General features: G+C 40.1%; 5 protein-coding genes and 1 long non-coding RNA gene across 25 annotated transcripts; 3 read left to right on the top strand and 3 right to left on the bottom strand.

Annotated features, from left to right (window-relative positions):
• Positions 1-116,800: 116,800 nt before the first annotated feature.
• On the top strand, positions 116,801-218,461 carry LOC141744215 (uncharacterized). Of its 2 annotated transcripts, XR_012587365.1 has the most exons (5): positions 116,801-116,904; positions 121,447-121,500; positions 182,347-182,495; positions 183,376-183,448; positions 217,929-218,461. It is a non-coding gene; the product is annotated as an uncharacterized LOC141744215 (long non-coding RNA). The 2 variants fall into 2 exon arrangements; XR_012587364.1 differs by lacking the exon at positions 116,801-116,904 and having other exon boundaries at positions 121,110-121,500.
• A 149-nt stretch (positions 218,462-218,610) lies between these two features.
• FBXW7 (F-box and WD repeat domain containing 7) lies at positions 218,611-401,312 on the bottom strand. 6 transcript variants are annotated; one of them, XM_074589655.1, is made up of 12 exons: positions 400,645-401,307; positions 321,812-322,366; positions 249,754-249,836; positions 246,644-246,785; positions 239,031-239,165; positions 234,645-234,768; positions 232,653-232,789; positions 230,846-230,959; positions 227,551-227,732; positions 226,266-226,491; positions 221,750-221,960; positions 218,611-220,762 (listed from the first exon to the last, which is right to left on the bottom strand). In XM_074589655.1, exons 2-12 carry the CDS (start codon positions 322,295-322,297, stop codon positions 220,494-220,496), a joined length of 2,109 nt encoding a protein of 702 aa, XP_074445756.1. In that variant the 5' UTR covers positions 322,298-322,366; positions 400,645-401,307; the 3' UTR covers positions 218,611-220,493. The 6 variants fall into 6 exon arrangements, with proteins under 6 accessions (XP_074445756.1, XP_074445757.1, XP_074445759.1 ...); XM_074589656.1 differs by lacking the exon at positions 400,645-401,307 and having other exon boundaries at positions 321,812-322,733; XM_074589658.1 differs by lacking the exons at positions 321,812-322,366; positions 400,645-401,307 and adding an exon at positions 301,310-303,249.
• A 24,909-nt stretch (positions 401,313-426,221) lies between these two features.
• On the bottom strand, positions 426,222-445,963 carry TMEM154 (transmembrane protein 154). 2 transcript variants are annotated; one of them, XM_074589665.1, is made up of 7 exons: positions 445,436-445,963; positions 435,954-436,265; positions 434,162-434,189; positions 432,907-432,992; positions 431,311-431,371; positions 429,026-429,056; positions 426,222-427,516 (listed from the first exon to the last, which is right to left on the bottom strand). In XM_074589665.1, the coding sequence occupies exons 1-7, from the start codon at positions 445,500-445,502 to the stop codon at positions 427,508-427,510; spliced, it is 594 nt and encodes a 197-aa protein (XP_074445766.1). In that variant the 5' UTR covers positions 445,503-445,963; the 3' UTR covers positions 426,222-427,507. The 2 variants fall into 2 exon arrangements, with proteins under 2 accessions (XP_074445766.1, XP_074445767.1); XM_074589666.1 differs by lacking the exon at positions 429,026-429,056.
• Positions 445,964-462,713: 16,750 nt separating this feature from the next.
• TIGD4 (tigger transposable element derived 4) lies at positions 462,714-466,049 on the bottom strand. The gene has a single exon (XM_074589667.1). It carries the CDS (start codon positions 465,733-465,735, stop codon positions 464,173-464,175), a length of 1,563 nt encoding a protein of 520 aa, XP_074445768.1. The 5' UTR covers positions 465,736-466,049; the 3' UTR covers positions 462,714-464,172.
• A 44-nt stretch (positions 466,050-466,093) lies between these two features.
• ARFIP1 (ARF interacting protein 1) lies at positions 466,094-511,161 on the top strand. 12 transcript variants are annotated; one of them, XM_074589668.1, is made up of 10 exons: positions 466,186-466,337; positions 470,663-470,742; positions 475,647-475,748; positions 484,955-485,069; positions 487,819-487,914; positions 489,382-489,491; positions 494,319-494,540; positions 497,990-498,147; positions 501,179-501,353; positions 509,558-511,161. In XM_074589668.1, exons 2-10 carry the CDS (start codon positions 470,665-470,667, stop codon positions 509,711-509,713), a joined length of 1,212 nt encoding a protein of 403 aa, XP_074445769.1. In that variant the 5' UTR covers positions 466,186-466,337; positions 470,663-470,664; the 3' UTR covers positions 509,714-511,161. The 12 variants fall into 12 exon arrangements, with proteins under 12 accessions (XP_074445773.1, XP_074445769.1, XP_074445771.1 ...); XM_074589670.1 differs by having other exon boundaries at positions 466,199-466,337; positions 487,819-487,890; XM_074589669.1 differs by having other exon boundaries at positions 466,199-466,337; positions 484,955-485,063.
• Positions 511,162-516,785: 5,624 nt separating this feature from the next.
• FHDC1 (FH2 domain containing 1) lies at positions 516,786-553,796 on the top strand. Of its 2 annotated transcripts, none has more exons than XM_074589681.1 (12): positions 516,786-516,892; positions 521,429-522,058; positions 529,026-529,087; positions 529,667-529,769; positions 538,544-538,629; positions 538,715-538,815; positions 541,455-541,525; positions 541,616-541,723; positions 542,620-542,690; positions 544,928-545,045; positions 547,192-547,356; positions 550,344-553,796. In XM_074589681.1, the coding sequence occupies exons 2-12, from the start codon at positions 521,576-521,578 to the stop codon at positions 552,387-552,389; spliced, it is 3,414 nt and encodes a 1,137-aa protein (XP_074445782.1). In that variant the 5' UTR covers positions 516,786-516,892; positions 521,429-521,575; the 3' UTR covers positions 552,390-553,796. The 2 variants fall into 2 exon arrangements, with proteins under 2 accessions (XP_074445782.1, XP_074445783.1); XM_074589682.1 differs by lacking the exon at positions 516,786-516,892 and adding an exon at positions 517,293-517,566.
• Positions 553,797-576,716: the final 22,920 nt, after the last annotated feature.

A 576,716-nucleotide genomic window follows, 5' to 3' on the forward strand; every position in this document is an offset into this window, starting at 1 on the left:
CTTGTTCAAATAGAACTCTCAGGAACTTCAGGAGGAGTTTGGGATTGATCCCAAAACTGCTGCTAAAGCAAAACCAAAGAGTTAGCGTGTGTTAGCTAATTGCAATAATGCCTTTGCCTAAGGGAATTTAGAGACCAACCGTTTTAGCTTTGCCACATGCCCTTCTCTTTCATTTCGAAGTATTAGCATTTATAGTATGGTAGCACAGCTTTTTATCTGCTCTAGTAGTATTTTCTCTGTCCTGATGCTCATTGTAGTGGCCTAAGTAGTGGTAATGGCATATGAATGCGTTGCTGGCTTTTGTTCTAACAATACTTTTGATCTCTTTTCTCTTCTATCTTTTTCTGTTACTGTGTAGATTAAGGCAACAAATAAGTGATTGCATAGGAAGCATTTTTTCATCAGGGTAGTATCAGTATGGGAAGTGATACTCTACGGAGTCACTAGCCAATTCATATGTTTTTAATGTGTGTACAGAAGAACTTTTCTGCTAGACCAGGCTTGCAGTAGAGACCTTGTATTGGAAGGCTATGTGACGTACCTGGCCTCAACGGCATGCTTTGGATTACTGGTTCCTGTGTTACTAAGATGGAGATTCAGTGAGACGCAATTTTGAATAGTTATGCAGCTCCCTTATGCATGGATGAAAGAAACACATCTGTGTATCAAGAGACTTTATTTTTCCAATTATGATCTGCTATCTCATGGTATTAGGTAGGAACTGTCTAGTTCAGGGAGCATTTTATTACCTCTATATGTGTCATGCAAAACTTACTCTTTCTTTCAGGTCCTGAGGGGGAGAGGTTTAACTTCCTCTTGGAGTCCTCTTCCCCAGAGCTTGTCTGTTGTTTTCTTACAGTGTTCTGAAATGTGGAATTCAGGATTAATTGGAAAAAAACCACCACAAAAAACAAATGGACAGAAATAAAACCAAATATTACTACTGCCACTCTTTCAGTGATTGGAAAACACAAAGGACAAGAGCGGTACAAGCTGTGCTCTGAAATATGCAGGTCTGGACATACTGTATTATAAGTATGTATATATAGTGTTTGATAATGCAAAGTAGCTCATAATCTCAATGAAAAGGGGTAAACTGCCTTCCATGGTAGTTTCTGTGGGTCTTCAGATGTCTTGAAGTTACACAGTCTTGCTTCTGGTAATGTTTACTTGATCTTTCCCAATCACTAAATGTCTCCCGGTATCCATCTGTTTCATTTTAAAATCATCCATTTTTATCGTTATACACAGATAGCAAAGACATACATTTAGTCAGGATGATTTTACTCTAACTTAAGGAGAAGAAAGAATGGGAAAATTTCCATGAAAAATATAGTCAGTGTATCTGCTAACCTCTTCAGAACTGAACAGAAAATGAATTTGTTGTCTCTTTGTACCAAAGAGTGCTTGAAAGATTTGCAAATACATGGTAGTAGCATAGTAAATAAGCAGAACATTGTGAGTATATCTTTCAAAGGCCAAGGAATAGCTTAAATACTATTTTAAATTGTGGCTGATATAAAACATTTGCAGTTGGATCATGTATAGAGTAATTACTTCTGACAAGTTAATTTTGCAAGTGTCCAATTAAGCTATTCATTCATAGCTTATCTCTTCAGAGTGTGGCTGTATTCACTTAGATGTTCAGGCTTGATTTTTTTTTTTCTTTTTTTTTTTTCTATTGCGTATTTAAGTATAGCTCCAAATCCATGCAATGTGAATTCATTGAAAGGGCAGTTCTTAGTGTTGAGATTTTGAGCCCTCTAATCCAGATCACACCCCTCTTGATATAGCCTGGTTTTGTGAGATTGGGGTTTGGTGGGTTTTCTCTTTTTTTAAGTAGCTTCTTACTTACTTGGCTTCTGTTTAAGATACATATTCTCAGTTTTTCTTTAAACTCACTTTAATTAACAACATAAAATCAAATTTAGGGGTGTGTTTTCTCATGAATCCACAAGACTCTCAAACCTGGGACTTTAAATGGAGTACCAAACATCAAAATGTACCTTAGTATTAGAAGATACAGAACAACTAACTCTGTATAAATGTCATAAAGTAAATATGAAGATAGTATGGAGTATTAAATTGTTAAGATCCCAGGATGGCACTAGGCATTTTCAGTTGATAATGGGAGCTGTTGATTCACTGCAGTTGATAGAAGTGGAAATAAACAAAGTCAGGAGCATACTGTGATTATTCAAAGGTTCAAGGGCATCTGTAAGCTGCTTCAATCAGTCAGGTGTTTGGTTTTTAGGAATGAACTAATAATGTGCATTAAAGATGGGCTTTGGCCTCTAGAAGCTTTTTAAAAAGAACTTTAAAAAAATTAGTATCCAGTGCTTATCCTCTGAGTGAACAGAGCAGGATTAGGGAACTGCCACACAATTAATCAAGCCTAGTGATTATACCAAACTGAAAACTCAAGGGACTAAACTTACTAGGCCCTGGGCAGGCAATTTACATGATCTGCCCTGGTATTAGTGAGGCGAATTCAACAAGATGTATGATAGTGATGGTAGCTAGCGTTTCCTCTCTGTCTCTATCCCATTTTTTCACTTGCACAAAAATGTCTCTAGTGGTAATGGAACCAGGGCAAAGCATAGCTGAACCGTTATGGTTCTTTGCTGCTGACACAGAAGTTTGTAGCTTGCTGTTCTAAATCCCCCTGAGGAGAGAGAGAGAGAAGTATGTTCTTCACAGTCGTGACAAAACCTAGACTAATGCTTTTGGATGTTTTTTCCCCTCCTTCTTGCAAGCCTACTGCCCCAACTTGGGAGAGACATTGATTTAGCAATTCCATCCCCCTTCCTTCTGCTTAAATTCACATTGGCACTCACACACAGACTCAGGTACCTACACGGCTCTTTCCAGTCAAGACGTAAGTATTTCTGAGTTCTTTCAATTCCTTTGTCTGTTTTGAAACTTAAGCCATAAATGGCTCTTGATAGCAGGTTTCACACAGGGATCTAGATATCAGGGTGTATCATTCCACATACATATTTGGATTAATTTCATATCTATTCTGCAACTCTCACGTTGACACCTGTTTGAACACAGCAAAAGTTTAGCTTTCCCTTGCATGGGTGGAAGTGACTAACATGAGAGGAAGGGCAGGCCAGGCCAGAAGAGCACGAGTTGGGAAAGATTACCGGAAGTTTTGAATGCGACTTGGATTTCTAGGATTGACAGGTAAACCCAGCAGATTTATCATCAATTTCATTAGTGCCAGCCAGCAATGCAGCCTGTAAGCAGCAGTGATTCTTTTTCCCAGACTGTGTAGCTTGACTTTCTCAGAAGCCCTGCACTCTGGAGAAGATCTTCCACCCTAACTTACCAAGTGGCTCAGGATGCCAAGAAACCCTAAGGCTTCGGAGTTTATGTTCATCTTGCACACTGCTATTTAAGTACCATTGACCTAGGCTTCCTAAACATGGCTTGTCTAATGCTATTTATCTACCTACGTACCTACCTTCAGTATTGTCTGCTGGGCTATTTCTCTGAGATTAATTTTGGAAGAGATAGCTGAAAATCACTTTATATATTGGCTTTCATATCCAAATGTGGAATTATCTAGAGGATAATAGTAACATAAATATTCCACCCAGATTTTACAGCATTGTGTCTACTTTTTTTCAGCACAGTTACAGTATGTCTGGGTTTAGGTTCACATTGTTCCCTTTTGCATCATTACTTGTTTGTGAGAAAATAACTGCACAAAGCACAGTGTTCCAGGGTACACCTCTGTTTTGGTGCAGATAATGTGATAACTGCTGACCAATAATACAAACACATACCAGTTTTAGTATAATTACCCTTAGCTGAGGCAAGAAAGCTTCTCTAAACTCCATTCCAAGGATAGCAAAGCAGCAAACAAATGGAACTCCAGTGGCCTGAATTTTAGTGATAATAGCATTAACAATGCAAAAGAAATATATTTTGGGGGGCCTTCGAAAGAACATTAAACCTGTGAGGATTTTCCAGGTAGAAAAGCTTCTTTGGATAGTGCAGTCTTAAGCAGATTGTCCCAAAGTTGGTGTGAGAAAGCTGAAGGTTTTGGCTGAAGAAATAAAGCATTATTAGTGCTCCTCTGAGTGTTGGCAATGCAGGATTTCAGACAAACTGGTTAAGTATCATTGCATTAAAATGTAATTTAAAGCCAACCTGATGTTCTTCTAAGTTATAATGGAAGACAAATGGCTTCTTAGCAGTCCTGTATGTTTGCAAAGTGTAGATGTGGCTCCATGGTTTTTTTTTCCATAATCGGTGGTAGCAAACAGAATTGTGGTGCGATTGAAGCTTCATTTTCATCGATGCTAGTTTAAATCAAACTTTAGTGTAATGATGACAGTGTCATTACAGCCATATAAAATAAATGTAGTCTAAGCTGGTATCCAGTCCAGAAAGTCTGTCTGTTGGGTAGAGGATTTTATTAATAGGCTGCACCTGCTCGACTGCCTAGAAGTAAACTGGTGAATGCAGTGCCTGATGTCTTATGGCTTGGGCTGCATCCTACTTGGACTACTGACTTGCCACAGCAATTGTTACAGATGTAATACAGTAATTGTGTATTGCGTGCTGGCAATGAGTGAGTTGCAAATTTGTTTTTGATGTCTAGATTCAAAGATGTTGTAACCTTCAGTTTCAGAGTTTGTTCACATATTTCATAAATGCATCATTACTAAAATTTAGTACTCTCATTGTACTTCCTATCTTATGTCACTGTGCTAGTATTTAATTTTCATTTCATTAGTTATATATTCATTAGTGTAGGCAAATAGTTGGGGCTGGATTCATTGTCCATGTAATGGGTGGTACAATGATTTAAATGCAGGAAAATTGCTCTCTAGAGTATTTAAATGAGAGGGGAGTCTAATTTACATATTAGGACAATTCAGGGCTAGCCAAACAGTGGCTGACAACCCATTCAACTAGGTTGGAATGGAAATGGAGGTGAAAATACAGTCAGCAGAGGAAATGTGCTTTATTGAAAAGTGCATGTATATAGATGGGCCTTTAGGAAAGTTCCTTATGAAAGGGGAAGTGAGTGCCCTACCTATTCTTCCCTTCTTATGCAAGAGGGAACTAAATGGACTCTTGCAGTCTGACCCAATCTGAATATAGTCACCAAGTGAGTCTCTACTAGGGTGAGAGAGTCATTGTCACCTCTGCTACCAGGTCTTGGGAGCAGTCAGCTTTTACTATATCTGCTGTTTTCTCCACCTGTATGCCAGATGTAAACATCTCTCCTGCAGCAGAGAATGAGGCCTGTGTCTGTGCTTTCGTATATTGGCACAAGCCACGACAGAGTGTAGGTTTGTGCTAATCTGCTGGACTGGGAGGAGAGCTGGTTGAAATACAGTCATGATTTTGCCTTTCTGTCTAGGATTCCAGTTGTCATGCTTCTGCATTTGCTCCAGCAGTAGAACAAGCTATTCATGTATTCTATGCCTTGGCATAGGCATGTGAAACTAATGTCACACTCATACTTTCAATTCAGTGAGATTGAGGTGTAAGTTACTGCTCCGTATGAATGTGTTGTTTGACTCTGTCCTTCACAAAAGTAGATTAAGTTCCAGATGCTGATAATACTGTTTGTGTTCAATTGTTACCTCATTCCACAATTAATCTCAAGGATGGAGGAAAAAATATTTTGGGTCAAACCCTTCAGTCTTTTCTAATCTGGGTAATTCCTTGATTGCACAAATAGTCCCATAAGATTTCATGTTAACAGGAACTCTTCGCTCAACTGGACACATATATTTTAAAAATATTTTTTTAAAAAAAGCTTATAATGTAGTAAGATTTTAAGATAAAATAGGGATAAGTAGCAATCCAGCTATAATATTGATTAACCTGCCATGTTTGTCCTGTATAGTTGCATGAAATTTTGTAATGTTCATCCTACTGGAGCCTGTAGGCATCGTGTTGGTTGTCAGTTCTTACTGGAAGATAAATATCATAATGAAGCGAACAGGTTAATCAGTACAGTGGTGCAACAGATTTTTTTTTTTATGAAAAGAAAGACTCCCAGAGACTTCTTGCCAATCTGCAGTGCTTCAAATAGTTTTGTTATTTATTACTAAAGTATTTGCCCCATCTGCCCCCACGCTTACTAATGCTACTGTGCTACACATTAATAACCCTTTTGATTAACTCTCTCCTACCTACCACCTCCTCCTTCCACAAATAAATACTAGAGTTGCTAAATCATGTGTAAGGGAAGAAAAAATTCTTAAACACTGTGAGAAATCAGTCAGGTTATTTGTTTGGTGTGCTGTGATTTATTTGACACATGAACACAGAGAAGAAGGATAGGGCATGCAAATATTGCAGTATTCTTGCTTTGTCACTTTTGAATTTTCTCTTTCTCAATTTCCTTTATTTCAGTTCCTAAACACAATTAGTAGGTGCATGTACATGTCAGGTGCAAGATGATATGTATGTCTTCCTAGAATTTACATAGCTTTTCAAATTTTTTGAAAGAGAGAAATGAAGCACAGTACGCTGGAGAAGTTGACAACTTTGATGTATTGCTTCTCAGGTGCAGAAATGCATACCTTTGCTTTAGCAAGAATATTCTCAGGCGTTTACCAGCACTCAAGAAGTCTTACAGTGGATTGTACTTCTGAAGTTATTACTTTATTCTTTAGACTACTTTTTTCCTCACAAGTTCAGGTATTTTCTATAAGATTTTTATTCCATAGTTGTTTGTTTGGGTGTTTTGGGTTTTTTTTTTTGTCTGGTTGGTTTTTTTAGCTAATACTAGGCATTGGTGTGCTTGTTCTGAGTCCTCAAACCTGGCAGTTCTGCCTGCAACAGCTTTCAGTACATGAATGAACACTTGCACTATCGTAGGCCAGAAAGTAGAGATGGGCTAAAATGGTTAACAGCTACTTGCTACAAAACACTTTGAAAAGGAGGAGAGTATGCAAAGAATCAGGAAATACTCTTGGATCACAAGAAGTCATCTGTTTCTGGGCCTGTAGTCTGGTGGTGTTCCTGATAGATGTTTGTCTAACCTGTTCTCAAGGACTACCAGCAATAGATATTTCCTGCCTCGCAGCCAACTTATTTCAGTCCTTCACTATCTTTAATAATGTAAAACTTTTACTAATATTTACCACAAATCTCTTTTTTGCTACGATTAAGACTACTACTTTGTGTCCTATCCACAGTGAATGGGCAGAACAAATGAATCCCTTCCCCTTGGCAGCAGTCCTTTGTAATCCAGTAAGACTCTACTACTACGTTTCCATTTGATCTCTTAAAGCTGTCTTTCCTTATATATGGTGTTTTTTAGATCCCTGATCTCTCTTCTTCTCTGAAGTCTCTCCATGTTGTCTGTTTTTCCCAAAATGTCATGCCCAGATGTGAATCCATAGCTTAGCTGATGCGTTACTTGTGCCGAATAGAGTTACTTCACTTATCTTTCAGCTTCTATTTATGCCTACAAATGGCACATCTGCTTTTCTTATTGTATGGTACTAAAAGAAACATAAAATTATTTAATTCATATTTGTGATCCAATGTAACCTCCAGATTCTTCCAACAGAACTGATACCTAGCAAGCTGTTCTCCACTGTGTGCTTTGAGCAGTTAATTATTCCTGCCTAAGTGTACAAACTTGTGATATGAACACTTTGCAATTACTAATAGAAGTTATGTAGTTTTTCTTAACAGACTAATTGTTCTGCTTGAGAGAAGGCAGGTTCTAGCTCTTTCCCTATAAGAGAAATGATTGCAATACAGAACTAAGTTTTATGATAGTAATTGAAAAAATTAGATGGCAAGTCAGTCTTTAGGGGATTTTTCTGGGATTTAATGCTGTTATAGTCCATTTGACTTCTCAGTAGCACATTAGTATTTCTTCTTTGAGTAGTGTGGTTTTTTCTTTTTTTTTTTCCCCCCATACTCTGAAATATTTGGAAGAGAAGACTTGTTTTGAAAATCTGTCTTTGCAAACTTACAGTGGTCTTGCAATCAGAGGTGATGATCTCAAAATTTCCCCAATATGGAGCAACCACAATCCAGTTTGTCCTGTCAGATCCAAAAACTGTCTGTTAGAATTTTAGGGATGTGATGGTCTTTTAAGCTAATTTTTCTGCCATTTAATTTTCATAATATTCACTTATAGGATTGAAATATGAGTGTAGATTTGAATGTTAGAGTATACATGTGTTTAAAGAGTTGTTTTTAAACAGAATCAATCCTTTTTATGGAAAACAACAGAGAGGTGGAAATGATTAGCAAAGAGTTTGTGCAGGAAACCAAGCTCTGCCTATCTGGCTGGGGCATTGAACTGCATATGATAAATTGTAAGACCTCCTCTGCCCAAATTCTTGGGAAACCATCAGAGTGCAACTTAGTAAGTATAGTTGACTAGATAGAAAGAATATGACCTCCTCCCAGATCATAGCATGTGTAGGCTTCCTTCAGAGGATCGATTTTTAGAAGGAGAAAGAAGAGCAGCAAGTCTTTAATGCCCTAAGCAGGGAATTATTTAAAAAAAACAACAACAAAACCAACCAACCAAACAAAAAAAAAACTAAAAAACAACATAAAAAAAACCTAGAGAAGAAAGACTGAAGTGGTGCCAGTTGTCACAGGAATCTGAGAACTGTCCAAAACTTAAAACACTTTTTCTTTTCTCAATAACTTGGGTATTTCCATCACTATCATTGGTCACTAAAAAGCTGTTATTTTTGAGACCTCCATAGGGACCAAGATGTGTGACATCTTGACTGTCACTGTCCAGCTGGTCCCCAGATCCTAGATGGTGATGCAGGCTCGTGAGACAGTGATGTTAATTTTTAATATTTATTTCTGCAGTTATTATTGTGATCCCATGGATTTCATGAAAAAGAACTATAGCTGTTGTGAAATTCAGTGACTGATTTGCATATATTGTTGCATAATTGCAACAATAAAGATTGAGGTGAGATGCAATAAATTGCCCTAGCGATGATTTTTAAAGCACCATCTGTGGCCTGATGCTTCTGGGTCTTTAGAAGTGGTATTGTTCTGAAATCTGTTGTGGGGCATACAGGTGGCTCATTCTGTATTTGCCTGCTAATCAGGAGTAGCCTGTGTTGGTGGGGTTACCTCCACAATGAAAGACAATGGTACTTAGCGTTGCTTTTGGAGCAGAAGCACTCCCCACAGGCTATAACATAGTGTTTTATTTTGATTGTCAATTTCCCACAAGACCGAGTTTCCTGAAAAGGGCGAACAATAAACCAAATGCTCATTATTGGGCTTCATGTATTTGAACACAACACAGCAATCTGATATAATTGATTCAATTCCACTAAGTAGCATATGATGATATTGTTATTTTAGGTGCATTGTACAGGGAAAACAGTAGGAAGAAAAACACTCTAGTGTCATGTCCTTATCTAGTGACCTTCAAAGCTGATGGATCTGTGTTACTGAATCTTAACCCCAAAAAAAACCCCAACAATAGAAAAAACAAACAAAAAGAACACCCCACTCCACCCAACACCCCAAAACAAACAAACAAAAAACCCCTCAACAATCAGTCCCTTAAGAGTAAATCCTGGATCCCTTGAAGACATTAGTCAAAGTTGATGTCAAGGAATCCATATTTAATTTGTATAGCTTTCACCCCTCAATTCCTCTTGTTAGCTTTTATTCCTTTATTTGGCCCAAATCAGCATAAATGATATTACCTATTCTGTGTCAGTTTTACAAACAGAACCTTATAGGGTGGTAGCAGAGTAGAGAGAGAAATAAGTTCCTATTCCAGGGAATTTGAAAGCGATATTAGCATTTGGTCAGTTATCTTTCAAAGGGACAGTTTAGAAGGAGTTTTTCAATCTGTAGTTGTCCTTGCTGTGGTAGTGAGAAATATCACCAAGAAGTATATGTTATGCCATCAGCTAAACCTTCCAGCTCCTTAAATTAGCAGGTGCCCCCTAAGGAAGCCTACCACTAGGAAGGTAGAGAATGCTTCACAGGGAAAGCAAACTTGAAATGTTAATTTTACTGTATTGCTGTGCGGGTGTAGTACTTACTTGTTGTTCAAGCTGGCATCCTGTTGTACTTGAGTCCATGTAAAATAATGCATTGAAGTGCCAGTATGAAAAGTGTAGTTAAAACACAGTGGCACAGTGTGGCCAGAGCAGAACTTGCAAGTAATGCGTGTTACAGTGTGGCATGTGACTGTGTTATCCCTGTGTCTAGCTCTGGGCCCCCCAACGTAAGAAGGACGTGGACCTGTTGGAGTGAGCCCAGAGGAGGGCCACAGAGATGACCAGCGGGCTGGAGCACCTCTCCTATGAAGACAGGCTAAGAGGGTTGTTTAGCCTGGAGAAGAGAAGGCTCCGGAGAGACCTTATAGCGGCCTTCCAGTACCTAAAGGGGGCCTACAGGAAAGATGGGGAGGGACTCTTTATCAGGGAGTGGAGCGATAGGACAAGGGTAGATTTAGATTAGATATTAGGAAGAAATTCTTTACTATGAGGGCTGTGAGACGCTGGGACAGGTTGCCCTGAGAAGTTGTGGCTGCCCTGGAAGTGTGGCATCCCTGGAAGTGTTCAAGGAAAGGCTGGATGGGGCTTTGAGCAACCTGGTCTAGTGGGAAGTGTCCCTGCCCATGGCAGAGGGGTTGGAACTAGGTCATCTTTAAGTCTCTTCCAGCCCAAAGCATTCTATGCTTCTAGGATCTCAGTATTTTGCAATTCTGGCATTTGCCATGGCTTTCATTTAGAAGAGCAGTACTTTCTTCTGTTGATATCTCATCCATCACTGCTGGGCACTTACTAGTCTGTAGTATCAGTAACATAAATGTATTTCTATCATATGTTAATGAGATGGAATTTTATATCACTAAACAAAAGAGGAGTATTGATATGACCTTTGAAAAAGCTTCTTCCAGTTTGGCTAGGTTTTCTTATTTACAAGGAAAACATTTTTTTTAAAAAAACAGCTCACATAGTATTTGCCCAGAGCCTATCGCTGACCTGTTGAAAACTGTGTTTTTAAGGTGCTTCATAAGTGCTAGTTAAAATTCATGTTGTATAGCGCTGGTCAGCTAGAACTTGGTTACTGGATGAAGTAGAGTCTTCCCCCCTCCCCCCACGTGTACCTTAAGATAGTGAATGAGATAAACATAGGATAGGTCCAGAGGGGACAGTAAATTCTGAGACCTAAAAAGGAAGGATTTTTAGTAGAAAGTATTTGTACACATATATAATTGGAACCCCATTATACTATTTGCAGTGCATTTCCTTCATCCACAAAAGCTAACTCCGTATCACTCTTATTTGGAAAATATTTCAGATTCTACTACTTTCTGCCCTCAAGTTACATTTTGACTTGTTTATGCTAAAGCTTGATTCAGTAGTTTTTGAAATCAGTATGCTGTTAAAAAGGATGGATGAGATTGAAGTCTATAAAAAAAACTGGTGGAAAAGTTTTAAGGATTTGCAGAAGCAGGGTGGTTTAACCCTATCTGGCAACTGAACACCATGCAAGCCTCACTCACTCCTTCCCCCACCACGGTGGGATGGGGAGGAGAATAGAAAAAAAGATAAAACTCTTGGGTTGAGGTAAAGACAGTTTAATTGGACACCAAAGGAAGAGAAAATAATAATAATTTTATTCAGACTATACAAAATGGGTGATGCATGGTGCAGTTTCTCACCACTTGGTGACTGATGTCCAGCCTGACCCCAAGCAACGATCCCAGCACTCCAGCCAACGCCCCCAGTTTATATACCGAGCAAGTTGTCATATGGTATGGAATATCCCTTTGGCCATTTTGGGTCAGCTGTCCTGGCTATGCTCCCTCCCAGCTTTTTGTAAGCATCCTCGCTGGCAGAGCATGGGACTGAAAAGTCCTTGACCTAGTATAAGAACTATGTAGCAACAACCAAAACATCAGTGTGTTATCAACGTTATTCTCATACTAAATCCGAAGCACAGCACCGTACCAGGAAGAAAATTAACTGTATCCCAGCTGAAACCAGTACAAATGTCTTACAGAAATCTTTATTGTGGATAACCTTGGTTGACTGCAAAATAGAAACTATGGAAAATAGCATTACATCCTACAATGATAAGCAGTAAGTCCTGAAGATACTGTATTGTATAAGAATTTGTCTTTAATCTTAAGAAGTGTTTTAGCTTATTTCAAGTGTTTTTTTCAGTGCTTCATTTCATGTCTTTTGCTATAGGCTTGAGCCAATACCCTTTAAAGTCAACGAGAGGATAATATTTCACCTTTACATCAATTGGCTTTGGATCCAATACTATGACTCATGAAGCTCTGCGGAGTTCTTACTATTGCACTTGACTGATAATATAATGGCCATTCAAGTAGCCAGGAATTTAAAGAGATTTTGAGAAATGAAATTCTTAGCTTGCACACAATAGAAAACAAATTTTGGATTTTTTTAATATTTTGCCTTTCTTTGTAAAGATGTTCTTTGGGTATGATTTGTACCATTGTGGATAATGCAAATGTAGTATCAGGCAACACTTAAACTCGAGTACCCATCTGTATTTTATGTGAAGATTAAATCCTTAGCTCACTTGCCTGTGCTTGTTTTTGATCGTAGCCTTTTTAGCAGTCTATAACTTAAGTAAAATAAATAGAAATGGAGGAAGGAGAAGCAGAAGACTTGCAAATACTCAAATGTAAAAGGCCTCTCTTCAGACGTTCAGGAAAGGCTACATTTTGTGAACAGGTTCTTTCTTAGATACCTTCATAGTGCGTGGTTCCTGTGCCTCAGAGTGTTCTGACATCTCGCACGCTCCTGAGAGAGAAATTATTTTGTTGAAGGAATGTCACTCACCATCAGATCAAGCTTCAGGACACTACCAACCTGTTTTTATATGCAAAGGGTGTATGAATGAAATCCAGGCTGTGGCAACATTTGTACTACCTTCATCAAGAATTTGTTGGGTTTGTCTTCCGCAGCAGGATTGCTTCATGGATTGCTGTTTTGTTTGTTCACTTTTTCTCTTGTACTATCAGTGGTGATGAATGCTGGTGAGAAAATATGTACCACCACTCTGCTGTCTGTGGGTTGGTTTGTTTTTTTTTTTCAGGTTTGTCTTTTTTTTTTTTCCCCCCCTACTTGCTAAACTTAGTGTTCAGTAGCCACCTTTAGTAGGTGGTATGTCAGGCTTATATTCTTATGTCAATCCTTTTACTTCTAGGTTAGTGTTTCAAGCTCACATCAGCACTAGTATCATCTAGTTCTTCAGTAGCCAATGTGAAATATATTGGTGATTGCAGTGATATTTATAATTGATCCATTGGGTCACAGACCATCACTGCAGCTGGCACATGTGGTAGGCCTGAAGAGAATGGACAGTGGAAGCTCCTCTACTTTTTTACTTTTACCAGAGAGCTGATGTGAAATGCTTCCATGCAATGTCTTGTCTACACCCTAATTCTATGCGTAAATTCAGCTTTCACGGTTTCTAATCTGTCCCCCTCAAGTTCAGTACAAATTACACTGGAACTACTGTTTTTGGAGTGCAAAAGGCTTATGCTTTGTAAGGCTTTTAATGCTGGGATCTGCTGTGTACTTGTAGGTTTTTACTGAAGTAGATACAAAGCTTGAGGAAAACAGAAATCCCCCCACTATATGATACAATCCAACAACTGCAGTATGATTATATCCATTGCATATAACGTATGCCTGCTGATACACACTGCACACCTTGCATGTTCTGGCTGTTCCCCTTCTAAAGCACTGTATAATGCTTGCACAAAGCTATTCCTTGGTGCCTTGAAGAATAAAGTAAATGCAGCTTGGTTGTTTGAATGAGAAAGTGGTATTTCAGCCTTACTTATGTCTTTTTGCCATGCAGTATAAAAGTTTACTTTGACCAGATCCTCAGAAAATCAGCAGAGGAGGTGTTTTGGATAGGTAAATATTAAGATGAGTTTACAGTAGTGATCACAAAAACGTTTCTAAACTGAACCACACCAGCTACCTGGAAGAACAACATTTCTCGTTCTGAATGCTGTATTAATTTGAGGGAAAGCATTGAACTTTATTTTTTTGTTCCCTTGTTTGACTGAATTCCAAGTAGAATTTCTGGTAGAAAAGGAACCTGTTGTTCCAAAAGTTGCTTTGTTTTACTAGGAAGGGAGTTGGGTGAGAGAGATGCTGAAGTTTCTGCCTGTGTTAGAATTTTATGACAGTATGTAAGCAGTTATATCTCTCCTGAGCTGTCAGTAGCTCAGAGTCTTCTACTTTGATTAGACTCATGACTAAAAAAATTACCATAATCCACTGACAGGCATGAAAAAAGCCATAATAAGACTGATAACAATGTGTCAGTTAAGAGGCTATTATATTTTACTGCCTTACTACAGCAGACTAAAAATCCATTCAAATTTACCATTGATATAACTAAAGCCTTTTAAAAATCTGCCGCCTGCCCTAGTCTTAATAATACTCATTATGCCAATGGGAGAAAGAACTAAAATATGTACCTGTTTACATGAGCATTTAGATGTTGACAGTTTTACTGCAGGCATACAGAGTAGCTACAAATAGAGGGCATTGGGTTTTTCCTTCTGTAAGCGGGGAACTTACAGATTTGGTCTAGAAGGGAGGCACAGAACAAAAAGCATGGCTTTGAAACAATATGCAGTGACAGCTCAGGCCCCCAAAACCCTTTTTTGTGACAACTTTACAAGGTACTAGGTATCTAGAAAGGGAGGCAAGCTTTCTGCTTCAGTCTCTACTCCTGTTTCCTGTCATCCCGTACACAAAGAAGTTTTCAGTGTAAGTCAGTTACAGGGTTTTGGAGGCCTTACACAGATGGAGCTTTTACTGTAACCTTTTTTAAAGAATTTCTTGGTATTTCAGTTGGAGATATTTTACCTGGCTGTTAGATTAAACAGGACAAATTTCAGTGTTGACAAAAAAGTTGGTGGCATTAGCTGTCTGCGCTTTGGGTGCAAGGCAGGTTGACGAGGGAATGTGTTAATCTTCTGGCATAAATTAAGCAGCTCTAGGACACAAATTTGCAATGTGTTTTTCCTGATGCCCAGTTCGAACCATTCTATGATTCTATAAAGCCCATATAAGAGATCTAGGATGTAAGAAACTGGCAAGTGATGCATGAGACTTTTTCCTTTGGGTCTTGGGTTGTTGGTTTTTTTTCACTAATGTATTTAGAAAACGGTTTTAATATTGGACAAGCACAGTGCGTTATCTGTAGTCTTTGGTTTGTTTTGCTGAGGGTCTTGCACTTTTCCTGTGGTGGTTACTAGATTTTCTCATCAGTCAAGAGCTAGCAGTCTGTTAGTTGAAGTTTTACTTTCTCTCTTGCTTTTAATGTACACACACACGTGCATGTGAGTAACAGTGAGGCTCCTGCAGGCAAAGAAATAATAAGGATCAACAACTGACACTTACTTTGCTAAGTGTATTGTCCTGCCTTCTAGGTAGTATTTTATGTAGTATGCTTTTATGTAGTATGTAGAATGAGCTGAATTCTCTTCTCGTGTTCCTGAATCTTCATCCTGTCCTCTCAAACCCATCCTAATTCATGTCCATAATCTCCAAAAGCTTCACTGTCCTCTGTCTTTCAGAATCTCATGTTTTGAACATCTGATTTCTGAATAGAAATGCATACACCTTCTAGATGCTGACAAGATACAGAAGTATTCTACAGCTTCCCTGATGAAACTAAAATCTTGGCCTATCTGCTTGGGCCTGTCTGTGTACCTGCTGAAGGTCAATATAGCTGAAACAGAAGCCTTAGTCTTTCTTCCCTTTCAACCATCCTCATACTTTTCTCCTGTATCCCTTGATAATGCCAGCAACCTTTCTCCTAGCCTTGGGAATGCAGTTTTGACCCACTTGTGTCAATGATAATTGCTGCTCTAAAGATCATTTCCTTAGCTCTCAATTTGACCTCTGTCACTTCTTTCCTTGACTTCATCAACTATAGCTTCATCTAACCTGTCACATTAAATGTAAGAGGTTTGTCTTTTGTTTTCAAGGCTCTGTATTCTCTCCCACATGTCACATCTCCTGCATTATTATAACATTTATTTCAGCCTTCAGTTGCCAGTCATCAAACTTAAAATCTTTTAACACTTTTTTAATTCTATGATTTATTTCATAAACAGGTGCAGAGCTGTGAACTATCCTTCTTCAAAGCCCCTCTAAAAAGTGTATTTGTGGTGCCTACAAAAGTTTACCACCAGCTAAGCAGCTGTGTTATGCCGAGACCACTGTTCTTCGTACTGAGCAATGTTACCCTATTGTTTCCTTGCATTTATCCCTTTTGCCATCTGCTGTCTCTTATTTAAGTTGTGGTAGTGGACTTTTCCTTCTTCATCTTTGTTCATACAGTGCTGAAGAGAATGACCTGAGTTGCACAGACGCTATGGGAACGCCATAAGGGGCAATATTTATGACTATGGCTTTCTTTTCCGTCCATAAGCCACTTCTTTGTATACTGCGTTTGCAAACATCCCAGAGAACGGAGTCTGCAGAAGAGAAGTCAAGTCCGTCTGGCTGATGTCTTTTCTCACTTATCATTCCAGTTGTAAATTCACGGATGTAGCAGAGAAATGTCATGTGCACAACTTGTGCTTCCTGGTCTGATTAGGAACTTTTCTACAACGCTGTCTTCAAACAGGTCAAGTTGCTGGAAAGGCTTAGTGTATGCCATTTGAAAAGTATTCACGGAAAGAAACCCTTGTACAATTCACTTGCGCCCATTGCATTTTGAGCCTTCTCTTTTAATTGTAAGACAGTATTTTCAAATCTCTGCTTCTGTATGAGCCCCAATGCCAGAAACAGCTAGTCAATTTGACTGCTGTCTGTCAGCCAGCATTATCCCATTTTGCAGACTACAACACAAAAGTGCAAGTGTGTGTTGCAGCTGCAGATGTGCCACTTAGTGGAACCCTGTGAAATAGAGCACTTATAGAAAGTGTATTCCTCAGTTGCTGACTAGTCTCATGCTTTCCTTTAAGCTCAGAAGGTTAGATATATGTCTATCAGATGCTTCATTTTCATGGCCATGCATGATGAGAGTGCAAACCTACTCAGCAGAGCCTTATTGGAATTTGAGTCAGTTCTGATTTTCCCCCATATGCATTTATGAATAGATGATAGATTTTTTTCACCAAGCCTGGGATAGTGCAAGTCTTGTACTAGATAGGTCTTATTTTTTGGCTAGATAGTTTGCTGGTGGAAGAAACTGACACTTGCTGTTTGAAAGGGTGTACTTTAATATTCTCCCATTCCTCCTGTGTATGCTGCTTGCTATTTTAGATTCTGAATCCTCTGAAGCACTGATGGAATCTCTGGAAATTATCCCCTGGACTACGGGGTACAATTGTAATTCAAATGAAATAATGGTGATAGTAAGAAGATCTGATATATTCTGACTGTATGTAATGCAACAGACAATAGCTTGATATGTTTGCTATATTTGGACCTTTCTCTGTGGGAAATTAAAGATTTCAATTTTTTTTTTGTAGCAGGCTGCATTTTGCTCTAGCTGTGTTCAGAATTTCATGTGTATCAAAGCCTAATGTGAACAAATTACAATGTTGTCATTGCAGTGCAATTTGCAGACTTCTCCCTGCTTTTGGGATTGCTTTTCTCCCTCTCTCCTCTTTCTTCATTCTCTTTTTTTTTTTCCTCCAACATCTTTTCCATTGTGCCTCTGAGTGGGTGTGGGTTTTTTTATCTCTCACTGATTGCTTTTGGATCCAAGCACCAAAACAGATTTTTTTTATCTTTAAGTAAAAATACCTGAACTTACCTGGGTCTTTTGTACTCAGAGTCTGTAGCCTTCAGCGAATGTATTACTGTATTGAAATGAAAATAAAATCCAAATGTGAATTCTGTTTTGGCTGGAATGCACAATGTCATTATTACATTCTAGTTTTCATGCTTACTAACCTGTGATTTTTAGGGGCTATGACAAGTTGCATATTAGCTGCAAGAAATGTATACCGCCACCAACATAACTTTTCTCTGCTTTAAGCTACTACTTTATTCTTCAGACTTTTTCTTGCACCATATGTGCTCTTGGAACAGCTTTTCTTTGAGCTTCTTTCTATCAGTCACAGAAAGCTCCCCACATCTTAGCGTTCTTGACTCTGACATTAGCTAGATCTCGGAAAAGCAGTGGAAATATCTTTACCTGTCCCTAACCCCACCAAAATCACAAGTCTAAACTAATTCAAGTCTTGTGTTTTAACTGCACTATATCATTCAAGAAAAATGGAAGGAGAGAAGAGATCCTACAAGCAAAAAAAAAACAAAACACCTTGAGGAAAAATATTATCTGTACAGATTAGATTTTGTTGTTTTGAGGTAATAGTAAATCACAGTCCAGGAGGAGTCTATGTGTGGGCTATAGGGCGTGGATATATTTTCAAAACAAGATGGGAAGTCTGCTTCTGAATCTGAATCCTTTCTGTGCCATCAAATGACCTTTGGGCTATCAGCTGGGCTCAGTAATCCCTGTATGTGTTCTGCCACTGTTTGCACATCTTTTGTTAAGTTCCGTAAGTTTTCTGTCTGTTCATTTCTTTGATAGATCCTTGAAACAACCCTTCAGTTTCTTCCAGCGGCCCAATAACATGCTTGCCACAGCAGATGCTCTGGCTTCATTCTTTAACACATATTCCAGATACTTCAGTCTTCTTTTTTTGGATAGCTTTGGAGATAAAAGTTGTCAGACATTCAACTAAAATTCAGCACTTGTTGGCAGTTAATTCGATTTGATAGAATATCTAGTATTTTCCAGAGGCATTTGCTTTGAAAGGATAGTTGCATGTCTTTCTGTCCTTCTGTTTAATTTCTTAATCTTGTGTTCATATGTGAGATGAATGTTTGCAGTTCGGTCTGTAGATAATGGCCAAATTAGGAGTGAGTATGAATTCAGATGTCTGTTTGTGACTTCATTACATTATTTCCTCTGATCATTACCAGTGCTTTCCACTATACTTCCAGAGTATAGGGATAACTGATCTTTTGTATTCCTTTGCCTCCTAGTAAAGTACTTAATTCAGAGAGTAGGAACCATAATTCCTGGCATTAGCTTCATGGTGTTACACTGTGGGGGGAATTTGACGGTTTACGTAAGATTTTTTTATTTTTTTTTTATTTCTTTATTTATTTTTGAGATGTTAAGAGGCAGACTTGCTGCTAACCCAGAGCATTAAGTCTGATAAATAAGCTTCTGGAACGTGTTTCTGCTGCATTAACTTGGCTGCCTTCATGATGGTCTGCCTGTCAGTACGCCATCACTTTGCAATTGCATGTAGCTTCTCTGGGTGTTTCAAGCAGGCAAATCAAAGCTTACTGGCATGTTTTAGTCTCTGAGCTGTATCTGCAGTGCTTTTGTCTAACGGTTACTTTCCTTCAGTGTTTGACGAACAGTCCGTGTTACTGCAAATGGGAATGACATTCCGTACATGTTCAGTAGCAGCTGGAGCATGCCACAGCTTTACAGAGGTAAGGCAGCCTGGCATGCACCCAGGGGGAAAAAAGTTCCAAATCCAAGTGCATTTTGAGGTCATTAATGTGTCACTGGCAGTGCTATAGTTAGAGGGGGCCATTTAATTAACATTACTTGCCCTCAGCTCATTGTGTGACTCATGAAGGATTTACTGAAAAGCACCTCATAAGATACATGCAGCTTTGAGGGAAGTGCATCTTCTCTCATGTACTCAAGCTCCATTTATGTAAGTTTTTCCATGCATGAGGCAGTGGTATCAATATTATTTTTATTTGCATAATATTTGTGGAATGTTTGAGGTATTTTAAGTCCAAGGCATGGCAGAAGAAAGGAGAGTCATGGGCAGAAGCCAGCTCTAGCATCCATTGTGTGTTAGTGTTGTAGGGTCTCTTATTTATTTATTAAATAGCAGGAGAGTAGAATGTCCTTTGCAGAGAGAGAGAGCAGATTTATCAAGTCTCTTATCTCTCCCTTTCTTCACCCTCCCTTCTCCTTTGTTCACATGCTCCTTTCAGCTCATTTTTGTATGGGTGGTTTTATTCTCTGATAGAGACTGCATTTTTTCCCTTCTTACAGCTTGTTGGCTACAAAGAGGAAGAACTGACAGGTTTGAAATAAAGGTAATGATAGGTAATGGTTCATATAACTCTGCCAGTGCAATCAGAGAAAAGCACTCAAAGCACTTTCATATGATAGCTCCAGCACAAAATAAAGTTAGCAGGTTAAGATGAAAAAGGAAATTAATGGTGTAATGGAAGAACTTTGCTGTTTTATTAGAAGAACTAATGATACTTTAGGTTTAGGAATGTGCTTTTAAATATTTATTGATATCTTAATTCCATCTGTCTGCTTTTTACAGCCCTTCTGCTGTTTTCCTATTTTGATTCCTATTCTGTAACTTGTAAGTTTTGAACTTGAATTCCGCTCCAATTGCGTGGACCTCTGAATAGGTCTGATGGCACAAGCAGGATTGACTTTTTTTTTTTAATTGTAGATTTTGCCTTTTACTAGTGTGAAAAATAACCAAAACCAGGCAGCAGTTATGAAAAATCTCTATTTTATCACATCTCTGTGTCATCTTTTCCAGTGAAAATGGACCATAACGGCCTGTACTTCTCTCATAACTTTCATTGTCCTAAAATGTCAGCGGTCATATGTAATAACATCCTTTAAGTGTAGCAGTGTCTATTTGTCAATGCTCCACAAATCTTTCTTTTTAGCTTAGCCTTTCATCTTTGCATTTGTAGTATGTTAATTTTTAAGTGGACCAGTTTGTACCAGAACTGACAACCCTGCAATGCTTTCATATAGCTGCATCCCAGATCTGATTACTGTATTCCTTTTTGCTGTCATTGTTTGTTGCATTATATTTTTGGACAACACAGTGCATAGAACGAAGTTTTTATTTCTACATGAATTATTTTTGTGGCATGCTGATTCATGATGTATGTAACTAGTGCAGCTGGTTGTGAATTTTCCAAGTTTTAACAAAAATTGAGTTTCCAACCTTTTAAAAGAAATTTGTATTAGTAAAGGGACTTTTGCTCTAAAACAGAGTAGGGAAACTTACTCTAGAACAGCTGATAGTGTAGTTATTACAATTCTGTTTAAAGTCTTTGGTCTGCCTAGTTTAGATGAGGAGAATTTTTGGTATCATATACAAAACCCAAACACTCCAATGGGGAGAGTGAGAAGTCTCCCTAAGTTGCTTCTTCACTGAGATGTTGACTATTAATCGGGTAGATTAGTGTTTCTCGCTTTATCTAGGCTTGTTTTCGTTTGTGGCTTTAAACTTCAAAAGGCCTTAGTTATATCCTAGTGTACTTGATCTTCAAAGAACTTTACTGACATTGGATTTGATACTATGCGATGCCAAACACATCCTGTAAGGGTGTTGCATGCTTCTGCTTATACTTGTGCTTTCATGCTAGTTGGTCCTGTTACCTAATTAAATAATTTCCTGGCTGGATCTCTTGATTGTAAAAACAGTTCACGTAAATTATACCTTGTAAGTTCTAATAAATGCCTTTTACTATTTCCTTTTTAATTTTTGGTTTTTGCTACTATGTTGTCATAGCCCCCTGAATGGTTTAATTCTTTTCCCCACAGATAAGCTTTTTCTTAAGCATAGTGCTATATGATTGTTCCATTTAGTGCATACTCCCAGACCAATTATTTTACATTTTTCTACACTGAACTGCATTTACCATCTGCTGGCCTCATTACCTAAATGATCCAAATCCTTTGGAATCTGATTGTGTTATTCTTCATTATTTGCTCTGACTCTAATTTTAGTACCATTTGAAAATCTGGAGATCTTACCATGATTGCTGTTCTGTAAACCAGCAGCATAAGTGATGATTTGACTAATATTAGTAAGTATACATAACATTTCTCTTTTAAATTTTAAAAGGTAAATTTTGCCCTTAAATGGAGTACATTTGGTCACCAGGTATTTGATCTTCAAAGATCTGTGTGGTTAGATTTGATCCTGTAAGATACTACCACATATTGCAAGGTGCTGAATGTCTTCCACGTACATTGATACTGTTTAGATTATATGAAACGTATAAACTGAGTAAGTTTCACAGTACTTTGTGAGGTGAGTGGATATTTCCCTTCTAGGGACCCGAGGCAGATAGATATGACATGTCACAGGATGTGGTAGAAAGCAGGTAGAAAAACAGGTAGATCTCATTGTCTAGAACTTGATTTATGAGGCAAATTCGTCTGCCATAGTATTAACCATGAAATCTTGTAATAGTGTTGTCCCTCTGCCTTGTCAATATTAATAGGAATGGCACACGCCAACTGTTTAAGGAATATAAATGTAAAGTAGGTTAACTTCCATATTGATGAGTGTGTAATTTTATTCATAGTTCGTTATTGATTTGATTTTGAAAATTAATTTTGTGATAGGCCTATCTGCACTTGGTGATTTCAGTTAAATTAACTGAAGACACCTTATATAGCATTAAGATACCTCACAAGTTAAGTAATTAATATCCTAATATGCCCAAATATTTGCTGCCAATCAAAAACTGTGCTTATACACAAAAAACCCCAAACCAAACTTCCCACTCCATAACCTAAAGAGGCTTTTTGAATTGAGGCTTTTTAAAAAGCCAAACTCCATAATACGTATCTTCAACTTTTATTATTTTTCAGTTCCATTTTTACTGTATTTAGTGTGGAATCTGAATATTGCGTTCATAAGGAGCCTTTCTGGCTTGTGCAGTGCTTTGCACGGAATGTGCTTTTCAGCCTGGCATTTCACTGCGGAAAATAGTTTCCTCCCTACTTAGCATCACTGCTGAAATGCAACAGTATTGGCAAACTTTCATATGGATGTAGTTTATCCAGATTCCCCAGGGACTGTGAGCTATTCTGCCAAAATGTTCTTTTCTGGTAAAACTGAGTAATTTTAGAAGTTTTTGTGTTAAAATATCCTGTTAAAAAAAAAAAAAAAATCGCACTACCATGTTGAAGACAACCAATTAGTTGCAGTCTCCATGCCATAGTGAATGACTGTATGAAGTTTTCCCTGTTGATTCCTCATGGTTTTCTTGTATTATGATGTGTGTGTATGTGTTTGAGAGAGTGTGTGAATATGTGAGTAACTGAATATCCATCAACATGCATACACGCTGTTCAAAATTGGCATGTATATCTAGGTGTATGTGTGTCATGCTGGTATGAACTGTGGAAATGAGCTTTAGGTCTAGTCAAAAGTAGCACAAAATATTTGTCAGACTTCTCTGATAAGTGTGCTGCTTTTCTTTTGTGATAATACATCTTTGGTGAGGTGTTTCTACCATTAATGCTAACCACTTGCTAGTGCAAAAAAAGACTTTTTTAAAATTCACTTATTTATATCGAGGGGAAGGGAAAGCACATTTATTGTGCTTACCCCAAGGAGACTTTTGACAAAGAAGAGTAGTTGTAAATGGTGGGTGAGGGTCGACTGAAATTGAGTTGATATGTTTCACTAGAATAACTCTCACATACATACCCCCCGTACCCCCCTGGTGTTTGCTCTTGACTAGTGCTGCCCATTTTTGAAGAGGTACTTACTGACTGGGAGAATTCCCTTGGCAAAATGCACTCTATCCCCTTGAGTAATAAATCCTGGATTTACAGGGCAGAAGTCGTTGTTGCATAGACCTAAATGTAACTTTTGGCTTTTAAATGTTGTCTAGGCAGGTTTGAGGAGGCTGAATGATTCCTGGCATTTTGTACTGTCATATTAATTGTTTGCTTTTTCCTTTTACTTATCATGAAAAGCATAATTTAAAATATCTACTCAGTATATTGCAGTTTTTCACATAATGGCACTATCAAGTTGAACAGCAGAAAAGTTAGCTGTTCTTACCAGGTGTTAGTTTCGAAAGGATGGCTGTGGGTTTTTGCAGACTGTAAATAGGATGTCCAAACAAGTCCCATTTTTCTCTTGCAAACAGAAAGCAGTAATGTGCAATAGAAGTGCCTGACATTCCTGTTAATACAGCAAGTTCGTGAAGTTTTAGTATCTTGCAATGCATGCGTGAAGCGGATTCTGGCTTCTGTGTTGATTGACAGCTAAAGAAAGTATTTCCAGTCCCAAATCCAAGGACCTCACACTCCACAGTTCCACTGTGTACTGAAATACAGGGCAACATTTGTGTATGGGAGAACTAGGGATTGAGGCTCGTGATCTCATGAGTTAAATCCAGTTGGCGGCCAGTCACAAGTAGTGTTCCCCAGGGCTCAGTATTGGGGCCTGATCTCTTTAATATCTTTATCAACGATCTGGGCAAGGTTTATCGAGTGCACTCTAAGTAAGTTTGCAGATGACACCAAGTTGGGTGAGAGCGTTAATCTGCTTGAGGGTAGGAAGGCTCTACAGAGGGATCAGGACAGGCTGGATCAATGGGCCGAGGCCAATGGTATGAGGTTCAACAAGACCAAGTGCCAGGCCCTGCACTTGGGTCACAACAACTCCATGCAGCGCTACAGGCTTGGGGAAGAGTGGCTGGAAAGCTGCCTGGCAGAAAAGGACCTGGGGCTGTTGATTGACAGCTGGCTGAATATGAGCCAGCAGTATGGTCAGGTGGCCAAGAAGGCCAATAGCATCCTGGCTTGTATTAGAAATAATGTGGTGAGCAGGACTAGGGAAGTGACTGTACCTCTATACTCAGCACTGGTAAGGCCACACCTTGAGTACTGTGTTCAGTTTTGGGCCCCCCACTACAAGAAGGACATTGAGGTGCTGGAGCATGTTCAGAGAAGGGCAATGAAGCTGGTGAGGGATCTTAGGGAACAAGTCTTAATGAGGAGCAGCTGAGGGAACTGGGGTTGTTTAGCCTGGAGAAAAGGAGGCTGAGGGGGGAGACCTTATTACTCTCTACAGCTACCTGAAAGGAGATTGTAGTGAGGTGGGGGTGTTGTGTGAAAAAGGGCAAAGTGGTTTTGGCAGAAAATAAACCCCCTTGCTTTCTAACACTCCTCACCGAGATGGGAGGCTAGGTGTGGCTAGGTTTAAATTCTGAGTGATGCCCAATTCACCACTATCAGTCCAGTCGCATTTAATATGTATTAAACTATTACAATTTGGATACACTAATAGTGGACTGCACCTTCACAAACTAGCACAGCCACTCTCAAGTCTTTGGTCATGTTCAATGAGAAACCAAAACAACTAGCTACTTAAACATGCAGTTTATTTAAACAACAGATATATAGGTTCTTAGGATTGCTGGTGATAAATACACTGTCTGCAAAGCACATGCAAATAAAGATATTGTTAAATATACAAAGCGCGTGACAAAGTTATAAACGATACAGCCTGGCTATAAATGTAGGAGAGAGATTCTCTAGGGAGATTTCTAAGTTCCCCGAGGAAACACTCAGTATAATCTAAGTCTTACCCAAAGGTGTCCCTATGGGAGGGAAGAAAGGCTCAGCCTGTTGGCTGGTCCCGGAAGTCAGTGGTGGAGTTCTTCTCGACTAGTTCGCGATGGTGTCTTCCCTGATATCCATCCCCCCTCTCTCGGGTTATTTTTATACTATTTTTTTTATCTTCAAAGTGGAGCTTGAGTGACTTGAGTCATAAATACTTTTATTACAAGTGGTCGCACCTTGGAGGCAGGTAGCCCTCGGGGATGGAGGTGTGTTTTGGTACATTATGATGAGCAAAGTTCGCACAAAGGACAGCACTTCATCAAAATTTGACGAAATGTTGGCTCAGGGTAGCGAGTAGGCAGCTTATCAGTTCCATAGTACCATCTCGTTCCCATATCTGCTATTCAGCACAAGGCAAGGCCACGGAATGATAACGTTTCATTCCATCCCTTGTGTAGCTTCGCAAGCAACCTTGTACAGGGAACCACAGATGTTGCATCATGCCAGCTCCGGCTGTTTTCTACCTCAGAAGCCTCTTGATTTTATACTTTTCCTTAATGTGTGAACAATGCTGTACTTTTGTATTCTTGGCCAATTTAGTAATTATTACACATGGGGGTTGGTCTCTTCTCCCAAGTAACAGGTGATAGGATGAGAGGAAATGGCCTCAGGTTGTGCCAGGGGATGTTTAGATTGGATATTAGGAAAAATTTCTTCACTGAAAAAGTTATCAAACATTGGAACAGGCTGCCCAGGGAAATGGTGGAGCCACCATCCCTGGGGCTATTTAAGAGACGTGTAGACGTGGTGCTGAGGGACATGGTTTAGGGGTAACTTGGCAGTGCTGGGTTAACAGTTGGACTTGATGGTCTTAAAGGTCTCTTCCAATCAAAAAGATTCTATTCTGGGTGTGCATCTCCTCTTAAAAGCAATGTGGTACTCCATACCCCTACATGTCTGCTTCGCTCTATAAAAGAGCAATCTGTAGATTCTGGGGTGAGCTGTAGGCACATCATTGCAGTTTTATGGGACAAAGAATGAAAACATAGCCTAGATCGGGCTGCACAGGTGTCCTTCAGTTAACTTTAAAAGCTAAAATGGCTTAATTAAAGAAATACTTCAGCTTTATTTGAAACTTGAGCATATTCAAATATGATAATTTTTTAAAAATAATGAAAGTTTGCAGAGTGAAGCACTCACCAAATCTTCTCCCCATCATTTTGTAAAATTCAATAATCCGATATACATCAGCAAATAAGAAATGAAAAAAGGGTCATGATGAAGAGAATTTACATTATGTTTTCTTCATTCCTGGATATGAGTCATTGAGAAGACAAATAGCCTTTATTAGATTGAAATTTAATTTAAGTTTCCTTCCGAATGAACGTTTTTGTCATGTTTTATCTATTGATATACAGTAGATTGAAGAACTCTTGAACTGATTTTTATTTTTATTTTTTTTAAAAAGCAATTTTGCATATAGTTAGTCATTACAGGGCATCAAGTCATCTTTCATTGTTTTGGGTTGTGTTGTTTTTCTAAATCCTTCCTGCTGCATAGAATAAAAATAAAGGAAAGAAGACATTAAACATGCGTAGGAGTTTATTTTCAGAACCATTTTCCCCGTAAATAATAATGTTCCTGTTAAACAGTGTTTGTTATGAATGCCAGCTCTGATGCATTGTAGATTTTGTTACAATCTTAAATTTCATTTAACTGATGAGTACAAACCACTACTCACCCAAATGAGGCTTATTACAGTTATAAAAAAAAAAAAAAGCCTTAAAGGAAATGAGATGTGGTATAACACTGGCGTGACAGGTAGTTTCAGGTGCTGTAGTGGCTGTACATAATGCGGTGAGCTGGGGACACTACATGCTTGAATATCTAGTGGACTAAAGAAGTAGTATTTAGATTATAAGGCGCTCGCTGTCTGCATCTTTGAGCAATGCCAGTTATGGAGAGGTGAAGTTTTCATTGTTTCCCTGTGGGAACTGAAAGCAGTGACTGTTTCACAGGAATAGCTCCCTCCTCTTTTTAAATGCATTCTTTTCCTTGTCTCTCAACTGTAACACTTTAACTCTTTAAAGAGTAATTATGTGCTGTATGTATTTGAACCACTGGCTGTAGGCAAATTGAAGCTGGCATTTCAGAAAGAGGATAAGGCATTATAAACTCCTGGCTTTTTTCACTGCCCGTAGCTATTGTAGCTGAGGTCATCTAGCCAGTCAAGCAGCAAGTGCACATCACAATTGAGGCTAACAGACAAACAAACAAAGCAAACAGATGAAGCAGCTGATAAGGGACAACCACTGAAGAAAAAAAAAATCCCTCTTCTCAAGACTCTGCCACAATTTCATTAAGGAAGGAAGCACTGTTTGTCATTCTTTTCTATGTTTTCTTTCTTCAAGCATCGCTTTTACAAAGAATTCTGACATTTCATCATCTCACTAACAACACTGCCAAGAATAATCAGATACATTCAATGGATATTGCACCTATAATTTTTCTTTGGCAGATCAAAAGGCAAACAATGACATGGGCATAGTATGATTCCCTCTGAGCTTAAAGGAAAGGTCTCAGTCTCTTGTACAGGAATTAATTTCAGAAAGAAATGCATTTGTCTTGATGACATGCACTTCCTCCTGACAAAGCCAGATCATTCCTCTTGGAAAAGGGTCAGATAGGATTTGACTCCATTGGTACAGGACTGTGGAAAAAACCCATGTTTGCAGCAAATTTCGACCTACTAGTTCTCAATAAATTATGATCCAATTGCTTCTTTCCTGTCCGACTTCTATGGGTCTCTTTTTCCCCACAAGTCACAGCATTCAGTTCCATTGCATGTAATGCAGAGCTGTCTCTGCATGGCTAGACTTCCTAAAAAATTTCTTCCTGAAAGAACAGAACTTTTTGTCAGGACTCCCTGAACTATGTGTGATTGTCATATGTGTCCTCACGAGGTGGGATTGATATTATCCATATGTAGTGTTGCATGATCTTATGAGTTTGGAGCGGGGTTTTTTTGTGATGGCTGATGCAAGTTTTATAATAGGAGAAGAAGTTGCTGTTATGGTGACAATAAATGTTTGGGTTTGTCTGCCTGTCCCATTTGCACCGCCTGAAATAGAGCCAATGATCAAAGTTGCTATGGGAGAAAGATGACAGCATCTTCTAACAACATAGTAATGTTTCCTCAGTTGAGGGGCAAGTATCTGAGGAGTTCAGTTTCCTTCCCTTGTTAATCTCACTGTTCCTTGGAAGGAAAAGGTTGGTCCCTTTCCTGCTCTGTGCTTCACTTGCTGAAGGAAGTTGAGTGAGAGGGGTGCAAAGGAGACCCGAGTACCATGCTCAGTCTAGAAGAGGAGAAAAAACTCTGTAGCGTCTTCCCACCCCCCTCTTCCAGGATGGAAGGAACGGCAAAGACTGTAAAGGTTTCACAACAACAATTAAAGAAATTAAGTTACTACAGAGATGAGAAAAAGGCCATTTTGTGGACTGCAAGTCAGTTAAAGACTAAGAAGCAAATGGTAGAGACCAAGTGTAATAGTAGTCAGTCACTTCTTGGGTTGAAAAAAAAATAATAATCGAGAGAGGGATCCTCAGGAATCACCATCAGTGAGTCAGAGAAGGAGATAAATATTGACATCTCCAAAAATGCAATTGCTAAGCTTGTTTCAGAAATCAAACATGGTGTGGTAATGGTGAGAAACTCCAGCAGGGCCTTATGAAACTTGGTAGGGGGGAGGGAGGAAGGAAGATGGCGTATCAAGCTTTAGAATAGATAAGTGATATGATGCATCTAAGTAAAAATAATCTAAACCATACCCACACAATGCCAAGCTCAGAACAAGCAATTGCAACACAAGAGGAATATATCAGAGTCAATTGAGATATTTCTGAAATTGTTGGCTGAATGGGTAGTTGCAGCATCCAAAAGAACCAGCAAAATGGGGGGGGCATTGTAACAAGACAGAGGGCAGCATCTTGGCATGATATGAACCCATAGAGTTTTACACAGCAGGCAGTGAACTTCTGGAACACGCTGTAAGGAGCTTGTAGAAGTAGACAACTTCAGCAGGTTTGAAAGGGATTAGATTAAATCATGTACAACAGGCCAATAAATGGATACTAACGGATTAGGCTGTGGGAATATTAGAGGAATGGATTGCAGGCAGTGTCAGGCTTGCTTTTTTTTTTTTTTTTTTTCCTAAATAGCATCCCCTAATGTCACTCTCGGGGACAGGATATGCTGGGCTAAATGGTCTGCTGCAGCAGGGCAAAGGCAAATGAGGCAGCTAGAACAAGTTGGGGACTGAACGGATGTGCCACTGAGAGATGGAAAGGAGGAGTAGTAATAGGGGGCTGGGAAGCACGAATGTCATGGTGGGCAGGCTGGTGAGGAATGAGACAGGACTGTTTTGTAAGTTTGGAGGGTGTAAGGAGGGGGAAAAGACATAGGCCAAAGACGGCAACGTGTGCAGTGGGAAAATGTGCTGGTAGCAAATTTACCTTCCTCAATAAGCTACGTATAGCGAGCAATGCTGATTGTCTGTCTAACACATGGAATGGATCCAATGAGGTCCGAAATGAGAGAAAGAACAAAGATGCAATGTGGTAAATCTCTAAGCTAATATACAGTTTTTGATACATGGGCATGATAATACTTTGATTTTCCTAGAAATGAAAAAAAAGTAATTTTTAAAGTTAGATTGCTACTGCTAAGATATTAGGACTCATAAATTATTCAGACAGTTACTATAGCTTAAAATGTACTTTTTGTAAGCTGCAGTAACTGACAGTTGCTGTGCCATCTGACTTATACAAAGATGAGGAAATACATTAGAGTCTTAAGCTTCCACATAAGTAATATAAAAGCTACCATGTCTGAAGATTTGTGAGAAACCTACTAAATGCTACTAAGTGAAGAAAAAAACCCACAAAACAGTAGTTTGGTAAGCTTGTTAGAGCTGACTTTTCTATATCTGGTCCAACTTGAGATGTGAGGGGGAAGTATTCCAGCATTCAGAAAGCAGGTCCCTGAAGCAGAGGATCAAATTCCCTAGAAGCATGTGATGTATTAAGTAAATAGTTTATTATCGGGACTCCAAGCAGGCATACTGAATCTCCTAATAGCACTTCCTGGTGCTGGCGCACACCTGCTATGTTACAAATCCCAAGGTAAGTACCGCACCACTCTGAAAGACTCACAAGTACACGTTAATGATGGCATTGCCAGTCCCTCATATTCAGAGGCAGAACATTTGCTGGGTTGTTCTGCATGCTAGCAGTACAAAGTGAAGCTTCCTCCATTTTTTTAACTCACAGCTTCTTCTGAGTTAGCTAGTGTGTTTTTGTGTTAGCCAGTGTTACTGATTTTCTCAGGTTTATGCTGTGAAGTGCTTCTGATGCTTATTACAGGAGCCCCCTCTGGACTGCGTAACTAAGTAATAGGACAGATATTCATATGACATGCTTCCTTGCCATATGCATCTGGCAGCTTCATTTGGGTTCTGAAGCTGTAGTTGTCTTTCCCTGCCTCTGTTCACTAACTTTATTTTCATAATCCCCTCTCAGTTTCACTGGTCTTCCTTGATCTTGTATGTTCCTTGTACTATTTTAAATTGCATGTGGAACTACAGGCCATTGCTTCTCTTGGAGGCCAGGGAGAGAGAGAAGCAAGAATCACAGAGCATTGTATATTTTCTGTGGATCAGAGCTGTTCTCAGTCCATGTGGCAATGGTGCAAGCAGCACCCCAGTCAACACCTCCTTGACTAGGCAGGCAGAGAGGGGAGCATCAATAGTATTAATAATTCTACTAGTTCTAGCTCACCCTATCAACAGCTCTGGCTGATTTCTCTGCCTCCTGAGGAAGAGCAGCTATCAGAAAAGGAGGTTGTACTCTAGGTAAGCAGAAAACACCTGTGGGCACAGTTACTGTCCATCGTTTGAAGCCAGCAGCTCTGCAGCTGATGGTTTTTCTGGCCCATCTCTGTAAATAAAGTGTGAGCATTCATGACAGTCTGTTGCCAGTTACGTTCAGCAGAACAAATAAAGGTCTCTGACTCCTGAATTTTCTGAGGTGAAAAGCAAACAAGGAAAACTTGTGTTTTTCGAAGAGCATACAAAAAGAATACTTTAAAAAAAAATAATAATCTATATGTGATGTTTTCTGCTAGGGCTTTAAATTCAAAAGAGCCTAGGTTTGTTTTTCTCTTCTGAGTCATGTCAGAGCTCTTCATGGTCAACATAGTATTTTTGAGATGTTTCAGTCTCAATTCCCTGCTTAGCATCAACATGATGAAATTTGTTCTGAGGTCTTGGACCAGATCCCAAATGTATGTTGGAGGTTTTTAAAGTTTGCTCTTGTACTCTTGAGGCCACCTGGAACAGTTGTGGAGAAGATCTAGAACATGCCTGAGCTCTGGATGTGTCTCCAATATCAAATGAAGTATGCTGTGACAAGCCAGTGCCATGCTCCTTCTGTGCAAGGAGCTTTGTTGGGGTTAGTACTGCAGTGGAAGATTAAAAAATGAAATGCTAAGGTATTAAGTTGTGAATAAAAATACAAGCTAAGGTTATGCATGAAGAAGAGACTAGAACGTTCTCTACTTGTGTCTTGCGTATGGATTTTAACTCTCACAGAAGTATATGAGATGCTAATTAATGTACGTGAATTCCAGTTAAAAAAATAAAATAACTAAAAACGATGTTCTTACTCTGTAAGACAGTATTTTTCAGCCTTATTTTGAGGAAGCCTTGAAGAATTAAATGTTTTTATCTCCCCTTCATCTAGATTCCTAAACATGCTATGGAAAAGATGGCGGTGGCCTGCACATTTCTTCTGTACAGCATGGGGCCCATATGCTCCTTTCGGAGCAGGGGAGGGAACAGGGAAAAGCTCCTGCAAAGAAAATTAGAGCTGCTAAAAGTAAAAGGTTGTGTATGAGGGATTTTTATTTTTTTCCTTGGCCTTTTTTTACTGCTAATAGTAGATTCTGTGGGTGTACAACTGCTGACAGCCACATATAAACACTGCTGCAGAATTCCACTATCCCTGGCTGCAAATTTTGGGCCTGTTGTGCTGTAATTTCAGAGCTTCTGTTTTTGTGTATCCAATTATAGATCTTATTTTGGTGTTGAAATTTCAGCAGGTGGCTATAGTAGGCACAAATCTAGCTAATTTTTATATATGGAATCATAAAAATAAGCGGCGGAGACAAAGCTGATTTGTAAACTGATTGTGATTTAGTTCCTCTTTTCCTATTAAAAAGAAAAGGCGTACAAATCCTTATAAATTTGGACCCCTCTGAACAGAAAAGTTAAAACGAAATGTAAAGTATCTGTGCTCCACACATACACTAACATTGCAGATATATAAGAAATGATAAACAAGAGTTAATTGCGTTGTAACTGTACATAATCTCATGAACTGTTCTCCACTGAAGTCATAATTAACCGTCTGCATGCATAGAGCTGCCCAATAATGTTTCCTAGCAGCACTTATCATCAAGGACTTGGCATTAGGTTAGAATGGTTTACATAGAGCCAGTTAGAAATTGCAATTTTCATCAAACAGTGCAGTACTTTTGTCTGTTCTGATTAAGAACAACACTCATTTTCTAGCTTAAGATGTAGTGACAAGTGTCAAAGCAATTTTTTCATTTAACAACATATTGAAGCATCAGTGCTGCTGGTTACAAACAGAGGAAAATCATAGTCCTAATGCAGCAAAAAAAGAATGGATGTCCGTAACCTGGGATTTTTAGGCATTAAATTTTGAAAGCTATATAATTTGAATATTTCAGTGATCTTTTTTTCTGACTATGTCCCCACTCCTGTTAGAAGGGAAAAGGATCTTCAGTTTTGTGTTGCATCTTGTTTTAGCTAACTAATCAGGGGAAGTAAATGGAAAGAAATCATATTAAATTTTCTAATGCCACATGCTAATTCAGAGACAACAAAGAAATTAAAACATTTTTGTAACTAGTTCAAAGGTAATCTCTCTAGTGATCATGTAAAATTTAGACTTCAGCGTGAGTATGATCATGAAATGCCTTCAGATATCAGCCCACATTACAATCTGCTATTTTGTTTTGAATGAATGTGTCGTGACTAGAAGTTTAAGTGGTAACTACAGATAAGATTGAATGCAGCACTTTAATGATATCCTTTTTCAAGTTAGCTGCTGGAAATATTTTCATTTAATTTGCTGAAGTCCATTGAGAATATAATTTTATTTTGCTTTACATAACATTAACAGACTTGTGATGTTCAAAAGCCAGTGCCAAAAGCTTAATTGAAATGGGTATTTTATTTTTTTTACAGTCTTAAGCATGTTGTTTGGAAAAGCAGCATCCTGTCTGAAATAATTTTATCTTTGATCTTTAAATTCTGAGACAAATTCAGTTGGAATATTTGCATGTGTTTCAATTGTGTAGAGTATTTGCTTTTCTATGCTACTCTTTTAATATGTTGTACCACAACACCATTAATTTAGAAGGGCACACTTGCTGGGTTTTGTCCCAGAGCATTCATTCTCATTTTCCATAGTGGGGTGGAACTGTTCATTGTTCATTCTCAACAATTTTAGTGAATCTGATTTGGAATACTATATTTGTGTTAGTGGTAGTAAGATCACTTCAGCTCAAGTATTTTAACCTTTATGAAGTGCATGTCTGGCTTCTGGTCTGTAGGAGTGCAAAAGTCTTCTGCAGTGGGATTGACGTGGTTTCATTATACAGAAATGAGATGTGTGGGAGGACAGGAACTGAAGGTTCAAACCCAAAGAGATCAAAAGAAGGATATACATATCTTCTGTTAATAAGAACTCAAATCTGAAAAAGCATCTTTTTGATCCTGACAGGAGGAAAGCGGTGAATTGAGATGGGAGGTGCTGGCTAGGGGACCTGGCACAGTATTTCTTCTAATCCTTTCTCTTACCATCCTCTGGGACAGATGTAAGGTACAAACAGATTCGGGCTCGTTCTGCTCATTCTCAGAGCAGGCCGCACATGAGCTTGGTTTGGTGTTAAGCTCATGTGCTCTGTCTCTCAAACAGCCTTTTGAGGGCATTGTGGAAGAGCTTACAAGAATCTGTACGTGTTCTTGTAAATGGCCCCAAAAAGGGAACCTTCACCTCTGTATTTTCTCCGTGAACAGAGCTACCTATGTACGCTGGAGCTGGGACATGAAGCTGTGAGACAGATCTTGTAGTTTTCACTCTTAATCTAGAAACATCACTGCAACTGAAATAAGTACTAAGGATTTTTGTGTATGATTTTCAGATCAAAACTTTTAAAGAAAATTATCTGTTAAATCTAAGTAGATGCTACGTTGCTCCAAGCCGATACAGCAGTGGTGTTTCCCAGTTTTATTTCATTTGATTCTTCATACTGTACTCCAAAGTTTTTCTTTTTTAAAACAAGGAATAAGGATCCACTAATTTGCAGTCCTTACTAGGACAGCTTATTTGGGCTGTTGCTTCCAAATAATCTGAGTAGCAGTTGACATATGAACCTAGTTGGCAAGGATGCCAGTGTAGCTATTTCTTGACTGTGATGCTAAGTAAGACAGTGAAAGTATTTTCATACTGGCCAGCTTTTCATTGTTATTTGCCCTAGGGTCATGTTCAAAAGGCCTTAAAAGAACATGGAAAGTAAATCTATTGTGCAATGAAGTTTGAAGATCACTAATTATTTCATATGTAGATAGGATTTGATTACATATTATTAATATCTTTATTTCCCTTTAGTATTCTATATTCAATAAAAATGTTTACTGTTAGATGAAAACTGGAAAAAAAAAAACTTACCAGAAACAAACCCACTCCCCCCCCAAAAACCCATCCCAACCCCGTAGACATTTTCCAAACCAAATTTCATGCCAAGATCACTAGCAGAGAAAAATTCCTTTGCACTCAGATCTGTTACAGTCAGCACAAAGCAGTTCTAGAGACTGGACGCAACTTTCTGAGTTATTATTTAAATGCAGGTTCCAGATACGTTATTACAACATGAGGATGTTTTGTGACTGAAGATGACCCTCCATCTGCCCTCTCCCTTTTCTGCCTTGTTATAGATTTCTTGAAGTGTTCAAGGCATTAGACACTGAATGCTGAACACTGCTTGATGATAAACTGCAGAGCTTTTGTTTGTGACTCTGTATGAGGAGGAGTCTGAATTTGGAATAATGAAGCTGTGACCTTCAGTGTGGACTGACACTCATACCGCTTGCATGCCTGTGTACGTCTCTTTCTGAAGTGCTCAGTGTTAGCTCTTTGAGGAAGTGAGTGACCTCAGAATCAACAAGGTGGTGGAAAAAGCTCAGTTAAAAACCGAACTGCTTTATTAGGTTGGGGTTAGGTTCTTTCATGGTTATAGTAGGTCATAAAAAGGGGCATTAAAGTTTAGATGTTCCTAAACTCATGCCTACTAGGGCTTTTCTGAGCAAGTGGGTTGATCAGTCTTTATCATTTGGGATCTTAATTTGCTAAGTTGGCTATCTATCTTCTTGCTTTCAAGGGGAGCTTGGTTAAATGTCCCAATTTATTAATGTGATTATAGCCTTCAACATAGTATATTTGCAGGGGCCTGAGATTATGGGAGACTACGTTATCCACCTGGCTGATCACTGGGAAAGAGAAGTCATTCATCCAAGCTACTTAAGAAAGCTGGCACTGTTTTTTGACTTTCTTCTCTGAAACTTCCAGAATGTTTGTCATAGAGCAGGAACGGTTTAGCAAGTCCTAAAATTTGGGTTATCTTCCCATCCTTCCTGAGCAAAAAACAGGTCTGTCCCTCAGATCCTCACTCTTTCTTAGCGTTTTCTTCTAGGCATGTAACAGTAACATCTGAAAAAGGAGGTACCTTGATGAAGTTCCCCCCATGAAAACTCCAGGAGAGTAAAAGACCCCCTGAAATTGCCTTTTGCCACACTTAGAAAAGTAAGATGAGTGTTTGAAAACTGTATGAAAAGCCTATATGGGGGAGAACACAAGGGGGAAGCATGGGTTCACACCAGGAGTGGTGAAAAGTAGAAGTGTTGATGTTGCCTGGCTGACTGAAGTGGAGATGATGGCTGAGGATACAAAACTTTTGATATGAGTGCAGAATTTACAAGGGTTTGGCATAAGCATACGTTACTGTTGAACTGGGACCAACACGCGTATTACATTGTGACAGAGAGGCTGCAGTTAAGATTTTCTGGGAAAAACTATGAATGGATATATAAACTTCATAGAAATGCGAGTGCTGTCATCTCTGTTAGGATTCATGTGAAGATGGCTGCAGCGAGGGTCAAAATTGCATTACTTTATAGCTGTGAAGGTTCCAGTACCATAACTGTTACACATGCTGTGGATGAGGAGGGGGCATCAAAAATAACATTAGACAAACCACAAATAGAAGATATTTTTAAAAGCCTTTTATTTTGTAACAGTCTTGTAATTTTGGAGAGCATCATAGAATCATGAGAGAGAATAGAAAGTATAGCTTATAATAAAACCAGTCTGTCCTCTTCATGCTGTCCTCTGTTAAGGCAGGAAAACTTCCCAATCTAAATGCTGTGAGTACTAAGATGAGTATTTTCCTCACTGCTCCAGCCTGGGATGCTCTCACTCAGCATAGAGTAGCAAGAGGTTCCTCCCTTTGCTGGAATTGTGGAAACAGTGAGAAAGGCCTTTCATCACAGACTGGAGGTGGCATGTGGCTGAATTTTGTGGGGTCCCCAATACATTGCACATGGAATCTCAAGAAGAGCTCACCATATTGGTAGTTCAGGCTAAGGAAAAGAGTATCAACTAAAATCAACAGCTTTACACCACTGTGATCCTCTTCCATCTGACAAACCCTTTTGTGCAGAAACAGGCTTTGATCAATGTCGTCCTTATATATAATGAATATAGTTCTATTTCTAGCTATGCTATTTTCCCAGAAATATTTCTTCAAGAACTACATCATACAATACTGGTTTTGGCTTTAAAATTATGAATATTCCTATTTTAAATTGTAGAACTAGGATTCATTTTAATAAGCTATGATATCTTTGCTAATTGATACACGAGTGCATGTTCAAGTTTCTCAAGAGTATCTTGTTTGCTGCATAGGAAATTGAACGCTGTCTTTCTATCAAGTACATGCAATCAAATATCTGACTGGGTTGACATTTTAGCCTGCTTGTACAGCATGTTCTCTGCTGCAACTCTAGGTGAGACATTCTCTACTCGGGTAGTATATCTTTGTGTTAAGCTACATACATGGGGGCAGGAGTAGAAGCAGCACTTCTTGCAAAATACGCTATTGAGCTGTATTGACTTCTCATTTAGGTGTATTGGGTGTTCACCCTGGAAATCCATCTAGGTTTCCAGTTGCTCATGAGAAGGCTGATTAGTATTATGTTATCTAATGAACGCATATAGGTACCCAGGGCTTATGCATCTTTTATGCACTCTATGAACAAACCAGAAAAGACATCTATATGAAATAATGAACTGCCCAGCAAGTAAATCATGGAGCTTGTTAGACTGTACAATTAAGTTATTTTTTTCAGTTTTTGGAAGGCAGAAATAAACAATGGATTAGTAGTTTGATTATTTGCCTGTTTGTATTTTAAAGCAGCTGTATACTTTGAAATTCTGTAGTGTAAGATGAAACAGAAGAAACGTATGATTTGGAAACCTGATGAATCGGGTAAAGTGTACATGGCAAGAACCTTCAGCTCCATTTGATTTGGTCTCTGATTCAGGTTTTGTCACTATATGACCACCCAGGAGTTCCAGATTTCTGCTGAGGATTTTCTGCCTTTCACATGTTCTTGCCAAATATTTCATGAAGGCAGTGTTGGCCTGTCTTCTTAGGAATGCTCTATTACACTGGCCGCACTGGCTGTGAGACTAGATCTGTAGGCCAGTACCTTTGCTTGTCTCCATTTTACATGATGTAAATGTCAACAGTGGGTGTGTGGCAGCCCCTTTTTAAAGAAGGTCAGACAGCTCGTGATGAGTTCAAGCTGGACAAAGTATTTTTCTAAAAACAAACCAAGAATTACTGTTCCGGATCATAGAAAGTCAAAGTGGTTTGTTCTGAGCGACCAAGTAAAGTGCTTTCAGAAAGAGGGTGATGGAGCACTCATATTTCTCTCTGAAATCCATGAAGAATATCTTCCATTCCATCTTCTTTAGTTTTCTTCACGTGGTTCCTTTGATCCTTGTTTCAGGGAGTGTTCCTGATTTTCAAAGTTAATGTCCAGTTGTGTATGTGCATTTGTGGGCAGAGGGGAATGTTTCGTTCGCTGCCAAGGTATGCTTTTAAGAGTGGGAGAGTTTCATTCTGTTCCTAAGGACCGATTGCACATCACATCGAACAGGACATGCAAATTTCCACATGTTTAACTTAATGCAAGAATTTTGACTTGGTCATTTGTCTTAGAAGTGCTACCAAAAAAAGTAGGAAAAATGGGGCATGTGCTATAATCATAACAGCATTGCAAAGTGTTCTCACATTCTTTCTTCATGAAGTATGCCAAGGAGATTTTGACAAGGAATAACAGCAGTCTAGCTTACCATTGCAGTATTAGTCATGTAATGGCTATAAAAAGTAAATCTTTCAGTGGTAGTCTCTTCTAGATTGGACATTATCCAGTTTTTCTAGTTTCACATTTGTGTTAATGTCTGAGAATTTATAATTTCTTGGTCATGCTTTGCATTTCAGGAATGAGCTTGGACTTTACGTTGTCCGTGTTACAATGAAAAAGATTTTCTGTTTTACTTATTAAGAGCTTTGTTGCCATTTATTAAATGAGAGCTGTGCTTAAGAATACTTCTGATAAGTACTGTATTGTCACACCTTCATCTTCAAGCAATCCAGAGACAGTATCAGGCAGAGAGAGTGATTCAGTGAGAGGGAGATAAGGGAGTTGCAGGGGCAGGGAAGAGAGGGAGACAACTGGCAATCAGAGGCATGGGTGCTGTTAAGAGAGAGATTCCTGGGATAAGCTTCCATGTAAGTAACACTGCTGATTTCAGAAGGTGTATTTAGGCTTGAAGATATGGTGCTTATAACTTCCACGCGCTTTGTATTCACAGAGCTTAATATAACCTAACTGACAATTGTGCTTCCTCTTTAATACTGAGAAGATGGGTGAGAGCGCAAACAGGATAAGTTTGAATTTTACTTTTAAATGACAACTGTTGTTTACAAAAGCAATGATTTTTACATGGAATTAAGCACAGCTTAGTCAAAGGCAATATGTAACGTGCTGCGTACCTCTAGATCATTGGACTTATTTCCATTGCTCTTGCCTGATCATACTATACTGTCCAATGAGGAGACTCTTCCATTGATTTCATGTGCTTTGAATCTCTCTTATATGGAAGGTTTTATATTATAGCTGCCCCAGGCATGATGATAGTGCTAGCAATAGATTACATAAATAATTGCACAGTGAAGCTTAATACAAGCATGGTGTCTGTATAGAACAAAGTTGGTCTTGTGAAATGGGGCCTTTATAAATTACTGAAATGGAAATAAAAGGACAAGAATGAACATCTGAGCTATCACTTACAAAGCAAATAAACTGTAAAAGGAAGAACAATATCTTGAAGAAAAGAAGGGGTTATGGGATACTGTTGAGAATTTTAGATGGGCAGAATTGCTGTCATATTCAAGTTCAGCAGTCAAACCTTTCCCTAGCATTCGTTGTTTTGATTTCATTTCACACAATCAAACTGAATTTTGCTAGCCACTAATGCTGTGGCTTCAATAGCTGGACAGATGACTCTCTGTCCTGCCAAATGTGTTCTCATCTATGGTATCACCATCTGCTATTTTAAATGGGGGAAGCATTGTTAGTGTCTCTTGCCAGATGTGGTTTGAATCTCTCAATTACTCTGTGGTAATAAAAGTGCTTTTAGAGGCAAGTGAAGGTGTGTCAGACTTGGTTTGTATAGGTGAGATAAAGTTTGCAAGGTTGTTACTGATGAAAAAGAGCTGAAAAAGGTGATACCTGGACATCGTGTATACCATATACTCATAGTAGAGTTATGCCTGCCTTTCAGTATCATAAAATGTTTGCAAAAAATTCATCTTTAATGCAGAAACTTTTTCAAATAATTGAATGGAGCTTATTGGATTTCAAAACTTCATTAGCAACTCTTTTTTTTATTGTATAATGTGTAGACCACTCTTAAGCTATTACGTATATTTGAAAGTAAAAAATGTAAATATCACTTTCTTCATAACAACTCGTAAAAAATTAAATGAATTCTGCATTTTGGAATCTTTTATGTTTTATGTTTGAATTCCTATTTGAGTATTATTTATTCTTTAACTTATTCAAGGTACATGGAAATATTTTATTCTTATTTTTAATTAGCATTGGAAACAAAATATTTTTTATGTTATTAGAGTAATTTTCAGATTAAAAAGCCAGTAGGTTTGACTGGCAATGCACTCATAATCTCTAGAACAAATTCCTTTCTTCCTGGGTGTGTGTGTGTCTCTCTCTCTCTCTCTCTCTCTCTCTCTTTCTCTCAGAATTTCAGATTAACCCAGGGTTTTGTGTAGGTTTTGTTCATTTTCACCACTGTGACTTAGGGTAATTGCTGAAAGCTCTGAAATAAGGAAGAAGTTTAAACTTTAGCTAATTTATGAATGTGTTATTTTAGTCATAGTCTAGACATCATAGTCTGGGGGCATATTCCACCTGTGGTCTCTCCCCTCAGTTCCCCAAAAGGATTCTTTCCAACACTAAGCTGTGTTTTTGTCAATAGCCATCTACTTCAGTGTGTTCTACGTTGGATCAGCAGGCTAACACAGGCTGTGGTCACAGTGGCAGCGTCTTTCCCTTTTCACGTTCTCTTAATTGCAGCCTTCTGGTGACAGGTTAGCTAACATCTCTTCTCTCTAGGTGAAACAATGCAATTCCTCTTGGGCTAAATTTAGGCATAGAGAATAGATGTCCAGTTTGGTCTTCTGTGCTGATGGAAGTGGCAGGCACTTCTACACCATTCCCCTTTGGGAGCCTGAGACTGGTAGCTGATTACAGTGACCAATCACTTGAGGGTATACAGGCTGTTATTATTTAACCCCTATTTCTGATTACTATCTGCATGTTTTGCCTTAATCTTTCTCTTAATCCTTAGCAGTAACCTTCACCTATGCATGCGGGAGAAACCCAAAGGGACTCTTGGGGCTTTCAGTCGTGGCTCCGTAAAGACCCATGTGCTTATCACTCTTTCCCCTTCCTATTTCTCAGGATGTATTTTCAATGTCTAAACTTTCTCAAGCCAGTAGTGTAACTCTGCCTGTCTCGGAGAAAAGCATCCCCTCAACTATTGGCCCAACTCTTAGTATCTACCTCCTGTGCAGATTTCTGCTTTGAAGAAATGCCTTACTTCTATTTTATTTATTTTGTCCCCCATCATTCTAGACTAGCAAGTTAATAACAAGGAAGTAAAACTGAAACACATAGTATGTGGTGTAATTAAAATATAGATAATGTCTCACTCCTCGCTTCTTTAGTGGAAAGGGCTTCCTCTCCTTGCAGGAGTCTATCAAAAGAGTAAAGTTTGGCAAAAGAGAGGAAAATGTGACTGTACAACCTGAGCTTAGAAAGGACGCAGGTTTTGTGTTAGCTACAGCGAGAGTCCAACACTGAGTATCAGACCATAAATGAACGATAAATGTGATCATTAATTAGCACAGTGGTTTATTTCCCTACTTAATTTGTTACCTCCCTATTCCTTTTCTCAGGGGAAAGAAAAAATCTGATACTGTAAATTCTGAAAAAACAATGTCCAGGCAAACAAAACTTATTCTATCGACTGGTGTTTATAAATAATCCCCCATATAGTTCCTCCTAGGAACTCTGAAGTCATGAGTGTTTTCCAAACATGCTGATGGTGAAGGATGGTGAAGGTAATTATTCAATAAACCAATTCCAATTTCATCTCAGTTCCACTGATGATGTGTGTAAGTTATAAAAGTGCTTGCTTTGGTATATGCTGCCTGAATCCCAATTGCCACTATATGTTAGTTGGTGGCGGTCATTTCTGGGTAGTCGTCGTTCTATCTAGTCTAAATTCAGTTTATTCCATATATAACTGGACCTCACTTCTTTAGAAGCTTGTTTGAGGTATGTATGCCTAACCAGTATTTCTACCCAGGAGATATTTAGTTTCAGTTTATAAATAAATCATAGAATTGCCTAGGTTGGAAGGGACCTTTAAGATCATCGAGTCAAATCATCAACCTACCACTACCAAAACCACCACTAAACCATGTCCCTAAGCACCACGTCTACCCCTCTTTTAAATACCTCCAGGGACGGCAATTCCACCGCTTCCCTGGGCAGCCTGTTCCAATGTTTGACCCTTCAGGATAAAGATGGAATGTCTTATGTAAGGTGCTAGATGTCTTAACTCTCTGTTTAATAAAATGCATAGGAATAGGCTTAGATGACCCTGTTCAAGCTTTCTGAAGATTTAATTTCCTTTGTATTAATAAATCTGTTTCAGTCTAAGAGCAGCTGGATCCATGGAGAACTACTATCCGTGTTACAATTCTTAGTATTTTTCTCTTTAATTTCGATAATCAGAATCTCAAAAATTGAAGAAATACAATTATGGTGACTTAAAGTGTGACTTCAAATACTTTTTTCTCAACTAATATATATTCCCATAAAATAGTTATAATAAGCAACATAAACAAGCATGCACAAACAAAAAAGGTGGTGTTTTTTTTGTACCAGCAATTATTAATAAAACACTGAAGTTTTTGCATTAGTCAGTGCAGTGTTAATGCTATTTCTTTTGGGGGACACACAGAGAATCCTTTTGGTAGGACTCATATTTTACTGTCATCGTTGGAACTTAGTAGGCATAGCACTACACAGTGAAAGCTACAATGCTACTGATTTAAGAGATAATAGCATAGGCCTGTCCCAGCGTATCATACTGAACTTTTCTCTGATGATTTGCAGTACGAAAGGGAGAGGTTTATAATCTTGAAAGGTACAGAAATTACACTGGTTTGACTAGAGCTATGGGAAACATATCCATTACATGACTCAGAAAAAAGGGTTTATGGTCTGGGAGGGAAAAATAACCTCTAGGAAAATTAGTTTTCTACAGTATTTGAAAAGTTAATAGCAGGTTGGGCTACACATTCAAGTTGTTTATGCACAAAGCCAGCATTTTTTGGCAGGTGAAGCTTCTGACTTGAGGTTCAAGAGAAAGCTGTATGTGGGGGGAAAAAACTAATAGGGTTCAGTCACTTATGTTAGTAACAACGGGTACTACTTGCCCTAGCAAAAATAAATACTCTGTCTGAAAAGTGGTAGCTTAGAGAGTTTAGGAGTTTGGAAATGGAGTATGGCTATCTTTATCTTCAGGCTTCTCAATTCAGTCTTAGCAGGGGCCATAAATTAATTCATTAGTAGATGGAAAATATTGACTTAATTGGTCACTGTGGAGTGGATTAATGATATCAGTCCATTTCTTGGTGAAGAGGCATCTGCACTAGAAAAACTTATCATCCAAACGGGTACTAATTCCTGTCCTTGTTTTCAGCCTCAGCAAAATTGCTAAGAATGAATTGGTCACAGACTGATGCATCTATGAGTCCTGAACACAGTCCATATAGATTAAGGTTCAAAAATGTTAGTATGTCACTCTGGATAGCAGTTGAACTGTCTTGCTGCTGAACAAAGGATTTCAGAGCTATTAATGAACTACCTTGAACATAACTGTAAGTTCATTTGAATGTGATTTTAAAAGTTAACTTGCAATATGGAATGCAGCATACCCACTTTCAAACTCCAGGTGTTTGCTGTTCATAAAAGCTCTGTTACATGTGAAAATAATGAATTGGAAATATTCAGCTTGCAGCAGTGTATGGCTTTAGCATAGTATGGCAGGGCAAGCAAAACTGTCTTCAGTTGAAGCCTGTTAGCACATCCACAAGTGTTCTGTGTTTTATGTTGTGGTTTTTTTCTTTAGTTATCAGCAGCAATGGCATTTGAAAGGTTTATGTTCTGGCTGGTAAAGGAATTATTATGTCTGATGTCAAAACACTGGAAAAATGGTGTTTTGCAATGTCTATTGCCTAGGCAGTTGATGGGACCTAGCATAACCAAGAGCTGTAGTAATGGAGTTGGAAAGTATTTTGGAGGCTGCCCAATCTTTCAACCATGTCTTTCACTGCTGTGTACCGAAGGTAAAACATAGCTCTGATGGATTCTAGCCAGCTCATTTCTCCTCATGTGAGAGACTTATTCTGCTGTCTTCACAAGGTGTATGTTCATTCTTTTCAATATTCATAAGATATATGGAAGGGCTTAATGTGATTTTAAAAAGAAATAGGATTAACCAAACTGTGAAAACTTAAAGGAATTGAATAGCACTAGAAAAGGGCACTATAAGCAATGGAAAATACTCGTAGTTTAACTGTCTGTAGCCACAAGTACACTTAAAGAGCTCAGAGTAAAAAGCATCCCAACTTTGTACAATACTATTTTTCCGCTTAACCCCTTTTCACTCTTGATCAGTTGAGAAGGCCTTCCACTTTGTGACCTGGAGTTATTTCTTTGCCATGTTCTTACTCTTTTGTACCTGCACCTCCTGTTAATGGTTGGGATGAGCTGTGATTTCTGACAACAGCAACAAAGTCTGTTTTACTTTTTATTTGCTTGATAAAGAGAAGGCCATGTAGTAAAGGACTGTCTTGCATTTCAGGAATTACTGAATCTGTAAGGACAATGTTTCCATTAAGATGTTGGGCTGAGATTCAGGAGGGTTGTTTTTAGTACCTGACTGGCAGTATTCTTGTGTGAGTTTTGTCTATTGTGATTTTTCTTAGTGTAAAGGGTGAAGGAGAGGAGAGCTGCGCATTTTGCTTCCACTCCTGTTCCTTGGGGAGCATGCTGAAATACTCATTAATGTTTTTAAGAACTTTCAAATGCTACAGAAAAAGAGGTGTCCTGTAAATATTTTTCTGAAAGATATTGACTCCTCCTTGGTCATAGAAGTCATCGTTTTTTACCTGTGATGTAACATCCACATTTTGTCTCTAACAAACACGTAAAAGTTGTACAGTACTGGCATGACGAATACTAAATGCTTTACATGTTGGTATAAGGAATGATGTTGTATGGACTGTACCTGTCACATCAGTATAACCCCTGTGCTTAGCAACCTTAGTGGTGGGGAGGCTTCAGACTGAATGCTCAGATTGAGTTATTTTGCAGATGTCCTCCTTAACTCCATCCTTTGGTTCCATCAGGGAGACGGCCGCTTTCAGGAAGGGCTTATCTTCACAGACATTGGAGTAAATTTAGCAGTAAATTTATAGCAGTGAAATACATGTGCCTCAGATATTGCAGGCAGAGGTGATTCCTTTAGCTCCAAGATTAAAAGGCTCAGGCTCAGAAACGAATGACAAACATAAACACTATTGGTTAAGGCAGTATGTTGCAGAGGGAGCATACAGTACTTATGTGCAGGACCAGATTCCAAGAATTAGCCTTGCCTGTTTTGCCCATTGGAGAATGACAAATCTCGAACTCAGCATCCACTGAACACTATTATCAGTTGTGCTGACAAATTATTGGTCTGTAGGGAAAACTTCTGAGGACCGTTGTCTTTAGTTCAGCTAACCTTGTGTTTATATTGTGATGCAGTACTTGGAACACACACTGCATGTAGTTTATTTTTCCAGATATTCCAGTTCACTATTCTTTGTGCATTAATTTCTGGCCTGTCTGTGTTTATATTCATATATACACTATTGTCAAAAAAAATTCTGCAGTGAGAGCCATTGTCACTTTTTAGTTGTAAACCAAGTCAGTGAGACGGCAGTCTTATAGATTTTATTTTGTGAGCTGCTTATGCTTTTCTTTTTGCTAAAAAGCTTAGCTACCCAAGACGAAGAGTTGTTCAGAATTGCCTTTCAATATCTGACTCATCAGAGAAAGGCAAGGGCAAGAGCTTCTCTCTGTTGCACATACGCAGGAAAAAAAACTCCTGAGAAGCAAGAAGCATCATGAAGTTCAAACAGTCCTGTAGTGTTGAGGATTTGTTTCAGTTTCTGAGAAGAGCAAGAAAATATTTTATCCCCTGAGGCTGAGAGGCACAAACAACTCTGGAAAAAGTAGAGTTAGCTACGTGTCTTAACCAAAGAGTAGTGGGGGGTGCTGTAAATTTCTCCTCTCCTGGCTGTTCTGTTGCTGTGTGCTCTTGGTATGTGCAGTGGTCAGAGTATAGTGTTTATTGCTAGTACAGTAAAATTAGTTTAGGGTACTGATTTGACAGAAAGTTCCAAATATTCCAAACTAGAAAAGCCACAGAAGTCTGTTTTTTTAATAAATAAATTAAAAGATAAAATCTTGAGCATAAATACCTAAGGACCAACTTAAAAGGATGTTGATAAGCAAGGATATTTAACAAACTGTTCTAACACACAATTCAACTCTTCAATTCCTATTGGTATTAGTGGAAAACTTGCTTGGGACCTGCAAGTCCCAATGGGAAAAACAATAGGATATGAATCTGGCCTATTACCTATTTCTGTAATAAAATCTGGGAGGAAAAAAAAAATAATTGCCAGAGATGCTGTGCAATAATAAAATTAATTCATGTTCACTCCCCCTTATTCACTTCTACCTCTGATAAAACTCTTGCAGAAATATCATGTGCTGCTATATTTATAATCCTCCTTAAGATGTATACAAAAATTCTGTACTCACAGTAAGGAAAGTGTGCTAATATATAGTTGAGGTACAAAGAATACTAATGATGTTGATCTCCGTTTTCCAATTTGTGAGTGCTAGAAGGCAAGTCAACTGAAAAGAGCAAAAGATTATCTGGGTTCAAAACAAGCAAATAAAAATGTTGGAAACTTAATTAATCCCCTGCCAGTTTGTCTGAAAAATACCTAAACTTGGTTACATCTGACTCCAGAATTTTGAGAGAGATCATTCAACTGATGATGCAATTGAATTTAAGCAATTGGATTTTAAATTACAACTTTTTTTTGTGCATCTAATTGGTAGAATTAAAAAACATAAACAGTAATGGAAAAAAACCCCCAAAACCAGAAACAGGAATGCAGTTTTTTTAATGCAGAGATTCAGAAATTTGTAGAACAGCCTCGTTTGAATGCTGACATTAATTTCACATGTGCCATAATATAATTCCTAGCAAAGGATTTTGCTCCTAGTGCCGAGTCTATGCAAAGGCAACAGCTGAGTGTTTATGTGGAGCTCTGTGTAGTAGAAGATATATAAGTGCAGTGATTTAAAAGGAGAATTGAATTAATTATGCTCTGAGGGCACAGTACTCTGCTAGCACTACTTGCAATGCAAAAAATTAGAGGAAGAAGACAGTCTCTTCCTCTAATAATAATAATAATAATAATAAAAATTAGTAATAATAATCCTCATAGATTATCCTTACCTTAATATCATAGCCAAAGTTCTGGTATCAGGAGGGAGAAAGCCTGCAACTACTATTGGGTTTATAACTTTTATATTGGTCATTCAAGAATTGAGTTCTATGTAAGATCTTCTTTCCTCCTTATCCCTGTTTCTGTGCAAAAGAGAATTAATTGTAACTGAAATCTTCTGCTGTGTAATGGCTGAAATGGGACAGCGATGCAGAAATTCAACGTTAGTTCTACATAGCACTACAGCTCTGATTGTGTAGGGCTTCAGTCAAGTACATTTTTGAACACTAACACATAATGAGTAATCTGTAGAGTTGATTGTGGCTTTAGCTGTAGGATTAAGCAGAAGTACTTTGATTTTTAAAGCATGCCCAGGTTATTTTACATGGATGTATGGGTAGATATGATATGAGGTGGTTTTGGCCTTTTGATTTTAAAGGTATGACTATCATCCTAATAGAAAGAATACAAAGATAAATTTATTAGGATATGTAATGTTTGGAATTCATTGTATGAATAACCTCTTTTTTTTTTTTTCGAAATTTACTTTAGTGCTACTACACTTTAGTCTTAATTATACCAACAAAAATTTAGAGAAATGTCACTGGAGTTAATTTTGCTTGCCTCATAGGTATACAATATGCTATCTGTTTAAAAATAAAATAAAAATATATATACAATGCCTATGCCCAAAAATCCTGCAGAAAATCTAAATATCTAAAATCATACTCTGGTATTTGGATCAAAGAGAACAAACTGCAAACCAAAAAGTACTAGGATGTGAAGTGTAGCCTGTTTCAATCTAAGATACAGCATGGTATTATCTTCATTCTAGTGACTGTAGCCAAGTTTAGTTGCATTACCATTCACTTCTGTGGTTGGGACAGCATGCTCAGTTCTGACACTGGAATTTTTGCTTACAGGAGACAAGTCTGAGGAACTACTCCTGTTTAACTCGCGTTGAGATAAGACTTTTATTAGCAATGTATAATTTTGCTAATTAAAAAAAGGTAAAATTAATATTTACAGATCTCTAGGGTAAAAGCTATCCACCCAAGAATTTTAAGAGATCTCTCAGTTATGAAATTATTGAGCCAAGAGGTGAAATCTGTTACTTACAGTGGCCTCAGAATTTAGAAATCAAAATTTGTGCACATATTTAAAGATCTGTAGAAAAAAAAAAAAGAAACCAGAAAGTCTGGTTTCTACTCTGGGCATCTCAGTAGAAAAAAACTAATTTCAATCCTGTTTTATGAACATGGATTAAACATGCTTATAAAAGGGATTTTTATCCCCCCTCACCTTGAAGAAAAACTATACCAATATACTAGATTATTTTTTTTCCCCTAGAGTTTTTGAATTATGTCAATGAGCATGAATGTGTGTGATCTGCTTAGTACAGTATGCTGAGATTCTTCAAACATCTTTTGAAAAGAGCCCTTATAAACAGCTCTTGAAGAAATTAAGTTTGATGAAGTGGAAAGGTCTTCCTGTGGATGAATAGTTACTTAAAGACAGGAAATGAAGTTGAGGTAAAAATAGTCAGCTTTCACAATGGAGAGAGGTAACTGTTAGAATCTTCCTTCTAGCACTTTGATTCTGGGATTTTGCCATTTAACATATTTATGAATGAGCTGGAAAGGGGATGAAATAAAAGCGTACTTAACTATACTTGACTCTGGAAAATATGCAGATAAGAATTTTGTATTATGTGTTTAACAGCACTAGCCATAAAATACTTCTCCCAATGCATCTTTACAACAGTGTAAAGCTGCCTAGGGAACTCCTGACATTTTTTGCAGTCATGCCTGTAGTTTCTGGACATGAGCTTAACTGCTGTGTTTAAAGAAAAGATGCAACTATAGCTTTCTTACTATAACTGTGAAATTTATGGCATGAGCTGGGCTAATGCTAGTATAGATGCCAAGCTTGGACAGTCAGGTGAGAGGCAGCTTAAACACATGCCCACTAGGCTGTCCTGAAAGTTCTCAGGCTTTCATATTAGTCCAGAATTTGGGATAAGTCATGTTTGCAAAAGCTCTCTAATACAGTAGAGTAAGACAGGGTAGGGGAATACTATTGAAAGCCCTTCATTTCCTTGCTATGAAGGATACAAAAGAAAAGGAAATATGCGGTGTAGTTTGCTAGGTTTTTTTCCCCTCAAATATTCCAGGTTTTATGCTCTAAAATAGAAATATGAGCTCAGCTTTGTGCGTCATTAGAATTAAGGATTTTAAGGTTGGGGATTATTTTATGTTGCTGATTGCAAAAATATTTGAAATTAAATCCTATGTTCTTGCTTTCCTATTGTGTCTCATTTTTCTATGTAAATGAAAGTAAAAGTAGTAAACCCTTACTTCAGTTAATAAAGGCTGAATAGAGAAAGGAAGCACTGCAGTGCACAGAAGTAATACCTTCTTATTAAATCACTTGATTTTGAGAGTAGAGTGACTGTTTAAAATAAAGAATAGTGCATTCCGAGTTTAACAGGGTTCATTGGTTTGAAAATGATTACTGTATTCTAAAATATCTCTAATTAATTGAAACTTAAACCTGTCATCTCTCTTTTTTAGGGGGGGAAGGGGCGGGGTAGAGGTGGCATTGTATTTTTGTTCGAACATCTGTCATCTTGTCATGTGTATGAATGCTTTTTCCTAATGGTCAGCTTGTCACAGTTAATTAGTCTTTAGACATATGAACAGTCATAAAGCAATGTGACTTTGAAAATTGTTTCTAAACACCCATAACTTTGAACTCCAAAGAGACAATGTACCCACTAGGTATTTCTGCTACAAAATGGACTGTAAACTACCTTAATTCACTAGGGCCGAGGGAGCATGCAATTTTTTGTGTGGAACTCTTCTTGCATTTACTTTTAGGTTTGTGGCATGCATGTATCCAGTTTTGATTTCTTCACTGTTTTTTAATAACGATGATGTCAATTGCACAACTGATTTTCTGGATTTTGAAGGTCCTTTGAGCGCCAGAAAATACTGACTAGTATTTTTTCTGCATACCTCAGTTTTCCATGTCCTATTTGACATCAGAAAGCCCCCCCACTGTCCCTTGAAAACCAAAAAAGCATTATATGAGTGTTAAGTTGCCCCTTCAATCACTGACCATCTGTAACATTTTGAAATACCATGAATTTACTGTAGGATTTGGTTAGATTAATTGAAGGGTATGACAGTTTACAAAAATCTGGACTTTAGGTTTTTTCATTCACTTATCTCTTGTTTTTAACTTCTTGATGTCCATGCAATCATCAGTATGATGCTGACAATATATATGGACTCTATGAGCTATAAGACATACTGGACCCCCTTGATCTTTGTTTGTTTTAAGGGAAGCTGAAGGACATTCATAATCCTGCAGGGCATATGTCATTTCCCTATTGGATTGGGCTCTAAGCTATAAAAGAAAAAGGCGGAAAGAAAATGAACCCAATAGAATAAGTCCATTCATAAAAAATGATAGCAGATGCTGTAGCAAGCGTCTTGGTTGCCTGATATCTTTGGAAGAGGCTTTTTCTGCCAAAGGTAATTCTTGATGTCCTACACGCTATTCATACTCTTCTAGATAAGGTGATTTCCATTTCACAAGAATTAATGCTTCCGCATATAGGAACCAGTTTTTATTAAAACTCTCATTATGGTGTTCTGAAGAATAGGTAATTGCAGGAAGATCAGAAACTAGTGGGTAAATGTATGTCTCTAATGAATTTTATTCAGTTTCCAAAAACATAGCAACTTATATGTCTCAAATTATAAGATGATTCTCCTTTTTCAGTATAATAGTCTCAGTAGACTTTTAAAAATATTAATAGGAATGGAAGAACTATGCAAGGGGAGAAGGCATGAATAGCTGATGTAGGAAGCTGGCAACATGGACTATGGGTACATAGGTAGCATTTTCTTTTTTAAGTGTTCTAAATTCCAGTAGACAATTAATACCTCATTGATCTCCATGTGTTTGGGAAGAATGAGTAGCTAGTGCCTCCTAACCCCCCTTCCCTCACTTTATAACCTAATAGTTAGCTGTCTTCTGATTTTGGGATTCTGTATGGGCACCTGACACAGAGTGGGTGATACAGATACCATTCACTAGATGCTGGTAAATGCTTAGGAAAATCAAGATAATCTCTAGCATCTTCCCCCAGAGGTGAGGGAGAGTATGCTTCCAAAGGTAGCCACAAACTAAGGAAGTCACTAGGAGAATAAGTAAAATAGGACTGTATGACATGGGAGGTGACTATCTGAGGCAGTATGGAATCAAAGAGCCTCCATGCTGACAGACCTTTATCTAGTGGGTTTTGGGATTAGAGGACTTGAGAAACCTGTGGGTTAAGGGCTGATCTTTGGGTCTTTCACAAGAGGCCTTCTCAGTCTTAAGAAATTTAGAGAAAAATCAATTAGGGCAGATCTTTAGAGGAAAAAGAGGTAATTGGAGACAATGCGACTAAAAATGTCAGTGGCCGAACAGGGGTGTTTTCCAAAGGCCATAACTCTGTGTGGAGCTGCAGTTTCCCAGCACCCATCCAGCGTTTTACAGTTTTCTTGTGTAATACAGTATTCCTTTCTTTGAATCATGCATTCAGACTGTAGCCTGACTGCTGTATGAGATCCATGACAAAATTACAGAACATGTGTAACTAGTTTTATAAATCAAGCTCTAAGCTCTCTTACAGCTCCATATATGCCCTTACAAGCAATAACACTAAATGTCTTGGATCTGAAGACAGTTTGCCAAATGCTGGGGTAACAGAATAAACAAACATTAACAAAATGGAGTCCTGCTCTGATAAGTACATGGTACATTACGTTTTGAAAATGAGACTCTCAGGATCAGATTCTCCTCCTCTGATTTAGACCAGCTCACACTCATTAACTGAAATGAATTTACACAAGTTCTGTAAAAATCTGAATCTAAAGTTACAGATTTCTTCCCTCCTTAGGGGTGATTTGCAAACCATGTTTCTTTTATTCCATATGGTGTTTCAGGATTATGGTGCAGAATTCAGGCTTGGCCTTGAGAAAAGCAAAGAATCTGCAGCTTGCCCAGACCAGATTTGGTCCACAGTCTGGGAAGCTCTGCTGCAACAACATAATGAATCAGGAAAAGGCACATAGCTGATAAATAGCTAAGAGATCCTCAGGCTGTCTTTTGAATGCTGATTTTGAATTTTTGTTTTTCCTATAGGCAGTGAAATTTCTCCTCTGAAATCGAGGTTGACAATAAGCATTCTAAATTGTTCTAACTCTGCATAGATAAAGTGTAAGTAAGGCTCATGCGATCACTATTAGATGTGGTTATAGGTTATCCTGTAGCTTCTCCAATATCTCAAAAATCTCTCATTCTTTGTCTGTAGTGGTTTGTTGCTAGCTGACAACTATAGAGTACCTGGCATGGCTCTCGGGACACAAAAACATCACAGGTAATAGGACTAGTGTATGTGTAAAGGCATCTCTAGTCATCCAGGACCACCCAGGCTTCCACATGTACTTAATGGAGGTTCGTGCATTCAGCAATATATATATATATCTCTATATATATATCTCATAGAAGCCTTCAGATTGGGAGGCATCTATGGAAGTCAAATGGTGAAAATTCCTACTCACTGCAGGGCCAATGTAAAGGCTGCTGGATCAGGCTGCTAAGGGCCTTGTTCAGTAAAGTTTTGAGTATCTCCAAGGATGGAGGTTCCTCACGTCCCTGAGAAATGTGATCTAGGGCTTAACTGCTTCCTGTTACTACGCCTTCTTGATCTGGTGATAGTTGTTGTCTTCAATTTAAACTAAACATTGTAGGACATTTTGCTGCTTCTGTCTGTACTGATATTAACTGGTCTCTGGCTTCAGAGGTTTTGTAGGTCTGCTCTTGCAACAATTTATTGTGAGATTTGGTAAGGAATTTGCAAGACTCAATTTTTTTTGTTCTGTTTTTTTTTCTTTTTAGTTGGCATGTAGAGATTGAGGAAAACTCAATTGTTTACATAAATATCTAACTAAACAAATCAGAGGTGACTTCAGGACAGATATCCTTGTTCTGAGTCCTCTTGAACTTAAAAAAGCTCAGCTGAGGAGCAAGACTTTGAAACTTACTTTGCTCAAGCCTACGTCTGCAAGAAATAAGGGAGGGGGCAAGTAAATCTAGTATGGCATATGCTGTTTGAGATTGTGTCAGTGTTACATCAGCTTGTGGGTGCTGCAAATATATTGTGCAGTATATTGCATACTGCAATATATTGTGAGATCTTAAAAGTAGGTGAAACACAGCTAAGAGAAAAGACTCAACTGCAGTCCTCGTGTTTTTGTCTTTGCATCTAATTTAGAGGAAACAGACCTATGACTTAATCAGCTGCTGATCTGAACAGTTGGAAAGGATAAATTCATACAAAACCAACGATCTCTCTTGCTAAAAGAATGTTTCCCTATTATAATGGATTTTACATGCTGTGGATATTACTCAATATCCTGAATATTTCTCTCCGAGAAAAGTGGAGGAATGCTTGTGTTGCACCATTTTTATTATTTTATTTTTATTTTTTCCCAGGGTTGTTGAGGTTGCCTGGTTCATCCTGCAGTGTAATTCAGAGGCTCTTCTTCATTTCATTAACTGACTGCGGGCTGCTGGGCACATTCTGCAGGTTCATCTTGCTTTTGATTCTGGAAATTCCTTTGAGATATTTAAATGATGATGTGCTCTGAACTGTTTTTGTTTGGAACTTTGTATACTACCAACTGCCACCATACTTTCTTATAGTAGCTAACAGTTGCCTTTTGTGCAAGTAAGTCTTCCTTATATTGGCTGCAGTTCAGCACAAATCCAGATTCTGACAGAATTTTCCACGCTTGCTATTTGTCCTGGTTTCAGCTAGGATAGAGTTAATGTTCTTTCTAGTAGCTGCTGTGGTTTGAATTTGGTGTGAGAAGTAGGTTGAGGAATGTTGATAAAACATATTGTTTTAACTCTTGCTAGGTAATGTTTATAGCAAGTCAAGGACTTTTTCAGCTTCCCAAAGAAGCTGAGGGGAAGCCCAGACTTCCCCTCAGCTGGGGGGGGTGGGGGGGTGGAGCTGGAGTGAGCGAGCAATCAGTTGCATGGTCCTAGTTGCCGTCTGGGATTGAACAACTACACTGTTGAAACGCATCATTATCTTCTATGCAGAAGTAAAAGAACTTCCCCAGTTGTCTTTAGCAGAATTCCATATCAATACTTACGACGCAGAGGCCTTTTACCCCTTTCCTCCCGCCTCTAGAAAGATCAAGGAATGTGCTCCCTGAAAGTGATCTAAGGGTTATATGAATCTGAGGGAATTACATGGAAGAAGATGATGTGGAAGAAGTACTACAGAACCTATGTCCCTTCTTCTGCCCTTCTATATAGTTCTCTGAACAGTACATCCTATTGAAGCTAATGTGATAGAATAACTCAAGTCTGTACCAGAAAACACTACTGTTGTGGGAAACTAACACAGAGCAGTTGATCTAGTGGAAGCTGGTACATCCCTAGATGAGTTCTCCTTACTTCTGGTGATCTTTGGAAAAAAGCTACAAACAGCAAAGACTAAATTTTTCTCAATTGTTTCATAAGCACTTAGATTTTGAGTTTTGAAAGAATTTCAGTAAAAATGCTTGTTCATGTGATATTTTTGTAACGGGTTCAAATAATCCAGTATTTCAAAAACGTCACCAGAGGAAATTCCTGAGACATCACTAGAGGAAGTTCCTTAAAATGCAACCTTTAAACATAACATTTTTGAACATTTTTCCTTCTAGATCCCTGTTATGAATTCTCTAGCATTTTTAAAGCATTTTCTTTTTTTTTCTTTTTTTTTTTAAGAATCATGTATACTGAATTTGGAGTTCAACTCTAACTTAAAAAAAAGCTTAGGTTTTAAGAAAGCATAGATTCTCTCACAATTGAGTTAAAAAAATTTTTGACAACCCAGGCTAAGATTCAAGGTTATTGTAAAATCTGAAGCTGTGCAAGTTTGACGTGGTTTAATGGTTTGATAAGAACATTCTAAGCACTTCTGAAGATACCCACACTTCATATATTTGACATAAAGTATTTTCTCTATAAACAATATTTTCCAAATCTCAACTTTGTGTTGAGGGATTAATGAGAATGTTCACCTTTGTTGCTGGCATATTTTTTTGCCAGAAGCAAATTGATTTTCCTTATTAGCAGAACATTACTGATACCCTTAATAAACCCAAACAAAACAAACAAAAAAACCCACTAGGTGAAAATACAAAAGAGTAACTCTTGGTAACAGTATGCTGATACTATCCTTTCATCTTCATCCTAATTGCATATTTAAGGCAGATACCCTGTTATTTACTCTGAAAGATGCTCCCTTTCTCTGCAGTCTTCGCCTGGTATCTGTGGGGAAATAAGAATATTGTTAATACAGTAGAAGCCACATAGCATATACACATTCTGTGTATTGGAGATGTTTTCTGGATGCCACATGTGACCAAAAATTAAGCAACTGTCACAGCGACTTCAGTCCTCTCTGTGCCAAGCTTCTGTTTTCCATGCAGGAGAGACTATGAACGACTTCCATTCTGAGGCACAAACTTCAGTTAAGATTTTAAGTGTTAATTTACCAAGTCATTCAAGAGTGTTGTAGTTACAAGCCCTCACCCAGCAAACCATCTGTGAGATGCTGCTGGGCAGGCTTGGATTGTTCAGCAGTTGTGGCAATAACATTAGCCCTTGGCTAACAGTGCTGGATCAAGAGCTCCAGGCTTGAGGGTTGCTGCGTCTGAAACCTGGTGAGTAGGAGGATGTGGAAACTGGGCACTGTGGCCAGATTATCTACGTGGCTCACCTCCATCACTGTAGAAATGAGGCAGGCTCTAGCTCTAGTAAGGTGTGCATGTGTAACCCGCTGGCACTGAATCTGGAGCAGGTGAGCAGGTTTCTTATGTGATGGGGTGGACTTCCTTGTCACTTGTTCCTGGTGCAGCAACATCAGGTCAGCTAAGTGTGTGTATTTGAAGAGGGGTGCCACGTATGAGTGTGGGGACGGTGAGGTGCAAGGATAATGGGAAGTGTATGTTAAGGAATCCAGGTTGACTGAGGGTGTGTACTGGAGGGTCCTGAGTTTCTTTTTCTCCTCTGCAATATTCTAACAAGGCAGCACTTATGGTGCTCCAAGTGAGGTTCAAGGCCAGCACAGCATGGGCAAGCAGCAGACTGGGGCTTTGAAAGACATACCTGGGCACTGTAACAGGATAGCTTAGACACAACTTGCTAAAATCCTCCAGGGTTCCTGTGTGTGCAGGAGGAAGCGGGAGGGAAGAGTACCTAACAGAAGAGAAATTTGAATCTGGAAGCTTTTGAGATGTCACCTTAAGCCCCATAGAGTAGTCTTAGTGTAATTTACCTGCCAATAAACCATCTGAAGTATGTTTTTCCCAGTCTCATGGTTAGTCCTGATCTCTGCAACTTCATTAAATCTTTCAAGAAAACTTTACTTGTGGTTTGACGGAGAGGTCATTTTTGAGATAAGATGGCAAATTCTTGTTTGAACAAACCTTGATAGAAGAACTTTTTCCTCCTAAGCTTCCTATTTCAAAAACAACTCCATATATCAGAATCATCTACAATTTGGATAGAAGATAGTTTCCAGGATGGCCACGTTGCTGTTATAACATTCAAAGTTATAGCACAGGGAGACTGGCTACAGAAAATATTCTTAGTTTTCCAGCTTGGTTCTTCTGTATAGCTTATTTGACTATTTTTGGTAATTTTTGTCATTAGTCCATTCATGTTTTACTGTCAGGATCTTTCTGACTGATAGCATTACAAGGAGGAAATTATTTTGAGGAAAAATTAAGGTGGGTAGTACCCATTGAGGTTGAAAGGGAAAAGATGCTGACTGCAAAAGTCATACGGATTAGCTGAAGGACTCTGGGTGCTGTCACAATACTTTCAAGGCATGGTTAGACTAGATAACGAATTTGATTGTGTTCCTTTCTAACTCTGGAGGCATTAGAAGTTCCCTGTAATGAGCCCTAAGGGACGTTTGCTTTGGAGTGTATTTTTCCCCACTGTAACACTTCTGTGATGCAAATTATGGATGCATGATTGCAATCTCCAGTTGTGGCAGGATTCCTATGTTTTAGCTTAATGAAGCTACATGATAGTTATTTGGCAATATTAGGGCTTGTTTAAAAGACTGTATTGATAATTAAGTGGCAAATACCACTATATCATTGGGAAATCTGTCAGCAACAGTTACTGTTTCCATTGCCTTTAGCACATTCATCAAAGGGATAACAAACATACTTTTTTTTTAATTTTAATGGAAAAATTGTAGTGCAGTCATGTGGCTTTAAAATTCAAAGGTCTATAAATAATGAATTATTTCAGTGATGGTTACTGTTTCCCTATCTTTAGGAAAAATAGCATCTATATGTTGTACTTTGTTGCTAACAGCATACTTTAATATTTATGAACTGCCAGTTTTCTATAAACAGAAATTCAGTAGTTGTCGCTGTAATGGTTTGTTATTTAATGGCTTCTAAATTTTACAGAAGCAGAATAATATTAGTGTATAAAATTTGAACTAACCAGAAACATTCACTTTTACTGTTACATTGAAATCAGGAACTTGAAAGCTATGGAATTGTTGTCATATGGCCTGTCATGAGAAAATGGTCCAGAAGCCTTGGCTTGAGAGAGGTTAGTGGGACTGTGTGTGTGTGTGCGCGCGCATGTGCAGGACCCCAGCCTGCAGGCAGGGAACATATTAAAGAAGTAAGGCTTTCTGTTCCAGTATGACTTCTTATCTTGGGATGAATGGAGTCATTGTGGCAATAACTAGATTCCTTGATTAGGAGATGAATCTTGCTGCGGTTGCATGGGCCCGTTTTCTAAGAGGAGTTGATGTCATTTGAATTTTATGTATACTGTTGGCGTTTCAAGAGGCCTCTGAACATGTTATAAAAGGACTGTGATTCACTTCTCAAGCTCAGTTTGTTTGGACACTGCAACATTAATACACACAAGCATTTGTGTTTTCTAAGTAACTTTAAAACCCTTTAAATCAAAGAACGTCACAGGCTTGTGCACTTGTTCTGAAATTTCAGTTCACCTTTGAGTGTTTTTATTTGATTCAACAAAATGGCATCTCAGGTGTAAAGTGAACCTTCAACATTAATTGAAGGGTATTTTAGCTGTCCCAAGGTGGTGTTCTTTTGTTGAGTTACCAAAGGACTTGTAGAAGTTCTTAGGTTTTTGACAGTGGTAGCTGCGTATCTGTTGCCACATGATATTTTTGGAGCTTGTCTGAGTTGTAATAAATATATATGCTCTCTATCATGAACTGTTCCATCATTTCGCTCAAGAAGTGTCCTGTTCAATGTTTTAATCATTTTTTTCCTCCGGACAAACAGCTAAATTATTGACTCTGTTCTTTTTGTAGATGAAGAAAGATGTAGTGTTGCTTCCAATGTACAAAACGCCGACATGTACTGTTTTGTTACTGAATAGGTTTCTTCTCTTTCTCTCCATCTTTCTAAGTGTAGCTCCTCTGCTGCCTCTTTAAAGGGTGTTCTTACAAAATATGAATTGTTTGAATAAGACCTTCTGAGTTATGTTCTGTGGGGCCTAATTTTTAGACATCTGACATAGAGAACAGAATCCAGAATTTAGAAGGGTGCAGGGAACAGGGAGGAAGAAGGCATCTCTGAAAGACAGTTCAAAGAAATTCTCATGCTGCCTAAGGAGCCATCTAGTGCAAAGAATAGAAACCACTGTGGTGGCTTCTATCTTTACCTCCACTCTAGCTTAATCTCCACTCTCTAGAGCCTACCTGCCTACCAGTGGCTCCAAGAAAGGTGCTTTGCTGTCTGTTATCTACAAACTAGAACAATCTTTTATGAGCAGGTTCCTGTCAGTCAGTCACTTGTTTACTCAACTCTTTAGAATAAAACAAAGAACTGACATATTTTGTTTTTAAAACAGCAATTGAAAAATCTACACATAGGTACCTTATTGTATTTTTAGATACCTAAAAAGCTTTGTCATTCTGGCACGACATTTCAAAAAAAAAAAAAAAAAGGCATTTCTGAACATTATGCTATTGGCTTAACTACAGACAGGTAAAAGACAGGTAAATAAGGGTTCATGAGGTCTGAAGGGTAGATATTAAAAAAGAAAACCATTTAAAAATGATAAGACAATAGGTTTGGTTTTCATTTTTTACTGTATTTACCTGTTTGGTAAAAATATTTACATTAAAAATTTCTGAAGTACAGTCCACATTATGCAAACAGTTTTATTCTGAGAATGAACAAAAAGTCCATTTGCTTCTGTTTTCTCCATAGTTGCATGACCTTTATCTGTTCTGTAAATTAGTTTTCATACTAGTTTACAATGCATTAGAATACGAATAATTTGAATTATGATGCGCGGAGTCCACTCCAAAGTACTTGGGTATTCTATAATTCATGCCAAAATTTGATTTCAAGGCTTTGGCCATAAAGATAATGTCTGTCTCCACTGCAGATCTTGCAGAGCACAGGTTTTTTAAAATGTAGGTTCCCATACACATTCAGTGATTCTTTTTCACAATACTACTCTAGACTAGAGGTAAAACGAAAACCAAGAATGGGACATACGGGGGAAAAAAACCCCATCAAATCACAAATCAAAACCAGAGGAGGAAGAAATTCAGACAAATACAGAGCCTCTCCGTAAGAAATATATGTGCAGTGAACATTCAGATCATCACTAGCTGAAGCAGTGAAGATTGCATCTGTGTAAAGTATAATGTTGCTGTGTGGCTTGTACTTGCTACTTGATTTTGATGCAGTTCTTCTCTTTATTTGTATGCAAGCTCCTACTAGGATGTTCCCCGTGTATTTAGTCTGAAACTGTCATTCAGTGGCTTTTAGGAAATTTTGAATGAGCTTCAATGAATCAAAGGCAGAGACAATAGTTGTCCAGATGCCAAAGTTTTTTGCAATATCTAGTCGTTCCTATGTTACGTTTCCCAAAAAGAAACCTTGGTGAATGACAAACATTTGGTGTAATTAGAGACAATTCCTATTAGAGGTGCTAAAACAGAGGGAAGTGAGAGGCAGTGGTAGATTTTTCAGTAATATTGGCAGTAAACACTACAATCAGATTTAATGGAATTCATTGATGGAATTAAATTTTCTTCTCCCCTAGCATGGAATAACAGGTTTGTACACTGCTTTGCTGTGCTGCGGACCGCTGCTGGTCACGACTTTGGTACAGGCTAGTTAATTGAGTCATTCTTAATCCTTTTGTTAAGCAACAATGACTATAATGCTTTCAAATGAAGGTGACTTTCCTGTATTGGAATGAAGAATTGTCCACCTGTGGTTTTGTGGAGATTACCTGTATTTTGTGGTTGGTTCTGTATAAAGAAATTAAGTCTGGCTGAAATGGGACTCCATATTTTTCAGTAGAGTAAAAATGATGAAGTAAGATATTTCACAAAAATGTCTGGGTACTGATGGATTTTTATTTATTTTTTTTAACTTAAAAACATGCATTGGAGTATTGGAATCTTCAGTTTTGTGTGCACTCCTTGGGGTCTTGTCAGGATTGGAAGCTCTCATGCTTCCACACTACTCCGTGGACCACAACTACATCTCTTAAGAGACAGCAAATCCTGGAATTCCCCCAAGCACCCCCTAAGAGATGAGGAACAGGCGAGGATACTGTTAGTTTACAGGAGATGTAGTCACATGGGAAGAAATGAAGTTTTTCCTCACAATTAAACATATGGTTTTTTTCCATCCTGAAAAGGTATTAAAAAATTTAAAAAAATATTTCTGGTGAATGCAATTCTTAAACTACCTTTTGGAATTAATAAAAATGTTTTATTCTTAAATACTTTAGGTATAAATCTCTTGTTTTCTATGTTAAAACAAAGCCTGAAACTGCCTTTCCCTGTTTCCTGTTTTTTTTTTTTCTTAGGTTGTAACTGACAAATATTTTTTTTCTATTTCACTTTTCACTAATCACATTTTCTGACAGCAAAATGTTCAGCTGGGTAACTTCTAATCAGTCTGGCATTGTCATCTGTTAAAGCATCACAGACTGTAATGGAGAGTCCCCAAACTGCAGTCTCTAGAGACATTTCTGTAGTGTTTCTTTTCTAGTGTAATCCAAATGTTCAGTAAAAATTAAAGTGGATGGACTTTTTTGTTTGTTTCCCTGTGATCAACTGTTTTTCTTTATGATCAGCTTTTACTTACCCATATCCACAGAGCTGGATTCCTACATCAACTCTTAAGCAGCTTCAAACTATGCATCTGAGTTTTGATCTGCAAACATAAGTAGGCAGGCTGAAGTGTAAATTATTTCATTCAGTTGTTTGTGGCTTTTTGTTGTTTGGGTTTTTTTGTTTTGTTTTGGATTTGTTGGGTTTTTTTAGTAACAGGAACACAACATTTCAGAGTAGCAGTATCATTATTAATGTCAGCTAGTAGCCTACTACTGAACAGCCTTTACAGACATTTTAATTCAAATATTACAGAAGATCAGAGAAAGGGAATAGCAGAAGTTATCACAGGCAGAAAAAACAGGTACTGAACTTCATGGATCTTAAAGGGCATGAATTCAAACTTTCAAAAAATTCTGTTTTGTAATAGCACTAAGAGCCTCTGTATCAATCCTTTTTAAAGCTGGATGGGGACAGACTGCACCATCAGCTTTGCCAGAGGCCCTTAACTATCCTTGATCTTTATTTGCCAGAGGCTCTTAATCATCCTTGATCTTTATTTGACAGATAAATGGCTCATACCTTGGTTCTTAGTGCTTTGTTTCAAACTTTGAGAGAAGGGGGGAAAGTACAGCATGCTCTCTACTTTGCGTAACATACATATAAGATGCTTTGATCTGGTGAAAATATACAGTGTCAAACAAATCTGTGGAAGGACCTTAATAAAGAGAGCTGACACGACTGTATGCATTGTCCTAAATTTCAGAGCTGCAATAAAAGGTCTCTGTAATGGCACTGAGCAGTGCTGTCAGCTGGGCTGAGCCCAGCCTCCCTGCAGTGGCAGCACTCTGAACCTCTGGAAAATGGCTCTTCTCTATTTATTTCTGCATCTGCAGGATGCCTGAATTTTGGCTAGACCTAATCAGCTGACTTTTTATGTGATTTACATCAAGGAAGTAGTTAGAATTACTGGTTGTCTTATCTCTACTTGGTAGATGGGCTACCAAGGGACTGAAGATGGGCTCCTGTTCTTTTCTAGGCAGGTTCTTAAAGTGCCTTTCCCTGTTTAGCTTCTGACAGGGAAGGTGTAGCTGGCATGCGTCCTGACACGTGCTCACTTCTGTGTATGTGTAACCTGTTCTTTTGTGTGTGTGTGTGTTCTTTAAAGGGCAAATAAATATTATAGCTCGTTTTCCACGCTTAGGTCTTTTAAAATATGGAAATGCCTTTCAGCTCAGCATGAGGGATCTGGCAGTGCCTTGCTGAGAAGGCTGGAGCTGGCTGTGAGGCTCCCACAATGAACAATGACTTCTGTGACTTTACTGGTACTGTAATTCTTGCAGGTTCCTTGTTACTCTCCTTTGTATAGCTGTAACAGAGCTTAAATATTAGTCACAGAAACAATGCTGTCTAGCTTGTGGTTTGTTTTCTGCCAGCTCCTGTTTCTTTTTCTTCCCTTTTTTTTTTTCGTCTTATTTTGTGTCTTAGTTGATCTTTTTCTTAAAGGCCCAGCTCCATCTGAAAGCTGCTGCTGCTGATAGGACAATATTATTTTTCCACTTTAAAACATAGGAAAACAAAGAGGGGTGGGGGGAATAAAACTTATAGCTTGATGACTGCAGGGCTTCCCAAATGTCAAAGCTTAAGATCTCCTGTTTGTAGGAAGCGAGTCTGAGTCATGGCTGACATTCTTCAGTAGAACATCTATTAGCGCTAGTAAAAGACTGCAGCATTTGCTTTGAGTGGGAGACAGTTTTCTTCCTTTAGGTTAGTACCTAGAAATAAATTATGAAGACCAGTTAAAAATTGTACTTGGATGAAAATAGACATTTAATAACCACTTTTGACCAGAAAGTGGTTATTTTGGCCATTGTTGCCTTAGAGATGATGACTTGCTTGAGGGTATTGTGAAGAAACCTTTTCACTGTATGAAGTAGCATCTGTTTCTGTAAAGTTAGTTTGTTGTAAAAATTCAGTTGAATAAGCTTTGTTTTAATTGTTGCATAGCAGTACAGAAGGGGTATTGTATTTTAGGGATTTATGTATTTTTAATATTACCTTAAGGAGTTATATAATGTGAGCTTTTGCTGATATAGTGGTAGAGCATGAAAATGCCTGAATTTGTGTATTTTACGCAGTGGTAAGAGAGGCTACTCTTCTGAATGAGTTGGAGTCAGCCATGGATCAGGAGTACTAAGATGCGTAAGATTCAGACTATCCAAAATCCTCCCTCAGGACTTGATTGGAACATTTCACCTGCCTCTCTTTACGCCCTTTGTGTAATTGTCCTCTTCATTTTAGTCTTTGCTCTGTTGGCATCTCCCTCTCTGAGCAATGTTACCATTATTTCTGTTTGGGAGAGACAGACCTCCTTTTCTCTGAGGAAGAAGCCATGAAACCTCTGATCTGAAGACCAAGGATTTAGTTTTCAAATAAGTGTTCTTGTAGATGGTATCTAGCAACTGAAAGAGGAAAAAAGTCAAGGATCCGTGTAGTGTGTTCAACATATACGTAGCAGCTCTATGTAGATGAGAGTGGTTGCAGGTCTGCTGTGACTCACAAGAGCTGTACAAGGCCTGGATGGATCTGTGAACTTTTGCCCACACATTTGGAAAGAGATTTCTGGGATTGCTTGTGCAAATTGAATTCAACTTTATTAATTTTTTGTCTACCATTAAGACACGTTGATCAGATAAGGAAATACTTTTCCCAGAACGACGTGTTATAGGAGATTCTTGTGACTGCTCTCAGTATTTCCTGATACAAATCCCAATAGCAAGACCTTTAGTTCTTCTAAAAACTAACGTAAAAACAATCCAAAGTTGTTTACGTTACTTCAGGACAGCTTCCAGATCCTGCTCATTGAATGCATGTGCCAGAAGAGAAGCAGCTGTATGGGGAGGGAATTCAAAAGGCTGTGGGTGGTCCTTTTGCTGATAGTCTTGTCTTAGGCTCATGTAAGCTTTAAAGTACCTAAAACATTCATCTAACTGGACATTACCTTCCTGGAAGAAAATGGAAGAATTATAGTTATCTAAAATCAGAAGGGTCTAGAACTGGTGAAGATCAAATAATCCAGACTAAAGGTTTTCTCCAGTCAAGAAAGCTGGAAAGGTCATATGGGAGTGGCAAGTTGAGATGTAAAAGCCTGCTTTTTGTGAATCTCAGAATGTTATAGTCATGTTCAGATTAGTCCCTGGGGTTTTTCTGAGTGCTTATCCTGGTAGAAAATGTTTCCTTTTGAGATGGATTTGGTATCAATATTTTGAGAACAGTGCTGTCTGTGACAGGCCTCCTGTTAGGCGTAGAATCGTCAATCCATTTCCTCTCCCTCATCATAAGTAGCTCTCTTTTTATGGAATGTAGAAACAATATCCTTAGAAAGCTTATTTAAAAAAAAAAAGAGCTTTCTGAAACTTCCTTTGTAACAAAGCTTATCCGTTTTTCTGTAGAAGGTTTCATGCACTGAGAATTATAAAAGGACTAGTGTATGTAGAGTAGTTAATTTTTTTTACTTTTGTTGAACACTGTTTGCTAAAAATATGGTTTGAAATCATTGCAACATGGTGAATTTGACCTAGACTTGTAACATTTTGCAAATATTTTCTGTAAGAGACAAAAAGGTGAGTTGTTTACATGCTGATGTTAGTAGAGTGCTCCAAGTAAGTATTCCCTCAGTGATGCCAGGGAAAACATATTCGCTTGTGACTCTGCAAGTCAGAGGCAGGCATGATGGATGCAGCGATTTTATTGACCTGTGCAAACTGTGGTGATCAAGCACGTGACTGACTGCTTGACAGGTACTCTGGTCAATTCTGACGGAATGAAATTGCTATCTTTTATAGTAACTTTTCCCCGTTTTCCCCTTGCAAACTCTTCTCTCTACCACTTTCTTCCCCTCCAAAATAAACATTTACTCTTGCCCCATTGCTCCTGATTTTGCTGATTTTTTTACACCTTTGTTTGATATATCATTGCCCAGCTAATTTCTGCCATTAATAATTCCATTAAGATGGTACTCCTGTTATGTTATTTTATCATGTTGCTCATTTCTGCCATTTCTCATGTTGTTATCATGTTAGTGTATCCTCAGGTCAGGGTTACCTTTGCATATACATTACTTTGATAGGAGGAAGCTGTAGCAGTTTCTCATGTTCTTAACTTGTTAGTATAGCTGTACATTCAGGGTGGACTAGTTATTTGCATCCCTCAACAGTTTCAGTGGACAGTCTTTGGAGAAAGTGCACAATGATAATGCTGCCCTTTGCATGTGCAGTGTAGTGGATTAAACATGCAGCAAAAAACATTCAGTTCTTTCATATGTTTTGAGGGAGTTTGTATCTCTTACTGCTGTCAAAAATGCCCTCTCCCAATGCAGTAAGGTATTTGGAGTCTGTGGAGGCACCTACATTGTTCTGCTTTGCAGAAGCAAGTGCTCACTGGGATCCAGCTGAAATCTAGAAGAATGAAATGTGTAGATATCTACTTCATGTATTTTTCCACACTGGCTGTGAAAAGGAAAATCCGTTATATGCATGATCCTAGCTCTCTCTTGCCAACAGTAATTTTCTACCACTGAAAGATTCTCCCAACAAAAGAGGAAATTCCAGAGGGCCAGATACCAGGATTTACAAGTTACAAAAATGTAGAGCAGCTGGAATGTGTCCAAGAATCTGGACCCAAAGTATTTGGTGGTTATGTAGTATTTATTAATTCATATATTCCTAACTGCTGAGACTTGAAAACGGAGACAGCAAAGAGATTTGAAACTCATAGGGTGCATTTCAGAACAGTGCATAAGTGGCAAAAAACTTTGCAAAGAAACACACAAAGATGAACACGTGTTTATCTTCATCTTGAGTGATAAAAAGAGGAGAGTGTCAACAAAGCTAAGTCAGTTTCTCTGTGTTTAGTTCTGACTTATTATGTGTCTTTGAAGATAATCAGTTCCAGCATAGATAGAAGGTGAATTTAGACTCTCTCATTAAATCCAAATTATTTTATTCATAGAAGCATATTTTCAGCATAGAAGTAGGGGTATGTGAATGTCAATCTCAAAATGCCTATGGCTCAGGAATTACATCTGTAAGAATAGGCACAGTTGGGATTATTCATCTATCCCACTCAATAGGCATCCATAATCAATGTTAAGGGAAGGAGGCTGTTCCAGAGGGTGGTTTAGTACTGTCCCACGTGTTTGGGATTATTCCCTAAACTTTTAACTAGTTATGGACCCTGCAGGATAAATACCTTCCAAAAGACCCATTTCTTCCTTTTGGTCTCTTCACTTCTTAGTGTCCTACTTACACCGTTAAAAGGGTTAGTGATTAGCACAGCAAAAACCCTGAATACATGTTTGTTTTGTGGGTTAATAATTGCATATTTATTTGAACCTATATTTTCCAAAGTTTCAAAGTATTTTTGGGTAGATGTGGTTTTTTGGGGTTGTTTTTTGTTTGTTTGTTTTTTTGATCCTCTCCTTCTGGAAAGTTTGGAGTAAGATGAAGCATCATGAAAGTAAAATGAAAATAATAAAAAAAACCCCACACCAAACCATAAAGAGATTCAAGAGTTTGGAACTCCAGTAAAGAGAGATTAAGTTTAGAAATAATTTTAAAATGAAATTAACTTTTTTTTCTTATTTAGCAGTAACAATGATCAATCAGTCATGTCTTGTCCAGCCAATCTGTGCCAAAGAAATTCTGGCAAAATTTTAGCAACAGTAAGCTTCCAGATCTTTTGTCAGCTTTGAAGCAAAGCAATTAAGATTCCAACATAGGTACTTTGACATCGGTCATGTTTAAGAAACAGTGGAAACGAGAAGCTTTCAATATATGAGAAAAAGGTTATTGCTGTGGCTGCTTCCTTGAGAGTTGATAAGCAAGAAAGAATATTGTGATGGTTGGTTTTCACCAGGCTGGCAGTACTGAAACTCTTGGTACCTCTTAACTTCTTCTGTAAACTTAAGGGATAATTTGTTCCTTGTAAATATATTTTGTGCTGAAATCTTTTGGCATTAATATAAGATAAGAATGTTCTACTGATAAGCAAAAAAAGTGTAGTAATTAATATTATTCCCTTCTGGAGGCATGGCTGCTAGACCATTTTCTAAGGGTAGTAATGTAAAAAATGGTTGTTAAGGAAAAATAAGATGGGGACAAAATAGATTATCTCTACCAATCCTTTGAAAGTTCTTAAGTGATTTCTGTACAGAATTCTTGTCAAGAAAACCCAGGGGTAATCTCAGCAACGCACCTCTTTGCAGCTGTGCGATGCAAAGTGTGATGGTGGGTTTTTTAGCTTTTAAATGTTCTTTCTCAGACATTAATTTCTACGGAAGTGGGCACAAACTGCTGTGTCCTGTGATGTGTTTGAAGATGTATTCCATACCCTCTGCCCATTCATATGCAAAAGGATTGTGTCTGCTTTTGGTACTTGCATCAGTTCCGCTGATCTCAGGGAAAACAAAATATAAAAAAAGTAATGTCAACTAATTAAAATAATAGTTTAAATTAATTTAAAATTATGTAAAGAAAAAAACCCCAACCAACCCAAAAAAACACAAAGTCCCACATCAACCAACCAACCAAAAAAAACCCACAATGCCAAACTTTCCCCAATACCTAAGTTAATCAATTGCTTAAGTGTACTTACTTGGTGTATTGGCAGCTTTGGAGTGCTAGATACTGTCCCACTGTAAGCTTAGACTGTAACTTAGTTGGAATTTGGCTAAGATATTAATGGCTGAGGTCTCATCTTACAGCATTTCTTCTGTAAGGAGGTCTTTGCCATGGGCGTTTACTTAAGGTTCCTTACTCATATAGACCACACTGCAACTGAACTCAGACATTTTTTGCTGTAATATGTTTTTCTTGTTGTAATAGAAGTGCTACAGGTGTGAAAGCCATGGCTATTGCTGTTGCCTTGGCTTTCAGCCACTACAGAACTTTAGAGGATTTAATGTCTCACTAAGTTTTCTCACTTTTTTTAAAGATGACATATCCCGTCAAGGTCAAGCCAGGTGAGCGTGGAAGTGCATTTTGGAGGCTGCAACTCTGATCTGTTCAAGGGTCCTAACTGCTGTCATTAGAGGCAAGAAGAGAATTCTTTACTTTCTGCCTTCCTCCACTTATCTCTCGTTTAAATCATAAAGATTTGAGTCCAATAAAGACAGTGAGTGACTCATGACTATCTCCCTTTTCTAAGCCTCTTAAAGAAGACAGAAGTGTGGAGAGAAAAAAACTACATGATACTGTTATGGAATTTTGTACACCTGAAGTAGTAATTCCTTGAAAAGCGACACTTTATTTTCTTGGTCGAACCAAGTTCTTGTATCCTTTTCCTGATTACTTCCCCCAGCTAAATTCATTACATACAAGTTAGTTGTTGCTTTTGAAACCTTTGAGGCTATCCGTTTCCCCATCTACCGTATTTAATTTGGTTTTGAGGCATCTATTGGCTGGTACTGCTAGTCTGTCTTGTTACTTGTTCAGTTGTACCCAAGCACCTTTCTGTTTTGTTCCAGAGTGTCTCTTATGCTTGGAAAATACTTCTTATAATTATTTACAAAGCCTCATTATCACATTTTAAATCCTGTCTTAAGTTCTCTGTCAGATGCCTAAAAAAAAAGAAAGTAACAATTCCTCACAGAACAGAGAGTACTGATTATTAAATGGAGCAATCTGTTGTCTTACTGATCATCGAACTCCCTGATCATCTGCTTCTGGTCTTGTAGGACTGCATGTCAAACATGGTTTTGTGCGATATCTAGCATATTTGGTTCTTTGTCCATCAATGGAGTTTTATAGCAGTATGGGAGTACAACAGGCTAAAAAGAATCCAAATTTCTACAGTGTTCCTTGCTTTGGTTTTTATGCCAAATGCACAAGTCCTTTGGAAGCTTGAATGTATCGTGATTGCAAACTCCTCCCATGCCAAGCCAATATAGCTAGTTAGTTAAGAAAGGGGCTTGGTTCACGATAGAACTCTTAGTCTGATGCTTTCTTTGAGAACAAAGTAATTTATTTGTAGAATAACCAAGGTTTGAATTTAATAGATGTTGCATTCACAGTTACTTTGTGGGCAACGCTATGGATGCTGTGTCTTTACATCCCTAACTATTTCTAATTTTCTTGCCATTTCTGATTCAAATGTGTATATTGCAAATTCCTTATATCGATGAATCAAATTCTTTATATTGATGAATTCTGACCTCTTGTTCAGAATTTTTGAATTCTCTGCTTTTAGAAATTATGATTTAAAATATGCCATTTTTAGTTTTCAAAATCAATGTAGAAGGTATATTTACAGCTAAGAGTTGTTTCCTTTTATGTAAGACTTTTTATTTTAGAATTAGGTAACTATGTGTGAAATCATAGAATATAGACAACTTCATGAAACTGTTGTTTTGCTGACTTTGCATGTTGTAGATTGGATTGACACGCAGGGTGAAGTATGCACCTAGTTTGCATTTTTCTGTTGCTGGCCTTAATATTAATACCCACATAGGTCCTTAAAAAAGTGAGGTACATTGTATGTGTGAAATACTTCTGAAAGATCACAGACCACAGTTGATACATAATAAAAGCATGTGAGGCAGAAAAATGTTATAGAAATGCTATCTCCTTTCATTTCTAAGGCTAGTTCTCAATTCCAGTATGATTATGAAGGAGAATTGATACTAATCTGTCAGAATTGTCTTAGAACATGCTCTTACCTCAGCCTGTAACGTGTAACTTTCAGCACAGCACTTAATATATTTGTGTGTGAGTTTGTGAGAACTTGAAGAATAACATATCTGGCAAGTAACAGAACATGAATCTCTGGTCTCAACTACATTAATTTGCTTAGGATAGCTGATGTAAATTACCTAAGTGTGAGGGTGCTGTTATTGTATTAGACTTCTAATAAATTAATATGCTCGCTTTCCTCAGAATTTGGCTGAAGTTTGGCTGAATTAAAGCAATTTTATTTCTGCATGAGAGAGTCCACAGAGTAGTTTAAAGTAATTTTAAAAAAGACACTTCTTCTTTCACTTCTTCAATTAATTCTTCTTAATTTTCTGCAAACTCTGCCTCCCTGCATAAGTGCAAGTTTTGCATTAAACTACTGCATCACTGTGTGGAGGGCCATTAACAGCTGTTCTTAAATAACATGATCGGAGATGTAGACAGCCAACTAAATACTTAGCAAGTAAGTGAAGAATGTGAATTTTCTCAAATTCATTAAATTAACGTGTGGTTTTGATTCTTGCGTTTCCCATCAAGTTTCATCTTTGCAGTGATACTGTAATACTTTTAACCTCTTATGCCAAAGTCATAGAAGTGAAGCGCAGATTAACGTATGGCTAACTTGCTAAAGACAGTCTTTTAAACCTCTCTATATTAGAAACAGCCATGGGAAAATTCCTGAGCACAGGAATTCCAGATAATTGAAATACCAGGACCAGTAATTTTGTCTCTGTGCTGTAGTAAACAGGGTATATGATATGATTCTGTGCTACAGTATCCTTAGCTATTTATCCAAAACATCCACCAAAGCAACATTTGATGTTTGGATAATGTTTCATCAGCTTACAAATGAACAGGACAGTTAAGTATATGGTAAAGTGAAAGACAAATTACAACGGATTAATTCAATTTCCATATATTACCAAATAGCATAGTAAATTAATCTTGTATGTGTTTATCTGTCACCATAAAAAAAATGTTACCAGTCCATAGAAAATGCCACTATTTCAATAGTTACTAATTTTTTTTTTAATTTGGTTAAAAATTTCCTTACTTACATTTAAATTTAAAAAAAAAAAATGAAAAGGAAATCTTTCTACTTGACCTCTTAGACCATGTTGCCTGAAATAGGACTCCAGTTTTCTGTTAATTAAAGTTTATTAATGGCTTTAGAAACTGTTAGTTGAGAGGGTCAAATGAAGTAATTATTACAATGCTGGAATGTTGTGGTATGGCATATGTTAGATGCTGATTGACGTGATCATGTGTTTGCGCAGATATCATTCCCTATAGCACAGTAAATTCTTCAGGTGCAGAGTTCATTAAATGATAGGGTAGCTGAGCCTCAACAATATTTAGAGAGTATGTAGAAGTAACTATAAAATTTGCATAGCTGTTCACTAGTATTTTTCTGGGGTGTGTTCAGTGTCCTGTCTCCTGATGATTAGGTGAATATTTACAAGGCTCGCCACGGTTGCTACTGAATGCAGTCAGGTTTCCAGGTGACAGCTAGCCCCTTTCTAGCTAGACACTTTCAAATCCTAGGCTGAATCTGTAGGTCTGGCAGTAAGCACAAGACATTTAGTATATTTTGAGATATAATGCACATAGAAACCCATTAAAATATAGTCAGAATGGGGTAATATTTTACGTACCAGCAGAGGATTTTTATGATATGAGCCACTGCTAGGACTGCCACTGCAAAGGCAGCAGAGTGCCGTGCTTTGTGCGTAACACTGTAGTTACTTCATGAGTGCTGGGATATAAGATTTACTAGTGATGTGTGTGCAGTGGAGTTTGTGTTCAGCAGCTGCAACTTTCTGGGTTTAGCCTCAAGAGCTGTCCATTAGATGCAGCTTCATGGACTATTTAAATCTTTGCCTGGGCTGTCTTGGGCTGTAAACAGTCGTGTAATTTCCTGCCTTTTCCATTGTAGATGTTGCATCATCTGGCACAGTCTCAGTCAGAGCTTCTGTGCTCCTATGGCGCAGAAAGGAGCAAAATAGCAGGAAAAGCTTGTAAGGGGGTATGCCACAAGGAATTACTGCATTAGGTGACATAGTGAATTCCTGCAGTGGAATCAATATTCTCTTAAAATTTTCTTAGGGATCCCGATGTATGGTTTTTGGCCAGAATTTAGCAGAACTGCTGGCTGATGTAACTGGCAGGACTTTTAATGGGGAGCACAGATGAAGACAGTGGGATACATACCCACCTGCAGCTAACCTTATCCAAGTCTATGTCCCTAATGATTCTGCTTCCTGCTAGGCCAGGAGGCATCGTGTCTTACCTCTGGCTGAAACTTGGAAGTGCTCCTTCAGTTTTCTTTTATGTCTGGATAAAAACAATTAGAAGGGAAAAAATATAATGAAGGAGATGGGTGTTGAACCTGGTACTAAAATTACAGTGAGGAACCATTGGTTGAACTTAAAAGATATCAAATTAGCAATTAGGAAATACATTTTGATGTTATGTATGATCAGATGGTAGCAGAATTTATTTCATGAGGTACTATGGCAATAGTGCAGCCAACAGGAAAAAATAGCAGTATGGGACTTCCTGATGTTTGGCTCAGACTGTATTAGATAATCCAAAAGATCCCTTCCTTAGAATGGTTGGCCCTTTTATGAAGCAATGGCAGCTTCAGTATTGCTATATCTTAATTTAAAAGAATTTTCTGTGCAGGGTCATGTCTTAAAATCTTGTTAGAAGAGCCGGTCTTGGTAAGGTTTTTCACATTCTGTTGTGAAAAGTATGCTGTTGGGGTTTTTTTTTGTGTGTGTGTGTTTTGTTTGGGTTTGTTGTTTTGTTTTTTTTTTTTAACAGCATAGTAGCACCTTTATTTTAGTAATGAAGTGACTAAGTTCAATCAGAAGGCAGTCAGTACTAAATTCGTGTCACTGCTTGAATTGCATTCTGTCTAAAAAATATCTAACCATCCCAATATTTGCTTCACCTGTGCCTGGAGAATGTTAAAACGCTGTGTAAAGGCATGAATTATGTCAATGAATAATGAAATCATGTTACAGAAGCACCCTGTATTCTTTCCACAGCATAGCACTAGTAACTTTTTAGAGCTGCTTGATAAAAGTGGAGTGGATTTGATACACATCTCCTAATGTAGCTTTTCATCTCTTATACATCCTCTTGGATCTCAGGTTTCCTAGTTATCAAATAAATTTAACAGGAAAGACAGTAACTTGCATTTGGAGAGATTTAATTCTGTCTTCCTCAAAGGAAGAAAGTCAAGAGGGTAATACTTAACAGTATTTCCTGATTTTTTTTTTTTTTTTTAAAAGAAATGTTGACCTCTAAAAAAGGTAATGTAGCCCAGAACAACTCATAACCATAAGCATGGAGGATAGGTGGTGCTGGTCAGTATGAAAACCCCAGGCATTTTCCTTGAGTGTAATGGCCTGCTATTGTTACTGAAACCACTGACACAAAAATGCTACTCATTTGGAAATTGAACAGGGCTAGGATTTACAAGGAAAAAATATTTAAGAGCCAGTGTGTTCTTGGTTGGATTTTTTTTTTGCTTTTTAAATATATCATGCTTTTAGAAGAGTCATTCTTGGAATAATTTTCTTACATCAAAGAAATACAAGTTTCAAGACAAAATGTTGTAGTTTGAAAACTGTCTTTGTTGTAAAATTCATTCTGTAACGCATTCATTCTAACTTTTAGAGCCTTTTGGAGCAACTCGTCCACGTTCAGTTATTCATTATATTATTTTTTCTGTCTTCATGACCTCTGAATTGTGAAGTACAGATGCTAACATCTTTATACTACCAAATGGAAATGCACATATTAGAGAAGAGCAAAGCCAAGACTGAAATACCTAGTATGTCCAAAATGAGGTAATCTTGGAAAATTGTGTGAGACATTAAGTAGATCAGAGGTGCACTGAATAGTACGTCAACAATATTCCATTACTGCAAAGCTAGCATGAAAATAGCTATGTAAGAAGATATTAATTTAAAAAAAATAAATGTGTATATATATAGGAACATTGGTTGGGAGGAAGGATAGCATAACTTGCACCTTTCTGTTTCTGAAGGTCAGTATTTCTACCGCATCTATGTGAACTGTGTAGGATCATGGTGCTTTCTGTAATGTAGTTTAAGTATTCTGCTTATCATGTTGGAGGCTTGCTAATCAGATTGTGGCTGAGCACAGTGCATACTATTGTAGCAGGTACTTTTGGTTGGCGTTACTGCTCTGAATTCTGAAAACTACCAACTCTGGCCCAATTTAATACACTGGTGTCTGATTATGCCGGTAACGTTCTTGCGTTTAGTAATCTTTCTTAGAATGAATCATGAGTAAAGAAACTGAAAAGTTGTATACCTTGCCTAGATTAGGAACAGTAACATGTAATTTTAAATAAACAATGGTGTTTTGATTGCTTCTGTTCAAGATAACTAGCTCTTTGTTAGTGCTCCTTTCTTTTTTAAAAACAGCTGAAGACCTTTACTTTATATGAGTAGAATAACAAACAAAAAACAACTAGAACTAAGCTGTGTGCTAGAGTGCAAACACACCCATTTGCCTGGTGGAACTACTTGAAACAAAATAGGCATGAAATACTTTTCAGGCTAAGAGTGTTCCTTGGCATTAAAAGTTTAACATACTGAAAATGAAAAGCTCATCGCTACACAGATTGAGAGATGATTGTTTGCTGGGGCTGATTATAATAATCCTTTTCCATAATAAATGCCAGTGTCAGTATTCTCATCCCACCTACCTCTTAGTTTTGAGTCATGATGAATTTTCCCATCTTATTTTTCTGTACTGGGTGATAGATTTGGGGGCAGATTTAATTAGACTTGCACAGGCTGTTTGAACTGTTCTAAAATGTCTGGTGGTTAATGTTGCAATACCTTTTGATATTTTAACTGGTGACTAGGGTCACAGGTTGGATTAATATCTGAAGATTTTAATACTTGTTCTTTTTAAGGGTTGCATTGCACGTAACCTTCGACCCTCTTAGCAGTCTCTTCATTCTCATTAGATCTCTTCAATAAATTCTGCTCTTTCCTATTATTGGACTTTTTTTTTTATTCACACCCTTTAGGGAACAGAGAGAAGGAACAGATATTGTGCGTGTGTGTGTGAGAGGAAGAGAGGGAACTGCCCTTTTACCTCCATTTTAACATCTGTAAAAGGTAAATCTTCCGGAGTAGGAGAATACCATGAAAAAACATTTTCTGCTCAAGAGAAGGAGATCACTTAGAAGATCTGAATGGCTTTTTTTGCATCCACAGAATGCTGAGCTGCAAAATACTGGCGAACCTCAAAGATTTTCTAAGAAGATAAGATTGAGCTCTTTTCCTTGAAAGGCCGTTTTGTGTTAGTTGCCTTCACAGCAATAGCTGCATGTAGAATTCAAAATGTGAAAAGAAATCCTGACATCCTCCCTCTTGAAATCAAGGTTGATGCAAGTCAAAATGTATAACTACATTAGATTTAAAGGAAGCAATAGTAAACTGTCAAATATGCTTCATCCTCTTAAAAAGGACATGAGAGGGGGTAGTAATGTTTAGGGGTTTTCTGATAATTTTTTAGATTGAGGTTGAGGTTTTGGTTTGGTGGTTGGTTTTTTCGTGTGTGTGTCTCGCTTTCCTCTTGAAATTCATATGGAATAAATAATTGGTAAATTTGGGACTGGCAAGCTTGGAATATCTCATTTTGGAATACTCAGGAAAGGGATTCCCTCATAAAGTACAGCTGGCAGCTTCCTGTAGAATAAAGGAGCTTCAGTGTCTTCCATTGTGTACGTCAAAAAACTCTGTAATTAACTCTACTAGCAAAACTGGCTATTGGATTAGTCTGGTTTTAAAGCGGCATAACGGAGAGCAGAATAGATATTTATTACGTAACAGCCAAGTCTCATGTCTTTTATTTTCTTTACACTTGCCATTGCAGCAGAGACTTTTGAATATAATTTCTTTTAACATAAATTCTTTGCTGAAAATGATTTTGTGCCTCAGAGTAGGTCTTAGTCATGTTGGTGACTTTTAAGCTTTTGGCTTCTTTGACTGGAAGAGAAGTGAACCTTAAGATTTTTTCCAGGAATAGATTTCCTTCAAATGAGAATTTTCAAAATTGCTTTCCACTGAGATGGGGTTGATGAGGCTATCCAAACAAATATTCCCACTGAGCTCTGAATTCTGCTGTATGAAACAGTAGATCTGCAGCACAGTCGCAATGAAAAATGTTGTTCATGCTCCTTAATAGCTTTGAATGCATATAGTCAAGGTTAAGCTCTATGGCAAATGTTTTGTTTTGTTGGTATGAATTACAAATTCTGGTATCATCTTCATTGTCATCATGTTTTTCATGCAAATGTCAGTTCAGTGGTAGGTTGGCCTTGGCCGGCTGCCCACCCAGATGCTCTCTGTCCCCCTCCTCAGCAGGACAGGGGGAGAAAATAGGGTGGAAATACTCATGGGTCGAGATAAAGACAGGGAGATCACTTAGCAGTTGCTGTCAAAGGCAAAGCAGGTTCAGCTTGGAGAAGCTTGATTTAATTTACTGCCAATGAAAATAGATTTGGATAGTGAGAAACAAAGACAAAAATTAAAAGAACAGGCCAGTGTGTGTGTGTGTCCCAGTGCAAGGGATGGAGAATGTGGGGTTGCAGTCAATCCATAACAATTCCTCACTGCCACTCCTTCCTCCTCAAGCTTTTCCCCTGCTCTGGTGTGGGTCCTTCATGAGCCATAATTCTTGCTGGGAGCCTGCTCCAGTGTGGGCTCTCCACATGCTGCAGCTTCCTCCAGGGAAATAGCTACCTTCTCTGATGTGGGGTCTTCCACAGGTTGACAGTATAGGTATCCACTGCCATGTGGTCTCTTCCATGGACTATAGGGGAATATCTACTCTGCTGTTTTTTCACACTGTTTTTGTCATGCTGCTGCTAAAATATATCAGTTATGGTGAGTAGTTCTACTAAGTCTAGTAGATATGCAAATCAGATGCTGATGTTAGGGTCACTGTACAGAGAATGGTTTGTTCATTCTCCTGTGGGAGCTCTACTGCTTTCATTGGTAACCCGGGCCTTTAAGCTAGGAAAGTCTGTCTTTTTTTTTTTTTTTTCCAACTTGTGTTGCAGATGGCAAGGATGAGTTCATATAGAAGTTTACTGGTGCTGGTGAGACTGCAGTTAGATGCGACGTTCTTACTGAATTCAGGGCAGGTTAAGAAGATTCAGCCCTGTCTGATCAGCTTCCATGACTGAACAGGTAAATGTTCTCTAACATTATTCTGACAAAATGATTCAGAATAGAAAACTCTTTTACAGTATGTCCAAGCTAACCCAAATAATTGTGGAACAGCCATGTTAGGAAGTGACTCAAGGTACAATTGTGCCAACAGATCTGAGGAAGATATACCGTCCATCAAGGGAGATGGTGGGAAGGAGGCAGGGAAGGTGATGAGCAGCCTGAGGAAAGCCTGAGGGTGACCAGCATTCAGTAACACATCTGAGAGAAAGTGTTAAGCATTTGATTATTAGTCATTTCTGGTAACAGATTAGAGGTAGATGTACTTCTGTGATGGAAGATAGTACTCCAGACTACTGGCTGGATCGGCACTAACAGTAGTAAAGCTACGAGCTAGTTTAACCTTGATTACAGTACTGATACAAGCATACAAACTAGTCATAATGCATGTTAATACACTGTAGCTGATGATCAGAAAAATTTTCAGTGGAAGAATGTATGCTCTATGCAGGCAGGAATGGGACTGCAGAAAAAAACACTTTAGCAATGGGATTCGTGCTGTGAAACTCTGAGTATCTCCAGTAGAGAAAACAGAAGGGAAAAATGAGGAAAGAATGAGGAATACTTAGGCTGCAGGCAGGCAATGCTCCATTTAAAAAGGGGTATGCTGTCGTCATCTACTAGGGAGAAAATCTCTCAGAACTGCATTTCTAAAAAAAAAAAAAAAAAAAAAGAGAGAGATAATCAGGTGTTTTGGTGTAGATTTTGTCTTAGCAGTACTCTGCAACTGTCATCATTGAGCTATAGAGAAAAGGAAAATAGCTATAACAAAGATATTTTGGAAGGTGAGGTGTATAAGACCTGGGCAGACCACAGCCACAGAAAACAGTCTGTGCTGCTGATCAGTTGTCCTTGCTGCTTTCCCATGCTGGTCACATGCTCCATTCTCTTTCTCCCACCACAGTTTTTTCTTATATTATTCCCCTTTTCCCTCTCTTCTTACTGTTTTTCCCCAGTACTTCTACCCCCTTTTCCTAAATAGAGCTGTTGCCCACCAATGAGTCAGTGTTGTGTAATTTCATAATTGTTTCTTTTACTGTGTCTTTCCTTCCCTTCTGTTGTACTGACACGCATAAAGCTTTTGCAAAGATTCAATTAAATATTATGGAACAAGCAGACTGTTTTTCTTAGAATATTTTCTGAGACCTGTGAAAGGAACTAAAGTTAACCTGTATGTCTATGTATTCTCTATAGATTGTTTCTCAATGCCTTTTATGATACAGCTTTTTAAAGATACATAAGCTTGCCATCAAGCTTCTGACAATTATCTGTACAGCTCGTGCCTGCACCAGCAGAAATAGAGGGGTGCATCACCAATATCCTATACATGGATATTCAGAAATGGCAAAGTGGGTTGCAGTTCCAAGTATTCTCATTTGCTGCACCAGCAAACAAGCACAATTCCTAAAAGAAACATTTGTCTGGATATTGATATCACCCAAAACAGTTGGTTTCCCTACTGCAGGAAGAGTTTAGTAGTGATAACTGCAGCATTAGGCTCAGACTGAGACTCTCTTTCATGCATTCCTGGAGCTGGTGGAGTCACTTGTACAAATGGTGCAATTAGTGTGCCACAGTGATGTGGTAGCATTATCCATTTGCTTGCACAATAGTATAATTAATGCACTGTAAAATATTGGTTACTCATCTCTCTTAACTCCAGAGGCACAACTGGTTGTCCCTTCAGTATTTATGTCCATGAAACTACCTGACATGCTTTATGTACCATCAAATCCTAGAAATGGTTGGGGAAGGGAGAGATTCCTAAGCAAACAAGGGAGGAAGTTGTGGATGGGATAGACAAGCCAAGGGCCTGGGGTGAAGGGAACAGAAGAGACATAGCAAGAAAGCAAAACAGGCTGAAATGCAATCACTTCAAGCATAGGCATGTAAAGAAGAAAATGCCTGTGGAACAACCTTCTTGGTTAAGCTGTCATGCTTGTTCTGGAGAATTGGCATGCTTGGGTGCCTCCTTGAAATGCCTCTACACTAAAAAAACACAGCATGGGGAACAAACAGGAGGAATTAGAAGTCTGTGCATAGTTACAGGGTTGTGACCTCATTGGGGCACACTGGGATAGCTCACAGAACTGGAGTGCTGCAATACACAGACACAGGCTCCTTAGGAAAGACAGTCTGAAAAGGCAAGAAGGAGGAGTTGCCTTTAATGTGAGAGAGCAGCTGGAATGCGTGGAGTTCTACCTTGGGATGGGTCAGGAATTAGTCAAGAGTTTATGGGTCAAGATTAACAAGGCAGACCAATATGAGTGTTGTACCAGATATATGCTATAGCCCTCCTGATGAGGAAGAAGTAGTTGAGACCTTCAAAAACAAGGAAGAATCCTCACATTCACAGGCCTTGGTCCTCATGGGGGACTTTAAATCCCCTAATATCTGCTGGAGGCACAACACAGTAGGGCACAAACAACCTAGGAGATTTGTAATGTGCATTGATTACAACTTTCTAACACTGAGAAGCCAACAAGGAAGCATACTCTGCTGGACCTGATACTTAAAAACAGGGAAGAGCTGGTTGGGAGTGTGAAATTCAGGGTCTGCCTTGGCTGCAGTGACTTGTGGGATGGAGTTCACTTAGGATCAGGGCAAAAACCAGAACCACGACCCTGGATTTCAGGAAAGCAGACTTTAAACACCTTCAGAGATCTGCTTGGAACAAAACCATGGGATGTGACCCTGGAAAAAAGGAGGGTCCAAGAAAGCTGGATATTCAAAGACACCTTCCCCGAGCTTGAGAAAGGTCTGTCCTGAAAAGTAGGAAAACAAGCAAAGGCAGCAGGAGGCCTCTGTGGCTGAGCAAGAAAATCCTAAGTTAATTTGGACATCAAATGATAGTGTACAAGAGGTGAAAGCAGGGGCAGGTGACCCAGAAGGAGTATATAGTTGCTGTCTGATCATGCAGGGATAGGAGTAGAAAGCCAAGGTTGACTTGGTGTTGAGTCCTGTAAGAAATATGAAGGGCAACAGGAAGGGGTTCTACAAGCACATAAAAAGCACAAAGAAGATGAGGGAAAACTTGGGCCCACTGCTGAATGGGGCAGGAGACCTGGTGACATATGACAGGGAAAAGGCTGAGGTATTTGGTGCCTTCTTTGCCTCAGTCTTTGCTGGTAGGACTGGCCTTCAGTAATTCCAGTTCCCTGAGACCAGAGGGAAAGTCTGGAACGAGGAGGACCTGGTTAGGGAGCAACAAACCAAGTGTCTGTAAGCCCATGTGACCTTATGGGTTGCATCCATGACTGTGGAGAGAGCTGACTGATGTCATTGCAAAGCCTCTCTCCATTATCTTTGAAAGGTCATGGTGACTGGGAGAGGTTCCTGAACACAGGAGTGGCATTCACACTCTTCCAGTCTTCAAGAAAGAAAATTTGGGGACAGTCAGCCTCACCTCAGTCCCTGGTAAGGTGATGGGGCAACTAATCCTGGAAACCATTTCCAAACACATGAAGGACAAGATGATTGGCAGTAGTCAGCATGGATTTGTGAAGAAGGAACTATGCTTAACCAACCTGATAGCTTTTTACAGTGAGGTGACTAGTTTGGTTGAGAAGGGGAGAGCAGTGATTGTTGTTTGCCTTGACTTTAGTAAGGTTTTGACTCTGTCTCCCATAACATCCTCACAGACAAGCTGACGAAGTACAGGTTAGATAAATGGGTGGTGACGTGGAAAACAGGATGAATGGATGATTGCAATCAGCAGCGTAAAGTCCAATTTGAGGCACGTCACTAGTAGTGTACCCTAGGAGTTATAGAGGGGCCAATGCTGTTTAATATCTTCATTAATGACCTGGATGATGGGGCAAACAGCACCCTTTCCAAATTAGCAGATTATACAAAACTGGGAGGAGTGGTTGATACACTATGTGGTTGTGCTGTCATTCAGATGAATCTCAATAGGCTGGTGAAATGGGCTGAGAGGAATCTTGTGAAGTTCATCAAAGGGAAATGCTATGTCCTACATCTGGGAAGGAGCAACCCCAGGCACCAGTACATGCTAGGGGCTGACTGTCTGGAAAGCAGCTCTGCAGAGAAGGAGCTTGGAGTCCTGATAGATGGCAGGCTGACAGTCAGCAATGCACCCTTGGGGCAAAGAAGGCCAACAGCACCCTGGGCTTTGTTAAAAAGATTCTTTGTCAGCAGGTCAAGGGAGGTGATCCTTCCCCTCTACTCAGCACTGGTGAGGCTACATCTGGAGTGCTGTGTCCAGTTCTAGGGTTGCCAATACAAGAAAGATAAAGACTTACTGGAGCGAGAACTGTGAAGATAATTAAGGGACAGGGGCTTCCGTCCCTATGAGGAAAGCCTGAGAAAGCCAGGACTGTTTAGCCTGGGGAACAGAAGGCTTGGAGGGATCTCATCAAGGTATATAAATATCTGATGGGAATATAGATGAGGGAACCGGACAAGTGGCAACGGGCACAAGAAAACACTTTTCTACTGTACAGGTGGTCAAACACTGGAACAGGCTGCCTGGAGAGATTGTGGAGTGTCCAGCCTTGTTGATGAGCAAAATTCAGCTGGAACACCTCCCTGAGCAACCTGCTGTACCTGACCCTGCTTGAGTAGGGTTTGACTACATGCTCTCAAGAGTCCCTTCCAACATAAATGGTTCTGTGAACACAAATGGAAGCAATAATTAGCCTGAGCTCTGGGAGAGAATCTTTGGGTTAAAATGATGTAGAGGCTCATGGCAGAATCGGTCAGAATATCTCTGAACAACCAACCAGTTTTGTTGCTTTTTCACTCTGTATACAGTTAATTTAGTAGCCAGTCTTATTTCTTTTATCCTTCATCCCTTATGTCTTTGCTGCATTCTCATTTTTGTGCCAGGAGGGAAAAATCCCAGTATGAAAAAACAGTGCTAGAACTGAACTCCTGCAGTTTAAGAAGGGAAAAAATAGTGAATGGGGGAAGGGGAAGAACGTATGGTGCAGCTGTTCCCAAGAGCTTTTGCTCACCTTGAGCAGAGCTAATAAATATGACAGGAGTATTAAAGTATTATTCATCTTTTGGTTTTAATGTAAGGTTAAATGTATCTAAATGCAAATGTTTTTATCCAAAGACTTTTATGTTTCAGGATAATTCACTGAACTGTGAATTACAGAAGGTTTTAAGACTCTGGATCTCAGGCAAAGTGCAGAAAATCTTCTAATATCTGTTACAGAGTTTTTCATCTGTACGTCTTGAATTGTTTTCTGAAGGAAGGATCATGTTTTTTTATAAAATGGGGGAAAACGGAAGCAAACAGAAATTCAAAGAACTTGCCCAAATTCCCAGGGTGCATGAATGGTAGAGCCAAAACCAGAAAACTGATTTCCAGTGTGGCTTGTTCTGTTTGATGAAAAGGTTTTCCTGTCCTCTTAGTACTTTACATGCTTTGTTCTGAAGTAAACATGAATAATCTCTGCCCTCACATTCTATGCTCTCATAGCTAATGTTTCTCCTAGGATTCAGTCTCTCAAATGTAAAGGACATTTTTGTTTCTGTACTTTCAGTGTTGGGAACCAGCCACCTTCTTGCTAACACAATTCAGAGATTAATGTTCCTAGCTGCTTTGCGGTAGAAAGGTAGAAAAAAGTTATGTCAGCCTGTCAAGTGCTGGAGCTGGGATAATGATGCATATTTAATCTCTTTGGCAATTTTGAAATCAATCTCACTTATTTGGGGGGTTAAATGAGCCCTTTACTAAATTGTTTTACTTATCCTTTGACCAATTTTTAATATTTGAAGGTTGTCTTTAATAAAAGTGAAGAAAAATTCAAAATAAGTCAATCAGAATATTAATAAAGAAAGCATTTAGAAAATGTTGTCAAAACAGTTGGGCTTTTATGTTTCTTTTAAGGTGCTTTTCCCCCCTAAGCAATTTGATGAAATTGAAATTAAATTGAAAAATGCCTCAGTGTTGCTAAATATCACCTGGGGTGTTTTTTTTTCTTTTTTTTTTTTATTTTAAGCTTATGAAAAACAAATTCACACAATTCTATTTAACTTACTGGCAAGATTCCTGGAGGACTGGGTACTTCAGAGAATGTCAATCCTGCTGCTTTGCCTGTTCCGTCATTGTAGATTTTTGACTTCTGCAGAGTGATTGTGACGCCAAGAACAAGCACTTTTAGTTTATCTGTGAAGGTGGGAAAAAATCAGTGACTCTTTTTCATTCCCTTTTTGCCTTTTGGAGCAGGATATGGTTGGCTTCTTCCATGTCCCTTCAGTGGTCTACTTCTTTCTGCAACCTGGCTTTTTCTTTGAAGAACAAGAATGTTGATGCTAGTGCTATGAGAGTTATACACCACAAACTCAATCAATTTCTGTGGAGGGGGGATGTGTCAGTAGCAGTAGCATTTTTTTTTTATTTATTTTTTTTCTGCTGAGTGAAGAAACTTGCAGGGAATTGTGAGTCTGGTGTTTGGGAGTCCTGTTTAGAGCAGGCTGGCAGGTTTCGCCTTTTGCTCTGCGGGTTATGTAAGCCTCACGTTCCTTTTGCAGAAGACAGGAACAGTATTGATTTACTGCTCCAAGTGCTGGGTGTGATTTATGACAAGGAACATACCACAGAGTGTTCAGGATGGGTTTTGATATCCTAGGCCAGACAAAATAAGTGGAACCCATGCAGGGGTAGAACATTTCATTGAACAATATATGTATTCATCCAGAATCTGATCCTAGCACTGATTCAGAACTGGAAGAGTGCAAAGAGATGTGAAAATGCAGCTTAATATCAGAGTGCTGTCTTTATTAAAAAATGCAGAAAAGGAAGTTCTATGCCCTTTTGTGCTTGATTCTTCATGCGCTCACTGTCTCCTCAGTGCAGTTTTGTGTGTGTTCCTATGGCAGGTTGTGGTCCCACTTTTGCTTTCACCTTGGCTGTGTGTTCCCAACTTTTTCCCTTCACTGGTACATCTCTGACTAAAAGGTGCTGAATACCCTTATTTGTCCTTAGAAGCCTTACACACACACGCACGCACACACACACACACCACCTCCCCAGCCTCCCATATTTCAACTCAGATCCTGAAAGGCTGACCACAAGGGAAGAGGCAGAATGGAGGCTGGAACAAGAAGGTGAGGCTGGAGGAGAGGGAAGGAAATATTTCTTCCTTTACTTTCTGGCAGTAATCCAGTAATGCGGCATAGTTATGTAGAACTACAGCCTGAGAGCCCAGTTCTTTACAAAGGAAAGCTACGCTATGGACATATTACCATTGTAATATAAGATTGAGGCATACAAAGCCTGATTTTGGGAACCACATGCCAACCACATGCCAATATCTAATATAGAGTTGAAGAATCTAGGACTTTTTGTGTTTGATACACATGGACTGTTTCTCTCTAATTGACTCAAAGATTAAATGATGGTCAAGGAACTGTACATTAGAGAGAACAACTCAAGTTTTTAGCACAGAAAGTTGGGGGGGGGGAATAAATGAGCTTTCTTATGTAATCTCTTTTTTGTCTCCACAATCCTAGTATTGAATTAGTATTCAAAACCTTATTAATCATTAGTCTCCATGTGCCAAGACAGTAAATTAAAATCTGTGGGATAATGTTTTGTGTCATTTTTATTTTTAAGGTTGATGCTGACAGGGTATAAGTATGGGATTAGAAGGGTGAAAAAGGGAATACAGCATGTGTATGTTCAGACTAAACATACGTTATAGACTATATTTGCATTATCTTGGAGCATCCCCAAACTCTCCTATTGTTTTAAGTAGAGCGTGAGGGAATTTTCCAACTACCCTTTCCAAAACCATGGAGGGAGAAGTTTGCATAACCCCCTCAAAAGTACTTGTGTATCTTTTTCCTTGTTTTGTTTTCATTTAAGCTCACTGAAGTGTTACAAATTATTTTTTCTCTGTAACAATTTGTCAGAGGTAGTTGAAAAGCAAGATATTGGGCTTTCTTGGGGTTTTTTGTTTGGTTGGTTTTGTTTTGTTTTTTACAGATTTTCCAGCTAGTGTTACTATTTACTCAGTTATTGTCTTCCTATTGACAGCCTACTGGCAATGTTTCCTTTCCCTAGCCACCTTTCCAAGCCAGGGCTCTTTCCTTGATGCACTTTTTCGTCTATCTGATACCTAGTACGAGTTCCTAAAGGTGTACTGTTAATGTTTTCTAATTATACACACAACTTTATCTAGAATAGTAATACTGAAATTGCATTTCGTGTTTAACTGGAATGATAAAGTGTATTATGGTCTAACAAGAAAATTTCAGTTAAAAGACTTCTGAAAGGCTGTATTGACAACTTTAATAACAAATCTATAATCTTACATCTGTACAATAAGCGTCAATTTTGTTTATGTTACCAATTCAGGATGATAGATCCTAAGCCATATAAAAAATGAGGTTCCTAAAGAAATATCACATCATGGCAGCATGATCAAATTCTAATATTAAAGAGTGTAATGTATCTGAATACTGGGACAACATGATGTACTCATCATCTCAGACCTTAAAAAAAATCACAAGATTAGAACCTTCCAGATGGCATGAGAAGTGTTTTTTATACCCATGGCTATGTGTTTAAAAAAAAAAAAAGCTTATTTAACCACAGTCGTTCATTTAACTACAGCATTGAATTACTGATACACACAAGTAAAGTAGGAATCATGCTATGGAGGCAGAAGATAAAAAACAAAGGAATGTCGCATTGACAAAAGATGACTATTTATTATTGTTGATCACCAAAGAGGTATGAACAGGTTCTTCATGATGTGGAAACTAAGCAGAGAGAGGCAAATGGAGGGAGTAGTTATGTAAGAGTATTTAGCAGCACTTTCAGTTTCCAGAGACAAAATTAGAAGTGCCAGACAGTTCAAAATTTACCTCTGCTTGTCAGCTTTCTATGAGGACCACATTTCAGAGGGTCATTTTAATCAAAATGAAAGACACATCCTATTAGGACAGCTTTGCTGACAAATAATTAAGATGAATTACTAGCATGCACTTCTCCCAGATGCCTTGTTGATGTCAGTTTGTAGGAGGCATGGGAGGGCTTACAGTATATGCTTTGCTCTTTAAAAGCAATTTACAATCAAAGTTAGCCATTCTAACGAACTGAGAAGAGCTTAATCCTAGAGCTGTCACTAGGCATTATTTTCAGATTCCTGACACTTCTACACTAAAACAGTTTATATGTAAAAGGTAATAGGGTCTAGAAGTGAAGAATATTTCATTATGTAAAACAATCAACTTTTATGTTAGAACCACCACATTTTCTTTGTTTGGAAGAGGCAGTGGCATAAAAAATAGACCTCCTAAGTTGGCTCCCTTGATAATCTTTTATAATACTTACCAAAAATAATTCTGTGTGACTATTTTTTGGACCACAGCTGGTGGACATTAGTCTTGCCTACATAGTGTGTAGGTTTTGATGTTTAGTGGCTGCACTCTCTCACCCCCCAGTTCAAATTAGGGTTATTAAACATTGGAATAGGCTGCCCAGGGAGGTGGTGGATTCACCATCCCTGGAGGTGTTTAAAAAAAGGGTAGATGGGGCACTTAGGGACATGGTTTAGAAGTGGCTCTTGTCAGGGTAGGCTAAAGGTTGGACTCGATGATCTTAAAGGTCCCTTCCAACCTCAACAAAAATAAAATAAATAAATAAAATAAATTTATGTTGACTTTTTTTTTCTCTGAAGGCAATGAATATTATGTTGTAATTAACTGTGGAAGCTGGGATATTTGGCAAGTATTAAATAACAAGTTTGCCACTTTCAAATATGATCAATATGTTACCATGCCTGAGAAAATATCTCATTGCATCTCCATTTAGGAACAAGAAAAAAAGGTCACTGGGGCTGCCTTGCGAAAGTCTCTGGTGTTTTAACCAATTTACTCTTTCCCCAAACACATACCTTCAGACTTATTCAGTAGATTAGCTATGAGTCAGTATTAGAAACCCCTACTTTAGAAGAAGACTTCAGATTGCTATGTATGTCAGTTCTTGCACTGTAAATAATACAGAACAAGAGTAAATATTTTATTCAGAATGCAGCAGTTCTCTGCTGTTTTAAAACTGGTCATGTGAAACTTTTCTTTTTGGAGAACTCTACAATCCAACTAGAGTTGCTAAAAGCGTATGTGATGATAAGAGAGTAAGCACTTTTTTAAAAAAAATATGATACAGAATTTCTAGGAGTATGTGAAGGAAAGAGATTCTGTGTGGGAAGTATGCTATACGGTACCATCATCTTTATTTTCTGTTTTGCATCCGTTAAGATGTCTTTTTGCAGTGGTTTCCCAAGGTTTCTCTGTTAACTTGTGGAAAAACTGCTGCGTCCCTTGGTATTAATACTGGTTGATTCTTGCTCTTTCCCTTCAAAGCAGGGTAGGAAGGCAGTTCGTGAGAGCACAGTTCCTAGGGAAACTGTGGTGCTGCTTGGCTGGAACAGGGAGCTTAGGGCTCACCGTGATTGTTGTTAGTTCTGTGGAGATGTGTCTGCAGATCAGGGATCAAGGGAAACATTTGTCAGATAGGACCCTCCCTTGGAGCATTCTGCTTGCGTTCTTTCATCCTTTTGCAATGAAGTTGCAGTACACATCTTTCTGATTTTCCTTCTAAATAAGAAAAGGAAAGTGGTCTGTCAGGAACTGCTCAGTTGTTTCTGATAACTCCAACACTATGCTAATCATAACTCTGGCACGGTGTTCCTCCATCTGTGTGGAAGAAAAGAAGATGGGAGGGGGTGGCGGTGGTGACGATAACACTAATGCTACAACATTCACCATAAGCAAGATTTCGTTGACATACCATAGCATGTTGCTGTTGTGATTAATTAGTCCCCTCAGTGGTACAGTGTGGTTAGTGTATCCTGATGCAAGAAATCAAGCGAATAACAGGCAGCATTTACCCTGCCTTTTCCTGCCATGGTACCTGAGAATTCTCTGGCCCTGTTATGGCTGCACTGTCTGTATCTTTGCTAGATTTGTGCTACAGGGGGCAGAAATTTTGTCTTCCCTAGAGATGCACTGGGGATCATGTTTCTTCATACAGAAGCTTTTAGCTTCTGTTTTGTTGCCTGTTTCCTTCAAAAATTAGGGGCCCCCACTGTGTTGCTGCACTGATGATCACCTTTGGAGAAACTGAAGTCCAATAGGAGAAAGGAACATAAATGTAATAAATTCTGTTACATTGTCTTATTTTATGGCAAACATAATGTGACTGACCCCTTCTTCACTGAGGCTGAACAGAGGACCTTTCTTAAGTTATGGGGAAAGAAAAGTATACGTTGGACAAAGGAAACCGTGGAGGAAGCATTCAGTGTGGTGAGAGAGTGATGCTTATACTGCGGTTGAGATGGAATGGAACACAAAGACCAAACATTTGATGATGTGAAAGGCTATGTATGAAGTGCTATTACTGTCACGATGATGACTGAATGCATGTTGAAATTACCTTTACAGGAATAGCAACAGATGGTCTCTGTGTCTACCCCTCCTACTCATCCAGAGCTCTCAAGGCTGCATTCCTAATCAACTAAAAGCAGGCATCCCACACCCATGCCGAGAGGAATAACCTGAGCATGCCAGCTCTGCTTTGAATTAGATATTAAAGGCATGCACCCTATATTGTCAGGTAACAAGAATTGAAAATACAATGATTAATTCAGTTATAATTCTATCCATCTGCCCTTATGTCCTGTTACTCAAATTCCAGTGCTGCAAACAAAATTCTCATTAAGTGCTAATGATTATAATCATATAAGTCTTTATAGCGTATTGTTGACAATAATTACATAAACACATTCTTAAGTTGGAATCTTTCGTTATTAAAAATACATTCCCTTTTAGGGACTTCAGATACTTGAATGTGGCGTGAAAGTAAATTAGGCTGTAGCAGGCGTTGCAGCTATAGTTACTACTTCTTCCATTATTGCAAGTTATTATAAGCTTGTATGATTGAAACTGCTATAGATAAGCATGCAATAATATTTTCACTGTCACCATGATCACTGCCTGAGATAAGAGCTTGATGGTTCTATTTTTGTTCAGGATAGAGAAAAACAAGGAGGGGAAAATGGGGGGAAAGGGCTTCATGTCTTACAATGATATGCAAGAAAAAAAATTTCCAGGCCGAAAGCAGGCCCACACATACGTCAATGATGACACACAGCTCTGAGAGGATTTAGTGTTAAAGGGACGTCTGTTAATTTTATTTGCAAGAGAGAAGAGAAAGCATGCACATTCAAGATACTTGTTGTATCATTTTTAAATCAAGGCCATCTTTTTCTCGGTGGTAAACGTGAAATGTTTTTAAAGGCCAGACTTAGCATAAAATCTATTGGTTGCTATGGAGACCACTTACCACACAGGACTGCACTCTGTGTTCGACTCTGTGATTTTCTCTATTCAAAGGTTCAGCATTGTCAAAAAACAAATTAGTTTTTCAGTTGTTTATTGTGAAGTTCATTATGAGAAAGGTAATAAATAATAAGGTATTTTATTCATGTGTGGATAGGTGCCATATGTGAATTAACTGGGGCACTATTCCTTAAATTTGCTATTTTAAAATAATTATAGCAAAATTGGCTATTGTTAGGAAATAAAACAGATTTTGATCATTCTATGTATATGAATATGAAGCAAAGCAGGTAGTTGGAAGTCTGATCCCAACAAAATTACATGCTAATAAGGCTTTTCACACCTACACAGCACTTAGTAACAAAGCACTGAAAGAGAAAAAGATTAAGCCCTGCTAGAGTAAAACTTTATACCTGAGGTGCATTACTTCTCTCTTTATGAAAGGAAAGGTGGGTTCAGGACCCAGTGCTCACTGAATTATTCATGCTGTCTTTTGCATCTCAGATCTTTAGGGTTGAAACTAGTAGGGGTTGTTATTAGCAGAAGCACAAATCTAACCGGGTACAGCAGTTCAGTGAAAACCTGTTCATCTGCTTCTCCTGAAGTGTTTGTCTAATTACAGCAAACACTTTCTGCCAAACTGCCTAGCACACTCACCCCAAAAAGAACTCATCCAGGGAGGAGGTGCAAAGCGTTTCCTCCGGCGTCTATTTGAAGCTGAGGCTAGTCAACACCTCCCAAGATCTGGGTGAGAGCGACAATTTATAGAAGTATCAAGGGAAGCCTTTTTTATTACCTAAAGGTATTTCGGAGAAAAATTGGTGTCAGCAAGTTCTTCCTCACTTTTTTTTAAAACATTTTAGTCTATTTCTAATTACTTGAGGAATATATGAGTATGGTACTTTCGGCACTTAAGATTTGCTCCTGTCACCTCCTTGGTGCATTCTGGAGCCTTGTGAGCCAAACTCAGAGCTGCTGTAAGTGGTGCAGCTTCACCGGCTTCAGAGAAATCCTGGTGCTGCTTTCAGTGTGTGGTCTCACTCCCATTATAGGCCAACAGCAGGTCTCAGCTTGGCTCTGAGGTTTCTGTGTGGATTTTTAGTGCTAAACTATTCATTTGGTTTTTATGTAATGGGGGTAGGTTTTGTGTAGTGTAGGTTTTCTTTAGTGGTTTTGTAGGACCACTAGATAAATGAAAGGATATCTGAAACATGGCGATTTATGGTGGTCATTTTTAGAAATTCTGCATCTATGGGTAATGCAGTAAAGTTTGCTTATTTGCAAATCTAATTTGTTGCCAAACATTTGTGTGCATTTAAAGTTACTTAGAAGATTTCACTTTCCTAGTCAAATCACTCTTCTACTAGATAACAACTGTACGGTGTCGAGCCCTGATAATTAACATGTTGCAAACACGCAATTAAGACAAATAAGACTGAAACACATAAGAAAAATGAAAGTATAATGTAATTCCAGCTATTGTCAGTCTCTTCAAGAATTATTATGCAGTTGGCCTTCTCCTGTGCAGCTCTATGTTTTAGCAGAGCGTGCACTGTTTTGCACTGCATGCAAAGTAACTAAAAAGAAATGAGTCTTTAAAAAGGAATGCTCCAGTTTAAACAAGCCAGTGGGGACTACTTAGGCAAAACTAACTGGTGACACTGTGTTTATAGTAATAGACAATAGTATGGTGCAGAAAAAAACACGCTTGATAAACCTACACTGAAAGCGTCCTATTATTATTAATAACAGAAAACTTCTCCTCCTTAGAATAGGCTTTTCATTTTGCTTTGTAGTCAGGTTTTTGCGTGAGCTCTCCTGTTAACATCTTGTCCATGTTTTTTCTTTGGTCCCCTCTGGCTCCTCAGACAGCTCAAGTAGGAACTTGCTTTTCCTTCTGTGTTCTGCCAGAGTTCATTAGGGTGCTGTAGACTGTTAATAAAGCAGAATTTTTTGCCTACCACATAGAATGGAATAACATTGTCTTTAATCACAAGTAAATGTACTAGGAAGCTATCCCTATCTGCTTCAGCTCTCCTCCTCCACTTCTAAAGGAACGTGACAAGGGGCAGAGTACTAGACAAGCCATTGTTTCTAGAATTACTTTTTCAAGTGAATGAAGCATTCCTCAAAGGTGCCGTACTTACAGCATAAAAGAAGTAATCCCTCTGCTCACAGAACAGGGAGAGAGCATTCAAGATTCCCATACAAAATAACTAACCTACTAACATGACCCGAATCAGATACAAAGCAGAATATTGTTTTTCCATTTATATTTGGAATGCTATCAAAAGTTTTACAGGAATATTCATGGATAGGAATCTGCTTCTTGCTGCGTTCAGCAGTTCTCAATCTCTCTGCTTAAACTGAGATCTCTGTGGAAAAAAGTGTGGGCTTCGTTTTGTACCACTAACTGTACTCTGGGTTCTGCAGAGCATCAGTGTTGTTGACAGCACAGCGACAGACATCTTGGAGAGATGCGAAGTTGATATTTTCAGTACTTCTCAAAATTCAAATCAGTACATAGTTCAATTTGGAAGTTTCATTTGTGTTTTACTGTGCCCATACTTGATCATAAATCTTGCTGAAGTTGAACATTTTTCCTGAATAGAAACTAAGCAAGGACTTTATGATTTGCCATCATGTTTATAGTGCATTTTATTTAGAATTAATCCTCCTCTTCTGGAAAAGTGTTAATGAAAAAAGTGATGCCATTTTTAGATTGGAATTTACCTGTTTCTAGTAGTTAGTTCAGTGCAGTACTCAGTCATGGGATTTGTACTGGATTCTCTTTGCCATAGATATTAAGAACAAAGTAACTCTTCATGTTCAGGAAGCAGTGTCTGCATTCAAAAAGAAGTGATGGGTTTTCAGTTAAAAGCTAGACCACCCCAGATCACATTTCCTCATTTAAAATTCTGTAATCTGAGTTAAAGTCAGGGGAGATGCTATGTGCATGAGTTCAAGCTGTTTGTAGAAAACAGCCCTCCAACGATGACCTAAAATGCAGTCAGAAAGAATGAGTTGGCAAAGCTTTGTTCTGTTATTATGGACTTTACTACTTTCATATAGGGAAAAAATTGCAACGATAGAGAGGAAAAGGTTGAGAAGTGGGAGCTGGAAATTTAATGACAGAAGTATAGAATCATAGGATCATAGAATTGTTGAGGTTGGAAGGGACCTTTAAGATCATCGAGTCCAACCTTTAAGTTAGTCCAACCTTTAAGAAGTAGTTCCTTAAGGATTTATTTGATGGTGTCCTGGTTTCAGCTGGGACAGAGTTAATTTTCTTTACAGTGGTTGCTGTGTTTCAGATTTGGTATGAATGTCAATAAGGCATATTGGTTTAGTTGTTGCCAGGTGATGTTTATATTTTTTTCCGGGACTTTTTTCAGCTTCCCGTAGAAGCTGAGAAGGAGCCTAGACGGAACGATGGAATGGCCAACGGAATATCCCATACCATAGATGCCATGCTCAGTATATAAATGGGGGCTGGCCAAGGGGCAGGTCCTCGCACTCACTGCTGGGGAAGGTACCAATTTACTGGGTGGTGAGAGTGACTTGTGTCATTATTATTATTATTGTTATTTTCCTTTTTTGTTTTTGTTCTACTAAACCGTCTTTATCTCAACCCATGAGGTTTTTTTCCTTTCCCTTTCCCTTCCTTTTCTCCCTCTTCTCCCTGCCCTTCTGGGGGAAGAGGGAGAACTGCACGAGTGGCTATGTGGTCCTAGCTGCCAGCTGGGATTAAACCACACAGATGTACAAGAAATACACCAACCCAAATAGCTGAATTGTCCAGCCCAGGCTCAAAATGGCAAATAAAAGAAACTATTCTTCAGTCCCTTAACCAATTACTAAGTAATCAACTTATTTGATCCGATGGATCTTTTCTATCCTGTTTTTCTAATAGTTTGATATTTCAAAAGTAAACTGGTCTATCAAGATAAACTAGGTTATTTTCTGAGTCTGTAAGAGTGTAGCACTTGCTAAACTATTTGTTTAATAATTTTGAAATGTAGCTTTGGGCTGTTACATTATTAATAGAGAGTAACGTATTCTTATGGCAATCATTCTGACAATCATTCCTTAATCTACTCGTTGGGTTGGTTAGTAAGGCAGAATAACTGTAGTATGTATGAGACTCTGTAGTCAGCCTTGTATCTTTGTGCTGCTACGCAAACATTTTAATTACATGACATTTTCAATAAAAACCCCATGTAGGCACAGACGTTTGACCCAATATTGGGTAAACAAAACATTGGCATTGCTTGTATATTGTAACAACCATCTAGAAAAGAGGAATCAAAGAACATGTATGCGTAAGAAAAATGCCCTAATCTACTGCAGGAACATCCTCACTGGTATCCTGCATGGGGTGGATCTTTCTTAAAAGGAATGATTCTGTTTCCCTTTCTCAGCCCCTTGTACTATTCTTGTGTCCATTAGATTTGGAAGAAGACAGTATTTGTAGTCAGATTCTAAAACAGATGAGAACTCTGTTTTTTAGAATACAAGTCTAGGCTGCAACTTTACTAACTGAATAATAAATACAAATCTTGGCCTGTTTTTCTCCTGTCTGTGGTGTTTTTGAATATCCTTACCTTCAGGACCTTCCTGTCTCTAAGATCTCAGTGTTTATGCTACTTACAGCCCAAAGTTTATACAGAAAATGCTGACTGATGCTCTTCTGTGAGGAACCTGGATTGCATGGGACTTCTACAAAAGATGGTGTTAATAGTGGAGTAATGGTAAACATAAATAAATTTGCAAGAAGATGAGAAGAGTGGTGTTAGGAAGGAGAGAGATTGAAATATCCGGAGTTATTTCTGTGAGACTTCTGCAAGATTTTTAGTATTTTGGGTTGGATTTTGGATCTGAACTTATATCCAGACTGTCCGTCAGAACTCAATTCAGCTATCAGATATCACTGGCATTTAGCATTAGTTTGGGGAGTAGGTAGGAAAAGAGTCAAAGCTGCATGGCACTGAGAGAGGACAGAAATGGACCTGAGCAAAGCAGGCAGGTGGCCAGTCATAATTTATTGAGAACACAAACCTGATTGTATGTATTTGTGGTGCTTCTTGCAATGTTCAGTGTTTTCTGTTTAGTCACAATTTTTCTGCCTTTTTCCCTGCATCCTTTGGGATTCACTGGAGGAATTCTTTCCCCAAACTACAGCCCAGTAGCGAGTCCTACAAGCGTTGCACCAGAACTCATAACGTAAGTGAAAAACGTGTAACCTCACTTTTTGGAGACTAAATGGGATTTTATCTTGTCCAGGTTCAAAGTGGGGAAGTCTTCTTACTATTGCATACACTTCTCAGCCACAATACTTTGAGGTTAAATGTATATAACCATAAAAAGTTGGTTTTCATCCCAGACCTCCTGGGCAAGGAAATCTTTTGAAATGCTTTAGGAGTCAAACAAGCTGCATATGCAAAAAAAGTCTCCCTTTGTCCAGTAGCCTCTTTTGCTGTGTAACAAAGTGCTAATTTGATTTACTGAACTTGCAAATCAAAACAGAAGTAATTTTTTGTTGTTCTGAAGAGGAATTGGGATACCGAGGTAGGGATCCACTGTCTTGTGTTTTTCTAGTTTCAAGATGCAATGATTTCTAGATAGCTACAATTCACTTAATAAAGGGAAAAAAGCAAATGTATATAATCAAAACAATTCATTTTAAAGTGAAAACAGAAGTAAAACTTTATCAAGTGCACTCAAAAGGGACAGGGCGAATTTACTGGCTTCTGTGAGCTGTAATTATTGAAATTGATTTGCTTCACTTGAAGAACAATTGCTTATCATTGATCTGAATTCATACAGTCTCTCATACAAATCTCACAGCACTAAAAAACTGAAGGTGGGTTTAGTTAGATTTACCTGTACCACCAGGGGCACGTAAAGTACAGAAGAAGGAAATATTGAATGTATATTAAAAGATTTACATCAAAAATTTACATAAATCTGCATTTAAACCATGGCTACTCAAGAAAGGGACTATGTTGTGACCAACTGGTGTTCAGACGCGCTGTACTGAACTTTGTGCAGTGGACCCTTTAACACAAAGACTGGGGATGTGTGCTTATGTGCTGTCTGGATCCCAGAACACTGCACACTTTCTATTTAAAGTTGAAGATTTTTTCATTTGTATGTCTTGGATTCCTTTTTCTGTCAAATGACAGTACTACTTTAGTTGTTACGAGATTTCTTAGCAATTCACTGATGAGAATAACTTTTCCCTAACTGAGAAACATTTAGGTTTATCAGCTCTGGTTTTTGTCATGACGCATTAAGAAATCATTTGGATTTGAATTTGCTAATGTATATGATATAATAAAGGAAAAAATGGATTATTTCCGGTAGATGTGTCACTGTTGTTGAAAACATCTATCACCTTCTTTGTGCCAATGCATTTGTAAGTTTAATACTGTGCGACCTTGAAACTTGCAGGCTAAAGAGTACTGCCGTCTGCAGTAGAGAAGAGCTGATGCTAGCAAGCACCAGTTGGCACCAAAGTGAACAGGATTTAATTGCTTGAAATACTTTTAAAAGAATAAAAATAACATTACTTCACGCACACCCCCAACTGACAAGACAGACACTAGGCTGAAGAGGCTCTCCGTTCACTGCTTCTTATGCCCTTCTTTTTTTGGGGGGGTAGTTATCTGTCCGTTGAAGTAAATGCTACTTTCTAGAAATCACAACAAGCTGAATAATTCCCCGGTTGAGGCACAGCCAGCTGATTTGTAATGCTGTCTGTTCATATTCATTTCAAATGACTGTTAAAACAGAGCACTGCACACCCACATCTCTACTGTATTCCTTCAGCAGTACTTAACAAATAGGTTCCCCAGAAATCATTGTTCTCTTCACTGAAGAGTTGCTGCTCCAGCACGCACAAAGGAAGTCAGTCCTGTGCCACAGAAATAGCTGAAATACTGACATTCAGTTCAGCGCAGTCTGTTTATAACTGAGAGTATTATAGTGTCCACAGCTCAGATCTCGACTAGCCATCTCTGCTTGTAAAAGTTGTCATCGCTTTCCACAACAGAGAGCAACACGGAGCAAGGCTCTGCATATGTACGTGGTATTGCACTTGTCTCCATTTAAAAATGAGTTTGAGGGTGGAGGAATACTTCCTCTCTTAGAAGTGGAGGAACTTCTCTTAGAAACTCTGTCTAAACTACCGTGCCAAAACCCCTCAATAATTTTATACAAATGAAGCCTAGCAAATACTGTACCTTCCTGTAATGTGTATCCCTAAAAGGAGACTAAATGATGATGATTTCACTGTGTCAGGAGATGTAATCGTACACCTAGACCTTGAAATAGTAGCAAATCTACCTCTAGAAGGAGACAATAAGAGTAACTGTAATCAATGTACTGCTTTATAAAAATGCATATTTGAGTTAGGAGAAGTTGTAACTAATTCCTGTGTGTGTAAGTGTAGGTACAGCTTGTAGCATATAGTCGTTCTGTTTATAGTCCAAAGTGTGTGTTTGGATGTAGGTTCCATATTCTGCAACAGAATAACCACTCTCTCTGAAAGTTGATGGGTCTGGGGAAGGGGAAAGCAAGCTCAATATGCAACAAGAAAGATTTAGCCTCTGCAGAAATGCTGGATTCAACCAGACAGCGTAATCAATGAAAGGATTTAGGAGAAAGAGCCTATGGAGCTCTTTAAAGCACAAAAAAGGGACATTTATCTGCATTATGTCCCTTGCTGCAGTTCACATTTTCAGCTGGCTCAGTGTCAATAGCAGCTTATGATTCTGTTAGCTTTACGCAGGGAGAAATCATACCTAGATGATAGATGTCACTTGTGGATATTTCTTTGTCTTTTTTCCCATGCACTCAGTCTGCAATGTATTAGCAGGTTATTCTCCTGTAATACTGAAAGATGCACGGCAAATGTAATCAAGGTAGTTGGTAAATAGGTGTATATTCAATTTACAAACAGTTCTGAGTAGTTTAGCATTCTTATGACTTCTGCTTATGGTATTAAATTGAGGTGAACAAACGGATGGCATGAATTCAATGAAAGAAAAAATGGCCTGATTTTAATGACTGAGGTACGGTGGGATGCATAAGACTGGTAACTCCTAGAATAGCAGATCATACTCTCCTCTCATGGAATGGTGTGGTTTCAAGAAACGGATTTTAAAGGGGAGGTATTCGGTGTTTTGTATGTTAGCATGTTGGTCTTTCCTATAGATACCTGAACTAAGTAGATAAGCTTTGTAAACATTTGATAAAAACGATGTTTTCTCAGTTCACCTTTCCACATCATGGCCCTCTGTCTGAATTTCTGTTGAGCAGAGGAACCTGAAGTTAAATTATGCCAAAGCACACACTTGCTGTGTCAATCACATTTCTGTAATGTAAATACAGACAGACAACTTCTGAAAGATCAGATGGGGAAGGGTTTCTGTACTGTAGGTACTGCACCAAGCAACATAACAGCATGGTGTTCACCTAGTCTAGGTCTGCTTGAGGTAACTGTTAATTGCCCATGACTTGATTTAATTGTATGGTGATCTTTCCAGGTATTGATTGAAATTAACTTTATTTACTCTTTAGACTTAAATTAGGGAAGCATATAGATGGATGGTAATTTTAAAAGTTAACAGTGACAACAACGATGTGATCTGTTTGAAATGTCAAATTTGTTAAACTTCTTTAGAGAAATTAAGGAGAAGAATCTGAGAGCATGATAGAGGACTGTGAATGTACCAAATATCACTGGTACTGTGTTTTGTACCTGAACAGCAAGTTTCCACTCCTTTTCTCTTTCCCTTACCCCCAACAAAAAGAAACACATTATGGGGGCGACCAAAGACAAGGTCAGACTGCAACAGTGCCATTCTCCATCCTGTTCAGTGTACAGGAGTTGCTGTGTCCTCTGTGCCCTACCAAGGTTTACTCCCCTTTCCATGATGAGCAGTCATCTCAAATCTGCAACCTGATCCTAAGAGTCTGTTGTGGAGAAAGGGAGTAGAAAGTGAGCTTATGGACTTCCTCCCTGTGTCTTAAAAACCACTGGATACTTCAAAGAAGGGTTCAGTCCTTCTATCAACAGCAATTAAATTTCTTCAGAATTCAATAATATGTGGGAAATCAATATAAAAATTATTGTCAATAATACATAAGAAATACCTGTTCTTGGGCTGATAGAAGTATGGAGTCTTCAGTTGCTGATCATCATAGCGACAAGAGTGTTGGTAGAATAGTGGCATCAGAAGGAGTGTGCTTGGAAAATACCCCAGTAGTTGAGTCTGCAGTTCTGATTACATGCACTTGCTCAGTGTGATTTTTAGCAATCTCTGTTTTCACACATTTCAGCAGCAGTGTGAGAATATTCTAGTTTCAGGAACTTCTGCAAAGCAAAAAAAAAAAAAAAAAACCCAACCAAAACCACCCAAACCCTAGAATCTTCAGTATTTCTTAGAGGGTTGTTTCAAAATATAAATCACTTTTTATCTTTTTATAGGCTTGCCTATCGTGTTCTTTATCCAAATTCTGGGGACTTGAATTTATTCCTGTAAGCAGTAATTTTGTGCTGTTTTCTACTGAATTTGCTTCTTATGGAGTGAGATGATCAACTTAAGGAAGGCCTTTGTATAATTTTGGTTTTGTCTTTATGTACACAACCTGTAAAGAACACAGATGGGCAACTACTGTGTACTTTGCCAGCATGCACTGAGAATGTTGGAGCCTCTCTCTTTGGTTTTGATGCTCTTTCCCAGACTTTAGCTCCTTGCAGTAATGACTGGCTTCATTGCTGATTCATATGGACGTGTAGTGGTCTGTTTTGTAATGCTGACTTGAAATTGGAACTATAATACAGACCAGACACAGTTTCCTGTAAGAAAAATAAAACATCTTTCTTCCTTTCCAGGCACCATTAAAAAAAAAATCAATGTAACTCTCTGTAAAGTTATTATAAGATCCATTAAAGACAGCAGCTTTGTTTGAAATGGCTAGAGTGCATCTTCATTAGCTCTGCTCTCTGTTGTTCTCAAGTCTGACTTTGTTTTCTAGCTGATAGAAGTCCTAATCTTAAAGACAAGTCAGAAAAGGATTTGCACTCCAATTATGGTTTGTTAGTATTTGAGGTGTTTATAATCATGTGACAGAACTCAAAAAGAAAGATGGCATACTAAGTGGCTGCAGAGATCTGCTCCAAGACAAGGTGTTTCTTTAAGCTCAGTGAGCTGGAAGCTTCTTTTTCCCTATGTGTTTTTCCTTTATGTTGTTTTCGCTCCAGATCCAATCACAAGTCTGAGCCAAGACTATGGAGAACATCCAGAGAAATTTGGAATAGCAGCTTTTCCCTCTCTGGAGCTCTGAACCCAGCTATTGTTTGTGGACTGCTGTTGTGCTCTTATTGACCTTTTTGACTCTGCCTTAAGGTGGGAGCAAGCACAGGAACACTGGGCCACTATGACAGTGGGTTTTGAGGTGCTGTTGCATCACTGCTGTGAAGTCTGGAGCCGTGACATGACACACAAATATGCTGAGGTGTGCTTACCTCCATTTCCACAAACCCATGCAGATCTTTACATCTTAAGTTGCCATGTCAGCTGGAGCTGGTCTCTGTTCAATGTTTTAATGAAAATATTAACATGATGATTCAGTCCATTTTGTCAGTCACTGCTCAGGGGTGGAGTGTTTCTGTGTCAGGGGGAACTTAACAGTAAAACAGGTTTTCCTCTTAGTAGACTATGTTTTAAGTAGACTATGCAATGGCTTTTCTGATCCATCTCCTTGAATACTTTCAAAACCCTACTTTTAAAAGTACCCGTAATATTAATGCCTTCTGAAAACTGTATTGGGCAGGGAAGCTGATGAAAGAAGCAAATAACTTCATTGACATGGTGTCATACTTGACTTTCCCCCGAAATGTAAGTTAAGTTTTGTGTCTCTTGACTTGTCTTACCATGAGCTGTGAGTGACTGCAGGATGGTGGACAGCTCTTCCAAGTGAGCCTTCTAGACTTCAGTGTCAATTTTGACATTTGTCTTAAGTATAGAGCAACATACAGAATCTGAAGATAAAAATGGTTGAAGCTTCATGTAGCTCAGACGACTTCCTATTTAACTTGCATAGGCCTTGAGAATGGTAAAATCGGTCTAATTCCTGGAGCCTAGGAATCAGTTAAATCAGTCTTTCAATACAAATGATAAAATCTGGTTAATTCAATGTGTTGAACCTTCCCTGGGCCCTTTTCAACATGTGGCATGGAAAAGGAGCTGAACTGTCACCTGGTGGGCGTATACCTTAAATGAATGCAGAATCACATTGTCCTCTCAGCTCAGTATGAGGGGGCTCTAACGTTTTCCAATTATATCTTTTTACTAACATTTTTTTCCCCTCTTTTTTCAATATAGTCCTTATTTTCTAGCATAGATTAACCAGGTAAATTTGTGGATTTAGTTTGGTTTCTATGCTAACTAACATTGTTTTCCCTCTTTTTTCAATATAGTCCTTATTTTCTAGCATAGATTAACCAGGTAAGTTTCTGGATTTAGTTTGGTTTCCATGCTGAATTAGATGATTCTTCCTGGACTGTAGTCAGAAGACGCCTGCAGAGATTTTCACCATCTGAACTTCTTAGTCCCTCTGTTGTTGTTACAGTTTGTCTCCCATGGTATCCAAATTTTTTCACTTCTGATGATAAAGAGCTTCAGTTCAAGGCTCCAGATGGTTCCTCTTGTCAGGTTCATAGCATAGGCAACGTACTTAACCCAGCTATTCAACTATTACATTTGAAAACAGTTTTGCTGAATGAAATAACAGCAATGCTTCAACCCTCGATTAGCCGCTATGTTGTAATGTTTCTGCTAATCAGGCTGGTTCCTAGCAGGCCCTCTTGGGCCAGCCTCACTGTGTCTTTTATCTTTTATATTAAATCTAGGGCATAGTGTGGTACCGAGGATGGCTCGTTATAGTCAGGCTTTATCAGGTTTAAGATGTCTGTGTCTTGGTAGTTACAGAGAAATGTGACCAGGGAGAAGCATGTGGAGATTGGTAGCAATCCCCATGGTTAAATAAGGCAGACAGCAGCTGCTGGACTAGGTTTTTGTGTCATGGCTGATGTGTTTTTTCAGCATCTGCCATTGAGTCTGATTTAATCATTGGACCAGATCATGTGTTTGAAATGGTAAACTGGAGCTTTCAGCAACTTGATCCACGTAAACTATAAAGTTCATGCCTGGGTTTTGTTGTGAAATTAGCCTCTTCATTGTCTGGCCGCCTTCTTGGATGTTACTAACTGGAAAAATTGTTTCTGTTAGCTATTACCTTGGCATTAATGAGATGTAACGATAGGGCCTCAGTGTAATGGGAGATGCTGTTTATTGTTGTACAGAGAGTCTGATATTCTGCTAAATTCTTGAACGACTAATTGTATCCGTGCTCATTTTTTCAAAGGGAATGAGAATGATAAGTGGGATTACAGGGATTCAGGGAACTTTTCTAAAGCCAGCTATTGGCAATTGAGGCTGTACGAGGAGAAACTCTATATATCCTTGTAAAGTGCTATACTGTTGATGTAGATAGGGCTTGTTTCATCTCCTGGCCTTGGCAGTGTAAATGTTGTAGTTTTTTATGTGTTCTTGTGATTTCTGGTATTTGAGAAGCACTGTCTTTTGGATCCTTTTTGGCTGTGGGCAAGAAATCAGAGCTAAGGACTTGCCCATTCATCTTTGCTGTTCTGGAATTTCCGCTGGAAGGTCCTAGTGGATCAATACGCTGTGATAGGGCTTCCTTTTCTTCTGAGACATTATCTCTGCTCTGAACAGGTTTAGCATCTTGTCCCTGGTAATTATATCACTGACTTCTGTGTCTATTATGACTAAGAAGGTTTTTTTTTCCCTTGTGTTATAAGCATCCATGGGATTTGTGTCACACAGGATCAGGGGAAAAAGTTGCATTGGGAGGGACCTTTGAAAGGCTCTAGTCATGGGACCGCTCTGCAAATAATTTTAACAAATACACAAACCTGAGAAGGACATGTGGGCACAACTCACAACAGCAAATGTTAAAGGCAAAATAAAATAACCCCTGTGTGTATGCATACACATCTGCATGTGTAATCATCTAAACTTCTCATCTTCAAGGTGAGAATTTCTGATGAGCAAATAGATTTTCCCTTACCCAGATCTTTGCTGCTTGTACAGCCCTGGCTATAAATAGTCCGTTCTGCGAACGGCTTCTGAAGCCCTAGAAGGAGGAGGAGGGTCTTTAAAAGGCGAAGGCAGTTCCTTTAGAAAATAGCAAGAGACAAAGATAGGTGTCCAGATACTTGGGACACAACAGATATTTACACTGCTGGCTGAACTTACAGACCTACTCTGTTACACATATCCATTTGCTGATATATGTGCCTACATCTGTCACACACACACACACATTTAATTCAGAGAGTGTGTGCTGGAGAGTACAAACATTCAGAGGTTCCCTTGTCAAAAAAAAAAGGGAGGGGGGGGAGAAAGTATTTGCTCCCACTGTTTAAAAGCAAACCAACCAACCCAACGCAGACTCAGAGAGGAATGCAGATTGGTAGGGACCTCTGAAAGTCTCTGGTCAACCCCCTGCTCAAAGCAGGGCTACCTTGAAAGCTCGATCAAGCGGCACAGGACCTCTTTTCGTGAAGTCTTTAGTGACTCCTGGGATGGATCTTCTGCAGCCTCTGTTGGGACAGCCTGACCGTGGGCTTAACCACCCTCTTTGGGAAATGCTTTTTCTTTATACCCAGAGAACTCTGCCCTTGCTGCAACTTGTTGACTCCAACTTGTCCATTTGCTGTATCCACCCCTGAGAAGAGTCTGCCTTCGTCTTCTCTGTGGCCCCTGGGAGGTATTTGAAGAGAAAAATTCCACACACACCCTGCCCCCCCCCCGCCAGTCTGCTCTTTTCCACACTGACCCACCTTTGTGTCCCTGCTCTGGACTTTCTCCAGGGTGTCAATATTGCTCTTGTTCCAGGGAGTCCCAAAACTGGACACTTGGTGTTCCAGTGAAGCCTCCCAAGCTGCTGAGCAGAGGACGATAGTCCCTTCCTTGTCCTTGGCAGCTACACTTTTGCTCGGGACATGGCTGTCCTTCAACAGTGCAAGTGCGTGCTCCTGACTCGTGCTCTCCTTCTTACTCATTGGGATGCAGCCCCTTCGAAGTGGGGCTGCCACTGACCTGTCAGCATATCATCAGCTCCCTCCAAGTTCGTGTCACCTGAGAACCTTCTGAGGGTGCACTTTGTCCCATTGATTACGGTGCTGCTGAAGTTGTTAAGTTACTTCTGAGGCCGGCACTACTTATGAGGAACACCACTTATATTTGCCAGCCAGTAGGACTTTGAACTGTTGGCCAATAGCCTGTGAGCCCAATGGTCCAGACAGCTTTTCAGCCACCTTGGGTACTTCCCTGGCTGTCATCAGCCAGTGGAACTCCTGGCACTGTTTCCTCTAAGATCTTTAGTGGGTACGACCTTTTTCTCTATAGCTTTTAGACTTAGTACTATGGTAGCAGGGAATTTCTGTGAGGAACTTTCCAATGCACTGGACTCTATCTAGACCAGAAGCCTGATTATGGGTTCACCTTGCTGATAAGATGATTATGATCACTTGTTGTCTTTTACTTTGAACCCACTCTGATGGTAGGAAAATACAAATAAAAGTGTTTATTTAGGAAACCCAAAAGAGCACAATTGTAAAGCTGGGAGAGATGACTAAACAGAAAAGAAATTGAAATTATGCGTATATTTGACTCACATTTAGTACCCCGATTTCCTTTTATAGCACAGAGCTATTTATGAAGGCCATTTGGACTTACTGGTTCTTATCATAATCAAGGAGCAGTTGGTTTTAGTTTGTTTTACCTTTTTTTTTTTTTAACCTATTTTTTACCTTTCTGCTATGTTATGTTCCCAAGTTTTGGAAATAGATATGTCCCTTTGGCATGGCCAGATACAATTATTACTTGTCTACAGGTAAACACGATCAGTTTCCAGAATTAGGTTAAACCCTCATGCAGGAGTGAGGGGTGTCTGTGTGTATATATATATGTGTGTGTGTGTATATATATATATAATGCATGAGGTATAATGCCTTGTACCATTTTTCTGGCCTCAGGTCCAGTCATGAATTGGTGAACTGGTGAACTCCCAGGTCTCCTGAGTGGGAGTTCATCTTATGAGAACCTGCCTAAGCAGGATCCAGTTGTTTCTGAGGAGCAGCTGCTACAGCATATCTGGCCTTTGCTAACACCTCCCTCCATTCTGACCCTATTCAGTCTCCTATGTGGGAGACACTGTCTGGGCCAGTATCCATGGACCTTTAATGGGACCTTTGCTTTTCGTGGTTAGATTCTGGGATATGCCCTGCCCCCATTACTCCTGTTGGTATTTTGCAGTTTGACAGGCTTTGAATGATGAGTTTGCCCAATGAGAGCTCCCAGTGCAATCCATTGGATTTTTGTATGAAGCATTTCAGCTGAGGAAAGTTGTTTCGTCTTTGGAACTGTTGCAGAGTTCTGCATTAGTTTTTTTTTTTGAGTGTTTGACCTGTTTTAAAAAGAAAATCTGCAGGGAGAATCTTGCTTGATGACTAATTATTTGTTTGCTAATAATCTTTAATTTTCTTTCATCATTTAATTCCCTCCTGGTTAAATTTTCAAAGCCTCATCTACTAGGATCTTCTGGAAACCCCACTATCTCCTAATTACAGTTTATCTTCAAGTCCCTACAAAACAGCTGTAAACCTAACTTCTATTGAATGTCCTGTTGTTTTGGGACTCTCTTTTTTGAGTTTGTGTATATATATTTATGGATAGTTACTCCTAGATTTACTTATGATTTGAAAAGTTAGCTTCAGATCTTCTATGAAATTTACCATCACAGTTATCTGAAGAGATAAGATAGCTTACTGTAACTTCAGTAAGATATCATTTAAGATCTTTTTAGGCCATAGTATCAATTTCCCTTGCACTCTCTCTAGAGTCACCAATAAAGCTCCTTATTTCTGTGAGATTTGATTTTTACTGAGAATGGAACCTTTCATACTGGTGTGGCTTTGCTAACATTGTGGCGTTTTCTCTCTGTTTTTTCCTCATTTACATATTTATTAAATGTCCTATGAATTTACTTAACTACATGTCATGAATTCCAGTAGTTGCATATCATGCACAGCCATCACTTGTAGCCAGAACTTTTCTCTGGGGAAATCTAAAGATGTTTTCAAAGAAACCAAATAAAAAATGGGGCTTTTTGTGTGCTAGCTTACTTTAGGTTGATATTTGCTGTCTCAAGCTAACATACCTAGGCACACATTCATGTTGTGGAAAGCTTTCTTGGTACCAGTCAGTTTATTGCTATATATGGAGTTAATTTCCTGCAAACAATCACTGTCTCATCATTTCTATACAGAAACACCGGACTAAGAGTAATGCATCTCTTTCAGGAGCTTAGGAATTAATACAGACAATTCTATCAGAAATTGCTCTTTACTAAAGAGTGATCTGGTTAATTCCAGGTGATTCAGAAAAAGCAGCTCTCGCTCTTAGGAAATGCTAGTTTTATTTTAATCTGATTTAGTTTTATCATTTATTGTTTCTGTTCTGATTTAAAACTTTATGGAAATAAACCACACAAAAAAGCCCATGTAAAGTTTTACTTTTACTTTCTTAGCGTTTTTAAAAAAAGGTTTGTATAGGTTTTTATACCATAATCATCACCATCATTTCTCTGAATGCTTTCCAGAGGATGCCAAGTGATGTGCATAACATCTCATACATGTGGTTTGTTGTCTTTCTGATTGTCTTCCCAGAGGGAAAATTGTGAGTGCGGTAGTGTGTTTACTTTTGAAGGAGTTTGGGGATAAGGGACAAGTTTGTTTAGCCTCTGATTGAAATTTCTGGTACCTGACTGACCCTTCAGCAATTCTTCCTGAATTACTAGGCAGTTGGTGTCTGCTACCTTTTGCTGTTAATCCTAGCAACAGGCAGAAGGCAATAGCATTTCAGCATTTATTCATGTTCCTTTGAGGAGCCTTAAATGACAACTGACTTCTCTGTTAATTGAGGAGCAATAAATGAAACAGTGAAATGACAAAATCCAGCTTTCTGGTATTAAATACTTTGCGTTAAGGTACTTACTGTGTATATGGACTCATAGTTTCTACTATATTTATAGTCACACTGTATGACTGATGCCACGCCTAACTTGTTTCCATTGTATGTGGAGAGTATATAGTCCCAGGTGAGGAGAACCATGTCTCAGGCAAGCCATTGGCAGGACAAACTCCACATGCAGACATGTTTTACTTGCATTGCTCACATTTTTGGTAGGAAAGATAGTTTAATTTACCAGTATTGAGCCCACACATCCTGAATGTTTTCTTACCTTTTAAAGATTAAGTCATTGTTTGAGGGGAGGTACCAGATGACTGAAGGGTGGCTAATGTGACGCCCATCTACAAGAAGGGTCAGAAGGAGGATCCGGGGAACTACGGGCCTGTCAGCCTGACCTTGGTACCAGGAAAGATCATGGAGAGGATCATCTTGAGTGAGCTCTCACAGCAAGTGCAGGGCAGCCAAGGGATCAGGGCCAGCCAGCGTGGGTTTAGGAAAGGGAGGTCCTGCTTAACCAACCTGATCTCTTTCTATGACCATGTGACCCGCCTTCTGGATGCGGGGAAGGCTGTGGACGTTGTCTGTCTGGACTTTGGTGAGGCCTTTGACACTGTCCCCCACAGCATTCTCCTGGAGAAGCTGGTGAATCATGGCATAGACAAGTGTACTCTTCGCTGGGTTAAAAACTGGCTGGATGGCCATGCCCAGAGAGTTGTGATTAATGGGGTGAAATCCTCTTGGCAGCCGGTCACCAGTGGTGTCCCTCAGGGCTCAGTTTTGGGGCCGGTTTTGTTTAATATCTTTATCGATGATCTGGATGAGGGGATTGAGTGCACCCTCAGTAAGTTTGCAGATGACACCAAACTAGGTGGGAGTATTGATCTGCTTGAGGGTAGAAAAGCTCTACAGAGGGACCTGGGCAGGCTGGATGGATGGGCCAAGGCCAGCTGTATGAGGTTTAATAAGGCCAAGTGCCGGGTCCTGCATTTTGGTCACAACAACCCCAAGCAACGCTACAGGCTTGGGGAAGAGCGGCTGGAAAGCTGCCCGGCAGAAAAGGACCTGGGGGTGCTGGTGAACGGCCAGCTTAACATGAGCCAGCAGTGTGCCCAGGTGGCCAAGAAGGCCAACAGCATTCTGGCTTGTATCAGGAATAGCGTGGCCAGCAGGAGTAGGGAAGTGATCGTGCCTCTGTACTCGGCACTGGTGAGGCCTCACCTCAAGTACTGTGTTCAGTTTGGGGCCCCTCTGTACAAGAGGGACATTGAAGAGCGTGTCCAGAGGAGAGCTACCAGGCTGGTGGGGGGTCTGGAGACCAAGTCATATGAGGAGAGGCTGAGGGAGCCGGGCATGTTTAGCTTGGAGAAGAGGAGGCTGAGGGGAGACCTTATTGCCCTCTACAACTACCTGAAAGGAGGCTGGAGAGAGGTGGGTGTTGGCCTCTTCTCCCAGGTGAATAATGACAGGACCAGAGGAAATGGTCTGAAGTTGTGGCAGGGGAGGTTTAGATTAGATATTAGGAAGAATTACTTTACTGAAAGAGTGGTCAGGCACTGGAGCAGCCTGCCCAGGGAGGCGGTCGAGTCACCATCCCTAGAGGTGTTTAAGAAACGTCTAGATGTGGCACTTCAGGGCATGCTCTAGTGGCAGAGATTGTAGGGGTTTGGGGTTTTCTGTGTGTGTATGGTTGGACTCGATGATATCAAAGGTCCTTTCCAACCATGAAGATTCTATGATTCTATGATTTTCAGTAATGGTTGTTCTAGATGCAGGGAGGTATATCTTTTAGAATCGTGAATACTCAGCTATACCTGTTCTGGCATTGCAATGGCATTTCTTGTTGCTGACAATAACCCATCTCTCCCTTCCCGCAAAAACTCTGACCTCATCATGGACCTCTAGCTTGGGCTCCACCTTTCAGAAAGGTAGGAACAAAAATAAGACCCAGACAGAGTAAAGGTTAGCAAGTGATTTCTTATTCTGTTTGTAGATTTTCTTTGGTGTCTGTGTACACGTTAACTTGTACTTAGCCTGGAGAAGGATCACAGGTCAGCAGGAGAGCATCTGGAGTGCAGCATGAAGGAATTCCAGCCACTTGAGCCAGTAAGTCAGCTTCACTGGGGCCCCAACTTGAATGCCTCTATGCAAACGCACGTAGCATGGAGAATAAACAAGAAGAGTTAGAGATATGCGCACGCCTGCAGGGCTATGATGTTATTGGCATCACGGAGATATGGCAGGATGGCTCCTGTGACTGGAGTGTTGGAATGGAAGGATACAGGCTCTTTAGGAAGGACAGGCAGGGGAGACAAGGAAGGGGTGTCACCCTTGATGTCAATGACCAGCTGGAGTGCTTGGAGCTCTGCTTGGGGATGGACGAGGAGCTGACCAAGAGCTTATGGGTCAGGATTAAAAGGAGGGCAGGGACAGGTGACATTACAGTGGGGGTCTGCTACAGGCTGTTCAAACAGGAAGACCAAACAGATGAGGCTCTCTGTAGACAGGAGCAGCCTCGTGTTCTCAAGCCCTAGTTCTCATGGGGAACTTCAACCACCCTGATATCTGTTGGAGGGACAATACAGCAGGGCATAAGCAATCTAAGGAGTTGCTGGAATGCGTTGATGATAACTTCCTTCTCTAAGTGATAGAGGAGCCAACGAGGAGAGGTGCTATGCTGGACCTTGTTCTCACCAACAAGGAGGGGCTGGTGGGGAATATGAAACTCAAGGGCAGCCTTGGCTGAAGTGACCACGAAATAGTGGAGTTCAAGATCCTTAGGGCGGTGAGGAGGGCGCACAGCAAGCTCACTGCCCTGGACTTCAGGAGAGCAGACTTCGGCCTCTTCAGGGATCTGCTTGGTAGAATACCATGAGATAAAGCCCTGGAGGAAAGAGGGGCCCAAGAAAGCTGGTTAATATTAGAGGATCACTGCCTCCAAGCTCAGGAGTGATGCATCCCAACAAAGAGGAAGTCAGGCAAAAATGCCAGGAGGCCTGCGTGGATGAACAAGGAGCTCCTGGACAATCTCAAACAGAAAAAGGAAGCCTACAGAGGGTGGAAGTAAGGGCAGATAGCCTGGGAGGAATGCAGAGAAATTGTCCGAGCAGACAGGGATCAGGTTAGGAAAGCTAAAGCCCTGATAGAATTAAATCTGGCCGGGGATGTCAAGGGCAACAAGAAAAGCTTCTTCAGGTATGTCACCGATAAAAGGAAGACTAGGGAAAATGTGGGCCCTCTCTGGAAGGAAACGGGAGACCTGGTTACCCAGGATACGGAGAATGACTTTTTTGCCTTGGTCTTCACCAGCAAGTGCTTTAGCCACACTGTCCAAGTCACAGAAGGCAAAGGCAGGGACTGGGAGAGTGATGAACCGCTCACTGTGAGAGAAAATCAGGTTTGAGACCATCTAAGGAACCTAAAAGTGTACAAATCTATGGAACCTGATGAGATGCATCCGCGGGTTCTGAAGGAACTGGTGGAGCTTAAAGGTCCCTTCCAACCTAGACAATTCTGTGATTCTGTGAAGTTGCTAAGCCACTATCTGTCATATTTGAGAAGCAGAGGCAGTCCAGTGAAGTGCTCACTGACTGGAAAAGGGGAAACATAACCCTCATTTTTAAAAAGGGGGAAAAGGATGACTTAGGGAACTACAGGCCAGTCAGCCTCACCTCTGTGCCCAGCAAGATCATGGAGCAGATTGTCCTGGAAACTATGCTAAGGCACATGGAAAACAAGGAGGTGATCAGTGACAGCCAACATGGCTTCACTAAGGGAGAATTGTGCCTGAAAAATTTGGTGCCCTTCTACAATGGGGTTACAGCATTGGTGGATAAGGGAAGAGCAACTGACGTCATCTACCTGAACTTGTGCAAAGCATTTGACACTGTCCTGCACGACTTCCTTGTCTCTAAATGGGAGACATGTGAATTTGACAGGTGGACCACTCAAAGGATAAGAATGGTTGCGTCATGTTGTCTGGTTGGTCACACTTAAAGAGTTGCAGTCAATGGCTCAATGTCCAAGTGGAGAGCAGTGACAAGTGGCTTTCCTCAGGGGTTGGTATTGGGACTGGTGCTGTTTAATATCTGTGTCAGCGACATGGACAGTGGGATTGAGTGCACTCTCAGCAAGTTTGATGATGACACCAAGCTGTGTGGCGCGGCTGGCCCACTGGAGGGAAGGGATGTCATCCAGAGGGGCCTTGACAGGCTTGAGAGGTGGGCTTGTCCAAACTTCATGAAGTTCAACAAGGCCAACTGCAAGGTCCTGCATGTGGGATGGGGCAATCCCAAGCACAAATACAGGCTGGGTGGAGAATGGATTGAGAACAGCCCTGAGGAGAAGGGCTTGGGGGTGTTTGGTTGATGAGAAGCTCAACATGATCTGGCAATGTGCACTCACAGCCTAGAAAGCCAACCACATCCTGGGCTGCGTCAAAAGAAGTGTGGCCAGCAGGTTGAGGGAAGTGATTCTACCCCTCTACTCTGCTCTTGTGAGACCCCAGCTGGAGTACCACATCCAGCTCCAGGGTCCCCAGCGTAAGAAGGACATGGACCTGTTGGAGTGAGTCCAGAGAACGGCCACAGAGGTGATCAGGGGGCTGGAGCACCTCTCTTATGAAGACAAGCTGAGAGCATTGGGGTTGTTTCAGTCTGGAGAAGAGAAGGCTCCGGGGACACCTTGTAGCAACCTTCCAGTACTTAAAGGGGGCCTACAGGAAAGATGGGGAGGGACTCTTTATCAGGGAGTGGAGCGATAGAACAAGGAGTAATGGTTTTAAATGGAAAGAGGGGAGACTTCAATTAGATATTACAAAGAAATTCTTTATTGCGAGGGCTGTGAGACACTGGAACAGGTTGCCCAGGGAAGTTGTGGGTGCCCCATTCCTGGAATTGTTCAAGACCAGGCTGGATGGATGGGGCTTTGAGCAACTTGGTCTAGTGGGAGGTGTCCCTGCCTATGGCAGAGGGGTTGGAACTAGATGATCTTTAAGGTCCCTTCCAACCCAAACCATTCTATGATTCTGACTTTTGGATTTGTTAATATTCTTACACAGTGCTTGAATCCTTTTGTCTTTCTCAGTTTTACTTTTTTAGCCTAAGCCTTTGGTATCCATTACTCTATGGTTTGGTGCAGAGCTAGGCTTTGTAGTCCAAGAAGGCCATTTTGCAAACTGTTAAAGTAAGAATTAATCTAGCTTTTTTTAAAATATGTGCATTTTCCCCCTTTTTCATTTTGTTTCCTAAATTAGTCTTGCAAATGGAGCATTGGGACTGTAATTGCTAAGATTTCCTCATCCACACCTAATCCAAAGCTTGAAGATGAATCGTGGTCTTTCCTAGAGTGGCTTTGGGGGCTGGCAAGCCTGATGATTTGAAGGGAAGCCTTGATATAGACATTATCAGTATTTTTTAAACCCTGCTGTCTGACACAACTCTTGGCTTGTTTTCTAGAAGGCTGTTCCTTCTTGAGCTGCTTAACTGGTCTCTGAGTTGTGACAGCTGACCAGAAGTTATGGCCTAACTAGAAGTACCTAGCATGGGCAGAGTCTGGTACTGAAAAGGAGAGGAAGAGGTAAGATGAACCTGATGAACAAGAAGAGATTGCACTTTCTGTAGGTGGAGATGCTAAGAGATGCTGCATGGGAGTTAAGGATTAGAGACCGTATAGGAGGCATAGAGTTCTAAAGGCAGATAAAAGAAGGCATTTATGGGGAGTGAGGAGTTGGTCATAGAATGGCAGAATTAGTTGGAAAAGGGAAGAAGAAATAATTTGCACAATAAGGAGGAGGAAAACAGAGATGAAAATCTCAGGTATAGGTAGCATGTCATGCTGAACTATGGAAATAGGTCAAATGCAAAAATCTGACTTCCAGTTATTAACTTATTAGGGAAAGCATATCGCAATTAATTCTAACTGTAAGGATTAAAATATATTTGTAATTGTAGCAGTATATATGGGTCTGGGTTTATTTTATTATTTTATTTCATTAATATTCTAGGAAGGGCATTCTGGTGGCATACTACTTATGTATGAAATTCTCTTCAGTCTTTACAGATATTTTCTATCATGAGATGCTCTGGAAGACCTGAGGGGCTGGGCAGATAGTCTTTATTACTTCAGGCAAACATTTATTATGTCTTTCTTTTCAAAGAATGAAGGAGTACTTTTGGCCCCAACACATCCTTGCTGGATTTATTCCACATACACTATATTGTGAAAGGTCCTAATTTATTCATCTCATGATTGAATTTTATATCCTTTCTATTAAAGTTATTCTGCAAGTGATGCAGTCCACTGGATTATGGGATTGAGAGTGATGAATAGCATTTGTTACAGAATATTGTCAGAAAGGGAGAATTTCTTGATTTAAAGTTGATAATCAGATAAACTCCAACAAAATAGTCCTAGGTGCCTCTTTTTAATACTGCATGCTTATCACTTACATGCCCGTATGCATGTAGAGCTCTTCTCAAAACAGAGAGGCATTTTTTTTCTTGAAGGGTTTCATCTGATACTCTGATTTGTACGAAGTAAAACCTTACTGACAATTGATACCATACAGAAGGTTGTCAGACTGGGTTTTAAATTAAGATGAGAACAAGAAGGGATTGCAGAAAAGAAAGCAGCGTGATTTAAAAAAGAAAAAAGGAAAAAAAAAAAAGAACCAGAACTTAAGAGCACACAGTCATTTGAGATTTCAGTCACCTTGAGTTACAAATTGTTCTTTTATTCATACTGTTTTAATTGGAGTGTTAAACAGTTTAACAAGAATAGTTCATGCATAAGTCTTTTTAAAGAAATGAGTTTTGAAAGGAGATTTAGTGAAGGAGACTGCTGTGAGAATGCAAAATAAACTATGAACATGGCAGTATGGGAAGCATTGTGAGACACATAAGTTGCCATCTAACTGTCTAGGCAATGGATTTCCTTTCTTATTATTTTCTCTTTTTTTTTTTTTTTAAAACCTTCTTGTGTTATGACTTCTTGCTTAGTCATCATTATTCAGCTTCCTATGTGCAATTTCAGACCTGGGTTCCAGGTTCCAGCTATGCTGGTTTCCTACCATCAAAAAATATTTTCAAATCAGTTAATTAATTTATGGTATTTGTATCCTAATGGATATGAGTATGTGACTCTTATACATTACTGTCACTTAGCATTGAAAGGATTTAACTCATCAGCCCTGAGGCTAGGAATTCTTCTATACGCCAGCAGATGTGGAATCACTGCTCATTTTGTCACTGTGCTATATGCCAGTAATACTAACAAAATCCACCTGGGTGGTTTTCATAGGAATGCCATTCCTTGCATGTCGATACAATTTACAAGTTGAAATCTGTATTTCAAACAAAACAAAACAAAAAATCTTGCACGTTAATTGCACTCTTTAATTCTTTATCCTTCTTTTCCAGATTCTGGTTTCATGTTTATGAATAGCAGGTATTCCTAATGCTTCCATAGACAGATCTCCACCTGAAACGGTCTGTTCTCCATCTGTCCCTTGTGTTTCACAGTTGGCATACTTGGATCATTGCTTGCATCTTGTTTGTTTAATTATTTAAAGTTCTGGAATATTTCTGATTGTTTATCTTAGGGGAATTGACGCCAACCCGTTGTATAATGTCACTGCAGAAAAGCTTTTGCAAAGGGAAGGCCTTGTATTTCCCTTGGTGAATGAGTTGTATTCCCTGATTTCTGTAGCCAAGGGAGTTCTGCAGTTGAAGACTAGCTCTGCCTTACATTTAGACAGTTCCAGCAGCCTATGGATCATGAGATCTAAATGTACATGCTGTTTTCCTTAAAAAAAAAAAAAAAACCAAACCAACAACAAAACAAACCCCCAAAAAGCCCACCAAAACCAACCCTGCAAAAGTTTATCTGAGCAGATCAGAGAACTCTGTTCAGAATATAGTCAGACACATTTAGGCAAATTAATCCCTGGTGTAATTTCACTGACTCAACTGGAGTTGCAACAGAAGTTAATTTAGGTATATTTTGCTTCCTTTAAAAAGCAATAAGAGGATTGAAGAGAAAAGAGCCCAAAAATATTTATTTTCAAAAATTTACACACTTAAAGCTGCAGGGTGCTGAGGGAACGGGGCACTAGGTAAGAATATTAACTCTGCACCTTTTCTTTGCACTGGTATTATTTTACAAGTGTGACATTCAAAAATCTGACTCCTAGTAACATTTTTATAATTTTCCTTCCTTCTGGCCAAAACACAGGGTCTTTGACCATTTGTAATTTTACACTACCATGTTAACATTTAAAAATACCTACTTGTTTAATGCTGGCTACTGTGTATTCTCAGCTACGATGCTTTTAGCAAGAAAGAGATATCTAAGCGCAAAACATACAGACCATTTTACAAGAGCTTGGATTAATGGATATTATTTCATAGAGGAACTAAGAAACTTTTTGGTTTTGTAAATGATACTTTACTAGAATAATCTGAAAATAAGTGTGTAAGTGCAGCTTCTACTATTCCAAGTGGTCAAAGTAGCACATTTTTCTTGACAAGATGATGACCCTGATACTAGTGAAGAAAGCAAGAAAGGTCTCCCTGTGTCTTCACAAGCTGACTTGCGGAGATTGGGAATCTGGTAGTAAATGAAGGATGCTCAGCATATGGGACATAGAAACTGTCATATTACTTCAGGTCTTGGATCCCTTAGTTTTCCATCTTTGACCTTCACAGTAACTGGATCGACTGCTTCCAAGAAGGTGCAAGGAGCTTCTTACTGCCTGGTAGCTGTAGTTTCACCTGTTGATCAGATGTTTTACCTCAGTACTGAGAGGATCTAGTGGACAAGGGCACAAAAATAAGCAAGAGAGAGAAACAGACTATGAATGAAATAAGCTGTCCACACACTGGCACAATCCTGTACTGTTATGAGTTCCACCTCTGAAGTCACCTTTTCCCCTGAGTTTCATACCTTACTTCCTCAAAGGACCTTTGGTGATCACTGGGTTGATGGAAGTGAAAGTCCAGTGAGACTGTTAGGATGTATTTTATATTGAAAATTGGCCAATGGTTAGAGAATGGACAACACAGGTGTCCCTAGGGTAAAAGTAAGGGAAAGGGCTGGATGTGGTATGTGTTGTGATTGGTTAAAAGATGAGGACATGTTCATTTAGTCTCTCCAATTTAGCTCAAAAGAGAATGCTGTCCATATTAAATAAGCTGTTGAAAAGAAATATTCCATGGTAGATGAACAATAGTCACAATTAGAGAAATGTTTACCAGTAGTATGTAAAGGCAGATTGTCAATAAGAGCTTCTTTGGCCATAATATTCTAATATTTTTTTTCAGTTTATTTGTGGATGCCGCAGCTGCCATCATGCCCAGAATTACCTTCAAAGTGAGCAAGCTAGCATTGTATTTCAGCAAAGAATATGGTCAGAGCAAACCTTGTAAGTATATGGCTGTAATCTCACATATAAAAGTCATGCCATTTAAAAATGAGGACAGTTTTTAATGATGAAATTAGAAAGGATTGTGGGATTGGAAGGTCAGAGTGGAAAGACCAGTCCCCAGAATGTTTAGATCTTATCCTTAATACAGTTGTGAGATGCCCAGATCTCTTTTCTTGGTGCAAAGCAGTATCTGCTTTGCAAATAAAGTGCTAAATACTAGTTTGTCCTTCCTGCTAACAGTAGAATGGGTCGTTGTTACTGAAACCTGACAGTTTTTTTCTTAATTTTCTTAATTAATTTCTTAATACAGCTTTTTTCTCCTGGTATAACTTTCATCAAATGTTACATACTGTTATGCTGGATAAATTGGTAGAGGACTTGAGTTCTGTGAGAGTATTGTAAATTGTGCAGCCTACACCAATAAATGTTATCTTTCCATGCACCAGAGTAACAGCCTGGTTTCCGTGATCTGTTTAAACTAGTCTAAATTCACATGGCCATTGAGAGATGGTGATTGTCTTCTCCCCTGCCTGTTCTGGTAGTAGCACCTGTGTTCTCAAATGGATGAGGGAGCTCATTTCATCAATAGCTAATGGATTTCCTATTGGTTGGGGCTGGTTTTATTTTTTTCCCTCCTGAGCTGGTTTTCAGCCAGTTCAGTTTTTGAATCCAGATGATGGTATGCCCCAAGTAACCATGCTGTTGCCAGTGGTAGGGAGGCACTGGAATCACACAGGCAGGGGAAGTAAAGGCTCATATTTTCAGCAGCAGCATTAATATAGATTAATTTTAACCCATTTGGTGCTGTACATTAAATTATACCAAAACATATTTTACACATCTGCCTAATGTAACATATGAAGGCAGGAATACCATTATTTTTATATTTCTCACAACCTTTACTGCATATGGACCAGACCTTAGCTGACATATCATTAATTTGTACAACTGTTGTATATATTGCGTATCTGTGATGTATGGTTAGAAAATATCCATTTACTTTACATATTTCAGGACATTAAAATCAATACGCTATATTCAGTACTAAAATGACTATATGAAGTGACATCAATACTTTTTGTTCTGTCTACAAGTACATAAGGAATTTTTAGAAACCTGGGGGTTTTTTACAGAGAATAATATGTGAGCTGTAGGGAGCTGTAATGACAGAGTTTCATCAGAAGATTCAGTAATCTTTGGTTTATTTTGCCACTAAAGCCCTGGGATGGAATTAATTTTGTCTAACTTGTATTAGTCCATTTTATTGTTTCCCTGTGCTTTTGCAAATGGATTTGAGACAGATTTCAAGTTCCAAGGCATTTAAAACTGATAAAATATTTACAAGCACAACAAACATCTAAAATTATTACAATTATTATAATGATTCTGGACAAAATCATACAAATTATTGAAAAAACATGACTTGGAGCCACTTAAGACTGGCCTTCTAAATAGTGCAGTGAAGGCAAGTGTTTTAAATGGGATTTGATCATCTTATGGAAATCTTGTGGAGACCTAAGCATATAACCGGAAGAGAACATTTCTGACACAAGAAATTCAGTTTGTGTTGTGAGTCCGTGGTTATCTGACTTTGTTTTCCCTGCGATCTATCAAAGAGAGAGGTTATCTTCCTGGATAGAAAGGTCATCTGCCTTGAAAGGAGTCTGGATAACTGTTTTGGGAGGGATTTATACTGTATTCCTCCTATGCACCAGGGCTTCCTGGTGTTTTTCTGTGGATCAGGGGGGGTTTTTCCTGCCCCTTTCCCTTCTTGCCCGGTGATGCACAGTGCTGTTGCAGCTAGTGGCTGTCTTGAGGCTTGTTTTGTTTCCCTTCTGTTTGTTGTCCCCTGAATCAGCTAGACTGGTTGCAACTAGAGAGGAGCTAAAATCAGGGTATATGGGTGCTCCTCATGACACCGAATTGTCAAGTACCTGGTTGGTGTGCTTTTGTTTAGACTGTCATTGTCTTATTTGGGCTTAGCGGGAAATTTGCTCTGAGAATGGTATGGCTGATTTTTTCTGTGATTTTTGTGGATTTTTTTGGTTTGGTTTGATTTACTTTTTTTTTTGGCTGATTGGTTTGACTTTTGCAGTGCGCTGTAATATGAGTCATGAGCCTTTTCAGATCTACTCAAAGTGTTATCTAAATAATCCAGTGCCATTTCAGGGACTTTAGTCTCTTCTACTCTCTTCCTATGGCACATTAAATGTCTGCAATTTTTTTTGTTGTTTGTTTTTTTAACCGAAAGACATGATTTATGGTGCTGCATGGAACAGATGTTGTGAATACATCTCTAGCACTATTGCCTGCGATTGTGAGAATCTAGTCTCAGTGGCCTCAGGGATCATTCCTAACCTGTTACAAGAGATTTGTCTGAGTAAAATTTACGTTCTATAGACATTGAACACTACCACCTCTCCTTACCCTTGTACAAGAAAGAAAGATGAACCTCTTCTGCATGGAGTTTGGAGATAAAAAGATATTTCCTTCTACCACCTGCCCTCCTCTCCATCCTCTGTTAGTCCCTCCAACCCCGGAGTACTGTGTTTCTGGAATCTAGGTGGGGCGGGAAAGAATAGTAATTTAGAGGCAAATGTTGGGTCACACTTTACCTGCTTCTCCTCTTTGATTTCTATGTGCAGAGAATCCTTGAAGAAACTGGTACCAAGTCATGCTGTGTTAATTTTTTGGGGGGTCTCCATCACAGCCGTAAGAATCAGAGGTTATGGGGGAGCCTTGGCCTGAGCTCCTTTCTGGGTTGGGGGTTACCTTGGTATCCTACCTGCTGCTTTGAGGAAGGCACAGGGAAAGAAAGCTACAGGAGGATTTTCCCAAACAGTTTCCAGCAGGTTTAACTGTGATAGGGGATAATCAGTGGCTGTTAAAGTCTGAATGCAGAAAAACTCCGGCTGAGATTTGACATCTTCTTTCTGAATGGGGGCTAAACAGAGAATACCGGTTTTGATCTTATAAAAATATGGAGGCTGGCTTTTAACTGAAGGCAGTCAAACTATAATTGCCCCAAATACTTGTGTAGCAGACACTTGTCACTTTATAAAAGTGGTAAATAACCCTATTATGTGCTATAGCTGAATTTATAAAGGCTGAGTTAGGGACCTAATTCAAACCTGTTTATTCAGAAAAGCACAAACCATATTCTGAAACGAACTCTGCACAAACTGGAATCTGAATTCATAGAAACAGATATTGCATACTGGAGTGAGCATGGCTTCTGTTGAATCGTACTGTATGTATTGCATACTGAACCGAATGTGTGGTATAAGGAGGTACACATTTGGTGGTTACCAGTCAGCTTATAGCCCCATCAGGGGCTTCCTAGAGCACGTGAACCTTATTTGGGATGCTTGTCTTTTCTTAGGTACAAAGTACAGCAAGAATAATAGATTCAACTGTGGCATAAAACACTTTAAGGGTTGTAAAATATTCTAGTCCTTTTTAAAATTTCGAAGCCATCCTTGCTCTGTAAACTGCTATCCAGTGATTGATGGCGGGTGGCATGGGGCTGTAGGCTGATGGAGTCCTTAAATAGAACACCAGACAGCTTCAGATATACCTGACATTGGGAGGCAGAGCTTATCAGCAGCTCTGACTTGTTTTCTGGGGAAAGGACATAGGAAGTATAACATAGGAGGTATAGACATTAGGAAGTTTCATTTTTTACCTGTTTAACTGTCAGACCTGAACAAACTTTGAACGCAAATGAGAATCCAGTCCCAATTGTTTAAACAGAGACAGATGATAGTCTAAAATTATGTATATAGCTAAAAATGTCCTGATAATGAAAGGCATGGAGTGCATACAGTACTGGTTTACTCACTTCACCAGTACTCAAAATTGCCTCTGATTTAGGAATTCTAATATGAAATTAAATCACTTCGTTTTGCTAGAATTTCTTTTGTGACATTCTTTGTGCCTTTTTGATTAGTGACACTTTTCCTCTTTTTATGTCCTTTTCTGTTTTCATGCTTTGTTTTGGTTTTTATATTTGGGTGGACCTTCATGTCTCATGGCTTTTTAATGTCTCGATAGGGTAACATTGCTCCATTATTTTCTCTCAGTTTTCACCTGTTGTCTGCCTTTGCAGCCACAATCATGTCTATTCTCTTTTCTCTCCTGATTCTTTGTCATGCCACGAGTGACAGTTTTGACGCAATATGGACTAAAATGGCAATGATGGACAAAAGATAAATTGTTTTTATATCCAGAACATACAACAGGTACTGCTAATTACCCATAACACTTGAGATCAGCACTTGGCTGAAGAAAAAGAGACTGACAGTGAATTCCAGAAAAGCTAAGATGATAAGGGTGGAGAAAGGAAGTCACTCAGCACTCATATGTAGCATTTCCAACATTTTCACTTTCAATATAAAGACAATATCTTACACTATCTTTACCTGGATTTGTTGGGTTTTAGATTCTGTTTTTCTTTTTTGTGAGAAATGGTCTTCTCTACTAATTGTGTTTCCTTCCTTTTGTTTTTTGTTTTGTTTTGTTTTTTTTATTGAATTTCAGTGATGGTAATTTTTATATTCATGAGCGGGGACGTCAAAGCTTACAGAAGATATGGTAAGTCCAAAATGCCGTGCACCACCTTTTCCATGATGCAAATTGCCAAAATCCCATGCTGTATTAATTTCTGTCTTAATGCTGCTTCTATTGACTTATAGGTTGAATTCAAGGTTTTGGCCTTGCACTTAAGTTAATTGGATTCATAAGGAATATCATGAACAGTAACATTAAGTCAACTGTGTTCCACCTGAAGAATGGAATTGATAAATGTTGAAGTGAAAATAGTGTTTGTAGGACATGGATGAAGTCCTTTGGGGTGTGATCAGAATACCTATAAACTTTTGTGTTTAAAACCTCACCTCTGCCTTTCCTGTGATACCAACACAGACTATTTAGCAACAATGATAATACTTCACTTACTCCTTAGCCTTGTCAATGCCAGTCCAGTGTCTGGACCATGATCCGTTCTTTTTACACATTATATTTATCCATGGAGGGTTGTTCTATTAATAATCACATTGCCAGTTGGGTTAGATTTTTGAATAAAAATTACTGTGAAGTCTTCTGCTGCGCTTTGTAAAGGTGAACAGGTTTCAGTGGTGGAACAACCCCTAAGGTAGAGCCAATTTCTGCATTGTTGTAGCAGAACAGAACAGTCATTCCTGGGGAGGATACTTTTTGTCTGCTTTCTGCAGTTGGTTGAACAGAGGTCAGATTTGTTGGAAGCTGCTTAATTGTACAGGCAGCACTGCTCAGACCATGCAGCACAGCTTCATGCTGTTCTCTCAGCTGTCTGCTCCTTCTGCAATGATTGGCTCTGCTTCTTTTCAACTGATAACATCTCACTACAGGCCTTCCTGTGAACATGCTGCCTTATGGCTTGAGACCAATGTGTGGGCACTAATCACCATCTGGAGAGAGAATGAAATTCAGGGCCAGCTGAACTTGGCTGTAAGTAGTGTTCGAAGTGGGGCACAGGAGGCTGTATACCAGGCCACTTCTCTCTTATCCCGAAAAGCTTCATTCCACCCCTGTTCCCTAGCAGGAGGTGGCTCCCCAAGTGCCTGTAGGAGCCATGGGAGCAGCTTGCTTGTACTGGGGCAGGAGCAGCTTGTGCTGATCAGAGCCGCTCCAAGCAGGGCAACCTGTCCTGCTTCAACTGGTTCCCGGGGGTGCTGTGGAGCAAATTGGTGTGGGATGGGAACAGCCCCTGCACAGAACAGCAAGGTACCATAAGTCAGCGAGAAGCTTTTGCCTCAGTAGGAGGCCTGGTGGGCTGTATTTTGCCACCACAAGAGACAGTGCTGCTGCTGAGTTTGGGATTGTGTCCCCATCCAAAATACACATATCTGCAGAATACAGGTTTCAGGGGACATATTCATGCATGGCAGAGTATCATACTGCCTTTGGGTAGTGGAATGGTTAATTTCCCCATTGCTGTCAGTTAGGAATGAGGGCTAGAATCACATGCTTGTGATTTTTTTAAATCCTACTCCGAATGCTTCCATAACTTAGAAAGGAAAATAAAATTGTATCGCATATCATACCACTATTTTCCATTTGTTAGAGACATACTTCTACATCAGGAATAACTTACTGCCCCATGGCTTGTCTTACAGCCTGCCTCTGTTTTCCTTTGCTTAACTGGGTCCAAGAGTATTTGCAGGGGAGAGGCAGGAAAGGAATGCAACTGCTAAGCTCCTTATGGCCCACATTGCTGCCTGGCAGCATTCTCCAGCTGTTAAGATGGATGTTTTATGTACGTGGAAGTAGAGGTGGATTGTTTTCTGTGTGAGATGTATGGTTTTATTAGAAAATGCATATGTCTCATTATGTGAAGTTGTATGCATTTCTGAACAGAAGCATTTGAATTATGTTCTAACAACCCATCATGTATCGTGTTTGTTCTGATTTCAGTTAAGTTGTGATAATCTAATAGGATCTTTTTCTGAGTAACAGAATTATTGGCACCATCCATGTTTTTTATACAGCTTAGATATGTACCTGAAGAGTCATTTGTTTACAAGAGTTAAGAATATCTATACACTTGATAAATCTATCATGAACAGCAGTGAATAAACTGCAGAAGTTTTTGATTGATTCTGATACAGATATTTTATCAGACATTTGGACAAGCCTTGCTCTCTTTTGCATGTGCTCTCTCTCTTTTAGAATTTCTTCTACAATGTGCTTCATGATTACTACCTAGGTTTTCTTCTAAGGTATAAGATGTAGTGCTACTCCAGAACCAGAATGAAACCACTTGGATGGAAAGCAAAGGTACCTCATGTCACCTTTGATGAAATCCCAAAGTAACTAAGTTTGGGGTACATCAAAACATGCCTCTCCGTTTTCCTAAATTTTATTTCTTAATTTTTGTAGATTAGATAATATGTTTAATCTGTTATATGTAGTAGTGCTGGCAAATCTGTGATTATGTTTTATGTAGGAAGATCTGTATTCTAGCTTTTTTAATTTTGTGAAACTTGCACCACTCAAGCTGAAATTAGCATAAATTTAGTCTGCCCCTAATGTTCCTTAATATGTGCAGTCCCAGGATTACACTGTTGATCAGAACTTTTACTGCAATTGCTGCTTGCATATACCAGGAATCATGCCAAGTGTGAATGAAAGACAAAGTAGTATGGAAGGAAGTAATACTTGAGAGCATATTTCCCCTAAAACTTGAGGCATTTGGAAAACGCTGAAGGATTCTTAATTTGAACATCCTCTCCTACTAGCAAATGGCTATGAAAACTACTTTGAAGGTCTATGTTCCAAACACCCTTACTACTTGGTCCTCCTGAGAACCTGCTAGCTCTGTGGCGTCATTAATTCAAGTGGCAGAAGCTTGTACTAAAATATATCTAGAGCTCTCACTATTATGTATTCTTCTGCCTAAAGAAATTTTTATTAAAAGCCCAGGCTTTTAAGTGTAATTTCAGACATTAAAACAATGCTAATGTTGCAAAAGTTAGGCAGTCAAAAGTTAAGAAATGCTGCAGTCAGTTTTCTCTGCAATTTTAAATTGATATTCAAGTGCATAAACACTATAATGCACTATTTTATTCCATGCTTTTTTCTTCCAAAAGGCTCCAGCCTCATTAAGTACATTGAATGGAAGTTGTTTAGTTCGTTGCAGAAATAAGAAGGTGTGTGGTGAAAGGATGAGGGGTTTGTTAGAAGAGTGGTGTCACAGATAAAGCAAATAAATGCCATTCCTGTCCCTTGTAGTCTATTCTTGCATCTGCCACAAAATAACCTGGAGAAGTTTCTTAAATTTTGTTAAGTAGTCACTTATTGTAGGTCTTACTTTTCTACAAACCTAACTCAGGGCAGTAGAAGTGCTGAGCTCTCACAACTGCTAGTCTAGTCTAGTTGTCTAGTGGAGCTTTGCTTTGAAATCCAAAGTGCTTTAAAGCGCTGTATAATCTGATAAATGAAACGTTGTGTTTCAATTTAAGCTATGAATTCTTGTGGGTTTTGCTTCCTCTGTACCTCGGTTCCCTTGTCTGAAAAATGGGGACAGTAACAAAATTGACTGGAATAGCTGAGGTGATCAAGAGAGAATGCAATAGAAACAACCAGGAGAAAATTAGCAACTTTGTAGTCAGCTTAACAAAATCTGTTGTGTAGTTAGTAAGGCCAAGGGCCAAAATTTGACTGAGCATAACCAAGAGGTTATAACTCACTCTCTGAGCTCTGTCTGTCTTGAGTGCTGAATGAGACAGGAGGTCCAGCTGAAAAACTGTATGCATATAATTAATAGTAATATCCTAACCTCTCTGTATAGTGGAGCTGAATTAAGACTTCTGTTATTGCCCGTTCTGAACTCATGACTTTTCAACTTGATGGCCTTTTTCACTTTACACATTTTATTTCCTGTAATGAAAACTTTGTACATATGAAGCATGAGAATATATGAGTAAGTATGCATCTGGATATAAATTCCCCCAAATTTTTATGGATACCTCTTACATGTAAAGCATATGCAGTGCGGACATATAGATGGTCTTTCTTTCAAAGGAAGTCCCCATTTGATAGCTTTGTTACTGTTAATAACCAGGTTGCATCCATGCTGAATGAGCAGCTGCAAAGAATCAGGATATTGGAGATGATGCTTCCCTCTGGGTTGCTACAATAAACTCTTGTTTTGGTGCTTTGATTTAAAGCACTGAAAATCTCCGAAGGAATGTATCAGGATGCTAGCGTATTCTTTTCCATTTGCAGTACAATGGAGAAAATATTCTTAGGCTCTCCAGAGCGATAAATATGAGATTGCAATACATTTAACTGTATTTAAAATGAATGCATGTTGAAAGCGTTCTATTGAATATTTAGTAGATCCTATTATACTGTACCTCAGATCAGAGCATAGTATTTTCCCTTAATACTTTGAAAGCTACTGCTTATCTTAACTACAGAAGACACTCTATACTAAGGCTCATTTTGGCTATAGATTCAAGGATCCTAGGTCTAATACGGCCTGTAGGATGACTGAGCTGCAGTAGTACTTGCTGAATGATTCATTGAGCAGTGTTCACATCAGCTTCAAAGAAAAATACTTTTCCTTTCTGCTCACTGAACAGAAGGAGCTGCTGTGAATATGGGTATTGACAAGAGGCTAAAGGAATCAAATGGATAATGTGTGAAGGGAAGAGAAAACACATCCATCATGTTCATGCAGTAGGTAATAAGTAATATTGCTGTAATACTTACTTTTCCAAATGAAAATGGTTTACATTTATATATACCTCATACCCAGACTGAACACAAAATATATTTTTGTAATTCATAAACAGTATAAGAACTGCATGTGTAAGCAGTGAAAACATATACAGCAAAGTCAGGAACACAGGAATACTAAAGCTAGAAATGGACTCTGCAAATTTATGTATCATATACCAACCAAATGAAGCTCTTTCCAAATAATTAAATAATTACTATTTTAATGAACCATTATGACACATGACATGCTACATAGGATTTGAATCCAAAGCTTCAGTGCTAGATTTTACGGCCTTTGTTATTTTGTGTTGATGCAGTTACTATCAGACTGCAACTAGTGTTGCTTTCCCTGACAGTAGCAGCAGTGAACCGTTATTCTGTGTGTAGTGTCATAACGGAGAGCCATACAGCACCTCAGCAGGGACACCTATTCTGCAGGTAATATAGAGAAGCATCTAGATTTGGGAACTGGAAAATGAAGCAACTCAGATTTGAACCTGCCATGTTAGCATCACTGGAGGGGGAGCTGTGCAGTGTAAATGGAATGTAGAAAAAAACTGAATTCCTTAATAAGAGCTTCAGCATATCTAAAACCGGGTGTTTCATGTTTTTGAATCGGACCAAATTTGGACGCATTTTAATGGCAGCAGAAAATGCATGTCGTCTTTTCAGACTTACTAAATATTAATGTCCTCCTCTGCCAACATTTCCAGAAAGACCAAATCACTGACGATATCCCTGATATTGTAAGCTTGAACTTCTCCAGGGTAGATTCATTAGGCCAGGTGATCCTGCCTGCCACCTAGAAGAGAGCTGACATCATGACATCAATTACAAATAATCTTAACCAATATCAATTTTCTATTGTGTTTGTGTTGGCTTTTGATTCTTCTCCATAGTAGCTCCTCTCCTACTGGCTGGTGGTGGAAAAGCTGCAACTTGTATGACCCCAGTACTACCACCAGCACTCAGCTGTAAAAGTGCCAGACCTTTATCCAGGTCTTGAGGCAGTTCAGTGTTTCAAGGCTCTGTAACTCTCTCTTTTCTAAATTAGACTTTCACAGCATAGCTGACTGTTATTCACTAACCTTCTCTCAGACACACTAATTTTCACCCTTTATATCAAGCCTTACTGACCCACTCTGTGGAAGCTCATCCCCTTTATACAGTCTTGCAGTTATTATGCCTGAGGCCAGCAAAGTCAAATGATGAATGTCTCAGGCAGTCATCTAATCGGAGTGATTTGTAGGCACTCTGAGAGGAACCAAAGTCCAACTGGTGCCTCAGTGATAAAAGCCCACTGATTAATCCCAAGGCTACACTTTGCTGTGATTTGCCATTTGTACAGAATAAATAAAACATGATCCATTTCACGGTCAGCTGTTGGAAAACGGTTGCTTGTTAAATTCTCTCCCTCAGAAAAATGAGAGAACAAGAACTCGTCTGGGATTCTACCCTAGCCTTTTTTCCCCAACTAAGATTGTTAAAGGGTAGGTTTGGTGTTCCAGAAGTGTTTCCTAATGAGTACATGATTTAATATAGTAGATGCTGGCGGATTGATTTGACTTTTTTTTTTTTTAAATCTGTTTAGACAGGATTATATACCCATACATAAATAGCTTTACATGCATGATAAGCATATCAAAGGACTGGCTTGCAAAGAGAAAACAATCTTTCTGGAGGCTTGAAAACTAGGAAACTCAGAACGTGACCTGTTGCACAAGCTACTGCTTTCTGTCTATGAATGTCTGACTGTTACGGGGCCTTTCTTTTTTTTCTTGAGAGTTCTTTTGCCAAAGGAGAAAGCAAAATACTCAGATACATTTAAATTCATATTTATTGTTCTTGCTAGTTTATTTATAATCTTATTGTATTATAAGTATGGCTCTAAAAATGTCTCTTGGGAATAGATGTTTTTTCTTAAATAGCCCCCCTTGTATTACACTACAGCATGGTTGCCGTCCTTTGGTCTAAGAATCAGAAGTGATTTTTCTCTACCATAACCACTAATGAAATTGAAGAAAGAGGGTAATTTGCATAGGTAATTGGAGAAAGAGACTAGTTTGCATCGCTTTTCCTAATTACTGTGTGTGAACTTCACATGAAATTTTTTTATGTGGGTATAAAGCAACAGAACAGTACTTACTGCATGCTGAGTGAGAAATACATTGTAGAGGAAAAGCAGTCAGTTACCTTTGGTGGGTTTCTTATGCAAACAATTTTTTGCAGACTCTGGTTTGCTGTTAAGCTGCCTTCATGATTCAGTGAGAGTTGACATCCTGAATCCGGGATGCTGGTGAGAGATTATAGAGCGCTCTCAGGATACCCTTACAGCCAAATGCGAGATCTTTTGCTGCAAAGGGAACTGGCTTTTCATTAACAGTAGGAGAAGAGCTACAAAAAGGACTTCTGTGCTGGGCAGCCACATGACTGGAGGATATGAAAGGCAATGTTGTAGTTGGAAGAAAGAGTGCAGAAATGTCATTTTATGGCCTGAAGCTAGAATGAGGCTCTGTTGTAGAAGACAGGTACCATTTCCCCTATGAGCTAGAGCTGCTGATGGGTATCACTGGCCAATGGAACTCTTTAACTGGTGACTGCAAGCCATGACTGGGTGCGCTGTAAAGGAAGAAGTGAGAAATAGAAAAGGATATTTTTCCACTAAGTGATTTAGTAGAAAGGTAGGTGGAGAAAATAAATCAAAAGACCATTGTTCTAAGAATTGTAAGAAAACAGGCTTTAGTTTTAGTGTAATCTGGATTCACTGGTTCTGTTTTCCTAAGTAGTGCTGTGTTTCAGAAATAAATGTCTGTAACAATGAGTTATGTTTGACACTCTAGCTTAGTGTTGTAGCATGAGAGAATTGCCTATTTAAGTGCCCAGAGAAGGTGCCGGGTTTTTCCCCTTGGATTTCTGGTGTGTATTCAAGCTAGTTTTGATCTGTGATTTTATTAAGGGCACTTAGGTTTTGAATTAGTCCTTTGTTCCTGCTAACAGCACGTGACAGAAGAGTTAGAAAGACACAGCCTGATCTGGAAGGAGCCATTCTTAATTCTGAAGAGACACTAATGCAACTGTCTCCAGAAGACGTGAGCATCTCAGTGTCTAAATCAGCCCAAGGGAGTTCCAGATGCTCAGGTTGAAACTAAAAGCTAAAAGACCCCTATCAATTTTCATGTCTGAAAAGATTTGCCTGCTGTGTGCCAGGGCAAGACTATATGATCGATTCAGAACTGTAGGGGTCCTTTTCTCTCACCCATTTTTCTCTCTGCTCAGTAGCTAGAACAGTAGGTAACACATCATTGAAAGCTAGCAGCATTGATGCTAATGGTGGCATGTCATTTTAGAGGAATGGAATGCTTTGTTGCCAGTATAGCTTTTTGCTTTATGATTTGGGCATGTTACATGCAACAAGATGTATGTAGTGATGTCAGCTGGGAAGGTCTTACAAGAGCTTTACCTAGGTTTGTGACAGCATTTGTCTGTCTTCAGACTCACACCCACATTTTATCTTTCTTAAGAGTGGTTCAGTCCAGTCTTTTATAGGTCTTTGCATACTTCTGTAACACTATGTTAATACTTCTCAGCTAGGAATTCTGGAAAATTAAAAATCCTCACTCTTTCCGTTTCCACGCATCTACGCATTCAGCAGTTCTTTGTTCCATACAAAGGAAGAATATTATGGACAAAATAAATTTTTCAGAGTTTTTAATTTTGGTCATTAAAAAGATGAACCTGATTTTTCAGTTGATTCTTGGGGCTGCTTAGGCACCTGTACACCAAATTACTGTTACTAAAATAGCTTTTATTGAAGATAAATCCTTTGCTGTGTCCTGCAACACAATGTTAGTAATACATAGCCTTGCTGGAAAAAAAGCCTGCCAGTATGAGTTTGGTAAGCATTAGTATCTTCTTTCTGCTTTTCCAGTTGCCTACCAATATTGTATTTCTTGCGATGGAAGATTTTCCTCTTCTAATGAGCACAATTGTTGCAGTCTTTCCAGGTTTTCCTCCTAGTGAGGTTAATGCCACTGAACTGCCCAATAATGACAGGGCACTGCAATCCCAGTCTGCCATCAGAGGAGCAGCAAAGATGATCATTCAGGAAGAAAAAGGAACTTTACCTTTTCCTAAGGTCCTTCCTATTGACACACACACAGACAAACAAAACTCTCCACGCAGAGAGGACAGAAAATGTCTAACTTTTATCATTTAGACCTCATGGGTTTTTTTATTTCCATGCATAGATGTTTGTTGACTCCCAGGTTAGAATGCGTTAGGGTTTTTTTTAAGGTTTGCTGTCTATTGTTAGCAGCAGTTAACAATCCACTAGAAGGACTAAGCAATGTGGGTAACCAATTGAGCTTTACAGAACAGTACAGTTAATCCATGGTAGTTCCAAATTACTAATTTAATCTGCAAAAAATAGATTTCTCTATTAGTTTGGTAACTAATTGGCAACTATTTCTGGCCAGCATTCCCAAATACGCTTTTAAAAATGTATTCCTACCTACTGCTGACATGATTTTGAATGCTTTAGTTAGCCTTACCCTTTCCCCTCATCCCATATGCTTCCATAACTTGGCATTAATGTTCTTAGTGTGAAAAACCTTTGAATCCGTAGAAACGTTTTCCTCTTTTCTTTGCCCATGAAAACATGTTTCTGGATAGCTATTAGCTGTGAAAGTGAACATAATTGAGGCACTAATCGCATACTCTCTTATATATTTTGTAAGGACAAAATCAGACTCAGAAATAATTCTGAATTCTTACTAAATGTCAGAAGCGTCAGAGTTTCTACTAAGTGAAACTACTGATCTGCCTGTGTTTTCATTTGTTTTCTGAGCTGCTCGTCTCCATCTATGACTGCTTTGTATGCTTGAAACATGAGCTTTGCTTTGTCTGGTTCATGCTAGCAGTGTAAGATGCTTTAGGAAGACTCGTGTTTTTGAGTTTGTTGCCAACTGGTTAAGGAACCATCTGTTCCAACATGGCGGGTTTCTCCCTGGTTGACCGATTGTGTGAAAAGGCATTATGAGATAGCTGGGAAGGAGCATCCTGATTGCTCAGCCAGAACTGAAGGATCACTGATGGGATCCTTGTGGAATGCACCCATAGCTACCGTGTGAGCTCTGCTTACAGTTTTATTACACACAGTGCTCTTGCTGAAACTTTGCAGTGATGCTGCTTCTGGGAGGTCAGACAGACAGATCTTCAGTCTTTATTCTTCCTAGGAACTCTGCCATCCTGTAGGTAAATGCTGGGGTACTGATTAAAAGCAGACACGGCATAAATGTACATACAGAAAAACACTTGAAGGAAAAAGATGTGCACTAAGGATTTTTGTCATGGTGATGTGTCTAATTATATGTTCACTTCTTAACTGCTACTCCCTTTTATAGGATCACAAACTATGCTTAATGAACCATGGCTTCAGATAAGCTATCGATAAGGCTAGGGTAAAAAAAGTCTCCAGCTTTCAGGGTTTGCATTGTGGTGCATCCATAATGTGACTACACATCAAAGAACAAGGGCAGGTAAATAACCCATCCTTTTAATTTTTACTTTAACGTTTGTTCTGAAAGTGCAAAAACTGGATTTTCCATTTTGTAGGAAGTTTCATGTCTTTAAAGTCTGTCTTGTCTCAAAGCAAAAATAAGAATGACAGATTCAGGGGGGAAAAAAAGTTTATGAAATGCCTTCCCAAAACAGTGTCATTATGGAGAAACAAGTTTTATTTTAACAAGAATGTTAATGGAATTTTAAATTTGACTTTATTTTTAATAACTGTTTTGAAAACAGAACTGTTTGTAGTGGAATCTGCATATTTTTCCAAAACTGAGTACTGCTTTAAAAAGACGAAATTTCAGCAAACAGGTATTTTCTAGTGGGGGAAAAAAACCCAAACAAACCCTTAGTTGGGAATTTTTGAAAAGTCCTAGTTTTATCCAAGAGACATTCTGTCTTGTAACTTGTTCTTGGGCTCCACTGAGGGCTGATTGCAAAATGTCAGCATGGTCTGGAATCCACAGAGCAGCCAGTGGTGAGAAAGCACATAAATCACGCGGCTCCTAGACTGGAGGGGAGGAGAAATGGCACCACTGGAGTTACAAATGAGAGATCTTTGCTAGGTTAAGTAAATGACATCCTAGTTTCTTCCTGTCAATGTAATGGAGCAGTCAGAAACAAAGAGAAAGGTTACAGGAACTGGCCAATAAGGTAGAATTTTCTGAAGATTTGCATTAATTCATTACTACGTTTAAGACTTCTAAATTGGGCTTTTTTTAAGAGATACCTTTTATCTTTTTAAGATCCTTGAGTCTATGTGATAATTTATTTTTTTATAATAGTTAACTCTTAACCTTTGAGAGAAATCAGGTGGATTTGGTGAGCTGATTTAGAACTTATGCTTTTGGATGCTTCATTTGCTACACAAAATTGCAGGCAGAGGCTTTTTTTAATTCTCCCAAACTCTACCTGCATATGTTCTAATGTCTCCTCTTATCTGCTTGAATTGTCCTCTCTAGTGCTGCTTTATGCAAACCACAGCACAGCCAAACTCTTCTCAGAGATTGAGTGAGTGACAGTACATATTTTCAAGGTACGCTAAATGAGAAATGTGCAATTTAAGCAAAGCATTCACACATTTGAATGAAAGACTGAAACTGTTGAACCTGCAGCTGCTGACAGGAAATTGATGTACCAGTTGCTATTTACCTAGCAGAAATTAGTTCTCTGCGATCAGTTTTATTAAACTGGATGGAAAAAGCAAGCATTCCCTCAAGAGGGTTAAAAATATGTTCCCTTCAAAGTTAAGAGTTAAACGTACTTCTTCCCTGTGTCATTGCTATTTTCTCATCATGACCCTTGTTGGGTCTTTTCCTGAAAAATACCACTATAAAATAGACTAACAAGCCCTCCTAGTTGGCATTTAACCCTATCCAGAGCCTCTCCTTGGGCTTTGGGACCGGCTGGTCAGTGACAGGAGCTCCCCAAGAGGAGCTTCTTCAGTCAGAATGTTCCCCTATGGGGCACGGGCAAATGCACCAGGGCTCCACCTTTCATTTCCTGAGCACACAGGCCAGACACCCTGCAGTAGAGCATGAAGTTATGTCTGAATAAAAATGTTATTTTTGCTTCCAAACTGGGAACTTTTTCCTAAATTGGACAAGTCCCTAGGGAATCTCACTGTCACGAAAAGGTTCAGGTGGTTTCATGCTCAAATGCTTCAAGGCTGTTTGATCTGTCAGTTTCCCCTACCATGAGGATGTAAATTAATATTTATTATTAATATAGTACTGCAGTGAGCAAGATGCACCACGCTTGTTAACTTTGCCGTGTTAATCTCTGTCTCAAAGCATTTGAAGCCTGTTTCTAGAAGGGAGAAGATCTGCATGTGTCATATTTTTGGAACAAGAGGGGATAAAAGAAGCTCTTAAACGTGAGGCTGAGATAAGGTTTTTGGGAGAGAGGATTCTGGTAGCACAAACCAGGTGTATAGTCCAAACGGCAACCACTCCCCTTCCTTTAAGCAATCAAGGACAATGGGCTAAAGCCACAGTTTCGCTAAATGGGAATCCAGTGGTCAATGCTTTTCCGAATTGTGCCCATGTTCATACAAATGTGAGAGCAGATACATGATACTTAAAAGAAAGTGCCTCATGTTAGTATGAAAGACCAGGGTGGATCTATGTTATTTAAGGCCAAGATGGCTGTTACCTGGGAGGTGTTCCAGAGTCTGGTATTTTTGCAGAGTGAGGGCTCTTCAGTAGTTCACTAAACCAGCTTTATCTTACCTGACCACTTTCCTAGTAAAACGTAAAGCAGGTGGATGTTGTTTTTTGTCTAGCTGTAGTAAATCCATCTGGGAACTAACCCTGGAACTAATCACTTGTATTTTTCAAGTCTGTATGCCTAAAATTAAACACTTGCATCCACATCAGTCACTTCAGGCACTGGAAGGAAAAAATGCGTCTTACTTTTCAGAGCAGTTAATTCAGTGATGAGACTTTCAAGTTCCAGGGTAATAATTAATGGCAGATGAAAGTACTCAGCGCTTAGAAAATTCAGGATTCTAGGCAAATTTTCAACAGCCATGTTTGAATGTTTGGGCCTCTGTATTTCTCTATTATAAAGATTTTCCCCCTCTTCCTCTTTTTAATTTTTTTCCCACGCTTATTTTAGGGATTTTTTGTTCCATTCAGTCTTTGTTTCATTTGTCATGAGTCTAGCTTATTGTTAGTAAATCACAGGAGAACAGAATAATGGAAATATGTCTGGGAGGATTATTGAGAGATTGCCTAGCCCATCAGTTCTTCCTAGTGAGGAGCATGATAGTAAAGCTGAGACATGCAACAGAGCACAAAGTAAAAGGCCTTGTTAGCTTGGGCTGTGTACCCATGACTGTACTGTCAGAGGAAGGCAGTGCTACCAAAAGATCACAAAGGGATGCAGTCTGAAAAAAAACAGTTTGAAGCAGCAGGGTATCTCTTCCATACCAAGGAGGCCTTAGCATCAGCTCAAACTTTTTTTTTTTTCTTTTTTTTTCTCCTCATAGTCCTACCTCAGTTTTAAGTTACTGCTGTGAGGAGGTAGCTGCAGGGCTTCAGGACAACACCGGGATACAGAGTCTGCAGGTGGGACAGGAGGCGGAGGATGCACGAACTCAGAAAGAAGGTAGAAATAATGGAGGCAGGCAGAGCAGGAGATAAGGAGTGATGAGGCAAGCAGAGCAAACTGTCAAGGAGCTGATGGTGGTTACGCTGAAACTTTCCCCAGGAAAGGCTGGAGATGGCTGGATTTTTTTTTCTCTGCTCCAGAACAGGATCAGCTTTATCTAAGTATTCTTGAAAGATATTTGCCTATGTGTCCTGGTTTTGGCTGGGATAGAGTTGATTTGCTTACTAGCAGCTGGTACAGTGCTGTGTTTTGGATTTAGGATAAGAATAATGTTAATAACACACTAAGAAGGCAGGGGCACCCAAGAAGCTGAGAGGGGACACAGGTGGGACAGCTGACCCCAACTGACCAAAGGGATATTCCATACCGTATGATGTCATGCTCAGTATATAAAGCTGGGGGGAAGAAGGAGGAAAGCAGGGGGAGGGGGAAAGGGGTGGCGTTTGGAGTGATGGCGTTTTCTCTTCCCAAGTAATCATTACGTGTGATGGAGCCCTGCTTTCCTGGAGATGGTTGAACACCTGCCTGCCCATGGGAAGTAGTGTTTGAATTCCTTGTTTTCCTTTGCTTGCAAGTACAGCTTTTGCTTTACTTATTAAACTGTCTTTATCTCAACCCACAAGTTTTCTCACTTCTACTCTTCTGATTCTCTCCCCCATCCCATCAGGGGGAGTGAGCAAGTGCCTGCATGGTGCTTAGTTGCAGGCTGACGTTAAACCACAACACTATGAAAATAGCACAGTAGGGTAGGCATTTAAGAACAGTTTAGGCAACCTTACTTTACTATCCTCAGTATTCAGAAAGTTTTCTCAGATATGCCTGTCTGTCCACAGCCTCTTTCCTATTAGTGCTGTTGCTTTCTGAAATAAGTGTTTTATTTCTCTAATGGTAGTCAGAACACAGCCCACTCACTTTGTTTGCAATGTTTCAGCATCTCACTCAACTCATTCTTGTCTTTTACAGTGTCTTTGATGTTTATGGGCATGATTTTAATGTGCCCGGTTGTCTTTGGCATGTGACAAATGAACCTATGAACCTCATTTTTATAACCGCTAGAGTTTCTAAAGCTGGATTACACATTTCCAAGAACATTTAGAATCTTAGAATAAATACGAATTTTATTAATTCAAAGTAATAAAGAGCTGAAGAGTATTTTTTCAAAGTACTTGCCATAAAGTAACAGTAGATAGATACAGGCACAGCTCATGGTTATGAAATTTTTCAGCATTGCTTGAAACTTAAACATAAATTTAATCCACCACTGCCACAGTTAAGGTAGCAATTGAGAGTGCTGGTTACTTGCTGTTGTTACCTGTTGGCCAACAAAAGTGGCAGGCGTTGCCATAAATGTTTTTGTGGTTAGTAACATGCTGGTCAGGTAGCTGAATTCCTTACGCTCAGCTGAGCTGCTAAGCAATGGGTCGAGGTTGGTGGTGTGAATGAGCAAGTGTAAGCTTGTTTCTGAACAGATGGGTAAACAAGTAGTGCCCTGTCTGTTTCCTAAATGGCATTTTTGATTTCCTGAGCAGACCAATTACTTCAAAAGCACTTCATTCCATCCCTTCAAATAATGGTAAACATGCTCTTTTTAAACAGCAAAACATGGTCAAAGCAAATGTGGCAAACCCTATTTTGGAAAACAGCTGCGAACTCCATTGTGTGCTGATATTACTGTTCTGGAAGTGCTGCTCTCTTAGCTCTGTCACTGAAGATAAAAACAAGTATTTTTCAAAAACGCGGTGGAGATTGCCATAAAAATGTGAAGATGTACATTTTAGGAAAAGCGTAGTATACGTGGTTGTCAGCTAGCTGCAAGTGAAATTGAGGATAAGGCCAATTAGACTAGGGGTGATAAAAGGCACTGCAGGCTTGCTTTCATTCATTCCAGGACACAAAGAACATGAAACTAAGAACAACTTTTAGTGCACAGCAGCAGAACAAAACCATCTAGAGAGCACACTGAGCAGCCACCCTTCCTAACAGTTTCCTCCATTTTTTCAAGGAGCCCAGAGACTCAAACCAAAGAAATTCTGCTTAGAGGTGGCACCCTCACCTGTTGAATTTCTCCTGGCTACTGTTGTGGACAACCAACTTGACCAGGTCCATGGGCAAGGTGGGGATGTATGAGAACAGACAAAAATGCAGCAGCTTTTGAACGGCAGCTACAACCCAACAGACTCCAGGCAGATATGCCTTATGTGATAAGCAACAAATACTGGAAAACAGAGTCGTGCCATCAGCAGGCTTTAGTCCCTTATATTTGTGAAGAGTTGTCAATTCCTATCTTTGATGGACTGTGGGAGAGAACACTGAGTACAGTCTGGTACCCCAGGATGCTGAGCCCTCTAAAGTTGGCAAACAGAGCTGAGGCTTAGTGCAGCAGTAAGACATTAGGGAGACGAAGTGGATGAGATAGATACGTATGTCTATCATACAAGGTTTGAAGGCAAACCAGATGAATGTTGTATAAAGGGTGCAAGGGAAGGTCCTAGGATAGAGAGCTGATGACAAGCTCCCAAGGACCAGGCAACAGTGCTGGACAGGAAACACTCAGCCACCCACAGGATTCTCTGAAAAGCAGGAGGAGTTGCCTCCTAGAGGGTACCATGCTGAGTAAACTATTCCACTGTTCTTACTGGCACGGTGAATCAGAAGCATGGAGATCTTTAGGGAAGGGTGGTTGTAGGATCCAGATGTGGAGCTCTTACCTTTGAGGTATTAGTTCTGTTCCTTGTTTTGATGCAAGTACTTTGTGAAGCTCAATTATTTTTGTATTGGTTTTTCCCCATCCACAATCCAAAGATTAATAGTATTCTATGCTTTACAGAAATTTGCAGATACTAATGAATTAAATTGCTTAGCCCTCTGTAGGTTGCTTGTAATCTAGAAGCAAAACATTTTGTTCTACAAAGCCTGAGGAAGGTTTTTCATGGAAACAAACTCCTTATCCTGCTGTAAGATGTAAAAACCATGAAAAATGATGTTGTTTGCTAAATATTACATCTCTAAAAGTTGTCAGCCAGGTGAGACTGTAGAGGAAGAGGATTTGACCAACCTTTTAAAAAATGTTTGAGTCAGGGATTTACACAGAATCACAGAATGGTTCGGGTTGGAAGCAACCTTAAAGATCGCCTAAAATTCCAACTCCCCTGCCCTGGGCAGGCACCTCCCACTAGAGCAGGCTACTCAAAGCCTCATCCAGCCTGGTCTTGAACACTTCCAGGGATGGAGCATCCGCAACTTCCCTGGGCAACCCGTTCCAGTGCCTCACCACCCTTACAGTAAATTTCTTCCTGATATCCAATATAAATCTCCCCTCTTTCAGTTTGAGGCCGTTACCCCGTGTCCTATCATTACACTCCCTGCTAAAGAGTCCCTCCCCATCCTTCCTGTAGGCCCCCTTTAGGTACTGGAAGGCTGCTATAAGGTCTCCCTGGAGTCTTCTCTTCTCCAGGCTGAATAACCCCAACTCTCTCAGCCTGTCCTCACGGCATAGGTGCTCCAGCCCTCTGATCATCTTTGTGGCCCTCCGCTGGACCTGTTCCAACAGGTCCCTGTGGAGGAAAAGAATGCTATCAGAAGTACTCAACATGGATTCACCAAGGGGAAATCATGTCTGACTAATCTGATAGCCTTCTATGATGGCATGACTGCATGAATAGAAGAGGGGAGGGCAGTAGATGTGGTCTACCTTGACTTAAGCAAGGCGTTTGACATGGTATCCCACAGCATCCTCGTAGGGAAGCTTAGGAAGAGTGGGCTTGATGAATGGACAGTAAGGTAGATAGATAACTGGTTGAAAGATAGAGCTCAGAGGGTAGTGATTAGGGTCACAGAGTCTAGTTGGAGGTCAGTGACGAGTGGTGTTCCCCAGGGGTCAGTACTGGGTCCAGTCCTCTTCAACATATTCATCGATGACCTGGACAAGGGGATAGAGTGCACCCTCAGCAAGTTTGCTGATGACACAAAGCTGGCGGGGGTGGCTGACACACCGGAAGGCTGTGCCGCCATACAGACAGACCTGGACAGGTTGGAGATCTGGGCAAAGATGAACCTTATGAAATTCAATAAGGGCAAGTGTAGGGTGCTGCACCTGGGGAGGAATAACCCCGTGCACCAGTACAGGTTGGGGGCTGAGCTGCTGGAGAGCAGCTCGGCTGAAAGAGACCTGGGAGTCTGGTGGACAACAGGATGACCATGAGCCAGCAATGTGCCCTTGTGGCCAAGAAGGCCAATGGCATCCTGGGCTACATCCAGCAGAGTGTGGCCAGCAGGTGGAGGGAGATCATCCTTCCCCTCTACTCTGCCTTGGTGAGGCCGCATCTGGAGTAGTGTGTCCAGTTCTGGGCTCCCCGGTTCAAGAGGGACAGGGAACTGCTGGAGAGGGTACAGCAAAGGCTACCAAGATGATTAGGGGACTGGAACACCTCTCTTATGAAGAAAGGCTGAGGGATTTGGGTCTCTTCAGTCTGGAAAAAAGACGTCTGAGGGGGGACCTTATCAACACTTATAAATACTTAAAGGGTGGGTGTCAGGAGGATGGGGCCAGGCTCTTTTCAGTGGTGCCCAGGGACAGAACAAGAGGTAATGGGCACAAACTTGAGCATAGGAAGTTCCATCTCAATGTGAGGAGGAACTTCTTTACTTTGAGGGTGGCAGAGCACTGGAACAGGCTGCCCAGAGAGGTGGCGGAGTCTCCGTCTCTGGAGGCATTCAAAACCCGCCTGGGCGCGTTCCTGTGCAACCTGCTCTAGGTGACCCTGCTCTGGCAGGGGGGTTGGACTAGATGATCTCCAGAGGTCCCTTCCAACCCTGTGATTCTATGTCCTTCTTGTGCTGATGACTCCAGAGCTGGATGCAGTAGTCCAGGTGAGATCTTACCAGAGTGGAGTAGAGGGGCAGAATCACCTCCCTCGACATGCTGGCCACGCTTCTTTTGATGCAGCCCAGGATGTGGTTGGCTTTCTGAGCTGCAAGTATGCATTGCCTGCTCATGTTGAGCTTCTCATCCACCAGCACGCCCAAGTCCTTCTCCTCAGGGATGTTTTCAAGCCATTCTCTGCCCAGCCTGTATTTAGATTAGCTTTGGGAAATTACTAATTCTCATCTAAATCAAGTACATTTCCTAGTAATGCCAGGAGCATTAAAGCCAGAGCCAGGTCATATGTGATACTCCTCCATCCAAACGAAAGCAGATAAAAAATGCTTAAGTACCATTTTCATAAATAACAGCAATGGAAGATTAGTTTTTCTTTAGATATATTCTTTTGGGCTGTAGAGGATACACGTATATCTGTATTGACTGTGTGTCTGAATTGGTAGACAACACATTAGAGAATGGTTTCCTTGCCAACCACTGCTTAAATGTAATGTTTCCTGCAACAAAACAATAGTAAGAGTGTGTGTGTGTTTTTTAAATTTTAAAAAAAAAAAATTATATTAAATGGTTGGATCCTCCCTTAGTATTCTTAAATCTTCAAAAACAAATCTGAAATAAAGGGCAAAGTTTTTCCCTGCAGGATGGGCTGTTAGGCCCTTTCCCTGATATTTTGCTTTCATGACTTTGCAATACTGAAGTGGCAAAAGGTGGACTTGTGGATCAAGCATGAACTCAGGATCAGGCTGTTGAGGTTTTTATTCCTTGCTTATGGAATTATGGTATTATACAAATCATGTGGCTGTGCTGGCTTGTCTTCCTGCTTATGGGTGATCTCTTCTCTTACCCCAATCAGAGAGGAAGGGGGAGTGTAAAAATAAATACATCCCTGTTGTAAAATACTTCTCAAAAGCATTTGGATAACAGGTGCTGTAGCAACACGTTGGAATAAGGTTGCTTGTTTGTTTTTTTTCAATTGTTTACTATTTTAATGGCTATTACTTTCTTGTTTTTCTGTCTGCATTGGTCTGGTCACAGAAGAAAGCCAAGCAAATTGTGCATACTAACTCAGGGTGGTTGGTTCATGGCTGCTGTTTGAGGTCACGATTCTTTCCTCATTCCCGTATTTCTGCTATGCTGTTCCCAAATCAGCAAAAGAGATACAGATACCTCAGGTCACTCAGCTTCCTTGGCATTTAGCATTTTCACCAAGCTGAAGCACAAATAACAATTTTACTCCCACAAGTAAATAAATGCTAAGTCAGTGTCTGGTGATTCCTCTGAAACCTCAAGATGTCTTGTAGCATGACTGATAGATTTGATTAAATGGCACCCATAAGACTGTTGTTGCAGAAGAATGATTAAGCCTAAATTGTCTGAAAGACTCTGGCTCAGGATATAAACAATGCAAGAGCAATTGAGAGACCCTGAATCACGAACTGTGACATGATATATCCTGGAGTTCAATAAGCTAATGGTGCTATTAATGACTAAGCTAAAGCAAGCAGAGGTTTTGTTTGCTTCTGATTTCATGTCTTCCACCCTCAGTCTCTGCAGGTGGCTAAATATACAGAAGTACTTATGAAGTGGGGTGGGGGGGAGGGAAATCTAGAAGAGAAGAAAGTAGGAGCAGAGAAGCAAAGGGATTTATGTTTTTGTTTACATCTGGAAATTTTCCTGATGTCCCTGGGGTAATGGCATTCACAGGGAGGGAGGGAGGGAGGGAAGAAGGCCCACAAGCTCTTGTGGGGGAGGGGAATAAAGAATAGGGGGCACATAAGGAAACAAAAAACAGAATATAAAATACAGCCAAGGGAAAGAGGATATATTTATTTTTTTTTAGACAGGAAAGGGAAAAAAGAGATGTGGGGGAGGAGGAAAGAAGAGATCCAGATGGTTGTCAGGATTCTGTATTGTCTCTCCTAGAAATACTCTTAATAGTACTGGCAGTAGGGCACAGAACTTCCTATAGGGGAAAAATAAGCCAGTCAGTAGGTCATTTACAAATTATTCTCCTGAATAATATACAAGAAAAATCTTACCTGAAATTTTCACGTTTATTGGCACAAAAGAATTTATTGATCAAAAGTAAGCAATTCTCCCTCCCTTTTAGTGTATGATGATGACAGGAGAAGCTGAATAGCTTGCTCCCTTGGGAAAACCATGTTATTTCATAATAAATAAACTGAAATTTTAGTGACAGACCTGACAGAGGGTTTTTATCTTATTTTCATCATATCTGAAAGAGAGGGGAAGAAGTGGAGTTAAGTCTCTCTTATTGTTTTCCTTAAATTAAATGAAAGGAGTAGGGAGGGGGAGGGAGAGAAGAGCCCGCTACTGAGCAACTAAGTTATCCTTCCAGTCATTTCTATGGCAAATGAAAGTGCTTCTCAAGGATAAGTAACCTAATGAAACCTTATGCAGTGGTCATGGGAAATTGCTGCCAGAACTGGAGCAAAGTGAGAACAAAGGACTGAATATTAATGGCAAATGTCATTAGGTGTTTCATTGTAACAAGCAGGTTTTTTTCCTCATGCATAAATGGTAATTTCATGGAACACACAGTAGTGACGAGCAGTTCATCTTTCCTTAACTTGGTGTCCTTTAAATCATAACAAAACTTAATACTAAGGGGAGAAGAATGCTCAGTCTGCTCTTAATGAAAAATGCTAGTAGCCAGGTCCTTCTGTTTGCCTTCAAGTTGGCTATGAATATGTAAAAATGTTGGCTATGCATGAGGTATGAGGACATATTCATAATGTGGAGCTGTCTCTTTTTATTAGTATTTAAATAAAGATAAAACTACTCTGCATGACCGTCTGAAGACAAAATGAACAGTGAGAGAATCTTTTTTAGTTCTTCTGACATTAGATTTACCCAATTAGAAGCTGACCAGATATCAAAACCATAAAGCACTCTCTAAAATTAAAACCCTTAATGGCTTCATTAATACTGCGAACTGACATCAAGCTTCAGGCACAGGGCTTTAGTGTACCTTGGCATCTAAAAAGGTGCTGTCTGGGGAGCAGACAAGCAGGGAGAGTTTGCTTCAGAACTGCTGTCGCCACTGGTATACTTAGTGTCGCAATATAGCGGGATAGTGCCATCTTTACTTGTTGGGAGTATGGGAGTCTGTCCCCTTTAGTGGTGAAAAGCAGGGCTTTACTTTGCACATCCTTTCCAGAAATGCTGCATGTAAGTGATAGCAACAGCCTAAGCTCACTGTCTGCTGTCAGCCGAAGTTGTCTCACTGCCACCAAGTTTGTTTGCATAATCGGTGCTGGCAGGCTCATCTTCTATAGAGCAGTGACTCCCACAGTGAGTGGCGATCGTTTGCTTTTTTGACTAAAAAAAACGGGGAGTCGTTTTTAATCTATCTGTATATGCAGTGGGGTGGGCCTTAATCCAAACTGGATGTTGAGGAGCTAAACCAAAAGCCAAATAAAGTCTGAGTGCTGATAGCGTTATTGGTTACTGATGAGAACTGCCAACCTGCAATAGTGCCACTCTGGGCACCTCTGCAGAGGAAGATCAAAAGGAAGTTGAGAATTGGAAGCAGATTGGACTAAATTAGAGGAACCAAAAAAAGGCTGCTTTCGAAGTTCAGATTGCATCTTAGGAAAGAATGTTTTTTAATTACCATGTCAATGTTGTGATAGCCACTGGAAAATCGAATTAGTACACAGGATATTTGGAAATCTCCATGGTTTTCAGAGAAGAGATGCAAAATAAAGGAACTCCACTGGGATGAAGCTATGCTGGGTCAGCCAATATCCAACAGGCTTGGGAGCCAACCATATCGTCTGCCCCATGGTTTTCCTTTCAAGTGTTTTCAATTTGGGTGTCCAGTAATTGATCTGGAGTGCCAGCTGCATCAAGGCGGAGAGTGTCAACATGCTTCAAACGCAGCACACACACGGGGTGACAGAGTTTGGAAAACGAGAAAAAGGCACAGAATTCAAACTGAAATTTGAACTGGCAAATGTCCAAATCTGATTTTGTTTTCTCAGTGTGAGATGCACTGACTGGACAATGAGCTCATTGCAGGCATTCACTATCAGCATAGCTCCCTATGAATACCGTGTTGCATTTATTAGTAGCTAAGTATAAAGTCCTCTGGGGTTAGATGGGTTTTGGGCATATCTTTCTGTTCTCAGATAAGCAGTGTTCTTTTTTCCTCATGCTGACAAAGCCCCCTCATGTACTGTAAGCAGTTTTAATTATGTCTCTGGCTGTTTTTAATTGTCTGGTTTGCTAACAGTGACAAGTAGGCAGGTTTATGTATATAGTTGCCATTTGATTGAGTATTCTGGATGCAGTGTCTGTGTTTGTGTGTGTATTTACACGAGCTAAGTACGTATAGGCCTCCCAGATCTCCGTGCCTAGCAAGAGAGCTTTCTGGGAGCAGACTTTGGTAGAGGAGGACTAAGTTAGGGACTATGTAAGTAAGTTGTACGTATAAAGTCCATCAAATAAAGCAGGTTGCTTCTAAGGATGCTGATGAAGCTGGCAAATATCATTGTAAATCTGAATTCTTATCTTGAGAGATCATGGAAATCAGGGGAGGTTTCTCTTGACTGCAAAAAAGGAAATGGTACACCCATTTTCAAAAAAACACATAAAGTAATATCTGGGAAACTACAGGTTGGACAGCCTTATGTCTCCTGAGCCCTGAAGATTATAGAGTAAATTCTTCTGGATGCTGTTTCCAGGTATGTGAAGGATGAGAAGGAGATTGAGAACAGCCAACACAGATTTTGAAGGGCAAATTGTAGGTGATCAACCTGAATGCCTTCTGTGTTGAAATGACTGGCTTTGTGAATGAGAGGAGAGCAGTGAGTGGATTTATTTTAGCAAGGCTTTCAACGCTGTCTTGTGTAGTATCCCCATAGCCAACTTAAGGAAATAGAGACTAAAATAGATAGAATTACAAAATGGGGGGAAAATGGCTGACTATCATGCTCAAAATGCCAGTGGTTAGTACTTTGGCTGCAGGCTTATTACAAGCAGTGTACCTCATAAGTCATTTCTGGGGCTAGCACTACTTAACATCTTCAGCAACAACCTCATCAGTGTGACAAAGCACACCCTCAGGAGATTCTCAGGTAATACCAATTGATGACATGCTAGAAGGTCACAGTCCTTCAGAGGGACTCCTGACACAGGTTCCTCCCTGCCATTCAGGTCCTTCAGAAGCTTAAGGCACAAGCTGGGGCTGGTAGGCCAGTGGCAGCCCTGATGAGAAGGGGCTGCATCCCAATGAGTAAGAAGGAGAGCACGAGTCAGGAGCACGCACTTGCACTGTTGAAGGACAGCCATGTCCCGAGCAAAAGTGTAGCTGCCAAGGACAAGGAAGGGACTATCGTCCTCTGCTCAGCAGCTTGGGAGGCTTCACTGGAACACCACGTGTCCAGTTTTGGGACTCCCTGGAACAAGAGCAATATTGACACCCTGGAGAAAGTCCAGAGCAGGGACACAAAGGTGGGTCAGTGTGGAAAAGAGCAGACTGGCGGGGGGGGCCGCAGGGATGGATTTTTCTCTTCAAAGACTTCCCAGGGGCCACAGAGAAGACGAAGGCAGACTCTTCTCAGGGGTGGATACAGCAAATGGACAAGTTGGAGTCAACAAGTTGCAGCAAGGGCAGAGTTCTCTGGGTATAAAGAAAAAGCATTTCCCAAAGAGGGTGGTTAAGCCCACGGTCAGGCTGTCCCAACAGAGGCTGCAGAAGATCCATCCCAGGAGTCACTAAAGACTTCACGAAAAGAGGTCCTGTGCCGCTTGATCGAGCTTTCAAGGTAGCCCTGCTTTGAGCAGGGGGTTGACCAGAGACTTTCAGAGGTCCCTACCAATCTGCATTCCTCTCTGAGTCTGCGTTGGGTTGGTTGGTTTACTTTTAACAGGGGGAGAAAATACTTTCTTTTTTTTTTTTTTTTTTTTTTTGACAAGGGAACCTCTGAATGTTTGTACTCTCCAGCACACACTCTCTGAATTAAATGTGTGTGTGACAGATGCAGGGCACATATATCAGCAAATGGATATGTGTGACAGAGTAGGTCTGTAAGTTCAGCCAGCAGTGTAAATATCTGTTGTGTCCCAAGTATCTGGACACCTATCTTTGTCTCTTGCTATTTTCTAAAGGAACTGCCTTCGCCTTTTAAAGACCCTCCTCCTCCTTCTAGGGCTTCAGAAGCCGTTCGCAGAAGGGCCGTGCAAGCAGCAAAGATCTGGGTAAGGGAAAATCTATTTGCTCATCAGAATTTCTCACCTTAGAGATGAGAAGTTTAGATGATTACACATGCAGATGTGTATGCATACACACAGGGGTTATTTTATTTTGCCTTTAACATTTGCTGTTGTGAGTTGTGCCCACATGTCCTTCTCAGGCTCGTATATTTGCTGAAAGTATTTGCAGAGTGGCCCTATTTTCAAGCTTTTGTTAACTTCAAAACCTTTTCAGTGAAGTGTAGTTAGATGCAGTGATGTTGTCATTTTTTGTATCCTTTTAATTCCTTGGGCAAGAGTCTTTCCAACCCTTTCATCATGCTCGCTCCCATTTCCCTAATTTGTTATTGAAAAGTTTGCTAAAAGCACTGTTTATTTCTATAACCCATAACAGAGCTTGCCATTTCTCTTGTGGTTTAGTGAGAAGAAAAAAAAAAAAAGAAGAGGTTGTATAAACATAATTCCATTTAAAAAAGAAAAGCAAATGCACCGGCATGTTGTAATGAGAGCTATTAAAATAATTAGTCCCTATCCTAGGATGATTGCAAAAGAAAATAAGTAATGAAAGTGAAACATATAACAACTGGATTATAAAATGAACAACCAGCATAAAAATTGAATGAGTCAAAAGTTTAAACTAGAATGTGACTGAGTTGCAGGATAGTGTAGGAGGAAATGTAATTGTGCTTATTCCGTGGCAGTTTACTTGAACTAAATGTCTCTGAAAAGTGTCTGAGATGTGCGTGTAGAGCTTGTACTTTCCAAAATGTATCACCATATTTGATTTCAGGACAGTCAGTGGGTCAAACTTTGCCTAAGGCAATTGCAGCAGCTTTAACAACCAAGTGCTTAGGGGAATGGGATAAAACGTCTGCATTTCTGCTTTGATTTGATCTCACTCCTTATTTTATTATAGCCCACTGGACAGGTCTATGTTCACTCATGCTATAGTGTACAGTGCTGCCCCACACTGAGAGGAGAAAGATGGGTAATGCAGGCTCACCCCCAGTGCCAGTGATTCCTTCAGCCTCATGGGTCTTATCAGCCACAGTCTCACTCTGGTGCTTCCAGTAAGCCTTTTTGTTGCTGTGCGTATCTCTGTACGTACAATCATAGAACCATAGGGTTGGAAGGGACCTCTGGAGACCATCTAGTCTAACCCCCCTGCCAGCGCAGGGTCACCTAGAGCAGGTTACACACAAGAACACGTCCAAGCGGGTTTTGAATGTCTCTAGAGTTGGAGACATATTTGTCACAGTCATTGAATTGTCATAGTCTTGCCTTAAAACAGTATCAAACAAGAAAGATACTGTTCTGTTGATGCTGATGGCTCAGTATTACCAATGTCAGAGATGTCACTTTCCTGTAGTGTGTTGTCTGAGGCTTCAATATGAATATTGTATTGAAAAAGCTCTAATCTTGGTTTACATGTGCTGAGAAAACATTCCTGGTAATGCTGTGTGAAATTTTAAAGCATATACCGATGAGGTGGATATCTTCTCCTTTGAAACATTAAATATTTAAATATAAATGCTATTACTATTTATTAAATACTTTATAAAACAATTACTTTAGAAATGACCACAAATCTTTTATTCTGTCTGATGCTGTAGAAGCCCCTGTTCAGACGCCACCTTTACACTGTCAACCTGTAAACAGGTGTTGAGGTGTGCTTGGGTTGTAATCAGTGGGTCAAAAGAAGTTAGACCAAACCGTGCACCTGAGATGCCCATCTGTAATCTCATATCCCCTGAAAACTGTATTTGTGAACAGTATTATGTTCAGTATATAGCAATAGAATTAAAACAGTTCATTTAGAAAACTCTATGTGTATATTTCCCAGCAAAGGTTTGTTGAAAAAGCGTAGGATCATGCTAATTCAAGAATCACAAATCAAAATTCCTGAGACCCAAATCTAGAAGGAGATCTAGATGGGCTCTTGTAATTTAGCCCAGATTTTTAAAGGAGAAGAGTGCTTAAACTAATCTCAGGGAAGCCATACTATTAAGAGCAATGTTTTCTGTGAGTTAAAACAATCTAGCACCACCACACGCTATAAATAATGGTTCTTAAAATTTTTTATTCATGAAGATAGGAAGATTATATTCATGTAATAATACTTATAGCTGTGTAGACTTGTCCTGCTTATTCGAGGTCGTCTTTGAAGTCTTAGAAAGCACTGATGAGTGTGCTTCAATAAATTTTTACTTGTCTAGGGAAGCAAACCAACTGCAGGTTTAATCGGAACTAAACCTTGTCTGAGTCAAACGGAGGCTACAAAACCGAACATGCCAGACAAGTTACAGCAGACTTAAGGCCTGTTCTTTCAGCTGTTCCAGGGTGTGGTGTTTGGGGAGGGGGAGAGTGTCTATATACATACTTACACAGACTGTATAAAGTATCCCTAGTGCGTAGGAGGCTGGCAGTCATCCTGCATCTACTTGCCTATGTGACCTTGCTCCCAGGGAGATTTGCTTCTGGGGATGCTCTGTTTAGCAAGGTACACCAGATACCAAAGAGACTGGCAACGAGAGCGCAGCAGTGGGCTGTTGTTGAGTTGGGTTGCAAATAGTGGGCTGTGAATTAATCCAAAGATTTTCAAGTGTCACAAAAGGCAAATACTCATTGGTCTTCGGTGCCTGTTGCCCAGTTGCTGGCTGAAAGCCAAAGAATCTTACTTGGATCATGGTTTGTAAGATAAAATGAGAAGCCCTATTTAATTTAAATTGACATGTTTCTTTCAAAGTGCTGTACTTTCCCTATTATTTACATTCAGTCTAATCCTGCGGCAAAATCAGCTCTAGGGGAGGTAGCTACAACCACACTGACATTTACATTTCATTTGTTTATACTGGATCTGAGGTTATGTCTGTGCATTTTACCAGTGGCTGCAGAAGATGAGAATAGCTTTAGGAAAGAGTCTGCACACTGATGAAAGAGTGGGATATGTGCTTTCCATAACTGTATTCCTGACTCATTATTCACAGCACAAAGAATTCTCTTGTGGCTTTCCACTTCTTATGTGGTTGGTGTACCACTCCCACCTTCCAAAAGTCTCAGCCGCTCAAACGCATAATTTTCTGAAGTATAGGCTGTAAAATTAAAGGTTACATTTCAGTTCCACAAGCAAACCAAGTTACCTGGCAGTTTTAGAAGAATGTACATGTGCATAATGGTTCAGAAATTAGACACAGAAAAACCCACCCTAAAACAACCTAACAATAGAGTTCAGATTTAAATCCATTAACAATAGCGAATTCGGAAGCTGATACTCTAATCCATAATTTCACCCACTGTCCTGCAGCGCATGTTTTACCATACATGAGATCAACCAGTGCCCTAAGGGGGCTGCCCAGCTAGGGTAGTAGAAGGGTGAAGTAAATATTATCAGGCCTGTTAAAACTTTGGATTTCTTGACCTTTATACCTTTTACAGTTTTCTTAATTTGCTTAATTTGTGAGTAGCCAGGGAGTGCTAAACCAAAACATTTTATTTGCCAAGATTATTTTTTCACACAGTACTCTAGAGAATATTTATTATGTCTGTTACCTTGTAAGTAGGACACCTCGCAGTTTTGATTTTCACGTTCCCGTGAGTTAGGGAAATAACTTTTATCCTCATTTTCTGGCTGAACAACTGAGGCACAGGGGTTTCTAAAGATTCAAGATGCTAAACATGGTCACCTTCTAGGGTCGCTAGCTTTCAGCGTTTTATGGGCTAATAGGCCTTCAGTCCCCTTAAGTTATACTAGAAAAATATGTAGAGTCAAGGAGCTGACCCTGAGAACTCTCTACTGCTGGTTTGAGAAGAGCTCTGTATTACTTATTTCTTGGTAACGTAGATACAGGGGATTCGTGAAAGGAAAGGGGCTCTACATCAGTATGGGGCGATGAGGATTGCGAGTCTGCTTCAGTGTCCTGGAGACACCGCTGTGGTGCCCACAGCACCTCTGCAGAGTGCCTCCCAGAGCACCCTGCTGTGGTGAAGCTCTTGTTGCAAGCAGCATGGTGGAGAGGGCAGTCCTGTCTCCCTCCACTGGGAAAGGCTGGATGTCTAGGAAGCTGTTTTCTGCAATTGCAATACAAAACAGAGAGAGATGATGCAGTGACCTGTAGGCAAGAGTTAATGTGGCACGATTCTGTACTAGTATGTGGGATTTGTGAATGTCTGGATGCCATTAAGATTTTTTTGAATGGTAGCCTGGTGCAAGGCAGATGGTGCACTATTGATGAAATGTTGGAGGTTATTCAGAGCTATTTATTGAATCTGATGTGTCATTTTAATGGAACCTCTCTACTTTTTCTTTGGTGTTTTAATAGTTTATCATAAACACATAAATGAAACAATTCAGTAAATGCGGCAGAAGTACTTTGAAGAAAACCTAACAAAGTGGAGGATCCTTGAGATCTGAGTCCAACCAGTAAATCAACACGGCTATTTTGAACGTTTCTTCGAAGTGTAGTCTCACTGACTCTGAAATTAGTCCTGTTTTGTTGCAGAGGTGATGGGCGCATATCAGTGAGGAGACTGATTAGTCTGGAAAAGAGCAAGTACTGGTGTTTAAGGCCATTTGCACATCAAGACTCCTCAAATGGCTTGTTAACTGGACCGTATATGAAATAAAGCAGAAGTACATGGGATCAAAACAAATAATCTGTAGCCTATTATCTGCCATTATCACCATTCTGCTTCCACTTTTATTGCAAACTGAAAATGCCTGTGGTATTATTCTCTCACAGTTGTATTGTGGGTCGTCCCCTTGTTTAGACTGTGAAAGGTGCATTGTCATTGTGGTAACTGAGAGAACATGGTCTCTTATCCCCAGGTGAGGGTACTTGATCAGGGTGTTTGTGAAGCCAGGTCCGGATGCTAACAGGGGCATAACAAGGCAGTGGCATCAGAACTGCGGTGCTTGCATCCTTCCACAGTTAAGAGAACAGATCCTGCCCAAGGACAGCCACCAGTTAGTTGCATGTCAGACTGAAACGCTATTAGCAGTGGGCCAGGCACATGCCCATTGTGGATTGTGTGTGGTCTACAGGCTATGAGTTGAAGCTCAGTAGTCACCCTGGTTATTTCGGTAGATATAAGACAGTTGCAGACTCTCCTGAAATCCAGACTTGACTGCTTTCCATGCTGACAGCAAGACTAGAGCGACTGCAGCTCTGTCTGGAGCCTACCTTCCTAAGCAGACCAGGCCTTGTATGCTCTCAAGAGAGTACAGTAGGCTAACTTACGCTGGAAGTCTAAAGTTGCCTGAACAAAGTAGACTGCAGAAAGGCAAACTGTGCTAACGAGTGTATTCTTTAAATTAAACGGAGACACAACCAACAGATGTTACTGGTGGCTCTGTAATGCCCTCTTTGCTTTTCTTCTGATTTCAGGGAGTATACTTCAAAATTACGAGGGTTGAGTTTCACGAAGACCATGTGGCCACAATTTGTCCCATAGTCCTTTCTTGTTCAGTGTCCTTGCCACTGATTCTCTGTCTGGCTGTCGCTGAGCTACAGCTGACAAGACTCATTACTCATATTTTCGTGTGGAAAAGATATAAAGTATCTTTTTGAAGGGTAAAAATGCTGTATCAATGAAGAAATAATAAATGTATGTACAGATGGGAGCTATGTATACAAAAATGTTGATGTATCTGTGCATTTATTTTTGCCTGTAGGGCTTATTAAAATCTATTTATTTTAATACTAGGCTGAAGTAGGAAAATAAATGGTGGTAGAAGCAAAACTTGAATCCACAGAATATTTTTTTTTTTAAGAGATTGATTTCTGGTCAGTGAATAAACATTTCCAACTGAAGGTGGATTTAATTAAAATATGAATTATAATTGCTTTCAAAATGATGTTTAAAATAGAAGCATCCATTGATCTTTTATGCACAGAGCACACGATATGATGCATATTACATACACACAATATAATAAATGTATAACATTCATCAAGTTGTAGGATATTTAATCTCTGAAAACAGTTGTTATATTTAACATTAATGGTACTAGGACTATTGCCCAGACTTATTTGTAGTTTAGAAGGCAGATAAACCATGTTATATATACACATAGTTCCATATTTAAAATTAACTTTATATTCTTGAAAGTATGTATCAATTATTACAATTTCGTTGCCAATAATGAAAAACAGCTCTATAATGCTTATTTAAAAAAAAAAAAACAAAAACAAAAAAACCACACAACCCCCCCAAGCTGTTCTGTTTCTTGGTCCTTGCATTTGGAAGAGCTTTATATAGACAAAGAAGGGAGTAACTGTAATGTGTATTTATGGTCTTCTCTAAGAAACTGCATTGTTTCCTGATGACGATAAGGAACTGGTGCATTTCTGTGGGTAGCCTTCAGTATTAGTCTGAGAAAGGTATGCATTATATTCAAGTTGCATAAAAAGAGATGTTTCTGTGAAGACCTGCAAATGAAGTTCACTGGTTATGTAACTCATTCACTCAATCATTTTCTCCCTTTGGTTTCCCCTGATTATTTAGAAAAAGATGTAGTTTTAGATACTCTAACCTGGTGTTACTCAGCTGCTTTGGCTTCTACTTTGAAAGTCAGTTAACAGACATTTTAGCTAGATTTCCAATTTGGTAATTATAACGTGGTTTGGAGGAAGCTGTAAATATGGGATTAGGTAGGGTGTGTATATAGAGAGATTGTCAATGAATGTAAATCATCATAGCTAAAGTCAACAGAACTATGTCAGCTTGCACTATATGAAGAAATGACCCATGAAGTCTGTAATACAATTATTTAAAAGCCACTTTACCTGATCTTATGCTAATATCGTGTAAAAACCTATCAAAATTTGAAAAATGTTGCAAGTTTCTAATTCCATTTCTTTCTATCTGTTTATCTCTCAAAGCCTTTGAGTATTAAATTGCAGAATGAATATCAGGGTGGCCCAATTTAACTTCAGAACAAGGAAATATTTTGAATTCTGGAACTGCTCTTGGTCATGTGAGACAGTTGTGACAAGTAATGTCTCTTTAACTTTTCAGTGTGTACTCTGTTCACAGCTGTTGCAAGGTACAAAATACATTGCATCCAGACTCTGCCACCTGTTGTAGGCAATTTGGAACAGAGCAAGTTAATGGAGATACAAGAACACATTTTGCCTGCTTGCAGTGATATTATCTGCATTTCATTTAGCAGCCACTTAACAGCCTTTCTTTCATGTCACTATTTTGCAAGATAAACCCTTGTTTTTGCAGCAGTGAGAGTAGGTTAGTAAATCGAAAATTCATAGGTGCTTCTTCCCCAGTCCTTTGTCCCTTTTTCTTTCTCAGCTGCAGTAGGCCCAGCCTCAGCTGAACTTCTTTGCTTCTAGACTAAAAGCAAGCTTTGGCAGCATCCAAGCATCATCTCTAGTTTCACCTCTGCAAGCACTCTCTTCTGTGAATGGAAGGGAAAGGGGCACTGCTGACTCTCTGCTTTCTGTTCAGCTCTGCTCAGTTAGGTGCAAGACAAATAGATTTGTGTCACTCAAAGAGTATGTGAGAATTGCTGACATGTGAGGAATAACACTCACCTGAACAAAATTCCTTCCCTTGAAATCCTTCCTGTCCTTGAAGGTCTCCTGAGTTCTGGCCACTGTTTTCAGAGGCCAGAGTGCCCTGCCTCCATTTCTCTTTGCTGAGTCTGTTACCCCTGCAGGAGTCAAGCCCTTTCTTTTAAACAAATTTACATTTTTTTCTTATTTTTCTGAAATTTTGTGGGTTCTGATTCTTGAGTGAGAGTGCTGGCAGGTGGTCATTAAAGGTCAATGACTAAAGCTGGTTATCACCTGTGGCCTGTTACAGTAGGGCCATTTCAGTGGATGGCCCAGCTTTGCCCTCTCCACCATCAAGTTTTCCACCATGAAGTAGTTCTAGTCCACACTGACTTGCTGACTATCAAAGTACAAAATACATTCAGAGCATCAAACAGAAGCTGTACAAGGGCAGACAGTTTACTAGGCTGTCCGAGTATCGCTAACCTTTTGTCACTGATGCTTGTAGCCTGCAAATCGCCTCCAGCTCTTCTTTTCCCTGTCCTTGCCATATAGACTGGTTCTAAATCTTAATGTGACTCAGCCCACTACCAGGAGAATAAGGCTTCTTCATTCTGTTCAGAGAGCTGCAACTTTTGTTCAAGGCCCTTCTCTCTTTGCTCACCTTGCTTAATGAAATCCTATTTTCTATGACCTCCTTGATTTCTTTGTCATAGGTTTCTGAGCAACAGAAAATGCAACTGCTAAAATCATCCTTCTTGACTGTCACAGTTGGATGCAATGGTAGTTAGAAAAAGCTGTTCTTCTCTTCTTACCCATCTGATAGAAATCTGCCTCATATGCAGAAAGAAACTACATTTGTTCATCTCCTCATCCCTTGAGTATTGTAGAAGACTGGGGAGGACCAGGGACACTAAAGTGATTCCCCACCCCACTGCCCCCCTCTGCCCTCCAGCTCCCTTTCATTCTTGTTGTATGTTACTCCTCTTCGAGTCTGAGTTATAGCTGCCACTAAGGTCTAACCTGTAAAAGCCAGTCTGGGTTTAGAAATTGCTTATAACTTGTGTCAGTGGGTTATCTTTGCAGATTAGAGGTGCTTGAATGAGAGCCTGGATTAACTGTATGGTGGAGACATGCTTACCAACTGCCAAAAGAGGAACAGTCCATCCTGTCTTCTGAGAGTAACAAGTAGTGTTGCCCTTCAGGACCTGTATGGTTTTTTGTTTCCGGTACATCCTGTCATTTAGTGGAAAGGGCTGTGGTGAGATTGAAGTGAGATCTACAGAACTAATATAGGGTAGACACCAGATATCCTTGAGATGACAACAATTTTAATATCTACCCAGGTAGTCCGGGTTTGAACTTGAAACCTACAAAAGAAAATCTCATTTGATTGTCTTTTTCTTTTTAAGATCTAATATTACAATTTCAGGAGTGAGAGGGTTGCTTTTTTTTTTTTATTTGAAAGATATATTAACTAATTCAAGGCTTCACCTTGCTGCAGTTTATACCATAAAAGTCTACCAAAAAATTGTTGGGTTTGGTGACTTCTTTTCCTCAAAGTTATTATCAGTGTCCTAGCTGATTCTTAACAGAACAACCTGAATTAAGCAAGATGTTATAACTCTAAATGCTGAAAAGACTATAAATCAATCACTAATGCTAAATCTAAATCAAAGAATAAATAGCTCTACATTATAAAAATACTTCCATAATGATTCACACTGTTTTGCACTCCAGTTGAAGTTGAGCTGCATTCAAATTTTTAATGAAAAACAGTTGGTACAGAAAATGTAATATGGACTCAAAACCCATCTTTCTATGTTAGATTGTGTGCCCTTTTTTTTTTATCTCCTCTACAAAAAGGAAAACCTGTCTGTGTTCATGCTGTTGTATCTATTATACAATAGTGTTACTGTTGACATGTAAATAGTCTTATAATTCATGGTGTGTATGTGTGGGAAGTTTTCCTGTAGGATCTGATTTATAAGGTGACTTGCTAGTATTTCCTGTACCTTGGACATCTCTGCACTTAGCTGATATGAGTGCTGTGCATATTGAAACAACAGACAAACCAAGAGAGTAAGAAGTTGCAACAGCTCACCTATGGATAACAGCACTGCTCAGAAACTCTGCAGGGCAATGTGGTTTAATACAAGTGGCTCTCAAATACCTTATACTCTGGTGCTCCTCTCAGCTCCGTCATGCTGTACAACACGGCTTTGGCTAGGTGCTTAGGAGAGGTTTACAGCTGTCTTTCACAACACTTATAGCACGGGAATTACTGTCAATCCACAGAAGTGTTTTGAGATGTCAGAAACAGATAAACACAAAGGTGAGAACACATCCAGCATCTCTTCAAATTAATTCATGATCCTACAAAGGAATTATGAGTATTTAGCAATTGTGGGGATGAAATTTGCTATCTACAAAAATGCTACTCTGCGTGTGTGCATGTGTGACACTGATATCGAGTGTGCTTATGACATGCTAGCCCACCCTGCTGAGCTCTTATTTAAGATTAGCATACTTAGGATCTTAATAACTACTGAATAGTGTAATTAATTTCCTGACAGTGAACCCTTTGGGTTTTGGCCTTTATTTGTCACCAGAAGAAGTTTCAGTCACAGAGGAATGAGTTGGTAGATGGGGTACAGAGCCTATGGAAGGAATATGGTGATTTGACACCTATCCTGGAATAAAGCCACTGGGCCAAGAACTGAAATACCTATACCACTCACCTGAGCTATGAGATACGGGGCACGTTACTAAAGGTGTCCCTGCATTCCAGGGATACTGAGGGCTGAAGCTGTACAAGTGCACATCTTCAGAGTGCACATGCAGTTACTCCTTATTAGCAGGATAACTTTGACACACCAAGGTAGAAACTATGAGTACTAGTTCTTCCCAAACGTCGAACCTGTGGACCACTGTCAGCCCTCATTCTTACGGACACCAGTGTGACCACAAAACTGACAAACTGGTAAATGCTATTATTCTATAGGTTTTGTGAATCGGATGCAGAGCACATGATATGACCTTAGAGATCACAGTTGGGACCTGCTGTTTTAGAAGCCTATCAAATGCCGTGTTGCCTGGCATAACAAAGAGTGTATATGGTCACAGTGCACTTGATGTTCATATACGTAGATGAGTAGGAATGCAGGACCAGCAGGCACCATCTTGGCAACTGAATCATCTCTCTCTTGCTCTGGGAGACAACCATACAGTAGATACTATAGTACTATGGACTCAGAGGAGTCCATAGATCATCCTATGTCACTGGACATCATAATTCTCAACATTTAAGAGAAATTTAAGATTTAGTAAAAGTCTGAAAGCTGCACCTGTAATATGTCACATGCAGAAGGCAGAAGACTGGAGGACATTACTAGTCTTTCAGGTCTGTGTGCTAGCAAAATATTTATAAAATTAACTCCTGTGTGATCCCAAGAAGCTGATCATGCCCTAAATTACTGTTGGGGCAAAATAAAACCCCTCTGATCCCTGCTAATCTGACTTGGAGGACAGATGTCCTCCTGATCCTAAATCTGATGAATGGCTTAATCCTTTGTGTGTGAGGAGGACACCATTCATCTGAGAATTTTACGTCACTAGAAACACAGCTGTACTCTGTTTACATCCTGGTTTTTGTGTCATCCCGTTTCAGAAGCCAAATGATAGACTAAAGAACTAAAAGAAAATTCCTTTCTGGTCCACATAAATTAGAGTCTTGAAACATGAAGTTAATACAAGTATAGTGCAGACACTCAGCAATCCAGTTGGCTCTCAAAACTCTTTGCCTGTGCTTGAGGATTGGATTCCCTAGGAATCATATCACAGAATTAATTTCCTGATTTTAAGAGTACTCTTAATTCATCATCCTTTCTGTAAGTATGTCTTGCTTCCTACATTTCTTGCTCCCATGACCACATTTACAAGGCTTTTCCAGAATTTTGTTCTTGAATAAATAAAACTCTTCACTTTCTAGTCCAGGTTTACCTGTGACCAGCTTATTGCAACAGATGAATCTGCCAAACCAAATGCTGAGAACTTCTGATCTGAGATCCTAGGAGGCCAAAATAACCCTGGACCTTTTTCCATATGTACCTGCTCAAGCTAAATGATTAGTTCAACATGTAAAATTTTACAAATTTTAAAGTCTCTGTGATATCAAAACACCTGTAACTTTGAGTGGGAAATTTTGAATGGAAAGCAAAAGAGAGGACACACGGATCTGGTGTATCTGTTCTCCCAGTTCTCAGCAAGTGCTGAGTTCCAGTAATCTCTGTCACCTCGCTATGTTTTCCACAGTACCGTGTCATGGCTATTTTATATAATTTCCTTAGAAAACATCTGCTAGCAAATACACTTACTTTCTCTTCAACTGTTTTTAACCATTTCTAATGTATTTATTAGTATTTCTCACTGCTGTAATTGTTTCTTTTGTCCCTGAAGTTGTCCACTGACTTTAATTAAACCCGTGAGCCTAGAGAATTTGACAATTTAATTCTTTTAAATGCAGCCTTATTGCCGAGCAGGGTTTCCCTGCAGCCCTCCCAGCTGTCGTTTTTATACAGGAAACAGCTTTAGGTGTCACACTGTTAACTGCGTTCAGGTACTTTTCTTCAATGGGCATGGCATTTAGCAGTAATTGAAATGTACTAATTTAAATGACCAGCTAGTGAAAAACAAATGCAAACTAAACGTAGTCTAAATAGAAACACATTCTTCAGTGTAATCACTCTTTAAAAAAAACCTAATAATTAATCAAGGCCTGCTGTACAAAAAATATAATCTGCACAGATCTGTATGATCTGTAGTTGCCACGCTTGAAAAGAGAGGGTTCTACAATTTGGAAATTTATTTTATTTTTTCACACAGGATAAATTTTATATCTCATGATCCAAATTCTTTATGTTTTCTGTAGAATACTTGAAGTGAAACAATGAATCTTTTACCACTGAAAACAGAATAAATGGGTCCCTGAAGGATTTATTTTAAGTCAGATGCATTTGTCATTCTATATTGATAATCTTTGCACTTCATTATCATATTCAACTCACTATTTATATGCAGATGACACAATCATTTATGGTAATATATTATACTAGAAGAAAGCTTAATATTATCTTCAAGCTGATTTAAATGAGCTTTAAGATCATCTGGCACAATCTAAATTACTATTAAATATTAATGAAACAAAGATCATATTATTTGGCTCAAAACAGAAGTTGGGTAAACTGAACAACTGGCAATCAATGCGACCTTGGAGACAGTTAGCAAATGTCAATTGTGAAGAATACGGATACATCATTTTTCATCGTATGACTAAACTATTGATTAGCTGTGAAGATTTGAAAGAAAGCCAAGAACTTTATTTGGGCTCAGAAAATTTGTTGACTTAGGGGAAAATAAGATTTGTTTTCTTGCATTTTCAGTTTGTATTATGTACTTTGAGTTTTGCCGATTGCTGCGTAACGTTTGTTAGGAAAGATAAAGCATCTTTAACTTGGTTATCTAGGCAAATTTGCTTTGAATTATACAATTTCATAAACATCACCGTCTGTCATTTTAGCAACAATTGGCAAAAAAATAGAAAACTGTCAACATTTCATTGGTACGTTATCCTTCTACTCTCTCCCTCCTCCCATCCCCTATCTTCAGATAGGTTACGTAAGTTACAATCTTCAGTCTTCCACATTTTCTGAAATAGAAAAATTAACAAGAAAACTAGTATCTCTGCTTCTTCATCTGGAACCATATGGCTGTGAATTTGATAAAATGAGTCAGGAGATTCAGGCAGATGCAGTATTTTGTATGTGTTTAGTTTTGCATAGGTCTGATCCTGTGGTGTCCTCAGCATGTTCTAGCAGATGCAGATTCAATGGCAGTTTATGTCAATTCCCAAGATGACAGATAAGGGTCTTTGTACTTTCCAGGAGATGTTCTCATTCTTAGAGACTCAAGTCTATAATCCCACAGTGAAAAGGAAAAAACCCTGACCTCTGTATTTTTCAGTTTATTAAAAATGCAGAAGACCTCCTGCATTTAAACACTGGAAACTCACCTCCTCTTTTGTGTAGCAAGATGTTTCACACTAATACATCTCTTGCCAGCTCTTTTGACATTATAATGAGTGTCATGGTATGAGATACTGTTTGTTGTTACCTGCTTTCTGTACACGACATAATGAAGAACAATGCGGAAATGTTTTCTGTTCGGGACTTCTACTCTTTCCTCTAACATTTTGCTAGGCTGTGCCGTGTCCATCTGGGCACGTTTTTCTTTGAGCCTTTCCGTTCAGGACAGGAGTCACAGCCATTTATTTGACCCTCATCTGGATCTTTGCTACCCTCCCAGTAAAGAGACTTTCATGTAGTTTCAGGAGATGGAGAGCTACTCTGACAGCAAGACAATATGCAGGGAAAGAGGAGGATGAAGACATTTGATTTTGTATATTTGGGAATGAGGCAGGCTTAGAGGAGCAGAGCAGCTGGGGAACTGTAGGCCAGGACAGAAAATTGAGTTAAAAAGGACAGTGAGCGCTAGGATAATTTGATGGGTCTGGGAAAGTCATTGTGGGAAAATTTGTGTAAGTAGGAGGCAGAAGAGTCTAGATGAGTGGAGGGGTAGGTGCTCCCTGGGGGCACAGGAATAAGGGGTAAAGAGAGAAAACAGAGGAGGAGAAAGCAGTGATGTAGAAGATTAGTGTTGGAGGAAATGAGGCATGGGCAGGGTAAGGTTTCTTGCCGAGATTACTAGAAATTCAGGTCTAAAGGAAGGATTTATTGGGTGATGAGTTGGAACAGTGAATACCAAATAGGACAATCTGATGTCCAGTTTGTTAGCTTGCCTGGAGCAAAAGGCTGGATAGGACCTGCTGAAATTACGGATGAAAGAAAGAGCAGGGGAGAGGGAAGAGTCTGTATCTTCCCTGCTGCAGGCATTTGAGAAAAGTTGCTGGAATGTCTGTCAGAGCAATTGCAGGGAAGAGGAGATTTCTGTTTTATTTATCTATTTAAAGATATTTTCTAATTCAAAGTTAGTATGTCATGTGTTTCAAGTACAGATGCCTTCCCTAGGAGATAAAGTAACCAGGCAGACTTCTATCAAAATAACTGGTGAATTGTTTTTGGAATTAGCCTTGCAACTAATTTCAAAAGCTAATTCAGCAGATTTGATCTTTGAATTTCTTGATTAGGTAACACCATATTCCCAGTCCACCCAGACCTATCCTGGCAGGACACTTAAATTTTCTTGTCCCTTTGAGCTACCAACTCTCTTTGAAAGGATGGGACAATCCCAAGAAGGAGCCCCTCTCTGAACAATGAAGCCATACTTCTGTATCATCAGTAAAAACCTTGTTCTATACTGTAATCACATCAGGAGGTGGCCCTTTTGAGCCTGTGTGTGTTACCTAGTGATAACATAAGGTTCCTAATGAATACAGATATTCTTCAATGTAATTTATGTTTCTACTAGCCACGTGCCCTGTAAGTAAGAACCAGAAACGTGTTGCAGTCATGGGTGCTTGGGAGTGCTGCTGCAAGTTCAGTAATGAATAAGCTCTGACTTTTGCTGCTTGGATTTGCCAGCACCATTGCTGACAGATGGGTATGGTTCTTCCCACCAGAGAGTGATGATGCCACATTGCATCCCTGGGCTCGTTCTGCATTCCCAGACATGTCTTTTCCTTTGGCACATGAACCAAAGGCCCTCCTGCAGGCAGCTTTTCTGTCTCTCCCCTCTCTGAGGACAGGAGACTGTCTTTTTTTCACTGAGGGGACTCCTCCGCTCCTGACCCTGTTACTATTTGTTTTTAAAAAGGTGTTTTCTCCTCCTCCGAGTGAAGCTGAGGTCACCTTCAGCCTTGCTTCGTTATAGTTCAGTTAGAAGCACATTGCTCCATTAGCCAGTCAGCTGTGCCATCTTACCCCACCCCTATCCCGCTTCACCCATGCTGTCCTTTCCATTATCTGACCTTCCCCACATTCGTGTATTGCTATTTCTAATTATTACAAACTCTCCTATGTTTAACAATGTATATGCTTGATTGTCCACTTTCATAACTTTTACCCAAATGTTGCACTTGGTTTCCTCACTGGATGTACTCTGGCCAAGGCTTTCTTAAAGCATCTACTTGCTATTGGCATTTGGGGCTATTGCCTTAACTACCTCCAGTCATTGTACCCCTTCCTGCATAGCCCAGCTCCTCACCGAGCAGTCAGATCCCTTCCTTGCTATTTAACTGGGAAGCCTGAGCTTTACGGAAAGGAGCAGCCCATGTCTGGCTATAGACCTAGTGAAGCTACCAGGTTGCACCCCTGAGCTCAGCCTGGCTCACCACTGGAAATGAGGAGGCAGTCCCTCTGCTGCCAGGCTCCTGACCTTTCCATTCTGGACTGTCTTACAGTGAATGTTGGTTGCTTCACGCGAATCTAGAAATCAAAGGAACTTTTGAGGGAGAGGGGAAGATAGAGAAGAGGGCACCTGGATAGAGTTTTACTGGGGCTTATGTGCCTACTCAAGTCATACATTTCGACAGCACACTAATGCTGCTTACGCTCCTTTATTATAGAGAAAATAGAAACCTTTTCAGACTGAGATGCTTAAAATAGGCTCCTAAATCGATGCTTAGGCATATAAATAGAAGCAGCTTGATTTTCAGCAATGCTGAGTGTTGTGGTGATGCCAGTGTGGAAGAAAACGCTTTGTGTACAAAAGTGCATTATTAGAAAATGTGGAGGTTCAAGAATTGTTATTTACAGACAACCAGCAATCTTTTTTGGGTCAGCTGGGCTTGGCTTGTCTTTGGCCTCCACTTCTCATGTTTTTAGTAATGATTTGATGTAAAAGTAGCATCTGTTATTAGTCGATATTTACGTCTACCATTTAGATTTAACTTTATCATGATATTTGAATGAGAAAGTGAAGGTCTTTGCAAGTTTCATTTTACCAGACTTCTGTTGCGTGCTTTGTAGAGATGAAATGTCTGCTGCCACACCGTACTGATCCTGTGGCTGACTCTAGCTCTCTCACTGTGATTCACAAGGGTCCTGGCTTTTACCATAGCTGTCCCTGCAATCCTTCCTAAAGGAGTGCAAGAGAAATGTAGTTGAAGTTATTTTAAGATTAGCCTGTGCATACCACTATCTACATCCAAAAGGGACTGTTTGTTTGGTTTTCTCTTTCTCACATGGATTCTGGGGGGGCCTCGCAGTAGAGCAGTTGCCTTCCCTGATTTCCTTCTGTCTCCTCCCTGTCAGTCTCTATGAACATTTTCTGTAGAAATTACCCTACTGTGAAGTGAGCAGACTGCTGTGAGGAAGCACTTGTTTTTACATGCACACTGCACTCCATGCAGTAACACGGGATGGTGAATGGACCAGGATGCCAAATCTAAGCACTGATGAATACACCCTCAGAGGTACCTGATGCTATATGAGTTATTGGCATATTTACCTAAATACAGGTTTTGTCCCCAAAGCTTAGTCACTGAAATGAATTTTTGAGGTGTCTGGGCATGCTATAAAATTACAGCTTTTTTAAAAAAAGTCAATGCTGCTAAAATTGTAACTATGAAATGCAGTAGAAAAATCAAACCACTCAACGTAGAACTCTTTGCCTTGTCTGTGTGAAAGACTATTTAGTATAATGAATATATTCCATAACAGCAATTAAAAATAGGGTAGGTATTTTTCATTTCCTTTGGAAAGTGAAGGCAACCTGAGCAACTGGCAAGTGTGTGTCCTAAGTTGTTTCCCTCCAAAACTTCTGTTTGGCTCTGATTAATTCCTCTTTTAGGGTCATGAAGACTCTATTTCCGTTTGGCTTTTGTTTCTTCTTAGAACAGATAATTTCATACTACAGTCTTCATTTGCGTAAGTAGTTGAGTCCATGAGGTTATTTGTATTAGTATAGCCTGCAGGTTAGACTCTTAAAACAGAATATAACCAAATTAATCATAGCTCAAAAAATTACAATTTTCATATGCTTAGCATAATCTTTTATAGAAAAATGTTGTTTTCTTCTTCCTATTAATGCAAAACTTTGTGTAGATACCTATCAGCTGACTCGTACTCAGGAGCCTGTGTTATTCTCTACATCAAGATTCTCATCAAATACAATGTCACAAGAACTTATTTCCTTGATCATATATTGTAAGCTGTAAATGTATTCTATTCCATGTAGTGCTAGAGATAGCACATGAGAGTTCTCTCCTATTTCCTTCGTGGTTTAAAAATGTTCTTGTGTGGTAGAATTATGACAATATTTTGTGTTTTATTTGGAGGTGTTTGGGTTGGTTTTTTGTTAAATGTTTAATGGCAAGTTGAAGACAACTTTTCAATGTTATAAAATTTGAAAAAGTGACAGGAAAATAACTATGAAAGTTCACAAAGAGGTTATAAAGAAGATATAAAGAATGTAAAATGTTGCAATAAGATTTATAGTAATTTGCTGAAAGCATTTAAATATATTGACCCTTTTGTTAGTATAGGACTTTTATTATTAAGTGAATAATACATGCTTGATTTTAATTGCTTCTTTCATGTAAGAGTGATTTTATGAACTTGAGCTTATAATGATTAACTTAGAAATCCTACATATGATGGGCAGTTGAGATAAACTGAAATTTAGATGAAAGAAAGGTGAACCCATTTGTGATTCAAACAGGGACATAAAACAGATGATACTGATTATGTCAGTGGGTACAGAGCTAAGCCATATCCTGGGAGTGACACCACACAGACTGCAGGGCAGGTTTTCTTCTAGCTCAGATCGCCAGGAGCCCAAACCAAATATTTACATCACTGAGCTCAGCAAGAATAAGCCAGCAGACCAATGGCCTTTGTTAACATAGATTCTTCAAAAGACATAAAGAGGACCATTGCAGGAGTGGTCAGACAGCAAAGTCCAGATCCCTGAACTCTGCTCCTGGCTGCATATGTGTTATTGAATGTCGCAGTGCTTCTGGTTTCCATTTATGAAGTGAGACTAATATTTATTTACTTTTTCAAACACTTTGGGTTTCAAACACCAGAATTGCTTGATATTAATAAGCTGTTTGCAAGCCAAGCTCTGGCAAATCTCCTTTGTACTTCTGGCACAGGAGTCACTCTGGCAAGGCAGTGAGGTTGGGGTGACCTGACGTACCCTTGTAGTACTGAGAGCGCTCAGGACAGCTTTGCAGTTGATACATGCTGTCCACCAATACAGAGATAGTATTTAGGGCAGAGCAGCCCTGAGACAGCTGTGAGCAAGAGTTGAGGGCCTTTTAACACACTAGGGGCAAAAGGAACATGCCCTCCTCATTGCTGCCTGCATCAGCGGGGCCATAGGTGGGCAGTGGGGACCCTACCTGCCTGCTCTGCTCAGGGAAGGCCACCTCCCCAGGCCCACGGGATGAAGAGGATGAAAGGTGAGAAATGTGGCCAGTTAAATGAAGGTGAAATACTGGAGACTGCCAGGCAGAGTCTTTTGGAAAAGGCTGTGCTTGCATGCAGGATTTGTTCATAATAAACTGGGCTGCAGCCACGCTGTGAAAGTAAATGCCTATCCCCCCACAAGAGTTTCATGCTCCCTTTGAGAAGCTTTGCAGAGCACCAGTAGTCACAGAAGCCGAATGGCTCCCCAGAGTTATGAGACTTGTCTTTTAAACCTAGTGGCTCTGAAGTGATATGTTAAGCTCTTTCTTTGGTGGTTTCTTAACCTTTTTTGGGCCCTGAGTAGGCCTACGTATCACTCCTTAAAACTCAGTGAGACTCTCAGGGGCCTCTACATGCCCTTGTACCTCAAGGAAAAATGTGCAGAGATCATGACAGTGGGCAGTATTTGACTTCATGTGGTCCCCTCCCGCCTCCAACTATTTCATACTTCTGGGCTGCTTGGACCACAGCTGCTGCAGAGTTTGAGCTCTCCTTTCCGTTCCAGTGTTGTTCAGTGGAGGTAGGGCAACTCAAGTAGCCACTAATGCAAATCCTCTGATAAAAGGCATTATGGAAATACAAAAGATGATACTGTTAGTGTACTTAAGTATCAGGACTGTTCAACGTCTCACACAATAAATGAGATGGTTTGTAATTCTTCTTTCTCTTTTTCAGAAAATAACGATCTTCTGTTACAGTGGAAATATTAATTAAATTGAAAGTTAAATTGCTTCTGTTGTATAACTCCGTTTTCTAATTCAAAACTTTAAATAGTAGCATTAGGATCATTCTACAATAACGGACCAATATGATGTCAAAGGGAATATTACTTTTCCTGGCTGTTGTTTAGGAGTGAAGAAAAACAGCAAGAACTTGTTTACATGCAAATGTCATCTGTATAAAAAGCAGGGAAATGCTCTAAAGAGAAGATATTATTACAAAGGCATAATTTTCTGGAGGCAGAAAAAACAGAGGAAACGTTTTATGGTCATCAGCAGTCTCTCCATAAATCTGTACCAAAAGGCATGCTGTGAGGTTGGCATGTATACTGGTCTAAAAAAAGCCTGAGACCCTCAGCCTGGAGACTAAGAAAAAGGGGAAATGCAAGCAATGTGTCAAAGAATTTGCCGTCTGTGCTGAGCAGAAACCAGATGTTTTTGCTAGTAATTATTATTATGATAATTCATTTAAGTAGGAATAAAATAGGGCATGATTGTTTACTGCAGTCTGTTTTCCCTAGACAGGCTGGGAAATGAGAAAAAAAATCTCAGAGGTCTTACTCCTGGTTAAATGAATAATTTTTTCATTTAACCAAGAATAAATATGGCAACAAAAATAGTTTTTCACGGTAGCTGTGAATAGACATTATACGCTTTTTTCTTCTAGAAAGTCACAAGGCTGTTGAGGAATATTAGGGAAGGTCACTTCGAATTTTTTTTTTTTATACATCTTGCCTCCTGCTGAAATGGGAGCTGAACAGTGGAAAAACTGGAATGTCCAAAGACAGGCAAAGAATTAGGAATAATCTACCTTGGCAAGTCTAGGTGGTCATTTCAGGTGAGAATCATTTGTTGGGAATGGATAGTGCAGGAAGGCATGTTGTGAGCCAGACTTCTGGAGGTTACTGCAAGATATCCATTGGATTTTGCTCTAGCATCTTGTACAAATGCTGATTTTACATGTGTACAAAAGTTTAAAATTATTAAATCCCTCTCAGTTCCTGGTGTTTGATTAGGAGCTCTTAGTAAGCAGAAAGTCATTTTTTCCCTCCTCCTTTATATCCCTCCAGGATATAAATAGCTATCAGTGGTTTTTTTATGTAGGTTAGAGAATAGTGTCAACGAAGTGCTCAGGAAATATAAATCTGGTTGATCTGTTTAGTCTGAGAAGAAAACGTATAGTTTTCAGCTGCTATCTCTTCTGCAAGCGTTAAGTTGGAAGCTTTGAGAGTTAAATAAGTCCTATAGAAAAATTAAAATCTAAACACAGTCTGGAGGAGTTTAATTGAGCAAGTGCATTATTGGGAGTCTCTCTGACGGTGAGGGTTAATTTATCACCCTGAATCCAATCACTTTATAAAAAGCCAGCGTGGGTTTCATTTACTTTGATGAGGTTTATTGCAAGATTCCAGAAAATCAATTTTACTGTGAGCCATATTAAACCCAGGGGAATATAAACACTATATGTACTACACATAACTTTTTGTTATTGCTTACTGGATCACTGGGGAAATTATATGTTTACCATGAAGAAGGGTTATGGCTATGTTCGTTGTCTTGGGTAACTCCCAGCCTACCCATCGCAGTGAAATAAAACAAAATGGTAAGAGTTCAGAATCAGCACTTAACTTGTCTTCATATGGCCTGAGGTATAGAAACGCTCAGCAGTAGTGACTTGATTTTCCAAAGGGCTTTAAATAAGTGTTATGTTATATACTATCACTTTGTTCTTTTGCAAACAGATGGTAAATGCAGGCAACACATATGCTGCTGTTGGTTGACCAAGCCCAGGCAATTCTTGCTCCCAGAGCTTCTTGAGATACGAAGGCAGAACTGACAGGCAGTTAACTTGGAAATGGTCAAGTTTGATCTTCTGGTTAGGGACTTTGAAGAAAATTTTCAGTTTGCAGGAATTTCTATTGTGTTTACTCTTTTTCTGTCTTCCCTCCCTATCTGTTTTATATACTTTTTGAATTTTATATGAATTAAAAAATGATAGGAAAGTAATTTTGCACAAGATTATGTTCCCTCTGGCGATAGCAGGTCAGAAACTCATCTGGGGTTGCGCTGAATAGTTGAGTTCCTGTTTTACAGTTTTGTACATACCAGTAAGGTCATAACATCTTTCAGTTCTTGGTGATTTTTTCTCCTTATCAGGCCTTCCAGATGATGACATACTACTTACGTTGAAGGTAGCATAATGGACTAAAATTAGTGGTTTTTACATGAGGAAATTTAGATTGCAAATAAATACAGAGAAGTCATTTCCCATATAAAAATGCATCAGAATTCAAGAAAGTATCTTTCAAAAGCAGGTGTGTGTAGTCTGTTTCATGATGATTTTCATTCTTTTTTTTACCCCCCAGTGTTGGGGTCTGTGGTACTGTGACAGGAAATGAGCAGCTCTCTGTGGCTTCACTGGCTAAAGTGAAAGAGCAGAGCAATACATCTATCTGTCTGCCTGTCTATATTTCTTCACGTGAGTGTCTTAAGAACTAAGATGGTATATCTGAAAAGTTCTAAATGTAGTTAAATGCTCAATTTTGTCTAGTTTCCGAGGGAAATGGAGAGCCTAACTCCCTTATTAACTTTTGAGACTCCTTTCCTAACACGTAATGCATGTTACTGGTCATAGTTTTCTTTGCACATCATATTTGGTAGGGTTGTAATGCAAAAGCTCTTGGTTGGGCCAAACTCCCTGTGAAACGTGTTTGGAGTGAGAGGAGAAAGAAGTGAGATGTAGCCATTATTTAAAAGTATAAAGTCTATTATGGTTTATAGATGGTTGTAAAAATATTGTGACAATAAATATGAAAAAACAATGGGAAAACTCTCTTCCTAAATATTTCTCTTAAAATTGGAAGAACAATTGACAAAATTGGATTCACAGCAATTTTGTCAGTAATCTTTTTGTCTCTGTGTATGAAAAAAGTTACTCCTTTTAAAGATCCCTTCTATTAAAATTTCATATAATGAAATTTTAAAAAATCAGATGACAGACTGTAAGTATAACACACAAATTCAGTAAAAGAAGAATTATCATGTAGCTTATCAGTTAGCACTCTCATTCATTATCTTACTGCCACTCTTCACCTTCCCTGTCTCTCATATGTTGTATTTTGAAGTGTGAGCTCTTGAAGTCTCAGCTCTTTCTTTCAGTGCTATCTTGCAATTGTTTTTATTATGCAACCAAGTAAAAGTGTGAAAACATACAAGAGTGGTTAAAAAGGAATGAGCACTTGTTCTTATTTTGTGTTGTTCTTTTGAATCTAGTCACTGAGACTTTGGTGCAGAGCGAATTTCAGAAAAAAAGGATGTGAATTTGTCATGGGCAACCCTGCATTTGGGTTTGAGTTTGCAAATGCAGGGTAGAGTTTGTGGCTTTGTGTTCTGAACTGCTGAGTTCATTTCAGATTACATTTAGCTCAGTGGAAGGGAAATCAGGCTGAAATACCAATGGCTTTAAATACCCTATCCACAACATTTGTTGTATTCTTTATAGATGTGTTTTTTCTTTGTATACAGAGCGTTTGAGCAAGTACAAACTAGCCTAGAGCTGGCGAATACAGCAGAAGATACTTTCTGAATCTGGAGCTTGACTATGCCCGATTCAGATGTATTTCTGAGAGTCCAGCATGTGGCTGGGGGGATGACAGTATCTTCAGCAAATGAACAAAAGCATGAGAACCTAACACTGCACACATTAAAGATGCTTTGGTATTGATATCTGTACATATCTCTTTGTCTCTAATATCTAAAGACTAGTTGGTACGCATCTAGATGTCATACACCACACACAACAGAATAGTAAAAATCTTTAGTTTTTGTAAAGTATTTTGTTCCTTCCTTCATTCTTTTCTTTGTATCTGTTCACCAAGGAACTAAATTATGCTTCAGTAACTAAACAAATTATGTAAAATTATACACCATGAATATTTTATATTCCAGAACCCTGAAGCAAGGACTTTCAATGGCTTTATGTCTCCAGTAACCTGTGTCATACCCAGATGAATTCCACAACTGATAAGTCCCCCTTCTTCCTAAAACTTTACTCAGGTCTTTATTTCATTTTTTCTTTGCATTTGTCAGTGATTATTAATAGGAATGTCTCAAGGGTTTTATTGTATGTAAGAAAATGGAAGTTACTGCAGTCTACTGCACGAGGCAGGCAAGTTATTCCCTTTATAATTCTGAATTTATTTAAAATTTCAAAGAATCGTATAAAGAAAGTAGTGTGGCAAAAACAGAACTAAATTTAAAAAACTAGCTAAGCTACACTTCATCTGATGCTGGCCTGCACCTACTCTGATCTATCTCTGTTTTAATTTTTTTTTGTATGCCAAAGTATATTTCCTTAGAAATATATTTCCCCTTTTTCTATAATACTTTAAGTACAAAACCACATAGACTTGTGTAGGGCAGACTGTAGCTATGGTGCACTGGAAAATGAGAGCAGTTTATAGAAAATGTTTGGATTTTTTCATTATTTAACTAGTTTTAATTAATGATCTCGTCCTGTTTCAATCTAATACTAAGGAGCTGGCATCTTGAGATCACATGCATCTGCCCCTGAAGTGGCTGGCAAAACAGAAATCTTGTAATTATAACTTAACAAGGATTCTTTGGCACTGCTTTCTGGTTCCTGGGATGCAGAGCCTGTGAGTTAATGCCATAATTTTGACTCCAAGTGGCACTGAGACAGAGGGTGTGGGTACATTTCAGTGTGCTCATTAATCTTCAGTGTGTTCCAATAACTACATATCATATATTGGCAAATGCTGGAGCGGGAGCGTAGTTTTTTTGGGATAAAGTGTACTATTTACTATTCATTATTAATTTAATACCACTAACATTTCAAGAACATGACTCATACAAAGTCTCCACTAACTCATGCAAAGAATCTCAGTTTACTCTTGGAAACAGTTTTGGGGGTAGTGTACCTGTTTTCTGTCCATCCCTTCCATTCCATGCCTTTTGTTGATGCCAATGTAATTCAACATAAGGCGAAATTTATCAGTTACAATAAAAATATTCACTGCCACAGGTAATGCTAACATATTAAAACATCTATGGTTTTATGTCATGCCAATTGCGTTAGTATTTTAGTATAAATCTGTTTGTCCACTTTTACAGTTGAAAATGAATTTGCCATTACTGACGATAGAGTTGATGATAGAGGTCCCTGTTTTGAAAGGTATTTGAGAATTTATTTGTTTTAGGTGTATTCTGAAACACTTTCTTTACCTGGAACTGTAAAGAGCAGCTGTATGGTTGTGATGTCTCTGGCTTATACCTGATCATATGAGTATTCACCACAGGTATGGTCCATGCCAGTCAATTAGAAAACACTGCCTAGCTGCAGTACCACTAGATTTGGTCTCCTTATTTTGGCAAAATTTGCAAGGATTGTTACTCGAGTGAAATGTGTATTATTGCTACTGTCTGCTGGCCATCATGAGTTGTACTATTCCAAAATTAGTTAGCCTGTGTTATTAGGTAAACAATAAAAATATATGCAACTTTCTCTTACTGCCTGACAGATGTGTATCAGTTTGAAATACAGTATATTTATAGAAAGGAAGAAAAACATATTTTGCTTTAATTTTACAAAACTAATTTAAGTTAAAGAAAAGGTGTGTAGCTCCACAGTCTTTCTATAAAAATGGTCTGATGGTGAATTTTTCTTTGTGCATTTTAGTGATGTTATGACTTAGGTTTGACTCTTCCGTGTTTCAGGGGAACATAAAAAATAGAATTTATATTGTTCATTATTTTTACAGCTCAGTGGAAAGTGCAAATAACATTCATAAAACGTAGATGGCCAGATAAAATTATAAAATATTATTGATGAATTAACCTGAGATCTTGATCATATGAACACAATGTTTGTTTTTTACTACAGGCTGTGAGTTTAGACTGAGAAAACACAATGCTAATATTATAATCTCCTGATGATTTTATGGTATTTTGCCTTTTAAAATGGCTCTTACACTGAAATATGGAATGGTCACTAATGTTGTAACTGATCCCATATACAGGATACAAGATTGGAGAAATACTACCTCTAGATGCATATAAAATAAAAAACCCAATGAAGAAAATTCTATTTAAACAGTTCTAAATACAGGACCTTTCTGAAGAGAGAAATGAAACACAATGTTTTTAAAGGGAGCCTCTGGCTTAGCGTGTGTTACAGAAGGTGTAAGGGTAATGGGTGTATTTTAAGTGAGAAACACTGAATGTTTAGTGTACTTACTTGAAAAAGTAAATTGCAACGTCCTGTCCTTTACAAATGCAGCATTTATTTATGTAAATTAAATAACTACTTCAGAGGAAGGAAAAATGTGCACAACTTTATTCATAATAATTTTACAACAGAAAAGTGAGATTTTTGAACAGCTTTTAATAAAATAGTTCATGTATTTTTTGCTTTTTTGATGGACTTTTTTAGTAACGTTTATGTGTGAGCCAGTGGGAATAGCACACACAGCTGAAGGAAAATAATGCAAATTTTGACATTTGAGGTTCAATAATTTGAAGCTTAGTTAACTTTTATACCAAAAAGCTAGTATTTTGTTGTAAGCAAGAAGTGGAATTAAGGAGACTACGCACTGACCCTTAAACTGAAGAAAGTCGGGGGATGTTTGGTTTTCCTGAAGCCTGGGTGTTTAAATCAGCTGACACTTACTCTTCTTCTGAAGTGAACTACTACTCCTACATTTTTCAAAACTTTTTTTCTCTGTCTTTCCCGCACTATATCTTTGATATATTAGACACAAGACATCCAGAGGCATGTAAAACAAATAGAAGCCCAACTCTGCCTGGAATCCAATGGAAGGTCAATATCTTCCTCCTCCAAAAATTCCAGCCTGTGTGATCAATGTATCTTTTTTTTAATCTTTGGCATTTTTATTGATTGTAACACAAAAACTTTAGCAAATACACAGTCAGGGAGTGTAACTTAGATGAGAAGGAGTTTGGATACTTGAAGGAGGGTGAGTAAATGGTCTGAATTAGGCTGTGAAACATATTCCGTCTGTGGGAGGATAGAATTTGGCAAGAATGGGTTGGCAGGACAGAGGAATCCGAAGCTTGATTCTGACTTCTCCTGTGATTCATCTTTATACCAGAGTGGGGGGAAAAAAACTTGAAGAATGCCTGTGAGGATCAGGGAGGAATGAATACCTGCTTAGGAAAGAGGATTTCAGTTTGTCACTCACCTTTTTGACCTCATGTGGTAACAGGTGTGAAGATAGGAAGGAAGATTATCATCTAGATGGATTTATTAACAGCTATAATATAGAGGCTCTAAAGAGAGAGATTTGCTAAGATATACTTGTGCTACAATTCTTCTAGGTATCCTAAGGGAGTTGAACATGTAATAAAATCCTTTTGAATGTAGATCATTGAAACTTGGGTTCACTGATAAGGTACTAAGTTCAAATCAAAATCAGTGTATTCAATGATAATTATGCATTAATGATGTGTTCCAGGGAACTCAGGTGCTTAAGTAGTTATTCCAAGCCTCTTTCTTTTTCTTCTTGAGATAGCAGTATGGCTTTATCTTTAGACTATATTCTTCTTGTTAACTCGAATTTAAATGGCTCCAGTCCACCCTAGCATCAAAATAAACATTTGTATGTACTTGATACATGTAAGATCTCTTCTTGTATTTTGAGGTGCTAACGTGTAGTTCTTTGAATGATTTTTTGCTAGCTCTAAGGGCAGGACTGTGTAAGGAATCGTGGCATTTGAGATTTACTACCGGTACCATTTAACATTGATTCAGCATTTAAAACTGGCAAGCTTCACCATCTTGAGTTGGAAGCTCCCCTTGGTCAGGCAGACCTCCTTTTAGGAAGTTGCTAACCCACACGGTACACTCGGGATAGCTAATTTCCAGCACCTAAATGTGTGGAATTGTAGGATTTCTAGTCTGCAAGGGTGGGGCAACTCACAGAAGTCTCTAGATCTGTGACTCCCTGAGGTCATCCATTTCCTATAGCAGCTTGCTATGGAAGGAAAGATCTGAGCTAAAATTCTTAGTAAAGAAATCATAGGATAAGATGTGATCTCAGGTCATTTTAGAAAGCTTTCTTCCTCCCCAGCTCCTGCAGAAATTCAGCTCTGCTACCCAGTTGAATGTTGTACTGGTTTTCAGCCAGGAAAGTTAGGAGGACTGGGTGTGACTGATCAAGGATGTTTCACAGAGATGAAGCAGTTGTACTCTGGGAGTTCTTTTGAATTGGGAATTCAGTAATAAGCTTCTATAGCGAGACTTTTCTGTTGCTCACATGACATGTTGAAGGACGAGGTGTGTCCTGAAAGGTAGAAGCACTTGATTTCATTTTCTAATGGGTACATCCACGTGTAAATGGCAAAAGAATTTTGCCTTTGAGGCACAAAACTTGTACAGAATGTAAATGAACTTCAGGCTGAAATAATTCATGGTTCTGAGGACAAATAACATAATGGTTGTTATAACCATGTTTATGAAATGCTAAACTTTAACACACAGCAATCAGCCAAAGCTATAAGGCCGTCTAAAAGACTGCACACTTAATAATTGTAAATGTTACATGAGTGCGAGTCGCTTGATTAAATTTATTAGAAATGTGTTACAAGCATTTTAAGAAATAAAGCATTTATCACAAAATGATGATTTCTTCACTTAAGCTCATTAGGAAATCACACATCAATTCATGCATAATTACAGGGGAATTTCTGCCACTCACTACAAATCATTACCACATTAGCTAAAGTTGACTTAATTTATCTGTGATTTGGAAAAGGTGGTATCTAAATAGGAAAATTAGCTTATACAGAGGTTGAAACTATCAACATCGTCACAAAGGACTTAGCCTCCTCTTATTTGTTAGACAAAGATGTACCTTTTAACTCTTTTATATGTAAAGCTTGTACTTTTCAATGAGCTCTAAAGCTTTTCTTTCCATGTCAGAATCCCATATTATGGATCCAGTGCCAGGTACTTAATGAATCGTTGATAGTCAAGGCACGTATACTTGCGCCAGACATACTCATTGTTTTTAATGATCATTGCAGTTTGAGATTGAATTGAAAGGGTTTGGGGGAGGCTGGGAGATGGGGAAGGAACAAGTTTTGCAAGTGCCGGTAAGCTAGTCCCGCAGCAGCAGAGCAGAAAATGAGCATTCTGCCAACACCCACAGCATTTACGCTGCCCTCTGTTTACATTCCCACGATGTTTATGGTGGACATAGCCCTCCCGTGGCCTGTTGCACCTTCTTTATTTCCCAAACTTTGCATAAGTTTGAGGATGGTGTAATTGATAGCATGCAAGCTAAAGGTGTGACTGGTCACCAGGTGTTTCTTTTACAGATAGTTTGCATGTTTTCTGTTCATTAGCTCCCAAATACTCTTGTGAAGGGGTAGGTTAGGCTCAGAATAATTAGGCTGTGTGGTCGTCTGTCCAGGAGGTGCAATCTTTGAGACTCAGGCCTGTTTATTTAGGGAGAAATTGCTCTGTAACTTTACAGATGAGGCATGACTGAGTTCAAGCATTTCCCTGTTCTGTATTCAAGTGCTGTATCATTCTTACTATTGGAAAGTATTTATATCACAATTATTAACTCTAATTAGAAGAGGCTTTTGTCTCTTTTAATCTGGGGCATTTCTATGACATGCATTACAGTTATAACTCAAGCAGTCGCGTTGGCATCTTTCAAGAAACAACGGGCTGTGCATAAAGTGAAGGAAGGCAGATGAAGAAAGGTTGAGCTAAGTCAGATTCTTTCTAAATTGGCTTCGCTGTCAGAGATAATGTACCTGGAAATACACTCTAAGTTTTGTAGTGAAGTACTGATACTTTGTTTTCAGCAGCCCTCCTGAGGGGTTCTTATGTGTCCTTTGTTTGGGGTCTTTTGTATTAGCTCGGGATCTGCAAGTTGAAAGTTATGCTCCTCCTGCCGCATTAGTACCTCACATTTATAGACTGAAGCATTGTTTCCTGTTTCTTTCTGAATTTATCTCCCTGGCAACATGTGAGCCACTTGTGATTCTTTTGCTAGTAACTTTTTACTTCGTTTATGGTCTCAAATACAATTTTAAGGGCTGTTGTTTTCTGAGCAAGATGTAATGTTGAATTGTATGTGGTAAGTTCATAATTTTCAGTGGCATTAGCACATTTTCTTGTTGTTTTTCACATCCTTTAGTAAGGTAGGATATGAGGTTGCACGAGTTGGCTGTGCCAATGAAATAGCTTGCTACTGCCAAAAGGGGTAGTCCTGCTCCCTCCTCCTTTCTGGTTCCTGTCTGACCCTTTGTTGAGCTGACTCGACATACTAAACCGACAGAGAAATGTTTGCTTTTTCTAAAAAACAAAAAGCTTTCCTACCAGTGTTGCAAGTTGAAAACTCTTTGACAAGTCCACCCATTTCAGTGCCTTTGAATTAATGGATTGGTTCAGGTGTCTTAAGAAACTTCACATATATAGTCACAGCGTCTCTTGAATGTGTGTTAAAGATCTTTTTTTCTTTTACTATTGTTCCTCGTTCTATTATGATAAATAATAATTTCATGTAGGAATGATGACTGCCATTGAAATGGATCAATATGTTATAAAAATAAAGTAAATTTGACAAGAAATCTGCCACTTCCACTTTTAAGAACTGTAAGGTATCCACCTACATCCTAAATTTGTGAGCAAATAATTGTATCACAGTATCTTGTTAATACACACATTGTCTATCCATTTAAAAACAAAGATTAGAGAAGGGCTTCTTAATTCGTGCAGCTTTTAGGCTTTTAGAGAATTTTCTTTCTTTAATCTTGGAATAGTCATTTGTAACCAAATCAGTGATTTGATATACTGAACGAATTAAGTTCTTAATCTCATTGCATGTAAAACTCATGCTATACGTAGATTTCACATTTTCAGCTTTCATTGCTACTGGAATTTCAAGTTGGTTTTGATTAATCTTGAAGTGGGCATTGCATCCTAGGTAGGAGGCAGTATGTTTGACAAAGAACGCCAACTTTGGCAATGGATGAAGACATTGTAATGATAAAAAAGAAGGGGGGGGGGGGATGGAGGGGGTGGGCAGGCGGGGGGGCGAAATCCAAGAAACCAATCTGAGCAGCCATTCTACTGCGGTGACAGCAGCAGTTTAGTACATTGTATCAAAATGAATGGGCTTTGCATAATTGATTTCAACATACTAGTAGCCTGAGGTCTAAGCTGCTCTAACCCAGAATTTATTAGCCATGCTACAAAGACAGGAGAAAACTGTGCAATCTGCTACAGGGGAGGCAGAGAATAGCATCGCTATTAGAGTAAAAGCTTTAAAAGTAGGACAGAGCTACTAAGAGAAACCCCTTTTGTATATTTATTGGGGTTATTCTGTTCATCTCATTCAAATATCATAAAAAGCTATTTTAAAGTCTTTGTGCAATACCAAATACTGAGAATTAAAATCTTACTACTCAGTAGGTTTTATTACCTAATTCAAATGGCATCCCTGCGCAAGTGTAATAGCTGTGTTGTGAGATCTCTTGTTACTGGGATGCTTTTTGAATAATCTCAGCAAAAATACAGATGCAAAAATAAGTAAGATGCTCATGGGATCCACTTTACTTGCTTTCTGTTGCACATTCACACACTTACAGATACTAGTTTTATTTAATAATGTTCTGCTTTGCTGTGAATCAACAAGTGTGTTTCCTGGAGCTTCCTAAAGAGAAGAGGATTGTGTGCATCACAGAAGCACATATAACTATATTACAGAATGTGAAAACACTAATAGTTGGATGTGAAGTTATTGTGCTGAACAAATGAGAATATGTAATTTTAATGTCCTGTGTCCTTGAAGCATTGTAAAAGTATGTTACTGCATGTTGTCTGTTTTGCTTTGGCTCTTCTGAGGTACTTGTGAATGTAGGGAGAGACTGGATTCATGCAACAGACTCCTGAGAATAGAGTGATATATTTGATAGAGGAAAAAATAGATTAATTTTTTTACTAGAATCAAAGATGGGTAGTTGCAGGTGAAGGACTGGGAAACGAGATTTGAATGAACTAATGTGTTCAGTGTCAGGATTCCCAGGCTATTAGACTCTTCTTTAGAAGACCATGACAAAGCTCTTCATTAGCGTTCGTTACGCTTCATCCAGCAATGTGAAATATTGAGAGTGGCTCCTTTAAACATGAGTATTCTGCATAGATCAGCATCAAGCACCTTAATTATGCCCTTGCTCATACAAGGAGCTAAATGGTATTAAGAAGAATACTGTACATTTATCAGTAGTGGTAGTGTTTATTCTGAGTGGATCCGGTGCTGTGATTGACTGAATGAGGTTCAGAACTCTATAATTAGCAGACTTTATAACCTATTTTTAAAAAGTTTGACTAAGGAAAGTTTGAATAAATAGAATTCCATGTTACTGGAAATGTTTTATTCATTTATTTTTCTATTTGCACTACTTTCACAGAATCTTCATAACCTTGACAGAACTGTAGAGGTTGCTGAAATATCCTATATTGTTGAAACAGAGACTACCTCAGAAAGACAATGATGTGACTCTTGGTCATTTTTGTTCAGTCTTAGGCTACTTAAGCTTGTGACATCCCTCACAACAGAGAGTTATGAATAGGTTCAGGTGACCCATTCTAGTGGATGTATTGATCTATAGGACCCATTTTTAAGTATCTTTTCTGTTCTGGTAAAGCCATCAATTTGTTTCAGAGGTTGAATCATGATTTTTGAGATTTATGCTGACGTTGTTGAAGGGGAAGAATATAGACCAGGTTGTAACAGCTTTAAAAATCCGATGTTGTTCTTGAGAATGTCTGGCAGAGCCCATCAGGAAAAAGCTGCGTGGCAGTGCAGCTTTGCCTTGCACAGCAAGTTTGACTGATTATCGGAGGAATAACTGTTAATAATAATAATGATAATAATAGTAGTCCTGGATGGCTGGTTGGGAGCAGCAGCAGGCCTGCCAATTTTTTTTTTTTTGCTTGTTTGCAAAGAAATCTAAGAGAGATTTAATACTTTTTTTACATTAAAATAAACATTGGTGGAAATTTTGGGTTAGTGTAACATGCCTTTTCCATCAAAGAAGCCTTGTCAAATGTCGGTCAAAAAAACTCACAATTCCAATAATTCTTGATGTGGAATTCTTGCTCTATGGAGCCCTGGATGATAAAGGTTAGTATGTGAAATACACAGGTAATTTCTTAAATTGTTTTCACATGTTTTCTCTGAAATTTGTCCCTCAGAAGAGGAGACAGGCAAAATAATCAGGTTCGGTTTTGAAATGCAGAAGCCAATTGTGCACTGTTTTGAGCACCATCAGATCATATGAACGTCAGCAGGGAGCTAAGAATCCTCAAAATGAGTGGTCACAGGAACATCAAACAAGAAGGAAACATACCGTTGTTTAATTCCTTTCTGTTTCAAGTGGCTTGCAACATTTGCACACATACAAACATCTTCATTAGTTTCATCTTGGTGAAACAGACTTCTGAGTAACCCTTTTCAAATATTTTGAAGAAACATGGGAGGAGAAATACAGAGAATCTTTGATATGAATCACAGCCTGTGCCTTGCAAAGCTCATCATCAAATCTGTTTAAAGACCTAGTAGGCTGTCTGTGCTCTCCCGGCACAACAAAATAGTGCTGACATAAAACAATGGCTAAATTTTCAAGGGTGATGTTTACAGCAGCTGCAATGGCAAGAATGCAGAGAAAGAAATTAAAAAGATGAGTGTGTATGTGCTAATTATGAATGAAGATAGTTTAATCATAGAATCATAGAATGGTTTCATAGAATCATAGAATTGTTAGGGTTGGAAGGGGCCTTAAAGATCATCTAGTTCCAGCCCCCTGCCATGGGCAGGGACACCTCCCACTAGACCAGGTTGCTCAGAGCCCCATCCAGCCTGGCCTTAAAAACTTCCAGGGATGGGGCTTCCACCACCTCTCTGAGCAACCTGTTCCAGTGTCTCACCACCCTCATGGTGAAGAACTTCTTCCTAACGTCCAGTCTGAATCGTCCCATCTCTAGTTTTAATCCATTCCCTCTAGTCCTACCATTACCCAACATCCTAAAAAGTCCCTCACCAGCTTTCTTGTAGGACCCCTTACGATACTGGTAGGCTTTAGGTTGGAAGCAGCCTTAAAGATCATCTCGTTCCAACCCCCCACCCTGAGACCAGGTTGCTCAAAGCCCCATCCAACCTGGCCTTGAACACTTCTAGGGATGGGGCATAATCTGGTGCTTTCTGTTATAAAGACCTCATTTTAAATTGTATACAACTTTTCAAATTCCAGGCATTTGGGGTGAACTTCTTCAAGCCAAGCACCTGCCTCAGGCTGTTTTGTGGGAGGGTTTCAAGTTTGTCCATTTCTGAGAATGAGTTTAAGGAGTAAAGATGTTTTGCCTATCTTGAAATAAATGCATACCTGTTTTGCTTTTGAAGCTGTAGTCTGTTTTCAAGCAGAGACTTGAAATTTATCAGGGCATCCATCCAAGTCTACATTTCGCTATGTTAAGTTCTCCATTTTTGGTCAATTTGTGAGCCTCTGAAAATCTAAACTAGCTTGCACAGCAGGCAGACTTGTCAGAACCTAATGGCTGAGTTCAAGATTCACAAAGGTGTTCAGTCTTCTGATAAACTGTAGATTTGGGGGGTGTGAAAGTAGACATTTAGGTAGGAGCTGTAAGTCGAAATACACTTGTGTATATTGCTCTAGCGCTCTGAAGATTCTGTCTCCACACAGCATGGCCTGTCCTTTCGGGTATTTTTGATGCCCACTCAACTGAATATGCTTTATCCTAGGGCTTTGGGGTCTGAGTTAGTTGTGCTCTGTGTTTAATCTTTTCCCGTTTCAGCAGTGTGCAGTGCCAGGACTGATTTTCCCCTTGTCTTCTCAGTGCTCTTGCCGTTGCAGCCTGAAGGAAGGCTGGCATGTCTGCATTGCGGTGTGGGGGAGGTTGGGGAGGTTGGGAGGAGGGGCCTTGGGAATTGGGGAGAGCAAGGAGGGAGGGGCAGGAGCTGGAAAGGGGAGGGGGGTGTAGGTGGAAGAGAAGGTAGGAGAGGGTCTTGGGAGGAGTAGAGGAGAGGGGGCTGGTGTGTGGGAGAAGAGATAGCAGGTGGGGTGAGGGCAAGCAGAGCTGAGATTGAACAGGGCCAAGTGGGTGGGAGGGCAGGAGGAAGCAAGATGGTTGCAATAGGAAAAAAAGGAACAGGAGCCGAAATGGCTGGGTGTCGATGGAAATAGAAGGAAAGAACTGAAATTGTGGCCTGGGGTACCAGTTTTCTTCTCAGCAAGTAGAAATTTGAGAATGAAAGAAAAACAGCATTAAGCTTGCTTGGTGACATCTCTCGTATCCATGTTAAATATTTGGTTTAATGGTATATTTTTAAATATATGTTTCTGTTAGAGTGCAGAATCTTTGGGGCTCTGATCCTGCTTGATTGTGATTGCTAAAATATTATGTATGTTTTTGGCGAGCTAATATTTTTATTCTGTGTGAATAAATATGCAATCATTACTGTTTCCTAGTTGCGTTAAAGTATTACATGTTAGCAGTTTTACTGAATCTCTCTCCTGTTCATTATTTTTGGTATTTAGGTGTGAGGCATTGTGTAGACCTGCAAGAGTGGGCTTTCATAGGTGTTTTTGCTTCTGCTAAACATGATAGCTGTAATGAAAAGCTCTTTTTTCTATGAAACCATCTTTGTTTTTTCCTACTCTACCCTAGTTGCAGGGAAAATTAGATTAACAAAAACATACATATGTACCCTGATTAAATCTTTATTTCTATTCCACGATCAGCAGCAAACTGGTGCATTAGTAATAAAGCATGCCCCTGCCATGGGGCAGAGCTGAACTCAGAGGCAGGCTCATCCTCCCACACCAGTGCCAGCATTGCTAATTAGATAGCTGCTGTGGAGAGTTGTTTGGGGAGGGGGAGCTTGTGTGAGTGGGAGGGGAAAAATCTTCCTGTTTGCTGAATACAAGAGTAGATTGGGTTCCCCTACCAGCTGCTGCTCCAGAGTTTTATATTATTTATTCTCTTATCATTATTTCCCTCTTATCCACAGCTAACTCCCAGTAAAGCAAGAGAGAACAGATACTCTGCCCTGAGAGTGGTCTGACAAGGAACAGCGTAAAAGCTGTGCAACTGGTATTCCCCTTCTCCCCTCCCCAGCCTTCCTGTGCTCACTCGTGATTTAACATTATTTCCTTAGGCAGCAAGTGGTCTGGGAGCTGGAATACAGAGTTTACATCCAAACAGGGGGAAGATACATGACAGCTAGTGCAAACATAGCTTGCAGTGTCTATCCCCGCTCAGTCAACTCTCCTTGGTTTTCTGACTAGTTTCTTATTGACTCTCATTTCAGAAGGCAAAGAACCAGCCTTCTTAAGGAATACCTGTGGCCTTCTGTTGTCTTTGGCATGATACAAATGGAATTCTTTGCCCAGAAAATAAAATTACTTACAACTGACATACACTCATTTTGCTAAGAATGTTGGAAGTGATGTTTCCCTCGATGTTGGATGACTTTGTTCTTCAGACCTGTTAAGAATTAAAGAGAAAGATTCCTCATCATGGCTTATCTCAGCATAACAATGAGTTTGTCTCTGCCGTAGATGATTTTTAACTAGAAATTGTTGGTCTGTTTGCATACTCATATACAGTAACAGCATATAAAAATTAATGATCTTAGTATGCTTACCTTGAACTGTCTTGCTTTCAGGTATTCATACACAAAGCTGGCTTAAGGTATCTCAGAAGTGAAGGCAAAGTTGTGATTCTCTGCTCTGAGGATGAAGGCCAGGATGGGAAAGCCATTGCTGCTGTAGGCAGAGAAGCACTGATGTGAGCCACCCTTCCTTCCCTCTCCAGGTAACTGCTGCCTTACATACTCCAGCCCCTTCCTTGCTCAGTAGTGCAGGAGCAGTTGCCAGCATAGCTGTCCTTGCAGAGGTGAGGCGAAGTAGGAGTTGGAGCTATATTGCTCCTCCCAACAGAATGGTACCCTATGGAACAGCTTGCTTTTCCCGTGGGTAGAGACAGCCCTCCATAAGCAAGCCTTTACACTGCAGTTACTAGGAGAGAAGGAATTAGTTGTAAAGCAATAGCAAATAAGAATAAGTGACCTGTAATTTTTAGAGCAGTGGTTTGGCTTAGTTTTGCCTAAAGTCTCTAAAGAATCAAGCTAATGGAGTCTTTTAAAGTCCTTGAAGTAATGGTTCAAAACAGCTAGTAATTGGTGAGTGGCAGGCAGAATTTCTTTTTTCTACCCAAGTCTCTCTACTAAGTACTTGGTTCTGCCTGTTGTTGTCTGTATGCTGTTTCATCAAGTAGTAGTTGTGGGCTGACTAAACAAGACATGCATCATAGTCTGCTAGGGAGGGTGGTTTCCTTAGAAGCTGTGGAAGTCTCCACATAGCTGAATTAATACCTAAGCTTTAGCTTCCAAATCTGTATGCAATATCCTGATTTTTCTAGGGTTCTGAGCAGCTGTTGGTCCTTAACAGTTTTGATATTCAGCCCAGCCGTATGCATGTCTAAATAGGACCATATTGGCCTGTTGTGGTTAATGATGTTAATGTTTTCAGAGTGTACCTTACCTGCATATGTTCTTAGGTATGCATGTGTTGAGTTTAGGAACTGGAAAAGAAAGTGATTTTCTAGCTGCCTCTGTGTTGTACTCTTTGAACATGGAAGTAGAAGAAGAGCATGCAGTCCTGCTTACTTTGCATTTGTTTTTGCTAATTTAAAGGAAGAAAATCTCTGAAGAAGCTGAAGTGAGGGAGGATGAGCGATTTTCTGAACTTCTGCATATTCAGTTACTGGTAGGTAATTCTTCTGGGAATTTTTTGGATATATACCTACTTGTGGATCTTTAACTCCAGATGCTAATTGAGGAGAGTACTAATTAAACAATGACTATCCTTCCAAACTGCCCCTCTAGAGAGATTTCAAATCCAAAGCTGCACAAAGAAAGCACCAAGGTGTTAATTTCCCTAACGAAAATGTTGCACAAAGCTGCCCTAAACCTCCAGTCCCAACCTCTCTACAAAATGTGGTTTATTTGAAAAAAAATTTTGGAGACGATACCGAGGATTACATAGTAGTCTGTTACTGATGCTACAGAATAATCTGTGTAACTTCATAGAGGCTTGCCTTTCCTAGACAGTAATTTAACATCTTGAAATCAAGTTTATATAATCTAGTGTCCCCATATAATGGATGTGGTTTTGGGAAGAGCACTGATGAAAGCTATTCATTGATTGAAATGGAAATTCTAAACCACCTTCAGCAAAAGAGTAGGTATAGGATGTAAAACAACCTGGTCCCTGTGGAACACAGTAAAATGCAAGTCAGCCATTAAACCTTTTAGTTCATCTATTCCCTCTGCAGATTTTACAGTTATTAAAAAGACCACCTTTAGGGCTAAGTGCTAAGGAGACTTCTACCCAAACACTATCTAATCCTGCATCTTGAATGTGGAGATTATAGGAAGGATGGAGAACATTTATAAACCTTCGGGGAACAGGTGCATGGTCAGTACTCCCCCCCCCTCACATCCCCCAAGAAATTCTATAAAAATCTTTCTGTAACTAGAAAAAACATGAAAGAAGTACCATGCTAAAATAGTAAATTTTCAGATAGCAATGGCTACCTTGTTTAAAGCGATCAGTTTTTAAGGACAGATACTGAAGGATTACGTGGTTAGCTGCAATCAGCTAGTGTCTGACTGAACAAAAATATCTTCTGCTGTGATAGTTAACTAACTCTGAATCGTCTGTTGCTAAATACTAATATTTTGGAAGGACTTCCTGAATTGGGCAGCCACGTTTCTGTAGTTGGTGGTCTGCATTCAGCAGGAGTTGCTGCTGGCCAGGAGTGAGGATTCCAGAGTGCAGCAGAGAACTGCCTGGGGCAGTCATGGGAAATAGTGAGAAGCTGCTGTTTTCAGAAGCTGCAGCAGTGGCTTGAGAATATCCTAATACCCAGCTGGAGCCTGTAGAAGTCATTGTCCTTTGATTTTTCTGAGGACATACAGAAGAAGATGAAACAGGTAGAAGCATGTGTGAATTAATTTCCCTCACTCAGCAGGGATCCATGTTTCTGATGACCAGTTTTCTTCACCACACCTGGATAAAAGCGGGTGTTGAGGGGAATAGCTGTATCATCTCCTTCCCTAACAAGATGAGTAGGCCAATGTGGTTCAACTGAGAGAGCCCGTGGGATGCTTTTGCCCCATTGACTGCTTTATTTTCCCTGGAAATGCAACTGAGGGGCTGGCATGCTCCCTCCCTTTATTGTTCAGTCTAACAAGGGAGTGTTGGGGGATGGCACTGGGAAGGCATGAGGAGAACGATGAGGAAAGGGCTGTTGCTGGGAAAGGAAGTTTCAGCACCTGCTTCCCTTAGCAGCAGCAGCAGCCTGTATCTCTGGGGTGGCAGCAGCAATCCTGCCATTTCTTAGAGTGCTGAGACAGGAAAAAACTTCCTCACAGGTGGCAGTGACCATGATTGATCAGTCAGAAGTATTTCAGACATATTCACAGTGAGTGCACCTGTGTTGTATCTGGTGGGATCGTCTTGTGAGCATTGTGTATTTCTGGTTTTCACATCCGGCATCCACTTTGTCCCTTAGAAGCAGCAGCGGTTTTCGCCTAGTACAGGCAACCTACAAATCCCATCTAGCCTTAGAACAGGAATGTCAGAGACTTCTTAAGAGAACGCTGAAGACTGTGAGTACCTGCTTGATAGAGTGTATAGGATAAGCGGAGCTGTGCAGAGTGACTGCACCATTTGCACAGCATGTGAGTGCACCTGTGGAGTGTTCAAAGGACAGAATGCGCCTGGCGATGTTGGGGATACCAGGAAGTGCTGACCCTGATTTACAACCCCCTCCCCCAACACTCCCACTGCCAAATAATACAGCCAGGCAACTGTTTTGGCTGCTAGGAAGCCCTCCAGGCTTTTCTACAAACCCTTCCTCCTTATCTGAATCAGCTGAATAAAAAGTTATTTTTGTACCTGTGTGCTAACATTGGCTGCTGCTAAAATGATCATCAAGGTGCTGAGGAGACAGTCTCAACACCAGCAGTATGTTGGGAAAGGACAGGATATACTTGTTTGTCAAACATCTTTTTGGCATTTTAGCAATGTGCGATATTAATAAGGCCTAGCAATATTTCCGGATTGTATGCAGCTATGTCCTAGGTCAATGATATGCAGAGAAGAGAACTTTCTTCTGCCCAGAAAAGGATGGTCAGGTATCTGCAGGTTTTTTTCTGGATCAGTTTACTTCTGGAATGACAAGATGTATTTTCATGCTAAGGGAAAACAATTTGACTGCAGTTCTGTATCAAGCTAGTTTAGGACTGAGCCTGTAATTGCCAGTTTAGATTTTCCTTAACAATTTCTGTGTACTGTGGACATTTTGGATGAATTCTTGTAGGTGATTTCTGTTGATAAATGTTGGTAAGGACTTACCAACTATGCATAGTAGCCATTTCAAGATATTTTTTTTTAAATAATACATAGACTTACTTATTGCCATATTTGGATAGCTCTACCTATCAAGGGAGCCAGTGAGTAGTTTGGTCGATACTGTGGTAAAAGTAACGTTGCTAATGTAAAAGCTGAAGATGGTTTTTTATGTAGTTGCTATGGACCTACTGAGTCGCTACATACAGAGCTTGAGCTTTTGCTGTCTTGCATGTTGTTTATACGCTGTAAAGACGGTAGTCTAACTGCTACCAAATCGGAGTGGAAGCATTTTGCACTTGAGTTTGTTCAGGTGTGAAGCAGTGCTGGAGGGAGGAGGCTCTGGAGAATATAGCCATCAAATTCAATCATTATCTGTGAGAAGAACAGACACTGCAGTCTAGAGGCAGGCAGGAGTGTGAACTGATGTGCTGCACATTTATCACAGTATGCTGCTGATACTACTTAAAATCCTGACTTACAGGCACACTATTCCTCAGTGCTCCTAAACAGCACAGTGCTGCTCAAACTGTGTGGTGGGCAAATGGCTTCAGGTGTGGACAAGCATACTCATACACTCAGGTCTCACACCTGCAGATTTTTGAGTGTAGCCCAGCCCCCTAGAGAGGAAAAATTAGTCTGTTAACTAATTTCACAACAAAGTACCAAACATTTCATAGCCATTAAAATCCTTGTATACTGTAGCTTTCTGGCTGTGCTCCAGCTTTTACTAGCAAACACTTCCTTCAAATTAGCTGTCTTTTAATACACTACTTTTGCAAGAGCCTGGTGATGCTAAATTTCAGTTCAAAGTAATACATGTTGTTGGATTTTACACTTCTTTGCTATATATACTGAAAATGTGCTTGACAGTCTTGATTTAGCTGGAAAGAGTTGGGAGGGGGAGTAATCAAATGGTTATTCATATTGTTAAGTACTTTGTGCCTGAAAGTACTGAATCCTCTTACTTGTTTTGTACAAAGTTAAATGCTAGTGCTGCGCTAGTATGTAGGCAACTATGACGCACCCACAACAGTGGCTTGCACAAACAGCCTTGGGGATTGCAGTCATCTTTATTAAGAAGAGGAGAGTTGCACTGTGTATTGTGGTTTTGTCTACAAAATCTTGCAGAGAGATGCTAGAAAGGTTTGAATGTCTTGTGAGCGGGGTGGCACTTGTGATAATGATCAGAGCTTATCTATAGTGCTGCTTATTTGAGAAATTAAGCTCAAGACGTGGTGCAGGCTGATTATGGTACAACTAACTGCATCTTGATGCTGTCTTTCTCACAGAGACCTTTAAATCATGTGGCAAGTTCAAATTGGATCATTAGAGCTGTACAAAAAGGTTAGAGGAATAGATAGAGAATATGAGCAAAATAATCATCATAGCAGAATGGGAACATGAGCTCACCTGCCTGTTTAGCTGTGTTTTTCAAGAGCTTTGGTAAACACAGTCTTACATTTCAGATGGTGCGGATCATCCTTTCTGAAAAATCAAGGCCTTGTAAATTTGCCTCATGTTAGACATCCCAAATAGAGATTTTCAGAGACCAATGTTCCTCTTATTTTTCAAGGCTGGGAGAGATGTGATAAGGTCTTCCCTTACATACATCACTATCATGTTAGTCTCTTTGGGCCTTTGTGTTGATCAGAGATTTCTCAGGCATTGATCCATCCTGGACAGGTCACTTGCCTTCCCTAGCCTAATCACCCTTTTTTTTCCCCTTCTTCTCACAAGACTGCTACCTGCCCAGAAGCTTCTTTGCAGGGCATAATTTTCAATCCTTCTGATTCTAGCCAGCAAATTGGGGAAAAAATGTCCTAAGATAATACTGAATTATAAAAGTTAGATAGAACGTTTTGGTTATGATGATTTTCCTGTTTAGTAGAAACACATTCTTGATAGTGAAGTCTATCTCACAGTGTGGAGTGGTGTGAGGATTGTTGTTTGTACTTGGTATAACTAGACACTTGCAAAATTGTGTAACGCTAGAACTGTTCTCTACTTATCCGAGACTAATGTTATTAAAAGAAATGGTGGATAAATTAGGAAATTAACATCCTGTTGCCAGGTCAACCACATTCCTTATTTGTAAGTATCAGCGTGTGTATGAGGAGGATAATATGTAGTGAGGACAGACAAGAGCTGCAAGCTCTCCATAGCACCGTGGGAGGGAAAGGTTGTAGAAAATAATGCCTTTAGCAACAGTGACCTAAACCCTTCATTCTCTTATCACTCTGTGTACGTGTCAGTGAGAAAGAGGGAAAATTATTAGAAGGATCAAAAGGCAAAATTCTGTTTCTTAATTAACTGTATTTCAGTTTCCTGAGGACACACACAACATATTTCTGTGTGTTTTCTGAGATTTCAGTGGTGACGAGAGACAGTGCATCAAAGATACTGCCTCACTTAAACTGCCCTCAATTTCTTTGTGTTTACAGTAGGTGATTTATTGCATTCCCAGGTTTTGACTTCAATCCTGTAAATGTTTTGTTAGGCTTCATTACTAACCTTCTTGTGAAATCTACTTGCTATGAAAAAAAAAAGGAAAAGAAAGTTTGAGTTTTTTCTATTTGCATCATCAAGCAAAAAGTTGTGCTGTTATGATGAAAAAAGTGTAGTGGTCACAGTCTTTCCTCTTTCTAGGCTGATGGTATTGGAAGTGTAAAGACCAATAGTTCATCTGTGTGAGAAATAGTGATGTTTTAATTAGAATGTTTAAAGTAAGTCAGTTGCACCATTAAACCTATAAAGTGCTTATTTGGGGAGTGTGCCCAGTATCTTATTGGGACTCTTTTCCAGAAAATTAGGTATCAGTCTAGCTCTGGTCTCTTGTTCCACATGTGCATAAGGGTTAGGAATACTGTGGTGGGAAAAATGTGGTCATGCTTGAAACAGAGGCAGTGCCTGTCTCCTTTCAGCAGGTATTCTTGCAGCCTATTAAGAGTTGCACAGATGGACTCCAAAGGGAGTCTCTTTCATCAGTCCTTTAACTGTAATGATACAAACCAAGACAATTTTTTAAAAGTGAGGTTTAAAAGTTAGACGTTCAGATAAGTGTTTTGTTTTTGTTTTTTTTTTTTCTGCTGGGTACCCAGCACTTCTTGTTTCAATCTGCAGATGACTACTAGGTGCTCAGCATTTAAGAAAACAGGGCACTTACGTAAGTACCTACGTGCAGATGTAAGTCTGACAGGCACCCAGTTTTCAAAGTCTTGCCTACTGGGTGCAGTGTGGGTCATCGAGAAATTTTAGGTAGGCTCCTTGGGGATGTGAGACGGAACCATTGATACAGAACACTTGTTTTCTAGCTGGTAATAATTTTATGAAAAGTGGCTGTTGATCTTTTCTACTCTAATGTGTTTCCTTTTCCTTCCCTTACTTCATAAGACACTCTTCATTTGACTGCTGGGAAATCAAGCCTAAAGTATTGTTGTATCATGTGTTACAGCTGCTCCCATATAATTTTCTGTTCTATTTGCATAAGACAGAACAGAATTGAAGTACTCTTCTTTCCACCAAAGATTTCTGTTTCGGCGAGAAGGAAAAGAAAACCAACAACTTGTCTCATAGGTTTAGAAACCTGTAGTTTCATCTTTACAAAAATGCTATACAAAACAAAGGGTAATAATGACTTTTGCAGAGATGTACGAAAGAGAACACAGGGGGAACCCAGGGTACTTTATTATTTCTGAAATGAAATTGCAGTGAAGAAGGGGCATTTTTGTATACATGAAAGCTCTGTCTTTTTTTTCTCTCACCCAGCTCTGAAGGTAGTAATACAGTATTTGCCTTCTGTTTAGGATAAGCGCATGATTGGCATTAAGTGTTCAAGTGTATGTCTTTCTTTTATCTCCCACAAGTACTGTTTTCCCTCCTTCTGTTCGGTTAAGTCATGTTCTGTATTTTATGCAGCCTAGAAAAGGCTCTGTGTTCTTAATCTTGTTATCTGCTTTCTCGGCATTTATTCATTTTTCAATTGCCTATGGAAGTGGAAAGGTTAAGATACAGTAACTGGGCTCTGTGATGGCAGAATCTTTCTTTGTAAAACTGCTGCTTGCGTTTTCTTCTCAATTTGCCTTTTGTTCTATACACTTCAGCTTTAGGATAATCACCTATTATATTAGATACAGATCTTCTGATCTTCCATAGATGCATATAGTGTGTTCATGGAACTAAATAGAATTATGATGTAGGCAAGATATAACAGATGTGCTAACCTGTAAAATACATGACATAATGCGATTAGTTGGAAAATATGAACTAGCATAAGTTATTAATTACAGAGGGCGTCATCCATATCCTCTTTACTGAGTTTGTTATAGCAGTGTGTGTACACAACAGCATGTTACTGAGGCATCAAGGTCTTTGTTTTGATACCCAGAAGTGTTGTTTGGACTTTGATTTGCTTCCCTGTGTTCTGTCACATGCTATTATAAAGCTTTGGGTAGAGAATGTTCCCAGTAAAACAAATTAGGTCTGCAGACTGTGTGCTTTTACTAATTATTTTCCATATTCTCTGTTAGATGGATACTTTTCAGGTTGATCTTACTCTTATGGAAAATTGTCTTGATAGATGAGTAGCTCAGAGCAACATCTGTAATTTATGGATATAGAAAACGCATGCAGTCCCTCACTGTCTTTACAGATGTGCTTTAGGGCAAGTGAGATGTTCAGATAATGGAAAGGGGGGTTGTTAATAAATCTCAGTCAGGAAGACAATACTTACATCTTTTCCTTAAAATAAATTCAAAACTGAATTCTAAATTACTTTTTTAAACATCATTAGTGCTTTTTCTTCACACTATTGCTATTGTTGTATTGAATGCTGGATAATATGCCTGATGTGTAATTTAAAAATACAAGTAATTAGATGGTGAGATTTGTTTTCCAAAAAAGAACTAGCAAATCACTCAGACCCCATAAAAATGTAGACTAGTGCTTTTGATTAGTTGTTGGAATCATTTAAGTTGCTATCAGTGTTTGTTTCAGAATTAGAGAAACTATTACTGTATATTGGGAAAATGACTGCTGCAGTATTAATAACATTATTGTAATCTGTAAGGACTGTGAAGAAAATGAACAACATAGAAATTGCTGCTCTGGAACAGACCAGTGATCCGTGCAGTCTAGTATCCTGTCTCTGACAGTAACCAATATGTGATGATTCAGAGGAAGAAATACACGCAGCCAATTGTGTTATAGTGTACCACAGAGGGAAATTTCTTTCTGGCCCCAGATGGTGCTCAGTTTATGCCTTAAAGCATGAGGATTGATAGCCATTGTAAATTTTACCTTAGCTAGTGTAACCAAATTGGATTGCTCCTTGTTGTCCATAACCTGCCCTTCACCTGGCCTTCATAGAATTACAGTCCTGTCCCTTATTGCTGGATTCATAGCTTTTACATTTGCTGTTTAAAGCAGATGCAGTAGTGCAATCCAAGGACTTGTGCCACTATTTTACATGATGTCATGCACCATTGTATTTTTCATCGATAACAGCCTGGTTCAATGCTTTTGGTTAAACTGAAAATGATACTTTTCTGTGGGGCAGAGCAGCCACTGCACTCGCTCTGTGTCAGTTCTCTGCCAGCTTGATAGCAACTGTCTCCTATTCTGAACACGTGAGTCTTGGTCATGAGAAGAGTTGAAGAGTATGCGTAGAACTGACACTCTAAGACTTTTGTGTCATTGCAGTGGCCTGAAAGGATCAAAATTGGGTTCGAAGTGTTAGCACACCCTGCAAAACTTGACCTCAGCAGCCTTTGAAGGGAAATTCAGCATCAGTGGTGGTCGTTCTGTCCTTTCACTTTCTACATCCTGCAAAACTGACATTATATATCCCCATCTGAAGACACTGGACTGCAAGGTGCTGGTAGAGAAACTAATATTGCAGTGCAGTTTTATTGCAGTGTATATATGACATTTGGACCAAAACTTATGGAAGTTTCCCTGGATTCAGCTGTCACAGAAGCAGAGACAAGGGTCTTTGTATTAAGCCTTGGTACATTTCATTTGCTATGCACCCACCTAATAAAACCTTGTAGTCTGAGGGGAGCTTTCTGACATCTGATGGTCTAGTAAAATAGTTGTTTATTGCAGACAAAAAAATGACCTGAGTTTAGGCTGGCATTCATAATGCAAGACAGTGCAGGCTTTTGAAACCGCATGCGCTGATGTTGCTGCCCTTCCAGGTCTTCTTGGCTACAGGCTAGTTTGGTGGGTAACAGCACTGCACGCCTTACAGGCTTGTGCATTGCCTTTTAGCAAGTCCTCCCCCGTGTCCAGGGTATGGAGAATCTGCAACAGTACTTACGCAATCCCTGTCCTTCTTGTCTTTGCCTCCGTAGGTGAAGATCAGTCTGCGACTTCACAGATAATGTTCAAAAAGCAGCAAGCAGTTATCACAGGAAGCAGATTTTTCTCAGCAGCTTACAGACTTGTCATTAGGTGCTGCCTTTCAGCCTTCCAAATGCATGCTCCACTGTCATTTTGCTGCTCCTTGGGAGATAATTAAACAACTCGTGTCTCCTTGCCAAATGACCAGTCAAAGCCAGGGAATCTGGGTTTCCTGAATGACAGTGGAAGATCATAGCAATCTTGGGTGAAAAAATTCCATTTCCTACTGAAGGAGGGAGGCCCAGCTTTGTTTTAGACTCTTTCAGTATTACTGCTGATGAATCTTCCGGAAGGATCATCTAGGCTTTAAATCAACAGGAAGAAGTAACCCTTTTGTTGGTTGGTAGGTGGCAATGTGTCATGTGACACATCTGTGAACCTCAGCTGATCAAATCCAGTGGAAATTGTCCTTGAGTTGTCAGGCTGTACGAGCTGGCACATTGCCTCCTCCTTTAGAGCAGACTCCAGTTCTACCAGCACTGCGGTAGTTGAATGCTCACTTGAAGTCCTCACTTTTTGTATGTTAGTGAGGAAGTCTTTCTTTGTTCAGTGAAGGGACTTGTGGTGGTGATATGCTGCTACCTAAGCTTTGGAAAAGGCTCCTGTTGTCCTGGACTTCTACAGGCAGGGTTGGTCCTCATGGGTTTGCATGGTCATGTCCCCTCGCTCCGCCTTCCTTTTCTCAGCTGAGAAACAGGACCGTAGCCAGAGAGACTAGTTCAGGTGAAATTCCTTCTGAAGAAACCTTTAGGTTTTCTCCTCTAATACTCCTCCTTTCTCCCAGCCCAATGGGGCAGCTCCCTCAGAGCCATCTGGCTGTGCAACTGGAAATCTGGATGCAGCAGTCTCTGTGATCAATGACTGCAGAAGGACAGCGTTTATTTGCAGCCATGCTATCTGACAATGGGAAATTAGCTTTTTTTTTTTTTTTTTTTTGCAGAAGATAAATGAAGTTTTGTATAGCAGCAGATGAACTGGAAAATTCTGCTGGCTTAATCTCAAATCCCTGATTTCCTTCCACTTCTTGGGTCTTCCATGTAGGTCCACAAAACATTTTCTAATAGTGTATAGGTACAATTCCGAGGTAGTTGATTGGTAGTGGACTGCATACCTTGTGGGGAAAAAGTAGTTTGGTGTGGTTTAAAGATGAGATGCACCAATTTGAAGACAAGAAATAAGATGGAACCAGCTCTGTCGTTATTCATATATTAGACTGACATTATATACATACAAGAGAAACACTTCTAAGCCTCCAGTGTGCAAATCGTTCACTAAGTAAATCCAGCATTTCCATAAAGCTTTTGCTCTCTCACTTGCTCTAGAGATACACTACCTTTGTCTTAACTGCCTCACATTTCTCCTCATTTTAATTACCTTCTCTTATGTTCATATACAAATTTCAGAACTCAGAGATCCCCAGGCCATAGTTTTAAGAAGAAAACATGTTTTTATATTGACTAATGTGGATAAGCATGAGGAGGTTAATGGGAATCCAGGACCTGCAAAGTTAATGTGAATCCAGGACGTTCTGCAAAGTTTCATATTTTGGCTTTGTCCCCCATGCTTTGCTGGGCTTTTGTAACACTGATGAATGAGTGCTCGGACAAAAAAGGTGTGGGGGTTGTTGAACTCTTAGGCCACATTATGGGGCCTGGCTGGGGGCATGTCCTGCAGCGGCAGTTATGCAGCTGGAGTAAGACATGCATGCCCCTGCCTACCACCCAGCAGTGCTGCGTTTCTTTGGCTTTGAAGGAGCCTGGGGAGAAGCTGTTGTGCCCTGGAGCACCCTGGACTGTGGGAGCTGCCAGCAGTGTGCTCAAGGGACAGGGAAGAACTTTAAAACTCTGAGCTCCCCTTGGTAAATCCTTTTCTGCTTCAGGCAAATGAAGATGAATAAAACCTTCCTTCCTGGTCCTGTGCAGCCTTTTAGCCCCTGTTGACCTCAGCATCTGATGAGGGTTGCTTTGACCCAACAGCCCCTCCTTATCGTGGAGGTAAATTCTTACCTCTGGGGTTAGGAAGTCTCCCAGTTCCTGTTGACCTCAGGGTTCGGCTCTGCCACAGGAGTGAGATGCTGCAAGTCAGCTGTTTGGTGGCATCTTTCAGCTGTCTGAAGCAGCGGCCTCTTGCCCAAATGTTCAGCAGTGCTGCAGGAGTCCCAGGGCAGCAGCAGCAGCTCCTGCTACGTTGCAGAAAGCTGTCTGAGCAAAACCCCATGTGTCTTAGCTTGTACCCCACATGGCTCTGCTAGCTTCAGAATAAAATGGTGGGGTGGCATAATTGCCCGATTCAGGCAGGGCTCGGGAAGGGGCCCTAGTGCTGAATTGAGTTAACATACGCTCATGAAGTGGTTTTTCAAAGCAATGCGGGCAACTTTCCTGCTCAGTAAAGGAAGAGAGCTGCTGTTTCGCATCACGTCCCAGACAGAGCTGTGAGAAAGAAAAGAATATTCTTTCTCTCATTGGTGTGTATTAACCTCCCTTTGCAGGGATAGGACTCGTGGTGGCAATGACTGGATGCTGCAGATTACCCAGGAGAGCGTGTATTATGCAGGCATCAAGTTTCAGCAGTGCTGGATTTTGTTTGGGATTTTTTTTCTGCAGCGTATCAGCCATGTTAAATTGATTTGTGGGACCCATGGAAGCTGTTCAATGGGAAGAAAGCTAATTGTCCTTTCAGTCTGCCCTTCTCCTGTCCCTGCGTGCATCCAGGGAATCTCAGACCTCCTGGTAATCCCAGAAACATTCACACAGTGAGGTGTGGTTGTGTTTAATGCACAAAATGGTGCTTTGTTGTAATCTTCCCTATATTTGTACTCAAGAGGCCAAACCTCATTTTTGTTTGGCTTGTCCCTGAGTGCTATTGAATGGACTTATTGTGTGAAATAACCATGAGTGTCAATCTCTGGTATTTCACCTCAGAAATTAATAGTACTTTCTTGAGACAGTCTCCCTCAACTGTCAAAGCTGTAATACTGCTGAGCCGTCGGGCCTGGAGGGGGTTTGGGGAATGAGCTGCTCTGCCTAGGTGCGATCGTGATGTCAGGCCCAGACAAACTGAACTAAACACACACTGGAATTTGCTGTCAATGTTATATGTCCTTTCAGGAAAATGACTGACTTCTTTTCCTTCAATTTTCCTTCACCTTTTTTTAATCCTGTGTGTCAAACCTACCTCTATGTGAGTAGTTACTGGTTGCCAGAAACTCCCCTTCAGGAGAAACAAAGTGAACACCCCCCCGCCCCCACCTGCCATGCCCAGCACAGTCGCTTGCGTGCTATTAGAGTCAACCTAGATTTGATGCCAGTTGATAGTAAAGAGGTGCTGTATGACTCCTAACTGCTTCTTGTTAGCACTCAGCAGAGGGGCGACAGACACGTCAGTGCTATATTTATTATCGAAGTATGGACAGCATGAAACTATTTTCCTTAACAAAGTTTAACTCATTAAATTATTTAACGTTAATGGCCAGATGTGTGATATTAAGACTGTGATAGTTTATTAATTTGTTTGTTGTAATGTTTTTAAACCAGGCATCCTAGCTAGATAGCAGTCTGTGTGCCACGCTCAGTCAACTGTACTCATAAGGCGAAGGTCTGTTACATCTGTTTTCATTAGTGCCTTGGATTTTATAAGAATAAACACACTTTGGAAAAAAATCACTTCAGACATTATACACAGAAATCATTCATTTCGTCATCCTGGAGTGCTTCTAGAGAAGGTCTGCATGTCTTTTGATTCACTGCTCTGTCTTTATCTATCAGTGTCATTGCCTAAAACACCATGTCAGTGTTCCTGTGAGAATGTCCTCTAAAGCAGTGAAAGCATTAGCACCCACTAATCTCTTCTAAATTGCTTTTTACTGCATTTGATTCCTGAAATGTGATAAAGTAAATAAAATTGCAGGCTTTGCTTGTTTCTCTAGTATTCCATGGATATTGTTATTATTTACTTTATTTATAAACAAATGCAGGGCAGCACATTCACACACATACAATCGAAAATGTCAGTTTGAGTCCCTTGCTGTTTAGGCTATATTATATCAGGCACCACCATAAATGTAGTGACTTTGTTTTCTGATGGATAAGACACCTTGAACACTTTGTCCTTTTGCTCCCTGTCACTGCAGCACTGGCAGGCATCATGAGTGCATAAAATACATTTTAATCTTAGGCCTCCTTGGTGGCATGGAGAGGCGGGGGGTACTGAGTCTTGTACCCAGCAGCGTGGGTTGAGTTTCTTAGCTTCAGATGTTCTGACTGGATCTTCTGCAACCAAATTGTCCTAATACCTGAGAAACTGCTGGTAATTTTCAGCCTAATGGCCAGTTTATACCTCTTTTGTTCTTGTGGGGGCTTTTTTTCTGCTTGTTTATCCCATTCTAATTACAGATAACATCCCACTTGTCTATCAAGCTAAGCATCTCAGCTTCTCTATCCTTCCCTTGTAAGATATGCCTTCTGGATTGTTGTGGCAGCACTTCTCTGCTCTGTTCTGGTTTGTGAATCTGTCTTGAATGTTGAAGACGTTATCACATGCAGTTTTTGAAAGAAAGCCCTTGTACAGTGGCATTACTACTTTTCTATCTACTGAAAATGCCTTGATTGATGCTTCCTAACATTAAATTTGTCTCTTTCATAGCTGAATCTTACAGACCATACATTCTCCACCTTAGTAATTTCTTATTGATGAGCTCTCAGCTTCTTGCAGGAGTATTTGCAGTTAGCTCCCAAGTGCAGAATCACAATATTTTTTTGTTCATGTGGGACTCATTTCACATTTCTTGTCACCAAAGAAATCCATTGCTTTTGGGGTAGTTATTGCAATGCTCCTCTGCGTTGGCAATGACACCCCACATGGCCGACTCTCATTAGCCCGCTTGTTTATGCCAAGGTTATTAAAGAAAATACTAAACTAGATTTATCCTTGAAAAACTCCCGTAGCCAAGCTCCCTGCTGTCTGACATTCTTCCCCTTAATACTTCTTGTTGCTGTTTTTCCTTCACCCAGCTGCCTATCCACGAGCTACTACTTTTTAAATTGACAAATGGTTTCCACTGGAAATGCTTTGATGAAGTCCAGCTATATGAGACTGCCTGAATTTCTTTTGTCTTTGTCTAAATCATGGATTATTTTACCATGTCAGCCTGGAGAACTCTTTGAATTTTAGACCATTTTGCCTTTATGTCCATGTCACTCATTAACCTTCCTTTCAAAATTTGTTCTAAGTTCTCCCATACTCCTGAGGTCAGACTTACAGGACTGTATTCATTCATATTACTTTCTTATTCTTAATGCAGGCATTACACATACTGCTCTCCAGTCAAATGATATCACTTCTAACTGGATAGACTATTATAAAAATACTTGATAGAAGACCATAGCAGACTATTATTTCTATGAGATACCGTTATTACGGAGCTGTGAAAATGAAAGGTGTAGTTCTGTTTGGCTTTGTTTTCTGAAAGGAACTTTTAACCATGGTGAGATGAGAGAGGTCAGTTGTGTGCTATGTGGATGAGGAATCCTAGGCTAGTTTTTTATTTAGCCTTTAGTCTTTTTAATGTATGCATTGGTTTTCATTTCAGTGACTGTTTACAAAACCAGATCTTCTTGGAATAAGAGTAGAAACAAAATGAATAATACCGTGGTTTCCATTAAAAAAGAAAAAAAATATCAACTGTTGTCATTATATATGAGAAAGGGAAATGACTTTGGTATCTCACTTCTCACCAGCTGAGTTGGTAATAGAAATTGAGAAGCACTGAAATGATGTCCTTAAAGGGCTGTTTTCATTTTGATAGGGCTGTCTTTTTCTTGCATTTTAACAGTTTTTGAGCAGTCATCAGCTATCTTGAATGTCACCTGACATGGCAGTACATGTTATGATCTTTTATTAACATAGAGGGTATGATGATAAATTATGCCAGCTATGTATTCATTCACAAATTGTGGTCAGCAGAATGTAGTCCCTACATCAGTCTAATTTAATAACTCTGATGGGAAATACTTTATTTTTCCTTTTTTTTTTTTTCTTTTTCTCTTTGACTTCTTTGCGTGATGATAAACTTAATGTTAGAAAGGCAGCACGTCAACTTCCGAATTGAGATTTGAACAGTATTTGGACAGGGCCTGTTCTCTTTTTAAGAAAAAAGCTGTGAGCTGTTTAATAGACCCAAGCGATAGGGGGAAGCACTGCTTTACATTCATTTGTGTCATCGTGCTAGTACCTCTGTGTCCCCTAGTATTTAGGTGGGGAATTGCTGTTCACGCGCTGATGTGGAGAGGAGAACGTGTAGTGTTGAATCACTGGTAGCCCATCCGTGAAGGTGTCTGGTAATAGGCTGACTTCGGGGAACTTGCAGCCAGATGGTCCAACTATGGACCGAAGGATGTTCTTTGGTTTTACTCCATCTTGCATTTTAGTTTTAAGTTTGCTGCGTGTGGATTTCATGGATGATGGGGTCTGTTTAAGAGGAAGTATGACGCATTTCAGCTGAACTATGCACATGAATATAGTAAGCAAAATTTGACCCAGTTTGGTTCATCTTCTTGCGCCTTATATAAATGGCCTTGACCCAGAGAGTTTACACATCTAAAAAAATGTCCAGATGAGCATTTGGTTGTTTTTTCTTTTTCACAGCTTTGAAAATGGGGTGGGGAGTAGAGGAACCCAGCAAAATCACAAGTATAGTTATCACCCGGATTGCATTGCATGATCAACTCTGGAATAATAAACATTTCTAAGAGAAATGTATAGGCTTTGTGTAGAAACTCAGTGAAAAAATATGATTTATAATAACTTCTCAGACCCCAATTTTGCATTGGTGGCAGATAACAAATAGTAGAAGAATGTTTCTTGGCTTTGTTGCTACTGTATAATGCAGAGCTCATGCACATATTTAATATGTTTTTAAATAAAAGACGCAGTTTGATAAATGGGTGGCCCGGTATTGCAATCACCACGCAGAATGGACAGCTGTACTATCATTTCCCCATCAATAACATAGGGTTTACATTTGCATCAGATGCTAATGTAAATGCCTTTACATTTTCCGTTTGCTTAGGTATAAAATGATTTGGGTAATGGATTCTTTATTGCACTATGCCTTGTGGCTGTGCAACTGATTTAGTCTGATACCTTACTATAATTTTCTATGGTAGGTAAGAAGACTGTATAGTGTAGAAAGCTGTAATTTAATAAAATTTTTGAGACCTCAAAAAGGTGTTTTGCCTTCCAGGGATTTCCAGCGCAGTTTAAATATTTGCATGGCTTCGCAGCTAAATGTTGACAGGGTTGTGTAGCTTCTCATCTGTTGGGATATTGCACCTGAGGAGAAAAAGAGTAAAAAAAGATGTAAACTTTTTGAAAGATTTCTAATTCTCTTAATAGGTAGCATCCAAATATTCGTGCTTTTATTCCCTCCTCAGAGGTGACCAGCCATTACGTGTTTTTTGGCTGGATCCCATACTTCATTTATGGATATTCACAAGATCTCTAATAATAAGCAAAATGGAGACGAATTGTTGTAGACCTTGTAGCCTTTGAGTAGAACCTGAAAAAACTGTAAAGTGCAAGGAAGTGTTAGCACTAAGGATCCAAAAAATGTACTGTACTGTTGCACTCTGGTAAGTACCTAACGGCCCAGATAAGCTTCATATTGTGATGTTACACTTCTCTTGCTTCTCTTAGGACTAAAGAGCTGTCAATGGGTTGCAAGTCCTTTTGGTACTGTAATATATTGCCGCAAAAAGAAATATGGTAAGTATAACTGAACTAGAGATGAACTTACCCTTCTATATCAATCTTTCTCTGCAGCTATTTTTTCATACTAGTTATGGGAGGGAAGAATTTTCTAAATGACCTAAGTGACATAAGATCACAGATTGCATTATGAAGCAATTTGTAACTCTGAATTTTTATTTAAAAAAAAAACACCACCAAATTCCAGGTGCACTTTCATAAAACTCATGAGAGTTGGTTCCGTATCTGCATAGCCTTTAAAGGGCAGTATGGTGAATTGTCCTTTTCCCCAAATCCCAGATTCTTTGGTTGTGCACCAGCTGGTTGGCAGCTTGAAACTTCTGCATTTCTGACTTGTCCCACCTCATGAGCCTGAATTCCTGGAGCTGCTAAGTTTGCAGTTCCTCGGTGCTTCAGTTCCTACGCTCCCTGGCTATAGAGTAGTCTAGCAGCATTCACTTACTTGAAAGGAAATCCTGAAATTCCTGTTTGGTAGGAAACACAGATAATTTAAATTTTTATTCCTTTCGGGAACAAATGTTCCCTAGCTATATTCTAAAGGTTGGTATTGTTTGTGGAGTAGAAACATGAGAATTCCTGCCCAGCTGTGCTCTGAAGTCCCACAGATGACTTCTGGAAATCCCATGCTGAGTCTTTGGCTACATTCATAAAGGATCACAACCAGGGAGCAGTTACTGCCAAGTTTTCTGTGGCAAGAAGGAGAATAATGTATTGATGAGTTATATTTGAACCTTTGCTTCATTTTACCATTTGTGATCATTATTATTGCCTACACTAGAATAATTCTCAGAGTTTGGCCTACGGCTACAACTATTCTGTTCCATCTGTTGCAGAGATGCAAATTTAAACAGGCAGAAAAATACCATCCCAACTCAATCCATGTATTAATACATCACGGCAAAATTTGCTATTTTTCAGTATAAGAAAATTTACTTTGGAAAAAAAAGGTTTTCTGTATCTGCACATCTCAGGTGATTTCATGGCTCCTTCTCATAATACGTGTATTCAGTGCTTCGGAAGAAACAACAGAGTGGCAGGTGGTGTAGTGCAGAGAAGGCTCTTGTGCCTGCTGATGCATTAGCTGTATCAAATAAACCTCCACTGATTTTACTAATACAGTGGTACAAATGATAGACACTGCCTCAGGCCCTTTTGCTCCTTTGGAGTAATGGTAGCATTGGTGGGACCTTGCAACAGCAGAGCAACAGGGGGAAAATGATAGGCAGATAAGGTAGTAGCTGCTGCTTACTAAGTAGAATAGCAAAAGACAGCAGGTGCCTTGTGTTCTGTGTTTCCAGTTTGGTAACTGCAGTACTTCAGGTGTTGTGACTGTGTGAATAAAATGTTTGCGTCAATTTGAAGGATGTTTTAGATCATACCCTTTCAATGTTCAGCGTAAAAACTGAAGGGACAAGATCCACATCCTCTCACTTCTATGTGCCCTTCCTTCTTTTGCTGTCCTTAATAATAATTTCTCTAACTCCCCCACCCTCCCTTTTTAAGCAACATGTCACACCTCCATTGTTTCTTCTATCCCTTTCTGCTAAGGATATTGTATTCTCTTCCTACGGCTGTTAAAGTGATGCGCCTTAAATCTTCTTTACAATGCTGTTCTGCCTGTTGGAAAGCAAAGCATTAACTGTGGATATAATGCAGTTTTATTTGAAGTGGTAATTAAATAAGAAGCAGTATATTGGGAGGCAGAATTGCCAAGTGCCTAAGAAGGGAGTGGAAATCTTAATCTTTTCATGGTCTTCCGCCACTATTTGCTTAGGAAAGTAGAAGGCATGGGATATCTACCATTGGGAAAGAAGTTCTAAACAAAGTGTTGGTTTCCATCTGAGCTCCTGTTTGCAGCCCATTACAGAAAGCACAAACCTCAAAAGCCACTTCAGTTCCCAATGAAGATCACATTCAATTATTTCTATTTTCCAGTTTCTTTGACAGCTCAGCATCAGTCCTGCCTCCACCTCCCGCAATTTTAAGATCTTGTTCAATAAGCAGAACAAGTATAAACATGGTTCTGTACTCCAGTTATCCGGGAGGGAAGGTGGGGGGAAAAAAAAAAAACATCGAAATGCACAACGTGCTCAGTGGGGTATTTGAACAAGACAGATCAATTTTCTTTAAATTTGGAGTGTTGCCATAACTTTGAAATTCTTCACTCTCCGGTCTGTTCTGACTAGCCCTAGGTCCTTTCCTTTCGTTTTTCTCTTCCCAGCCTACATTCCCGTCCCTCCACAAATGCTGCTGACTCTGCTGCCTCCTGTTTCTCCCTTGCCTACGCTCTCAGAGTATCATTGGCTCCATGCCTTACTCAGCCAGGATAGTGTCACGAATACTGCATACTGTTCAAATGTGCATGTCTGATGTGCAAAGTTTTAAAGTAAATGCTTCTGAAGATAGAAACTGTGGGGGGAATATCACAAACCAGAGTCAAGAAAATTGCTGTGTTTTCTAAAGAGAGGAAACACATTGAAAATAGTCATTTGTAAATGACACATATGCCTGGTGAGTGAATCATATGCAGTGTCCTAAAAACTCGTGTGTATTGTGAAAATCATGTGAAATAGGGACCTCAAGATTATCTGTTTAACCCCATCTCCAGGGTGGTTCAGCTGTACCTCAAACATTACTACCAATGTTTATCTAATCTTTTCAAAGAGATTTCCATTATGGAAATTAAGCAATATCCCTAAGCAGCATATTTAATTTACTGGTGGTTTCTTATACATCTGAACGTGGAGGACGTGTTACCTCTTCCTCTTTGCAGCAACACTTCATAAACATGTTATATACACGTTAGTTGACTTCTCAGTCTCTCTCTTCCTCCGATGGAGGACATCTCATTCTTTCAGTATTTGCTCAAAGGGCCTTCTATCCAGACATTGCTCATCCTAGTCATCTCGCCTTTAGATTTTAAGTGGTGTATAGTCAGTGGATTTTTTGAAATGTAAAGTTCTAAACTGAACAAACTACTTTGGAGAAGACTTTGTTAGCTCTTAGCACTGTAATGTTTGGGGGGTCCATTTTCTTCTCCCAACAGTGTGACAGCGTTGATTGATGTTTGATTTCTGAGCTATTTTTATGCCTCAGGTCCTCTTCTGTCTCCTAGCCGGTCATTTTACATCCAGTATTTGTGCAGTTGATTGTTGTGACCTTCATCTCGCTGACAAGATCTGAAGTGTAACACTTAGCATTTGTCTTTACTGAGGCATATCCTATTTATTTCAGACCTCTCTTCCGTTTTCTTAGGATTGTTTGGAATTCTAATCCTGTTCTCCAGCAGTTTTTGCTCTTTGCAACTTTACGTGGTCTGCAAACACAGCAAGTGTATTACATCATCCAAGGCATTGATGAAATGCCTGTACACTAGGAGTCTCAGTAAGACAACAAGCTAGTGATAACTATTCTTCAAATACAGTTTTTCAACTAGGAATGTGCCTGCTTTATGTTACGCATATTCCCTTTAGTTCACTATGAAAATGGCATCACTGGTAGGCTTTCTAGTAATGTCATAGGAGTTTGGATTGATGTAATTTGTGTTGACTGCTACTGATCACTGTGCTGTCTTCTGCATGTCTGTAGATTAAATCTTTGTTGTTCTCTCACCTTGACAGCAATTATAGGAAGGTGCACTGAAATCTGATTCGCTCTGTTCTCCTTTTCCTACTCTGTCCAGTCTTTAAGGATCTCTTTGTCTTCCACAAGTCCTTGAAGACTTTTCTTGCCTACAAGGTTGTTGTCATTGCTTGTATCAGGCTGACACTTTTTACTTATGCTTCCTTGTCATTACTTGCTTGTAGGTGTCAGATAGTGTGCAAGAAAATGTCAACCTTTCAATTATTATACTGGTTTTAATTACTGCCCCCCTCTTAGCAAAGCTGCTCTTTGATAGTTTTTTGAGATGAAGGCAGTTGTTCTTCTCAGCTGTTTGTGGTGTGCCTTTTCTGTTCTATTCCTGAGTCTTGGGGCCGGGTTCTGACCTAACCTCAGTGCCTCAGTATCTTTGGCTGTCAGGAGACATGATCTTCAGTCAGAGTAAGCCAAGAGCATTTAAACTGTCTTAAGGTAAATCATCCTAACTGTGCCCCAGACCACATTTAGGAGGTGAAGCCATCTTTGCTTTTTGCCCTTTAACGCAAGCTCAGCAGATATCTGGCTCATCTGGGAAATGAGCTCACTGAGTTTACATGAAATACTTCGTTGACTTAACTTTACTCTCCTTTGAATATAGTACTTCTTTAAAGTGCTTTGACAAAGTTATCTTTCTTCCCTTTTACCACACATTATGGGGTGAAAACCTTGCCCCACTGAAATCAGTATGAGCTTCAGTTAGGTCAGGAATTTCACCCTAGAATTTAAAGTACGGTTATATTGTGCAAGCCTTCAGTGCTTCATTTTGCTAAGCTCGCTTTTCATCTCTAACCACTCTTCAGTCAAAACTAAGTAGGGAATAAGGAGAGCAGTGCTTATAATCTTGATTTTTGTACAGACAAAAGCAATGTTGTACAAATTTTTATGTTTTTAGAACAAGGCCAAGTTCTCTGGAATCTATTTCATTACATGTTAAATAAATTTGGATAAAGAATGGATTTGTGTCTCAGTGAACAATCCCAGGAAATCTGAGTTGAATTGATGACCCTGCCGTTGGCATTACCTTACTATGCTTTCACTTTTCCATCTGTAAAATGAGGATAATGATACTGGGATTTCTTTAAAGCCCTTGGAAATCTTTGGCTGAGAACTTTTGGCTATATTCTACAAGTGACACTTCTGCACTTCCCAGAAACCTTTTCAGGCTTCCATTAAAAAAAAAATAAAATGCATTCAGCTTTTTGTACTGGCACTTAAAGACTTCAGTCTTGCTAGACTTGTGGGATCTCTTCCAAAAATGAGTGGTGAGAGATGGACTCTTCCTTTTGCAGCCCTTGGTCTTCATGCTGAGCTAGAGAAGGTTGGTCTTTTGGCTCCCAGCAGAAACACCCACCAGTACTGATGCTTCCAGGGAATGAGCGTGCCAGTTGTCTTGCACTTAGAAAGTGAAGTTTGTATAGGGCTCTCCTAATAGAGAGGTCGTTTTAGAGTCCCAGTAGAGAGCCAAGTGCCTTTTAGAATATATTTAAATTAATGAAGGTGTTAAGGGATGTTGGTGCTTACAATAGCAGAGAGCTGTTCTTAATGACATAGAATAGTAGTTCAGAAGGGAACAGGTCTGACTACACCGTTACATAAGAAACAAGCAGAAAAGAAACCAAGTTTGCTTGAAGATCAAAAATTCTGCATTTGTAGGAGAGGAAGATAAAGAAACTGAGAAACCTTATTATGTTGTGGCAGTTTCTGGACTATCAGAGTGAAGATCTTCTAATTATCAGGAGGGTTTTGTTTGGATTTTTTTTTTTAAACAGCTGAGGATTTTAAATGAGAAAGGTAACTGTTACATAATATTTAGCACTGAAACATCCTGAGGTTTTTGTGCGACTCCCTTGGCATGGAGTCAAGTAGGGATGAAGTACTTACGTTTCTGTGTTTCTAAAAATGCTTTTTCAACACGCTGAATGATTCTGGGGTCTCATGGGAACAGTCTAGGCCAGACTGATAGCGGAGTTGCATCATAGGCTGCCATCCCAATGGAAATGGGAATAAGCAGACAACTTCCATTAGAGGCCACCATTGAGATTACAGCAGCATGTCAGAAGTACTGTTTGCGTTCCAAAGAGTAATTGCACATCGCTAGAACATGTTCCATATTGCTGCATGGTAGAAATAGTCAATATTGGCTTGGTGGGGGAAGGAAAGAGAGTTGCATACTGTAGTGGGAAAAGCTTTAGACACGTATTTCTATCTCATGGCATATTCTCTGCGAGATACTTTCTTGTGGAGGACTCTAAAAGCATGTACACTTCCATTCTCAATGATTTACAACCTTATATGTTTTCTAGGTTTTGGATCTAAATTGCTGTTTTGATATTTTTTCTGATGCCATTCTAAAGCCAAGGTTTTTCAAACTTCAGCTGCTTGCTTTGGGAAACCATTTCACTGCCTATTAAATTTTACTGTGAAGCGTCTTTATCCCGATGGTCTGATTTTTCTGAACTTCTTCCTGTTATGCTTAGATCTTTCTCTTTATTTTAACCCACAAAATTCCTAGCTTCACATCTAGCTTCAAGTGCTTGTACATTTTATGTAAGCTGGTTTTGTCCTCTATATTTTAGGTCTTTTGGGGTCTTTGGATGTCTGCCCTGTGAATCCTTGTATATTTTTTCTGCATTAACATGGTTGGCACCAGATGCATAGTCCTAAAATGATCCTTTCCTTGTAGGTTTATGTATATCTTCTGCTTTATGCCTGTGCAGCCTAATCTCTCATTTGGCACTTTGTTGCCAAAGCAGTTGGCAAATCTGTATTTCACAAATACCTTTCGCAAGTCATTTCTGAAAGTTTTTTGCCCTGCTCTGGTGCCAAAACGCAAGTTAGCTAATTTAAACTCTTAAGACACATTAGCATAGAGAAATGACTGAAACATTTATTGGATAGTGGAAAGCTTTTGCGGTTGTGCATTCAAAGGTAATTGCAAAGAAGGGAAGGTGGGAAGAGAAAAGTATCTGGGTAATCTTTGCACTTGAGGAAAACCTATGGTAGCCTGTGACTGCTGTAATGAACCCTGGGGCCACTGGTGGTTGGCATCTTTCTGCTCCTCTGCCTTGTGCTGGAAGGGTGGACCACCATGAAGCAGCTCCAAGGTGGATAGAAGGGTGCAAAGGCTGATTTAAAACTGCAACTGCATTTTACTCCCTGTCTTTGCCAAGTTTTTTGTGGTGAGAGCTAACAATTGGCATCACTGCCTCCCCGTGTGCTCCTTCGTAGGAGGGCGTAGGTCTCAGCTCAAGGGCATGTACCTCATGCAGCCCTTTGTAATTGTACAAGCGTGCTGGCTTTATTACAACTTATGTTCGCTTTGCTCTTTTCGTACAAGGGTGAAAGATCCTGCAAAATACTAGATGATAGAGAAATGCGTCCGTTTTCTTAATTTCTGTCTCATATATTTGCTTTTGTTTTTCAAGATGTGTCTTCTTTTTATCTCCAGTTGAGATTGCTGCCGTCCTAAGTCCCAGTGTGACATTTGTCTCTTCTCTTAGGCGTTCAGGGTATTTTCCTAGTCTGCATTTCCTTAGCCTATTCTTCGTAGCATTTTCCAGTGAAATCATTAGTGAGATCTATGAAGCGGGCTTATAAGAGAGATGGAGAGACTTTTTACCAGATCCTGTAGTGACAGGACAAGGGGTGACAGTTTTAAACTGAGAGTAGATTTAGATTGGAGATAAGGAAGAAACTTTTTTTTATGACAAGGGTGGTGAGACACTGGAACAGATTGCCCAGAGAGGGGATGCTCCTTCATTGGAAGTGTTCAACATCAGTCTGGATGGGGCTTTAAGCAACCTGACCTGGTGAAAGACATCCCTGCCTATCACAGGGGGGTTGGACTATAGATTATATTTAAAGGTCTTATCCAACCCAACCCAAACCATTCTATGATTCAGTCCTGAAAATAATTTGACCTCTTTAATGGGTATTTGGATGTTGGAATTGATGTCCGTTCTTTGTTCGCTGGTGTAATGTTTAAGGTCCTGATCAAGTTATCTGAATTCAGTTCTTTTTCTCAGCTCAACAAGACCTGGGCTGAAACTGTTTTCTTTCTCAGTACTAATGCTTGATTCAGCTGTAGAGGTTCTCGATGCCTCTTCTGTCAGCCTAGGAGGACACTTACGGGAAAGTCCTTATTGCACCTTGGGTTTCTGTCTTATGCTTCTGGTTCAGAGGAATGCTTTGTGCTGTCTTTGCCTAGCTAGAAGAAGAAAGCATTTTGATTTCAAACTATTGGAGAGAGTGTGTTCTGCAAACCAAACTTCTTTATATCTTGCCGCATTACTTTCCTTGATGGCATATTGATTTACTTTATTCAGACAAGTTGGGCCAGGCCCAGCTTTCTGCCCAATTAGGTGTTTCAGTGTCTTGCAATTTCACATCTTAAGCAGGGCTCAGACTTGCTCCTCCGCCAAGCTCTGTAACTGCAGATTCTTCCTGTGCATTTCTTTTGGACTCATGATGAGCAAACGCGATGCAGATATACCTGGAGGCAAAAGCAGCAGGTTCCACCCCAGACGTTGGACACCTTTCTCAGCAGCACGTGGGATTTCTGCTCCTACAGCAGCCTCCTGTTTTCCCATGCAGCATCATGCAAATGAACAGGACTGGGCACAGAGATGAGTTTGAAAGTTTACTGTATAGGTGCTTGTGTCCTGTTCTCTGCAGAGGTTGTGTTGAGGATGTGCAGGCTAAGGTATCTTGAGCATAGGTCTCTCCAGCCATTACATTTCCTTCAGAAGGTTTTTTTCTTTCTATAACAGCAGCACATAGCTTGGTGTTCAGAGTTTGTGCTCATTGTCTAGCCATGGACGTCTAAGTTAAAGCAAAATTTCAGATCACTTCTTTAAAAGCAGTTCAGTCTGGTCCAGCATTACGGTGATGTTTGCTGAGATGGTTAAGCTGGTCAGAGAATCAGTTTGAGCTCCTAAACTGATCTGACTACTTACTCGCTGTTGCCAGAGGTGTTTAACCATCTGAACAGGGTCTGGGCGTCAGGTGGGCATGAGAATAAGTGAGACGGGAGATGTGGGAACGGAAGAGCTGAGATGGGTGCAGCACCCCCACTTTCTCAGACAGCTTTGAGATATTTAACTGACTCTGTGTCTCCTGAGGTTTTAGCAGCTCTCTGCTGCAGGGAGAGGCAGACCTGCCTTGCTCCTGGCCACGGGCTTCCCATGTGTTGGCAGCTAACTGAGCCCCTTGAGCCAGCTCAGCTTAGCAAACCTCCAGAAAATTAACTGTTTATAAAACTGTGAGTTCTCCGACTGTGTCAGCAGACCAGCTCAGCACTAGACCAGTTCCAGAGGGCAGCAGGCTGTCTCTTTTAGGAGCAAGCCTCAGACTGACCGCTGTCCTGTGAAACAACCACCTGTCCTAGCTCCTTCCCCTAGAATGAGGTTTGGTACTTGACCAATGCCTTTAGATTGCCTCTAAACCTAAGAAAAAAATAATTCACTGATTTAGCTGCACTTAGATCTCTCCTAGCATAGGTGAAGCTCCAGTGGAGTATTACAAAAGCTGCTTTGACATTCATGCTTCCTTTTTGACAGAATAGTTACTGTATTTTTAAGTAAAATCTTCAGTGCACATGGCTGTATAATTTACAAATTGCATATTGCTAGCCCAGAACACTAAATTTTGTATTCAGATACTGTGATACTTTTTGTACTGCTTTGTTAGAGCATGAATTTTCAGTCTGAGAAATAGTGATGTTTTCCCAGTTTCTGTTGCTGGAAGTTGGTCATACAGGATTGTCCTCAGCAGAAGGTAGCACTGTAGTTCATACCAGCAGTTCAGCTTCTATGCAGTAATAATTAAAAGAAAAAATTTTGTATTTATTTGCTGGCCAATTATCTCATTTTTTAAGATTGGCCCTCACTGGAAGATAAAATGAAGAGAAATGCAAAAGGAAAATTAAGTCATTAATGTACTCTTTGCTTCTAGCTTTCACTTCATTTGATTGTAAATTGTTTGCAGTAAAATTGCAAATTAGTGGCTTGGGTAAAGCTCTGTAAATTCCTTCAATATCAGATTTAAATGAGGAGGAATCGGGCCTCTAACCTTCATGGAGTATAACTGTAGCTGGATGCGTTCCTAGGGGCTAATTATCCATTCCTCCATATCATTTGCTTGAACTCTCAATTGCTCACTGTTTCATGCACATCGGGTGGATGCTGGAAAATGCCAAAGAAGATGTGAGATGGAAACTTAGGCAGGGAGATGCTCTCACTACCAAACACGGATCTCAGAAGACATGCTGCATCCCACAGTGGGCTTCTGAATGGGAGCAGCTCTTAAAACCCCATGTTACTTTCCGAGAGTAGTGCAAAATTTACATCCTGAGCTGGCAGAGAGCGAGACAAGGGTTACACTGAAAGTAAGTTTTCTACGTTTTGTAAGAAGAGCAGATTGAAATAGCCATCTCTCCTGGAAAGAAAAAATACTACATGAACTTCACAGTCAGTTGTCTCCGTACCTTTTACCTAGGTGCAGGGGAAGCATCCTAAAACGTGGGCAAGCTAAATTTTGGCTTAGTGTGACATATTACTGCAGTCACTTCATTTATTTTATGAGAGAGAATTTCTTCCTATTTATCACACAGCTAAAAGAACTGTTCTTCCATTCTCAGGCCTGTGAAGCAGCATCTTTTGTCTCACCTGCATTGATTTTACCAAAAGCCAAAGTGATGGGAAGAATAATCTTTATGGGCAATGTTCCGAATTTTAAGAGAAGAGACAGAGAGAGAGAGAGCGAGCCTTTTACAGAGGGTCTTTTGGGAGTGTGGTGGTTGTGACGGGCCCGGAGGAACGGGGTCGATGGCTGGAGGTGGATCTGTGTGTGCTCAATTCTAGCTGGGTCTATGGGAAGAGGGCGCTTCTGTGATGCAGAAAATTTAACCTCCGGTTTGTGTGCATAAATAACTGGATTCAGGTATTAATTAGAGAGCATAATTTGTTTGGAGAGTCGAAGATTAAAGGAACTCTTGTCTTCCTGTCAGAACAATTTTGTCTGCATTGTGCTGTCTGATAAATCAGATTGCATAATGGGGGTATTGTGTGGATTTTCCAAGAGCAAATCAGAATATGACAATATTAGACCCATGGTTTTTTTTTCTTCTCTGGTGCACTCCTTATGTCTATGGAAGAGCTGCTCTCTTTACTCTCGGTTTTAACTGCCTTTGTACGCTCCTGTTAGCTGTGCAGGGTATTAGTCCTCTTGTCAGCAGGGAAGGCTTCTTTACCTCAGGCATTTGAGATAAAATGCTAGTCACGTGTCCTGCTTTTTGCACTTTGAACCTCTGTCTAATTCTAACTTATTTTCTCTGATGCAATGATCCTTCAGCCTGGAAAGGATAAGCAACAACACTCATCTATTGTCAGCTTTGCTCAAGCCGTGAGGAAGTGCAGTAGTTGCTGTTCTGTTTGTAAAACAACAGCAGCAAGAGCAAGATCTTGAATAGAACCAGCAAAAATAAAAACAAAACTGTGAGGCAAATCCTATTTATCTTTCTCACTGGGTAAAACCAAACATACGTACAGTCCATGAGTATGTTATACATAGAGCTTGGGCTGTGTAGGGGTGGGAATGAATTTGCAAGGAGAGGAGGTCACCTGCCATTGTTAACAGTGTAATTAAGCTGAAATGAAACAATGAGATAAATACGGGGATTCGGGGTTTGTTGGTTTCAGGAGTTGTTGCTGTGTGGGTTTTCTTTGTTTGTTTTTACTGTTTTTGCTCTGCAAAGCTGAGGATGTCTTATCTGTGGCTTTGTTGCTTTGGACACAGTTTGTGTCCGTCTTAGTATTTGCTTATCCTTTTGAATTGTTATGTTGGTTTAACGCTATGCAGAAGCCAAGTCTCAGAGAAGTGCTGGATGTCCCTGGCTTTTTTCAATCGGATATATTGTGTCACTAGAACAGTTAAATTTCACCAGCGCCAGGGTAGTATACCCAGTACACAGCCACATCGTACGCTGGCTCCGGAGCTTTTATTGCTTATGCTGTCACTGCGTATTAAGAATTAGTGAGCAATGCACGCTGGATTGTTTTAGACGTGGTTTATACATTATTCCTAACATACCCTGACAGACCGTACTATCCCAGCTGCGCTGCGTTGGTAGTACCGGAAGGAATATCAGCCGCTGTTGTTAAGTTTGGAATATAGGTTCATTTACAGTCTCAAATTCTTATTTATACATCGCTTTATGAAACAGGCATCTCTTGGGATGATAGTTCTGTCCAGAGGTGAATCTGTCTAGAGGCTTGTTCACCAGAAGTAACTTCCAAATTCTGCATAGATTTAGAAAACCATGTATCACTCATGTTTCATAATGAGGAATATTTTCAAACCTGCCTTTACATACTAGATTTCCTAAGGACCAAGAAAACACATGATTTTTAAAGAAAATAACTATATTTTGGCAAAAAAGCAGTAGAGAGAATGCTTGATGAGTATTGAATTAGGCAATGCTTGTTGCTCAGTTGTTTGTGAAATTGGTGGTAAACTGGTCTGTGCTTAGAGGGCCTGATCCAATTGCCGTTGGACCATTTGAGTCTTTGTGGACTATCTTTGTGGACAGACAAACATTAGATCTTTAATGTGGAAGCACACAAATAAATGCATTTTTCTGAGTGCTCTGTACTTGCTTCTCATCTGTCTTATGCATCTCCTGTATATCTTATATCTGTAGAGTGGTGTGAAAAAGACTCTAGCTTGCCAGCTCAGATCTTGGGGTGAAGAGGGAGAGAAAAGCTGGCTATGACAGTTTTAAGCAGAGGAGAAGTTTGCAAATGGGGAAAGACGAGGAAGATAAAAAAATGCGAAAAATAGGGACACGAATGGTGAAACACGAAAAGAAAAACATAGGGAACAGGACAAAGGAGGAAGTGAAACATAAGGAAACTGAAGTGCGAGTGTCAAAGAAAAGAGAAAATGAGGGAATCAAATAGAGGAAAACAGAAAGATTATGTAGTTGTCAAGTCTTTTTTTAAATATGTAAAACCAGAAGTGTTTCAAGATCTGAATGTGTATGTATAGAAATGAATATGTAGTTTGAGGCTTTTAAAATATAGGCTGTAAACTTGAATTTTTCGACTTAAATTGGAGTCCTGTGGGCTTAGTGGAGCCATACCCCACGTAGTTACACTAACAGATGGCCACATTAGTGATATCTCACATACAGGTGCATTCCTCCATCTTACTGCTCCTCTGTCCTTAATCTGCCATATGGCCAACAGTGATAAACGGTGAGGTCTCAAGAGCTGGTTCTGCTGGTAAGTGGCTGCCTGTGAACAGGTGAATCCAGACAGATTGGTTATCTGGTTTTGAAATGTAAAAATGCATGTGAGACTGAAGGATGGACACAAGGAACATCATATTACTCTCTTGTTTGGGATGAAATGGGGTATTTGAAGTGTGGCAGTAGTCAGCAGAATGGTGAAGGAAGGATCCAGTGCATGCCTAAAGCATGTGCTAAATGGGCAATAGAAACACAAACAGAAAAAAATCAGGAAACTTCTCCCCTGGGGACAACAACACAACATGTTTCTATAAAACTTATTTGTTTGGGAAAATGTGTATGCTAGTTAATTGAAACATTCTCTCCTGTCAACTGAGAATTGACAGGAGGAACACTAAAGCAGACAAGTAGCAGCAAACTGTCTGAAGGCACATTTTTGGAGCCCTGTCTAGTCTGCAGCTTTTTGTGTTCTTCCTTTTCCAAGCTCTAATGTAAAAATTTAAAATCAGCAATGAAATATATCAGGAAACTTAAAAGCAAATGACAGTTTGAAAAAAGAGGGGGAATGCAGTACTCAGATCTTACGTATATCAGGGTAGAGGAAACATGTTTTATATTTTTTGTGTATCTGTGGTATTATTAGAAATTCATTTCAAACTGAGGAGCTCAAAATAAAACTCCCATTTAGGAGCAGTTGTACTGCTCAGTTTACCACACTGATATTTACAGCCAACTAATCTGAATCCCTCCATCCCTTAGAAATTGTCAATCCTTTCGAAGGTCTGAGCGTCTTCCCACACTGTCAGATTTGAATATTTAACCTAGAGAATGAACTTGAGTTGAAATGCAACTCCTTTGGCAATGGAAACTTCCTTTGAAGTTTTTGGATCTTCTACATTCCATGTTTCCTGTTTTAAATTAAAAGAACAAAGCGCTCTCGAATAGCGCACTGTAAGCACCCGGTGTAACCTGCATCTCAGACATCTGGCTGGCTGACATGAGGAGCCAGACAGGAGGAGGTGGTCAGGGGCATTCCATTCATCTTCCCATCAAACAACCTGCCCTAGGTAAGAGAAGTTCATGCGGCTCAGAGCTAACATGGTTGGTTGTATCCTCAGTTAGAGGGCAGCCAGACGAAAGGCTTCATAAAGCAAGCTTATCCCTATGCTTTGTTGATGAGGGTGATGTAATACTCCACACTACCCATTGCAGGGCTTACAGTGGTGATCTCTTGGACAGAAAAGGCCTCACGTTCATCACATCTGCCTTTCTCTGAATTTCATAGGTCATTTCTGATCGAGCTCACGTAGACCTTCCAGGCAACAAGATTCAGGATCCCACTTAAACTGTGAAGCTTCTTAGCATGTGCCTGTTTTGCACACATAGCACTGATGATCTCTCACTCTGGGCTGAATGATGTCTTCTCATCCTCATGTACTACCTTGGAGCATTCAGTGTTAGACTGAGGTCGTGCTGTCCCCCTGCAGAAAGCACAGTGTAGATTCCAGCAGCACAGAGATGCAGTAGACAAATAGCTTAGCCTATATTTCATCAAAACTATTGCTGTCACGTAGGGTTGGACAAAATCACCTTGTGAGCAGGGACCAGGGAGTTGAAGTTGGATCTAAGCAAGGCAGAGGGGAGGACAAACGAGAGGAGAGCTGGAGGATACTTTTGGCCAAATCTCAGTTGTCCTGTGCACTGTATGGTTCAGAAGCACCGCTGGATTCTTCTGTGCCATTAAGCTTTTGAGTGGCGACTTAATTTAATGATTTCTGCCATCTCTAGTTAGTGGGGAGATTCTGTCCTAGCTTAGTTATGATTTTATGGGACTCTCATGTCCCGTCTGGGCTAGAGCAATGCAGTATATGTGGGCATAAAGCTGTGGGTTCTTAGGCACCTGCAATCACACGGTGCTGCAGCATTTCCCCGCAGCAGCGTGTACTCGTGGTAGCACAATGCACCATTTCTTTTCTCTGAAGTACCGCTACAGCTGCTGGGCCATTTGGCAATCTGAACAGGGAGCAAGAGCCTGTACTGGCTGCCGACTTTTTGGTGACACCTAGTTTGTCAGACTATCTATCTCAGAAGGGATCTGGAACAGCTTTTATGTTAAAACATCTGTTGTATTTATAAACCTGCACTGATGCTTGAGGAGAGGTCTGAAAAATTGTATATGCCATTTTTAGATGAAGTTTGAAAAACCTGGTGTATATCATATAGATCATATACTTCATGTATAATCATAAACATCGTATATCATCATAAAATACTAAACATCATCACACAGCATGTGTATCTTTGCACAATGTCAGGGATCAAGGTTATAGATAAAATGGCAGGAGATGGAAAGAAAATGATATTCCCGCTTTTATTAAAGATTCAGTGGTTAGTGTGTTTGGATATTACCCTTTAATTTGTTTGGTCAGAATGACTCAAGTAATTACTGGCAGGTTTGTCTTTTTTATTGTTATAATTTGGTTCTTTCTTTTGCCTACATAATTATGGAATTTCATTATTTCATTTTCTGAATGATTCAGGTGTTGACTTGCTCGTAGAAAATTTTGGACAGACTGGTAGTGAGAGATTTTTTTCTTTGAAACTGGATTCCGTAAGCCGTTCAGAAAACCCTCCCCATAAGCATGCTAAAAGAGAGTTGAAGGCATCCGAACTTTTTTCTCTGGCAAAAACTCTGCGGTGGTATCAGGTGGATTCTGTTTTTCTGCTCGATGGGAACTAGTTGCTGATTGTGAGTCAGGAGCTGGGGGTGCTGTGGGAGAAGGCTTGGTGAAGGTAATGCCTGCACTAGCATTAGTGCTGTGCAGTGGGAGCAGAGCTGTAGTGCCAATCTGCTGGTCCTGAGGACCTCATGGCCCCGTGAATGTATTTTTGAGGTGTTGGACTAGCTCTGCTTTGGTCCCACGTGCTCCGCTAGTGGCTGGAGTGCCTGGGCTGTGCTCCTGGAGAGCTGCTCCAGACGTAGTTACACCCCGAAGGAATCTTCTCTGTGGGCTTCCAGGCAGCACTGTGCTCTGTTGGGAGACCTGCTGAGCTGAACTACAAATTGGTGCAGACACAGCTGTTAAATGTCTGGTCTTATCTCTTGAGTAAGTAAATTGAGACCATAGGAACAGGCTCTTGGAGGAAGTGGCAACACTAGTACTGACTTATTGTTAGCTAAAATCAAGATCCGCTAAGAATAATACCTTTAAAAATAAAAAATCTTGTAATGTTGTTGACTTGGCTTCAGATACAGGAGAAAATGTAGAAGCTCTTTCTGGAGCCAAAACAAAAAGAGAAAAGGGAATCAGCATTAAAACAAGAGGGTAATATGCCAGAAACACTAGTGCAATTATCTCTCTAGGATAGCTGCAGATATTTTGACATAGTGTACGATGAGTAAGCCACTAGATTCAGGAAGTGCCTGTGTGTTAAGAGCATAAAGCAGTTATAGTCTTACACTAGCATTCTTAAATGTTTTTATTTAGAAAAAAAACCCATGGCTCCACCCACCCTAAAATCAAAATGTAATTACATGAAATGGAAGACGTTTCTTAAACACTCTCAATTGGTGCGTGTGCTGCCAAACTGAACTCCATACCAAGTGAACTGCTTTGGTGAGTGCGTTAACATAATGGGGGTAATAAGGAAACCATGATGAAAAACTGCTTCAACAGTTCCTTACAAGTGATGTGTTTACTACAGGACCATTTTTAAATGCTGTCACTTTAACAAATTAACAAATTTCTGCTTATTGAGCTATGTTGCTCAGGTGTCTTATAGGCACCATCAATTCCTATAAACCTAAACAGACTTTTCACAAAATAGAAGTCTTTAGAGCGCTAACACAATTAACTTTGTGAGAGTCTATCATATCTTGATTTTGCAGCCAGTACAATTTAAAAAAAAAGCTTAAATCTGGGATGAAGGCAGCTATAAACATGGTTTTCTTAACAGGTTTGAGTTATTCTGCATTAATTTGAACATAAGATAGTGTCAGAACTACACTATCAACCGGAAAACTGAATTCTGGTTAAGCACATTTTGCTCCTGGTCATATTGGCTGCTTAAAGTGTACTTAAACACAGCTTGAACCGATTTGGATTTGTTAGTCTTCCTCTTCTGTCATTTCACTCTTCTGCCCCGATTTGTATTCCTGCCCTCCAGCGCAATGTCACGCAGAAATCTCTCATTCTCCTGCACCGTCAGGGCAGCACCATTGCTCTTTGAAAACATATTGTTGCAAATTCTACAAATCATGGAAAAAAACTACATAATCCTAAAAGCTATTGCTCTGTTCCCTGCATTAAATAGTCATATTTCTACCCTTCTCTTTCCACCCCCTCTCAGCCCAGACTAACACACCTTCTGTCATCGGGGCGCCGAGAGCCCTGGCCTGCGTTCTCAGCAGAACAATGTGAAAGTCCTGGCAATCTTTCACTGTCGTTTTAAGAGAGGATTAGCTCTTTAATTGTTTTACATAAATACCAAGATGATCATAGCTTTTATATGTCAGTGCTCGCTGCAATTTTTTTTCCCTTAAATACCCAGCTCAGTGAACAGATTTTTACAATTTGTAGCTGCTCAGTCATTTTGTATGGCTTTTTAATCTCTAGAGGCCAGATGGAAGCATGATCCTTCAGCATTGCTTGTTTTGCCTAATGCAGGGATTGGAACTGCATTTGAATAGCACGCAGTCATAGACATATACAAATATTTTTCTTTCCCATCCCTGCGTTTTCTCTTCTAATGTTTTGGTTTGGTTTTCTTTAATGACAGTTTTCTACAGGGAAAACTATCACCAACAAGTATGCCCTGACAGAAGTCTTACACCGAAGAAAACAATGACTTTTGGCCAAGGAGATTTAAGAGAGAAACTGACACTCAAGTGGTAAGTTTCTGAGGCAGCTGATGACTTACCTTGGTTTCAGGGCACCGATAAAACTGCTGTTGGACAGATCTGGAATGATGTGGGGGTTTTCTTCCTTCTTTGTTAGAGACTTTATTTCAAGCTCTCCTGCGATCCTAACTTTGATTTTAGTTGTATTTATGGATTTATTCTCTCCTGTCAGACTGCAATCAATTGATTGAAATCCATAAACAATAAACATCAAGTTTCAATTTCAGATGCAGTAACAAAATGCTGTTGGAAGAAGTTTTATGTACTTGAGCAGCTTTTTATAGCTAACTCCCTCCAGAGTCAAATCCTGACATGTTCTTAGCGATAGGAAGCTAATGGCTTTCCTGCATGTTTGTCGAGGACCATGTGACAAATCCTATACGGCAACTGCAGGAGAGGACATTCGTGCACCTGTTTGTGGAAGCCTTACAGCAAAAGTCCTGCGACATATTTTAGCATCTACCAGTAAGCTGAGCAACTTGACCTGCTTTACCCTTCGTAGGATATATGATAGTAAATTAACAACAAGAAATAGAAGGAAAAAAAAAAAGAAAGACATGCTAACATGAAAAAACACATTTTATTGCACTTAAGTTATAAGAAAATAAAATTTCTAAGTGAATCAAACCATAGACACAATCCCTTTAAAGGTTGTTTTCCTCCATCATGTCAGGTTGTTACATAACTAAAATTAACCAACTGGAATCTGATTGTTTTAAATCAGACTATAAATAAAACAAAACAAAACAAACAAACAAAAAAAAAAAAACAAAAAAAGGAGGAAAAAAGATCGCCTAGGATACAGTGTTAAACCACTTTCACAGTTCAGCTTGAGTTGTGGCTCTTGGAGAATCATAGAATGGTTTGGGTCGGAAGGGACCTTAGAGATCCTCTAGTTCCAACCCCCTGCCAGGGGCAGGGACACCTTCCGCCAGACCAGGGTACTCAGATGAATGAGGCAAACCATTTGACTCTTTCAGTTCTCATTTTGTTTGCATGTGACATCTTTACAAAAACGTTAAGTTTTTGCTCTGTCAGTTCCTCCCAGCAATAACTGTAACAGTTGTTTTTTCCTCAAATACTGTAAAACACTAAGACTGACCAGCAACTTTATTTTCATTTTTGTATTTTATAATATTTTTTAAAAATTTTGTCAGTTTTTTTTTAATGTATGTTCATTCCATTCACCACAGCCCTCACAAAGAAAAATTTCCCCACAGAACAGGCTGCAATAGCTTTGTTCTAAGGAATGTGTTTTAATTTTTGCCCAGAAAAAAGAAAATAAGCTTTGCACACACACTCAATTCTTTATTTGCAGGCAAACTTCACTCTTAATTGTCTGAAACTCTTCCACTCTCAGCCTCTTAGAGGCACAGTTGGCTCAAGTTTCAGTGGCAAAAAGTCTTTTTCTGTAACCAAACTAGAGCAAATTTGGAATTCAGTCTGGGACTAAAACGTCACAGCAGAAAAAAAAATAAAAAAAAATAATTTGCTTTTCTTTCTTTCATTTAGCAGCATAAATAAGTTTGGCCACTGGGAATACAGTACAGGGGTGGGACAACAATCCCATAATTGAAGACCTACTTCTAGCACCAGCATTGCGAATTAAATCCATCAGAGGACTCTCAAAACCCAGGACAACTTGCCACCTCAGAGCAACTTATGCATTGAAGAGTGTAGATGGAAGCAACAGTAAATAGATTAAACAGAGGCTAATACTGTGATTGACATTGGCAATGGTTGGCAAAAAAAAAGAGGAATAAAAGAAAAAAAAGAAAAAGCTCCGATAGAACTGTACAAAACAATTCACAGTAATATTTTAGCTTTTCCACACCAGGAATGGACTCTTTGTTTTTGTTTGCTTTTTTTTCATTGCAGATGCTCTCTAGTTTTTGAAAGTCAACCAGTGACTGCGTAGAGGTTGGAAGGGACCACTGAAGGTTGTCCGGTCCAACCCCCTGCTCGGAGCAGGGCTAAGGGAGAGCGCGTTGCTCGGAGGGGCTGCCGGGACCCAGGGGTGCACGAGCAGGCTCGCCTGTGCAGCTTCTTTCAAGATAGTTGTGGTAAAATAACCTGTTAACAAGAACTGTAACAATATTTTGTTTTTCACCTCCCAACTGCTCAAGGAGCAGTTGGAGGAAAGTAAAGAAATAATTGCACCTGGTTTCATTTCGAAAGTCGTATTTTTGCAAAGCTGCCCCGGTCAAAAGTGTAGCCTTTTTATGTGACGAGACAGCAAATGCCTCTCTTGTCAGTTAGAGTTTGTCATCTTTGTCTTCTCCTTCGTAGTCTGTAGGTCTTTAGGATCTGTTGCCCCAAGCCAACATCCTGCACCACCAAGGACAAGGGATTTTTTTCCTTTTTCTTTTTTTTCTTTTTTTTTTTCAGGGGGAGGGAAAGGAGAACATCATCTACGCGTTTGGACAAATTCATCTTTCTGCCCGTCACTTCATATCCACGTCAAAGTCCAACACCAGCAGCTTTGTTTCCTCAGTCCCGTTGCGGCTCCCAACCGCACACACTAGCTTTGTGTTAGAAGCTCTGATCCGCCACACGACGCCTCCACTTCCCCCGCTCTCCAATGTGACTAGATTTCGGATAAATTCACCCGTTTTCAAGTCCCAAAGTTTTACAGTCCCATCATCTGAGCTGGTAATTACAAAGTTCTTGTTGAACTGTAAACAGGTCACAGCACTCTGATGCTTGTTGGGACCTGTAACAGTAAACCAAAACATTTTTATTTGTAATTAGAAAGCAATGTCAGACAGCACTGCATATAAAATTAATACCTAGCTATTTGCATACCGCTTTTTCTATCTAGAAGCAGTTTTTGTGCATTAAAAGGCACAGAAGCCTTGCTGTGCTTTCAAAAAGTGAACGCAGGTATAGAAAAATCCCCCAGTCTTTCCTCCTTTGTTACAGTGATCTCGTTTTGTTGTGTGCAAACAGTAGGGCAAGTGCGCGCTTGGCCGTTCATGAAAATGAACTTAACCATCCCGAATGAGGTGACCGCTGTAAGCGTTTGTCTCCAAGTCCCTTTGAAGTGTTATTATGAGATTACTCTATCACTAAATACTAGCAGTTATATATTGACATATAAATATATACTGTTAAAACAGCAGAGTCTACTTTACAGGGAAATTTAATTTTCTGCTCCAGGCAGCGATGCTGCATATGTTATATGGGAATGATGTAAGACCTTTTTTGTGGGGGGAAACAGAACAATGTGTTCGTGTGTGTGATGCCCGAATGGCAACTGTCAGAACAGAAAGGGAAATCTTTCTTCTTACTGAAATAAAGAAAACATTTTCCACTCATTTCTCTTGATTTATTGCAACAGACTTTGCCTCCCGATCCAATTAATCAGTAGGCTTTGAAACATCCAAGTGACCCCTAAATAAATACATTGACTGACTGTTTTGAGATGTCATTTCCTACATATTTCTGTGGCTTATTAGGCTAATATACCCGTAGCAAATTGCTATCAGTCCAGACCATCTGCCTTTAATAATAGGCAAGTGATTTGAGTAGATCAGATTAAATACATTTTGTTCTTCTAATTCAGAGAAAGATCATACAGCTGTCATCAGAAAAATATTTAAGTTGCAGGAGGTCCGTGTGTTTCTTTGTATAGTTTTTATATAGAATCTGCAGCATAGATTACCGCAGGCAGTTTGATTTACATGTAGTTTAAGCTCACCTTGCAATGTCTGTAAACATTGTCCTGTTTTAATGTCCCAGATTTTGACTGTAGAATCGGCATTCCCAGACACGAGTATGTTGTCCTTGAGTTCCATTCCACTTGTGAGAGACTGGTGGCCTGTGAGCGTGTGAATGCAGTTGCCCGTCTCCACATCCCAAACTCGGATGGAAGTGTCAAGAGATCCACTCACCACATGGATACCATCAAACTACAAGAAAGGTAAATCTATTACAAACAATTATATTAGGATCTTGCGATGCTCTGTATGAAGACGACTATTAAGTATTTCATTCACCAAGTGCAACAGTAGATACTCTGTATGTTTGGAAGCTACATTACAAAGTAGGAACTTAGTCTAAGCAGAGATGGCCACATTTGATATCAGAGCAGGTGATTCATGGTCAGTGTAATTTCCTGTTGTAGACATGGTCTATGAGGTACGTGGGTTCAAGGAGAAAGACTCTGAACCACTGGTCTTTTAAATGTAATACAACTCTTTTAAACACAACAGAATCCTGACTATACCGCAGTGTGCAATAGTAAGAGAATGTAGTTTTCCTAATAAAGACGTTAACAAGCCAAACCTGCTTTTCACAAGTCAGAGGGACTTGAAGCTGCAGAAGGCTAACAACATTAATCCAGAATCATCTACACAGAAGCCAAAACATAGGAAAATGGAAGGGATGTAATTGACAAATGCTGGGTTTAGCCATTTTATAATCATAATTGTGTTCAGTAAGGAACTTTAACTTCCTAGTTATTGTTGGAAAAGGGGTATGGGCTAACAAGGAGGTCCAAATTCTTGGATTTCCTGGGCATATATATAAAAATTTGCAGAACATATACATGGAGAGAAATCAGCTAAGAGACAAGACACTTCTGAGCAAGAGGACAGAACATGTATAGAATATAAAGGTGGAAAGTAACTTGAGTGATGGTGACAATGACTTAAGAGTCCAGAATTCTCAAAAAAGGAAGGAAAAAGCAGTAGAATAAAACCAGTGGGCTTCAAGGAGGAATACTTCAATAACTTGAGACTTCCTTCCCATGAGGTTTTTATATATCTATTCTCCGAGGGGAAGAAGAGTTCAGGAGAGTTGGCACTTTCTTAAAGACACAGAGTATCCTTGTGTGAAGGAAAGATAGGAAGTGTAGTAAATTACCAAGACCCACTTGGCTAAAGCACAAGGAATTGTACAAAAAGTAGAAACTAGATCAATAGATGCGTTTAAAAGAGCACAATGGGACAAAATCAGAAAGGCAGGGCACAAAACAAGATAAAACTAGCAAGAGCCGTTAAGGATGATAAAACACTATTCTGTAAAAAAAGAACCAAAAAACCAAAAACAAACACAAGAGGAAGGCCAAAATAAAAAAGCTCATTTATGCTCAGTGGGAAGGAAACACCAAGTGAGGCCAGCTATTTAACTTTTTTTTGCTTCAGTCCTCAGCCATCTGAGTGTAGGCTCACAGCACTAACACCACTGACAACCGAGTACAAGCTTTTGCTAGAATGGGAAAAAAACCCCCCACATAAGGCAAGTTGTTTTAAGACAATCTCAGAGACATCTGCTGCTATCTTTGAGAACTCATGGAAGACAGACAAGGTTTCAGACGGCAAATACAATTCCTTTCTTTATTGAAGGAGATGATGGGAGACGGGGAATTATGGATCGGTCAGCCTAACTTCAATTTCCAGAAGGAACTAACAAATAATCAATCTGGTTGTAAGCCCTTAGCAATGCGGTAAGTAGCAGCAAACAGATTTGTGGGAAAACTATCTTAACAAGTATGATATTTTTTTTCTGTGGCAGAGTAAAAAGCCATGTGAAACAGCAGATGTCTCGGTTGTATTTTCTCATAAAGGGGGAGGCAAATTTGACGCAGGGATACTACCCCGTTCAGAACTTTGTTCATAGCATTATTGGAGATATCAGAAAGAGTTTGTGGGGGAGGAGGGGAAGGTGGTGTCTGGCATTTAGTATTTTCATTAGGATTTGAGTCACATTTGAAATGGTAGACCTGACCCAAAGCAAAGAGTGTAGAAGTCAAAAGAAAATTGTGAAGATCTGAGCTTGGCAGGGAATGAATGAAGGTACAGCTGCAGCCCGGCAGAATGATGGCTGGGCAGGAGTCTTTGTTACAGCTCGGGCAATCCCGCACTACTTGTCCGTGTGGACTGACTGGTATTTAATAATGGTGAAGAATGAACCCAATTAAGGGAACTCTCTATCTGAGACTACTTCTTTTTATAAAACCTGCAGAAAACATTTTAGATCTCTACAGTCAAATACGGTTGAGCATGGCACCTACATTCAAAAGAATGCAGAGAGCGACTGGCACATGCAGACTGCTCATCTGCTGTATACATTGCATTTCTGGTGAAAATATACCAAAAAAAATAAGACACTAGTATCTGACATAAGGGTATGCTATGTAAGGCATGTAAAATAACTTTTAACTTCTACTAAGCATTGATAAGACTTTGACTGGCATTTTGCATCCTGTTTTGGGCACCCTGCTTTCAAAAGAGGATGTGAACAAATTTGAGTTCAGATAAAAGGACGAGGAGTGCTCAGTAGCCCAGCAGACTCGTTGGGTGGAAACACCAGAGAATGTTTTTCTTCCCTAAACAGAACTAAACCAGATTGATGCAACAAATTTTGAATTCTTTCCCCCATTCCCACCAATTAATTGTATTCCATGTGCATAAGGTATTCAGAAAGAGAGCTTTAAGGCTGGGCATCAAGAAGAAACTTTACTCTGATATTGCTATAGTCAAGCAGACAACAGTTTGGATCAGTGGTTGAGCTGTTATCCACGAACCCTGAGAATCTGTGGATTACTTCAAAGGCAGCTAAGAAAGACTAAGAAAACACAACACGGTCAGTAGTCTTCAACTGCTCCATAAGGATCTCTGAAAAATGTCTGCAAATGGGGAAAGACTGAGGTATGAGAGAACCTGCCATGGAGCGGGGACAGGGAGGACAGGCTGGTTATATACGCTGTTTATTCTGTTTATGGGAGTTCTGCTGTTTGGGGCTGTTCCAGGCCGAAGGGCAGGAGCTCACCACGCAATCTTAAAGACTCTTTCTGTCCTAAAACTGTAAGCACCTGTAGCATCCTGCACCCCAGAAATTTGTTTTAGAATACCAAGTTCCATTTACAGGATGTAAATAGTATCAGTGTGTATAACATAACCCGATTATTTGAGCCATTATTACTACAGTATCAGAGCAAGACACGAATATTCATAGGCCAAACCAAGAGCCACTGGTGAAAATAAGGCAGAGTAACATATAATGGTCTCAAACTGCCCTAGGTGCAATACAGCCTTCAGAATATTTTTAAGAGATTTGTAGGTATTACAGCATATTTAACTTGCTTGCTGCTTGTCTAGAGAATGGATACTCCTCAGCATACAAATGTAAGAGAAGGGCTGGAGATTTTTGATAAATTTTACTACATATTTTGGGAAAGGAAACCAATTAGGTCTATATTTCATCTATTGTGGCGAGATACATCTTATGAAAGATACGCTTTATGAAAAATGTCTCTAGCACTGAGCTTCACTTTCTGAGCCACAACCCAGAGTAGTTACATGCCGAATGCAATTTCCCGATTTTGAACTGTCTTTGTTAATTTCTTTTTCAAGTCCTGCCAGATTGTGGTGAGAACAGGCACAAGCATGAAATTAATTTCTTTTGCCTTTCAACGCCTGGAAGTGATGCTTTGACTCTATGAATGAAGGAGATGATCTTTCGGGTTGGTAAAGGTAAGCCGAGCCTACATGAGGTCTATGTCTATCTTTGCCAGCATAGTTCTGATGAGCAGTGGGGCGACTGGTGGGCAATAGAGCCGTGCCACGGAGCGGTACCATAAAAACCTGCATCTACAGTAACACGTCTCTGCTGACAAAGCCTCACAGTTGTAGATCTGGCCTCTGCTCAGAGAAGAGGAAGTAGAAGGCTGGAGATTTACATCAGAACATTAAAAAGTTTAGTTCAGCCTTACTATGAATTACAGTTTGGAACTGGAAGACGAGACTACAAAGTAAGGATAGACAGATCTGCGTAATTAAGAACATTAATTCAGTGGGTTTTTTTGGTGCATTTTCAATTACTATATAATCTGATTTATTTAAAATAGTAACATTGGAATTTCTTTGGGGAAACCAAAATGATAGCTCCAAAATACATGCAAGATTTTTTAAAAAAAACAAAACCAACCAAACAACCCAGAAAATTACTTAACTTGCTGTTGTAGGTATTTCGGCTTTATTGTACCGTGTGCTTTTAAAAAAGTAGCACCTCTAAAAAAATTGCAGTCTTTAAATTAAGATCACATACAACTAGTGTAACAAAATGAAAGACCGGGACTATCACAGATACTTCTATATTCTTGCGGCCTGTGTAATTCTGGAGTAGGTAACCACAATTTAATAAATGAGGTGAAATAAACTGACTTTAAATGTTACTTAAGGAAACTAAAGCAGCAGATGAAAATCACGTACCTGTAACGAGTAGACTCTGTTAGTATGCCCTTGCAGCGTGTGCAGACAGGTCTCTGTCTCTGGATCCCACACTTTGACCATAAAATCATATGCACCACTTACAACCCTTCTGCCATCATATTGAACGCACCGAACTGCAGCTACGTGGCCCATCAGAACGTGTAAACACTGGCCCGTCTCTATGTCCCAAACTCTCAGTGTAGCATCTCGAGAACCACTGACCACTCTGGAGGAACAAGAAAACCCCTCCTGTACTTAGCATTGGACATAGAAGTATTAAAACAATTAGACTTGGGTATAAATCTGTTATGAGTTTTTATTTGGGACATTAGATAGCATTAGTCCACTAGCCACCAAAGATCTGGTCGCAAATGACTCGAGTGGTTTTCTTCCTTGCTCTACTCACCTTCTCAGGGTCCATCCATTTGATATAATGAGCAATCAGTATTTAAAAAAGCAATTCATTCCTGAACAGCAAAATGATGCCATGAGAAATTATGTGGATTGTTGTATCTATCTATGAAAGCTTACGAATACGCTGAGCTCAAGCCAGTCCTGTGAGCGTTCTGTTTTAATGACCGAGTTAACTAATTATAACAATTAAACAAAGAAGATCTTTAGAAGTTTTACTTTTAGTAACATAAGAGTTATTCTGATTGATTTTTTTTAAGTTTATACTTTTAAAAGCTTCTTTTTAGGCAAGAACAGAAATAGAAGGAATTAATATTAATGGAATTGATAAAGAAAAAACCTCATCGTTCTTCAAAAAAGAAGAAATGCAACCAATAGGTGCTCTGTCAACAGCTCCATGCCACAGTCAAGCAAAAGAGCTTTGACAACATTTGTTGGCTGAATCAAGACATGGTTTGCGATTGTAGAAATTATGATATAATCAGTTAAAATTTTAATAAATTACTGCAGTGACAACACTTAAAAAGTCATTCTGTAAAATGAGTAAAGTTTGTAGCATTGACAAAAAGGAGAAATTACTCAGAGCGTGGGAGACCAGATCACAGCGTAACAAAGAATGTTTTGAAATAACACAGAATGTGACTTTATAAAGTACATGACTCAATTTTCCGTTCTTTAATTAGTACTCTTATGCTTTTGCTTCTATTAATCATCTCCTCCCTTTTGTCGATTTATGTAGTTTAGTGTGAATGCTTCGCCTGGTTTGTACTTCACCCAGCATTGGATGAGGTACCCAAGTTTAACAGGCATTTTCTGTGAACACAAATGCGAATTACAAGCCAAACTGTGGCTGTAGCTGTGGACAAAGCCTTACCTTTTCTCATGGAGATGCATGCAGCGCACGGTGGAGGTGTGTCCGTACAAGGTATGTATGCATTCTCCAGTCTCAGCGTTCCAGACTTTCAACGTCCGGTCTGTAGATCCACTGATGATGATGTTGTCCCTCATCTGTGACGACCAGACTCCGCCTGTGTGCCCAACCAGTGTTCGCAAACACTGAAAAGAAATATTTTGCTTAGTTACCCTTGTGATAGAGTTGAATGGAAACTTAAGAAAAAGTAATCTAGGAGGTAACAGTAGTCTCTCATAGCAAGATCCGGAAGACCCCTGGAGGCTGCTTTATGATTCAACTAAAAATTGCCACCTTTTAGAAAATAGTCATCAAATTTCTCTCTCCGTTGTTGGTACTCTGACTATAAGGAATTCTCCCTATAATCTTCCCCATGATAAACTACACTGTCTTTCCAGATTTCTCAATACAGGGTATGTTTTGCAGCCTTGAGTCATTTTCCTGGCATTTTTCTGAGTCACGGCAGGTTTTCCAATAGCTTTTTGAAGCGTAAGTGTTAGAACTGGAGAGAGCATTCACTTAGTAGTTTTACCACCAATCTATAAACCACATACTCTTATTTTATTTTATTTTTCTGTTTGTTTATCCAGGAAACATCGCATTCTGTAAGCTGTAGCTACAGCATCAATACTGCAACATCACGTTTCAAACCCTTTTCAGACTTTATTGTTGCCCAAGAGAGAATCCCACACTACATAAGCACAGCCTACCTTCTTTGATCCCAAATGCACGACATGATTTCTCACCATGTAGAGACAGTGTTTGCTCACACCTACGTCTATAAAACCTCCGTCACCCTGGAACAATGACTCGTCTCCGTCTCCCAGGCTGCATTCCTTACAAGTAACGACTATATATGCTTTCTCACCAGGCAGCAGCTGAGTGCTAATTAGCACAGACAAGAAGAGATCCTTGCAAGACCCCTCTACAAAGATACTCCATGAAGATTCTGCATTTAGATTAACAACATGATCTCTATAATTACCCACTTTCTAACCCATTTAAATATGTGCCATGTTGATTTTTGCATTGCTTTTTTCTTCAATCGTGTCATAGGGATAGAGTCTTGCAGTGCACATAGCCATCTATTTCTGCACTATTATTTTTATCAGTCAAACGTGTAACTGCACAAGAAAAGAGGTCAAGACAGTTTGATGATCTCTTTTTCTGTAATCTAATGCTAAGTGGCATTAGTTTCCGTGGCCTTCCTTGAACTGTTAGTTGACTCCTCTTGATGTAGTCCAATATTTTTTATCTGAGATAATGTATCCTAAATACCCAGTCTTTCAGTTTACTCCATTTAAATATTGACACATTTTAGCTTTCTGGCCATCCCTTGGATCTTCTGCTTGTGCTCATACCTTTTGAAAAAACACCAATTTTACCCCACAGGTTACTTCAGAAAAAAAATCATCAAATACAGATCATCTGGATCAACTATAATAAGAAAAACTGTAACTTTGGTAGCTGTTGTTTAACATCCTTGTGGGTTTCTGCTGAAATGAAGTGTTCTATTATCACTGCATGCTGCATTTCCATCACATGAATTTTCTCCCCAAATAAATATTTTTTCTGCATCAGTGGTAGTATACTAATTTCTGTTATTAATATCCTGTTCTTTCTAACATCCTTGAAAATGTCTTGCTTTTTTGCTGTACATAGATTTCCTGTTCTTTAACATTTTTTACCAGTCTTCTGCAATTCCTGGCTCCTAGCATAATTCGCTGCTATCAAATCCATCTTTTTCAGTTCATAGCTGTTATTCACTTTTACAGTTCCCATTTTTTAAAAAATTTTAACTGCTTTGCTCATATTTTAAGAAATCATCCTTCTAAAGCAGTAAGAACATAGAATCCTTATTTTGGGCTTTACATCTGTCAAGGGGATTATTTAGTCATGTTCATTTGCACAAACCAACCTTTAGGGTTTTTTTCTATTTTATTAATTCTTCAGCACCACTAAGCATGAGGGCTGATACAGCACTCTTCCATCTTTCATGACAATTTTTGGCTCTTTTAAAGGTTCAGGGTAAATAGTCACACTAGGATCTGTAATTACTTTCAAAAAATTACTGAACATGAATTGTTAAGTCATGCTACTATGACCAGTTTTATATATTTAAAGGCACGTTTTGCTTTTGAGAGGAAGTATTTTTCATCTGAGTTTAGGCTGCCCTTTTCAATTAAAAAAATGCAAATTTCAATATGGGTTTGTTCATTAGTTTTGTTGTAGGGAAGCCAACAGAGGCAGGGTGAGGCTGCCCATTGCTTTTTCTTTTATTCTTCCCCACAACAGTATTTACAATCCCGTCAGGAATCTTCTAGGCATGCAAAGACAAATGCTTAATACGTTCAGCTTCAACATTATAAAGTGGTGATACCTTTTGCATCTTAAGCATGTTACCCTCAATAGCTGTCCTGTTGTTCACGTAACTATATCATTAAAGCAAAGCTAAGTACACACAATACTAGTCTAGAAGGAAAAAGTACTGTTTCCCTGAGGCCTTTTCTATATCCTTGGAGCGTGGTCAGTCAGTCACCTTAAAACAAAAAAAATCTCTGTGCTGAGTCGCTGTGATGTCCTAACGTGAGCGAAACGTTCAGTACTGTCTTTTTGATTGCACATATTGTTTTGCTTCCCTAAGCCAAAATTAAATTATTGAAGCTTATTAAATTCCTGCCTGAGCTGGATCTAATTTAATAGGAAATATTTAAACCTAAAGCAAGTTACTTTTTTTTTTTTTTTTTTTTGGTGGCTCAGCAATATAGTAGCTTAGAAAGAAAAACAAATTCTGTATTTGAAATCAGAGCCAGTAAAATGAACACCCCATTTCAATAACTTGAAAACAACAGAAAGAATGCTAGGAGACAAGTGAGAAAGAGAGATCCAGAGGGGTAAAAGCAGGCTAAATTAAGCTTTAAGGAAGATAAAGTAGCATATCTGTCCAAATTCTTTTGAATCCATGTCACAAACGACTCCACAAGAATAGCAGAATTGCCAAGAGAACAAGGATATATGCCAACGGTAACATGAGCAGCATTGCAATTTCACATCAAGGTGACTTTTTGGAAACAGACTAGTTTCTCTGTAGGAAAAGATGACCCAAATGTTTACTGGTACTTTTTCCGATTCTTGCACCAGACAGCACTAAAGACCACTCCGCAGCGCGGTCTGATGGCACAGCAGCATTTCTGACGTACCAGTGCTCTACCTGTAGCTCATTTCCTAAGGAATTCAGCAAAATAACCGACTTAATTACCTTGCCTGTAACCGCTGACCACACTTTCAGGGTGTTGTCATCAGAGCCGCTCACTATTCGGTTCCCACAGAACTGAAGGCATGTGATCACATGGTCATCATGGCCCTTGAGCACCTGGCAATAAAGAACATAAAAACATACAGTCACAATTTAACACAGGAGATTAGAGAGAAGCAGGAGAAACAAAGTGCTCTTCTGATTCATAAATTATAAAATGCTAGAGTTGCTTCAATAATAATAAGGCCCCTTAATCCCGTGTGTCAAGTCTAATTTACCACCAGCTGGGACCAAAGAAGGTATTTTCCTTCTTCCATGGAGTGATGCCGCCTTGCCTCGCAAGCTCACTGCAGTTATTGTAAGCCTCCAAAAAGTACCAGGAAAAATCAGAGTACCAGTAAACAGTAAGCTAGATGAGTAACCGGACACTGCTCAATTCCCCTACAATTACTCCATCTCTTTATTTTTCATTTGAGTGTTTTTTCGCTCCGACTGTTATCTTTTAAGCATTGTTTCAATCTTAAACAAAAAGGATGGGGTTGCATTATTTGCTGCATATTTGTATTTTGGTGGTCCAGGCTGACTATATCTACTTTTTTCCCTTGCCAGCCAAGCACTGTAATCTATTAAATGCCAGGCAGCACCGAAGTCAAAAAATGGAAAACCGTTAACTCAATTAAATACAAACAAAAGCGATAATTTAATGTGCTGGAAGGGTGGATTGGAATGTTGCTTTATAGAAGTGGGATTTTCAGTGTTTGATTTGGGATAAACTGCAATTCAGTACGTATTACTGCAATACAGCAAAAAAAAATCCTCATCAGAATACACAGGATGAGAAAATTTTTTATTTAAGATATCTGAACACTTTTCAAGATGTTCATCAAAATGAAGTGGGCATTTGGATAACGCCTGAGGCTGTAATTCTAATAATAATTCCAAGATAACTTGATGTGGCGTATCGAGGCAAGAAGTACAGAGCCATTGCCAGAGATGTAAATAAGTCACGGCCAAAGAAAGAGCAGGATATAGCCATAGGTTTTCCACCAGCATTTTTTGGTTCTTATTTTTATTATACAGTAATCAAGAAAATGGGCAAATTGCCTTAAATTCTTAAAAGGCTACGAATATGGTTTTTCTTCATGTTTCTGACCGCTTGTTCAATACCAGCCGTGAATAGACAGTTGCTATTTTATTTTACAAAAGCTTCATATCTTCACATTGGAAAGAATGCAACGATAATATATCAATGTAATTAAAGAATTTTAGTATTAAAAAAAAACCCCAAAAAAATCTTAACATGGAATGAAGTTATTGTCTTGTGTTGCTCAAGAAGAAGAATATGTATAAAAGTAAAGCATGAAGTGATCACAGAATAGATGTGGAATATATTTAGGATGCAACATGGCCCGGCTCTACAAATACATACACGGATGTATGTATTTATATATATTAGATATGTATGTGCATGTTTCATTTTAAATATCAAGTTTCTGAGATTTTCTGTTTCCCAGAGACTGGCGTATTTATAGGCATTCACAAAACTGTACAGAATGTTTTAGAACAGCAGTGAAAGTATTCTGCTGTATGAAGAATCACATTTTGATTTGCTAATATGGTGTTCAGAAATTAATTTAAACCCAAGGTAAGCCAAAATACAAACTATTTAATTATTTTTTTTCTGTAACAATCCATTGCTTTTTGTGCATGGATAGTCTGGCTTGTCCAAAGGAAAAAAAAAAACCAAAACCAAGGCTAGGAGTGGATGCTGCTTTGTTCATGGCAGCATGCACACAGCTCAGAAACTTACCTTAGGCGATTTCAGTTCTCCTCGCCGCCAGTTGGTATCAATCCTGTGTTGTCTAATGTAGGCGCTTTTCCACGGACTGTGTATAAAGCCTGGTTTTATTACTTTCCTCCTCTTGATATGTAATGGTTCATCAATCCCTAAAAAGAATTTAAAAAAAAAAGGGGGGGAGGGGGAGAGATGAGGCCACCCCAAATGAAACAACTTCTCTCCCTCCCAAGCCTTTACAGTGACCTCTGACATTAAATACCGCATTGACGTAACAACCTCCCGCATGCCAATATCCGCACTGCGTGTGACGCTGCCCAGCTCCTCAGCTCTTAATACTGCTTTCCGTGTTGTTTAAGCATAATCATTACCGTAATCATGGCTGAAAAACGCTCTACTTCATCACTCTTTGCTGGCAAACTACTAGCTTGGTCTGAATCCCCCCTTCCTGAGGCAGTGTAGCAGAATATTGCCTTTTTCAAATGGGCATTGTCCAGCAAACTCCATAACCACTCATACACTCATTTTGGAACCCTTCAAAAAGTAAACCTTTCTGTCTCCTGTCCTCCTCTCCTGCCACCCATCCTCATTACCTTTAAGTTCACTGTGACTCTTGATATTAGTAAGCTCTTAATTATTTTCTTGATCTGAAAGGCTGTTTGCTTTTGGCATTGTCCTCTCCTGGCTGGAATTATGAAAATTCAGAATTTGAGAATTCAAAATATCAGAATATGAGAATTCAGAAACGTATGCCCTTTCTGAACTGACACTAAAGCAGCAGTGCTTTGTTTTAGCCTTGCTACTACAAATAAATCTTTTTTTTTTTTTTTTAAAACAATTCTCTCACCCATTTCTCTCCTCTCTCTCCGCTGCATCTCATTACTAGCAAGAGTCTTGTCTCTTGCCAGTATGTGGATTTCACTCCTGCTTTTAGCCCCTTCTCTGGTGTCTCTATCTGCAAGTCTTGAATTAACCGCTCCTTCATATTACTAAGCAGTCTACAGTATGGTTTTGTCTGTGCTCTCATGCCTGGACACATTTACTTCTAAGCTCCTGAATGTAGGCACATTCCTCTCTCAACCTTCTCCTTTTTTCTCCTTCTGTCCCCTTCATGCATTTTCACTGAAATTTTAAGAGGAGAATCTTTAGAGAAGATTTAAGAGGCTACCACTGCAAAATAAAACTAATTAATTTAGGTGCCTTTACAAATAGCCAGCTACACTCACATTGCCAGGTTTTGCACCAACCTCTCACAAGTTCTTGTCTCCATACTCCGAGGCAGCCTGGACAGGGCCCTGTGTTTGCCCGTGTCCAAGACTGGTACTGCTCTGAGATGACATGCGTGTGCTCTGCTCCCCAGACTAGACTCCTTGTTCATACAATTCTCCTTAAAAATAAAAGCTTACATTCTTCATGTGCTCCAATATGCAGCTACTTTCCTGAGAGCCTTTTTTTGCCCATTCATATTACTGCTGAAGCACTGTATCTTCTCGATTTGGCACGAGCTGGCAACACCCACGTGGCTTACGGATTGTGTGTCCCTCTCTAAGCAATCAAGTTAGCACCTTCTTCCCAACCATGTGCCATTTCTCTATTAATTTTACTACAAATGATGTGAAATTGCAGCATCCCTTCTACCCGGCCACTGAAACAGTTTTTCCTCCATGTTATTTACAAACTGCAAGACTATACTCCTATCATTTTTACATCTCAGCTTTTATTTGCCTAGGTTAAAAAGCAAAAATAATTGTATTTTTAAAACATACACCCAGTATACTTTATAAATAGGATGTTCAAACTTAACTGGAGTTTCATTACTCCATGAATTGTTCCTGCTTCCTACTTTCAACAGAGATACATACCACGTAGCCCAGAGCATCACCAGCAGTAAATTGAAAGTCACACGCATTGCCTTCATAAAACTTTAAGCTTATTATGTAAATGAACTGCGCTTTTTTACAACAGCAACACTTTGACCATTACATCCATCCCTTTGCTCAGCCTTACCCTCCTCTTTGCATTTCTCTCTCCAGAGAAGATTATCTTCAGCCAAAATTCTCCAGTAACGACACGTCTGGGCTGCCTGCAGAAGGTCCCTGGGTTCCAGGAATGACAGCACATACAGTGCCAGCTGCAAAAAGGAAAAAGAAAGTATATTTTCTGCGTTGCTTTTGAAAGGAAAAGTGAAGTAACTCCACGTATTATCACACATCAGGGGCTGAAATATAGAAAATTGAAGCAATAAATTATTAAACAATCTCAGACTTAACAGAGCTACAGTTTATTCCAGTGGGCACATGAAAGTATAACAATCGTCTTAAGTAACTAAATCCATACAGATCCCATCAGAAATGATTCTTGTATTTGCAAAAGAGTAGATGTCAGCTGAATTCGCTATTATTTTTTTAAAATGTAATCCACATTACTTTGAACCATTAACAGAATTATTACTAAAATAATTATGACTATGTTATTTTAGCTAACAAGTATACCAAAAGTTATTTTGAGAGTTTAACTAGAAAATACAACACTCATCGTGTGAGCAAATAGCAAAGCATGTTGCGATGAATAAACTCACTCAGTAAACCTGAATCCAGAGAAAGTAAATGCTACCTGCGCTTGACTTCAAAAGGTCCCTGCAGCTGTAGGAAACACAGCAGACCTAGAGCTCGTTTTCTGATTCGAATGCAAACACGCTCCAAAGTGGTGTTACAGGCAGTTTTACGGCCTGGGATGCAGAAGGATTGAAATACGTAACTTCGATACTGTACAGAGTGCGCTACCAAACACATACTGGAAATATCAATGAGCACCAGCAGATAAACAGAAGATGAACTTTTGCATGTGACAAAATTAAAGGTTCTTGGGAGAATTCAGACCTCAGTTGGCTGAGCTAAGGCATATAATGACCATGATAAAACCCCCCCAAATCTCCACAAATATTTTCAGATGTGTTGAAGTCTTAACCAGGGACAGAGGCATCTAAAGCACAATGCAAAATACAGGGACAGCTATCCTTAAGGGTATGAGAACCAAATACAGTTCTTCTACTTGACAGCAACAAGGCATATCCCCAGTCATGGAAAATAGAAGTGTAAGCGGCAGGAAAGTCCCTTTCATGGCTAAAAACTCTGCAGAAAGAACGATACTGATCAAAAGTGATGCAGGGACCTACTCACATGCTGAAACAGCGAGGTCTTTGTCAGTAACTAATAGGATGCAAAAGTTGTCAGGGAAATCAGATCATCCACTTTTACTTCTGCTTGACGGATTTTTTTGTGTTTAGGATTTTTTATTTAATTTTTAGCTGGAGTTATGATGTATATAAATAGAGTCTGCCCTTCAAAGCAGCACAGACTGAAATTCAGTAAGGAAGTCATAACCATAGGCTATTGACCTCAGCAGATTTTTGACCTTATTATGTGAGAAACGTTTACTTTCAGTAATCTACACCAGCCAGTGACTGAGCACGAAATAAAAATTCTGTACACCAGAACTGTTTGCATTTTGACTGCACACACACCTTGTTTGCAAGTCATCACCTGCAGCTCACGTTGAGCACGTAGGACTCCACGTTTGAGGGACCCATGTCTTAAATTATGCATTAGATCCCGTACGCACCCCAGGCCATAAAGCTGAGGAATCTTCCTTCTGTCCCTACTCAGGGAGTCAGCATTTAGGATCTGGTGTTACGACTCTCTACTGCAAGAGCAACAACTGTACCCGTCCTTTTAGACTTTCTGTCTTAATTCCTGGCATGTAAAATTATTTAAGAAGTGCTACTCCCTAACACACATCAGATGGTCCTGCATGCAGCAAGACTCAAACATGAAAGAGATCCTTTCCATTTTTGCTGATGTTCCTTAACTGACAGCAGAGTTTGTTTAAATATCACTTGTCCTATCTATACAGATACGGACGCTTGCTAAGATGGTGTTAATTAAAACCTGCGAGCCAACTGATTCTAAAACAGGTTACATATGGGTGACATTTATTTTAGACTATATTTATCTAAATAGTCATCAAGGGTCAACACAGCCCACAGTTGACTTTAAGATTAGCAGCGCATAAAAGATGACGTCCCTTTGTCTCAGCTCATGGATCTAGTTATAAGAGAACTTCAGGTAGCAAAAATCTGACCTTTGACTCAACTGTGACTACTCTCTGCTGTAGTGTTAATAATACCCAATAAAAAGAAGTCTCTAGCCTTTTTTTCCTTCACACACACCCCCCCACACCACCAACAAAATTTCTTTCGCTGACTTCAGCAAATCTCTTGGCTTCTAGACCTGTTTTTTCACAAAGAAGTAATTTCAGTAATTATTTCTAAAGTCTCAGCAAGAAATCAGGAGTGTTCATTTCAGATTAATTGTTTGACTGCATGTTTCCTCAGGAGGAAAGCAAACATTTTCTTGGTTATTCAGCTATTAAGTTACTGTCTTTGCAGCGCTAAGAATGTTTTTGAAGAAAGGCCCTCCTGTCCAAATCATCTTCTTGTTCTGGTTAGGTAACAATATCCCTACATTGTATCCAACAGCACCGGAGATAACTACAGATGTTAATGTGGAGCGACAACTTGGGGGAGCGTGTGTTCACAGGTGCTGGCTTTGGTGGGAAAGCCTGTTTACAGAATTACTGACCCTAAAAACTTACTCTTGCCCCCACAGCTCAGTTCATCACCCCGAATTGCAGCCAGCGTAGCTGGGGACGGCATCACTTAGGAGATCTGGGTGAAGAATGGTCTTCAAAAAGGAGAAGAGATGATGGAGTTAGCTCGATGGGTTCATTTGTTTAACTCGGCTAATTTTGGTGACAGTGACTAGGGGTTAGGAAGCACTAAAATTATTGAAGCCAGCTTCACTGGTGAAGCCAGCCTTTCGTGAAGCTAAACGCTTGACAATATTCTCGTTTCAAGAGGCAAGAACAAACACTGAAAAGAAATTAAACAAATTAAACATAAGTAGCTTACAACGGAGTCAAGAAACATAAATATGAAAGAAATTTTTACAGCTAAATAGTGTATCTTTTCTGTGAAGAAATTGCTAAAATTGAAATAATAACATGATCATTAGTTACAGCATAACTAAATCACTGGTTGTACTTGAACTAGTTTTGCCACTAAATCATGCAAGACAACTAAGCTGCGTTACTGTTGTCAATTCTGTATTAAATTCCCAGATTTAACAGATGCAGAAGTGCCAAAGTATCTTCTGTCTTCTCAAAACATAAAGCCTTGCTCCGCCTCTGAATTGCTTTGGGCAGCTTCTCTAGAAACACGGCAACCGCGTGAAAGTCCTGCTAAACTCTTCTCCTCCCCCAGCGCCCTTCCCACCAATGAAGGTGGCTGCCACAGGAAGTGCTTCTGTAAATACTAATCCCATGTCACGTGTACTAAGTTAATATTCGTTGCATAAATTGCTTCCAACCCTTACAAATGCTAACCAGCAAGGGAAGGCTGTGGTATTTCCTGACTTGTAAAGATATCACAACATATAAAAGAAAAGAAGGGTCTTGTACACCTAAGTATTCAAAAACAGGATATACACCACAAAAACTGTCAAGAAGCAGCCATACAGAACAGTCTTCAGGTGATAAAATCATGTTAAGCACAGTAACCAAACACTAGCACTAGAATATCTTTTAAGAACTTGTTTTGTAATGTGTTAGGAACTGAAGACTTAGAAAGACTTCAGACCTCATGAAAATTTTCACATGGAAAACCCAACATGCGGTACATCCGGCAAAAGACAAGCGAATTCCTCCTCTCTCCAAATAACAAAACAATTTCCAATTCCCTAAAAATCAATCAAGGTCAGAAGTACCACTTCTAAATGACCTAAAAAACATTCATTTAATAATTGTACCAAACTGGGTTTATAATCTTTCCCATCCACCCTCACGTTCTAGTTGTGAGGACGTGAAGAGTTACTCCTCTGTGGACAGCACTGAGTTACGCATGCTGCAAAGCACAGACGCCGAAATCAAAATCTTAGTTTCTCTTTAACCTGATACAACATGATCTGACTTGCAGTAAAGGATTTGCTGTAAGATCTCTGCTTGATTAGGGTTTGGCTTAATCCTTAGCGAGAAGTGCTTTTATGGGTTTACTTTTGGGTTTTTTTGGTAGAGATTTTAGGACTCTGTTTAAAATAAATTCAAATATAATATTCTCAAAAACTCCCCCACTTAAAGCATTACACAATAATGCTTGTACTTACAGACTAACGTGCAGAAAGGTCCTGCATCCAGAAGAAATTTTTGTGTGTGTGCGCTCTAACAGAATTAGTTCTCAAAAAATCAGCCCAATTAAGACACAGAGATGTTTTATATGGAAGTTTTTAAAAGGTGGCAGCTGATACACTGCAGAGTCCAGTATTAACCTATATTTCTCACCTCTTTTGGGAGCAAGGAAATGAAGTCTCTTTGAAACTGGGGCTCTATCACTTGCATCATATGTTTTACTTGTGTTGGTTCACAACTATCAATCAGTTCATCTAAGGCAAGTAATTTCTCTGGTCCACTCCAGCTCTGCAAGAAAAAAAAAAAAAAGAAAGAACCAGTAAGCTTAGTTTAATGTACTGGTTTGGTTTATATTTATAAGCACCATTGCTTTGCCAAAAAGGCACGTTAAGTTTCCTCGTCGACCTATATACAAGCATATAAATAGCATATAAAAAGCCAACAAGATAAATGCTCATGTTAATTGCACAAAAACGAGAAGTTAATCAACACAAAATATTGAAAATTGCTACATTGATTCATAAACTAAGAAAGGATTTGTTATACACACACAGATTAGCAATTAAATAGATAATAATATTTAATAATAATAATTAAATTAATTAAGCTTCTTTTGAAGTTGATGAAGTCTACACACATATTACTGACAATGAAGGGGTTGCGACAGAAGGCGCTCCCTCTCCGTCTTTCTCCATTGTGCATTCAAGCGAGATGGTAACTTTTAACCTTTACGTTTCATCCGGCAGACCAAAAACTTTAAATGAAATGAGAGGAAAGAAAGCTCCCTGCCTGCTTATTACTACGGTATGTCCCTAAGTGACAATGCTGTAATTTCAGGATCCTGGCTATAAACCAATGTATATTTTGTAAGTATCAATTTGCACATGAATAAACAGGGAATTTTGATTGGTAATTTTCTTACTTCACATTTTTACTAACAGGCACCATAAAATTTGAAGATTTTAATAAGGCACTCATCTGAGAGCACAGCAGATTAGCAGCATCATTTGTAGAGAAAAATTAATAACTGAATGTACCCCACATCTAAAGAACACGTCTTAAACTCATCTGTGCTCATCAAAGAGTTTTCATTTGTTACGTGAAAACAATTTAAAGAAAAAAATAATTTCTACAGGAAAAAAACAATAGCCACCGCTAACTGATTGAGCAACAGAATTAGAGCATGAATAAAGCCTTAGAGAGGAGAGAAAATGAGACATCACTGTTTTTGAGAGCAGATTCACATTCATATTCTTGAATGTCTTCTAGAGTGACATTTTACAAGTAAATTAGCACATACAAATGATAGCACAGTTATGGTAAGAGGCTAACCGAAATATAAAAAAAAAAGGCAAGATACCTTACAATTAAGATTTCTGTATTAATCTGCCACGTAACTCAGAACCTTTATTATTCATGATCTAAATTTCTGTGCTCTGGTTTTGATTCTGAAAATTGACTGTGGTCTCTGCAATACTCTGATGTTTGTATATTGTGAAGTTTCTGCAGAACAATGAGGCAAGTGAAGGAGAAGCTGCAATTTTTGAAAGTGAACGCAAAGCAGATAAATACCCTGCTTTACTCGATGTAGAAAGATCATCGTGTTGCATCATTACTCCCCAATTAAAATGTCAAACTACTTAGAATGTCAAGAAAAGTATCGTTTAGCCACACGATGACCCACCTGACTTTCAGTGCAGTGAAAGCAGCCCCAAGCTGCCTTAATGAAGGAGTGAACACCTGCCAGGACAGTTGTGAGACAGCAGCGGTGTCCAGCACCTCCTTCACCCTGGTTACATGCTCTTGCTCTACAGCAGACATGTGGCGGACACTGGACAGCCTACCCCAACAGAGCAGGGGAAGGGGAGGGAAGTTCCTGAGCCTGAGCCTCTCCACATGCTGTTGGCAATTGGTAAAATCATAGAATCACAGAATGGTTTGGGTTGGAAGCGACCTTAAAGATCATCCAGTTCCAACCCCCCTGCCATGGGCAGGGACACCTCCCGCTAGACCAGGCTGCTCAAAGCCCCATCCAGCCTGGCCTGGAACACTTCCAGGGATGGGGCATCCACAGCTTCTCTGGGCATGGTCTAAGCTGGCAAGAAAACATTACCCATCCATGTGCCTGTATGTGGATTGTCACCACATGAGATGAGAGTTTCTGTGTCTCATATCCAACACCTCAGAATACTGAAAAAAACCAAGAATGTCTCAGCATAAATTGCAGCAGCGCTGTTATAAACAACTTTTATTCTAAATTTCTTTCAATAGAAACATTTGCATCGCAGAGCAGTTCTCCACAAATCATGGACTGAAGAACTGTTTATCTCACCAACTTTCCAACTGCTGTTTGTTTCATTAACCCAGAGCTTAGCTGCTGTTAGGTACAAACATTTGCAATCTTTAATCTCCCGTCAGCCATGTTTGAATTTAGGAGAATTTAAAACAGGGAATACCTGTGCTACTTCCTTATAATACACATTTCCAAGGTCAGTCTACCCTTAATTTATAAGCAGCTACATTTATTAAACTAGAACAATTCGACCTGAAAAGCACTGGGTTTTGCTGTGGCAAACATTGCTAGCGGTTACGAATGTGTTATTGATCAATAATTTCACTGTACACTATCTTAATCTATAATTCTCTTACACTTAAGACATTTCTGTTTTTAAAATATAGTAGAGATCTGAACAGAAAAGGGAAAAGACTCAAGGATGGGAAAGATGCTAATGAATAAAAGCAGCACCCTCTTTCATCTGTCCATACATCGTTAGGGGATGGCTATGGGCAGCTTCCTAAGGCTCTTTTTAAGTGATGAGCTGCTACAAAATGTTTTCTCTGGGACATTGTCCCCTTAGTCTTTCACTTAAGCAAACAAACCTCCAGCTACAGTCGGTAAGGGGTCTCTGAGGGAAGTGTCTGGCATGGAAAACTGGGATGAAGCCTTGCCAGATGAATACAACTGTTTGCGTTAACGGAGGCAAAACTAGTGAATTACTGTTTCTGGGCCCCATAGCTCGATCCGTTTGCAAAAAACTTCCTTGTAGCACATTGAGCGGAAAGGGGATGAAACAAGTTTGTGGCTTTGATGAGAAACAAGAGTGAACAAATGTCGCAGAAGAGAAAAAAGAAGTAAATATACAAACAGTTTGCAAAGTTTCGAGCACAGATGACCAGAGACTTCTGAGACACGTGGTGCAGTGTCCAGACACCTTGGATTTCTACCAAGTGACTCCCTTTCAAATTAAAGATCCTTGTGAAGAATATACTTTATTCTTTAAAATGCATTTCGTTAATTGGTTTTCCTTGTCTTCAAACCTTAAGTTAAATTTTAATGTAAAATTAAAATAAAGCTTTTATTATGGGCAGGGGTTTCCCTAGAAAAGGTAACTCCAGGATTCATTCAGATACCCCCCTGGAAAGTCAGCAGGGACTGCCGATACTGCTCTTTCAATGATTTGAGATACCTAAACAAACATTCCCCCTTTTCCCTCTCATTTCCCCAAGGAAGCGTGGATTTGTCAGCCAAGGCCTTTTGGCTGGCTCACTCCATTCCCTCATTCAATAATGCAGTTGCTGTGACCGTGGCACTACCTACCTGAAAACTATCCCTTCGTTTTCCCCTTTGCTATTATGCTTAAATGCCTTTCTTTTCCTTTTCAGGCATGCAAAACAGCTTTATAATCAATATCAACAACAGCTTTGCTGCTTCTACAACATCCACCTTATCCCTCCTGTCTGACCTGACACCTACCTTTTTACCATCTTCTGTTTCTGGACCCTCTGCTCTCCCATGATCTAGGCTTTTCCATCGCACAGCTCTCATCTGCTACCTCCAATTTGTACAACTACAGTTTGTAGAATTAGATCCTTTTTCTATTACAGGTGCATTTAGCACACCTATTTTAACGGGTTTAATGCCAGGGTGCTGTGCTCCGTTACTGAGTTCTGTTAAAGAAGGTCTGTCATTACAGAGACCTGCAGAAAAAGACTCTTCTGGATCCTGCTTCTGTCTGACTCTTGGATGAGTTATTGAGATCCCTGCCATCCTCCACCTCAAAGGCATCCTGGTCTGGATAAAAATAGCACATAAGCAAAAATTCACTGAAAGAAACACTGTCACCATCAGGAGGGGTTCAGGAGCAGCTGGTGCTGAAGACCCCACATTAAACCATCTCTAAGACCTAGTCTGGTCCCCTGGGCTGAACATCTGCACCACACATGACGTGAACCTGTCTGGAAGAGCAGCAACTGGTTCAGATCCTTATGTCCACACCATGGGTTGGACAACAGCTTCATGTAGAGCTTCTTTGAAAGAAGTCTAGTTTGTATCTATCAAAACAGCCCTGAGACCCAAAGCAAAAGGAAACAGGCAGGGATGGTCAGGAGATCCGCTTTAAGTCTGCACAATTCCTCTGAAACTAATCCATAATGGTGATGTAGCCAAAAGGGGTATGGAGTTGTAGTGTGGGTCTTCCCCATTCTCTGTGTAGGGATTGTACAGAACCAGCAAAGCCCTGACCTAGTCCCACAAGATACGGAGCAGCAAATGCTGCAAAGCTGGTTATGATACAATCATTCCCGCCTGCTTCACTTCACGGAAGAGGTGGACTACTCCAGCACGCATTTATGCGTTCATGAGTGTCTTCAGAAGAAATGGAGAATGAATTAAGGTGGCTTAGCCAACTATTTATGTAAAAGCAAGGAACAGTACAACCAGAAATGGCAAAAGCATTTTGGACGTTATCTAAACTCCTGAGAAAAAAAAATGCTTCCAATTTTCGGTAAAATAATAGCACTCACTAGTTACTCAAAGCGATTGCCTATACTGTGTATGGAACAACTTTACAACATCAATATTCCAAGAAAATGCAAATTTTTTATCTCATTACTTAAATAAAACCCAACACTTAAGTACGTTAAGTAGGAAGAACAAAGAGAGAACTTAATACTTTTTAAAGCTCTACCATCTCTGACTGAACTTAGCGTGCAGCTGATTTTTTTTTGCCCTGTGGCAAGCAATTTGGTGACTTAAACAATACATCCTGGTTCGAATAAAATAAAGTTTCTTGTAAAGAAAAAATCTTGTGGAGATACACTTGGGCACTGAGTTTTAAAACTCTTCTAGTGGATATCAAAAAAGACCTGAAGCCAAGAGCCACTGCAAAACAGAAAAAATAAATAGGCCTTTAAGAAATTAAATGGTTTGAACCTATCAAAATGCTTTTCTATTTTTCTTTCCAGGCTAACATTTCAATGAAATCAATACACATCTTCATTTTTAAAGGGAAAGTGCAATGACCCTTCCAACTGTTTCTCCTTTCTGCATTAGTTTTTTTGTCACTTTCAAAATGAAAGGCTTAGATCAACTACAGAACATAACAGCAGCAGTAACATATACAAAATAAATTCAAAAAAACCCCACAAGCTTAAAGGCCACCTTAAGTTTTCTTAATATTTGAAGAGTGGTCTTGCTTTTTAATTTGAAAAGATAATATAGGAGAATGACTGAAGGCCCATGTACAGGTGAGAGACTTCAAAAAAAGTGAGCATCACTTGTTCCTGCCAGCTTCTCTGCCAAAGGACAGTGCTACCTTGAAACAGTTCATATAACCAGCTCGTGTGCTCCTGGAATTTCATACAGAACAAAACAGTGCTATTAAGCAGTCTCAGCAAGTATACAGTACATAAGGGAAGGCCCTCCCATTTCTGTTTCTGCACAGGAAAAACTTTGTATTGCAAGAGGGATGCTACACGTGCCGGTTAATTCTGCCTTTTGGACAGAGCCAGCTCCTCTTGCTTTAAGAATGTGCTCTTATCATCTGACTGTCTAAGACTTGTCCCTTTCATTAAATTCACATGGAAAATAAGCACGCAGAAAATGAGGCAGCTTGGCACTAGCCAAGGAGATGTAACACTGAGATGCAGCTACGTGACTGTGAAAGCTTTTGGTTCGAAAATAGGGGACTCCCTTTTGTGAAAACAATAAAAACCACCAGTGACAGAAGTGATCAGTACGTGCTACTCGATGATCTCCAGTCAGGAGAGTGAGGCCTCTCTCTCTCTCTCAAGAGTATGTATCAGCATTTAGGAATTTAGTAGTGCAACTAAGTATCTTGGAAAGTTTAAAGTATTTAATTATATATTTATTAAAGCATGGTTTCTACATTACTAACCCCAAATTTTGGAACCCTAAAATAATAACAACCTAACTATAGGCAAAATTTCCAGGGGCTTACAGACTTCTTTTCCTTATCCTGACCAAACAACTGAGAACATTGCTTTTACTGCCAAGCATGTTTGCACCGCGCTCTCAAATATTTCAGCCTTTCATCATCTTTTTTTAAAAAAATATGTAACTATTGATAACTAGCAATCTGATGTGAGAAAATACACACTGTGCATTGTAGATGACAAAACAGCTTTTGTTAGTACAAAGCCTTTAATGTTACAAAATGTTAAAATACAATGTAGTATTACATTATCATATATACAAAGTACCATTCAAATATGATTCTTAGGAGTTAAAAAGACGTAATTCTATGAACAGTCTCAAAAAAGATACACCATAATAATTAAATGTGAATATTTTTAAGAAACTGAATTATGTGTACAAGAATATTTTAATTACAAACTTCCACTGTTTTAAGCAGATTATAAATGTGTAAAAATAAAAGAGGGAAGGAGTTCTACATTATTATTTTAATGTTCAGAACTGACAGTGATTGAGATCAATGGTATTATGTGGCAGCATGAATCAAGCCAAAAGCACGCTTCTGCCTGCAAAATTGTATGCTCGCTACTCTGTCTACAATATTGCTCTTCTATCTATGCCTGTTAAGAGTAATTGTAACAATGCCTGTATTAGTTACTGACTCCTTTTGAAAATATTTTTAGAAGTACCGGTTTATTAATCAAGATACGAAGACATAACATTTCCGTGTTTCAAATCAATGACTAGGACTCATCCCCGCTTCTTAAAAATACAGAGCGAAACTGTAGAGAGATGTCCACGGTGTGGGATATGGAACAGGAGCAGAGGCCTGCCCCAAACTCTGTCCTGACCTACACAAAATCGACTTAGGTGCCACCAGATTGCTGGCCATGCAGATTTCAGTTCTGACCTGTGCAAGTGGTGCATACCACGGTCCTTCACACCTTTTCTTGCGACAGATAAAGTTTTAAGCATTGCTGAAGGCTGTTGGAAAGATACAGAAAACCTCTTTCCCCGCTCGGTTCAATCACGTATGCAGCTACTGGCTGACATTGTGTTCGGTATACCAACATCGCTAAAAATACACATTGAGTTTCCTTTTAATCTATTTTTGCTAAACTTTTCTTTCTATTCTTAGAAGACAGCATACTTATGACAAATCTAGTGCTATACCTGCACTAGAAGCAAACCATGCACTAACGCTTCCTAGTCTCTCAGGGAAAATGTCTCAAGTTAGCTCAAGGCCATGGAGGCAGATGTTACATGCTGGACACTTTGCAGAAAACATGAAAGCATCAAACAGGAAGGGTTATTTTATTAAGAAACCAGAGAAAGCAGTTATTTTTTGTGAATCTCTCTCTACAGTAACTGGTTGAAACAGGGAACAACAGCTCCTTAAAGTTGATGCCCATTTGTTTTTGCAACAGCACACAAAATCAACGACAGAGACACTCTGGGATGTATGAGGAGGACTGCCTTCACTGAAGCAGCCTTTTACCTAACTGAGGGAGGTAAGCTGCTTCGGGTGTTTATTTCTCTAAGCACTGCTTACCTGAAACATCTTCAGCCATTCCTGAAGGCCCGTCGGTGGCTGCACAGATGTAATGCGGCGCCGTTGCTGTCCCTGGCCATTGGCTGCCCTCAGGTCCCCAAAAGTAGTAGGTGTGGCAGAGCATGGCACCAGCCCCGTAGTACTAGGATACAAATAAGTGACAGTCACATGTAAAGCATTAAGGAAAATTTAGAAGTCTGTTGCAGAAAAAGAAATCTAGTACGGAAGTTGCAACTGTTACCAAAACTCTCAAACTTCATGCAAAAGCACTAAGGTGAAACTGTCCTGCTGGTCACCGAAGGGGTGGCTCCCCTCACTTCCCTAAATCTGCCTGTTTTGACAGCTGCGGAACTGATCCTCCAGCTTGGGGGAAAACAGGGATCGCCTTTCAAGGCTGAAAAACTACCACTTTGTTAATTGGCCAGCAGGTTGTCTATAATATGCAGGTTTATATATTCCTTTCCTTGCCAGAGTATTCCCTTTCCTTCTGGGCACGTGGGAAGGCCCAGCTCAGAGTCTCACCTGGATGTGAAATGTGCTAGTGCTGCTTCATCGCCAAACAGAAATAAAACATATCTATTTTTAGCTCTTAATATATTTTGTTGACAAAGAGCTAGTAATAACAAGCACTTCTAGTGGCTTAGTGGTTTGCAACTGCGCTTTGAAATACTCTATACAGTATTTAAAAGTTTGCGTGTTGATGGAGTGACACAGGAATTAAAGGGGGGGGGTTGAGGTGAAGAGGGAAAAGGAGCCAAAGGTGCTCCCTGAATTACAGTTTGATTTTTTCACTCTGACGTGTTAAAAACCAGCTCATTCATATGGGATGGAGCTTTTAAAAGAGCTGGGATTAAGCTGCTATTGTAGGAGTCTAAAGAAATACAGCTGACTGGGTTTTCCTTTTTTTTTTCCCCCCCCTCCTTTTTTTTTTCCCCCATAATGTAAAGTACTTCGTTCACAGAATATCAAAGTTGTATTCCCTAGCAGGAAATCTGGAACTCCAGTAGTGTTTGCACAAGCATGAAAATTTTAAATACAGTGTGGGACTCCAAAAACCGCTTTGCTTTTGTGTATGGTAAATCCAGCTTTTTAGTAACGAGCTTCAGGGTTTTACTGAGTTTTCAATGGCTACAGGAATAGCTTCGAATGATGTAAGGCAAGTTCCTTTTCATATCTATCTCATCAAAATCTACAAATATTTCACTCTAATCTTCCTTGTTCTGAAGGACAATCATAGCATGTCCTAACATTTACCCAAACTGGTAAAGAAAAGATTGGTTTGAAGAGGCTTATTTTTAACTGTTAATTTTACTGAGAAGTAACAGAAACAGAAACTGACATAAAAAAACCTGTTTCACAGATGTAGGCTCCTCTTAATGACATTTGTTTACTGGTTTTACCTGTTACATGCAAAAAAAGTTCATCAGGCCTGTCAATTTTAAAAAGTGTTTGATCCTAGGGAAAATGGAAACAAGAAGGCAGAAGAACTGCATCATTTGCTTAAATATTATTAAATAAAATATAATCAAGCAGTTTAAAAGAGAGAGGACTGGAGGTTATTTAAGGATTCTCTCACACCAATAATGACTCAAAATCCAAGCAATGGCAATTGAAAGTATTTTTACAATAAAATCTAGTTTTACAGCTTACTCATTCTCATAACCTGTACAGAGATCCAGCAGAAGGCCTGTCATTAAAGGTCCAAAATAAGGCTCTTAAAATTGGCTTATATTGGATCAGAGCAAGACGTAGCCTTGAGCTTGCCCCAGTAGGACAGTTATACTTTAATTTCTTCTGCTGTAAACTGGTTCTCAGTCAAAAACAGTTATTCAAAACAGGATCTAAAAGCCTCTTTCCTTTGACCTGAGATTAAACCACAAGATTTTCTTTCGTGCTTTATTCTTCCAGTATGTTTTCATTCCCCTGAAACAGCCAGTCGGGTTTCTGTGGAAGCTGGACAAGTCCAGCAGTTCCCCTGAATCTGACAGATACGCTCCACAAAAAGCAAGCTTTCTTTGTTGCTGAACTGTTTACTCTTACGGGAGTGCAGAGAGCAGTGTGTCACATGGAGAACTGGTGGCCAACAAGAGTGTTCTTCCATTAGACTGATTTAGAAACCTGGAGAGGGATGTGGAAGCTGCAACACGTGCTTCTCAGCAACAAGACATCACCTCTGTTTTCTCTACTGCAGAGAAAAGCAACCCAAGTCCAAAATGCAACCCTGGAGCCTGTTTCCCCGCACTATCCTAACTTTTCACTCATCACCTTATAAACCTCTTAAAGGAAGAGAAATAAAATACTAATCACTTTCAAAAGATCCATCAGTGACCGAACTCTACTACAGCGTGTTCAAAAGCACTAACATCCCCAGACAGTTTTGGGAGGCAAGCGTGATGCCCGTGGGAGGGCTGATGCTTATTAGAGGGAAAAAACGTAAAATGGTGTAAATTCAAACAGGCTGGGAAGCAGCGTGATATCCAAGCACAATTGTTATGGCAACTATACAGTAAGAAATGCCGTTTTAAGGCATGCATCCTACTCTACCTCTGCTGCTCACGTTTGGGAGCACATCTGAGGGGAACAGCAGCAGTTACTTGTGCGATCTGGTACCGTTTAGGAGTAGTAAGGAAGCAGACTAGAACCCGTAATAATTTCATATTGTGGATAACAAGTACGTGCGTGTTCCTGTTAAGATCAGATGGTCTGCTCTGCCTACATAAATTTCCATTCCTGTTACCATAGCAAAGTGATACATTTGATCACAGTTTGTAATAGTCTTAGGGTTTATCATTATGTCCCTTTTTAAAAACCTGATTGACTTTATTCCCAGGAATGCTTCAGGCCTCAAAAACATCTCTAAGTAAATGGGCTATATTTAGAATGAAACACAAACCTCAACCAAAGAACTGCAAGCCTGGCTACTTCATGAAAACTCATTTTCAGTTCAGGTAATTTAAATTAACTAAGCAATATACAAATATTGATACCACCCCTTCTTTGCTTTACAGTGCTTTAACATTAAGAGGAGCCATGAATCAAGCTTAGCAATTGGAAAGACGGGATATATGTACGAGTCTGGATCCAGTGATGTGTTAACTGCATTTAATTACCTTGTGTATTCTGAGACTTTGCAGGGCTTCTTTCCCAGAGAGAAAGAACGGACCTCGGAGCCATGGTCCAACTTCCTCTTCATCTGCAAGGTGAGGAAAAAGAGTAACAACATGGATTTAGTTACATGACCAGCCTTACTTGCACATAATTCTGTAAAATTAATCCATTTTTACCTTTTACTTTAATATCAAATTTCAACAAAGTTGACACAAAATGATTTAAAGCAACATTGTAGTTTCTAGCTTCAACAATATTTGATACACGTTTTATGTGGTGCATGTATATATTACTGCTGTTCTGGGGTCCAAAACTTATTGGAATTACATTCTTTAAGTTCCAAATTTCAAATGCTAAAAAGGTGCAGAATTCGTGTGTTGGATTATTTACTGAACTGCTCACTCTCTATTCTCCTGGGAGGGAAGGCGAAGAACTAAATCAAACCCCTTCATTCTTTGTGTTCAGGTTCATTGCTAAGAGTCTCCTGGAAATGGTTAAATTTTAGGTAGCCTGCCTGCATTATAAGCCATTTTCATTTTAGGGCCTAAAAAAAATATAATTCAAATATATTTTTTCTTTTGTTTACCGTTTTATTTTAAAGTTTTACATTGAAAACATTTATAAAACAGCAGCGAAACTGACTGACGGATTAACTGTCGTTTTTACGAGAAGGGTAAGGATGAAAAACACTAAACCTCAGTCTTGAATGTCACCCGCAATTAGATATGATCAAAACCAAATAATGAGCAGGGCAGCTGCTAAAAGGGGAAGCCAGTCTGCAAAAATTACCAAAGAGATGGAAACCAGTGAAAGCCATATTTATCCAGTCAGACAACTGAAGATGACTTTCTACATATTTGGGTAATCTTTAACCACAGGCTTTTGGACTCAATGAGACAGATGTATGCCAAATGCAATTTCTGAGTTTTTTGCTGGTCTTCTAAGATGTGATACACCAAAACACTTCAGCCAGCAGAAGGATGCTTACTGCTGTTTACAACCGTGAGCTGCAAAATGCATAAACTACCTGTGTGACAATTCAGACTTTAGTTTGACCGTTTGCTCCCCCTTCTTCAAAATTTCATATTTAAGACACGGTTTAAAAGTTGGCATTTTTCTTACCATCAGATTTGACCTTTTTTAATGTTGTGTTATAACATGGTTATTTAACCATTTACTGTATCAGTCTACCTGCCTAAAAACAAACCACCAAAAATCCAAACAGGATTCTCTACAGCTTATGGCCTGTATACTTTCATTGGTTTTATCTTTTAAGGTATCTTTATGGCTTTCTGTAAAAACAGTCACTGAAGTTCTTGTGTTTGCTTCATTAGTGATTGCAAAGGAAAGCTAACTAAGGTTAACTAGTCTCATTTTTACAGTAACAGCTACAAGGCAACCAAAAGAGCTTGCCTCGTAGCCGCGTTTTCTCGCCCGTGCCTCACATGGGACACTCCATGGCATTTCCCCAGACAAGCGTTCGTCCAGAACCGCCCTGAGCGCTGCCGAACCACCACCCTCATCCTCGCCGCTTCCCCACGCCCCAGGAAGAGCAGCCCCCCACGCTTCCCCCAAGAACACCAGTTGTAAGCATCGCTGAAAAATAATGGATACCATCTTTTATCGCTGTGCTAGACGAGAGAGCCACCAAAATTACTGGAAGCATAAGTAAGATGTTTGAGCATGAATTTCAGTATTTAATGATAGACTTTTCAGAAAGGATTTTTCCTGTTCAAGGAAAATTTTTATTTCCAGCTTGCCTTTCTGAGAGGTTATCAGCAACAGCGTGTTCCTCTTCTGCTTCTCAGAAGAGGGGGATGCAGTTTTCCAAAAGCACACCTTAAAAATAACAAGTGTGAAGCCTGCAGTAGAACAGGCAGCTCTAGTGATTTACTCTTTTGCATTAGCAAAGAAAACAATCTGCAGTTCTCTATACCGTTGCCTAATAATGATTTCACTCATTTCTTTTGGTCGGGTTTGGTTTTTTTTTTCCCAGGTATTTTAGGGAACTTTCTCATGGGGTCCACCACACAGACGGACTTTCATCATCTCAGAAGGTGTTAAGTAAATACACGGTTAAAAATGTCATTTACCACCCGAAGAAGATAAAACTTTCTCTACGGCAGAGAGGTCTAGTGACAAGATTTAGACATCACTAAGGTATCTGTGTAACCGAAAAACAGCAACCGCCGAGCAAACATCCCCGTAAATATTTAATCTGTCGCTAAGAAAACATAACTCCTTCAGACAACGTTTATTTATCCTAATAATTGAGATTGCGGTATATTAAAAAAAAAAAAAAGAAGAGAGAAAGGGCAGCACACTATTCCGCATCCCCCCCCGCCGCCCAGCGCTGGCAGCTCTCCCCGGCAGCAGACTGCAGCTACAGCCGCCCGGCAGCCCCGCCGCCGACACCGCCACCTTCCCGCCCGCGGACCGGCAGCGCGGAAGACGCGCGGCCCCCCATTCCTCCCCCCTTCCTTCCGCGGGGGCGCAGCGGGGGCGGCGGCCACTCACTTTGTAGAAGATCATCTTGAGGGTGCCGTAGAAGCCCATGGTGTCGGCGCGCTTCCCCTTGCGCGGCTGCGGCGCCCCGCGGCCCCGCCGGCCGGGCAGGCGCTGGCAGTACAGCCCCTTCTCCGGCAGGTAGGTCACCGCCTCCCGCGCCGACATGCTCGGGCACGGCGGGCGGCGGCGGAGCGGAGCGGAGCGGAGCGGCTCGCCTCGGCCCGGCTCGCCTCGGCCCTGCCCTGCCCTGCCTGCGCCGAGCCCGGCTCTCCCCCCCCCACCCCCCCCGCCCGCCCGCTCCCGCCCCCCGCGCCCGCCCCGTCCCTCCCTCCCCGCCCGCCTCCGCAGCGGCGGCGCGGCACTGCGGGCTGCACGGCCGGGAGGGAGCCCGCCGGCGGGAAACCGCCCCGCCCCGCCCCGGGGAAAGAGGCGGGGGGCGGGAGAAAACCCCAACCCACGCAGCGCTGGGTTATCCCCCCCACGCCCCTCCTTTTTCTTCCCCCGAAGCGGCTGGGAGGCCGGGGGCCTGCTCCCCTCTCCCGCCCCCAGCCCTCGCTCTGTTCCCCCAGTGCCACCGGCTTCACGGTTTTCCAAGCGGGAGCAAAACAAGCTCATTTCCACTAATTATAATTATACCGTCGCCCTCGGCCAGCCTGGCTGGACGCGTACGTGATTGCATTGCGTGGACGGGCGCAAATTAGTCCTTCAAAAGTGCAGTTAATTTTAGAATAATTTGAAATACACGGGGGGAAAAAAGACGCGGAAATACCCTCTATTGGCTAAACAATAGAATAAACGGGGTTCGAGGCTTTAGGAGTTGAAAGACCCGAACCCAGCAATTATGTAACAGACGTTAAAACGCCCACTCCCAGCGCAGCGTCGGCGGCGCCGGTCCCGGGTCTCCCCCGCCGCGGGCAGCGGCCCCGCGCCCGGCACCCGCCGGGAAAAGGCAGCCCTCAGGCGACACCAAGCCATCTTAGCTCGGTCTTCAAATACAAATCCTACGGAGGATTCTCACCTACGTTTCAGTGGGAGCGTAAGGAAAGCCCTAGGTTAGTTATTTGTGAGAGAACATTCCTGGTTTGTTGGTTTGGTTTGGTTTTTTTTTCGGTCCTACTCTGTGCCCATCAACAAATCTGTTCAATTCACCCTTACAGTTTGATTCAAGGGCACCGAAGTTCCTGACATATGGTTGAGCTCTCAGACAGATACCTGCAACCAGCACAGCAGCAAGGCAGCTTTCCCCCCCCCCCCCTCAGTTTCTATACAGACAACTCAAAGAGACTCCGGCTTCTGCAATTTTTCCTCGCCTTTTTTTTTTTTTTTTTTTTTTTTCCCTCCCACAAAGTTTTCTGCCCAAGTGCAGAGCAGAGCAGAGCAGAGCATACCCAGAACATGACTTAAAGCTGCAACGTTCCCCTATAATTTTCCCCAGGTGCAGTGGGAACTGCAGACAGTCAGCAGCCCTCCAGACCGATGCACTCAAACAGAAGCAAACATGTAGCCAGCTCCTGTTGACCTGAGGGGAAACCATCTTTTTATCACCCAAATCAGTACCAAAAAAAAAAAAAAGCAGAAAAAAGAGCACACATCTAAAGGAGTGGAATTACTTTCTGGAAAACGCGTCAGCTTCTTCATTAGTACTTAAAAAAAAATAAATGTATGTTTTCTTTCTCATATGTATTATTTCTTTATAATAGCTAAGCGTGCCAGGTGTTAGCACACTCAGACAAGGCAAAATCTCTCCCCCTGTAGCACACAAGATCCTGCCTCAATACAGTTTTACATCTCCCATCCAACGCTCAGTCCTCACAGTCTTTTTCGTCTCCCGGTGAAAATGGTTCTGCCCATCAAATCTTGGCATTTATGCCATTATCCATTAAATTGCAGTGCTGTATATTTTATGAGAACAAAATGGTCTTGAGTTGACTTCATACCTCAGATATGAACAGAGCGGTACACATCCCGGGAGACTATTACTGTCTTCCTTTGCTAGCACATCACATGCAAAGGGGAAGGAAAAAAAACACATAGGCTGCATATACACATTAAATAATCACAGGAAGCAAATTAACACCCAAATCATCAGAGTAAGAAAGAACGGGAACATTATTGCTGTGGGGATTTACACGTACTTTATATACATGCATATGCATAATGCCCTGCAATGTTCCCAGCTCTCTCTGCCCCTTCTCCAGTCTGTGAGCGCCCTCGATGCAGAGGGGGGACGACAGCTACTCTTCCTCCAGCCTCGCAGAGGGCACCCACAGGAAGTCCCCAGGGATCAGCCTCTCCCCCGGCCCAAAGGCAAGTGTAACCCCACAGCGTCACTAGATTTATCTTTTGAACAAAATGTGCCTCGGAGTGAGCAGTCAAGGAGTTGAATAACAATTAGAAATTACTATTTCCCTCTCTTTCAGAGTACTACTATTGCCAATTCCTGCTCTTTTGATAACGATTGGCAGATACTCCCTCGTGGGTAAAAACCCAGCGACTTAACTGCTAGTCTCTTTGCCTTAGGCAGGACCCATGCAGTAACCACAACAACCATTTGCTAGTGGTAGAAAACTTGGTATACAAGGTATTTATTCTGCACAAAAGGTCTGGGGTTTTTCCTAATTTTAGATACAGATACCACAGACAGATTCTATCATTTGACCATCTTTCATCTAGCAGTCTGCCCTTCTCAGAGCAAGAGACAAAAATTGCATATGGACGTGGCTCTGGCTCTCACTTCTTTAGTATTTTTCTCTATAGTGGTACCACTTTCAATTCTCTGCAAATGAAGAATCATCCTCTCTACCTCGAATTAAGTTTGATAGTCTCTGGGTAGTTGAAACACTACTCTAGTTGGCTGTCTGCTCTTCCCCAAAATGCCTAACCACACCCTGGGCTCTCTCTAGTCAATGGAGAGGGACGCGCTCCACCAGAGGCTGAGGGCACCTACTGTTAGGCTCCCGCTCCAAATTGCTGTCTAGAGAGGGCTTTCTCTCCCTTAACTTTGAGAACTCCCCTGTCCTCGATAAACTTTAGTGTCATGAACACATCACACTCTCAATCGTAAGAAATTACTTAACGCTTTGCAAAAGCAGCGGGGAACTGCCCAACCTGAGAAGACTGAGACCCAGGAAGACACAGCTTCACCCTGCACCTTCCTGGAAAACACAAGGGTGGAGGAGTAAGACCCCAACCCCCGAGATGCTTTCGAGAGCCCAACAGCAAGCAACAGAGACGATGCGCGAAGTTTCCATCTCTACTGACATTTGCAATAATATTTAGTGCAGTAACTTAATATGCTCTAAGAATACTTACTTAATGGTATAAAGTAAATGCTCATCACAAATTAAGGTACACTGAGGAAGACTACAGTTTATAGAGCAACATTAAGAGGAAAATCAAAAGTTGCCCTGTTTCTTCCCGTTTGATACATCTTCACCTTCAAAGGTTGGTTTTATTTTGCTTAAGCTGAAGATAATTTTTAAAGTTTTTAAAACCACAAACAGCATACAATTCATGACATTTAGAAAAATGTCTACACCAAAATTACATAGTTTCCAGTGGACACAAGTCCAATCTTATTTCCCGTCAATACTGCCAGCTCTTAATTAATAAAAATTCACACCATCCAATTCTTTTCCTGTTGGCAACATTTCTAGCACCTTTACCAGTTTGTCATGTGGCATACTGTAATTAAGACCGTCTATTACTTCTAATGAAAGACTAGAATGAATTACAGAAATCACCCACAGAGCTATATAATCCCCAGAAGAACGGAGATTACAGTGCAACAGACCAAAGAAACAACATTTTTGTTTTTTTGGTTGGAGAAACTTTTTTGAGTGGAGAGACCACAGGATGGTCTGGCCGGGGTAACGGCCAGTCAGCATTTTAGAAGCACGTTGGTGCTTAGACTATGGAATGCAAAACCCGTCATTGGCATTTCACATACACATATGTGTGTTAGGAGCATACTGTGTGCAGGAGGAACTGTGGAGCAATATGGTTTGGTATCTCCATTAATATTGGTAAATGCATCGTTCAAGACGGTGCCAGAAGGGATTCTGTGTACTCTGCACATTTAGCAGACGTTTAGCAGACTGACTCCTTTAGAAACATTTCAGAGAGATTTTTGTGTGTTGTCTAATAGGATTGCGTTTTTTTTCCACCCAGGAAACCAAACGCCCTAATCAAACGGGGCCAAATCCTTAGCTGCGCGAGATTCACCCTGGAGACGGCAAAGACAACCCGCGAAGGAGAGTCACGCTTAGTTATTTTTCCCCTTTCTCAAATTTGGACCCACTTAGGTTTTAAACACTTCCCTTCTGCTTGGTAATCTAGTTAGGGCAGCTGCAGCAGCCAGCGCTTTGTCTTCTATATTCGACCTCTTCATCCGACCACATACTTCATTTAATTTGCCAAATGCTCCCATTCAGGCAAGAATCCGGCCCCACAGAGAGGTACTTCTGCCATCTGCTTTAGACATTTAAGTACAGCTTCGCTTAGCACACCTACATTTAAAAGCCTAAGTTCCCCATTCAACGAGAAAGGCAGACGCAAGAGTCCAACTTGTATAAAGTCTTAGAAGAGGAGAAAAAAATCCCATACGATAGCAAGTGTTAAGCATGTTTCAAACTAATTCAGGGCAGGCCTTTCCTCTACAAAAAGGTACCACTATTATTGTCAGATCTTTTTCTTTTTGAACATACGATGAAATGAAACGAGTGGCCCACTGGGATCTTGGAAATCCCATGTTCTCGTGGCTTCTCCTGGTTCAGCTTGGGCCAGGCAATGACCTTAAGGCTGTCGCCAGTTTAAGATTTATTAGCGTGCATCCCAGGTGCTGTGCTGGAGCGATTTTATGGGTAAGTTCCATACCTGTGGGCAGCGCGAGACAAAGTTTTAGGACAGTGACCAGTTAAGGAAAAGTGATATTTGGATAACAGGTAAAGTTCAAGGGCACAGTGTATGATGCCCCTTATCACACAGGTGTAACCGTGTGTTTGTGTAGAGTATACAATTAGTATTGATGCAACAGAACAGACTTGAAGAAATGAATTTAAATATACCAGTTTGTGACCAACAGCTGCTATGCTCCGAGTATGAAGGAAGAACAAGTGCAACTTGGCTCCCTGAAAGCAGTTTAGATGGAGGAATTTCTACTTGACTTATAATGCCTGCAGCAGGCTCGGAGAGGCCCACTCCAGCATGTTTGCCTCAACAGAGTTACAGAAATAAATGTAAGCTTATGATCTTGTGTAGTACAAGTGGAACACAATCCTGCACGCTGCAGTGCGCACCGATCTGCAGCTCACCCATCAATGACACGTTTTTGCAGCATTGATGAACTTAAGGTTTGGGATGAAGTAGGGAAGGCAACAGGAACTCTACCATGGAGGAAGGACCCAAAGAAGCACTACAGTAAATTGCACAAAGTCTTCTAAAGCTCCCTTAAACGGAGTGGAGAGCACACATTACCAAATATGATAGGTACTAGTGCACTGTTTTACTAATTGTATAACGTTTCTTGGCAAAGCATTTTGAAGGCTGCTTTCAAACTGAAATTTCCCACACATTGTTATTCTTTGTTCCCATGCAAAGTAAGGTACTGTAGTTAAACAAAATTGTAAACAGCCTGTAAGTTTTGTTTCTGCAGGGAAAGAAAAAGGCATAGATAGCAACTAAAAAATCAGAATAGTATGAACTTTGATTATAAATACCGGTTTTAAAGGTGTATGTCTGCAGCAGAGATTTCCTGTAAACCACTTCCTTTAACATTTGCCTTTAAAAAAAAATAATTAAGTTTTAAATAAATTGTTATAGGATTCAAAAGGCGTGCTAGTTAATGGCCACAAAAATAGCTTTGAGAAGGATTTATGCAGAAAGTGTATGTAACAGACTTCAGCGTTGGTTATTTAGAATAAACTTCAAATTATGTTTTAAGAGCAGGGAGATTGCAAAGACAGGCTTAATGTAATATGGCATCACGGTGTCTCGAGCGGAGCAGAACTCCCTGCTGAAGGTCATACTTCCGTGTCCTCTTTGTTGGTTGCCTGTAGTTGGGCACAGAACTCGCAACATATGCTTCGATGCTTAGTTATTTTAAAGGAGTACAGCCAAGGCTGTCATACACCCATGTGCTCTTTCTTGGTGGCAACACCAGCTGAAAGATGTCCCTGTCTCACCTGCTCATTCCCGTCCCCGCATAGCTCTCGCCTTCATTTCTGCAGGCAAACGTCTGTGGAAATGCTGTGAGTGAACCAGATTCATTAACTAATGTGGGGTGAGGGGAAACAATTTTAAGCTTTTTCCTTTGGGGTTTTTTCTTAGAACCAGTTACTGGTTTAATTTTCCACCGTGCCTTCACAAACAACTGAGCCAGCAGAAGCAAATGAGCAATTCACAGGCAGGGCACAAACTTCTTGAGCCAGCTACACCACTGAGAAAACGGTACAAGGAACTGTGACTCGAGTGTCCCATGCAGAGAGCATAAGCCTATTATTTACACCTAGAGGCATCACTCTCTCGGCTATAGTTTGATGTGCATTTCAGCCAGCACGGCCACTGAAAAGAAAGCAGTGCCTGCACCCGCGGCTGCCCTTGGCCATTCATTTCCACACTTGCATCACCTCAGGTGTGCCACCACTGCCTTCGTTGTACGGCTGTGTGGTCAACTGGGGTGGCAACTGACCTAGGGACGTTTTTTTTGCTGGGCTGTTTTTCAGCCAGGTCAGATTCCCCATCTCCCTCGCTGCATGGCCGCACAGACGTCTGCGCCAGCATAGCAAAAAGGAGAGCAGGCTGTACCTCTTAACTTCCCCAAGCCCCCACAGGAACTGCCTTAAATGCTTGCCAAACTACAGCCTTAGGTGAGATGTCAAGGAACTGGGGTTTAGGCTTTGTCCTCCCAGCCCAGGGGGCTGTATTATTACCACAGAGCGACTTATTTGCACTGAAAAGCATACTTAAGTCTCTGTCAAATAGAAACGGACACTTAAATATTAAAATTTTACCGTAAAACAAGCACAACAAGGTGAACCACAGGCAGGGGGTATAATGTCAACCTTCCTTAAACATGTCATGTTAGAACTCCAGGGAGCTTGTCTCATTAGAACTGTATATTATTTCACTGGAAAAAAAACAACCAAAACATTTTCTTCCCAAAGCATTTTTTTTCTTGTTAAAGAAAAAGATAAATGAAAATAAAAATGTCAGTGGAGCTAGGCTTCACATTGCTTTTAATTCCCTGTGACAGTAACCACATGCAAGTTTCCTACAGAGAAATCTTGTATGGTTTGTTTTAAAACTACCAATATTATCATATAATAAACATTTTTCATAATGCATATTCATAAGGAGCAGAGTTAAGGTTGCTAATGCAACCTGCACTTTCACGTACTTGACTGCTTTCCGTGCAACAGGAACATTATGAGTTGTTTTTTTGTGTTTTGTTTCTACACAGGATTGTTACATTATTCATTTTTCAAAGGAATAAGAAGATATTACATATAATGCGTCTTGCAAAACATTCACTAATGGCAGCAGATCTTCATGAGAACTGCGTCTCCATTCATTGTGCTCCTATTAAAGTTAACTGTAATCTATTTATTATATCATTAAACTTAATATATTGTAAGATGAATTCTATTTATAGATGCAGTAATAGCTGTGCTAATCACTCAAGTTCACATTGAACAGGGCTGTTCTGCCTGAGACGCAGAGACCAAAGTCCAGTCCTACATTTCCCGAAGAGATGACTTTGCGCACTCCATCCTGCGCAAGCCCGAGGTGGCTGTGGCCAGCCCAGCCTGGTGTCACCCTGCCCCGCTCAACAGCCCCTGCAACCCGCTGGCACCCACGCCTGCTCTGCGGAGCAAGCTGGCACTGCACATCCCACCCGGCATCCTCCCTTGGCCCGCTCTTCTCCTCAGGCCGCGCTGAAGCCAGGGGCAGCGGCTGCCACTCCAGCAGCCACTTGGGCACAGGATATTCACTTTGGGGCAATACAAAGATAGCAGTCCGCATCGTACTCTTCGGGTGCTTATATAGTTATTTTCTAAAATACCACCCCCAGGCTCCATTTTTAGTGAATTTATTTTTTATTCCTGTTATTGTCATTTCACAGATTCTGCCTGTGACATAGTCCATAAAGTTAGAAAGCCACGCACGTGAGGGCTGTTCTTAAATCCTACCATAGGCGCGCAAAGCACAAGCCCTTCTTGCTGATCAACAGATGAGGAACACAACACAAAAAAAACCCACAAACCCCTAACAAGGATCAGTTCCTTTTTGCAATATTTCAACCATAGAGCTGAGCTGGTTTTGTTTATACTGACAAGAATGTTTCCAAATTGGTGAAGCGTGCATTTCTGCCTTTGAACACCAGTGGTCAAACTGTTCTCACTCAAATATAAGCAGGTTGGGAAATCACCTTTGTACAGAAAAAGAAAAGTGTGCCTAGACTTGGAAAGCTTTCCAAAAATGTCTGTCCTTTGCACTGAATACAAATAGAGCACTGGTATCTGCTGCCTGCTTTCTGTTAAGTTTTCCATTTTTATTTTCTTCAGAGATAGCTTAATTTTGATTGCCAAGAGAAGTGTTTATTTATCTGGCATAACCTATAGAAATCTATTTACAAAATAGTTTCTGTCCCTCATTTGTGGTATGTGAGAACGATAAAGGGTTAGTAGTGAGCCTTTAGGCTACAGACAGAAGAATTCCTGGAATTATGGATTATACCAGAAGGATTAAGGAAGAATTTGAAGAAAAAAACCTATTAAAAATGTCAAATCTCTTTTCCTACCTGCATCACCTAAAAAGAGTATAGAGGTTAGAAAACCAAGCATTCAAAGGAGCTCTAAATGACAGGTGTAAGATGCTTTTACTCCTAAAAAGCTGCTTACCAAGACAGCCCTGTGCATGGTGCATACTAAGTAAGAGATGGATTTGGTGGAAAAAACAGTGTCTGAGGTTGCAATTTAAGATACATCGTTCCCCACTTGCGCACATGCATCGAGTTTGCAAAGGCAAAAACTTGCGAACGTTTTAGGCATGGCATTCTGGCAGGATTTTATAACATCAAGGGAATTTAATTTCTCCCCCATCACCTGGCACCCCAGTGACTCCCTGTTCGGCATGCCAGTGGCATGGAACAGCCTGAGCCCCCAACATGATGCCCCACCGCTGCAGGTACCCAGCGGTGAGGAATCCAGCAGGATGCCACCCCTGGGGGAACAGCACGAGAGGAAGATGAAACATGACGTGTCAGTAAGATTCAGGGCAGTCTGCTGGTAGCAGAAGGACAGGACCCACGAATCCCAGCTTCAGAGACGAGTTTGTTCTGTTGAATGCATATGAATCTCCTGGGCTTTTCCCCATCCCTTCCTCATCCTTCTCTGTAATCACCAGCTTCAGAGTCCTCCATTCCCCTGCCCTTTGCTCCCCGGATCAATCTCCTGGCCCAGCAATTCCCCATGAGTTTCCTCCCTCCTAACCTCTCCACAGCATCTCAGTCTAATAAGACTTATCGTCCCACTTTATTACTCCTTTCCTTTTTCATCGTCTTCCATGTTTTCGCCTTCCCTGGAATTCAGGGGAAGCATTTTTCTGTACAGTGTCCAAGCATCAACAAGGAGGGGTGTGTCTGGACTGCAGGACATAGATGATATTTGGCTTTTTTCCCCCCATACTTGGCCACATCTGTGGAGCAGCTGGAAGCAGCCACTTGTGAAGATGCAGCTCTGCCCATGTTGCTTTCAGCTACAGCATGCTCAGGGAGTCCAGGGGAAGGGTGTAGATCAGTTCAGTCAGCACTATGACCTGGTGGGACACAGATTCCTCAGCCCAAAGTGTCTCTGGTACATGCAAACGGTCATTTTTCCATGACACACACTCTACCCTACCAGTAAGTGACGGTGGTGGTTATAAAGGGGACACATTATACCTGCTTGATCCAGCTTCCTTTTCTCCCCACAACCCAGGCCTACAGTAGAGCAGAGAAAGGGATTTACTCATCTTCCACAAACCCTCATGATTTATTGCCATGACAACTCTCCCCCCTCCAGAGGCCTGGGGGAGCCACAACGTGAGCTGGTTTCTCCCAAGTACATTCTTTGGGCCGACCAGGAATCAATGCCAAACCTTTGCACAGCAGAAAGGAATGCCAGGCATGCCGGGGTCACACCAGATGCTTTGAAGCCTCGCTAACCCACTGTCATTAACCTTACGCCATGCAATTTCACTTCAAAAAGGGCTACAGGCAGAGCGAACATGCCAGCAAACCTGCCCTATCTAAACAAACTCTTCCCTGAACAGGTGCTTCCAGTCTAGAAACCATACAACATGCTTGCCTGCCTCTACAAGAGATGCAGCACGGCATAATTTAGGGTAACTAGTCCCTCATCCAGACAAGTGGGATGAGAATTGTTAATCAATTATATATTTTTTTTTTTCACTGAATCTAGAATTATTTAGGTAAGATCAGGGATAGATACCTCTAACATGTTCAAGCCCAGAACAGATATATATGAGATCTCTCATAGAATGCAAAAAGTATGAAATAAAGTGGCACATTTCACAGTGTTTCAGAGATATTTTCTAATAGCGCTACCTGTATGAAACATAAGACCCAGAGCATAAAAAAGAAAATGGCCCTACCCATTCCACTGTTGTGTCTAAGCTTCTTTTGGGAAACCATTTTGATCAGTATAAGCTTATGCTCCCTTTATCAAGCTGTAATATTTATACTTGAATTAAAAAATTACAAGTCAAACTCCACCGTTACTACCCTCAAGGAAAACTGCATATCGCAACCTTTACATAACCTCCGATATCACACCTTTAACCATTTCTCCAAAACTTCTGTCAACTTGCCAGTTCAGGGTGACGCAGCAACTGATGCGATCCCTAAACCGATCCATTCACTGTGGGATAAATAGCAAGTCAGTTATAATTCCTGGGTTTTGAAACTTACAATTTCTTTATTTATAGACAGGATGGAGAAAATTAGAGATTTCAGAAATTTTTGGCTTGCTGTTCCATTCACTCGTAACCACAAAATTAGATGGCAACCATGGTTTTAAAGTCTGTAATGTTATGGAGACTTCTAGTATTTCACAAATCCAACTACCGACGGAAACATCGTCCATCTAATGTTACTGATTTACCAAAAAAATGAAACCAATGAAATAGTACAAAGCAAAATGTCTAGGAATAGTGCAAGTCACCAATGTGGTCAGCTGTATGGGGAAGTTTATTCTTTGCATCTTAAACTATTTTAATATTCTAGAAAGATGCAAAATATTACAGACTATTATTTGAAATTAGTACACGAGAAGAGGGATTAAGGATGCTGCAATAAAGCCTGTGTAAATGTATGTCCTAGTTCCTATTCCTTCTCTTTTGCTGAAAGCAACTGCTAAAGCATGTTATTAGCTATAAGATTGCTAAAGCGATGCCAGCGATGTTCTGACAAATCTCTAGGGGTTTTTTTGCCCACTTTCCTTTTATTATCATATTCCATCTCTAATATTCAATCAGTGCCAAACTGGTTTATGTATGCCAATCTTTCTCACAGAAATGGAAAAAGAAATCCTGCTATACGTCGTAGGCCTGCTGATATGACAGGGAGAGGCTGAATGGAAGTGGGAAAGGGAAGCAGGAGGGAGGAGTATGAGAGCACCAGTCTGCAGCCTGGTATTTAGCAGAAGTCCTGATCAGAAAGCTGGCAAAAATTGAAGCGCAGAGTGCCCTTAAGTTCCTTGTAATTTAACCTTCAATGCAAGCCTCGCACATCGTGTGGTCTCTTCCCTTCAGTCTAATTCCATATGCAGAACAAACTAGCGCCTTGAAAACTGGCCAGATCTGAATAATCCCCATTTTACTATCTACCTCCAACAAAATGTGATACAAGCCACTGACCAGATCATTCGCGTATCAACCTAAATTTAAATCTCTATGCAGTTATTTAAATACAGTCCCAGTTGTTGGCTGAATTCCCCCCTGGGACAAGATTTGAAAATGTTCACTTTTGTCCCTTGTAAAATCATAGACAATGCTTAGGAATATTTGATTAAAAAGAAAATTCTGGGAAGAACTCATTTGCTGCTTGTATAAATATATTCCCTCATTAAAATTTGATAAACACAGTCTTAATGGAATACTACAACCTCATTCATGCTTTTGAATAAAGTGATTTAAATTGGCAAGAACAAAGTTTAAATACACTTTTTCCCAGCTAACTGTCGACAGCTTTTTTACAGCCTGCAGGGACAGGTATGACTCATGCCTACGCTACGCTGTTCTTCAAAAACTATTTTAAAATGCAGATTTTTTTTTTCCACTGGTCTATTGTGCTTTACAAGTAACTGCAAACTGAAAGAGACTAAAATTAGAAGGCAGACCACTATCACCAGAGGGATTAGAAACTCCTAGGCTATGTTGATTCAAAAAGCTGAATTGGTTGACCAATACGAGGGACTCTTTTATGTTGGTTCCTACTAGATTTCTGGCAAACTTCATTCAAAGTCCCTCCTGGTTACAAATTATTTGAAATCCCCGTGTTTGGGAACAGCGGGTGGTCTCCGGATTTGCAAGCAACATTGCACCGAGCAACCCTCTTACTCTCTGGTATGCAAGACTCAAAAAATGAAGGTGTTCTCCCTCACCTAAGTAAGTCGGCACGAGAACGCTACCTGATCACAAGTCATCTGGCAAAGGTTTGGGCTTTTTGAAAACCAATAACTGTAGCAATAGTCTTTTCATGTGCCTTATGAAAAGTATGATAATATTTACTGATTCTGTAAGTAAAAAGTAAGTCTGGTAGAAAGCTAATTTAAGGTGGAATCCAACAGCCTCAAGTTTTAGACTGAGCAATCAACCCGCCAAGGAAAACAGAGCAGAAGATACTAACCTCCCCTGTAATTCAGAGTGGCATTTTAGGTACTGCAGACTACTGGGTTAAAAGCTAAAACAATAAGATACATCTCAACTTAAAATAGGGATGTCAGTCTCCTTATCAGTACAGTCCTTCAAAGCGTCCTCTGAAATCCTCCTCCTTTTAGACAGACAAGCCTCACATCTGTGGCAGGATGTGTGGGCTGCTCAGCAGTGAAGAGCCACCAACTAGGTGCTCTCAGAGTAGTATCTCTTAACCAGAAAATCTGAATAGGCTTTGTGCTTCTTTATGCAAAATAGCGAGGGAAAAAAGTGCTAAGTACTTAATTTGCCATATCACAGAGGAAAGTTACGTATCTCTCAGCAGGTGAGGATACCAAGAAGCAAGAACATTTACACTAACTGGGATTTGTTCACTTCTCCCTTTATGATAACTAGTTACATTACTATGTTACATGCATCTAGTTTAAGAATGGAACTTTTTGTTCTTTTTACAGCAGGACATTTTGTGTTGCACTCTGAAGCGCTGGAGAAATGTGAATAGTGATCTGGGTTAGCCGTTCAGTACTACACACTAAATGTGGGAAAGAGAAAATAGGAAGCCTCGGCCAGACCTGCATTGATCTAAAGCATGGGTCAGCAGTTCCAAGACACAGAAAATCCAATTCATTTCCCATTTCCAAGTTCCAGGGGACATCTATTACTATCTAAATGGTATCTGTTTTGAAGAGCTGTGATCCTAAAGCTGTTCTCTAAGCAGAAGCAGTGTACACCAAGGTTAAAGAGATGGCTCAAGCGAAAGAAATCTCATCTCAGAAGAAAAAAAGACATGAGAAAGACAATTATAATGCCCCTTCCACCCCCAAAAAACCTATGCTTTTTTGTTGCAATAGAAAGTGGAACTCTAGCTTACAAGTTTAGCAGATGCCCAATATGAGAGAATGGGGGTACCAGCCTGAGGAGCAGCCCTAAAGGCTGTGAGAACAACCGGCAGGCCAAATCCAATCCTCTCTATCTTTTTGAAGGCTCTTTTCTTTATCTGCACCTGGCAGTTAGTATTTGTCTAGTTTTATAACTACCTAAAGATGCAAATAAGCAAGCAAAGTGTCTGCAACTCCTAAGGAGAATTTGTGCTCAAGGATATATAATACCTGCAAGAGATCCCAATGAATGATTCAAATACAGTTAATCTTTTCTGACTACCGAGGCACTGTCAGACTTAGCACTTGATGAAACAGAGCAGGTAACTGGTCTCTAAACAAGACCCCACCATGCAGCCAGCTGGCTGACAGTGTCAAGAAGTGTTTTGAGGGTAGTTTGAAATTAGATGGACAAAGGTTGCTGCAGTATCATCCAGCTGCACCTCCTTCATGCATCTAGCTTATGCTCTCTAACCTAAGTTGGAACGGTAACATCTATATCTGAACAAATCCGGTCCTGCCCAACGAAAACCTCAGCCTGAAAGAAATTATCAACTGATTGCTTCCAGACAACACAAGAATCTCAGGAATGCAAATTAACCACTTTATGCCCCTGACAGGTCTTTCTAAACCTTCTACCAGTTCTTCCAGCTTTTCATCTCCCCAAAACAAAACCACAGTTCTCAGAAATACTCTGGAAGAGCACACAGCTAATAAAAAATTTCCCATCACTCAGATGTTAAGCTCCCCTCCCCCCAGCATTAGTGTCTTCAAAATGTTTTTAAATGAAAGGGAAAAGAGGAGCAGTTTACAGCAGTTTCCATATAATGCAATTATACAACCTTTTATCTGTATGGATCCCAGCACAGAATTGCATTATTCCTTTCGAGGCCTTTGGGAATGAGGTGAGAATATTCTCTTGATCTGCATTAAACCAGTAACAGAACTGAGTATATCTCCTTCTTCATGTTAAACTCATTTTAAGGAGCTCCTAATACATTTGTTCGCACTTTTGGGGAGCGATCTCGAAGCTGGAAAGGAAGAAAACAGATAGCTCAATGTGTATAATAATGTCTTGTCAAGTAACATCAATATTCCTTGTAATGAGATCGCCCTTTCAAAGTAAGAACTACTTAGAGATATGGTAGAGACCCCAGCTCAGTGGGACCAAATGGAGCGAGGGGCCCACAAGCTGAGGGCTTAACTAACCTAAAGGAGGAAAGGACTAAAAACTTGGCTAGGAATCAAGCTGTTTTCTCATGTTGCCTTTCCACCTTTTGGTTGTAAAGAAACCCTGGGGCAATGGCTAGGAACAGCAAGTTTGTAGACTTGCACACTCTCCATGTTAATGCCTCTAAACAGACCAGAGAGGCTGACTTCAGACTACACCAGTAGAAAACTGCAGTTGACAAGGAAATAAGTCTTTTAGAAGAGGAGGATACTGTGATTTTCCCGGTTCAAAGCCCATTTTCAAATCTGTGGGAAGATGACTGCTGACAATCAAACATGTTTTCCATCAAGAACAATCCTAGACCAGCACTCTATCTACTCCAGAAACGTTCCTCGTGACTACTTCTATCTCCTCCTAATGAAATGCTCACACCCCTCTACAGATTTCCTTCACTGTAAGACACGGACTGCGTGTACTTTCATAAGCTTTTCTGAAACAAACTACTCAAAACCAATTCTCGACATGGAAAGCCACGGGCATATCCTCTTCTGGATATAGCTGTACCACAAGAAGAGGTCACTCTTCCCTCCTTAACCTATTTCAGTCAGTGAGCTAACTTGGCTTATACAACTATATATAGTAGCAGATCTTTGGCAATAAATGCGCTTTTTCCCCCTTAAACAGGCTAAGTCATGACATGAGCAGCTTAAGTGGCAGATCTGAAACAGCAGAAGTCTGCAGCAGGATGCATGACAAAAACCTGTAAGTAGCCTGAAGGGTGGCAGTTTATTCAGCCAACAGAGCTGAGTTGGAAGATGACATGTTCACAGGACCAACTGGTCAGACTCACAGAAGCCAAAACACATTGGGTTCCCTATTGGTAGGATAAGTGATCCCAATTCACTGGGAACTCATGGTACTGCCAGGATTTGAACCAACCCCATATTACTGCTGCTTTAACCATTAAAACCTCCTGAATCTGACACATGCAAAGAATGGCATACCTGACTTTCAAGAGTAGCTTTCTTTGAGAAATTCTAAAGGTAAATGACTTAATCCAACATCAAGAGATCTGTCGTAAAATTCGGTTGTGTTTGCTACCCGCTGTTGCAGTTACAGGACCTTGTTCTCCTGTACTGGCAGTCCCAGCTCATCCACACACACATACCCTCCCGATGGTGTGGTGGCGCAGGCCAAGTCGTCTGTTCCACAGACAGCACTGCTAAAACACATTACATTTATTCAGTTCAAAAGCCAACTTAGTTGAGTAAACAAGTCTTTGGTCTAATTTATCTTTTTCCTTTTTTAAAGGAGTCCCAAGTTCTGTTTCTAGTGCTGCTACATGCGACTTTGTGCAACATCTCTTGGCTCTGTGAAGGGAAGACTATAGTAACCTACTCATGGGACGGATATATAAGAGGCCTATGTTCTATTAAGACTTACATGTTAGTAAACATACATGGAGTCAGCTTGCAGACAACTAACAGCAACGAGTTGCAGTAAAGACCTGCAATTCACAGTCCCTTGCTTTCTGAGTTTATAAGACAGGTTAGAGAAGCAGTGAGACGGCAGCACAAGGTTTAACACATACTACCAGATAAAGTATAAACTTTTCAGAGACTCTGGGTACATACTCTGAAGCCCACTCCACAATGACTCCCTTACTATTGCTCAGGCAAACTAAACGAAATTGCATTTTCATTCTACAGGCATAAAATGATACATCAGAGAAACAAACTCTAGTTTTTATTCATGTGTTTTGGAAGTGTTTTTGGTTTCACCAGATGGAAAGGTTTCCCAGTGAAATCCAGGTCATTCTGCTCAGATATTATTCATAACGTGCATTTGCACCCACGTAAAAGCTTCCATTTCAAAACCAAGTAGTTTTTATTAAGGAAGATATGTACTCCAAACCCACTGATGATATCGACAATATCTTCAAAACCACACATTTCCTTCCCCACCTTCCACAGACCTTGTACTGCCATGCCAATTCATAAGATGATTTTACTGCAGAGCCCTTGCTCCTGCTGTACCGGTGCCAACAGAGCCTCCTTAAGACTGCGACTACCCTCCACGCTGCCACGGTTGTGTTACTTCTGCTGGACACAGTACCCCCCGTGCCCCAGGGATAACAGGCTTGCCTCAGTCGTCTGTCACTCGCCTGCTCCTCTGCAGCCCCCAGCACCCACCAGCAAAGCAGCTTTCCCGCAAACAGCCTGACCTAATCCACGCCAATCAAACAAGCCAGGTTGGCAGAGCCTACTATTGAAAATATCCGTTTCGTTTTGACAAACAACTTTGCCAGCAGATTTGAGAGGGCATTTCCCTTAAAGAGAGGGCTTGTGCTAAGCTTACCCAGGCAAACCGCCTACAAGACTTAGACACATGTTTATCAATGACTGCGACGGTGTAAACTAAGCCCCTGGATTTTGCAGAGACGTGGCTGCGGAGCATTAGCATATTCCTTCTACCAGTTGTGCCGTGGCAGCAGAGTGCCCACAAACAGCTGGAAGAAATAGTAACTTAAGCTGCTACAGCTTCTTGTTAAGACTGGATCTGAGCTCTTTGCCAACAAAAGGGCTCTTTGCCCAGCTCAGCTGTAACCAAATCAAGAGTTTGGGTTAGCTGAGAAACAGAAGGTAAAAACTGGGACTTTTCAAGGCATAAGACTTTATGGTTACATCAGCAAAGCTATTACACAAAAGATCATCACTTCTATGAGAAGTACTCTGTCAGAAGCAACCACACCCATTTTTTTCTTTAACCAGAAAATCTCCCTATGCTATCATGAAGGCAGATTTATCATTTATGTGATTTGTCTGTAAAAGCTGTCACAGATGACTTCTGAACGGATAATGAAAAATAATCTGCTAGGTTGTAATTTAAACCATACTTTGGCAATAAAGATACCCCCCCAAAAAATATACCAGAACTTTGACAAAGCCTAATCTGTTTACAGAAGTTTAGGACATCTGCTAACTGACTTGAAGGACACCTTTAAAGACTGCATCTGCAAGCTCTTTAAGAAATCCACTCATGTACAGAAATCTGCAATATGAAAAAAATCCTGGGAGGGAGAGTTCAAATATACTAAAAAGTACAAAGTCAAAGACAGCACAAAGAATTTATGACCTTCTCTCTCTGTGTGTCTTTTTTTTAAAACTCCAGTTTGAATACCTGATCTTTTTAGGTTTGTGGGTTTTCTTACTTTCTTTTTTAAAAATCTGTTCCCTGGTAAATAAACAGAACAGGCAATTCCTCTCCCACCTATTTCACCAAAGTCATAATAATAAACTATTTTTTTAAAGTTGCAGCAGATGTGAGGTGAAAGATTATTACTTACTTGAACATAGTACATTTATTTGAATAATTCTTTAATCAGTAAAAATGTGGACTTTGAACACGGTATACTTTTCTTGAAATGAGAAAGTTCCTCTTACCCCATAAACAGTTTTCCTTCCATTTTAGTTAGGATCATTTTCTAGCACCAAGATGTGTGCAACTTATTACAAATGAAAGTGACTTTGTGTATAATCAAGAGTCCAGAATTTGACACTAGTATTTAAACAATACAGAAAAACTTTATCAGAAAGAAATATAGCACAACATTGATCTCAGCTAACGGTCAGACACAGCTAACTTTTCTTATACGTTTGGAAAAGAAATCAAAAGAAAAGAGCAGGAAAAGATACTAGCTTTGCTTTTGAGAAAGGAGAGTAAAGAATTTCTTTACTTATTGTTAACCTGTGACATATCCGAATTCAGCCATTATTATTTATGTCCTTTTAGTTCCAAAAATGGATAGGAACTTTCCTCTTGGAACACCAGAAGCCATAAAGACAATACACAAAGAACTGGGAATGTGATGGAGCGAGTTCAGTACGTGCTTCTCTCTGTTATCAGTGCAGGATAATTTTCTGCTATTTTCTGCAGAGGCTTCTTTGAACAGAACATTGAGGAGTGATTATATGTCCAAACCTTAATAAAATGTCAAAATTCAGTGCTTCATTGTATCTGCAATTATGATGGTTTCCTCCTACAGATGGGATAGGAAAGGATACAATTTTGTATTCACGGTGTTCCAAGCACTATGTTTTAAGTTGTGGCTTGATGTAAATCAGTTATTTGCCAACCAGAAAGCCATTATTATAACCTCATATTTTAATAAAAATGGCATTTTTATTCTTAAAAATACTGCTTCAGATGTTGAATACACTTCTAGAAACTGAAGATTTTTAAACAGTGAGCGGCTCTGACTGTGAAAAAAATACTGTGGCCAACAGCTTATGTCACCACTACGACGGGGACAAAAGACAGCAGACTGGGTTCTCCCCTGCAGTCTCAACTCTGCTGAAGTTGAAATGAGAGAAAAGGCCTTTGGGGAAAAGAAGCTGCAAAAATCTCTGTTTTGGCCTCAAAGCTGCTTCCCTTTGCCAGGGCCGAAGCTCACGCCTCCAAACTCTGGGGTCTGTCCAATGCCAATGGAAAAAGCAGCCGTACCCGACTAGGGTGGTCCTGCCTCCACCTCCCGCCCGCCTCAGGTGCTGCTCTTGATGCCAGATGCTAGATGGAAACCACAGGCAACCCAGACCTGCCAATCCCTGGCACCACAGCAACGTTGGCCCTGTTCTCTGGAACTCCCACCATGCGACAGTTTTCACAGTCAAGGTGAATTATGTCCTAACCTGCAGGCTGAAATTCCCTCACATATTTTCCATAGCACAGATAACATCTGACCAAACAGAACCAAAATTTTAATATCAATTTCTCTCTGTGTTTCGGATGGACCCTCTTTTTCCAATGCGGACCACCACATGGAAACTTGTTACTCAAGAGAAACAAGATCCTCAGGTAAGACAAAGTATGCTTCTCTTCCTTTATAAATCATGCTACTGTCTACAGACGGTTATGATAGTATTTTTTCCTCTCTACTGTAGAAAAAAAGAATCACTCTTTGAGCTTGAACGACCAAAAGCATTGTAAAGACTGTACACAATCTGTGCGGTTCCCCTCGTAGAGGGAACACATCAAACAGAAAACTTCTGTCAAGAATGCACAGCTAAATGTTGATGGCCGATACAACGGTACTTAGTCAGCTTTTGTGCACCGACTGCTGCATAGCTAAATAGCAAACCTTACCACAACCTTCTTGCCAGGAGATTGAGCCCTCCTAAGAGTTAGGCTTTGATGCGTCAGAGACGAAAGGATAATTCTTGTATTTTCTTTGGAAACAATACAATCGTGATTGTGAGACATACTTCTCTGAATTAGATGTATAATACCAGGTCTCATAAGAGACGCTCTAAACTTCTAAAGCTTGCCTGACTGTGATAGGAGCTATTAAGGAGTCTGCTTTAATGGATAAGAAATATGACAACTCCCACAGAGAATCAACTGGTGCTGTGCTGGAAGGACTGAAAGTGAACTCCTACTGTTGCACTTGTCCTCACAGAGGGAAAAAGAAAAACACAATTCACATTAAGATTTCCAAAAGCGTCTGTCCTGGTTCTTATTGAGAAATACAGAAGTGAAGATCTTTGACTTCTTACATCCCTTCTGAAAGAATTTACTACAATTAAATTGAGAACTTTCTGGTATTCCCCAAGCGTAGGTAAAAGCGCATTTGCAGTGCAAATGTTAACCACCATTTTGAATCTGGTGGCACTAAAAAGATCCTTGAAATAAGAGATCTTCTGGGTGAGGTAGAACCATCAAGTAAGTTCACCGCCAACTTCAGCCTGAGAACCATTGCTCCATCAGCCAGTACAGCATTTGTCTGTTAGTCCTGCTATGAAAAATGACATATTGCACCTAGGTTTTCACCAAACTGTGAGACAGTTTGTTTTCTCTTAAATCCTGACAACTAGGGAGACTGGGGAGACCAAATAATAATAATAATTATAATCTTATTGCTGCCCCTTGCCCACTTCCCCAAAGTAAAAAGTTCAACTAGCAGCCTATTGAGTGGATTACCAGGGAGCATGGGTACCCATGGACTGGGTGTCACACCAAAATTCAATTTCCGCCTGTAAACCATGCTGTCTGATGTACATTTTTCATCTGATTTACAGCACACACTGCAATAGGAAATTTCTGTAACCAAAAGGCAGGTGATTATCTTTCTGTTTTGGAAATAGCTGAACCCATCATGGCTATTACTTATAAATTCCTCATCAGATGATGTTTTCAGCTGACCAGAATAAATCTATTATCCGTAGTTTCAAGGCCTCAGTGAATCACTGCATTGCAGCCAATGGAGGCTGTACTCTTACTCTTCCTGGTACACGCTGCCTAAACTACTATGGACCAGAATAAGCGCTGTCCATTATTCACAGCTGACATCTGTCATAATAATTTGTCTTTCTGTTTCACAAATGGGGGATATCTTTGTATTTCTCACATTGTCTTCAGAGGGGACAAAGTATTTGTTTCTTTGCACATCCTATTTTGAATTAGGGCCATTTTCAATTCTTTTATCATTATTCTCAGAGGACAACTTGCTCCCCGTGGTGTTCTCTTTCAGTACAGGCCTTCTGGCTGACTTCTCTAATACTGTGTATCCAATCCTGCGCTTACTGGAAATCGTGATATGCTGAAAAAATTTATCAATTTTATTCAGCTTTCCCTCCATACATCTGCAAAACTAATGTGAATTAGGATTTTATTTCCTTCTCTCCTAAAAACAAATGTAGGAACAGAAATGACCAAAACAGTCACTAGCCATATGCAAAATGAAAGAACAGTAGATGGTTTAGGATTGTGCTAAATAAAAACCCTCTTGAAGAGACTTGATAAGAACAGGCTGTATAATTCCATTCTGAATTTTCATAAAAGATCCTTTGTAATCCAACGGTACTTCCAGGGATTGCTCAAGACCTGAAGCAAGACAAAACTGTAGCACCTGTGACTTCCGCGCAGCTTCACAGAATATATTTACAGGACAACATCTAAGAATTTTATTTCACCAAAGTTATGGACAGCTATTTGGTGACTGAATGAATACAATTACACAGAATCACAGAATGGTCGGGGTTGGAAGGGACCTCTGGAGATCATTTAGCCCAACCCCGCTGCCAGAACAGGGTCCCCTCGAGCAGGCTGCACAGGAACGCGTCCAGGCGGGTTTTGAATGTCTCCAGAGAGAGACTCCACCACCTCTCTGGGCACACTGTTCAATTGAAGAGAGTGGCACCAATGTAAAACTAGAGAAGGGCACATGTCTGCAAAGTGATTATTGCAAGGCTGGTGAATAAGCCTACTAACCACCTTCCGTGAGGACATTGACACTGTTGCAGGTATACCTTGCCTAGTGGTGTTTCCACCTGCTGTACACCTGGGTATACTTCTGTTTCAACAGTACACACGAAGAACCAACACGGCAACAATTTCCTAGTTATTTTAATTTGCCTCCTCTTATTTTTTTGAGAAGGTTTCCTAATTGAATACTAAGCATCAAACATGATTCTTCATTGAAGCAACACTGAGCTCTTGAGTTTAAAGTACAGCTGTTAACACAGACTCCAGGGATGCTGGATTGATTTCTTTTTCTTTTTACTGGCCAACTTCACTGGGTTGGACAATTTGTCCAAACCCCACCATGCTGAAGGCCCATCAACAGAGTTCTCCAAAGCAGAAATATTCCCAACAGGAAAACTGAGCTAAAAGCCCACCTTCTACTACAGAAGCAGAACAGCTTTTCACAAAAGTGAAAAATTACAGGAGGACATTATCTGTTGCCAGTAACTGACAACTTCGGTTTTGCCCACAGGTTCCAAACACAATGAAGCATCCAGTGCAGGAGATCCAGAACCTCAGCATAATAAAGACAGAACCACAACGCCTCTAAACAATATAAAGTTTCAGTATTTCCATCTTTTCACTTAAAACTATCTTTGATGTGTTCGCATTGCCAGTCAGTTGCTTCAGATGTTGACTGCTCATTATATTGATTTCTCCAGTTTTAGTTCCCACAGATAACACTACACTATTATTCTTTCATTGAAGGTCTTATTGTGAACTTCTTCGAAACCTTTAGTGGTTTTGAAGGTTTAAAGCTATAAAATACCTTTAGTGGGATGAGGTTCTGGATGGAACTTCATTCTGCTTCATCTACAGCAGTGCCTGCTATCTATCTGCTTGTCAAGAATATTTCTTTTAGTCTTTAACACAAGATCATCTACTACCTTAAAAGCACTTAAGATCCTTACCACAAGCTTCATCACAAAACTCATATGTAGACAGTGTAACAGGCAAAGATAGCCCAAGGTCTCTCAATCTGTTCAAATCTGTACATATATTAATTCTGAGCACGAAGCATTAATTAGACATTAAGCAAACATTAGTAGTCACATGCATTATTTTTTAAATAATGTGGAACAGAAAAAATATACACCTGTAAAAATTATAATAAAGCAAAGGAATTCTTTAAACTTTTCAAAATATTTAAGGTAGGAACATGCAAAAGGCTTTCCAAGAGGTGGTTCTTAGACAACTTTAACGATGTAATTTGCACCTCGTGAGTCTCAGTCATTTGAGATTCCCTACCACATATACAAAGATGACATCATAGATCTGGAAGATTCTAACTTGTACCACAAATGTAATCATTTTGTACTTAGTGTGAAAAACTTATCTAGACATTCTGACTTCTTTTATAGCAAAAGCTTCAATTATTTACCGGCCAAATACTCCCACTGAATTAGTTTTATACATGAACTGAATTCAAATTAACATTGAAATTACATCATGCTTGGAAACATCCAGAGACAGATGATCAAGTTCCCTTTTACCACCTATCCACAGCGTGCAAAGTACCTAGGTGCTTTCTGCTATGCAAAACCAAACCAAGTTAATTTACAGTTGCCCTTCTTAGTTTACCTAAAAGGACTTCTGAAATATACTTGTAGAGTCTTTTGATCGTTTCTACTCATCAAGTCATTTCACAGGAAGCTTTAACATTTTCTTAACTTTTAAGCCACAGGGTTAGGCACAGTGCTGAGTAGGGTCCTTACTCAACATGCCGCCCATTTGTCACACCTGGACACCACGCAGCTTTTGTAGCACGTCCTCCCCCATCTTTAGTTGCGCCAATGGAAGATGCTACTGTCCCCACTGCAGAACCAAAGGAACAATCCATAGGGGAGTTTTTAAATCCACTTTAGGCAAAATTAGCTGGGTTAGTGCAAATCACCCATTTAAATTGGCTAAGCTTTTCTGGCTGATTGCCCCACAGCCTGTGTGGGAGCTCTGCTGGCTCTAGTGAGGCCGTAACCACTACCAAAGGGGCAATAGCAACCAGCTAGGGGGAGATGAAGGTTTCCAGTGGCATGGATTTCAGCCAAGTGATTGTCTGTCTACAACCTCCAGCATGTGATTTTTAATCAAAGTAATGATACTAGCACAAGCAGTCGTAGGAGGGCATTTACGGTGACAGAAATGCTTCTATCTGCTCTACATGCGCCACGGATAGATGTTCACTCTGAACAACTTGGCCAGTTAAAGATGTTTTACCCCCAGGTATTCTACCACCTTTCTGCAAGAGGTTACTGACCTTAGAGCTCTGCTGCTCTTTCATCACCTTCATGCAAAAGATTTTCCAGGTAGCTTAAATCACTTTTGATGGCCTTTTAAACTTAACTAACTTTGCCTGAAGCAAATTACAGCATTTACAGGATCCGTTTCCCAGCAAAGCTGAAGGGAGGAAACAACTTTTGGCAGAGCAGCAGTACTGGGAAAAGAGGGAGAAACGAGGAGGGTGGGTTGAAGGCAGAGGTGCGCAAATGAAGTCTCCAGGCAGCAAAGTTGGATCCAGAAGATGGCAGCTGTTCATAACCTCTTCTTGTACTTTTGTATAACTGCATTTTAAGACAGATGTGCAAAAGCAAAGTGCTGGAGTTAATAAACTCGGGGAGTGGAGGGGAACTACCCCCGGTGCAGCAACTACCACAACAGGGTCTTACTTGGGCCATCGCTTTTTTTGCTGTACTGCAATACACGTCAAGAGTTCTAATAAATTATATTTGACTTAAAGAACTTTAATGAGTTGCAGTTAGTGAATTCTGCACTTCACTCTTGCCAAACACAGAGTGAATGTGCTTAAAACATGAAAGCTAACCAGTGAACAGCATTTAACTTGCAACTCAAAACATATATATAAAGCCTCATGTTAATCTTCAATTTTATCAGTGTCATTTTAAACGTGATCACTCTAACTCATTCAAAGCAAAAGTCTTTGCACCACATTTTTCCACACACGTAGCTCACGCTATAAAGCAGCAATGGTATTTTGCAGCTGAACAGCGCTGTTCTTGAAAATCTATGGATGCTTTGTAACTACTCTTGAAATGAAACTCTGAGCAAATACTTAAGTAGGCAAGAAGCATCTCAACTTGATTTCTTCTATCCAGACTGTAAAAATCTGGCCTACGTTGTACAAATATCTGTTAGCAGGTCTGGAATCAGAGCTTGTCTTCTGACTTCCAGGCATTGGCTTTAGGAACTACAACAGTTTGCTGAGCTGCAGCACCAACATCTACAAATACAGCATGTCTCCTTATTATCAGTAAAGTTTACGGGTAGAGGCAATATCTTTCACTACCCCAAGCAATATAGTTGGGGCAGGGGGGTACGGAGGAGAGCACTAAGTTGAGCTGACAAGGTTTCAGGTGTGCTTCTGACACCACCTGGTCTGCTTTTAGGTATGTATCTGCGACTTTCTGGTTCCCACTGAGCAGCAAGGGTAGTAGTGTTAGTAATGGAGAAGTAAAAGAATTGGTCTTCAATTTGAAAGAAAGGGGTGAAACATGGGAAAATCCCCCAAGATTACAACATGCCATGAAATCAATACTTCTGTTGAGTCTATGGTTTTATTGTCCCAGGCTCAGTGCTTTGGAAAGCATTCTGTAGCTCTTGCTGGAGGGTTAGGACTGAGAGGGTCTAAGACAGGATGGGTACTCTGAGACATGTTAACCCAGTGGTGTTTCTATCGCACATCAGCTGTCAGAGCACTCCATCTGGGCAAGGCGACTGCTTAGTCACCCCCGGGTGTCCCAGGGGGCTCAGAGCACTGCACAAAATGCACCGAATTCCAGGAGGAAGCGAGGAATTTGATGATCCTGTTACAAGGGCCATGCACTAGACCCATGCAGGGCTGTGCTAGTACATACCAATTACCTTGTATTTCAGACAGTAAATGATTAACATGTATGTCTAAGTGCAGAACACCTGTTCTCAGCTTGCACTTAGCCTCAAAATTCCCTGCTTCCATTTCAGGCCTGGAAGAGCAGCCCAGACGCCTAAAAGCTTGTCCCCCCTTTCCCAGCTATGGTAATAGATCCAGTAGAAGACATACCAGCTCCAGACACAAACTTTGCTCAATTATCTCTTCACACCATCTCAGCCAGCAGAGCATTACCCATATTGCTAGCAAGAGAATCAATTGCCATGTATATGTAAAGGGTTGGCTTCTGGCAAAGATTTATATAATTGTACATAACGTGAAGTTCAGTTGCAACATCAAAAGGAAAATTATTTTCCCTTTCATGAGATCTGGGATTTTACTGTTGTTCGCTCATTTGTTTTGGCAACAGCCCTGATCACAAAGACAATATACAATCCCATGTTTTTTTTAAAAACCCCACAAACCAAATCAAGCGACGCTAAAAGAAATGAACCATAAAGTGGGGGCAGCAGGATAGTATCTAACATTTCTGCAAACAATCCATTTGTCACTTTCATGGACCAGGGTTAATTAATATTCTATAAAGGTCTTCCAAAAGCTGAATACCTCTCAAGTTCTGAATTCATGGGGCTGACCTTAGACTTTCTCAGAATGATTTTTAATGCAGTCTGTTATCAGCAAAACCCGTTTAAACACATGTCCCATCTGCCAGTACCCCATTTGCAAAAGAGCTTCTTATACTTGCAGACAGTAAAGCTTCTGCCTGCTTCCCTCTCTCCTCTAAATACCAGCTGTATGGTAATGAGCACAAACAGCTGAAAAATACTGCACAGTAACAAAGCTGGTACGAAGCGGGCAGAACAACGCTTCCACTCAATGAAGCAGTTGTAGCATGAATTTAGCAGATTAGCTATTGAACAGGGGTGGGGGGAGGTTTGGAAAAAATGTAAAGGGTCTGCACAGATAGCAAGAAAATGAAAAGAGACCAAAGGGGCACAAGCTACCAAAGAAAAGCCCAAATTCTAAAGTACTTTTGTTGAACTGCATGAACCGATTCTTCAAATTTTCTAAGGCTTATTCCTCGCGTACTAATGATATGCCAAATGCTATTCTGATCATTCTCAAGTTCAGTTAGTTTTTAAAGGAGGAAACTTGTTAATGAAAGTTTTCCATTCATTAACAAAATCTCTTCATTGGCTGGGGGTGGGGGAAATCCTTAAGAACAGGAACACTCTCTCCTACTTCAGTTTCTGGTACTTTCAGCATGTGTGACCAACAAGCACCGTATTATCTATTAACTTTTGGCATAATAGCCCTCTCAGCCTAACCATTTTTGTAAAGCCAATTTTAAAAATGCCGACAACATCCACACTACCCTCCAGACACTGACGAGCTTTCTAAGCAGTGAGTATAAAAGACACTTGCTTTTAAGAAAATTTGTGCGTAACTGCCTTCAGCTGACATGTGCATACAAGGCATGCTGTTGAGTATTTGTTTTTGCAAGTAGCTAATTAGATACATGCTGTTTGCATAAAGTCTAAAAATTGCACATGCACTTTTGCACTTGAAATTGCATGCATCTCTCTGATGGCAGATGTGAAAGACGCATGCAGCTGATGTGAAAATAAGTGACTTTTTTCTTGTTTGCGATTTCCCAATCACATCTAGTGTTCCTGTTGCTTTTGAAGAAATGGAACCTAACGCTTTCTAACAAAAACACGTAAAAAGATGGTGTACTGACACTGCCCAAAGAAGTGTTCTGTCAAAAATTTGATACACAGAACCTTGTTTTTGGTGTTTGTTTTTGGTTTTTTTGTTTTGTTTTGTTTTTTTGTTTTGTTTTTGTTTTTTTTTAATTCCTAATTTAAAAGCCTTACTGTTTCGATCCCTCAGTGTCCTAACATTTGTCTTTCGTGACAAGTAAGGCTAGTAAGACATTTTTCAAAAATTCATCTAGTAAGACATACTGAAATAAAAACACTACATTGCCTCTAGAAGTAGTGAAGAGTGAAACACCCCATCTGAGGGGGGAAAAAAATACATTTACCTCTACAGCCGTTGTTAACACAGCTCCTAAGAAAGCACAGATAATTTTTAACCTTTATACACCACACTTAGAGAGTTAAACAGAACACACATACAAAATTGGCTGTGTTACTGGCTTCTTTTCACTGGTGATCATAGAATAAACAAAAAAGAGAAAGCAATTTTCTCAGGGCATGAAAGAGCTTGTCATGCAGCTACACAATGGCGTTCTCAAATGACATTTTTATTGCTTATGTCTATCATAACCCTGTAATAGATAGAAGAAAAAAAAAATCACTATTAAAGTTCACTAGAATTCTCCACCTAATTTCAAATTTTAATGTAGGTCAAATCTATTGACTTCACCTTGAAGAACATGTACTTTGATCTTTCCTGGAAAATTCTAGCACACATTTCAAAATATTTCTCATATTTTAGAGCACTGTAAGGAAATAATAAAAAGTTTATCAAAAGACAAAACAGGTAATAGACATTTTTAACATACAGAAATTAATAAAAATACTCATGATTAATCAAAAGCCACTTACTGGCTAAAAAGCGTTAATATTCAGTGTACGTATTTATTATCAGTCATTAAAATTATCAGTGGTTTCCATGATGTTCTGTACCTAAAAAATAAGTATCACTCTTGGGTCTTATTTTTCAATCTGTTCTCTGAATCGTTTAATACGCACCAGGATGAAAAGATGAAAACTGCTTGCTTTAGAACACTAAGTAACTGAAAATAGTTTATTATGAGAGAAGGTTCAACACTTTATAGATGGAAAAATGATCTGCTAAAATGACAGGTTCTTTTCCAGAAATATGCCTTTCTTCAGCTCATCAGCACTCCAGGTGGAAGGAATATAATACTACAGAAGGGCTGTATCTAGATGGTATTTGCTATGCTACTAACCCAGGTTTGCCTTGCTTGTTATCTTCAAAAGAGCCTGAGCTTCTCAGTACCATTATTTACCTTTTCAGACTACGGTCCTGACCTACAGACTGGGGTGCTAAAGCAGAGTCAATGAACAAGGAAAGTTCCATTTATGATGGAAGATTTAGACTTGAAGAATGCAAGATTTTTGCATGTTCCACATGTTTCATATGAAATCTTTTAAGATTCAATGTTCTACTACTCAGAAACAAAATTAGACATTCACAGAAGCAAAATCTAAGTTGTCTACCAAAAAAAAATCCAACATAAAAATTTCAAAAATATGACACAGTATGCAAGAAAAAGCTTGCCACTGAAATTGGCAGAGCTACACTCACTCATTCATAAAGTTTAACCTCAAAATCTTCATTACTATATAATTTGGACAGAACATCAACTACATCAACCAGAACACTGTCATAAGAAAAGACTACAGTGAATGTTGGTTCCGTTGATGAAACAGTAACATCAGAAATAATCACAGAAAGGTTTGGGTTGGAAAGGACCTTTAACGATCATCTAGTTCCAACCCCCCTGCCACAGGCAGGGACACCTTCCACCAGACCAGGTTGCTCAAAGCTCCATCCAACCAGGCCTGGAACACTTCCAAATAATGGGTCATCCACAACTTCTCTAGGTAACCTGTTCCAGCATCTCACGACCCTCATTGTAAAGAAATTATTCCTTATATCTTTTCTTCCTTATAGCTAAGGCTTATATCTATACTCATTGTTTCAGACCATGCATCCCAAGATGATGACCCTTCCATTTGTGATGGTGGTTTCAAGAAACACTGACACACTGCCTGCTTTGGATACCAACCTATTCTACTCGAGAAAAACGTATCAGGCATCTCCAGTAGTTCAGTTCTGCAGGGTCTCAAGTAATGCATATAATAGTGGTTGCTATTAGCAAGGAAAACGTGCTTCAAATGTACTTTAGTATCCAAAGTTAAAAAAGCAAACAAAAAAGGAATCAAAGTTGTTTTGTCGATACCCTTTGTATTTCAAGCCTAGCTGTACTTTGCCAGCACTTGTCCATACTCTTCATGTGCTTCTAGCACATGGAAACCTTTAAACACTAACGGTTTTGAAAAAACATTGAATATTATCTATATTCATGAGTATAAACAGGATCGAGGAGAAAACAGTGACTCATTTTAAACAAGGACTATTTTAACTGTATTAACAATTTCTAGGATTTTTTTTTAACTTAAAAGGATTAACATACTTCCCTTACAAGCAATGCACGTACACACAACAGACAAAACAATCACATTTCAAACCACGATCTTCCAGAATAGATTGAAAAGATGAAAACAGAGGAAGATTTATAGACAGCACTACACTGCCCCTTCACGTCCACTACAGAAACAACACAAGCTGCAAGATGTAAAATAATTCACTGAAAATTAACATGGAAACAATGTTCAACTGAAATTTTCTTAAAATTTTATAGTTGACAGCCCCCTTGCTTCCCCAAACCATACAGACAAAGGAAGAAAATTAGAATAAAATTAAAATTACTTTAGTGGGAAAACTACCTTTTTTTTTTTAAACTTTGATATTCGTAGTCCTTTCTCTTTAAACAAGATATTACTGTGATTACATAGTGGATTACAATTTAAGAACAAAAAAAATTCAGTTAAACTTAACATTTTTCTGGAAAAAAAAAAAGGACTAAAATGGATATACTTAGCCATGAGAAAGTTTTAAGTTAAGAATTTTTAAGTTAAGAAAGGAACAATAAAGCTTCTATCAGCATCAACTCTTAATGGCATGAGAAATTGTTTATGAGTATCTAAGCTCCTTCATACTTGTTATAAATTCCCTTAACTTTTTAAGGAAATGTCAGGAATAAAGATTTCCAAAGAGTAATCTAATAGTTTCTTATTTTGTCACTACTTTGTTGACTTACCTTTCTTGTAAAGACTACACTAAAAAAAAAAAAAATCAGCATAATTTTACATCTTGTGGCCAAGATAGGAATTTAGAGTCATGGATTATTTCTAAAAGTCTTGGTAGGATGATAATACATTTTTCTGAGAAAACATAACTAGAAAATTTCACAGAAAATGAGGCAGCAGGCATCTTCATTCGGTTTGCAAGTAGATGCCTAATAACTAGAAGCACACAGTATTCCACAAGTACATGGTTCATCCACGCAACTTGAAAATCTTTACTATGGAGAAGGTGAACTTTATTCATAAATAATTCAATCTTCTAATGCATAAACCCTCACCACCCCACCCACCCCCCCTTTCTTCTCTTTTTTTCACTACTAATTATATTAGTTTTGGATAACCTTCTTGCTGGTTTAATCTCTCAGCCTTTTCAAAAGTAAGAACTTAAATCAAATACAAAGGCAAGAAATGTATTATAATTTATTAATGTAATTATAATTTATTTTCTAGGGTGACTAAATCTGTATTTTCCACCTCTTCAATGCGCAAGCAACTCAGTTCAAAAGTGGATACTGATCTTGAGAAATCTCAAAGTGCACTAGTCCAGTCTTCATACTGCTCTTAAACTACATGAAAGACAAAACTTCGTAATTCCATTTTGAATAAAAATAAAGGAATAACATAAGGTATCACTTTTCTGTATGTTCTACAGACATGTGGTAAGATAGAAGTATAAGAAGCTATTTTCTATTTCAATAGCTGCAGCTTGCTTACAGTTGAAAACAGTAACCAAATAAATAGAGGAGTAAAGCTTGATAGGAGTAGATTTATTACGTTAATAAACAAATTTCTTGGGTTTTATTAGAATTAATAGTGTCTGGTTGCATGTAGGACTATATGTTATAGTTGTATGTTATAGTTAGCATTTCTAGGGTAAATCTTTTACTATTTTAGAACAAAGTATATTACTCGTTCATGTTAATAGGAAAATATATGCAGGTTCATACCATTTATTCAGATAAACTATCATACATATTTTCATCTCCAGAAATTCATAGATGACTTTTCTGCAGAAGATTCATGAAGTATAGAAATAAATGACAGAAATTAAGTGCTAGCTCTTTTCAGTGTGGATTTTAATATTAGAAAAAAGATAAATTCAGATTTTTTTCCTTAAGAAACTGGGCTTTGTAGAAGAGATTACTACAGTAACTTGAGGATTTCCCCAGTATTATGAAATCCCTCTCAACCTAGGACAAAGACTTGCAGTTCCTCCTAGCCCTTCCTACAATATGATAAACTGACATAAAAAAGCTGCAGGATGACAAGGCCCTTATTGAATGTCATTGTGATCCAAAATTGTATTTTTCGTTACGAAGACAAAATTTGGTACACAGTGAGACTGCAAAGAAAACCACTATATAGCATGGAGGCAAACACTTTAAAAAAAACAAAAACAAACCCACAAAAAAAACCCAAACTAGAACAGCAAAATTTGCAATTTTTTAAAATATGTGCCCAAAATACTTCATGTGCTACAAATGTTCATATGGTACATAAGATAAGCATAGCCTTAAGTAGCAAATGTGCCTCAGAAATCTCTTCTGCTCATAAAACCCTAAATCTATTACCATACCATTACATTGGTATGGTAACTCTATGCAAATGTTACACCAGAGTTCTTCCTTCTACGTGTGCTTTATTAAATCCATGGGACATTTTAGACATGCTATAGTTCACAAGAACATCACAAATGTCTCTCTAGGTCAGGCTAAAAATCCATCTAGCTTAGCAGAGTCTGGTGATAATTTAATTTTCATCATAGACTAAACCCACATCTATTAGACTATTCAAGTCACCTGCACACAAGCATAACTTTTTCAAGGAAGAAAAGGAAAATTAAGTCTGAATTATCAATAGTTCTGAAAAAGGGTGCAAAACGGTTCTCTGAATTAGGTATTTTGGAAATTTATGCACTGAGAGATTTCAAACTTCAGTACAATTTGCATTCTTCACAATATTGGTAAAAAGGTCACTTAAGGATGATTTGCCAATTTTTGAACTTACAGCACCCCCCCGATCTGATCAGATCCCCTCACTAACAAACTGTTGCAAGTGATAGTTTCTGATAAAAAAGATCATAAATAATGGCATGCTAGGTATAGCAAAATCCCATTTTCCATAACCCTAAAGATAACATCCAAAGGATTCTCTACTAACAATGGGAAAACAAAATTCAAGACTTCTTTTCTGACTACATGCAAGTAGAAACAAGGGGACTTAAAAGACAAGACAGTTTTTTTATAATAAATCTTAAAAACCAGTTATTACAGTAATCTCAGTGACAATATCTGTGCCATTATGTATTGCATTTTCTCCTCTGCCAAGTCATATGACTTTGGTGTTTTTTTACACCTAAGTGTCAATCAACGTACTATATATGGGATCTTTCCCTTAAAACACGCATCCTGAGCTTTCAAGGAAGCTGGGACTCAAGGGAAGCACCATGTCCTCTTCAGGGGTTTCTCCTCTGTGATAGAAGTTGCTACTTACAACTTCAGTATCACGTTAATTGAAAGGTTTTTGATTAAGAACAGGGGGTTATATTTCTATTATACTGGTGGCACCTAGAGGTCAGATATCTGTAACTGCAACCAATCCAGCTTTGACTCCACAAGCAAGACCTAAAACAAGATTAAAAAGGAAACCACGGTATACTTTGTCTGTCCAACACTCAATGTCAGGTCTTCTTTTTATGAAATGAACAGATTCATAAACAAGTCATGATATACTCTTCCGCAAGTATATATTCTTGTTCAAGAGACTTCACTATATAATCTACAGCATCGCTTTTAAAAATTATATAAAGTTCTTGTCAACTGGGACTGCCACCCCAGGAGTACTAAAAAAGTACTTCAATAGCTTCTACCACTACAAAATTTTTCTATTTTGCTGACATGCATGCACAGAAACAGCCACATTTTTAGCAATACAGCTCTGGCTGCTTGGTACTATAAGCCACTCATTTTTCTGTTCTGTCTTTTGTCAGTCTCACTTTCTGTATCTCATACCATCTGTAGCCAACAAAGCAATACTGTATCTACGCCACAAGCACGGGACTGGTGTGGCACTGCCTGGTTTTCTCCACTCTGTGATAACTATAATATTGCTAAATAGTCTCTGAATTTGAAGCATCCACCAAAGAAGGAGAAAATGCCATTTCCCTTCAAGCAACCATTGTAAAGAAACTAAATCACTGCTAAGACCACACAAAGTGCAGCTTAAATTCCTCCTAATCTAACAAATGTTCATGACCACTTCCAATTTTGCCTTTAGGTGAGAATCAGATTTAGGAATTCTTGTATTTTTATGAAAATAAACACAGCTGTAAATCAGAGCTCAAACATCCTCATTCATACATGAAGAAAACACATTTTGCACTTTAAATGCAGTGGTGATTTTTCAACACCTAATGAATTTTGTTTACAAAGTAGCGCCCTCAAATTCTCTTTTCAGAGAGTTTCTATGCAGCAGTATTTCATCTGTACGTCATTCCTGCCTACACCTTCTGTTACTTCTGTACGGAAAAACTGTCTTTCTCTAAATCTTGATCCAATGAATACTAGCTATTTGGACCCAATGAGGTAAACACATTTTCAGAGGCAAAATTACTCTTTCAGAAAAACATGGTATATCCCAGCCAATTTTTTCCCCATTCCAAATTGAATACATATATATATATATGTGTGTGTGTGTGTGTAACACACAAAATAGGTTAATTTCAGTTATCTCCAGTTCCGTTTATACATTGAAATTTTCTTAACATACTTGGTAAAGAAATATATACAATTTTACTTCGGACAGCAAAATCTGAGCAGGATTTCAGTTGGAGACCATTTATTAACACGCAAGTTACACTGATGCAACAACTGAATTTTACATCCACAAAACCAATGCATTCCTAAATCCTCACTAGTACGGAAACTTGACAGGAGAGAGAAGTAGAAAGGATCACAGGACCTTCAAGAGGTCTGCCTTTCTCAGCAGAAATGATACTATTCCCAATGGGATTAGGACAGGATGGAATTTTATCTGCCTTTGGCTTTGTGCTAGATACCTTCTGGACCAGGGACTAGTCAGAATAGCTCGAATGTCCAGTTCTTGAAACATCTTTTCTGTGTCATCTCAGAGACCTCCAACTTCAGCTTGTTGCAACCTGAGATTCGGCCAGCATTCAATACAAGTATTTTTTTACATTTTAGTTTAACAGGAAAGAAACCACTCCTGCTTTTCCAAGTCAAGCAAGGAAAGACGGGGGGTTCTTAGCAGTAGCTGTTGCAAGTTTGGAGACTGTGACAGCAGCCATCTACGAGGTGAAAGAAACAAGGAAAGGAAGGACATAAGGCAAGATTACCTTAGTTTCCAGATTTGTTTATAAAGCTACTGCTTACAACTACACTTTGGTTCTTGTCTCTCCACTCCTGTGCACAGAATAGAAACTGCATACTGAAGGTAAGCTGGGAGAATTTTTTGTTTCATTATTGAGGGGCAAAGGACTGGAGAAAGAAAAAAAGTTTCCTTATTTATAATATATTAGAAGACAATATGCAAGGGTTTTCCCATTTAATATTTTTCCTATTAAAAGCTGAGCTCTTGTTTATACTGAAAAAAAATCTGATTACTTTAAAGCTAGAATATAAGATAATATGAAGGGAAAGAAATACAAAATAGGAAGAACTTAAGGTTTGTTGTGCTGGATAATAGCAGAAAATTTGCTGATCTGTCTATTCGTGAAAACACTTAATGAAGGCACACCTAAAACAGGCCAGATAAAATCTTTGTGTTTGATACAGTTTTTGATATGTCTGTGAGATGCACATAATCAAGGGCAGAGTCTTAACAAAGCAGCTCTGCTGCTACTTACTTGCAAGAAGCTAGAAGGAAATCTTAAAACTCTCCCTGAAAGAACAGCATCTATATCTGTGTATGTATTCTGAGGATTGTTATTATGTAGTATTAGATAACGAGATGCTATGACTCCCCAATTCTAAATGGAAGAAAAAAGGAAGCAATTACCTACTAGCTTTAATATTGCATGTTACGGAATGAAAATTATATATTGTATTTTAAAAATAGACCAAGAAGTTCACAAGCACTGTCAAAGGAATTCAGAAGTTCAGAAAGGGTTTTAGCATATTTATAAGTAGCAACTGACATTCTTTTAGAAATACAAAGATGGTTGCATATATTCGGTTTTTAATAGGGCAACAGCTTTGTGATCAGTGTCATTACGTGCTTTGGAATGCCACATCCAATATCTGGCACTCTAATTCTTCAAAGACAAAATACATTTGTATGTCCTCTCTACTGGAACGCATACTGATTTTTTGTTCTTTGAGAGAAAATTAAAAAAGCTTATTGATAATGCTGAGCTAATTTAAAGACTGGAATGAAACAGTTGGACAATACTCTCTTAAGGTGCATACAATACAGAGGGGGCCACATTTGTGAAAAAAGGACCATTTATTCAGTTGCTTTCATTTTGTTGGCTATTTTGCAGCAGTAATTATTTTACCCCTTAATTTCAGTGTTTGTCTTAGGAAATTAAATTGGAAACATCTATGAGGAATACAGTCTCTTCAAAGTCACAGCATTCACATTTAATTCCCTTTCTCCATCACCTCCTTCCTCTTCACCACCAAATTTGTCTCTTAGTAAGCTAAAAGAAGCCCACACAATACTTTAGATTTTCAACAGTTTAGTCTCAAGACTCCACAGAATACTCATTCCCCGTATGTCCACATACCATCAAAACATGAACTATTTCTCAAAACTCTGTAAAACTGCTGGTTAAAACTCCTAATAAAGAGAGATCAAAGCTTCGAATTTGTGCTGCATTACAAAGCGTGTGTCCTATGCTGCCTCACAGCAAGGAATTTCTTGCATGAAAATGCACAAACAGGTGTCCTGACTTCATGGTTCTGAAGGCTAAGCAAAAAGGTAGCAGAACTCTAAGATACAGGCCATCTGAAATTAAAATTAGAGAAACAGTGGAAAATAGTTTAAATTACATTTAAAACTACTACTAAGTATATTTCTTTATTTTTCAATAATTCTGTCTTACATTTCACCCCACCGAGGTTTCATTTGTGTCAATGCAAGTACCTTTGCAAAAAGAATTCTAGTTACCTTCTTCCAAATATGTAAATATACAAATACTGTACATTATACATACACTCAAACTATGTTAAAAAAATTTACACATTTTGGTGCTTATATCATGAAGCTTAGTTATCTCTTCACAGAGAAGACAGTTTGATCTAAAGGGTTTTTACTCACTAACATTTTTCATGCTTAAGTAGTGTAAATCTGAAGTACAAAATCTTAAAATCACCAAGAAAATATGGGGCCTTAGGGCCAACTACTAAATAATGTATCTCAATTTTTACATCAACATACATACGCAAAAGATTGACAATGCTAAGAGCAAATAAACACAGATGTCTCCTGAAAGATTCATTTTCCTAGGCTTGCAGTACCTATTATGACTGGGTAACTATGTCTGAATAACCTCAGGGGACACAAATTGTCTACTGAAGCCCAAAGAATATGCTGAAAATTTTCACCAATTATGAATTCTTATGGTCTATGTGTCCACTGCAAAGAGCTGCCAGCGCTACCTGCTTCTATAAATTAGGTTCCCCAATGCCAGAAAGACACTCCAAATTAGTGGAGAGAGGTGCAAATCATGGTTTTTAAGATTCCTGCACTTCAGTGACCAGCGAGGATTTTTAGTGCAGGTAAAGACGGCTGAGGGGGGACCTTATCAACACTTATACTTACAGGGTGGGTGTCAGGAGGATGGGGCCAGGCTCTTTTCAGTGGTGCCCGGGGACAGGACAAGAGGTAACGGGCACAAACTTGAGCATAGGAAGTTCCACCTAAACATGAGGAGGAACTTCTTTACCCAGAGGGTGGCAGAGCTCTGGCACAGGCTGCCCAGAGAGGTGGTGGAGTCTCCGACTCTGGAGACAGTCCAAACCCGCCTGGGCGCGTTCCTGTGCAACCTGCTCTAGGTGACCCTGCTCTGGAAGGGGTTGGACTAGATGATCTCCAGAGGTCCCTTCCAACCCTATGATTCTATGATTCCCTCTGTATCAGTAAAAGAAAAAGAGAGAAGTCAGGGTGGGGGGTGATGTGATGGGGGGGGCGAAGGTTTCCACACCCACCTCTCCTCACTGACATGTTTTCAGGAATGAATTAATTCTCTGAGGATGTCTTAGATGTCTTCAAGCATTTACTTTCTCCACATACCAGAAAGAATAGGTCACTTCTGATACAAGCTCTACCCAAATCGAGAAAAGTAAGGCTGGACCTGCTAGACACAGCCATAAACAGACAAATATGCAGAATTTCTGGACATTTAAATTGTTCACTTGTGTGCTCAAGTTAAAATGGGCCAGCACTTCAGAACAGGAAACTATTTCCTCTTGACCCTTTCAGAAGTTTGGATGCCTTCCCAGAAATCTCAAGACCGGCACAGGGCTTAGGACTGTGCCTGCAAGACAGCTGCATCTGGATACAGCCCTTCATGGGAATGCACAGGACAAACCATGGAAGACAGGTTGAACAGATGTAATAAACTGAGGTGCTGCCAGGTCCAGAAAGCGATCCACGTTAATCAGATGCTCCAAAGAAATTTCACTCAGCAAGGCAGCGCAATAGGCAGGCCATTTGAAAAGCTAACTTTAGTTATGCCAACAGATCTCACAGAAGCCCACGATCGCTCACACAGCTTGCTATCAGGCAGTTCCAGCTGCCTCCTCTTCTTCTTCTGGGAGGGAATTGCTACAACTCACTGAAGTTTTCCCCCCATGATGACCAGCTTTTTATGCAACAAGAAAACAGAAAAAGGGAAGAAACTAGAAGAAATTTACAGTAAAATAATTTGACAATTAAACGTAATAATTCCAATAAAATTATAACAAACTTTGTTTACCCATGAGGGGGGAGAGGTGACTTAAAAAACATCAACAAACCAAGCCTAAAATGAATCTACTTTTGCAATTTTAATCCACAGAATATTACATACAAATTGGCACCAACCAAAATAGCTGCTCTTACTATTCTAAACCATTTTCTTTCTAAAGTGAAGAAATACTGCTATGGACATATGTCCTTAATAAAGCTGGAAATTAATTTCAACCCTCACATTAATTGCAATTAGTGTCAAATTTTTATAGTGCAAAGTGACCTCAACACATAATGATATTTCAGACATGACAAGAAAACTAACAATTTCCATCAGAAGCAATTTTATACCACTAGATGAATCTCGGTCAGAAATAGCACAGACACCATAGATCCTGCCATAGGCTAAAGGGATGATGCAGCCTCGCTTTCTTTAATTTGTATGATTAGCTTTTTGCCATGTGCAGTGTCTGTCAGATAATCTTACTTATTTCTTGCATCAGTGTGAATGAGAACTGCAAATAAGCGTCAGGCTCACATGTCTAATACTTGAAACAAATAGAAGATTAGTATTGTTTAAAATAAACACATTCCTCCCAAAAAAGAAAGGTGCACAAGCATCTATTCTGGGTGCTATTCAAGAGAAGAGAATTGGTACCAACTGTGAGAGTTTATTATCTGCCTGAAGATAATAAAGCGAGGGTAAGAAGTAGAAATTGATTGACATGTAATATTTTAATAATTTATTATACTTAAACATAAATGCATATATTTTAAAAATTAATTAATAGATGCTGTAGCAGCTGTATTTTTATATTTCTTCAACCTGATGGCTTATCTGGTTCAATTAGGAAATATTAGACTAGCCAGCTACAGATAATTCCTCGTTTCATTAAAGGAGGTGAGTGGGCAGGAAGGGCTTCCCAGAACCACACGCAGCGTAAGTGGAGAGGCAAAGGACAGGAACACTGTGGGTGTAAAAAGGCAGGAAAGAAAAGAGAGATGCTTTAGAAAAGCTATGTGGACAGAACAGGCACTAGACAGTAGAAGACTTTTGATAGCTAGACAGGATTTGGAAAAGGGAGGCAAAGGAAGACTGCGAGACCACGAAGAAATTTGTGGTAAGAATTCAGTCTGAAATTTCACTGACAACAAACCACAGGAGAAATGCAAGACGGAATGTAGTAGTGCTCCAAATATGTTAAAATTGCAAACATTCTTGCCAGCTGCTGCTGTTATCATGAGAAGTAATCTTGTGTTAGGGTTTATTAATAGCAACATGCTTTGGAAGAGACTGCCATTTGTACTTACAGAACACTGTACCATGCAGATTGACTTAGAGCAACAAAATCTTAACTGTTTAAGTATAGGAGTAAGTCCGGGTAAGTAGGAAAAAAATGGCACTAAAAAGATACCAAAAATATCTTTCTAGCACCTCCTCTGCTGTTCTTTTTCAATTTTCAGGAAAGAAAATTCTGTTGGGAGAGTATCCTTAGAAAGAGAGCTGTACAGTGTCACCTACAGACTCCTGGCCTATAAGCCAAGGAACAATTTTCTGTTTTCTAGCAGCTAAAACCACATCCTGTTTGTATTCCCATTTTTGGCTTTTATCTCTACAAGCAGTAAGCTCTCTGTGCAGGGACAATTTTGCATACAGCATTTAGGACAATGCTGTATGTATAATATGAATAGTTATATTTGTAAATACAAGTATGCTTTTTAAATCCATGTCTGCATATATAAATGGGGGCATCTAAATCATAAGGACAGACCGCACATGGTACCATGTAAGAGCAGTATGCTGCGACCAGTTACCTTCATTACACAATAGCTACACTATAAGCTGAAATAAATATGCTGACATAGAAACTGAAGTCTAATGCAATTTTAGAAATTCCACAGGAAGGTACAGATACTAAAATATCTGGACTCATGTATTTACATATTACAGATTCCTAAAATAAGTCTTTTACCTACCCAAGTCTCCTATGTACAAGTCGCCTCTTTTTTGCAATTTAGAAATAAAATTCTGTCTACTACCTTGCATATGCAAAATAATGCAGCATATACAAGCTTAATAAACTATCTGAAATAATGAACCATCTGAAAAAGAGAGAAGAGAAAGAAGCCTATTTTACTAATTACAACACAAAACATTTGCTGTCTTTGCCACATTATTATAGCATTCCCTGTAAAACAAAAACATCTCCCTAGCTCACCAAGTTTAGTACCATTTACCAAGTGTTATGAACTTCTTTGATACTAAGTATAAAATAAGTTGGGTTAAGGAAGTATTGCTAAACTCAGATAATTCATAAGAGAAAAACATATACAGAAGAATATATTTAGACTTTTAGTATAATTTATGCATTTTAACCCTTTCTTCTTCTCTCTTTCTGTTTTCAATCAGTTTAGGACCAGTGGATCTTTGGTGATCTTGCAATATATTAGAATATGATTGATAAAACAAATGAAAAATGCTGCCCACACAAATCTTACAATGTTTTGCCTACTACTTCAAAATGTTATGGTAGGAGCAAAGTTATTAAAAACAGATTTACTGTATCACCTTCTAGCACAGGATCAACATTTTCATATGACATACATAACCAGCACTTCTCTTTCACAAACATGTATATTTGCAGCATATTAAAAATGCAGTACAGTTTGCAATTATGATCTGAATTTTTAAGAAAAAAACATTACCCTACTTGTTGGCTTGTATATTTTACTATTAAAATCATGCCCTTTGAGAGGTGAGTAACCACGGAAGTTTTTCTGAAATGTGATCAAACTGCACATGACTACACAACTGATCTGCAATCATCTTGATCCTCCTACTAAGAAACCTTGCAACCACATTGATTACTCAAAAAAATATTTTAAGGAACACAACAAATCAAAAGTACAGACTTCCTTAACTAGAAATAAATAAAAGGAAAAGTCATGTCAACTCCAGTGATGTTTTGTTGCCTTTTCAAAACTGAGTAACACTATAAAATACCTGAACAGAATTTAGAAAGATACTGCTGTTTTCCCTGTGCAAAACTATATTTTCAAACAATTTTTATCATGAAATGAAGATAAATAAGCATACCAGGAGCTGGAAAGAGGGCAAAGGGAGAGAGGAAAAAGAGGTCTACTTTTAACAGAGGATGAATATCAACGAGAAGCTGTAGGGAGAAAGCAAAATTAGCAGGCCAAAACTAGGTGAAGGGCAAGTGAGATAGAGCAGAGCCTCAGAGTTGCAAAAAAAAAAAAAACTCAAGCCAAGCAGTAAAACTAGGAATGAGATGGGATCTTCGCTCTGAGGAGTGGAACTATTTAAAATAGCAAAACCATCATTCCCTGACTGTAAGGGTTCAGCACATAAGGAACGACAATCAATCAGTTGTGATAAGTGTCAGAGATCCGAGAGCAAGATGCTCATGCTACAGCCCTCCTTATTATGACTGTTTGACTTCTTAAGCTTATGACTTCTCTGTGTCTCATTCTAGTTCAGTTCAACTTCCACTCAAAATCCGGGGCATGTCAGAACAAAGATTGCCAATTAAAATTAGTCTGTCCTCTTTGTGTTTCTGTATTAAGAGACAGTTGTGACACGGCAGAACATCTTTTCCTCACAAAGGATCCTTTCCGCACACCTGAAAAAGCTCTGTTCAGGAAATTAAAATGGCTTCATTTGTTGTAGAAGGACAAAAAGTGTTTACTTAGTGATACAAGGGACTGCAAAAAGAGAAAAAGGAGATTCACAGTTAAGGCAGCTAGGTTTCAAAGCAATAAATGATGTATTTAATTACACATTTCATGAGTTCCCCTCCAGCACGATCAATCAGCAAAGAGGCAGCTGGGTCAGTTTATGGCATCACTGCTGACTCCCATTCCCTCTTTTCTTCTGCTGGATGCTATAACCTCCACAGCTTGACACGGTAAAACAGACAGACTTCAGGCAGGCAAAGAGCTTTCACAAAGTAAATCCAGCATGTTTGAATAGCTCAACGTGAATAACAATAAAGGTTTCTAAAGACATCTAAACAACTGGGCACAAAGGAGGCAAATTGCCCAGGCAGCTTTCCTTCTGACACCTCCTGAAGGGAAGTGACTGACTGCGGAATTGTCCTAACATGCTTTCAGCATCTGCACCCACGCATCTGTCTGTAACAGACAGCACTGCTCCTTGCACGGAAATGGAAGTTTTAAATGCATCAAAACCACAAAGAAAAACATTTTAGCTAGCGTTAAATATAAATGAGTTTCCGATTGCTGCTTTTATCTTGGCCAGGAATAGGTAGAACAATTTAAATATAAAAGTGTTTCTCAAAGACTCAGTATGGTGACAGGGGATCACTGAATATTCTGAAAAAGCAGTCTCTGCGAATGCTATGACATGGTGGAAGTCTGGAGAAAAAAAAAAAACACCAACCCACCCCATCACCTTCCCAAAACCCCAAGTTGCCAGAGGTTGTCCAAGTATTTTTGAGCCAGTACAGCAGGTTGGGCTAGGTATGCATAGTTCAGCCAGCAATTTTCTTTTTCCCAGGGGATGCAGGGAACAGCTGTCTGAACAGCAAACTAAGTGCTCCCTCCTACAAATGGCTATCTTAAGCCCAGAGCGTCTGTAACACCCCACAGAAGGGGAGGAGTAGACGGAAGCATACTTCTGCCTGTATCTAGTTCTACAGAGCCATACATACTGGCTATATCGGACTGTATCGATGCTTTTGAGACCACGGGGCTCTTCAGCTGAGTCAGGTTGAGCCACGCCACCTTGAGTCAACCACATAATTGAGGATCTGCCCACTTCTTTTTCCACTTCCTATTTCATTCCCTCTCAAGTACAGTACGGGGTGAACTGGTTTGCAAGCAAAATGAAAGAAATAATTGCAGAAAGAAGGAAAAAAAGAAGGGTGAAGAAGATATTTTTTAGACCGCCTCTGCTCCACATTGCGAAAATAAGTAACATATCGCTTTTCTTCAAGGCTGTCACCTCACACAGGAAGAACTTTTATTCCCCTTCTGAGAGGAGATGAAAGGCATGGGAGAAGCAGATTCAGAGTGGAGATACTGCATATACTTAAAAAAGGAGAGGAAACAGTTCATTATTCAAGATTATTTATCTTCTAAAAGGAGTTAGCCTCTAGGTAGAGTGTTACACAAGACAGTCTTGCTCATTTCTGTAACTTTTCAGTATTCCTTTCTTTCCACTCAAAACCATCTGAAGTACTTCCATTTCATTCCAAAGACCTTCCAAAACTGAAACTCCAAAAATAATAAACACTATAGATTATAAATTTAACAATGAAAACTAAAACATCTATAAGGCTGGCTTCACTGTGAATATTTGGATATCCAGAGCAACAGACACACTCCATTATGAGAAACAAACGTAGGGGGTAAGAACAAACTTCCTTTCCTGTAGATATCAACTGATCAGTCCATGATCTGTACTTCCATTCAGGTGACAAATTCTAACACAAACAAGGGAATTTGAAGTTAAGACTAAACCAGCCTTGAAAGAAAGTTATTTCTGACAGCCTCTCAAAGAGGCTTCTTACCACCAGTGGCCATAATGCAAACTCCCTGCCACAAAGCCCAGAATCAAAAGGTCTCTTGTAGAAGATGCAGGCATGTGGGAGTGCTTCGATTTGTCCAGTGACAGACTCTTAAGACTCCTTTAAGTTTTAAATTAAAAAATTATACACATATACATGTATATATGCATGCACACACATGCACACTTTCACACTTTTTTCTTTATGCTCTTCTGACAGTCTCTTCTTACCAAACAGTAAGAAATTCCGAGGGAAAAAGAGATTTATTTTTTTTCTCACTTTATGCTTAAGGGGAAAATAGTTTAGCTCTTTTTCATATTACTCAGGACCTGATCCAAAGTCAGCTGAAATACAGAGAAGCATAAGATAGGAAGATACAGCATTTCAGAGAAAGCTAAATATATTTTTGTCCATTAAGTAACTTGTTACTGTCATTCATGAAATAACGTGCTATACTCAAGCAAGAAATACGATTCGTTGCAGAAAAATTCGGGACTACATTTCCCTGAAAAATTGAATGGATGGACTACTTGGTTAAACTGCTGGCACAAACATTTACATAGACTTGACTGACAATGAAAAGGGTGTTTTGGTTGTTTTAACACAGAAATTAAGTGATAAAGAAACAAGTCCAAATAAGCAAAGTTGTTCAAGCATAAGACCCATTAGTATTTCAAATAAATTATTAGCATACCAGCCAACCAGAGGAAGGAAAAGGAACTAGAGTCTTGTTCCAAGTGCTCTACTGTAGTAGCAAATGGACCGATACCATATGTAATGATTACTCATTACGACTCTTACGACCAGTGGATGCTCTTGTATACAAAAAACACAGGAAGCATTTCATTGATGAACTAAATTGATGAACTGCCAAAATCTGGTCAGATACATTTTAAGGGTGAAACACACACATACAGTGAAACTATTCTCATAAAACTGTATGGTATAACAGAATCTTTGGTGTTTCTGAGAGTATGGGCACTGCAAATAGATACCCTTGTAACCTTGACTTTTCTAGCTTGGAATAGCACAGGTTGCACACTGAAACCCCTGCTTTATAACAATTCAGTGCTACTTTAAGCCACTTGAAATGAAGGAATGGTGCCAGTGAACAAGTCACTTTCACAAATTCTCCAGCTTATTAGCACTTCTTAAAAACATATATTCCATGTGATGAAATTGTTATACAGCAACCTGCAAGGCAACAAGTACTGAAATTTTCAGAAAAAACATGGAAGACTAAAGAGGGAAGAAATCTATTTTTAAAGTAGAGCTTTTGAGATAGTCAAGAACTGTAATGGTTCAGAAGGAAAAACACTTCTACTGTTAGTGTTTTAAGAACAGTCTAAGGGAAAAATCACATAGTTAATTAAGAGACCAATTTTTTGTCAACAGAAAGTATTTACCACGGCAAGCAAAATACAGCACTTGATTTTGGAACATATGTGACGTACGTGACTATCTCGTAAGTATGGTCAATGATCAGCTGCAGTTACATCGCACGGAAGAGCTAAATGATATCTGATACCTGAAGTGTGTACTAGTTGAGAGGTATTCATTGCTTCTTCACATTATACTGCAAAATCTACTTCAGTGCCTACAAAAGGATGTGTTAATGGCTAAAGAGGACCATGGCTACGTCTACGTTTGACAATACTTCATCAATGTTTCAGTGACAGCTTTGAGGAAATACATACGTTTATTGTGTAAGTACAGTACTTTTAGAGCTATGCACTAAAGTTATTCTCAAGCACTACATAAAAAATGCTAAGTAATACCATTTTTAACTGGATTCAGATTAGTAATATTGCAGACAAGTGTTTTAACTACATGAGCAAACTGACAAAATGCGTAAGGGCAAACTGTTAAGTCCTGTGACCATTTATAGTGCACTTCTTGATAGAAGCCCAATATAACTAATGCAGAGGATGCAGAAGCTATGAATTGTCAGCTCTCATAACGGAAGTATTTTTACTCCCAAGGATCATAGTACACATTTTAAAGATGTTTTGCTTGGTTTAATGTACAATTAAGGAGAGGAAGAAATGAGTTCAAACAAGGAGAAGGTCGATAATCTTTAAGTCAGGTCAGTGTTTGAATGCCCCAATCATACACTTGCCTGAGAAAAGTTGGTATTGACATATTACCAACTCAGTAAGCTAGAAGCAAACTGTAGCTCATGTTATAAAGCACATCAAGTTTAGGTCTGAACATAAAATGCTAAATAATTCAAAGCATTACTTGTTAAATGAAAAGCAGAATTTAAAAAAAAATCTGCGAGTTGCGTATTGTTGAAAACTTTGTGTCAGTACTCATATTTGACATAAAAATACTTTTTTGGTTCTTACTATGTTTACTAAAACGATAAATCTACATAACAGAAGTATTGATTCTCTCAGCTGGTGATATGCAAAATTAGGTGGTTGTTGGTTTGTTGTTTTTTTTTTTTTTTAATATGCAGAAATGAAAATGCAGATGTTGTATGCAACCTATGCGTGTTAGCATGGAAGGAACCCAATATGGTATGGTAATCGTTATGAGTTACACGCAGGCTTTGAGTGCTGCAAGGCATGACACTAAAGGCGGAGCTCTCATCTTTTCCACTATCAGCTGCCATCATACTCAGAATTATTAGCTTCAGAAGACAAGATAAACTTAAATAGATTGATGATATCTTAGCTGGTAAAACATACATTTACAGCATTTCTTGATTTCCACCTTAGCCCTAACGATAAAAGAAAAGTCGATGCTGAATAGCTTTTTAAACCCTCCTAGACCTAAACCTCTGAGTCATTAAACTGACTGCTTGAACATGGTGTAGGACAGGACAACCGAGACAGACTGCGGTCGTTTTGGAACCATGCAGAACCTTCAGAGAACTGCTTTAGAAATTATTTTTTTTTCATATTCATGATAAGTTAATGTGTGACCACACTTCTCATTACACAAAATACACACATAAATCATCAGCATTAAAGTTCCAAGAGTATAACGTATTAATATAGCCACAAAAATACTTGTGAAATATATCTACTAAACTTGTCTTCTATGCTCTATATTATTATTAATCCAAGACAACGGAACTAAAACTATCCAGACATATTCCAAACGCTTATTTTCAAGCAAACAGTTCTCAAACCACAGAAAAAATTTGAAAGCATATCTATTTAAAAATAGAGGGTTACTTTATCCCTTTCCATCTTATGAAACGTTCCTATTCAATGTTCAAACACTTAGGTGTAATATCTAATTTAAAAAAAAAAATACTTTTTTGAAATGCACGATCCAATATTAAACAGTCACATATATATATACACGCTAGTTTTTGCATTGCTGCAGGTTGATAGCATGTTGTTAGCTTTCAACACATGCCGTATACCTTGTACATACAAGAAACACTCAGACATTCAAAGCAACATAGTAATCAAGCTTTCAAGGGTGATCTTGTCAAATTTAAATTTCATGTGCTATTTCACTAACTTTACTAAAAAGGACTATGTTGACATTCAAGGAAAGCCAGCACATTTACAAAAGCTGAGCTAGATTTTAAAACTTGTATCAATAAATGGAAATAGTATTTATTCAGTACCAATAGAAAACTTAAAGTAATGTTGGGAAAATTCATTATGAAGAGCAAATTTATTTATAATTTTACTGAAAAAAATGTACCAAAGCATAATAAAGAAAAATTAATTTTACTTTAAATAGGAGCTCAGCAGTATGCAAACTGAGTAATGAAATCATGATGTAAGTTGATTTGAAAATATTCGCTTTTTATTGAAAATTGTATATTACAGAGAGAACAAAACTTAAAAGACTTTTTTCCCCCCCTACTCATAAATGTGCTTTACGAGCCTCTTTATTCATATAGTTCCTGAAGCTGTAGCATAAGACCCGTGATAGTTTGTCAGGCTAGGATTGTCTATATATAAACTATATCGCAACCTCCACATAGTAACATGCTATTTTTATTTTCTGTAACAGCAAAAATGTTATCTCCATTACTGAGTTACAAAAGTATTAGAATCATATTTTAAGAATCCTTACTAAAAATGTTAAAATATTAATTAGTTTAACATCTCTAAATTCTCTACTTTAGTATCCAGCAAGTTGCATGTGCCAATATGATTCAGAACTGCATTCAATGGATTTTATTACTACAAACTATCTACGTCACCTAAAAGAGTGAGTAACAGCAAAATACACATTTATGAATGCACCTATTTTGTATAGCATTTGTTTTCATTTACATGGTTTACAACTATAAAAGAATCTCTGGCATGTCCCTTTAAATGAGTAATAGCCAAGTCAATATGCACGGATTTTAATTAAATTAAAGCACAAGAGTTATTGAAATAAATGGCCCGAGGGCTCCTCTGTGGCACCCTGAGTGAACAGATAATACAGATATAAGTATGTCCTCATGGAATGAATACACCATGACAAAGCACAGAGCTGCAAGCCAAGTGATCAAAATTCAGGTTTTCAAGACACTTACCCGCCTACGGCAGAAGGGCAGCCCCTGTGCAATGATGCTGATGCTAAATATCTTCATCACGGTTTGGTGTGGTAGAGGTTCTTTGGCACTTTTAAGATCAACAGGAACCAAGCCATGGTTGATGGCCGTTTTCCCAGGTTTGGACATTTTATCGTTCTTACTTTGTCAAGTCTACTAATAATGCAAGAACATTGTGAAAAACTTTGCTTCTAAAGTTGCATGATTTCTTTTTTTTTTTTTTTTTTTTTTTAAAAAGTTTCAGGATGGTGATTCAGCTCCCCACAGCCTGCTGCCTTTGTCTCTCAACCTTCTCCTGCCAAGTGTCCTGACCTGTCTGCTGCTCAGTGAAGTGCAAGCTATCCTAGTATAGACAGGAATTAAACTACCAAGGGGCAGGCAGACTGCTCCTGCCAGTCAAACAGCTGGTGGACCTCCCCTGCAATGTCAGGAGAGCCCTTCTCCAAAAAGGGATCCCCAGACTGAAAAAGAAGAAGAAATTCACAACTGCCAGGAGTTTTAATAGCCACAGCCACTTACACTTATGCTTTAAAGGAAAGAATTTTTTTTTTTTTTTTTTTAAATAAGTCAGCATTGTGCTTTCAGAAGGAGAAACCAAGGAGACTGCAACCTTCAGACAGTAACAGTGTTACTACAGGATAAACTCCACCACTCACTGGGAAGACTCCTTCTGGACCTTCAATAAAATTTGACAGCTAGTAACTAAAAAACTGACCTGGACTTTGCTGATTCTCAACCACCGTCTCCACAAACATAATGTATTGCTAAGTCCAGAAGTTAAAAAAGGAAACAAAAGTGAAAAAAAAAAAAGATACTGGGGAAAAAAAAAAATGAATCCCCTAAAATGAAGGTATTGGCTCGCAACTTGCTCTTTTAATGAAAGTAGAGGCTATAATTTTATTTTCACCTACATTGTGATTTTCAGCTCCTTCTTCCTGGCCATCCTTGCCTATGCACAGGTACTTCAGCCTGCACAGCCCCCCGCCTTCCCTGCTGCTGTGGGGGGAGCAGCATCTGCGGGGCTTTGACTCTAGAGATGCAATGGTACTGGAATATAATCTTTTCTGGTCATCACTGGTTTGAGTACCAGTTTGCTCAGGCCTATCCATCACACTGATGGAAAGGAGAAGGTCCCTTCCTCCAAGAACAGTGTCGCCCAAAGGATGGGGGGAAGGTCTGCCCGCCCTTAAGCAACAAACCTGACTGAGGGCCATTTTTCAGGAAAAAAGTTCTTAGTCCACTGAACAAAGCTGGAACAGCAAAGTCTATTACTCAGATTATCTGCAATTAGTCTACTTCCATTTTAAATAATTTCTTGATTAAATTAGCTTTTCTACAATGCCTCTAGGTTCCCACAATCCCTTTCCGATCCCTATACTTGGACATGTTTCTTAAAAAATATATTAAAACTCTGAAAACGTTTTTGAGCAAAACTAAGTAGAAAGAGAAAAGCCTCGGAAAATGTCTTATGAAATTGCTGATAAAAGACATAGAAAACCATCAAAACCCTTGTATGAACTGAGTCGGTACAGTCCAAAACACAGTGAATAAATGACCATTAAGAAATCTTACAAGTCCCTTTATGCACAAACCAGCAAAGATAATTAACTGTATAATTATATAAGGGCAAAAGAGAGTGTAGTAATGCTTTAATGCTCGAAGCACAACACTGTAACTTGACAAAAGACAGCATTAAAATACGCCTGGTATTAGCATCTCCACTTAGCCCTTTGTTTCCCCTTCAAAAAGCCAAGCTGTGAGCATGCCTCACTGGCATATAGAGGGCCTCCCCTGACCAAACATTTGTTTGTTGAATGGTTTTTACAAAAACAAAACGCATATAGAAAAATCCCTAATGTTTCATTGAGTATATATACATTACACTTAGAGTATCCTCCACTTATAACAAAGTATCTTTCTCAGACAAACAAAAAAAATCTTATTTCTTTACAGATGTTGCACATGGAAATGCTGTTACAGAATGCTGGGTAGCACAGTATTTTCATGCACTAATATTTATTATTTTTTTCTTTTCTATCATTCCATTCAAACGCCATTCCAAAGCACATTTAGGAATACATTTTCTTCTTTACATTTCCTTCTTTGTGCTTCATCCTGTAGCTTACGATATAGTTTACCATTAGCCTGTACTCAACAGCGACACACCATCAGATCGCAGTTTATAGCTTCATTATGAATTACTTCATAAGTAGGCTTTCACTTGGCTGGAAGACTTTGGAAAAGTGTCTTGGGCTGTCAGTTTCACTCAAATAAGAAAACTTCCCTGAAGTACTTCAAAGAGGGAGAAGGAGTAGCCTTTTGTTTCTGCTCTGAATAACTGAAGTGAAGAACAGAGCCAAAACCCCAAAGAGATCAACTCACGTACCCCTACTGATTTATCGTTCAAAAATAAGGAACAGGTCAAAGTTTTCCATTTTTGATATACCGGTCACCGTCTCAATCATTCCAACAAAGTTGGAAGTTTAATAAAATGTATTTATATTAATATAATTTGAGATTTGAATAGTAAGCATGCAACACGACAAGATCAGATACAGTATTTCATACAAAGCAAACCTCAGATACTAGTTTAATAAATACTCTAATTTAATTTCATACAGAAATGTCTCTATGTGTGTGCACTAAGAGAAACTGCTTAAAAACTCAGTTTTTAAAGATTATTTCATTGTGCAATTGCTGAAAGGAAAATTTGACAGTGTGGCAGGTCACGATTTTAGTATCAGCTGTTATTAGTTGATATTAGAACCTCGTATCTTACTACTTTACACACTTAGTCTCTCCTTTTTTTCTTTTCTTTTTTTTAATATTAGCTCCTAACAAAAGTTCAAAACAGGAACATAACTTCGCTCTTTTACACATTTACATACAATTGGGGAGCAGACAAGACTGAAATATGGCATTCTCCAAGCACCGCTCACAGCACAAGTCCTCAGTCACAGGTTCTCCTCACACCTCTGAAAAGGCAAAACTCTAATTGCCAGCCCTTCTTCCTTTGTTGTCTGAGATAAAAGTTGCACGAGTGCATTAGTTTTTCCTCAGGATCTTCCAAACTATTCTAGAATAATTTCACAGGGACACACTTGTATCTGAAAAGAAGTATCACGTTCACATTCAGTGCCATCCCCTTTCTAAGTGGACAAAGCCAAAGCAATATAACCAATCTAACAAAGCTAGATTTCACACTTTAACAAAGTAATAAGGAAAAGCTTCAGTTTTTATCTCTGCCTACTTTCCCCTCCCTTTTCTATCATCGTCTCCCAGAAAAAACACTTGCACTAGCAGATGAGAACTTGTTGGCCCAATTTTATTTCCATGTATCATCACTTCTTTTTAGTCTCAGATTTGCTACACATTACTGACTGTAGGTATTATTGTCTAACAGTAACGTTTAAAGGCTGCAAGCTATGCTGGACAGCTATAAACATTTAATAAGTGAAAGTCCTTAGCCTGAAAATACAACACAGTCTAAATTGAGCAGTAAGAGGGTGTAACAGCAAGACAAAAATGGAGAGGGTTGGCTATCTTAGAAGTGTCAGGAATATATCGCATATGCTAGATATCACTTATTTTTGTATTTATTACGCATATAATTCTAATTTAAGCTCCAAATGTAAAGTTTAAAGAGCAACTCTGTTGCTTTTATCTTTAAAAGTGTGGGGGGTTTTATATTATACAGGGTGAGAACACGTATAAACTTGACAAATGTGAAACTATGAGAATTTGAACTTTAAAGCTCTGTAATACATTTCCCTAACATCCTGTATCTAAATGAAGTGAGGCTGATTTCCAGTGATGCTCTTTTTAGGTCCCCGTCTGTCTTTTTAATCAGAAGATCACAATTGAAGTCAGATCACTTTATTTAGATGCATACAAGTGCCTGAAAAATTGAATTTGAAAATACTAATTTCAGATTGTCATGGACTATTAACTTAAACTTAAGAATCCAGAAGATTCCTCTTTCTTTTTGGCCAGTCCAGTGAAGAGATGTCTTTGTAAAATGAAAGCATGTAGTAATAGCAATAATTTTTATACCTTCAGAGTAATTCAAAGTGATCCTGTAGCAGAGTTTTTTAGGAGCTGTTTACTAGAAAGCAAATTTTACAAAATTAATTAGCTCATTCAGCATATTTAACTCAGGAAGGCCATGGTTTTAAGACATGGATCTAAGAATTTATCCCAAAAACGAAAACCAGCTTACTCAAACTTTACAGAATCTGCTCCTAGAGCTGACAATTGTTTTGCATATTAACATTACTGGGAGAAAATAAACAAACTCATGACATTTTAGTATGGTGACAGAACAGTAGAAGACCTAGAGAGACCTAAATAAAGTATTTGCAAGCATAGAAAGATTAAATGCAGAAAGCAGAACCCCAGACAGTTTTTCCACAGTTCTTAACATCGGCGGTCAACAGCTGCCCTCAAATGGATAAAACAGAGCACTGCAACATTTTAAAACTCACCTTCTCAAAATAATAGCAGCAGCATAATAATCCTTTGAATATATTTGATAATATACTTCCTAAATAACATTTTTAGTAAGCTCTGCATAGCTGTGGCATAAAGAATGCACTATAATTTATATTATACAGAAGCCTTATTGCTCCCTTGATATTCATGCTGGTCCCTGCCCATGTGTAGAAAGAGGGAGAACCATTTTGTTAGCAAGCGAGACAGTCTACACTACACTAGTAACTACTCTTATAGAGCAACTGTGGTCCCAAGTTTATTTATGCAAGGGCTTGCTAATATCAGTATACCAATAGCTCCTAAATAATACATTGCATATTAGCTGCTTTGGACAGGCAAATGAATAAGCTGTATAGAAAAAAGGCACTGCTGTACAAAACTAACTGCAACTGTATTAGTAGTGCCGCACAGAAAAAACTATTGCTCTAAATAGTCTCTATTGTATCCAGGTTTACCCAACAGAAAAATCTGCACGTGTAAGAAAACACAGTGACCCAGACCCCTGAAGAGGGTATGAGAAGAATCAATGGAGAGGATCATTTTGATCTCACAAGATCGGAATTTCCTAATAAATGTACACTTGAACAGCATACAAAAGGGGCAAAACTAGTAGTAAAACATGCAAACCGATTGCTTTCTCTGTAACTCAGGGGAAAAAAACAAGTGTGGTACTGTTATATCACAAGCAACAGAACCAACAAAGCCTGACTCCAGATGAGATTGTCATGCCAGTTTGAATTGTGCCTGAATTACACTACGGCGTCTCCAAGGCCTTACAGTCCCAAAACGTCAGGCAATCTACATGGAAGAGTCACTCTGAACAGCCCAGCCATAGCAAAGCTTTATTTGAGGCTTATGCCTTAACTATGAGTTTTGACTAATAAATGGCTTCTACGGTGTAAAGTAAGGAAAAAACGTCAACTGAACCTTTTTACATGGTCAGAGGAAAAACCAATTCCACAAGGATTCAACGAAGTCTAACCAAGTGATGGTCACCCCGCAGACTTCTTCCTCAGCAGATGCACTAATAAATCCCTTTCCCACCTACTCTCTAGTTCCCTTGAAAGCTTGTGTAATCTTAATCTCTCTCTCTCTGCCAAATTGGGTGAAAATTAGTCAAGAGATGCATAAACTCTGGAAAGGAAGAAAGACAATGACAGGCAGATGTCTCAACTGCACAAGCTTTGTTTTCTTTGGCAACGTAGTGGAGAAGAATATAGATTTTAACTTGGACTCACTCAGATGACACTTCCTTGTTATAATTCTGGCTCTGGAACTGTACTGAGGCACGGCCATTAATAACTACTGGGATGAGAAAGGTTGGTGTTGTCTAATACATAAAAGCTACTTTAAAATTTTTGCCATGAAAGGGCAAGAAGGAGATACCAATGGATCTGTTTGATCCCACAGCTGATCTTCTTTGGACCTGAAATGAGACAAACAGGTCAGATGGAGATTCTAGTAGCAAAAGGAGAAGAGTAGCACCTCCCCTCCTTGCTCTAGTCATTTTATTCCAAACTCTTCCCTAAAGTGGCCGTAGAACTTGTCAGGTTTGTGAGCTCTGAAATGACTCCAGTAAGCAGAATACATGAAAATCCTCAATTTTTGTTGTTGCTGAGTTATTTTTCCAGTAGATTAGCAAATGTAAACAGCGCACAAAGCAGCCAGATGCACGATGAGACAAATAGCAAAAGTGTTTGGAACTGGAGGGTAGTCAAGACCTCCATCTTTGAGCAACAATGAGCTATTAGATCACCTTTCTTTGTCCGTAGATGCCTTAGCATGCAATACTGGTCCCAAGGAGACGACAATGATAAAAGCTTCCTAGGTATCTCAGCAAATACAGAATTTCATCTCAAAAGAAAGTGAAGGGAACATGCAGGTACGGTGCAGCTATAGGCGTGGGATCTGCCCTCAGTCACAACAGTACTAGAGCAAAAGAACATTTGAGAAATTACAAGCGACCATTTGCACAAGCTAACTTTTTGTAAGGTAACATTAAGTGTTTATGAAAGAAACATAAAGACTGTCTAGTAAACTGCGTATTGGGAAGACTATATAATATTAATACTAATGACGCTATTGTATCATTAAAACATACTTAACCATGCACATTTAAAAAAAATAATTCCATCCATACTTAGACATCCCTGCAAGTATACATAATCATTTGAAACCAGAGGCCTATATAAGTAGGCTTTACTCCACAAGCCTCCTACCTTTCTTTACTATACTATGTGGTCTTGTTGTCATTGTCACTTTTTTTTTTTAAACTATCTTTAAAGCATGTGTCTTCATTTCTTCATTAAGCATTTCAGAAAACATTCCAGATATGTAACAGAAATCCAGCTGCATCATCTTGCGTTTTACAAATATTCCAGAAATGTCTGCCCAGTCCTCAATGGCTATAATATGACTTGTTGGATAAGCAAGTTCAACTCTTTGGCCTAGTCAGAGTTGCACCAGCTGTTAAAAACAATTGCTACAGCTGCTCTGCAGGAATTTATTTGCTGACCACTTATTTATGCTGTTGTTGCACCTTTAAATAAAGCTGAGACAAGAATTAAGAACTACAACAACAGGTAGAGAAGCCATGCAATATTTAACACTGGATTAAAATGCAAGTCAAATTCCCAACTGAGGATAAACCGGGGGAAGGGAAAGCAGGTGTTTTTATTAGTAAGGAGGCTGCTTTTATGAAAAAGGAAGATAGGAAACTGAAAATTACCATTCCATATGGTAATTCAGCTTTTCTTATCACTGTATCGCTCTTCCATGTAAAATGAAAGACTTGCAATGAGAAATTCTCTACTTGTATACATACATGCACAAAATACACACAAGGTAGTACCAAAATATTTAAAACATGATTATTTGTTTCTGAATAATGTCCAAAAAGCACTGCCAAAAATTAGTTTTGGACTTAGAATTTTCTTCCTTTATACATATTAAAAGGGAAAATGTGCAATCCCCAAAACTTCAGAAAGGTGTTAAAAATATTTCTTCCACCTAATGCACCTAAAAAAGTATTTATTTATTCTGTAGTGAAAAATTCTGTCCAGCTACCATTTATTCAGCATTAAAAAAAATTCCTCTTGTATGAAGCCTGACAACATAGTAACACTCTTCATATTAGCTATATTATTTACTGTCAAAATAAAAGGTTGAACAATGCAAAGAATTACATTTTGTATGTTTGAAACAATATAGACATCAAGGTCTATTTTGATACAAGATTGTGTTTTTTCTTACTAGAACTGTACAATGCACATAAATCTAACAAATGTAACAACTGATTGTTATACTGGTATTCATTTGATAGCACCAAATTAAGCTATATAATCCTTTTCAGCTGGTTAACAGCATACTGCAAAGGGGTGTGAGGCTATTCATAAAGCTCAAGATATGCGAAGCAAAGAATGCCTAAAGAATGCCTACAGAAAGAAGCAGGTACTTTGTGGAAGGACTGGCACTCTTGGTTGGTATGGTTGCCACCTTGATCTTTTATTTGTCTTTTTTTCCCACTCTTTTTTTTTTCCTTTTTAGAGGAAAGGAAAGCCTTGCCTGTATTTTTATTTAATAAACACTGGCTTTCTTCGATTTGTTCAAATATTAGTTATTATTTAAAATGCTTATGAGTATTTAACGGAAATTGACTTTTTGTATATGAACAACCAAATCCATCTTTGAGTTTACTGGCTGTCTGATACTCTGACTTCAAACCCTGGCAGCAAAGTGCAGTGCAGCAGTACCAAAGTCTGACTGGCACAGCGTCAGAAGTTTCAACAGTCTGTCCTCCAAAACAGATACACATGCATGCACGTAAACACAGCGTTTAGTGTACTTGCTGTAGGACATGTAATACTAGCAGTTTACACCAAAGCCAAAAATTGTGTAGATGGGTGAACACTTCAGGGTAACAACTGAAAGTGTCCTTGCTTTGGATGAAGTCCAGCTTAAAGAGAAGGAACGACATTATTACATTTGGCAAGGATGAGGGATCCATAATGAACAATATTAAGTCTCATTTCTTCCATTCAGGTGTGTCACTTCCATTTTCTTAATTTCATTTTTATTTATTCATTTTAATTAAGTGAATTATTTTCTGTGTGCTTTAGAAAAGTCTGACCAAGGGATCAGAACTGAAGGACTTATGACATTGGCAAAAAGAGCGTTTATTATTTGTTGGTTTTTAATTTTTTTTAAGTACTCAATATATTTGGGTCAATAATGATCATGATAGCTGCCATCATCAAGGGACACTCCATAATTTAAGTGAGAAGAACAAAGGGTCACCTGGCCACTTCCAAACACAGAAAACCAGTGGCTGGATGACATAGGAATAAGAATGCGATGTGCACTTACAGGAAACGTTGCTCACACTTTACTTAAAAGTAGTAATGACTTCTGATGATGAATAAGGTGGAATTTATCCCTGCTGGCAATCTGTGGTGGTGTTCGGTGCATTTTCCACTTTAGCAGATGCACCAGGGATTCAACAAACGTATTAAAATTTAATAAGCATTAACAGAGCAATATTTCATGACACAGCTGAAAAGCACAGCCACTGTCTCCCAAGACTGAATTACATTGAATATTACCAAAAATCACTATTTGCTCTTTTTATATTGTGGAATATACAGTCAGATAGTAAAGTCACTAGGAGACATGAACTTTTAGTAAGAACAAGCATAAAAATAAGTAAGGTTCTGTAAAGTAGTTGGTTTGGACCAGCTTGACTTGGGATAGAAATCTTTGTAGTTCCTTAGTAATTGTGTCCTTCTCAGATCCTCTCCCTCTTCCCAATTCTTGTTACAAACTAAAGAAACAAAATTTAGAATTAGCAAGATGAGGAGAAAGAAGAAATAAGAGAAGTAAGAACAGAAGAGATGCCTGACAGCAATATCTTCCACTTGTATTTCAGTGCTTATTATGGAGATACCCATCCATGCACAAGAACCTTTAAAATCTCAGTATCGATTAATTATACGTAACATTACATCATAAGTTGCACTATACCGAGTCAATGCACAAAAAGTTTTATAGAGATTATTTTAACATAAAGCACATTTTACAGCAATTTTGTGAAGTCTTGAACTTGTTTGGCCAGGAGACAATGGGCAGAAATCTAGCAAAATTTGCATAAAGTTTATGAAGTTTAGACGGTGTTCTCATTAACCACCCTAGGGACAAGAAAGGAGCAGATGCTTACAACAAAGAGAACAGTTTATAGAAACACTGGTTCTAGGTTTTATATGGATTTTTCTAATAGAAATTTCACCAGTAAGGGAAACAATATAATATTCACATGCAACCTGAACAAAAAGTAATGTCAGATTAATAAATCTATACAAAATACATGTTGTATCACTGCTACACAAGCATAGCTTTACGCACAGATCAGACACCATATACTACCACAGAAAAACAGTTCATGTGTCAAAAATCATTCCTTTGTCAATAGACATTAGATGCTGGTTGTTCAAACATTCTGCTAAAACAGCTTGGAAATTTCAGTTTTAAGCATTCTGCCTGTTCAGAAATGATTAAACTAGCATATAAATTGACATTGTCTAGTTTTCCTCCTTCTACTCAAGAATTTGTAAAGATATGTAAATTACTTTACTGTGCACAGTTTGCTGAATAGCAACATGTTCTGCAGATAATGAAAAGTCTCCTACAGAAATAAAGGATGTACAGCTATTTTGCAGATTACAGTGAGAGAGAAATGCATCAGGAAAAAATGTTAGTCCTGCAGCAGCTGTTAAACATAATTCTGGTCCTCAGATCACCTTCTGTTCCTCTGTCCCTCTAAGCTTATTTCAGATTTCATCATTTTATAAGTATAAAACATCAGTGAACACAAGAAATGTACTGATCATAACTTATATTTTTAGACTTACACTTCAAATTCATAGCCAAAAGAATATTTATCACCTTCCATTTGGGAAGAGGGGGTGTCAACAAAACCAAAAACTAACTCACCAGCAAAAGTTTTACTTCCTTCACACTTGGATTCACCATTCGCATCAAGTTTCATAACCAGTAATACCAACTGGACTTAAGCCCCAAAAGGTGAAGCAGCTTAAAATTGACACTCAGAGCAACAGCATCCTGTTGCTGACAAAATGCTCAGTAAATACAGCTGTATCACTACAGGCTGGAGATATTTGGGCTAACGATCACATCAGGCAACAGCACCTGCCACATAGTCAAGAACAGCATAAGGAACAAATGGCATATTTAAGTGGGGCAGAGCTCCCAAATGTATTTGTTAGACAAGCCATGTATCCCAACAACAGTAAGCATACTGAAAGTATTCCCAGGCACATTTTCATGATTTCTACTTCATAATGTTGTTGCCATATAATTGGTGAGTTGAAATGGTATTACTGCATTTTTATTTTTTTTTTTTTTTTTAAAAAAAGCTCATTTTCATTTTGAGAGCAAAGATGCAGAGCAAAAACCATGTAGGTGCCTAATTAACTCTTAGTTCAAAGCCTATGAAAAAGTGTGCAACTACAAGACGCTGCTTCAGGTAGTTATCCTGAAGGTATCAATTTAATTTATTCTACGTAAAGTAAACTGATACAGCAGTTTGAGCAAGTTCCTTTTCAATACTTACCTTTAAGGAGCTCTGCCTAGGCCAAGCAACTAAAAGACAATTCAAGTCAACACAACCTTGTGGCAATGCATCAATACTGAGCAAGTCTAAACCAAGCGGTTGTTTCCCCATCCCCCTAAAAGGTGTCTGGCATTTTTTCTGCTTTAGGGAACTGCTGGAAACAACAGCTATGAACAACCAACCAACAAGGCTACAAAAGAATTACGCACAGATTCAGAAGAAACTACTGGACGTGTCTGGTAAGAACCACCAGGAAATAAGGAAGGTATACACTCTGAGCTGCAGGCTTCACTGCAAACAAGGTGCAAATGTACCTTGTCAGATACCTGTACAGACAAATCTGCCACAATCAAAAGCTCTGTAGGTTTATTTTCCAGCGTAGCTAGTTGAGGTCAATCCCTTGACTGGAGTTGAAAGACTGACCTCAGTTATTGGCACAGAAGTAGAAAATTGCTTGTGCCTTGCTCAGCTAGTTCTTTAGTCTAGTAAGCAATCTCTGTAACAGAAAACTAAATGAGAAACTAAATCAGCACTCTCTCTTTCCACACCAAAAAACATGGGGGGGTGGGAGGGCAAGGAATCAATTAAAATCTACTTATTAAATACAATCTTGTAATCAAAACTATGACCCAAACTGTCAGCATCAATGTTTTCTGTTAAACTACTTTTCCTCCTTCCCAGGCACTGATATTCTTGACTTTTCTTTCTATACACAATTACTTACTTCACAAATTACACATTAACACTGTCATTTAATTCTGTAGTAATATTTGTAAAATCATACTGAAAAGAGGTAAGACGCACTTCATTAAGGGAAAGAAAAAAACAGAATTTATTATAAAAGAAATTCCTGTCCTTTGACTGCAAGTGGCAGTTTAACGTAACAGTTAAATTTAATTACTAGGTATTTCAAGAACTTTGTATGAGAAAGCTGAACTGGATAACCAAGCTCTTAGACGACCTACGAACTATAACAGGGATAACCCCTTTACTACAAGCAGAGCCCACGTATCAATTAGCAAGCTTCATGATCTGCTTACAGAGTAGGGAAATTAGCAGAGCGGCAATTATTTAACACCAGTTTTACCTGCAAGTGAAGGTGTAAGAGCAATTCTACTTACAAAAGGCAAAAGTACAGCTAAACCTCTGCAAGCCTTGGGCAGCAAATGAAGCACGGTCTTAGCTTAGCACGGTCAAGTAAAAGCAGAGCAAGCAAGAAGTACTTTTCAAAAGTGCTGGTACTTGTAGTAAAGAAGCGTGATGCAGGTTAATACAGATGGGGAAGGACCTTGCTGTATACAGAGAAACTGAGAATCTGCATTCCTTCCACGGATGCTTTAATATTTAACAAACTACATCTTAATGACAGTTGCATAACCTTTCCAAATGATCCTGCATGCTTGGAATCATTAGCAACTAAACTGTGTAGTATATAAATGAGAAAGAAGTCAAAGGTTAAAAGTGCTGATTGATATTAATCTCAGAGTATGAATATTTCTAATGTTATTATAATCCAATACAAAAATAAGGCTCAGTAACCGAAGAGTAAAACAAATAAGTTTAAGACAGCAGAACTTGCTCCAAAATAACTAATTGTCACAGTAAGGCAAAAGTCATTCTGACAGACAGTTGTAAAGACCATTTATTGTTTACCTTGAGTCATTTACTTATTTAACTCATTATATTTAGTGCTGTAGTTCAGAATAACCAAGGAAGAAGAAAATTTGCCAGTTCCTAAGCTTTTAAAGAAAGCAATGCAAAAGAAGCTTTAATTAAAAAGGAGAATCCCAGGGAGAAGCAAAAGGAAAAAAGTTATATTGCTAATGTATTTTAATATTTTTTTTAACAATCAGAGCAATTCTTAACCTATATCCTTTTTGACACAGCTTTAGCCAAATTATTCCTTAGTTTAAAAACTCCTTAAAGCATTGACTGTTAAGGCAACTCAGGAGACGAAAGGCATGAAGACTCTACATACCCTATGTGTGATCCCAGCAAAAAAAAGATGAAAAAAAAGAATCTCTCTTTATCATATAAAGTTTTTCTCCTGTGAACTCCTAGCAGAGAACTATATACTCCATTCTTATCACACAAGCCATCTGAAAATGTTTAATACTTCTCTTTAAAGGAAATATTCCTACATCATTTCATACACTGGAAACAGATTTCTTCACAAATGAGAAATATTGAGTCCTTCTGCTCCAGTTGTATGTATTCCCCAGACTTAAAAAACACGCTTCAAGTTTTTAGTTGCAAGGGCAGTGAAAACCTTTGCAAAGGAACACTGCATAAGTCTCCGTAGGGCTGCAGCAAAGCAATAGCAGCCCCCTCTGCTGCTCAGAATAGGAAAAAAAATATTAACATACACTGTTAGAATAACACCACCCCACCTACACACAATATTCCAACCTTCTCTCAATTGTGTGTACTGCCTGTACACAAAGCAAAAAACTACTTCCAGGGATCAGCATTTCTCTAATCATCCTTTATTTCCCCCTACCCCTACAAGGCTTTTAGTCTATTAACATTCTGACAATAACTGCAGACTTTGACACAGGAGTCCCTCTTCACTTCACATATACACAAACTGCTTAACACAATCTTAAATTTTCTTTGCTTTTAAAAATTAATGCTATCCTTCTGTAAAAAGCCAAAAATCACTGAAAAAAATAAATCCTTTATATCCTTGTGGCTCTATGTACTAGCTTGGACCAAGCACTTCACAGTAAAAAAACCTGTCCCAGTCTGCGCTATTTGAGAGCTCAAAGCTACGTATGTGAGCGTGGCTTTAGATTTGTTTCAGAACTTGACATGGACGTCCTGTTCTAGCTCCACTCAAGTTAACCCAGTTTATTCATTCTGTCTCTTCCTCCTCCATTCTCCGGGGTCAACAAACAAGCAAGAAAAGAGCACCATTACTTACACACTCACACCCAGTGACTTACAGCCAAACAGACAGTATGGTACCCGGAATCAGAAGATGCTGCAATCAAAGCACACCTTTTTTACAAGAAAATTAAGCTGCTTCTCAGCTTTTACCATTGTTATATGTAATATATGTTATATATGAAAGGCATCTATTAAAAAAATCATCTTACTACCTTTAGCAACGAAGGAAATACTCAAATATGGCAACTGCTGAAGGGGTATCAAAGTGTTTTTTGTGGTTGTAGATCCAACTATACCAGAATTTTTCATCTTCATTTAGCTAATCTGTTTTCTGTTTCTTAGGAAGCTCTGGTTAACCAACAAAGCAATCACCGACTCAGCCCACAATCCTGCAACAAGCAAACCTGCATTTGAAGAGGACACTAATTTGGAAATTTAGTGGAGGGTTCTGCACGCAGAATGTCTGACTGCTATTGAGGAGTCACCATCACAATCCAAACAGTTGGCACACAGATATCATTTCACGTTCATATACCCTAATTTGCTAAGTTTCATGACAGACTCAATAGAAGAAAAGGAAATAAATGTTGAAGAGAATCTCCCACAGATGGGCTCAAACGCTCCTTCAGACATCCCTCCAGACAAGCAGAGCACCCAAATGTGTTTCCTGAAACCCATAACAAGAAAAATGGCCACACACCAGTTAACAATCCTCAGGCTCTACCTGCTCAATTGAATTTTAAAATTCAGGTCCCTACAGAATACATGAAAGTACCTTTAGTGCCTTCTGGTGTGTATTCTCCCCTCAAAACACAATTTGTGGAGAAATATGAAATGGCTCCTGGAATCCCACCTCGAATGGGAGGGCGTGGTATGAAAAGAAGTTCTATGAAAATTCAAGATGGTGTCTGCCTAAAGTGACAGGCATGCTTTTAAGATGAAAGAGGGCTGCTATTTGCATATCTCTCAACAACTCTTTCCTACGTGTACAATATAACTTTTTGCCATGAACACAGTAAATCACATCTTCTGGTTTCTGTATAATCTGCAGATTTTTTTCCTCTTTTCACAGAGACCAACTTCAAGCATGCAAGGGGGGAGTAAGAAAGGAAACATGCCTTGATACCACAGTTTGACCCAGAGCACATCTATACCTGCCTCTGGAAATCTCACACTTGCTAGTCTGATATGAAGTAGTTATTTTGCTTAATCATAGAAAACTGTGACAATATTTGCTGGAACGAATGCAGCTAATCCTTCTCAGGAATTCATGGGGTTAATTTTGGTTTGTTTTTGTTGTTTTTTTTTTGTTTTTTTTTTTGTTTTTTAACTTGGTTATTTTCCTAACTAAGGTGGCTTCACCATTAGACACATTTAATATTAAAAGTACTATGTAATCTAGAATCTTCGATAAAGATAAATTAATGCAATGTAGAATTTTAGATAAAGAAAAACTAACAGCACAAAGTTCAATTCATGGTAGCTTGGGTATAAGTGATCATGACTTTCTTCCCCGCTTCCAAAATACATCAAATACAAGCCAACGCTAAATGAATCTGTAAAGTATTTTAACTGTTTACAAACAATTTCTAAGATAATCAAGAAGGCAATATTCCTCCAAATAAGAAAAGTTCACAACAATTAAAGAAAACCAACTCATCTTGCTGAAAACTGAAAGCCTCAATTAAAAACAAAAAATTTAAGTATATTGAAGATGACAGTCACTAATATTTAAAAACTACAAAACTGGGAGTTGTAGAAACAGTTAAGCAAACTAAAAGACACACAAAAATGGAATGAGTTAGAGATTATATATATTATGATCAAAATTATTTTTAAGAATTAGAACAATCAAAATATTTCTGGAATGTCAACTAAACCTAATGATACATAGAAAAAAAATTTGAAAAAGGAAACAGAGTACAACCTGGATACCCACAGGCTGAAACCCAGTCCAAGATAAAAATAATGCAATGGTCGACATAGAATAGAATTAACAGCACTGATGCCAATTTTTCCATAAAAACATACTGGTTGTCACCCATGTCATAAACACCAGTTTTGATAAAGATAAAATATTGCTGGCATGATATATTTGTTAATACTACAATTTCAAGAGTATGAACAGAGGCAGACAAACAATTTAAATCTAAAATAAGCAAGAATGTTTATTTACATGAGCTATTCCCCAGTGACGGTGACTACCAGTAATACTTTCTTGTCCTTGCAATACTACAGAATGCCACATGTACTGAGAGATAAATGCACGTAAGAGCAGTTGCTATGAAATATGTGATGCACTGCAAATGTATTTGTTCGCCTATATTGTGATTAATTGTTACATGACCATACTTTAGGAACTCACGCAACAGAAAGTCATCACAGAGGACTGGAAATGGATGCCACAAATACGATGCAATCAGTGAAGAATCAGCATCAAGCGCTTGTTTCTGTAAGAGTCGCGCACATATTATTTACTTTGCCCTCCTGTGCTATTTAATATTTTTATATAACAGACATGACAGCATTTGATAGGCCAGATCAATGCAAGCAAAAAATAACAAACGGTAAAGGATCTGATGAGGTACACTGGATGTGAGAAAACTCTAGTCACTTTAACACAACCAAGCGTCAACTCTCATATGTAGGTACAAAGGACACAGGCCATACTTAGAGCACACAAGGCTCTCTGAAAAAGGCTTGCATCATGTTAGGCAAATCAGTCGAACATGAAATCCCAATGTAATGCTGCAGTCAAAAGTGTTAATGGAATCGTTTGTTATATAAACAATTAAAATTTGTTCATGCTGTATATTTACCTGTCATTGGCACAGTTGCTACCAGAGTTTTAATCTCAGTTGTGATATCCATGATTCAAGATGGATGTTCAAAAATCAGAGAGAGCATTCAGGGAAGTATCATAACGAGAACAAAAAAATAGAAAGATATGCCCAATGGACACAGGATCCTTATTATTTACTTTTAAGAGCCCTTTCAGGGTGAACTTAATTGCTTTATGTATGCAAGGGAAAAAAAAAACCTCTTGTTAAACAGCTCTTCAGTACAACAGGAAAATAATAAATTGTAATGGTCAAAAAAAGACTAACAACAGGAAGAAGGCAGAGTAGAGTAAAGGTGCAGAAGTTTAGACACTGATGATAACTAACAAGCTATTAACCTAGGCTTGACATAGATTTGTCTTGCTGGACTGTTTCCTGTTTTCAAATGGTGAAATTTTTCTAAAAATACACTTTAGCTTGTGCAGAAGTCAATACAGGCAGCCTAACATTTTATGCAGGAAATGGTAACAGGTAACCACAAGGACCCTTCTGGATTCCTGAGTGTTGCTGGTGAATGTAATGAAGACACTCCTGAACCACCGGCCTTTTCATTTCAAGTCCACATGCCCTTTAGTCATACCGTTTTCACATTATGGCAACAATCACCTCAGTCATTTGCACAGAGTAGTAATATGAGTTAAGTATTTATATATAGTTTTATATGTATATTATATAAACATTACCAAAAACATGAATATCTATAAGATGCATATATACATATAATGGGTTTGATGCTTCTGGTGAAGTTTATCAGGTAGAAGAACACAGCTAGCTTGCTGCTGTCAAGTGGAAGTCCAGGTGACAGGTGGCAAACGCAAGCAGCATACTTTGTGGTGTTATGTGGGAACCTTGCCATTTCCTTCCTTCACCGCACAGGATCCCGCAGGCCAATAAGCAAAAAAGTAGTCAGATTAGAAAGGGACTTTATTCAGTACTTTATGAGGAAAGGAATAAAAAGTAGAAGGACGAGGAGATATCAAAAAGTTGAGATGAGTTGCACGACACCTACGGCAGTAGCAGTTGCTATTTTATTGAGTCTCGCTATTATCTCTTCGTATTTGTTAGTGATGAAAACTGTATGTTGCCAATATTGCTACACACAACCAGACTAAAGTAGCAATTGTGTTGGATCAGGAATGTATGCTTCCCAGGAGCCAGGCACACAAACAGTAAGTAGCAGACTGAGCCGTCACAGACGATGCTGGCGGTGCACAGCAAGTTTCACAGGAGCACAGCATATGGCAAGGGAGCAGCTAATTCAGCCGGAGTCATGAGAACTGTACTAGACTACAGACGCTGAGAAGCATATCTGAAAAGCTAAAATAAGTCTATCAGGTTCAGGTCTCCTAGGATGAGTCTATCTTCAACAGGTAGAACCAAAAACAACGTCTAGAGCTGGTGAGTCTACAAACATGCCTTTTTGTTCTCAAAAGCCGCATCTTAATGAATCATGTTTATTTTTACTCTGGTAATTCATTCATGCTGCAGCACAGCTATCTTTCTACAACATTTCTTAACACAGAATGTGTTCCTATGGTTAAAAGTTGGTTTATTAATGAATTGGAAACAATAATGTTGCATTATGTCAGTCTTACTGTGTAACCATGAGCTAGAGCAGTGTCGGCTCCAGCAGCTTTCAAACCTGTGCTGATCCTTCATGTACGCAGTTAAAACTACATAAAATAGAGCTGCACCATGAATCAAGAACAATTCTCAAATAAGGTTCGCTACCTAGCTCCCCAACAGTTCTTGCAGGAGCACAGCCTGGGGACGGAGCACAGACAACAATGGCCAGCACTGCACGGAAGCAATACGCAAAGCAACTATCAGACCCCACAGAAATTGTGCTTCTATATATAAAAAAAAAATAATAATCTGACAGCTTCCTTCAGGCTAAACCAGCTTGTTTCAGTTTATGTCAAATACACCTTAAAAAAAGGAAGAAAAAACTTGCATTCGTTATCAGACATAAGAAAAAAAACCTGACCACCACTGAAAACTACGCTCTGCTCTATCTGTATATAATTTGAGTATGGTTATTTACAAAACACTTCAAAAAGTTTCCAATTCAGAAACTTAAAAACATATTTTTGAGTGTAAGCATTTCCTACATGAAATATCGAGTCCATACTGGATGCAAGTTGTTATACGATACTCAGTAAGTAATACTACATCTAGGAAAACCAAAGCAGAAACAAAAACAAGAATCTGAGTTGTAGAAAGCCACTTGAACGACATGAAATATGGTACTATTTCACTCCAAATTAGAAAGAATATACTTCAGTACCTTGAACAGTAGAATTATCAATAGAAAATTATATAATTTACCAAAATCTCATGTGAAAACATTATGACTTTTCAAAAATCGAAGATATTAGCTGAGATACTTTAAACACACAGGTGAATTGCATAATAATCGCTATTACCAAAAACATATTTGTTAAAACATATTGCTGCAGCTTGCAGAAGCAAATGCTTATCCTATTTACCTGTTCTAGTGCATCTTCCAGACTGATTCTCCATCTCTATACATGGATGTTCATACTCAAACACACAGGGAACCCTGTTAACTTATGTTAACTGATTTTTTTGTGGGTTTATTTTGGTTTACATCACGTTTTTTTTTCTTTTAAAGTACATTGTAAGAATTTGAGTGGTTTTTGTCATTTTGTTTTTTGAAAGGTGAGAGGAGACTAGGTGTTCTATTACTAATTAATGATTAAGAAAGAAAAATTGGTACATAGACTTCGGAACAACATTATTCCACAAAAACACTTACCAGCTCCTCTTTTTTATTAGTCAGTATCCCCTCTTTCATTATTCTTTCAGATTTTGCTGCTGCTAAGAGTTAAGAGATTTCCTATGTCCTAAAGAATTTGAAAAATACGCTGAACTGCCAATATACACTGGAGTTTATAATCCAAAACCCCCTTTTTTTTTTTTTAATCTAAAATGTTAGGTCATACAAGTAGCAATAAAAAATACGAATATTTATTTCCGAATTCTTATTCCACATCAGAAGTTCTCAACGATCATTGCACACAATTTACAAGGTCCTCACGAGCAGGATACTATATGACATTATGTAATGACTTTGTAACTGAATGACTGGCTAATGCACTTTTGTTTTTAACCTATATTTTGTCAATGAACTCACTATAACCTGGCCAGAAGAAAGAACCTGATGTTTCTATAATATTCCACCCTATTTTTTTCATTACAATGTTTTCACCTAAGTGAACCAGATATTCTCAGAGAACACCACATATCCACGATTGCTTACCTTCCTTCTTGCCTGCTTTGAGAAGGAAAAAATCATAAATAATGCTGGGAGGGTCTTAATAAGTGTGTGAATTAGCATGTAAAAATATTTATAAAGAAACACCTTGATCTTTTGAACATAGTCATCAGAGCTCTGTTCCTTAAAACATATAGGCACATTTGTTCATGTCAAATGCATGCAAAAAATTTGATTATTAACAGTTAAAACAGTATAGTCTGCGGACTGCATAATGAGCTCTTCAGGAAGTAAAATCTTTGCTTCATTGTAAAACTTTAGTTTAAGTTAAACATGCAAATTATTTTCCAAAATCCAGAGTTAATGAGGATTAAGAACATAAGAAAAAGGTAGTTTCTCACCTTTGTCTTTATGTAGAATGGCGATGACTGGTGAATGGGCAAGTCTACAAGGCTATTGGAATTTGTGACACTGTTACTGTTAGCGTGTTCATCTTCTCTACTGCTGTCATCAGACTGATCGAAGTCATCGCTCTCCTGGTCCATTTCCTCCTCCTCTTCCACCTCCTCCTCTTGATCACCAGCATGTTCGTCATCTTCTTCCTCTTGGTTACAAGTGGATTCTTCATCCACTGTAATAAGTCTATTGTTATTTTCTTCTAACTGTTCCGGCTGAGACTCATGCCTGTCATCAAATCCAGGTTCTTCTCCTATCTCCCCATTCCTCCCAATGTGCTGTTCCTCTTGTTGTCGTCTTTGCTGCTGCTCCTCCTCTTCTACAACCCGATTCATCTGCTCCTCATCTACTTGGCTTGAGGAAGCATTACCTCGAAGAGATCCACCAGTTCGTCGCCTCTTGCTGCCCACAGAGAGCAGTTCCTGATTCATTTCCAAAAGCCAGCTTGCTACTTCTTGGACCTTGGCTAGGCTATCTGAAGATGCAAATGCTTTCACATTCTAAGGAGAGAAAAAAAAGAAAAAATGGGAAGTTACAAAAGCTAAGTTTTTAATGCTTTATCTAATAAAAAATGTATTTCATTGTATTACTCCTGACAACTTCAAATTCCAAGAAACAAGGAATAAGAAGAATGGTTAAATGAGACTCTGAGAAGTTAAAAAAAATGTCAAATTTAGGTGCATGTTAATAGAAATTGAAAAATACTCAAGCAATTTACAAATATCCACACATTCAGCTACACATGTGCGTGCAAGCAATATACGAAACCAGCGGGATATAACACAGTCTAGCTAGATCTTAAATTTGGTATTAGACTTCTAGCTACACAACCTTTCAGGCTGGCACATTGTGACTCCAGTTCCCCCAGATTCTAGTGATGCGATAAGTAGGTGAAGTCAGACAGGAACTCAACAAGCAGTCAATTCACAGGTTGCACATGAAAATATGTGCAAAGAGAAAATAACTAGCTTTTTCATTGTGTATAGAACCTCTGTCCTTGGGTGTCCATAGACCACCCCACACACTCAGCAGGCTACACTGCGAGAGATTCAGAAAGTGCAACAATACGATACTGGAAGGGAGCACGACTGCTGAGTGAGCAGTAAAGGATATAAGTTTCCATAAGCACTTCAGTAGAGGAAGATATCCTCACCTTTCCCAACCTCATCCCCCTCACCTTCCTTTTTTTAGAAAGTCCTCTATCTCTTATAGTTTAAAAAAAAAATCAAAACAAAAAAACCCTAGAGCCTTGGATGATGGAGGTGTGGAACAGATAAACCCCAATTTTGCTCCACAACATTTGTAAAAACATTCAACTTAACAGTGAGGAGGGAAGAAAGTACCAGAAACCACGGCTCTAAGGTAATTTTCATTGTGTTGTACCATAAAAGCCACAGAAATGCATTTACAGATGTTTTTCAAGTCTTTCATTGAGAAGGATTTGTAGACGGGATTCTGCACACTTGTTCCCTCTTCCTCAGGGAAACGTTACTTACATCCCAAAAACATGGTTCTCAAGTTTCCACATATCTACCCAGACGACAACTGCTGCCAAATAAAACTTTATGAGCTCAAAAGCTGGATATATATTCCATAGAAAGTGTCCACTAGCAATTAGCTCCAATCAGTGAATTGGAAGCTAACACTAGAAGACAATTAAGCTCCACACATCAAGACAAAGACGTGATGGAAGCAAGCAGAGGCTGTGCCAACTCCTGCTTTTACCAGTGGAAAAAAAAGCATTAGGGCACTGGGGTGCACATGACCCAAACCAGAAGCTGACGACTCCAACCTTGAGTGCAAGGGCCATCAAAAGTGAATGTGTTTAATTTTGTATATACAGTAAGTAGCACTTGAGAAAGAGTGTACTCTTCATGGCATCGAAGAGAAATGTTTTCACGTAACATTTTTCCCCAAAGCCCAGAAACCTTAGCATATTGGAGTGATGTTTAATAACTCGCTTTCATCAAATGTCAAATTTGGTTACATATATAATCTGAGGATAGTACAACCTATTTATCAGGCTTGCTACACAGTTTGGGCATTATGAACGTGACAACACTGCATCTTATTTTCTCATGGAAAGAGAAAAGATTTGGATTTTTTGAAGCATTAAGTCATGTAAATATCAATAATCAAAAAAAAAAGACCAAGTGACATTTACATCTTCACAATCTAGCAATTTTAGCTTCCACCACAAATAATTCTCTAAATAGCCATGAATGCAGCTTAAAAGTTTTAATTGCGCTTTTTCAGTATCAACAACACTATTTCAAATATGTGCATCAATTATTGGTTCAGGCTTGACAAATTGCAAATGCTGCATTTGTTTCCATAATTTAATACATACTTTTAATTTGTATCTATAAGCAACCAACATGAAAGGTCGGCATTGAAATACTTAAGGAATAAAATGCATGATTCTGCTAAATGCTTAGGTGACAAAAGTAACACTACTGTTACTGTTAATATACCCAAATAAAATTCCAGTCCATTAAAAAAATATGAACATACATTATATATTTTTAATTATTCCTACATTTTTGTAGTGACCATCAGTTCACAAAATTAGCTCCAGTCATAACTGATTTCAGTTTTACTCTGTATTTGCACAAATAAACTCGTTTTTTCCAGAAGCCTGTAACATGCATTATCAAAATTTAATTACAAGCAGTGCTACATCAGATATCATCAATATGCAAAGAGGTGATGCATTTGCTAAAGAACAGATGGATGTACATTATCTGAGAGATTTGAAACATTAAAGCTGCCTTCTGTCACGTAAGTGCTCTCAGAATTAACTACTGTCAGCTAACACACAAGATATGATCATTTCCCTATATACGATAGGAGTAAGACAGGATTATTATTTTGCAGGAAGAAGTGTGTTTACAATTCAACTACCAGAGCACTAAAATGCTGTGTTTTCAGCTAGTACAGTGCCTCATTCATACTCTCAGAGCCCAAAATGACTCAAATTAGCTAAACGCCAGCAGATCCAGAGAGGAAAGCTGTTGCTTTCCTACCCACTTCAGACCGCAAAGAGATTCTTTTAGACAGACACCAAAACATTGCAGTGCAGCGGCAACACTTCTCATAAACATGCAAAACTCATTAAACTCAGCTGAACGGGGCAACTTCCAGGTAAGTTTCACAACACTTGCAGCTGGTCCGATGAAAAAGCAAAATACAAGGAATCCCTAAGGAAAATGGAAGTCCCTGGGCTGATCCAACTGTAAATTCAGAACTGAAGAATACACCCCCCCATCTATATTGAAGATCAAATGCTGTTTAAGCAGAATTCTTCGGCTTTATCCATTAAATTTGCACAGAAGATAGATTATAAAAATAACCCAGGACTACAGTTGCTCAAAACCACCTGTAAGAAACACCAAGCAACACTGGGAAACTATGGAGAAACTCCTCGGATCTATCTACCGCAACAGGTTGGATTCTGTACTGAGAAGAAAGAGCGACCACTTCACTTCTTGCCTTACTGCCGAAATACCTCTGTCCCTCTAGTAGATAGAGAAGTTGTCACACATTTTTGCAGGTTACAAATGTTTAATTGGGGGTGGGGGGGGCAGAGAATAATCAGGAAATCTCCATCAGTACTGTTGTTTTTTATTATTCCTTTTTTATCACTTGAAACTTTAAAGAAAAAAAAAGGGAAATGAGGTGGGTACAGAGAGGTGGGTGTGAGGGGTAGGGGGAAATTTGTTTTTTTTTAACAAAGCATAGCAGAACTTGAAAAGGTTTTAAAGAATTAACTTTGAAATTAAAGAGTTCGACTGACTTGGATACTAACCTAAGTTATGTTAATACTGATCATGACAGCAATTAGCAAAAAGACAAAGTAGTTACAGTCACAACATGGCTGATGGGCAGTGGACACTCCCAGAACAAATCTTGAGATTATAGATTTGATATACAAAAACAATTGGACTAACACAAAAACTTCTGTAGATATTTGATTAAATCCTGCCTAACATATTAATGTAAATAACCCCATAAAAAGCTGATGTATATTTGACTGAGTAATACTGAATTACAATTGAGGAAAATAGAAGGTAAAAAAGGAACATCCCAATCTACCTCCTGAAAGAAAAATAAAAACCTTATAAGCACACTTTGCCCAAGACTGACACTGGTGTGTTGGTAACTTAAAGCGAGGTCTACATCAGCAAGCAGCACAGAGCAGCAGGGGCAGACATGCCAAGCAGAGACTCAGCATCCCGAGGATCTGGGCTCCGGGGAGGGGAAAAGGCTGTTACTTCCAGACCAGCTCTGACCCCCAGAGCCCAAACTGACCCTCACGGCTGGAGCACTACTTCTGGCTTAGTTTCACCCTGAAGGTGCTCTGGGACAGCTGAGGAAGTTATACTTTAAAAGGATGCTCTTGATCTAAATCCAGACTAACACACAGGGGTACACACCAGCCCTGCCAGCCACTCAAGATACGTCAAGCCCATTTGAAAAACATGCACACGAAGAGAATCAAATGCAGCATCAAGCAGGTAGAAATAAAACACACAGCTAACACTGATAACATTGTGGACCATGTTCTATGAAAAAAAGAAAAAAAAATTTACTGTATGGCCGTGATAGCTAACTATGCAAAACACTATAAGCAAGCAATCTACATGCTGTATTAAAGAAAACGTTTAACATATTGATCCGATTACTGGCTACACAGTTTGTACATGGGAAAGATTCTGAACAATAGCAAAGCAACAAACCAAAACAGTCCACATGCAACTACTGGAAACTGAAACTATAAAAAGCCAAATGAAGAATCCACCACCTATAAAAGAATTATAGGTTATGGTAGTGGACAATTATCTTCAAGCAAGGACTTAACAAAGGCAAGATACTTCAGACAAAGTCACAACTTAAAGTAAAGTTAGGAGCTTTAAACAGAAGTTACAGGAGAATAATTTTGCTGCATTACTCAGTGGCAAACTTGATTATAGTGACAAACTCCTCAAGTCATAAGATTCTGAGTTGAATACATTGTACAGAAGAGGAAAATAAACAATCCTTCCATATTTCATCAGCACAAAATGTTGATTAGCGCAAGATTAACACACAGCTTTAAAAACTTTCAATAACTTTTCATCAAAATAAAATACATCATTAACAATGCATCTCATTCTACAAGTATGCACGCCTTTTCTACGAATGATAAACTACTACTTCCAAACGTATACACACCTCAAATCTCTTGGTCAGCTCCAAGCTCCAGAACAAATTGGCAGCTAAAAAGATTCTCTGCTCCTGCTCTACTATCACCCTGCCCAGCAAATCTCTGCCGACACTTTGAGAAGCTGCCCACGTGCTGCTATCCTGCTCCCTTTTTCACTCTCTGTAGATTCTCTAACAATCAATTCACGTTGTTTATTCAGTGCGAAGTGGTCAAAGTAACCAACACTAAATGAAAGTGCTCCGCTAATTACTTACTTATGTCAAACATGAATCTGACAGCACACAAAAAAAACAGATTTAGTATTCACTAAATTTTAAAAAAATACAATTAAAGTTTCCTGTGCAAATTTAAGTAGGCCCAGCTGCCTCTAATCTTCTTGTGTGGCCAGTTAATTATCCCCCTCCCCACTGTAATCTAGCCCCAACTTTGTATCTACCTTCTGAGGCTTTTCGTCAAGTCCTTGTGCCCTGACCTCCCCTCCTGAATGTTTCTGAACACAGACAATTCCAGTTTCCCCACAACATGTGCTCTACTGTAAGATGTCTCTCCTGTTCTGCTCACCTGTCTCTATTAACCCCACAATCCTATTTCAACAGACCTGATCCCTTCTCTCCCTATTTCATCATCCCAACTTACTTTTTTTCTCCCTGGACTGCCTCTTAACACAGTTTCCTCTCTAATCCCATGCCTCAGTCTCCCAATCCCTTTTGGCCCACAGTGCTCCCTTACAGTCCCAGACACTTTGCTCCAGTCTGATCCATTCCCCGCTGAAAGTGAATGGATTTAGACGAGGGACAATAGCTGACAATACATGGGTAGTAAGAGCACAACAGAGCAATGTCCCTTACTATCAGTTATGGGGACAAACACACAGAAGCCATTAAAAAGAAAACTTTGTTTTAACACTGGGCTGGAAGGCCAAGGGCTAAAGAGGACCTATCACGTAATCCTACCTCTTTTGGTGGACACAAGTAATGTATTTAATATAGGATAAAATAAGAAATAGCACACAAAACCCACTACAGAATAAGATCACAAAAGTAGTTTAGGAAATAAGTAATTGCTGTAAGAATTTACGTATATTTAGCAGTACTTAAACTGAGTGATGTAAAGAAATATCAGATGTAGAAGAGAGATGAATAGAACTTTCATGAGCAAAAGTTTAGAATAAACAGCTTGAGCTACAAGCAGTCAACATACTTTTTGTTTAGATGATGATAAAATATGTATGATCATGCCTAATTACTTTATGCAGTTTAAGATATTTTATATCACTAAGAAGAGTCCAGCACTCAGATTGTTTCTGACCTTCAGCTACATTCATACATAGATTTCCATCTGCACATGTCCAAACCCTCCTTAAAACTCAACTGTTGAATCAAAGATAATATTTTTTTGTTTAACAGGTCTTTGTCCTCTTCTCTTTACATTTATTTTTTCCATAGTGTTTCCATATGACCTCCATTTATGCACATTTAAACATCATCACAGAACATCAACTTCTAATGTTCAGTCTTTACTCAGAAACAAGTAACACTGTATTGCATGAGTAAGTGGATGAACAAGACTCTTTTCAGCTGTTACTGTAAAAGCCCAGTCTCTTTGACACAGGTTCACTTAACCCTCACAGACAGTGACTGTAGGCAGAGAGGGGGAAAAGCTGCAAAAGGTGCAACATGCTTTCTTGCTGTATACAGGCAGCGCACACACAGATTCATCCCATTCACGTGGGCGACACAACAACCTGCGGGGTTCATGCCCACACAAACACAGAATCTGGATGTGTTACAGCTAAAAATTAAAAAATTAAAGCAATCAGCACATAACAGGAAGAGAGGAAACCACTGATTTTTTTCTTCTGTAAACACTTCTCCATAAGTAACTCATGACCGTAATTCCTGTATTTGAAAGTTTTAAAAAATTGCCTGCATTTTCCTTGTTCCAAAATGGAGAAAAATATCATAGCAAATAATTAGTGAATAGTGTGTTACACAAGTTATGTTTTTACCTTAAAATTGGACACTTAAGAAAGTACTGTGAAGTACTGTGGTAAGGATGGGGTGGAGATAAGAAGGAAATGCAAAAGTGACCCATGAGGAAATTGTTGAAAGCCTCCACCACCCAGTAATAAGAAAACTGTACTAAAAAAAAAAAAGAAATTGAGAGTCCTTTTCCTCAAAGCCATATCCAAACTGACAAGTTATTAACACCGGTACAGTGTTATTGAAGAAGTGGGGAGCTCATGTCTGTTTATCAAGAATCCTGTTCATACCTCTTAGCTCCCTGAAAAGCAAGACCAACATTAGAAGTACAAAAGTTACTCCTTATTTTTAATTCTGCATTGTTATGTTTTCATCAAGAAGAGTGAATGGATATAATTTAGAATTAAATAATTTAAATTCCTTGAAAGATATCATGGGAGGCAACAATCCACAGTAGGAGGAGATCAGTATTATCACTGATCTTACTGTGTTCATATAAACAATCACGTTATTTTTAGTAGTTACATTAATAATGACTGTTATACAGAAGATGGCTGGTTTTTCTTTTCACTAACAACTCTAAAGAAAAAGAATTAAGCTGTAAAATGTGACAAGTTAACTATCATGTGTGACTAATCAAAGGCTTCTCTTCCCTTTTCTCAGAAGAGGGAAAGCAGAAAAAAAAAGCTTTGAGTTATTTAAAGGGTGCCAAGTTTTGCAGCAACTATTGAAAACAAAACAAGCAAGTTCTCCATATAATCCTCCATGCCTCCACGTAATCTTTAATATCAAGCAATGTCCATTTTCTCATTGACAGGACCTCTGCACTATAAAAGTAAAGCACACAATTTTCAATTACATTGCCTTATCCTTTCTGCTTTGACAACTACACCATTACTTGGGTTCCTGTACTAAAATTTTTACCTTTCTAAATAAAGAATTCTTACCTTGCATAATTAATGAATACCTGTTTTTCACAAATTACGTTACTACAAGAAGCTTATGCTACTATTGCTAGTGAGATAGCACAAGCACGCTTGTTTGCTCAATTTAGAACAGCAAGTTTTTATCTGTTAGTATTTTGGTCTCATGTAAACTATGCCTTCTGTGCATACTAACAAGGAAGAGTTTCTTGCCAAAAGCAAACATTAGATCATACTTATAGGAACATAAACTGAGCATCTTTAGTTACATTAGTTGAGAAGCATGTGGGCTGAAAAATTCTCAGGTTAGAAAAATAGGCAGGCAGTTTACTATACTCTCTTCAAATTTAAAGATGCTGTTGCATGTCTACTTAGCAAAGGCTAGAAACGTACTAACGGAATCATCACAACTCTTACTTCACAATAGATACACATGTAATACAGTATTTCCCAAAAAAAAAAATAAAAAATATCACAAATCCTCTTACAGTGCAACAGGAGACTAAGCAGTCCTTAACAGGCTTGGATAATTTCAGGGTTCAATTCACTCCTCTTCCCCAAAAGTAAGTAAACAAGGTTTGTAGGTCTGCACTAAGCATTGTGTTTCACTTTCCTACATATGTCTTTCTACCTCCAGACCAGACCACCTATATTCCCTATCACAAAAATCCTCGTGGTCAGTTTTACAGCATCATCAACATCACTGCATGTGGAGAACTCCCTGGCAGCCCAGAATAACTGCTTAGGATGGTTTTACGCACCTTAATGCCTTTCATCCATAGGAAAGGAGCCCGAAGAGCGGCAAGGATGACACTGCTAGTCTTGCTTTCTAGTAGTAAACTTTGGTTAAGCTATACCAGAGTGTTACTGTGCCATGGAAAACTCTGAGTTGACACACAAGTTAAGCTACAGGTACCAACAGAAGGTACTAGAAATCTCAACTACGAAGTCCAGAACAATCATTCAGCAATGTTTATTTTAAGTAAACAGGCAATGGGATTACTATGGAGATACAGCTACTTTCCTCCCAACTATCTAGGCAAACAGGGATTTCATCTAATAAACAAGAAGCAAGATCCAATCACTGAATGCTGAAATGAGAAAAATCCAAATGGAGTTAACTATGAGGATAATTACTCACTGTAATAGCTTACTAGGAAGACAGTAAATTCATCACCACTTTAAGTCTTAAATTAGAAACATACTCCACCTTAGTTTAACGCACTGTTCTGGTTTTGGCTGGGATAGAGTTAATTTTCGTACTAGCAGCTGGTACAGTGCTGTGTTTTGGATTCAGGATGAGAACGTTGATAACACACTAATATTTTAGTTGTTGCTAAGACTTTTCAGCTTCTCATACTGGCCTGCTAACATTCAGGAGGCAGAGGGCACCCAAGAAGCTGGGAGGGGACACAACCTGTACAGATGACCCCAACTGACCAAAGGGATATTCTATGTCATATGATGTCATGCTCAGCATATAAAAGCTAGGGGAAGGAGGAGGAAGGGGGGTACATTTGGAGTTATGGTGTTTGTCCTCCCAAGTAACCATTACACATGATGGAGCCCTGCTTTCCCGCAGATGGCTGAACAATGAATTCCTTGTTTCCCTTTGCTTGCGTGCACAGCTTTTGCTTTACTTATTAAAATATCTTTATCTCAACCCATGAGTTTTCTCACTTTTACTCCTCAGATTCTCTCCCCTACCCCACCAGGAGGGAGTGAGCGAGTGGCTCTGTGGTGCTTAGTTGCCAGCTGGAGTTAAACCATGACACACACACATTCAACGATGCAGAACACGCAGGACAAGCGTAGCTCCCAAGGCACAGCGAGCTGAACACCTCTCCCTGGGAATACACACAAACAAGAGCTGTTGTGGTCACCTCCCTTCTGCTCCCACAGTGACATACAGGCAAAACTGGTGATTAAAACCTGCCTCGTTCCAGTGCAGACCTATTTCACAATCACCAAGCTTAACACACAGGCTAGCACGGTATGGCCAAAACGACCTTAATAAACAATGCTGAATTCCTGAGGCTGGAATACGTTTCTAATGGGGAAACCTACAGACCTGAGCAGTAAGATACGCTAAGCCACTTTATGAATCCATTCACACAGTCTGTTACCTCACGTGGTCCAGCTTTGCAAAGCTGTATCATAAGAGCAATACATAAATAACTTCCAAGCAGAGTTGCTCATTATTAATGCAAACTATTCTCAAGGCAAAAGCAAACCAGCATTTGGCAGCAAGAACACTGCCATTAAGACGTTTGGTCTGAAAACCTCAAAGTGATTTATAGAGTACCCAACTGACTTCTCTGTCTCGGTTTCTTTCCTGTCCACTAATCATAAAAGTCATTTTAGGTACATTTCCCCAAACTATGGATTTTACTGATACTAAATTGTAATTTTACCAGATGGCTGGTGTCAGCTTCTGGCAAAACGGTAGCATGATTTCTTGGACTGAATCTCCAATTCAAATGCTGCAGAAGTGCAGCACAAACAACCAGACACGCAGAACAGCAGAGATAGCCAAAAATAAAAAAGGTCAACTTAGAACACAGAGCAGAAAAGATGGAGCAAAAAAAGGTCATCTTTAACTCAAGTGGGGGAATAGGCCTTGAGGACAAATAGCAACCAAATTTAGTTGAATTTAAACTTAATTTAGTTAAATTTAAATGGGAAGAAGGAGAGGAGATTAAAACCAAGTACTAAACTCTCCCCTACTTCAGAGCTGTTTGAGATAGACACCTCTAATGTGGAATGACAACACACAAACAGATGGAAATACATATATCCTTTACATTGAAAAGCATTCTATTGGTTAAAAGACAGCAGGACTGAAACTGAGGAAAGTGAGAATCAAAAGCAGTGACTACAATTTAAGAACATTTCATTTGAACAATTAAAAAAAGTTTAAAATAAATACCCCCTTTTCAAGCAGCTCTTATACTACCTCTTATCACCAAGAGCAATCAACTCCTTTTTATTCCAAGAAGCTTCAAGGGACAGAACAGTATTTTCAAGCCTCTTAATAATGACTAATGAAGTAAAGGAGAAGCAATGCAGGTTATGCCATGAAAAGTGCAATCCCTTAATTCTGTTCTGATGCAGGCTTCTGCACCAGACTTCTAGAAAAGATTATCAGGTTATTGTAAAAATAAAGAATAGCCTACCAGAGATTAAACACTCATCTATTAATTCAAACAGTATATATTATTTTTAAAAAACTTTTTAAAAATACCTAGACCTTCTATATTATTCTAAGCCCACAAAGAGATAACAGATAAGGGAAAAAGAACAAAAATCCCAAGTCTTGCCAAGCTATCATCAACATTTTCTACCTCAAGATCCATAGTGGACAATGCTTATTTCCAGGCTACTGCCAAAAATTTCTATTTTAATTTCCTGTTTTCATTTGCCTGTTCTTCAAAAAAAGTCTGAAGGACGATGACCTATAATATTCAACTGTCATGTAGTCCTAATTGCTAGGAAAAAAAATGAAGTAATTCTATCAGTACCGTTAAAACAACTGGGAATAAAAGGCTTTACCATATTACGGACAAAGATAATTTCCTATTTGTGTTTAGTTCAGCAGAGTTAAAACTGAATTTCTGAGATAAGAAAAGGTAGCTGGGGATCAGGTTGGGGTAGAAAACATGCTTCATGCAAGCAACACAAGATATTATCACTGGTGTATTTTACCATTTTGGTGGTAAAAACTACAGCCCAGCCTTATTCCTGTGAGGTTGGTCTAAAAGAACAAGGAGTAATATATATTTTATGAAGAATACCTATCTTTCCACAGTCCCAATTCATATCTTATGAAGTGTTCAGCTGTGTACATTCAATCAGATTTTGTGCAGTAACCGCTGGGTAATACTGTCTCCATTCTGAATACCGTATTTTCAAAGATGAACTCAGAATCATATAATTTCTTCCAGAGCCAGTCAATGAACTTGTTAAATGCCCTTCCATCAACATCTGATAAGGAGCCTTTGACCTGCAGTTTTTTCCTTACAACAAAAGCAAGAAATACAAAGAAAAAGAGAATGGCAGCATTTACCAGACTTGCTGAGATCTGCTAATACACTGGTTTGTCTGCATCTTCATCAGTAGAAAGACGTAAGTGAAACAAGGTCACATACCACCAGGACACGGCAGAACAAATTCCCCTTCCCAGTGTCTCACTTAATAGCAAAGAAAAAAACCCAATTATGGTCTCCACTTGGTATTAAAAAAAAGGAAATGCCTTCTCTTTAACCTCACGTCTCCAGAACATTGCCTACCACACATTGGTTCTTAAGTGTTATGTTCTCTGTGTCACGGCGAAGCTTTCCGGCAGTAGATGTAAAATCTGACCTTGCAGAACAACAAGGCAGTTGCTGACAAACAGCATGCGAGATTGCCAGGTTTCAAGGAAGATATCCCAACCTGTCTAAAAGAATCTGGCCCCGGCCCAAACAGACCCTTAGCAGGCTCCACTACAGAAATGGAAATGGTTGCAATTATTGTTATTGATTTAATGCCCTTAAAATGGCTCTCTGAGAATCTTATTTCAGAAACTGATTAAGCAGTATGGTTCAGCAGCAGGGCATTTGCCTAACAACCTATGGAAATGTAAATTTGCTTGGCCAAACTATTTCTAGGATCGGGAAAGTAATTTTTTTGCATCTGCACAACTAGAGGTGAAAGTAGGTGCCTAGGTAAGAATCTAAGGTGGCCCACGATATTAATGTCAGGCAGGCATTCAAAGTTTCTTTCAAATCCTATGAAGCCATCAGCTCTAAATATTCTATGTTTCTGCTCTACAGCACTTTCCTACTACAGAAAGATGGTGTGGTGACAAGCAGTAAAAAGAGCTGAGTCCAACAGAGGAAAGCACTGACCACAGATACAGTGAACAAATGAATTATTTACCTGAACTAACAGCTGAAAGAGATACCGATACAGCCTGTAACAATATAAACAATCTCAAAATTTGAAATCAGGATCATAATTTGAATGGATAAAAACAGGTTGCAGAGAGAGATCCTTTTCAGAGACTAATGTCATTTATGATGCTGTTACTGCTCTGCCACAGGATATTTTCAGTGGAGCTTCACTGAAGTCAACTGAATGCCACCTAACCCATTCCAGACAAAATTAGGCAAGTCAATTTAAACTCACCAGTTTCCTCTAATTTATACAATGTTGCTGGCACTGGATGAAGAGTGACTGATGTGAATTGTTGTAAAGACAGCAGACCTTACACCCTTCCAGCAGTGAGCAGGCAACAGCTAGGGGGACCAATTAACATCTTACACCGCTGCACAATAAACACCTACCCGTAAACTTAAAGCTACACCCTTCAATAGAAGCAAGCCACGCTTCATTGCTAGCATGACTTTCCAAGGGCATTGTCGGTGCAGAAATAACTGTCCTCCCCCGGACAGCAGTGCTAAACAGCATCAGCTGTATTGATCAAACACAGACGGCACTACTCCCTGTCCAAACCTGGTGTCTGCCCTTGCTGCTACATCAGGTGTATAAGCATTTCACAAATGTCAGCTGCTGTAACACACAGCTGCCTTGCAGATCTCGGAGACCAGCACCTTTCTGAAGCAAGCCGATGAAGTTGCTCAGGCCCTAATGAAGTTTGTGTTGACATTCAGAGGAAGAGACTTGTGAGATCGCTGGTAACAGGTGGAAATCCAAAGCAGCTGAGACAGTACAATCTGTGAGACAAGATGGTTTGTCTCCTACGTGCCACAAGGACCCACAACATAATAGGAAGGGAGCCTGAAGAGTCAAATCCTGTTGACACAAGAGAACAGAGCTCTGGATGCACTGAACGGGCAAGGCACATTTCTGGGTTGGTTGCTCATTTTCTAACAGAGAAAGCTGTTCAAGAAAAAGACTCATAAAATAACCAACTGATTTAAACCAAATTTTGAGGCCGTTATCCAACTAATTCACAACATGGTTTTACCACTACCATATACGAGTGATGTGTGGAATAGTCCAGCTGCTAACAGTTGCACTTACAACTGTTTCTACTGATAGAACGCCAAATTGGATAACTCTATGAATAATACATTGGTTGTCAGTAGCAACAGCACCATCAAAACCAGGGTGTCTATATTTGTCCTTACTGGAAAACCTGGCTGATTAGGTCATGTCCTATGATAGGCATAGCTTGAAGCCTGCAAAATGGACCTTACAGTAACCATTCTCACTGCAGCAGCTCAAAAAGGCTTTTAGTAACTAGCGCTCTCACTAAATAGCTCAACTTTTCAAAAGGCCCAGTCCTCCACTGAGGGAAACAGAATACACTATGAACCATGCTGGCAATGTAAAGTCCAAGTCATCCATCACAGCCTTCAAGTCTGTGTGTATCTTAATTTTTCTTATAATCTACATGTGCGTTTCCATGTTCTCAGATGCAAGACTGATTAACAAATGGTACCATTCTGTCCCAAGTTCAGAAATCACTTTTTGGTCGCCAGGACATAGGAGTCAGCTATTTGCTCAATAGAAGCAATGATAAGGTATAAATTGTAAAATGGTACAAAAAATACAGCTGAACTTTCTAAAGTATTTACTTTTCCATCCCCACCATCTCGATACCTGAGGAATATCTAGTAAATTAATTTTTCTTTCTCCAATAACAATCCTACAAAGAAACTACACTCTTAAGAAATGCTTTCATTTCCTGGTGACATTACTTATAGATTTTTACCAAAGACTGGCAAGAACATATTTTCTACTTGTAGCAGTGCGGGAGGGGGAAGAGGCCAGTTGTGCATCTGGCTTGGGAGGTAGAACTGTCCCACAGAGCAACATCTGCCATGCTCAGTGCTAGGACTCACCAGAAAGAAATCTTAACTCAACAGATGTGATGCTGTCTGTTTTGTTACAGGTGGACAGGAGGAGGCAACCTAAAAGTCTGATCCCACATCTGTTCAGTCCCAGATGATAAATTTACAAGACAGAATGCATTCAGGAAAACTTTTTCTGAAGAGTCGTAACATCTGGAAAAGGCTTGACTCCCAGTAGCAGGACAGCAGGCTGGACACCACTAGTGAAGGAACAGAGATTGGATGATGAGTGCTCCATAATTCATACCCCAAGATCAAGTATTAAGCAGCTCCAATGCAGGCACCATCCATCAACAAGAAATGGTTGACTTAGTAGAAATCACATTACCAACCTCAAGAAAGCATGAGATTTTTATGAGCTTGCACAGAAATTCTCCTAGTTATGGGACAGAACTTGGCGACATCTCTTTGAAAAATGAAAGAAAGCCTAAGCAGATTTTCTAGCAGGACTTTTTCAAAATACAACAAATCAACTTCAAAAGTCTGACCGCAGTTTTTTAACAGATATTTTTGAAAGATCATTTAGTTGGTCTTTTTGCTTTTTAGTTGTGTGAATACAATTCCAGTGGAAACTGAAATATTAGCAGAACTTTTTATAGCTAGAGATACATTAGGACTAAAACAAACATCATGGGGAAATCCTCGCTCACTGAGTTAAGAGACAGAACTGCAACAGGGCACTCACATATTTTAAAAAAAAAAAAAAGTTTTGAATAAATTAAGGACTAACAGCTAATAGAACCCAAGTGCTCAGCAAGCTCCCCAGCACATTTATTCTGCACAATATTTATTTTGCTTTCAAAGTAGACTTCCTAACACATTAAAATAAGCTATTTAAAGAAACTTTCAGAAATAACAGGAGTGTAGGCTGACACGCGTATACCCTTCCTGAGGCATAGCTCAACTTCCCCCACCCAACCTGCTTATCACTGCATCCAACCAGATCTCCTGGAGTACCTGCGCACATAAGCATCACTAATCCGCTTCAGTCAGAATGAGCCAGGTTAGCCTACAAGTTTAAATTCTCAGCTAAGCAGATTCGTTTTGCCTGAAATAGATTAGGAAGCACTGGCACGAGCAGTTCCACTAACAGATTAAAGATGCGAACAATCTCCTTCAGCAGGGGGACAGGACATGCAGCACATGGCTGTAACGTGCCATCAGCCCAGCTGAACTTGAACTGAATGCCCACTGCAGTCCAGTAACCTCCACCTGGGAAATTAGTAAAAGCTCACTTCAGGTTCACAGTCTGTTCCATTTCACAGCTCCTCTGTGTTGATAAGATTTTTGTTTGATAAACAAAGAAGAGAGTACTGGTCAACTGGAATTGCCAGAAAGATCCTATCTCACTACCCTAATTTCTGGGCTTCTTGCTTCTTTGTCAGTCACTTTCATAAGTGACCATCCTGAGAAGGCTCATGAGGACAGATAATTTCAAGGACAAAAAAAAGATCGATGCATATATTGAGATTGCAAACTCACCACAGAATTTACTACTTGGCCAGAGTGCTTTACTCCCAAGTTTTAAAAGATTTTCTTTTTTTAAACTTTCTTAAGTTTTTAAAATAACCTCAGAAGTACCATGCAAGGGCATATGCACTCCACAACTGGAACTATGAAAAAGGGTCTTTCTAAAGGTAAAGGATTTTGTGTTTTTGTTACCATTATGTTGCATTCACATGTATCTCCTCTTGTTCTGTTACTGCTTCTTGTTATTCACTTCTCCCAGAAGGTCTGAGAGAAAAATTTTGCCCTAGCATCCTTTTTCTACAAGTAAAAAGCAAAGAGATTAGAGCCTAAAATGTAGACATAAAGACAGGGCAGCTAAACCATTCAGACTGATGACCAAAACCAAGGAACTGAAAAGCTAAACCTCTAAACCTATTACAAAAAAAACCCAAACCCTATCCTTTTCTAAACACCTTCCATGTTAACAAGATTGTGCTGAATCATCCAGTGAACAACTGGGTGGGAGAAGCGATTGCTGTTGTACTTGGAAGAGCCCTCAAGGAACTGAACACCATCAAAGACTTTCCCACACCTTTTTTTTGTTTTGTGTTGTTTGTTTTTTAAAAAAGAGCAGGCATGTGTGGGAGAGATTAGAAGGTAAAATACTTCATGAAGACGCAATAAATTTAACATGATTGAAGAATTAGGAATTTCTAGCTACAAAATACGGCACCATTGTTCAGGAGTACATGCTGCTCTTATCAAATCCTCATCAACAAGCAGCATTTGGAAAGATCACAACTGAATGTGGAAAGAGCTACAGACTTTTGATATTCACAGACGTTGTAATAAAGTAGAAGAAATAAAACACAGGTCAGTCTATGCCAACTGAATCCCTCCTGTTTTGGTAGCAGCAGTGCTACACACTATTTCAAAAGTGATCTGGAATCAGCCAGCCAGCCAGCTACAAAACCCTCAAAAATCAACACTTGTAGATCATGCGTTCATTCATATTTTATAAAAGGCTTGTTACTGTAAGTTTCTAAGATGTGGTGAGAAGTCCAGAATATTTGAAGAGAAGATTCTTTGTTTATTCTGAAAAGTATCTGCAGTTGGTTTTCAGCATTCATTTGTTTACTTATGTAATGATCACAGACTTGGTGACAGACAGTAGGGGTAGTGAAAGATGGTAATGAAATGGCTTGTAAAAGCTCCACCCTATCTTTTGAAAGAAAATCTGAGGGGGAAGACAGACTGACAGATCTTTCCAAGTGTTAAAATATCCTATAAAAGGCTCCAGGAAATGAATCTATCCCTGCTTGTTCACATATCACATTTACCATTTCCACTATATATTACCCCATGGCTGAAATGCTCAGTAAATACTGCTTCTCAGCCTCCGTGCATTTCTGAAAAGTCTGTTTGAAGTCCTTCTGATCTGCAGGAGTAGAACTACCACAGAGTTTGCTTCTTCGTGTGCACATATCACCTCCACATTAGGTACCAGTAAGCTTCATACCTAGTACGTAAACATGAAATGCAAATGCAGGTGCTTTCATTTGCCCTTCATGGGGCAAATCCTTTCTCTAAGTAGAGGTTTGATAAATACCAACTAGGATCTCCCACTGCCAATACACACATACCCTTCCAGAGAGAAAGAGCCAAGTGGCTCTTGTACAGCAGAGTCCACCATTTATACTGCCTAAAGGACAGTATTTGCTCAACAGAATTCACAAATCTCAGGCCAAGAAGAGAAGGAATATGTGAAAATCAAGACATACCATTAGTTGTTTGCAACGGGACAGATATGCTGCTTGTAAGTTCCTTCAGTGTTGTTTAATGAAATTTTAAGTAGTAACACAGGAAAGTGGGACTTGATGAGATCCCAGAAAAACTGTGTTTTGAAAAGAAATTGGAAGGTGAAGTTAGAAGCTGCGTGTCACAACAGAAAATATTCCAGGCAGATGTGGCAGCATAACACTAGAAGTGAAGCATAAGAGGATAGCAAGAAAAAAAAAGTGAAGAGTAGAATAAATTATACAATATAAGGTCTGAGACGAATTATAGATAATTCATTACTAGATATACAGTAAACAGGATCAGATCTGTTCACTGCCTGTAGCCAAGAAAGTGCATTTATTGATCTACTGTATTATGCAGGGCTTGGAAAAAGACGACGACTCAGGAGTAAGTGTTCCAGCATATCAATTTTTATATTTAGTAACAGCTGAAACAAGCAGAAATGGACACTTCATAACATTAGTACTTGATTGTTTATTTTATGCTTCAAGATAAATTGGCTTTGTGCACCCAGAAGAGGAACACTGTCATAAAGGCCAAGAACTCAATTCCTTAATTTAATAATACTTAAAGCTTCTCTAACAATGGAGATGAAGGGAGTCCAAACAGCATTGTCCTTGCAGCTTATTATTGGTACCGTTAGGACAGGACTTTCATAATGGAAACTAACAATTAAGATGTTAGACCAGTCAGCCAGTGAAGTTCACCAACGAGACTAATTAACGTCTAAAGTAGTTGCAGTGTTTAGAAGCAAGTATTTTCAAAGAGTCTTCATCTCACTGAACTCCTTTTATTTGACATACCCAAGATATGCTTGTGTAAATCTGTGTACAACCCTGAAACGTAAAGGTTGCTAAAGCACAACCCAAGTTTCACATCACGTGAAAGTGGCAAAAGTCTATTCACCTTTGCATGGGGCTCTTCGCAAGAGACAAGTTACACAGAGTTAGTATGACACATCTGCAACAGGATCCAATGAGAGTTACTGACCAAGTAAATGAGCAAAACCAAACTCAAGACTAGACAATTACAAACAACAGGTCCTCTCATTGCGATTAGTAGAGACAAAAATTTGACCTTGGGACAGCAACTGATTTTACAGAATTAAAAAACATGAAATAACAAAATAGTGCCTTTTTGAATTCTACCTGAGAAAATGCAAAGACTGTACTACAATCCCTGCATGAACATGAAATCAAATGTTCTGTCTGCGACAGATTTTGCTTGATACCAGAAGCTATTTACCAGCCATCAGTACAATCATTAATATAAACCAACTAAAGGGAAGACAAGTCTTCAGGTATTCGCAGTACTTGCCTATTTTACAGTCATAGTAGGTTTTAATATGGAAAGTAGTGGGATCATGGTTCAAGGAATATCAATTCTGCTACTGTGATAGATGACCTGTCAAGATACAATAACCACTGTATTCTTACACATTAAAAAAGAAGCCTAAATTTATATAGCAGTAGTACCCACCTTCCTCAGCACCAGGGATATCTTAACTGGCCATCTGAGACCTTGCTTTTTAAAACCAAAAGTATAATTGCATTCAAACAGCATGAGTAGATGCACAAAAATCTGTTATTTGTGAATAGAAGTGGCTAAATAAAGTGCAAAAATACCAGTGTGTCCTCACTGTTCCCTCCTCAAAAAACTATGCCAACTACAACTCCAAGTGAAGTTCGACACCATCTGTCACCCAATTACACCTTATATAATGTATGTCATCAGGACATTTACCGTAGCCATTTACCGTATCACTTTGCAATTGATGGCACAAGACTTAAGTATTCAACTACCTACATTTTCCTGCTCATGGAACCGTCACAAACATCTGCAAAGCTGCATGTGCCAATACAAAACCTTTTCAGATGCAATGGCTAAAATAAATTGCTAACAGTTAGACCGCCAATGAACTGACATCACCTTTTTATTTCTCAGCTGCTCCCACAAGCAGGTACTTGTGGTATGCATTATTCTCAATAGTTCCTACACTTAGAATTTTAATTCTGAGAGTCAAAGATCAACTACATACATTGGAATAGCATCCACTTCATTCAGGATGTGGAGACCTAGCACACATAGAAAGTTTTAAAAGCGTGCTTCTTACATCAGCAGACAAGAGAGGACATTACGAGTCTGTTCTGTAAGTTACAAGAATCAGATGCCACTGGCTTTTAGTACTGCTGCAACCCACTATTCCACAAACAGCCACTCTGTGAACTAACGCAGTGTGAGAGCCGCATCTACTGACTTGTACAGAAGTCAAATCCTGTGCCCACTTGCTGCTGCTGGCACATTCAGTACATCAAATGACAGCTGAAGTGCTGGGTACTTATTAAGACTTTGTTGTGAGAAGTTCAGCATGTTTTATCCTGCATTTGCCTGGATCTATGTAACAAAGTTTACACCAACTTAAAAGTAGACAAAATCCCTGAAAATGTCCTGGTTAAATTTTTTCCAGAGGCTCTGCACTCCCTGAGCTCTACTCTTTACCTGTTTTACAGTTTGCTTTCATGTTTAATTCTCCCTGTATTTGTAAAGTCTGAAAAAAAATATCCTATTCTTCTCTGTTCAAGAAGAGATGGAACTTAGCCACCCATAAGAAAGCTGAGGATAAATAATAATTGTCAGAAAATGCCAGACTACTGGGCCATGTATTGGCTGACCAGGGCCTTTGCATAAAAGCAGTCACCTCTCCAGTGGAAAGCAATGCCTGCTCTACACTATAGATTCTCGTACTCTTAACGTGCCATCTCCTCCCTTTACTCAGATGTGATGCAACAACTGAAGTACAAGTTTGGCATGGTGTGTTACTACTGGGAAAAAAAAAATATTTTCAGGTAAACAACTAGCTTTATAGAATAATGAAAGGATTAATATTCTATAAAACTGGTTTGAGGAAGCCGTTGAGACCGAAACAAAAAAATCCATTATGTTCTTCATAAAGAAAGATGCCTCTTCTGCAAGTTTGTCCAATGGTCACCAAATGGCCAGGAACTTCTCAGTCTGGGAAAGATCACTCTGCATATCTAATAAGAATGAAACTGGGAAGTGTCAATTTTTTCTCTTCAGGATGGCAATTATCCTTACACGCAGTATTATTTTTCACCCATTACTCTGTGGGCTTAGAAGCTCTAGAAAGATGAAGTACAGCAAAAACATGTTAACTACACATTCTTCTAAAGAAAAGAGTGCAAGGTGTGCAAAATGTTAAGCAAGTTATACCAAGTACTTAAAAATTAACCTACATATAGCCATCAGTGCTCCCACCTGATCAGAAGAAATTTTTAAAGGAGAAACTACTAATGTATACATACACATAAGTAAGGTACAAAAATCTTTGTTACAAAATGGAAGGAGTGAGCAGTTTAGACCAACAATACTTGCAAAACTTAATTGGTTTGTAACTGTCAGTTGTTGCTGCTTTCTTGAGCTCCAAAACAAAAATTGAGACCAAGTCACCTGCAAGTAGATATACAGAGACACAGATATTTAAATAAATAGATAAATAAATAAAATTGAGCCTCAAACAGGCATGAGGAGCAGGCAGAATCTAACCTAATTCAAGTGAGTAATGCGGATAAGTGGCTTGCCAATTCATGTTTTGTTTCAAATTCAGCTGGCACACCACACTAGTTCTGATGCCCTGCATTGACTTATCAACATGATTTGCACATCTTAAGATCTTGAATTGCTCGTGTTATGCAAGGTATTTTTCTAAGCAGAAAAAAGAATTAGTGACCAATCTTTCATCAGTAAATTACCACTCAAAATTAGAGGTTGTTATACCTTTAGAGAAATAAATTAGAGAACTGCTTTCCCAGCTCCTGTATCCCTCAGTCCATGTTGTCTAGCTGTTTCCTTTCTTCCTCAATTTAGGCCACTTAACCAAAACCTGCTCAAGAAAAATATTTTGTTGTCACTCCAGATATTGTGAGAAACTGCCATGTCTGTGGGTGGAAAGCAGATGGAAAATGCTTTTGTATACATTAAGTTATGACACGTTCAGGAAGCCTCTTCTACTCCCCATCCTGAACTGTGAGTACAGGCATAGGCGTCTGGAGGAAGGAAAGGTGTAATCTGCATCCTCTGGGGAGACTGAGGGGAGGGCAAAGGGACAAACTGACTATTACTGACAACGATGCATCTGGGAGCCAGCACAGTGGGAAGTGGAAAGCAAACAATGGAAGTGACCAGGCAAGCAGATGGAGCCAAAAAGCTTGGGGGGAAAGAAAAATAATCAAGTGACAGCTGCATTAGTTGGCACACAATCCCCAATGGTTGGCAAAGATGCTACACATACTTGTGAAGAAGTGGCACAAAAGAAACTGAAGCAATAAGATCCATCTTTCTGTAAAGAGGCTATAGAAACAATTTTGTTAAAAAGTGTTAAAAAGATAGGAATCAGATCTTATCTTTATCCCAACTCCAGATGTGAGAAACTAGGTGAGTCAATACCTTCCTTGTGCCTTATTTCTCCAGCTATACCAAGGGGGAATCACCTTTTTAAGGTACTTGGAATATCCATACGAAAGTTTTGCCACCTTTCAACCACTTAACTTTTCTTTGTGCCTTTCCCACAAAGGAAATACTATGTAGAGAAAATGTGATCTAGTGGGAAAACAGCTGAATTCAGTCTGAAGAGACTTGGTTTCCATGCTCAGATTTACCAGGGGCGTGAAGAGAGACCTTTAGCCTCTTCACTTTCAGAGTCTGTCTCCCCATTTATAAAGCGAGGTTTATTATGTATACCTTCCCTGCAAAAAGGCTTTGAAAAAGTGAAAGGTAAATAAAGGATCAAGAACACCATCGCCTTGTCAGTGCATTACAATAAAGTCTCACATATCAATTTTTGCCCTCAGGGCCTATCGACATGCCCACAGAATGCAAACAAGGTGTATTTAGTGAGGTATTTTTCCACCCTTATTATTCAGTGGAAGTTTCCAGAGTATGTTTTATTATACATATTTTCTAGATTGCTCAGTGCTATGGTACATATGTACATTCCATAGTTAACTGCTTTATCTTAGTAACAAACATAAGGTAAAAGAGTGGTTTTGTCTCCCTTCTGCAGACAGGCCAGCAAGGTCAGCTACATTGAACTTAACTGTGCTATCAAGCTCCTGTGAAATCCAGACTTGTATCTATAGCAATGTCAGAGTTCAAAGCACAGCTACGCTACAACTCTAACTCTTCAAATTTGATTTTTTGAGCACTACACCTCTTCCCTCTTCTTTTCGATGGTTGTACCCACCACCAGTTGCCTGTGCTGATTATGTTTCTTTTTCCTCTAGCATTCCCACCCCAGGAGGGCCAATGACCAGGCTAACACATGGTCCTAAAACAAAAAAAGTCAAGATTATGTAGACAGATGAGAAATGAAGAAACACCCACATGCGCATTTGTCAGAGCGAAATTTAATGAGGGAGATTTAAACCAGCATTTCCTTCTCCTCAGTACAGTATTCCACCAAGAAAGTGCAGAATAACAGGAGGGATGGATGAGGACTCTAACCAGTTGTTAGGGTATCAGCTAGGAGGGAAAGCTGTATTTTAGTCCTGCTCTTTCTGCATAGTTGTCAAATTTTTGAGAGAGACCTGGAAATAAACGCAGGGAGCAGATTCAGGTACTCGGGCATCTCTTCCCCAAACTCAGGGCAAAGTACACTAAGTCTGCAAAATCATATTCCTTCCTGCTTTCTTCCCCCTTGATGACACAGTGGCCTACACACAACAAAGCTGGAGGATGCCCCCCACCCAAAAAATTTCTCCTCGCTCTTCTAGAAAAGGGAGGGATGTGGGTTTATGGCCTTGCAGGATGAGGAAGGAACTGAACCAGGCCTTGAGTGCTCTAGCCATTACCCTTTCCTGCAAAGGGTAGGCACTACCACTAACAGCGTTATGGAAAAACCAAGTCCTGTTCCTTTAGGTTCCCATCATTAGGGAATAGCTCTGCGCTCTGGATAAAATGCCAGCATAGATACCTAATGCACAGCCATTTCCAACAGTCTGCAATATTAGAAACATTCTTTTACAGTAGTAGCTTTGCGTTTCTAATATAAGGAGAAAAAAACCCAAACCTATCTTCCACACACATTGCTTATGTGGGATCAGACATTTGGCAACGATACATATAGCAAACAACACAATTGAGACAGTCAACCTTCATTCTCGTTAGGGCCTCCTCAGAGCCACTGCAGGTTGGGGAGAAGGAAAAGGAAAGGTAGAGGGGTTGGAGGGGAAACCAAGACAAAGAGGCAGGCAGCTTCAGGAGATGCTGTAGATCCCTTAGAGATGCTGCTTTTCAGATGCTGAATGACAGTATTGCAAGTAAGAAAAAAGCCTTAAAAAAAAAAAAAAGAAAATATTCTGAAAATGATATTGTAGGCACACATACAGAGTCTGCGTGTAAAAGAGAAGGTTATAACCTTTCATTAACTCAGGTTTATCTGAATAGTTTTTAAATAAAGTGAACTCTTACTGACCCACCCTGAAGGTTAAGATCTTGCTATAATTTACCTCAAAGCAATTTTTTATTGTCAGTATTAAGTTGCTGATAAAAATGAGGGATTTAAAACATAAGTGCTGACACAACCCTAACTACAGAGTTCTGTGCAGCATAGTGGCATAGCTATAATTAAAAAGACAGCCTACAACAAGCAAAAAGCTTCTCTGCAAACCTTTTTAGTGGATCAATACAGTATCATCAGTGACATCTCAATAGGGAGGATAAAGGAAAAAGGAGGCTTCTTATGGAATTAAGAATAATCATATGTATTAATGAAGAAAAACACATCTCTCGAAGTCCATGGAGAAAAAGTTGTTAAATTTACAACTTAATTCTAATATTATCCACAAAGCATACAATACCAATATCTGAAATGTTTGTTTCTCTATTTTTCTGGCACTGCAGTACAACTGCAAAGATAGTTAAGGCGACAGATAAAATCCTACTAAAACTGGAATAAAAACATACGGGGGAAACAACTAAACAACTGTTTGAAAGCTTCAGAACAGAAGCTTTTGAAAAACGTACAAGAAAAAAAGTCTTTGTAATCACTTCACCAAAACAGTGGGCAGAGTACAGCATTCAGCTTACGAGGTTGTAAGATATTTTTAAGCAACTGAAAGTGCTGCAAGAATGACCAGAATGGTTCATACTGCATCAGCTTTATTCTTGTTGCGTCCCTGAATACCATCTACTAAGGCTGAAAGTCAACAAGCTCTAAGTCACAGTGCAGTCACAAAGGGTAACATCTGGTACTTTAGCAAAATGGAAATTCACTCAGAGGTACAGCAGGAACATTAAGCTACCAGTAGGTAAAAAGTTTCTCAGAGGGCCTTTCAAACCAGCCAATGGAAGCACACGTGTTCATTTTTGTTCCAGTGATATTATTGCTTAAGAATCTGAAGATCTCTATCACTGTGATGACATTTCATTCTCCATGGCTGTCTTGTGTAATTTAATGAGTACAAATCATCTGGGGGTGGGGGTTGGGGAACCTGAGGGGAGAGTTTTTAAGATTGTACAAGAAAAGTTCATTTGATTAAAATAGACAATATTTAATTTGAATCCCAGAATCTCGTAGTCTTTAATACTATTAACAGGCAGCCTTTAATACTATTAACATGATTGTCTGTGTTGTAGCACTTGTAATACCATTTGTAAGAAAGTAATTATATTCAAATCAAGATTTGTGACGTCAGTCTTTTGGGATGAAGAAAAACTCTACCATTCTGGTAAACCATCCCAATTCAGACTTTTGGGAAATCTCATTTATTTCAGAAATTGATTTTTTTTTTTCCTAAATTCAGCTTTGAGCAAGAGGATATTGCAATGGTTTTGCTATCTCTTACATTGCTGTTCTTCTGATAATGACAATATTGATGGCAGTAATAGCATTTTACCACAAAACGTTACTGTTTACTGGGTTGTCATCATTTTTCCTTTTTTGCCAACAGCAGGAAAGAAATGATGTGCTGCTCTTTTAAAAAAAAGTAAGGGAGAGAAACCACTTTAGCTTGACAAAGGCCAGGGAAAATCGAAATACTAATATAAAAGGGAATCTTTAAAGAGTTAATAGATGACAATGCAACAAATGCTGGATTACAGCTTTGTGGTACAGAACAGTCTGCATCAAGAGAAGGAGCAGTACGATTTAGCTCTGAATACAGTTACAGTTGAACCTCAAACTCAGGGTTACAGCCATGCAGATGGTCTGACTAGATAATCATAATGGTCCCTCTGACCTTAAAAGTCTGTTTGTCCTTTCTCCCCCCCCTCAGTTCCTCGGCATAGTTTGTTGTGTCCCACAGACAGAAAGCTTCCTCCCTCTTGGTTCTGCACCCTCACCACCATCTCCTCATTCAAACACCACCAAGGAAGGTTCTCTGCCTCCTGAAATTTCAGAAGAAAAGGTCAGTTGCTACTTAAACTTATTCTTTGGGTATTGACAGTCCATTTTACCATCTCCGCCCTTCCTACCTATGCTGAGGAGGACCAGTTCAAAACAAACAAAAGACCACCTCATAAATCAACATTTGTTCATAAAAATCATAGGCCACCACACTTTGGAATTCAGCAAAATCTTCTCACTTCTGTTGTCTTATAATTACTCTACCCCAGAAAGTGGACCGGAAAGACGGCACAACTGAAGAAGTTCCAAAAAAAAAAAAAAAATTTATCTACTTGCTCAGCTGAAATACTTCATGCCATTGTTACATGACTGGGTTTTGCTGTGCCATATGCAAACTATGGGAAGTAGGCATCTCCACAGGAAACAGAAGTTAGGAACTTTCAGTCTTCAGCATCTGTATGAGATAACATTTAAACATGAAAATCCACTTACAAGAAGAATTAATCTTAACTTTAATAAAGGTCTTGACCTAAAGGCATAATTGTGCTTTTTTTATTGGATATATCTAGATTTGTATTTTCTCTTCAGTCTACCAAAAGAAGGATTTGATTTTTCCTTTTTTTTTTTAAAAAAAAAAAAACCACATTATTCTTAGCAGAGCTAAATTTAGCCATGTGGGAATTACTAGGTTCCTTTTACACACACTAGGACTGCTATCTAAAATGCAGAATTATGATCACAAATTTTATTTATGAGAGAATGGAGCCTGGCGTTCAGATCCCATGATAAGTTTATAATGATACCAATTTGGAGGGCAGCTGGAAACAAAGAAGAAAACACAAATCCCAACTATAAAAGTGGTGCATGTATGTAAAAACACACACACTACATATTATCTGCAAAAGCAAAACCAAAACTGTGATTCAGCAGCTATGCAGGATTCATACATACACAGATAATAAGAACAGTGCTTACAGCAAGGTTTTCCACCCTCCAATAAAATCCCTGCCTGTTTCTAGTTCCTTATAGGTTACTGCTTCTCTCCTTAGTATCCCATCTTTAGCTTCCTCAAGTCTTCCTCTAATTTCATGCAGGACTCCTAATTTTTTTCAAAATTCTTTCCTACCCCCCCCCCCAATATTTCTTCTCCACTACTGGTAATTTTCCAGTTAGAGAGGAGGGCTACATATATAAGAATACAGTGTATACACATTCTAATACAATGAGCATGTCTTGACAAATTTTGAGGTGCAAGATACGCCCTGCATCCATTTTCATAGTCAAATTATATTATTCTGGACTTCATTCAAGTTAAGTTCAGATGAGGCCCTAAAACGATCTACAATCGCCAGTGAACGAGTATTTGTTCCTACTGAAGTTACCAGGAATGGGGGAAGCTGTTAATCAGTCTGGTCAATTCCTCATTAAGTAATCAGGTACAGAAGCCCTGAACTGATCTGGAAGGTCAGGGAGACCAAGAGAAAACCAGTTTAACAGATCATTATCTTTTGTCTTTGGCTACACAGGCATTCATAAACAGCAGATCGCTCAGTGTAGACTACTGGAGAGAGTTTCACTGCACTGTTCTGCATTAGAAACAGACTTTGCTCATTGCCAATATCCCAACCCTTTCATATGAGTTCAGATCACTAGAAATAACTTACTCTCAATCTAGCTACGTTGCTCCCATGGTCATGCAAAATTTCACTCATTTTCTAGCCTCACCCCTTCTCATCCCAACTCAGACACCCCCAAGCATGGCGCAGACAGCGAGCATCCCAGGCGACCAACAGCCTGACCCCCAGAACTGCTCCCCTGCTCAGCCGCTCTCCCCCTGAAACCATCTGCTCCTCCAAACAAGCGCTGCCCAAGTGACAGCCGAGACCCCACTTGCCCTGCCACGGGCCAGCTGGGGAGGCTGAGCTGCTTCTACTGTCAGTGGAGGCTGACGACACCATTATAACATATGTTTTCTATTGATGATGACGCCATTACAACATATGTTTTCCATGTCCAACTTTTCATCAAGTGCAATCCGTATCACTGTAACACCAAGACAGAAGGGAATGAAGGTCTATGTTCCACTTCCAGAATGTAGAGAAAATATTAGAACTTCTCAAAAAAAAGGACTGAAATATTTCAAAAGTGTTACACAGTGATTTTTTACACTTAATCTTTGCAAAGAGATCAGTAAATACAAATATGGGGTTTCTCCTATTGGTAACAAGCATTTACGATCTGGTAAAACTTCCAGTTCCCCTAGAAGCTAGTATGGTTATACAAACCAGTATCATCACATTTCAGCAAAATCAAATTAGATTAGACTGGTTTAAAATTAAAGTCCTTCCAGGAAACATCATCTTGTCAGTATTTCTCTGTGAAACACCTCTAAGAGTTCTGTTAAAGCAGGTAAAAAGTATATTAAGCAGCATTGATTTTTATGAAGTCGATATAATTCTCTCACATGCTTTTTGTAAATAAAGGAATTTAATTTGTTGGAAGATTCTTTTCATTGACACTTAGGAGACACTTTAAACATACAACAATTTAAGTCTACAAAGTCATCCCACTAAATAGTGTGCACAATTAAAAACAAAAAATGAAAGCTGAGGCCTAATTATCAAGGTTAATTTTCAACAGTGAACATACCATTTAAGATAACGCCAGTTTCTTTGTGACTTTAATATAGGTTTTTACTATAGTGTTTAGCCTAATGTTTCACACACTCAAAATTTCATTCTCATGACAATTTGTTTAGAAAACAAGTCTTTTTCAGGGCTTTTGTAGCAGTTACCACTACAATTATTTTCTGGAAACTCTCGTTTTAAATCTGGCAAAGTGCTGGCTGTTGTTAATAAGAGCACTGCTGAGGTGCCAGGTCCTAAGGACTCTCTGCCCTGTCTGTCCTGGACATGGCTGTGCGACAGGAGCTGGGAGCCATCCCTGGGGATGCAGTGGGTGGCCAGGGGCAGGGCAGTGGGACAGGGGCACCTGGGATACACCGCGTTACCCAAGGGTCACCAACACACACTGGAGGCACTTCGACAAGTCCCCATATGAACTTTCTGGTCGCTAACCTTAATCTCAACGATTCTGATACTGCTGTTCAATTAGTTCCGTTGCTCCTTCTGCTCCGTTAATGCAATAGTACTCCTGCAGCACAGATTATCAGCATTTACTACTATTTTAGTAACACATCACTTTCAACCGACAGGCCCTTTTCTCTTCCCTGCCCTAGCTACAGTTTCATGGAGTTGTATGTTCTGCAGTGCAGTTTTGCACATGAAACACTACTATTTTACAAAAAGAGCCTATTTTTCATTTTCTCTGAAAAAATGCAATTCTTTCCAACTATTTTCCTCAGGGATTCACAAGAATTTTCCTCTTGAATTTCTGAATATAATTCACTAGCTTTTCAACATTGTGTTTAGAATCACAAAATACAGCCATCACATCATCTTTCTCACAAATACTTTTATATAATACATCATCATGGTGGCAAAATTCTTATGTAGTATAAACTAACTTTGAGAAAGTTGTATAAAAATAAAAGCAAACTATTTAAGCTTATTTTTCTCATCAAGTTAATTCCTTTAAATGGAGGTGATTTTTAATTATTCTCTTTCAAGTCAATAGTTCCATTTCCTATTGCCTCTTAAGGCAATTTAAAGTAAACGGCTGAAACACTGCCATATTGTTGCCTCCCTCCACACCTTTTTTAAAGTCAAATCACTGAACTCAATCATCATAGAATGGTTTGGGTTGGAAGGGACCTTAAAGATCACCTAGTTCCAACCCCCTGCCATGGGGGTGGAACTTCCCACTAGACCAGGTTGCTCAAAGCCCCATCCAGCCTGGCCTTGAACACTTCCAGGGATGGGGCATCCACAGCTTCTCTGGGCAACCTGTTCCAGTGTCTCACCACCCTCACAGTGAAGAAATTCTTCCTGATATCTAATCTAAATCTCCCCTCTTTCAGTTTAAAGCCGTTACCCCTCGTCCTATCACTACATTCCCTGATAAAGAGTCCCTAAGTAAATCCTGCAGCCCAAGCTCAGTGAAGTGCTACCCCCTACCACCTTTGAACACTACTCCTCTTCAGGCTCAAAAACCACTTTTGGGCTCATTCTGCTACTCTAACACAATGACCATTTTTTTCACACTGAAAAACAGATATTGTATGCTGAAGAAGTGGGAATTTGTGTTTCTTTTTACATGCATAAATTGGTGAGACAGAAACCTATTTCTGCAAGGGGACTCATGTTCATTTCACAATGTAAAAAACAAACAACGAACAAAAAAAAAACCCAAAAAACACAACACCCAAACCAAACAGCTGAGAAGAACCTAAATGTCAAGCTATACACTACGTGAACAAATGTGGAAATAGTAGTATATTCTCATTAGGAAAAAGGTGTAGCAAATTATATGAGCAAGAATCAATTTTCTTTTACTTGCCACCTCTGGGGTATAAATGGAAAACAAAATTAAAATCTGTTGGTTTAAATCAAGTGTTTCTTGCTTACTGATTTGTATCAAGTGAGAACTGGATGACAGATCTTAACTTTTTGGTTTAGTTTAATCATGATTAGGTTCAACGATTTCAAATTCAAGCACCTTGACTTACTTCAGCCTACTTAAAATCACTGTATATATCATCACTTGATAAATTGTTACGTATTTGATCTTAGCTATTAGGTATTTAACTGCCTGTGGTACACAGCATACAGATGTCCTCAGGCCAAAGTGAATGTCATCCTTTAAAGTTCAGCATACTGAAGTTGTCTTTTGACTGTTTCTTACTTCAAGGTCCATGTGAGACTCCTCTGCTTCTTGATGCAATTTTTTCCCCCATCAGTTTTCGTTCCAAAATAGGCACAACAACAGTTAAAAGCCATTTTTAATAACTCAATGAGTGGGTTTTTTTTGTTTTAAGTTTTCATTCTTATATGATATGGCACCTAAAAGTGAACAAGCACTCAAAAGGGCATGTTTATTCTTGCACAATAATGGATAAAAACTAGTAACTTTTAAAAAAATAATTAGGTATAATTTACTAATAGCCACTGTAACATACTCTTCGCTCATACTACTCTCCAATTAACCTGGTGATGAACAGTGCACTACACACAGCTTAAAAGTTCTAAGAGTTTAAAACATGTTTCAATTTTATCAGCCTAAAATAGCTTAGTCCAAAAGGCAGACCCAGTTAAGCTCCTCAGTTTCATTCACTGGATCGCAGCTCCAAATGACTTTTCTACAGTAAAATCCATATTCTGATAAGGAATGGTCTTTGTTTAGTTTGGTTTGGTTTGTTTTCTCATTAGAGGCAGATTTCTGCTTCAAAAGCATAATATACTAACAGAAAAATACAACACAATAGCAATCCACAAAGAAATGTTGTATATTGTCCTCTAGGCACAGACTTGGACTACATTTAGCATGGGCCAAATTCTCAGGGAATACATAAAATGCATAAAGCACATGCTTTAAAGTGGCTATCAGGAAAGGAGCTGAGTTGAGATGCATAAAGTTGACTAAGACAATTTCCAATTCTACACAGAAAGGGTTTTACAAATCTAGAATCTGAAGAGTCGGTATTTAAAAAATTCAATGTATTTCAAAGGTTATTAGAGAATACAGCTAGAGAAGTTTCTATTGTGACAAATGAGACATTGGATCTTTGAGCATCTAGCAGTTTCAGAGCAACTCGAGGCTGCAATCAAAACATCCATTAGAGTGCTCCACGTTTCAGAACAAGCAAGCAAGTGGTTGTCAGTGCAGCCAGTAAATCACCTGATCCTATTACAAAATCAATTACTGCAGCACATTTCTATTGCTACACAACCTGATAATGGCAAAATGATACTGGATAGCTACTGCAAGGTCAAGAAAATTGCTAAGAACATCCGAAATTTGTCTTTTTATCATGTAAGTCCAAATTATAGAGCATCCTTTTAATGGTATAGTTAAAATTTAAAATATAGTTACCTTCTTTGGCTGATTGAGACATTCAATGGATAGTCTCTGCAACTGCTCTGATGTATGACTGCAAGATAGAAGATTGGAGCAGCAGGTCGAACAGCCCAGCCTCTTCATTAAAGAAGAAATAATGCTGCAGCCACAGCCACACATTGACTCGCTCATCAGACGAGTTTATTCTTAAAGAAATTAGGACCACTACTGTCCCATAAACACTCAAAATTGGCCAGCTGCCTCATTCTGCAGCTCCCTGGCTGAAATTAAGACTGCTAAGCAGAAAGGGAAAAAAAAAGTGTTTCTCAAAAAAAAAAAAAAAAAAAAAGTCAGCCAGTCTCATCAGCAAGTAATACCTCACATTCAAAAAATGTGTACTTTTTCCCTCTACTCCTCTTTGCAAAGTAAGCTGCTTTGAAAAGACGGATAAGCTGCCTAATAGAGGAGTAAATTCAGGGATGGCAATCTCTCCAAACTGCTTGCTGACTATTCCTTCTGTGGCTCTTGTCACTTCAAGCCTGTTTTACCCTCCCCGGCGTCACAGCCTATCCAGCCTGGGCCCGGCCAGAGGAGGCTACGCCGGCAGCCAACAGCCGCCAGCCCCACCCCGCGCAGCCCCACGCGCTCGCCCACAGCATCCTCCGCTCGCCCACAGCATCCTCCGCGCCGGCGAGGGCCTCCAGCTCCTCACAGCCACAGCACGGAGCAGGTTATTGCACACGTTCAGAGCTGCCAACCTTTTGTAACGCCTCTGCTTGAAAAGGACCTTCCAATTACACAGGAGAACGACAAGACCTGTCTGACTGCTACACTCCGAGACTGACTATTTGCAACATCTGGGAGAAAACAAAAAAAAAAAAAAGTCCTCCTGAAAAGTCAGAATGCGCGAGAAAAATGCGACCCAAATCTACCAAATCCTGACATAAGAATGGCTGCTACAAAAGGTACGTGAGTGAGAACAACACTAGGAAAAGCCAACAGAATTTTAAACCCGGGAAGAAACAAGCATGAAAGAATTTATAGCAGAATGTCAAAAGGCAACACAACCAACTCTCAAAGCAAGTTAGAGGCAGATTGTATAAGCAGCTTTAATAAAGTCTTTGAGAAGCCTTCACTCCAAGAAAAACAGAAAAGGTAAAACTAATTCAAATGAACAGTCAGACATATACAGGTCTTCTAACCTTTAAAAAAAAGTGTACTCTGCTCAAAATAAAATATTGAATACCTCTCTAATTTTAACACACACAAGTAACTTACTGCTGGAAATGTTTTCTCATTTGCAAAAGGTACTAATACAATAACTAAATACTTCTTTTTCCTTTCCATATAAAAAAAGCACAAGTAATATTGTAAAAAGCTCATTTTAATTGGTTTAAGATGGTATGCAATACTATTTCTGAAGGTAGAAGGTCTCATATTAACACGACTGCTTAACCTGATTATGGGATAATCTGACTTGAAATAATTGTCACTTACATTTATAGAGCTATCAGTGCTTGTTCAACAGCATCCTCTTTAGCAAAAGGTTAAGAAAAATGCAAGTGACATGAAAGCAGCTGAAATGAATATAGTCAAAAAAACTTCTCATTTTCACACTGCATGGAAAGCTTAATTTCTCTCCTGCCTTCTCTCCCCTCCCCTTTACTCATTCTCTCTTTACCCCTCCCTTTCCTTGGTTTAAAGCTGAACTGAGCCTCTCCCTTCACCTTGCTCTGCCCTTTTGATATTCATGGTTCTATTAAATCAATTTCCAGTAGTATCTATATACAAGCATGCACAACAAATTGAACGATAAAAAGAAAAACCTTCGGTAGATAAAGACTACAGATGCAAACAAGCAAAATAATGCAGTAACCTTTTACTCGCCTGCTGGAGGTAGTCTGCTGCATAGAATTTTAAATCCTCATCTGCAGATGCAATTGAGCTGGTATTGCCAAGGACTTTGCTCTTCCTGTGCTGATTCTACACGGCTATTCATCGAAAGAGCACATTATATAGAAAATTTAAAGTAATATCAGGTGAAATTACTTAAATGGCTTGAAAGGAATCAACTTCCAAAAAAATCAACTATAGCTCTGACTAGTCACATTTCAGAGATATGTCAGACACATTAGTGAAGAAAGTCTTATTGCTGATGCATGCTTGCCAGCAATGTGCAGGATGTGGAAGCAGAGAGAGCTAATGAAAAAAATTAATACACAGATTTAAAGTGCAAGGATCATGCTCTAATGCTCAACATTTCACATGTCCTGCATACCACAAAAATCTCCTTTCACAAGCATGTATTGTTTATAAAGCTAAGAAAATATTGTTAAAAGCAACCCCCACATCCCCCAACTTCAAATCCTGGTCTCTCAGTAGACTGCAGATGAGTTCTAATACAAATATTCTTATTGTACCTGTATTTCTGATAAACAGAAATGCTAGCTTTTTCCTTTGGTGGCACATAGTTAAGGATTACACAGATATATTTCTTAACAAGAAACAGACTAAAGGAAAGCATCAATATTTGGGATAATGGTTTCCAGTCTAACAGGGTTAGGAAGTAGGAAGGTACTTCACTAGAATTTGTATTATTCTGGGTAGAAATGAAGCACCACCAGTGAAGCCTGCTATTCATTATTTATGAATTCTTCCCCTCCTCATGTCGGTTTCCTTAATGTAGTATTGATCCCAGGGTGCATGCAGATAGAGCTAGTGACTGACAAGCCACAGTTTCACAGAATAAGTATCTGCAACATAAATCGATATTTTTATGAATATCAAAGTAATATCACTGTGGGATATTTTCTTTTTTGCCTATCTATGGACAGCAGAATTGAAGTCCTGCTCATAGTTAAGAGAAGAACAAACTTCTTTCCCCCCACCAAAAGCGTCCCAAAGTGTCATTTAAAACACAAAGACACACCTGCTTAAATTTTAGATTGGTGTTATCCCTGTATTTTGTTTCTTCTACTTTTCTAGTGTTTTATCAGTAAAAATTTCAATACATCTTTACTCCCTACGGTATGTTTCACCTGAAATTAAAGTTGCTTGCTATGAATCTTTTTTGTTACTTCCCTGTTTCAAACTAAAGTATTACATGAGTAATGTTCTCCTTCATAACACTCACTGACAGGACCGAATCACAAAGACAACATCCTCAGAACTGTGTTTACCTTTCAGAATATCAGCTATTTTTATCATTATGTTAAGTCTCGTGAGTTCTAAAAACTTAGTCAAATCCAAACTTAAACACAACAAGGTTGTTTATGGTTTTAAAGAAACATTTATCTCACTGACAAAGCTTTCTTGCAATATTCTCCATTATAAGCCACAGACTTTTTCTATTTAAAACAATGCAAAGGAGACATGATTTCACGCTAAGCTAAGGCCATACTCTCCTGTATGCAAAATCTCAATGGGCAAACAGCCAGACACACTCTTAGTTAAAGAGCCTGGATAAAATATCACTTGGACGCAGAGAGTGGAAAAGACTGTAGACTATGAAAAGTGTAAGTACCAATAAAAAAAAATGATGTGCAGACTATGTATTTCACTTAATTGTTTGCAAGGATATACACAATGAAGCGATATATAAATTATGAAACAGTTACTGAACAAATAATCAAATGTATACAACTTTGAACTGGGGGAAACCCTTCCTACAAAAAGAGATTCTTGCCAAATCAGTGTAGCACACAATTAGGGCAAAACCACTATACTATATACAACTCATTGTAAAGTTTAAACGTATGGCTAAGATCTAAACATCCAACATGCTTGATATGCAGTAAGATATTCAAACTGAAGAAAAAAAAGCCAACAGGTTTATTTGTTACGTATTTAGAAAACAGCAAGAGAACGCAGGAGAAGGTACAACTCTAAAGAGCTCACAAGGATGGAAGATACTTTCCACAACAGATCAACAAGTTTTAAGGCCACTCTCCGAAAGACAGTCAGAAACAGAGACCCCCGGGGCTGGGCACACAGCCTGGCCAGCTCCCCTGTTCTGTCTGCAGCCAGTTCCACTGTCTCAGAAAGTAAACCCAACATGCAGAGCAACCACCTACATTCTACTTTTCAATAGCTTTTCAATTTAATTCTCAAATTGTTGCTTTAAAAAAAAAAAAGCAAGCTTTCAATACATACGTAACTTTTAATACAGTCAGAACATACACTTGTTTGTGCTAGGCAAGAATTAATACAAGATAAGTATGCAGACTTTTAAAAATTATTTTTCAAGTGAAGATGACAGCAATCTGAAAGAAATTCTCTAAGTCTCATTAAAGTAATAAAAGAACTTGCAGTGCCATGAACTGAACCTAAGCTATGTATTTCTTTCATAATCCAAAAAGCTGCTTTATTGGTACATAAAAAGAACTAAGAGTCCTTTCATACATGAGTACCATAAGTAAATAGGTAAAAGATAGCTTCTAATTGAAGGTTTGCTATTAGTAATAAAAACTTTAAAAAATTCTCCATTGGGAGAGGCAACAAATTGCTTCAAAAATTACATCATCTGCAGCACTCTGAAGAAATCAGAGAAGGTTCCAACTTAAAGATGTGAATATGTTCTTCGGATGTTTGGATTCTCACGTCAAAGATAATCAAATAAACCAGAAAGATTGAAATTTTTTTAAAAAGCCATCACAACAGACAAATACACTGACCCTTGCAATAGGCAGATTTCAAAGCAGTTACAGGAAGGATATAAAAAGGGATGTCTGATTTCACCTAAGACACAATGGAAAACAAAACATACAAGCAGCAGCTATCTCCAAAAAACAAACGGCAGTACTCTTCCCAGTCTCACCCATAGAAATAAAAGGAAAAACACAGTCCTAGCATTTGCAATACGAGGATGTGTTTTCTTGAACTCTTCTGGACATCAGTGGACTTGCCATCTTCCCCTGCACAGTACAGGCCTGTGACCTGAACCCTGGCTTCCAAAAGCACTGCAATGCTAGGAGGTTTGGGGCCTGTGGTTCAGTCATCTGCTCTGAGGGAAGAGCCCACACCACTGCCATTCTAATTTCTTAACACCATTCGCTGCAGGAAATGCAGTGACATATCCAACTAACCAAACTGCCAAACATCTCCATACAGATACATGATCATCATTACCCATCCAAATTAGAGGCTCCCTTTGCCTAAAAGTATATGCACACACTGCCTTCTCATTAACTCCATACTGAGTTCATATTTTCAGTATTCATATTGCATGCTGTCCCTCTACCTGAACTCTCTGTTGGAGAGAAACAAAGGTGACGGGATACCAATTCATTCTCTGTAATTTTGTAAGAGCCACTCCATCACTTACCAGACGTGAGATGTGTTTATTCATCATACCTGTGCGAGGCTCACATAGCAACTGCATTTCTTTGTCTCAACTTCGCTACAGTACTCCTCCCAGCTGAAACATCATTTGATACTTATTGCAAGTTAATACCGCAAGGAAGAAAAAGTTGTTCCTGTATATGATGAAAGTATTCTCAACATTTGTTCCAACATACTCATAAACAGCCTAAAAAGAAAATAAGTTAAAAGAGTGGGGAAAAAACATACCTCTTAGAGTCAAGGTATTTTGCACTCTAAAATTTAATCTCTCCAATCCACAAGAGTCGCATACTATAGAAAATTGTAGTAAAACTTTTGAGAGCCTCCTGTATCTCCTCTTACCTAAGGACCGTATGTAGGCTAGTCTCCCTACTCTCCTGGCCATGCAACACCACCACAAAAAGTCTTTCATGCTCCATGTGTTCAGTTGGTTTTATTGCAGGCAAGCAAGGAAACAAGCAGGAAAAAAAACAACCACCTAACAACCAAAACAACCACCACCAAAGAACAAACACACACACACACAAAAAAGGAGAAATCACTAGCATTTCTTTGCCTGGGGCTGAGTGAGTCCTGCAGCCACTGGTCCTGCCTCCCTAGCTAAGCTCCCTATGCTTCACTCCCAAGAAGAGTCATATGTACCTCTTCATCTGGGCTTATTACCTAAGTAAAAGAATCACACACCTTCAACAATTACCAGCACCTGCTAAACCAGAAGAAAGTCCTTTCTACCATCTTCCAGCTATATGAGGGGGGAAAAAAAACAAAAACAAACAAACAACAAAAAACCCCACCACAAATGTTTAGCCGACACAGTGAGTATGCTCTAATGAGGGTAATCAGTGTGGGGCTTGTGAGGATGTCTCCTGAGAGACCAGGAGATGATCCAGTGACAAATTTCTGGATGCCTTTTTCTAGTGGGCTTAAGGACAACAGATTTCATAATTTGGCTTGGGAGCTAAAGTCACTTAGCTTAAGTAAAGCTGTTGATAGACATGTGGTTCCTGGCATTAGATAGGAAGGCTACATTTGAGTCATGAACACAGGCAGCAGCAACCACTCGCACCAAATTAGGTATGGAGCTATTACAGCTAAATACAGGGACATCTGCACAGGAGTTGTTCCTCTCCTCCAGTCCTCCTAAATGCACTTACGGCTTTACTGAGTAGTCTCTACTTCCCCTTCTCGCCTCTTCCCTAAAAACCATCTGTACAGGACAGTTTTCTACACAGCACAGGAAAACAGCTGGAAATTATAAATGAATTGAATACAAGTCAGTAATCCTTCAAGTAAAGAATAAATTCACACTACCTACCTATTTTCAGTATCCTAAAATATTACCTCGTTAAGTATTAAAAGCTGTTAAAGATATCCACATGTGCCTGTTTTTAACAGCTGGTGATTTTCCTCATTTAGAGCTCTGGGAAGCAGTCTGGGATAAGCACTTAGCTGACTGCCAAGTTACAACCCAGTATTGAAATAGTTAATATTTTCCTCAGAGGTAACCCTCAGTGCAAGCAATGAATGTTCCTCTCTTTCAGAGCTCTTGTTTCAGGCTATCTGCTGATTTAAGAAGGAAACACTATCAATTTGTGCTAGGTACTTCTTTTTAAAGGTGACTTAATTATGAGTGCTACTCCATTTCAAACAAAGGCAATGAAAAAATATTCCCAAAGTAGTGCAAAAAGAAAGCTGACATCTTATGGAAAGAGGAATGCTGCTATAGTGCCTTAGCCTGTAATAAATGTCACAGAGGATGCAAGTGGCTCGCCATTTGTCTGCAAATTTCAGAGCCACCCATTTCCATTACTACTGATGAGGACAAGAATGAGGACATCTGACTTCTCAGAACAGCCACACCATCACCACTGACAGGATGGTAATTTTTCCACAAGAAGCACAGGTTAGTAACCAGGCAATTCCTGCTATGCCCTTGGAATAGAATGCCTCTGACCTGGCAAGGCTGAAACACGAGTCTTAAATGGAGGTTTTCAACCCCTTTATGTAGGATTGCCACAAGTAATTTAGCCCAGACTTAGCATCTGACCCCTGGTCCGCCTGTCTCCTGGGGCAAATGGGGAGGAATGAGAAGTAATATGGACATAATCTTACATTTATGTGTCATGAAAGCCTGATGCTTGCAAAAAACATCAGGCCTGCTGTACACAGGCAGACTGCTCCACTGCCTGTTCAGTGGCAGGTCCTGCCAAGCAACAAGGAAGGAGAGACCGCACTCCCTTCCCTGCTTCTCAAAGTACCACCACATCATCCAGCAAGGTGCGTTTCTGGGAAGAACAGGCAAAACAGGAGAAAGGCTCCCTGGCAAAACAGCAACCCTTAGATACAGAAGTTATCACGTCCCCATGTCAAATCACACCATGAAGCAAGACGTGTAATTCTTTTTGTTCAGTGTAATTTCAAGAAATATTCAGAACTACTAAGTTCTTTTAAAAATATAACTTACTCTCTCTCATCCATAATCTAGGTTTTCACAGAGCTGCAGACAGAAGTCAGCTTTATGAAATTCAGTTTTTCAGCAATATTTTTTGAAAACACCAACACAAATAAAAAAGTAACACACCAAAACAAAAAATTAGATTTATCCATGTCCAAGTATAAAGGAAAGCAGACCTTCACGTTCTGGTTAACCAATAGGAATATTTCAAATATGAAACCTTACAAGTGAATTACAAAGTTCAAGAGAGAAGGACAAGAGCCTCATGAAGATCAATGTTCCCGCTATATTTCACGTTAAATCAAGAACCACAACAATGAAGTTATTCTAATCCTGCAGGCTGCAGGAAAGAAGTGGATTGGCCTTTATTATGTTTCAGACATAGGAAACTCAGAGAAGACTAGCTACTTCAAATAAAAGTGACAACATTAACGTAACCATTATCAACTAAGAGACATTTTTTGCCCCATTGCTCCACTCAAGCTTTACCCTCCACCTACAGGCCTACAGTAAGGCAAAATATTTACTATAAATATTACCTTCTGCAATACTGTGTCTGAAGTCCTTATTCATTGCCAAATGTGTTTTCATTACCCTTTTGGAAGTCACGGTCCAGATCTTTCTGCACAGCTTTACCCACAGCTACAGTTAATACAATCTGTATGAGTGAGTCATGTGGAAAAATGCTAGCTTAACACCAGAAGGTTATGAAAGTTTAAAAAGCTATTTTTAATTTAGATAGAGGTTCATCACACCACACAATTATGTCCTATGCCCCTGTTAACTTTCTGGTGAAAAGCTGGGGCTTCTTATTAGGAGACCAGCTACATTTAACAGCAGAAAACATTAACAGATGTTGATGTAACAGGATGAAAAAAGCACCTTGCCTGTTCACTTTTTTCATATGAGATCATCAATCTCGTAATCCTAGAAGGGAAGCTGTGTCCTCCAGCTAAAAAAAAAAAAAAAAGTGAATGTAATCTAAAACTATCAGTCAGAGAAAGTGAGCATTTTGCAAAACTGTACTTCCTGGAGGATACTTCACATTTCCTTAACAAAGACTAAGTGAACTTCAATTCCCAAAGTGAAACAGATAAAAATACAAAGTCCAATCTAACTGAAGGTAAACAGAAATTACAATCTTTCATCAACCTCCTCCTAACAAAAAGGAGGTGGCACAAAAATCCACATACATATAGATGCAGTGCAAAATTTGTTCACAAAAATATATAGTGTGTCAGTTCTTGACTTGGGCTGAATAGTAAGGAACAACCTACAAGGACATTCCATATTTATGACTGCTATATACTGAATTTCGTAATACATCTTATAATACTTTCATCCATTCAAAAACCAGAGACTGATACAAAAAGAACCGAAGAAATAGTTAAATCTTTTCTAAACTATCAAATATATTTGTATTTATTAATTTATCTACCGGACAGAAAACAAAAGCAATTAGCTTCTCCCCACCTCTTTATGCCATACTGTCTATTTTCTACACAGAAAAACCAAGGCTCATGTAGGAGCTTAACTTCGAAAACACGAGTAACAATAGCAGTACAGATGCTTCAGTACAAGCTTTAAGTACGTGCCAGAATGCAAAACTGAAGCACTCTCCATCATTAAAGACACTAGCTAAACACACGCTAGCATAGTCGTATTAACTCCCGCTACGGTCACATCTTGAATTCTGCTGAGCTAGAGTAACCCAGCGTCAGTTCTTACCACAGGGAAGTTCACCTGAGGCTGCTGCAGTCTAACAAGCACTGGCAGCAGAACCACTTACGCTAGCTAGCTTCAAAAAAGTACTTTATTCCCCTTTCAGGTGTTTCCACCCCCATGTCACCCCTGGCCTTGAGCTGGCACAAGAATCTGTGCAGACTGCATGGACGTTTTAGATGTTCTCTAGATAATTAGTTTTAACCTGCCATAGCTGGCACTCTGGTTCACTGCACAAATGCTCCAAAACTTCTAGAAAAAGTCAAGAGTCAGAAGGTGATCAGAAGAATCTGTTTCAGTAGTGCTGCCTACTTTAAAGTACTCAAAAACTATAGCCTAACACTAGTTTCGATCTTAGCAGCAGCGTTGCTTATGCCAGGTTACACAGCCTTTGATCCCTCGTTTCAAACCCCTCTCCCTCCCATACAGAGGGGAATACAGAGGTATAATTGTTCATTTAGTTGGACAGGGGAGAATAGGAAAATTAATTTGGATGAAAAATAACCCAGGAAAAAAAGGCAGCCACACTTCATAAAATGGCCAATCTAGATCGTTGTGCTATGCTACACATGACTTCATCAACATAACACAAAAGTGGACGGTGAGGTGGAGAACAGGAGCAATGAAGGGGGCCAGGGGAGGCTGGGGATATTGCTCTTTGAGCCAGTAGGGTCATCACAGGAATTCAAGCGCAACTAAATCCATAGATGTCATACGTCATACTGATGAAATAATTTGTTCCTCCTTTCCTCACTTCCTTGTCTATAAAACGGGACTAATGCTTACTATGGTTAGGGCACTCTGGTAAGCTAAAGAAGTTAAAGACGAAGTATTTACTTAGTTATAAGGGGATAGGAAAGGAGGGATGCAATTCTTCTTGAAGACAGGACAATAAAAAACACGTAATGTGAGAAACAAGTAGTTTTATTTCCTTTTCCTGTAACCAAAGTATAGGAAAAATAAACGTTAAGGGTTTTGACATGATGGAGCCAGCATGTGAGAGAGAAAGAAGCGCTCGAAACTGAGAACAGAGCTGCAGCAATAAATGTTCTGAACCCTGTTCAGAGGGAGCTCAAGCTGGACGTGCTCTAACGTGCTGCTCAAAGCACTCCAGACCTTTAATCATCCATGGCTGCCGTTGTATTTGAGCAGCAAGTGGACCCAAGGCATTACAGGGGAAGAAGAGAAGAACTGACTTAGAACTAGCACCCTAGCTATAATTACCCATCAATGTAACAGCCTAAACAGACTTCTATTATGTATTACCAAAACAAGATTTTACTTCTAAATGACAACTAGTTCTTGTGTTTTAAGGCTCATTATTTTCTTGGATGTTAACAAGCTTTAATTGATATCAAGATGTGAAAGATCAATTAAGTAGTGAGGTCACAGTGAGGTCACCTGCGCACATATTGGGAGCCAGGTTTTACATATGCAACCAGTAGCAGCAAGCAGCTAGTGCAGATGAAGCAAGCCATACAAAGTCACATAAGGTTTAATACGGTAAAATGCTTAACTGGAAGCAGAAATATGTATACAAGGATATACATATACAGGCGCTGGATCATCTGGTTAGATGATCTTTAAGGTCCCTTCCAACCCTGAACCATTCTATGATTCTATAAGGATCTTGCAAAATTCACATCTGATTACATGCCTTTTAGCAGTTTTTAGTTTTATAAATAAGATCTCTACAGATCTGAACATCTTTGGTCCCAGAACGTACAATTTACAAGTGACCTTTTGAACATATAAGACCTACTGGTTTTCAAAATTCAGGAAGTACTTTCTCCCTAAAGCAACACTAAGATGAACTAATTAGTGTACAAGTAAATGCAAGAACCCTAAATGACAACTGCTTCACATTCTAGGTTGACGAGCAGAAAAACTAGCAAAAGATACCTGAACAACTGAGATCCTAAAGAACACGCAGTTTACCATTCCTGTTAAGATAATGACGCTCTTTTCTCCAGACTTCAGACCCAGGTTTGAACAGACGACAGAAAAACATTTTCCTTGAACAATGACACGCAGAAAAGTTAAGATGCTCTGCAAAGCCTTGACAATCATATTTCAGCTAATTAACAAGACATCTGCTGGCACCATTAAAAAAAAAAAACCCTGAAGACAAAAAACCAACACTATAACATGACATTACTATTGTCATAATTTATTAACTAAAGAATAGTACAAGTGGAACCTTTACAAACACAATTCTAAGGTGTTTACCTGCAACACAGAATGTTTTTCTTAAAGATTCTTCACCTAATGGAACCTTTAGAACATCTGACAAGCAACACATGGGTGATGCAATATGCTTGGTGCGATGCATCCCAAGCAACACATTCCCAGCTCAGTTTCCTAAGGGTCATATTGAAGAACATAAAACCTACAGAAGAGCACAGGATCTTGTTAGGCCAGCTGATTTGTTTTGTTGTTTGGTTTGTATTTCATTGTTTGGAGGTTGGGATTTTTTCCTCTTTTATTTAGTTGGGAGTGGGTGAGAGAGAGACGATGACATCAAGACCTTTTAGGACATAAAAAGAGTCTATTGTCATTCATTTTGTGTAGTAACCATTCAAACACAAACCTCATTTTATTTCATTTGTTGTAGCACTGCAAATAGAGTGTTTAAGGACACAGTCAAGGTGAAGTCCCAGTTTGCTCATGCCTTTTTTTTTTTTGTCTGCCATAACATAACTAAATCAACTTCAATTAAATTAAATGCTTTAGCTAATTAATCAGTGTAACTAATTTATCATTTGCTATTTACACTTAAGAATTCATACACTAGAAAATTCTGCCCCCTCCCTTTTTGTTAGCTAGCATAAGGGATATTACCCTTCTTCCCTCTCCTGCCCCTCACTGCACAATAAGCCTAGTCTTACTTACATTATTCTACCCGGTCACAGCTGCAATGCTGTTTACAATTTGCTGTATCCACTCCTCAGGATGCCTAGTATATCATGTGTCTCACACATTTTATAACACAAACATTTTAAGTCATTCTAAAACTCTTAGGCACTAAGCTTTCAAACTGGCATAAAAGAAAACATCTACAATCCGGGCACAAATATGGAATTTCTCAGTGACTAAGATTTAAATCAACAACACAGGAGGAAAAGTTCTCCCATATTATTTCTTGCAGCTTTTTAATTGATGTATCTTCAGTGTTTCAGTTTTACATAAACATTATACTTCTAGACTTCACCAGCCAGGAATGTCTTTATTAAAACACAAAAATAATATTTATTTGCAATTCTATGTTATATTTACTCAGTCAATGACCTTTCCCATGAAGGACTGCCACTGTCCCTCCCAGTATTATATTCTAACACCTGGATATGTCACCTGCATCCACGGTCCTGGTTCATTGCAGTCCAGTTCCCAGACTTTTAACAACCTGACTTTAAGTATTGCTGCTTTCGACGGTCAGCCCGTCTTTTATCACAGTGCTCTTCAAAGCTGCCATACAGCTTGCCACTCCTGAATGCAATGTGGACCTTTCAGAGCAGATAACTCCAACCATTTTACACACTCATCTCAGGGCAGTCTCTGAATATTAGTCCCCCTAGCTAAGTAGCAGTATCTTTGGAGCATGTCAGATAAGCTGAAGTTCTTTAGGAATTCTTCACATCATCTTTAGGATCTCAAAATCATCTTTTCTTAGCTTTCTGCAAATAGTTTCTATTTCTATCCACTAATTTTTATACTCAGTATTTTAATGCAATGTAAGTCAGTCCTCATGGAAGGTGTCAGGCAGTCACATGTTGAACCCATTAGCCAAAATATTGTGTCAGTGAGCAGCAGAAAACACTGTATAATAACCTCTAGGTACGAACAATACCCATAAATCTATTTCAAACCCTCCTCCTCGCAGTTTTCAATTGCAAATTTTTATTTTTATTCTAGCATTTCATACAAGTTTAAAAGTTCACACAAATTTAAGAAAGCACGTCTCTTAAATTTTTCCCAAAAGAATTATTTCCTACCAAAGTTTATATTCAGATAAATATTTCATCATCCTCCAGTGGCTAGCAGATCAGCCTATACTTCAAAACTTCAGTTAAGGAGACAACTGCAAGTATGTTATTAAATATTCATATATTTTGTGCAACTGAAACTCAGTTATAAAAGTAGCTTTCTGACCCAAACTAAATTGGTGCTTGTTTACCTTAAAAATGCCTGACTGTAAATTGCAGCAGTTGAGGAACTGCTTCATAAGCAGCTCAGTCCACAACGCAGACAGAGATGTTCTGTAATATCATTAGCTGTCTCAATTAAGACCATCCCAGCAGGCAGTCTCAGAATGAGCACACTCCATGAACTAGCCTGCAAAAGGTCTTCTTTTGCCATCCCTGTAAGCACAGGGCAGCAGCCACCATCAAGACAGCTGGACTGTTTTGCGTCGGGGCAATGAAGGTTGCTCTTCAGCTTTATCTCACTGGAGACAAGTCATCTTCCCAAAGGCCATTCAATGAAAAGTGGACAAACAGCAGCACTCTTTGCAGACATTAAAGGAGGAAGGGCTGACTATCATATTAAATCACTAGCTGCAATGTCCTCTTACAAAAAGAGACTTTGACAGCTAAAGAGTATTTCTGCATGATGTTCAGCTCTGGAACAAAGTGGAGTAATACGCATGAAGAGCCTCACTGGAAATGTACATGTGGTTTCCCAAAGGAAAAAAGGGAAAAAAGTACATGAAGTTACTAATTCATGTTGTTTGAAGTGTTAAAGGAACAGAATTCTAAATTCAATTTGCAATTAGTATCTAATTAATTTGCTAGAAAACACCGAAGATCTTTCTGTGGGTACTAGTCTAGTGAAAGTACAGTTTCATTTAATCATTCAAAATGCATCTAGCTCAAGATTTGAGCAACAGGAAACATTACACAAAAAGATAAAAAGATTTTCAAAATTGAGTTCCAAAGGGGGGGGGGAGGGTTGGGGAGGACAAAAAAACAACCACAAGGTAATCAAGAGTTACTACAACTACTTAAAGTAATCATCAACTTAAAAGCATTATTTTTTCAATGACTGTCCCAGGAGATCCTATTTCAAAAAAATACTACTACTATTTCATGAGAGTACTGGGAAGAAAAAAAAAAAAAAAAAAAGAAAAGTGGGTGTTAAATTCTTAAAAGAAAGCTACTTTTCAAGTTAAGTCTGAGACAATTGGCAACTTGTTGGGCAACTTCACCTTTGCACCTTTTAATTAAACATGTCAAATCATCAAAAATTGATTTCTCTGAAGTATCTTTTGGATATAATTAGTGCATTATTTTTAAGTTACCTTCATTTTACTGCAAAGTATTATTGCTGACAAAGTTTACAATGCACACAGTTCACGTACCAAATAACACAAGCACACAAAAGGTCCAAACAAGGATCAGGCTTGATGGACAGATGAAAGCACAGAGGCTGCAAGAAGGGGACGGTATTCCTAAAGTGAGTGTGACCCTTGGCCAAACCCACCAAGAACACCTCCCTTTAAAAAGCTCATTCATTAACTACCAAGGGCTAATGATTCAGACGTCTTCCAGGAAGGCAGCTAACAGTTTTGCAAGTCTAGTAACTGCTGGATGGCAGTTGAAGGGAAGGATGGGAGGTGTCTGCGCTCCCTGCCACAACTTAGATCTCATATGGGACAAAAATTCAAAGGTTTCAGACTTAAGCCTGCTTTGTATTAGGTAGCACAGATGAAGTAAGAATGTTGCATTGATTCTAAAATTATGAAAGACTAGTTTTAGCAGCAGACAGAACAATGAACAAAGAATATTTCACCATAATTTTACCTTACCCTTGGCTTTACTGAAGACAAACTTCACTCCATATATCAAAAATCCCAAAGAAGTTTACCTTTGAAAGCTACAATTCCTGTGAAGACAAACATCTTCCTACACTAATTCACACCAGACAGAGCAGCTTATACCGTACCACTGCTCAAATTTATACACTTGCTACAGAAGGTCCAATATATTAATTTTCATGTCTTAAAAGGAATAGACTAGAAACATTTTCAAGTAATTTCCTATGTTATGGGCCTTTTACTGTCACAGAAAAGTAACAAAGAGACTTGAACTCTGCATAACTGACAATCTTGCAGAGAGTCTCTCTGGCAGGCTCTTCTTGGAGGCACGTAGTGATGGGACGAAGGCTACAGACACAAGTTGTAACAACAGCAATCTCGACTATATCGTCTGAAAAAAAGTTTCACATCACAGGCAGTCAAACATTGAAGCAGGCTGTCTAGCGAAGCTGTGGAGTATCTGTCCTTGGACATATTAAAAAATATCTTGAATAGCAACCCTGAGCAACTTCATCTAAGCCGGTCCTGCTCTGAGTGGGGGTCTGGACTAGTTGACCTCCAAAGTCCCTCCTAATCTAAATCGTCTTATGACTCCATGAAAATGAAAGGAGGATCAGACAGAAGGGGGGGTGGGAGAAGTCAATTGTACCACGTTGTAAAAATAACAATACAGTAACACATATACATCAGTATACAGACTGATGTTTCATTTTTGCCTGTAAAAATGAGGAAAGGGTTGGAGAAACCCTTTTTTATTTATTTATTTTTTTTAGCCTACTCTGTCTCACCAGGATTCTTCTGCTCTATCTCCCTATAATCAAAATTGAGGCTTTTTTTTTTCCTAATGTCAACAGTCAATAACATCTAATAAACAAAAATTCCAATCTCAGATTTCTTATGAAAAAAAAAAAAGTCATCACTTGCTTTTACAACAGAAGATTGACAGACCTTTTAAAAAAATCTTATCAAATGAACTGTACTGGTTCTCCATATTTTAATGATTTACAGGTCACTGTCAAAATAGGGAAAAGCCATAAAAGTTCTTTAAAAAGAAAAAAAAAGTATAAACAGTATGTTTGATGTAATGGAGGTGAAGGAAGTCAACCATATGGAGATGAGGCCAGTACGATCTAACAGGTAAGAACGGAGGTTTTCAAGGTGTGAAGCACGCATCGATAATGATGTTCAAGCCACTTCAAAGTTCTGCATCCTCCACAGAGTATGGTGTACGTACATACTCAGAGCCTGGAGGCTTCTCCTGCTGCTGTGCACATGCACTGAAGCATATCCTAGCACGCCACCCAAAGCAAAGAGATAGGAAAATGCAGGGAATTTCTGATATATTTATTTGGTGCTCCAATACACTGATAGGAGTCAGCAGAAACTGAGTCCTTGACTCTCCGTTGGATTAGTCCCCCAATGCTGAAGCTTTGGCCCCTACTACTGACTATAGAGCCAGATTTTCATTCTGCCCACAAAAAGAAAATGTCAGACTAGTTTAGACTTAAGGGATATCAGGAGGTCTCTAATCCAACCTTCTATTCAAATGATGGTTCAATACTGAATTTAGACCAAGTTGCTCAGGTTTTGACTAGTCAGGTCTTGAAAACCTCCAAGAATGTGACGGAGGGTTTGCACTTTGCAGTCCAAGTCTGTTGATGCATATAGATGCTTACTAATTAAGGATGTGAGAAAAAGGGAATACCGTAAGCAGAACTGAAATGGAATTCAATAAATACAACTGCCTGTGCAATTAGAAATGCCAGAGAAAGTCTAACGAGCAAATGATTTTCAAAAATCCTGTGTGATTTTTAACAATATGAAGTGTTACATATTCACATTGTGTGCATGTATACATACACACCCGCAGAGGCTTCATATCTACACGAACAGCAGCACAAAAAAGATCTCAAAATTACATAGACTGGCATAGAGCCAAAAACAGTTGGTGCCAACAGTCATGGTATCTTCTCCACTGCCTCCTGGAAGCATTGCCCAAACACTTTTGAAATGGCTTGTTTTACAAGAATAAAATTTAGCATGCAGTAATAGCCTGAGTTGATACAGCAAGAGCAAGACTGCATTTGTAAAGGCCTGATAAAAGGATGCTGCAGCAATCATGATGCCAGATGATGAGAGCTGGGATGAGAGGTTTAACTATGTGGACAGAATACCAATCTCACAGATTTTCTGCAGGAAGAATCAGGGTGATTGCATGAGCAAAACAACAGCAGCAGTTTCTTTGTGGAGACACGCTGGTTTTCAAGCCTGTATTGAGACAACATGAAGTAACGTTCAATGAGAGAGCACACCTATGTTTCTGGCAGTCTTTCTGTCTAGTGGGCTGCTACAGATACAGAGTCAGTTCCTTACTACCGATCGACCACCCAGGCATAAAATGACCCCTTTCCGCCTCTGTGAAAATACAGCAGGGTGGTATTTCTCAGAATACCACTTGGTCTGGCGTTGCCATACCAGCAAACAGAAGCAGAGAAAGACCTGCCACTGGGAGGAGCTGTAGTCATACTCCATTTTAAAATCTTTGCCCTTCACTCCGGAGACTGCAAAACTGACAAGAGTCACCATTCCTGCACGCCAGGTACTGCCAACCAGCCAGAAGCTGCCTGCTTCAGCACACAAAACAGTGACTGAACAAGCATAGAGAACTAATTCTACATTTTTTTAAAACAGAAGTCACACTTTTGGACATTAAAATAGCCTGTCATTTGTGGTTTTCCCTAGGTCAGTCCAAAGTTTCATGTGAAGCAAGTGTAGAGAAATGAGTAACCCAAGCACGAAAAAGGTACCAGCTTCCCTGACTCCACAAGTATGAGAAATCAAACAGTTTCTCCATAATGCCACTTTTGACAACAGATGAAGTACTGCAAATGCAACAACAAAAAATCCTATTGATGTTTATTCCTTTAACCACACCTTCACAAATCAGACAAAAGAAACACTTCAGTCTCCAACACGTTATTTATGAATAGAGGAAACAACAATCAAAAGTCTGGGATGGCAACTTACAACAAAAGACTGAAGAAACTGGAGTTGTTCAGTTCGAAGCAGTGCTTCTCCACCTTTGTCGCTGAGCCTAGCCCAGCACAGCCAAACTAGGGAGGTTCAGCATGACTCCTTCCACAGCGCACCCCAGGCCACAGCCGCCCCTCCCCAGCCTCCCAACCCCTGCAAGCAGCCGTAAGGCCAGGCTCTCCTGTGGTCACTGTCCCTCCCTGGCAAGGTGCAAGTTATAATGCAGCAACTCCTGAGCACTGGCAAGGGACCACAGCTGACACACAAGCCACCTCAGAGCATTATATGGCCCAGCAGAGCCAGAAACTGCCACTGGTGATGCAGTTATCTCACCACTGGATGCCCGCACCCATTGCCACTGACGATGCTGCAGTGCCCCGTGGATTTGTTAACCTCTGGCTTAGATGACAACAGTGAGGAAAGGAAAACAGTACTCTTTAAAAGCAAGAAGCATGTGTGTGTGGAGGAAAGAAAATAAGTAATATTTATCCTATTTACAGCAAATATAGAGGAAAAAAAAATGGAACTGAGCTGCTGAAAAGGTGACACCGAGAAGAAGGGGGTAAAGCAGTAGGGCAGGTCTATAGATCACAAAGTGGCAGAAGAAACTGGCTAGGAAAAACATGGGCTTTCCTTCACCAAAGACTTCAAAAACCGATCAAAACATTCCTGACAGACGCTGGTCTAGAAACAGTAGATTTTTGTCCTAAGGAAGAAGGGTCTCAATGATCTCCCAAGGTCCCTTCTAGCCCTAGTTTCTCTTAATGAGCAACACGTGACAAGATAACAGGAGGTTAATACAATTTCTAATGACATTTTACAAGGGTCTGACTGTCACATCACAATCAGCATTTTGCTCCATACATGAGAGGCCTTAGCAGCGCAGCTGGTAGTGCTCTCTAGTGGAGATAAAGGAGGAGGCGCTTCAGAGTTCAAAGCCATGGTGGCTTCCCAAAACAGAAAATAAACTAATTTTGCTGTATTTCAAAGATCTAATTTAAATAATCACAATTCACTGTAAACATCAATATTGTTATTCAAAGCTGAAGAGGCAAAAGCAGAGGGAACCTCTTCAGAACACAGGTTTTCTAAATATCTACAAAAGATAAAGGTTTGAGTTGTTTTTTTTCCTTCCTCACCTCAGTACATTGCTTCTTATTGACTTACTTCACTATGATAGAATATGATATGATAGAACAAGGCATATGATAGAATGAGGAAGAGGCTGGAGAACGTCGTTACACAATATTTAAAGTGTGCTTTACTATCCAAAAGCAATAGATACTACAGGTAAGTGCTGCAAAGCTTTAAGGTAGATGGATGATAAACTAAAACATGGATGAAGTGGAGCCCCTCAAGTGTACTCCTCCAGTACTAATGTCACAGTTGACATTGCTTCAGAAAGATCACATCACACAAACGCACTTAACTATTTAGAGCAACAATAAGTTGCAACCACAGGCAGGTTTTTTATTGCAAAATTTTGTATCAGGAGTCAAAAAAGGTAAAAAGCTTGCTAAGAACTCATTCAAATACATGCATCTTTGAGTTCAACGCTTTGATGACAAAACAAGAGAGTATCCTTATCACACTGCCATGGGCATAAGATCTCAGTTGCATACTTTTGAGATCTTCTGACCCTCAATCCATACACACTGCAAAATCCTAATGGTATGCCAAAATTATTTTCTCAACAGTACAGTTATACATCCAAGGTAACAGGAAGGGAACAAACTGTTCCAGGCTGTCTATCAGATGACCTAGGATTCAGCTGGAGATTCATAGCTAAATCTTTGAGTTATTGGTGTTGCCTCATCCTTTTTATTTTGAAGGAGGAAATGAGACTCGTGAATAACTCCTGCGGGCTGACTGAAATTTTGGATCAAAACAGATGCTAGTTATCAGAGCTGGTAACTGAGAACAGAATGGTAGCGTCCAGATGATCTTTTCTGATTCAATACACAGTAGTAGAAATTTTAAACCCCAATGAGATCCTCGGTTATACCTGCACAGCCTTATAAACCTTCAAATCAAAACTTAAAGGGCATTTTTAATGCAATCTGATCTTACTCTTTAGTAGAGCTAAACCTGTATAACCATAAACAGAACTGAATGAAAGGCTGCAACTACTGGACAAGGAGGAAATTATTTCAGCAATTCGGCAGTAACATGAAGAAAACAAATGTGTGCCACAGCATACATACAAAACTACAGTGAGAATAATTTCAAGTTAAGTTTACACAAAGGCACCAAAAATTAAGCTATGGTCACTGTGAAAGATTAACAGTTATTTGTGCATTTTGACCACCAACTGTCCAAACAGACAATCATAAAGAGGCGAGGCATTGCATTAAGCTTGACCTGTTTGGAAGATGGAGATGATTTAACACATCCATGAATGTCAGTGCATGCTTACAGTTGTTGATGTCATTAGGACAACTTTGGTGGAAACATTAAGCAACAAAACAGCCTACACATCAATCCGTGTATTTTCTCAGTTTTCTCTAAGAAAGTTTCAACAGCTATCCCTGAGTCCCTGCTTAATCAGTTAACTGAGGGAGAAGGAAGAAGCCAACTGCATGCAACCTCACACAAAGAAACAGAAAACATTAATAGGCCATTAACAGTGCATTTAATGTTGATCTTTTGGTCCCATCAAGGTCTCCTTCTCTTACAATCTGTCTGAAACTACCGTGAATGATACCTTGGCTGTAGAGGATTTTCGTTTTTCTTTTAATTTTTTATAAGCATTGGAATAACCAACTTTTCAGGATGCAATAGTTCCCATGAGCAATCCACAATAACCTCAAACAGTTCCAACCCAGTGAATCAAGCTACTCACACAACAACTTTGTTTAGCAATTGGAAGAGAGACTAAACAGAAATGGCAAAGCATTTTTTCAATGATGCTTTCAGAGACAAAGGCTCACCTCTCCTGGTATGAGTAATGAATGTAATGTAACATTATCTTCTCTCAGACTAAAGAAAAACTGTGTAGGTAAAAAAACTTATTACTGACCTTGTACACCAGTCTTTTAATGGCTTATGTGCCATTAAATTAGGTACGTAAAGTTAGACAAGCTTATTCTGTTACTGTTCTAAGGCAGTACCCTCCATACTTATTTTCAGACCATGACTTACAAAGAAAAAACCTTTACAAAGAAAAAACCCCACAGGGCAATACAGATGCAGATACCTGTGGAAAGGCAGCTAAATTTACAGTAATGGGAATTTGCAGTGGCAGAAGAGATAGGATGCCAAGTTTTCTACTAGAACGGTTGAAGAGCCTAGCAATCAGTCTCTGATATTAAGGAGGGTTTGCAATTTTATTTTCTGTTTGGCTTAGTTTGCAGAAGATTAAAGAATGGTGTGTCAAAGCAACTCGTAACAGTCACCGGAGTCTTTCAAATTCCTTGAAGAGTCAATCTAATTTTAGCACCAGGTATAGAAAACTAGCAATTCTGTTTACTTACCTTGTACCACCGGACAGAATAAATTTCACTTTCTAGCAAACAGAACATCACTGAAGTGGATAAACATCAAGAAATTCCCTAGCATGGTCTTGGATGAAAGTCTGTATCGAAGGCATCTAACATTTTTCTGTGTTAATTTGGATGTATAGCTAATGGTGAGAGACATAAATAGAGTAAACACTCTAGTCTACAGCACCATACCTGTCATTCTACTGTATACCCAGAATCCAGTGGACCCCTATGAAGCAGTTGGTCCATTCACCTATATATGCAAGCTCAGCTGATCCAGGCCTTCATTATTTTAAGATGAATTACCGAAGTACTGGATAGGGAGACAATTCTTTGGACAACTTTGAAATGACTCTCAATGAGAACATATCTCAGGTTCTCAGTAACTTGCATACAGCCACCCATTTTTTTGTGCAATACTGTAATAAATTGAGATATTAACAGCTAAGTCTGTGTCTGCATCCAGATTCATATATAGTATTGTTAACTTATCCTGCAAGATCTTTCAGTTCTGTGGCCATCTAAATATTTTTATGATATTAGTATTTAAACAGGAAAATAAATATTGCATTCATCGTATGTATCCTCCTATTTTAACTGGATAAAACTCAATTCTTTATAATCCATGCCAACAATTTCCAATAGTTTGAGGTATTATATTAGCAGTATAATACTAAATTCCAATCTTCCCCCACCAAAAAAAAAAAAAAAGAGAAAAAAAAAAGTAACACTATAAGAGTTAGCAAAGCCAGTAAGCCTAAACCAAGAAAAGACAAAAGACTCTCAAGAAGACACCAGGCACCTTTCAAAATAAGAAGTTTATCAGTAACCTTATCCATTTCCCACAACTGAGACTTTATTATCATTCCCAGCTTGGCTATCAGCTCAAGTTTGGCCCACGACATAAAATTCTATCTAACTAATAAGAAAGAATAATGGAAGCATTTATTAGAGAAGGAAGGGCTGTTTGCTTTATACTTCCCATTTGTTTGCTAACAAAACATTCTGTCTGACTTTATAAAATAGCAGCACTCAGAATGAACAAACAGAAAAGAATTAAAACTTAAATAGGATACAGTACTCTCTCCCAGTAACCACCACACTTCAATAGCAAAGCACAAAAATGGTAAAAATGAAACTGACTTTAAATTGACCAATCTTGTTAAAAAAAGACGACTGTCTTCCTAAAAGATTTTTACCTTAACAATCTAATCTGAGGAGTATTTCCTTCCAAAAATTTGGATGTCCTTTATACAAATTCCCAAACTCGAAATACAGATTGACTTTTTCGTCAATCCTTTCTAATGGCATACTGCATGCTAGACCCTCCTGCTGGCTGCTGTTTAAATTAGCATGACAGTATTTAAATACCTGCAAGACCTACACTTGGAAGAAACAAACAGCCAGCTGATGAGCACTAGAAGCAGATTCAGGTGCTCCAGACACCAGCGTCCACCAAGATGTGGGTACCTGCAACTCTGCTTCTCTGTGTGTTTGGGGACTGTAATTCTACCCACACAAAGCAGAAGGATCCCATTCCTTCATGCAGTGGTAACAGGAGCGTCTGTAACATCTACTATTTTTAGAAGCAACTAGTCCACTGCCAGCTGAGACAGGAATGAGGAGCTGCAGGCCAGAACACCAATCTGCCTGCCAGCTACTGCTCTATCTGACCCGCAGGGATGTGTCAAGCTCCCCCTGCCCTTCACTACTACCTCAAACATGGACTCAAACTGAGACAAGCTTCCTAGAGGCATTTTTTTGCCTCTCCTCACCTTGCTTCAAGATCTCCTGGAGGCTCACTGCAGTTTTTGCCTGTGCTGTTTCCAGTCCCAGGCAGGCAATGCTTTGTGAATTACATTCTGGTGATGTCTGCAGGCTTCTCTTTGCAGCCCACAGGCTCGAGCATTTTGTAGACAGCTCAAGGCTTTGATTGCCTCACATGATGGCAGATGCCAAACCCAAAATTTAGGCCTATAATTCATATGCCTTCACTTAATCCTGTTCAAAATGTCTTTCCAATTAATTTGACCCACAGGAAGATACATGTATATCTGAGCACCAAATGATTACCAGGCTTTTATATCTACTCCTAAGAGCGCAGTACCATTATTCATATCTAAACTGTACACTGGAAATCACTAGTTTATTAAATGATGGTTCTGGCATGAGAAACTTTCAAGCGTTAAAAATCAGCACGTCTTCCTGGCTACTTCATGAAATTCATTTCAGGCATGGGAAACAAGCAACATTTTCAAATAAAGTATGAATAGTCTATCTTACAGTGATATAAAAGATCCAGATAGGGCATTTAACAGCTCTTAGAGAAGTCAACCCATATTCAGAAGAAGAAAGGTATGTACTAACATCTTTTCTCAGAAGTCTGAGCATTTTGACAAAGTTTCTTCAGAGTTCTTTAGACACTGCATTAAAAATTATAGGCAAAGCCTTCACATCAGAAGAGGGGGAAAGGAATGAAAATTATTGTACCTGACATTTAGAGTCAAAAATCCCACAGAGCTCACTTTCTAGAGATTGAGTCACATAATTGTACCTTTCACATTCTAACAAAAACAACTAATGTTGTTCGAAGATCATGCATTCCGTTTCCACAAAGCACCAAACTCAAAGAAAGATACATCAAGGTCCTAGCTTGAGGGAAAAGAAAAAAGCGTGCAATTCTAGCAATAAGGTATCAACTTTAAAACTCGTAGCAACGCCTGTCAGCGTACCTTTGGAGGAACCAGACTGTCATTGATCTTTCAGCAAATACTCAGTGTCAATAGATATTGATGCGTTCCTTCTTTCAGTTTTGTCTTTAAAGCTTTAAAAACCCACATGCAGAATCTGTCAGCCCTCCTTCAGCTACAAGTACAAGCCATTCATATGCATTCGTTGCAATCAGGAATGGCTTAATTCAAACATTTTACTACGTGTAAGTTACATGGGAGCTTCAACATGAGACGTACCTATAGAATGCTTAATTTCAGAAGAGTCTTGAGGCCTATGGCCTCTGTGCATATATACTACTAGAGGTGTGCTAGGTATAACACAGTAGAGTTATACACTGAACTGACATAGTTCTTACCAAAACTGGAGGGTCAGCATTCATTTAATATCCTATATTTAATGCGGGCCAATTGTATGGATTTAAGTAATGGCCTGGTTCTCCCCGCATTTCTAACAGCTGAAGTAACAGGAAGAACAACTTGGGCCTGAGGAGTTGATTGTTTGGTTTGTTGGTGTGGTCTTTTTCCTTGAGGAGTAGGAGAAAGGATATAATCACACCTTAAAATTTTACTGTGAAACTTCAGTGTGTATGTCTTGCACACTGAGAAAGGCAAACATGGAGCCATTCAAGAGTTCTACCTTATTTTTAGCATAATTATTGCCCACGGTGCACTATAGACACATTCTTTTTCTTCTCTGCCTTCAACCCCTCAAATAAATCCCCTTTATTGGATTATGGATTAATGCAGCAACTATAGCAGTAAGCTGTTTCCATGAGAGTGAAAAAACATAAGATGTGGTCCATTAAGCAGAGTAACTTCTTATTTGGAGTTTGTGGGTGTCTTGGATATTGCGTGCATTACAGGAAAACAGTATTTATATACCATTAAATGCGTTTCAACCAATACCAACAGGACAGAAATTTAGCACCTGCTAAAACAGTTCCACAGACACTGAAGTAATTAATATAAACCCCCATTTTCATTAAAACATCTTATGTCCAGTAAAACTAATAGCAACTCATTTTAAGTCACTGGCCACATTAAAGAATGAATAGTTATGCATATGTTAAAGACCACATTTACTTAAATATTACAGAAGTTATAAGTAGCCATTTGAATGCAGAACGGTGAACTACCTACTGGTGCTGCTTCTTTTCCACAAAGAAATAAAACTGTATTATTATATTATCACCACAGACTGTGATCCCCTGAAACAAAGAATAGCGTTTACCCAGAGATCTCAAAACATTTTACAGATGTGGCTATGTACTCTCATTTTATAGAGGATGAGGCACAAAAAGCAATATTATGCTCTTAAATAAGTGAATCTCAGAGAAAGTCAGTGGCAGAAGCCAGGAATAGAAACCCCAGTTCTTCCAACTATCATGCCACTGCTCTGTCTACATCTCCACCCCCAAAGGACTGATGAAAAAGGCAGCTACGTGAGTTAAAAATAACTTCCGATTAACGAGGCAGTGATGAAGACAGAAGCCCTATGGAAACCAAACGAGCCAGAGTCTCACTAAAGGCAGAACTAGACTCTAAACTGGGGAAATTGAGCATTGTAAGACCGGGTTACCATTCTGCTGAAATTAAGTGAAATTGAGTTTTCTAATACTTTCGGTCTAGAGAATAGTGTTAGAAGCACTGATACTACAAAACAAAAAATCTCTTCTATTAGTCAAACTGATATAGCTGAAGATACCAGGTACAGAAGACCTCCAGATTTCAAAAAGACAAAGTGCAACCTTCAGAACAACTTCAAGTTGAGAATATGAGCTCTGATTTCGTCTGGGCTATGCTAATTAATATGAGGTGGCTGAAATCGCATGGAACGCAGAGAGATTTTTCAAGGCAGATGAGAAAAGTTAAAATGCCTTTGTTGTTCAAGGAGAGAAAAACAGATGAAGATTTAAAGGAGTGCGAAAGTTTATGCCATTCCACAAAACCCCCCTCTTGAGGCCACGATAGCCTGCATAATCCCATACTTAAAAGACCCAGATTTGTCTTCTGGAGGTTCCTTTCGGCACACCTAGTTAAACCCAGTTCCTCTTGATACCTTCCTTGCCTGAAAGAATAGAGTGGTCATTTGTAGATGTGAGTTCATTTGGGTGCTTAGCAGTTGTTTGCTTTCCCTCCCTTTACTCCCATAAGAACATTTGGTGAACTGTATTGAGTACATTGCATTCTGGTGTGTGAATATTTAAGACCCACATATTTTGTTGATTTTAGTGGGGAGGAGAGCAAATATTTACTATAGGATGGTGAAGATTCATTCGCAAGCTTTTGCATTTGTTGCTCTGCAGGGCCTGGTACTATTTGATGCAAATTCACCTACAAAAAGTTTGGCTCTGATCATGAACTTGATGGTAGGGGATTATTAGAAAAGTAGGGAAGAGGGTCAGAGAGAAACTTCTTCCACGTGTATTTTCCACTATAGCTGGTAATGTTTAATCATTTTGTGTGTAGAATTCAAGGCCCAATGCGAAGCCACTACAGGGACTTTTCTTGCTGTATTGCATCAAATTGTTGCACAATATTCAAAGATTTTACTATTTCTCCAGAGGAATAGTGTTCTGAGGTATATGTTTTGAAAGACGGACATCAAATGCACTCTCCTTATTGCAGATGCAGTGACATCTAAGGGCTAAACAGTACACGTTTTATTGTATGTTGCAGATGGTTGCGGTTTTAAAACAAACAGATGTTAGTTGTGTCTTCTGTCTTCAATACCTGCAGTTTGCGGGCTGCCATTTGTTATTGAGATGGATGGTTAGGAAGTTGATATTGATGAAAGAGTGCATAATGAAAAAACTAACTGCAGCAAAGCGCTGGACAGCTAGAATTCTGCAATTTGTTTTATGTTTTTTACCTTTACTCAACATACCTTTCCAATGAAAACTGCGGCAGAATTACCAGTTTTCTTTGGATGTACAGCTGGCATCAGTTACCATCACATACCCAAGTCACAGATGGTGCGCAGTCATTATAATATCAACACAACCTCAAAACCAGTTCCCCAACTGCAGGCCATTAAAACACAAGTCTCCACATAGTAGATGAAGGGTTAAAAGGCATTATTCAAAGCCACATAACCTCTTCCATTCCATCACTCATAACGATACTTTGGACATTAAGAATTTACAAATACGAATCGTGTTTAGCCAACTGCTGCCTCAGAACTAAATTTCCATGTTGACTACTTTTACAGTATTTTTATAATAACCATTATAATATTATGTCAAAAACCTCAGATACTTTAATTGATTCTAAACAATGCTGAGGGCATAAGTTATCTTTTAATTTTGTACATCAGGGAGCCATGGTACAGACCCAGAGGCAAGCACAGTTGCTGAGGAACGTCTGAGTATCTGGCAGAAGGGGGTGCTAACATGGCCTCTGGAAGAGGTGGCTCCTTCAAAAAAAAAATCAGGGCTCACTCAAGTCATTTTTTTAGGCTCACAAAGGGAAAACAAGAATTTTGAAGATGCATAAAACTACTGAAACAACATTAAAATGCAAAACAAGGGTGGGAGGGCAAAACTGGACAAGCAAGGAGGGAGAGGAAAAAAACTGCAGCCAGGAGACAGGGAGATAGCACCAAGAAAAGAATGCACTAGAGAGCAAAACAAACCTCCTAGCACGTGCTGAAAGACCAGAGAAAGATGAAAAGTGGGAAAGGCAGTAACCAGAAGAGGCAGGAAAGAAGGCACGGTGTACAGTGGCAACAAAGAACTCCAACCTTTCTCCTCATGGGAAGGGGAAATGAAAAAATGTGCTTTCCTGCTCTAAGCTTCCTCCATGCAAAACCATGCAAATTTTGTGTTATTGACGTTTTGATGCTATAAGATTCAGAAGAAAACTAAAGAAAGTCAAAAGGTACTTCCTCTAAATAGCCCTGCAAAGCTATAGCTGCTGACCAGAGTGTGATGGTAAGTCATCTCCTTTCTGAACAGGATCGACAACACACAGTCTGAACACATTCTCAGTGTGCTGCTTCTCTCAATGTATTCATACACAAGCTCACCCAATCTCATTCCTAACTTCAAAAACAAGTTTATAGGGAACAACTGCCTCAAAAATGAAATCTAGAAGAATTTATACAAGGACACCTTCACTGCTTGTCATAGTTTTCCCTGAGAAATTGTTTCAGGGAAGACTTGCTTTCCAGAGGAATTAGGAATGCATTAGAGCACAAAACTGCTCCCTGAGAAAAACAGTAATTCAAACACTTTATTGTAATACAAATAGAGACACTAGGCACAACACATCATAACCAGCAACCATACAACACGATCCCTACAACAAAACTTGAAATATAACTACACTGTAAAATATATTCCAGCAGCTGCTCCCACCAAATGACAAGTGCTCCAGTGCAAATCTGCAAACCAGAAACCAGTCAACTACAGAACATCTGAGCTGCACTGTACTCCCCCACCCTAAAAAAAAAAAAAAAAGTATTTGCAGAGAACGGTAAATTGTTCTCGTACAGTGCTTTCATTAAAAAGAAAGTTGCTAATCCTTTTAATCATGATTATAACTTCACATGTTACGTAATATAAATACGTTTGGCCAATCTATCTGAATCCCCAGCTTCAACTGCAACACTACTATTCTAGTTACAGACGATGCTCATCTTTTACAAGTAAAATGATAAGCTTTTAAAGCAATCTGATAACTACAATGAGCTGGAAGACTGCAATGTCATCCCACCTGATTTAGCATCCTTTCATTACACAGACATCAACTTTGAGAACTAATTATCATCGTTAACAGAAGTGTAAAATATCTAACAAATTTCTTCTTTGTCTTAACCAGAAGAAAAATACAGCCAGAAAAAAAATATTATTTGCTCATTTAAACAAATTCTTAGGAAGTAATTCAAGAAATAAAATATGATCACTTAATTCAATCAAAGGCTATGGTTAAGTCACGTGTGTAAATCACTAATAAAACAAACCAATCAATAATAAAAAATAATTTGTTTGAAGACAAACACACTTTCCATTGAGAACTAAATGAGTACCTACTTGATATGCTTCCTTGTAGCTACAATACAAATACCTTTTTACTTTACACACAGGTTCCATGAAAAACAGCCTTCAGAAAGTCAGTGTCGCCTTTTCTTGTTTCAGGTGGTTCACTATACTGAGCCACCTAGCAAGAAAAGCAACAGGAGAGGTACACGGTCTCTTGATTTTTACATTGCTGAACTCAAGTCAGAGAACTGCGTTGGTCTTTTCCCCGCACACTTTCCTTCTTCACAAAAAACTTTTTATTGTGCTTTAACAGAAGGTCAATGGCTATCACTTCTCTACTCTAGCACAATGGTGAATTGAAACAAGAACCCATAGCTGTTTGGACCGACAAAGCAACCAGTATGTCTAAGCCAATAAAGCGATTTGTTCATTAAAGCTACTAATAAAGCAACCTTTTGTTAGTCTATGAAACATCAGAAACCTCATAGAATGCATTTAACTATGCCTTCCTAAAAATCACCAACTCAAAAGTTCTAAAATCTGTTAACTTCTCCACTTCCTTGGACTGATAATAAAAACCCTTAGCACTGACTTTTAAAAAGACAGTAAGTGCAATGCAAACTTTCATGCCTATTCATCAACAGAAAAGTTTAGGGTTCTTAGTGAAGGTATCCCCGCTGCCAAAAGCTCAAATTTATCATATTAATGACTCATGCAGAGCTTCCTATGCAACACTGACAACCTACAATAAACAGAGCACCATAATTCTGTATAAGAACAACAAAATCACTCAATGGATGCACTCAGTTTGGATCCAAAGATTCGTTTAGATTCGACAAACAGAAGAAATGAGAAGAGCTGTAATGAGCAAAGATCAAAAATGCTGTTAAGTACTTGTGTCCATTGCTTTCAATTAAACTGAAGCAGTTTGAACTTATTTCCCCAGTGCTCACTGGTGTTGTGTGGGGTGTTTTGTAACTATTCTTGATAACCAGTTCTAACATGACTATGGCCGCAAACTTCCTCCAAGCAAGACTGTATTTTTGCCCTAATAACTTTAGCTGAACAGTATCAGCAATCCTTAAAAAAATTAAAACTAATTCTCCTCCCTTACTCCCAATTTCTAAAATTGCTTCGTTAACAAGTCAGATCCATTATTCTGTGACTAGGGACTGGGCCAAAAAAAAAAAAAAAAGAAAAAAAAAAAGCATCTTCCCATCTAGTCACAAAAGCTGGGCAGATACAGTTTCTCTAAATCACTATATTTAGAATCTGTGAAAGACATTTTTACTAGCAGTAACATACAAGTATTGTAGCTGAATAACACATTAACACAGACAATAAAGCAAACAAGATCAAAGGGAAAAAAGTATGCATATGCACTCTACTACTCATATTTAACAGTGCAATACCCTTTGTCCTAGTGGCAGGCCAGTGTGAAATAATCTGAAATAATTTTCTGCTACCATTTCTTATCTGCTTCTTTTTGTGAAGCATAATGCTAACTACTGGGGTTTTTTTATATGCACAACTACCCAAGCAAAAATAAACAAGCAAGTTTCATCCTTATTACTGCAATTTCTCAGGGACAAGATTCCCATTTGTTACACTGAATGTAGCATTTGAATTGTCACCGAAAGTTCTTGTAACAGAACAATGGTAAAGTACTTGTCCCCACTCAGAGATATTTACAATTAGTCACAGTTCTGTCCTCTGCTATTCAGAAAAAAAAAATTATTTATAAAATAAACAAATCTGCTATCTAGGACAGTGATAGCATCCCTCCTCCTACGCTGTGACTCTCACTATCAAGCCATGAGATTATATCCTCCTTCTAGAACTAAGTGCTTATTCTAACAATAACACCTCAATAGCATGTGAAACTTTTCAATTAAGCAGTTGTCAAGCAGCCTGATAAGGCACTGAAAGACAACTGATAGCTGAAACAAGAGTCATACAACAAGTTCTGCAGTCTTCCTAGCTACTGTCAAACAACTAGTTAATCAATGAGTCAAAGAAGCAAACAAACTACCACCACATTTCATGACAAAAACAGACAGGTAATTTTACTTAATTGTAAAGTTTCAACCATCTCCTAAGGTTTTCACTTAAAGGTTTTCTTGGACTTTGGATTCTTTTGCCTACTATTGCAGCACTGACGTGTGCCGGCAAAGAAAACAGCAGTACAAAATCTATTGCAAAGACACTGATTCTAAAAAGATAGTTACGCAATGCTTTTCCTATATTCTCCTTGATAGTGAATAAACATGACTTCTAAACGGTGATTAAAAATAAGTTTAAATGTAATGCTTTCCTAATTAAGTTCTGAATTCACATTTTGCTAATTCTCCCTGCCCATACCTGACCAAGTCACGTTCATTTGATGTTCATTTAGGCTTAAGAAGATTCATACAAGAATGAGACCTCCGTAACACAACATGCCACCTGATTTTTGTGATCAACTGCACTTTTCAGTTTGCTTAACTTCCAAAATTAATCCTCTGCTTCAGTTTAATTCTACTCCCCTTACAATACAGTCAATGGAATTTACGTTCCTAAATGACTTAAGTGTACTTGAAAAATCCTACTCTTCAGAGATTAGCGTCTTGCTCTTCCAAATAATTAAATCCAAGCTTAGACTAATGAAAAGTTCCTGGTACTTTTCAGATTGTGTTATCAATGAAAAACTCACAATGAGTTTTGTTCTGAGGCAACAAAAGTATGTCACTAATAAGTCTGACAATTTATATTTGTAGCTGCTGATGCAGCAAACATTTATGCAGACGCTTAGCTTTCTACAGGTATTCTTATGGCCAAATATAAGTGTATACCTCAACGACTACAGGATCAGACCTGGATTTCATTTATCTATCTTCAACAGTACTCCACAAGAGCTGATATGACAGCCCATAGGTAGGGGCAACAGAAAATTAACCACAGAGTTAAAATGCATCACAAGTGTCTTCATGACAGTGACTAATTTGACAAAAAAAACCAAACCAAAACCACCACCAAAACCAATGTTTGTTATATAAAATCAGCTTTTAAAGAAACATTTTAAGTTAAACGCCATTAACACCTTAGTAAGACCCCAAGATGTAGCTTGCAGAATCTATTTCTTACACATTTATGTTCTACAAACCACCCACTAAATAGAGGCTTACAGAAAACCAGTAAGCACTAAACTTACTTTTCTTAACAAAAGTACTCATATATGATGGAAGTTAAAAAATGGAAGCTGACAATGCACTATCAAAGCAGACCAAAAGACAACTTCAATTACAAGAGCTAAATTTTTGTTTGCTTTGCCTGGATTGCAACAGTTGTAATACTAACATGGGAAACTTGCTATTTACCATTTTAGAAAGATCCTAGTGTTTCTTTATGATTATTTTTTATGATCCGTATCACCAAGAGACGGAAACTTAAGAGTTGCTAAGCTGATGTTCTAACCATGTTAAAATATGGCCACAGGAACAGCTATACAGGAATTGCCATTTCCTGGAGACACAGAGAATTCCTCATCCTTACTTTAGTACCTGTCATTTCCACAGGGTCAAGCAGTTATTTAGTAAACATCTCCCCTATAGCCTAAACTTCAGTTGCAGTTGCTATTTGTAGAATTGCTTCAATCCTGATATACTAGTAAGCACTGTTGCCCAAATAGCACCTCTCCTTTTCAATGGAAAAAAAAAAACCAAACCAAACAACAAAAAAAACACAAATACAAAACCCCAAGCAGTCAGTGAAGAATTAACTGTCTTCTTCAGATGTGCACCATTTCATCAAAAATTACTTAACTATAGAAGAACTGGCATGTGAAAAATGGTCTCTTTCAGACCAAAGAGCCCAATTTCAAGGGACTATGCCAGAGGCAAGTAACATGAAAAGCAAGGGATAGCAACTGACTGTTCATTGCCCCTTCAACACAAACACTAGACAGCAGCTAAAGCAGCTAGTAGGAGCCACCTTCAAAACACACGTGACTCTTCAGGCTAGCAGACCTGTGGAATTTCTTGCAAAAGGATGCAACAGAGATGAAAAATTTACATGGGTTCAAGGAGAAATCAGGCAAGTTCACAGACGAGAAATCATTCAAGAGTTTCTGCATAAACAGAAACAATCTCTGGCTCAGAGATTCCATGAGCTGAAAGTAGCTGGAGACCAAGCATGAAAAGAAGCTTATCTTGTTCTCAGTGTTCCCCATGCATCCACTTACAGATGTTTTTGAGATGTGTCATGTGAAGAATTAGGGAACTTCTGGGTTCCTGTACACGATTTTTTCTTCTATGGACGCTATCAGACACAGGATACTAGGCTAGAAAGAACACCAGTATAATCCAGTGTGGCAATCATGTTTAAAAATTATTTAGTAAACACATTTTAAAGTAGAACATTCCAATTAAAATACAGAAGAAGTATTTTAATGTTTGGATCCCCCTCCCAAAACTGCCAGCTTGATAAAATACATTAAATTCAAATGTTTTCATGAGCTTGACCTTTCATTCAAAATATTAGCTAAAAAGTTATTACATCTCTACTGAAATAACATTACTGATTATTCTGCACCAAAACATCTACAGCAGTTTCATAGCTTTGCCTCCTACACACTGTGTCTGTGTAAGCTCTTAGTGGGCAACAGAATAGTTTACTACCAAACAGTTCCAGCTGCCATTTTTTCTCCTCAGAAAAGCTAAATGACTCACTCTGGGTTGGGTTTGCAGGTTGTTTTCCTTCCTGAAAAGGGATACAAAAAAATAGATGTAAGAACATGTCACAGGCGTCAGACTGTTTACTAATTAGGAAGACCTCTATACTCCTGTTTGTTCCCTCTTCACTGTACATCTCGCAGTGTTTCTGTCATCTGAATTCAAGACCTCCTAGATCCTAAATTCAAAGACTACTATGAAAGACTACCTGAGCACAGGTGTTTCCCAGCTGCCAGCACTCCACTGCACAATTTGGGGGAGTGGAACAGAGTTAACAAACCTAAACCATTAACACCTCATTTGAAGAAAAATCTAGTACTCTTGCATTTTCTCATTTTATGAGCAGAAATCAGAACTGGGTTATATCAGAAGAGCAAGAGGAAAAAAAGTAAATTTATAGATATTAAAAAATTACATTAACCTCCTACTAAAAATATACTAAAATGCGAGAAAACACAGTACTTACCTACATTTAAAAGAGCCAGTAAATATGATTTAGCGTGTTACAAACAAACAAGCCTTTCATGCATCAGCAAACTAGCTGACACAATTGTTTAGAGAATACTATTGTAAAACATACGCAAGTTGATATCGGAGAATATGCACAGCAGGGTTTCTGGAAAGGAAACGATGCTTTTTTCAGCTAGTAGAACTTTATAACAACAACAGTGAAGTAAGGAGAAATTGCTGAAAAACTGACTTTCAAAAAGCTTCCCCTAAAGTCTCAAGAGGGCATTAAGTAAAATTAATTTTGGTGTTAGGGGAAACATTATTTGCATTTAGATGCCAGCAACAAAGCTTCAAAAGAAAAAGCAGTAAGTGGTCTGTTAAGTTGCAGAAAAGAGTTAAGAGCAGCAGGCCAGGGTTCTGTATTAGAACTACTTCACATGTTCTCTAATGGTCTGTAAAGCAAAAAGTGGCAAAACTCACTCAAATTAAAATTATTAAGGTTAAGACAAGAGAAGGAACTGTAACAGCTTCAGTCTAACCAAGCTAGATAAAAAGGGAAATATATGACAGACAAGAACAGTCAACAAGGTATTGCATATGAAGGTGAATATTCTACTTGCCAACTTTCTGGATTTTAACAGCGAATTCAGAAATAGAAATGTTCACTCCAGACAGTCCACTAAAGAATGATATTCAGTTAAAAAAAATATAATGTTAGGATGTATATAAAATGTTTTGGAGAATATTACAACTGGTACATTACAAACTGAATACAGCAGTCCAAGTAGGCACACAATGTAAAGAATGGTTTGAAGTGCTAATTAAACTAAAACAGTTTCAAAAAAAGTAAAAGTTGATGACAGTCACCTTAAAGGGGATGCCAAAAAGCATCAGAAAAGTGAGGTATGTTAACTGTAACTGAGAGATGCAGAATAATATACAGGGAAAAGTATAGAAAGAAACTAAGAACTTTGAGTTCAACTAGAGTTTTATAACAGCAAGAATACATTCAACTAAACTATGGGGGTAAAACATCACTATGGGGTTAAAACATCATGAATAACATAAGACATTACTATGAAATTAATGATTAATATGAGACAATAGATTTCATACAATTGCTTAAATCCCCAAACTTGGTTTAAAAAACCCCACACTTAAACTGCAAACCTAATACACTTTTAGAAAGGATTACATGTTTTATTAAATAGCATAATAAGCTGTAACAACAATTAAGACTGATCTTTAAGAACAGTGAACTACTAGAAGTTTTATACATGAAACTTTTCAGTGGTACTACACACCTTTCCAAAAAGTGATTCTGAAAAGAAAGACAAAAAGACACATGTCTTACAATGAAATTGTAATTCTTTTCTGAAGATGGCAACTAATAGGCAGAGAAAACAGCACAAAAGTTAAACTCTCAGCTCCGCAATCAGTAGAATTATTGAATATGTTTGGTTTTTTCCCCTCTTTGGCAGCAGCCAGCAAGCACACACACCGCTCTGCAATAGTCACAGCACATGCTGCCTTTAGCCCAGCTAGCAAACTAAAAAAAGCTTGGTAGGTTATACAGGGAGTAGCATAGTAGTCAGGCTACAGGGTCTGAACGTATAACGGAGGTCACAGAAGATAACAGGACAGTAATGAGGACTCCGTTACTGCAGTGGTGGGATACAGCAGCAGACAGAGGATACAAATCCATGGGAAACCAGGCTTTGCTAGCTCTGCTGCTCATTGAACAATTTGTTTTCCTTGTGTTTTACAGATTTGAATACTAATATTTCTGCACACTGTAGCTTTGATCACTGCGTTAAATGTAGCTCTACCAAATAAAAGGATTAGTTTGTCCAGATTGGCACAGCTATGACTGTGATATGAAGAGAACTCCAGGGAAAAACCTTTGAAGATCAAGTGCATGCTCAGTTTTGTAGGTTGAGTTGGCAGTAGTAGCTGAAAGTGGTTTTTGTCATGCATATAGTTTAATATACAGATTATAATAACTTTTAGATTACTTAAATTTGTCTTGCTGTTAAAAGAGGCCAAGTCAGGCCGCACTAGCACTCATGTTGGTTCACAACCAGCTGGATTTGGAGAAGTGGACAGTACTACGACAAAAGCCAAAAAGGGGTGGGAGGGAGCAAGACCAGCCTTTTTGGCTGCAGCACATACTCCACACCGACTTCAGATCATCAAACCACAAACACAAGGTTTCAGGGTACAGTTAAGCTGATCTAATGGCTATCCAGTGCCCAAAGGATTCACTACCAGCTATGCATCCCTTGCGCCAGCTCTAATGCACATCCCATGTCACACTGAGCCAACTCAATTTGATTTTTACTTCCCTTCTCCCTTAAATTCAGGGAACTAAAATGGTGGAAAACCAACAACGTAAAAGTAATTACCAAAAAGTCAGATTAAACCAATACCTAGCACAGGAAGAGGTTGGGGATGGGAGAAGCTGTTTGGAACCATCCCTTTCAGCAGTAATTAAGCAGGTCAAATGCAATATAAAATGATAACTCCATAAAGGACAAGTGAATATAACGTCTCAGGAATGCTCAATCTTTGCAAAGTTCGAAAAAATTTCATGAAGGAAGGCTAAATTGTTTCAATTTTAAGTTTCTTTTTTTTTGATCTTTGCTAGGTTGTGCCTAACCTACACAATCAATTTTGTTCCCACCACGCTGCAGTGTAAACAAACAATAGGAATGAGAAGGACCAAAACGTTAACATTTCTTTTGTGCCACCAAACAAGCTTTTGTTTTTCCAGTCATTCCCAGCACCCTTTCAAAAGGTTCCCACAGCCCGTATAAACAACACGCAAGCTGAGCGGGATGACTGTACATACCTCCTACATCGGCAGCCAGCAACCGCAGCATGTAGCTCCCCTAACTAGACAGCCACATCACATATCCACCCCCCGACATGGGACACCACCCACCCCTACCCTTGAAACAAAAAATCCGGCCTGGGCTCCTGAGTCATACTGAGTGTTATCTAGAGCTCCCACCAGGCACAGCCAAACATCAGGAACGGCCAAGCTGAAGTTTGACCCTCGGTTATTTCAGTATCAGCCCACTTCTTTTCTGTTGCATATCAGGAATTACTTGATTTCAAAACAGTCAAGCATAACAGAATTCAAAGGACAAATAACAACAAAACAATTTGCAAGATTTACCATGGCAATAAGCTATAAAGCTGGGAATACAACACAAAACCTGAAATGAAGAAACAGTACATCCTGGAAACAAATCAAGTGTAACCGTGAATGCCAAAGTTGTTTTGCTACAGCAAGCCATGTTTATGAACCACCCCAGTTTTAGTGCATTCTCTGGTATGTAAAACTTTCAAAATTAAGTTAAATGTTTAGAAAAGCTAAGAAAGTGCCATTATGGAGATAATCAGGGTTGTTAACAGAAGCACACGTCTATATTACAGGTTTGAAAAATGGAAAGTCTATTTAGAGCCCACCTGAGATGAAAGCCCACATAAGTTATTCTTAGTAGGACCTACTTCACGCATATTATCACTTCCCTGAAGACACATAATGTCTGAACAGTTAGCATTACTACTGTGTTACCAATGGGCTACCAGATGGCTGCATGCTACTCTTGCCATGTTTCATGAACACACAGCGGTTGTTGAAGATGGCGTGCCGCACAGCTGGTAGCGCAGAGCAAGTCCAGGGCAAGACAAAGTCCAGTAAGCTGGGAGCCAAGCAGCGACTAAGTCTAGCTCTTAACCGGACCAGAGACAGCACACTCGGAATCCACCAGCTACCACAGACAATGCAACTAACATGACATGAAAGTGGAGGGGTACAGCTGCCCCCTTCCACCAGAGGCTTGTCACAAGGGTGCGTGCCTGCCCCCATCTTGGCCACACAGAGAAGTTTAAACATGCACTAGGTGGGCAGTCCAGGGTGGGGGGAAGCACAGCAGGTTGAATCATTGCCTTCCTCCCCCAGGACTCTTGCATCAAGTAGCAAGTTAGGAGAAAAGCAATTCCCAAACACAGTGCCCCAAACAAACTGATTATTTCAAATTCCATCTTGCTGGAATATTCAACAGGGCCTGCTATCTAGGTAAGTGGAGAAAGAAACAGTGTCAAAACTTTCCTAGCCAAAAAAAACCCCAACAACCCACCCCCAAAAAACCACAGCAGCTTTACCTTAGCATGATTTAAAGGATGCTGAAGATGCCCTTAAGATCCATAAAAACTGTCACTATTGTACTCGGCAGAAAAGAAAAAAAGAGTTACCTGTCATTGTAGTGATCCACCCACTCACAGAAATGCCACAGATCAGAAGACATATTCATCAGCTCTGGCAACAACAGACAAAACTGCCACAGCAGAACTCAGAAACAAATCTTACAAGTAACTTAGACCAGGGTATCTCCAGGATCGCAGTTTCGGGGCCCTTTTCTATTGTGCTGGAAGATCTCTTGCCTTGAGCATCATCGCATGAATTAAAACAAAAAGACAAGATATAAACAGCAAGAGAAGTCAGCACTTCTAGCAAACTGCAGGTTTTCTGCCCACCTGACCCGAGCTCAGGGCCACAAGTAACACTACTTAATGAAGTTTGGTAAAGTTTACTAACTTTATTTGGTAAAGTTTACCAGCTGCATTTGGTAAAGCAAAGGTGTAGACGCCCTGTCTTCAACAGATCCAAAACCATGCCAAGCTACGTGGGATGACGCTTGCCACAAAAGATGAGTAACATTTCTTCAAAAAGGCCTGAATCCAAAGTTGTAGTTTTGGTTATCATTATTAAGTGGTTATGGCCTTGAACACTGAAGAAAATATTCTTTTAAAACCCAGCATTATTGGGCAATGGAGAAGTCAACAAAAGCACCTACCCACTATTGTTGCATCTAGCGAAGAAATGCTACATTTTGCAGCTACTGCAATAGCTAGTGAGGGACTTCTCAAGCATGAACTATGCCACAATGCTGAAAGGCTTGCACTCGCCAGGGAACACGCTGAGCATCTTACCCTCCGAAAAAAGGGAAGTTGGGAAAAGGCTTGAAACCTTTTCTTCCCCATTGGCTTTGCCTTGTGGTGTTTTGGGCTTGTCAGTCATTTGGTGAGACAAGTAGCTTGTCCTGAAGTAGCCTGTTTGCTTCTGAAAACACTGTGACTATTTTCATTCCTGCAGATATATAAAGACACACATTCTATCCCATAAAGCACATCACAGATTTTACACAAAGAGAACAATATCCTTTCATGTGCAGTTTGTAATATGGCAAACTCCCTATGTGCATATCCTGCATGCTACAGCAGATCTAAACATAATGTTTCACCTTAAGGAAAACATGGTATACTTTACCCTGAAAAACGCATGCTCAAAAAGTATTCACCAGCATCTGCGAGAACACAGTGCCAGTGTGTGCAGTAAGGACATTATGCCAGTCAAAGTGGGCAGAGTTTAGTAGATACTGTCAACAACACGCACCCTGGGTTTGCAGTTCCTGTCCTTCAGAAGTTCAAAGCAATTGCCACAACCTACAGCAACACAAAACCACAGCTGAGTAACCCTAACTCTGCATGACCGCGTTTGTGAGTACTTCATTCCATCAAAAAGACCTCCCAACACTCTGCTTTCAGCCAGCTCTCCACCACTACCCTTAAAATCTTTGATAATCCCAGCAAGGGAATGCACAGGGGAAGTCTCTGGTAACCTGTGCCACGTCAAGGTCTCCTCCCACCTTCCTAGCCACCCAGAGCAACATTTCTAAAGGAAAAAGTGCTGAAGAGGGAGAACGACAAGCTTTGACATCAGACCAAAAGGCTGAGGAACTGGAGAAGGGAACATAGGAACATGAATAAGGATTACGCCAGAATCGCTTCAGGTTTCTGATTTCCAAAGAGAGAACGTGCGTAAAGAGGGGGACTAGGGAAGGGAAACAATGAATCAATGATTATGACTCAGGATACTGCAGTGGCAAGACTCATTGATTGAGGTTTATGAAGAGTTAAGAGGAAACTATTGCAACTCCTCCTCCCCCAATGTGCCCTTCCCCACAGCTCCAGGTCCTCGAGGCCAGGTCTCACCACAGCACATCCACACCTCTCAGCTCCACCTGTGGGCAGCTCTCCTGCCTTGGTAAGGAGACAGATCTTGTGCTTAGGAAGTGTTGGTTCAGCAGTGTGCCCTGCCTTCTTAGTACACTTCACCTCAGCCTGCCCACAATGAAGAGCTCGTAGCTTCTTCAGAGAAGCAACAGGCAGCTCACACCATTCATATTACTGAAAGGTTTTCAAGAAAGAAAGCACTCCAAAACATTCACATTTTTGACAACTTAAAATAGTCTTTAAACAGGAAGCATTACTTAACCTTAACTACCTCAGAGCTGTCCCTCCGCTACAAGCAACCTCACAATTTCAGGTCACAAGACAAACTAAATTCACCTAAGCCAGCTTGGCCATCCACTACCTTCTGCAGGTTTCCCTAATACTGTATCTGCTAGGAAGCGGTCTTCTGCGACCAGTCAGAAACACAGATCACCCAATTTCAGGTAACACATGACCCCATGTCCATATGACATATAGGGCACATCCAGACGTTAATCGGTATCGTAACAAAATCATAACCCCAAATACAGGGTTACAACATCTGAACAGCACTCTCAACCTTCTGTGAGACTATCAAAGGGAAACTGCCTTTTTTTTTTTTTAAATACAATCCAAGGTAAATAGCATTGCAAAATGTATCATATTAGTACAACTCTGAATTGCAGCCAAAACCGAAAACAGCACATACAATTAAAACATCACACGCTTCTCCATTTTAAGGCCTTATATGTGGCTGGTCACAAAAGTAGACAAGTTTTACTAGTTCATACTGCAATGGCCACCACTAACCATGTTGGAGGAATTTAGGAGAGGGAAAAAGAGCTGTTTGAGACCAAGTCTTGCCCTTGTAGCTACTTACGAGCGTGCACGCGTTAAAACCATCACATCAGAATTGTACTGGCAAGACAGCATGCACCAACACTCCTCATCCTCCAGCACAAAGCCAACTATCTCAGCTCAAGATGCAGGCAAAGCTTATTTGAGCTAAGGAAGCTAGTTTTGTACAATAAAGCCTATTTCACGCACCCCCTCTTACCAGCCAAGCTGTGGGTGCTGTATTCTTTAGCTAATGGTAACATATTCGACTGCCCCAGCACATGGGAAAAGACGTTTGCATGTATGTTAAGACACAACATTACAGAAAAAAATACATTGTTTTGCCCTTGTAAAAATAAGTGCAGTTGTTTCAGAGAATATTGAAAAAACAAAATATTAAAGAGCTAATGAATAATAAAGACCTAACTGTTTTACAAAGATGAACAGTCTTGAAGAGCTGACAATGTAGATTTTGTCACGGTGAGCACGAACAAGATTGAATGCAGCAGTTCATTTTTATTCTGACAATCCTTACTTTTGAAGTACTTGACCTTGCAAACTAAATCATAATATACCATACACACATTATGTTTCCAAATTTAAATTATTTTGATGAAGCTCTGAAAAGAAATCCACTATTTCAAAGTAAAGGGGGGGGGGGGTGGGCGGGACACAGATGACGGACAGACAACAAAACAAAAAAACCAAGAAACCCCACAAACAGTTATTAGACTTCTTTAAGCATAAACTTCAGATATATGGTCTGCAAGTAGAAGTACTTACAGACATAAATCATATCCACATTACTGACAAAAAAAGGGCAAGGATCTATTAGAAAATGCTTAACTCCAATGTATAGATTGATACAGGATGAACAACTGGAGTGGCTGATCGGAATTGCCGGTGGAAAGAACTAGACAGGATTCACAACATCGCAACAAAAGAATTCCTTCCATTCCCTTCCCCTGCCCAAGAAATTTTCCCTCATAAGTGAGATGCAATGCCTCTAGCATTCATTACAGCCAAAAAATGTCTTGCATATGCAAAGTTCTCAAAGGAGCAAAGCAAACATGTACTTTAAGTAAGTGCCTAATCAAGCCGCTATGTTCATTTACTGATTCCAGCTGATCAGAGAACGGAGCTAAAAAATGATTGCTTCATTATTTCACCCATAACCTACATGAAGTAAAAGCTGTAGAACCATATTTCATTTTCTATTGAACACGAAACTGTGACAGGTGAGGAGTGGACAGGGATCAAGTATTCTTTCTCTCTCCTCACACAGGACTTAGAAGGTATCCGGTGCCAACTCATATATTCAAAACAAGTCACTTAGCAGTGAATTGCCCACTCTTCCTTCAAAGCCACCAAACACATTCACCCAAGAGGAAGCCACTAAGGGTTACCAATGCACAGAAACAACACAGCCCTAAAGCACACACTGATAGTGACAGGAAGGGTGTTCTGGGACAGGGACTTGTAAGCACATAGTGCTGCCTACAGTCTTTCACAGACATCCACTGGTGACCACTGGTGACTAAGATACCAGGCTAAACTGACCTTTAATTTAAGCTAGAACAGCCTGTGTACTAACCAGCGACCATAACACCACAAAGCGAGACCAAGAAGTTTGTTAACAATAAGTTAACTTCTACACTTACATAGTTCTAGGTCTTCATCAGAAATATATGTGAAGTCTTTGCAGCCTTTGCTGTGGCAAGAGACTATCCTTATGTCCGTAGAAGCGATCCTGGTAAACATATTTTGCCTATCCTGTGAATACACAGAGCATTTCAGTACAGAACCATCCATCAGTTTCCACAAGTTCACTAAATCACAATGCTTTCTGTCATGGAAGAGCATTTTCAAGAGCTATTACATGTAATCCTCATCATCACTTTCAAGAATTACCTGACGTACATAGCCCAGATAAGAGAAGGCTGAAGTAGCTCTGCAGATAGGATCTTTATCTTTTATTTCAAATGTAATGTGCATATAGTGAGTTAACAAGCATGTGTTCTTCAGAAAAAGATCCAGAAGATTAAACATGTTTGTTAAATACAGCCTGAATTTAAAACATGCTGACCAAAAGATATCTAACTAACTTAGTTTACTTTAAAGAGACAGAAGAATAGCATTCCTTTCTGTTTAACAACATTGCCAGGCCTAAATCATCACACACCATTCCTTTCTTCTACTGATTCAGAGACAACAAATTCCATTGAAGTAATTAACAAAATTTTTCCAAAGTACCGCATGAGTACGTAATGGGGAGAAGTAAAGGTAATTTGTCAGTCTAAGAGTCTAAAGATAAAAATTATTTCTTTCCCTAAACTAAAAAGCTGATTGTTATAAAAGCTTCTCTAACAGTTAACGCAAATGAAATTCAGATAAACATTTTTGTTTCCAAACAGACACTGCTGTAATAGTAAATTATTCATATTGACCAAAGGACCTGCATTGATTAGATCTAAGCTGCAATAGGAGGAAAAACTTAAACCTTGACAAAAATAATTTAAAAAACAAAGTGATGTATCTTCTTGAGATATTTCTGAACCTGGAACACCAACAAGATGACATAGGTGCCATCAAGAGACAGAACCAGGCTGCCATTAACAACCAGATGATGATGGAGTGGGAAAGCGCAGATTTAAGTTTGGAACCAGAAAGTGACATAAAAACAAGTGTAATCACCATATTGAAAAAAGGATATAGTGCCTTTTAGCTCCTCTAGATATTGAATACAGCATAGGATCGACCACCTCCTTAACACTATGGCCTGAAGAGAACACAACTTCCTTTCCCGACCTCCTAGTTCCAGGGCCAAGAAAAGCAAAAAGTGAACTGAATGAAGAGTTCAACTTCTTTTACCCCCCTTTTTGAAACAGCAGGGATGACAGGAAGCTTACGATACAGAGATATTTTGGTCTAAAAAAAGAGTCTTCTTACCTGTCAGCATACTTCATCTCAAAAAGAAACTGCAAAGTGTCAGGTGCCCCATCTACCTTTGAACTTCCCACTGATGTCTAGGTTTTCCCCTGAGTTTTCAGAGGCTGTCTCTTTCTCAGTGGAACAGACAAGTACACAGTTGGGAAACAGACTGTACCTACTCTCAAATGCGTAGCACAAACAAACTAAAGCACAGAGCGAGCACACATTGCTGGAATTCTAGAATATGGCTTTGTGTTCATATGCACGTATTTTAGACCTTCAGTCGCTATACATTTCTGTGATATTTTATTTTTCTCTACTTCCAATCCCATCTGGTAAAGAAAACACAGAAGAGCAGGACTCTAGCGACTAACCCAGAGGATATTCACAAGCTGTTTATTCTTCTTTTAATGAAGAACCAGACAAATCCTACAACTTTTTCCTTCAAAGTCTTTCTAGACTCCATCCAGAGAGACGTGGAGAGGAAGCAGCGCTGAGACTTGACTCACAGTTTTCGCACTGAGTTACAATTTCTGGATCTATGTCTGAATACTGTCTCATCAAATAAACGACATTCAACCTGCTCTCTTCACTTTTTAGTACATCCTCTTCATATGAAGCTAAGTGTTGCATAAATTTTAACTCCTGAATAGTACAATTTAACACCGACAATATAAACGTTCCGTCCGCAACTGACTACTGTGGTGGTGTTCTCTTCACTTAAGAGCAAGTTAAGACATCCAAAACAATCTAAGTTTTGCTGTAGCTTTTGCTCAGAAGGAAATTCCGTGCCCTGCAGAAATTCTAAAAAGCAATGGAAAACAAACCCTAAGCAAGCAAACAAACAAGAGTTCCATTCCCAAACGAGACCCATCGCTGCCCAGCCTCAGAGCACGGTCTGGAGCGAGGGATGGGGCACTTGCTCGCGCTTCGTGAAGAAGCCACTTCTCCGATAAACAGGAAGAGCCAACACTACTTCTGGCTTTTAAACTTCATTTAAAAAAAAAAAAAAAAAAAAGCTTTACGTGAAAAAGCAACTCCTTAATAACGTTTTCCCGCGACCATAACAGCAGCATTTTCCACCCAAGTGTTATGTAAATGAGGAGGCAGGAGGCAGCCACGGGGTCTATGAGGAGCCACTCAACCCTTTAAAGAATTCAAAAACCCCCAAAACACTAGGGAAGGGGGGTGGTGTGTGTGTGTTTGGAAACCCCACGGCTTACAGCAGCAGGGCGGCCGTACGCTCCGCTCCCAGCCTTGCACAACTTTCCGCCGCGGCGGTTCCGCTGGGCTCGGGCGGGCGGGGAAGACGTAGGGGGGTCCCCGGGCCCCTCCAACCGCCCGCCGCCTTTGTTCGCAGGGGCCGGCGCTGCCGGCCCGCGCCGCGGCGGGTACAAAGGGGGCGGCACAAGTTGGCGGCGGAGACCTCAGCCCTTCCCGGGGGCCGCGGTGGCAGGGGAGCTCCCCTCGTCGTCCCCCCCCGCCCCGGTCTCCTCAGCCTGCGGCGGGCGGGGGCAGCAGACCGTGCGCGGCCGACAACGTGAGCCGCATGGGAAACGGCGGCGGCGGCGCCGCGCCCCCCGCCCCAGCGTGCTACACCGGCGGCCCCGGCCCCCCTCCCCCGGTGCCCCCCCCCCGCCGGGGTACCGGCCCCCCTTCCCTCCACCCGGCGGCTCCTCCCGCTCACACTCACTTTCCGGGACGGGCTCCGCTGGGCTCTCCCTCCGCTCGCGGCGTGCACGCCTTCCCGCCGGCAGGGCGATGCCGGCGGCGAGGCGGAGCCCCCCTCCGCCGGCGGGAGGGGGCCCGCCGCCCCCTGCCCCGGGGCTGCCGCCGGGGGCCGGGCGGCTTCAAGGGGGCAGGCGGGTCCAGCCCCCCCCGGGGCGGGCTGCGGGCAGGTGGTTCCTCGGGGCCGGGCGGCGGGCCCGCTCCCCCGCCGGCTGTGTCTGTCCCGGCGGCTCAGGTGCGCCGCCGCCTCCTCTCACATGGAGCCGCCACCCCTCGCTGCCCCCCTCGCCGCCGCCGGCCGGGAGGAGGCGAGTAGCTCGGGCCGCGGCCCCCGCCCCGCACTCCCTCTCATGCACTGCGGGCGCCCCGGGCCCCGGCTCCAGCGGCGGGGAGGGGGAACCGCTAGGGCCCCAGCCGGGCGGCGCGGGGCAGCCGGGCGGCGGGGCTCGGCGCCGCGGCTGCTCCGCTCTCCGGCATGTGGGAGCGGCGGGGCCGGGCCGGGGTGAGGTGGGGGAGGCGGCGGGAGCGGCGCCCCGGGATCCGCTCGTTTCCTGCGGCGCCGGGAGGGGAGGGGGGGCGGGGAGGGCGGGCAGGCGGGCGGGCGCGAGAGAGCGAGCGAGCGCGGCGGCGGCGCGCGCGGATGACAGCCGTAACCCCAGCAACAGGCCCCGCCCCCCCTTCCCCGTGCCGGCGCGGGGCGATGACGCAAGCGGAGGGCAAGGTGGAGCCCCCACAGGTAGCGCGGCGGCGGCAGCATGGTTCAGCCCGGGACAGGGGGGCGGGGCCCCCACTCGCGCTGGCCCCGCGCGCAGCCGCAGCCGGCGGGGCCCCGCCCCCTTGTCCCCGGCCTCGCGGGACGGGGCGGGGCCGCTCGGCCCTGGGGACCGTGACGTGCAGGGGCGCAGGGAGGGGCGCGAGGCCCTTGCCCGCGCGCACGTGCGCGTGCCCCCGCCCCGCCGGCGGGGAGGGGCGGGCGTTGGCGCTGCCATGGCAACGGGCCGCGCCGCCGCCTCCCGACGGCCGTCCGGGCTTGTGCCGCTTCGCGTCCGTTAAAGCCCTTGGTGGTTTAAGAAAGGGGCGCGGAAGGTGTGGGTCACCCGGCGGCCATTGCTGCGCCCGTGGTTGCCGAGGGCAGGGTGTACCTGTCCCCAGCAGGGCCCGGTCTTCTCCCCAGCGCCTCCCAGCAGACGTGGTATTCGGGATAATGGTTATACAGGCCCTGTTCTCCTACAGATAGAAAAAAAATGGTAATGGCAGGAGCCGCTCGCATTTATTACAGGCTTGTGGCCGTTACGCGAGAGCTCTGCCGGGGTTCCTTTAGCATGCGATGCAGAAGATAGGACGCTGTTCGTCAAACACAAGGAAAAAATAAAATACTTAATTGCCGCTCATTAAGTGCGTGGGATGGCTGCTCGCAGCATCCAGCCTGTGCACCGAGAAAAGCTTAGGCCCTCTGGAAAAAAAAAAAAAGCGGTATTTGATAGTGGTGCTATCATAAAATGCATACACAAGGGCAAAATTAAGGTTACTTGTATAACTTAGGTCTGGCGTTTCCTCCCCTTGGAGTGCTGATCTCTGCCACGTTAATGTGTCTCCCGGGCAGACTGCAGACAGACAGCAGCGGCTCTGCCCGGACCCCACACCAGCCCTGGCCAGAGGCGATCTAACTGCACTAAAAGCCTTCCAATTGCCCCCTAGCCTTTTCCCGTCTGCTATTCAGTTTTAATACTGCCTCTTACTTTCCATCATCTTATGCTGGATGTCTCTTTGCCCTTTCCCGTAACCCCATTTCCCTGATTTTTCTCTTCCTGTGTGTTAAAAACAGGTGTTTGAGCTTACCTGAGTCTCTAAACCTCCCGCTGGGACAACGTGGCAGAGGAGCACGCACTCTTCAGAGCTACAGCCAGGTCCCATCCCCACCAGCTGAAGCTCCACACCTTGGTCTCTGCCCAGCTTCCGCTTTTTGTCACAAATTGGTGGGGGGTGTATTTGCAGACAGCAGCCTCCTTCACCAGTGAACCCCGCTTCCTCACAGAGCATCACTCACCTTTCCCACAGAATGACAAAGCAGCCCTGTAATAAATACATAAATATGTAATCAGGTAATTAATTTAAGCTTTATATTCCTGGAGCAGGCAGGAGTGAAGTCTGCATGAGTAATCTAATTATAATATTTTCATTCTGGTAAGGTTTTTTTCCAAAGTTTACAAAAAAGATTGTGCATTTTTTTTACCCTCTACAAAGGAAATAGCAGTGCAAAAACTTTTACATCTACTGTATAGATCTCCACCCCTTGAGCTAAGAGAATGGAGGTGTCTCCCCCCAGAGCTCATCCACATCAAGGAGTTACTAGTTCCTATTTCTTGGACCTATTGCTTATTCTTCTGGTTTTCCATTTTATTGTGGTGTTCTCTCTCTGCCATTTGAATAATAGATTTACACATAGATCAAACAAATCTGGGACACTAATACTGACTACGTATTGCTTGTGAGTGAAGGAAAAAGTTGGCTGTCTAACCAGTGTAGATCGCTGACAATGGCAGATGCATCGCTCAAGAAACAGAAAATCACTACTCTGCCAGCACCGATGATAATGCCGAGACTGTATGTGGATTTAATGAAAATGTTATGATTTTTTATTAGTCACAGATTAAAATGGTTCAGCGCGTAGTCTTTAATGGAAATGTGGTCATGACTGACTGCACTTCAAACAGTGGGGATAAAAATAGGAGTCGTACTGCAGATCAATGCATTGGCAGAACTAAGCAGGGAGATTAACACTGTCGTATGCCAGACTCTAATGCCACCACACATAGAGTTTCAATAAAACTTATTTTAAAAATAAAACATAGAACAGTTTTCAGAGGAACTGCATTGTTTTCAACACACAATCCAGTGCGAACACACAAGAAAACTTGCCAGAGGTTATTACTGTGCATGAAATAGTGTCAGAGATAGAGGAAGGCTGGTTTTAAGCACTCTGTCTAGAGGCTGAAGGGATACCTGCCGACTGTCTGGATGTATTTTCTTCCCATGGTGTTTTTAATCTTGATGGACTACCATCTGTACCAGAAGTTGGTGTTAAGCTTAATGGCAAGAATGCAATCTATCATTTTTTTATTACGCTTAAAATGCACGTATAAGAAAAACTGAACTGAAATCATTAAAACTTCCCCACGACCTTGGTAGCTGAAGAGACCACGTGCTAAAAGGCATAGAAAAATTAGATGATGATTCGAAAATGTGCATTATCCAGGAGAGAGAGGGCACATGCATTAGTAACAAATCTACAAGAAAATTGTTATTATAGAGGAAAGCTGACCCTGTATTGTACTATGTCATCTTTAAAATGACATAAATAATAAGGTGAAATAACCTAATGAAAGGAGCAAATTCAAATACTAAACCACCATTTAAAAAATCTGATTCATTTGCCCATATTTCTGGTTTATCAGATGTCTATGATAAATTTTGCAAGCTCTAAGTGCTGTTTGCAGATAAAGGCAAGCATAAAGGATTTCTTTGTGTGGGAAAACATGGACCTAAATGAAATTAATGCTGAAGGAAGCCTTCTGTACAAGGTTTAGTTCATTTTGACTAATGCAATTTAAATTCACATCCTTACTTTTTTTAAGACTATTTGCCCTGAGCGTTTACAGATAGATGTGTCCTAATGGCTTGCAGTGCTGTGCACCTCACAAAGCCTGCAGAAACGAGAATGGAAACCGAGTGCTGTCTCAGGCGGATGTTTCGTCTTCTCTAACATGCCTGTGTCCGGCCATAGTGCTTATCCACGTTTTGGATCCCCTCAGGATCCAAACACAGGCCAGAGCAGTGGGGAAGCTGTGCTGCTGCACTCCAGGTGTAGGAGGCGGCAGGCAATGGAGAGGGGGATGCTGGATCAGCAGCTGTCTTAATCACAGCATGGTCTGCCGGGCAAGGGAAAAAAAAAGGAGAATCTCAGGAGCAGACAAAAGGTAGCAAAAGGGGCAAGAGAACCAAGCGACAAGGGAGTAGAGCCACGCTTTTTGTTGCTAGTGAAATATAGATTGGTTCACCTGTCTCTACTAGCTGCAGTGCTTATGTTGCACACAGGTTGTCAAAACCTTCATACTAAATCTGCTAATTCAGACCACCTGCTGCCACTTCCTAAATGGTATGAAACATCCTATCTATCCGCTTCATGTAAGGGTATGACAGACTTCAAGTAAAGAAGCAAAGAGTTCCTTCTTTTATAGGCAGCCTTCCTAGCAAAGTCACGGTTAGTTCTACCTTTAATTCCTGATAAATGAAACCGCTGTCCTAGCTGACCTTGGGGAGGTCATTTTACATACCCTGCATGATGGAACTGAAACTGCCTCCCTCCCAGCAGCTAGACGTTTGGTTCGTTTCCGTTTTCTTTCTTTTCAATAATGTTTTTAGAGTGACTGGCGAGGCATAATTCACATTTCTCCCATGGTTTTACTGAGTGTTGTAATGCTGTGCGCAAGCAGGTTGCACCAAACTTCAACAATGAAATCATGGCTGAAGATAGAACTTATTGCATAGAAACAAAATATAAAAAATACAACAGAAGTGACAACAAGAAAGTAAGAAAGAAAATCTTCTTTCATCTTCATTTCTGTAGTAAATTTCCTATAGGAAACAGGGCCTCACAGACATACTGAGCTCAAGCAGAGTTATAATGTAATTTTTCTGTTTCAATAAAAGGAACAGCTAATGAAAAAAAGAGCTAGCCAAGATCTCATTTTCAAGAGTTGTAACAGCCTAACACTTCACAGTTGCAAATAGAAGGTCTGGAAAAGACAGAAGAAATTTCTGAGATAGATAAGGCAAATTTTCATGGATGCATTCAAATAACTGGAGCCTATTTCCCAAGCCTCCTCCCTGCTTGGGAGACAAAGGGAATAAATTTACCACAACCCACATTGATGAAAGTTTAGCCAGGCATAACTACAGCTGAGCCAGGATCAGGCTGCAAGTAAAGATAAAGGACGGTGCTGCGACAGCATCGGCTCAGGAAGCTGATAGCACAGGTGATCTCTTCAACAGGGAATTTCAATCTCAAATCATAGGTCTTGGTGACAACTCCATCCTTTGCCATGGACATCTACTTAGAAATTTCATAGCAGTAATATATCAGAGAGGGTTTGCGAATTCTTACCCTGACTCAGGAAAACTCAGGGGAAAAAAAAATTCTTACCTTGACCGAGGATACTCAGTTTCTTTACAGTACTGTTGAACACCGCATGCAAAATTGTACTTTTAAAAAGCATAGCTTTAAAAAAAAACACCGGGTTTTGTGAAAAGTTTTGAACGGAGCCCCAGTTTGACCTAACCTGTGCAACACTGCAGGCTCAGATCTCCGATCTTAGAAACCTTATGGGCAGGTAGCTCTAACTCCATTCCTACTACTAACACACCTGATAACACACTCAAGTGAACCAATTTCTGAATGTTCTCCAAATTGGCACCAAAACACAAAGTTTGTCAGGTCGCCCAAGGCCATGATTACAGCAGGACTAAACCAGCACTAGAACCTTGTTTAACTGCGTCCTGGGAAAGTCGGGGCAGATGTAGCAAGGATAGCACAGATCAATGTATTGGTAAAACTACATTGGGCAGCTTACCTGAAAGCTCACTGCTAGCAAGCTTTGTCAGTCTCTTGCTGCTAGTGGACCTGAAATTTATAGTAATAAAAAGAGAGCTCAGATATCTAAGAGCAGCTACTTGTTCCCATAAAAGCCACAGAGGGAGCACAGGAAATTCCCACAGGAGAGCATCTATTCTGCACCTCTGTTAAGTACTAGTTTACAAAACATCAGCCTGTTTATGGTATTCGTCTAAGTGTGTACATGAACTTGAAAGCGTTAGCACCTTTCTTCTATAATCTATATTTAGCCATGGTAGTCTGACTGTCATGGTAAGTAAAGCAGGTTGGGTGGGAGCAAGTCCTAATAAGGTATCCCCCGGTATTGAAAATAACCGAGTCACAGTTGTAATATTTAAACTATAATACCATTAAAGAACAGTTCGTAGGAAACCACTGTGGAAACCTGTTTTCAGTAGCACTGCTCTTTTCTGTGACAAATTGATCTTAGTGCTGAATAACCCCAAGCCATAGCAGAGCCCAATTTTTTTTTTTAGAAATTTCATTAGTTTCTTGTCCCTGTCTCCTGAGGTAATTCTACAAAAATTAAGATTCGTGTTTTGACTTAAATTTGAATACCTGTATTTCATCTTTATTTCAAATACTATCTGACACTGTCCTGCTCTCTAATATAATTAACATTTTGTTCAGCCAGCTTACTTAGGCCGTTAGCAACCCATCATCAGCATACATTTTATAAAACAATTATTCAGCACATCAGCTCCTGAAAAAATGTTTGCACAGATGTAAAAAAGACAGTCTTAGGAAGAAAAATACATTGGACTTGTGTATTCAGCTAACTCAGAGAATAATCATTAACTGTAACAGCAACACGGCATTCTCATCAATTAAAGTTTCTGAAGCCATTTCTACTTTTGGTTTTAATTACGTGGCTATAAAATGGGACACTGAAGTTTTAGGCAATCATCACCTGCTCCTCCAAACTAATAGTCAGTGGAATGGGGGTAAAGGCACTTTCCCAAAGCCTGTCTGAGCTAGGCAGCTCTCAACTTATCTGAAAGAAGCTATTAATACTGCAATGGAGTGTTAACAGTATCTCACCAAATTCTAGGCTTTGAGGCTTTTCTGACATTAAATTTTGCAATCAAAAATATTGGCAAATGAATATAAGCCTAAAACTTTATTTCCATTAGCTTACATGCTCTCCAGTTCGTAACTCGTTTCCTGCATTGCTCTTTTACATTCTTACTTGTCCCATGTCTGAGCAAATCAAACTCTCCCATGACTGAATAAAATATAATCAAGTTTCTGTAGTTGTGCTGCTCCAGAATAAACAGGCTTTAATTTAACTACTTATATTTCAATAATGATATTTTAATTACACATATACACAGAGAGAGAGAGAGAGCAAGAACAACTTTTATAGTACTTAGCTGTATACTAAAAAAAAAAAATCAAGACACAGCTGTTACACAAAATTGTACAATACAATCTGAAAACTATACAGATTTGGCAAGCCTCATGAAAAAGGAATAATCTTCCTATCTCCTATTGGTGCAATCCAAAATAATAGTTTTGGTTAGCCAGTCATGGTGCTGCCCTTTTTTATTTAGCTTCAGCTAAATAAATCCAGGCCTCAAGGAAGAATGGAGAGACAGTGAAGTTTAACACTTTATGCTTCTTCAGTGCTCTTTGGGATAATTTTCAATAAATTAGCAACAATCTTACATATATATTTATACATTAAGTAAATAAGCATTTATATATTAAATTATATAATGAAGAGTGGCTTCTGCATGGCAGGTTTAAAGCACAGTGCTACTCTCTCCAGCTTCCTTTAGAAAATACCTTTTCTCATCAGATAAACCCACATCCCATTAAGTCCAAAGGCAACCAAAAGCATTGAGAAATAGAAACGTTCACCACATAGGGAGCACTAAGCATTGAAAGTATCTGCAGCCGAGAGCTCAGCTTCACAGAGAAAATTCCCAGACTTGCTTTTCAAAGGCAAAACCCACAGACGTTACCTGAGGAACCAAGCAGACGGCTGCAGGCTTGCTCTTTCTTGAGAGCATACTTTTGCTGTAGGCAGATAACACAAAATTTTCCAGAAGACAGTAGCATAGAGGGCTAAACAGGCTCCCAGGGAAGACCCTGGCTCAGGGGAGGGGGAAAAAATGATACCATAAATTTGTGTTGAAAACTATCTTTTTCCCTTGAAAAAGGAAACCCTGAAGAGAGGAGGTGTTACAGCCCTGACCGTTGCTATGATGAGTGATCCCTTCAGATTATTATATTCCATCTATCTCAGATATAAAAATTAGCATTGCAGCATAAAGCCCCTTTCCAGAAGGTAAAAGCTGGAGATCTCAAGCTTCAGCAGGAAAGATGGTCCTGAAACACAACAGAGCAGGGGAAGATAGAGAGAAAACATTTTTGATTCCCTAGTGCTTTCAAGGGTTATTCTGAGGGTCATCATCATCACTTTCAAAGATGGTGCTTCTCTGTGGGCTATATCATGTGATGTAAACTGCTTTAAAACTTTTAAATAAAGGAACCAGCCTGAAAGCATTTGCTTATTAGAAGTAAGAAGTAGACTCAGCTGCCTGAGAGGGAAAGCTGAAGGCAATTCCAGGATGTTCAGAGGCAGTCTAAATAAGTTTCCAAAAATTTACCGGATTCTTATATAGTTAGGCCTTCTTCCTAACTCATTATAAAAGTTTACAAAGTCGTTATAAAAGCAAATTTTATTTTTTTAAAAAAAAGAATGTGTTTATGGGAATCAAACTGCTAGTCTGAGTATCCTCAAATATGGTTCTCATTAGCAAGGTGTTACCACAGCTTTCTTGACTAGTAGCTGGTATTCCTTTGGGTAATATTAACAGCTGCAATCAGAGACTGTTAACTATTACCCAGATTAAATAGCTTGTCATTCAGATTTATGTAATCAGAGGCGGGAAATAAGGATGAATTCCATTCTAGCACTCACAGGTCAAGTATTTGTTGTAGCTTAGCTGGTATAATAGGCTTGAACAAAAGCAGGATAACATAATATCTCTTTTGCAGCTCTGCTCAGGTCAGGTTCTTCACTATTTCTATTAAGCAAAGCAATGAGCCTACACATGTTATTTTGCAGAATTACCCCTTGGCAGAAGCAGTGCTAGAAAACAACGTAACAAACAAAAATTTCTCAGCCAGAACGTCTCCTCAATTACCATCTTCAGTTGCTCAGAAGGCTACTGTGCAATAAAACTTATCCTAATTCAGCAGGAAACCTCAAGACCCATGTCATTTGTCAAAAAAATGCCTAGATTTATAGTACTCAATCAGTTGCATGAATATTAATAGTGCTGAGAGCCTTAAATCTAGATAGTTCTCAAACTTTGCGGACTTGTTCAGCATTGTGCTCATCAGGCCTCCTGGGAGCATGCCTCAGTGACACAGAACTGAAAACGATTGCTAGAGCTGAGGAAAAGCTCGTAACGGTTCCTGACGCTGCTCGCACTGCAACTATGCACCATTTAGCAGTAGAATTTGGGAAGGGGGGTGTTAGGAAAAACCACAAACTCCTGCATCCGAGGCTGCAGAGGAAAAGCAGCGTGCCGAGGCTCAGCAGGGAGAGCCTGGCCAGGTGCATGCCAGCAGGCTGCATCCCTGCCTTCCCCTGGGAGCCTGGGCTGCAGCAGGAACGCCTCCTTCAGCCTCCAATTTGGTGTGTTAATGATGCTGCACACAAAACCTGATGCTCCCTAGCAACTGCTGCCAGATAGGACATGGCTTTCTGGATTTTTTTTAATGCTGCTACCAGTAAAAAAGCCAACATTTTACTGTCTGATCAGCTGGGTTAGCCGATCTGAAAGGGTAAAAACAGTTGCAGGGGCTTGGCTTTTCCACTCAAGAATTGAGGAGTGATGAAAAATGCTTTGAAATCTCAGACTCTGCTTTGGGATCTCTTTGTAAAAAGTCAGGTCTTTCACTGAATCACAGAATGGTTTGGGTTGGAAGGTACCTTAAAGATCATCCAGTTCCAAGCCCCCTGCCACGGGCAGGGACACCTCCCACTAGACCAGGTTGCTCAGAGCCCCATCCAGCCTGGCCTTGAACATTTCCAGGGATGGGACATCCACAACTTCTCCGGGCAACCTGTTCCAGTGTCTCACCACCCTCAAAGTGTAAAATTCCTTCCTGATATCTAATGTAAATCTACCCTATTGCAATCTACCCTCTTCCTTAGTTTTGCCCCCCAACTCAGCAGCAGCTTCAGAAAGTCAGGCTGAGTATTCGCCCGTGCAATTGCAGAGGACGGTGCACCCAGTGTCATGTCGCAGTTTCGGCGCTTGCTGGCTCTGGGGCCCCTCTCACCTTCATGCCACACAGCCCTGTCCCCACCCTGGCTGCAGTACCAGCTTTTGCTACAGACTTAATGAAAACCAGATCAGAAATAACCCCTTCTTAGGAGGTTTGTCTTGAAGCTCAGTCACCTAACTACTCGTTTTTTTTTCCTATGACATGGCGATGCTGGGGGCTGGTGCGCTGAGCCTGATGGAGAACAAGCAGCTGAGGGAGCAGGAACTTCCAAAATCCAGCCTGCTATCGAACCCGCTGTGTGGCAGGTTATGTTTCGTAGAGCCTCCCAAAGGCTTCACTCACTTCTGTTAAATGGCTGTTAAAGCAAACGTAAAATAGAGGCTCCTGAACAGTTGGCAGAAGTCACATTGACCTTACTAGGCCTAGGACTTCACCCATTTAAATAAAAGGGCAATCAAATATTTCTTGTGGTGTCATCATAAACTAACCTGTCCCCCGGCTGCCATAAAGCCTTCCAAGCTGGATATGGGCTTGATCTTCTAATGCCAAAGATGAAAGACCATGGATTTCTTAACTTTTACTTTCCAGCAGGAAGGAAAGTGTGAAACTTGGTTCATTTTTTCCTATCGGTCACTTAGACTTTAAGCACTTGATATTCAGGGCTGAGTCTCTGAGCCAGGGGGGAAGTTTGTGCCATGAAATTCAAATCTGTTCCATGTCCTTTGGATCTGAGCTTTAGTTTCACCTCCCCTTTTCTTTCAATGTTTGTATTCCATACACAGTGCTAGCTGCTTTTTGTTGTTATATTTCCAGGAAAGTCATTTTAATATCTTCTAATAAACACTAAAATATATGCTTACATCAGCGTTTGTTCTTATTTCTGAAATCTGTACCCATAGTTCCTAAAAGTTCAACTACATCAACAAATCCCACAGCATTCACTTTCTTCATCTTATCTCTCTCTACTTAGTAAAATTCAGCAAGGGATCCAGGTGAATAACACACTGATGGTTTCAGAATAACACACAAAGGATTTCAGCAAACTGGTTGCAGACATCAGCGTTGGCGTGCAATATTATGATGGAAGAACTACAAACATTTTGTTGTTTAAATTGTTACACTGAAAATAGTCCCCCTTTAAAATCTTGTTGCATAAGAACAGCTGATAATTGTTTAAAAGGTATAGAATAAGATGAAATTTTTTAGTAACTGCCTTAAGTTTGTAGTCAGATAATTAAATCCGCTGCTTTATATTAACTGCAGGACCAAGGAGGAATTTTTGTTGTTATACATCCATAGAGCTCCCGTGCAATATGAATTTCATTATTTAAGTCTAGTTTCTAATGGCCACAATTAGCAGTCTCTGTTTAAGGGAAGACCACCACTGAAGTGTCAGACATTCCTGGCTTTTAGGTTGTAAAAATAAATAAAGAAAAAATTTCTACCAAATCAAATATAAAGAAAACCAGTATCTGACAACACTGACTGCTTGAAGCCTCCCTCACTCTCTACTTTCTCATCAGCCACAAGCTTCCTATGTAATCATAATTAGATGTTAGAGCCATTAAAGAATTCAGGTGCCTGAAATCTGGGTAAGGCAGTGACCACCCTTTGAGACTCTATCTGCACTGACATCAAAGCCTGCCCTTCAAACCATCCTTCACCTGAACAAACCAGTAGCCACCCCCACTGAAAGTCCTTGTATCTCAGCCCTTGGGAGCAATTCAGCCTCAGGAATGGGTATCACCTGGAGTGACCTTGCCTTCCAATTTGCTTTGGTGTGGCCCTCTTATGCTGTAGACTTCAAGCTGTAGTGCCACAACTTTGTGTTCCTGGCTCACAGCTGTGGCTTGAGATTTGAGATAAGCATGGAAATAAAAGCACGGCTGATAGGCTGTGGACTCCTGTTGGGGGAAGCAGGCAGTAGGATGCTAGTTCCTGTGGTTCTGAGGTAAGGTGTATATTTGTGAGTCTTGGCCTGACCAAGCCCTAAATAATGGCTTTTTATGAACCTGTTGAAACTTGTATCAGAATTATGGGTTAGGTGTGTTGATCTTGCATGGTGTCAGGAAAACAATAGGTGCCTTGGATGTTCCTTTAAATAAATGGCATGTTGGATTAGAAAGCAGCTGTTCTACATGGATGCTGAAGACAGGTTTTCTAAGTCTCTTTTTTCCCCCGTGTTCTTGGAGCTAGTTTTGGTTGGCTTGCTTTTGTGTTGATCTAACGAAGAGCCAGATAAAAAATTGGGCATATCCCTGTCTTGAGCATTTCTGTTGGCCTGCTCTCAGTGGTTCCTGGCTCAGCACATGGGTTTTCTGGACTGTTGTTCAAAGGCCACTTTGGGAATCAGCTAGTGTGTGTAATGTGACCAAAGAAGAGCCAAAGAGAGAAGACATCAGGCAACAGATACCCTATTGACTAGTTCACAAGTGCTTCAGAGTGATGGTTAAACTTGTAATGTGACAAATAGCGAGTGTGTTGTATTGTTGATATTCATTGTTGCTACTAAATGTTTCTAGCTGCCTGGTGTTGCTTGAAATTGGGTATTTTGAAGTATTTCAGAAAAAAGAGCAGGGGGAAAAAGAAGAACAATTTTAAGTGTATACATAGAATCAATTGTGCTCTGATTTGTGTAGCCTGAAATATATTGGCAAAAAGGTATCTGTAGCGAAACATTTGTTCCAGCTCTGCAAATTGCAGGAACATCTCTCTTATGCCTGAAGGTATTTACTGAGTCAGAGGGAGAGATTTATAATTCTGACTTTAATAGCACTACACAGATTTACATTAACTGAGAAGCCTCTGTGTGCGTTTTAGCCTTATCTGCTTGACAACTTGTCCATCTTCTCATGTGACTTGACTGTTTTCTGTTCTTAGGCTCTAGTCTTCTGCACGTTAGTGGGTGTCATGGTAACTGAGGAGCAACTGCATGCAGCAGGCTAGCAAAAAACCCAGAACAGCTGAAGGTTAAGAAATAACTGGAAGGAATGTTTCAGTAATGTAAAAAAAAAAACACCAAGAAAGACACTTCAAATTGATCTTCGTGGTTTTTTTGTAAAGTAACACAGTAGCATTAAAGGAATAGCACAGATAGTGTCTAATAGCAATGTGGCGGTTCAGTTAAATATGTTGGTAAGCAACAGGCGATGGGTTCAAATTTGGGTAATTTCTTCTGCCTGTGTAGGAAGGGAGCTGGAGGCAGCAAACTCTGGAAATGTATAGGTTCATGTTTTGGCAGGTGTTTGTGGCAAGAGAAGCAAAGGCAAAACTCTCATCTGCACAGCTAGGAATCAGATAAAACCCTTCACTTCTTCCCAACAGGCATGTAAGAAGTGCAGTGGGAGCTTGCTGTGGTGTGGGTTTGTGTGAAGGAGCTGCAGGGTGGAATGTGCCAGAGTATGACCCACCAGGTGGGTGGGGGGCAGCTTGATGATGGGGGGTGCCTCAGCAAAGAAGTTAATTCTGAACTTTAAAGCAGAGTGATGTGTGCTGAGGGATCACAACTCTGAGAAACACTGATTTTTAAAAAAAAGCCCAACCTCGTTCACAATAAAAATCCTCTTAATCTACTGGCTTCTAGGTAGTCTAAAGAAAAGTGGAAGACAAGGAATGAGCTTGGCCTATAGCTCTCAGATCTCTGACTTTCACCTGTGCCCATATCCTCTATCCATACCCACGTGTCCTCAAAGAATAGACTCTTTTCCAAGTGCAATGAAGATGGTGTGCAGGAGGCATCTTCATTACTGCAGGACCTTAGGGATGTTAGAAACTCTTGTAACCATGTCTCAGCCAACAAATGTCTCTACTTTAACCAACTGCTGATGGTGGTTCAGATTTCCCATGTCATGGAGGGAAAGTGAGATTTCTTCAAAAGAAGTCTTAGAATAACAAATGCATCCTGGTCTTAAGTTATCCTTTTTATTAGAAGTGGTTTTTTATTTCTGCTTTGCATTTGTCTAGCCCCGGCTTTCATCCATTGAATCTTTTAATATAGACTATAGATTCAAGAACTCTCCATCATAAAAAAATCTCCTGGTGTTGAGACATAAAATGCTATAATTTCAACTGGAATGTGTCACATGGCAAAATAATACCTGAAACATAGTATTATTTTTTAAATGTAAATTATTTTTCACTGAGGCAGATTTGTACTTGGAGAATTACAGGGTTTGCATAAGGCATCAATCTGGAAACATCTTCTAATGGAACCCAAACAAAGCACTCTGGAGCTGTAGGCACATCCAATGCTGAAAGAACATTTACAGGAGTGAGGAGGCTGAAGAGCTTCTCACAGGTGCTGCAATAAGAAGCCCTTTTCTCCTTCTCTGTTCGTCACTTTCAGGTTGGACAATTTGAAATCACTGTGGTGTTCTGGGTTTCTTTCACAATAAAATTAGTAACTGCTCTTCTTGCTTGCTTTCTGTTAGTCACTAGGAACTACATCCATCTATATAAAGGAAACTATCATGATGTGTAGATGTCATGTAATTCCAGTGCTTTTTTATGGAATAAGGATTTCATGATGTAGCAGTTGGATTCTTTGGCTCTTGCTCTTACCCTGCCTCTTCTCTTACACTCCCTGGGCTATTACACCAGGATCTTTCTTGCCCACTTTCTTTTGGATGTGTACTCAGTCAGCCTTGGCTTCCCACCCCTCCCAAGGTGGGGAAATACCCACGTATTTCCCTTGGGTTAACTGCCTTCAACCATACAAGTGGACGCACCTCCCTCTGCCTAAAGCACATTGCTTTAGGAATGTATATATTTAACTGGGAAAAGAATAACAACTGTGTTGGCTTTATCTTAAAACTAATGATGAGTACATGCCTAAACATGCTTGTGCAATCTGTGTATAAAAATAATCTTCTGCTCCCCCCCACCCCCCCCTGCTTACAGACATCCAGTGGCTCTGTCTTTCGGATGCTGCAAAGTCGAAATGCTTTCTCTGCTGCTCTTAGCAGCCCTGCTAAGTGTGAATCCTGTCAGTAATTTGCAGCACTGACAGATCAGGTGCTGAAGCAGTTGCGGGGGATGAGAGGAGGAGTGTAGTTGTCCCCTCTAAGCTGCACGACTGCCCACCTCGCTGCCCAGGAGGGCAGGGTGGTAGCTGGGGAACCACCATGCTGCAGCTACGGGAGGGGAGCCTGCCTTGGAGAAGGGGAGTGGTGGTGTAATGCCTCCTCTGCCTTCGAAAAAGCAAAGAATTGAATTTTCAGTTGCAGTATCATTTGTATGGGTAGAGTGAATGATAGCTTTAAGCTGTGTTTCAGCTTCTCCCCAGTTCAAACCTAGGAGGAGTAAAGCCAGGCCCCAGTGCCAACCTGGCACAGACTCAGTCCTGCTCTGAGTTATCCCCTGCTGCCAGCAGAGATGGCCAAATCTCCCCGCAGCAGCCCTGTCCCGCTCCTGCACAGAGAACTGGGGTGCAGAGTGAAAGGGGAAGAAAAATGTAGCAGCTGGTTATGCCAGGAAGAACTCTGTTATATTTATAAGGCAGTCAGGTTGGGAGCAAGGATTGAGATGCTTATGTGTTAATAGAATAAATTCTATAAATGCAGCTTAGGATGGATGGGAGGATGAAAGCAATTAATTTGTTTTATTATTTTTAATTTCAGCTTTATTCAAGTGTAAAATACTTTATATGCACAAATATGAGAATATGCAGACTGAAAGCAAAAACAATATATGTGGATTTTTATATTAATCTGAAAAAAGGTTAAAGGGTTATTGCTGGAAGCATCACCAGGGGAAGCAATCTTTTTGAAGCAAAAAGATGCAGGCATATCTGTCTAGGATCAAGGATTGTGTTAAGGCGGACAGAGAAACACTAGGAAAATAAGGCATGGAATTGCGTGCAAGAAAACAGGAAACAAAACCATCAATTAGGGGTCCAAGGTAAGAGAAGGGTAATGAGGAGGTGAGCTACAGGGAATAAAATGCCTATGTGCATGGATGTGGTGAAAATTCTGGAAAGGATTTCTAAAAGAGAGGAAGAAATCATTAGGTCTTTATATGTGGCATTTTGAATAGACTCGAAGAGTTAAAAAGACATAGATACTGGATAGGTAAAAGAGCTGATGGCTATAAAGTTACAAATTGCTTTAAGTTCCCCAGTGTAATATGGGAAAGACCCTAATAATAAAACTGTAGATGTCCAACCAGTGTGTCTCCTGTGGGGGTGATCCCCCCACTGCTCCGTGCCCTCAGATGTTTAGTGAGTAGGGGGCAGATGGACAGAGATGGGATGCTGCAAACTGGGCAGGGAGCTTGCCAAGGCCTGCTTGTCAAGTGGTATGTGCTGCAGGGACGAGGTGGGGAGCAGGATCGACTTTGTTGTGGAGGCACTTGGCAAGAGCCCTCAAGCTGCTGAGCCCTTGGAGCAGCCCTGCCTGGGCATGAGGAGGGGACAAGGGGGGGCTGCCACCGGGCACTCCTGCTTGGTGCACGGGCGTCGCATCGGGGAATGATGTGACTTCAGAGCTGGCATAACCAAAGTGTCTAGTGTTACTGTTTTTAAACAACAGTTTAGTCTGGTTGGTTATTTTGGCCTAGGTTTCCCAGAACTACATGAGTTTAGTCGACTTTCCCAGTTGATAGTGAATGACATGGGGAAGGGAGGGAAGGGAATCACTGAGGCTACAGGAAAATTTCTTTTCAGGAGAACGATAATGCCATAAATAGACAATTTGTTGTTCTGTCACTTAATAGCGCAGCAGCTTGGGATCTCTGTAGACTGAGAGCAATGGCCTGTCAATACCTGAGTTATTTTGACATTAAAAAGGGCTTCGTGAGACTTGTATGAGAGTCATAGAAAGAGTCCAATAGAGATGAATGGCAGCTGGACTGAGGCCAAAACCATCACATGTCTCTTTGTAGTAGTTGCATAAACAGAGGATGAGTAGATCATTTCCCGCTCTCCTCTTCTCTTGTTTAAGATCTTTCTTGTCATAGATAATTATAAATCAAAAATAATGAACTTCCCCTTTAATGCATTTGAAGCTTTGGCGTGAAGTGATGTAAACAAGTTCTGAGGCCTAGTGTGCAGGAGCATTAAACCTAATTATTAAGTAGTATATAAAACTTGATCAAAAACTGAGGGAGCAGTTTAGGGCTGGTGTTATTTATATTAATGTCTCTATCTGTATAGTATTAGTAAACAGTCTCCTGTGACTAATCTTGTGTTCACAGAATAGATGTGATCTGCGCTAAATAAATAGAACAAAAAGAAGCCAGTTTATTGTGCTGCCTGCCTGGACCTACGAGTCCTCCCCCAGACCTCAGCTCTTCCTGTGCTCCTGGAATGCACAAGGATAATACTTCGATTCATGCCTCCTTCTGGTTTTTGCTTTCAGTTCAGCAATTTGGCTCAAGCGAGGTAACACAAGGATCTGTCCTTTTTAGACTATGGTCTTTTACGAATTGACTAGGTTCTGTTTTTATTATATTTTTTAAGTTTTTCTACAAGGCTACTCATGGCACTGAAAATTGAAAAGAATTATCTATAGTTAAATTAAGTGCTAGCAGTATGTTTAACCTTAAGTATTTAAATTACAGTAAAGAGGCATTTCTTTGTTCATGTCTCTTGCTAAAAATAAGTCTTGTCTGTGAAGCCAACTAATGCATGGCTATACAAATCCTTGGTTTTCCTTTAGGGTTATAGGCTTCTTATTTTATATCTACTTTATTTCTCCTTGGTTACCCCTTTTATTTGTGCACTCTGACAGTCGCTGCTCCACAGACAGTGATGCTCTCTGCACATATCCCTGCAGCATTGTCATCCAAACACTGGCTGAACCAGCTTCAGAAAGCTTTCCACTTTACTGTCTCCATGAGTCCTATTTTCCCTCTTTACTGTTTGTGAATAAAGCATTAAACCCTTTGACAGGTCTAGCAATATAGCCACTGAAAGAAACTAGACCTCTTAAATCAACCTGCTCCTGGAAGTTGCTGTCTGACTTCTCCTGCATTAAATTTGTGTTCAAACACTATGCAGCCTAGCAGATAAAAAGTATTGGGGCTGGGGGGGCCCGAAATATTGTGTTTCTTTGCTTTCTAAATTGCCCCTGTTTTGCTACAAAATACCCTTAAGATTTATTTTAAAATCATTTAATACTTGGGGGAAAATAAATGCTGCTGTTAAACAATCGGGGCCAATCTTGCAGTCCTTACTTGAGAGAAGTCCTTTTTAAGTTTGAGAAAAACTGTCAAACTACAGATTAAGTTTAATTTTCAGTGCTTCAAGTAGAGTCATCTTGTATCATTTGGATTGGTCTGCAGGACTAGTATCGAATAAGACTGGGAAGGTCTGGCTGAAGATCATACTGCTCCAAGGTGCTGTGGGAGTCAAAGGCACATAGTCACAGAATGGTAGGGGTTGGAAGGGACCTCTGGAGATCATCTAGTCCAACCCCCCTGCCAGAGTAGGGTCACCTAGAGCAGGTTATGCAGGAACACGTCCAGGTGGGTTTTGAATGCCTCCAGAGATGGAGACTCCACCACCTCTCTGGGCAGCCTGTGCCACCCTCAGAGTAAAGAAGTTCCTCCTCACATTGAGATGGAACTTCCTATGCTCAAGTTTCTGCCTGTTACCCCTTGTCCTGTCGCTGGGCACCACTGAAAAGAGCCTGGCCCCATCCTCCTGACACCCACCCTCTAAGTATTTATAAGCTGTCGAAGAAGCTTGGGCTGTGGCTGGTGTTCCTTTGGGAAGAGTTTTCCTCTAGCTGTGTCACTGACCAGCACAGCTTCATCCCCTGGGTTGATCACCCTTACAGCTGATCCCACCAACACAGCAAGCTGTCCCACCGCCCCACACACAGCTCCAGCAAGCTCCTAGGGTGATGGGCAGATAACAGGTCAGTGGTGTTCCCCAAAAAGCATTGGGCACCCCTTTGCTGGGGAGGGCAATCGCCTTCTAACCAACCTGGGCCAAACCCTGGAGAGTAAGGCAGTGTCTCCTGCGAAAGAGTATTTCCGTATTTCCCCCTCCTGTCCTTGTGCTGTAGGTACTGCTACCAAGACTACCCCCAAAACCCTGGGCTCCTTCTTCGGCTCCTTCATTCTGTCATATGGAGCACGGTTCAATGGGGAGTACGCACTGCAGCGAAAAGCACTTCTGCAGCTGCAGGTCGGGATTCCCTCCTGGGGGTGGCACTCGGAGTATCCTTTCCAACCAGAGCTGGCTGGATCTAAGGCAGAGCAAAGCAGGGGACCCTGAGACAAGGTGCGGCTGGAAGAGTCCCCAGCAGCGGGACTGGAACTGAAAAAGCTCTTTTACTGGTAGTTCAGGGGCTACACAGCAAGCCTCCAGCCACTTGTTGGAATGAAAACACTTTACTTCACTGTAATACCATGCCCAGATATATATATATAGTCAAGAAATCTAAACAAGGGCTTTTTGATAATGTTATTCCATCCTGTGCATAATTCACTTGTTTCTAATAATTTACTGGATGTTTCCCTGCAGTGAGTGTGGCTTTCTGTATGCTGCAAGAAAATGTGGAGCAGGACAAGTGTGCAGGCACTTTAATCCAGAAAGGGTGTATGCTTATTTTTGATAGATACAATCTGTCTGTAGTATACTGAATAATAAAAGTTACAGTTAATCCATGACAAATGGTAACCTCAGAGGTCTGAGGCAGATAAATTATTGCTACCATTACATCTGCTGCCTGAATGCATTTGCTTTAGAGGTTGGAGAGACTGTAAAGATTACTTTTTTTTCAAGGTATTATTTGTGCCTCTTGTAAAAGAAATGAAATCTTTCAACAAAAAGCCCAACTAGCATTCCTGAGGGTAGAAAGCCAATACAACTAAACTGCTATGTTTATTAAAAAAAAAAAAGGGGGGGGGGGGAGAAGAGAGGGGTGAGTCTGCTAGAATTACTTGAATGAGGAATTAACAAAACTGCTTCTTCTGTCAGGGAAACCTACTAGTTTTGATGCCTTGTCATACAGATGCCAATGACAGCAGCATAACATATGCCACTTGCTCCCTATTTCAAGTTATAAAATAGAACAGAAGTCTGATTACAACAAGGAAATCCCAAGTATATTCATGAAACTTGTCAAATCTGTTAAACATCAGAGATTATAAGGCAAGTCTTCAACTTCTTTGTGTGTGTGTGTGCACGTTATACAAGCGCATAGATCTCTTCAGCTGGTGAAGAAAATGAAAATAGAGATAATACTGCCTTCCTGGTGCAGACAGTAATGTATGCACCTTCATTAGGTATTGCTTCCCAAAATTAAATATGTAAGTTCAAACTCAGACTTGATTTTTAGGTTTCTGTGTTGGTATTTTTAGCAGTAATATCTGGGTGGGTATTTTTGTAGTAGGCTTTACTTCCTTTATTTTAAAGATCATAAGTCTCAAACATTAGCTTCTCCTGTGAACTGAAGTAAGAATAAATACATTTTGAGTTGATTGGTGGCAAGGAGGAAAGTTAATTGAACTATTATGTTTCACTCATTTGTGGATTTGATATTAATATTCTATATGGAAAAACACTTTTGTTTCAAAACTTTCTTACAAAATATGTTGAAGTCCCTTTTCAGTACTTTTTAAAGTTTTTGCCAAAGTTAAAAACCACTGAAATTTCTATATTCAGAAGTGCTTGGCTTTGGGAAAAATCATCCTTTTCATGAAAGAGCAGCTAGTCAAAAGATGTTCTGATCCCTCTACTGAGATATCTTCCTTTTTTAATCAAAATTAGCTGAATGAGCTAGATGTATTTATGTTCCCCTTCTATTTGAAAGTTATAGCACATCTAATATCTTCAAAAAATGAAGGAAAGAAACCTTATTTTTGTGCCCAAATCCTCTTAGCGTGTATCAAATGACTTCCTGTGTCTTTCAGGTGCCTAAATTAGCAATTTTTATTTCTCCAGTTGCCAGAACCAATCTGACAAGTCTCAAACTACAGTTATGCATGGCTGGTATAAAAATAATCATTGAAAATCTGGTAATAAAAAAAAGGCAATTTAATATACAAATTGAAAACCTGTAGGAGGGTGCGAATCGGGCTGTAATAATGCACTACTTAAATAATCCCCAACTTGTGAGTGTCAGTGCGATTGTGGGTCTCATACCAGTGTGTCGCCACTGCTCGGGGGCCTGGGTGTGGAAGTGAGGTGCAGTTTTCTCCCAGAGTCATCCTGTGTTTATAAACTTTCTTTTCATGAGTCTTATTTCAGGTATGCCTTTAGCCTTTGTTTTTTTGATTTTTCACCAATGTTCACATAAAGTATGACCTAAGCCCAGAGTTAGTGCTTGGGATCCATTTCCATGGGTGTTGATGATAATGTTGGTGCAGGATTTGTCCTTTGCCCATCCCTCATCTCTTCTCACTTGCCAAACCAGCTGCCCCATGACCCCTTCCAGCCTCCTCTTGGTGAACGTTGGAGGAGCTCCTGGTCCGTGGGGCAGCACGCAGAGAGACACGGTGGTGCCAACGGGGCACAAGTGAGAACGTGGGGATGGGGGAGTAACTGCGTTACTCCTCAGGGTGTCAAAATAGATCCTGGGGCTCTGTAGTCAAGTCCTCTTTTGCACCTCCCTAGAGAACTAGACAAGCGTTGACCCAAAGCACAGATTTTTAAGAGTCTATACTTGTACCAAAGACAAGGTTCCTGCTGATGTGACGCTTAGGTGAGAGAGAGGGAGAGAACTACTTTCTGCCTGGTTGCTGCTATGATGCTCTTATGTTGAGGTGGCTTGAGCAGTGCTTTTTTAGTGTTACATAGAGTCAAGACTGACTTGAGCTTTCTGGATACCCCCAGGCCATTCTGCTCCCCTCTAATGAAACTCTCTGTTGTAAACGTGGATGAAAGTAATGCTCTGCTTTATTAATCTTTTCTAAACCTCTATCTGGAAATACCTCTCTTTTTTTTCCCTCTCCTTTATTTTTTTTTCCTATTTTCTCTTATATCCACTGAAAATTATTTTAGCAGCTTTATCGGTTTGGAGACTCCCATTCTGGTGCTTAACTGGAATAACCTGAGAAGCAATCAATTATTAAAGAAAGATGGCTACAGTCACCCAAGGAGAAATCCTGTGGGTGTTCACCGGTTTCACTGGAGCTGGAATTTGATGATTGATAAAGACAATTTGGAATAGCCAAACAAAAACATAATGAAATATAAAGCATCTTATTTTTGCTTAGGTAAAATTAATTTCCAACCATTTAAGTAATTTGGAAAGGATAATGCACTAGCCTTTTAAGCTTTGTTGCCTGAATTTTAGCCAGTTGATGACAGTAACATATCAACATACCCATATATATCTTTGTACGTCTTCTAAGGCCTGAGTAAACTTGACATTGGCAACAAATAATTAGCACATGACTTGAATGGATTAGCAGGACTATGGGAAAAAGAGAACCTGTAGACACAAACCTGCTATAAACCTTTATTAGAAAAGGTACTTTAAAATCTCAAATTCTTATATACAGATGAGCAATACCATGTCTTTGAAATATTTAAATTACAAAATGATTTGAAACAGCTATTTGATAAAACAAATGCACATACAGCAATTTCTTATTCAGAAAGTAAACAAAAGGTGGGGGGTTTTTACAGCCCTCCATCAGACCTAGCATTGGAAAAAAAAAAAAAAAACAAACCCCAAACACTTTTTGTATCTCATAGATCAATAGCTATATATGGATCCATGACTTATGACTACCTGGAAACTAAAACCAACATTCTTTTTTTTGTTGAGGTTAACTTAAGGGTCATGTGCTTGACAAGTGCATGACTATTATGGTATTAATCAACTGCTGGTAATACCAGTGACCTTATGTTTGTAACTTTACAGAGGAGGTATTTCTATTTTGGTGAAAAATTCTCAGTTAAGATACTGATTTCTAGCATATGTAGGAGAGGTGCTGGTTGTTAATTACCCTTTTTATATGTGTACTTTTCAAACAATTCCTCCTTTGGCTTTTGTGCCTTCTGTAGGACAAAAAGTGCTCACACCATAAACTAGATGTCAAGTTGTCTTGAGCAGTGCTGGATAACTACTAAAATACTGGAAGAAAATGGAAGGAGAGGTAACAGCTCCTTAGGGATCATCACATTTGCTAAACATCTTAGAATAATACATAGTGCTTTCTATTTGTATGCTTTTTCTCAATTTCTACTGAGGGCTGTTAACTTATCAGTTGGTGGTAGATGTTGCAAGGTGATGGTGTGATGGGTCAGCTCGGATCGGGCTGATGATGAGGATATTACAGCAGAGGCATAAATACTGTGTAGTGTATGGCAATATTAAAATAATTTTTAAAATCTGCTGGTATCTTGTCTGCTGCTCTTTGTTGTGCTGCTCTTTGTTTTGTGGATTAGAGGACCTGACTGTGTGCATCATTTGAGGAAAATTAAGGTGCGTCAACAGAAGGTGTAAAAGTAATACTTGTAAACTGGAATATTACAGTGTTTTGGGTGTAGTAATACAGGAGTAAAAAGGTCTAAATCCCCTGTAATTCAATCCACCTACAAGACTAAAATATTGAGATAAACTGTGTGTAAATGGAAATGACCGGGAACAGGTGACAAGTGTAAAACAAGCAGGAGTGCAAGGGGCACACGAGTAAACAGGAGAGGGAAATCCCAAATGGGGTGAGGGAGGAGAGGAGCCAATGCTGGGACCACGCTGGATCCCATGGACCTGGGCTCCACAGAAAGACCCAGTTGTAACCGGAATGAGCAGACACTGGGCGGTGGCCTTGGCAAATGCAGAAATCAATGTAAAAATGAAGAGCAAAGAAAGACGAGAGGGGTGAAATGGGGCAGCGCAGAGCAGGGGTGAGGTATCAGATGAACAACTGATCCCCCTCCATAGCTTAAGGCTAGCATTTCTGTTTGGAGTGGCAAATGACAACGATGTAAAAATGTTTAGGGAAAATAGAAACACTAAAAATTGTATTTGTCTAGTGCTAAGGGAATCTATTAGAAACATCCGTAACTACACTGTAATGCAAATTATTTGAGAATTGGTCTGTTTCACACAGGGAGGGTAATATTTGATGAAATGTGACCTTTTTTAATAGTAACTCAGCAACTATGAAACTTGTATTTTTTAAAAAAGCAGCAGATCCGGATAATTTATGTCCAAAACTGACCAAGGAAGTGTCCAAATCACTTTTTGTATTTTGCAATGCTTAGAAAGTTTGAGAAGAGGAAAAGAAATTTCCTGATGTGTCAGATCTTGGAGACAGCAAATGGCATAACCTGGATAATTACAAAGCTCTCACCTAGACATTAGTTCTGGGCAAAATTGATTTTAAAGCTTGATGTAGAAATTGATTAATCGTGAACTCTGGAATAAGAATTAATTCTTTTTAATGTGAGTTCACAGAATATGCATTCCTCAAGCTAAACTTAAACCTTTTTTTAAGAGAAACTAGGTCTCTGAGGAACTTATTTGAAACTGTACAGCATTTTATCTAACACAGGGACCATCTGGGTTTAACACTAATTCCAAACAAACAACAAAACATGTGCATGACACCGCCTCTTCTCAAATGCCATAGCAGACTGAGTTACTGCATTATACTGTCCTAGCTGCTCTGCGTAGCTAGGACAGGGTGAAGGATCATCGTGTCAGAACTGACTTATGCTATATAATGCCATTTTTGGGGGAGGGTTGGGTAAATTTCAAAAGTAAAAAAAAAAAAAACCCAAACAAAAAAAAACACACACAAAAAAATGAGACTTTAAGAAAGGCAAGGATTCCAGTTCTTCATTGTCCCAGCTGTGCTTTAACCCCCTTCATGGACAAGGCGGTGGCTGCTGGATGTGGAGCTGTGTGGCCTGAAGCCAGGCAGGGCAGGAGTCACCACTTGGGCACTGAAGCTGCAAACTGCTGGGCCACTGTGGGCTGCCCTCCAACCACACAGCCGGTAAAGGTCTCAAAGTACGTCCTCTTTCTCTTGTACTGTTAAAGAATACATGCTCTCTTTTGGGCATCTTCAGGCTACTGCTTGGCAAACTGTAGGAAATCTAAGTGTAACATCTTCATTCGTTGGAAAAGAGATGCTAACAAAGCTGCTACCGGAAAATATTTACTTCCATTTTAAAAAGTTTTCTATATTTCAGGCTTTCACTTTTTCCACCTTCTGGTTGCATTATTTTAAGTCAACATTCTATAGAATGAATTTACTGTCAGGAACTTGTGGAAATTTAAAAATAAAAAAAAATGTGGAACATGAACTTGAAACAATATTTTCAAAGTTAAAAATCATCCAAGCAGGGAAAATTAATTTACCATCACTCAATATTAAATCCAATATTTGCAATAAATTGTTTTGGAAGAATTGAAGGAACCTTTTAAAATTGTTTTGGAAGAATTGAAGGAACCTTTTACGCTTTGAGGAAATTACTAGTCAAGCCATATTCGGTAACAAATGAATATGGTTAGCTGTAAACATTTTTTCCTTGTATATTTTGGCACATCTTCAATTACTCACAAAGCTGAACCCTCCTCTGTATCTGTCAGCTGTTAGTGCCACTTAGTTGTCATCCCAGAGGCCTGGAGTGTTTGCTCTCTTTACCCAAGCTGTGTCTGATAGCATATTAGTGAAATACTTGCAGGCAAACCAAAACTGATCATATTAAACACATATTGAGTGGGAAGAAATTATACATTTAAAAAGATGAGAATGGTAGATATGAGGATGAGGGTAGAATATAAGATTTTAAATAAGGCAGGGGAAGATTTGCACAGACAAGGATCCACTTCCAAGTGCGTGTTACATATTTAAACTACATCCATAAGAGACATGCCACCTAAAATCAATGGATGCGATTACAATATTTATATGCTCACCTTGAGGTATCTCAAGAATCTGACTTTTTTTTCTTTCAGCATGATTAAAGGTGACCAGGCACATTTAGAAGTCAATGTCTTTCAGATATTCCAAGATCAATATTCAAAAACAGAAGCAGCAGAGATCTTACTGCATCTGAAAGCCTTGACCAAGTGGTTACGCATAACAGATACTTATCTAAACTTGTGTTTTGTGTGAGTATTGAATTGCTCAATTTGTCAACCTTTCTTATTTTTTAAAAAAGAAATATTTTCATGTTGGTTATTCCTGAAGTAGGTGGTGGTTAGAGAAGAGCAGTGGGCAGGGAGAAGGGTTAAATGGTGAGAGGGAGCCCACGGTACCGCTCTCTGTGGAGATAACTGCACTGAAAGGCAATCTTGAAATAATATTTTTCATTTCTACAATGCCTTTAACTTGAAAACCAAAAAGCGTGCTACAAAGACTGTGCCCTTGCTGGGCTGCAGTTGCTTGTGTCAAATCCTCTGAGAGGCGTTTCAGCTGCTCTGTCTGTCCTCAGAGCTGGTCTGTCAGTCCCACTCTGGTACCTGCCCAGCAGAAGCCCTGTGCAAATCAGCGTGCTGTCACCAAAAAGCAAATTGAAAACACAGACATTGCATGGGTGTAAGGTTCACACCCACCAAACCAGGGTAGTCTGGATTTATGGATGCTGTTTATAGTTTTAAACAACACACACACAAGATACGAAGAAACCAACCAAACTTGGGAAAGAAGTGGTTCTGCATGATACACAACTGAAGTGTGACAGAAAAATGGACTATTTTGAGAATTATTTTTTCTGGGGGGAGAGGCTTCTCTTGATTTGTGATGAATCTCATTGCAGAAGGAACTTAAATCAGCCTCTCATCTTACTACAGTGCTTTTCCTTTTTTCCTGTTCTTTTCTTCCCTTAGGTGATGTTTCCTTTCTGAAGACTGCATGGAGCAGGACACAACAAAAGCATTTGCTTCTCTGGCCTTTTGAGATGAATTATATTTAAATCCAGTTCATCCAATATCTGGGGGGTCATTAGCTTGTGCGCGGCTTCCCTTTAACCAGTTCTTTGCTCTTCTGACTTCATGATTCACCATCGCTGCATATACATGGAAAAGAAAAAAAAACACACCAGTGTTGTGCTGTTGGGTTAGTTGTCTCAGCGGGAAATTATATGCAAGAGTATCTCCGGAGCCCATGAGAAGGCGTGTTATCAGAAAACAAATGTCATCCATGCAATGCATGAAATGGCCCCATCAGTGGTGCTGGATGCTGGCAGCAAGGGCTGCTCTGATTTTTTTGTCTGGGTAGTGGTTACCCACTGCATCCTTTCTGCTGTTGCCAGGCCAGGACTGAGCAATCAAGTTGCCCTCTTTCCACAGGGGAGGATAATTTTTTACAGGTGGAATGTTTGTATTAAATCGGGCCCCATAACAGGTGAATTTTCTCTTTGACCCCCTGGTTTCTGCCTAGCTAGCTTGCTGCCTAGCACTTTCTTAATAACTTTTGGTTCATGCCAACGTTAAAAATGCCACACTTTTTTTCAGCTGGTTAAATTTCAGTCAGCATTAACAGCAGGGCTTTAAACCATCTCTGAAGTTAAAAAGGCCACTCATAATCTTAATATTTTGCATGGTTTTTTAAGTACCTTGCCAAACTGAAGCACAGCCTGGCAAAGGAGTATTTCTTTCTGTACTGACTTACTCCCCACCCAGAACATCCCTCCATAAGAAAGTCACCCTTTTATGGACAGAAAGACTAGGAGGGTGCCCAGCAGCACCCAAGGGAAACCAAACCCCCTTGGGAGGTGTGATAAAGCTGGGGAGGATTGCTTCATAGCACTTGGCAGCTTATAAAGACCCACGCTGTAAAGGGAAGAGGCTGCTCTTCTGTTTTGCTGGAGGCGTAAAGGTCCCCGGAGGAGAGATTGGTCTTGCAACCGCTTGTGCACCATCGGAGCATCAGCCCTCACCTGCACAGCACGGGCAGACTTTGGGGCTCTCTGCTCAGGCACAATCAGGATTTTAGCACTAGGTTTCAGAGGCAAGATATATTATTTTTAAATATATATTTTTTTAAAAAAAATGTGTATATACACACATATATTTTTAACTTGGCTTATGTGCAGGGCAGATGACCTCCACCTACAAAGGAGCCCAGGCTGTCGTATCTTGCCTCTTGTGCACAAATCTGCAGCCTTGATGCTCCTGAGTATGTATTTTTGCCATAATGATAGCTTGTTTTGGTTTACTTCATAGTCTTTCACTTTTCTTGCCTAAAACAACTGTTGAAAACCTCTATTTATCTGTACATAGTTCTCTCTCTGACATTATTCAGCTAAGAGTTTGGTCAGGAAAGCAGCAGATCTTGGTCTGATAAGGTTCAGTTGCAGAAGTAAACAGGAACAACTTTTGTTTGTTTGCTTACCAGGAAATCCCACCACTTCAGGTACCTTTTCACTTTGAAATGAAGCACATTTCAAAATTTCATGTAAAATGAAATTTGAAAAAGTAGTTTTGAGTGAAGGGGAACACTTAGAAATATTTCCCCACCACAGGGTTCTCTTTTTTTAAACCTTTTTAAAATTTTATATTAAAAAGTCACTTACTCTGAAAAGTAGTTTTGGAACAACTTTCACTCTGAAAATGTCAAAATGTCATTATTGAAACATTTAGTCTGAGACGTTTTCAAAATTATATCTTATCAAAATCAATTCATAGCTCAAAACATTTGAGTCTTGACGAACTCCCCCCAGCATCTTTATGAAGCAGGAAAACAACACTCGGCCAGCTGTGTTCAGTGAGGCCTTGAGATCTTTCCCTATTTGAAATATCATCAATAAAATCTAAAAAAAGGAACCACCATAATTTGAGAAGAAATTTGCCCAAGCAAAGCAGTCTTTCAGAGTCTGAAATTGAAACTAATAATCTTGTGCTTTGTATTCAACTAATAGCCTTTGTCGAGCAGCTCTGAATGTTTTAGAGAGAAATTCCCCCTTTTTATTTGCATTTGTTTGCCTTCCTACAAATTAGAGGCATAAATTTCTCTACAATCTGATCCTAAGATACCAGTCATGAGAAAATATGCTTAAATAATGTGTGTACCTTCACTCTGACTGAAGCATACTTATCTGCACAGGGCTGCTTTTTTTGTGAAGGCTTAAGCCTCACTATAGTGCTTTGAAGTGATAATATCTGTATTTTACAGGCAGGGAACTTGAGGTAGGGTATAGCCCAAAGACACCTTTTGCCAGTCAGGAGCAAAAAACCCCACCTTCTGATGGGGTTAATGCAAACCCAGTACAAAAGCACTTTAGCAAGGAGGATGCTTAAAGTGTCAGCTCAAGCTGGTAGGTCACGATGATTTTTTTCTGAAAATTGACTGTTTAAGTTTTGGAAAATAAACTTGATGCTCAAGGTGTCGTTGTGCCTAAAAAGCCTTTTATAGTACGATTAACTTCTGGTGGTGTTAGCGTATGACTCAAGCACACTTTGTCCTATGCTCCCTCCTATAGCCAGCGGTACGCTCAGCAAATCTGTTTTTATAGAGCCACTGTACAGCAGCCTCTCCTTAACAGTTTTCCCCCTCTGAGTTATCATTTAGAGGCTGGACAGGAAGACCCAGATGGCTAGGGAATCCAGCATCTTTTCCAGCTGCTCAGGGTAAAATTATTGTGCTTGCTTGCATCTGGAACCCAGGATTTTGTGGTTGTTTTTTTTTTAAAAACAAAACAAAATCCAACAACAACACCCTCCCCCCCGCCCCCAACACAACAGCAATGGTTTCTCTTGCAATAAGCATAAGCAGAAACCTTTTAAATACAAATAGCTGCAGTGGAGCAGCCCCGTCCAAAAGCCACCCTGAAACCATGGCTTTGGAGCAACCAAGTTGCAAACTCTCCAGCAGCAGTGATTTCACATCACCACTATTTCACTCCTGAGCAAGGAAACTCAGAAGAGAGGGAGAATGGGATATCACGGTGGTCAACAGTGGGAAGTGCAGCTCCTGTCAGAGAGGCATGTTGAGCTGAGTTATCTGGTGCCATGGGAAGGGGAAGACCTAGGTCCTCCTCCTGCCACCCCTGCCTGCTCCTGGTTTTGCCTGCTTGCGTCTGCTGCTTCCACTGCACCAGGGGGTTTCTTGGCACATAGGGTGGTTTAATCGTTTGTTATTGTAACCTGGCACAGAGGAGCTGCTTTACCCACTTCCCAAAATGCACCTGCCATGCAAGTGTGCAGGCAAGGGCGATGTACAGCCCCCTTGCTCCCAGCAGGAACCAGAATCTTTAACTAGGGAAAATGTGAGTTTGAGAGGGGTTTAGGAGTTCTGGCCAAAACCCTGAGGAAACCAGCTAGAAAGTTTTTAAGTTTACAAGCTGTTCGTTGTCGTTCCTCTGGGATCTCTGCTCGGGAGGGGGAGATCCTTTGGGCTTCTCTTGGGGTCTGACAAGCCCCTGCCCGGCAGGTCACAGCTCCAGCCAAAACATCCTGGCAGCGGTTCTCAGGGACCTACAGGCACCTGGTGGCAGAGGGGAGCTGGGCGTCTGCGCCGGTGGGGAGGGAAAAGGAAGCCACGCTGAATGCTTGTATTAACACCTTGGGAAACTGTGATTAAAGTCTGATCAGCGAGTGAAACTCCATCTGTGCCATCTGGTTGTCTGTCTCGCACAGGTTTACAACCACAAGATTATTTAGTGGTGCAATTTACAGGCAGGGACCGGTTTAGAAATAAGAGCGTCAAACCTTTTCTTTAAGTTGAAATCAAAGTCCCTATATATAAAAACTTTAAAACTTAAGTAGACCAAAGAATTACTCTATTACATATGAAAAAATTAGATAATTTTGGAATCCCGTTGACCGTATTTCTTCAAATAATATAATGAGTTTAAAATACCTTGGGTTAGCAATTGATTCTTTTTCTTCTTCTCTTACAGTAGGCAAACACTCACAGTCAGCTGAAAAAGGGTAAGAAACAAGACTATGGTTACTCTTGGCAGTGCTTCTACATTTATTACAAAATTGCATAAACTTTTATCATGCAGTCTCTCTAGAATGTAAAACTGCAGATGCTCTTCTGCACCCTTTTATCTGTAAAATATACATGGTCCCCATAGCATAAGTGTTACGTGTTTTAAATCCTCCTTCCCTTTGATAGATGTTGCTGTAATTTCTTTGTATATATTTCAGTTGTTTATGTACACCTAAACAAATGAATTACTTTTGAGGACTGTTTCCTATAAACTAGCATAGGGAGGATTATTTGTTAATCTCCCACTGCATATAGTTGCATCTATGCTTTATAGTCCAGCTGGGGATTTGGGGCTGGGGTTTAGGGAACACTAACACAAAAAAAAAACCCCTGTATGTAAACTATTTGCTCCTTTCTGTCCACAGAATTTTAAAAAATATTTCACAGCACTATTTCGTGGTGGGCTATACGTACTGTCTCTATTTCACCGCTGCTGCTTAGCACACGTTTTCTGTTAGAACTTACGGACCATGAAGGTCAAAACCCCATCATGTGGAGCACTGTGCTAACGCAAAGAAATGCTCCAAAGAGTTTTATGCCCTGAAAAACAAAGCATCCCTAGGAGGTCAGGCAAATGAGCCATTTGGACATAAGGCAAGGGAGCAAGAATGAAAAAAATATCAGGGCTTCAGCATTTCCTAGACAGTGAAAAGCTGTTAGCAGTTCAAAATCAGGCCTCGGTTAATTCACTGCATTTTTTGAGGAGCACCTTGAAGGAGGATGCAGGCTTCTTAGAGATTTTGACCGGGAGATTTCTGTTGTGAGGAAAATGGGGGGGAAAATACATGCTGCTTAGAAGTAGCTAAGAAGGAGCTGAAGATGCTGCTGGTAGTAGTTACCACAGGTACTAATTGCTCCATGGGTTGACTGATAGACTTGCAAGAGAGGACGTAGATGGTGAACGGTGCTGGCAGCAAAGAGCAGCTTGCGTTTCATGCAGTAGAGATCGCAAGCGAGGGAAAGAGGACAAAGAGGGGAGGGATGTATTCATAGGATCCTGGCAGCAATTTTAAGTAAATGGTGGTCTGAACTATGAGTAAATGCATGTTTCTTCTCCAATAGCACGATGTGGAGCACAGAACTGTAGAAACTCTGAAGACTGAAAAGACTAGATGCTTCAGAGAAACTAGTATTTTGCATTAAAAATGTGTATTTAGAAATATAAATAGCATTCACAGCTATACGTGTGTTTAATAGAAGTGTCTACTGGAAACTCAAAACATTTATGATATTCCATCATATGTTAAAAATAAGCTCCCACACAAACTAAAATACTCTTCTGAACAATTCTATCCCTGACATTTGTGCTGCTATTTTTGTAGCAGGGAGTCAAGAACACAACTAAAAATGTTGAGGAAAAGCAGCGACACACACACAAACTGCCTTACGTTCATTTTCTACGCATGGGATCTACGTCAGCTAGAAAGAGAAGAATGATGGAGCAGAGGGGTTACCGCGTACCATTTTTGTTCATGCTGTTCATCCATTTATCAAGCTCTTCCATTTCTATCTCCATAACAGAGGGTGTGTCTTCTTCAAAAATAGGACTTGAGAGGGGCGAAGGGAAAGAAGAAAAAAGGCATTACACAAAATGCTTAATTCATACAACTCACCATGTAGTAATTCTGTATGAGTCCTTTGTAATTCCAGACATATGTATAAACTCTGGGAAGCCATCTTAGCCTAGTAATCTGAGCTGAGAAGATGCCAGCCCAATGGGTGTGAATGAAACGGCTGCAAACTGATGCGAAGGAGCGGTGGTGAGATGTCAGACCTGGGCAGAGGTAGGGCTGGCTGGGACACCACATGCAGTCTGGGGTATGCCAGAGCACAGGACCACTGCAGCTATTCCAGAACTGTCCCTACTGTGAACAGAAAACTGAAAAATAAAATTGTTTGCCCTGCTGGAATATATGCAAAAGTCCCATTGCTCCAGTGATAAAAACAGAGGGCCTGAAGTTTCGTCCTAGCTGTGACTGACATTGGCAGTGACTTCAAAAGGAAAGGTCATGAGTAGAGTAACTCTGCATCTATTTAAATGCCCCTGTTCAGCTTCCCTTTGCTGATTATTCCTGGAGTCACAAGGCAGAAAAAATATTTTCAGCAAAACTCCTTTTTTTCCCCTGCCGTGAAGCCAATTTAATAACTTCCAGCATTGATTAGCAAGATGGAGCTCAATAAAAGATAATGATAAAATTATCACTCTGATAAGAGCCACACAGCTTTTGGCTTGTTTTCCCAGCAGCTAAGGCATTGCTTCCAGGGCAGCTGGGCGAGCCCTTCTGCCTCACCTCAGAGGGAGAAGACGGACTTGAAAAACAGGGGAGCAAGACACAGAGCTTTTTCTGAATAGTAAAAGGCTGGGATGAGCCTGGGAACTGATCCTCTTTGCTCATGGGGCACCTTGTACGTCCTTTGGCATCCTGTGGCTGGTGGCCCTGGGGGTGCCTGGAGCAGACGTAGGGGCGGCTGCAGGCAGTGGGTGCCTGTGGGGCAGCACTGGCCCCAGGCACTGTAACTCCTGTTCTCCTGCTCTAGCCTTACACCTTCGGCTAGATACTGAAGTCACTCTTTAGCCACCTCTAGAGATAGTTAACTGGAGCAACTGATGGCAAAAGGGTATGGCATTTAGTGTAGAGTTAAATTAAAACAGGTGGTGAAGGAGCTGTCAGAGTAAAAGAATAAAAAAAAAAAGAGTGGTGTTCATAAACTTTACCTTTTCACATTTTCACTTCCCAGCTCATCTGGAAAAGAAAAAAGTTGGTGTTCATAGTTCTGCTCTTTGTACATACAGTGTCCAGACTGCAAGCAAGCCTTGAACGGGGTCATGTAAAACAGGTTGCATTTTCAAAAGGCATAATAGTTAACTTGTAGATGAAAGACAAAGCATCTCATCCTGTTTGTAGCTTTCAGAGGAACTCATTATTTTTAATCTTGAACACAGCTCATTATAAGCTCAGCCGTGCTGGGAGGAAACTGACTGTTAGCGCCGCGGTGGGCAGGACACGGCAAATGCGTGCTTCCCTGAGCAAAACAGATGTCATGAGAGAAATGGGATCCTGAAAAGGAACCACTGCTGCAAAAAATTTGTTTACTGGAAGCGTCAGGACATTTTGCTGCAGACTACAAGCAGGCAATCCGGCTCTGCCTGGAGACTGTGGGAGCTGCTCGTGGAGAAGAGAAGCCAGGGGAGGGACTTGCATGGCAGATTAAATCTCAGTCAGGCAAATGAAGCTGAACTAGCCAGATGTCAAAAGGGATCCAAAGCTAGTTATGACCCCATGACAAAGTAAAGATGGGGCGAAAAATTAGTGTAACAGCCATTATTCAGAAAAATATATTCCCCTCAAGGAATCAAGTGACTGAAAGGCCTCAGCCCTCAAAAAAGAATGAAGAACTACATATAGGATTCACATTGTATACCGTCTTAAATCAGCTTATTTTTAATTCAGTGCTGCTGATGGGTGCTGTCACTTGTTCCGGCTCATCCCCTCACTGCAGAGCCACCCCAGGGCCACAGAGACGTCTGCCCCTGCCTTAAGGATGCCCAAAATCCCAGCTCCAAGCAATAGGCACGGGGCAAGAGATCCCAGGATTGTGCTCCTGCAAGGCACCACATTTCCCATCCCTCTGAAGGGTGTAACTGCATTTCAGGTCATCCAGAAATAGGTGGGCGACTGGGTGCCTGGTTGTGAATTCAGAGTTTGCCACGAGGCTGACATGGTGATAAGGCAGCCTAAAAATGCCCTGGAAAATGGCCTTAAAATCTATGCTGAACATATGTCACTGTCCGCAGGCTGAGGAGTTTACAGCTGCACTCTTGTTCTGTAGAGACACCCATACGACTATTTCAGGACGTCACTTACCAACTGCGTGGTTCTACTGTGACATCGTTATTTCCTGTGGCTCGATACTCCAAGTTACCAATTTCTTTGCTAATAGATCAAACTACCTTCCTGAAGCACTACCCTCCCCATCACAGCACCCAGGCAGCCTGACCACAGGATTCCTAGCTCATTTGCTGTCATAGCCTCATAGCTCCCACACCTTAAGGAACCCTTAAAAGTGTTCCTTAAAACGGTTTTGCTTGTTTTTATTTTATTGAAGTTCTGATCAGTTTTACCTTGTGGGCAGTATAGGCAATAGAAGCATTAAATTCACCTTGCCTGAAGTTATTAAGCATAAAGACAGAATAAGTGTTTGCAGCCACACGGTTACATCCGTATGCGGTCCTCGGCGCTGCCAGGAGCTGGAGCTCAGCATGGCGACTCCCGTGGGTGTGCAGCGAGAGCAGGAGGAGCCAAGATGCAGAACAAGCTCCTGCCCAAGGAGAGCTGCGTGCCCAGATACCGCCAGCCGGGGGTGGATCCCTTTCCTGGCTGTCAAATGTGCGACTACAACCAGAGAAGTACATCCTAAACGTGGCATCCCAGGCCTTCAAATAACTTCTACTTAATGTCGAGCACGTCCTAAAAATATCCTTCTGATGCATGAGAAGACAAATTTACCTTGCTTAGACTTTTTCCTTTTATGATGTATTAGAAAAAACATGATGAGCAAAATCAGCAGGACCAGCAGCGCGACGGGGACAACGTATCTCAAGATCGAGTGTTCTGCTGCTTCTAGGCTGTCCTGATTGCTTGTGGCATTCAATTCAGTACTTGGAGTACTTTTTGTTTCAAAGCTGCTTTCAGTAGCGCTTGCAGTGACAGGTACAGGCCCGTGGTCATCCGCAGTTGAAGAATGCATAGCAGGAGGAGTCGTGACTGTAACGGTGGACAATATCAGCGAGCCATCTCCTGAACCATCATTTTCAGAGCCTGCAAAATATATGAGTACAACTTAACATTTTATGGGTTTTATTGGTATTATCAGTGAGTCAAAGTGTGCAGCTTTACTATTTCCTTTTCACTTGACGTCTTAAAAAAAACAATTAGCAGATGCCCCATACACACGGGTTTGAAGTCTCAGGCATCAGATGTAAAATTAGATCACAAATTCGTCACAAAATCTTACTAGTCCCGACCACGTTCTTCAGCTGGCTTTTACTGGGACACGTCAGCAGGCGTGCTCTCTCTGCATGCAGCTGTCTTGCACAAACAGTTTTTTTTTTTATCCTGCAGGTTGGCAACCGGTCTCCCTCTCACATAAAAGTCTTCTGCTTCTCAGTAAACCACACCATCCTGCTTTGCTCCTCAGCCTTGGTGTGTACAGCCGCAACCTCTCTCACCCCTCCCCTTACCCAAGGAGTTAGTAATCCCTTCAGGAAGACTATTATCCCTGATTCACCAGTTCCTCCGGCTCACTCACCTCCCTGTTTCTGTGCCTTTCTCAAATGCGTTAAATTTGTTTTCACTGTGAAAAACAGAACTGGCGAAAGGAAGTCTGAGGCCTGCAGAAGCTGCTGACTTTCACTTCTGCATGAAGTAGAAGAGGCAGTAATAACACAGGGACTGTACTGGATACAAATGACTTACCTGCTCCTCTGTCTCATCCTGCAGGCTGGATAAAGGAGCGCACAGTAAAGAGTCAGTGCTGGGTAGTCTTCACAAATGTTAAGACTGGGGGATTTGAGGCTTGATTTGGGGTTCGGGTTCATTTAGCATCTATTTTGCGAGAAAAGTGTCTAAAATTGGCTGTATTGGTAATAGTGAAACAGGTTTGGTTTTCTTTTTTTTGGGCTAATCAAGAGCCTATGTTGACTGTCACGGAGTTTAAAGTGTAACAGAAGTATGGCAAATTCTGGGCTGATACTGTATTCCATACCAATGCAAAAAATGCTGTCGTAGCCAAAGGTGCATGAATCAGTCCCTAGATAAATTACACCAACATGTTTCAGAATACAAACCCTTCAATAATTTTCTTAGCATGAAATAAATTATGATTTTTTGTGATATGTGCCCTTTGAGATACAATGGTGGCATGGCGCAGCTCTCGTTTTATGCAATAAAGCAGGACGGGATTTCATGACTTTTACAATGACATGTTTCTCCCTGTTCTTGTAAAGTGCTGGGCAGCCAGAGTTTCCACTAGAGTTAGCAAGAGCTTAAGGTTTTCAGCACCTCAGTGCTGGCATTTTGAATCTCACAGGACTGAAACCAGGAGTACTTAGCATTTTAAATGCTTTTGTAAACACATTAATCTTCATAATGGCCCTGAGAGATGAGCAGTTATCATCCCATTTTACAAATGAGAAATCAGAAGGACAAGGATGCTGTCCTTCCCAGGGATGCCAAGTGAGAGAGGAAAACTGGGATTAGAGCGCTATCTCTTGCTTAATCCACTCTGCAGCATCTCCTCTCCTGTCAGATTTGTCTCGAAGAGGAGATGAATATCTAGTGAGACTGTATTCCAGGAAACCTAATTTCAAATGAATAAAATTATTTGAGTGTGACAGCAGTGATTTATCTAGATTTTTATGCCACACTTACCACTCAGGCACCTGATTGTTTCATCCTTTCCTAAAAACTAGGGAAGAATTTTAACACTTAATAAATAATACCTAATACTCGAATATACTATTTAATACTGCAAAGCACACCAGACTCTTTCACCACAATACGACAATGAAAATGTTAGTTCTTCAGCGGCACAGCACTTTGTACCGATAGTCTCTCTGTTGCTTTCTTCTGTATTTAGTATTTCAGTCGACAGCAAAACACGACCTCTGCCTCCCTTGCAGGTAATGACCCCTTACGCATGTGCTCCTCCACCCCTCCCCGTGGTCTGCTGCCTGTCCTTCATCCTATGGCAGAGGACGGGAGGGAGAGCTCCTCTCCCTTATTAGTTTGGCCACTTGACTTTTCTTGCCCGAGGTAGTTTATAGTCCCCAGTGCCTGCCGCTGCTCCATTTCCATTGCTGCAAGGTATCGCTAGAGATGTCCGGCACCGCAGACACGCGGCGTGATGGACTGTGCCGCTGGCAGAGCTGATGGACCACCGCAGCCTCACCCAACTGCATCGATGACCTTGCTTCATTTTCCTCCTCTCGCCATCGCCCTTGAAACCCCGTCGCCTGCCACATCTGATATATTGACAAGGACAAGCCCGTTGCTTAGAATAGTACAAATGGGAAAGGGTATGGGCAAAATACCTGATTTTTCATTTACTCTTACAGCTAAAATGGATTTTTCAAATGTCTAAATCCTGGTGTGACTTTAAAGCAAAAGCAAACAGTCACACCTCATTAACTGCAGGGCTAAACTTTCAGCCGCAGCGTATGCGGCGCTTGATTTCCAAGAGAGACACTTCCAGTGTCTCCAGTATTTTTTATTTGCCTGTTTTTGAGCTATGAAGCAGATTTCAAATAATTTGTCTCTGTGTGAAATAGAATTACCTTTTCTAGTCTCTAGGCAAAGAAAATGGCAAATCACAGGGAGTGACCTTGCTGCCACGTATTTTTGTTCACTTTGCATAATTCCAGGGACAAAACAGCATCTCTTCTGGGAACACCATTTCCTCTTACAGAGATCTTTTCTCTGAGTGAATTAAATATGTCTCTCAGCAGAAGGGCAGCCAATTGCACAATGTTCTTACAAGGATATTGCTCTTATTTCCTGTGTTTCACCTGCTGCCATGACACACTTCCCTTCAGGGTTTCTGCTGGTCACCTCTGAGGGCCAGAGCTGAGACCCGAGGGATGCCCTGTCACACCAGGGCTGCTCTCCCTCTCGGGCCACCAGCACATCACATTTTTATGTCACGAGAAAATCGCAGCCTGCACCTGGGTGGGACTGCTGGCTTGCACTAAGGAAGGATTTGTACCTCCAGCCCGGCAGGGAGAGAGGGATTCAGGCCTCCCAGTGCAGGCACAGCTCTCACCGCAGCCAGCTGCCCAGGACACATGAGACCCACGTGATTGGCCCCAAGGTAGCCACTGTTTTTCATAGCGTTTCAGTTTAAAGTGCTCAAAATAGCGTGCGGGCTGTGTTGCAGCTGGCCCCAGTGGCTGTTTTGTAGGGTGAACAAAAGCTGGACGTTGCCAGGTTTGGAGCAGGGTAGGAGAGAATCTGAGAGTGGGAGATTTTGTGAGATGCTATTCAAACAATTTCTCCATGCCTGGAGGGAGCCAGATTTGCAGTGGTCATTCATATCATGAACTGTCTTGTCAGCTGCGCTTGCGTTTCATCTTGCAGAGATCATAGAATCACAGAACAGTTTGGGTTGGAAGGGACCTTGAAAAGTCATCTAGTCCAAACCTCCTGCAACGATCAGGGACATCTTCAACTAGATCAGGTTGCTCAGAGCCCTGTCCAATCTGGTCTTGAATGTTTCCAGAGACGGGGCATCTACCACCTCTCTGGACAACCTGTGCCAGTGTTTCACCACCCTCATGGTAAAAATTGTCTTCCTTATATCTAGTCTAAAACTACCCTGTATTAATTTAAAGCCATTACCCCTGGTCCTATCACAACAGGCCCTGCTAAAAAGTTTGTCCCCGTCTTTCCTGTAGTCCCCCTGTAACAGAAAGGCCACAATAAGGTGTCCCTGGAGCCCTCTCTTCTGCAGGCTGAAGAACCCCAACTCTCAGCCTGTCCTCATAGGAGACGTGTTTCATCCTTCTGATCATTTTTGTGGCCCTCCTCTGAACCCGCTCCAACAGGTCCATGTCTCTCCTGTGCTGATGACTCCAGAGCTGGGTGCAGTACTGCAGGTGGGGTCTCACCAGAGCGGAGCAGAGGGCCAGAATCACATCCCTCTCTCTGCTGGCCACATTTCTTTTAATGTAGCCCGGGACATGGTTGGCTTTCTGGGCTGCAAGTGCACATCGCTGACTCATGTTGAGCTTTTCATCCACCAGTACTCCCAAATCCTTCTTGCCAGGGCTCCTCTCAATCTCTTCATCCCCCAGCTTGTATCGATACCGGAGGTTGCCCCAACCCAGGTGCGGGACCCCCCACTTGGTGTTGTTGAACCTCATGAGGTTCATTCCCTCGGAAAGGGAGTCTGACTATAACAGAACATACATTCAGAATGAAAAACCAAGGCCAATGGAGTGAAACAAGGAGCAAGACACGTCTGATCATGTAGATATCTCCTTGACTGTGCAGATTACGGGCCCCTCCTGGTACTCTTGGCCACAGTCTGACATCTGTACTTGGCTCTCTGCACATCTCAGCCAAGGAGCAGGTGCTTATACAACAACTGCATCTTCTTCAGCTTTGTCTGGACCACCTGGGACATGCGTGCTGGCAACTTCTCACCATGTCGAGGGAAGTGGATGGGACCATGCCACAGCTTCAGCCCAGCCCTTATTGCCACTTTCCATGCTTTCAAGAGCAGAAGGGAGAGGGGCTGGCATGCAGCTGCATCCCACCTTGATGGGGAGCTGGGCACAGCTGGAACTGGAAGCTAAGAAGCTGAAGCTGGAAGCTAGGAAGTCCTCAGGTTCCCACCACTGAGGTATTAGAGGATCTAGTCCTCAGGGGACCAAAATGCCTAAGCAAGCATTAGCAGTGCTCGAAAAAAGGTTCCATTATGAATTACAAAAAGGCTATGTCCCTATATGCAGATACCATGGTACAAGATATTATTCAGTATTTTCTACTTTAAAAATATGCTCGGATTACTGCTGGACTTTGTGTGAGTTTTGGAGGCTTTCAACGGAGACAGGGGGAGTTGAATATACTGAGCAGCCTTACAGAGTGGAGTCCAAACAGCTGCATCTCGAACAACCAACCAACCAACATTTCTGTTGTTGCAGCATTCCTTCCTCTGAGGCTGGTGCTGTAGCACTCGGGGGCGGCGACATGAGCTGCTGGATGAAGTGGGCAAACAGGTTTCTGATTTCAGTTGGGTGCGAGGCAAAGGAAAATAGCCAGCAGTCAGCACATTTGGTTCTGCTGTAAATCATCGGTCTCCCTGCTGCCTTCTCATCAGACTCGCGGATTGGGGTCTCTGAAGGGAATTTTTCGAATCACACTATCGTACCTACTTACAGAAGAAAAAGGGATGGGATAGAGGAAAAGCAGTAGCTAAGTCAATGGGATAGTCAAGCTTATTAATTTGAAAGGGAATTTTTTATTTCTCCTAAGCCTTCTATAAGCTATAAAAACGCAGCGAAAGGAAGGCTCAGGAGACAGTGACAAAATGAGAAAAGGCTACAAAGCTGTGTATACCGGAGTCAAGTTACCACATCCTATATCACCCTGCTCCATACACATGTTCCTTCTGGTGGTATAGTCATACGACTCCACGTGGTCCGTATGATCCTCTCTCTTACTGCTTGACTCATCCCTGTTCTGCTCCTCTCCCTGCATTTCACGTTGCTGTAAGAAGGGCCGTTCCTTGCTGCGGCCAGGGCCTGCCCAGCTGCCTGTTGCGGCAGGTCCCGCCTGTCAGTCTGGCTAGAAGAGGAATCCTTACAAGCCCGCAGGCTAGCTGGCGGGCGCACACGCTCTTCTGATGAGGGAGCACACACATTTCAGGATGGCTAATCTGCAGACAAGATCCTATTAAAATGGGGTGCTTAGAAAGTGTTATCTAGGTATAACCTGAAAGAGGAAACAACTGTTTAAGTTCATTTCTAGACGATGGAAACTGCTCTCTCCTCACTGTATTTCCATCCAGCCTCCACTGCCGGTGTTGCAAATTCAGTCACGCGTCTCAGAGTCAAACTGTGAACCTGTAGTCTCATTTCTTACCCCCAGTACTAAAGGTTTTCCAGGCCAATTCATGCATTTAGTTGCATCTACTTAATCTCCTGGCCTTCCAGCTCTGCATCAGGGACACCCGTGCGACCTCACGGTGATGCAGATCTCTCGCTGCTTCTTGCTCTCAGGAGGACCCTGAAATTAAAGATGCAAAAGCTCCGGAGGCTCTCCAGCTATCTCTTGAGGGAATGCGGACTGGGGTCACTGGCTGAAATTTAGTATGCAATCTTGCTGATGTAAAGGAGAGATTTTCTGAAATGCCCCTGAAGCACTTGAATAAAACACAGTGGGAGTTTGCGCCTGTGGATGAAAGGGGTGAATAGGAGTGAATATGTACCGGGAATTGATGTGTTCAGTAGAAAGGGGTTTTCACCTGCTTTTTAGGGGGCTGCACTTTGGAAAGAGAGGATGTAGCAAATCCTCATTTCCTATATTGTTGCTTTGCTAGAAAATTGTAAGAGGCAACTGTTTGATGGGTTTGATGTTTGATTGGTTTGATTGGTTGATTCCCAAGTTCATTACTGTAGGGGGAACAGGTCAAAAATATCACTCCCTTCGAGACCTTGGCTTTGTAGGGGACTTTACCTAAAAGTCACTTCTCTGCCAAAGAGAGAGTTTATACCTCTGCTTATGGCACAAGCTGCTGAATATCTGCATCTTTGATAGAAGCGTTTCTTTTAATGACAGCTCAAAACAATAGCGCAGAGATACAGCCAAAACAAAGCACTACCTGCAACCATCCCAGCTCTTCCACTTGATGACCTTTCCCACTTTATTGCTCCTCTTCCTCACGCGTTTTCTTGCTCTTACACTTACACTGCAATTTCCCATATGTTTCACCGAGCACGGAAGGAGATGGCATACCCTGGAAAATGCCCATAGGGTCACAGGTCGCGTTTCCTATAAGCTATAGTAAGGGTCTTAATACTTGTCCCCAAGGTTGGCACACATCTAGGTAGCTCTTTAGGGCTGCTGCGAGGCTGAGCAGCGACCACCATCACCCAGAGTGGGGAGGGCCACTGCTGGCCCTAAGCAGGCCACTGGCAGGGCTTTTTGTCTGCATAAAGCAAAGGAATGGGCAAGGGGAAGGGAACTGGGGCAAACCCCATGTCCCCTCAGTGTGAAGCCAGGAGAGGGCCAGCACCCAGAGCTGAGACCTCAGGCATGCTCTTAGAGCTACCGGCTTAGAGTAATTGTAGCATAGCTGGGAGAAAACCGCCTGTTAATCATAATCCAAACAGCAAGTCTAAGGTTTTACAAGGCTCCAGCAAGGTATGGGAACAGAACCTACAAAGGCTTCCATCTGTCTATGCTGCAAGATTTAATCATACTCCTATTGCCTATTTTGTAAGTGGTTTCTAGACAGTAGAAGTGAGACCTGGGTGATCCCGAAGAGCTTCTGCTCCCCTTCTCCAGCAGACCATGTTAATGGCGAGGACTGTGTCTGGGACTGGAGGAAAAAGGAAAAAAGCTCCTTTAAAGGTCCTGCCCTGTTGGGCTATGAGCAAGCAGGGGTGAGAGCAAAGGATTCCCCCAGCTGGCTGCCCTCAGCAGAGGGGTCCCGACCCACCAGTGCCTGTGGGGTATATAAGCCTCTACGTAAACACTTCCCCCTCCAGTTCAATTTCTCCCCCAAGGCCCAAGTTCACAACTTCCCCCCTCCCACCCTTGCAGTCAGAGTAAGCCCCAGGTACGTTTTGGGGCTGGTTACACAAGCAAAAGCCGCCTTTGTGTGGGGAGCAAGAGTCCCTGCTCTTCTCCGGGTGGGTGCTCTCCTCCTGTTCCCCCAGCAGCTGGGGACTGGCTCAGGAGAGCCAGGGCTGATGGCAGTTGGGGAGAGCTCTGGAGCTCTGGCAGGACTGACTCACTCCCACGGAGGAATCCTTCCAAAATCAACGAGAATTTAAAGGTGGACCTACCGGTAGGAAGCCTCTAAAGGCAGTGGGGAGCAGGTGGGGGCACCTGGTATGTGACATCTGCCCGGTTTTAATGCCCATCATAAGGAATGGCAGGGGAGGCCCAGCCATGGGCTGGGGGGGTCGGGGACTAAGGCGTCCCTCCGCCCTGCGGAGATGGTGATGAAATACTAGCGGCTGGTACGCTGCAAATGAGCTGAGGAAGCTGGAGCCTGGTCACTCTGCGTTGCTTGTGTTACACCCCTCCGTTTCCCCAGCACCTCCGTTTTGCCCTGTCCATGGCAGGATTTTTTCCTCTGACCACTTTGATTCTGAGCTACCTTCAATGCTTGCAGCGTATTTTCGTAACGTGCCGGCAGGGCTGTAGTAACCCAGGCAAGACCAAACCATTTTATACCTTGCTTAGCTCACTCTTACAGCTAAGCAAGGCTCCTAACCGCGAGCAGCATGGCAGCACGCCGGGGGGCCAGTTTTACACCCCGCTTATAGTTCCGGTTTTCAGGGAAAAAATACCCATACCAAACCATCTATTTCACCAATGCATTTTAAAACCTTAATAGAAGAAGTCCAGTGATAGCTGAGCGTGACCGTCCTCTCTCCCTGGTTTCTGGAGAGCTCCCGCTTGCTACAGCAGCAGCAAACACTTCTCGTCCATACTGAGGAACTTCGGCAGTGATTTGTTTGACACCGAAAGGCATATAAGCACATCCTGGCAAGGTTTGACTAAAAAAGCTGCCTGTCTTGTGCGGTCGCTGGCTACCAAAATGCCAGTGGAACAAACTACCCCCTCCAAACGGGTGAGAGCCTCTGCAGCGACACCCCCAACACTTCAGCATTTTGTCGCAAGCGGCTTTTCCACTTGCAGCTCTTCGCTTCAGAAGGTCAGGACCTAAATCCACGGTGCCGACCACTTTGTTCTGCAGCCGAGAATTCAAAATATTTGTCTCCAGAACCGGCTGCTCTTTTGTTAAACCGGTTTCAGTGCACTGGGACTACGGAAATCGGCAGTCGGCTTTTGAATGGAAGCGGTGCTCTGTCTTTAACTTTACTATGAAATGCTGATAATATGGGTGCAGAGTTAAAAATGTACAACAAATAATTAAAATTAGAGCCAAAATGCCTGGCGGGCCAGCATGGAAACTCTGGTTCCCTACACGCCTGCAATCTAGGAAATATAGGAATTGTAGGATTCAGTTGCTGCAGTTCAGGATTAGATCTAAGGGAAAAAAGTCAAAGCTTTGAAAAAGACAGGCAGCTGAAAACAGAGAGGGTAGGCACAGCTAAAAGAAGCGGAGAGCAAGTCCCCACAGATCTTCCCCATGCGTTCGGTTTGGAGGGTGTTGCCCTCCGACTCGGTCCCATCGCTGCAGGCATGAAACGCGGTCCCACCTCAGGAGGTGAAAAAGGCACTTTCTTACTCACCATCGGCGGCAGATCCTCTGGCCAGCGAGAGGGCAGAAAGCAGGGCAACGAGGCTTGGCTTTCGCATGCTGCCTCGGCGGCGCTCCCACCCGAGGGGCGCTGGGGCTGGCTCCGGCTTCACCCGAACATTGACGTTTCCTGTTTCCTGCCGGGGTGCATCTGAGCCGCATTTCTGCAGGAGATGGACTCTCTTTGATGGGTTTTAGGAAGTGATGTAATTCCGTCTGGGCCTGTCAAGCGAGCAACGATTGCAAAGGAAAGAAGCGAAGAAAAAAAAAAAGAAAAAAAAAAGTTGCTCTTCAAGCAATCACTCGGCTGAAGCACCTTTATGCTGTAGGTGAGCGAGACCCTGCGCTCCTCCGCTTCTTTGACTCCCAACTTTACCACCATCTACCTTCACCTACATGCAGTGTCATGGGATGAACATCACACAAATAAAATCACAAAAGATCATTTACGCGTGTTAGCAGGAAGCTTTCAGGTCGCTTTTCAGGGTGGCTGAGCAAGCAGATTTCAATAGTGCCTCCCCCCCGCCTCAGTTTTCAAGCTGTAATTCTCGCCCCAGCGCGGTGGGACTCTGCGTGCATTTGTGATCCCAAAAGGCAACCCCCAAGCGGGGCTGTCTCCAGCTAATGCGAAAAGCGGCTGGTTCACTTGGCAGCACGTAACTGAGTATTTTGGGCTGGTTTGAGCTGTGGAAGAGGAATAAAGCAGAAAACCACATCATTTTTTGTTAGGAGCAGGTGGCTTAGCTGGAAGGCACTTAGACACAGGTGTGACGATGGCCGCAGATGACAGGGGACAGAAGGTCTCAAGCCCCACCAGGATGGGATGCAGTGCCTGGTGTGGGGGTCCGTGGTGCCACGGTGGGTGGAGGTGGGGATGGGACAGGTAACTCCTGCCTCCCTTCCTCCCTCCTCCTGATTTTTGTCCCCCCACCGGCCCCCCTCAGTGGTCTCTGGCTGGGGGCGCAGACTGCAGGGCATGGCTGTGCTCCCCCATGCTGCCCCGTCCTCTGCGCCCACCGCCCCACCACCGCCTGCTCACTCAGAAACAGGCAAGGGGTCACCAGGGGCTTCCATGTGTCACCTGTCACTGTGTAAGAGCAACAGAGGAGCTTCAACATTAAAAAACCCAACATTTTCAATCGTCTTTCTATAAGGGGTGGGCCAAGCCAGGGCTCAGAAATTGGACCTGGGTCTACACCACACCTGTCCCAAAGCACAGGGGGTGGTTGGACCATAGGTTCGGTTTGTTCCACTGTACAAATAAGTACTAGGTCTGAAATTTATCCCTCGGTCCAGGAGAGTCTGCACCCCAGAGTTTCCTCTGGAGCATCACAGGCTTGAGCGATTTTAAATACTTGCTTAAAATTTTCCAGTAATAAACTGAGAAGAAGAGATATATGCTGCCTCTGTAGCAGCTTCATGGTACTCCCTCTACACATCAGTCTGTGTCAAAATCTGATTTCTGCTAAATTGGTTGGAGCTGGCAATGGTGAATATTTCTGTTCATATTGGTGGGAGCTGCTGAAGTGACCAATTGTTGCTCTCCTGCAGCTAATAATTTCTCTTAACACACTGATGCTTTTATAGGTCATCAGTTATAGTATCTTAGCTTGAGTAGGTGAAAAATAGGTCACTGATTCATTTACTGACCAGCTTGTTAATAGATTTAAAACAGTTGAATGATTTAGTTAACTAAAAATCTGAACTGGTTGCCCAGTATCGGCAATGTACGTTTAAGCACTTCATAAAACAGTGGGAAAAAATAGAAAAACAAAGTTACAACATTGCAGCTACATGAAGATGAAGAGGAGCTCTGAGTTATGAAACCACTGACTGACTAATTAAATATTTCTACGAGATATTCTTTAATATGATGTCATAGCCATTCATGATAATATTTACCAGACAGAAGTGTTAGAGGGGAGACTTGTGATTGCTTTTAAGATTTTCCCGTTAAAGAATTACACAAGTTCCAAGTATTAGTAATACCATCTAATTGATATAGATACTTTCAATTATGAAAGTACAGAAATCGAGGCTACCCAGGCATCTCCTATGTGCTCAGAGGTGCCCTGGCTTTGTCTAGTCTGGCAATGGGAAAACCGATAATCAGCCATTGGGGCAGCAGGGGCAAGGACTGTCCGTGTTTCGATGAGCGTAGACTCATCATAGCGTAGACTATTACTATTGTCCAGCCTCAGCTTTTCTGTAGCTTTAGTCAATAGTAGGCAAAGTCATGCTTTTTAACAGTATTTTTATCTGTCATTAATTTAACGCATAAAGGATGTCTCATCCTCCTTGCCATTTCTTCCTCATCTTCTTCCCAAGTTTGGCACTCTCAGTCTTCCCAATACCCCATGGGCTGCAAACATTTTCTCTCCGTTTGTCCTGCCCTGTGTTTTTGGCTGTTTTGCCCCATTCTGTAGACTTAGCCCAACTCAATCATCCCTTACTAAAACATAAACCCAGATAGAAAGACTGGAAGGGAAAAGAGGAAAGAACTTGTTGCTTTTGCTTTGTATTTTTGCTGCATTTTACCTCCTATCTCTAACGTACAAGACTACATCCTTCCCTCTTTTCCCTTCCAGTCTGTCTGTATTGGTTGTAGCATTTCCCACTCGGATTCCCATCAAATACTTTTGACACACGTTCGGCTAACAACTTCTTGGTGCCCCTTGAGACCAAGAGAGCCGCCCACTGGTGTGTACCCAATTAATGATTTCTAAGGCAAATTAAGGAAACGTGACTTCATGCCACATTACATTTTAATTAGAGACTTTAGGGTGACACAAAGGCAGCTGGGCACACATTCAACTATTCTAATTTTTAAAAAAGAATTGTAGAGAAAGAGGAATGAGGTATTTTGGATGCTGACGACTCGGACTGTCGCGGAAGGGCAGTTACCTCAGTCCATCCCCAGCAGCGCTGTGACCGTGCTCCCGCTGGCGCAGCCCCAGCGGCTCCCTTTTGGCTGTGTGGGAAGCCAGGTTAGCACCTCCGCCTCGGTCACCATCTTCAGCCGCACGCTTCTCTCTTCACAGCAGAAATACAGAAACCAGAAGCGGTAGCGACAACCTTTCTGCAAAACAAACTTGTGCATTTGGGAACCCAGATGATTTTGGTAAGGGGTAGATTGTATCTCATAATTTCATAGGCCTTAGTGTATTCACTAGGATCCACAACACACTTTAGCAAAAAGGAATCTTTTCACAGGTGAGACAACTAAGTTTCCTGGGTGTTTTCAGTGTATGTTACCCAGCTGGAAACACCTGTGCGTGCTTTCAGTACTGTTTCATTGATTTTTATGTTATAAAGTGCATTTCCGACTGTGCAGCTAGGCTGTTTGCTACTGTTCTTCCCTAATCAGAGACAGGTTTGCATCACTGGGATTACAGGATGTCATCGCTGTGACATTTTCCGAAAAACAGAAATGTTTTGTAACGCTGCAGCCACTTGACTCACACTCTTCTTGTTCCTTTTTTCTATGAAAGCACCAACACAACAACAACAGCAGCAGCAGCTGAACTTTTGAGAGTGATGGAGCAAGATGCTGCTTAGTTATAGGGCTAATATTATAAACTCCTGCTAGTGCAGCTTGTCTGCCGTGGATATCAGCAGCTAACCTGCCTGCTGTGAAGTGCGGGCAGGGGCTAGCGCCAGTCAAGTTCTGCTAGTCCCCTAATGACTTATTTCTGCCTCTGACATATGTTGGCGAAAGGACAGATAAAATTTTCCCACTAGTCACCGTGAAAGAATGGAAAATTGCACTGTATTGAAATTCACTGCAACATTTAAAAAAAAATAATAAATAATCCCCAAAGCAAGGGAGGGTTTGCAAAGCCCACAGGGATCTTCTCAAGCCAGCCTGAGTGCCAGCTGCAACGGTGCTTCAGTGGGCTGCAGAGATATGTAAGAGTTGCAGAATCAAGGCTAAAATCCACAGCATCCTTGTGTAGAAACCTCACGTGGATGGGGAGCCGCATCCCCAGTTTCAGAGCAAGCTTTGCCTGGGTGAGGTGCAGAAGATAAAGCTTTCTCTCTCCAGTAAACTCTCTCAATTCTGGATTATATGAAAAGACAAGTTACATTTTATTTCAGCCGCAGAGGTGCTCAAGAAAAAGATTTATACCTTTCTGAAACCAATGCCACCAGTATAAATTAGAACAATGCTTAGAACAATGAGATATTGGCCCTAACTTTGTATCATAAAATAACATAACTAAAATTAGAGTGATAATAAAAGCATAAAAACAAGTACCTGCCAGTTTCAAGTACCTGTCTGCTTAACTGGGCTTGTAAATTTCTGCTTTCTTTTATTGTCTTTTTCCTTATTTTTTTCCTTACATGCAACACGGGCCATTAAATCTTGGCTATAATATTTTGGAGACTTCAATAGGAACAGAAAGAAAATACAAAATTATACTTGAAAACATACAGATGTTTGTATCTAAGTTTCCTTTAACAAAATGCAAAATGGATTCAAAGAGAGACTTCTAACATCGGAAAACTCCTCTGAAATGAAAGAGACCGCAGGGTGCAGCTAGGGCCCTGGCAGACTTACGTCAAAGTGTAGCTGGACACTTCACTTCTACTCTGTTTTTGGAAAGCGGTACATGGATTTTAAATTTTGCACATGCCAAAAGCTTCCTAAGTTAGTTGTAACTTGTGTAAAATCCTAAAATGGACGATGCCTGTATTAAGTTTGCAGCACTGACTGTGTTTTGAAACGTGCTTCCTCCTGAGGGCTCAGCTTTACTTTGGGCAAAATCCGCAGCTGAAGACTGCACCTCTGAAAGGACGACCCCTCTTCAGCAAAGTCATCTTATTCAACCACCAGCGAAACACAGCGTCACTGTGTGATGTAGGTAGTCCCAGGCAGTGCCTTGGGCGGGTTTGCCCATGAAATCTTTCACCCACCATCTTCCAAGACTCCTACCATTGAAATCTAGGTGAGACTCCGTGAGATGTACCTTTCTCTCAATGCAGGCTGGATAAAGGTGGGATGAACCCCCCAAAGTACAGCTTCAGGGTTTGTTTGGGGGGAAAGCCTGTGCTTATCTCAGGGCTACCAGATTCATGTTCCCTTTGGTGGCTGAATAATAAGTGTTCTGTCCCAACTTTGCAAGGTCTGAGCGCTCCCAAGCTCCAGCAGTGGCTGTGCACACCCCACTCCCCCCTCACCCTCCTCTGCTCCCAAAACTCTCTGTTTTAACATGGAAACCCTCATCAGTTGGACCAGGAGACTGTGCCCCACTTTATTTCAAAACTATGCAAAGCACCCTCGTGAGACAGGAAGCCGCGAGCATCTCAGACAAGCAGCCGAGGCCTGCCTAATGCAGTTCTGAGAATCACGTTTTCAGGCACTTCTATTAATTCTGACAATACCACTATTGTGACAGAAATCTACAATTTATTAATCTCTTCTCTTTGGATCCTTCAAGGCCAGTGATGGAACGAAACTGAAATAAAATGCATCAGCTTGTAAAATGGCTTGGGTCAGTTTCCTGATCTTTTATGGAGGAATAAGTCAGGGTTTCACCTCTTTGCAGAACAGCACAGGGAATTATTAGTTAAAGGTTTGTCTCACTCTTTGAAAATAATTATGTAAATGATGCATTACAATGCTTAGGGTCTAGGGTGGAATTAGAGACTGAATGATTTCAATATAAATTTTCTGCAGGGTTGCAATGTATCCCAAACACCTTTGGTATAAACAATCCAAGATAAACTAATGTAAGGAACAAGTGGTTCACCCTGCAATGCTGTTGGCAGGGGAAGGTCCCCTTCCAGTCCCCACCAGAGGTTTGGGAAGATGCCTGACCAGAACCAGACCCCAAAAATCGTGTTGCATGCGTATGGATGTAATAAGCTACGTCTTGTGCTCAAATGCCTGTTCAGAACAGGAGGTGACTGCAGACTCCAGTATCAGGAATAAAGTCGTCTTGTATGGAAATGACTGCGTAGGCACAGGAGGGGAGCAGACCTCGCAGTACAGACAGACACAAGACAGACAATACAATTGTAACGCTAAAAAGAGTACCTGCTCAATTTGGAAAAACACTTCAGAGAATGGAAATTCTCTGTGACTGCTCCCGGGAGCAAGAGAAGAAACAGTGCCTGGGTGTCCGGCACGAGGATCAGAGCCTTGTCTGGCCACAGGCTTTCATGCGCCAGCTCAGTTCATGGACGCACAGACGCCAACTTAAATGGAAAAAAGACATCGGGCGATGAATTATCTTTACATGAAATGCCACCACTGCATGCCTTACACGGAGGTGCCTACTCACTAGTTGTCACTTTCAAGTCAGTGTTAGCTTAAGATTTGTCCTGAAAAAAACCCCACAGTGCTCTATAGAAATTGAAACATTTTTCTTAAAGAGATAATAAGAAGCAAGATTGACGGAGTAAAGGACTGAAAAAACAAACATAAATCTGCCTTGAGTGTATTTATTGGTGAATTTAGTAAAATGAAGAGTAGAGAATCAAGATACTTTCCCTCAAGTAAACTAGAATTTTTTTAAACCCTTCTAATTTTTATTTCTAGGGTGCTTCAACTGAGGGATTGAAGGTTATTTTCTCAGCTGTGAACAATTCATAAGAAGAGAATAAAATCTGAAAAGCACATTCTTGCAGTAATGCTCTACCATAAGAAAACACGTCAGCACATCCAAACTGTAACGTGAGTACTAAGATTTTTCCAGCCACACCTTAAGTATCTGAAGATGAACTTTGATGTCCTAAAATAATGCTGCTTAAAAGTTGCTTGATACTTTTTTAGGCTGTGGCAGCTCTCATTTGATCCTCCCATCTAAGCCTCCCTTTCTCTATTCTTGAATTAAAATGTTCTCTACTTTCTCCTTTGCATATTTTCACTGTAATTACTCAACTTTACTTCACAAATAGCTAATATGAAGTCCAGACTAAAAAGAAACATTAAAGATGAGCTTTTTTAAAGCTACTTAGATACCTAAAGCTGCAAATAAGCACTAACATACATACTTTGAAAAAGTGTATTTTCCTAGTTGGTCATTTAAATATCTTTAAAGAATCTAAGCCAAGTGCCCAGTTTGAGTCTAGCGTTATGACCCACCCTTTAAAATCATGGAGACAGGCTCCAATCCTGTCTTAGTCCAGCTCTGGCAGAAGCTGTGCACGTATTTAAGCATTTAAATAGTTCCAGTGGAATCAAAGCGACGGCATCCGGATGAAAACAAGAGAGATATTAAAGGAAAAAAGCGTGATAGTCTGTAGAGAGATTGTATTTATAATGTGTATGCCAACAAGAGGCTAAATTAAGGCTGTGTGGATGGCTTTCAGCTCTGCGTTTCGAGCATGTGCCTTTTTAACTTCAGGTCCCCGTACAGAAAATCGTCGATGCTCCTGAAGGCATTTTTGCACACTCTTTTATGCCAGTAGAAATGAGGACAGAAGCAATGAAGCATAGGTGGTTGTTTTAAAATGGAGCTAAGTATATTTTTGAAACAAGATTTTTAAAAATGTATGCAATTAAACTATTTTTTATGTCACTGGTTTGAGCATCACAGATGCTGGTATGTGATACATCCCTTTGTCAGTGTGATCGTATTAAGCACACAGACTGCTAACTCTGTGAGTTTTCTACAGCCTTTGCAATGCCAAGGACGCTACTTCAGGAGTTTGTAAACTTCTGCATGGTTTCTCAAATCATTCAGATGCCATGCTGAAACCTGGCAAGCCACATACCTGCACCCTCATTTTCACTAGGCAATGCGAGTAATATCTTGCCTACAATTCTTATTTCTCTGAAAACAGTGCCCTGTCCCAACACAGGGTGTATTTAGTCCCTGACCAGGTCTTCGTGCAGCTAATATTTTTTTTTCTGATACTTTACTCATCCAAAATGCCATTGCTCACAACCCAGGGAGGGATATGCTGAGTGGAGTTATGGCAGCAATCACCTTTTCTCCACACCCTGTGTTTAAATCTAACTTTCAGTTCAGTATAGCCGACTATAGTGCTGCAAGTGTAACTTGCAGGGAAAAAAAATCAGAAATTTTGCCTTGTGTCTTTTCTGCTACTTTATTTTTGTTTCTTTCTCCCTAAGATATGCCTTTCTTCATTCCTCATGAGAAACTATGGTGGTTTATTACATTTTTAAAGTAAGTTTATGTGTTTATTCTCTTCATTTAGTCTGAATGGCTCCATATTTAAGTTGCAATATAGCTGTCACTTAGTGTAACCTTAAGAATTTGATTAAGTTGTGCAAGTGCTGAGCTTACCAAAATGTCACTTGGTGAAACCTCATGAATTTGTACATATTATAGAAACATTGAGTTTGCCAAAATACAAGCAGCTGTCTATGTCCCTTTCCTCTTGCTCGAGTCTGGTATGGGAAGAAATCCTTTCCAAACAGCTGGGTTAGATGTGCTGTAGCTCATTTTCAGGTAGATCCACGTTTTGACCAGTATCTGTGACACCAGCGCAAGTTGGCGTACCTTCACTAGATTTCTTTTTTTGGTTCCTGGAGAGAGCTGTAACAGTGAAATATACTTCAGGATGGGCTAGCAGTCCGAAGAGCACTATTAAAGGTCTCTTCCAACCCAAATGATTCTATGATTCTATACAAAGTGATACCCTTTGACTCCCATGGCTCCTTTTCCATGTACCTACCCATCCCGCAGTCACACCTCCGTGCCAAAGTGTAGGTGCACCAAGCGTGATGTGAAGCGAGAAGTTCCTGGGCCTGACAGGCTGCTGCACTGCCTTTATGCTGCTCTCCAAAGAGTGATCTACTGCCAGAAGGTACCATGTTTGTACCTAGGTGTACCTTGCGTACGAGGCAAGCAATATTAAAATCCTGCGAGAATTGCTATTCGTCCGGTTACAGGCAGCTGCATGAAAAGTAAAAGAGGTCAATGCTAATGGCTGGTAATGAAACCCAGGATGGAAAGAATCACAGTTATGATCCTATAGGAAACAGAGGCTTCCTGGAAGCAAACGTATGATTCCTCTGTTAATCCATTTTGATTCTGACTGCTTAATTGTGAAGTTTTACATCTCCTGCCATGTCTGAAAGGTTAATCCCCACATAGCTTGAGTCTACAACGCCCTTGAAAGTCAGTGAGGGCAGATCTCTGCCTGGTATAAATTCTTATAACTGTATCTCGACACGGAGAGAGGAACGCGGAGTTCATTTGAGGTCCACAACTCATTCTTTTCCCATTAGAGCTGGAAATGCTTTTAGAGAATGCAAATATCTGGAACTCAAATAAAAGCAAAAAAATGCTTGCCAAATATAGGAGCTATATTTAAAGCCTGTAAATCAGGCGTGTGGGTGGCACAGAACTATCTCAGGTTTCTGAACTGAGATAGATCTGTGCCTGGATCGGATCAGGCAGGCGTCTGACGGGGAATTTTTAATCTCCGAGGAGCTGGAATGGTAGACAGGAAGGAGAGTGCAGGATGAATGATGAAAAGCAAACCAGTACCTGCATTTCTGCTTTCTGAAGATGTAATCTCACAAATATGTGCTTTGCCTGAGGAGTCGGCATCCTCGGAGAAGCCTGGCTCGGCCCCCTCGGGAGGCAGAGCAGCAGTTACACCTCCCGCTGGCTGGAGCATAAGGGCTGTTTTCCATACATTGCAGCGTTTCCTCCTGATTCTTGCAGACTAATACGCTGGCAAACACTAGCAGAGCTCCCCATAGAGAAGGCTGTTCAGAATGATGGTGCTACCCCCTGTGAGACTGCACCAGTGCAAGCCACTGGGTTCTCTCCTCTGTGAGATGAGGTGAGAAGATGAAGAAACCCGAAAGAAGTTTTAAATTTGTAAAGCTTCCTAATCCCCATTCTAAATAATCCCTTAGGAAGCTTACACTAATGTAAATTTCATATAATCTTATTGCCCAGGATGATACCTGCCATCCCAGCATTAGTCCTTGACAGATCAACGCTAGCACTTAACTAGGAATACAGGTTTGCAGCTGCACATGTGCGTTAAGGCTGGCGATAGATAATGGTGTAGGTATTGTTAGGGAATTACCAAGTCCTGTAATTTTCCTAAAGCCTCTTGGTTGCTATTTAACCATGAATATTTAAGATGCAATCGCAAGATGGTTTCTAACCATCCAAGCATCAAGTTTCCCAAACGCTCTCCTTTTAGGAGTAGTGGTCAAGTTGCTGGCATTAAATTAGATTTTGACAAATCTTTGAAAGTGCTGTCTGATTTAGGGAACTGTGCAGGTGGCCCCTTATAGTAAAGTTACTGAGTCCACATGGGCTGAACAAAGGCCAGGTAAGAATGTGACATAAAAACTACAAGATTCATTGTGCACTTACTTCAGTTTTACCTTTTGTAGGTCTGGTTTCTGCTGCCAACTTCTACATGCTACAAGGGTATGAAGCACGACATTGCCAAACTGGCAAGAAAAGCTCAAGTCTTAAATCTCTTTCAGTTCATGAGAGGATTTCCTTGGCTTTTTGAAAAAATTGGGTTGGTAATGGGGCACGTAGGGAAAACCCTTCTGATGGGGCATAGGACAATCCTTTATAGCCATTCAACAAGCGGAGCCGAGAGCCTGTAGCTCTGTCTGCCTCTACTTGTCTTTTCCGTCTTGCTGTTGCATGTCTACAGTGTATGCCATGTCTGCTCCTGCTTCCCTGCAGGTGCTCCCCATACATGCACTGTGCCTGGTCGTCTTCAGCTCTCACAGGGAGAATTTGCTAGAATTTGAATTGTAATGTTTGTCTGTGCCGTGGGTCGCACGTACATGTAACGCTCTTTGCCACATTTTCTCAGAGCTGTAAAACTGATATCCGTCATGCCAGCTTTTCAAAAATAGTTCAGTAGTTGTTGGGAACTGCACGTCATAAGTATCTCTAACCCAGAGATCCCAAGTCCGTTCTACAAAGTGTCTCTCAGTAATTTCTGAAATGCCATGCCAATCTTCAAGCTCATCTGACTCTTCCTGCAACTTCTAGACTATACAGAAACACTGCTCTTACACAGAAATGCTGTTTCAGCCTTGCTTTGTCTCTAGGCAAATTTCTATTTGCTTACTGAATGTAGGTGAGCGGTACTGAACACAGGGACGCGCGGTTTATGCAGATCATGCCTCCTTAGCTCCGGGAAAAAAACCCTGCATCAATTAATTTTGAAGACGAGCTGAATTATGGGTGGCCATTTCTTGCCATCCCAAATTCAGAAAAACTGTGGTGTTTTCTCTCATATCAACTTTCGTGGCTCATTTGTGTTTGAATGTGGACTTTCAGAGGACTCTGAATATTGATTTTGAATAAAAAGTTCTGCTTAACCTGAGTTACAAATTCTCCTCAAGTTCCTGCAGGGGAATCTCAATGGACCAGGACCTTCCCTATTAACTCCTCTTTTTTTATGATCTACCTGCTTTTCTCCATGATCTCAGGCCATATGAGCTGTCTACAAAGCCAAACAGGGCATAAATATCTGAAAACTCACAAACAACTATTGAAACAGGAAAAATCAGAGTGAAAATAAACAGCAAAAAATGTAAATTCAAATAAAAACCTTGATAGAAACTAGCTAAGGTCTGACCTGGCTTTCAATCTGATTTATTTTATAAATCAGTTTAGATCAGTTAGATATGTAAACAAATAGCCCCAAACTTTTTCTTAGTGCAGGTTTTGTCTGTGGGTTTATTTTTTTTATGAGCTTGAAAAATGAATCAAGTTCACGCTGGTGATCAGGAGTGCAAAAGAAAGGCTCAAGCAAAGGAAAGGCTTGAAAGTGCTAGGAATAAAGAATGGGAGAAAACAAAATGCAAAAAGGCAAATTAAGGGAAAGTAGCATACTTTTAATCAATACGCAAGCTTTGATCTAAAGGTATCATGAAGACACACCAAGTGAAACAAAAAGCAAAAAACTGGTTGTCTCCAGAAAGCATTAAATATTTGGGTTTGGAGAAGAGAAATAGACATCGAATCATGGAAAGGAGGAAAAGGGAGTTTGAAATGTAGTTTAAACATTAGATGGGGCCAGTAAAAGAGGAGGGAAGAAAGATCCAAAGAGCTGAGGTTAGGGGTATGATATTTAGAAATGGAAATGTAAAAGTGAACTGTGGCAAGGATGCTCTACAGGCAGATAAGAGTAAGAGATGAAAGAGAAATAGGAACGCTTTAGATGAAGATACTAATTGTCAAATTAAGAATCTCAAAAGTACAGATCAGAAGGGACCACCGACAGAAGGAAAAAATGGAGACACCTGAAAGGAGAGAAAGATTACATGTTTTATTACCAATTCTCTCACACATCCTGGGCAACTGCTGGAAAAAGCACCACTCACTCTCCTCCACAAAAAGAAAAGACAAAAAGATATGTGGACCTAATAAATGTTCTTGGCTCAATGACACAAGGATTTGGGAAGGCCACTAAATAAAGCAATGGAGAAATTAGGGCCTGAGATCACGAGCATGTGTACCAAGAGGGTGAGACTAGCTGATACATGAGATGATTCAAAAATATCACCTGCAAAAGATAATATTAGAAATAGGGAGAGTAAGGAGAAAAGCCGGAAGGTTGTGCCAACAACCCTACCATTAACACTACAATTAGCAGGATATCAATGAATATAAAATGATAGAAGGCAATGGATGAAAAAAGGTGGAAGAGGAAAGCAATACAATTTTAAATAGCGAAATATCACATTGTATCATTTATACAGCTTAGAAGTATAAGGTACCACCACTGCTAGAAGAAAAGCCGTGGTTTCAGTAAGTTGTCTCCTCGTATGCGTGATGCAGTGGCAGCCCCACAGCACATGTCTCAAGAGAAGTGGATGACTTCAGATGAGAAATCCAGCAGCTGGTTATCACATGTGGAAGCGATCCTTCTTAAATACCGAGTGTTCTGCAAGAACTTCTCCAGAGAATAGAGCTCTTCAGCTTTGCTACTGAGCAGGGGCCAGGAGAGCTGAGACTTCTTACCACCCTCCTGGGATGCCTCTATCAGCAATCCCAGGCCCCGCAATGTTTTCATATGTTATGAATGGTGTTTCATTTGGCGTTTGGGGTGAGGTTGCACCCTCCATCTGTTATGGTTTGAGGAACCCACAACAATTTGTTGTCGTTTAGACAATTATTCTATCACACAATGACCCTTCCCCCACCTGGGAAGGGGAATCAGGGAAAAAACACAGAAACTGGAGGATTGAAATATAAATAGATTTAATAGAATAAGACAGATAATTAACATTAATAACATTGAAGAAGCAATATTGATCCCAATACCAATATAAAATACACAAGGATTATACTCAGCCCATTCTATGAGCAGGAAGCTGGGCACTCCCAGCAGGGGACAGCAAATGTCGGACACTGCAAGAGCTGCAGCTTCGGGAGGAAGGGAAGGGCTCAGGGGTCCGGCACCAGGTCAAGAAGTTCTCCGGATCACAGCCATCAAGGGAGAGAGAGAGCTTAACAGCAAACTTTCTAATTTATGTTGAATATGATGTCCACGGTATGAAATAATCCTGTTGGCCAGCCTGGGTCAAGTGCCCAGGTCTCGCTCCTCCTCATCCCTGCACCTGGTGAGATCGAAAACACTGAGACCTTGAAACCCACATCCCATAGCTGGCTATAAAGTAAATATTTTCATAAATCCAGATACTAGAGTCTTTTAAAAGTGCAGTTTTTCCAAGTGTTAGAAGAGAAATTTCTCCTGTGACACCATTGTATCACAACTTTCTCAGACAGATGAGATTATAACCAAGTGGTTATTGTAACCAAGTGATTATAACCAAAGACTCACACAGTCACACAAAGCAACACGAGTGCAGGAGAAGTGGAGGATGCAAACCAGCTCTGGAGCCCACCTCCCCGGTGACATGGCTGATGAGCTGTGTGCAGGCTCACAGTTCGCATGGGTTGTAGCTGTGTGTGGTGAGGGGATGGATGGACCTGTTCCCCTTGGTGGAACAGAAACACGCACAAGGCTGGACAGTTGCGCCAGAGGTAGGATGGCATGGAAGTTTAGCAAGAATGTGACTTTCAGCTGAAATACTGTAAAACACAGCAAGGCATTTTAAAAACTGTTGTAAATACTGCATCTTCTCGCTCAGCAGATCGGGTAATTCAGTGTGGTTATTTGTTCACTTTACTGATCACAGTAATTTGTCATTCACACTTTTCCACTCCACTCAAGGAGCAGAGGTGACACAGCTCTGAGAAAGTTAGCAAGATGCTCCTCCTTTTCCCACTCTGCCATAACGCAGAAGTTGTACGGTTTAACGAGACTGAGACAGCTAAACAGCTGCAGCTGTAAGAGAGAAAATACGTCTCAAATGGAGGAACTCTAGTTGGCAAGAAGGGCAATGAGCTATGCCTGAATTAGTAATCCCATATAACAATTATGTGGTTATACCACAGCCAGTTATGTCAGTAAAACAGAATCGCATCTCTATACATCACCGCTTTAGCAATACAAAAGCTGTGTGTAAAAGCAGGCCGTTGGACATAAAATTGTCATCTTTTCATCTGTTGCAAAGATTTTTCTATTGTTAAGAATGTATCGATAAGAAGGACACTGTCACTCATCAATGTCACAATAACTCCAATTACAAGAGAGTTGTTTGCTTATGAATTGACTGATTTTGGTTCTGATTTTCAAGAAAGGAAACCCCAAAATGGTCATATTAAAGCATCTGGATACAAATACTGACTTCCTTGCTTAGATATAAAATCTCTTCTCTGGCAATAGCCCCAGTAAGAACTTTGCAAAGTCCTCCTTTGACAATTGTCAAGTCCTCCCAAAACCAGGAAGCACCAACTTTTATTGATATTAAAGCAAGAAAATAATGCGGAATGCTGCCATTGCATGCCATGGCTGCCCGGTCACCACAAGTTTTAGTTAACTGTTGAGTAGGACAATATTCATTCTACCATTTCAGTGGACACAACCACCAAAAAATCTTGAAGGTATTTTACTAATATTTTAGTGTTAGAATTTAATTGACATTTATGAAATCGATGCAGTTAAATCTGACTAAATCGGTTCCTACTGTTCATTGAAAATTAGCTGCCTATCTGAGCATACTTATACTTTCCAGGGTGGTAGAGAGAACAAAGGAAAATGATCTGAAATTAACTGAAATTAATACTTGCATGTGGTTGCTGTTTTCTACTGCAAGAATACTAGCTACAAAGTAGTATGGCATTTCTAAAATTAAAATCACTAAAGATTCTGCGTGTTAGAGACCATCATTCTCAAGCTTTGTTTAATAAATAACGAGAAACCATCTACTTATTTACTCCCTCCAGATTCCTTAGCTATCAAAATGTCACCGATCTTGGATATGGAGGCACATATGGGTTGCTCTCCTATAAATCCCTGACTGCCCCCTCACTTCCGTTTTTGCCTAAAGGTGCAAAAACTTGTTAAAGTAATTTCCTTTTACCTTTAGAGGTGAGTAACATTCCTTTGAGTGACAATTTTAAAAGGAGATACGGTTTTATAGATCTGAAAGGCATCCAGAACCACACACAAAAATCAGAAAGAGTGTTGTATTTATTGCAATTTTCAAATGCAGATGTATTTTGAAAAGCATACTTAATTTTACATATTATTTGTCTCGAGAATGACTCTGAGGATTCTTTTGATTATGTCAAAGATCTGCTTTGGCCTTGGTTTGGAAACTACTTATATTCTTAAACTTCATATTTATTTTCAGTTTGCACTTCTAAAAGTAACTGTGGGTTACTTAAAGTGACCTCACTGACTTGATGCCAAAGCACATAATTATTATCTAGCTATAGCATAAAGTACAAAAGCGTACAGAAAAAAAGCACATAGATGTCCAAACTAGTATCTGAAGTACTAAAGCAAATGACAGCCTTAGTAATCTACCTTTTCTAGAAGAGGTTCTTATTTTTAAATATGGTGCAGTCCAAAGCAATATTCTTACTCTCCCTCCAATAGATACCACGCCAGACATAAAAAGCCTCTGTCCTGAAGGTTTACCTAGACAATGTAAAAAAAATCTCTAGCTCGAGCTGTGTACACAGGCTGAAATGACTAACATTTACATAGCGTACCAATTCCTTTTCCACTGCTAGCATTTCGGATCTGAGGAGTCGGCACTTCCCCGTGAACAAACACCTGAGATAACAACAAGCTTCAAAATGGATTTCACGTGCTATTTGGGCTCCTATAAAATTTTGAAAGCTGTAGTATTAGAACATAAAGTGTCTGACTTAAAAAAATTGTTTTGGTGACTGCCTTTTAGCTTGGCTTCCTAGGAGGCTGGGAGAAAGTCATACATTCTCTAAAGATACAGGACTTCGATGGGTTGTATGTTTTTTAAAGCAAGTTCCACAGTTCACCTTCAAAGTCCAGGGCAAATCAGTAAATCCTTCCTGTTGTTTTCATAAGGGAGTATAACAGCATTCAGTAATTTATTTTCTTTGTCATCAGCTAATGATGTTATGTCAAATCTCCTGATTTTCTAAGCCTCTTCTTGCAAAGACTACACTTCTTGTACATTGAACCCTTGTTTAACCAAGGTTTGCTGCCTACTTGCACAAGTCTTTCTCACTCAGATCAACCTTTTCACACTGAGAATTCTCTCAGAAGGAAACAGAGAATCTCCTTATCTGCATCCTGGGCCGATGAGGTCCTCATGGGAGTTGAATCTTAAAGAATATACAAATTTACTATACAGGTAACAGAAACCTTTTCCTAAACTTGTCTTTAGCAGGAGAAGCTGCTGCAAAGAAAACCATGGATTTTAAATGAAAATATTACTGTAGGAAAATTATCTGTAGGGCTTTGTGGGACTTATATGAACTTCAAATAAACTTAGCCAAAATAAAATGTACTTCTCATAAGCTTGTGCTAAAGTATTAAAGCAAGCAAAATGTGTTGATTTACTTGACACAGCTTCTGAATTTAGAAGGCTTTGCATATGTATCTTAACAAAATTAATAGTGAACAGAGATAATACAGAGGGGTACCTCTTTCACAGAACCTATAAATCTCTGTGTGGGACTTTATTTGTTGAAATTTCAACAGAAATTTCTTACTTAATCAGAATATCATTTGGATGGAATTCATATCAGATATTGCATAATAAGAAAACAGAAGTCCGTGGGGGCTTTTTGTAATGTTCTAGTAAAACATCCATAGCCATATGCATTTTCTCACTGTCACTCCCCGCTCCCCACTTTGCACTGTTCCAACAATTGGATACATTTTCTGAAATGCTTTTAGAAAAGGATAAACTGTGCTCCCCCAGAAAGAACAGTAAACAAAGCTTTAGCCAAACTATTTATTGAAAACTAAATATTCAAGTAAGCAAGAGATTGTTTCTCATGATTTAATTATAGGCACCATAATGGATTCTTCATTACACAGGTTTCCTAAAGGGCTTCCATAAAATATTTTATACTTCCACTAAAATAGAAAAATTACTATCTCTAACTTTTTAAAAAATTAGAATTGGTAGATGTGGAAAATGTTTAAAACATGTTTTGAGAAAAGTCACAAACAGCACGTCTCTAACAAATTGAGATTTTTGGCTCTGGTATGATTACATTGCTTGAACCCCATACTTAAAGACGTGTAAATGCACTGTCATTTACTCACCTTCACACTGCATTCATGCAAACATTCATGCAAACCCCTCTTAATGGCACCCATAATAATGAACTGCATCGATGCATTGACTCCTACAAGTAAAGCCTTCAAGTATAGTAAATAAAACAAGAGTTCAGTAAAGTTTTGAGTGCAGATACTGCATAAGCTGGTTTTTTTTTCTATATTTACTGTAGAAACACATGGAGTTGCACAGAAGGACCTACATCAAATCCTAACACCAAAAAGGCTGAAAGGGAGAGAATGACCTTCCTTTTTGACCTCTTCAAAGACCAAGTAAAGGTTTGTTTGTCTTTGACTTTTGGATAAATGATTATGCTATTTGTGTGTACCCACACATGAGCAGCTTTAAGAAAAAAAAAAACACGTCCAAAGCTACTAACTTTCTGCTGTTCATCATCTGCTGCAAGAATAAAAGATGGCCAGAATTCTTGAACAAGGACCAAAAAAATTTATTTTAAAAACCCCTTAGTTCTCTGAACTGAAGCATGTATTTTCTGTGTTATTCAACTTTTTCTTTAAGTATCAAAAGCACCAAGCTGCTAAATATTTACCGTTCCACTGTCAACAATACCAAAGACGCTGGTGAAATCATCATAGAATCATAGCATCATAGAACCATAGAATGGTTAGAGTTGGAAAGGACTTTAAAGATCATCTCGTTCCAACCCCCAGCCATGGGCAGGGACACCTCCCACTAGACCAGGCTGCTCAAAGCCCCATCCAGCCTGGCCTGGAACACTTCCAGGGATGGGGCATCTACAACTTCCCTGGGCAACCTGTTCCAGAGCCTCACCACCCTCAGAGTAAGTGACTTCTTACTCGTATCTAATCTAAATCTAATGCTAATCTCTTCCTGAAGACAGAACTCCAAGTGGGCACCAGTGCATCCTGAATTAACAAACCGCTCAAAGAATTGCTTTTGCCTTCACTGTACTTACTATAGTTATAATTTTAAAGGTTCAACTTATTTCCTCTTTCCACCCCAAATTTTGTGTTCTTTCCTCTTCATTTTGTGGAAAACTTAACTTCACAGCCCTTTTTCATAATTTCCTTTTGTTATATACATCTAGGCACCTGAGCAAGGCACACTAGAGAAGATTGCAACAACAACTGTTACTAAACTGCCTATTTTTCTTCGATTATAGTTTCTTTTTTTTCAGTTACTTGTTGAATAAAATGCTCCAGGTCAGCTAGGGAATCTTGAAGAGAATCATTTGTGTCTTGACTTCTGAGAAACTTTCGAAGGGTATCTACAGCACTCAAAGCCTCATTTTTTGATGGTAAAAGTTGTTCAGCTCCCTGAAATCCATCACCTTCATCAGCAACAAATGTCCCAGCTTCGTCTGATGTGGTTTCTTCGGCACACATCCTTTCATTATTTGTGGGCATTTCACAAGTTACCAAGCCATCATCTAGAGCTGCATATTCCTCCAAAGATAAACCTTTTAGAAACTGCACTCCAGCTGCCTGTGCATGTGCAATCAAATCAAAATCACTTTCAACTTCTGTGTCGCTATCATTTGCCTTGGTTTCTAATTTGAATCCCACTTCATCGTAACTTTTTACAAAAGTCACTGGTGTTACTTTCCTCCAGCACAGGTGCAACATCTCAATTGCATCAAGAAGTGTCAGCATAAACTCTTTATTACCTTCTACACAGTCAATGAATCTCTTGGTAAGACAGTGCCTGTATTTAAGCTTCAGACTTCTGATAATCCCTTGTTTCATAGCTATACATGAAGAAGAGTCTGGTGGACAGAACACTAATTTGACAGACTTCAGGTTCTTTACTTCTGTGTGTGCTGGGAGAGAATCAGCAAGAATAACAACTTGCCGCTGCTGTGCTTGAAATCTGTCATCAAGTTTACGCATCCACTGTTCAAACACTTCTGAAGTCATCCACGCCATATCATTTGCTTCATAATCCACAGGTAGCGACTTTACATCTTTGAAAGAGCGTGGACTTTTGTTTTTTCCTATAACAAGCAAACGAAGTTTCTCAGAGCCATCCATATTTGCACCCACCGCTACAGTTATTCTCTCTTTGCTTAGTTGACCTACAGAACAAGTTTCCCCTTTAAATGCAAATGTGCTATATGGTAACATCTGATACAACAATCCGGTCTCCTGTATAAAAAACATGTTTTTCGGCTGATAATCATTTAAATAGTAAGGCAGAACATTTTGATACCAAGGAGTTGGAGCATTCACTGTAGTAGTAGCAGCTGCTTCTATAGGCTGAGCTCTGAAAACTAAGCCATACCTTGACTTGAAACGATCGAGCCAGCCATTACTGCATTTAAAATCACTATGTCCAAGCTTCTGGGCAAAATCATTAGCCTTGAGGCGCAACATAGGACCGTTTACCGACACGTTCAAGCACTGAGCCATTCTGTACCACTTCACCAATGCCTCCTCCAGGTCAGTATAAAAAGCAGTCCTTAGCCTTTTTCTTTTAGGATCAAATCGTAAAGATTCAAAGGCTTCCAAGACTTTTTCTTTATTCTTCATAATCGAAGACAAGGAATTCTTCTTTATGCCATACTTGGCTGCGATCTCTGCCTTTTTCTTGCCACTCTCCACAGCACTTATGATGTCGATTTTTTCCTCAATAGATATGCTTTTCTTCCTCCTTACTACGGGCTGGGGCAGAGGACTCCCCGAAGCCTCTGCCATGGTACTGAGCATCCGTACCCCGGCAGGCACGCTCCTGCTCTGACGCTTTTTTGCTGTGGGCGCCTTCAGTGAGGCCGGTTTTCAAGACTGCACTCTGATCTCACGGGCATGGCACTTGGCAGAGGCAGGAGGAGCCTGATCCCGGTTATAGCTGGCACACACACACACCAGTGGCGCAAAGCTTAATTCTGCAAACGCCCTCGGCTGGGGAGCGTAGCGTAGCTCCCCAGCCGAGGGCGTTCGCAGAATTAAGCTTTGCGGGGCTGGCCGGCTGTATTCGGGATCAGGCTCCCCAGCCCCTCGCAGCAGGCCTAGCACCGCGCCTCAGCCCTGACCAGGCCCCGGCTCTGGTTGCCATGGCTACGGCTCGGCCGGGTCAGCGACCATAGAGAGGCGCGCCCCCGCAGCCTAGAGAGGCCGCTGCCCGCCACCGCCTCCCGTCAACCGCCTTTCCGGCCAAGCGTTTCCGGCTCCTGCTGGTACCGGAGGAGGAAGAAAATAAAGCTGGAGAGGGAGCACCGGCACCGCCCCGCCCGGTTTCCTCCGTCCCCCCCTCCCTCCCTCCGTCCTGTCCTCCCTTCCCCCTCAGCACGACGCCTCCGGGGCGGCAGCAGGTGAGGGACGGGGCCTTTAGGCCCCAGGTTCGGGCCGGGCCTGGCCCAGCCCGGCAGCAGGGCTGTGGGGGCCGCACCTCGCCTCCCCTTGCCTCCCGTTCTACGTGTGGCACCGCGGGAGCGGCCTCCGTTTCCCCACCCGCCACGGCAGCTTCTGAGTGCGAGCAGCGGGCGGCTGGGCCCGTGGGCGGCGTGGGACCCCTAGCGGGGTCCACCCGGGGGCTGCCGGCGGCCGCTTCGTCCTGCCCGCCGCCCCGGGTGCCCTTGCCGCAGGGGTCGGGAGTGCGGTGCTGGTTGGGGTCTGCCCGTCTCCTTGCCTGTTTGCGGGGGGCCGGTTCCGGCGGGTGGTGGGCACCCGGTGAGGTCTGGCACAGCCTGAGCTTGGTAGGAGGTGGGTTTCGTGGGAGAGAAAGGGAACCTGATTGTTGGTGGAGGAAGAAAACTCTAGGTGCTGCATAAATTTCATGCCCCTGGGACTTATTCCACACCCTGACAATTACTCTTTTAAGTGTTCCAATTTGTCTCTTGCAGCTGGCTTACTATTCTTAAAACATGGAAACACTGTGGTGTTCTGTGACAAGCAGGTGTTGCATCTGGTATTGTTGACAAACTGTATGCAATTCTTCTAGTGTTGCTTGTAGTACATGTTTGATCTATCATTTTTAACTGAAACCCCTCATAGCCTTTAGTATTGCATCCCCTGAACTGCATGTAATTTCAGCCTCTTAGGTGTGCTTTTTATGCTTGGTGGAACTGGTTACAAGAAGTTAGCACTTGCAGTCAGTGGCTTTGTTAGCTAAGTGTTGATAATCTAGAGTAGATAACAGAAGGGTTCTTTTGCAGAGCTCAAGAAGGATGTCATTTGACCAGTGCAACTCCAAACGACTGTGTGAATGATACAGAAGTTTGTGTATATATGTATGTATACACGCACAGTTAAAATTGTAAGGGATAAGTAACACAGAAAAAAGTTAGATTGGAAAAAAATGGAAGCTGAGGCAATATCTTGATCAGCTGCTTCTTTCTATTTTGGTAGAAGTTGAAACCATAATGGGAGCCCATGCCTCAGCTAATCTGGAGACAAGCAGAGCGTTGAAGTGCTTAGGGGCAGGCTGACCGAGAGTAGGGAGTGTGGTAGTGACAGCCCTGTTCTCCGGTCCTTATCTCCATTGTGTTTTATAACTTCCAAGCATAATTCGATCTTGCAAGTGGAGCAGCCAGGGAATTCAAGAGCATGAAGAGGAAACTATGGTGTGATTGCAGCAGGAAATGTTTAACACAGTTCTTTATATTATTTTTTAAAAGGGATTGATTTTGATCTTGACAAGAATTAGTGATAGTCTTCTTAGTTAGAAATTGAAATTAAGAAAATATGTGTTAAATCATTATTTTCCACCAGCACTTGCATTTTCTGCAGTGTTACAAAAAGTGTTACTCCACTTATCTGTGCAGTGGAGTAATAAGACAACAATAAAAGTGTGTAATAAACTTTATCTGGACAGAAGATATCTTGCTTTTAACTTATTGATGATTAATTTTAGAGAAAAACTGAAGTGCAGGACCCAGTGCATCCTGCTTAGAAAAAGAGGTGTAATTGTTAAGAATTCTGTGGTTCTTGTTTCTGATACCATAAGTCATTTGCTTAAGTAATGTAACTACATTAAGAATAAACCCCATATTCAAAACAAATTTATTCTTGATGATGTTTAATTCATATTTGCATGAATAAGCAAATATAAACTTGCCTTTTTCATGAAAAGTCCATAAGTGTGCTCTTATAACCACTAATTATAATTGGTTAAATGTCTCAGAAGTCTTCATCCCAGAGGAAGCTTAGTATGTTCTTTCTAAGTTTTTGCTTTGCTTTTTATTTTGCCAGTTGAAGAAATGATATATAAATCCCCAGGACTTAAAATTTGTGCAGTTTTATTTATGGGTGAGCATAGCTTAAAATGACTGAGTTTGTAATCTGAGATGCGTTTAAAGTGGCCTTGCCATGGGAGGGAGGATTCTCAGTTTATTCTGTCTGCTCTGTTCTACTCTAGTACATTATTTGTGTGGATTTGCATAATTGGTCTAGTGGGGAGAAAAAAATGAAAATCCAAAGGGGCAGGAGTGATGAGGTCAGGGCTTTGGGCTTAAATTCATGTTGGAATATGGATCAGGCATGTTTTTTCCAAGTAGAACATCTCTGAGTTGCAGCTGATGGTAACTAATGTCCTGGTAGACTGAATAAGTCACCTAACATGTTCTAAAGTCATGGCTGCTTTAGTGAAAACATAATTGCTAATGCAGAATTCATATGGTACTGAAGATTAGCAAGCTCTTATAAAGAATGGCTCTTTCTCTGACACTGCAAGAGAAAATTAGGAATTACTGAAATACAAAAGTTTATATGCATTTCTGTAATGGAACCTTAAATATAAGTAAAATATATATATATATGTAGATGCCATGTTTGCCACAATTTCATGCGAATGTCTTAAATTCTGAATCTTCATAAACATGTAGAAAGGTTTTGTCCTTACATTCAGCATTGATGTTTACATCCCTATTTTTTTGTTATAAAAGCAGTTGTGCAATTCTGTAGTTAAACTAGACTGTATGGTTAAACTTTTTACAAAAGCCACCTTTAATCTATGGTTTACCCCTTACTGTGTCTTAAAGTTGGTCAGTGTGATCCTGCAGAGCTGTGTTGATACTGCTTGCAGGAAAAGAATACTATACAAAAAATTGAGGAAGGGAAGGTTGTAATGCAAATGGTGAATTAATTTGGATTTTAAAACTTGAATTATTTGTCTTTACGTAATGTCTTTTAAGTGGGTTTGTGAGATGGTTCATGCCTCTAGATTAGGTTGAGTTCTTAAGGCTGTCAAGAAAATATTTTTGCTGCTTATACCATTTAATAGTTTTAAACAGTGTTACTGTGGTATGTAAGTTTGTGTGTGAGGTACAAACCTAACTCCAGGATCAGCAATGTGGTGAAACTGAGGTACAGATTGCCTTAACTAAGTGTGCACTACAAGACGAACTTAGCTTCTTGTTTAACCAGAAGAGCAAAGAAATCACACTTACTCTTCTAGTCCATAATGGACATTTTTTATCTACTCAGACACAAGCTGTTAAGAATGGAGGTTGTTTTCAACCACAAGCAGAGTTTGGACAGGACTGTGTGGGAAAGCAGCACCCCTGCTGTACGGTCTTTCCTATTCGAAAGAATTGTAGAAAATTAAGAAAGATATATAAAAAAGTTATACTTAATTACTTTGAAAGGAATTTTGTATTGGTTGGAGAAAAATCCAACTTCGTTCAGTGATAGCCCTGACTGAATTGTTTTTCTGGACACAATCTCTTATGTGTTTGGTTTTCCAAAGGAAGGTAGTAGGTTATCCAGTGTAATATGATATAGATAGTTCAGTTTCTCAGCCTTTGTGTCCTTATTTCCCTTGTCATGTGAGCTGCTTACCTTATTAATTATTTGCTTTAATTAGAATGTTTTATAGCTTGGAAAATACAATATAAATAGTGATCTCTGGAATTTTTCTTAATCTGCTATGTGGCTGAACATGTATAAAATGGTGCAAGACAATGAATTGAAGTCACGTGGGATTATAGTCAATACAGACTTTGTTTAATTCTTAATGATTGGTTGTTTCCTCCTCTCAAACAGCTGAGTGAATTGCAGTGTCACCTGTAGATACCAGCTATTTGAAATTAGATTTAGATACTTTTCTTATTTAAGCTATATTAAGTATGTAACTTATCTTTTATAATCACTCTACTCGCAGACCTGATTTCTTGCTCATGTTGTCAGTGTTATCAACTTTCTTTGCTTCTGTAGGTGAGATTTTTTTGATAATAAAATGAAAGGGATTCTGTTTCTAGTTCAGCATAACAGACTGAGTAGCTTCCTAGGTTCCAATGGCTTAGCATCAATATAAATTTGCAACATTTGCATAAACTTCGTGTCTTAACAAAATTGTGATCTTTGCAATGCTAGGATACAGTCGGTGTATTGTTGCAGGTGACAGTAAATATCAGCTGAAGAACCTTGTTTGACTTGCTGGTTTCTATGTTGCAAGCTTAGCTGTCTGTGCGGGGAAGGCTGCTTTGGCTATGGGAGTTTATGCTAGACTATATTCCTAGTCTTTGTTAGATTTGGGAGAGCTAAAGCGCTGATAGTCATCAAGAGAGGGAGGTTTCTCTTTGCTTTAGCAGATCTTGTAGAAGAAATGTTTTCTGAAAGCCTGCTTCAGTTTCTGTAAGGTGCAACACCCAGCTCCTGTCACATCAATTAATGCATGCCAAACCTATTTTATTTTCAGGTATGTCAGAACACAGCAATGAATCCACAACACTTGATGAATCTCACCCAGCTGCAGAAGAGGTCCAGTCTGACTCTGAGGTGATTGGGTGATAGTTTTATTAGTGTAAAATCAACCAATCCCACCAACAGTTTCAGACTGCCAAAAATTCTGGTATACATAGCACAATGAAGTTAGTATGGGAATATGAGCTCATGCGCGCTATCTTGAATGGGTGGGTTTGGTTTTGAGACACTATTAAGAGCAATCCGATTAATTCATATCAAAGGATTACTTCAACCAATAGTCTTTTGCTGAGCTGCAGTATTTGTTTTGCAGGCTGAGTAGATTTAGGTGGGGTAGAGAGTCTGAAATGTGTAGGTGCAGCAGGAAGGAAGGGTTGGTACTTAAAAGGCAGCAGTCTTTGTGTGTGTAACCTTGCTATAACAAGGCATTCTATCTGCTGCTGGAGTGGTGAATCTTTTTTCTTGGGAGCTGTTCTTGTACCTTCATTGTGGAGAAGTCTGTGACTTTTTAAAATAATAAACAAATTCCTAAGGTTCTCGATAATAAACAGATGTGCTTGGGAGGCTGTTTCAGAAAAATGAAGAGTAAATGTTTCCCTGGCTGCTCTAGAGTGAGAATGAAAAAAGGTGATGCTGAATTTATCATAAGAGTTTCAGTACCAGTGAATTTTCTTAAAACTTTTTGTAAAAACAGAATAGTGATTCCATAGATATTTAGTGTATCTCCAAATCTGATATTTGTGAACAGAGGTGTGCTAAGAAGAAAGTTACTAAAGAATTAATATCTTTTTCTAAGTGAAATATCTAGCTCAAACTTCATGGTTTTCCATAGTGCTTATTTACTTTAGACTCTTCCTACATTGGATAAATCTTTTTCTGAGGATGCAGTTTCTTTATATACTTAGTTTAAATCATGTTTTGGAGAACAGAATTGAGTGGGTACCCATTCCCTTTTTGGGCATAGGTCACCTTCTTTGAGTATGCGGTGTTTCCGCAGTCTTGGTTGCTGTACAAATACATTGTTCTGGCCCAGGAAAGGGGTGGGGGAATGGGGGAAGAGTTAGAGGTAAAGGGCAAAAAAAAAAATAAATCAGGGGCAGGGGGGACACAAGGACTTATTCTTGGCAGCAGTGCTAGCTTGGACTGTTGGCTAAAATGCAGCTGGTGATCTCTTGTTATGTCTGAGCCAAATTAGCAGCTTATACCACTTCCCTTTTTCAGCTGCTCACTTAATTTCTTTAGTGCTTGTCTGACCTCATTGCAAACTGATCCAACTCACTGAAACTGCGGAAAATTAGCCTGGTGAAAAGGTCCATTGCCAGGCCAGTGAGTTTAGTCTGTTTGCTGTGCAGTCAGGTGAGTGAGCAGCAAGTGTTGTGGTTGGGAGATGGGACACTTGTATTGCTTGTAGTAGGGACTGGAAAGGGGCAGGATGGAATCATAGAATGGTTCAGGTTAGATGGGACCTTGAAGATCATCTAGTTCCAGCTCCCCTGCCGTGGGCAGGGACACCTCCCACTAGACCAGGTTGCTCAAAGCCCCATCCAGCCTGGCCTGGAACACTTCCAGGGATGGGGCAGCCACAACTTCCCTGGGCAACCTGTTCCAGTGCCTCACCACCCTCCAGTAAAGAATTTCTTCCTAATATCTAATCTAAATCTCCCCTCTTTCAGTTTAAAGCCGTTACGCCTCGTCCTATCGCTACACTCCCTGATAAAGAGTCCCTCCCCATCTTTTCTGTAGGCCCCTTTAAGTACTGGAAGGCCGCTAACAAGGTCTCCCTGGAGCCTTCTCTTCTCCAGGCTGAACAACCCCAACTCTCAGCCTGTCCTCATAGCATAGGTGCTCCTGCCCCCTGATCATCTTCATGACCCTCCTCTGGACCCGTTCCAACAGGTCTCTGTCCTTCTTGTGCTGAGAACTCCAGAGCTGGACACAGTACTCCAGGTGGAGTCTCACCAGAGCAGAGTAGATGGTGGTTTAGTTCAGACATAACATGAAACTGAAGTTAGCAAGTAATTTTTTTGCATTCTCTGAAGTAGATATGTAGGTTTGCCTCAAGTAGAAACACCGAAAAAAGTCTATGAATTGCTTCTAGGCCTTCTTAGATTTCGTAAGTTATCCAGAGAAGCTGGTGATTTTTTCCTTTTCTAATGTATGTATTAGAGACATGTATGCACATGTGTGAGCATGTATACCTCTGAATAAATGCATAAACATATATCAATGTACAATATTAGCAAAATTATTTGAGATTCTTGATGAGAAGCACCCAAGCCAAGCTTTTGTTTTGCCTTTAGTTAAATTTGGAGATGCAATTTTGTTTGTGATTCCTGCCAAACTAAGTGTATCCCTTGACAGTACAGGACTTCCGCTTGACACTGTTTTTTCTGACAATTTGCAGAAAGAACAACAAGAATAGCTATGTTAGCTGATGCTAATGTTTCAGTATTGTGTAGATTGCTGTGACAGGCCAAGTATTTTGAAAAATAGCTCACTTTACCACATCAAGTAGAAGTATAGTTCTTAGCAGTCTTGGAGTTTAAGCAGATATGAGATTTAGAGCAAGCTTAAGCTTTTGGACAGATTTCTTAAATTAAAATCTAATGTGGCAGGTAACTAGAATGTTTGATCTAATGGTGTCGTATAACAACTCCCTGCGAGGAGCAGGGAGTTGGACTCAATGATCCTTATGGATCCCTTTCAACTCGAGGTACTCTATGTTCTGTGAAATGAAACAAATTACTGTTTTAAAAGTAGTAATAAAATATAGACATTTTGGTGTGCTTCAATATTTTCAATATTCACTTAAAAGCTTTGAGTTTTGATAATTTTTTTCTGTTGTATGAAGAATCACCCCAAAACCAGCTGTTGTGTGTTCTAGTTGTGGGTGAAGACTGGACTATATGGAGAATTTGGTATGCTAGGCCAATGTGAATGTACGGCATGTGAGCTATTCCTTCCCAGTGCTGAAAGAAGGTACTTACTGGATCCTAAATGAGAGGGACTGATAGGGTAAGTTAGTGTGTTATAAAGTCACTTTTTTTAATTTATAGCACACTGACATTTTCTTAAATGATTTGAAATCTGTTTCCTGTGTGTTTTAGAATTTTTTCAAAAGCTGTGTCTAAGTGTTTCACTTCTCATCTTAGGGAAGTGTTTCATAAAGCACTATTTTTGAAAGAGTAGCTTTCAATTCAGTTTTGCTAAGTTAGTTGTAGAGAAAGTCTTGATCCTCAAAAGGGGAAAATGTATCATCTCAGGTGGTATTTTATGGGTGTGCATACACGGATTGTAGTTCATATGTATGGTTCTTAGAATGCCTTGCCCTTCATCTTTTTCTTTCTCTTCTCTGTATGGGTAAAAGACAGCATTTACTCAGAACTTGATGGACTTCTGTCTCCTTGCTCTCTTTTTTTTTGTGGCGGTGGTAATGCTGCTAATGAAGAAGCTTATTACACTTTCAGAAATGTAAATCAGATTTTGTAGATACCAAACAAAGTTTGAATAGTGAACTCTGCTTCAAAAGACCAACAGAGGTGAAGTCTCAGTAATTTACAGTCTTTGGAAGAAGTAATGGTAACATAGCTTTGAAAGCTATCTGGAGTTAGTGAAGCATGATTATTGGAGCCCACAGACAGTGACTAATTAGAAAAAAGCCTGGGAGGCCTCAAAGCTTACTAAGGACATCAAGCTTGCTTATGTAAATGAAGTGGTGATAGGTGAAAGTGGGGGTGAAATATTAGCAGTGGGGTATGATAAAATATGTTGCCAGTTAAGAATGGTGCAAGAGATCCTGAGTAAGTACCAGTAAAATCTTTGTTTTATATCGATATCCTGTAAAAGCTTCACCTGTGGTTGGAGAAGCTGCTGGTACTTCAGTCTGAGCTCAGACTGGCTCTCTTTCTGACTGTCTGACTGAAAAGAGCTAGTTCAGTTTGGTGATTTGGAGCTTTAAGGGACCTTTAAGCACCTATTCTCAGGTACATGTTGATGGTGTACCATGTCTTACCAGTCTTGCATAGGTGCATGGGCTGGTTTGAAGACTTCAGGCAGTTTTTATGTAAGTAATTGAAAAAACACTGCTTTGGTTGTGTGTTGATTCTTCTACTGTTTACACTTTAACTGAGTAATGAAGCTGTCTTGCAGAGTCAGGGCTAGCTTTTTGAGAGGGCCAGAATTCTCAGTTTCTCTTAGTTTTGGAGAGTGTTAGGGTGCCGTTCCCTCTTCAGGTGCTTGTGAATGGTGTACACTTCTTCTGGAAATGTCCCTTCTAAGTTATACCTTGTGTCATTCTTGAATGCAGTGGTTTTACAGTTGCTCTTACTGTGCATAATGCAGCTGCATTTTGAAACTGACTTTGTTTCTTGAATTGCATTGGTGCTTTTAAGTTCTTGTTTCTGCATTGCGCTTTAGATTTACTGCTGTTGACTGAATGAGAGTTGCATACCAACAGTTTAGTCAGAAGGTGGCACTATATTATGATAAAATAACAAGCAAGTTAAACTATTTGAAAGTTTGCAATCATTACTTTTCTATTTGTAACACGTGATAAACTCATTGTACTTCTCTGATATTTCTTGCTTATCATTAGCTAGTACAATTTTTTTTAGCCAAGCTCATCTTTTTTATTTTTTGAGATACGTAAACTACTCTGAGGGTCAAATGCGCATATAAAGTACTTGTCTGGCCCCACATGTCTCATTTGTGCCTGACACTCCCCCCCATTTCAATGGGCTATGTTTTAGTGTTTCTTTTCTCTTAGATCCTGAAGCTTTAAATTACTTCTCTTTGGGCTGTGCTATTAATGTGGTTTGGGTATGTGATGAAATGAATGTATATAGACCTGGTATATCAGAATATTATAAATAGAAGTTAGAAATCAAATCAACTGTTATGAAGCCTATACATCAAATATTTTCATATAGATTACTCATTGGAAACTTAAGATAAATGGTAACCTGTTTCTTATACTATAGGAAGGTGCAATGGCTCAAGAGTCTCCCAAAAATGCAGCAGCAGAAATTCCTGTGACTAGCAATGGACAGCTGGAGGATTCTCATGAGCACAGCTTTAACAGGGTAAGAATTTTCTTTGATGTCTAACAAGGTACCATTTTCAAAAATGCTAAAGTTACAATGCAATGCATAGCAGGCTTCACTTGACATAGCTTTCTAGAGCTTTAATGGAAAAACTCATAAATTATTGTTAAAGTTGACATAACGTAATGTGATTTCACGTTACAATAATCTTTATTTGTATAAAAGGCATATTAGTAGTGGCAAATATTTCTGAACATGAAATAGTGTAAAGAATTTTGTGCTCTGTAATGCACGATCAAGTGTATATGCTTCGATGTTCTTGTCTTTGATCCTTGAGGCTACTGATTTTTAATCCAGTAAGTTTATTCATAAAACAGGACAACAAGCATTTTAAAATGAGACTTAACAGGTCCTGTGAATTCAGGCTGCCAAATCCTAAATTTTTTATGAAGTATTAAATTGTTTGAGGCAAGCTAAGGGGTATTAAGTTTGAAGGCAACGTGCCTAAAAGTAAAGATAGTTACATTCTTATTTGAAATTGTAAACAGGGGAGAAGTAGCTTTTCTTGTGTTGAAACTGTAAAATTACTACTGTATTGCTGCATGCTGTATAGGTGAGATGTATCAGAATCCATCTTATTTGTTGTATGTTGACAAAAAAATTATACTTCCATAATAATCTGTATGCAATTTTGGGTTCTTTCCCTTAACCTTGATATATTTTACTATGTTCTTCTTGTGTCTGGCTGTCCAGCAGAGGGTGCTATGGTATAATTCATGGAATTTGGGCTTGGTTTTCTTTACTTTTTATTTTTGTTTTGCTTTTCAGTTGGAAATATGAACACTAGTTAATTATCCACGTTTATTTGGTGGTGTTGAGACTTAGATTTTAAGGAAATAGCTAAGCTTTAACAGTCCCTTGCAGTCCAGGATTATTTCTAAAAGAAATACTGAGTAGAACTTCAGCATTTTGTTCTGTCCTACCAAAAGGTTGATTAGAGGGGGGAACCTTCATAAGTTGAAAAGCAAATTAAATATCCAGCCTGAATATTGGTAAAATAAGCATCTGCCTAACTTTTTCTTCTGGTTTTAGCTTTAATGGAAAAACTCCTTCAAAGGTAATAAATTATTGTTAACGTTGAAGCAGATACTGCATGTTGCAATAACTTTTTGTATGAGAGGTATATTAGTAGTAGCAATTTTTTCCTGAATGTTAAGTGGTGTAAAGTATTGGGTGCTCTGTAACGTACAATCAAGTGTATAAATTATTGACTCTGAGCCTTGAGGATACTGATTTTTAATCCAACCACTTCAATCCTAAAACAGGAAAGCAAGCATTTAAATATATATTAAAAGTGTATTTTTAAACATGTATTTATTACATTATCATTATAATTAAAAATGTTTTTAAATATGTAAAAATATGTACTTTAAAAAATATTAAAAAATAAAATGCATCCTGAAAAGAACACCTGAGACCATTTGACTGTGATTGCAGGGTAGCTGTGTAGTGAGCATGGCTGTGAAAAAAAGTATAAAACTTCATGAGATGTAAAAGCATCCATATATGAGCTCGTATTAAAAAAATGCTCCACTTTTTTTTTATTACTGCATATTTTTTCTAATTCTGCTGAAAGGGCCATGATTTTTTTATGAATAGCACTGCAGTGAGGGAAGATTTACGTTTCTTAAGATTTGTTGTTCAACTAAGATGTACCAAGGAACATAATGTAAAACCTAAGATGATGCTTAATGAAATAAAGTTAAAACTAAATATTGATAAAGATGTGCCTATTTTGGGGGAGAGGGGAGGTAACAAAAATACACCTTGAGATAGTAATGAATTTGGGTTTGCCTGGAAATAGAAAAACAGTTTTACTATTTTTAAGTCTGACCTTGATGCTGCTGTGACTTAACTGCTGTCTGAGTTATCTTTTCCTTAAGTAGTAATGGCTTCTTCAGTGTAGTGCATCCAATACCTATTTATTAGTTACAGTAAATCGAACTTGCACTCCTGTTGACGGGGTCAGAGCCCATGTTTGGTCAAAATACAGTCACTATTTTCTATGGAAAGTTGAAATATTAAAGTTGTTTCTGTCTGTGGCCACATACATATTTGAAGTATGCTGGCATGATAATTATTTTGCTGACTTGGAGTTAACTAGATTTGAAACTTCCACTTAACACAAAAATGGGTCAAATACTTGGCTGAGTTGCAGAAAACTCATACAGTGCAAGCATAGTTGCGTTTGCTGCTGTAATTATTTTCACTATGCTTATTCTGAGATCAGGGAAGATGAAGTGCACTTCAGAAATTTTTTTGAACTGTCTTGTACAAGTTAACACCTGCATGTGTGACCTAAACTCAGAATATGTGATAATCGGGGCTTCTTACAAACAAAACAAAGAAAACAAACTTCTTGGAATTAACATCTAGGTCTGTTTACTAATCTGTTAGTCTCAAATTCTAATATTTAGCTTCTATTCATCTTGCTTTTGTGTTTGTTATTTCTAATGCTTAATGCTGTGCTTTCTCTTTTTTTCCTTGCCAGGTAATTTTTTGTTTTAACCTAAAGCAATATGAATCGCACCACAAAATTTCTGTGCCAAGTTTTCAGGGGTCTTTTTTCCTATCAACTTATGGAAATGACAAGCCAAGTACTGTTTTTTAGGAGGTCACTTAAGAAAGGCACAAGAAACCATTATGACTTTAAGTTGTACTATTACCACAGCGCTTGGTAAGACTATGTGACTATAGTAGAGTTTAGAGCACTCAAACTCCAATACAGCATAGGTTTCAATTAGACCTTCTTGGGTATTTGGGGAACAAGGTTATTTTAGTTTCTTGTTTTCTTATTGTTATGATCAGGGAGCTGTTCGTTTAGATGTTTTATAATTCAGATGTAAATGATAAAACATCATATATCCTGTATATTTTATTTGTTCAGCTATTTTGCGACAAACACTTAAGCAACTTCATACGCTTTTGATAGACTGAGCAAAAAGGTAGTTGTACAACCTTTTCTTCAGGGTTCTTGAATTACAGAACTAAAGTTTCCTCTAGCCTCACATTCTATTTAGCGATTCCATCAGACTTCATCGATAAGCTACTCAGGCATGAAATGCACATTTATTTTCCACGAAATGCAGTATTTGTATGTACTCAAGCATGAGAACTCTTTCATTTTGCAAGGCAGTGCAACGCGAATGTATTTACCTGGAAATGGCAAGTAGGGTTGCTCCTTCTTTGAAGAAAAATGCCATTAGTTGTGCAGAACATCAGATGGCATAGATTGCCATAATATAATTTCAGAAGGAAGCATATTAGTTCCAATCTTGTGGGAACGTGATATAGCACTACTTGATGCATCATCTTAGTTCCTTAAGAAAAAGAATCAAAAGCATGTTTATAAGGTAACTTAAATAAGTGTTTGCCTAACTGTAAAGTCTCATTCAGAAATATGCTGCTACGTTCTGTCTTATTCTGTAGTAATAAGAGATGCCTGTGGAATTCTGACAAGTTTTGTCCTGCCCATATGATGGATAGAAACTTTTTTTAACTAAAAAAGCCTGTAGCTTCATTTGACATTGGATGAAATGTCTAATGTCCTTTCATTACGAAAAAGCTTGACCCAGTGCTTTTCAGCTCTCCGAGCTCTGTTGGAACTCAAGCTTTAAAAACTTGGTGTTTAGAACTGTTTGCCAGTGTCTGGATGTTTGTTAGTCTGTCTTAATAACACATGACTTCAGCATTTCCTAATCAAACGTCTGTCTTCTGATGTTTTTCTTACTACTTTATACAAGAAAACTCAAAAAAACCCAAAAAAAGCCTTACTGCTTTATATTCTTTATTAGTTTATTTCGCTTATCCCTGACTTCTAGAACACAGTTTTCCTCCCATGCTATTATAATTATGTGATTAGAATAGTGGTGTTTTAATGTTGCTGAGGACTGTGGGAAGCAGTGAAGAAGTATATTATTCCAAATTCAATAACATGCCATATAGTGTGGAAGCTGCATATGAATAAATTAAATTAATCAAAAAACCTGTTTGGTCTGCCTGTAAAGGTATTCAGGCAGCTGTAAGCTATTTGTTATGTTTAAACTATTGTACAAAATCTATATGAAGTTCTTATCAGTCTGAGTCTCTGAAATTGTTGTTCCAATTGTTTCCTTTCATTTTCAGTGCAGACTCTCTTCTCCTGGCCCTTTTTATACTCTTACGGGGACAAAACCATTGTTAAATATGTATGTAATACCAGTAATAAACTTCAGGCTGCAAAAAATAAATTAACTTTGTTGTGAGTCTTCAATTTGTCTTATTTGTCTTATTAGAATTGTGAAATAAGCTCTGGGATCTGATGAATCTGACTGTATGTGTTTAGTATCTTGTTCTGTAGTTTTATTGCCAGACTGCACAAATAGATAGGTCAATTCTTTTTTTGTCTTTTGCCTTCTGAAAAAAATGCCAGGCTTGTCACTCACACTCTACGTGAAACATCTGAGTTCATATCTTAGGTTTTGCGATGTTGACTGGCATAGTTAGATTTTACTTTGGGCAATTAAATTTCAGTAATGTAGACAGATTTAAAATGTATTTCTGTGTGTCAGTTCTGGAAAACTGTTTTCAGGAGATGAAACAAAAAGGTCTTTGTTGCCAAGTGGTCTGCTTCTTATAGTCTTAAAAACCAAAGATATGGATGTTAATGATGAGACTAGAAGAAACTAATTCCAAACACAATTGTTGTATGATGTTAGGTAAGTCAAAAGGGATGTAGTAGAAGAAAGGATCTTCTGAGTGAAGGGCAATGTATTGGAGAATGGAAGCAATGTGTCAGTCCATGTTGTCACTTCAGCATAGATTAAAGCCTTTCAGCTCTCCTCTTATCTATTTTTATGTTTGAATTTATATCAATGTAAGGATCTAGTGACTTAATTCATGGAAAATAGGAGCTGAGTGATATAACAGGGCAAAGAGAAGAAGAAAATGCTGAGCTGTGCTTGCGCACGAATTAGGGTAAGATATTAAAGTTCAGAGCCAGTTATCTTACTGGATAGATGTTAAGTCTATCTACACAACTTTTTGTTTCACGGGACATCTTTAAAAGTTTAAACTGTGAACTTTATAATAAGATGTGCTGCAAATTTTTCCAAAAAGTAACTTGAGTAGTTTTATTTTAAATATCATCCACCATTAAAAAATAAATGAGCATATGATTGTTCCCATTTTAATTGCTCCAGTTTTAATGGACTTCTTGAACTAGCTAGTGATGTGGGTGTTTTAAAATAGCTTTATTCAAGGTAGTAAAGGCAAGTAAACCTGCATCTTTTAAATTTACTGTTGGTACTAAGCAAAAGATAATGCTTAGTCATGCATTAATAATGGACTAACATAACTAAGAAAATAATAGTGTTGTTTGCTGGCTAGCTTCGGCTGGTGGAAAACCAACATAGTTCTGGTATCTTTCCCCTCTTCATCTTGGATTACTATGGAGATCATGTATGGGAGGTATCTTTTTGGAAATAGTCTTGTAATTCTGCCAGCATTCCTTCATGAACATGCATTCTGAGCAACTTTTGCTGAGTTTACTGTCTCAATAGGATTTATATGTCAAAAATTCATACAGGTTCATCTAGACCCATATAATAAACTGATGAATATCCTTGTTAGTTGCATAAATAAACCTTACAAAAATATGTTTAGCTTTATGTGGTGTTTTGAACTAATTAAAATGGGATTTTAACAAAGAGTTAAAGCAGTTTAAATGCTCTATACAATATAGGTTTTCAGTGTCTTGACTAGACTAAATTAAGCTAATGCAGCTGTTCTGTGTACCTGTATTTCATGCTTTTGCTTCTTTGAGCCTTTAGCATGCTAAATGGCTGAGAAGAGGATAGGTAATCCAGTCTTTTGACTTTGTGGGAATCTTCTGAGTTATAGGGTTTTTATACCTCTATCTCTGGGTCTCACTGAAGTTACAACATTAAAATACTTCTGTTAGATGATAATTGCATAAACATGCAATGGTTTTTGGCTTCCTACAATTGAAAATTACGAGTGAAGCATTTTTTTTTTTGTGATGGTGATCCCTTAACAGATTTGTGGTTTTGAAATGTATCAACAAATTTTGCTGAACTCTAAAGACTTGATTTTCCTTTTACAAAGAAGGAGGGAAATCACTTATGAATTTGAAAGCAGATTTTCTGATCATCAAAATCTTCTTAGCTGGAAGAGCAATATGTACTCAAAATATAATCACTGTATTGTAGTAGGGGAATCTGTCCTCACTTCCTGTGTTGTACCACAAACCTACATTTGGTGGGAACAAAAAAGAAAGCTATTTATGTTGCTGCCTTACCACTCTAAAATCTCCTTAAGTACAGTCATACCTTCTCTGAAATGTGAAGTTTTGTGCATGTCTTTTCTTACTCTAAGGCTGTTTCTAAAGTATACTCCTTTCTAAATTATTGAAGGGGTAAATTGCTTTGTCAAAATGATTACAAATTTTCGGGGTAGCTTTCTTGTTTATCTACGCTTGTGGGGAAAGAAAGAGCAAGCACAATCAGTTGCAGGAATGACATGTTAAAAATTGAAGTTTACATGCAGAAGCAAGTCTCCACTGAACAGTAACTTGCATGTTTATAAACAACACGAAGGTAGTGTAATGATGATCACTGACTTGATGGCAATTCTGGTCATGTATAAATCAGCAAATGGTAAATCTTTCTTTTAAATTCATATGCAAGGATATCTTTCTTCAGCAGGATATATTTCAACTGGTTAATATAGGTTTTTAAAAACAGGTTTGAATGCAGCTCTTTACCCTGAACTTTGCTTTTTTGCCAATGAAAAAAGTGTAGATCTCTTCAAACAAATATGTGTTTGTGTACATATACACACATATGTATGTATTTATGTAAAAAACCCTGATGTGTATATGTACACGGTTGTAGGTCTTAAAAACTTTCGTTATCCAAATATCAAGTTTTTATTTAAGAAGGATGTGTTGTAATATTCTGGTTTATTTAACTCTGTAGTTTGTTTGGCCTATGTTTTGCTTCAAATTAGAATTAAGTTGAATGTACAGAAGTAGTACAATTGCTTAAATTTAGATATAAACTTTTGTCTTTACAAAGCAGATGTTCTGCATTTTAACCTTAAATACAGATGATTCCTTAGATTCTTACTGCAGACATGCTTAAGCAGGTTAGCTGTCTACGCTTCTTTGGCTACAGGTTTAGCTATTTCTGAAAACTATACAATGTGCCAAGGTGCCTCCAGGAAAAAAAATTGATGCTGTGTCCTTTTTGTTAAATCAGTGCCTCTCTTCTGCAATCTGGTTACCCTTTTTCAAGTGTCTCTGCTTTTTCAGTTCCTATTGACTTGCTACATTTTCAGTTAAATGGACTCTGTCTATTAGCTAAACTAAGTTGAAGCAAAGGCTTTCCAGCATACCATCAACTGCGAGTACTTAAATGGCAGCACCAGTGCTAAGTCAGTTGTGAAGACTGAAAACAGTATGTATCCAATGTTGTGATATCTTAATTTGTGAGCTCAGGTTCTGCATGTGACTACTATTTGTTGTTCATGCTGTTTATTTTTCCCTTTTTTTTGTATAATGTTTCAGATACACAAATATAGCATAATTTACTATTAAAATAGCTGGTTCATGTGGGTGAAAGTACGGCTATCGGAAAATTGATTACTCTGATTGCAATAACATCCTGGGTTTTCATTGTCAACAAGATTTCTGTTCTGCTGGAATTCATATGTTTGTAGGTCTTTCTTTTTTCCTCCTCTGAGGAGTTTGTTTTAAACTAAAGACAGCTAACGAAATTGGTAGGGATGTGATCCAAAGCCACTTCTTGGCAGTCTGAGCCTCTAGGCAGTATCATTCTTACACACTAGCTTGCTTCTGGTTTGTGGATCGAGCAACTACAGTAGTATGTCAAACATAGATTGGATTTTAAAGACTGTGTTTTCTTTGTAATTAGAAGCATTGCATATATCATAAATAGTTACTGCGCATGTCCAGGCACTGACATCTTAAAGCTATGGATAGTTGTTCTCTGTAAATTTCACTGTTGCTTCTCTGTACGTTTTCATCTTTTTTTGCCTCTGTATGGAAGCAGAGGGGATGCAAAAGAGTACTTGACTCCAGAAACTGCCAGTTTTACAATTTCTTGATGCTTAATTCTTTTGTAGGTGTATTTTTACCTTTTTGCTTTCACTTCCAGAGTAGCTTTTCACTCACTTTTTACTTTTATGAATTAGTAATTTTAAATTGCTTTGAATACCTGAACTTTTCTTGAAGCACTAAATATATTCCATAACACCAGAGGCTTAAATTTCAGTCACGTGGCTGGAAATAACAGTCCAGGAAACCTTTGGGAGCTATTTGTAGAGGTGGGTAAGATAGGAAAAATGGGCAGTAGGATGCTATATGAATTATGGTGTTTGAATTCATAGTTTAGTAGCAGGCCTGCATTGGGTTTCTGTGAAGACTTCAGTTGCCTGAAAATTGGTTGTAGCACGTAATCTAGCTCTCAAAAGTTAAACAAGGTGATCTCAGGCAATTTTAAATCAATGAGTTTCAATAGCAAACAGAAGTAAATGGCAACTTTGTGGTGCGAGCATTTGTGATGTAGAGTAGGTGCTCAGAAGGAAGCTGTTGAAGTGATGCCTTTCTGGATGTTCCTCCCATGTCAAATATTCAAGAGATTTCATGTGCTATTTGTAGAAATTAAGAATGCTGTGAATTTTAAAGCTATTTCTTAGAAGGAAATAACTTTTTTTTTTAATCTTTAACGTTATGATAGTTGCTTCCACACTTCTGGTTTGTAAAATGTTGTCTGCACTTAATCTTAGATCACTTTGTACCCCTGTCGGTTTTTGACTGGAAACATTTTTATACTCATATAGTTGTTTGCTTCAGACCACGTAACATGATGTTGCGGGCCACATCTTTGGTAACCACTGCTCTAAGAGATGGCATTCTAATTGTTCATCAATATAAATAAAATAAATTTCTAGGATAAATAGACAGGCTATACTTACAGTGTTTCTCATTCATTTATGTTTTATTTGTGCATTGCAGTAGAATGCTGTAACACCAGTGAAGACATTCCAGCCTAAAGGCAGAATTGCCTGTCTTGAGAGCTGCTGAAACTGCATTGTAGTACTTCTGAGTCACTTGTATCTGTTTTTAAACGCTAACTTTCCATTTTTATTCAAATATTTCCAAGGACTTGAAACGTTCGTTACCAGTTGGACTTGGACTTGCTGAAACCAAAATAACATCTCATGGCTTTGACAGCACCAAAGAAGGAGTTGTTGAGGCAGGACCATTTCCAGGTAAAGGTAACTGCTTTTTTGTCTTTATTTCTCAATCTAAAATCTTTAGGCATATTTTCATATGCTCAGAAATACAATGTTCTGTACCTGCTTTGAGCATTTTAGTGTGAATGTACCCATTGCGATGTGCATTAGTGACAAGCTGTTTATCTTCTCTGGTAGCTGGGTTATTGAAATAGAGAATATATGCTATACTTGTAGTATCTGTCAAGGGAATAGTGGAAACTATTTAGTGTTAAATTGGTCTGCATTTACAAGAAGGGAAGTCCTTGAGCACATTGAAATGGTGTCAGACTGAAGAATTTTACTATTATATTGCATTGAAGTTTTCTTTAAAAGTTGCAGGAATTGTGCTGATTTGAAACATAACTGGAGAGTTATTTATTTCTTGATAAATAGTTCACTTACCCAGAGCAGATTAATGAGTGGAATAATTCTTTGCTGCCCTTGAGACTTGCCTCTCTGTTTCTTGTTATAGTGCATATATTACTTTGATTATTGTTGTTAAGAGTGATAATGCTTTGAGTCTCACTTTCCAGGTACTACCTAATGAAAAAGTGTCTGTTTTCCTATTTTCTCAGCACAGAGTTGTGGTTGTTTATAGCAGAAGGATTTTAGTTAATATTTAATTCACTATGCAAGTACTAATGTATGTTTTAGAGAATCTAAGCTAGTATTAAACAATGAGAAATACAAAGTGATAAACAAGCCAGTAATGTCAGTGTTTTCCATCTGTCTAAAAACAACAGAGTGCCACAATATAGTATGTGAAAGTGGTATTTTAATGAATTATGTAGCTTTGACAATTTCTGAATTCGAAAGGTTTGAAATGATCTCAAATGAGCAGCTGTGAAAATAAGTCTCTTTGTAGTCATAGATTTAATTTACATTTTGCTTCATTTCCTGTTTGGTAAAATGTTGTGCTTCTGAAAACAGTGATTTACATGCTGTACTTTACATACATTACAAAGTGAATGCTGTGGTTTCTTTAAGTCTTTGAAATTAGCAAAATATCTAGCTAAAAACTGGGCAGATGGCAAACTGCTCACCATTCTTGCTGCTTTGTATTCTATTAGCAGGGTAACTGTTGCAGCTGTTAAGTGCATTAATCTGTAAGGGGGAAAAGTGTGTGCTTTAAGCTGTGCTGATATGTTTGAAATCCAAAATGTTCTCTAAGTTATGTACACAAATGATCAGTTTTGGACATGTAATTTTTAACACTTCAGATATCACAGTTTTCCTCCAAGGATATTTTCTTCAGATTTTTCCTAATAGTCTCTCCAAATCGGAGACAGAGAGAAGCGGTAGAAACTGTCTTCTTATGAAACTATGGATAAAAGTAGAATGATTGCTCTATTTCTAAAAATTCTAATTTTTGTTTGTGTCCTTATTAGGGCTTAATTTTCGAATGCAAAGTAGACAATACTGGAGGGGGAAGGGCTTTTAGGATTTGGGGGATATTGAACAATAAAGCATGCATAAGGCTGCATTGATACTCTGTCAATAGATAAGGATTTTTTAAACTGCTTGTCTTAGCTCGCTTGCTGAAGTGATTCAGTCTTTAGGCCTTTAGCAGGATCTTGCAGTCAAACTTTTATGCCTGGATGAATCCAGTTGCAGCTCTTATGCGATGCATCGCTACAGAAGGGCACAGCAAGTGAACTTTCAATCTCATCTTTCCTGTGCAATTTGATCTAAATAATTGGATTAATTGTGCCCCACGTCAGTAGTGCTCTATAGTATGCTTAAAAGGCAAAAGCTGATTCAGTTACTCTGAGTGATATTTTTGGTGTTACTGGTACCTACGTTTTGTTGAAACTGTTAAAGTTTAGGTTTGATTTTTCTTTACTTCAGCAGCACACTGTCAGCCCTGAAGTATCTCAGAAATTCCCAACAAAAGTAATAAAAGCTCCCCCCCAATATGATGATTACTCATCACTACGGAGAAAAAGCTAATTTGTTTGTTTGGTTTTTAAATCCTGAAAACTTCACAAGAATGCTCCTTCACATTTGGTATGTGAAAGAGTTGCAAAGCTCTGAAAAGCATAATCCTAAAACGGCTTAGAGAATGTGCGTGGTGCAAGCCATTTAAAGATGGGTTTGGGGTTTTTTGTTTTTGTTTTTTTTTTTTTTTTTGGAAAGAGAACAAGCAAGTGCTTTAAAATCTTTCTTTTGGAAAGGAGATTACACACCTTAACGGCTAATGGCTTGTATGATCTTCAGGATAGCTTATTGCTGGGTGTTTACACAGACTTAGGAGCAGATGTTAATCGAGTATATCTGACATTGGCACAGATTTCAGAGCTTACTTCACCCCTTAATGCTGTGAGTACTATTCGGTGACAGTGCAGAATGAAATCTACCTAGACCTTAGAAAGGAGATTTCAGCTGCGGAAGCTGTATATAACAATCTTTCATGGAGTTTTATGCTGATAGTATATACTTTACTGATGAAGCTGTCAGTTGTATTTTGATTACTCTTACAAAAAAAAAAACCCAAAAAAAAGTTTGACATCATGACCTAGAGAAAAATATTAAATCATGAAAACTTGGAGTAGTTCACATGAACAGCTGCGCCTCTTAAAAAGCATTTCTATCAGAAATTCCAGCAACTTTTCTGTGAATGCTTCTATTTAGTGTGTTGTTGAAGCAAATGTTTCTTCGTTTTGAAAAAAACCCTATCAGTGTAAAAGTGCACATTGCTGTCTTAGGGGAAGATGATGGATTTTCATGGTTAAATATGTCCCCTTTTCAGGTTCCTCAGCATCACCCAAATCATCTGTTATATCTCCTAGCAGTGCAGTAGCTAGCAGACTGGCTGGACAAGGTTGCGATTTAATTATTCCCACAGGTATCTTAGCAGTGAATGGATAACGCCCTTGTCTCTGCTGACACTGTACTAACTCCTCCATGTCTATAATAATTTGATTTGCTTTCAGTTGGAAATAGAACTTCTGGGGTTTTTTGGTGGCTCTCATTTCTGGCTTTTAACAATTCACAAAGTAACCTCTGCTTTCCTTTCTGTATGCTGCTTTTTGTCCTATAAAATTTAAAAAATAATTACCAAATGTTAATAATAACAAATGGTAGCTAAAGCGGGAGTAACAAAAATCTTCTATTTAGGGTAAAGCTGGAACGTGGCAGTTCTTGCCAAAATGATCATGTATTCCAGTAGAACAGAATATGAGGTGGCCATTAGGAATTCACAACACCCAAACTAGGCTTTGCCACTTGACTCATTTTGTGCCTATGGGCAAATTACTTAACATCTTTGTCTGTTTCCTCTATATATAAAAGGAGAAAACCTATTCAGTTACCTCATAAGGGTGTTGAGAGGATTAATTACTTAATGTTTGCACAGCATTTTGAAGACGTAAGGAACATAGTAGAGCTTGATGCTAAAGGAGTATCTTGAGGCATCTGTATAGACTTTTTTCCAAACTCTTATTTACATAAATAACCTGGCAAGGCTAAGGTGACTGTAAGTAGCAGTAGGGATTAGAGGCAGGAGTAGTCAAAATTGTACATGAATCAATAAAAATGTTGCTTAAAAAGTGGTAGTGCTTTGCAATTCTTACTGTTTAGGACACTAGGAAATATTTTTGCAAAACTAAAACTTAGAATCCATGTGATATCCCATATTACCTTGAAAATGCTAAGTATTGGCAGTTAATGTGTGGCAATTGGCCCTAGATATTTTTTTTTATTGCTTTAAATCTTTTCTTTGTTGTTGTTTTTGTACTGGTGGTTTGTAGAATTAATTATTCCTTATACAATGAGTTAATAAAACCGTAATAAATAAGTTAAATATCGGCTGAACACATGTTCTGTAAAGGATGATGTTAATTGGAAAAGATTAAAAACTATGGTTTGAAATTTATTAGTTGTTCTCTGTGAAAGCAGTTTTTATATGCCAATAACTTTCATTTAATGGTCTGCAGACTGTAAACAGACTTTTAGATTGGCAAAATCCAAGAGGGTATTAAATTACTGGAATTTTAAAACGTAGATTAAGTAATAAACATGTCTCAAAAGCTGTTTTAAGGTCAGTTAGTAAGACTCCGTCCATGCAGGTAAGCTTTATTCAGCCTGTTACCACATGAAATACTAAGATATATGCACAGTTTATGTCAATTTAAAAATAATTCTATCTTTCTGGAATTGGTTTTGAAAATCTGCATAGTTGTCTTAAGTTTTTGCTGTCACCTTGCTCTGCTTTTGCATGTGCAATTGCACAGATTTTCCATACCTGCTATTAATCCCTTAAAACAAAAAAAAAAAAGCGAGGCCTTGAAGATTTGCTTTGTGTCTGACATAGGAGGCAGAGCTCAGCAGAAGAGTGGACCTGTTGTGTTAGCAGATGAAGTAAAGAATCCGGCAATGGAGAAATTGGAGTTGGTGAGAAAGTGGAGCCTAAACACTTACAAGGTATGCAGACGTATTTTTGTGTGTATGTATGTATTCTAGAAATGGGTTTGCTACTAGATCAGACTAAAGCTTTCAAAGTATTGTACTGCTGTATGAAAGTAATCTGTTGTTGCAGTGAGCATAAGCAGAAATGCCTAGGAAAGGCCTAGTTTTCTTCCTAGTGAAGCATTCTTTGTAAGCCTTTTTAAATACCTGGTTTTAAGTGTAAAATCTTTCATAGGTATTATTGATTTTAAAAGGTAAAGAATGTTCCATTTCTCACGTCCCCTTCAACATACAGAATGTACAGATTTCAGTACAAATGCTTGTAATTAAATCTTCTTGCTGTCTTTGAGTTGATTGCTGATACAATAAAATTTTAGCTGACGGGGAAAAAGTCAATCCCATCTACAAGTTCCATACTTGTTGCTAATTGCTATTCTGATGGTTTTGTTCTGCCTTGGCTGGTTGTTTTTCTGAGTGTTGGAATTGTTGCTTCAATTCAGGTGTATTTTAGTCTTGTATGATGCTTCTTTGTGATCAGTTGGGATTTGATGAAATTAAAATAACAACAGAAGAATAAAGAAAAGATGCTTAAAGCACACTAGTTTGCCAGAAGTGACTCTCATTAAAAAAACTATAAGGTAAGGAAAATTGCCAGGGAATACATCACTATCAGGAGTTTTAAACAAAGACCAGTTTTGAAAAATAGCTTTTTAATATGCCTGCAACTTAAATGACAGAGATATGGGCAGATGGGTCGTGGATTAGTGAGATCTACTTCAAACCATGAAAAAATGAAGAATCTGTGGAAAAAACTTCACTTGTAAAACACAGATCTGAATCCCTCCAGTGTTTTTAAGTCCAGATAAGGACTTCCTCACCAGCAAGGATGGGAAAAAGGGCGACATTCTACCTACTAGTAAATGGTTATGCTGTTCTTTGTATTAGAATCAGAAGCTTGCATCTTTTTAATGTCTAATTAAATAGCTTTTAGAATTTCTGCTGCTCTTGTAATCTAGAATTTGTAGCAACTGCAGAAGTCTGTCAGCTACTCCCGGACTGTGCTGTGGTCCAATCAGAATCTGTGCTATTCAGTTGAAGCTGTTCTTTATAATTCTCTGTCTGTATAAGAAGCATTGACTCTTGAGATTGAATCTGCTATACCACGACTAAATAAGAGAAGACTTAACCTCATTCGCTTTTTTTGGAGCCCTGATTTAGAAAACAAAACCAAAAAAACTCCATGTCTCAACGGCAGAATGATTGCAAACCTATTTATGTGAAACAATAGCCAGTTGACCAGTGAAAAATGCTGGGAAGAGTGGTCTTGGATCCTTGTTTACAACATTATTTCATTGTCAGTAGTCTTTGCAAAGTCTGGATTTTTAGATTTCTTTCTTGGCTTAAACATCTCCCTCCCTTAAATCCATAATCCCACCAGTTATGGCATAGCAAACAAAGAGTAGTGCTTTCAGAAAACTAAATGAATCTGTTTTCTCAAAATCTATAAGCTTGAAGTTATTTCCCAAATATGGCTATGGAGATAGGTCAGTTAGGATCTTTCTAGAGTCCCATACTGGCTTCTTGTATGGCTTTTTTTGGAGGAAGAGGATTGTTCAGAGAAAGCTTATGAATTCATTGTGAATTGAGGAAGCGTTATTCAAATTTTCCTGGAGATGACAAACATTTGAAATCACTTTATACATAGGCTACATAAAAAAAGCATATTTGATTTGATTAAGGAGAGTGTTTCAGTTTGTGGACATACTGGCTTGCTTTGGTTCCCTTTAGGAACATCGTGGGAAGAGGCCTCCTCCTTGTAATAGCTAACTGATCATAGGTTAGAAGATGGAGGGGGGAAAAAAAAAGGGCAGGAGTAAATGGTTAGTGGAGGCAAGTCAACAGTTGAATCCATCTAAGCTGAAAGCCATGCTCTTCAATGTACCGGACATTGATGTGCAAGTGGAGTTGGTGGTGAAACTTGCTGTTAGGGAGTTGTTTAGGAATCTCACACGAGTTGTTCCTCTGTCACTGTGTCTGTATCAGGAGTTGTCAAATCCAAATTATTGGATGTGTTCAGAAGTCATACCCATCTGTGAAGAGATGATGAAGTATGCCTTCATGTAGTTCAAGTACCTCGCTTTTTGTCTTGTATGCATTTTTGTGAATAAGACAATTGCTGTTGTTATCCCCCACTTTTATTTGTGTTTTAAGAAACCGTTTCCAATTGAAAAATCACAGGAAGCTGTTCTTCTTTCTAGCCTAACCATGAATTTCTGTAGACTGTTTAACTTTTCTCTGTAACTTCGAATTCAATAAGATTGTTCTGTTGCCTTTGCAACTACTGTCACTCTTCTCTCTCCAGTCTTATGCTCCCTAGTAATCATGAGTTAGTGTAAAAAAAAAAAAAAAATAATTTACCTGTCTCTCCATATCTAGTGGCAAGAGCTTTTTCTGTTCTTTCCCCTTCCCTTGCCTCCCCTGCCTTTGCATGAGAAAGGCATTTTTAGTTTAGCAAGAAGACATAGGCACAAGAAAGTCATGACTCCTCTTGACTTTCAGCAATTATAATAAAAAGCTTATCTTTTTCGTTTACATTCAACTTCTTAAACTTTGAGGGGAAAAAAACCCCAATATACCTGTTTTACAAGCCTGTCTTTAATACCAGGCTACTAGTAGGACTTTTATTTCTGAGACATGTCCAGTAATGTCTCTGTTCATCTTTTAAAATATGCCATTTGAAATAGATTTTGCTTAAATGTATTTTTGGTGGGTTTTTTCCATTGAGACTTGCTTTTCTTGAACTTCGCCTTGCACAACTTCTTGAGGAATGTGGCCTTATTCAGGACAGTGTTCTTTACAGGTAGTCTTTTAGAATGAAGCAAAATGGAATTAATGTGTGGAATTCTCTGTTTGCTAGTGAGAATATACAGCAACTTGTGCGTGCTAGTCCACTTAACCAGAAAGTTAGATAGAAATAGAAAGTGCATCTTCTTTCTCAATTATTCTTGTTCAGTCCCAGTGTTCAACTTTAGTTACATCTCATTTAACAAAGTGTGCAACGTAAGTCTTTCAAATTACTAGTTTTTACTCACTTGTCACTCCTGGATTTTTTTAGGTGACAAAAAACTCCTTGGTTGCAAATAATTCATTCTTCTGTAATTTATTCTTGATTCCAAAAACTTTGCCTTCCACAATTCAGATTTTTCTCCTGCATTTCCATAGTTGCGTGTCTCACCTTTTTTGGAAAATATCCAAAATTTGTCCATCAGTTCCATAGTTCCTAGTGAAATGCTTATTCATGCTCTGATCACACTCATTGCTAAGCTGTATGTTGCAATTTCTGTTGCAGACTTTGGTAGTAAAGTTGTATTCTGTGTTGATATGATTTGTTATGCTCTCCCAAATTTCTGATTCTTGACAAATGTCTCCCCGATTAGCTGTGGTCTTTCTTATTAACTGGTTGAATCTAATGAAGTAGTCCAAATAGTCTGTACCTTCCAATCTAAAGCTTATGAGTTATGACCTGATCATTCTTGAGTCTTTCCTGTGTTTGTCTATTAAATTTAGAAAGGAAATAAAAGTTCTAGCATCTTAAATGTGTATGTCCTTTGGACATTTTAAGACTGGATTAAACTGAAGTCCTTGAATTTGGAAACCCTGGGAAATCCAGTGATGTAATGTATTTGGGGAATGTGATATAAGATAGGCTTGGGCATTATTTCACCTAACAAAATAGCAGCTTTGAACTTAGTTTAAGTCCCTTCAGAGTAGTTGTGGCCTTGACAACTAACTTAGTTTCCTTGTAATTCTGTTTCTAGCAGTAATTCTTCATATGTGTAACTTGGTTATCGCTTCACCTTGTGGGATCACAGATGAACTTCAAGTAATTTACTGTAACAGTAAATAATTCCTGCTTTCCATAGAGAAACTGTATGGCTTTTGCCACACATCTGGTTTACAAATGGCTTCTCCTGTGTCTCAGTGAGGGGAAACCCAAATGTGTGTCTTGGGAGGCTCACTGACAAGTTGGGCTCAAATCTCTGGCAGAAAAGGTGTCACAGATATAAGGGGAATGTGTTAGCAGCCTCAGCTGTCACAGCCATTGGCTGGGTGAAAGTGTCTACAGCCTTGTAAGAAGAGCACATTTTCTGCTCACTGTGTTAATGCAAATTTGTCAAAAATTTGTCTTGTAAGAGAAAAGAAATATTAAGTCTTTCTGAGACAATCATCTCCATTTTATAGATGTGTAAATAATGAGAAACGTGTTTTAATAGCTTTATGGATTTCTCAGTAGGAGTTCCCAGTTTCCTAGTCAGCTTTAAAAAACATGCTGAAAAAAACCATGCTCTTTACCGTCCACCCTTAAATAAACTCCTAAAACAACATTTTTGGAAAACGTAACATAGATGATCTGGAATTGAAAGGTTGGTAGACAAAGCCCAAAAGATTACTAACTAGATATTTTTATGCAGAACTAGTGATACTCCCATTAACTGACTTCAATGCAGTGGGCTAAATTGCTTCTTTTAACTTAATGAGATTCACCAAACCTAAAAAGAGATAAGAGTTCTTTTACTTGAGAAACAATTAGTTATGCTCTTGATTTGCTAACTTGAATATTCATCTTAGTAGGAGTTGAGACTTGTCCAACTGTTCTTGCTGAGTCCTGATAAACTTCTAAAGAGTGTGTTGTTTTTTCAGTTTGTTGTGCAAACTTATATTGGGAGGGGTGATTGTGAAAGAATTGTATGTAATTATATGTCCCTTGAAGCTGAAAATGGGTGTATGCTGTGTTGTCTTGAATATACTTGATTCTTTATAATTTAAATTTTTTTTCCCCAGTGTACACGTCAGATCATCTCTGAAAAATTGGGTCGTGGCTCAAGAACAGTAGATCTGGAACTAGAAGCTCAGATAGATATATTGAGAGATAACAAAAAAAAGTACGAAAATATCTTGAAACTGGCACAGACGCTGTCCACACAACTCTTCCAGATGGTACATACCCAAAGGCAACTTGGAGATGCATTTGCTGACCTGAGTTTGAAATCATTGGAACTTCATGTAAGACTTTTATAGTGTTAAAAAATAAAATGGCAGAGATGAAGATAAGCCTAATTGACTCATGCAGGGTATATAGTAGTTAGCAGCTATTTTTCTAAACATTGTAGTTAACAACATATTAAAATGTTCTTTGTGTTAAAAGCTTATGTAATTCACTTAAAACTATAGGAAATTATTGAAATTACTGTAGTTCTTGTTGTTTCTTAAATGTTTGCTTTTAGTTAATGGTTGGACTCAAGAACTGACAACTTTCCTTTGTGTAGAAGATACATTTTACTATCCATTATGCTTCTAATGAAATGTCATCAAAGTGTTCCAGAGTGTTACGTCATTTCAATTACAGGATGTCTTTGGGGAATAAGCCTGGGAGTAGGTAGAATAGGGCACATTACTTCACTTGTGCACATTGAACGTGAGTAAATTATTTTTCTGTAGGATATTTAAGCATTGAGATTTCATCCCAAAGTCCTTTTTTAATCAGAATTTTGCTACTAGTAGGACTAATCTGTATTCTTGTGTTGTTTAGAGTTTCTGAGCAAAAGAGGCAATCTTTAGATACCTGCGTTTGGGTTGCTATGATTCCTTGGTTTAGAAGTTTATGTAACACTGGCACTTTTTGTTGCTGATAATAAATCTGTCTGCAGTAAAGAGAGAGAAGGTAAATGTTGCTTACAGAACACAGGAGCTGGCTTGTTCCTACACTGGTTGTTCTGTACTTCCAAAGTTAAAGCAATTTGATACTGCTACTGTTCTTTTAGAAAAACAGTACTAAGGGGCTTAATGATTCCTTAAAACATAGCAGCTGAAACAGCCCAAATTACCTTTGCGAGTATTAAACTTTAAACCTCTGTTTATTTTTCCCTTTTCATGATTTTCTATTCCCATTGAGTTTTAAGGGAGGAGGTGGAGTTCATGCTTGCATGGAGGAAACCTAACTGATAGCTAGCTGAAAAAATTTGAGACTCCTGCACTGGAGTACAGGAATTCTTAATATTACAGCGTGACAGATGAAAATCTGTGGAAGTAGAGCATTTCTAGCAGATAAAGAATTAAGTAATCTGCTAAAAGGAGTCTGTTTTGATGATCAGCTTACTCTGACACAAATATGGGCATGTGGTTTGTGTCAGAACTTAGTGATGGTTATGAAGTATGTGCTGAAGCTGGATGTTTCTTCTGAAACTTGGATTAAATCTGGCATCATGCTCTTGTCTAATGAATGCTGGGGTTTTTTCCATGAATAGCTTGTAACTTCTAATGGGAATACTGTTCTTCCAGGTTCTTTCAGCATCTTGTACTGGTCTTGGAATTTGTTTTCAGTCATTCATCTCTTGTGTAGATTATTGAATGGGGCTCTTGATGCAAATCAAATAAAGGTTTCTGCTGCTGTAATAAAAGTTATCTAACCTTTGCCTCTTGGAGACTTGCCTGATGTTTGTCTCTTTCCTCTTTGTGTTTTCCCTTTGTTTAATCTGTACTGTATTACCGTCTGTAGCCTGGCCTATTCTTGGATGTTTGGTTAGCATTGTTGCCTCTAAAACTTGTGCAAGACTAAAAGTAAAATTCCTGGACAGTTAGTCTTTAATGTTTAATATGATAACAGTATATAAATTTAAAAAACCCAAAAACAAAACCAACACCACTTCTTAAGGTAATATTTCCTATTTTATACGTGTTAACAAGATGAGATCTTAATGTGGTATCTGCAGAGGTATTACTTAATGTGAATGTTTTGCTGTTTCTCTCTTGGATACAAAGATAACTCCTGGTTCCAGGCTCATGTGCCTCTAATTATATAGAGAGATGAATTCCAATTTTAATTGACCTGTGCGTAGAGTATGAACTGAGTGTAAACTCTTGATAGAGGAAGGATTTCCTGGCTGTTTCTTAAGAGGTATCTGCAGAGGTCATGGACAAAACTCAAAAGTTTTTATATGAAACTGCATGAACCAGTAGAAGGACAGTTTTGGCGGCTAGCATGCTTCTTAGTACTACAGGCCCCTGCAGTCCCATCCTTCTTACCCTCTTCCTTTGGAGCTGGTGGTATTGCTCATTTGAGTCTGTGGTGATCTGGGTCAGAGGACCAGATGGAAAACTAATTGCAGTCTTGCCTGCAGGAGGGAAAAGATGGGACTAAACACTGCTGAAAAGGGCAGTCCTACTGCTGTTGTCTCTGCCTGTATGCTCCTGCTTCTTCCCTGTACTAGTGCTTCTGTTACCGGCAATGTTAGAGCAAAACAACCTGAAAAAGACTTTATTTTTTGATTTCAGCAAGATCTGTAGTGATTTTTCTGGTTGCTTTTGCCACGCAAGCAGCTGTGCAAAGCAAAGGTGACAGATCTTTAGTGGTGTTTAGAGGGTTTACTCATAAAACTTGCCTGAAGTTCTCTTCCTTCTTTTCTTCTCCCTCAAATTGCTAATTTCCACTGCACCTCCTTTTCTAGGGGCTTCTTCCCTTACCATTGCCCATTACCCTTACTCTCATGAACTTGTTAATGTGAAATATCATTTGGCTTTGGTGTTTGTGTTCTAGACAGATGAAAGGAAACTGGGAGAATACAGCACTTCTGAGTCAGCTGTTGGCAGGGTGCAAGCCTAAAGACCAAGTTCCAAATATGAATCTACTGTGTTTTACAGCCATTACAACCAGAGATTGTACTCTTTTGTGAGAACTCCCATCTGCAAAACATGAAGATGCCATATGGATGACATAAATATAATAATTGGACTTGTTTGGCATCTATGTGTTAGGAAAATCTTTGCAGCCTTGGTCAGGGTTTACACTGCTCTTAATAAATACATGAAAAAACATATATCCAAATGTGACTGAAATGCCTTGGAAATAATTTTGCCCTTCTCCCTTTAAAATTTATAGCTGAGCTGCATTATCATTTTTATTTGCTATCCATTATAGTGTTCCGCTTTTCAGTTATTTACAATCTATCAAACTATGGTAGATGTTGGAGGTTTTTTGCAGTGCTGTTTTCCAGAATGTGAGAATAAAACTTAATAGCTAATTAATGTTGTATGCCCTTGTGAATTCAGTTATATTACTGTATTTAATGTAGTGGTGTCTGTTGGTATTAAAGCATTACCTAGACAACCACATGAGAGATGCTGGATTAAAACCCTGCTGAATGACAATGTAAAGATTACATTAGCACTTACTTTTAAGTAACATTCAAGACTTCAACTGCAAAAAAAGATCACATTATAAAGTAGGACTTAAGATGTGTGGTAACAATTGTAAAACATGTTTTACTGATGTTAGATTTCATAAAAACTGTGAACTGAATATTGTATTGAAATCATGTCTGTTTAACCACAAGCATACCCAAACAGAAGTGACAGAACTTCCACATCTGTGTGTTTGTATTTTTTTTAATAGTTGCTGATGAATGTTATGATTTTAAATGATCTACAGTTTTGTTTTCTCTGCTTTGTCTTTGTAGGAGGAGTTTGGCTACAATGCAGAGACGCAGAAACTTTTAGCTAAAAATGGAGAAACTCTTCTTGGGGCTATTAACTTTTTTATTGCCAGTGTGAATACACTGGTGAATAAAACAATTGAGGATACACTATTGACTGTGAAACAGTATGAAAGTGCCAGGTAGCTATTCTATGTCTAGCTATTTTCATTACAAACTAATGTTCAGGAAACAGGCTTTGTACCAGACTTTTGTACGCTAGTCCTTGTATTTGCGTGACTAATCTGTCAAGTATAACACAACTCCGGTATAATTAGGATTTACAGTTAACTGCCTTATTGCATGTATCTTCACATGTTTTATAAATGCTCTGTTGTAGACTCAATTTTACTTGTTAGTTCTATGTCTAAGAGTAATTATAGCTATTTTTTTCCTGTGTGCTGGATTAAGGTGGCTTTCTAAGTAATGTGACAGTGCAAGATTAACCCTTTAATTTAGCTACATTGTAATAGGTGAAATAATTTTTGATTGAAAAATGTTTAATCATGTGCTTATGTTGATGTACCATGTGTACTTCACACTCAGTTTTTATGCAGAAGTTGCAGGCATGGTCAGAAGGGGGAAAATAGAAAAAGAAATGTCTTTGAGTGAATAAAATCTAGCAGTAGATAATGGGTTTCCTGCCCTGGAGAAGATTACTTTTGGATATGGCATAGTACTCTAAAGCCAGGTTCCCTTCTCCTGCTAGGGTTTGGACTTTTGGTCCTTTCTGATGCTTTGTTCCATTCTGACTTTCTTTCACTTAATAGGATAAAGTGTGTTTCTTTTAATTTGCCAAAGGATGTAGTTTATGCATGTTATTTTTTTGTGATTTTAATCAAAAATTGCAAAATGCTTGAGTTTTGAAGTTCTTTCCTCCCCTTTTTTTCCCTGTTGTTCTGTTCTAATGCTTTATCTGTAAGCAAATAGTAAGCTATTGTTTTTATATTTAGGTAAACTTTCAAAAGGCATGAAAGGCAGAATTAATCTGGATTGCTTTTTTTTATTTTAAAGTATTAAAAAAAAAAAACAAACCCAAAACGGTTTATACATTTTCCAGGTATCCCCTTGAAAATTCATACAAAATACATCAGCTAACATCGTTCTTGCCAGTCACTTTCAATTTATGGCTCTTCCCTCCTAAAATACCTTAATTATTTTCCCTTTTTGTTCTTTACAGACATCAAGTATTTTGCCATTTCAATAAGGCAAATAAATTACAAAGGTTCTTTGCTTACATAGCCAGTCTGTCATTTTGGAATGTGAAAGTAGGTCACATTTATTCCTGTGCCTCTTCTTCCCTGTCCCCAGTTGCACTCCAACATTCCCCTCTTCTATCAACTATGTATTGGTTTGTTTCCTTTTTGGAATTAAGTCATAAATTATTTAAATAAAGCCTGAATCATAGTGACAACACGAATCAGGAAGTGCCCTGTGAATACTATCCTTTTACTTCTGAAAATGTTATATTTTATTTTGGGGCAGTCATACCACCAACTGAAAAATTGTCTTTATAACCAGGTTTTAATCCTGATTTTTTTTTTTTCTCCCCAATTTTAGAAATGTCTGAGGCAGTATTTTCGAAAAGCCAGGAATAGGTTGGTTTGCTCCATTAAAATTGGCGGCTATCGCATGCTGAGATGCTAAGTTCCATTATTTGAAAACTACAAAGAGGTGTGGAAGGAAGAGTGAGGCTTTGGGCAGGTCTGCCTGTGACCCTGCAGTGATTTCTGGCTATTGTCTCTTGCTTTACCTGGTCAAGTGCTAGGTGGCTGTGAACAAAGGAGCAGAGCACATCTTGTGTAAGAGGAGGAAGAAAAAAGTTAGAGGTTGTTACAACATTTGTCTTATCCACTTGCAATAATGTTTTTAAATATAAAAATAGTTTATCTGGCAAGGATCCAGTGTTCAGTAGACTTGTATGTAACACTGGAAAGCAGAAGATTAATTTAGTGATATAATCTTTAAACTACTAACATTCCATAGGTGCTTTTCCAACTTATGTTATACGCTGATGAATAGAAAGCTTAACTTAAACTCTCTTGGAAAAAAAAAAAACCAAACCAACAACAATCAACCAGTAATGTTTTTGAAGACAAAACTGAATATTCAAACTTAATTCTGTATTAAAAATAATTTTAAGACATTTTGATTTATTCCATTAAAACAAGTAAGAAGGTATGACTAGATCATCTCTATTCATGTAATAAAATGGTACAGTCTAATATAGAAGGATATCAAGGAGGTTTATAACTTTTTTTAATAAATAGTGGTATATGAAGACTAGCTGGTTCAATTAAAATGTTGTCAGGTATCTGCAGGCAAGAGCCTATACCATAACATAAATTCTCTTTCTGCTAGCAGTATCCATGATAGATAATTTGGAGAGAACAAGAGTAAATTAAAAAGTAGTTTTCGTCTGTCATATCTAGTCATGGGATAGATATCTTTGGTGCAGAGTTAGTTTAAATACTTATGTATCTGTTAGTCTTAACCTTCTGTCTTTCTCTTCCCTTTTCTCCTTCAGTGGTGGTATTGATCCAGAGAGTCTGACTTCCCTAGGAAAATAAGATAGGCCCTCAACAGACTATAAATAATGCATCATCTTTTTTTTTCAGTCTGTTTATCCATAGGACAGACAAGTTCTTGTAAAACTACTTGTGGAAGAACTGTAAAACTGTTCCAATTAATGCATACAGAGAAGCCTAGAGCATGCTGAAAAAGCCATAGGACAGAGTTTAGTAAAAGTGAGCCATTGCTCAAACATCTGCTTAAAGGGGACATCCTGCTCTTGGTGCTTCTCTTGCTCTCAACACAAACTCTTCACTGAAATGATTCAAAAGTAGAAGAATCACCTGAAAATAAATTTACTAGCTATATCTGGGTTAGTAAGCTGAGATGTCCCAGGAGAGGTTCTGACTACCAAAGCCAGCACAAAACAGAGGGTTGGGAGCATGTGGCTGAGACAGGAACAGAAGTGGGGGCTACTTGTTGAGGCAGCTTTATACAGTGTGCTTATGGGTGATTTTGCTTGATGAGTAGGAGGAGGGGGGAAAAAACTTGCCTTTTATTTTTTCTATACTTGACTGTTTTGTTCATCTACTTGGCCCTGTATGTGAGGTCTGTTTTGAGACACTTTGCCTTTAGAATTTTTTTCCTCCTCTTCCTTCTCAGGATTGAATATGATGCTTATCGAACAGACCTAGAAGAGCTGAATCTTGGCCCTCGTGATGCAAATACTCTGCCAAAGATTGAGCAATCACAACAATTGTTCCAAGTGCATAAAGAGAAATATGACAAAATGCGTAATGATGTATCTATCAAATTGAAATTTTTGGAAGAAAATAAGGTAAGCTACAGCTTCTGATGTTGTGTTTAGGAGTTTTGTCCTGTAAGTTTCTGCTTTGATAGAAATACTTCAGTTGTTAGATCTTAAAATATATCTTAATTTAAAAGTAGAGCGAGCAAAAAAAATAAGTTGAATTTTTTGAGTTCTTGCTGTATCACCAGAGGACAGACTTTTATAGTGGGCAGCCTGAAAAGTTCCTAATCAAGCTGCTGCAGCTACAAATGGCAAATACTATGGCAGTAAGTTTCATGTTGATATGGGAGGTTTCAAGTTTGGAAAAGCATTACTTTTCCAGTTTACCACATCTAATGGTTAAATGAGTCATATAACTACTGATTTAAAGTAAATGTTTGACAACACTGTCATGGAGGATATGCACAAAGAAAGTGGGAGAACTGTGAAGAGGCTTCTTCAAAATTAAGCTTTCTTTAATAACTTGAACTGAGAAATATAACTCTATAATTAATGCCTATATAGTTTCTTAATTCTAAACAGAGCTCCTTGTACTGTTGGTTTGAAATTGTTTCTTTTTCCCCATATGTGTTTATTCCAACCATACAATTTCATCTATACCCTCTTAAGGATGGGATTCCTAACCCTCTTATTCTGTCTACCAGGCAAAACTAGAATAGCCATACAGAACACACTATTAAACTGTGTTTTTTTGATAAACAAGTCATGCTAAATTATTTCTAATTAGATGTAAAAATGATGGTCCTTCAAGATATGATTTTTGTTCGTACTCATAGTAAATGAAATGGTTATAATCAGCTATTACTCTATTTCCTGTGACTTCAGAGGGAGGAAGATATTATCAAAACTTACATAAAAGGTAGTAGTTTGTCAGTTTGTCCGTGTCTAGCAGTGGATTAACATTTTCAGTATGGGTTAATATATTTTAAAGATCTGAATGTAGGTAACAACTGCCTGTCAGAGAATACGGGAGCGGCCCCAAATGACAACAGTAGCAAACTAGGCTCCTTGCATGGAAGGAGGAAACTTTAAGGGAAAATCGTGGGTACAAGCCAAATCAATTGAAACTGATTACTATTATGAATTCTTGAATATATTATCAGATATGCAGTTGCATCAGCTATTTAAGATGAAAGGCAGGGAAGAAACATGAACTGTCAACAGATGAGAAGAAAAAAAGTGCAGAAAATAAAACCTTTTGTTTTCCAAAACAATATATGTTAAAAATGTAGCTGCTAAGCACTGTTACTTCATACAGGCATTTGCATCAGGGGTCTGGAGTCACATGGCCATTAAAAGCTAATGAGCCAGATCATCAGATGATTAAAAACTGGTATTGCCCTGACTTTCATTTCTTGCTGAACTTGTAGCCCATTAACTTTCAAATGTAAAAAATCCCCATGAAATTAATTTTCTGGAATACACTGAAGTCTAATGCAAATGCTGATACTTATGCTTAAATTAGAAAATGCTCTTAAGAACTGAGTTTAAAACTATGCTAGATTGAAAACGGGTATGCTGAAGGTGTCTCCTCCCCCCCCGCTTTGTTTTTATCTTCTAGTAAATTGTTTGCCACTAATATAATGTACTTCTGTTGAAATTGTTTGATCCTTCCAGCTCATATCTGTACAGGAATTCTGATGCTTAAGTTCAAATTGGTTGAAAACCTGCTTCCTCTTGGTTTGCATTAACTATATATCAGACTGATCAATTTATATTTATACAGATAGGAAAGTTTTAGAGTGAAAGAATTTTATTTCCATTGTGTAAAAAAAAAAAGTTTCCATATTTTTTTAAAAATTAGATAATTTATGGAACACGAATGAAGCTGTCTTCCTAGTGACGGTCTTGAATTAGATCAAGCATCCTGTTAGCAGTCACAGCCTACAAATTTTGTTTTCTGAAAGAGATTGTTTTTTCCTTCCTGCCTTTTCTTTTAGATTATACAGAGGAGACTTTTTTACATGTTTAAGCCTTTTTATCACTGGTTGACATTTCTCAGTTTTGACACTGGAGATGTCAAAATACTTACTCAAGGGTGTATGTAGTTTTGTTCCCAAAAGCCATAGAAAGGACTTCCTTTACAGTCAAATATTGGCTTAAATATAATTATCTACTGAGAGCTTTACTCAGATAAGATTTACTTTGGTGTTTTCTATTTGTTGTATAGGATTCTCCATAGTAAACAATATGTAATCTTAATCCTAAAGCTTCATTTCAGAAGCACTTTTTTTTTCCATCTTGCATCTGTCTCTGATAGTTTTTGTTCTTCTGTTGCCCAGAATACTTACCGGGGTGTAGTGGGAGGCAGTGGTTACCTGAGAGATGATGTTCTTGCCAATCTGACATCTTTATTCCTTTTTGTGGTGTCAACCATTTTTATTTTTTTTAATTAATGTCAATGGAGGGAAGCTCCTGTGAGACCTCGTTCTTGTCCTGCAGCTAGTATTAAGAAATTGGAATGCACAATTGATTTGCTAGACAACTGTATAACCATTATAAACATTACTTTTAATTTTTAGCCGCATACAAAGTGTAAGTGACTGCTCTTAAGTCAATTACTACTTATATTTTAAAGGATTATTAACTCAATAAGTATAGGATTAGTAAGTATAGGATCTAGACTTTAATTTTAGTTAGATTTAATAATGTCAGATGTTCTACTTTTTCCAAAGGTACATGATGATAATTGCTGTGATCCACCATAATTTAAGCATCTGTAAATATAGCATGTGCCTAATGTGAAGGAGAAGGGCAGGAGGCAGAGCACAGTGGGTACAGCTGTACGAGTGTGTCTGTAACACAGCTGATTCATCTGTGGGAGTAGTGCACTGTGCAGGAGGAGGCTTAAACTGAAGACCTTATATGATGTTGAACTCCCAAGTGGAAGGGTGATTTTGATATTGTTAGGCTGTTACAGTAGTCCAGGGGAGGGAATTATACTGGTTATACTGATACTATATCCCTAGTAACAGGAACTTGCTATTTTGTGTGTCTGTCCGCAGGACAGCACTGGTGCTGATTTAATAGGATGGGAGATCAAAATAAAGGAAGATCAGATGGACAAGATACTGGTTTTACTCAGCATTTCACAAAGGGCCTTTCTGTAGCAGGTTTTAGAAAAGCCTGCAACAGCACAGGCTATTGCATACAAGGCAAATGAGGGTTATATTTGAGCAGCTATAACAAGGCATGGCCTTGCCAGACTCACGTTACAGTGTACTAGAACATGCAAATCTCTAATCATCAACTTTATTAATAGGTATTGACATGGTGCCGAATCCAGATGTGGATTAATATTTGTTCTGAGTCTAATTAGAGAAGCCTTTTTAGGTAAGAAAATTGTATGGTAGCCATATTACTTTTTTATCATAGATTGTAAACCTTTGGTCTTCATCCTGTATATATTGATACAGGATGTAGTACAGTGTAGTCTTGAGCTTAGTTGTTATTATCACTTCTGTGTTGAAAACAGAATTGTGTAATGAAACCTGGCCATAGCAAAGCAATTAAGCAATGTAGGGTTTAATTTTAGATTAGATAAAGCAGTTCATCATTATCTCCTAATAGATATGCTTTTACAGTCTAACCAGTATTAAACATTTAAAAACAATAAATTGTATATTTTTTGCCTGACAAATTAATGTCAAAACAGAATCATGGATATTATTTTGTAATTGTGCCTCCACTAGATGAACTCAGTTATATTGCCACTCAAAAGTTTTGTCCCGTATTTGGTTAAGTATGACATATGAGGAGAACAGGGGCAATCGGGAGGTGATTCAAGCTGTCACTGCAAAGGAACTATAAAGCCAGTTTAACTGTCTGGTGGGCTCTAGTTGGTCTGTGTTACTGCAAATGTCACCAAACGACCATAATCTAGCTGGCCCTACGTTTAGGGGAGGGAAAGGCATCACGTGGGTGCAGTCCTTTTGTGCCTGTTCTCCTGGGTTCTAATGTTAATATTTCAGTTTAAAGCCCCCAAAGGTGCAGAGAGCTGAATTACAGTAAAGCTGGGATTGCAAGTTTCTCTCTGTTAAACCAAGATATACAATATTTCTATGCACTTTCATTATAGCATTTGGTCTTGAAGTTAGAACTGATTTTTTTTTTAATGTTGCTGCAAAATTATATTGGTGCTATCCCCAGGTGGTGGAGTTCTTCAGAAGTTTGTGGCATTGGGTAACGAGTATAAGAATAGCTGCAATCAAAATCTGTAGCTTACAAATAGTTAATCTTTTTTTTTCTATAAAGATGGCTTGTTCTTAGCTTTAAGATTTCTGCCACTGAAAAATATTTGAAAAGGTGTTGTCTTTTTGAGAAAGGAAAAAACTGTTTTTCATGTATGCACTTGAAAAATGTCAAATCTTTCTGTGTAAAAAAAGGAACTGAATGCACTTCTGCAAGTTGTACTTCAGGAGTTTGATGTTTAAATGCTTGCTTCTACAAATGAATGCAGTGTGCAATCTAATGGAAACCTGTATGACATAAGTGTTTAAATCAAATAACTTCAAGTAAAGATAGCTAGGGGAAAGGATTATTATGGTTGTGAGGAGGTACAAACTGACAGAAACATTAGAATGGAGGTCGTCTTTTTGGTTGTTGAGATGGCTGAAACAATCTGAATGAGGAGGATGTAAAGTCCGTACTTACTCCACCATGGAAAATATGGTGTTCAGAGGCAGGTGGGGGGAAGAAGACAATATTTAAAAAGAAATGAAATGTTAAGAGTGTCCAGAGGAAATATGACAAATCCAACCTACGGTATCTTCTCTATACGACACTCAAGCCATCTGTTTAGGGCATGCCCATTTTTTTATGCTCATACACAAAGTTCAGTTTTGTTTTGAGACTTAAGTTTGCCAGGTCTATTACAGAGTGCTTATTCTGCTTGTAATTAGAAACAAATAGGTGTATGTAGCTAGTTAACAAGGAACAATGATTTTAAATGATGCTCAGCTGTAAAACATGATGGCTTTTTGACAGGCATGCTAGTCATACACTGGAACCTGTATTTTAGCAGCATACCATTAACGTTCTTTGGTTGAAAGGTAAATCTTCAAATGCTCCTTTACTGGAATAGGTGCTACAGCTTAGTGCTCAAGAGTTGGCCTTTAGTGCTGTAGTCTGACAGTGACTTCAAGGCTTTACTGAAAAAAAAAAAAGTGGTCCCTTCATCCTCTCTCCCCCTTCCTCCACATTGCCTTCTCTGTGTGCTTACTAAAGTGTTTTTGCAGCTGTGCAGAGAATCAGATTGGGGAACTGATCCAGGTTAAAGCAAATATGTTGTTGTCTGGTTAGTTTTAATCTAGATCTGTTCCCTGATCCAACTGACTACATAACTGTGTGAATGCTTTGCCAACAGAGGGCTAAGGTGAAACATAGTGTGGAAGTAGGAATCAATGGCTGGATATGGGAGTGGGCAAAGCTGAGATTCTTTCATGGGAAAACTGGTGAGGTTTGCGCTTGGCTTTAAGTGAATACTCATTGACCAGTTCTTAGCTGTGATTGCAGGTGTTTTTGCAGTGGACATAAGGTGATGTGAGATGTTACAGCTTTTTCTCTTCCCTTAGCTGGCTGCTGCTTCATAGTAGAGCTCACAGTACAGCTTCCTTGTATAGTGTCAGACAGTTTAAGTGGTCTTTTTCTAGAAATTTAAAGTTACCTGAATGAAGCTATGGATAAGAAGATCCCACTATCACTTTTGGGATTCATTTAGCAATCGGTTTCTGAAGGAGGAGAGCAGAAGTTGCAATACCTTGAACCTCTGCAACCAGTTTGATAGCGATCATGAAATTTACACCACAATGAGGTAGCTCTGGCTTGGGGATAGAACCTCATACAATGAGGTAGCTCTGGTAGTTCAAAAAACCCCACCAAAACAAAGCATATTCTTTCAGTCCAAATCATCTGCCTCTACATTGTCAATTCCTGCCTCTGTGTGTGTGCACACATATTAAACCCTAGGCCTTACTGAATTTATAGAATTATTAGAAGACTTCAGGGCAGTTCACAAAAGCTTTGTGTTAAAAGCTGCCCTAAGAAAATGCCAAATTTGGCCTCAAATTGATGAACTTGGGTTGGGAGGGTGGATTAATTACCCTTGTTTTATTTGAGTTCCTATAAACAGAATAGAACTCCTGTAGCACTTTAACAGTGTGCTAGAACTAGCTTGGACTGTAAGAGGCCATCTGAAAGAGGCCATCTTTTGTGACTCTGAGAAGCTGAACTATATATTTGTTGAACAAGTGTGGTTAGTTATATTCTAATCTCCTAAATATAAAATGTCTGTACGTTGTTAATTTAGTGAAGTCTTCTATTGTAAATGAAAAAAACCCAACTGTGCGCTGCAGACTCCTTTCTAACTATATCTGCCTCTCTCATCCTTCTTCTTGGAGAGCCTTTTGATGGAAAAACCTACCATTTTACACTGTTAATGAGGCAAAAGGCCTATTATTTCACATGTATTAAGTTTAAATTAGCCTGAATTATTAGGGGAGAAAACACAGGAATACCAGTTTTCAAATTGTCAGAGTGACTTAGACCAAAATTTGGGTTACCAAAGAGGGGTTATCACTTAAATAGGTGAGTTTTCCTTATTTTTCTGATTCTTCTCCCCATTCCATTGGGAATGGGGAGAAGTGAGCAAGTATGGTTCTAGTTGCAGGCTGGGGTTAAACCACAACAGTAGGATATTAAGGTCTGTACAGCCATCAGTTTATGGGCAAAACTTAATTAGTGAAATGACACTATTCAGTAGAAAAAAAATAAATTGTATACTCAAAAGAAATTTCAACTTTTAGTGCTGAAACTTTTATATACACCTGTGTGCTTGCATGCACATGCGCACATGGTCAGTTCTTTGATTCTCAGAGTATTTTATTTTAAAAGTATATTATTACATTTCTGTGTAATAGTGTAAATGTTACTCTTCTAGTGTAGTAGCACATCTATTAGATCTTGGTTTTTTATTTTGAGATCCTTTCTTAAATGAAGGCAATAAAGTATCTCTGTATTGAGTTGCATGCATTTCAGAAAAGCATGTTAGCCAAATAACCTGTTAAAACAGGCATGGCCAACTGGTAGGCATAGGCCAAACCTGGCCCAAGGACAGTTTTGCTTCCTAGCATGGCAGGAGCAGCCTTTCCCTTGTGGATTGTGCTGACAGACGGGGCGATGATCCAAAATTTGAATAGAGAAAGCTAAATCTGCTGCCTGCCACATCTTTCCTTTGGGCTCAGTCAGCCGTCCTGTTCCTCTGTTCTCGTCTGTGTTGGCTAAATGCTATTGGACTCAAGGTCTCGTAGGCTGAAAGCAGGCACAGGGCCACCACCTTAGGGGTTTGGGCTCTGACACAAGAGTTAAGGTTGTTCTGGGCTGCGAGTACACTGAAGAACAAAAAGGACAGGTTTTGGCTGCGGGAGAAACTGGGCAGATACCTTTTCCTGCATGCTACTGTTCAACATTCACAACTTCAGGTTTACTGGTGTGCTAGGATGAAAATATTACATTTGTTTAACTTCATCAGCACTATGGCTTGTCATCATACACTAGACTAGAAGAGAAAAACAGTGATGCTCTCTAGCCTGCTCTTGTGCTCTTCTCCCCAGGTTTTGATACTGGTATGACCTGTGTGTTTCATGACTACTTTGCACAAATGTTATAGTCAAGATATTGACCAAGTGCTGTAAATAATCCTGTGTTACAGGAGATGGGCAAGAAATATTGCTGGGAAAAGAACATCAGTTTCATTTGACTTAAGTATATGTGAGCTGGAAAAAAGCAACTCTCTGCAAGGAGGGTTCGGGGGGAGAGGCAATTAAATGAACTGTATACTTAAATAATGCATTTGTCATGTACTGTCTCAGGGAAGTCCGTTTAGCCTGTAGGTAGTTGTCTTAAACAGAGGTTTGGCATCTAATTTCAAGGAATCAAGTACTCATAATCAAGTGTTTGATATTTGATAACATTATGCTGTTTAGTGAATTGCTTTTGGTCCCTGCGTACTGAGTTGGCATTGACTGTTAAACATACTTTATGAAAGATCTAAATCACTTTAATGTTAAAGAATTTTGTATTTGCATTTTGTATTTGTATTTTTAAATTTTTATTAAATATACCTGTATGAAGTCTGAGCATCTCAAATATACCTATTTTTTTTTTTATAACTGGCTTGTGATGTTTTTAACATCTGCCTCCTCCTCTTAACCTATCTCTATTCTTGCCTGCAGGTTAAAGTATTGCACAATCAGCTTGTTCTGTTCCACAATGCCATTGCGGCATACTTTGCTGGGAATCAAAAGCAGCTTGAACAGACACTTAAACAGTTCCACATCAAATTGAAAACTCCTGGAGCAGATGCCCCATCCTGGCTTGAAGAACAGTAATCGGATCAGAGAAGAGGACCCAATGTTAACCTAAAATCTTTAAATCAGATTATAATTACAGGTTGGGGTTGAAGGACTGTTGTAGTGATTCTTGCACAAGACAGCTTTAACTTTTTTTTTTCCCCCTTTTTGTAATACTGTAAAACTGAATTTGGTGGGAAAGTGGGTGACTTTAAGGTAACCAAACATACTTTCTGTCATTTCAAATATATAGAGCACTCGTTTTGTATGTGAAGGTTGGTGGTTATTTCTGTAACTGGGATGGGGGAGGGAGGGGAAAGAGAACTTATTATAGATTTGCACTGACAAATGATGTTTGTGATTTCTGGTCATTTTGGTGGCTAGTCAAAATATTTCCAAAAGGAGGTTTACATGATTTGTACCAACATCTGGTATTTTATAGATGAATATAGAAAACATCTTTAGTAATTTTCATATGACTTTTAAAAAGGAGAGAGTTAAAAGACTATTTTGCAGATTAATAATATAAGGCCTATGTGCGATATCTGCGTATAAGGCAACAGTAGCAGATGGATCATTGACTAGTGGAATTGCAGCAAATGCCTTTTTAAAAGATGTACCTTTCCATCATAGGTTCAAAAAAAGAAAAACACTAAAGCGAGAATCACTGTCAGTCTGAGGCTTCTAAGCACACATTTTTGCTTTGCACCAAGTGGTTTGCTGAATGAGGCCAACCATGCAATGTACTAATTTCATTTAAAATTTTACTTTCTCTATGAAACAAATACCGTACTAGCCTTAAATCACAGGTATGTGCCTTTTTATAAGATAATATTTTCCACCAGTGTACATAATCCAAGAACCCTTTCACATAATGGTTTGTCAATTCCCAACAAGGGGAAGGAGACTGTGTAAATTCTGTTTCGTTTTACACTTAGAGCAAGTTAAAGCTTTAGTTAACCTCCATGGATAGGTATGGTTTTAAGTGAGGAAACCGGGCCAGTATGGTTTTTCTATTTAATTGAAAAGCATACTTCGGTAATGAGAGTAACATGGAGGATGCTTTTTTAATTTCTCCATCAATCGTGTAGTCCTTAAATGTAAAGTTCTGTGTCAATTTTATCATAGACATTTTAAATTCAATGTATTGGAGTCCTCATTTGCACGTGTTAAATTGCTTTGTGTTCTGTTAAGTAAAATGAAATACATCAAATGTTATTTACAACAGTGTGGATTGTATGATTTATGTACTGTATGTTCAGTTGCCTTTCAGCTGACGTTCTTAAAGTTTTCAGTGCTTAACACAACTGTAATGTAACTGTAAATCAAACTTTTTAATCATTCCTCATTAAATTCTTGGCCTGACAGAGCTTTCTTTTATGTTTTTGTTCTGTCAGAATCTCTTGTAATAGTTCATTTATGTTCCCCAGAATGTATATCCTATGTGAATTTTGTATTCATATTAAAGGTGTTTGCAGTCAAACTTCCTTGACTTGTGATGGTTAAGGGTAGAACCCAGCTTCTGCACTGAAAGCTTAGTCCTGTTTTTCCGAGTTCCCACCCCTGCCCAAGAATTTCTGGTAAAGCAGTAGTAGGTGGTAACATTGCTGTTCTATTTCAGGATGATTTAATATTGTGCAAGTTCAACATGAATGTAAACTCATTGTGAAACAAATCTTTCAGTATATATAATTCTTGACTTAAAGTTTTGAAGGAAGTTTACATTTACAACTTTTATGAAGCCATGGACTTCCACTGTCTGAATCTTGGCACACGTATGGTGTGATGGTGCAAGAAAGCAGTTAGCTGTGTCACTGCAGTTGAGCTAGGAAATGCAGATAGGAGCATTGTAGCAGGGATGAAGAATGCAAACCTATGGACTCCAGTTGAAATACCAGCTTTCGGACCGCTATAGGAAAAGGATACATATGGAACACGTGTCATTGGTTTCTTTCTCAGATTCGTGTGTCTCCTGCTGAGGATAGTCCCTGCCCCGAAGGAACTGATCTGTCAGAAACGGTAAGAGTGAACTTGAATCTGAAATTACTTTATGCAGGAATGGCCCATGTGGCATTGTGTAACCCTCAAACTTTTGCAATGGCTTCTCCAGCTGGAGTCTCTTCACCTGGAAGAAAAGGTTGGACAAGAGAGATTGCTTTCTAAAACCTGAGTATTGTTTAATACCAGGGAGAAGGAAGAATGACTTCCATTTTGCTCACCGAAGCAATTGTTCTAATTGATAGCCTCAATGAGGAGGGTTCTGTCTTCAGCTGATCGATAGGATGTTAAACTGATTGCCTTTTGTAGTACTTTAACTTTCTTTTTTTGCCCCCATTCAAATATATGTGCCTATGAAATAAGTCGAGCTCATGTCTTGTATTCAAAGTTAGCTCTTCAGATCTAACCAAATTTAGAAACTTTTGCTTCTGGAGATCATAAAAGGAAGACACTTCTGAAGTTTCTAATGGAAAGTAATTAGGGTTGTCAGTTTTTCTAACAAAAAACTATACTAACAAAAAGCTGTATTAACCTTAAGATTGTAATGCTGGCATTTATCTGGATAGGCAGTTGTCAGGGTGGATTTTTTTCATTTGTTTTAGGGGGCCATACCCACCTAGTGGAGTCTTGTCTGTGAAAGATTTCATCTCTGTTGCAAGTTACCACATTAGTGCTTCTAGTCTTGTGTCAGGTTTCTCAGAAAGAAGAATTTAAAGTGGTTAATAGAGTTTCAGATATGCTGTTGTATTTGCTCTACCAAACTGAGATCCAGGGAGCTGTTTTGTTTCTCAGTGACCATCCTGTAAGTTATCTGCACTCCTGGCTTCTTTGAAACTTGTAGCTCCTGTTATTTTTGTTTGTGTGAGTTCTACGAACAGCTCTTCTGCTCTAAAAATGCTCTTTGGCGTACTTCATGCTTTGTCAAGCCCTTACAAAGAACATTTTGGGTTATAAGTGTATCTATAGTTATATTGAAGAGAGGTCTATGCAAGTAGAGTACAGTAACACGCCAGTATCGTTAAAGTTAACAGCTTGATACCAATCTTCTGGCAACTGGTTTTCCCAGCAACCTTATCTCTGTTCTGTCTCTGCTTCGAAAAATGATCAAAGTAATATAAAAGGAAAACTAAACGTTCCCCTCAACTCTGTTTTGAACTGAACTAGGGGCATGTTCAGTTTGTATTCTCTGCTTATCTGCTCTTGTTCCTTATTGTGGTGTTACAAGAATAATAAGGTATTATAATTACTTAGCATTCCTCATCTGCAATTATCTGTGGGTTGGTGGGGTTTTTTTAAGTCTGGCTATCTTTCCCATGCTGCATTCTTGATGTGGAGGTTGTACTAGTCAGAGATTTTTTTTTAATTAGTCATTAATCTTTTCATATTTTCTGGTTGCCCCCACCCCAAACTTATGCAACTACTGGCAGCTAAGTTGTGTCAAACTGAAAGCTGATTTTTGTTATTTTTTTTTATGAGAGGATCCACAGAGGACCTGACTGTTCCTTGGTTTATATTTCTTTGTTCTCTTTGTTACTTGTCGTTGTTAGTAGCTCTTTGACATCTTTGTGTTCTTCCAGGTGTTTTGATATTAAAGCTAGTGGTGCATAGAAAGCACATTGCTGTCTCTGTGATGGTGCTCTCATTCATCTCGCTGCACCTATTCTCAACAAGGTCCTTTCTCTTAATTTTTGTCAGTCTTATATGGGAATGAAGTGGCCGGGTAGGTGGGATGTGTCACTGTGGTAATAGTCTGATGTGAATTAAGGAAGGACCTGTAGTGTTAGAGTAGCAAGCAGGATGGCTTGTGCCTGCATTGGAAAAGGATGGCATAAATTTGATAGAGCAGCAGTGGAAAGGAAAAGTGATGTGTTGCTGTTTCATCAGAGTCCCTATACTGAAATGCAGAGGAGCATATGAACCTTGCAGAGCAACGGCCATGGACATAAAAGTTTGATCCATAGTTTGCAGATCTGTGGTTTCCTATGGCTGAGAGTGCTGGCACAAAAGCATTACTTTTTAAACTTCAGCTGCCTTTTGAAGAAAAAAAATTAAGGAGGGAGGCAGGAGCAGCAACAATTCTGTGCTGTCCACTATTGGTAGTGTATTTCTGTTAAGTACTTAGCCCGGCAAAATGTATATTCAACTTTTTTTAATCGCTGTGGGTGAGAAAAAGTTTGTTTTCTGAGCAAATACACTGTATCTCATCTCTTTGAGAACCCATTTTGAAGATAATAGCTATTGGAGGAGTGGAAATATTTGATATTCCAGGACAAGCAGAAAAAGAGATCAAGAGTACCTTTCCAGAATTCCCTTGCACCACCGGGTGGTAGAACTTAGATGGGTACCATCATACAGTGTGGCTGTATGATAACATTTCTTAATTAAGTGCAGAGATCAGATAGAGAACAGAGTAAACCCGAAACTAATTTTTAGTTCGGGTTTGCCCTGTTATTACAGTTTATGCCAGCATAAATCCATTGGTTCAGTCAGGAACAGTTCAGCTACCAGCAATGTGTTCCTAGTAAATGGTACTTAACAAATGGCATGTCTTGCTGTGCTAATTAAAAAAAAAATAATTATACACCTTGCTACCTTTTAAAGAATACTGAAGGCTGTAAATTTAAGCACTTGAAGAGATAAATAATGCTAAAAACTAGTGTTGCCTGTTCAGTCTTGATTTGCCTTTCTTACATATGTATATGCATCATGCTAGTTTTATGTGATAGTGGTAATTAATTGCAGGGGTTTGTTTCAAGAGGTTAACTACCACAGTGCTTAATTTTGAAACCAAATAGAACTTGGTTTTAATGTGTCTAAAGTGTCACCATTAACTTTCTCTCCTGCCTTTGTCCCAACACTAGAAATGAGGGTTTGTAAGGAAGATGACGACAGCTTTTGTTCAGGTGGTATAAATTCCTTTGTTCCTATTAGATCTGTTCCATTGTTAAATTTGTGTTCAGCCTGAAGCACCAGAAGTGCTTTGTGCTCTAAAGAGAAGCAGAGTTTACAAGACATTTTTTTTCTTTCATGAGAAAAAAAAAGTAATGCCTTAAAAGAAGTAGTCATCTTGAAAACTGTCCTGAGCATTTCATTAACTAGAAATCTTAAAATATTAACAATAGGATTTGTTTTTGTAGTATACCAACCCACCTAAATGCTATCTGTTCTAGGGAGGTGCATTTGTTGCTTATTATAGGTGGGGCTGCTCGATCTACCTATTATTAAAGTTGCTTAATACTTCCTACTGTGAAGACCTGTTTTCAGTTGTTTGTAACTTGGATGAAGTTTAGCCATGTGGGCAAAATTTTTGCCTGCTGAGTGTTCACATTTTAGGGGGAAAAAAATCAGCTGAAAACTTAAAATTAATTTGCTAACATTGTGTTTTGGAAAAGTTCTGGGGGGAAAAAAAAAACAACCCACAGGGTGAAGAAAAGTTAAGAATTTAACTTCACATCCGGACTGACTGCCAGGTCCTCTGCTGCCCTGTTCGGTTTTGGTTTTGTGTTTTTTTTTTTTTTTTAATACAATGCCATTATGCAAGTCTCGTGTTTGGCTTGCTCTTTCCGTCTTTTCGAGCGAACATTTGTGCTCATGACTGGCAGCAATGAAAACAAGTCTCTTTTTGGTTCCAACACAAGCAGCTACAGTCCAAGCGGCAACACGCTTCCTCACTGACGACCTCGGGGGTGACCCGACACTCTCGAGGAATGTCCGCGCTGGCTCAAACCTGAGCGTGTCCTCCCTGGCTGCCGCAAACCCTGCCAAGCGGAGATGTGTGCTGTGATAGGAATTGCCCTTTACTGTGGCTGAACTGTTTTCACTCAGTGAATTTTGAGCTCAAGTGACCAGGTTCTGACATCGCATTCCATAATTCTTGTTCTCATTTTATTTTATTTTTATAAATTGAGTGACTCAAACAGGCTGTCTTGCCAGACCAGTAGGTCAGATCTCTGGCTGCAGAACTGTAAGCTGGGATGGTATAACCTCAGAACTGTAAGCTGGGCTCTGGCGCTGTGGGAGGCTGCCTGGCCTCCCGCTTTTCCTCCAGTTCCTGCCTCCTGACCCCAGGCAGAGGCAGCCGGGTGCAGGTTAGGCACTCAACACTGACATGACATGCTTTTGTCCTCCTGCTCCTGCCTTCCCACCCCCGGCCTGCCCTGCCAACGTGTTTCCTCTCTCATGTGCTGTGTTCAGAAGCTGTGGCAGCTGGTTGTGCAAGGCTGGAGGTGAGGGTTTTGTCTCCCTCCCTCCGTTCTCAGGCAAGGAAACATTTCTGATTCTGCTTCGGAACTGACCTCCTGTAAAAAGGAGTGTTGGGGTGTTTGGGATGTGTTTATTCCTTATGGCTGGGACTATTTATTTACTTGAGTGAAGTTCTTCACCTGTCCTCGTTTGGGGAAAATGGTTTTATTTTTGAAATGTGATTGACCCTCTTGGCAAAATATTTTAGAACAATGTATTTGTTTCCCCGTATCATCTGTGGATGGTACTTTGGCTTTCAGGTGTCCACAAGTCACGTGAACTGCCTCGTGTGACATAACCCAGGGCTGCCATCACAGCTTAAATCGCTCTGAGGTTCCCTCACGCTGTCCCCTTTGGAGACTGACTCCCAGCCCTGGGCTCTGAAGGTGAGTTTGCATGCCCCCATCTTGCCGACCTGCCCGGGGTGAGGACCTGGGCACAAGGGGATGGGAAAGGGGCTGGAAAAGGGGATGAGCACCTGGGAGCGGGATGGAAAAGAGGATGTGGGGCTGGGAGCAAGGGCAGAGGGTGAAAGGCTTCAACGGGGAGCGTGGGTGGTGGTGCTGCTGTCCTGTTTCTGTAGAAATAGTTCCTGCGACTTCGCTGACAACATGTGGAAAATGATATATCTATCTCTATATATACCCATCAGACAGCTTATCAAGAGCTTGCTTAGACCGATACCCACCGCGGACACCACTCCCCACCTCCGCACGCCCTGGCAGCAGCAGCAGCCGGCGCTGGGCATCAGGCCACCCCCGGCCGGCACAGGCCGTTGGGCAGCGCCGGCCCCTGCCCCGCTCCCGGGGACCGCCGCCACCGCTGTCACCTGCCGCGGCCCCGCCCGCGCCGCGCCTGCGCGCTGCCCCGCCCCCGCCCGCTCCGCCGGCGCGGCCGCGGCGCGATGGGAGGAGGCGGCAGCCGTGGCGGCACCGGGCTCTGCTGCGCGCGGCGCCGCCTGCTCCCGCGGGCGCGGAGGTGAGCGGCGGCGGCGGGAGGGGCGCGGTAGGGGTCTCACCGTGGGTCTTCCCCGGCTGGGCGGGGGGCTGCGCGCTGCCGGGGAGCGGAGGAGGGGGTCTCCGCAGCCCGCGTTGGGTCCTTCACCTCGCCGAGCGCTCCCGGGGAAAAGGGGCTCGCTTCCCTGCGGGACCGCGGGGGTTCGGCGCGCCCTCCCCCCTCCGCCCTCTCCGCCTCCCCCTGTCAACGGGCGGGAGCCGCCGCTGCCGCTGCTCCCCGTGTGCGGCGGAGCGGGACGACCCCCGGCTGTCCCCAGCGGGTCCGCCGCCGTTCCGCCGTTGCGGGGGTTCGGGCAGCTGCGGCCGGGAAGGCGGCGGGCGCCAGGGCGCCCCCTGGCGGCGGGGCGGGGCCGAGCCGGGCCGCTGGGGCGGGGCGCGAGGGAGCGGCGGGCGCGAGGCGCCTCAGGGTGCCCGGGAGCCGGCGGGAGGCTGAGGCGAAGAGGGTCGCGGTGGTTCCTCGGGGCGGCTTCTCCCCCCGCCTTGAAAAGCCCTCGGTGCTGTCCCGGCGTCGGTCGGAGGGAGTCCCGGAGTACAGAGCTCTCCCCGGGCCCCCCGGGTGGTCCCGGTGGCGGGTGCCCTGTGCCGCTTGCCTGCCTTTCGTGGGCGCCCCGGCCCGACACCCGCTGCGGACGGAAGGTAAGGCACAGGGACTGTTCCCCTGGCGTCCCCCCTTCCCTGCGGCGGCGGGGTGAGCCCCGAACAAAAAATAGCTGGAATTGAGCCCCCTGACAAAACCCTGATCATCCCCCCGCCTGGTCTGGGGGGCCCTCTGTCCACCCCCCGTCTCGCTTGTGTGGTGAACCCATGAGGGGTTCCCTTCCCGGCCTGGCTGGCAGGGAGGGAGGGAGGTTGGGCATACAAGGGATTTTTGTTGGATGCGTGAAGTGGTTAAGCGTGAAGTTGCTGCGATAGCGCGAGCTGCGCCTTCTCTGTAACCTGCACGTCTCGGCAAGGTCGGTGGCTGGTCGTGCAAGGCTGCGTCCGCAGCCTCTTTATCTGCGGTGAGCAACTGATTGCTCCGTTTACCTTTTCGCGTAGCCGTTGCTGAAACCCAGACACCCAAATGCTGCGGTCGGGCTTTGGTGTCAAAATCGGCGTTGTTCTCATGAGAATTTGGAGGATGCCTGACACAGAAACGTGGGCAGCAGAGAACATAAGGCGTGAGTTAAAGGGAGTAATATCTTGCAGTATGAATTATGAGATGCCCTTCAGCACATCGTGCATTTCACCTGTTAATTTGTGTATGCAAATATAATGTATGTCCGTCTCTGGCAACTGCCTTTTTTGCAAGAAACAAATTACTGTAGAGCGTTTGTCTCCCTACCTGGGGAGAAAGTTGTCCCACCCTCTAACTTTGAAATACATTTTCAAGTTAGATTAGGTTGGCTAGAACAATGAATGAGACAAAGAAATAAAATATTTCTTTTATGCCAAATATGGACACAATTAAAACGTGCAGTAAAGATGTTACTTTAGAGCTCTTGCACTTCTTGGGCTGTTTTGGATAACAAACATGCAATAATGAAGTGTAATTGAGACATCTTAAATGTTTGTTCTTGGGTCCCATTCTTTTTTTTTTCCCTTTGATCCTTTGAAAAATGCAGAGAGGCTCCTTAGGAGTTAAATTTTGCTTGGGTTCTATTACGCATCCCCATCCCGGCTGCATGTCTTGTGTCTCGGTAATCTGTAGTTCACAGTCGGAGTGGCTGCGCTGTTCCCCACCTCCTCTTGCTATACTTCCTGCTTGGAGGCACCTGCTGATACCAACAAGCAGCCCCAGAGCCTGTCCCGGCTGCCAGCTTCTCTCCTCTCCAACCCATGTAATGGTGCGGGCGCTGGGAATGTCTTCGAGCCGCTCCTCCCAGAGCTGCTCAGGAGAAGGGGATTTTGACCAGTCTCCTGGTATCTGGTAACTTGAGACCGCCGTCCTCTTGCAAGCAAGTGACCTCTGTCACCTGAGTTGTGCTTATCTGTCAGAAGACAAAGCTGAATGGCCAGCCCTTATGCTGTGCCTCTCCTTTCATGCCTTCCTTCTTAATGCTGATTCTTCCCCTTTCCTGCTTCTGGGTGACGGTTACCTCATCTAAAGCAGTACAGGGCTTGTTGGCTTGAGAACAGTTTTTCCTGTTCTATCTATCTTTACATCTAGGTTGGGATGTTTTCTTCCCCTTGCGTTCTCCACTCCTTTCACTAGGAGTGTCCCTTGTCTAATGCAGAAGCATTCAGGTCTGAGATCAGTCGTTTTCCACTCTTGTGTGTTAGCACTGGGACTCTGATGAAACATCGCCTATAACTTGGTTTCATTAGGATTTGATCCTGTTTTTCTTAAAGCATCTAGACTTATTGGAAGCTTCAAAATGAGGTTCTTGCACATTGCCCAGGGGTATGGTCGGTTGGTCTGTCTGTCTCTTCTGTCTTTTTTTTTTTTTTTTTTAAATCTGTGGGAACTCAAGTTAGAAAATAATAACTGTTGAATACTGCTTTGTGATGGTGGAAAACTAGCTAATACTTTTTTCATTTTTGTATAAGTGGTAGGGAGGAAAAGATTTTTTTTCCTAGTTGAGTATTTCTTTAAATTAATGCAACACTTAATTGCTTTGAGTGGTTAATCTCTTTCCACCACCTTGCACCTGCTTTTTTATGCCTCTCTGAGTCTATGATCATGAACCTGGGAGGAGAGGCATGAACATACACAGCTCTGTAATAGCAGCTCGGTATTAATGCTGATTTAAATTTGAAACCCTCTATCCTGATCCACTTTCTTTGTAGCTCTTCTCCTTTTTACCCTGCCAGTAAAATATTTTCCATCTTTGCTATAACTTAAAGCTCATACAGATTTTTATATGTGTTTTCTATTCTTGGAAATACCTTTATAACGTGAGGTATAAGGCTAGAAAATCTGAAGCAGGAAAGAGGAGTTTCTTGCTATCTACCTATGCAAGCTTTTGAGAAGAAAAGGTACAGTGGATTATTTTTTATTTGTTTCCATTAACTTCAGCAAAGCAGTGAGTGACTGAGTCCTTGCAGACCAAGGGAGAATTTGCCCTAAGGCTTGTTTCTATGACTTGGGTCTGTTTGTTCGTGTACACTCTGATGATGGATCTCTGGCAAAAAAGTGAAGGTTTTTCATCACTATTATACAATGTCAAATTGATCTGGATTGCTATTAGCTCTATGTGAACCCTGCTGAAGAGGCATACAGGTAAATCAGTGCCAAATTTCTGGTTTTATATTGTTCTGGTGCTAGTGCATTACTTCAGCTTTTTCTGTTGAGTTTTCCGGTGACTGATCTTTGCTCAGAGGCTGTCTTTCCTCTATCTAAATTTTTATTGTGCATTATCTTTGATTTTTTTTTTGTAAATTCCCAAATTTTTTTTTGAGATAACTTACAAATTTCCATAAAATCATGGAATTCTTCATTGGTCTGTATTTGAAATACCTTAATTTGTTTTCTCTGAGACTGTGAAGTAAATCTGTTCTAATAGATGTGGCTTGTCAAAATTGTGCTTTTTATGGAAGTCATATTCTTACTTGAAGGTTTACTGTCAATAACAGAAGCTTCATTTAGTAGGTGACAGCGTAAGAAAAATTGCTTGAAACTATTGTGATTCCTGTTAAGCTGCTTCATGAGGTAATTTAGATGTAAAAGCTTTGCTAACAATTTAAAGTTTTGCATATGTACAGTGCTTAGGATGTGTAGGTTACTGTTCCTATTGTCTCCTCCCTCTCTGTCTCCTTCCCCCCCCTCCCCCCCTTATTGAACTGGCTATATTAACCTAGATACTGAAATTATTAGGGGCAGCTTAATCAAACTGTGGTCTGTCTTCTTTTAGTGCATTTTGGTAGGTGGTGTAACCAGACCATTAATGGTAAAATGCAAGTACTATAAGTTTATGCTTAGGGAACGTAGAGAGTTTAGGGACTGCATGCTGTTTTTTCCTCATTGACGATTGTGTGAAAAATACAAAGGCAAAAAAAGCAGTACATTAGGCCAAATTGTTAAATCACTGACGTATTGTTTGCTACTTTAATGCGTCTTGGATTTAAGCCATGAATTTAAAAGATTCAAACAGGGTCTGTTTGATCCAGTTAATCCAGTACCATAGTTGATACTTATATTTTCTAACTGTGTGTAATCACCTTTAAAAAATTCTAAAATTAGCAGTGGGATAGTAATTGTTTGTTTTAATATTTTGATATATTATTTTACAAAATTGCACTTAACTGAGATTAATAGATAGATTTGATATGTACTATGGGCGATTTAAGAAGTATTCTTATTTTTGTATCTTTTTGAAATCTAGATATCCAAAGCTATTTGAGATGTTGGTGTGGATAAACTTTATACAATTGCCGTGGGAAAGACTTTTGATTCACTAAATTTCCTTTCTGGATTAAAAACTTGATAGCTGTTACACCCTAATTTTGGTGTCTTTTCAGTGTGAGGGACGATATCCAGTCTCTCTGATCTGAGTCTCCCTATTGTCCTTTGTTGTAGGTTGCGAAGATGGTACAGTCCCCTCTGTGTTGCTACTGCTGGCAGACCAGAGTTTGAGAGAGTGTGATATCGGTTGCTGCTGCACTCACTATTCAATGTTTCAAACCGATCTAAGGAAGTAACTCTCCTCTTTGGAGAGACCATAAAATGCATGTTATGAATTGTCTCTCCTTGGTCAATGATAAAGAAAATGGGGCTATTCCAGTTGCAACAGGATTAATGAACGAGGATACGACAACAGCATCTCAACTTTCTCAGTCTGCAGCACCACCACCCCCTCCGCCATGTCCCCTCGCAGGGGCACCCCCAGCCCCTCCGCTCCCCCCGGGGATGCCGCCCCCACCACCACCCCCTCCGCCACTGCCTGGGCCAAACATACCTCTGCCTCCTCAACTGATAAATGGGCATGACAACCACAGCAAAAAAAAACGAATGCGGAGCTTTTTCTGGAAAACTATCCCTGAAGAACAAGTCCGCGGTAAAACCAATATCTGGACGATTGCTGCAAGACCGCAGTATCAGATTGATACAAAGAAAATTGAGGAACTTTTTGGGCAGCAGGAAGAAACCAAGCCTCAGGACCCCAGAAGTCGATCTTTAAAGTCCTCATTCAAAGAGACTAAAGAGGAGGTAAGAATTGAAGTAAACCCTGTCTTTTACATAGCGCTGTAGGAATTAGTGTCATTCTGACTCACCTTTGTCTCTGTCATGTTATATCCTTATGGCAAATTTTTCTTGATTTGAAGGGGAGGGGAGCGGTGGGGAGGATAAACTCTTTGTTCTTAGTGACACATATTTGTTTTTCAGAGAACTAACAGTGTTTTATTATTTTAACTTGGCAAATGCTGTGATTTGATCACCTGTTAAAATAAATATAAATAAGTGGAGGGAGCATCTGTATTTACTCATGCTGGATAGCCCTTGAGTTTTCAGTGTGAAACGTAGGTTTATTGTAACTTTTTCTCTTCATCTCTTCCACTACGTCACTTGTGGAAAGAAAATGTTGTATGTGCAAACATGCACCAGGCAGGAGGGAAGAGAATCCTATTGCACGGGTTAACACTATATATACTCTCGATGTCCTAGAGACAGCGGGAAGGGAAGTCCCAATATGACAGCAAGGAAATAAAATATAATATAGTGATTAAGATAATTTGTTATTTAATTGAGATAGGTTTAAAGTTGCAGCTTCCATAAGCGTTGCTTTCCTGCTAATTAAAACTTTATTTTATCTACCCTGCCTTTTCTGGACACTAAAATAACCTTCCAGTAAGGTCGGAACATTGGTACTGATTTCTATTCTGGTGGTGAGAAGGTATATGCCAAGCAATTTCAGGTTCAGACACTCTCTGGTGAACTGATAAGTAGCTTTTCTAGTTCTTAGATCCTGATTTGTAGACAGCGTCTCTGTGAAGCCTGAACTAATTGTCTCAAGTGATCTTTCTGTGAAGTAATTGGAGGGTTGAAATGCAGATTTAATCACTGGTGTGTGTCTATATACATGTGAGCTTCTAAACAAAATACAGAGGGCATGGGGTTAAGAGATGTAACAACATAGCAGTTTTTAGTGAGAAAATAGGGACTTGAAGTTAGTGGAATCGTGCAGGATTCAGAAGGTGCCTGAATAAGATCAGCAGGGACAAGGTGAGAAACCAAGGTACTGATAGCGTGCGTGTGGTACATAGACTAAAATAAGGGGTTTAAAACAGGCATGTGTATTGCAGACTCTGAAACCCTGACATCGGGAAGGAGTAATTGGGGCCGTCATCAGAGGTAGTCATTAACCTCTGCGCTGTTTTCAGGCTATGTTCATCTTTAAATCAGGATTGCAGTGAGTGGACTTCCTGTACTGCATACAGATGTACACAACTCCAGCCCCGTGTGTTTCCTTAGGAGCTCCCCCTTTCAGGACTGCCGTGTAGTGAAGATATAGTAAAAATGAAGATGAGTTTCATAAATGGAATGTGGCCCCTAGTGTACGGTAGCCAGGGCAGAGAAAACCCCAGCATGCTCCAGAACTCGCATGTTTTCATGTACAGCTTGAAACTCGAGGCATCCTGGGGAGGTTAAGAGCAGCGTTAGAGATTAAAATTACAGGCCTGCAAAACATGGCTTTCCCCAAGATACAGTGCCTTGGAAACAGAAACCTGCCTTGCTACAAGTTAATGTTTTTGTGCATCCATCTGGAGCTGATAAGGTGGTCCAGTGTGTCTCTACTGCTTGACACCTGTCCATCCTGGTTCAGGGCTCCCACGCGGTGCCTTTGCACATGGCAGGCAGTGAGGAAACAGGACTCTGTTGCCTCTGAGTTGTGCTACTTAAGTGACAAAATGTTCAACTCCGTTGCTAAGCTGTGTCAGGCATGCTGCAGCAGTGTGTCAGACAGTGATGAGCAAGTTCATGTGTGTTAATGGACTTTGCAGTACCAGCTGCTTAGTAAGGAGGGAAGGAGATAATCCTGAGGAGCTATGTGTTATTGGAAGTGCGGAAGCAGAGACACGCAACAGCTCACATGCTTAACGTTACTACAGGCATCATTCAGCAGGAGTATGGAGATTTGAGGCATAGACGATGTTTGTGATTTCTGTCATCGGTGCTGTCAGCTGCTGCTCACTTACTTTAATGGTATGAGGTTGTCCTCAGTTCACTGTAGTAAAACCTAAGGAGCTTGAAAGGAGTTGGGGGCAGGCTGAGGTACGCAGCGTCTGTGTGACCTTGTGGAGAGCACGTTAGCGTGGGCCTGAGGAAGCAGTAGTTCTATTCCTGGCTGCAACACTGGCCTGACAGGGGAAGGTGGACAAGACATTTTGTGTTTCAGTATCTCTATTCCTTTTGCGTTAAGTAAAACACAATTTGTTTTAGAAAGTGCTTTACGGTCTGACAGTAGAAAACGTTCTTTGGAGTTTAAATAGTGGAATTAGTCTAATTGCTGTAGTGTGTTAACAGTGTAATTTCAAGATAATTTCAAGTGCCTAAATTGAAGTATTGCTTTGATTAAAATCTGAAAAAAGAGCATGTGTCCAAAGTGCTGTACAAAAGTGCATGGCCAGAGAGTCTGCTCTTTTGGCTCCGTGGGGTTCCTTTCAATGCAGTGGCATAGCTTCGGTGGGAGCAGTGAAGAGTGACTCTTCAGCCAGAGTTGAGGGCACTCCTCCAGAGACTGTGGTGGAGATACAGTTTTCATACCTTCTCCAGAGATCGCTGTTAATTATGAAATCATGATCAGTTTTGGAAAAACTTCTCTTACAGAACTGGACGTCCTTTTAATTCCTCACTTGCCAGTGTTTTGTACAGGGAATTTAAATGCCCAACTCAGGGTACTGAATCCCCGTTCTGGAGGCTCAGCACTAAACATCATCATTATAACAGAAGTCCCTTTTGAGACTTGAGTCAAACTCCTACAGTGAATGCTTTCCTTTTCATAAACAATCCCTCACCAAACCCTTAGGAGATTAATTAACATGTTTCCTTGACTAAAGGCTTAATTTGCCCTGTGGTTTCATGTAATTTGAGCTTCTGAAAAATAGGGGATGTAGAGTAAAGTTTACACACCAATTTACTTTCTCCATCCTTTAGTGGTGTCACAATATGGCACAACATACACTCACCTAGGTTATAGCTAACCTGGCAGCGGAGCGGGCAGAACAGCTTGTTGCCAGCTAAGGGAGCTGGTCTTGCTTTCTCCTTAGATCTTTAGATCTGTCCCTCAGCTCCTGTCCCTCACCTCCCCCTGTCTGCATGCTGGCTCTGGCAGACATTGGACCCTCTGTAAACAGATTTAAGTCAGTAGCTTAGCAGAATACTGTTTGGTTTGGTTTTGTTTGTTTGTTTTTTTTCTACTGGAGTAGTTTTCTGCTATTTTAGTGAGTTTTGATGGCTTGCAAAAGGGTGCAGTGAATTCCAGAGGCTGTGCAAGGGTCTAGTGAGAGGAGAGAAGGAAGATGGAAGGGGCAAACAGGATGTCTCTTCTCCCCTCTCCTCGCCATGCCATCTCTGTGTTTTCCCTGTACTGGCTGTGATGCTCACTCCACCTTCTTGAGAGCTGATTCAACCTGTTAATCCAGCAGAGGACTAACACAACAAGAAACCAATGAGATGAGTACCAGTGCCTGCCTAAGGGAAAGAGCAGGCTAAGAACGTGACAGGGAGGGTGACGTGGAGTGGGACAGCCCTGTAGTAAGCTGTTAGTTCACTCCGTTGCACTGTGGAAGCGTACCTTTCCTCAGCCACTCCAGGCAGTGCGTGTAGCTCGCAGAATAGAGGCCAAAATATTAAACTCAACAGTGATGGTTAGTGTGTTGTAAAGTGGAAGCTAAAGCAGGAAGCTGTTCATATCCTTCCTAACCTCCAGCACCAAGCCTGTGCCACCAGGCTGTTCCATGTTTGCTCTAATTTGTAAACTATATTTCACCATGTGAAACCCCATTGTTCTTATCCAAAGAATACATATAATCTTTTGCTTTCACTAATCTGTTATAAATCCACTTTGCCATGTTCCTGTTCCTCATTGACAATCTTATGGCAAGAAACTCCTATTACATTTTTGCAGCCACTACAAAGTCGGTATTGAAGTGGGGCTTTTTGTGTCTCCCAGAACACTCCTTTGAATCTTTCCTGTTGATTACAAATTTCTGTCAGAGTTCAGGAGTAGATATTTCCATATCGGTGGATTAACATTTGTCAGATCGATGCTGTTATTACCCCACATGATCTGTGCCTGCTGCAGATTTCAGAAATAGGCTGAGTTGAGTACTGTGGTAATGAGAAGCAGATTCAGGAGTGAATCAGCTCTTCTTGCTCCCAAGATTGCACTGTTTATGAAGGAGAGGTGTCAGTTGTGTGAGGCAGTGGCACTTGGCATTGGCTGACAGATGTTGAGATGGTGCAAAGTGCAGGTGTTGAGATGGTGCAAAGTATATGAGGGAACTGTCATATTTAAAGAGTAGGATAAACAAAAATTTAATAGTTTTCTCTGGCAGAAGAATTGAAGAGCATGTGAATGGAGAAAGCTCTCCTGAATTTATCTAAAGTAAATCATAAGAAACTATATGAGTATAGAGGATCCCAGTGAGACTAGGAAAGTCTGTTCTCAATTCTTATAGTCCAGTGTAACTTCTTGAGACAAGAAGTCAAAGGATGTCACTGGCAGCACTTTAAAATCTCTTTAGGTGTCAACAGAGATTTGGAACATGCTGTGCTGACACCAGTGCTGAAGGTGTGTATGAACAGAAGATAGGAGCAGACTTTATAAAAAGCTGGCATAACGTTTAAAGGGTAAAAAGCAACAGCTTGGTAGGAAGTCATATGCAATTTTCTGCAAGGACAAAATCGAATCAAAGCTCAGTTGGGAAGAAGAGTAGACATTAGGAACATGCAACATGGTAGTGAATGTGAGATGGAAGATACCATATTTGTGTGCAAGGAATAGGAACTTGTATTTATGGAGTATCTGCCAGGTTCCCCTTTCTTTCCTCTCACACTCCCATCTGGAAGCTCCTTGAAGGTAGTTGAGCGATGACAGCTTTTTCAATCACTTCTGATAATCTTGAAGTGGACACCGAGCAAAGAATGACAAAAAAATGAGCCATGTGTTTTGACTGTGTGCTTGGAAAAGAAAATGGGAAAAAACAGAGTACAATCATATACAGAGCAATAAGTGTGTAAGATCCTTGCACTTAAAAGAGAAAAAGAGTTATGACATTGGTTTTATGTTGTGTGGATAAGGCAAATGCATCTGTATATGTTGCCATCTGTTGTTTTTCTTCAAGGGAAGGTGTTAAAAAAATATCTCTAGTTTTGTTTGAGGTTGCACTGTAAATCCAAGTTGTGCCATGGAAACCAAAGGTTTACCCAGCTGATGGTCAGTCTTACTGTAACAGTTATCAACTATGACTGAAAATAATATGTACAGAAGGTTAACTGTAATATGCTTTAAAAACAAACAAAAAAAAAAAACCCAAAAAACAGCAAACCAAAAGTCAAATCATGATGGCAAAGCTTATAGGCTTAAACTAGTACAGAGAAATCAGAGAATTAGGAGTGAGCAAAGCAATTGGAGACTGGAGCTGCAGTTTTGAGAGGTCATTGAGAGGTCCCTGCAGTAAAACATTTGAAAAAGATTAGATACTGCAGGGGGAGAGATAGTTGAACCTGTCCTATGCTAAGGGGCTTTCCCTTAATGATCTGTTAGGGGCCTCTCAACTCCCAAGATAACAGGAGAATAAACCACAATCTGTCCTCTTATCTTTGCATATGTTAAAACTGAAGGGCTTCAGGCTAGCAATCATCTAATTAAAACTAATAACGATGATATTTCCTGTGTTTTCCAGTCTTTGCTGGTTTCAGAAGAGAGAAAATTCCAAAATTTCAGAAAACTTATTAATTTGATTCACTCTTTTCCGCAGATGAGGAGGCTGTCTCCCAGGTGTATGTTGAGGATAGCACATTAATCATACCTGTATTTTCACTGTCACCAGCTGACTGCAGGCTAATTCAATTTCGTGACAATGCCAACGTTGCATTTATATATGTATTTCTAATTTGTGTGCTGTCACAGAGGTCAAGACACCTTTCCAATTGTGAAAACCTCAAACATTGTGTGAGTCCAACAGCAGTCTTGAACATCTGTGTGTACTAAGCTGTTTTATTGTAGCAGTCGGGTGGCACTGTTAACGTGAACAACTCTCTTGTCCTTGTAAATCTCATGACTTTTGTAGCTGTTATCACCAAAATAGCTGTGGTAAAATTTTAACCTTAAGAACATGATTTGTTAAAATAGCTCAAACATCTCAGATTTGAAGGTGTATGCAGTTACAGGGAGAAAAACTAATATAAAAAGAATTAACGCTTTTATTTCAAAAATTTTTTGAAATTAATTAGTGGAAAAAGTGTTTGGGTTTTTTTTTCTCTGCTTAATCTCCAGAATTGTACATGTAAGATGATACAGCAAATCAATTTTAAAATATAAAGCGGGGGAAGACTGTTATTTTATTATGGGTTTCTGTTTGCTTCTAGATAAAGCAAAAAGATTTGAGCATTATCTGTCTCAGGTTTTGATTCAAGATTGACTTTCATATCTTTCAGTGGATCAGCCTGGCTGTTAGTTCGGTAAATGACATCAGTAGTGCAGACTGACCTCTGCTTGGAAAGTCCATCCTCACATTTGTTACAAAACCCCTGAAATATGTGGGTTTTGAAGTGTGGTGCTCCCTAACCCGGGGGGGGGGGCGGGCCTCCAAATGTGATACAATGTATTACTTGATAAGCAACAGTTTGCAGATGCAGGGTTATGAAATAAGCAAGAAGAATGCTTTTACTTTGTAATGAAATCTTGATTCCTTCCTTCTATAAATTGGTATGGCTTTTTTTGTTTCACTTGAAAAAAGGTGTGGTGGGTGTGCTGTGTATTGCCTTGGTAAAAACTAGCTCTGTAATATATGATCTTTGTTGATAAGAAGTGACTCTATATTCAATTGGTTCATGATTTGGTAGCAACTGCAAACAAGTATCTGTAGCAATTTAAGGAATGGTATCTACATTCGTTACATGCTATTTTCTCAGGTATTAGTAGATTAATCTCTCTTGTTTTCTGTTTCAGGTTTCCATTTTGGATGCAAAAAGAAGCATGAACATTGGGATATTTCTCAAACAATTCAAAAAGTAAGATTTGATTTTTCCATGCAGCTAGTGCAAGCTACAGATGTGTGAAATTCCTTGTAGTTCTCATCAAATGTGGTGTATATTATGCTCTGTTCCTTGTGTAGTTTACATTTCCATACAAGTTTGTCATAAGTAACTACATTTCCTAATTTGTTTTCTAATATGTTTAGTTTTGAGTGCCATTATGACTTAGCACTAAACATTCAGAGTTTGCTACTGTTAAATCATTTGAAGTGACTTTTCAGATATAGTTAAGGGAAACCCTTGTGTATCATGTAATACTGCATGAAAGCTGTTGTCTGACTGTCTTTTTATAAAGAATTAGTAGAAAGGGGTGAGGTGAGGATTTTTTTTCTAAGAGCAAGCTGATTCAGTGCTGTCTTTATTCACTGATAATGTTGCCCTTTAGTAAAGGCATCACTGAAAGTGGTGTTAGAACGGTGCTGCTGTGAACACTGATACATACCCTCATTATAATTCCTTTGAGTAGCCCAAGCATGTTTGGTTTATTTTTTTCAATTTGTGTGACTATTCACCCTGCAAGTGTTAGAAATGTGTATGCTCAATTGTTTTTTCAAGGTCTGCTGAATCCATCATTGAAGATATTTATCATGGAAGAAGTGAGCCCTATGGTTCTGAACTGCTGCATGAATTTCTTAAATTATTACCAGAGGCAGAGGAGGTAAAAAATGGTTTGACATGTAACTTATTGTTTTATAGAGTACTACTGCCTGGGATTCCAACATGAAGGTTTGCAAACGAGGAATCCCAAAGTTTTCCTGAGGTCAGGGGATAGGAAACCATCAAATGCAAAGGTTTAATCTTCATTTGACCTGTGGTGTTCAGGTGGTAGTATAGTTGTTCCCTTCACATCACGTAATTTCACCTACTTTTAAGGTGCTTCTTAATGAAAGAAGTGATAAGGTATTTTTGTTTCTCTAATGTCCATTGTGATGTCCCTTTTGTCCCATAAACATTTTACCAAGACCTGGAACCCTGCTGCGTGCAGTGTAGAAAACTCTGCTCTGGGGTTCAGAAAACTCAGAATCAAAGTATATCCTAATGCAAACAAATTAAGGTTCACTTCTTTGGCACCTGCCTCATGCTTTCCCGTTGCATTGCCTGTGAGTTGGATATTTGTAGCCTTATGCTACTGTTTCTTCTCCCTTCTTGTTTGCTACCTGCTTGGTGCATCTGGGATCTGCCTGCTCTTGGGCCTGGGTCGTTGGGTTCCAACAGGGCAGAAAGGCTGCTCTGCTGTGCAGCACCTATAGAATTTGCTAACATGGTTTAGTGCTCCAAAGGAGACATATTGAAAGGCACAGAATTACCAGCAGCACCTTCTGCAATGTCCCTGTGCTCACCATATGACCAACATGCAAGTGTTGCTTTCTCCCCTCCTGCTCTTAAACTTTCAAGTCCATTCACATGATTAAAGGAGTGAGGCTTCATTGGCTGACCTGGGAGCCCTGCTTAATGATGCACAGTTCCTTGTCTGCTCATGTATTTGCACTGACCCATTTGTATGTACTTGAGAGAAATGTATACCACAAACTTGACAAAATTAGCATTAGAATTGCTTGAGTGCTTCACATCAAAGCCATGGCTGAAACTTGGGAAATTGCTGGTTAATGTCCACATATAGATCAACCTCAACTCACATGCTTTACCACTTCAAGGTCATACTGTCAAAGCACTCTGTTTCCTCTGTGCAGCAGCAAATCTCAGATCTAGTCAACAGCAAAACACATTGTATTATTTTGCTATCAAATATATAACCCTAAAGTGGTCTGCTTTTGTAGGGAATTTTGTAAGAACTGTGTTACATTATTATAGTTGATTAATGTGTTTCTTAGAGTTGGGGGATATCAACAAGTTGAAATGTAATTAGTGTGAAAGAGGTGGCTAGTTTTGGGAGCTCAAAACTATTCCTCGTTCTGTCTTTGTTTCAACTTCAGTACATATTCCTGTATTTAAACAGAATTTATCTCCTTCCTCTGAAAGAGTCAGACAGAGGAGAACAGTGAAGCACTAAGTTAAAGTGACTCCTAGTTAACTTAACTTTGTATATATTCAACAGATTAGACTGAAAGAAGGGTATTTTTTCTTCTTTTTCTCTTTCTGGTTTAGATCTTGGTTGTTATTTTACCACAAGTAGAGAATCTTTGAAGTAGTATACTCCTATGTGATATAAATGTTGTAATTCAGCTAGAATTGTAATGTAAGTTGTTGAATTTTATCTTTTGGTGCATGACAGTAGTGAAAATGTGCCCTTCTGCTAACTGTTGGTAGGTGGTGCATGGTTTCTGCATCTGCAGGAGATTGTCGGCAATACTCAGCCAGAGGCTTTAGATATCCTGTAGGTGCTGCTAAGAGTGAAGAGGTATATTTATCTCCTAGTAGATTATTTGACAACAGGCCTGCACCTCAAGATAGTGGGTCCAGAGCACTTAAGAAGTGCTTTTAAGGAGGCGCTTGAGAAATTAATAGGGGAGACTTTATGGTCCAGAGGAGTATTAGAAATTCAGGGGCATTAGATGTTAGATTTGTTGCTATTCCCAAGGGAAAGCTGGAAAGAGGCTTGTTCTCAGTGTGCAGGTGTTTGTATGTATTTAATTAGTTCCACGCTTTGGAGATCTCATTGCTCACCATCAGGAAAAGGAAGGACCCCTTTCCCTTTGTTATTCTCCCCGTAATTGTTTCACTTCTTGGGAGGTTCCCCTGCTTCCTGGGAAGTACCACAACAAGAGCTGTGGTGGGGGCACAGGACGGATGGAAGATCCTGAGTGCGAGGGACTGATGCTTCTGCTGGTATGGAAAAATGTTTCAGTGCCTTCATGTCCTCATGCTTCAAGTTTTCAAAGAACGAGTGGACCTAATAACTTGTTTACTATTGTGGCTCCTAAAATTTTAGTGTAGTCAGTTGAAAAATTTGTTCTCTTTAGGAGTCTCAGAGCTTTTATTGCTCATCTTTCTCAGCACATTTTTCTCCCTAAATATATGTTCACTGTTCTCCTTGTATGTCTCCACCTTTTTTGTTAGTTTATGGTCCACCTAGTCTGAATACCCTTCTCCTGGAATACTGCTTCACTGTTTGCTAAGGGGAAGCCATTGGAACAATACAGTCCCTCCTCACATACAAATAATCCAAAATCACAAAAGCTATCAGATGAAGTGGTGTTATTTGTTCTGCTGTTCCCTATTCTGTTTAATTGTCCTTAATTTCTTTTTAATCTGGCGGTCATGTCACATGAGATAGCTTTGGCAAGCTGTCATGATAATAGCCTGTCCCTGCAGAATGTTGCACCCATCCTCAGCAAGAGTTGCCTGGGATTACCCTTAGATACTTCCCATTCTCCTGAAGAACCTGCTTTGTTGTTGTAGGGGTTGAGAATTACTCTGAGCAGAGATTTAAGCAGTCACATCCTAAAAGGTTAGTTGTTATTCTGTTATCAGCGCTAACTATCTTGGTGTAAACATGGGTGGGCTTCTGCAGTTCCCCTTTGTATACTCTTTTCAGCAGCTCAGCTCTCTACAGTCACATTTCCTAGTAGCACACTTGTCTTGCAGGTTGGAATGAGAGCCAAGTATCCCCTGCCAGGCATGTGCTCCACCGCAATAGCTGTATTTGGAAATGTCTTGTACTTCTTTTTTTTACATGGTGCCATAAACCCTTAGTCTGTAAAAGTGAAAGGAGGGAGAGAGGAACACTGTTCCTGGTCATAGCTATAGGAAGTGCAACTCTGGACCGTCACGTTTCTTCTTTTTTACCAACAACTTTTACGGTTTATCTAGTGTGAATAAACACTGGCTTTATACTCCAATCTTATCTTATCTAGAAGCATTGTGATATATAGTCACATGACCTGAATGTTCCCTGGTCACTAGTTTGACGTATGTGACATATTTTACATCATTTCAGTCCATATTATCTCAGGCACCTGATGGATGTTCCAGCGTCTTTGAGATAGAACAGCTTTTTAACAATGGAGGGAAAGTACTCGGGCTAACAAATACATTTAACATCTGTTTTCTTTAAAACTATTCTTTCTTTTTGCAGTATTGTAGCAACTCTGTCTACATACAGAAATAGGTGTCAGTAGCAGTCATTTTCTAGCTGTTTTCTATGAAAAATCTCAACAGCTGTGAAAGCTGTTGGGACTTTTGTGTATAAACGGCAAATACTGTCTCTTTGCTGAATTTTTTTGTCAAACTGAGTAAGACCATTATTGAAATATTGGCACTGCCGTGAAGTCTTTTGTCAAACTGAAAACATTTGGGTATTTTCAAATGTTTAATTTGAAAAACTTGACAAGTTCATGAAGCTCGCAAACCTAGAGCTTGCTGCAAGCAATCTTTTGTTCAGGGCTGTGGGTGTGGCACCAGCCAAGCCATCACACAGTGGCTAAAAAAAAAAAGACCAAGAAAAGGTATAAAAATTCTCAATACATTAATGAGTAATGATTTTGTATAAGCCTTGTTAGAAGTCCTGCTGTGTGTACCTTACTGTGGTTAGCAGTTTTGTAAGAGGAAGAAGTGCCTATTTGGAATCTCCTCTGCTTCATCCCTTTTGCAGCTCATGGTTTTTTCCATGAAGCCTTTGTCTTGACTGAAGCAATGGCCTGCTATGTCACTTCTAAAAGAATTTCTAGCTGTTTATTAACAATATCCTGTTAAAATGGCTGACAGCTGTCATTTACTGGCATCCTGAGCAAAGCAAAGGAGAAACTTTTAGCTGCTTTTATGTGCGTGTCATTGCACTCTTCAGCAGGTCCAGACTGGTAAAAGTTTAGAGAGTCCAGTGTTTAACAAGCTAGAATAGCCAGAATTTGTACTTTAAATATATACAGAAGAGAGCATATCATACTGCTGATCAGCTCACCTACACACATGCACACCCATGTTATCAACACAATGTCTTAACTTCCTTTATAATGTCTCGAGCCTGTCCTTTGCTCCTACACTCTGTTTTAAAACCCTAGTCATCTGTCACCTGCTTTACTGGAATTGTTTCTGTCTGTCAGCTCTACCCTTTTCAAACCATGTTTGTGTAGTTAACTGCCCCTTCCCTTCCTCAGTGAGTGCTGTATATGGCTGACCATCCTTCATAGCTTTCATCTCCTGCTTCCTTTTTTGCCGCTGATGATAGCTGCAGGTTTTTCTTCTTTTCTTTGTATCATTTGCTGATAGAGGTTTGGTGCTGCCCAGGCATGTGCCCAATGGCACCTCCCCACCTAATAGATGAGCTGCTTTCCCACGTGCCCTTGTAGTTGGATTCCAGTGTGATGCCTTTTGGAGTTTTGGTATTTTTTAGCTCTGTTTTTCTTTACTGCCCTGAATGTTTGCAATGGTATGGAAATATTAAAAAAAAAAACAAAAAAACAACCAAACCCAACAAAAAAACCAAAAAAAAACCCCCCAAAAAAACCAGAGGAAATATTTAATGCTCTGGACTATTGCACTTGGCTTTACTTATTTATTTGTGAATATTTGTGGGGAAGATTTGACTTACTTGATCGGAATGTGGGGAAATACTTTGTTACAAGCATATTTGAGGATGAATGGTGTACTGTTTACCCTGTTCTTCAAAGATCCTGCATAAGAGTGCAACATACCTTGTTTAAGCCATAAAGTAAAATCCCACTAGTTATAAATAAGTGCTACTGGTAGCTCAAAATGACTGAAAACTTGAGTGGCAGGAATGCAGTAGCTTTCCTGTCTGTGAGGAATAATGAGGTACTTGCAATAGGCAGATCTACTCAAATTGTTCACAAATCAAACCAAAGATCAGGCTTTGTCTTTCATAACTGTTTTTAAAATGAAGCAAATTACATATGTGAGAACCTTCTGTATCTAAAATCTGATTTAGTGTGCATGGGCATGCATGGACAGTGCAAATACATATTCCATATACAAATATAATGAAAAATTAAATTAGTAGCTCTGCGCCCAATTTGAGTAATACAGAACTGGGTATACAACGTAATTATGCTCTCTTGCATGTATGCATTACATGCCATATCTTGGTACGTGGCTGCATACTGTTGTGGAAAAGATTTTGTTGTGCCTGAAGGGAGGAGGTCCAGGCCAGAACTGATAGAGGTATTCATTGTGATTTTAAAATAAAACACAGTTTTTTAGTTCTTTTGTGTTCTCAGACTAGTTATAAACCTATCTGCTATACCTGTTAACATGATTAATAGTGAAAATTGTTGTCAATCCCCATAGCTTCTTTGCAGTTCCTGGCAGCATTTGATATTTGAATTTGACCACCACTTCTAGGAGCCATCAGAGAATCTCAGTTCTCTTTGGAAGGACTTGGACAGAATGGCCGCAGAGTGAAGAGGCCAATACCATGGGCTTTTGAGGAGCCTCCCTTGGAACATGTAGGGGCAGACATCCAAAAATGTGTTTCAGTAAATTTTAACTTTGGGGTTCAGGAGCTGTTTTTTTTATTTGATAGGTAGTGTCAATTAAGTCAAATTAACCTTTTTTTTGTTTTTTCCTGCTTCATGGTGAGACAATTAGTCTTTTTCAATTATGAAATTTGTAATAAAGAAGGAACACAAAAGAAATTGTTACCCTAATGTTAGCTATTCCCCAGACTATTTACTGTTTTAAGACCAAGTTAACAGAGGATCTAGTCTCCTGTGTCAAAAACTTACACACGTATGGAGAACCAGGCTATGCTGTGCTGAATTTCAGGATGAAAAGGAATTTATAATTCTGTTGTGTTTCTGTTTTGTCTGCTTGTGGAATGGGTCACTATCCTTCACCTTGCTTGGGTTTTGGGCTTGTCAGGTGAGCTGCTTTGCTGCTTTATATAAAGGTAGTTTTGGACACCTAAGGCAAAGACAGTGGGGGTTAAGATGGCTGATGTGGGCTGGAAAAAGTGTAACCAGGTGGTGAGCACATCTTTGTTTTAAGGCTTATTACACAGACTGTCTTTTAGGTTGACTACTGCCCAAGGCTTTTTGCAGTGTGACATTCACATCCCATCCTACCCATCAGAAGGCAACCTTGTCAATGTCTTCTGTTGTGCATGTATAGGAGAGTTCCTTCTCAGATGAATTCTAGGATTTATTCCCTTGTACCACTCCAGGCATTTTTCCTAATATAACAGGGTAGAAAGAGGACTTCTTCCAGTGTCTGTAAAACTAACATTCCACATAGATAACATTGGCTGCTACTTACTGTCAAAAGTATATTTAAATGTAGTACAGGTAGCATGAATAAGTTAATATTCCTGTGAGCATTTCAAGATCTCTTGTTGTTCACTTTTTGTGCTATTAAATCTTATAATTGCAACTTCCTGTAATTGCCTCTGGTTTATATGATCTCGATTGTGGTGATTTGGAGTGAATTTTTTGGTGGGCTGCTTTTCTTTTTTTTTCTCCCCATCCCCCCACCCCAAATCTGAATGCCTGTATCCTTTTCAGGCAAACTTTGGTATTTGCAACATACTAAAATGAGGTTTTGCAATTTGAGAATTTGCAATTTTTGTTCTTTTGGTTGCAGACCACTATTTTTTGGAAGCTAGGTTAAAGAACTCTTGCAAAGACTAACATGAGATAGTAGATGTCTCCTACTCCCCACTTCATGATGCAGGAAAAAGTGTTTATTTTGGTTTTGTTTCTTGCTTATTTAACACCTTAGAAATATCAGGAATGTCAAGTCTGGTCTTTCCTGTTTTTTGTTGGCAGACTTCTTGAATGACTCTGTAAATTAGGGGTTTTCTCAGGCCTCAAAAAAATAGGTATGCTGTTTATCTTTAGAAGGAGCTTTTGTCTGAATGTCTTGAGTTAAAGGGGTGGGGGGCTGTTAGGAAATGGAGTTAGCTAGCCTGAGTAAAAATTGCTCTTTGACTAGAATTCTCTTTCTTGGTCATAAGTCTTTGTTGGTTTGGGGTTTTTTTATTTTTTTATTTTGAAAATGAAGTTTTTTCTATTCTGGTTTTAATTTGTAATTTTTGTTTACTCGTTCTTAATGTGCTCTCAACGCTTCTATTTTTTTATGACATGGAAAAAGAATGGGAATAAAGCAGAACAAGCTGTTAAAGGAATCCTTTTCTTCTGCTAGTCCAGAATTTATTTTAAATCCCTGATTTAGCATAGTGTATTTTGTCTTCTGCTACAAATCAGTCACTTTTTTTACAGTGAAAGCAAAAAAATAACTTAAGTGATTAATTTGGAGCCTGATGCTTTAAAAATCCTGTGGATTTCTTGCTAAATCATGGCAACCTTATAATTGTTGGTGCCCTGATGGTAGTGTGCCTCTCTCCAGGATAGTTTAGTATGCTTTCTAAATCTGAAGACCATCTCTGTAAATCTGGTCATGAATGGGTTTTTAGTGTAATGTTATAAAAAGGAAGGATGATGGACTGGTGTGTAAATCAGTGGAAACATACAACTGATACTGGGTGTGAACCTGTTAGTTGAATGAAGAAATAGTGTAACTGAGAGTGAGCTCTGCTTTTGGACACAGTTGCTGTGTTGGAAGATGTGGAAGAAATTCCAGTTACACTTAAACATATGTGCATGTATTTTCCAGTTCTTCTATATAAACAAATAGTAAGTATGTGGGCAGATCAGTGGCTTCCAGATCATGCAAATATATGGATTTTGGTGGAGCTGGGAAGGAAGATCGGCAAAATTAATGCAGTGATATTTCCTTTGCATGTAAATGGTGTTCTCAAAGTACTGACAACAAAAAAACTTAAAATGCAAGATTGCATTTATCTTTAAAATATTTTGTATGGATGGAAAAAAAAAATACAAACTCAAGAGTATGAAGTTTACCCCTTAAGAGAATTTTAGAGAAAATGGTTGAAGCAAGCATCAGGAAAAAAAGCCCCATAACTTAAACCTTAACTGCATTGTGCCAAAGAGATCTAGGCAGTCCTATGCTGGAAATGCTGAACACAGTTAACTTTCAGCTATGCCCAAATATATATCCCAGATGTGGAGGAGTCAAGGATCGTTTTTCAGATCATCACTTAAGCAGTGCTTTTCTGGTCAAACAGCTAGAGAATAGCAAATGCACCAGTCAGAGAGAAAAGAGAACATTCTCCTGGGGAAACTGGAGCAGCAGTGTCCTAAACATAGTGATGACAGCATCACTATGAAATTGATCAGAAATCAGAACGATGAATTGGAAATCAGCAATCACTGATCAGAAATCAGAATCATCAATCAGAATGATGGCATTGTATTTTTTCTGCTGGACTGTGTAGCTAGTTTTTTGGGAGAAGAGTGATGTTACTGGCTTTATTATTTTGTGATTGGGGTGCGTGCAAGTTACAGGAGCTTGGACAGTGAAGCCATTCAGTCAGTCACCGAGTGGACTCTCTAATGATTCCTGTTAAATTTACTGTTTTTCAAGGTGTTTCCTTCCAAAGTCAAGTTAATCTTGATCTTTGATAAAATTCTTTGCTAGTGTTTTTTTTCTCTTTTCTAGGTAAAGAAATTAAAAGCCTTTGATGGAGATGTATCAAAACTGTCTCAAGCTGATTCCTTCATGTATTTACTAATCCAGGTGCCAAAGTAAGGAGATAGTAGGTTTATTCTGTTCATGATAAGTGTTCTCTTTTGGCTGTCAATTCTAAACCTGTTTGTTTGTGTGCTCCAGCTATGCTCTTAGGATTGAAGCCATGGTGTTAGAGAGGGAGTTCTCACCCTCCTGTGCTTCTCTACAGGATGACATGAAAATTATAAGACGGGCAACAAAAGGTAATTAAGCATGTTGGGACATGCATAGTACTCTTGTTTTTGTTACCATGTTAATTAGTCTGCATTATGAAGACTAGAGCTTGAATTTCAGGTACCTTAGCTATTAAAAGGCAGCTAACTCCCCTCTGACAAATGCCATCAAGGTGTGTCGAATGAATCTTTTCTTCCAAAATCAGAAATCTGGAGACTTTGGAGACGTTAGCAATAAGTTCATGACCAAAGCCTACAAGCAGTGTATCTGAAACTGACAGAAGCAAAGGTGTCCGTGGCCAAATGAGGATAAATTGTCTTTTGAGTACAGTTTGCTCATTCATGTATCTCTGTCTCCCTGAATGCAGTTCTTAGAGCTCTCTGCTCACTCTTTCAGAGATCCATAGAGAAAATCACTGAATAGTTTCCAAATTTCTCTGTGTGCTGTTGCCTTTTGAGGTGGCAGTATTGATGGGCTAAAATCTTTATTGAAGAGCCTTAATACTATTGCAATTTCCTTGCTTTCTGTTTTTGTTCTCTGTGTTTCTCTACATTTCACAAGTTTTGAAATGCTGCAGCTGGTTATTTGTAAGATAATCTGGTGTCTTCTACTCTGCAGGAAAATAGTTAATTTACTGATTTCAGTTAAACATGAATTGCTGACCTTTACAAATGCCTTGAGTGCCTATTTGTCCTGTTCCTCAATATGAAATTCCTATTTCATGCTGGTAGAATTTTGACAGACTACTAGAGTACTGTTTAGACTGCTTCTAGTGGTATAAAAAGGCACAGTAGTAAAAATATTCAACTGTGAGCCCCAGTGCTTAGGATAGTCATTTTTAGTGAAAGGGAAGGGAGAAAAACCTGGTGTGTTTTTTCTCACCAGTCCTCCTTGACTCAGAAAAATGTGCCTTAGCTTAGGCTGAGGTTTGAGTTCGGCCTTTTATTGGAATCTCTTTCAAACCATTGTTCTTTGTGTTTTGAGCAACAGATGTATGTGAAGGAATATGTTATGCATAAAAGCAGCCGCGCCCTGTTGTCCTTCATGTCCTTCACCCAGGACATCTGTGAATTGATGAATGCATTCCCTCCAGAGGAGACTCTTTGGTCTCCAGCTCCTGCATCAGGCCAGTCATGCAAATCAGACTGAGCGTCCCTGTTTTCAGTCCACTTGTGTCATGTGCTCTTCTCCATTTGGTCTTTTCACTTCAGGGTTTGTTGATAGCCTGAAGTTGTTTAGGAGTTACGTCTACTTTTCTGTTCCTATCTCCTATGTTTCTTTCCTTGTAATTAAGATGAGGGAATATTTACTTACTAACGCTGATAATCACTAAGGGTTAGGATGGTCTAAATAGCCTGACGGATTGTCATCTAGCCTGCAAGTGGGTGTATCTCATAGTGATGCTGAACAGGCTCTTACTATGCAAAATCTTTAAAAGTTGCCTTCTCCTCTTGGCCTTATGAAATTTGGTATTCTCTTTTGTATTCTCTCCTCTTTCTTCTTCCTTGCTTCCTCACCTATAGCTTGTTAGATTAAAGGTTATTTAATTAGTTCAATGTTTTCAGTCTGCTAATACTGAAATCAAAGATACAGGGCTGTCTGCTTCCAAAATGATAGATTAGTGTATTGTGTTGAGCAGATAAATGCAGGGTAAATTATAGAATGTGCACTTCCAAGCAAAATAGTTTTTAAAAGTATTTACACTGCAATCAAATTGATTCCACCTTTTATTATGCTCTTCAGTGTAAAATGTAGTACCTTACATTAAAACCAGCTCATGTTATTTTTCTTTCCATATGGACACTTGCAAATTTGGAGTTGTGTGGATTGCTGTGTGACTTGTGTGATGCTAATTTATTAACTCTTTACTGTTCCGAATTTCTGTATCTTATTTCTAAGGCAGTCCCTCTGGTGACTCTTAAGCACATGTATTGTTTTGTGTTCATATGTGGCTGGGTGAAAAGGTGTATTAATTCAGATAAAGCACTACTGTGCATTTTGCAAAAAATGGAAATATGTACAAAACAAGCTTCTGTGATGGAAAAAAGGCAGTTTTATTCCATTTGACTCTGCATCTCACTGAATATAACTTTGTGCTAAATCATCTTTGATGTAACTGAAGTAAAATAAATGCTGCTCTGAGTTGGTGATCATACAAAAATAAAATGATGATTCATAGTGGGAGTGGGATAAGCAAGGAAAATTTAAACATTGCCTGTTATCTTTTCAGGCCTTATGGCTAAGTCTGCCAAAAAAAGAATAATTGTTCAAAAACCCAATCCTGGCAGATGGCAAACGGATCCTGCAGGGTGCAGAACGCTTACCTCGCACTGGAATTAGTAGGTGGTGAGGGTACTTAACCGCTTGCTGAGATACTTTGCACGTTGCAGGGTAGGCCCAAAATGTTTTGTTAGCTGCTGGGGGTGCCTTGCAAAAACTACGCAAGAGAAGCTAAAGTCTGAACATATACTTGAGGTTGTCAACTATGCTTGTGAATTTGAATTACATAGTACCATTTGTTTCCCACAACCCTTTCAGATTGTTGTATTTTCCTGTTAAAATAAAAATTTTCACCTTTAAAAGCTTGAGATGAAGAGGAGTTTGGTAACTGGCTGTGTATATTTCTAAATAAAAGATTATTAGACAGAAATTTTCTTGTTCCTTACAGAGTTAATGACTTGTGAGGAACTGCATTCCATATTGCACTTGGTCCTTCAGGCTGGGAATATTATGAATGCGGTAAGTGACATACAAAGTGGAGATGGCTGATTGACCAAACTTCCTTGTTAGTATTGCAGTCCATTGATGTCATGCCTCATTTCTTTTTAGGGAGGTTATGCTGGCAATGCTGTTGGATTTAAACTGTCGTCGCTGCTTAAGCTGGCGGACACAAAAGCAAACAAACCTGGGATGAGTCTGCTGCATTTTGTTGCTCTGGTATAGAAAAACTGTTTTGCTGATATAAGCAACTGCTACACATGTAGAGCCATAGATATAGAAGGGGCCATGGACCTCAGAAGAAGTAGCTATTTTACAGCTTTGATCCTAATCTTCACCTTTCTTCTGCTGCCACAGAATTCACGAGTTTACCTATGTCTGTTCATCCTATCCAGAAATGCACGGAAAACTTAAGTTTTTTATATTATGTAAAAGCTTGCCTTCATCTAACTTCTTCATTGTAGCTTTTTTCTTATCATCCTGAATTCTTAAACTGTGGCAGTGACTTATTTTGATAAATATTCTTTCAGTCTTCCCCTTGAATCTTTTGAGTAGTGTTTTTGGTAGAGGTTGGGGTTTTTTTCTCCCTCAGTGACTGACATGTATTTTTAAAGCTGCTGCAGACTTTTTTTGAAGTTACTTTTTTCTTCCTTTCAGACTTCTTGATTTTAGGAGGGAGAGAATTTCAATGGTTCCATATGTGACTTTGGTTATCTCTGTACAAACTGGCTTAACATTTCCAGTCAGCTAACAATGGGGTATTAATTGATGTTTGTGCAGGAAACATCGTATCTGCTCAAACAATGGACATCAGTAAATTGTTCTTTCCCTGACATTCCCTATTAATACATATGTGTTCACTGCCAGAAGCAGCTATTATTGTGAATTGCAAAACTGAAGCTGCTGTTTAAAGTTTCCAATCCTGATACCTGCATTTCATTGAGGAGTGTCCTCCGCTCAATTGTGTTAGGACTGAACGGGAAGAAAAACAGGGCAGGAGAGAAACCTTTAAGTGCCCTCCCAGAGGCTTTAGAACTGTTGGACTTAGGGACTTTGGCATGGTGGTGGAATGTTAATGGATTGTGTGTGTTTTGGTTTTGTTCTGTTTGTTTCAGGAAGCCCAAAAGAAAGATGCTGCTCTTCTCAACTTTTCAGAAAAAATTAGGGATGTTCATGATGCTGCCAGGTAAGTCAAAAAGAAGAGAGAGAACTTATGGTTAGACTGTGAGGTGGAATTTTCTTATTTGTGAAGCAGTGAGGCTTATTCAGAGAAGTCTTGGCACAAAAACTGAGATCTTTACAAATGTTTACTATAGCTTTGAGGGCTTCATTTCCATTTGCTAGCAGAAGTATGCCTGCAATGTGCCTTCAGGTATCAGGTTTTTTTTATTACGTGATCGCCACAGGTTTTTGGTTGTTTTGTCTCTGTCAAATACATGTGTATGTATGTTACTTTTAAGAGATTGAACTAAAGCATGTTACTGTTTTTCCTTAAACCAATTTTCATCTGTGTCTGAGCAGGATACAGTACTTCTCCAAATCTGGTACCAGGTACAGGTACTGGCCCTGGCTTCTGTTAGATGCTTTTTAATATTTTGCTTGCTTCTCCATTTCTGTCTTGAATGGAAAATCTGAATGGTTTAGGGCTCCGTATTGTTTTCATCTTAAAGTGTCTAGCTGCATAATTTTAAACTGAACCTGATTTGTACCTTGATAACTGTACTTGCTTTTGCGAGACTGTGATCTAAAGCCCAAAACTGGAAGCTAGCAATGCTGCAGTTCTATTCAGTTTTGCTACTTCCTTACTCTTGAGCTTTGGGCAATGTATTTACATCCTTTTACCAGCTGTAAAATGGATCAGTCTCTTAGATCTGATGCAGGGTTAAGTAATGTTTGCAGAGGACTCTGAAATATTCTGAGGAAAGGAGTGGCCATGGAGTTAATCAGAAATTTTTTGAGGGACCACCTGTGTGGCTCTGTGCCATCCAACCCACACACCTTCTTGGCGGTCTGCCATGTGGCCTGCTGGGGAATGTAGCTTCCCTCGGCATCCAAGCCCCCCTGGCAAACAGCAGGGGAACAGGCAGAATCACAAACCTGGTGATATTTTTTTATAACCGCTTTGTTCTTTGATCACAGTTGTTAATGCTGAAAATCTTTTTTTGTAACTCATGCTGAAATCTATTCAGGGAATGCACTCTGTACAGGAAAACGAAACAAAATGAAATACATGTCTCACCATTGGGCACGAGGAATATCTTTTTTAGAGACAACTGTCATGTACAAGTTGCTCATAAATCCTCACAATTAGAGCACATTAAAACAGCTACCATTATGTTCTTTATTTTTTATTGTCTTACCTTCTTTACTTGTTGGCTATCCTCTTCCTCCTTCACAGGCAGAAAAATATATCCTGTATCTTCTACTGCTTTTCTTGTTTGCAAAAACACCCATGATCTGCCCAGAACAGGGAACTAACCTTTGCAGATGAAGGAAGCAGAGGAAAAACAGCACAAATTATAAAAATAGTAATTCGTGTGTGCACTGACAAATATTTATCATGTTGGAAAATGTAGTGCTTCAGTTCCTAGGCAAAGCTCAGTTCTCTTGTGAAGGAGATCCCATAGATTTAGAAGCATTCATTTACCCTCAAAGTCATTGAGAGGTTTGGGTGGGAGCTCCCATTGTATGGAACGTAGGTCTCCCAGGATAAAGCTTAGATTACATCTGATCTGAGCTCTTTCCTGTTGTCTTCAGTTTCTGAATTACCTCTCCACAGGAGCAGCTCTGCTGCTGGTATGTGGTAGAAGGATGAAATCTTATAACCACTGGGTTGAGACTCTGTAGACTGCATTGCTGTGAGTGCTTGGAAGAAAGTAACATGCAATTTCACGGTGCCAAATGCTACTGCCAAAATGGGTAGTCCTGGCTGATGATCCCTTGTGACCCCCTTTTTGTGCCAGCTATTGCACTCAAACAGTCATGTAATCAGCTGTACCAAGCAAATGATCCACCGGGAAGCAGATTGGGTTCTTCCTTTTCCTAGGTTAATTTTCAGTACACAGATATGGCTGGCCATCTAGAAAATGAGTGCTAGCACAGGCACCAGGGAGAGAAAAGGAACACCTGGTCAGAGGCAGGGCAGCATTACCCGTTTTCGTGGTAAGGTTGGGTAGGACTGGCTGGAATTAATTGTGAAACCACACCTCGTGGGAATCTTTTCAGGTTGTAAATAAGAAAAAATGTGCTTATCTCTCTCCTAACTTTCAGTGTCTGCTCTGGAAAGATTTCCTGGATAGGCAGGTCTTGTTTGATAGCCAGGTTGCACCTCATGTTACACATCCATTTTTGAAGCATATTATGGACAACCTTTGGGTGACTCCTTCCCCCTCAGTAAATGTTCTTTGTATGTGCTATTTTTAGGTTATCCATTGATAATATAGAAACAGAGCTCCACTCACTGTCTTTCAAGGCAAGATCCGTTAAAGACAGCATTCGGCGTGACCCAAAACTCTTTCACCAGATGGAAAGCTTTCTCCAGGTTTGTAGGATATCTGTGTTAGTGTGTTACTGTCGCCTAAATACAGGAGCATGCCTCAGCTCAATGTAATTTGTGTGGACTTGTAATAAACAGAAGCGTTGTTTTAATATGTCTACCCTGTCAGTTGTACAAAGATGTTCCAACTGCATGCTGCTTGTCAAGGAAGAGTGTTGGAAGGACTGTATTTTTACAGGGAGGGATATTGAGTGTACATTGCCTGGGGCTTGTTAGGCAAGCATGTTTAATGCCTGTAAATGACTGATGAAGATCAGTAGTTAAACTATAAGACAATTTGGATTGGTCTCTGGTTTTGTGCTTCACAGCTGCCCAAAATATAGTATCTGCATGTTAATGTGATACTGGAGCATGTCAGTTTTAGCTGAGGTTGTGCTATGCATACGAATCCTGATTGTTGGGTGACTGAAGAGGTATTGTTAGAAGCTGGAAGGTTAAGGAACTGTTTTCTCTACTAATTTACCCTTAGCACAGAGTGTATTATTCTGAGTCATACCATTACTTCTGGGTGGGTTCTCCTTTTCTTTTTTAGTACTGCAGTGACTTTATAGACATGAATGTGCATAGCACCTAACTTTGAAGCAGAGTTCTTGATATTTTCCGAGTACGTGGTGATGCCTGGAGAAATACGTATTATACTTCAATTAAATGATTTTTATGTTTCACACTATAGATAATTATTAAAAGCAAGAAAGCAGGTGTTGATCTGGAACTTAACCCGCCCTGATTTTCAACTTGCAAATGTAGTTAATAGTCCCTGCAGTTTTTCAGGAGATGAGAAGTTGATGAAGAAAGGGGCGGGTTAAGATTGAAATATTTGTCCTCATTCACTCTGAATTACTGGCTTTTATCCATTGCACCCAGACTCTTTAATGTTATGTTCTGACACGTTTGGGATTTTTTTTTAATTTAATAGCTGGTTTTATGTAACACTACAACCTTGTTTAGGCCACATTCCAAAAGAAATGTTGGGAAAAAAAATCATTTTACAAATGCATACCTTACATAAACACTTCCGGTTTTTGTTTCTAAATCACAAGTGATAACCAAGCTGATTTAAAAGTCAGCTTTCGTTATCTCATCCTCATGAATAAATTAGTGAAATATGTGGGAGGAACTAATTTTTTATGTATGCTTTTTATTGGGCTCTGTTTTTAAAAAAAAAAAAAAAAAAAAAAAAAAAGATTAGCAAGTAAGATTTGATCCTACCCTACTGGCATAATTTACCAAGTAACTTTGTGGCAGCAGGGTTAGCTTAAATGGTCACCAGTGCCTCCAGCTGCCTATTCCCACCCCGGTGCTGCAGTATCAAAAGAACTTAGGTGATCATGGGGCCCAGGAAAGTGGTTGAACCGCCATCCGTGAAGCTATTTAAAAGATGTGTAGTGTATTGCTGAGGGACATGGTTTAGTGGTAACTTGGCAGTGCTGGGTTAACAGTTGGACTTGATGATCTTAAAGGTCTCTTCCAACCAAAATGATTCTATGATTCTACGAGTTAGTGTCAGAGAACAGATTTGTCTGAAAATTAACTTTTCTCCCTGGGTTACTTTTTGCCACATGTGGTCTCAGATCTATGATTGTGCAAGGATGGGAGTGAATGGCTGGTGATGCAGATAGGGGAGACAGGGGCAACTGCTGAATGTGTTTTAAGCAGTTCTGCTGCTCGAAGTCTAACTACTGCCTTATTCTCTTCCTCCTGAGAAATCCACTAATCTACTCCAATCCTGTCTGTCTGGCTCTGCACTTATGATTCAAAGTGCTACTTTATGGGCATGTTTTCTGGATGTCCTAAAATATACATATTTCCTGCATTTCCTTACCTTTCTGGCATGAAAACCTTTTTTATTGTGGTCTAGGTTCAACTTAGGAAGGAGTTCATTCTGTGACGTATATCCATGAAAGTAGGGAGGAGGAATTAATCCATTTATCCTTAGTTGAAAGTGTCAGGGAAAATGGGAAAATAAGGCATGTAGAGCTTTCAAGGGGCTCCAAAGTGGTCTGTCACTGTCCTGGGCTCTGTAATGGCTCCTAGGTTGAAACTTGAATTTCCTAAGTTCCCATTACGTACATAACCTTTTGTGACTTTTATTTTTCTGTCCGGTTGATGCCATGTATGTGTTTTGCTACAGTTTGCTATAAGACATCTAAAGGAGCTTGAACACCAGAAACGAGAATTACAAAAGGAGGGAAATGCTCTCATTGACTTTTTCTGTGAAGACAAAGAAACTATGAAGTTGGATGAATGTTTCCAGATATTTAGGGATTTCTGCATAAGATTTGACAAGGCTGTTAAGGTAAGAGCACTGAATGACATTCTCGCTCACTGGAAACAGATATTGGCTCCCATGAATTAAATTGTTTTTTCTGCTTAAGGGACATTTTACCTCTTGTGGTATTTGATATATTTGCTCAAATGGTTACAGCAGACTTCCCTCTTGTAGGCATTCCTTTCCAGAAGCCAGGTGGGAAATGGTCACTCTGCCTAGCCCTATGTGCAGTCCCGCTGCCCTGCATCTTCTGCTGCAGGCTGACTAGACCGTTGAGATGCTACGCCAGGATAGCCTATTGACCTGCTTCTAAATGGGCTCCTTCCTTCTGTTTTGGTGAGGAGGTTGGTGATTGCTAGGCTGAGCAGTGAAACAGACTGCACAGACTTCCTTACTAGTGCTCACTGTTCAGGCCCTTGACTGGTAACGTTCGATCACTGGAAAGGCCTTGAGATGTGGCACCACGTTACATGGACATACCAGCCTGAATCAGCACTAGCTCAGGCTCTCCACTGCTCTTCTTTACATGACTAGACACACTTTGCAAAGTAAAGTAAGGACTGTGTCTTCTACTTTGTTCTTTCAAATGCTTTTTGTGGGTGAAAACTCAAGAAATTAAACAGGCCTACACTACAAAGATACCTCATCCCCAGTGTGACCATTTATTTGCTAAGTACCCTGAACTGGTCCCAAGGAATTCAAGAAGTATACTAAGATGAAGGAGCAGTATTGGCATTGGTTACAGTTTTCGTTCAGCAAAGTCTGCCTATTGTTACAAATATTTTTTTAGGCCTCTATAAATAGCATGAATTAGATGGATCCACACATTTCTTTATTTTTCTGCCTTATGCAATCTGCGTTTGACAGCCCTTTGTATAAGAGCTTGAATTCAGAAAAGAGAGAACGATCTTGTTAGCTGACAGGATGTACAGCTAACATACCTGTTGTACCATTAGTTTACCTGCCCTTTACCACCCAAGAGATCATGTAGTTATGCATGTGCGTGAACATTATACAAATTTATAAAACCAAATGGTGGTAACTATTGCAGACATTTTAGTGAGAGGTGACTTCATATATGTTCAATTATTTGGGGGTGGGAATTTAATTCATTACAAGTAGTTATTAGATCGCTATTACTTCAAGGTCCAATGGGGATCTTCCTTCCTCTCTCTGTAGTAAGTAGTTACACTCAAAAAATTACAAATTAGTCTCTTATTTGGAAATATTGAGGAGATTTGCTTACTAGATATTTTGTGGGGATTAACCTCGGTCCCTACAAAATTAACAGAACAAGTCAGAATAAAGATTGCAGTTCTGACAAATGAATGTGATGTGTGGACAGCACAACCAGCAGTCTGAAAAGATGGCTCATACCATAATGGCCATGTGCACATATTTTAAATGTTTAAACATGTTTTGCAATTTTTTAACAAGCCTACGTGTGCTTAAAATGTTTTTCATTTGAATAAAATCTCCTGAAACATGTTTTGGGTGATGTTAACATGTTCTGTGTCTAATATGGAATATTATAATAATATCTACAATTATTTTTAACCATTTCTCTTTACAATGGGATATTTAAAGTTGAGCTTTAGCATTTGGCAGTAATTCATTCTGTAATTCCATACCTGTGAAAGAAAGCTTCCTGCCACAGACATTTTTCCTGAAATGCAAGTTTTTTTTCTTTTTTCTTAGCTGTTCAGGTTTCTTAGGTCTCTAATGCGTCTTATCTTTCGCAGCCCAGTGTAGTCTCAAATCCATTTTAAGAGCTGGAGATTAACCCATTCATCAAAAAGAGCTTCAGCATTAGGCCTTTGTTTACTGAAAGCTTTCAGGTGACTTTTTCTAGTTGTGCAGCTCTTCTGTTGTCACAACAATGGAAACATCAAACTAGACAGAGCTTCAGACAAACATAGGTGTGGTTTTTTTAAACAGCACGTCATTACTCAGAACAGATTTAACAACATGCTGGAAAATTATGTAACTTTTGAATCCTCTGTCAAGACTAGACTCCCTTTCTTTCCTTTGTTAGAGCTGTACTGGCTCTAGAAAACCAGGTTCTCCATTTCAGAAAATAACCTGGAAAGTTCAACTGAAGGTTCAGCTAGATTAAATCTGAAGCCTAGAAGTGGCAGTTAAAATGTTGATTTTCGCAGTAATCCACTGCTAATGATTTCAGTAAAAAGGTGTTACTGTGTTGTCTTTCAAACACAAACTACTTCTTTCTATGGCTTCCTGAACCAAAACCCCTCAGCCTAGCTGCCAAAATCTCTAGCCTGCCCTGGGCAACTTCTGTACTATAGTTGCCAGTTTTGGAAGCCAACAGTGAATACGAGATTCAAAATTGGAATGAGGCATTGATTGATGATCCTTGAGTGGTGTTAGTTGATGTCTAAGTAATGATTGTGAGGCATTATGTAAACTTTTCTATTTGCTTTGATATACAATTAATGTCTTTTTGCAGAATTTCAAATTGGTAATGTTCGAGTCAAAGGTAAGTAGCACCCCATGGAAACTGCACTTGCTGAGGAACAATTGCAATTGTAGTAAGGGAGGATGGAAGGAACACATTGACTGTGTACTCATCAGACAAGTTTGTCTTAAAATATGAATGTAATGATGAGGTAGAGGTTTGCGCACCTGATAGAACTGCCAACTTTAAACTTTGTGGGGACGTGAAGCTCTCCATCCTATAGCAGAAACTCTTTGGCTGGACTTGACATCTGCTTGGGCTTGATAGGTCATGTTCTTGCTCTCTGCAGGGACTTGTGCATTTATTGTTTTTATGCTGACCAGACTGATGTGTCGCCAGCATTAGTTATGCAGGGAACCGCTCTTCATACAGTTAATGGTTGCAGGCTGTGGTTACCGTGGTGATTTTGTGTTGTATATGTTGGGGGTGGGCAATATCAGTAGGAGCTAACTTAGATGGGAAAGATAAAGGAGGGTGACTTGTTCTCATGCATAGGACACTGTCCTCTGAGACATGTATTTATGCTTTTCCTCCTTAGGAAAATAGGGAACGAGAGATCCAGGAACTTCATAGTCTGCAAAGGCGAAAGGAGCTGGAGGAGAAGCGTCGATCCTGGGCAGCTGGAGAGCTTGGGAGCTTTGGGCGGAGCAGCAGTGAAAACGATGTGGAGATGTTGGCCAAAAAAGGACTTGAAGAATTTCTTCCCTTCTTGCAGCAGAGACCTCAAAGCCCTTCATACAGAAACCCGAATTCTAGACGCTCCCGACTTTCTCTGGGGATTACTGCAGACAGAGAGTTGCAGAGTTTCCTGGAAATCTCAAAAGATGAGGATCCAAACAAGTTTAACAGCCTTCCCCGTGCAAACACCCGACAAGCAAGACCCAACGTAGCCTGGACTGAATCCAAAGAAACGAGAGATCTCAACTTAAATACCTTGCACTTACACCAACAGTCTGAAACCAAAGTGAAAAGTGGTGGCCTACTGCAGGTGCCTCCAGCTCAGCCCGGTCATTTCAGTGGCTCAACAGGTCCTGGTGCCCGTTACTCACAGAGAAGCACTGACTACAACATGCACGCTTCCAACGTGTCCTGTGAGGAGTCCACAGATATAAATGCTCTGGCCCTTGCAATTGAGGAGCGTGAACTTGTTAAAGGATTACGTAAGTTTGATATTCAAGGAGCAAAGCCTGTGGAGGATACACCTTTAATATATTTAGAGGATGCTGGTGGAACAGACTTGGAGACTTTAGATGATCTAAGCTTTCATTCCCTTAGCACTGCCGATGATGACCTGCCTCCAGCTTGCAGAAATTCCAGAGAGGCTCATGACCATAAAGCCAAGGCAGTGGGTTGCAAGAGTGAAGCTTCAGAGCCCAGCACCAGCAGCCCCATGTCTATGGATACAAGTGTTTCGGGAAGTAGGGAAGAGGGGCCGATGTTCTATGTGTCAGATACGACGACTGATTGTTCTTTGACATTGGACTCTGAAGAGGGAAATGATTTTAAATCAGCAGGCAATGACATAAGAAGTGAGGCTGGCAAAGCACGCTCTTCTGGAAATGATGGTCAATACAGGGCTAGAACATTCTTCTCAAACCTGAATTCTTCTTCTGCCAAGGATCTGTCTCTTCACACTTCTGCAAATGATAAGGATGATGCCAATAGCAAGCATGCCCTTCCTAAAGAAAAGCCTGTAAAAAATAAAGACCCACCAGGACCAAAGAGAAACTCTCTAAAAGATAGATCTCCAAGCTCCTCAAAATCCAGTGGCACTCGCCCTAGCCACACAGCTCCTTCCAGACCTGTAAGAACTTTGAACGCCTCTGAGAATGAAAGTATGAGGAAAGTGGTGCCTATTTCTCGGTCAAACAGAGCACCAAGCAGCGTGAAAAAGCCAGAAGCCAAGCCGGCATTTCGTGAAACTAGTACAGTGGAAAGTCGGCTGTCCCGTCGCAGCTCTGTCCGAGGCACAACAGACACGCTGCCAAGAAGTCCTTACAGGCATAGCATGTCAGTAGAAGAGCCAAAGTTACAAAGGGGCACTGTCACCTCGAGCAGTGCTCATTTTGAAAGGGACAGAGTCTCTCTCAAGAAGCCAAGCTCTAAACCTGTTAGGAGTAATGTCAAATCAAAGGCAGACGAAATGAAGATGTGTCGCTCCAGTGTAAAACCCCAGACCCCTACAGATGACACCAAGGTTGCCACAGTCAGTGTTCCCAAAACACCATCCGCTGTCCCAAACTTTGCGAGGAATACAGTGGCTTCTTCTTCAAAGCGTGCAAAAGTGGATCTATCCAGCTCTTCCAGACCTCCAACCATCACAAGGTCTGTGTCCCAGAGGCTGCCTAAAGGGAAGCCAGCAGCGACCTCTGATGATCCAGGTCCAAAGGAGAACAGTGTGAGTACCTTGAAGAGAGCAAATAGTGCCAGAGTGGTTGGAAGAAGCATCCTGCAGGGAGAAGCTGTCAGCACTAAAGTGGAGCCTGCACCAAAGGAGCAGGAAACAGTAGAAAAGGCCTCACTTAAACTGAAAGATGCAAACCGGACCACAATTGGTAAAATACTGAAGCCGTTACTGAAATAAGGGAGAGGTTTTTTCAAATATGGGAATGTGAACACTTGTTCAAGCACTGGATGTCTGTGCCGTGAAATTCCTTAAAACAGGAACTTGCCGATAAGCACCATCATGTGCTCATTAAAGTACGGCGCACTGTGGAAAAGGGCAAGTAGTTGTGCTCTGGTCTAAATCCTTTTTTATGAATTTGAATGTATTTGAAGCTACTGTGATGGAATGCAAGCGTAACAGCAAATCTTTGCATATTTGTTATACAGAAGGTCACCAAAAGCCAAAAAGTTTTAAGAAGTTGAACTACAAGATGGAATGCTTTGTGACAGAAAACATGGATAAAGGCCAGTTTTTGTGTACATAAGAATCTTCCTAAGACTCAAGCCTTTGTGCTGGTTGGTTCCTTCTTTGATGTCAAAGTGAATCCTGTGGAGCAGTACTGAAAACAAACTTTGGTGATTGTGCTTTCCGTTACTTCCAATTCCTTGGATTCAGGAACTCTTTTTGCCTGTTGTGAAGTCCGTTGCTGGCAATTGGACAGACTGGGAACTGCTGGCCAAAAACTAGTAAAACGAGACATTTGCTGTTTGTGGCTGTCTTTAAACTCACTGAAGAATTTCTAGCATGTTTTATGAATGTGTATGTGTGTCTGGAGAAGGCTTTCTGCTGGGCAGGAGGCTTATTCTCCAAGAATGTGGCAGCATTGTCTTGCATGCACAAGTAGATACAGCGAGTGCTGCATCGAGTAGCACGGCTGGAGGCCATGCCTGTTGGAAGGGCCATCAGTAACCATTGGGATGATGACTACTCCTCACTTGTTTCGGTCACAAGCAAACTTGCCAGCTTTTGGTCGTACAGAAGTGCCATATATTTATGAATACATATCAAGGATGTTTGCAGTTCAGCTCTTGAAGGCTGCGATGTAGTGCTGAGCACTTTCTTACCATTCCATGTTTCCACTGGTTTATCTACTACGAAATTACTTGAATGTTGCAATGGCTCTGATTGAGCCATTAAGTTGTTTCCCTGCCTCCTCCTCCTCCTCTCCCTCTCCTTGTCAACATGAATATTTAGCATGAAACACAGAGCTTACGCATGACAATGTTTTTGTAGATTTCCTTGGTCGCTTCAAATGTGGTTTTTAACGTTTAAAGACTCTAAAGGATAAATTAAGCTAGTATTTGATAAGCTTTTTACAAAATAAAACCACCTGGTTTTTCCTGCAGATACAAATTTTAACTCCTTTCAGATTAAGGTACAGAGAATGAGGGAAAACTTGTTCAGCATGCTGTGCATCTTCCCAAGAGAAATGTATGTAGGTGGGGAAACTGATTGCTATTCTCCTAAGCATCTTATTTAAAGAGTTGCCTTTTTATACACTTACGAATGAAGCCTCATTTAAGAATAAAATAAAAGGAAAATCTCTTCGGACAAGTGGCATTGACTTCCTAGCGGTCGGTCTGTTTGTCTGCTCTGTCTCTCAACGCTGGGAGAGCGTAATGCAATGAGAATGAGCTATTTAATTGCTCGCGTGCTTCTCATGGGCTAGTATCAGGGACAGCTAGCTTTGTGTTTTGAATTTGGCAAAGGGCCTTTAGCTCTTCCCACGTACCAGCAAATCTTGATGCAGACATTATACCCAAACACCATAAAGTATTGCACAGGGCCTCTTGTTTGAGTCTGTCCCACAGGGAGAATTTATATAGCCCGCTTTTCGGCAAGGGCAAATTTTTGCTGGGAACCCTATAAGCTTTTTGGATACTGCCTCCCTTGTGGGTTAGATACGAAAGCATCTCCCTTCTTATTTGTATCTGTGTGTATGTATGCGCATCTGCAAGAGCGGATGATTGACTTTATTCCTTTTTTAAAAAAAAAAACCAACAAAAAACCTTATTGGTAGCAAGCTTGAAAAATAATTTAAATGTGTTTGGAATATGTAAATAAATTTCTATAAATCTGTGTAAAAGAAAACTGAACGTATTTAATGGAACATTTATACATTTCGGAGTAACTCAGTAGTTTAATAAAGTTCCCATTTACTGGGTATGAGGTTTGTACTTTCTCCTTCCTGTTACATGCTTGGCTTTGGTCCTGGAGATCTCGAGCAACTGGAGTCTGGGTGTAGGTGACTCTGGGAAAGTGCCAAAAGGGAGGACTTTACAGCAGAAATCCTGGTGTTTAAAATGCTAGGTTTGTTTTTCTACTAAGACACGCGATTTAACCTCAGTTTCTGAACGTTTCTGAGGCAGAACTTTCTGCACAGGTCTGGGTATAGCATGAAGGCATGAGACGGGTAGATGCAGCACTTTGTGTACACGTTGTGTGTTGTGGCCAAGACAAATGTTCATGGCACTAACAAGTCTGGATCTGTCGCTATCTTCATGCCTTCTAGCTTAGCACACTTTATTGAGAAATCCTGGTTTACAGCTCCCAGGACTTTGGAAATAAAGAATAGCCTGTTTTGCAGGAGCAGGTGGTGACATTTACGCTGCAATTCTGAATTTTTACATTTCGTCCCATTCTCCTATTATTTTTCCTTCTTTACTGCATACAAAAGAACATCTATTCAGCAGAAAAAAGCGAAAGCCAGCCAGCCTCCTTGTCCTCAGGGAGCACTTCCTCCCCTCTGCTATGGAAATGATTTTTGGACTGGAATTGCTGCTATTTGCAAACTTGTTTAGCCCCTGACTTTTCTCGTTTGGTGAGTGCGTCTCTCCCTGTTCGGAGTGGCAAGCACCTGCTGTCTGCCAGCGCTGAGTGATGGCCGCTGGTGGAATCTACGTGGGAAAGCCCTTCACCATCAAAAGGTGTGTCTCAAAAGTTTATGTTTTTTTTTTTAAACTTCATTTTTATTTCAAAAGGGCTTATAATTACCAATTCATTATTTAAACTACCAGCTGTCAGAGACAGCGATGCCCTGTAGGTTTAATTTCCCATGTCATGCAATTTTCCCAAACGCTGAGAGGCCACAGGGCCAACCCGGTTGCAGTTGGTGTTCAAGCAAGTACCGAGACCTTTCCTCCAGCTTTGTTCTGCTGAATGGCTGCCGCTTCTGCCTGCGACCAGGGGCGCATCTCTCTCCTTTGGTGGGTGTTGAGGTGGCAGTGAAGTGGGGGGAGACCAGGGGACCATGAGGAGATCTGGAGCGGTGGAGCTGGTGGAGATTGAGAGATAGGGGAAAGAGCTGTGGGAGTAAGAGGTGCTGATTCATACTTAGAGGAATTTAATATTCACATCTCATGTGGGAACTGCATACAAATGAGGGGCTCAGTGCATCCCTCATTACAACAGCTTATTAAATTATCAAGAAAGACAGAAAGAGTTCCCATCACGCCTCCCACAGTGTACAAGTCCGGACTATGTCATTCAAAATAACCCATCGGTATCTTTCTCATCTTAGGGTATGTCTGTGTGGACGGATGCAGACAGCCACATGTTGGCTCCGACCTAACCAGACACGAGCCAGCTCCAGGCTGGAGGCGGATGGCACGTTAGCTCGGCGCTGACCCCGAGCTCGTTATACCCCGGGTGTAATTGCAAACCCTCACAGCCTGTGCTGCTTCGGCAGCACTGCAGCAGAGTCCTGGCTGTCCATGCCCAGCAAGAGCTGCCCTCTGAAAGCCATCGCTGCCACACGTGAGAACGTGATCCCTGCGAGAGAGGCCCAGCTAAACACAGCTTCTTTCAGATTTGGCTGCTCGATGTTTTCCATTAACTTGATACATGCTGTTTACATCCTACTGCCGCCAGTGCCAGAGATAACTGCCTTGGGAACAGCTCCCTACAGGTATTGTTAACAGCTGCTGAAAACAAAGGAGTTTGTTTTAGCCACGTCACTATCTAAATAGCCAGAAATACATTGCTTTTTTATTACTCGTAAGCCAATATTAAAAAATCTGTTTTGTTCTCCTGGCTGAAAGATGCATTCTGGAAATCTGGCGTGCTGCTAAAGCTGGTGGCTGGGCAAACATCCTCGCAACCCTAAAAGAAAGTGACATTGAGGCGAAGGACGTGTGAAGGTTCTTGTTGCAGGAAAGCATGTTTCTCTTCCCAACGTGTGGTCACCACCACCAGCACCCACCACTTCCACTTAGAGAAAATTGTTTCCAGCCGGCAGTTGTTCCTTGCTGTATGGTTGGTTTCTGTGTCTTTTCAGGTGAAGGCCGAGGTTGCAGGGTGTGCGCTGCCTCAGTGAGCAACTTGCTCTGATTAAAAAGAAAAGAAAAGGAAAATCCTCGTTAACCTCCAGCTGCTGATGTCCTTCCTTTTAGCACTGAACCACTGGGGAGCAGGGAGGGGACATCAGCACGTTGACTTTAGTGGTGGTGTTTAGGGTGAGGTTTGCAGTGGCTGAGCAAACCCTCGGCGAGGGTGGCCTTGTCTGCGCCGGGGGGAGAGCGCTACACGCCCTTCTGAGAGCCTTCACCCCATCTGAAGCAGAGGCTCTGGACAGACTCCCTTTGAACAGAAATGTGTCTCTCCTGCTTTTGATCAGGTCTGAACAATAGCTCCCTTTTTATCCTATTCCGTCCTTATTTGTTGGGAAGAGGGGGAAAAAAAAAAAGCAAAAAACTTTGATGCCTCCTCTTGGGTCAAGTAGAGGAAAGAGATGAACTTTACCTACTTTTTTTTTTTAACAATAGGACTTTGATAAGTAGAGCTGGTAGCTTCAAATAACCCTCTGCTGCACAGGGACGCCAGGTATTTTCAGTGACAGCAGCAAAATCGGCATAAAAGCAAGAACTCTGCTGGGCTGCAGAGCACATCCAAGTGACTGTTTCCTCTTTACGCTGAAATACAAATCCTAGCAACTGAACACAGACGAGGTTCATTTGGGCACCCAAAAGGAGCTGGCTAGAACATACCTGATCCCACTTCTAAATAATTGTTTACAATGAATTTTATTTCCCATCACTCCTCTGTTTCGTCGTCATCAGAAGTACAAAAGCAACCGAGAGCAGTCAAGCAGGGCTGACGGGTGCAAACCCACCACCCACGGCTGCATCGTCTCCCTGGTGCTTACTCCTCAGGGTCCTTTTCTGTGGGGTTAGGGAAACAAATTGACTGCCTATTTGCGCATTTGATAGTTTCTTCAAAAGAGTAAGATATTTACATCTTTACGGTGGGCTGGCACAAGTTCTGGGAAGGAACTGACTATATTTCTAAGGTGGATACACGCGCAATAGGTGTTATGAATTACTGAAGCCCCGTGACTGATGTGCTCCCGATGGAAATCAGGGAAAAGTGCATAAGGGAAAATTGTGATGACGACAAATGGATAGGCACAACCGGAGACAAGTTTTCAAAAACCATAGGGCTCCTTTTCTCTCTGTCATCAGCATCCTCATGCTTCCCTGTCTGCTCTTTCTGGCAGGTCCAGGTTTCAGCCACAGTCTCCAGGAGAAATCGGGGCTCCCCTGTGCCTGACTCCACGGAATCACTGCTGAAAGCATTTGACTGAGAACTGCTGGAGTTGCTTGAGTTCTAGGGCCGAAAATATGACACGTTGCTAGCTTTGTGCTTTGGTTTCTGGTCTTTCTCACACAGCGTTTTAAACTGATTCAGACGTATTCCCTATGCAAATCTTTAATCTCCTTTTTTAGGATGAAAAATGGGTGTAAATGTGGTTTTGATTTTTCCCCACCCTTTTACAGCTGTATTTGCCCCTTTACATCCCATGGCCGCTTCCTCCCACTCCTATTTCCTCTATTATAATTTTCCATCCTCCTCTATTAAATTTTCCAACCTCCGCTAATAACTCATCCCTCTTCTTTATCTCCTTTTTGCGTGGCAGGCTTTCTGTACTCTGCCGTTCGCTCCATCCTGCTTTCTCTCTGTTTCTCGGCTCCAGTGGCTGTTTTGCTCCGTCGCTCACTTGCTTCTCTCTGCCAACACGAGTCTTTCCCCAAACCTCTGTCTGCAAAATCTGCAAGCTGAGACTTTTTGCCGCCAGCTTCCAGTAAGATGGGGGAATAGAGCAACAAAATGGACTCAATTTTTGCAGGTTTACGTGTCTGGATTTTGCAGCTTTGCCTTGTCACTGCGAGTGAGTAGCTGGAGGAGGCTATTTCCGAGCAAAACTGCATCTTTGCGTCTTTTCCATATGAAATTCACTCACCCCCTACGCCGCGCAGCCGGTGGGGGGGGCAGGAGGGGGAGCTGAGTGCATGGGGTGATTTTGCAGAGGTGGGTGAGGAAAGTTTGTTCAAATAAAGGTGTGAGTAATTTAGCTTTGCGGTTGGAGCCTAAAAAGCCCTAATGAAAGACTGTCGACGACAGCTTAAAAAGCCGTTTGGCGAAGTGACTCCTAACCCCGCCCGTAATCTTGGTACCACAAGCAAATAGATTTGGGCAGTCAGTTCCGTGCTGTTTCACTGTGCATCGGAGCAAAATAATTGTATTATTGTTTCTTCAATTAGCACGTAGCTTTTCGCGGCATGGATTAAGGCCCCAGTAGATTTTGCTTTTCTCTCAAAGGGTGAGGACCAAGACCTTTTCACAAGAGATGGCCCTCGGAAGCCCAGAGCTGGCTCTTGGAGAATATGTACTCATTTTTCCTTCTGCTGGAAGTGACTAATCACTGCAGAAAATGGAGAGCACTTGGAATGCATGCATAGTGTATTTATATAGGGTATGCACTGTTTATCCCTGCGAGTATTTCGTATTCACATGTGTTCTTTCTAAAAAGAACTGAATCCTCTTCAAGGCTGCCTTTCCTCCCAGGAGGTTATGGCCGAAGCCATTGAATAGTTGAGCTGAGAAGGCACCTCTGGAGGTCACCCAGCCCAGCCTCCTGCTCCAAGAAAGGCAAACTTCACACGAAGGTCACTTTGCTGAGGGCTATAGGGGGGTGTTCTTAGCACAAAGTGGTTAATAAGAGGGAGGCGTATGATTTTGCTGCTGAAATAAGGATACTGAAGATGAGGAAAACACTAGGCAAAGTGCTGGTCTTCTGTAGGCTATGCCTTGAAAAATGTTTGCCACGTAGTCCGAGGAATATATTGCAATTTTTAATGCTAGTCTGCCTTAGGTGGCTGATGGTGATGTAAAATAAGTAAAGCAAGCAAAGGCAGGAATCAGGAAAGAAATCTGAGGAAAAAAACAGAAAGCAGAAGGGAACCTACTGGGTGCAAGAAAGAAGTTTGTGGCCTAAGAGAAAACAGGAAAAAAAACCCACTGAAAGTTGCAGAGGCTTGTGAGAAAGGGTAGACATCTGCAGTCTGGATGAAGACAGAGGAGGAGAGGTGAGAGATGTTTGTAGCCAGGCAGTGAATTGGTCCAGCGCCGCTAACCTGAGCACAGGCGAATGTGGGCAGCTGCTGGCAGCGCCGTGACCGACCCGTGGGAAACAGGAATGACCCTCGTGAGCTCAATAGCTCAAGTAAGTACTCCCAATGAGCAGCTTGTGTCCTGCAGGATGGGATGCCTGTTTATGCGTATACAGCAAGTCTCCTGATAAATGTGATGCTTCTCATGCACTTCTTTTCTTGCATCGTGGCTTTACTAATGAAATCAGCACCCCAACACTTCCGGCAGAGCCGCTGTGGTCACCCCAAGTAATACAAATGCTCCTATTGAGTGTGTAAAGCATCAGCTAACTGGTAAGCCTACAAATCTAGCAAATATTTTTTTCATTGCAGCAAAATGCTGCCTGGGTTGCTCTGAAGGATTCGATGCAATCTGTTGCCAGAGACTTGTAACTCGACTGGATGGAGCGTGGGCTGGATCATGTGGCAGCTCCTGCTGGTGCTTCCAGTGGCCCCTGCAGTATATGAGACTGGTTCAGACCTCAGTGGAGGTGGTCCTAGATCATGCTCTGCAGGACCTCACATTGAGTAAGGCAGTAAGGAGGTGGCTGTAGGGAAAATACGAATGCTCAAGCCAAATCTCGGCCCCTGCCCTCCCCGTGTGTACCTTGCGGTAGGAGCGTAACCCATTCTCACTGACCACTTGGACACACTAAACAAAATCACCAGCCAAAGCCAGAGCCCTGCCAGGCGATTTACAGATGAGCTTCCAGCTGAAGATACAGCACAGAGGCAGGGATGAGTGGTCGGGAGTAGGGTGATAGCAGGGGCAGCTCTCTAAACTAGTGAGAAATATCCCTGAAGTCATGGGCTGCTATTCACCTGCGCAGCACCCAGAGGAGTGAGGCCATTAGGCACGGCCCCGAGGGCCGTGGTGTCCGCAGCCCGCACAAAGACGGTATCTGAAATAGTGTGAAATGTGGCAAAGCAACCTGTGGGAGAAGGGCATGTGGCATTACAGCAGGAGGCATTTTGTAGTTGTAAAAGCGACCGACAGTATTAGACTATAAAGCAGAGATTTGCGAGAATATGGAGCTTGAAAATTCAGCGTGAATTGGCAAAGCGGGTCCATGACTAATCACGGAGGTCCATTGTACGATTGAGACTAACCTCTTGTCTAATGAAAATACTTCTCTGAATAAGTCTCTTTTAAACTACAGTAAATAGCTCTGAAGAAAACGTCCAGCCTTAATATACAAGATTTTAAATGACAGAGAAGTCACCCCAACCTTTGGTAAACAGTTCGAACAGATAATCAAGCTCTGTTTAAAACTGTCATAGTATTTCTAGCACAAATTGATCGGGGTGGAGTGTCTAATTGCTGGTAACTGGATCTGTTACAATGCTGTGTGCCAAACTGGCAAGCTCTTATTATCTGATTTCTGCTTCTTGGATTAAGCCTTTGTAGGAAGGGAGCTGTGATTTCCCCCAGAGAAGACCCGCAGCGGCTCAGGGGCCAGCCTGCGCTGTAGGAGCAGCGTGGGGTGCGGAAACGCGTGGGAGAGGGCGTCCCAGCATGCTCCCACCGCTGGGCTGGGGCGGGGGGACCTTGTTCTTGGCGGGGCACGGTGGATTTTGGCGTCGGGGACAGTTTTCTTGCAGGTGCTGGCTCTTGCCCTCCGTCTGGTCCACTCTGTGCAGCCGGAGGCTGCCCTGGGAGAGTGGCTGTGGCCGACGGGATGCTGCCTGCCCACTGGCCCCGGCAGAGACCCACGGGAGCTATTTAGAAACCTGTTCAGCGGAGTTTATTTTAACACGGGGTGGAAGCTCTGGAAGGTCGGACCTGCTTTGGCTGCAGTGGTTTCCCAAAACCACTCTTGGTAACCCAAGTGTAGTCTCTGTCACATTAAAGACATGACTAACAAAAGGGACTTGTTTCAGAACTGCGTGATGGTTGTCTTTAAATGTTTATGTTTAACTAGGCATCCGCTATCTGGCCAGTTACAGAGCCTGAATGCTGCTAGAAATCACCAGGGCTGTCTTTTGCCAGACCTATTGTACTTGCTGTTCCCTTCTCCCTGATGGGGACAATGTGGACACTGATAAACCCTATCGACTTACCGCTTTCTTGTCTTCTGCAGCTGGCCTGCAGCTCTGTGGCCTGGTCCTGCTGTCCCTTAAGCTAGGAATATGCTTTTTTCAGTAAACCTCTCTCCCTCCCTCCTTGGGACTGTGTTGTGTGTTCTGCGGTTAAGGAGACAGTGATAACATCTGATGATTCATTTACTGATATCCTTTAAAAAGGGAGCTCTGACTCTGTCCCTTCTTCTCCTGGGCCTCCTCCCCTCCTTCCTTTATGCTTAGGCTGACGAGGAGCCTGGAGTGATTCTGCAGATTAAGTGGTGGCTGTGCCACCTGCTTCTCAGTTGACCATTTTTTGACTGTGTTGACCATTTTCTCTATTTTAAGGCTTTAGGAAGAGGGGATTCCTTTTTAATGTCTTTTCCTTTTTTCCATAATCTTTTTCCTTTTTCGAGCCTGCGTGAGCCATGCTGCTCCCCAACGGCTCCTGTTGGCTGTGCCATGGAAGCGAAACGTCTCTCAGCCGAGCGCGGTACCTTTGCCGCAGAGCCTCGAAGGGACTATAAAACAGGTGGCTTCATCCCGGGTTGTTTTTCTTTATTGATGTTGTTGTGGAGCCCCGCGCTATGGCAACCGGAGGAGTTGTGCTCTTCGGAACGGGGCGGAAGGAGGAAGGACTCTGGAGTCGCTGTTTGGGAGCAGCCATGGCTGGGCTGGCGCCGGCGCCCCGCCAGCTCGCTGCGGCGCGGGTGTTTATCCGGGACGGCGGCGGTGAGTCACGGGTGCCATGCTCCACCAAAGCCACCTCCGGCAGCTTCCCCGTGAATCACTGCAGCCTGAGAAGACTTGCAGCAATTCCTGGGCCACCAGAAGGATGATCTCATTGCCGGCTGAGGGGAATAAGGATAAAGTCACGTGGAGCTCTGCTCTCGGAGCCGGGGAAAATGCCATCCCAGCAAAGAGCTTGCAGGTGACCTAAGCGGGAACGTGATTCACTGTTATGGGACCAAACAGGGCAAAGATCCTTCTTGCAGGGAAGGAAGGAAGAGACTGCAAGATGCGTACAAATAATTTGAGGTGGCTTTCATAACAAAACCTGTTAAGGCAAGGACGAACCATATGGCACAGGGTCCACAAAGGACTTGGTTTTAAGTATTTCTCTTGTCATCGCCTGTTTTCATTTACTTTCATGATTCTCCAAGCGGTGTTGCCTACCCTGGGTGATCACGTCGTGAAGTCTGATGATGTAATCTTTGCATATCGTGTCCTGCCCACGGAGCTGAGTTACTGCGATACTGCTTCAAACTCACTTGCCCAGCCCAGCTGAAGGATTTACTGAAGTTTAACTCCAGATGAAATAAAATCCTTTTGCCTCTTCTAAAACATTAATTCATGGCAGTTTTCCTTTTCCATTTGATTTGTCATTATTTCAAAGAGGCTGTCAATTTCTGACCAGGCATCAAATGGTCTTTTCTGATTTCAAATATAAAAAATAATAACACAAATCTTGAAATGCTATGAAAAGTCCTAGTTGTTATTTATTGAAAATATGTGGTCTTGCAAAAACAAGACCAGTGCAAAAAATTGGTAAGTTATTTTATCGTCTTGAAATTGCACAAGGAATTTTACAGAAATTAAAAATCAACTCGTGTTTTGCCAAGAAAGGCTGGTGGGGTGGATTTGATGAAGTTGCCAATTGCATCTGTGATGGTGAAGCAGCTCAAAGATGCTCCTTGCCTCTGTTGCTGGCAGCCAGAACTCAGACCTCAGGAGAAGGAGGAAACTTCATCCCAGAGATCCCCGGGGTTTTGAGGTGCCACATCTGCTGGCTCCAATGCGTGTGCCTGGGCCGTGGGAAGCCAGTGGGCTGCAGCGAGGAGACATCACTGGGGACCAACTCCCATACGTGCTCGCTCCTCGAGCTGTGAGCGTGATGGCCACCATCCCTCATCCTGGCCAAGGCATCCCCACGCACCGGTGCAAATTGGATAGTGCTGACATCCCCCAAAATAATGTTTTGTCAGCTGCTTTCCATTCCTTGACTCCGTTAGGTGTATGTTGCTGGCTAACCATGTTTAACAGCGCAGGTTAGATAATGAAATTGTTGGGCTAAGCACTGAGAGGACCAAAGAAACTGATCCCAGATGGGACTTCCTCACCATAGACCATCAGACCGAACCACCAAGCCCAGCTCTGCTCACGTCCGATAATTTTCCCTTCCCTAGGCTCAATGTTGGTGTATGTCACAGAAAAGGCTCATGAAAATATCAACTGAGGATGCACATGGTGGTTCTCAGAAGCATGTTAGTCCACAGGTATCAAGCCTGACATTTGAAGTACTTGGGAAAATTTGCCTGGTATGTTTTCCTCCTCCTGTTCAGCTTCCCGGTCTGGTTTTAACGTTTGTCCATCTCGGGGCAGCCTGATTTCTTCCCTGGTAAAAGGGATGGGCTGCTAAACTGGGGCAAAGTATCCCTCTGCACCTGCGGGATGCACTGTGTGACCCAGGAAGCTCTGTAATGATTTTGCTGGTAAAAGGGAGGCTATCAGATAAAAGGCTCTCTGCCTTTTCCAGCGCAGCCACTTCGCTGGTGCAAGCGTGCATCCGAGTGCGGCCAGAGCCCGAGCACCAAGGGCACTATTTGCATGGCCTCCGTGAATACCAGCTCCGTTCCGGCTTGCAGGGGTTTTAAGGAAATGAGCTGCAATCGTGATGACATCAGGCAGCTAATGCTGAATTTGGGCTGGGTGAACTCTGAACGCGCCCGCTCCTTGGAGGTGAATCTGGAGCCTTTTGAAAGGACTTTCCTCAGCTGCTGCGCTCGCTCTTTTGAGTCATAACCGCAGCGTGTGCGGCGCTGCCCAAATGCAGCAAATGACACATTTGCTTGCGCTTAGAGAGAGGTGTCTCAACAGCTTTCAGTGCGTCAGGTTGGGAAATCTTGAAAATACTGATATTTTCCTACAGAGCAGCTTTTCAAAAGTCGGAGCGGGTGTGCATGGGAAGGGGCATGGGGCGGTCGCTGCTCTTCCACGTCTCTCTCCCGCGGGAGCTGGAAGTGCAGCATCTGCAGCTGGTTCCCCGCAGTGGCCCTCGCTCTCTTGAAAGCTTTAGAGGCGAGGAGGTGGGCAAAGGAGCTAAAATCTTTGAGTCGTGGCTATAAATGGAAGAGGGTTTTTGAGATGTTCTCTAGTGAAGTGGCTGAAAAGCAAAAGTGTCTGGAAACGTTCTGAGTGCAGAGCAAGCAAGTTGTTTATTATCCCGCAGTGCTCTCGGGCCTGCTTTATGCACAAATATGGCCAAAAATGATTTTTGAAGAGCTACATAGTGATGGGGAAGGACAAAGAAGCAAGGAAATCTGTTGGTCGGTTGCCCTGCTTGCCGGAGCAGGGAAAAGGAGCCCCGGGGGCCTCATGCCGGGGAGGGGATGCTGTGCGGAGGGGATGCTCCCGGGAGCACCGTAGGTGGCCAGAGGTGAAGCACAGCTCGTGTATCCCTGATATTCACCGTAATACAGGCAAAGGAGCCTGATCTTAATCCTTCACCAACACCAGAATTTCACCCGTAGCCGCTGTGCCGCCTGTTGTGCTGGCAGTGACCAAGCCGGGGCCACCATTCCGATGGGTGTAGGAGGCACAGTATCTCCTGCCTCCGCTTTACGCAGAGGGGAACATGGGGAGGGGCTGGGATTCCCCCTGGAAACTCGGCCCCTCTGTCCCCCGATCAGTGCTCAGTCCCGCGAGCTGGGCACAGGCACCTTGTTTTCATGAATGGGAAAGTTCAGCGTGCCCCAATACATTTTTGTTTTCTCTCCCGTGTTTTATCAGTTTATTCGTCATAATAGGATTATGTTAATGTTCATCTTGGCCCGATCCCAGGGGTGTCTTGTATCCGCTAGGAACAACCAACAGCCACAGCCAAGCCTTCTTGTTTCAGGACAGATATCTGGGACCGTGTGAATCGCACACCCTAAAATTAACTGTGTAAGTACAGGACTCTTCGTTGTCGGCGTGATGTCTTCATCGCTGCAACTTCAGCGTAGTCCAGCTTCTGAACGGGGGCTTCCTTTCAGTATATGCCTCAGTTTAATTAATGGGCCTGAAACGTACCATGAGGCATCCAAAATATGAATGAGAGGTCTACACAAAGCACTTTATAAGGCACTTTGGATGAAGGAAATGTGCTGTATGGATCTGGTATCTAACAGAAAATATTCTAAAGACTCCTTCCTTTAGAGTGTTTTACATCATCTGCGGTGCACAGAGCTGTGCTGTTTCTCTGGCAATTTTTGATATTCTGAGCTTTTGAGAAGTAGGATGCTGATACCTTCTAGTGAGGGATCTGGCTCCACTGCCACACATTGAAAATGAAGCTTTGTTATTTATTAATTTATTTTTTTTTTAAGGAAGGAAAAGAGGAGGAACCCGGGGGAAGAGCATGGGGCATGAGATGAGTGAGACAAGCAGAGCCAAAGGCACCGGCGGGTAGTGACCAAGAGGTGTGAAATGTCAGCAGGTAGGAGCAGGTGCCCGGCGTGATTCCTTGCAGAAGAAGCTGCTCCAGGAGCGGTCGGGTTGAGGCACGCACCACGTAAGCGGTGAGCTGTTCGTCATTACTCAGGGGAGCAAGACAAATGAGAAATCAATTGAACATCAAACCATCGCTGCTGATTGCCTATGTTGAAAATAAATGATTCATCGAGTGCTTTAATTGATTCATATACGTGGCAAGGAGTTCCAGTCTTGATTTACAGACCTCTCCACCAGTCAGGCAGGAAAGTCTTGCTCCCACTCTATTTGTGCAACAAACATCCTTTTCTCTTGGCGTGGATTAAGCCAACCCACTTACAAACCTTTTTTTTTTTTTCCTTTCTGATTGTTTACTTTGCCTTTAAGTGATTGGTAACTCCGCTCACTTACATGGTGCTTTTTTTTAATTTGGATTTTATAGCAGGGGAGCCCGGAAGGGACGGGGATGGCTGTGTGCTAAGTGCTGGGCTCCGTGCCCAGTAGGGAAAGCAGATGACCCCATCCTCAGAGAGCTGCGGTCTGCAGCCTACCATGGATTTACAGTGTCCGCTGCCCAACTGGTGGGAAAGGGGATGTCTGGAGATGTAAAAGCCTTTTGTAACTCCTCATGCAATATACTGTGAAGTACTTTGTGTCTTGAAATCTGTATGCCCTCTGTAGACGTAAGCCATTGCTCGCAGGGGTTGAAGGAGACTGGGCCTCCTCCCTGCCTCTGTCTCTCTGTTTACCCACCAGCCCGAGGAGAAGGAGGTGTTGGAGATCTGCCTCTGCTTTTCCACAGCAGTTCGATAGAGTCGTCAAAACAGAAGGGAAACATGGGGGTGTTTGCTGTAGGTGAGGGGAAGGGATGGGGAGGGAGGTGTATCCTGGCTTGCGCAACTGGTGGGTGGTTTGGCGGTGGGGAAAGGCGTGAGGAGAGCTGCAAGAACAGGGAGGTCCCCCCTGGCCGATTCGGGAGGGCAGGTCTCCAGCAGGGCTGGACAGGGGGAACACCAGTGGAAAAAGGAGGGAAAAAGAAATTTGACAGTTGTCCCAGAGTTTATCAGGCAGCAGAGGCAGCCTCTCTCTTGCCCTGTGTGTCCCCAGCCATACGATGGGGAAATGGCCTACCAGCCCCTTCGCCACATGAGCCATGTTGTAGCTGCTGTTGCTTTTGGGTTGCATGGATTTGCCCAGGTTTCTCTGCATGTCCTGAGACCAGGCCGCAGGGAAGCAGCACGAGTTACCTGGGGAGAGCCTTCTCCAGTCGAAAATACCATAATGCCACCAAGCTCCTTGATCTGCCAGCGCCCAAAGAGAGACGGCGACCAGCAAACTGGGGCTGAAACAGCAAGAGAAAAAACCCACCACCACCAAACCAGCAGCAATCTCTTGCAGTTATTTCCCACCAAGTAGAAGAGTCATAACTCAGGTGCCCAGGGGATGATTAGGGATGGAGCCTGACTAGCTTTTAACTTGATAGAGCCCATAGGTGCTGCTATAGGATGAACTGGATTGCAGAATTTATCTGGCTAAGAAATAATGCTTTCCGCCAGGTGTTTTTTTTTCAGCTGTATCATTTTTTTCACCCGGCTCTTTGCACCAGTGCTGGGGCAGGCGGGACGGGAGAGGGGAGCAGCAAGAGCTGCTTTTTTTTCCTGTAACTGTTCTGCTTCATACCATCGCTGTGGGGGCTTTGGCTGGCAGTAACTCCACCAGCCTGGCGTGAAGGGTCTCCAGCCTCCGTACACACAGGACGCCTTTGTGATTTGATGAACAAACTTGGCTTGGTCTGCTTGGCAGTGAAACAGCTAACAGTGCTGCCACGTACATTTGTCTTTTTTTTGGGTGATATGTTTTTGCGTTGCAGTGGAAAGAGTTCATGTCCTGTGCCAGTCTGCTCAACTTGCATCCAGGAGGGAGCCCTCACAAATGAGAAGAATAACCTAGAGACAACTCCTGCACCCGAGCTGTCTCTGGCGCTTGTGAGCCTGAGCATCCCACTGCCCCGCAGCATAGCACACGCCCGTTATCTGCATTTCTGTTTCCCTAATGAAACCCTGGGTTCTGCACCAAAAGGGTGTGAAAGCCTGTACGGGATGGGTCCAAGTCCTTTACCCCCATCCAGAGAAGCTGCGTATGGAGGTGCTGGTGGGACGAGCCCTGTGCTGCACCTTACAGGAGCTGAGGTGACAGCGAGCTCTGAAGCTGGCTCTAGTTGTTCCTCTCTTTGGTGTGCAACTTTCCTCGCTCAGCGATGTTTCAGTGAAGACAGCATGGATTGGGTATGGCGAGGGAGCGCAGGGTTAAGGATCAGGAACTTTGACTTCAAAATAGGGTTTTTAGCAGGGGAGGTAGCTTGGGAGTTCAGAAAAAGCAGTCTGTGGTGAAAAGAAAGGAGAAGAAAAAGATGCTGAGAATGGTGCTGGGCAGATAGACATTGTGATCATATAGGCATGGACAGGGACCAAAACCTGGAAGGATGCTGGTGTGCTTGGGCTGCTTGTTATTTCTTTTCTCGTTACTGGTTAAAAGACAGCAATGTAAATCTGGGTAGGATTCGTCATTCCCCATCTGAAGGACGTACGTTAGCAGGGAAGTGCCTCTGTAAGCATTGCTTCAGCACTGGTTCTGCAAAGAGGTTGCAGGAACTCATTATTCATGATTTTATCTTGCTACCTGAAATACATAAATAGCCTAAAGGTTCCTCTGATGGACTTCTTCCAGCTCTTTGATGTGCCAAAGATAATTTCTGTACATACTCCCTCAACCTGTCCCCACTCCCTACCTAAGGTTTAATGTTTCTACTTGTTATGTTTACCTGTCTGTACTAGACTGTAGGCTCTCCAAGGCAGGGACCTTGCCATCTTTCATGCTGAAGTACCTTGAAGGAGTTGTAACATCAACAGCTATAAAATGTGATATAAATTATCAAAGCAACATCAACTAACACAGCTCAACTCCTTGGCCTCTTCTGCGCCAGGCGAGCTTTCCGTGGGGCTGCTGGCTGCTCCTGACATCGGCATGGCATGATGTGTGCCAGCAGCGCCGGCAGCCCGGCTGTCATGAGAGCACGTGGTGGCTGTTATGACGAGTGGGGTGATAGAGCCTGTGCCCACCTGTAGCCGGGCTCCTTATGAGGAGCCAGCAGCGGTGAGCCTGTAATGAAAGCCTCCACCGGAGAGAAATCGCATTTCCAGCGGCAGGACCCCATGCCTCCTCTGGTTTAAAAACTCAGGACTATACTCCAGAACTTTTAATAACTTTAGAGCCTCACGGCACTCTGGATTTAAGTCCCCTCGTGTGAGACCATAACAGTGGAAGCAAACAGATGCATCCCTGCTTACAAGAGCTAATGCAAGAAATAGGCAGAGCCAAGCAATGTGTGCTGTCCTGTCCCAGCTCCCGCATGGCTCCAGCAAATCCCTGGGGCTGGAGCCACCGTCCTGCAGTGCTCTTGGGAGCCTGCCACTCAGACCCACAGTCCACAGTGCACTCGCAGCCAGGTCTCTCTCGCCTTCCCGCCTTTGGAGCCGGTTTCTTTGTGAAGCCTGGGATGTGTCAGGGAGAGACCTTGTTTTTATAACCTCCTGTTATGGCTGGAGGTGATGCCTCTGTGGTGACAGCTGGGGAACTGACTTTGATCTGGGGCATGGATGCCTCCCCTGGGAATTCAGGCCTCTGAGTCTTATTTGCCCTGGGCAATAGTCAAGAGGATTTCCCCTAAGTAAAGAGCCATCAAACCTTATCGGCTGTCTTGCTATTCCTGTCTCACCGCCCCTTGAAGACAGCATCTGCCACGGAGAGGTCAGGCAGAGAATCTCTGGGTAAAAGCCCGGTGTGCAGCCCCATGCAGTGCAGAACCGTGGGGACGTGTCTTGGGGTTGGCCCAGCCCTGTGGCACCCCCAGCAGCTTGGGGACTAGCAGGCATCGGGCCAAGAACCCAAGTCCCAGATAACCCCCTGCCAAGCATGTGGCGTCTCTGTCCTCCCTTTAGTTTGGGGTGTGGGCAGGGTGCCACTAGAGGGGTCTGACCACACACCTCAGGAAAAAAACCATGCAGAGCCTGATGAGCCCTGGCCAGTGGGAGGGGGGGCAAGCTGGGCTGCGGCTCTGGGCAAACAGGTGTTTGGTCTGGCATGTGGTCCTCAGCACCCCCCGGCAACAACCTGAGGCCGGGCTGTGCTGCTGCAGCGTGAGCAGGGCTTACTTTTGGATTTTGCAGCTCTCATCCCTGCAGCACCCCAGAAATCAGAGGAATGGGGGCTGGTGGAGGAGCAGGGTCGGGATTTTGGATGGGAAATTGGGACATCCAAGTTCTGCTCCTGGCTTTACTACACACCCTTACTTTTCCTGCCTGTAGAAATGCTGTTGATGCCTTCATGTTTTTCATGCCATTTTGGTTTCTGAAGGGTTGACCATGACACTTGGAGGTAAACTAAGCTGAGCTGTAGTGCTATTGCACATGTGGGTTGCTTTTCTTCTTCAGTGAAGCTTATTTCCTAAGACAGGGGAGTGGGGTGCTGTTACAGGCCCCATAAATGGGTTCACGTGGGGAGTGCAGGCCCTATGCCCAGCCAGGTGGCCGTGCTCGACGCCGGCTCTCCATTAGACCTCAGAAGCGCCTGCACTTTTGGTTACTTCTTTTGCACATCTGCTCCTGCAGACTGTTCAGGGCTCTTCCACATTTCTTTCAAACAGAGCTATTATTTCACTGACCCGGGCCTGCTATTCACTGATGAATCGGATGCTGTTCATTGCAGCTTGAAATACTATTTTGCTACTCTTAATGCTTCCCATTCATTTTCTGCGGCGATCGGATTCATAACAGCAGATATGCAGCTTGCATTGATACTTGATGCAGCAGCCATACCCTCAGCAAAGGCTTTTTTGTACGTAGGGCTCCAAACCTTTCAACCACGCTATCATGGAAAGCCATAATGTCCTTTTTCTGCAATGCCCCGAGCCACCTGCAGCCCCTGAAAGAGCACATTGTTTCCCCAACTAAAGCAACAACACAGGCAGTGTCTGTGCTAGTTGCAAGGGAGAGCTCTGGGTAATCTTTTTGCCCTGCCCCCATCCTTCATCCCCCCCTCCCCATCCTGCTTGAGGCTGAATTTCGGCCCCACAAAACTAAATGGAAGGGTATTGCAGGGTGGGTTATTCTAGCTGCTAAATGAGCCTCCTGATATTATGCTACCAGGTGGGGCCGACTTTCCTGGGGTGGCAATCCTGCTAGGAGCGATTCCTGGGTGCCGGGGTTTTACACAAACAGCCACAGTTTTCTTCTTCTTGCTATCTCTGGCAAACCATATGCCTCTAAGTGACCAGTTGGGGGTGGGGGTGTTTTTCCTTTTTAATTTTCTTTTTTATTTTCCCAAAAAAGCACTTGTGTGGGGAGAAGATGCTGCACTATTGCTCAGAGAAAAGGAGTCTGACAGCTTAGCACTGCTCAGAGACAGGAAAATTACTTTGTCTAGTGAATATTCTAAAGAGATGAAATAACAGGGCACGATCAAAATCCTCTGTTTAAAAGAAGAGCTGTCTCACTCCTGCTAAGCCAACAATTTCATTGTTTTGCTCATCTTTTGCAGAAGAACCTTAGAGAAGGAACGGTGGAAACATCTGTAAATGCCTTTTGCTAAAGAAAAGGAAGATTCAGGCTGTAATCCCTGTTGGCAATCAGAGGAAAAATCTCTGCCCCAACAGATAAGTGGTGGTTTAGTATGGGCATATCCTTGCTGGCACTTGCCGGTTTCACCCACTGGAAAAAGGAGTTGTCACCCGCTGTCAAGCGCCACCCAGCAGCAACGCGGCTGCCATTTGGCGTGGTGCGATACCAACCCTTGCTTGTTTTCAATAAACAGAGCTATGTTTTCAAGGGAATGGCAACGTTGTTTAAGAAAAACAGAGTACTTAACAAGACAGATTATATGCTGAGCTAGAAAAGAGTCAGAGAGGGCAAGGATAAACTCCCAGCTGGCACACTGCAGCCCCCCTCCCGGGTTTTGTGGCGCCGGGAGAAGTGGCTGGCATGTTGTTATCCCACAGCCGAGGGATACAGGGAGGTGGACACAGTGCTTTGAATCACGGCTTTCTCTCTGCCCCACATTCTGTCTTTCCTCCATGTGACTGTCTCAGAGGGAGTGGAAAGTTGGAATCACCTCTGCGTCTCGGGGGCAAGAGAAAGTCACATTACATGCCCAGCCCTTGTAAATATTCCCCTCCTCCTTTGGAAACCTGTGCCTATGTTTTTGTCCTGCTCTGTTTCAAAGCATCATCTGGCAGAGCAGGCACAGGCCTGCTGCTCCCCGGGGGTGAGGGGCTCTGGGGAAGCGGGGGTCCGGGGCATATGAGCAAGGCTGCTGCGGGTGGGCAGGCAGGGGGAAGCCATTCCTGGGCTCCCAGATGTGGTTCCTGTTAAAACCCTGGAAAAAAAAAACCACAAACCTGGCACAGGAATAGCTCTCTGGGATTCCCCCTTCCTGCCATTCCTCTCGAGAGCTGAGCCGCTTGTTTATCTTGTGGGAGAAGTCCACGGCCACAGTTAGCTTTGCATATTTGATCCTGTCTGAGGTCATTTCTTTTCCTATCTGTAATATTTCTATTGCAGGCACCTATAATTGTTACGTTGAGGTAATGCTTACAATTGCTCAATGAACATATTACTTCTATTGTCCCTGTGATCTCAAATACAAATGTTGTGGCAGTCACCTATTGTTTGTGGGCTTAGTGACAGAGGCACCAATAAACAAGTGACAGAGCTAGCCATGGGTGGCACTTCAGCGCCGATGACTGCAGAAGCCCTGGGAGCCAAGAGCTAGCCACAGGTGGCACTTCAGAGCCAATGCCTGCCTGGGAGCCAGGCATGGTGCTACCACCCCTCCACCGAAGGCAGGGTTATCATCGAACACCTCCAGAACATCAGCTGAGGTGGCCGCAGTCAGTTTTAGTGCACAACCCACAGCAGCAAATTTGATTTTTTTTAAAGGACACGGTACCCAATGCCTTCGGTTCCTACCGAACAACCTCAGGGTTGTGGGTGTGCGGCGCTCCTGAAATTCAGGCTGTGCTTGAACGGGAAGGCGCAGGCAGACGTGTGACGGGAAAGATCAGAGATGTGCAATGCTATCTGTATGAGATGAGACAGAATCAGCTTCAGCCTAGAAAAGGGAGGACTCTGGGCTACAGCAGAAGTCTACAACGTGACGAATAGCAGGAGGAATGGCAGGAGTTGCTCATAAGACAAGAGCTGAAGGATGTTAAATCATCAGGCAGATATTTTTTAAGGCATAGAGGAGGAAGTTGTTTTTTCACACAACCATAATTAATTGGTGGAACTCATTGCCACGGGATGCTTCAGGTGCCAAAACTATACATTGGTTCAAAAAGCAATTAGGCAAATTAATGGGACAGCTGCTTATGGAGGCCTCTTAGAGCTGCTGCTGCAGATGCAGCCTGTGGCTCGGGAAGTCCCTGGGCTGCCGAGCGCTGGGGCTTGCAGGGTCACTCCAAGCTCGCCTCACTCTTCCCCCATAATCCCTATGGGCCAGAGCACAACAGCCATTGTGTGTCTTCTCCTCCCTGGGCTTGCCACCCCAGACTGGAAATAGTCCTCTGTAAGGATTTTTCTCAGTTATAAAAAATCAAGGGACTGCTGAATATCATAGTGAGGTACTGGGAGGAAGAAGACCTTGTCAGGTCTCACTTCTCTGAGATGTGTTACTGTGGGAGCGTGAATTGGTCCCGTTTGAGGGGAGCTGTGTTTTTACCTTTTGTCCAGTCCCTGGCTTCATGCTGGCAGTGGTGCTGCCTGACCAAGGGCGAGCCGAGCCACTGGGAAAGCCAACGGTGTGGGTGCCGACACGGGGCATGCGAGGCTGTGGGGGCAACAGGACAGAGTGGGGAGCCAGGATCATGTTAGCTGCTCTACCTGCACTCTCAGCCTTGCATCCATACACCTGGACACCTTGTCCTTCACCCCAGCACACTCTATTTAATTGTGAAAGTGCCACTAGATGCAGATGCAACATCAAGGGATGGCGAGGAAACAGCCCCCACGTATATTCAAATGGAGAGAGAGAGAGAAGGGTAGTCTGTAAGCTGTCATTAAAGCTCAGTGCGTTTACATTTTAAATGCTTCAGTACTCAGTCAGTTTAGATAGCTTAATCTTTGAGAATTAGATAGCTTAATCAGACAGAAATAGAAGCTGCACAAAGAAGGCTCTGTAAAACCCTAGGGCTCTGGGTACAGGAGCCCCAAGCTTGATTTCATTTTTGTTTAATGCAGCGGTTTGCTAGGCACTTTTTAGACAAGCATAAAGACAAAGTGCCGGAAAGAGATTTCATGTGTGGAGATATGTAAAACAAGACCTGTGATTTGTTTATTATATTAAAGAACACAGCCAGAGCTTTAGGATAAAAGAATATAAAATAAATGGCATGGGAACCCAAACGGCAGCACTTTTTGCCTGGCAAAGAGAGAGGTAGGATGTGGATGGTGTCAGGTCCCCTCTTCTGCACCTGCCTGGGGTTGATGTGATGCTTATGTTGGCCCTAGTTCTGCCCTACCCAAATGTCTCCTGGTGCTTTGCAAGGAGTCACAGTTTTGGGGTGGGCTTTTGTATGCAGCCCATCCAGACCCACTGCATATAGGACATGGGAAACTTGATGGGTGTTCGCTGCGGCTGCAGCCAGCATCCCTCAGGGGCTACAGGCTTGGGGTCATAAGGACACCGACTGTCCCGATAAGGAGACAGTTAATGGATGTGATCTACAGAGCATTAATCCAGAGAGGCTGCAAGGCTGTTTATTGCAAACCAAAAATTACCTTTGGAAATTGCTCTTGGAAAAAAACAGATGTGACAGCAGTGCTTACCTGTGACACAGCATTCCTGGGCTTCCATGGAAATTCATGAGCCCTGCTGTATAATCTGGCCTCTTACTTCTGGTTACCTTGTCTTGATCACTTGGAAAAATCTATATTCACCCAGGAAGAAGGTACTTGCCCCAAGATGTGCAAGCGTGGGATTATTTACCGGTGCTCTAGAAGGGCAGAGCTGGGCAGGCTGGGGGCAGACAGTGCTCAGCCTTTGCACCATGGGACAGCAGGCATTTATTTCACAGAACTGAGACAAGTTGTTGTAAGGAAATGCTGGAGGGATCTGCAAGGCGTAGAGGTATCTCCTATGCCCTTCATTCATCTCTTGGTTTTTTTTTTTTGATTTAAACTCTCCATCTAGTTAATATCATACTTCTTTGTTCATTGTTTCTTTCCTCTGTTTATTTTCTTTTTTCTCTTGTTTTCCTCTAGTGATGCTTGAGAAACAGCAGAGGAACACTCACTTCAGGCAGTCTCTTCCCCTTCTCCTTTCTTGCTCGCTCCAAGCACGCTCAGCTAGGCTCCCTCTCCTTCCCCTTTGCCTGTTTTCTGCTTTGAGGGTGGCCCTGGGGTTTGTCTCTGCAAACAAGCCACCCCTGGAAGGGTGATGGCAGGTCCTTGGGATGCAGCACAGCATCATCACCCCCCTGCCCTCTCCCTGAAGCTGAAGCTGCACTTTAAGGCCTGAAGCGAAGCGAAAATCTCTGCAGTTTCCATCCCCAGCCAGATAGCACAAGGTGGTGGGGAAGGGAGAGGCTAATCTATTCAGGTCATTAAGACGTGGGCAGAACTCAGCCCGTCCTAATGATCCCCTTTGAAATCCTATATGTATATAATTCATCTTGTGCTCCGGTGGATCTTGCCTGAAACTGGTATTGCAATTCTAAGCATCTGCTTTTGTATTCAGTACTTTGAGGTAGTTTACATAAATGGGTGGCTTTAATTTGTGTTCCCATTGTAACTGCCTCGAAGCTGTGTGGGGCTGGGCCACCTCCACCCAATTTTTGACAGGGACGGACTTACGGAGGGTGTAAGGGGCCGTGGCTCTCGCCCGGAGTGCTCGCGGGGGTACCAGCAGACACGGCACGTGTTCTGCGGCAGAGGATGGGGCAGCCCTGAGGTGCAACCTGCCCTGCTCCCCCCAGCCCTCCCTGCCTCTCGGAGGGGTCTGTGCCACCCTGCCCCCATGGAGCAGGGCCACAAAGGCTACGACGGTCTCCATCAGCCCGTGAGGGACACCAAGAGCTGGCAGGAATAGCTTTCAAGAGAACTGGCTCTATTTGTACAAGGGTTTGTTTGGTTTCCTTTATGAGTGATTTTGAAGGATCGAATTGTTCCCAGAACATGCTTTCCAGGCTGATCGGATTCCCATTAGCCATGACCTTCCTCGCAGTCAGCTGTTGGCTCCCTTGGCCTTTTGCACATCAGGGCGGAAACTGTTTGTGGCAGGGTGTGGGACTTCCTGCACCAGCGTATCACTCCACAGCATCTACCACAGCCCTGGTCCCATCTTGATTTGGGGTCTTTGGATGTGACCACAACAGACACCTTGGGAGAGGCGAGGCAGGCCACTTCTAGGCATGAGCATTTCTGCTATCGCTCGAGAGGCACCAGCTTTATTTTGG

This window comes from Larus michahellis, chromosome 5, assembly GCF_964199755.1.
Source record: "Larus michahellis chromosome 5, bLarMic1.1, whole genome shotgun sequence".
Taxonomy (NCBI): domain Eukaryota; kingdom Metazoa; phylum Chordata; class Aves; order Charadriiformes; family Laridae; genus Larus; species Larus michahellis.

Bases quoted from the DNA above. Each gene is read 5' to 3' on its own strand.
- FBXW7 (XM_074589655.1), bottom strand. From the start codon at position 322,297: ATGAATCAGGAACTGCTCTCTGTGGGCAGCAAGAGGCGACGAACTGGT. The intron at 239,166-246,643 runs GTAAGCAGTGCT...TTTTTCTTGCAG, and splicing joins AATGGCTGAAGATGTTTCAG to AGCTGGAGTGGACCAGAGAA. The intron at 220,763-221,749 runs GTGAGCTTAAAC...TTACTGTTACAG, and splicing joins ATGTTTACAGACATTGCAAG to GTCCCAACAAGCATCAGAGT.
- TMEM154 (XM_074589665.1), bottom strand. From the start codon at position 445,502: ATGCGAAAGCCAAGCCTCGTTGCCCTGCTTTCTGCCCTCTCGCTGGCC. The intron at 436,266-445,435 runs GTGAGTAAGAAA...TATATTTTGCAG, and splicing joins CAGAGGATCTGCCGCCGATG to GCTCTGAAAATGATGGTTCA. The intron at 431,372-432,906 runs GTACGCGGTAAC...ACCCTTTTTCAG, and splicing joins GAACAGCATGAACAAAAATG to CTGACTGTGAGTGTTTGCCT.
- TIGD4 (XM_074589667.1), bottom strand. From the start codon at position 465,735: ATGCTCAGTACCATGGCAGAGGCTTCGGGGAGTCCTCTGCCCCAGCCC.
- ARFIP1 (XM_074589668.1), top strand. From the start codon at position 470,665: ATGTCAGAACACAGCAATGAATCCACAACACTTGATGAATCTCACCCA. The intron at 470,743-475,646 runs GTGATTGGGTGA...CTTATACTATAG, and splicing joins AGGTCCAGTCTGACTCTGAG to GAAGGTGCAATGGCTCAAGA. The intron at 485,070-487,818 runs GTAACTGCTTTT...TCCCCTTTTCAG, and splicing joins AGGACCATTTCCAGGTAAAG to GTTCCTCAGCATCACCCAAA.
- FHDC1 (XM_074589681.1), top strand. From the start codon at position 521,576: ATGCATGTTATGAATTGTCTCTCCTTGGTCAATGATAAAGAAAATGGG. The intron at 522,059-529,025 runs GTAAGAATTGAA...TTTCTGTTTCAG, and splicing joins TCAAAGAGACTAAAGAGGAG to GTTTCCATTTTGGATGCAAA. The intron at 538,630-538,714 runs GTAAGGAGATAG...TGTGTGCTCCAG, and splicing joins TTACTAATCCAGGTGCCAAA to CTATGCTCTTAGGATTGAAG.